Source organism: Hemitrygon akajei, chromosome 11 (genome assembly GCF_048418815.1).
Source record: "Hemitrygon akajei chromosome 11, sHemAka1.3, whole genome shotgun sequence".
Lineage (NCBI taxonomy): Eukaryota > Metazoa > Chordata > Chondrichthyes > Myliobatiformes > Dasyatidae > Hemitrygon > Hemitrygon akajei.
In genome coordinates, this window is record NC_133134.1 from 28,473,420 (window position 1) to 29,050,135 (window position 576,716).

At 41.5% G+C, this 576,716-nt stretch overlaps 1 protein-coding gene across 1 annotated transcript; it reads left to right on the plus strand.

Moving 5' to 3' along the window:
• The first annotated feature begins 173,770 nt into the window (after positions 1 to 173,770).
• Positions 173,771 to 435,269, plus strand: xylt1 (xylosyltransferase I). Its single transcript, XM_073060531.1, has 11 exons — positions 173,771 to 174,027; positions 292,437 to 292,944; positions 327,109 to 327,281; positions 327,425 to 327,627; positions 355,712 to 355,792; positions 380,310 to 380,526; positions 391,089 to 391,265; positions 395,721 to 395,983; positions 415,533 to 415,728; positions 421,346 to 421,679; positions 431,121 to 435,269. The coding sequence occupies exons 1-11, from the start codon at positions 173,818 to 173,820 to the stop codon at positions 431,441 to 431,443; spliced, it is 2,685 nt and encodes an 894-aa protein (XP_072916632.1). The 5' UTR covers positions 173,771 to 173,817; the 3' UTR covers positions 431,444 to 435,269.
• Positions 435,270 to 576,716: the final 141,447 nt, after the last annotated feature.

A 576,716-nucleotide genomic window follows, 5' to 3' on the forward strand; every position in this document is an offset into this window, starting at 1 on the left:
AAGCTCCCGAAGGAAATACAGGCCATCGTGGTGAGAACAGACACAGTTGCTGCCAGGAGAATGTGTAGAAACTGTCAATGAAGCAATGAATTAGCTACAAATTCCAAAGTCAGCTGCCTTTTTACTGAGCATATTGTTCCTTCTCCCTTCCCTTCCAGAAATATGGAATCTGAAGCCATGGGCTTCAACAATCTCCGCCAAAAGAATAGTTGTGTGCAGACGCAAGGGGAAGCTCCACGTGTGGAAAGCGCTTCACACAACAGGTCAGGGAAAGCAGGACTCCAGAATTATTGCACCCAATTCTGTCAGCCAGCCAGGTCGCTCAGGTTGCCAGAGCTGGGTCACAGCTGGTCCCCAGTAACTAACTCCTCAATTCCTCTGCATTATCATATGAGCCATCGAGTCATACCATATCATAGCACCATGTCCATCCTAGCCTACTTAGCCTCATTTCATCTTTATCCTTCCATCCCTTGTCTATTCAAGCGTCTGTCTGGAAGCCTTCTATATGTAGTAAAGGCTTCTAATTCCACCACCTTCACTGATATCATCCACTCTTCATAGAAAATCCTCATCCCTCAGATTCATTTTAAAACATCTTCCTCTCATTTTGATACCCCTACCACTGAAAAAACACAAGTTTTGACTATTTTTGTTTATCTTTATTCACTGAATTTACACCTTTGATAATTTTATATGCTTCTATCAAGGTCACCTTTGATCCACCTTTGTTTTAGGGAAAATAAACCCAGTATTCTCCTGCACTCATACCCTCAGTACCAATCTTATTTACTCACTGCTCGTTACACTGTTGGAAATGACGGTTCTCTAACTGTCTGTCCTTGACCATCTTCTCTAATGTGCCTTTTTTGACAAGTCAGAGTTGTTAGCCCTGAGCTGAACCCCCGAACCTGGAGGAGCAGTGAACCGCTCTTTGGCTGACCTCTACCCTTTGACCTGTTTAGTGTGGGTGCCCCTACCAAGAGCCAAAGCACACAGCCCTGGCTCCAGCCAACATAGCGCTCCAGGTCATTGAGCCACTCAAGCCTCCGAACCCTATGACCAAGCTTGTGGTCTCATGGACGTTCAGTACTAATCAACAAGTTCCAAAACTTAGGCTGCTGCCAAACAACAAGTTTCACAGCAATATGCCAGTAATATCAAACCTGATTCTGGTTTTGATTCTGTCTATCGAATCTCCCTCATTATTAAGGTTCTCTCATCCAGGGAGCTTTCTACTGAATTCCTTCAGCATTTTCCTGTCCCTTCTCTTGTATAATAACCAGAACTCTAAGTGTGACCATACAAGTGCTTGGTAAAGTTGCAACATAATATCCCACATTTTATGTTCTACGCTCACTTGCCAGTTGTCACACTGATACATCCATCATGATTGTCTACAATCCATCTTCTTGTCTTTGTCTTTAATGGATGAATTCTACTATGCTTCCATTTATAAAGGACGAGTATATCTGGTGGGAGGTCTGGTAATCAGCGATGTTCACTGGCACTGTTATGCCTGGAGTGGATAGTGTTTACAGCATCACTTCATGCAGTGAGGATCTTCTTGTTTGTAGCTGAATAGATTTCATGCAGTGATAAAAATTCCTTAAACTCTCACCTTAATACATTACTTTTCATTCACCCGGTGCACAGGCCAGGCAAGTTGGAGAGGCTTCTGACTTGCCTGTTACGGGGCTTAGCTAAATCAATTGTGCATGCATGCAGGCTGTAGGAGATGACCAAGCAGATTGCCTCCCACTGCCACTTTATGTGCACTTCAGTGAACACAGAATATAAACACTCAGAGTCCACTGTCTGACAGAAGCTTTCTGTAACTGTTGAATCCTACAAGCATTTGCTAGCTTGTCCTATTGATTTTATTTATTTTTTATTATTGTTATTTACCTGGAGGTACAACATGTTAAGAGGCCCTCATGGACTAAAGTGCCTATGCCTCCTGATTACACCCATGCCATCCATTAATCTACTGACCTGTACGGCTTTGGGATGTGGGAGGAAACCGGAGCATCCAGAGGAAATAAATGGGACCACGGGGAGAATGTACAAACTCCTTACAGGCAGCGGTGGGAATTGAACCTGGGTCACTGGTGTGCCACCCCTGATTTAGATGCAATGTTTGTCATTTAATCATTCAATATTTATTTTAGATTGGACTGCATCATTATCATCAGTATGTGCCGTGTCATATTGACGTGGGCAATCGTGCTCTTATCCATGACCTTGATTGTTCTAAGCAAGTTTTTCTAGAGAAGTGGTTTGCCTTCTTCTGGGCAGAGATTTTATGAGATGGATGGCCCTGGTGATTGTCAGTACTCTTCAGAGATTGGCGTCAGTGGTCACATAACCAGAACTTGTGATTTGCATCAGCTGCTCATACGGCCATCCCGTGGATTCACGTGACGCTGATCGGGGGCGAAGCAGGTGCTACGCCCTGCCCAAGGGTGACCTGCAGGTTAGTGGAGGGAAGGACTCCTCCTTTGGTAGAGATGTATTGCCACTCTGCCCCACTGCATAAGACAGTGAAATCTGCCTTGATAATTGGAAAGAAATAAAAGATAATTGTTTTTCATACTGGTTTTTGGGGAGGTGTACTGCCATTCATAAATCAAAGCAGAACACAGCCTTAAATGCAAGGCTGGTGAGGGCAGATATTGTACAAACATAAGAAATGAGAGCAGGTATTCTGATACCCCCCCCCCCCTTCCCAACGCCTGCTCTGTCATTCAACGTGAGTTTTATATGCTCTGCTCTGTCATTCAATATCACTTAGTCCTGTTCTAACTCCAGCATGAAAACTTCAACATGATTCCCTTCGCAACATGAACACAAAACACAAGAGTAGTGCAAGAATCCATCAGGAAGGCTAAAGCCCAGGCCTGTCCAGTGTTGTTAAATCCACCTTCTGGAAGAGGTCACCAATGGGAATGTTTCTCCTTTGCTCATGGGGAAGTGGAACAGATTTTACACTTTGGTTGGCCATAACCTATGATCAGCAGTTACAGAGGTCAGATGCGAGCAGAAGCAGAACATTCAGGCTCAGATCATCCTCTTTCCTTCGAAGGACTGGTTAGAATTCCACGGAAGGAGGAAACAAACCAGGGCACTTTCCCCTGTCACACACACTCCACTCATAGCTTCCACTGACTCATTCAGAACTGATGAACATAACTGTGTCCAGGGCCACCCCTGGTGCAACCTCAGTGCACACATCATGAGGAAGGAGATTGCAAGTTTAAGCTTCTCTGCTGAACTTTCTTCACCTATATCACAACATATTTAACATTAACATCTTCTTCCTCCGGCCTCACCAAGGACCATCTCAGCTCCAGGCTCCACTATGACTATTTCCCTGATGTCAAAGCAGTCTAGCCATCCAATGGACTGGCTCTGTGTTGAAGAAGGTCTGTTAACATTAACTTCTGGCTGAAAGGTGCTTCTATTCTCCAAGCAAAATACCTCAAATATGAAAGTTAAAATGAACTCCCATGTGCCACACAAATCAGTTTATGATCTTTCCCATCCCATCCTTCCCTACACACTATGAGACTGCCCTCTTCTATGGTTTTCAGAATGGATACACTTTTTTTTTCAGAAAAGGACTTTTACAAAGGAAGCAGAAAGCTAGGAGACAAAAATGTTAACCCATTTGATTCATAGCTGACCCTTGGGCAAACTGCCACTGTGCTAGCTCATTCATCCAGTAACTGCTCCAACAGATTGCAATTTATTTTCTTCCTCTGTAAGTATTGCCTTAATTTACGGGAATTATCAGAACTGTAACATTATAAACTTGCAGGATGCACTGTCATTGGAGTGGATGTGAGCATCAGTTTGTAGCGAACAATTCTGTTTCCATCATATTCACATTTACGATTATAATCAAAGCAACATCAGCATGTGTGCCAGTAACAGGGGGAACCCGCTGATCATCACTTCCATGTAGGTTTCGAAAGATTTATTATTTATTTATTTATTCAGATACAACACGGAATAGCCCCTTTGGGCCCTTCAATCCATGCCACCCAGCAATCCCCCAATTTAATATTAGCCCATCCATGGGACAGTGTACAATGACCAATTAACCTACCGATTGATATGTCTTTGGACTGTGGGAGAAAACCAGAGCACCCAGAGGAAACCCACGCGGTGATGGGGAGACAAACTCCTTATAGGCAGCAGCTGGAATTGAACCCAGGTCACTGGTACTGTGAAGCGTTGTGCCAACTGTTATGCTACTGTGCCACCATCTCCTGTAGGCAGATTTTTAGCCAGTGAAGAGAAGACAACAAATTGAACAAATACAATTTGCTTTTCACAGATTGGAGCCCACTTTCCTTCCATTTTCTAGATGTTCAGAAGAACTCACCTGTTAGGCAAAAGGAACAATCACATACCTGAGCACATTCTCAGTTTTGACATGAAAAGGATACGTTGAGCAGAAAGCTAGCTCTGGTTTCTACTGCCCATAAACTTTTACAAGTTTTTCTTTTAAAAAAAAACAAGGTGTCTGGCAAACAGTGCTAGGGTAAAGATGAAAGTTTTGTATTTTCACTGAAGATATGGATGAAACACGTCTCTACTTTTCCTCCAGCAAAGATGTTACCCCTCAAAGGTCTTACTCGAGTCTCTGTCTGTTAATTGTCATCTGGTGGAGGCTTAGTACATCTCCAGTGCCACTGCTGTTGGCCAAATCAAAGGTGGTGTTGATTCAGCATATAGGAGGGAGATTGCAAATCTGGCTGGATGGTGCCACAACAAGCTCTCGCTCAATGTCAGCAAAACCGAAGAGCTGATTGTTGACTACAGGAGGAGGAAACTGGGGGTCCATGGGCCAGTCCTCATTGGGGATTGGGAGGTGGAGGGGGTCTGTAACTTGAAATTCCTTGGCATAATCACATCAGAGAACCAGTCCTGCGACTGACACCATTTCAAAGAAGGCAATGAAAATGAGTGTCAGTGCAGCAAATGGTGACACACCGTACACACACTTTGATATCAGATTTACATTGAACTTTGAACTTTTGAGTCCCATATAGCTGCAGCAGAGCAGCTGCCTATAATTGGGCCCACAGTAATTAAACACACAACATGGTACTTACTAATATGTTAGTAATTAGAGCATTAATTTCCTAACCAGAATTTGTCTTTTCAGGGAGTCAGGTGGGACTAATGACTGACTAAACATTTTTAATATGTGGGTCCTCCTTGTATAGAATATGGATTCTATGATTATTCAAAGTCCAAAGTAGAAAGTAAATTTATTATCAAAGTACATATACGTCACCATGTACTACCCCGAGATTCATTTTCTTGCAGGTATTCACAGTAAATACAAAGAACACCACTGAAATAACCAAGAAACCACACGTGGCAGAGATGGACAAACAAGCAATGTACAAAAGACAACAAACTGTGCAAATACAAAATAATAATAATAACAATAATAAATAAATAAACAATTAGGATTGAAAATGCAAGTTGTAGAGTCCTTAAAAGTGAGTCAACTTGGAGGTATAGACAACATGCTTTTCTAAATTTGATAGGGCTATTAATATGTAGCTTAACTTATATGGGGTGAATGTTAAGTAGGGTATTTAAGCAATGTAATAAATATGATTAAGTAATGCACTTAGATTTTCTGTGCAAACATAAATCAAACCCTTGTAGCTGGTCTGAGGAAGTTCCCTGTGGAGCCCTCATTTTTGCATTTTAACAGTCTCTGCTAACTAATCAGTGCCTTCGCCACAGGGTGTCTCTCTGATGTGTTTTTCTGGACCAGGTATCTGGGACAAAAGTGCCAGGCCAACCTGAAGACACTTCACTGAAGTAAACTGCACTGTATCACAAGCCAGATTATTAATGTGGAAAAAAAACCGTCCCAGGTGACTGCCAGTTCTGCTGCAGGGTCACATTATCTGGGCCACTGAGACATGATCAGATACTGCTGCAATCCCACATCCTGACCCTCTTCATCTTCCTGTGGCCTTCCTTTATTTCAGTCTGCTCTCTGATGAGTTGCCGTGGTGACATCCTTGAACCCAGGAGGCGAAAGGTTGGCACAACAGAGGCAAGTTTCCGATTCTAATGTTTCTTTAAAAAAATAACATTACAGCTGTCTAAGCTGCTCTTGTAACCCCTGTACCAAGGAGAGTGTGGTGCTGAATGAAATGAGCTGTAATGCACCATTCGGGCACTATATTTAAAATCACATCTGCATCTGTTATTGTTTTGTAGTTCTTGCAGTGCTTTGGGAATACAGAAGCAAAGATCACATTAAAGCTTACTTCCTTAATTATTATACAGCCCTGCTATTAACTGCAGGGATCTAAAAGACCACTTTTTTCAGAGGTGTGGGGGAGTAGATTTATTTCTGATAGCTGTTGATGTAAAAACAAGGGAGATTGGCAATTCAATGTAAATGCTTATTGTTGAGTAGAAGGCAACTGTGGAAGGCACAGGCTCCAAGAAAGGCAGAAACTAGCTACACTCAGTACCTCATCCACCTCTTGTACCTAATAAAGTGGCTGTTGAGTGTATGTTCATCTTCTGTTCCTGTAGCCCATCCACTTCAAGGCCTGACGTGTTGTGCATTCAGAAATGCTTTTCTGCACACCACTGTTGGAATGTGTGATTATTTGAGATACTGTTGCCTTCCTGTCAGCTTGAACCAGCCTGGTCATTCTCCTCTGACCTCACTCACTAACAAGGCATTTTCACCCACACAACTGCCTCTCAATGGATGTTTTTTTTTTTGCACCATTCTCCGTAAATTCTGGAGACTGTCGTGTTTGAAATTCCCAGGAGTTCAGCAGTTTCTGGGGATGCTTAAACCTCCCTGTCTAGCACCAACAGTCTTTTCACAGTCAAAATGACTTAGGTCACATTTCCTCCCCACTTTGAAATTTGGTCTGAGCAACAACTATGTCTGCTTGCTTGCCACATAATTGGCTGACTCGATATTTTCATTAATGAGCAGGTGTACCTAATAAAGTGGCCACTGAATATAATTATCTGACATAAAGTACTGACATTTTGTGATCATCACTGTGTAAATGTTCTGGGATTCTGGTATTGAGGGAGTGCCTTAACTGCAGCCTATCAGGAGAACAACTTATCACAACTTTATCAAGGACAATAAATACTGCCAGTGACCCCCCCCCCCCCCCCCACCATCTCATAATTTTTTTGGAGATTAATCTGGCATGAGCAATCCTGGAGAAATTAAATCACTAAAAATAACTTGCATTATTTTTAATTTCAATGGATGGTTTTGCTCTTAGGCAAAAATATTGTAGATGGAAGACTTGCTCTTAAAATTGGACAGGACAAGAGAGCACAGAATAAAACTTGCAAGACAACGTTCAATCAATGTTGCAACATCAGCACAATAAACCCAGAGAAACAGACTTAAGCCAAGGAACATTCCTTGCTGACTGCTGCAATATAAGTGAACTGAATTTTCACGATTTCATCAAACCAGGGGAAAAGGTCTCAGCTAACTAATTGCCCCATATCAGATCTGCTGTGTGATCTGTATGCAGGTAATTTGTCAGGAAAGCAAAGTTGCAGCAATCTTCAAATATAACGCTGTTTGATTGATCTGCAGTATCTGTACGGTGTAACGGGTGACTTTGAATTAAAATTTTTTTTTACTATTTCCTCCGACCTCATACAAAGTGGTGACCGTGTAGCTAAGCAGTCTTCTACACAATTTGAGTCATATTTACAATTTGGCACAGAACTGCTTTATAAGTATTTTGTAAATACTTCTTCCACTGAGTTCAATTCTTCTTCTTTAAAATTTCCTTCCTGGAGTGTTGAACAGATATTTCAGGGAATGGAGCTATTTTTTTTTCTCTCTGACTGGCTGCTCTTGGCAGGAAGTCCTGTTCACCCCCAAGTGTGCATCAAGCACCAGGAAGTCTGTTACCTGCTCAAGGATGACTGATTGGGGTCAGTTTATTCAAACAGACTAGCTGGAAAAGATTAGTTTGACAGATACAATAAAAAAAAAGAAATCACATTCACACAGGGAAGATGATGCAATTTATGATTGGTTAGAGACAACCTTTTTCATGAGGGCTAGATTAATTACAGTAGCAAGAAATACAATGCCAAAAATCCCTCAGAATATCAAACCCACACAGTGTGGCAATAAATGTTTAAGAAAGGAAGATAAATTGACTTTTTAGGTGTTATCTCTAATCAGAATACTAATTGATATATAACTTCCAACTCCTATAGTTTTGGACTAAAAGTATGTGCATCATTATTACTTGGAGATATATCACTGAGGTCAAAATAAAATCCCCAGAACTCCTGGCCCACTTCCACTGAGGGAAGCATCTTCATCAAACAGACTCCTCACCACCAACTTCTTCAGTCCAGTAAGGGATGCGTGATAAACACTGGCTTTGTCAGCTAAGCCCACCTAATAACGAATAATCACTCTAATAGGTGAAGCTTCTGAAGACAATTCAGCATTGTATCTTACTTACTTGAAAGGACTAAATTGGCACATCCTTTACTCATTGCTGTGCCATGCATTGGGGTGTCACAGTACCATATGGTTAGCACAAAGCTTTAAAGTACAGGCAACCGGGTTTCAATTCCCGCTTCTCCTGTAAGGAGTTTATATCTTCTTCCCGTGACCATGTAGGTTTCCTCCCACAGTCCAAAGACATACCAGTAGGTCATTGTAAATTGCCCTGTAATTAGGTTAGGATTAAATTGGGGGAGTTCTGGGCAGCATGGCTCAAAGGGTTGGGAGGGCCTATTCTGTGCTGTATCTCAATAAAATAATTTTTTTTTTAAATTATATGTTTACAACAAGAAATTAAGGAGATTGATGTCAGAACTGGGAGCTTAGGCCAATCAAAGGAAACTGAACAGATTAGGCTCTCCCCAAGAGAACGAAAAATGTCCAGGGATGAACTGGAAATCTCATAAAGGTCGATGGTGTAGATGAGGATTCATTGATAATCAACGCAGCACACCTCAAAGATGCGTGATTAGTCCACTGCTCTACTTTCTCTACACTCATGACTGTGTGGCTAGGCACACCTAAAAGCACAGCATCTACAAGTTCACAGATGACACAACTGGTGTTGGTAGAATCTCAGATGGTGGCAAGGAGGCACACAGTAGTAAGAGATATCAGCTGGTTGAGTGGCGTCGCAACAACAACTTTGCACTCAATACCTGTAAGACCAAAGAATTGACTGTGACTTCGGGAAGAGAAAGTCAGGAGAACACACACCAGTCCTCATAGACTAAAAACGTTATTAATTAACACCCTTTCAGAAGTAAATTGTGGTAAACTATCACCAAAAACAATGAAGAGGAGAGTGAAGGCGAAGTGAATTGAAGGGATGAGCCGTGACGGTCCAGTGCAAAGTTAAATGCAGATGGAGTTGAAGTGAACGATTCGGAGAGGATGAATCAAGGCAGAGGAGTTTCAGTGCCTGTCCAGCTAACCCAGGTGCAAGGTTGGATTGCTCTAAGCGCTGAACCAATTTGGAGAGGTTGAGAACAGCTTCGGGCTGGGTGGTGAGGTCTACGCCCAGATTGAATCATTGAGCTGTGTTGTCTAATCCTGGATCGTTTCACTGTGGCAGGGTCCGGGTCCTAATGTGAGGCACGATCCATTGTTTGAACAATTTAAATGCTGGCCCGGATAGACTGGAAAGGCAGGGTGTTGGGACTGGAAGCGAGGGCCGATTTTGCACTGGGGCTGTGAGATAGCTATGATTTGTGTCTACAAGCTCCATGGCAATTTGCCCCGCTAATATGATGAATTGCAACGGAGGCTTTGGGCCTACTCTGGACTGCTCCAGTGATTTGGATCTAAGGACTCATGATTTGAGTGTTTTTTCTCCTTCTCTGCACATTGGGTGTTAGTCTGTTTTTTTAATTGGGTTCTTTCCTGTCTCTTGCTTTGAGGCTGCTTGCAATCAGACAAATCTCAAGGTCGTATAATTTATACATTTTTTGGTATTCAATGTACTGTGAATCTTCAAATCATTTGGGGGTCAGCAGTGGAAAGAGTGAGAAAGAAGCTTCAAGTTCAAGATCATCTTAGAGGATCTATCCTGGGCCTAGCATGTTCATACAATCATAAAGAAGGCACACCAGTGGTGATACTTCATAGAGATTGAGGAGATTTGGTGTAACACCAAAACCCTAGCAAATTTCTATACATGTACAGTACTTGGAGAGCAAACTGACTGGTTGCATCTACACCTGGAATGGAGGCCCCAAAGCACATATTCGGAAAAAAAGCTGCAGAGGGTTGTAGCCTCAGCCAGCACCCAATGGACAGTGGGGACAATCATCCCCACTGCCGAGGACATCTTCAAAAGGCAGAGCCTTGTAAAGACAACATCCATCGTGAAGAACCCTCACCATCCAGAATATGCCTTCTTTCCATTGTTACCATCAGGGAGGAGGCACAGGAGTCTGAAAATGCACACTCAATGTTTTAGGAACAGCTTCTTTCCCTCCGCCATCAAAATTCTGAACAGACCAGGAACCATGAACAATTTTGCTCTCTCTTTGCACTATTTATTTATTTTTATGTGCATCTTATTGTGACTTTTAGTAATATTCTGCAGTGTCATGTACTGTCCTGCTCTGCAAAACAGCAAGTTTTATGACATATGTCAGTATTAATAAACCTGATCTGATTCCGAGATCACATTTCCCCCTGTGGAAGACCACGAAACTCACAAGGTAGTGACTAATAAATCCGTCAAAAAATTTAGGGGAGTTTCCAGGAACCCAAGTGCCACATTCTAACCAAAAATTGCATGTCAGGGGAAACTAGATAAATGAAAGAAAGTCAAAGGAAACTCTTTAGAGCTGAATAAAGAGGGAGAGAGAGGGGCTGTGCAGAGCATGAACTGGATTCGGAGAGTGATCTGTTTTTAGTATTATTTCTGTGAAATCCTTACTAAAAATCACAGCAGACCACCTTGTCATATTAATTAGATTCTGACATCTCATTTTATTTATTTAGAAGGATAGCGCAGTTACAGGCCCTTCCTACCCAACAACCTCGTGCTGCCGTGTTACACCCATGTGACCGATTAACCTACTCATCTGCACGTTTTTGGAAAGTGGGAGGAAGCCAAAGGAAGCCCACGTGGTCACGGGAAAACATACAAACAGCTCACAGACAGCGGCAGCAGTCCAACCCAGGCCGCTCCGCTGGTGCTGTAATAGCATTGCGCTAACTGTCACGCTACCGTGTCACCCTATGAAATAGCTGCCATTCAACTTTGACGCCAGCTTTGAACTTTTACTGTCAGATGCATCAGAAGCCAGATTTGCAATCCCAGTGATTACAAAAAAAAATGATAAAATGGAGAACAGAAAACTTATTTCATCTCCCAGAAGTTGATGTAATTGTAGCAAGTTCTATAGAAGCCAATATTGTTATCTGTGAAAAAGTTGTCTGATTTTCTTCCCATGAATGACCAAAATGATTGAACTTTCCTTCTGCACAGAACTACCCTGTCAACCAAATAGCCAGATACCTCAGATATCCTGTGTCAGAAACAGCTTCCTTACATAGGAAATGTATTCTATTCATGGGAAATTGGACTAGGAAAAGCTGACATCTGGCCATCTGCTATTGCTGATCTGTTGATAATGTTATCCAGAGTGTGAATTCTGATGCCTCCTGCTACTGTATTTAGAAAAATATTTTGAAGTAAAACTTGTTCTGATGCTACATCTTGTTGTTTAAATAGGTTGCTTTCCCATTTAAGACCATAAGATATAAGAGCAGAATTAGGCCATTTGGCCCATCAAATCTGCTCTGCCATTTTATCATGGTTGATCTAATTTTCCTCAACCCCATTCTCCTGCTTCCCCCCTCCCATATCCCTGCATGCCCTGACCAATCAAGAATCTATCAAGCTCAGCCTTAAATATACCCAATGACTTGGCCTCCACAGCTGCTTGTGGCAAAGGATTCCACAGGTTCACCACTCACTGGCTAAAGAAATTCAAGCATCATCTCCATTTAAAAGGATGTCCCTCTATTCTGAGGCTGTATCCTCTGGTTTTAGAGTCTCTTACCATAGGAAACATCCTCTCCTCATCCCCTCTATCAAGGCCTTTCGCAATTCGATAGGTTGCAATGAGGTCACCCCTCATTCCTCTGAATTCCAATGAATACAGGCTGAGAGCCATCAAACGCTCCTCATATGACAAGCTATTCAATCCAGGAATCATGCTCGTGAACCTCCTTTGAACGCTCTTCAATTTCAACACATCTTTTCTAAGATAAGGGACACAAAACTGCTCACAATACTCCAAGTGAGGCCTCACCAGTGCTTTACAAAGTCTCAACATTAAATCCTTGCTATTACATTCTAGTTCTCTAGAAAAGAATGCTAACATCGCACTTGCCTTCTTCACTACAGACTCAACCACCAAATTAACCTTCAGGGAATCCTGCACAAGGACCCCCAAATCCCTTTGCACCTCAATTTTTTGTATTTATCTCCAATTAGAAAATAGTCTGTCCTTTCATTTCTTCTACCAAAGTGCATGATCTTACACTTCCCAAGACTATATCCCATCTGCTGCTTTCCCATTCTCCTAACCTAAGTCCTTCTGTAGCCTCTCTACTTCCTCAAAACTACCTGCCCCTCCGCCTACCTTCATATGATCTGCAAACTTTGGATAAAAGCCATTAATTCCATCATGCAAATCATTGACATAAGAAGTATCAGTCCCAACACATACCTCTGTGGACCACTAGCAAACCAGAGAATGTTCCCTTTATTCCCACACCTTGGTTCCTGCGAATCAGCCACTGCTCTTTCCATACTATAATCTTTCCTGTAATGCCATGGGTTCATAAGCAGCCTCATGTGTGCCTTCTGTGCACAACATTAACCAATTCTATTTTGTCCATCCTGCTAGTTGCTTCTGTAATGCCCTGGTTAAGACATTTACTGCTATGCTATAGGTATCCCACGTTGGCAGTTCTGTAAGAGCATTTTGTTCTGCTTTCAGCCTGTCTGAGATAAGAGGCATTGTTGTTCAAATTAGGAATGTGGTGTCAGCCAATCAGGATGGTGGAGTTGGGAGAAGGTTCTAGAGAGTGCTGGGCAGAGAAGCTTTGTGAAGGACACTGGTGTAAGTTGAGGTCTTTTTTGGTGGGAGCTGGAAGAAGATAGGAGGGAAGATGGCTGAGGATGCTTTCCCTGTTGCACAAGGTGCTTTGTGCAGATGAATGGCTTCACGAAGTAAGGACAAATACACCCGTGGGAGACCCACTTGTTCCAGATGGATTTCGAGCAACATTCAGAAGGTAGTGTGTGCTTTCATGCAGACTAAGAGTCCAGAGCATGTTACAGACAAGTTCAAGATGAGCTCCAACTTGTGTGCACATTTGACTTTAATTATAATGAGCCATTTTTGCTGTTTTCTTTCTTTTCTTTAACAACTCAAAGTTTATACACCCTAGACGTATGGAGCCTGAGAAAGGTGGGTTTCTCGCTGCGGAATCCAGCAGCCTCTTTGCAAGGGGCTAATGGGCTGCATTTCCAGAGATGCCCAGTAAAAAGGGGTATCACTTTTTCAAAGAATTCCATCAGATTTGTCAGGCAAGATTTTCCTTTGAGGAAATCATGCTGACTACGGCCTATTTTACTATGGCCTATTTTATCATGAGCCTCCAAGTACCCTGAGATCTCATCCTTATTAATCGACTCCAACGTTGTCCCAACCACTGAGGATGTGAAAATGGGCTGAAAAATGACAGGTGGAGTTTAATACAGACAAGTGTGAGGTATTGCACTTTGGAAGGAAAAACCAAGGTAGAGCATACAAGGTAAATGGTAGGGCACCGAGGAGTGCAGTAGAACAGAGGGATCTAGGAATACAGATACAAAATTCCCCAAAAGTGGCATCACAGGTAGATAGGGTAGTAAAGAGAGCTTTTGGTACATTGGCCTTTATAAATCAAAGTATTGAGTATAAGAGTTGGAATGTTATGGTGAGGTTGTATAAGACATTGGTGAGACTGAATTTGGAGTATTGTGTGCAGTTTTGGTCACCGAATTACAGGAAGGATATTAATAAGGTTGAAAGAGTGCAGAGAAGGTTTACAAGGATGTTGCCGGGACTTGAGAAACTGAGTTACAGAGAAAGGTTAAATAGGTTAGGACTTTATTCCCTGGAGCATAGAAGAATGAGGGGAGACTTGATAGAGGTATATAAAATTATGATGGATAGAGATAGAGTGAATGTAAGCAGGCCTTTTCCACTGAGACTAGGGGAGAAAAAATCCAGAGGACATGGGTTAAGGGTGAAGGGGGAAAAGTTTAAAGGGAATATTGACACACAGAGAGTGGTGGGAGTGTGGAATGAGCTGTCAGATGAAGTGGTAAATGTGGGCTCACTTTTAACATTTAAGAAAAACTTGGACAGGTACATGGATGAGAGGTGTATAGAGGGATATGGGCCAGGTGCAGGTCAGTGGGACTAGGCAGAAAAATGGTTCGGCACAGCCAAGAAGGGCCAAAAGGCCTGTTTCTGTGCTGTAATGTTCTATGGTTCTATGATTCTATGGATGTACTAACTGGCCTATAGTTTCCTCTATTCTGTCTCTCTCCCTTTTTAACAAGTGGAGTGACATTTGCAATTTTCCAGTCTTCCAGAACCATTCCAGGATCTAATGATTCTTGAAAGATCATTACTAATGCCTCCACAATCTCTTCAGCCACCTCCTTCAGAACCAGTACACCATCTGCTCCAGGTGACTTACCTACCTACAGACCTTTCAGTTTCCCAAGAACCTACTCTCTAGAAATGATAACTTCACACACTTCATGACCCCTGAGACCTGGAACTTCTACCATACTGCTAGTGTCTCCAACATTGAAGACTGGTGCAATCCACTTATTCAGTTCATCCACCATTTCCATGTCCCCCATTACTACTTCTCCAGCATCATTTTCCAGTAGTCTAATATCCACTCCCACCTCTCTTTTACACTTTATGTATCTGAAGAAACTTTTGGTATCCTCTTGAATATTATTGACTAGCTAAATTTCGTATTCCATCTTTACCTTTTTAATAACTTATTTTTCTTGCCTTCTGGTGTTTTATAAATGCTTCCCAATCCTCTAACTTCCCACTAATTTTTGCTCTATTATATGCACTCTCTTTGGACTTCTCTTGTTAGCCATGGTTGTGTCATCTTGCCTTTAGAATACTTCTTTCTCTTTGGGATGTATATATCCTGTGCCTTCCGAATTGCTTCCGGAAATTCCAACCATTGCTGCTCTGCCGTCATCCCTGCCAGTGTTCTTTTCCAATCAATTCTGGCCACTCCTCTCTCATGCCTCTGTAATTCCCTTCACTCCACTGTAGTAATGACACATCTGACTGATACATTTGTATATTGGCACGATACTGGTGACTTACTATACACCAAATTGTGTGTTTGTCTCTGAGCATTTGCAATTCCACAGTTGCACAGCATGCCATAGTAAAATTAATTTATCTCCCTACTTTGGTATATAAAGTCAGTGTTGATAAGTTTGTAGCTTTTGTTATGGGGCACTATGGATGATTCAATATATGTTTTGGTGCAGGATTGTGGCATTCTAGGGAACTGTGTGCAAATGTCTGATTATGGTATTTTGGGGGAATTGCGAGCAATCAAACTGTAAAATGGCCCTTTGGCCCATTGAGTCCATACCAATAATCAAGCACCTATTTTTCACTAATCCTACCTTAATCAATTTTATTCTCCTCACATTCCCATCAATTCCCCAAAGTTTCTGCAGATGATAGCCAGAGGACAAACTCACTGAGGTGCAGAGGAGGAAGCAGAAGGCTCGCCAGAAGCAGGAGATGAATCGTCGACCTCAGTCAGACACAATGTCCTGAAGGAAACCATGGAGACCAACCACATGTTGAAGAACCAGGTCCACCATCACAGTGGGTGACAGAAGTTTGTGGAGGGCAATGAAGTGGACCTCTTTGGAGAACTGGTCCACCACTGTCATGATCACCATGGCCCCATCAGAAAGAGGCAAACCCATGATGAGATCCATGGTAATATGTGACCACGGATATCAAGGGACTGGTAGAGGCCATAGAAGCCCAGAGGACAGCTGGTTGGAGGAATTGGACAGGGAACATTGAAGGGAAGCAGCAATAAACTGACATACAACTGCAATCATGGTGGGCTTGCAGAATCAGCGTTTCAATTCAATTCAATTCAAATCCAGGGTTCCTTGTGCACCTGGATAGCTGGAGGGGGCTGAGGAGTGGGCCCACTGAAGAGATTCAGTGGCTGTTGGCAATTATTAGGTATATTGGCTGGAGCTGTCTCATGCAGTAGGTCTTAGTGGAACTGGTTCTTAAGATCTCAGAAGTTCGGGGTGAGGATCTGTCAGGATGGAATGATGGGTTGAGGGTCGATCTCCATATTAGCTGGGATAAACACTCACCTTAGTGCTCTTGGAGCCAGGTCTGTTGTAGATTGGGAAATTGAATTGCTTGAAGAAGAAGGTATCGCAAATCAGACATGGGCTGGGTTAGTGGATGAGGTTCTGGTAGTAGGTCTGGATCAGAAAGGGCTCTATATTTTCCATCAGCCAAAGTCTCCTTTCCACCAAGGCCAATTTAGTGATGAGTAGCTCCCTATCTCCTACTCCATACAGAAGCTATGTTGAGTTGAACTTGCCTGAGAAGAAGGCACAAGTATTTGTCTCCCCGCCTGGTTCTCGCTGGGAGAAGATAGCTCCAGCACCCATGTCAGATGAGTCCACACCTATCACAGAAGCTCCAGAGGGGTTCAAATGGTGGAGAATGAGAGCAGTGGTGAAGTTAAGCTCCTCTAAAATGTGGTCCGCTGCAGCAAACCAAGTTATCTGTGAGGTAGGTAATTTGTTGAGGGAGGTGAGTAAAGCAGCAATTTGGCTGTAGTTCCTGATGAAATGGCGGGGTGTAGCGCTGTAGCCATTTGAGGGAACACAGTTAGGGCCTTTCGACAATGGCACACACTTCCTCTGGCTCCATGGTTATGCCTTGAAGTGGAAGATAACAGACGTGGTCATGGGGGTCCTTGGAGAAGATGAGGATGTCATCCAGTTAGATGGACACATGCTTGTGTAGCATATCTCAGAGGATGTCACGAATGAAGGCTTGGAAAATGGCTGGACTGTTTGAAAGTTCAAAAGGCATCACTAAGTACATTTATTGGCCATTGGGTGTTAGGAATGCTATCGGCCACTCTTCCCCCTGATGGATGTCGATCAGGTTGTACACAATCAATAGATCTAGAGTGGTGAAGATCTGGGCCTCATGGAGTGCTTCAAATGCAAGGTGAGAGTCATGGTTCTTAAATGTGATCTTGTTAAGCCCACAGTAGTCAATACCCCCATTTTTTCTTTGTAATAAGGAAGAATTCTGCACCAGTTGCACTGGAATGGTCAAATGAAGCTGTACTGTAGTGCTTCGGCAATGTAGTCATTCGTGGCTTGGAGGACAAAGGGAGAACAGGGAGGTGTGGTGCCCAGGAGAAGGTCAATCACACAGTCATGTGGTCTGTGAGGTGGCATGGAGCTGGCTTCCATTTTGCTGAAGGAGGGTTGTGAGTGGAGAACCACAGGTAGCCCGAGATGAGAAGAGTGTTCGGTGAGTCGACAGCTTAGAATTAGATGAACTCGCAGTGCTCTCCACTGCTCATGTGCGTGCTGTAACCATCCCAAACCCCAAGGGACGTCTGTTACTAGGCGTGATGCAGAAGGGTGCAAGATAGGCTCAGTAGGGAGTCCAAGCTGCACACACAGAGCCCAGTCCAGAAAGTTGCCTGCAGTACCAGAGTCCACCAGAAACCTCCTATGCACGTAAAGCCATCGGGGTGTGGAGGAGGAGGAGTCGGGATATGGTGCTGGAACGAGGGGCAGGCAAAGCTCACCAGGTAGAAGACTCTTCACCTCCTCTTGGTGATGTAGAGTTTCTAGATGCAGTGGGCCTGTGATGCCTGGGCGATCAGCTGCTCTGCAGTAAGCACACAGGTTACTCCTCCACCGATGCACACAGTCTTCGGGGGTTAAAGGCACTGTCTCTAACTGCATGCATTCTGGAGGCACTGCTAATGAGGATCCTGCAGCATGAAATGGTTCTGGGATGGAACTGGGGTTGTGGCTGCTAGCATGGAGAGTCATTCCATAAGATGCTGATCAATATGGAGGGCCAGTGTGATGAGGCTTTCGAGGTCGGTGGGCATCTCCCAGGTAGACAGCTCGTCTTTCAAGCACTCCGAGAGGCCATGTAAGTAATGGGCCATCAGTGCCTCTGCGTTCCAGCCGCACTCTGCCGCTAGGGTCCTGGATTCTACCGAGTAATCCAGCATTGAGAATCAGCCTTGATGCAGGTGAAGTAGCTGCCTCGCTTCCCTTTCCTGGATGGTTGAAAACTTGGTGCAGCTCAGTGGTGAATTCCCCATATTTATTGCAGATGATGGTTTTATTTGTCCCAGTTAGCAGCAGCCCAAGTCAGAGCGCACCCAGTCGCGAGAGAGATAAGATAGATAGATAGATAGATACTTTATTCATCCCCATGGGGAAATTCAACAATTTTTCCAATGTCCCATACACTTGTTGTAGCAAAACTAATTACATACAATACTTAACTCAGTAAAAATATGATATGCATCTAAATCACTCTTTCAAAAAGCATTAATAATAGCTTTTAAAAAGTTCTTAAGTAGTTTACTTAAATACATTAAATACAATCAACCCCGGCACTTTAACATATCTTACTCCTGGCGGTTGAATTGTAAAGCCTAATGGCATTGGGGAGTATTGACCTCTTCATCCTGTCTGAGGAGCATTGCATCGATAGTAACCTGTCGCTGAAACTGCTTCTCTGTCTCTGGATGGTGCTATGTAGAGGATGAAGGCAATCTTGGCTCAGTCCATAGAATACAGAGATGGTGACGTGCGGGCTTGCTGTAACGATAAGGAGAGTTGATTGAGAGTGGCGGGCAGTGGTCTATGCTGCTTCTGGATTGTGTGCTCACGTTGGTAGACAACTTCCTTTAGGTAAGCAAACTCTGCTGGGTCATTCGCTGGCTCACCCATCCTGTCAGGAAATGTAGAGAGCTTGACCCAAACGCAAAGCAGCGGAGATGATTTAGGGGTGGGTGATCACTTTAACAATAACAAGCCACGAGGGGCAGGAAACAAGAGAGAGCAGATACTTAACATAACAAGGTAACTGAAGGCTGGGAGCAACTGGTTGAGGAGGATTGGCTCGATGGATGAACAAGGACTGTTGATGAACGCTAGGTTTAAATAGGCTGCAGGTGATGAGTTGGAAATGAGTGGTCGGTGACTCCTGTCAGCTGGGTGGAAACTGGGAGTTGCCTGCTTGTGCAGGCTTGACAAGCTGTTACAGCCTTCGTTCCACACTATGTCCAATTTCAGTGCTGAATATAAGCAGAACACAATTATGATCTTCAATATCCCATTACCTCAGTGACTTTGAGAGCTTTTACAGGCTGCTCCTTATTATTTGGCATGGGACAGTTGCTTTATCTCAATTTTCTGATGATCTTCCGACATATAGGCTCACTTTACACTGAATATGTACTACACCAGCTCCTTGGAATGTGAGTTTGGCACTGTGGATGATACATTTATCTCTGAGTCAAGGCATGTAATGGTTTCAGGCTTCATACCGGATTGTGAGAGCATAATCTAGATTGACGTCTTAGTGGAGTCGCATATTTTAGTGCAAGGCCTACAATATCATCGCCCTCGGAGGAAATGGCTCCTCATCACGTTGTTTCTTGTGCCATTCTCCTACACATCACCATCTGAAGTTTTCTCTCCAAGCTACACACTGGTCTTTTATTGTCACTGCGTCTAAATCCCAAAACATCCTGCCCCAACAGACCTCGTGAGTACCTTCATGGAAAGACCGCAGTAGTTAAGGGTGAAAGGCCAAAATATTAAGGGGAACTTGAGGGGAAACTTTTTCACTCAGAGGGTCGTGGCAGTGCGGAATGAGCTGCCAGCACAAGTGATGCATGTGAGCTCAATTTCAACATTTAAGAGAAGTTTGAATAGGTACATGGATGGTAGGGATATGAGGATCATGGCCCTGGTGCAGGTTGATGGGAGTAGGCAGTATAGTGTTCTTGTGCAGGGTGTAGAAACTCTGAACTAAACACCAAGTTAAACTATAGCCAATGAGGACAGGATCGCAGTAAGATTAACTGTTTACTGTTCACTCTTCCACATTAACGTATGGTGAAAACTGTTGATAAAACAATACAAAATATATACAGTATTTGTTTCCTTCTTGGCATCATAAATACCTGTAAAAGTAAAATTACAACAAACTATGTTACATTAAAGTACAACATACAGTCAGAATCTACCTACACCATCAACAGCTTTAAATACACGTCAACACAAACTTTCCAGCAACGCTTTCAATAGCACAAGAAAATAAACTTTATCAACCGTCATTTCTTTTAACAGAATCAGCGTTAACATTTTTACTTCAACATATGAACTGTCATATGAACTTACGGCATTGCTTCTATGATGTTTCTTAGTGCGTAGAAATGGAACTTCTCTCGCGCTGATCCTGCACACACAAGCCACCGCCTTCCCGTTTCTCCAAACCCGGTATTTACCCACAAGACGCGGCGAAACTGGGTGTGACGTCATCACATGCCGCGAAACATCACAGATAATGAATTTACCTTCAACAACTGCAATGTAGTTGTCAACCTTTAACTTTAAAAAATAATTGCAAATGAATTACTAAAGCAAAAATGTAATAAAGCTAAATAAATGCCTTAAGGGCAACACAGGCAGTTTAAATGGTTTAGCATGATCTAGATGGGCCAAAGAATCCATTTCTGTGCTGTACCTCGCTATGATTCTTTGATTCTAATCAAAGCTGCCAGCTTCTAAAGAGCAAGTTAGAAAAGGCTATAAATGCTGGCCTTACCATCAACATTCAGATCCCAAGAACAATTGTAATAAAACTGATATTGTTTTCCAATTTTGTAATTCTGCAAATGTCACCACTAAAAGGATGAAGATCACTTTGATATTATTCAACATAAAGCCCTTTTTGACTCCTTACAATTTCAGTTAAACATTTATGATTCATTGGTGTTATTTGCAATTCTCTGGACTTCCAATGGCTTGGGTTCCCATTGAATTGAAATATGGTATATTTTGATCTTTGGAAACCATTAGCATAGTAATTCCAAATAAAGCTTCTGACTTCTAATAGTCAGAATGTTAAAAAAAAAACTACAGATTCAAAATCTAAAGTACAAACAGAAATTGTTTGAAGTGCTTGGATCAGGCAACATCTAAAGAGAGCAAAGCAGAGTTAGCATTGTACGTCAACAGTCTTCTATCAGAACCAGAAACTTTAGAAATCAATCATGTTTTTTGCATCTTTCTCTTTCTCCTGTTTCCCCCTCCCACACCCACTCCTTCCTCTGTTCCCCTTCACCCCCTCCCCTGCACCCTGCCCCATATATAACTCCTGCATGTGAGGAAGGCTTGGCTAACACACTCAAACCTTGTACCATTTCCACTCTTTTCACCTCCACTCTATCACAGACATTCTTTCTGCTATCTCTACGTCTCCCATTCTCAACTACTTATATCACATTTCTAATGTCTTTTGCTCCAATGAAAGGTCATCACCCTGCATTTCTCTTCACTGGTGCTGTCTGCTCTGCTCAAGATTGTCCATTTGTGTTTTATAAATTAACAAATGATTGGATTTTTAGTGTCTCACAACCCATTTCAATTCCTATGTTTTCTAATGTCATTTGGAAGGTAAAGGTTTATTCAAGACTCCTGAGATATTACAATACAGATCAATAAATCTCATAAACAGCCGAGTCTCACCAGACTGTCTCCGGTGGCTTCTTTTGTACTGCATTGTCCTGGCTGATGAGAGCATCGAATAAATTTCATGTGACAAGACGGAGAGAGTTGAGGAGCCAAAGGTTGTAAGTGAAAAATGATGTTGACTAGGTCGTTTTTCTTCTTGCCAACATCATGGGTTGAGAAAAATCAATGTAGTAAGCAGTCATTGTCCTGTATGACAAATCATCTTCTAAATTTCTATCTGCACAGGCTCATAGATGCTGACCCTGTAGATATATGTACTTAAAGGATCATTTTTAAGGAATGACAGTTTGAGCTCTTGGTGTTTGAAGGATTGTATAAGTTCTTTCCAGCTAAAGAAATTGCTTTATATTTAATGAGTAAGGCTTCAGTGTTGAGCTTCAGTGTTGGAACCAACTAGACCTAACTTCACTAGTCTTTGTCACAGTTCAGACTGATAATCCCTTCTAAAGTTTCTGAGCAATCGTGCCGCACAGAATCTGAAATTTTCACATGGCATTCTTTATTGTAGAAATAATCAGCAATCAGCTCTCTAATAATTTGCCTCCTGGATTTTCCATCATATGTTCAGTAAACTGAAAGAACATATACCAAATGACTAGTACATAAAAATAATCAGAATTATTTAGAATTGAATTGCAATGTCCAAAAGCAAATTGACAGTTGCATTTTTAATAAAGGGTATGAAACAATATTGCAACCACAATAGATGAGAGTTAGAAACAAAGTTCATTTAACCCTTTTTGAAGTTTTAAGCTTTCTTCAGTTAAAAGACAAATAATCCAGCAAAGATTTATTGTTGTTAACATACTCAAATCTTCCTATATAGTGTTATTTCCGATCCACATAGATAGTGGTCTTCCAGTTAGGTAGTCAAGGATCCAGCTGCAGAGGAAGGTACAGAGGCCCAGGTTCTGGAACTTATCAATCAGAACTGTAGGAATGATTGTGTTAAATGCTGAGCTGTAGTCAATAAACAACATCCTGACATACCAGTAGATAGTTATATCGTCGAGGTGATCCAAGGCTGTGTGAAGAGCCTATCAGAATGTATCCACTATAGACCTGTTGTGGTGATAGGCAAATTGCAGTGGGTCCAAGCCCTTTCTGAGTCAGGGGTTAATTCTAGCCATTGCTAACCTCTCAAAGCACTTTTTCACTGTAGCTGTAAGTACTACCGGATGGTAGTCGTTACGGCAGCTCACCCTGCTCCTCTTGGGCACTGGTATGATTATTTCCATTTTGAAATGGTTGGGAACTTCTAAGTGTCCAACAGCTTCAGTTGGTTGGGTCATGGTGGTGCTCATCAGCTGACTGTCAGGACATTTAAGACTAACATCCTGGAGAAACAATGCCCGAGTCATTTCAGACCCTGGGAGAGTAGAATCTGCATGAAAGAGAAGATCGTAGGTAAGCAAACCAAGCACACTGACATGTTCAATCAGATTTAGACACACTAGTCTTCTGTCACTCTGAAGGTGACTGCAAGCCAGCAACTTCCATCAAAGATGGGTCTTCTTTCGAGTCACGAATAAACAGTTTACCAAATAGGTTGGCGGAGGGCGGAGCTTAGGTTAATGGCACCTAACGGCGACTCCATTGCTTGCATCTTTAGAAACAGCTCTATTTCTGTCTTTAATACCTCTGTTTTTCCTTTTTCAGGGTTCTTTTGAAGACCCTGACCTAGAGTTACATACTGACTTTGGTTCCTTGTGGAAACGGGACCCTCTCTCAGGGCCGAATGACCGGTTGCTTTTCGGTAGGCCAAGGACATGGCCTGGAAGACTAGTGCGCCTTCAGGGTGCCGGGTTTTCGTGGCTCTGGAGGCGGGTGCCGCCGCCTGATGTGTCATGAAGGTACATGGAAGATGGAAAGCAGCGAGCTGGCTGTGTGCCCAGGGGCCCGAGTTCTTTGGGCACAGAGCTTGGAAAAAGCGATGCAGCAGACTTTTAACACCATAAATCAGCGAGTTGCTTTGTTATGTCTCCCCTCTCGCTGTGAAATGGGGACACCTCTTTTTCCCTTATTAGAGAGAGAGAGAGTCTGTGGTACGTCGAACAGTCGGTGAACGAGTAGTCTTTGGGAACTGCAAGTCTGTGTCTTTATTGATGTTTTGCTGCATGCTTGAGTGCTTGGGGGGGTGCCAATGCTTTTATGCTGGTGGGGGAGGGGGCCATCGCTTTGATGTTGCTTATGCATGGGAGAAGGGATCTGGGGGGGCTTTCAGGTTCTAACATTTAACTGTCATTCATTCTTTGGGACCCTCCTCTGTTTTTGTGGATGTTTGCAAAGAAAAAGAATTTCAGGATGTATATTGTATACATCTCTCTGACATTAAATGTCCCTATTGAAACCTATTGAAAATACAAGTCAAACAATTGAGTAGCTCTCCTTCCTTTCCAGACACCATAACTCCTTCAAATAACTGAAGGCCTCGGTCAACTAGTGTCACTCAGCAAACACGAGGAAATCTGAGATGCTGGAAATTCAAACAACACACACAGAATGCTGGTGGAACGCAACAGGCCAGGAAGCATCTATAAGGAGAGGCACTGTCGACGTTTCGGGCCGAGACCCTTTGTCAGGTCCTGATGAAGGGTCTCCGCCCGAAATGTCGACAGTGCTTCTCCTCATAGAAGCTGCCTGGCCTGCTGCGTTCCACCAGCATTTTGTGTGTGTAGTGTCACTCAGTCACACATTGAGAAGGAAACCAGAAACGAAAAATCCTCATGCAGAATTCATGGAGAGATCCTTCAGGAACATTCATATTGAGTTAATGCCTCTGCCAGATCCCAACAAAGAGAACAGGTAACACACAAAGTGCTGAAAGAACTCAGCAGGCCAGGCAGTATCTATGAAAAAAGCACGTTTTGGCCCACGTTTGTGTGTGCGGCTGAGATTTCCTGCATCTGCAGATTTTCTGTTGTTTGTAAAGAGGACTGACATTTGGCCAACTTCGATGTTTATCACTCCCAGAAACATGAACAAATATGAAATGTCATTGATTCTTTTTTGCAATCAAATGTGTGTCACTGAACAATGTGCTCCTGCAGGGTCCAGACCTTATTAACCGTCTGCTCTGAGTCTGTCACGCTGATGGCAGACGTCGAATAAATGTTCCACAGCTTCGTAGTGAGAGGGGATCATCGAGACTGCCTCAGATTCTTATGGTTTCATGACCACCAACAGGACAATGAGATTCTGGAGTACCACATGGGAGGTTATGTATTTGATAACTACCCCTCACCAGCTATGGCAACATCTGGCCTTAAGAGGACAGCTGTTGAAGGGGAGAAGGAATTTGGGACTGAGGCACAGTTGTAGATGGAGAGGCATTTCAGGGTTGATGATGGTCCTAAATCACTTTTTTGTGCAGAAGAAGAGGCCAGTGTGCTGAAAGCAGTGCATGACATCTTGGCGCAGTGTAATCTCAGATTGCGTCCAATACTACTGAAGTCTTGTGACGCTACCCATCTGAAGATCTGGTCAAAGGTCTATGCAATCCTGATCCTGGGCAGGACCTCCCTCCTGTGCAGCGCAGACTGGACCTTGGATGGGACCTTGTTACTGACACCCTTACTTACCATGTCGCAGATACTGAAAGACCCTTTACACATCATGGTGTGCTATTGACTATCAACAGCCTGTTTGACCCTCTTGGATCTGCTGCTCCACTCAGTATCCAGGGATACTTTAAGTTAAGAGAGTTGACTTCAGACACCTGTAGATGGGATGTTCCACTCCCCAAAGAGAACATGAACAGTGGCAGCCGTGGTGTTCTTCCCTTCAAGATCCGAAAGGTGTAAAACTTCCAAGAACCTACACAACAATTCCATCATCTACAGCTCAGAAGAAAAGGTTGCATTTTCTGTGATGCATCAGCTAAAGCTATTACTGCTTTGTATACCCAAAGGTCAGAGATCATGCTGGATAGAGTGAAGTTGAATTCAACCTGGGCAGGGCAAAGCTTGCCCCCAAACCAGATCTCACCATAACATGACTTGAAATTGGTGCTGCTAGAGGGTGAGATGCCAAAGACGATAACCTAAGAGTGGAACACAGCTTGATGATATTAAATTCATTACCCACATCAAGATCATGCTCAGTTTTATATTTAATGAAACAATGAGATTTTATGTTTATGTACATAATAGGATCCAACACATCAGACAATCAACCCAGAAGAGCCAATGGAACTACATTCCTAATGATTTCATCCCAGCTGATCATGCCACAAGAGGGCTCCAAGCTGAACAGCTTTCCCTCTCTTCATGGTTATCTGGCCCACCATTTCTTTCTGATCTACACCAGAAACATCACCAAAGCCAATGTTTTCAACATGAGAATGATAAAAGATGGTGTAGTAAGACAGTTTACAAAACTAGTCTTTAAGAGCATTCATCTTTAGCCAAAGACTTAATGAAATGATCATTTGACTTCTGGTTTCAGTGGTTAAGTTTGACATCCTATAGATAACAGTTTCATTCCTCTAGAGTTGCAGCTCATTTTGTATGGACATCACTTCCTGTATGTAAGCTGTATTTTACATCATTTCCTGCGGGGGTTAATTTGAATTTTGCTTTGAAGCACACAGTGAAAAGATATCCATCTCCATCCTTTCTTCATTTGCCCTTGAAACAGCAAAATTTGTGGGTCTTAAGTTTTTGTTAATATTAGTAAACTGGGACTACATCTGCAGCATGCTACCACCTATATTCGACCCCCTACAATTCGCCTACCGACACAACCAATTGACAGATGACGCAATAGCTACAGCTCTACACACTGTCCTTACACATCTGGAGAAGAAGGATGCTTATGTGAGAATGCTGTACTTGGACTACAGTTCAGCATTCAACACCATAATTCCATCCAGGCTTGACAAGAAGCTCAGAGACCTCTGCCTTCACTCTGCCTTGTGCAGCTGGATCCTGGACTTCCTGTCGGATCGCCAGCAGGTGGTAAGAGTGAGCTCCCTCACCTCTGCCCCTCTGACCCTCAACACAGGTGCCCTTCAGGGCTGTATCCTAAGCCCCCATAGCTCCAATCTACTAATTAAATTTGCTGACAATACTGCGTGGTTTGGCCTAATCTCAACTAATAATGAGGCAGCCTACAGAGAAGAAGTCATCTCTCTGACACAGTGCTGTCAAGAAAACAACCTTTCCCTCAGTATCACAAAAACAAAGGAGCTGGTTGTGGACTACAGGAGGAATGGAGGCATCAATGGATCTGTGGTTGAGAGGGTGAACAGTTCTAAGTTCCTCGGCATACACATCACCGAGGAACTCACATGGTCTGTACACACCAGCTGTGTGGTGAAAAAGCACAAAAGCACCTCTTTCACCTCAGATGGTTGAAAAGGTTTGGTATGGGTCCCCATATCCCAAGAACTTCCTACAGGGGCATAATTGAGAGCATCCTGACTGGCTGCATCACTCCCTGGTATGGGAACTATACCTCCATTAATCGCAGGACTCTGCAGAGAGTGGTGCAGACAGCCCAGCAAATTTGTAGATGTGAACTTCCCACTATTCAGGACATTTACAAAGGCAGGTGCGTAAAAAGGGCCCAAAGGATCATTGGGGACCTGAGTCACCCCAACCACAAACTGTTCCAGCTGCTACCATCCGGGAAATGTTACCATAGCATAAAAACCAGGACCAGCAGGTTCCAGGAAAAGCTTCTTCCACCAGGCCATCAGAGTGATTAATTCAAGCTGATACAATTGTATTTCTATGTTATATTGACCGTCCTGTTGTACAAACTATTTATTACAAATGACTATAAATTGAACATTGGACTTTTAGACGGAGATCTCATATCCTCATGTATGTGAAGGATGTAAGTAATAAAGTCAATTCAGTAGATGCAATTTGAAGGAAGTATCAAGTTTATCGCTTATTGTTATTAAGATATCATTGCGCCATGAGTTTACCCTTGTTTACACGGCATAGTTGTGGAGTGTTTTGTGGGTGTATTACCTTGGTTAACTCTGATTACGAGCATAATCAATGGCATTAGTATATTCAGGTATGCGATAATTCTGAATTGAATTTAATATGTACATTTTACTTGACATCACATTAAACGCTTTAAAGGAAGCTTCTGTCATGGGTGATTTTTGAGAAGGTGTTTAACTCGCTGCATAACTTTGTACATGTGCATCGTGAGAGTAGTAGACTGAAGGAAGAAAAACTAATGGAAAATACAGGCGGGATTCCCTTTGTTTATTTGGGACATTATGCCACTTAATTGGGACAGGAGATTGTTACTAACTAGAGTCAGTCACATGCACTTGTGTGGCCATTAGAAACTACACTGTTTAGAGAAAACTGTTTTTAAGTAGCATCAGGTGCGGGCTTGTGTTCAAAAAGCAATAACTTTTGTCAACGATAGTTGGTGAGAAATAAGCAGTAAGACAATTCAGAACGGTTTTGCTCACCGCACTTTGAAGCATTCAGGCTTGGAGATGCCAGAAACAAACAGGAGTGAAAATGTAACTATTTCACTACTTCAACAAGATTGGAACTATGAAGGATTTGAAGATATCGATGAACATTTGGAGGATGCAATTGTCAAAAATCATTGAACAAAGGCAGTCTATTATCTGCACTAGGTGCCCGTGCTGATTTTGTTCATGTACTGTCAATCTAAACAACACTGCAGCTTACCCTGGGTGAATCCTTCCGTCGATAGCTATTAGGAACTAATACACTGTTTTATAGTAAGATAGCACTGTTCAATTTTGCTCTGTATTTCATTTAAGTACATAATTTGTTATTCAGTTAAATGGTAGTTTGTGTTTTTCAGACCATTTTAACTATTTCCCTGTAACATTGGCTAATTGGGCGCCACTTAATTTGGCCAAAGTGCATGGTTCCCAATGTGATCTAATTAACTGGAACACACTGTATTTGTTCTTATATATGCACAGCTTGCCTTTGCACACTGGTTGTTTGTCAATCTTTGTCTGTGTGTAGATTTTCATTGATTCTATTGTATTTCCTTTTCGACTGTGAATGCTGACAAGAAAATGAATCTTAAGGTTGTATAAGGTCGCATGCACTCAGTAGCCACTTTATTAGGTACACCTGTATGCCTGCTTGTTAATGAAAATATCTAATCAGCCAATCATGGGCAGCAACTCAATACATAAACGCATGCAGACATGCAAACACTTGAAAACTTCTATAGATGTTGCAATACTCACAAAATGCTTGTGGAACACAGCAGGCCAGGCAGCATCTATAGGGAGAAGCACTGTTGACGTTTCGGGCCGAGACCCTTCTTCAGATGTTGTATTCTGATAGGCTGCATCATTGTCTGGCATGAGGGTGGGGCTACTGCACAGGATCAAGGGTCATAAATTTAGTTGGCTCCACCTTAGGTACTAGCCTACAAAGTACCCAGGACATCTTCAAGGAGTGATGTCTCAGAAAGGCAGCGTCTATTATTAAGGACCTCCTGCACCCAGGACATGCCCTTTTCTCACTGTTGCCATCAGGTAGGAAACATAGAAAAGCTTACAACACAGAAAAGGCCCTTCGGCCCACAAAGCTGTGCCGAACATGTACTTACTTTAGAAATTATCTCAGGTTACCCATGGCCGTCTACTTTTCTAAGCTCCATATACCTTTCCAAGAGCCTCTTAAAAGACCCTATTGTATCCGCCTCCACCACCATCGTTGGCAGCCCATTCCACGCACTCACCACTCTCTGCGTAAAAAAACTTACCCCTGACATCTCCTCTGTACCTACTTCCGAGCACCTTAAAACTGTGTTCTCTCATGTTAGTCGTTTCAGCCCTGGGAAAAAGCCTCTGACTATCCACACAATCAATGCCTCTCATCATCTTAAACACCTCTATCAGATAACCTCTCAACCTCAGTCTATCCCAGGAAAAATGGCCGAGTTCACTCAATCTATTCTCATAAGGTATGCTCCCCAATCAGGCAACATCCTTGTAAATCTCCTCTGCACCCTTTCTATGGTTTCCACGCCCTTCCTATAGTGAGGCAACCAGAACTGAGCACAGTACTCCGTGTTGGGGAGGCAGCATTAAGAAGAGGGACGCCTCACATCTTAATAAGCTGGTAAGGAAGGCGGGCTCTGTCGTGGGCACAGAACTGGAGAGTATGACATCAGTGGCAGAGCGAAGGGCGCTGAGTAGGCTGCGGTCAATCATGGAAAACCCTGAACATCCTCTACATAGCACCATCCAGAGACAGAGAAGCAGTTTCAGCGACAGGTTACTATCGATGCAATGCTCCTCAGACAGGATGAAGAGATCATTACTCCCCAATGCCATTCGGCTTTACAATTCAACCGCCAGGAGAAAGATATGTTAAAGTGCCGGGGTTAGGACTGAGCTTAAGTTACCATTCAATGTATTTTAGTAAACTATTTAAGAACTTTTTAAAAGCTATTTATTAATGCTTTTTGAGAGGGTGATTTTAGATGCATATCATATTTATACTGAGTTAAGTATTGTATGTAATTAGTTTTGCTACAATAAGTGTATGGGACATTGGAAAAAATGTTGAATTTCCCCATGGGGATGAATAAAGTATCTATCTATCTATACAGCTGTAACATTACCTCTCGGCTCTTGAACTCAGTCCCACGCTTGATGAAGGCCTATACACTGTATGCCTTCTTAACCACACAGTCAACCTGTGCAGCAGCTTTAAGTGTCCTATAGACTTGGACCCCAAGATCCCTCTGATACTCCACACTGCCAAGAGTCTTGTCATTAATACTATATTCTGCCATCATATTTGACCTACCAAAATGAACCACCTCACACTTGTCTGGGTTGAACTCCATCTGCCACTTCTCAGCCCAGTATTCAATCCTACCAATGTCCCACTGTAACCTTTGACAGTCCTCCACACTATCCACAACACTCCCAACCTTTGTGTCATCAGCAAATTTACTGGCCCAGATCCCTGAGGCACACCACTGGCCATTGACCTCCATGCAGAATATGACCTGTCTACAACACACTTTGCCTTCTGTGGGCAAGCCAGTTCTGGATCCACAAAGCAATGTCCCCTTGCCTCTTTATCTTCTTAATAAGCCTTGCATGGGGTACCCTATCAAATGCCTTGCTGAAATCCATATATACTACATCTACTACTCTACCTTCATCAGTGTGGTTAGTCACATCCTCAAAAAATTCAATCAGGCTCATAAGGCAAGACCTGCCTTTGACAAAGGCATGCTGACTATTCCTAATCATATTATGCCTCTCCAAATGTTCATAAATCCTGCCTCTCAGGATCTTCTTCATCAACTTACCAACCACTGAAGTAAGACTCACTGGTCTATAATTTCCTGGGCTATCTCTAATCCCTTTCTTGAATAAGGGAACAATATCTGCAACTCTCCAATCCTCGGAACCTCTCCTGTCCCCATTGATGATGCAAAGATCATTACCAGAGACCCAGCAATCTCCTCCCTCACTTCCCACAGAGGGTATAGAAGCTTGAAGGCACACACTCAGTGATTTCAGGAACAGCTTCTGCCCCTCTGCTATCTGATTCCTAAATGGACATTAAATCCATGAACACTACCTCACATTTTAATACGTATTTTTTTTTGTTTTCGCACGATTTTTAATCTATTTAATATACCTATACTCTAATTGATTTACTTATTTATTTTTACTTTCTTTTGTTTCTATATTATGTATCGCATTGAACTACTGCTGCTAAGTTAATAGATTTCACGGCACACATCCACGATCATAAACCTGATTCTGATTCTGGTCAAGAGATTCAGTGGTTGTTTAGACCAAATATCAAAACGGGGAACAAACGTAATCTACATGCGTTTGATAGTGGAATGATTGTCGGTGTGACACAGAGTGGTTTGAGTATCTCTGAAACTGCTAATCTCCTGGGATTTCACATACAACTGTCTCTACAGAGGATGGTGCAAAAACACTAAAAAAACACCCAGTGTGTGGCAGTTCTGTGGGGGAGGATCCTTGTTAATCTGAGAGAGCTCAGAGCAGCATAACCAGACAAGTTCAAGGTGACATTTTGTCAGTCAATTTCAACATGTTTACCGGATCAAGAAAAGGATCCAGCAACTATCCTCTTACAGCATAAACTAATACAATGAAGCAACACACACAAAATGCTGAAGGAACTCATCAGGCTAGGCAGCAGCTCTGGAAAAGAATAAATAGTCGATATTTCAGGCCAAGACCCATCATCAGGCCTGATAAAGGGTCTCGGCCCAAAATGTTGACTATTTACCCTTTTCCATAGATGCTGCCTAGCCTGATGAGTTCCTCCAGCATTTTGTATGTTTCTTGGATTTCCAGCAGATTTTCTTCTGTGTGTGATGAAATGAAGACTTTCTGTTTATCCCAATATTCATTGTTGTAAGCATGTCTGATTATGCTAGTCTTTTTATGCAGTTACTTTAAATAAGTCAAAATGTTTAAAGGCATGCCATAAAGCAAAGTTCTCACCAAGAAATATAATTACCGTAGATTCCAGACTACAGAGCGCACCTGATTTTAAGCCGCTGGCTCTAATTTTAGAAATAAAATCATTTTTTTTAATTGTAAAGGCCGCACCGGATTTTAGGCCGCACCGGATTTTCAGCCGCAGGTGTCCCACGTTGTAATATGAGATATTTACACAGAAAGATATTACACGTGAGGATTTTTTTAACTTTTAATTAAATCCATATGGTAACAAAAACAAATACATATTGCAAATGCTTTTTTTCGAACCGTGCCCGTACGCAGCTACTTTTAAATATACGTTGCGTATACTTCTTTACTGAACAACATTCCAATATCTCCTAACGACTGGTAAAAAAATATATATATTGCAGCCTACCAGGAAAAGTTATTGATACCTTTAACTTAAAAGCAGAGTTCGCTCAGATCCAAAGCCGCTCGCGTAATGCGCTCCCCCCCTCCTTTCCGTTTCATCGCAAACGGCATTTAAAAGCAGCGTTCGCTCGGATCCAAAGCCGCTCGCGTAATGCGCTCCCTCCCTCCGTCCCGTTTCATCGCAAACCGGCATTTTCCCACAAGACACCGCGAAACCGGGTGTGACGTCATAGCATCCCGCGATGTAGTACAGAAAACAAATATAGTTTAAACTAAAGTAGGCAGCACAATGCTTCGAGTGTTTTCCATGTTGATGAGGGTGAGTACAAATGACTGATTTACAATAATTTAATTGTGAAAGTGCGCTTGATTTATCGTACAATTTCATTGGACCTCTGTGAACTACTCATCAATTTTATTGGTCTACTGTTACGAGGCAAAATGTTTACGAGGCGGCATGAAAAAAATCATGCATTAGCCGCTTCGGATTATTGGCCGCAAAGTTCAAAGCTGTTCAAAATGTGGGAAAAAAGTAGCGGCTTAAAATCCGGAATCTACGGTAGATAGTAGCCAGAAGCATTAATGGAGTATTTTGGAGGACAAAAGAGAAAGATGGTGAGGCTCAGGAGAATTCAAGGTCACAGGCCCCAACACAATACACAACCACCAAGTGGATGAATAATAGCAGGGGGCCAGAATAAGAGAACAGATCATTTGTTCAGTTTATGGAATGGAGACATTGCTTAACTATGTGCATATACTCTAGGTCAGCATGAAGAGGTATAATGGAAGGAGGAGACAAAGCAAGTAATAGGCCAGGCAGCAAGGTTTTCAGTTAACTCATGTTTACCAAGAATAGCATAAAGGAAAACAATGAAATTCAAGTGATCAGATTTAGAGGAAGCAAAGAACTGATGAGGGTTTCAGCAAGAGATGAATTTCTACTTGCATATTTAACTAAAATGTAGATTCACTACAGAATTATTTATTTTTATTTATTTATTGATTAGGACCTTTCAGCCACACTGCTCAGAAACTCCCCAGTTTAATCATAGCCTCATCCTGGGACAACTTACAATAACCAATTCATCTACCAACTAGTAGGTCTTTGGAGTGTGGGAGGAAACCAGAGTACCCAGAGGAAACATACGCAGTCACGGGGAGAACGTACAAACTCTTTACAGGCAGCAGTGGCAATTGAACCCGGGTCGCTGGTACTGTAAAGTGGTGTGCTAACGCTAGGCTACCGAGCCGCGCTAAGGTACTTTCCTTGTTATATAAAAAGAAATGCATTCAAAAAATGTTTGGAAGAATTGTTTAACACAGCGAGGTTCTCTTATTTTGAACTGGAGTGGTGTTGTAAGAGATTGGTAATTAATCACTAATTAACCCATTCAATTTCATTTCCTTGAATTAATAGATTGAGCATACACTGGGTTTATGCAGTGGTTGACATCCAAACATTAAAGACAAACACAAGGAAATCTGCAGATGCTGGAAATTCAAACAACAACACACACAAAATGCTAAATTAAAGACAAACCTTTATCTTCCATCATATTCACCTGAAGATACTTAATACTAATTTACATCAAAACAACCAATGTTAAAGAGTGCCACTCATTGATGTGGTCCATCGATGATCCAATATTCTTGATCAGATTTCCAACATTATTTTATTTTCATTGTTTAAAATGTCTTCTTCGGTTTACTGATTAACTATGCAATGCCATGCTGTTTTCAGTTTACTAGCACAGCAGTTGGCCATTTGCAGAAGAGAGAGTTAGAAGATCACACCTCAAATCCAGAATAACCTTTATGGTTCATTGGTCAGTGGCAATCCCTGGTCAGGCCTGCTCTGTGCTGCTGAGATATGGAGGCACTTCAACGCACTGAGAGGAACCATCACTGTCTCTGTAAAGTCATCCATATCCACCAGCAGGATCAGCAAACCAATTTTGTTATCCTTTCACAGGTCAACAACCCCAATATTAAGTCCACTGAGTTGACTCCTGTCAGACCACATCATACATGTACTCATTGGCAGGCTCACAAAACAGGCAATCGATTTGGAGTGCTGTCACATAATGCCTCCTTCAAAAAAGTTAACATCCTCACCGATACATAGGATCTCTTGCCCACAGGTGCTCAAATGGATGCCAAGGTGTCCTCCATTTTGTGTGTCCTCTCCGTGGAATGTGTGTTTTTCACTGTTGGTGCACTGGTTTCCTCCCACTGTCCAAAGATGTTACCGGTTACTTAGTCACTGTAAATTGTCCCTTGATTAGGTTGGGGTTAAATTGGGGTTGCTGGACACTTTATCTCTAAGTAAATAAAAACATGGAGATGAGGCACATGGTGAACGCAGGCCATGAGTTTGGTTCGGTTCCGATACCACAACCTCCCTATGGGTCATAGGGACGTTTTCGTGTGTCTTGGGCTGGTGAGGCCTAGTGGCAGCCATCCCTCTCTGGACCAGACCACAATTGATGTCTTTTGGTGGCTCGTCCTGGTCTCGAACATGTGGCTGTTGTAGTTCTTTGGGGAACTCATCCGCCCTGGCCGGTGACTTTGTCAACGAGGTCCTTTGTCCAGTGGTGCCGTGTTAAAACCACCCCCTCACATCGCTTAGCCTGCCAGCTGAAGTGGAGTACTGGGGTGTGTCACTAGGAGGCAGACGTGTGTGAGATTTAGGAGATGGACAAGGACCAGTGATGCCCGCCTACCCTACGAAGTAGTGCAGCTGCCAGACATCAAAGGTACCACCGCTATCCAGAGCCCCTACACCTCAACACACAGAAGCCCAACATAATCTGATGACTCTTCCAGCCCCATGGCTAACTTGGCTGCATTGCCTCTCACCCTGACTTCTGAAAGGATTACTTTCTCACAGTTTTTGTCTTCTACGAAAAGGCCAATTCTGCTGGGGAAGTCGACTTAGTAATTACACATCTTTCCTGCTTTCTGGTTTGTCTTTATAACCCCAGGCTCTAAACATTGATCTATTTTTTTTTGTATGTTTAACGTGCAACACAGCTGCGTGTGTCTTTGAATTCAACTTTTATCATCCTTTGTTTCCTGGCAATACGTGCACAGGCTATGCAGCAAGCAAATTTAATGGCTCAAACCAGGGAACAGTCAACCAAACATTTGCCCGTAGCAAGAAACAATATGTTGAACATTGTTTGCTTCTGAAAATCAGCAAGAGCTCTAATGAAAAGGTAGAGCATTTGATAAATATCAACAGTTACTATATCATTTATGTAAATTTTTAAATCTTATCCTGATGTGATATGATTGCAATAACACATAATTAACACAAATCATAAAGACATATTTAACGCAGAGGCTGGTAGGTCCGAAAGTTCCTAGCAATTGAGCAACGAGTGTGCTTGGCTATGCTCGTACCTCAGGTTTTAGCAGTTTGAGTTGAGAATTTTTTTTAAAATAGTAATAATAATAAATAAATAAAGCAATAAATATCGAGATGGAGAGCTCTCGAAAGTGATTCCAGAGATTGTTAGCACAGTTCAGTGTTGGGGTGAGTGAAGTTATCCTCTCTCAAGAGCCTGATGGTTGAGGAGTAATAACTGCTCCTGAACATGGTGGTGTGGGTCCTGAAGCTCCTGTACCTTCTTCCTGATGGCAGCAGCAAGAAGCAAGCATGGCCTGGATAGTGGGGGTCCTTGATGATTGTTGTCTGTGTCAGTGGTATAGTGGTATCTGCACTCAAACTTCAGAACAAGAGGTCCTGGGTTCAAATCTGGATGGCTCCTTGTGTGCTTTCCATCCGTGCTGGGTTTGAGCATCGAGCTAGCAACTTGGCCTCATAAAACAGACAAACACTAAAGAAATGGCAAGGTTGCCACCCGATGTGCCAGACAAGGCACAGGGAGGAACTTGATGATGTATGCTGCTATCCTCTGACAGCACTCCAAGTAGATGTGCTCTATGGTGGGGAGGGCTTTACCCGTGATGAACTGGGCTGTATCTCCTACTTTTATAGGCTTTTCTGTTCAAGAGTGTCCATACAGGGCCATAATGCAGTCAGTCAATATACTCTCCACTGAACATCCAGAGAAGTTTGTCGAAGGTTTATATGACATGCCAGATCTCTGCAAAATTCTAAGAAAGTAGAGGCACCGCTGTGTCTTCTTTGCAATGGCTCTTCAGTGCTGGATCCTCTGAAATGATAACATCAAGGAATTTAAAGTTGCTGACCCTCTCCTCCTCTGATTCCCCCGATGAGGGCAGGTTCATTGACCTTCAGTTTCCTTCTCCTGAAGTCAATAATTAGCTCCTTCATCTTGCTTAAGTAGAAAGTGAGTAGAACAACGAGCTGAGCACACAGCCTTGTGGTGCATCTGTGCTGATGGAGATCGTGGAGGAGAGGTTGTTGCCAATCCAAACTGGAAGTGAGGAAGTTGAGGATCCAGTTGCACAAGGAGTTATTGAGGCCTAGGTCCTGTAGCTCATTGATTAGATTTGAGGGGATGATAGTATTGAATGCCAAGCTGTAGTCAATGTATGCATCTACACTGTCCAGTTACTCCCAGATTAAGTGAAGAGCCAATGAAATAGCATCTTCTGTTGACCATTTGTGACGGTAGGCATATCGGAGTGGATCCAAGTCACTCCTCAGGCAGGAGTTGATATGTTTCATCAACAACCTCTCAAAGCACTTCATCACAGTGGATGTAAGTACTAATGGATGATAGTCATTGAGGCAGGTTACCATGTTCTTCTTAGGCACCGGTATAATTGAAAGCTGCTTGAAGCAGAGGTGTAACTCAGACTGTCAAAGCGAGTGGTTAAAGATATCCAGCAGGTTGATCAGTACAGGTTCTCTATCTCGGCTGGATGCTTTCCATCCATTCACCCTTCTAAAAGATGCTCTCAAGTTGGCCTCAGAGACTGAAATCACACTGGCATCATGGGTTCATAAAGGTGCCTCCATATTTTGGTGGTCAAATCGAGCGTAAAAGGCATTGAGCTCATCTGGGAGCAAAACCCTGTGGTCACCTGTGTTGCTTGGTTTCACTTTTTAGAAGGTGATAGTATTCAAGCCCTGCCACATCCGTCGAGCATCGTTTAGTGATTCATGTTTGGCCCGGAATTGCCACCTTGCATGTGAGATGGCTTTCTGGAGGTCATCCCTGGACCTCTTAGATTTTTCTTGGTTGCCACACCTGAATGTCACTGACCTGGCCCTCAGCAGACTGTGGATCTTCTGTTCAACTAAGGCTTCTGGTTGGGGAAGACTCTGAAATGATGTTGTGGGGACACACCTGCCTACGATTGTCCTTATAAAGTCTGTGACAACTGTGGCATATTTGTTCATATCCTCTGATGACTCTTTGAACATGGCCAGTCCATCGACTCGAAGCAATCCTGTAGCCACTCCTCTGCTTCCTGAGACCACCTCTTTGTTGTCCTTGCCTCTGGAGTTTTGCAGGTAGAAGGTTGACAGCCAGATGATCAGGTTACCAAAAATGTGATTTAGGAATAGAACAGTAGGCATTCCTCACTGTAGTGTAACAGGGGTCAAGTGTATTGGAATCCCCTTGTGCTGTAGTGGTATGCTGATGATAATGGGGCAGAGATTACTGCAAACATGCCTGATTAAATTCCCCAACAATTATTTGAAAGGACTTGGGAGCTTTTAGATGTAATAAATGTTCAAGGGCCAGCCAGTTCATCTGGTAGCCACAAGATATAGTGATAATGGAGATTTTGACTGGTCATAACAATTAATCCTTAACAATTATTCAACATCAGACATTCGTCAGAGGAAAAGAATCCTGGGGTCTACTCAATCACATAAGATTTTATAAAAGCCTGAAACAGAGCTATCCCATTGTCTCTGCTTGAAGTCTCAGCCAGAGACTTGTCCCTTAAAGCCCAAGGTAATAAAAGGGAGAAAACATGGGAAATAAAGCAGGGCGACTGAAATTTAAAAGAAGTATTGTATTTTTAACCAATTCACCATCAAAGAAAATAATTCCCACATGTCTCCAAGCCTTCAATCAGATCCCAGTAACATTGACCCAACGTACCACTCCCAGTGATCCATTGCGAGTGAAAGTAGCAGTCAGACTTCATTTGCATCGTTGCAACTTTGTCAACATTCTCATGGAAAAGTCCTGTTTGCTTTGCCTTTCCTCGCTTCCTACTCCATTCTTAGCTCTTTTAATAAAACAGTACCTGTTGCCCTTCTTTAATGGTTTCAATGATTAGCTTTTACTTAGTAGGATAGAAATGAACAATCATTTCTAAAACCACTCTACTTCTTGGAAGGTTTTACCCGTGATCATGCAAATGAACACATTGCAGAAAACGAAGCATGACTTCACCTCTGTAAGTGTTCGCCCATCTTTGAGTACATTTGCCGCCGGATTTATCAATGCACCAGAGCCGGAACTCTGCCTCAAGCTTCATAATTATTGAGAGATCTAATGCTTCAGTGGCACTTGGAGCACTTCTTTTGAAAGTCCTGTTGTAATAGCACAGAATGGACTGCTGGGAGCACAGCTGGCAACAAAATCATAACATTCTGATAGCTAATTGGCTAGTGGAACTGTTAATTCCTGGGCCTGTGATGTTTGGCTGTATAACACTAGGGCTTTGTATTCAATTCCATTGAAGAATATTACCCATCTCGCTTTGCTTCTCACCAGGACTATTTCCACAAAAGCAGATGGTAACAAATCTACTTTTAAAGAGCCTCACAAGGAAACGTGGCTGCAGAGCGCAACCAGTTTATTTCCACGTACATAGGAGTAGAGGGAAATTCCACCAAAGAAGAGCACGGTAGTGATTAGCATAATGCTTTACAGCACCAGCGATCGGGTTCAATTCCCACCGCTGTCTGAAAGGAGTTTGTACATTCTCCCCGTGACCGTGTTTCCTCCAGGTGCTCCAGTTTCCTCTCACATTCCAAAGCTACATGGGATGGGTTCAGGTTAGTTAGCAGGTTGTGGACATGCTATACTGGTGCCAGATGCACAGTGACACTTGCAGGCTGCCCTGAGCACATCCCCAGACTGTGCTGCAACACACAGCTTGAACCACATCATCAAGTTCGCCGATGACACGACCGTGGTGGGTCTCATCAGAAAGAACGACGAGTCAGCTTACAGAGAGGAGGTGCAGTGGCTAACAGAGCCAACAGCCTGTCTCTGAATGTCAACAAAACAAAAGAGATGGTTGTTGACTTCAGGAGAGCATGGAGTGACCACTCTCCGCTGAACATCGATGGCTCCTCCGTTGAGATCGTTAAGAGCACCGTATTTCTTGGTTTTCACCTGGCAGAGGATCTCACCCGGTCCCTCAACACCAGCTCCATAGCCAAGAAAGCCCAGCAGCATCTCTACTTTCTGTGAAGGCCGAGAAAAGTCCATCTCCCACCCCCATCCTCATGACATTCTACAGAGGTTGTATTGAGAGCATCCTGAGCAGCTGCATCACTGCCTGGTTCGGAAATTGCACCATTTCAGATCGCAAGACCCTGCAGTGGATAGTGAGGTCAGCTGAGAAGATCGTCGGGATCTCTCTTCCCGCCATTACAGACATTTACACCACACGCTGCACCTGCAAAGCTAACAGCATTGTGAAGGACCCCACACTCCCCTCATACAAACTCTTCTCCCTCCTGCCATCTGGCAAAAGGTACAGAAGCATTCGGGCTCTCACGACCAGACTGTGTAACAGTTTCTTCCCCCAAGCCATCAGACTCCTCAATACCCAGAGTCTAGACTGACACCTACATCATTTATTATTATATTGTAATTTGTCCTCTACTGTGCCTATTGTTTTGTTTATTATTTATTAATTTATTAATTATTGTACTGCCCTGCACTGGTTTGTGCACTTTATGTAGTCCCGTGTAGGTCTGCAGTCTAGTGTAGTTTTTGTGTTGTTTTACCTAGTCTAGTGTAGCCTTGAGTTGTCTCACATAGTCTACTGTAGTTTTGTGTTGTTTCATGTAGCGCCAGGGTCCTGGAGGAACGTTGTTTCAGTTTTACTGTGTACTGTACCAGCAGTTTATGGTCAAAATGACAATAAAAAGCGACTTGACTTGACTGTGTTGGTCACTGCATGTTTCGATGTACTTACGATAAATAAAACTAAGGTTTGAATGTTTAATGGTGTAAGCATTTTCTGCTTGAGTTGTTGTCTATAGCTCATGCACAGTCAACAGAATATCTATTGTGCCTGTGTCCAAGCCAAGCAGGGAGGCCAGTCTTCAGTTATGTTTCATCTGGTGCATCAGCTCATCATTGCATATGCAGGTTATTTTCATACAATTTAAATAAATTATATTTTTCAGATATACCAAAAGGAAATTGCCTTACTTGCACAAATGAGTCAGATCTATCGTATCTGGATTTTAGCTAAAGGTGGGGAGGTAATGTATATATACAGCATGCTTTCTGCTGCCTTATTTGAGAATTGTTTTGATGTATTTAGGATTTTGTCCGCAGCAGGGGTTATTTTTGTCTAGAGATGTTAATGCTAGAATTTGAAATAAAAAGGGAAAGGTATCATTGCGATCAACAAAAGAAGAAAGCAATCAATGTTTCATTTAGGAACAGATGGAGTAATCTACTGGAAATACCAATTTATTTTTCCTCTTTCAAATGTTAGTACACCTGCTCTGCACAACTTGTGTTTGTTCTCTTTACTGCTGATCTTTCATTACGTGACTGAATAAAACCTGGAGTGAAAGAAATGAGCAGGTGGAAATTCTAATTGAAAAGTTTACTGATGATTTGCTGGTGGGTTGATTGGCTGCTGTAAATTTATTCTGACGTACGTAAGTGGAAGGAAATGCAGCAGATTTTGGCAAACATTTATGAAAGAACAGATTACAGGGGAATGGGATTGATAGGATGGCTTTGAGGGCTGGTGTAGATTCGATGAATTGAATGGCAAATTTACATGTCATAAGGAAATAAGAAAGCTAGAATGAAGTAACTATTCATGTAGTGCTTTAAAAAAAGTCAGATTCCCTTTTTCAGTCCTCTACCTTTTCCACCTACCTGCTTCCCACTTCCTCCTCCCCTTCCCATCCATCTACCTTTCCCCTCACCTGGTTTCACCTATCACCTTCCAGCTTGTTTTCCCTCCCCTCCCCCACCTTCTTATTTTGCTTTCCTCCCCCTTCCTTTCCAGTTCCGATGAATGGTCTGGGCCCAAAACATCACACCTTCATTCCTCTCCATAGATGCTGGCTAACCTCCTGAGTTCTTCCAAAATGCTGTGTGTGTTACTCTGAATTTCCAGCATCTGCAGTATTTTTTGTCTTAAAAAACCCTAATTGCTTTCCTTACAGGTTAGGTGAAAGTGATAGGACACAGCTGACTGAGTGTGGCATGAAGCAACATTGATAAAACTGATATTAATGGCATTGGTGAGAGTCGAGCACTGCACAAAGGGAGATGGTTGTGGCTGTTGGAGAGCAATTATCCAATCGAAGAATTCCTCAGGCCAGGAACTTGCCCCAGCCATTCTCAACTGATCCATCAATAGTCTTCCTAATTTAGTGTTAGAATAGAAACACAAGAGTCTGCCGATGGTGGAATCTGGACTGATCATTAAATTGCTGGAGGAACTCAGCGGGTCAGGCAGCATCTATGGAGACAGAGCAGGAACTGATGCTTGGGGTCTATGACTGACCCAGATCTTTGACCACCTCTTTGCCCTCACAGATGCTCCCTGACTTGCTGAGTTTCTCCAGGAGCAAGTGTTGCTTTTTTTTTTGTTTTGCTGAAGAGCGTAAAATATTTACTGATGTCTGCATTATTGAATTCCATTCAGAATTTAGAAAATAGAGCTGTTAATGACTGCATAAACCAAAACTGAACACAATTCAAGTTGTTAGACTTTACGAATACCAGGCACAAATCGTTTCCAATAAAATGAAATCACTTCCTTTACCATTCAATGTCAATGAATCTCCTAATATCAAAATCTGAGTTCCCCCATTAACTAGAAAGTCAGATACAACAGTCACATAAACACTGTGGTCTCAAGAACAGAATAGAAGCTGGATATTCAGTGGGGAGTAACTCACCTCTTAACCTCTAAAGTGTATTCACAGAAATCTTCACTTGCTTGGGTGGGTATGGGTCCAAAGATTGAATTGTCCATGTTACACACAGAAGCACATCCATTACCCTGTCTCATTTTTATCCTCCATCACCAATGCACTGAGAAGTAGAATACTCACCATCTATAGAGAACACTACATTGCAAGCCTTTTTATTAAATCTTCTCACAAATCAGCATTTTTTATGATCAAGAACGGACTGCTGTATAAGATGGTCATCATTTGCAACGCCATCCCTGCATTACAGTCCTTAAAGTCATTACTGGTGTAAAGAGCAGTGCTCTGGGAGCATCTTCTCCAAAAGGACTACAGGCAGCTTTCCAACACTTTCTCAAGGGCAAAAGGAATGTGTATTAAAAGATAAGCTTGCCCACATCATCCATTTCCTTTATTTGAAGCAAGAAAGACATTCAGCAGCCTGGAAACATTGAATTGCTGTCCAAATACTTAGAAAAGATGTTTTATGATGCAAAACAACCAAGGCTGCCACTGCCCTGCAAATACCGTACATTGAGGATTTCTGTAAATAGCCAAGTGCAGATATATAATCATGCATAAGTCATGTGTTACTACGGAATATCAAAATATATAGCAGAAAGATTATAGCTAATGGTCACATCAGTCACACTGAAACATGAATTTTACTCATTAATTTCAGTGGAATGCCACTCACTGGCAAAATTTCCTTCATAATTTTCATGAATTTCTCAGGATGGACTGCACTAAAGCACTTGCCTTTGTTTCAGTGCCAATCAACATTCATCTCCAAAGTTGTCCTTTCTCAATCACTCAAAGACTGATCTCAGTTCATTCATGCTAATAGTATCCCCACATGAACCCCTCCACCAATGGCTCACCTACTTGCTGCCCTTCAAGAGGATGAAATTAAATAACAACCAAGTTACAGGTCAGAAGGAAGCTATGGTGTATCTGCTTGCAGGAGCATAATTGTTTTCTCACTTGCTCCATTCTTTTACCTGTAACTCTGCAAGTTCCTTACCCTCCTGCAGCTTCCCTGGATCCTTTTAGAAATTATGGAATCATCATCTACCAGCCTTTAAGGTAGAATGTTCCACCTCCTGACAATTCTTCACGGGATAATCAGCTTCTCCTCACCTAACTGCAGAAAGTTCACCAGATGGTTTACATTATGACTCCTGGCCTTTGAACTGTCTCTGACAAAATGTTAAAATCCTCCTTGAACACTTCTTATAGCAAAGTGAGCATTAGTGATGTAGCACGATGGCAAGGCCATGTACAGTATTAGATGTCAAGAAGCCCGTCAGGATGTTCTGAAGGCAGGTTCTCAGCTTCCTCTCTGGGATTTTGGGAGCAACTCAACTGGAAAAGGTTAAACTGAACCAGGTGAAGCACAGTCCAATCCTATCTTCCTGATTAACCATCTTTTTATGTTTTGGTTTGTGCCACTATCTCATAGTTCCAGCAACCGATCTTCTGTCATAACTTTGGCTGCAGTCTAGTGTGAAGTTTGCATGTTCTCCCAATAAACAGATAGTTTTTCCCCAGTTCTGGGGTCAAGCTTGCTGATGACACATTGATAAGTGAAGGAGCAGGTAGTGTTGAGGAAGCAGGGAATCTGCAGAGGACTTGGATAGGTTGTGGGAAATAGACAAAGAAGTGGAAGATGCAACATAGTGTAGGGAGTGTATGGTCATGCACATTGGCACAAGGAATAAAGGTGTAGACTACCTTCTAAATGGAGAGAAAATTCACAAATCAAGACTCGGGAGTCCTTGGGCAGGATTGCCTGAAGATTAACTTGCAGGTGAGTCAATAGTAAGTAAGGAAAAAGTAATGTTAGTATTCATTTCAAGATATAACAGCAAGGATGTAATGCGATAAGGTATTGGCTGGACTGTACTTTAAGTATTGTGAACAGTTTGGATCCCTTGTCTAAGAAAGGACGTGCACTGGAGAGGGTCCAGAGGAGGTTCCTGAAAATAATCCCCAGAATGGCCAGGTTAATGTCTGAGGAGCATTTGATAGCTCCAGTGGCTTTGATGGTTTAGGGCCTGTACCCACCGGAAAAATGGGTGCAGGACTCATTAAAACCTATCCTATAACCTGTTTCCTATAGTGGAACAGTCTAGGACCAGATAGCACACTCTCAGAATAGATAGACTTATCTTTAGAACAAAAATGAGAAGGAATTTCTTTAGCGAGAGAGTGATGAATCTGTGGAATTCAATGCCAAAGTCGAACGTGGAGACCAAATCATTGGGTATGTTTAAAACGGAGACTGACAGTGACTTAATTAGTAAGGGAGTCAAAGGTTATGAGAAGAGGACAGGAGAATGAGATTGAGAGGAATAATAAAGTTGCTTTGAATGTATGTGGAGCAGCCTCAATGGACCAAATGGCCTAATTCTGCTGCTATATTTTATGGTCTTAAGGTCTTTCCCACCACAAGGCAAAGGTGTGCTGGCTAGTTAATTGGCTATTTGTAAGTTACTCCTAGCACACAGTAGGTGAAAGCCAGGAGAATCAAGGGCTATGAATGGGTACTTGAGAGAGAATATCTTAATGGGAAACAAGAGGGACAATGGGACTGATGGAATTGATCAGTAGGGAGCTGGCATAAATCTAATGGGCTGACTAACACTTTCTGATTTAAAAATATTGAACTGAAATATTAACTCCATTATTTCTTCCTTAGAGATTTTGAGTGTTTCATGAACTTTTCGTTAATACTACAGACTTCGGGCAAATACAATACTTAGTGAGTACGTCCTTAAAGCTAACAGATTTCAGTGCCTCTGCTTTTGTACCTGCTTAAGTGCAATAGTCCCCCTCCTTTTCAACACACACACACACACACACACACACACACACACACACACACACACACACACACACACACACACACACACACACACACACACACACACACACACACACACACACACACACACACACTTTCCTTTGAACTTTGAACAAAAGAGGAAGGTGCATATCCTGAATAGGCACTTTGGGATAATAAATAAATCAGCCATGGTGGAAAGGCGGAGCAGACTTGAGGGCTAAATAGCCTAATTTTGCTCCTCTGTCTTGTGGATTTCTCCAAACCCCACATTTCCCCAACAGCTTATCTGTTATCATTTGTTCTCTTGCTGCTTATGAAATCCTTAAAGAATTTCTAAGGAGACCACACAAGGAATATGATTGTTTTTCTTTGATGACATCAAGTGGTATGTTTAATCACCTCATCTACCACCATATTGATTGGAAGACACACTAATGGCTCTGATCTTATGTGAGTCAGCATTATTGCCAACCTGACAAAACACTTTACTCATGCCTATACCTCATGATCACTTCCAGTGGAGTAACTCAGTCAATGGGATGGAATCTGAGCCAGACCGAGAAACTGCTGTTTGCTTTACTCAAAGTTATGTTTTATCAGGACCAATCGCCGACTGCATTGAACGCTTTAGCACGTGGAATCTGCCTGGTGAAGCAATCTGTGCGACAATTATTTGTTCATATTCCAGGCAATTGTGTCATTATAAATCACGTCTTGTATTTCACCAGCAGAATGCTACACCTGATTATAAATATGCTCCTGAAAATGCAATCATCCTGGACGTGTAATCACTCATGCACAGCAATGGCATTTTTGAACGCCAAGCAGTTAGAAAAGTAAAACATCCATTTTTTTAATATACCACTCACAGGATGCAATTACCACCTGAAATATTATTTTACTTAAAGAAGACTAGGAGTACAAATACAAAACTGACCTTTTGACCTGGGAGTAGCAATCCACTTATTGACTTATCAGAAAGCTGATAGTGATCATTATTCCTGCACATTGTTATTTCATTTGGAGACTGGTCAGCACATTTGCAAAAATCTGTGACCATGAGTCCTTGGAAATTCTTCATAACCTCACTGTGACGTTCTCCCCAATCTCCCACTTCACACAGGTATTTTTCACTTCCATTGTTTTGTGACAACACTCAGCCTCTTAAAACTCTTTTAACCATGGTGGGATGCATTAAAGTAATGTGCAGGATGACCTTCACTTTTGGCACTTGGGAAAGGGACCTCACTATTTTTTAATCATAGAGAGGAATAGGAGTGAAGCAGACCACTTAAAGTTCAAGTTCAACAGTCAAAGTAAATTTATTATCAAAGTACGTCTCTCCATATACTACCCTGAGATTCATTTCCTTGCAGGCATTCATAGTAGAGCAAAGACATACAATAGAATCAATGATTAAAACCTAGCCCGCCGGTAGTGTAGTGGCATCAGCACCGGACTTCAAGGCGAATGGTCCCAGGTTCAAATCTGGCTGTCCCCCCCACGCTTTCCATCCATGCTGGGCTGAGCATTGAGCTAGCGATTCAGCCTTGTAAAGTATAGACAAATGCTAACGAAACGGTAAGGTTGCCACAAGGCGCAGAAAGGAGCAACAACAAAAGCAAACGCAATTAAAGAATGACAGAAACCAATGTGTAAAGGACAAACTGTGCAAATACAGAAAAAAATTAATAATAGATAAATAATATTGAGAACATAAAGTATAGAGTCCTTGAAAGTGAGTCCATGGGTTGTGGAATCAGTTCAGTGTTGAGGTGAGTGAAGTTATCCACACTGATGGTTGAAGGATAATAGCTGTTCCTGAGCCTGGTGATGTGGGACCTAAAGCTCCTGTACCTACTTCTGAATGGTAATAGTGAGAAGACAGCATGGAGCGGATGATGGGAGTCCTTCATAATGGATGCTGGATTCAGAAATCATTTATCCAGATGATGACAGCATGTGTTGTGGCAAAGTATTTCTTTGTGTTACCCAAGGTTCAGTTGCCAAGTGTTCCTTCTGCGTTCTGTCATTGGAAACTGTTCCTTCAGTTGACTTCACCAAAAAGCTTTGTCATCTTGAATATGTCTATGAAATTGCTTTTTAAAAGTCTCAGCTGCAAGGAAAACAACTCTGGCTTCTCTATTCTTTCCTGAAACCTGAAATCCCTGATGTAATTCTATTAATCTTCTTTGTTTCCTTTCTAAATCCCAAACCTCCTTCTTAACTACACACTATACACATCCTGAATATAACCAGAGGCTTATAAGTGTTTAGTATGATTTGCTGTTATAATTTACTCATTTATTATAAAGTTGGGATTCTTTTATATGCTAGTTAGTCTTTATAACTTGTCCTTGGACTTACCGAGATCTGTGCATATTTAGCTGCTGTCCCTAAAACACATTTAAAGCTAAAATTATCCTACCTTTACATTAATGTTAGAATTATAATTATGCTTTGAATATTGAATTGGAAATTATTAGGTGTTCAGATGATAAATTTATTGTTATAATTTCTGAATGATCAGAAGCCCGTTTGTCATTTGAGTTATGCTCAATGGGAAGACCAAGTTGACCATCATCAGTTGTAAACCCACAACCTGGATGGCTCAGGGTCTGGTGCCAGGAAAGGGATCAGTATCACAAGGTCTGATGCTTTTTCTTTCTCTCTCTTCACCAAAATAGAGTACATAAAAGAAATCAGGAGAGACCAGGGACAGGGTTAGGCCAGTGCGATGTTGTGAATGCTCTGCCTCCGCATGATGTTCCTTGATGGCGTGGGGCAGTCGTGCCTGAATGAAAACTGTTGCATTGCACTCAATGCACATGTCTAGACTCCTCTTGCTTCCGCAGCTCAGACACCCAGACTGAGGACTTCGTATAATCAATCTCTGTTCTTCCTTTGCATTTTAATTTATTCATCTTTGAAGTTAGAGCACACATAAAGGTGACCCAATGTGATCCATTCTCTAGGGATACAAGATCAAATTCGACAAGATACAAGGATTGCCTTGTGTAAAAATTCATTGGTTGAAATTAAGGGAGATTTCATCTCTGTGCAGCTGGTCCATGGTAAGAGAGAGTGAAATATAATTGGAAAGCTTTAAACATTCAGCTTCAGCAACTTTTTTTAAGCAACAATGTTCAGGAAGTTCAGTAGTATCCAGGACATCTTCAAGGAATGATGCCTCAGGAGGGCGGCAACCATGTGGTCCCAGAAGCCACTGGTGTGCGTCAGGGAGCACAGCGGACGTATCCATTTGGGTTACTCGGAGAAATCGGCGGTAGCAGAACACCGAATTTGCAATTGTCACAGGATTCGCTTCAAGGGCACAAAACTACCGCACTGCGCCAAAGGCTTTAGGCACCGCCTGATAAATAAAACTAGAGGGAAAGGGTTTTAACAAAGATGAAGGTCTCACTTTAAGTAAGAATTCAAAATTCGATTGCAAACAAGGTGAGACAGCAGAAACCCAATTGGATGAGGACTAACTAATCAGGAGGGACAGACGACAGGGGTATAAATACCATCGGACTAGACATCCCCAGGCGTCACCGGATGAAGACGGGAGAGTTGGTCATCAAAGCGTCGGATCAAATCGATATCTGTACCCAGCTGGAAGCCCGAGAAGGGTTTATTCAATTTCTCCACTCATTACTTTTTTATTTTTATTTTGGCACTATTTATTTAATTTAACTATTTAACATATATGTACTTATTTAATTCACATTTTTCTCTCTATTATTATGTATTGCATTGTGCTGCTGCCACAAAGACAACAAATTTCATGACGTATGCTGGTGATACTGAACCCGATTCTAGTTCTGATAAGTCAAGCAGGCGATGGCTAGAAGCTCACAGTCATGGTCTTGTTTACTCCCACGGGAAGTACACTCCTTGCCCTGCAATGCAATGACAGCTACAGCAATTGAATGACTTTCCCTGTGTGCCAGGATTCTTGGAAGTGTGGAAGAACAGAGGAATCCTGGGGTCCGCGCCCATAAATCCCTCAAAGCTGCCATGCAAGTTGACAGAGTGGTTAGGAAGGCATATGGTGTGTTGGCCTTCATTAGTCAAGAGTCTGAGTTCAAGACGGCTCGTTTGGTTGGAAGGGTGCATTCCAAGCTGTATCTCGAAATAAATAAATTCAAGGTAAATAAATAAATCGCCCAAAACTATGTATCTCATTATGAGCAACACGAGTGAATCTGCAGATGCTGGAAATAAATAAATAACAACACAAGATGCTGGCAGAACTCAGCAGGCCAGACAGCATCTATGGGAGGAGGTAGTGACGACGTTTCGGGCCGAAACCCTTCATCAGGAGTTTTGGCCCGAAACGTCGTCACTACCTCCTCCCATAGGTGCTGTCTGGCCTGCTGAGTTCTGCCAGCATTTTGTGTTGTTATCTCATTATGAGCGTCATTTTTGTCTGTGAACACCTGTTGTGTAATTCTGCATTTTCTGCAAAATGGCAATTTAAGTATTTCAAAAGGTGCTTACTTTGGATGTGAACATTTTCAGGAAGTGCTAACAATGGGAAGGTTTACATATAAATATAAGTCATCTCCTTCTTCACAAGATTAAATAGGTGTGCATTCAAGGCCATACATATTAAGCATTGACCCATCTTACAATTATTCAATCCTCAGCAGACCATTCTTCGCTGGGTCAACCTTATTAGAAAACACAAGTGCACGCACAGTGTGTTTTTATGTGCGTGTTTCTGCGAGGGGAAGGTTATGGTACAGTGGTGCAAAAGAAAGGTGTTTTATTATAGTTTTCTACTTATGGATCTTATAAATTGCCTCAAACTTCTGTGGAATGCTGCATTTATATTAAGTTATTATATTTAATCCCTCTGACAAAAAGTCCTTGGAATGCTGCACAGAAGATTGCTCAGCAGTCATTCCACAACTAATGTCTCAACACGTCTGAAAACCTAATGGATTTCTCTTTATGAGATCTCACTATGCAGAGATTGGTGGCCAGTTTTCCCTTTAGGAACAATTCATCATCTATAAACACTTGGATATTCCAAACATTGTGGGAAATTAAAACTCAGGAATCATGCTGACTCACTGCTGGTCTAGAGTTACCCCTTTACCTTTGCAAACTAAGGTCTGTTCACATTAGAAATGATGGAAGTAAATACCAGGGGCTCTTTAAAATCCATGCAAACCCATCTATGATCACACCAATCTCTATATTGGTGCTCCATCTGTATTACAAGAGCTGGATTTCTGAAGTAACATATTTAATTGTATTTGTTGGTTTTGTACTATACTATTTTGTTGCTTTCTTCTAATCCAAATACACATTTTTTGCTCTTTTGGAAAGCCTTCTCTAAATTTTGGACATTGAGAATTGAATTTGTGAATAAGTTATTATTTAAGTGTAAAGCAACACACACAAAATGCTGGAAGAACTCAGCAGGTCAGGCAGCATCAGTGGAAATGAATAACAAGTCATCATTATGGGCTGAGACCCTTCTTCAGGACTGGAAAGGAAGGGGTAGATGCCAGAATAAAAAGCTGGGGTAGGATAGCTAGAAGGTGATAAGTGGAGCCAGGTGGGTAGGAAAGGAAAAGGACTGTAGAGGAAGGAACCTGATTGGAGAGAAGAGACCATAGGAGAAAGGGAAGGCGGAGAGGACTCAAGTGCAGATGATGGGCAAATAAGAAGAAGAGGCCAGAGTGGGGAACAGAAGAAAAGGGGAGGAGGAGGGAAATTGTTTTTTACCAGAAGGGGAAATAGGTATTCATGCCATTAGGTTTTTATTCTGGCGTTCTCTACTTCCTTTCAATCCTGAAGAAGGGTCTCGGCCTAAAATATCGACTGCTTCTTCATTTCCACAGATGCTGCCTGACCTACTGAGATCCTCCAGCATCGTGTGTGTGTGGCTCCTCCACCCTGCAGATGGCCTCATTATGGCACAGGAGAAGACCATGGACCGACATGTCAGAAGGGGAATGGGAATCAGAATTTAAAAGTTTGGGCACCGCTGTTTATGGTTGGAGTGGAGGTGCTCGACAAAGTGTCTTCCCCCCCATTTACAAAACGTCTCACCACTGCAGAGGAGGCAGCATCCAGAGCACTGGACACAATCAGCAACCCCAGCAGACTAGCAGATGAAGTGTTGTCTCACCTGGAAGGACTGCCTGGGGCCCTGAGGGAGGACGTGAATGGGCAGGTGTAGCACTTTGGCCGCCTGCAGGGATTAGGTGCAAAATTACTTTTTACTTCTTTGCATTTTGTTTATTTATGTATATGGTGTTTGTCAGAGCTGGCCTTATTTGAACTGACTTTTACCCTGTAAAATCAAACAGGACAAGAGGAAATACAAAAGAGAATAAGGTAAAATGCCCACTTAGCCCTGCTGTCCATAGGACACTAAGTGGAGAGAGGCATTTGGATTACTTTGTACCAATATCTATTTAATCTCAAAATACTATTAAGTCCATCACACACTGGGCATCACAGTTCAGTCAGACGAAGGAAAGGCAAGTACATTTACACTGGCTGTTCCAGTCTTGGGAAATCAAGCTCAATGTGATGGGATAAGTGTACTTAAAAAGGCCCCATATGAGGTAGCAATGCCGCTTGCAGACAATATCCAGAGTAATTCCTTTAACAGTCAAGCCTGAAGATACAAGTGCTGCTCTGGACTGAGACTGATTTTAATCACATGCATTGTATGTATCTCTAGTGCATTTTTCTTGAGAAATTCTCCCTTTTTTTGTTGGAAGTTTGCATCATCAGTTTTCTTCTTCTGTTTTCTGATGAAATCAATATTTACAGAATAATTGACTGCTATGAGATCCTTTCCAATACCCCACCCACCTAACGCACAAATCACTGGCATCACTACTGTGTGTGCTATAAGGAGCGGCCAAGCAAACTGGGGAGGTTTTCAGTGTAAGAGCAGAGATCTGCTGGAAGTTTATAAGATTATGTGAGGCATAGATAGAGTAGGCAGCTAGTATTTTTATCTCAGGGTTGAAGTGTCTAACACTAGATGCTATCGCTTCAAGGTGATGGGGATAAGTTCAAAGATATGCAAAGCAAACTTTTGTTTTACACAGAGACCAGTGGTTCCCTGAAATGAACTACCAATGGTGGTGGTGGAGGCACTTACGAAAGAGGTACTTAGCCAGGTACATGAATATGCAGAGAATGGAGAGATTAAGTAGTAGCATTAGTTAGTTAGGTGTTTAATTACTAGTTTAATTAGCACGTCAAAACACCATTGGCCAAAGGGCCTGTTCTACCTTATATAACAAATTATTATTTTCTCCCTGGTAACAGGTGTGTTATCACAAGTGAGCTGGTTAAGATAAGAACATTTCTCCCTGCAGAAGGAAGAGAAATTCAGGGATCGGTTCAGCAGTGTCTGCAACCGTATCACTTTCAACGTCTGTACTTGTGCATTATCTTTTGTAAATTACTGAAATACAATCAAATACAATAAAATCCCGGTATAGTCAGTACTACCAGGCTATGCTGAAGTATAATTAGATAATCACACTAGCAAAGTTTAGACAATTTAATATCTTATCTGCTAGTATTAGGGAGAAGGATGATACAATAGAGAACTGCCCTCATCTTGAAGGTCCTGCTTTACATCATCAACAAACAAAAGCAGGAAACTAGAACAGAAAAAGACTATGCTAAAATAAAAAGCAGATAAGGAAGTCCCAAATTTTGTGCCTGGCCATAAACCTTGCTGTGTCTGACTGGAAAGATTTATTTTCTCCAGTTCCCATGTCAGGAATAGAACTAAGCTGGCTTGGATTGCTACCTGTGAATCTCTGGGTAGAAATAGAAGCAGAGAAAAAAATAATGAGACAACCATAGAACTAAGTTCAAGGAAGGATAAGAAAATAAGTATCGATACATACCAGAGAGATCATAGGTTCTACACAGGGCACAAATTCGCTAAAACACTACTCAGTGCTGTATTATACTAACCCAGAATGAAACCAAGATATCACATATGCTGACAGCATTGACTGTATGAAGTGGTGACTGTATGAAATGTGATTGTTACAGAAAATGGGAGCCTGTAGGAAGAGGAACTACATCTTATTATGAGTCATGAGGAAGAAGAGAAAATAATTGAGTTGGAGGTTTTAAAAAAAAGAGCAGATTGTATCTTGTATATGTGATCCAGTCACAAGCCAGACACTGAATTGTAAAAGATAATAGCTCAGGAGAAAGGAGATGAATCCCAGCATATTATATATCACATTAAACCTCCGCACCTCCACTTTCAAACTAGCTAATGCATTTGAAATTGGCTGCTTTCTGGTACCAATACTAATTTTGCTATTATTACACCTGTTGCAACATGGAGGAAAATGAAGTGAACTCAGATTCACTTCCGTTCACTTTCTCTTTGACTATTTTAATTCTTTTGCTGGTTTAGAAGTAGGAATGGCTTTTGCCTGCAGTGCTCATTTCAATCCTCACAATGGTTTGTGAATTAAGCAGATGCAATCCAAAAAGAATTTGAGAAAATTACTACAAGGTCAGATTCAAAAGACCATTTTTGTAACAAGAGTACTGATATAAAAATGCCTTGATTACCCAGAGTCAGATACAGCAAAATTAGCTCATTAATGATGCTTTAACAACGTCATTAAATTGTTTTGATCATTATTTATAGAAAGGTTAACCTGGTCATGCTATTTTTAAAGAATGTTCTTAATCTAAGTGCATTTGTGACCTGAGTTCTGTCATTTCAAAGTGGCATGACTTCATGAAACACCTTCATAAACATGAGATCAGTTAATGCACACAAAATGCTGGAGGAGCTCAGCAGGTCGGCCAGCATCTATGGAGAGGAACGGAGAGCTGATGCTTCACACCAAGCCCCTTCACCAGGACTCAATGAACGGCCATGATGAGCGGGTCTCAGCTCAAAAACTTGACTATTTATTCCCATCTCATTGATGCTGCCTGACCTGCTGAGTTCCGCCAGCATTTTGAGTGTGTTGCTCCGGATTTCCAACATCTGTGAAATCCTTGGTGTTTATGATCAGTTAATAGTCTGCATAAGTCAACATTAGAATAGTATACAGACACGACCAGGCCAGAGAGCTGTTTACTTTTGTTGAGGTTGGTTTGTTAATTGATTGGGTGGCAGTAAATACTGCTTGGGTACACAAAGAAAACCAAACATCTTCATGAAGTTCGATTGCTTTACACTCTGATGCTTAACCAATCATGGTGATTTTCAGTGGGTGGAGGAAATGTGATGGATGTGGTCCTCCATCCCGTTCTTGCAAACATCTCTCTGGATGTGTAAGCTACCTGCTGCATTGTGCTGCATTCCTAGAGGAATGGTGAGATGACAGCTGCACAATCCGTGTTAGCTCCGACAATGTGCTTCCGAGAGCTTGGCACAGCCTCTGTTTGCACTTTTTCTCTGTAGCTTTTTCACTGTGTTGTTATTGTTTTACCTTGTTCTGCTCGATGCACTGTGTAATGTGTCCATCTGTATGAACAGTGTGCAAAACAAGCTTTTCACCGAATTTTGGAAGATGTGAGAGGAATAACCCATACCACACCAATGTGAGTGGTGTGTTCCCATAAACTGCCTGGACTGCCACCTACACAGCGCTGCATTGAATCGGTGCCCGTGGGTGGCAGGAAACGGAAGCAAAAGAAGTGAGCCCACACAGTCCACAGGGGAAAAGAGCACACTCTGCTCAGATGGCATCTGAGATCAGGGTCAAACCTATGCCCCTGGAGGCGTGAGGCTGCAGTCATTACCACTCCACTATTCTGCCCTTTATAGAACATAGAACATAAAGCACAGTACAGGCCCTTCGGCCCACAATGTTGTGCCGACCCTTAAACCCCGCCTCCCATATAACCCCCCACCTTAATAGAAAGCTTAATTGCCATTTCCATCCTGTCGAATCATCCTGCCAGGTTCCTCTTCATGCTAAATGTAGTGCCAACCCTATTAACATTCTTTTGCATTGAGTCCTTCAGTCTTCATTTCATCTCAAAGCAGATTTTAAACTGTTCATTTTTAGTTTTCTTTCACTAAGTTCTCACTGTGCCTTAAATGTCTTGTGCTCAGTGCACATTTTAACCACAAAAGCCAACCTAGCCCACTGTTGATGCACCAGAGGTGCACGTCCTGTCTCCTTTGCTTAACTTCTGTCGTCATCTTATTCAAATAATCAGGACTCTAAGCAAGGCAGCCTAACTTTGCTGATGTTCTGCAACTATACTAATCTCTAGAAATTCTTTCCTTGTGACCTGGAAGCTTTTTCTTTGCACTGTCTGTTTCTCCTCATAAAGCAAAATAACAGCATGGTGTGGTGACAACTTCCAATGTGATGCACCATCAATAACTCTCGGAGACGTGAGGCGAGATATAGGCTTTTATTGGCTGAAGAAAGAACAAGCAGCAATTCACCACCACACTACATCCTGGAGACTGAGGCCGGGGCTGTGCCTCCAATCACCTTTATACAGGGGTCTGTGGGAGGAGCCACAGGAGCAGTCAGCGGGGGGGCGTGTCCAGACAGGTATACATAGTTTACCACATTCACCCCCCCCCCCCTTTGTTTTAAAAAGAGTCCCCATGTGGCGAAGTTTCTTACAAGTATATTTACAGGTTAAGTCTATCAGGTGGTCGAATCTGTCTCTGCGATCTACGTAGCTCCGGCTGTGATTGCACAGGTGCCGGTGGTAATTGCACCGGAGACGGAGGTTGTGCTGGTTCCGGCCTGACTGGAGATGTCAGCCCACTAGGCGTCAGTGATCCCTCATGCGTGTGCGAGGCACCTGGTATAGGAGTGTCGTGAGGAGTCTGTGTAGGGCTCGGTGTGCGCGGTGTCACCTCGGGTACAGGGTTCTTAGTTACCGTGGAGTGTTCGGGGTAGTGGTCTGCTGCTCCTGCAGGCGCCAGGTTGCGGACGGAGACCATGTCCTCCTGCCCATCAGGTAAGACCACGTAGGCATACTGGGGGTTCGCATGTAGTAGGTGAACCCTCTCGACCAGCAGGGAGTATTTATTGCTCCTCACATGTTTCCGGAGCAGCACTGGCCCTGGGGATGTCAGCCAAGCCGGTAGGGTGGTCCCAGTGGCAGACTTCCTGGGAAAAGAGAATAGGCGCTCGTGAGGGGTGGCATTGGTGGACGTACATAACAGGGAGCGGATAGAGTGGAGTGCCTCGGGGAGGACCTCCTGCCATCGAGAGACCGGCAACCCTTTTGACTTAAGGGCTAAAAGAGTGGCCTTCCACACTGTGGCATTCTCCCTCTCCACCTGTCCATTTCCCCGGGGATTATAGCTCGTGGTCCTACTAGTAGCAATACCCCTAGCCAGCAGGTACTGGCGCAGCTCGTCACTCATAAAGGAGGACCCTCTATCACTGTGGATATAGCAGGGATATCCGAACAGAGTGAAGAGCTGGCACAGGGCTTTTATGACGGACGTGGCAGTGGTGTCGGGGCAGGGGATGGCAAAGGGGAACCGCGAGTACTCGTCGATAATGTTGAGAAAGTAGACATTGCGGTCGGTGGAGGGAAGGGGGCCCTTAAAGTCAACACTCAGTCGCTCAAAGGGGCGGGTGATAGAGCCTGCTGCCCACCTCGAAGGCGGTGGAGGGGCGGTCCTCTGGGCGGATGGGGAGCTGCTGATAAGCGGATTTCAGATCTATTGTCGAGCACACCTTGTACTGAGCTATCTGGTTGACCATATCCGCGATGCGGGGTAGGGGGTACGCGTGAAGCTGCGTGAACCTATTGATGGTCTGGCTATAGTCCACGACCATCCTATTTTTCTGCCCGGTCCGAACAACAACCACCTGGGCCCTCCAAGGGCTTGTGCTTGGCTCAATGATCCCCTCCCTGAGCAGCCGCTGCACCTCCGACTGAATGAAGGCCCTGTCCCCCAAGCTGTACCTCCTGCTTTTAGTTGCCACAGGTTTACAGTCGGGGGTCAGGTTGGCGAACAGCAATGGGGGAGGGATCTTGAGGGTGGAGAGGCTGCAAGTGGTGTCGGTAGCGCAGCTGTCGGCATGGTGCTGGGTGGGATGTGTGGTTCGGTGTGTGTGTGTGGTCAGTAGTGGGGTATATGACGAAGTCCCACAAAACTGAGGATTCCTGACAGTGAGTGGTGGGAGGGGCCCATCGTATGCCATAGTCACACTTTTCAGGTGGCTCTGGAAGTCGAGCCCCAATAGCACAGGCGCGCACAGTTGAGGCATGACCAGTAGCGCAAAGTTCCGATATTCTGTGCCCTGCACCACCAATGTCACTACACAACCCACCCGGATGTCTGTGGAATGCGATCCAGAAGCCATGGTGACCCTCTGGCTTACCAGCTGTGTCACGAGTCCGCAGCGTTGCACCGTGTCCAGGTGAATAAAACTCTCAGTGCTGCCCGTGTCAAATAGGCAGCTAGTCCTGTGCACCTCCACCAGGATGTCCATCATTGACCTTGCAAGCTGGTGTGGGGCGCTTTGATCGAGGGTTACGGAGGCCAGAGTTGAACCGCTGTCTTGGTGCCCGGTAAGCAGCGGTGGGTCGGGGGCGGGGCGAGGTGGCGCCGACAAAGATGGCCGCCCCCATGTCTCGCACGAGGCGGGCAGGCAAGATGGCGACCCCCATGCCTCACACGCAGCGCTGCACAACCCTGCTCGTGGTTCTGACTTACAGACCTTGACGAAATGGCCCTTCTTTCTGCAGCTGGAGCAGGTAGCTTCTCGGGCCGGGCAGCGTTTTCGGGGATGCTTTTCAAGTCCGCAGAAGTAACACTGCACGGACTTGCGACTGGCAGCAGCTGTGGTCGATTTCGGGGAGTTCGTGGACTTGCGACTGGCAGCGGCGGTGATGAATTCATTCACGGGTGGCGGGGTCTGCAGTGTCCATGGAACCAGCGGGGGATCGCGCGGCTGGACAGCGTCAGCTTTGTGCAGAGCAGCCTCCGGCATGTCGGCCGTCTCAATCGCCGAGCGTAAGGTAAGATTGGCGTTTTCCAGCAGCCACTGGCGCACGTACACTGACCTGATCCCCGTAACGAAGGCGTCTCGTACTAGCAGCTCCGCGTGTTGTTCCGCAGTCAGTCCCTTGCAGTTGCAAGCCCGCACGAGTGTCTCGGAGAAACTCCCCGCTCGACTCGCCGGGTCGCTGTCGCCGCGTTGCTAAGCAATGTCTTGCATAGACGGTGTTCATCAGCCACAGGTACTGTCTTTTGAGGGCGTCCAGTGCCCTTTGGTAGGTCAGCAGGTCTCTGATAAGGGAGAATACTTTCGGACTTACTCTGAAGAGGAGGATTTTGTACATTGTAGCAGGCTCAGTCACTGGAATCGCTTCCAAGTATGATTGGAAGCATGCAAGCCAGAGTTCAAAGGCAAGAGCTGCTTCTGAGTCTTGAGGATCAAGGTCTAATTTTTCCGGACGTAAAATACTTTCCATGTTTTAAAACTTCCAGCCAATAAAATTGATGCACCATCAATAACTCTCGGAGACGTGAGACGAGATATAGGCTTTTATTGGCTGGAAGAAAGAACAAGCAGCAATTGACCACCACACTACATCCTGGAGACTGAGGCCGGGGCTGTGTCTCCAATCGCCTTTATACCGGGGTCTGTGGGAGGAGCCACAGGAGCAGTCGGGGGGGCATGTCCAGACAGGTATATGTAGTTCACCACACAATGTAAGCTGCAATTGCTCTTCATAAGAGCAAAGATGTTCAACATCACGTAAGGGCTAGACAAAGTAGATAGGGGAAGTTATTCTCTTTAGTGGAGATTTCAAAAACTGGAGATTACAGAATGAATGTGCCATGGAAAGGAACCAAGAATTTTCTATCAGCTGTGGGTAGTTCTGACCTGAAGTACATGATCAGCAAGCAAACACAATTGTTTTCCTGTGAAAGGAACTGGATAAGTACCACACATACGCGAGGAAATCTGCAGATGCTGGAAATTCAAACACACACAAAATGCTGGTGGAACACAGCAGGCCAGGCAGCTTCTATAAGGAGAACTAATGTTAGTCCTGACGAAGGGTCTCGGCCCGAAACGTCGACAGTGCTTCTCCCTATAGATGCTGCCTGGCCTGCTATGTTCCACCAGCATTTTGAATGTGAAGTACAACACATTGCAGGATGAAAATGTGACTGCAGGGATAGCCTTTACAAAAAGCCAGCACAGGTTTGATAGACCAGTTGGTCTCTTTCTGCTTGGAATATATTTTATAAAGGTGATTTTTCTGTTTTACATTTTGGAGCCGAGTAAGCAGATGAACTCATTCCACAGAATTTGAACTATATTTACCTATAGTCTTTCATATTTCACTGCTTAATCAATTGATATGCAATGATGTTTACTTTATACCGGAATATTTTACCAAGAACGGGTTAAGCAACATCCATTATGTCTCGAACATTAGCTATAAGTGTAAGGACAAGCAACTGCACAAGAGCAAATTGCACATTCTGGGGCAATTTTATAACACAAATTTATCATGAGTAAATTGTTGTCAGAAAATGGATACAATATCCCAATAACCAGAAAATAATTACACTTGCACAGAGAAAGCAAATTTAGCAAATTTTAAAATCTGGGGGAAAGTGTACTAATATCCGTCCCATAATATATCCACTGAATAATAAAGAGTTAAGCAAAACTGCACAGCCATGAATTTGGCCTGATTAATTTGGACCAGATGAAAAGACCTCTACTGGGCTCCGAGATAGCATCAAGAGAGTGAGAAGACACACTGGGGGCGGGGTGGGGTGGGGTGGCTCCGGGACGCGAAAAGTCATCGTCAAACCCTCTGGGCTAATCGATGAAACCTCGAGGAAGCAGGGTGCCCACTTGAAAACCCCGGCGTGTCAACCCTGTGCCACTACCAACATCAGGGCAGTCTCGAGCAAGAGCTCACGAGGGATATTAACGTCTTATCCTGTGTTTTTTTTTGATTTTGAAAGATTCTCTGCAATGCGTACACACGTATTTACCATGAACATATGTAAAGTAAGTGTAGATGATTTTTCCTTTACTAACCCCATGAAAGAATGAGAAATGTTTGCATAATTCAAAAAGAAGTATTGGTGAATTCTATTCACAGCTTTTACTCGTCCTGATGAAGAGTCTTCCTGAAACGTCGACTCTATTCCTTTCCATAAATGCTGCCTGACCTGCTGAGTCCTTCCAGCATTTTTGAATTGAATCAACTTCATTACTTACATCCTTTATGTACAAGAGGAGTAAAAATCTTTACTTTATGTCTCTGTCTAAATGTGCAATGTGCAATTTATAGTAATTTATTGCTAGTTAAGTGGTTTTAGTGGAAGCAATTGGATTAAGATTATTTGAAGAGATAATAGTGAAAAAATACATTGTTTTATTTCAAGATTCCTCAGTGTGTTTTAATAGTTTAAACAAAATCTTGCATTTTGCTTTGACCTACTTACACAGGAAGCAGTTGTATCCTTTGAGGTTGTAGTGGTATGTAACCCCTGACAGAAGGTTGTCTCTGTTAATTCACACTTCCTGGAAGCGTATGTAATTTAAACAAACCACAATAATTGGCTGTTCGCTAATAGCTTGAAGGTGAAGGCAGCCTTGAGAAGGGATTTTACGGGAACTTGGCATTCTACTGCAGATATGGATGCCCTGTGGATAATATATGTATCCCAGTAATGTTCGGCTCTGAGCTGACACCTGGGGAATCATTTGGGATATTGAAGCAACTGTGGAGAACGACTCACAAAAAAATGTATTAGCAATTGAAGTAATCTGCAGTATTTTGCCATGGATGGGACCCTCTCGCCGGATGGTCAAAGACAGCAGGAAACCTGAGATGATGAATGGGGCAGCAGAGGAGCAGCTGTGCACAAAGAAACTCTGCAGCGTCGACCTCGAATTTCAGCTGAACAGTACCACTAAAACAACCAATATTTCACACAGCAGCATACACTTCACTCACCACATCAAGTTTCCTCACAAACTCATTGTCTACGTTGATGACAAGTTAAATTCTGCATGCAAATCGGTAAAATGTATCTCCTAATATGGAGCTCACCCTTCCTTTATACTGCCATTTGCCTTGCCTGATGGTCTTGTTTTCTTTTGGTTGCTGTGAACAACCACAGTAGAAAGGGCTGAAAATAGTTCACAGTGCAAAGTTCAAATTAAAGCTATCATCAGAGAACGTATATGTCACCATAAACATAAAGAAAGTGCAAAGAGCTAATGGAACATAAAACAGAGCAGCAGGATACAATGCAACCGATGTATGAATACGAAACATGTAAGCATCTGGGATATCCACGAGCAAAGAAAATAATTCATAGTGCCATAAAGGGAAAACTTTCAGCAGAATTCACCTTAAGGCTTAAGAAAACCTGCCAAACAGCTCTCAATATAACAAAGACAATAAACACTGCCGTTACACCATATTAACATATTTTTGGGCATAACATCTTGGTCCGAATCTGATCCAGAAAACTCACAAAGAATAGTAAGAACTGAAATGACAAATTTTACAATGCACTTTGAATTCACTTCGATGGACACTACCCAGGACAAAAGGAGGAGGAGGAATAAGAGACATCTAAAAATTACACAACAGTCAGATAAAACTTCCATGTGTAGTTTTTCATCAACAAAAACAGAATTCGGAGCTCCACACAAGCATATGCCATTCTTACAAGAAGTACACACCACTAAACTTAAACGAAAGCACAACCCAGAAAAAATAAATTGTCAACCAATGGAAGAGCATGACCCTCCATGGAAGACAACCCCACGATCTGAACAGACTAGACTTCGACAAGGAAGTGTCGAAAACCTAACTCAGATCTGGAGACTTCTTCCCAGAAACAGAGGGGTTCCTTGTGACAATACAGGACCAGGTGGCTAACACACAAAAAATACCAAAAATACATAATAAATACTAACAAATTCAAGACAATACCAAGAGAAACCAGAAACAATCCAAGATATTATCAGATCGTGCAGCAGTTTTACACAGGCACAATCATGTGGCAAGCATCATTCACCAAAATCTTGCCTTAAAATACAAACTCATAAAATACACTATACCCTAATAGAAATACAAGCCTGATCTAGTTTTAAAGTCAGAGTCCGACAAATTATATTACGACCAGTCTATTATTACATACATAAGAACATAAGAACATAAGAGATAGGAGCAGGAGTAGGCCAATCGGCCCCTCAAGCCTGCTCCGCCATTCAGCAAGATCATGGCTGATCCAATCTTACAGATCTTACAGATGGGATCTTACAAATCTTACAAGATCTTACAAATCTTACAGATAGGATAATCCATAATAACCGTCCAAATATAATATTACAGGATAAACAACAAGTTACTTAATTGCTTTAGCCATTTCAAAACACATAACATACAGAAATCAGTAAGTGAAAAACACCAGAATTTTGCTGAACCAAAAGAGGAAATTGAAAGACGATGGAACATGAACAGGGTATACATTGTCCCAATAGTAATATCTATAGCTGGTATCACCCTAAATTTGCTACATAATAGCATAAAACAATTAAAGCTACACAGCCCTATCAATGTAAATCTCCAGAAAGTCACAATACTAAACTCCGCTGGAATATTCTGAAAGTTCCTAGCAATTGAGAAATGATTGTTTTTGGCTATGCCTTTACCCCAGGTTTTACCAGCTTGAGCTGATAAAAAATAAAGTAATAATAATAAAGAAGAAATAAACGTTGAGAACCTGAGATGAGGAGTCATTGAAAGTGTGTCCATAGGTTGTGGGAACAGTTCAGCAATGTGGTGAGTGAAATTGAGTGAAATTCAAGAGCCTGATGGCTGAGGGTAATAACTTTTACTGAACCTGGCAGCGAGAGGAGAGCATGCCTTGAATGGTGAGGGTCCTTGTTGATGGGTCCTACTTTTCTGCAACAGTGCTCCATGTAGATGTGTTCAATGGGGGGGAGGGTTTGACCCATGATGGACAAGGCTGTATCCACTACTTTTTGTTGGCATTTCTGTTCCAGGACATTGGTGTTGCCATACCAGGCCGTGATGCAACCAGTCAATATACTCTCCACCTCACATCTATAGAAGTGTGTCAAAGTTTTAGATGGCGTGCTGAATCTTCGCAAACTTCTAAGAAAGTAGAAGGGCTGCCGTGCTTGCTTCATAATCTCACTTACGTGTTGGGCCCAAGACAGATCCTCTGAAATGATAACACTGAGGATTTTAAAGCTGTTGCTGATCCTCTTCACCTCTGATCCCCCAGTGAAGACTGCCACATGCACCTCTGGTTTCATCCTCCTGAATTCAATAATTTGCCCCTTGGTCTTGCTGACATTGAGTAAGAGGAGGTTGTTGTGGCACCACTCAGCCAGATTTTCAATCTCCCTCCTATATGCTGACTTGGCCTACGACAGTACTATCACCAGCCAACTTAAACATGGCATTGGAGTTGTGCTTAGCCTCACAGTCGTAAGTATAAGCTGAATACAGCCGGTGGCTAGGCACACCACCTGTGCTGACGGAGACAGTGGAGGAGACGCTGTTGCCGATCCAAACTGTCTGGGGTCTGCAAGTGAGGAAATCGAGGATCCATTTGCACAAGGAGGCATTGAGGCCAAAGTCTTGAAGCTCATTGTTTAGTTTTGGAGGGGCTGATAGGACTGAATGCTGAACTGTAGTCAATAAAGAGCTTACTGATGTATGCCTCTTCACTGTCCACACGTTCCAGGGTTGAGTAGGAAGCCAATGAAATGGCATCAGCTGTTGATCTGATGTGACAGTAGGCAAATTGGAGTGATTCCAAGTTCCAGGCAGGAGTTGATATTTTTCATCACCAACCTCTCCAGGGACTTCATCTCAGTGGATGTGAGTGCTTCTGGAGGATAGTCATGGAGGTGGGTTACAGATATTTATTATTTTTACAGATGTTGCAGTATTTATTATTTTTAATTGGTTCAGTTGTCCTTGCTGTCAATGTATACAACAATATTTTACTATCCTAGTGTGCCTAGTGGTCCAGTATGGTACAGCAATCGTAACGGAGGCTATCTCATTGCTTCTCTGAAAGATGGAACAACTGAATTATACAGCACCAGAGATTCTTCAGAAGCCTTTTGTAACCATCATGTTTACCTAATGTTCCATATTTGTGGCATTAAAGTGTAAATTAATTCTAGCTATTTTGAAAGAATCTAAAATCCAGTGTACATGTGCACAATTAACTGGAGTCCAAGCATAACACCAGCAAAAGAAATAGCTGCCTTAGGTAAGACAGGCCCATTGAATAACAAATCCAAATTGTTGGAGGCATCAGCATTAAACCAGCTTATTGATATCAGTGAAAATCCAAATGTTATTCAGTGAGATATCTATTAGAATCTACAACCTAATAGTCAAATACAATACCAGCACTTACTGAAACTAAATTTATCTATACACCTTGACGCCTTGTTGTAAACCTATCATTTCTGAGAATGCTGTCATGTGATCCTTAGCTGTCATATGTTACAATGCCAGTAGATGGCAATGTCACACCACATACCTCAGTCTCACTCAGTGACGGCCTTTGATGATGTAAACCATGACTCCATTTCATGGTTGCAGACTTCACACCTAAACAGGATGCTAACAGAGAGAGAAAATATATATATATGAGTGCTCTTTACATTTCTAACACATTGTCCCTGGGATCCCACACACATATCTCAAACACTGGCTGGAGGACTCATCTCTCCACACAGTAGTGGCTTCTCTCTTTGGCTTTGGGGATTTGGTGGAATTCACAGGGGACTGGGTCCATCCTTCTCCACAGAATGAGGATACCATACACATGACAATGTTTATGTGACAGGTCTGAAATGGATGCACAATAATGAGGATTGTGTGCCATTAAAAATGAAGTGCTGGAGGAACCCCAAGGGTCAGGCAACATTAGTAGAGGAAAATGGATAGCGGAGGCTTCAGGTCAACCCCCTTCATCTGGACTATCCTGGTTATGTCCATCTCCAGCTACAGATGTGGTCTGGTCTGCGGAGTTCCTCGAGCAGCTGGTTATTCCAGTATTACCACTCTCTGGGGTCATTTGGTCTGACAGCTGTCAGGCCTGTGTGACCTACTCCAGGAGATAGGAACAGTGAAATCCACCTCCAGGCTCTCACAGGGCTTAACGCGAAAGCTCTGACCTCCACATTTGACGTGAAGCACACTACCCTCTAAGGGCTTGATGTCAGTCCCATCTCACCAAGTCCACTGGTTTGATTGACAGCTACCCAGGAGGCAGAGCCAGAGCTTGCACATTCTTCCTGGTCCAGCCAGATGTCGGGCCTTTGACAAACAGAGAACATAAAGGGTCAGTAAGCAGCTGGGTATCCTCCTCCAACAGAGAGGTGCTGCCTGTGAGCTAGTCACTGCTTTCAGCAGAACGTAAGGGTGCAGCTGATGTGCTGCTCCAGGTGCATTGGGAGCCTGAACCCAAGAGCTAGTTGTTCTCCTTGAGCAGAGGGACGGTGCACAATAGCTGCATTATCTCCTGCTTGAGCAAGCAGATGTCACACCCAGGAATATCTCCCTCCTACACAAAGAGCGACGCGGCAGAAAATCTTCTTTCTTCTGCAGAGATGTGAGTGCTTGTGCACCCCACCCCCCACATATCTCTTTCTCATGAACAGAGCACTGGTTAGATTGTGTGGAGGGAAGAAACAAGTGAAGAAGCAGGGACTAGAGGGCCAGTTGATTTCTTCTTGGTCTACACATAGTGAAGCAATCGAGTGCCAGAAATCATCGGCCCTTGCTCTACCCAGAACCCCGAGAGGTCATCAATGTACAACTGAGGTACTTAGAGGTAGTCTTTTACAAGATCAACAAATCACCTCCTACCTCAGTCTTGTAGGCACCACACTCACACAGTCTGACCTCTCAGTTTCTCTTCTCAACAGGTTGGGGTCAATATCTAAGCCATGCCTACTTGGGCAAGAGCTTCTGGGGGATCATGAAGAAAATCTGTGAGGATATCAGGGGAAAGGAAACAGGTTGCGCCCACACAAAGGAGCCTACAACATAGCCTCTAGGTATCAAAAGCATTAACGAGGCTGTTGAACAGGAAAGGCATCAGTGTGTGTTGATTGACACACACAAAATGCTTGAGGAACTCAGCAGGTCAGGCAGCATCTATGGAGAGGAATAAGCAGTTGACATTCCAGGCCGAGACCCTTCATAAGGGCTAGAACAGAAGGGCGGAAGAATCCAGAACAGGAAGGTAGGGCAAGATGAGGAGTACAAGCTATCGAGTGATGGGGGAGACCAGATGAAGTGAAATGTGGGTAGGTGGGGGAAGATGAAGGATGATGTGAGAAACTGGGAGGTGTGTAAGAGGTAGAGGACTGAAGAAGAGGGAATCTGATAGGAGAGGATGGTGGGATAAAGGGAAGGAAGTGGAGAACTCAATGGCAGTGATGGGCAGGTCATAAGGGCAGGGGAAAGGAAGAGAAGGGGGAGGGATGGGAAAATAACAGTGAAAGGGTTGGGGGAGATCTAGAGGGAAGAGGTTACCAGAAGTTATAGAAATTGATATTCCTACCATTAGGTTAGAGGCTGCCTAAGTGGAATGTGTGGTGTCGTGCCTTCGACCTAATCTGGCCTCAACTGGGCAAGAGGAGAAACCATGGGCAAACATTTCCATGTGGGAATGCTAGGTAGAGTGGCAATGGATAGAGTTGTGTATTTAACATTTCAGTAATATTGTAAATATATTGCAAAACACACGAAACACTGGAGAAACCTAGCAGGCCAGGCAGCATCAATGGAAAAGGGTACAGTCAACTTTTCAGGCAGAAACCCTTCGGCAGGGCTTAACACACTTTGTTTGTTGAAATAATTCATTATTACTATATGTAGACACATAGAAACTAGGTGCAAGAGTAGGCCATTCAGCCCTTCGAGCCTGCACCGCCATTCAGTATGATCATGGCTGATTATCCAACTCAGAACCCTGTATCTGCTTTCTCTCCATACCCCCGATCCCTTTAGCCACTAGGGCCATATCTAACTTCCTCTTAAATATAGCCAATGAACCGGCCTCAACTGTTTCCTGTGGCAGAGAATTCCACAGATTCACCACTCTCTGTGTGAAGAAGTTTTTCCTCATCTCGGTCCTAAAAGGCTTCCCCTTTATCCTTAAACTGTGACCCCTCGTTCTGGACTTCCCAACATCGGAAACAATCTTCCTGTAAGCAGTATGTTAATGGCATACGTCATACGTCATACGTGAGCCCCTCGCTAAAGTAAAAATAAAGCATACACACATCTTCTGGGATCCCATGTCTTTTTTTCAATTAATTTCTGGAGCTACAAAACATAACCGATATCCCTAGAATGATCTTGGCCATTGTGGTTGACGGACCCAAGGTGTTCGATGAAGTTGTCGGTCCCCCAATCTGCATCAGGCCTCACTAATGCAAAGGAAGCCAGACCAGGAGCACTGGATACAGTAAGTGACCCTGACAGCCTCACAGGTGAAGCACCGCCTCAACTGGAAGGACTGCTTAGGATCCTGAATGGTGAGTGAGGAAGGAGGTGCAGGGGCCGGTGCAGCACTTGTCCCTGTTGCAGGGATAAGACCCTGGAGGGAAAGTTGAGTGGACAATGAAGTCACACAGAGAGTGATGCCCTAAGAAAGAAAAAAGGGGTTGGGGGTGAAAGGTCTGCCTGTAGTAGAATCTAGTTGGAGATGGCAGATGTAGTGGAGCAAAATGAGCTCAATATAGAGGCTTGTAGGATGTTATTTGAAGACAAGGGGATCCCTATCGCTGCAGGAGGATTGGTTAAGGGTAGAAATGCTGTTAATGGAGGAGATGTGGTGGAAGGGAACCACAATCTTTGACCTCTCAGATATTGTAGAATTGAAAGCCTCATCCAGGGATGGAGCAGAGAAATCAACAGGTGGGAGAGAGGTGTCCGAGGTGGTCAAGGTAAATTTGAGGGCAGAGTAGAAGTTGGAGGCAAAGTCAATGAAATTGACAAGCTCAGCATGAACTCAAGGAGCAGCACCAATGCAGCTGTAATGGAGAAAAAGATGGGGATTGTTGCCACTGTAGGCTTAGAACATAGGCTGTTCTTCACATGGTCAAAGAGCTAGAGAGCAGCAGAGATCACAGAGGGCGAGCAATGAGTGTGTTAGTATTCCATGAAGAGACTTCACAGTGGAGTGGCAAATCATAGATACAGCCTCCATAGATGCTGCCTGACCTGCTGAGTTCCTCCAACATTTTCTGTACATTGCACAAAATTTCCAGCACCTACAGAATCTCTTGTGTTTTGGCGTTTGTTATTTATGTTTCCTGTAGCGACAGAGTCTGAGGGGTCACCTGATAGAAGCAGATAAAATATTTAGAGGCATAATCTATTTCCCCTCTGGCAGGGTTACCCAAAACAAGAAGACACCAATTCAATGTGAGAAGAAGCTTTAAAGGGGATCTGAGAGGAATAATTTCCACACAGCAAGTAGCTGATATCTAGAAGTCTGAAGAGGTGGTGGAATCCGATACAATCATTAGGCTTAAGAGATATCTAGACTGGCAAGTGAATAGGTAAGAAAGAGAAGGATATAGGTCTAATACGGGTAAATGGGAAAGAGTAGATTTTTAGCATGTACATCATGAAATAAAGAGCTTGTTTCTATGCTGTACAACTCTATGAATCAATGACTCTATAACCCCTCTTCGCCTACAGAATCATGCCCAGCACTCATTCATTCCTAGTTTCAATCAGTACTTCTATGGGAAAGAGTTTATCCACATTACTGATCATCAGCCACTAGTCCATTTTCCCCTCTCCCATCCGACTTCTGAACACCAACTCACTACTACTTCTTTCCTTATTTTTTTCACTAACTTATCTAATTTAACTATTATATATATATTTACTGTAATTCATAGTTTTCCTTTTCTCTCTATAATCATGTATTGCAATGTACTGCTGCCACAAAGTTAACAAATTTCACGCCACATACCCATGGTATCACACCTGATTCTGCCTCTGATTCAGTCCGCATTATGGTGTCCCATTAACCGCAGCTGTGTGAATGCAGAGGTGGGAAGACACAATTACCAGATCAAATTCAAGAGGACAACTAATTGCTGATGCGTTGCCGTTTTTACCGTTGAGAAAGGAAATAGATGAACAGATTTCTAAAAGCGGACACTGCTGTTGATGTATTCCCCCTACCCTGATGCAAATCGGAAGTGCCTCTGTTATAGCAGAGATGGTCCAGAGGGAAAGCAGGAAAGTCCCCGCACCGTCCCGCGTACTCTTTCCGAGATTGGGTGTGAGCAGATCCGAGTAGGGACAAAAGGGGTGATCCGAGAACAGCAGAGCTGGTGAGTTGTGTATTGTGGAGTGTCCTGCATTGCGATATGCAAGGAGGAAACTGATGAGCTTCCGATTCAGTGTCAGTGTAGTGTGTTCTACTGACTTTGCTCGCAGTGCGTTCTTTAGGCTCTGGACAATCCTCTTCACCAAGCCATTTATAGCAGGTGTTATATGCCTTATTCCATTCATTTTTAAGAGTAACTGAAACTACCCTGCCAAAATCTGTGGTCTATTGTCACTGACTAAGTGTTCTGGAACACCAATCCTTGAGAATAGGCTTTTCAACACATTAGCAATGTGTGAGGCTGTCGTGGAGGTTATTGGGAACACTTCTGGCCACTTTATAAATGCAACCACTATAACCAAGAAGTTTATGCCCAGGAACGTTTCAGCACTGAATCAGAAGCTCGCCAAAATTAATGGATAAGCAACCCTCTGCCAGGGCAATGTAGGCCATTCCAGGGGATGGGGAGGTATTGCTCTTGGCATCTTCAGGTCATGTTGACTTCTGAACAGTGTATGGCAAACTGCTTGATCAGTTGATCTACCCCAGGCCACCAGAAAAAGCTTTGAGCCAATGCTTTCATTTTGGCCATGCCAGGAAAACTGGCATGAAGCTCTTCCAACATTTCAGCTCTCCGCTTGAATGGTACAAGGAGGTTTGATATTTCACTGCTGGATGAGTAGTCCTGGCGAGGGACTACAGAGATGATCAAAAGTGGGTACTTGGAAAGATTAAGGACAGAACTAGAGCACTCTCTTGCACAGAGATGATTGTATCTGATGCTATCTCAAGACAGCGTATTGATCAGTTGAGGAGAGTGGAGTCAATTGTTAGGAAAAGTAAGTGGGCAGAGCTGTCAGAACTACTTCCTGTAGTCTTCTACAACCGTCAGAGGGAAGCCCCAGACCCTGAGATTGTTTCATAGCCACAAGTCTCATCTGCTAAGCAGAGTGATCCCATTCCCCACCTCCGTGTCCTCAACCCACTTGTCTGGAAAGACATTATCCCACAAGAATTAGAAAGCCTCCACAGCCACTAAATCTGTAGGCCTGAATAGGACAACTTAAAATTTATTATGCTGTAGATGTCTTGAGAGTAGTTTCATAATATAGTAGTGTGTGTGTGTGTGTGTGTGTGTGTGTGTGTGTGTGTGTGTGTGTGTGTGTGTGTGTGTGTGTGTGTGTGTGTGTGTGTGTGTGTGTGTGTGTGTGTGTGTGTGTGTGTGTGTGTAATGACTAGAGAGCAATACATCACATAGTTGAATGTTCTATATTGAGTTGAAGATAACAGCTAACAACTAAGGAGGAGTGTTGTGTATTTAAAATGTCAGTTACATTTGAGTGATATTGTAAATATATTTTTGAGTAAGCATTCTTTACTTGTTTAAATAATTTATTATGGGTTATATGTAAAAATGCATGAATTACATACGCCATGACACTATAGAATATAGAATGCATCTCAACTATATACACAGTATACCATATAATACAAATACAGCACAATAAATTTTAAAATGTCCCATTCAGGCCTAAATATTTAATCAGTGTGGAGGCTTTCTTACTCTAGTGGGATAATGTTTTTCCTGACAAGAGCAGTCAAGCAGTCACTCTGCTTGGCAGGTAAGACGTGGCTGTGAAAACAACTTTGGGTTCTGGAGCCTCTCCCGTGGTGGTTGTAGGAGTTTGCTCTGAGACTGCAGGAAGTGGTTCTGACAGCTTTGGGCACCTTTCCTCTCCTCCCTTTCCCTTCTTCTAGTTGTGCACCTTGATCTCGGGAAGGTGCTTTTAGTTCACTGGAGAATTCTCTTATTAATCCTTCTATTGCCCCCTTTACGATCTGATCTCTCCTCTTAATTTCCTCACCCACAACATCATCTGATGAATCCTGTTTTCATCTCTCCATTGACTCATTTCTTTTTGGTCTTCCATTCATCCAGCTGCACTTGGCCTTTGCTTGTACTTCTGAAAGCAGCTTTTTGTTTCCCAAGAATGCTTGCAACTTCCCTGAAGTTTCTTGAACTCCAGCCTCAACCCAAGCCTTATTTCACCAGAACTACCTGACTAACATATCAGAAGCTTCCACGGGAATGTTTCCTACAAAAATTGTTGTAGTCGGACCACTACTTTCGACACTTACACGCATCCTCTGAGCAGCATGATCCTTCCTTGGTCCAATATGCTTTCCAACCAGAGGCACAGAGGCCGGCACCAACACCTACACAGGCTGGCACTCTATTGGGCAATGGTTTGTGGTGAACAGCATGGCAACAGTTGTGGCATCATCCGGTACCTTTATTAAATCACTTTCAATTGACTCTATTACAGGAGATGGGGCATGAAAGTGCTGGATGGATCAACAATCAAGGTGTAGTTGCCTCAGCCAGTCACATCCCCACAATACAGAATTCCTGGTTTTACCACATAAACACCCAATGTGGCTTGTTGGTTCTTGTATTTCACTGTTACAAGTGTTACTCCCACAGGGGCTTTCTGCTCTCTAGTATAAATTCTTAGTTGGACATCAGCAGGTTTCAATTCAGTACCTTGGAATTGGCATTCAAACTCATTTTCTGGAAGGACCAAAACAGCCAAGCCAGTGCCCATTTCCGTTTTAATAAATTTGCCATTCACTTCCAGGCTAAGCCATATTCCTTGTCTCTTGCTAAAAGTCAAATCAACTTTATAAATCTCAAGTCCTGTGTCATCCTCATTATTATCAGACTTTTCATCAACAGCATGCAGATCAGTGCTCTTTTTGAAACTACAACTTGACTTTTTATTGTTTACTCTTCCCTGTGTAGTCCATTTATTTTTGTTTGTTCGACACGCTCTTTGTATGTGTCCTACTTTGATGCATTTTCTTCAAGTTTCGCCTTTAAACCTGAATTGGTCTGGTGTGCATGAGCCTCAGTCTTCTGTTTTGACTCTGCAATTTTGTTCACACTCACTTTCATTCCTGACTGCAACTCAATTGAGTCTCTCTCTGCTTTTTCCATTGATACCGCTATTTCAACTGCTCTTTTCAATGTGAGGTGCTTTAGTTAAGGAGCCATTTTTGAATGCTTTCTTGTAAGATTCCACAAACTAAACAATCTCCCAGTTCATCATTTAAGCCCATTACCGACAATGTTCAGACAATCTCATCAATTCAGCCATGTACACTGAAGTGGATTCCCTTTGATTTTGATTCTGCTTATAAAGCCTAAAGCATTCCACAATCAACAATAGCTTTGATTCCAAATGTTCTTGCATTACTTTCATGATAGCAATGAAGCTCATTTCGCTGGTTTGGTTGGAGCTGTTAAACTCCAAAACTGTATGCCTTAAATCCAATGCATAGTAAAATTGGTACTTACTTCTCATTGGCTATTTCATTTACTTTTAAAATACTGCTCAGTCCATTCCATTTACAAAATTGATTTATGTTTTGTGTAATCAAACTCATCAAGACGTCCAATGTAGCCAGCCATTTCTGCTATTTTTTAATCTTTATTATCACCTTGTACTCTGATGCACCATCAATAACTCTCGGAGACGGGAGGCGAACGATAGGCTTTTATTAGCAGCAAAACAGAGCACAGCATCTCGGAAACTGAGGGAGGAGCAGTGCCTCCAATCGCCTTTATACAGGGGTCTGTGGGAGGGGCCACAGGAGCAGTCAGCAGGGGGTCTGTGGGAGGAGTCAGCAGGGGGTCTGTGGGAGGAGCCACAGGAGCAGTCAGCAGGGGGTCTGTGGGAGGAGTCAGCAGGGGTCTGTGGGAGGAGCCACAGGAGCAGTCAGCGGGGGTCTGTGGGAGGAGCCACAGGAGCAGTTAGCAGGGGTCTGTGGGAGGAGCCACAGGAGCAGTCAGCAGGGGGTCAGTGGGAGGAGCCACAGGAGCAGTCAGCAGGGGTCTGTGGGAGGAGCCACAGGAACAGTCAGCAGTGGGTCTGTGGGAGGAGCCACAGGGGTCTGTGGGAGGAGCCACAGGAGCAGTCAGCAGGGGTCTGTGGGAGGAGCCACAGGAGCTGTCAGCAGGGGTCTGTGGGAGGAGCCACAGGAGCAGTCAGCAGGGTCTGTGGGAGGAGCCACAGGAGCAGTCAGCAGGGGTCTGTGGGAGGAGCCACAGGAGCAGTCAGCAGGGGTCTGTGGGAGGAGCCACAGGAGCAGTCAGCGGGGGGTCTGTGGGAGGAGCCACAGGAGCAGTCAGCGGGGGGTCTGTGGGAGGAGCCACAGGAGCAGTCAGCAGGGTCTGTGGGAGGAGCCACAGGAGCAGTCAGCAGGGGTCTGTGGGAGGAGCCACAGGAGCAGTCAGCAGGGGTCTGTGGGAGGAGTCAGCGGGAGCAGTCAGCGGGGGTCAGTGGGAGGAGCCACAGGAGCAGTCAGCAGGGGTCTGTGGGAGGAGCCACAGGAGCTGTCAGCAGGGGTCTGTGGGAGGAGCCACAGGAGCAGTCAGCGGGGGGTCTGTGGGAGGAGCCACAGGAGCAGTCAGCGGGGGGTCTGTGGGAGGAGCCACAGGAGCAGTCAGCAGGGGTCAGTGGGAGGAGCCACAGGAGCAGTCAGCGGGGGTCTGTGGGAGGAGCCACAGGAGCAGTCAGCAGGGGGTCTGTGGGAGGAGCCACAGGAGCTGTCAGCAGGGGGTCTGTGGGAGGAGCCACAGGAGCAGTCAGCAGTGGGTCTGTGGGAGGAGCCACAGGAGCAGTCAGCGGGGGGTCTGTGGGAGGAGCCACAGGAGCAGTCAGCAGGGGGTCTGTGGGAGGAGCCACAGGAGGAGTCAGCAGGGGGTCTGTGGGAGGAGCCACAGGAGCAGTCAGCAGGGGTCTGTGGGAGGAGCCACAGGAGGAGTCAGCAGGGGGTCTGTGGGAGGAGTCAGCAGGGGTCTGTGGGAGGAGTCACAGGAGGAGTCAGCAGGGGGTCTGTGGGAGGAGGAGCCACAGGAGGAGTCAGCAGGGGGTCTGTGGGAGGAGGAGCCACAGGAGGAGTCAGCAGGGGGTCTGTGGGAGGAGCCACAGGAGCTGTCAGCAGGGGTCTGTGGGAGGAGCCACAGGAGGAGTCAGCAGGGGTCTGTGGGAGGAGCCACAGGAGGAGTCAGCAGGGGGTCTGTGGGAGGAGCCACAGGAGCAGTCAGCGGGGGGTCAGTGGGAGGAGCCACAGGAGCAGTGGGTCTGTGGGAGGAGGAGCCACAGGAGGAGTCAGCAGGGGGTCTGTGGGAGGAGCCACAGGAGCAGTCAGCAGGGGGTCTGTGGGAGGGGCCACAGGAGCAGTCAGCAGAGGGGCGTGTCCAGACAGGTATACATAGTTTACCACATTCACCCCCCCCCCCTTTGTTTTAAAAGAGAGTCCCCACGGGGCGAATTTTCTTACAAGTATATTTATAGGTTAAGTCTATCAGGCAGTCGAGTCTGTCGCTGCGATCTACGTACCACCGGTGGTGATTGCACCGGTGACGGTGGTTGTGCTGGTTCCAGCCCAACTTGAGGTGCCAGCCCGTTAGGTGTCAGCAATCCCTCATACGTGTGCGTGGCACCCGGTATGGGAGTGTCGTGAGGTGTCTGTGTAGGGCTTGGCATGCGCGGTGTCTCGTGAGTAAATACATCAGTGGTACAGGGTTCATAGTCACCGTGGAGTGTTCGGGGTAGGGGGCTGGTGCTTCTGCGGGTGCCAGGTCACAGACGGAGACCGTGTCCTCCCGCCCATCAGGTAAGACCACGTATGCATACTGGGGATTTGCATGAAGTAGGTGAACCCTCTTGACCGTCAGGGAGTATTTATTGCTCCTCACATGTTTCTGGAGCAGCACTGGCCCTGGGGACGTCACCCAAGCCGGTAGGGTGGTCCCAGTGACAGACTTCCTGGGAAAAGAAAAGAGTCGCTCATGAGGGGTGGCATTGGTGGACGTACATAACAGGGAGCGGATGGAGTGGAGTGCCTCGGGGAGGACCTCCTGCCAGCGAGAGACCGGCAATCCCTTTGACCTAAGGGCTAAGAGTGTGGCCTTCCACACAGTGGCATTCTCCCTCTCCACCTGTCCATTCCCCAGGGGATTATAGCTCGTGGTCCTACTAGTAGCAATACCCCTAGCCAGCAGGTACTGGCGCAGCTCGTCACTCATAAACGAGGACCCTCTATCACTGTGGATATAGCAAGGATATCCAAACAGAGTGAAGAGCTGGTGCAGGGCTTTTATGACGGACATGGCAGTGGTATCGGGGCAGGAGATGGCAAAGGGGAACCGCGAGTACTCGTCGATTATGTTGAGAAAATACACATTGCGGTCGGTGGAGGGAAGGGGGCCCTTAAAGTCAACACTCAGTCGCTCAAAGGGGCGGGTGGCCTTGATAAGTTGTGCTTTTCCAGGACGGTAAAAGTGCGGTTTGCACTCAGCGCAGACTTGGCAGTCCCTGGTCATCGTCCTGATGTCCTCAAGGGAGTAAGGCAGGTTCCGGGCTTTCATGAAATGGTAAAGTCGGGTGACCCCCAGGTGGCAAAGATCTGCATGGAGGGCATATAGCCAGTCAAGCTGCACGGTGGCACATGCTCCCCAGGATAGGGCATCAGGGGGCTCATTGAGCCTTCCAGGCTGGTACAAGATGTCATAGTTGTAGGTAGAGAGTTCTATTCTCCACCTCAAAATTTTATCATTTTTGATTTTGCCCCGCTGTTGGTTGCCAAACATGAACGCAACTGAGCGCTGGTCAGTCAGCAAGGTGTTTCTTCAGTTTTCTGCCTTTTTTAACTCGAGCGCAGGGTGCTCTGCTTTTTTTAAAAACTCGATCGTTTTTCGCTGTGCTTTTCTGAAATTCAAACGTCTTGATGCACTTCAATTGGTAGGTAGTCATCTGGGGTTCATTTAAAATGACCTCATTGCCAAAGTTATGTTTTGTAACTCTGCAAGAAAAAGACGGAAGTCTGAAACATGGGTTTAACTGTGCTTACTTTAAGCATGGTGCGCTTGTATCACAAAGTAGCATTACGACCTATGCAATTCACGTATTTTTATATATAACCTATAATTAATTATTAAGCAAATAAAGAATACTTACTCAAAGAATGTACTTACAATATTACTCAAGTATTGCTATTAAATACACAACATTGCCATGACGTCCTTACAATCTCTTTTAATGGTTAAGTATTTCCTGGATCCAACACCTCTACCCTCACAACCTTCTGGTTCCTGTAGGTTCCCCTGCAGTCCTGGAACCAAAGCCAAGGTTTCTATCAGCTCTTTGGGTAAGCACTTTCTGTAATTGAGTCAATGGAATGAAAAGTACTGCAAACTAGCTGGCTCTAAAACTCCAGGCAGACTAAACCAGAGCTACATCATGGATGGGAGGGGTATGGAGGGATATGGTCCAGGTGCAGATCAGTGAGATTAGGCAGAGTTATAGCTCAGCATAGACTAGATAGGCCGAAGGGCCTGCAGTGCTCTGTGACTCTATGATAAACATCTCAGTAAACACTCCTTCCTCTCTTCCTTTGCGCTTCCCATACCACAATTGCAATTTCTGTTGTAATGTACTGTGACTCTGAGAATTATGTGTACCTGTGAATTGACGTGATACATTGTTGTGTAGGATATTGTGAATAAAACATGTGAGAGTCGTTTTATGTGCTTAACAAAAGAATCAGAATCAGGTTTAATATCACCCGCATATGTGAAATTTGTTAACTTTGTGGCAGCAGTACAATGCAATACATGATAATATTAAAAGTCCGTGGATTAAAGTAAATGTATAAAATAGTTAAATTAAATAAGTAGTGCAAAAACAGAAATAAAAAACTAAAAAGTAAAAAATAAAATCGGATGGTAGAGGGGAAGAAGCTGTTCCTGAGTGTGTGTCTTCAGGCTTCTGTACGTCTTTCCTGGCAGTAACAATGAAAAAAGGGCATGTCCTGGGTGGTGGGGATCGTTAAAGATGGACGCTGCCTTTCTGAGGCACCGCTTCTTGAAGATGCCTTGGATACTACGGAGGCTAGTACCATGATGGAGCTGACTAATTTTACAACTCTCTGCAGCTTACTTTGATCCTGTGCAGAACCTCCCCCCTACCAGACAGTGGTGCAGCCAGTCATAATGCTCACCACAGTACATCTGTAGAGGTCTTCAAGCAAATCTCCTCAAACTCCTAATGAAATATATCTGCTGTCTTGCCTTCTTTATAGCTTGATCAATATGTTAGGACCAGGTTAGATCCTCAGAGATACTGACACCCGGGAACTTGAAACAGCTCACTCTCTCCACTTCTAAACCCTCTATGAGGACTGGTGTGTGTTCTCTCATCTTACCATTTGCAAAGTCCGCAATCAGCTCTTTGGTCTTACTGACGTTGAGCGCAGGGTTGTTGATGCGGCACCACACAACTAGCGGGTATATCTCACTCCTGTACACCTTCACGTCACCCTTTGAGATACTGCCAACAATGGTTTTATCATCAGCAAATTTACAGATGGCATTTGAGCTGTGCCTTGCCACACAGTCATGGGCGTAGAGAGAGCTTGGCACATACCCCTGAAGTGTGCCAGTGTTGTCAGTGAGGTGGAGATGTTATTTCCAGTCTGCACAGATTGTGGTCTTCTGGTTAGGGAGTCGAGGATCCAGTTGCAGAGGGAGGTCCGAGCTCTGCAACCCTTTATTTCCATTATAGACAAACCAAAAGCAGTTCCCTTCCATTGACGTCATGACATCAGATGTTGTCTCTTAAAGGGAATGCGTGGTGTGATACAATTGAACACCAAGGTTCTGGGCCAGTGCAGCCCAGAGCTTTGATGTGAATTAGGAAAGATGGGTTGCCAATCTGAGCGACCCAGGTGTTGATGAATGCCCAAGCCATGTCCGTAGCCGTCATCAACACTAGAAGGACAATCTCTGGCAATTTGGTGGTGTGGTCCACCGTGGTAAAGAGATATGTGAAACTGCAGTGGTGGGAGGTGGGGGGTTGGGGGGGTGGGGTTTGCAGACCGTCAATCAGGTCAACATTGACGTGGTCAAATTGCTGCTCTGGGACTTTGAAAAGTGCCAATGGTGCCTGAACGTGATGGTTAATTTTCACCCACTGATTCACAACACAGGCTGCACTCTAGTCTGGTACAGACTTCCTAAGGCTGTGCAATTACTTTTTGTGAAACCTTCCCATCTGGATGCGAGAAGTTGAAAACAGTATACCTCCAGTGTGTAGGCACTATGGGGCGAGGGTGACTGGTTGAGTCGTTGCACAGAAGAAAACTCTTACGTCCCTGAACTTGGCATTAGCGAACTTCAAGGCCATGACTGTTGTTCTGCAAGCCTGGACCTCTGCATCAACACACACAAAACGCTGGAGGAACTCAGCAGGCCAGGCAGCATCTATGGAAAAGAGTAAACGAGATCCCTCCTCTCTTGCACTGCTTTGTTAGTGTAGGGCAGTGACTTTTGACAGCAGGGGTGTCGTACCTTCTATGGAGGTGCTGTGGCCAAGAAAGTCAATAGTAGACAACCCAACCTGGCATTTAGCAGAGTTAATGATCAGCCCATGTTGGCTTAAGAGCTTGAAAAGTATACGGAGATAAGATAGTGTTCAGTTTCAGATGCACTGGTGACAAGTATGTTGTCTAGGTAAACAAAAAGAAAATCTATGTCTTTTCACACAGAGTTCATTATACACTGGAAAGTGTGCTACATTGCTCAGTCCAAATGGCATGCACAGAAACTCAAATAGACCAAATGGGGTTACAACAGCAATTTTGGGAATGTCATCAGTGTACGCAGGCACTTGATGACAGCCCCTGACTATGTCCACTTTAGAAAAAATTATCCTTCTGGCCAAACATGCCAATATGTGGGACTAGGGTGGCCTTGCTAAGGCTGGCGTAATCGCTGGATGGGTTTGGGACTATGTGGAGGAGTGAAGCCCAAAGGCTGCTTGACCTGAGTTCAATGCCAAGCATTTCCATGTTAGCAGACTCAGCCTTCACACCGGCCAGCTTTCCTGAGTCCAGTGTACGGGCCTGGGCACGGATCGGCGGGCCACTCCTGGAAATGACGCCGTGCTTTGTGACTGCAATGGAAACTGTGGACTTAGTGAAGCTTGAGAATTCACCCAGCAGGTGAGTGAATTCACATGTGGTGGCACGTGCGCTCAACAGAGTCTTCGCGGGGAGCTTACTGGGAGTAAGGGGTGACTTTAGTCTTTATTCTTTGAGTCCACAAGCTGGAACTTCTTAAGACCTGCTAGCAGTCCGTGGGTGCGCAGGAAATCTGTCCCGAGCAGAACTCTGGCAAATTTACCCAAGACAAAGTCCCAGGTGTAGAGCCGTCCACTTAAGCAGAGTGTCACGTGTCAGGTGCCATAAATTCGGATCCCCCTGCCCTTGGCAGCCTCCAGCTCTCTGCTTTATAATCAATAGGCGATGCTGGTAGCAGATTCACTTGTGTCACACAGGAAGCGTGGGCCTGAAAGGGTGTCCGTGATGAACGACGCATGCCCCGGCAGCTGGAACCCATGGTGCTTACAGGCCTCCGATGAAAGCTGCATTTCTCCATACACGTGCCGGAGCATGTGTGGTAAAAGCACAGACCCAGCGTTGTCTGGTTTGGATCTGTGGTTGTGGGTCTGTTGGAGGCTCTGCTGACAGGGCTTATTGAGTCAGGGAAAGGAGGAGGAACAATGCAACTGAGTGTAAACTATTGGCCATTTTAGCAAGCTCCTTATAGTTCTTCATGAGTGTGTTAGCAAGGGCTATGCAAACTTTATCAGGCATTTGTTGCATAAAGAGTTCTTTAAAAACAAAACAAGGATGGTGATTGCCCAGGAGAGATGGTATGTGGTCCATTAGTTCTGGAGGCCTAGCGCCACCCAGGCTGGGCAAGGAGAACAACTGTTGGGCGCATTCCGAATCTGACAGTCCAAAAGTCTGCAATAGGTGAGTTTTCAGAGTGACATATTTATCATGTGCAGGTGAATCTTCGAGTACACTCACCACTCTGGCTGCAGTGGAACCACTTAGCGATGATATGGTGCAGTAAAATTGGGTATTATCCGCGGTGGTCTCTCGCAAAACAAACTGGGCCTCCACTTGTGCAAACCATGCCGTAGCGTGCAGCTCTGGCAGCTGCAAAGCGATTGCATCAGCCAACGTGTCGTTGAGTAACTCTGGAATTGTCCAGGACTGTCGGGATCACAATGTAGGATTTTATAAGTAGAACATGCAAGAGTCATTTTATGTGCTTAACAAAAGCCTCGGACCGTTACTTCCATTATGAACAAAACAAAGGCAGTCGCCCTACACTGGCATCATTATGTCAGACACTTTCTCTTAAAGTTTTCACAACTCAAAGATGGTGTTTGTGAATTATGTAGAACAGTTTCTATTATAAACAACATGTGTCATCTATCACCCCTAACATTACCCAACAGCTAAATCAGCCAACGTGTAAGATCTCAGTAAACACTCCAGCCAATTGATCAGCACAGAACTTTAGTACTTTGGGCAGGACGCTTTTCGTGGGTCAGTCTCCTGAAGGCCGCTTGCACACCGGCATCAGAGTCTGAAATCACACGGTCCTTGGGAGCTGTGGGAGTTCATAATGGTTCCTCTATGTTTAGTATGAAGGTGACACTATCTAGGGTGAACTGGAAAGTAAACTAAGAGATAGGTCAAGAGATGAATAGCATCATATATTCAAACATCTGGTTTATAACAGTAAGAAATCATTCCAAAGAGGGATTCCATGAAAAAGAGGGACAATCTATGGTTAATAAAAGGTTATCAAGGATAATGTTAAATGTAAAAAATGCCATATGAAGTGACAAGGGTTGTTGGAGGGTCAGTGGACTAGGATGTTTCTATTATCCAGCAGTGAGAGGTTAAAATGTCTTTGAACAATCAACAAGAATCAATGGCGATCAGGATCTTTGATGATTTTAAGTTCACCATCAACCCAGTACTGAAAGTAGATCAATACCCTCTGCCCAGGATGGAGGATATCTTTGCAAACCTTTCTGGAGGAAAATACTTCATCGAAGTGGACTTAACTGAGGTCTACCTACAGATGGAAGTGGAAGAAGAGTCCAAAGTGTTTCTCTCCATAAACACTCATAAAGGGAGTTTATCACTATTAATAGGCTTATTTTTTGAGTAGTATCTGCACCTGCACTCTGGTAGAAAGCTATAGGCCAGGTGCTGCAAAGCTGCCCAGACACTTAGTGTTACCTGGATGACATGGAATATCTCCAATATCTCAAGGCAGTGTTAAAAAGATTAGAAGATGATAGGCTCAGAGCATGACACAGCAAGTGTGAATTCTTTAAACCAAGCGTCACTCACTGAGTTCACACTATTGACACACAAGGATTACACAAGTGTGCAGAGAAAATTCAAGCAATGGTGGATGCCCCAAGGCCAAAGGACATGTCATAGTTGTGGTCCTTTTTAGGATTTGTTTATTACTATAACAGGTTCCTGCCAAATCTGGCTACTGTGCTCCACCCCTTGAACTCATTACTACAGATGGGGTAAAATGGCAATGGACAAAGCAGTGTGAGGTGGCTTCCAAAAAACAAAGGAAATGGTGATGGCAGACACTGCACTCATCTACACTCACACATTATGACCCATATCATCCACTGAAGCTTACCTGCGATATCTCGCCTTATGTAGTAATGGCGGTCAACACCCTCATAGCCTTTGTATCATGTTCCCTTACTGCTGCAAAGAAAGGTTACGTACAGATTGACAGAGAGGCCTTGATTCTGGTTTCGGGTGCAAAACTTTTCAATGAATACTTGTATGGGAGAGAGTTTACCCTCATTACTGATCATCAGTAGTGTCCATTTCCAATCCAGAAGTGGGTGTTCTACTGACTGCAGAAGCACAAATGCAGTGATGGACTTTGTTTAATCAGATGACAAAATTACAAGGTCGAACTCAAGAGGACAACTAATCGTGGAAATCCTGACAAGGTTAATGCTGAGATATTTTCATTACAATGAGGACCATACACAAGGGGATGTAGATTAAAAAAAATGGCCCAGTCATTTAAAACTGAGGTATGTAGACATGCCTTCTCTCAGAGTACTGCAATCTTTGGGAATCTTCTCCACTCAGAGTGGTTGCGACATTATTAGATGTATTTAATATGAAAATACATAACGTAGATATAAGGATAATGAAGAATTGAGGATTCTAGGGAAATGGCACAGAAGGGAAGTCAGCACAGATCAGCTATGATTATAGAGAGGGGTTTATAGATTACTCCTCCTTCAATTTTCTATCTTTCTTTTGTCCTTGTGTAATTCCCAGGTCTGGGTCTGTCAGTACGAATTGATGAAACAAACAAAGACAATACCTTATGGAACACAAAGGGAGAATTAATAACATATTTCCAAATCTTCAGTTTTGCGATTATGTCTATACACACTAATCCGCACCCACCCCACCCTTTCCAGGACAACCAGTAGAGCAAACACTCCAATATAATGGCAGCAAGACTCTTAGGCAGAAGATGCTCATGTTTACAAACATCAGGGCGTAAGAGGACAAATCTGCAGAGCAAAGTAACAAGATATCCCAAAATGGAGGACAGAAACACCCACCTCCCCAGTTGTTTCTTAAAGCAGCCCAATTTCAGATGTCATTGGACATGGATTTAGTATTTTCAAAGTAATAGGAATATTTATAGTCCTTGACCATTTGGAAGAAACATCCACAATCTGTTTGGATAATTGATTAGAGTGCCAGAATAATGAGTTCATTGAAGGACTGATAAATTAGGGAGGAGGTGAGAACTGTGCCATAGTGTGCTAAAGTGAGGTATTGCAATTAAATGATTCTGGGATGAGACGGGTCTGCTCTTGAGAAGAAGTTTGATCTCTGTGGGACTTCTGTCCTTTACAGAGTTATCAGATGGACTGGATCTCTTGAGGGGAGGACTGTGATGCTAAAAATCCAAACAGTGATGTTTTACCAGACCTGGATTAACTAAAGTCAGCTCCATGTGATATAACCAGTGCTGGAAGAGAACCACTGAATTGCAATGATCGGAAATAATCCAGAAAAGGAAGATTAAGGATAATGACTCTCAAATGTCAGAAAGGACAGCAAAAAGGAGAAAAGGTTCAATGCCCTCAGGAAGTCAAAGTACAAGACAGAGGAAAAGCAGAGGCGTGAGTAGGAGGAAAAAATTAAAATTGAGGTTAATATACAGAAAAGAATATGCTGTCATAGCCAATAACTGGTATTTGTTTCTGATAAATTAGGTGAGGTTCAAAAATGTTGTATGTAATATTTATGATTATGCTTGGTTAAGATAGCTTCTGTTAATAGAATATGAGATTTTGCTGGATAAAGTAGGGGAATACTCCGTGCATTATTGGTTCTAGAAATGGAAAGAGTACAGATGTGATGTCTACCATTCAGGGTGGAGCTAATGGCAGAAAATAAAATACATTTAAGATTGGTTACACTACAGAACTCTGCATTTATACATCTCTATAAGTAGTCAATTGATTGTATAATTACACATAATAATGTTATATGCTAGCATAATTTGTTATCTGTAGTTAGCTGATGGATCCCTGAGTTAATTTTTAAGGGGAAGTCATACTGTATTGAAATATGAGAATGTACCTATATGAATTACGTGCCCCAATTGCTATGAATTTTGATACATTATTGTAACAGCCATTGATGTCAATTAAATATGGACAGGCTGTAATAAAGGATATTTCTTTGGTAATAATTCTATCTGTTTCTTATCATAGTGAACAGTAATGCAAAACTACCTTCATATACTAAGCTACTGACACACCAATGGGCCCTTCTGTAATCCAAATGGCGCAGTTGTTTGCATGGGTATGAAAGTCCACAACATGAGCTTTCTCCATTCCATGAAACGTGTACCAATTGTGGCTTACAGGTCAGGGTATAAATTAGAATTTTCACAGGTTACCACTGGCAACATAAGAAACAATTGAAAATTTGACTGGGCAGACTATTGTAAGACTTAATCAGCAAAATTTTGCAAACTAAAAATCTCAAGGGATTCAATGCTGTTCAAAGCAGGAACATCTTTAACAAGCAGCTGTTTTAGTGGTTGCTTGAGGAGATTGTAGATTGAAGTGAGTCAGTTTATAAACAATGCAAATTCATGCAGTGGTGAATTGAACAAATGCCAGCCACTTTTGATTTATAATGTGATTAAAGTCAGACCCAGGATCACATATCGATCTCATACTGTTCCGCATATTCAGGCACAATGAAATTCATTAGAACAATTACTGGTGTAAGGCAGCCGATTAAGGGAGTGTTACTATTGCAGAGGGGATTTTGGTACAAGGGGATGATTTAACTCTCAATAATCCTAAATATTTATTCATTACAACATGACAGTGCATTTGACACACTTTAGAGTTGCCAGCTTTTTGATTATCCAATGTTTAACTGTAACATAAACAAATCTCGAGTTCTACAGTGATGGCATGTGGGCATATCTGTACCCCTGAACAGTGAGCAACCCCCAACCACCCACTATCACAGCAACCTGATTCCTGTCATTCCTTCACCAAATGTACCATACATATAACTGGCACAAAATGCTGTAGGATGCTGGAAATGTAAAAATAAAAATGAAAAGATATGTTTGATGGTAGGATCCCTTTGGAGATGGCAGAAGTTGTAGAGAAGGATATGGAGGCTTATGGGGTGGTAGATTAGGACAAGAGGAAAATAGAAGGATATGCGATAGGAAAATTCTAGGCAGTCTCTAGAGTAGGTTACATGGTTGACACAACATTGTGGGCCGAAGGTCCTGTAATGTGCTGTTCTATGTTCTGTGAACTCTATCGCTGTTAAGGTGGCGGGAAGATGGGGGTCAGCATCGACCTTTGGGAAACGGGGGAGTTGTAAGCAAGGCCAGCATCAATGGTGGAGGAAGGGAAACCCCGTTCTTCGAAAAAGGAGGACACCTCTGATGTCCTGGAAAGGAAAGCCACATCCTGGGAACAGATGCAGCGGAGATGAAGGAACTGAGAAAAGGGAACCGCATTTTTACAGGACACAGGGTGGGAAGAGCTGTAGTCAAGATAACTGTGTGAATCGGTAGTTTATAAAAGATGTTGGCTGACAGCTTGTCTCCGGAGATGGAGAATGAGTGATCAAGAAAGGGAAGGGAGGTGTTAAGATAACTGTGGCTGACAAGGGAAGTCAAAGACAGCATAAAGAAAAAGAGAGAACATATAATATAGCAAAAATTAGTGGGAAGTTACAGGATTGGGAAGCTTTTAAAACCAACAGAAGCAACTAAAAAGTCATAAGGAGATAAAACATGAAATATGAAGGTAAGCTAGCCAATAATATAAAAGAGGATACCAAAGGTTTTTTTGGATATATAATAAGTATAAGAGAGGCGAGAGTGGATATTGGACTGCTGGAGGGATAGTAATGGGGAACAAGTAAAGGGCGGATGAACTTAATAAGTATTTTGCATCAGTCTTCACTGTGGAAATTCAAAAGTGTCAGGGGGCAGAAGTGAGTGTTGTTGCTATTACTGAGAAGCTGCTTGGGAAGCTGAATGGTCTGGAGGTAGATTAGTCACCAGGGCCAGATGGACTACACCCCAGGGTTCTGAAAGAGGTAGCTAAAGATATTGTGGAGGCATTAGTAATAATTATTCAAGAATCACTAGATCCTGGAATGGTTCCAGAGGACTGGAAATTTGCAAATGCCACTGTGCTCTTTAAGAAGGCAGAGAGGCAGAATAAAGGGAATTATAGGCCTGTTAGTCTACTTTCAGTCTTTGGGAAGATGTTGAGTCTATTATTAAGGATGAAATTTCGAGGTACATGGAGGCACATGACAAATAAGCCAAAGCCAGCATGGTTTCCTTAAGGGAAAACTTTGCCTGAAAACTCTGTTGGAATGCTTTGGGGAAACACAAGCAGGATAGACATCAGTGGATGTAGTTCACTTGGATTTTCAGAAGGTTTATGACAAGGTGCCGCACATCAAGCTGCTAAGCCAGATAAGAGCTCATGGTATTACAGGAAAAATGCTATTGTAGCCCCCTGCTAAGCCTCAGGCTCACTCAGCTTGCTTCCGTCTAGGGGGAGCAGCCTTCGGCCCCGCCAAACTGGGTAATCAGCTTGTGTGGATGCTGTGTGATGTCCCCGCCTCGCCCAAAAACAGACAGTACACCATATGCGATTAAATGATTACACTTTATAGATCTTACTGGAACTATGTACCTAATAGAGATACAATATAAAAGCAAAAGTGAAAGACACCAAACTTATCAAAGTCCGACCACTTCGTGCACACCCGTTGGAGCTCAGTTAACGAAGTCTTCTTGCCACCATTCAATCCCCTCCGACCTCCTTGCCCCGCCGCCTGGGACCAACCACAGTGGTCAACCAAACGCTCCACACGAATCTGTCCTTGTCTCCTCTCCACGCCAAAAACCCTGGGCCTCGGACCCCCCGCTCGGGGTCCGTTCCGTCGCCAAGTTTACAGCATCGCGTCTTCTCCCTCTAACCCCCTTGCGCCGACTCCCCAAAAGGCCGCGCAACACTAGCTTACAGACCCACAAGAAAGAATATCAGCTATCCCAATTGGTTAACAAATGAATACAAATCTCGTTATCAGTAATTATAACCCAAACATGCTGCGAGAGAAAGCACTCTCTCACCAGTCAGCATAACGAAGAAGCATTTTTACTTTTACCATAACAAAAAAGCCATTTTATTAGCCTTAGCAGTAACATAAAAGAAGAAACCCCTTACACTAGCATGGATAGAAGATTGGCTGACTGGCAGGAGGCAAAAAGAGTTGGAGTAAAGGGGACCTTTTCTGGATGGCTGCCATTGACCAGTGATATTCCTCAGGGGTGGGTGTTGAGACTGCTTCTTTTGAGTTTGTATGTCAGTGATTTGGATGATGGACTTCATGGCTTTGTTGTCAAGCTTCTGGATGACATGAAGATAGGTAGAGGGACAGATAGTGTTGAGGAAGTACATAATTTGAAGAACAGACTGAAACAGATTGGGAGAATGAGCAAAGAATGACAGATGGAATATAGTGCAGAGAAGTATATGGTCATGTACTTTGGTAGAAGGAATAAAGACATAGACTTTTTTTTTCAACAGGGAGAACATTCAAAAACAAACGTGTAAAGAGACTTGGGAGTTCTTGTTCAGGATTCCTTAAAGGTTAACCTGCAGCTTGAGTCAGTGGTAAGGAAGGCAAATGTAATGTTAGCGTTAGTTTCAAGAGGACTAGAACATAAAATCAAGGGTGCAATGCTAAGGCTTTATAAGACATTGGTCAGTCTGCATTTGGCGGATATTTAAGGCGGAAGTTGATTGTTTCCCAATTGGTCAGGGCATCAAAGGATATGGCAAGGAGGCAGGTGTATGAGGTTGAGGGGGATCCAGAATCAGCCATGATGGAGTGGCAGAGCAGACTTGATGGGCTGAATGGCTTAATATTGCTCCTATGTCTTATGGTCCTATCGTCTTATAGTGAGCAGTTTTATGCCCCTTACCTAAGAAAAGGTATATTAGCATTAGAGAAAGTTCAGAGGAGGTTCACAAGAAGGATTCTGGGAATAAAATGTATAAAGTGCATTTGACGTGTCTGGGCCTGTACTTCCTAGAACCTAGAAGAATGAGGGGGGACCTAATTGAAATCTATCGAATATTGAAAGGCCTGTACAGAGTGGGTGTGGAGAGGATGTTTCTTATGAGGGAGTCTAGACCAGAAGACACTGCCTCAGAGTGGAGTCCGTTTAGAAAAGAGATGAGGAGGAGTTTCTTTAACCAGAGAATGGTGAATTTGTGGAATTCAATGCCATGGACAGCAGTGGTAGCCAAGTTCTTGGGTATATTTGAAGTGGAGATTGACGGGTTCTTGATTTTCAGGGTGTCTAAGGTTGCGTGGAAAAAGCAAGAGAATGGGGTAGAGAGGGATAATAAATCAGCATGATGAAATCACAGAGAAGACTCGATGGGCCAAATGGCCTAATTCTGCTCTTATGGATTATGGTCTTACGGCCATCATTGCTTCAAACCACCCACTTTCAGTTTTAATAGGGCAAAGAAAAGGCAGAGGCAGGGTAATCCATTTCTGTATCAGTAAGAGGCTAAATGCTCCTTACTTTAACTCAGAGTATCACGGCATTGAGAAACCCAATGGTGTAAGGCAAAGACCACTGAGAGGGAAAGAAAAATGCTGGTTTTCAGCTACATGGCCTTCTAATGTCAAACCGAAGTGGCAGTGAAATTATTCAGCAACTCTTTCTGCCTACCAGTAAACTAGTCAGCAATTGCCAGATCACGCCAAATGGAGGATGAAAAATCAGACTATCATTGGCTAATGCTAGAGCAGAGAGAAGCCAAGGTCAATGTGCTGTTGTAGAAGAGATTTTAAACTTACCATGGTACGCCTATTGCTTCTTTTTTGCATCTATAGGCAACCAGCTCAGAAGTTGATTATAATTTCATCATGATGAATAGGATGGCAATTTCCATTTGTCATTAAGGCACTAGCCAAATCCCATGGGAGTTGCCTCCACCATGCATACCGCATTAAATTCAGAAGATCAATGGTACTGAAACAGGAAATAGAGCCACTCCATTACAACTGTTCCCCACTCTATTCTTGCTATTTGAGTGGATTATGTCTTTCAAATAAATTATCAGTGGCTCCCATGTGGGCTTTGTGCATTGGTGAGCAAAGCCATAGACTTTCTCATTCACTATGATAAATAGTGGAAAGCGGCCAGTGAGTGAGTGGGCCAGTGAAGGAGTGGAGATTTGAGGCTTTGACTCGAGAGGGTTCGATGAGAAGAGGCTGAGGACGAGCTTCAGTCCAAGTGAGGTAAGGCCGGGTAAGTTCCTTTCAAAGGAGAAAGTTTCAAAAGTTGAGGCAAGTATTGGGTAGGTCATGGCAGCTGAGATTGGCCCCATGGTTTGTTCATCCTGCAGCATGTGGGAAATCAGGGATACTTCCAGTGTCCCTGACGACTATGTGTGCAGGAAGTGTGTCCAACTGCAGCTTCTGGCAGACCGCATTGAACATCTGGAGCTGCGATTGGATTCATACTGGAACATCTGTGATGCTGAGAAAGTAATGAATAGCACGTTCAGTGAGCTGGCCACACCGCAGGTAAAGGCTACACAGGCAGAAAGGGAAGGGGTGGCCATTAGACAGCGTAGCAGTAGGCAGGTAGTGCAGGAGTCCCCTGGGGTCATCTCCCTCCTAAACAGATATACTGTTTTGGATACTGTTGGGGGAGAAGTCTCATCAGGGGAAGGCAGCAGCAGCCGAGTTCATTGCACCGTGGGTGGCTCTGCGGAACAGGAGGGAAGGAAAAGGAGTGGGAGAGCTATAGTGATAGGGGATTCGATTGTAAGGGAAATAGATAGGGGTTTCTGCGGCCGCAAATGAGACTCCAGGATGGTATGTTGCCTCCCTGGTGCAAGGGTCAAGGATGTCTCTGAGCGGCTGCAGGACATTCTGGAATGGGAGGGTGAACAGCCAGTGGTCGTGGTGCACATAGGTACCAACGATATAGGTAAAAAATGGGATGAGGTCCTACAAGGTGAATTTAGGAAGTTAGGAGATAAACTAAAAAGTAGGACCACAAAGGTAATAATCTCTGGATTACTACCAGTGCCACGTGCTAATCAGAGTAGAAGCAGGAGGATATTTCAGATGAATATGTGGCTTGAAAAATGGTGCAAGGGGGAGGGATTCAAATTTCTGGGGCATTGGAACCAGTTCTGGGGGAGGTGGGACCGGTATAAACAGGACGGTCTGCACCTGGGCTGGACTGGAACCAATGTCCTAGGGGGAGCGTTTGCTACTGCTGTTCAGGAGGCTTTAAACTAATGTGGCAGGGGGATGGGAACAAGTGCAGAGAGACAGAGGGGTGTAAAATGAGGGTAGAAGCAAAAAGTAGTATGGTGAAAAGTTAAAGTGGCAGGCAGGCAAATCCAGGGCAAAAAGCAAAAAGAGCCACTTTTCAACATAATTGTAGAAGGGCTAAGAGTGTTGTAAAAACAAGCCTGAAGGCTTTGTGTGTCAATGCGAGGAGCATTCATAACAAGGTGGATGAATTGAATGTGTAGATAGTTATTAATGAATATGATATAGTTGGGATCACAGAGACATGGCTCCAGGGTGACCAAAGATGGGAGCTCAACATCCAGGGATATTCAATATTCAGGAGGGATAGACAGGAAAGAAAGGGAGGTGGGGTAGCATTGCTGGTTAGAGAGGAGATTAACGCAGTAAAAAGGAAGGACATTAGCCTGGAGGATGTGGAATCGATATGGGTAGAGCTGCATAACACTAAGGGGCAGAAAACACTGGTGGGAGTTGTGTACAGGCCACCTAACAGTAGTAGTGAGGGTGGGGATGGCATTAAACAGGAAATTAGAAATGCGTGCAATAATGGAACAGTAGTTATAATGGGTGACTTCAATCTACATATAGATTGGGTGAACCAAATTGGTAAGGGTGCTGAGGAAGAGGATTTCTTGGAATGTATGCAGGATGGTTTTCTGAACCAACATGTCGAGTAACCAAATAGAGAGCAGGCCATTCTAGATTGGGTATTGAGCAATGAGGAAGGGTTAGTTAGCAATCTTGTCGTGCGAGGCCCCTTGGGTAAGAGTGACCATAATATGGTGGAATTCTTCATTAAGATGGAGAGTGACATAGTTAATTCAGAAACAAAGGTTCTGAACTTAAAGAAGGGTAACTTTGAAGGTATGAGACGTGAATTAGCTAAGATAGTCTGGCAAATAATACTTAAAGGGTTGACGGTGGATATGCAATGGCAAGCATTTAAAGATCGCATGGATGAACTACAACAATTATTCATCCCAGTTTGGCAAAAGAATAATCCAGGGAAGGTAGTGCACCCATGGCTGACAAGGGAAATTAGGGATAGTATCAAGTCCAAAGAAGAAACATATAAATTAGCAAAAAAAAAGCGGCACACCTGAGGACTGGGAGAAATTCAGAGTCCAGCAGAGGAGGACAAAGGGCTTAATTAGGAAAGGGAAAAAAGATTATGAGAGAAAGCTGGCAGGGAACATAAAAACTGACTGTAAAAGCTTTTATAGATACGTGAAAAGAAAAAGACTGGTCAAGACAAATGTAGGTCCTTTACAGTCAGAAACAGGTGAATTGATCATAGGGAACAAAGACATCGCAGACCAATTGAATTACTACTTTGGTTCTGTCTTCACTAAGGAGGACATAAATAATCTTCCGGAAATAGTAAGGGACCGAGGATCTAGTGAGATGGAGGAACTGAGGGAAATACATGTTAGTAGGGAAGTGGTGTTAGGTAAATTGAAGGGATTAAAGGCAGATAAATCCCCAGGGCCAGATGGTCTGCATCCCAGAGTGCTTAAGGAAGTAGCCCAAGAAATAGTGGATGCATTAGTGATAATTTTTCAAAACTCCTTAGATTCTGGATGAGTTCCTGAGGATTGGAGGGTGGCTAATGTAACCCCACTTTTTAAAAAAGGAGGGAGAGAGAAACCGGGGAATTATAGATGGTTAGTCTGACATCGGTGGTAGGGAAAATGCTAGAGTCGGTTATCAAAGACGCGATAACAGCACATTTGGAAAGAGCTGAAATCATCGGACAAAGTCAGCATGGATTTGTGAAAGGAAAATCATGTCTGACGAATCTTATAGAATTTTTTGAAGATGTAATTAGTAGAGTGGATAGGGGAGAGCCAGTGGATGTGGTATATTTAGATTTTCAAAAGGCTTTTGACAAGGTCCCACACAGGAGATTAGTGAGCAAACTTAAAGCACAAGGTATTGGGGGTATGGTATTGATGTGGATAGAGAATTGGTTGGCAGACAGGAAGCAAAGAGTGGGAGTAAACGGGACCTTTTCAGAATGGCAGGCAGTGACTAGTGGGGTACCGCAAGGCTCAGTGCTGGGACCCCAGTTGTTTACAATATATATTAATGATTTAGACGAGGGAATTAAATGCAGCATCTCCAAGTTTGCGGATGACACGAAGCTGGGCGGCGGTGTTAGCTGTGAGGAGGATGCTAAGAGGATGCAGGGTGACTTGGATAGGTTAGGTGAGTGGGCAAATTCATAGCAGATGCAATTTAATGTGGATAAATGTGAGGTTATCCACTTTGGTTGCAAGAACAGGAAAACAGATTATTATCTGAACGGTGGCCGTTTAGGAAAAGGGGAGATGCAACGAGACCTGAGTGTCATTGTACACCAGTCATTGAAGGTGGGCATGCAGGTACAGCAGGTGGTGAAAAAGACAAATGGTATGTTGGCATTCATAGCAAAAGGATTTGAGTACAGGAGCAGGGAGGTTCTACTGCAGTTGTACAAGGCCTTGGTGAGATCGCACCTAGAATATTGTGTGCAGTTTTGGTCCCCTAATCTGAGGAAAGACATTCTTGCCATAGAGGGAGTACAGAGAAGGTTCACCAGATTGATTCCTGGGATGGCAGGACTTTCATATGAAGAAAGATTGGATCGACTAGGCTTATACTCACTGGAATTTAGAAGATTGAGGGGGGATCTTATTGAAACGTATAAAATTCTAAAGGGATTGGACAGGCTAGATGCAGGAAGATTGTTTCCGATCTTGGGGAAGTCCAGAACGAGGGGTCACAGTTTAAGGATAAAGGGGAAGCCTTTTAGGACCGAGATGAGGACAAACTTCTTCACACAGAGAGTGGTGAATCTGTGGAATTCTCTGCCACAGGAAACAGTTGAGGTTGGTTCATTGGCTATATTTAGGAGGAAGTTAGATATGGCCCTTGTGGCTAAAGGGATCAGGGGGTATGGAGAGAAAGCAGGTACAGGGTTCTGAGTTGGATGATCAGCCATGATCATACTGAATGGCAGTGCAGGCTCGAAGGGCCGAATGGCCTACTCCTGCACGTATTTTCTGTATTTCTATGTTTCTATATTGCCTCACCATTCTGACCAAACTCTTTTCTGTACTTTACTTTGACTTGCATTTGCAAATACTGGCATTTAAAATATTTTGCAGACTTTGTTTTGTTCTTCCACTTGGGATCAGTTTTAGTTAAAGCACAGAGGAATGTTGATGGACCACGGTCTGCACTGCATGGGCTGCACGGTGAGTATAGCTTGTGGTAAGATCCAGGGACTGGGAGTGATATAGGCTTGTGTTCTTGTTTGGCACCAAGACACAGATGGCTTGAGTTTTAGAAGATTTGGCCGTTGCTGGCAAGGGCTTATTCAGATTCAGATTTAGTTATCGCATGTACATCAAAACATAAAGTGATATGCATTATTTGCATTAATAACCGGTACACCTAAAGATGTACTGGGCAAGTGTCACCATACATTCCAGTGCCAACACAACATGCCCACAAAACTCAGCAGAACAGGACAGAACACAACAAAGTGAAGCAGGTCTTGCAACAAAACACCCTTTCCTCTCTCCCACCTCCCTCTTATTCATACACAAAGACAGTCCTCCAATTCTAGGACAACCCTCTAGGCTTCAGCCATTGATCTAAAACTTTGGACTTCCAATTGACCTTCAGGCTTCAATCTTTGGTATTGCCTCCTAGACCAGTCAATTGTGGTATCAGGGAGGCTGGGCTTGCGCTGGCAGGGCGCATGCATCCAGACTCCGCCTGGTCTAACTGCATTTTTGCTTTTGCCTCTCCCAGCTGGAAGTGACTCGGCATTAGAAATGGGGTGGCTGCAGAGGCAAAAGAAAGGAAGGCATGTCAAAAGGGCAATGTTATGATAGTCATGGGGGATTTCAATATGCAGGTAAATTGGGAAAATCAAGTTGGTGCCAGATCCCAAGAGGGAGGATTTGTAGAATGCTCACAAGGTGGCTTTTTAGAGCAGCTTATGGTTCATCCCACCAGGGGATCAGCAATTCTGGATTGGGTGTTGTGCAATGGAACAGAAATGATGAGAGAGCGTAAGGAAAAGGAACCCTTGGGGAAGAGTGATCATAATATGATAGAGTTCATCGTGCTGTTTGAGAAGGAGAAACTAAATTCAGATGCACCAATACTGCAGTGGAGTAAAGCGACTTACAGTGGCATGAGATGGCCAAAGTTGATTGGAAGGGGACACTAGCAGGGATTATGGCAGAGCAGCAATGGTAGGAGTTTCTGGGAGCAATGTCCACATCACTGGCCTTTGAGCATGAAGCAGAGATCTGGACTTCGGACGTCTTTCATCCCAAGTCCACATCGTTGGCATTTCACGTGTGGAATGGAAGCCTCTATTCCAGATGTCCCTTGCTGTCCGTCCACGTCCCTAGCCTTCGAATGTCTAACCCTTCCACATACCTGTCCTTTGACCATAATCTGACTGCCAACTCCAGACATCACTGTTGCTAAACCTAACCTGACCTTCAACTCCCTTCGTTGATCCCAAAATCATCCCTACAGACTTAAAAAGACAACTCAGTCTGAGCCACAATCTTGATTGTGACTGCAGCTCGACACCACCTTGAAATACCTGAACTCTGTTGCCCTTGGTGATGAACTGTCTGTTTGCGGTGTTGCCGTTCCATTCAAAGTGGATGGAGAAAGAGATTTTTTCACGCAAATAAAATTGCAGGGTGTTCACATCACCACCAGATGTAGAATAAATGTGTGTGGATATCTTAAATTCTAGTTTATTTGTATGAGGTACGCATTTATGATGTTTCATTAGAAAGTTTTAAGTGAACTTATTTAGCACAGAAAGGTTTTGTTCAGTGGAACAGTCTCCTTTTCATGCAGGGAGTTGGGTGTTATGAGGTAATGCCCAGAAGGCTCAGCAAAGTCATTATTGTTGTGCACTTAACTCGACAGGATGGATTTTCTGATTGGATAACTCCTAATGAAAGGCATAAACTGGAAAGAAAAGCACAAGAAAGAAAAGTGTAAGTCTCTAGAGCAGACCTCCGTCAATTGTGTACTACATTCATTTTTCCAGAAATGGCTGCCAGTTTGGAGTTAATTATATTAAGTTTAGGATCCTATAATGTAAGTTAAATGCCCATGCAATTTCCTGCTATTCATGCCAGTACAACACTTAGCAAGCTACTCACCTACAGAAAGTGGAGTTCAGAGCCGCTGGAGTGCCATGATTATAGTAATGCCTTAAAAAGTCCACAGTGTAATCTGCAACAGCAGAATGACAAACAATTCTGTCGTTTCTTTCAGTTACTCAGTGGCAGTTCAGAGGGCATAGCCTCCGAACAGAAGTATGTCACTTTAGAAAGGGATGAGAAGGGATTTCTTTGGCCAGAGCATGATGAATGTGTGGAATTCATTCGCATATATGGCCGTGGAGGCCAAGTCCCTGGGTTTATTTAGAGCAGAGGTTGCTAGCTTCTTGATTAGTAAGGGTGTCAAAGGTTACGAGGAGAAGACAGAAGAGTGGGGTTGAAAGGGATTTAAAAAATCAGCCTAATCATGCCCCAGTGACTCTTGATCTTATGGTCTTATTCCTTTCCATAACTGCCACCATGTCACTTTCTCCTTGTAGTCACCACTCTTTGTCTAGGAACCAGAGTGATAGGGCTGAGGAAGGGGAAAACAAAAATAAACCAAAGATAGCATGCACAGAGATTATAGAAAGGACAGGCAGGAGATGAGGCATAATCACAGCCAGTGGGATGAGTTACAGGGCAATAGAGGCGTGGTGCCGTTAAAACAGAAAGTAATAAATACTGGATTGAAAGTGTTGTATTTTAATGCACGCAGCATAAAAAATAAAATGGATTATCTTAAAATTCAGCTACAGATTGGCAAGTATGATGTTGTGGCCATCTTTGAAACTTGGCTGAAGGATGGCTGCCGTTGGGAGTTGAATGTCCAAGGATATACGGTGTATTCGAGAGATAGGTTAGTAGACAGAGGGGGTGGTGTAGGCCTTGTGTATAATATACAAGGGGTGATTGATAAGATAAGTTTGTGGCCTAAGGTAGAAGGAGTTAATTTTAGAAAACCTAGCACATTTATTTTGCAACATAGTCCCCTCCTACATTTACACACTTAGTCCAACAGTCATGGAGCATACGGATCTTGGACCTCCAGGTAGTGTCCACAGCATGGGTGATTGACAAGTTTGTGGCCTAAGGTAGAAGGAGATGAGTAATACAGCTCTTGGTACATACCCAAGCAGGTCAACTCTTTGAGTGATTATGCAGAAAGTTTGAAGTTAATAACTCATCTCCTTCTACCTTAGGCCACAAACTTGTCAATCACCCATGCTGTGGACACTTTCTGGAGGTCCAAGATCCCTATACTCCGCGACTGCTGGACTAAGTGTGTAAATGTAGGAGGGGACTATGTTGAAAAATAAATGTGCTAGGTTTTCTAAAATTGACTCCTTCTACCTTAGGCCATGAACTTATCAATCACCCTTGTAAAATAATTAGAAAGGGATGACATAGGATCGGAAGGTGTAGAGTCTCTATGGGTTGAGTTAAGAAATGGCAAGGGTAAAAGGACCCTAATGGCAGTTGTATACAGGCCTCCAAACAGCAGTCGGGATGTGGATTACAAATTACAGCAGGAGATAGAAAAAGATGTGTCAGAAGGGCAATGTCATGATAATGGTTGGGGATTTTAACATAAAAGTGGATCGGGAAAACTAGGCCAGTTCTGGACTTCAAGAGAGAGAATTTGTAGAATATCTAAGGGATGGCTTTTTAGAACAGCTTGTTGAGCCCACTAGGGGATCAGCTGTGCTGGATTGGGTGTTGTGCAATGATCTTGAGGTGATAAGAGAGCTTAAGGTTAAGGAACCTTTGAGGAACAATGATCACAATATGAGCAAGTTCACTTTGAAATTTGAGAAGGAGACACTAAATTCCAATGTGTCGGTAATAAAGGAAATTACAATGGCATGAGAGGGGAACTGGCCAAGGTTGACTGGAAAGGGACACTAGCAGGAAGGACAGCAGAGCAGCAATGGCTGGAGTTTCTATGAAAAATGAGGGAAGTGCAAGACAGATATATACCAAATAAGAAGAGATTTTCGAATGAAAGAAAGACACTACTATGGCTGTCAAGTGAAGTCAGAGCCAAAGTAAAAGCAAAGTAAAAGGGCATTCAAGGAAGCCAAAGCTAGTGGGAAGATAGAGGATTGGGAAGCTTTTAAAAACTTGCAGAAGGAAACTAAGAAGGTCATTAGGAAGGAAAAGATGAATTATGAAAGGAAGCTGGCGACTAATATCAAAGAAGATACTAAAAGCTTTTTTAAGTATATAAGGGGTAAAAGAGAGCCGAGGGTAGATAAAGGACAAATAGAAAATGACGCTGCAGATATTGTAATGAGAGACGCAGAGATGGCAGAGGAACTGAATGTGTATTTTGCTTCGGTCTTCACAGTGGAAGACATCTGAAGTATACCGGACATTCAGGAGTGTCAAGGAAGTGAAGTATGTGCAGTGAAAATTATGATTGAGAAGCTTAATGTTCTGAGGGCGGATAAATCTCCTGAACCTGATGGGATGCATCCTCGGGTTCTGAAGAAAATAGCTGGAGAGATTGTGGAGGCAATAACAATGATCTTTCAAGAATCATTAGATTCTGGCATTGTACCAGATGACCGGAAAATTGCAAATGTTACTCTGCTATTTAAGAAGTGTGGGAGGCAGCAGAAAGACCCATCAGTGCTTGGGAAGTTGTTGGAATCGATTGGTAGGGATGAGATTACAGAAAAGCTGGAAGCACATGACAAGCTAGGCCATAGTCAGCATGGTTTCCTGAAAAGAAAATCCTGCCCAACAAACCTACTGCAATTCTTTTAGGAAATTACAAGCAGGGTAGACAAAGGAGATGCAGTAGATGTGGTATACTTGGATTTTCAGAAAGCTTTTAATAAGGTGCTGCACATGAGGCTGCTTAGAAAGATAAGAGTCCATGGAATTACAGGGGAGTTACTAGCATGGGTGGAGCATTGGCTGATTGGCAGAAAACAGAGTGGAAATAAAGGGATCCAATTCTGGTTGGCTGCCGGTTACCAGTGGAGTTCCACAGGAGCTGGTGTTGGGACCGCTGCTTTTTACAATGTACGTCAATGATTTGGACTATGGGATTAATGGATTTGTGGCTAAATTTGACGATGATACAAAGATTTGTGGAGGAGCAGGTAGTGTTGAGGAAACAGAGAGCCTGCAGAGAGACTTAGATAGTTTAGGGGAATGGGCAAAGAAGTGGCAAATGAAATACAATGTTGGAAAGTGTATGGTCTTGCACTTTGGTGGAAGAAATAATCGGGCAGACTATTACTTAGATGGGAAGAGAATTCAAGGTGCAGAGATGCAAAGGGACTTGAGAGTTTTTGTGCAGGATACCCTAAAAGTTAAGCTCCAGGTTGAGTTGGTGGTAAAGAAGGTGAATGCAATGTTGGCATTCATTTCTAGAGGTATAGAATATAAGAGCAGGGATGTGATGTTGAGGCTCTATAAAGCACTCGTGAAACCACACTTGGAGCATTGTGTGCTGTTTTGGGCTCCTTATTTTAGAAAGGATATACTGACATTGGAGAAGGTTCAGAGAAGATTCACAAGAATGGTTCCAGGGATGAAAGGGTTACCATATGAGAAACTTCTGGCAGCTCTTGGGCTGTATTCCATGGAGTTCAGGAGAATGAGGGGAGATCTCATAGAAACATTCCAAATGTTAAAAGGTCTGAACAGATTTGATATGGCAAAGTTATTTCCCATGGTGGGGGAGTCTAGGACAAGAGGGCACGATTTCAGAATTGAAGGACATCCATTTAGAACAGAGGTGCGGAGAAATTACTTTAGTCAGAGGGTGGTAAATCTGTAGAATTTGTTGTCATGAGAGGCTGTGGAGGACAAGTCATTGGGTGTTTTAAGGCACAGATTGATAGGTTCTTGATTAACCAGGGCATCAAAGGGTATAGGGTGAAGGCAGGGGAGTGGGGATAACCGGAAGAATTGAATCAGCCCATGATTGGATGGCGGAGAAGACTTGATAGGCTGAATGGCCTACTTCTGCTCCTATATCTTAAGGTCTTATGTGCTTTCAGTTTCTATGTTTAAGAGAAGTTTGGGGTAGATACATGGATTGAAGGGGTATGGAGGGCTGTGGGACTAGGCAGTTTAAATGGTTTCGCATGGACTAGATGGTCTGAAGGGCCTTCTGTGCTATAGTTTTCTATGGCTCTTTGACTCTACCTCTTGTAATAGAAAACATGTGGCAATGGTTCACTAGTTTGACTCCTGGTCTTAGGTTCACACAGCATGGAAACTGGCTGTCTTTCGTCCATTGAACCAAGCACCAGTTTACAGGAACTGTACTTTATTCTGCCTGCCCCCTATCATCTCCTCCCCCTCCCCACACACACATTCTCTTACTCACCCATGCACCAGGGACAATATATAATGGCCAATTAATCTACCAACCTGGATACTTTTGGGATGTGGGAGAAAATCAGAGCACCACACAGGCAAGGAAAGAAGGGGAGAACTTCACATGATTAGTGGCAGAGACAGGATTAAACCCAGGCCATTGGAACTGTGAGTCAGCAGTTCTAAAAGTAGTGCCTTTGTGAGTTTCTCATAAGAGAAGTAAGAATGGAAGATTAGCTCATTAGGGTGTTAGACAAGGAACTGCAGGGATGATGCTTGCTCTGACTGGACTGTACACAGATGTCTCAAAATCTTAAAGATAAGTGCAGTAGACCTCTGTTAGTCCAGCACATTTGGAACTCAAGTGATGCTGAACATGCAGGTTTTCTGGACTATTGGATTTTTAAAGGAGATCAACACACTTTTAATTTGTGCTTTTCACATGGACACGGGCTATTTATGTCTAAAAAGCCTTTTTGTATAGGCAAAAATAAACATTATAAGGATTTGTTAAGGAAATTTCCATTTCTTTTCCAGAGCTAGTTACTTCGAAATAAGCATTTGGTTTGAAATCTGCCCTTTAACAATTACCCATACACTTTATCCACTGATATGTTTGCAAGCACCTTGCAGTAGTTCTCAGCAATGTTCCCTCTAAGGTGTGGTGCTCTGATTTTCTCCCACATCCCAAAAGTATCCAGGGTGGTAGATTAATTGGTCATTATATATTGTCTCTGGTGCATGGGTGAGTAAGAGAATGTGTGTGTGGGGAGGGGGAGGAGATGATAGGGGGCAGGCAGAATAAAGTACAGTTCCTGTAAACTGGTGCTTGGTTCAATGGACGAAAGACAGCCAGTTTCCATGCTGTGTGAACCTAAGACCAGGAGTCAAACTAGTGAACCATTGCCACATGTTTTCTATTACAAGAGGTAGAGTTAAAGAGTCATAGAAAACTACAGCACAGAAGGCCCTTCAGACCATCTAGTCCATGTGAAACCATTTAAACTGCCTAGTCCCACAGCCCTCCATACCCCTTCAGTCCATGTACCTACCCAAACTTCTCTTAAACGTAGAAACTGAAATCACATAAGACCATAAGATATAGGAGCAGTAGTAGGCCAATCAGCCCATTGAGTCTGCTCCGCCATTCAATCATGGGCTGATCTGATTCTTCCAGTCATCCCCACTCCCCTGCCTTCACCCCATACCCTTTGATGCCCTGGCTAATCAAGATCATATCTATCTCTTCCTTAAATACTTGTCCTCCACAGCTGCTCATGGCAAAAAATTCTACAGATGTATCACCATCTGACTAAAGTAATTTCTCCGTACCTCTGTTCTAAATGGATGTCCTTCAGTCCTGAAGTCATGCCCTCTTGTCCTAGAATCCCCTACCATGGGAAATAACTTTGCCATATTTAATCTGTTCAGACCTTTTAACATTTGGAATGTTTCTATGAGATCACCCCTCATTCTCCCAAACTTCAGGGAATACAACCCAAGAGCTGCCAGACGATCCTCATATGGTAACCCTTTCATTCCTGGAATCATTCTTGTGAATCTTCTCTGAACCCTCTCCAATGTCAGTGTATCATTTCTAAAATAAGGAGCCCAAAACTGCAAGCAGTGCTCCAAGTGTGGTCTCAGAAGTGCCTTATGGAGCCTCAATATCACATACCTGCTCTTATACTCTATACCTCTAGAAATGAATGCCAACATTACATTTGCCTTCTTCACAAATAACTCAACCCAGAGGTTAACCTTTTGGGTATTTTGCACAAGGACCCCCAACTTCCTTTGCATCTCTGCAAGTTGCAGCATTTTGCCAACTGCTGATGTGCAACTAACTATTCTGCAGTTCTCTGTGTTCTCTTTTTCTCCTTTTTAACTCATAAGGTCACTTCCAGCTCTCACATACCTATTTATAACATGAAGGTGGACCTTGCTGGCTCTATGAATCTTTGGAGGCTGTTTAGCTCCCAACAGCCTAAGCCTTGCCACCGTGCTGATGGGCGAAGTGGACTGGGTCATGAAAGAGGCAAGACTTCAGGCAGTGCTGGCTGTGGCCCCACTCACGGTTTGCTCCTGATGTCAGGGACAAATAGAAGTGGTTGGAAAATTGTAAATAATTAAAATATTAAAATGCTAAATTTACATAAAACATATTTAACATATGTAAATTAATTAAAATATTAATATTAATTAAAATGAAGTGGGGGGGAAATCATGTTTGAAGGAGGTTAGTGAGTTTCTTCAGATAAAGAGGCAGGGCTGGCTGTTAGCTTGGCTGGGGTAAAAACATGTACCTCACTGCTCTGCTCACCTGCCCCCCTATTCAATGGTGAATCTAGGGATACAACATAGGCTGTGCACTGATCTTTCTGTGCTGCACAGGTAGGAATGTCTGGAATGCATTGACATGCATGTGCCAGTTAGCTGACAGTTCATGCAGACTCATTGTTATTGGTTTCAAAGGTTAAGTAAAGGTCCTGGAATGAGATAAAGGATCTCTCACCAATTTTTGAAGGAATTGCTGTATTTCTGTTTTCTAACCAGGGGCCATGAATGATTGATAAAGAGATTGTCAGTTCCATTCACCAACCTACAAGACAGAAATCAATATGCTTCAAACAATGAAGAGAAAATTTGGAACGATGTTGTCAGGACTTGAAGATCTGAGCTATTGGGAAGGATGGAATAGGTTTGGACTTTATTCTCCAGAGCACAGGAGAATCAGGGAAGATCTTATAGAGGTATGCAAAATTCTGGGGGTGGAGATGGGATGAATGCATGTCAGGCTGTTTCCCCTCAGGTTGGGCGAGACAAGAACTAGAGGTCATTGGTTTTGTGTGAAAGGTGAAATATTTAAGGGGGATCTGAGGGGGAACTTCATGCAGAGGGTGATGTGAATCTGCCAGTGGAAGTGGTAAATGTGGATTCAATTGTAACATTTGAGAGAAGTTTGCACAGGTATAGGTTAAAAGAGGTATGGAGGACTGTGGGCCAGTGCAAGTAGATGGGACTGGGCAGAAGCCAGGGCCAGCATGGGCTAGATGGGCAAAGGGCCTGCTTCTGAGTTATTGTACTCTATAACTAAACAGTACAAACATTATCAGGTTTAGTTCTGAATGCCATCCCAACAATCTAGTGGATATAGCTTCTTCTTTCTCCTAATTGTACAATGCACCGGTTAAGAGCACGCATAGGTTTTGTTCTTATGTTCATAGAAACTTGATTTGAATAAAAAAGTCACTCAGGGTTGTTAAGAATTGTGCTGGAAAGCCGTATTTTAACTCATACCATCTCCTGTCTGGGACAATTAAGCACTTTTAGATGAAATAAATAAGTGTTGGAAATGCATTACAAATCCAACAGCGATATCAATTTTAACTAATGTGGCATCTAATGCTCCACAGAATTCACATGATCGTTATGTAAGCCCTGTGAAATAATGGTAACGAGAGGTGAACAGCCTTATGAACTATTTCCACAGCTTGGTGCCAAACTAATTCAAAGCCCTGCACCAAAAGCAGAGCTTTTGATTAAAATGGGGAATGACAAGGAGACCACAACTAAGACTGAAGATAACTAGAGATTTATAAGGACTGAAGGAAATCACAGTGATACGGAGGGTTGACACTAAAGACTGATTTTAAATAAGAATGGGAATTTTTAAATCATGAGTGAGTGTATGTTAATAAGCCCAGGGTGATAGATGGGGGCGTGGTAGCATAACACTATCACAGTGCCAGTGACCCGGGTTCATTTCTGCCACAGTCTGTAAGGAGTTTGTACATTCTCCATGTGACTCCACGGGTTTCTTCCTGATCTCTGGATTCCCTCCACATTCTAAAGGTGTACAGGTTAGAAGGTTAATTGGTCACATGGGTGTAATTGGGCGGCGTGCGGTTGTTGGGCTGGTAGGGCCAGTTACCATGCTGTATCTCTAAAATAATATAAGGAACTTGATGCAAGTCTGGACATAGTTTATTTTCAGATGCTGCTTACCTTTGTAGTTCCAGTATTTTTGCTTCTTACTATTTCCACCTATCACAATTTTCCTTCTATTTCTAGCAAGTTAAAAGGTATTAAGCTTTTAAACAAATCTCCAACAAGCCACAAAGAAGATTTTTCCTTCATTATGGCTAACTACTGAAACACAGCTATCGGGGCGTATCTACGGAAAATAGTGCCTACGGCAAGCACTGAAATTGTGCCCCTGTCCAAACATCTAACACCCATCTTTTAGATAACTTTACCATAATATCAGCTCAAAAATAAAAGTCAAGCTCGTTAATCTTTTAATTAACAAATTATGGCACTACATGAAAATTATAACTGCAACTTCCTTGCTTTCACTGATGCAAATTGATCTATGATGTGATCAAAGTCAGTTTTTTCAGTTTCTTCTCTATCTACACTCAGCAGAGCAAGATCACAGAGTTTGCCTTGACCCATGGAGGCTCTCAAATATGAAAGTATTAGTTTTAACTTGCTGAATGATCTCTCACAGCTGGCAATGGAAACTGTGATGGTTAGCATTATCTGAATAGCAATGTGAAGGTTGGGGAAGACGCTCTCATCTCCATACTGAACAATAAATTCAAGAAGCTCTTCAGGTCTTGATATTTTCATGTTGACCCGCCTTAATAGCAACATTCTGCAATCCAAAATTTCTTCCTATAGCTGCTGTCCATCAACATCAGAGTTGTACAATTCACCCAAATTTTTGCTCTTCTTCTTTAGGTCGTTACTGTCAGCACAGTAACACAGCCCCTCAACATCGAGAAGGAACCCAAATGGCGTCAGTGTTGTGCAAATGAGCAAACCTTTTGTCATTTCTCTGTGAGTGTTCCCTTCATGACTCTTTCCGTTTTCTCCTTAGCTGTTAACCCAGTGTCTCTTGAGTTCTCATCAGCCATTTGTTTCTTTCGTCTCTGACATCTTTCAACTTCAATATTCCATTCTTGACAGAAACCGACTCCTTCCAGTGAATCACTGACCAACACTTCTCTTTCATCATAAAAATGATCTCGGAGGGATTTCAAATCCAGGACAGCATCGTGGAAGTTCATACTAGGATCCTGCAGCCTCTTTTGAATATGGTCAATGCGAATGAGTACTTTGTTCCAAAATCCTAGCAAAATCAGAAAATCGTAACTCAACATGCGGTTGTATAACTGTCTTGCTTCACTTCTTGTTTCACTGGTCTCGTTTTCATTGTCTATCATGTCCTGGAGAACTTGAAGTATCTCCTCAAGGTACTTGTTGACGGGCTTCACTGCTTCTGTCCTTGCTCTCCACCTGGTTTCGGACTCCAATTTAACAACCACAGGCACGGCGTTTTTGAGTTTTTCCCAGCACTGTGTTGAACAAGAGAAAAACACATAGAGAGCTTCGAAGGTTCCAAAAAACGTGACCATCATTGTATCCTGCTTGGCTGCATGTACACCCACCAAATTGAGTGAGTGATTGTCGCAATTCACAAACACCGCCAGGTTGTTTTTCTCACTTATTTTTGATGAACATCACTTCTGTGTTCAGCCATCACAGCAGCGTTGTCATAGCACTGTGACCGACAATCTTGTAGCTCCATTTCGTCCTTCTCTAGCTGTTTCAAGATGTCTTAACCAGGTTCTCAGCATCCTCCTGGCTTATCAGGATAAAACCAAGGAAGGACTCTCTAACACGGACTGTTTTCCTCTCAAAATCAACTTCCACATGTTTCACTACTTCTGACATCTGCTCATGGCGTGCCTGATCAGGAGTCCAGTCGAACATGAGACCATAGTACTTGGTTTTACGAATGCTTCTCAGTAAACTCTGGTGAACAGTGGATGCCATCATGTGGATGAATTTGTTCTGGACAGCCGGTGAAAGATAAGACATGGATCCAGGATGACTTTCCTAATGAGTGAGGTGTACTTTTATGACAGGGTCAAAGATGGCCAGTGGTTTCAGTAAGTTCTGAGTCGCAAGGAATTTTATGCAATTTAGGATTCTCGTCAAGATATCACACCACTTCTGCTTTTCCTTTTCAATCTGTGACTGAAATACCGTGTCAATAACTCCTCTGTTTGCAGCTAAATTTCTCTCCATTTCTTTCCACTGTGTGAAGCGTTCCCGATGATTCTTGAAATTTTCATGAACACTAATCCTTTCAGGTGATTTCCACTGGTTGAGTCCACTTTCCTGCTCCAATGAGGATTGATGGTCTGACTGGGAATAGAGAAGATGACAGATACAAAAGGCAGACTTTTTAGAAGGGGAATAGACCAGCCATGAGTGAGTCACTTCCTCACCACAACCATTTCCCAATTTCCTCTTGAACCAATTTGTTCATTGAGCGGTTATTGTTGGTAGGAAAGGCCCCTCACTGTTCTGGAAATACTTCAAACCATCTTTATTATTTCTGTTCTCAATGCGTCAGGCAGAATTGCTTTTCCAGTATCCTTGTCGAACTTCAGAAGTCCAATGTCATGCTTTTCAATCACTTCTAGTATGACAGTTCGAGGCTCTTTGACACCATCTAGTTCACTAGGTTCAGTGTCGTCAGGTTCAATCTCATCAGGTAAAATCTCGTCAATAAACTCAACATCACCACCACCATCGTCTTCCCCTCCTGTCATGTCCACGTTCTCTGTGGAGCCTCACTCTTAATCTCGTCATACTCGGATTTATCTGACTTGACTTTCTCACTGGCTTGTGACGCATTTGTACTTGATCCACCTTCGGATTCTACAAACTTGTAGCAGGTGCAGGCGACTCCATGGAACGTGTCGAACTGCTTGTTCCGGGCTTTTCAAAGAAGGGCGTGAAGAACTTGCTCGACTTCTTGGCTTCCTCCATCTCCAACTTTTGTCCTTTCCGTCCTTCAGCTCCACTCTCCTTCTTCTTCATGAAGAAACGTTTCACGGTCTTCTTGCACAATGCTCTGAAATAAGGCCATCCTAATGCTTCTCACCCATGATAATCAAAGACAGATCATATATCTGAAGAAAATTCTTTTTTCACTATCCGAGGATGGCTTGTCTGACTTGAATAGAAACTGCTCAGTGGCGCCCCCCCTTCAAGTGGCGCCCAGGGCACGTGCTATACCTGCCATACCTTAGATACGTCACTGACGGCAATAGCCTCACAGCTTGCTCGGGCTTGGTGATGGCCTCAATCGTGCTACCAACAGCTTGCTTCAAACGAGTACTGAGCTGGAGTCTGTGCTTCACCTCGCTGCCTTGCTTGGATGCTTTCAGGAGAAGCAAAGGTGGAATTACTTTGAACAATCATTGCACGGACACTTTATCATAGAGCTCAAGTAAATGAAATGATCCAGTGTAAAGAGATAAGAGCACTTGCTATTTTCTTTCAATGGCTAATAATGCATAGAGTCCACATCTAATTGCTCAGGAGGACTTAGCTTCTAACATAATCAAAATTAAGCCTTCAGCATTGCATTCTGAAACTCAACCACTAAATATATCATGATCAAATTTTATCACTGCTGTATACTTCCACTGTAGTATAATTTATGGTTGATAGGATCCCTCAAACAGTAATCCCAAATAAACCAAAATGAGATGAGGGAAAAGTGTATTATTACATTATTTCTAAGAAATCCCAAAGCACTTTTGAAGAATATTCACTATTGTTAGAAAGGAAAATTCAGTAGCCAGATTCCATATGGCAAGATTGCTCTAACAATAAATACATGGATAACTTTGTTAGATTAGATCTAATATCTAATTGAAATAGATATATCAAATAGAAATATTGCTCAGAACACCTGACTTCTCTTGTGTCAAAAGAATGGCCTGATATTTTGATACAATGAGAAAGGTAAAAGAGACTTTGCTTGCTGTCTGATACAAGAGACAGTCAGACAACCTAACATGCTCCAGTGTTTCATCTTAGGTCCCATGTTTGTGAGGACTTCACCCCAAAAGCTTCTGACTCAGGGAAGTGATTTCCAAAACCATCAATATGCACTTTATGGGTGAATCTATCAGCTTATCCATTTTACTCAGAGTGGTAGCTTGAGCGGATCTCAGCAGGCGCACCATCGTTGATCATGGCTGGCCGCATATTCAGATGTGTGGGTCATCAAATGCAATTCACTTCCTCTGGCTGAGCGATCAGAATCAGATTCTTTTGCTGAAATAACCAGCCGATATTTACCACCTTGCCACAACCACTATTCTTGACCACTAAGAGGAGAAGTTGGAAGGTAACGAGGGCTCACAGAGCCTATGATGTTGACAATGCTTTGAAGGTTGAGAGGTAAGTTACTGAGGAAATAGGCAGATGACAAGGAACAAATAAATGATGTTTAAATTTAGACAAATGCTAAATTGGAATTTATTTCCTTTAAACATAGAAGGAGTCTCTTTGGCCCAACAAGTCCATTGTTGGCTTTCAGAGTATCCTCATCAGTCTCCTTCCCTATAACATCCCTCACACACTACTATTAACACCCCACTGATTTACCTGTAAGTGGGAAGAGCCCATACAGTGACAGAAAAACATGCAGAGTTCCTAAGGCATCAATGGAATCCAAGGTGAGCCCAGAATCCTGGAGCTGTGAGACTGTATAACTTGCATTGTCACTATGCTAAATTATGGCAGCCATGTCAAGATTAGACTGCATTAAACAGAAAGTTATACTTCATTGTTAAATGTATAGAATCACCCATACTGAACCCACAATCAGTGGAATGTTTCCTAAATCTACTTAATTTCTTAAGGAATCAAGGACACATAATTCTATTCCTTGTGATTCAAGATTCAAGTATGTTTATTTTCAAATAATGTATAAATTATACAACCTTGAGATCTGCTTGCTCACAGGTAATTAAAGTTGGTATGTCCTGGTGGCTGTAATAAATGGGGTGGATCGTTCTCGGTCGGGGAGAGAGATCGAACTGCCTGGAGCTCACGCTGGTCAAATAGTGTCAGCTATTTATGGTGTTTCTGGCAGGTATCCTTCTGCAAACATTGGCAGTTTTCCTTTTGCTATTTGCACTAATTTCTGTTAGTTTGATTTTTGATGCACCAAATAAACACCCTTGCACAAAAGTGCTAAGCGCCTCCAGCCACTTTCTTCTTTGGGTCAAAACCCACATATTCTAACTAATTATCAGCTAGAGTTTATAGAACCTTCAGAGAGTCAACAGTGTAGAAAGCAAGGATTGTTATTAGCATCCACAAAAAAGTTGGACAATATCCTGAGCATAACATTGAGGGAGAAGACATCATGGCCAAAACCAAGAAACGTTGCATTGGTCTGGAAGGACACTTTTGTGAAGACTGTTATACAGTATCCTGCATTATTCTGCTACCTTCTACATTATAATTACAAACAATGGAATCCCACTGGCATTTGCACACCTGGTAGGTACTGTAGGTGTGGCTTGAGAACTACTAAACAGATCGGTGCTTCGGTCAACAGGGCTGTGTAGCTGATGAGATCAAACATCATATTTCTAAACTGGGTAGAATTGTGAGGGTGGAGGAAGGAAATACAGACCTGCTGTGTGAGAACATGACAGATGTGACCAACATAGTCGACCAAGATGGGAATGGTGCAGGAAGTTAGCACTGAGATAAAATATTAGCCATGATCCTGATGTATGGTGGAATGAGCTAAAAGGCTCCAACGAGGCCAGAGGGGCATGATTTTGCTCGCTCTTGCACATATGCCTTAAGTTCTTCTGATATTCAGAATCTCTACAGAAGTGCATGAAAATTCCCCTCTGGTCTCATGTACATTCAGATTGTCATTGATAAATAATGTTCTATGCAGCTTGAAAGCTTTCATATATTCAAACACGCAGGATGTGAAGAACATTGACAAATTCACCTACTGCATCTAATTGTACTGAAACAATTTGATCAATTTAATCCTTTTTGTTATTCTACCCTGTTTGACTGTGGCACTACTATTGGCAAAATGGTAAGAAGAACAACATACTGGAAATATGTTATTTCCCTTATCTCCCGCCTAGGTAGCCTCCTACCTGCCGGCATGAACATCCAACTCACAGACCTCCGTTGATACCCCTGCCCCCCTTACCCCCATCCCTATCTATTATTTTAGTCTGGTTCTCTTTCTCTCTCTTTTTTCCCCCCTCACTATAATCTCCCCCCAGCCCTACCTTTCTTTCTCTTTTATTTCCCATAATTCTCCACCTTCCCCCTAGCCCATTTCCCTCCAGCCTATCACTTCCTAGCTCTCTACTTTATCCCTCCCCCCCACTTCTTATCCCCCCTCGACCATCCCATGTTACTTCACTCCTGATGAAGGGTTTCAGCCCAAAACGTCATTACTACCTCCTCCCATAGATGCTGTCTGGCCTGCTGAGTTCTGCCAGCATTTTGTGTTTTTATACTGGAAATATTAATTTTAAGTGTTGAAAGTGCTATTATCTAGCTTGTTCCAAGCATCTTAGAGAACTTGCCGCAGTTCTTCTGTAGACTTTGGCTGTCCCGCTTACTTCTGTCTCACCAGCTAATCCGAAACAGCCTCGATGACGTTGAGATCAGGACTCTGGAGGCCATACCATCTGAAACCATATAAAAAATCTAGGGTGCCTAAGACTTTTGCGCAGTACTGTATTTGGATAGTGTGCACGGAGAGAGTTGATGGTGTTGCTTCGACATTATTGCACTTGCCCAATCAAAATTGCAGAGAATGTTACATCCAGATTGAAAGCTTTAATTTTTTACATCCTCACTCTCATGATGTGAGCAACATGATCAGGTTCATGTGTATTACATATAATTGCATCAAAATAGCTGTGGAAATGTTGTCAAAATAACGGCTGTCAAAATAACATGGCTGAGTTTCTGTAATACATTAATGGTAGGGTAAATGAATGTTCGTTGAGGTAAACTGTTCAAATAAACTTGTTCTTAGGTTGTAAGAATCTTATCAAGAATTTATATCCAGGAATCTGGTGACTATTCCATTATCCCACTGACATTGAACTTTTTAGAAAGTGAACAAGTTTTGAAAGATCAACAAATGATTCATTCATTACAGGGTCAGGGCAACCCTTGTCTTGTTCTTGTGGTTGCATGTCACCTTGAGTGGTACAGCTTAATCTCTGGGTGAAAATGACTTCTGTGACGTAAATCTCTACGCTCTGCTTCCTCTATTTTTAAGACTCTCCTTCAAACCTACCTCTTGGTCATAAGTCCTATAATAAATCATAATTTATTGAGAGCTAAAGCCACTCCTTTGAAGTACTCTGAAAGAGTACAGAGAAAACTTGCAAGGATATTGCCGTGGCTTGAGGACCTGCGTTATAAGAAAATGTTGAATAGTTTAGGACTTTATTCCCTGCAGCATACAGCTTGTTCCATGCTGTATCTCAAAAAATAAATAAAATAAATTATCTGGTTGTTGTCATTTTTTTTGTGGATTTAATAAAGTACACAAATCCTGTCACTACATATAGGTAGAAATTTCGGATTCTCATAGTTAGTTAGGAGTGAAATTGTGTGTCTTCAATACCATTGATTAATTTTAGTTAAGGCTTCAAAATCTACCCACTTTCTCAGTCAATACCTCGGTCATCAAATCAGAGGAAGGCTAGACCAAGTACAAAAGCAAGCAAAATGAATTATTTCAATCATTCAGTCTCTCTGATTAAAGACCTTTCTTTGCACATAATGTCCACTGTCTTGAGAAATAAAGATTTGCCAAAGTTGTAGACATTGGGGATTTGAAACACTTGGAAACATTGTTAATGTTTATTTATTTTGTTGGGTTCTGACAAAGCGCTTCTAACATAGTTGGTCAGTGTTAGTTCCAAGACACAATTTACTTTTTAAAGGAACAGCAGTGACTGATTAAGATTGACAAAGCTGCCATACATCCATGATATAATCATTGCTTCATGCAGAAGGTTATATTTGGAACTGCAGTCCTTTTTAATTTCAGATTCATGTTTCCTCATGTGAATGACTTCAGCTGTCTCTCAAATATGGCAACAAAGCACATATTCCTAGTGTGGCATATTTTTATTCAATGGTATTTTATTCATCTGAACACATTGCATCACTAGTAGTAGTGCTATCATTTGAGTGAAGTTTGTTATTCTCCTAAGGGATTAGGAGTCCAGGATCAATATACTCTGGTGCAGTGTGGGCAAGAGTAGTTAGTGCCAGTGGTTAGTGATTGTGTTTTTTGATGTTCAATCTCTCCTTTGCAGCTGCTACTTGTTCTCTGTGGCACAGAGGAAGTTCCTCTCATGTAACACAGCTCCCTCTTGAATAGATTTCCTCCAGGTGTATCTACTGAGTGCAATGTCATCCCAGCTTTTAGATGTAATGCGGAATTTCTTCAGGCTGATTTTGTTGTTAACTTTGAAGCATTTCCTTTGCCCACCAGGGGTTCGCTGACTTTCATTCAACTAAGAGTAAAGGATCTGTTTAGGGAGACGAGAGTTCAGCATCCAGGTGGCATGTCTATCATGAATAGCACACACACTTCCAATGGGCCGTTCTTCAACGTGAACCGGGCAGTGAACGATGACTGAGTTAAACAATCATGGGAAACTTTACAGGGAACGCTGAACTTGAGTTCCACCCAATAGCTTGGCGTGTGTTCATTCCAGCAGAGATCACCGAACAGCAAGGGAGAAAGAAAATGTATTTGTATAACATCTTTCACGTTGCTTTCAGAATGTACTAAAACACTTGGAAGCCGACGGAGTATTTTTGAAATTGTTCTAGCTGGTTGCATTGCAGCCTGGTATGAAAACGCCAGTACCCAGGGACAGAAAAGTCTACAGAAAATGGCGGACACACCCCAGTCTATCACAGGCAAAACCCTCTCCACCATTGAGAATATTTACATGGAGCACTACCACAAGAAATAAGCATATATCATCAAAGACCCAGAACAACCAAGCCATGTCCTCTTCTCACTATAACCATCAAGCTGTAGGCTTCGAAGCCTTAGGTCCCACACCACCAGGTTCAAGAACAGTTATTGCCCTATGACTATCAAGTTCCTGAACCAGAATGGATAATTTGAATTGTCACTACTCTGAACTAATCTCTATAATCCACAGACTCAATTTCAACTACTCTTTATAATTCATGTTCTTAGCATTATGTTTTATTTGCACAGTTTGTCTTCTTTTGCATATTTGTTGTTTGTCAGTCTCTGCTTTTGTAAATTCTAGTGTATTTCTTTGATTTCTCTGAAATGCTTGCAAGAAAATGTAAAGTATATGGTAACATATATGTTACCAATGATAAGTTTACTTTGTACTTTGAATGTTGATCAGTGGTGATCTTGGATACATTTTTCTTTCAGTAGTGCTGTGATCTCTGAGAAAACAAGTGCCTGAGAAAGAGGTTTACCAAACTAAAAGTGCAATATGTTTTTGATGTTGCCTTCTTCCAAGCAGTTTGAGTCTTCTATAGATGGACCATTGATTTTTCTTTCCAGTGGAAGCAATGTGAGCCTCTACTACAGTAACTCTGCCCTGGCTGTGTGAATCTGCGTTTGCTCAGAATGCAACTGCAACTTTTCATGGTCAGTTGTTGAGACAACCAGAGGAAAGCAACAAATATGTATATAATTTAATTGCGAAGAATAAATTAGCCAGATAAAAAATGATATTAAAGTACAAACTCTTCTTGGGCTTCCAGCCTGGTACAGGTATCAATTTTAACTGACAAACTCTGCCATCTTCATCATGGATGATGTATGGGCATGTCTAATGTGGTGGTATTTATACCCCCGTCCTCATCCAATCAGGTTTCCGATCTCCCTTGTTTACAATTGAATTCCAGTTCTTATTTAGTGTGAGACATTTGTCTTTGTTAAAATTATTTTCTCTAGTTTTATTTCAATGGCTTCTTTCACCAGGCGGTCCCAAAAACCACTGGCATGATACAGTAGTCTTGTGCCATCAAAGTCAATCCTATGGCCATTCAAATGCAATGTTCTGCTGCAGCCAATTCCCCCAAATGATATACCAAAAACTCTTGGCATGGGCAGGATTAAAGAAGTATATGCAGACAAAGGGTGCATAGTCTGTCCACTCATATAAGCTGTTCAAGGTGCGACATATCAAGATCAAGAGATCAAGAGCAGTATTAGACCAATTTACTTCTGTTCATTATGTTGTTCTTTACAAAATGACACATTGTGAGAAAAAAATTGAGAATAAATGTTCATATTTTACAACTATTGCTCAATAACATAACATTAGAGACATCACAGCTGTCTTTGAAATTATATTTCCTGGTAAAATTACAATAATCACTGTCCATCAATGCGGAGAATGTTGAAATATAATGGGCCATGCATTTTCATGTTGAGTATAACAGTGCATACTTTAGGCTGAAGTATGCATGCATGAATGTAATATACTTTGCATAATGTTGAAAAGACATTATTTGAATATTTTTCTGATCATTTGATCATTTGGGCAGGGAAGCACGTTGAATGTGCGATAGTCATGTTAATTATTGATTGCTCTAAAGTCTTTACTCAGAGCTACAATTTTCCAAAGGCTTTAATGAAATTCTAAGTAGAACAGTTGAATAAATTGCTATTTCAATACCAAGTGGTTTGTAGCTATTACAGATCCCAGACAGAAAAGTGTTGTGTTATAAAATGGATGCTGCATACTAACAGTCAATTATAGTAGCAGCAACAAGCAGTTTGTCTGCCAAAGATATCTTCTTTGATAACTCCAGAAGCTAGATTCTTCTCTTAGCTCAAAAAGAAAGTTGAAATATTTATTTATTGGCATGTTTTGGAGCTTGCAAAATGTAGAAGCAAGGATTTCAACACTCAGGGTTCATGTTAATTGTAAGCAGAGCTGTCAATCATGGTGCACCGGATTCAATGTTTCTTCAGTGTTTCTCAGGCAATTAAACAAAGCTATTTAAACATCAGAAGTGTTCATAATGTGGCTCTGCTGGACACATTTCCTGTGTTAATAATTCAAGTGTAAACTGAACAGATCACAGTTCACTTCCAGCTGATCATCAGCCTATTTTGAAAATACAGTAAATGATTATTATAAATGTTTTTGAAAGACAAAAAAAACTAATATAAGCGTATTAGCAATCTGAATGTGCAGCTATAACAGGTTAATTAACAAGGACATTTCCAAATATAAAATCATGACAACATTCTTATCACAGTCACTATCATTCAAAACAAGAAAATCTTTCCTCTTCAAATTCTGATTAAGCTCCCGGTTTCACTCCGTATTTTCACTGTTTCCTTAAGTCTCCCTTAGGAAGTTGGAGATATTTTTTCTCCCATCAATCTGGATAACTCAGAGTTGAAAACAGGGAGCAGCCAAGCGAATCTTCTCCTCCGTGACCATCTCCAGAATCAGAGACGACCTTTAAGGTTTGACCTTAAAGTGTCAGATCATTATTTAACATGTACTTAAACCTAGACCTGGTACATTCAAAGAAATTACGGTATCTATAATCTTACAACATCATGTGAAAGTGTAATAAAAATTGATATCAAGAATTTTGAATGAATATATAAAACATAAATGAAAATAGCTGTTAACTTTATCCTTCTCATTGCATGACTATGCACATGAATACTTAATGCAGAGCAGTGAAAGTAACAGCTAAAGAGTGGTGTGATGCATCGCTACTGCTAGTACTGAGCAAATGATAATCTCAGGAACATTTTATCAGATACTGCAATGAGTGGAAAAGTCCATATCTAAGGGACTTTGCAGATTAGCATAATACTTATTTCAGTCGCATTGCATACTTTAGAGAACGGCAAGTACATCCAAATTATTGGATTCCTTTGTTGACTACACATCATTCAGGCTCTGTAAAAGAGTATTTATTTCTCTAACTCTATTCACGTCCTTAAGAGATTTACAACCAATTAAGTCATTTTGAAACGTGGTCATGGCTCTATTGTAGAGAAAGTGCAGTCAACTGGTGTTTTTTGCATTAAAGAAAACGATGCCTTGGTCTCTAATTTGAGCATAATGAGAGCATTCAATCCATTCTGATGATATCACAGTCAGATATTATATCTCAACTTGATTGGCCACAGGAGAACTAAGATAGTTCTGGCCACTGGAGTTCTCACCATCCGTTTTAGATCAATGCTTCAGGTCACTCAGCTGAAACATTAGTCCTGCTTCTTGCTCGCTTCAAAAATGCTTTCTAATCTAGTAAACATTTCCTGCTTCGATTTCAGACTTCTGGCATCTGCAGTACCTTGATACTGTAGCCTTTCTGCATTTTTTAAACTCAAATTGTTGGAATGCATCAATACTGTTAATCTAATACAGTTTTGTATAGAAAAAAGATGATGCACCATCTATGTTTTAACAGAAGTGGATCACACTGCTAAACATCTCCAGGTTATGCTGGAGCAACGGTGAAGTGGGTCCAGGCCTTTCCATGTGGCACTCCTGACAATTCCCCAGATCCAAGCAGACACCTGATTTTTTGATTGCTCAAAGAACATGGACACTATGGCATTTACTACCCTCTCCTGATTGCCCCTTAAGGAACCACATTGGTCATTGGTGAGTCTACCTTCACACATGGGCATTTAGATAAGGACAGGCATTTTCTTTTCTTTTCCTTGGAAAGGAAAGAAAATTTCTTGTCCTTCTTTGACACAGAGAAAAGTTAGGGCCTTGAATGCATTGCCGGGGTGGTGGTTAAGGCTGATACATTGGGGACTTTTAAGAGACTCTTAGAGACTCCCCATCCTTACATGGATGAAAGGAAAATGGGGAGTTATGAACAATGTCAGGGGGGCGGGTTAGATTAATCATGGACTAGTTTTATAAAGGTTGGCACAACATGGTGGGCCAAAAAGGACCCTTACTGTGTTGTACTGTTTCATGTGCTATGTACGTTGTATGAAAGAACATTAGTAAACCAAAATTGTGTTTTTCTGACAATCCAGCAACTTTATGGACTGGATTCCAAAAAAGAATCTTGGAATCAGAATCAGGTTTATCATCACCAGCATGCTTCGTGAAATTTGTTAATTTAGCAGCAGCAGTTCAATGCAATACATAATGTAGAAGAAAACAGTAATAATAATAATCATGAATAAATAAATAAGTAATTCAATTACAGTATACATATATTGAATAGATTAAAAATCGTGCAAAAACAGAAATAATATATACCGTAGATTCCGGATTTTAAGCCGCTACTTTTTTCCCACATTTTGAACAGCTTTGAACACTGCGGCCTATAATCCAGAGCGGCTAATACATGGTTTTTTTTCATGCCGCCTCGTAAACATTTTGCCTCATAACAGTAGACCAATAAAATTGATGAGTAGTTCACAGAGGTCCAATGAAATTGTACGATAAATCAAGCGCACTTTCACAATTAAATTATTGTAAATCAGTCATTTGTACTCACCCTCATCAACATGGAAAACACTCGAAGCATTGTGCTGCCTTATGGCAGTTACTTAGTTTATAATATTTTCGCTTAGTAATTCATTTTCTAGTTAAAGTTAGAAGAGTTTTAACTATATTTGTTTTCTGTACTACATCGCGGGATGCTATGACGTCACACCCGGTTTCGCGGTGTCTTGTGGGAAAATGCCGGTTTGCGATGAAACGGGACGGAGGGAGGGAGCGCATTACGCGAGCGGCTTTGGATCTGAGCGAACGCTGCTTTTAAGTTAAAGGTGATCAATAACTTTTCCTGGTAGGCTGCAATATATATATTTTTTACCAGTCGTTAGGAGATATTGGAATGTTGTTCAGTAAAGAAGTATACGCAACGTATATTTAAAAGTAGCCGCGTACGGGCACGGTTTGAAAAAAAGCATTTGCAATATGTATTTGTTTTTGTTACCATATGGATTTAATTAAAAGTTAAAAAAATCCTCACGTGTAATATCTTTCTGTGTAAATATCTCATATTACAACGTGGGACACCTGCGGCCGAAAATCCGGTGCGGCCTAAAATCCGGTGCGGCCTTTACAATTAAAAAATTGATTTTATTTCTAAAATTAGAGCCAGCGGCTTTTAATCAGGTGCGCTCTGTAGTCCGGAATCTACGGTATTTGAAAAGTGAAGTAGTGTTCACGGGTTCAAAGTTCATTTAGGAATCGGATGGCAGAGGGGAAGAAGCTATTCCTGAATCGCTGAGTGTGTGCCTTCAGGCTTCTGTACCTCCTACCTGATGGTAACAGTGAGAAAAGGGCATGAGCTGGGTGCTGGAGGTCCTTAATAATGGACGCTGCCTTGCTGAGACACCACTCCTTGAAGATGTCCTGGGTACTATGTAGGCTAGTACCCAAGATGGAGCCAGCTGAATTTATGATCCTCTGCAGCTTCATTTGGTCCCGTGCAGTAGCTCTGCCACCCCCCCCATTTGAGATAGTGATGCAGCCTGTCAGAACGCTCTCCTTGATACATCTAGAAGTTTTTGAGTGTTTTTGTTGACATACCAAATCTCTTCAAACTCCTAATGAAGTATAGTTATCTTCTTTATAGCTGCATCAAGATATTGGGGCCAGGTTAGGTCCTCAGAGATCTTGACACCCAGGAACTTGAAACTGCTCACTCTCTCCACTTCTGATCCCTCTATGAGGACTGGTATGTGTTCCTTCACCTTACCCTTCCTGAAGTCCACAATCATTTCTTTCGACTTACTGATGTTGAGTGCCAGGTTGTTGATGCAGCACCACTCCACTAGTTGGCATATCTTGCTCCTGTTTTCCTCACTTTATTTAAGAATCTAAATAAAAAGCATCTATTTATTTAAGTACTTGGATTTAAATGACGCAACTATAACCTGTAAAATGTGGGATTTGAACTCATGTCACTGAACTAATAGTCGAGAACTCTGGCTGCTGGTTGGGTAACTTAAGCACTGTACTACCACACTATAATTGCATTGTGGTTTTCATGGTGCCCATTTACACCTGTACTGGCGGAAGTGGCCACTGTGAGCTCGCGGCCATCAGGGGACAGTCTCAGCAGAACTAAGATTGCGTTGGTTTGCTGCTTTTCTGACTAAATTAAGGGTAACTCTGCTGATACAGGAAGACCTCACTGGTCAGCTTCACAACTCACTGGGCAGTCAGCAGAGACACATTCCCACGTCCACACAATGTGCTTAAACTAACAGCGATTCTTTTCTATAGTTGCGATGCTCGGTTGCCGGCTCCGAATGTCGCTGCTGGCGAACATCCATTCATGTACCCATGGCTGGTCAGACATTCCAATCAGCAAAAAACACCTTCTCTGATGAACAATATAATACCAGGCTTTGGTTTTCCAAAGCTATCATCTCTAAGATAAACACGGCCTTCGCTCATTTTCCCCATGCCTGGATTACTAGGTCCAAGGTTCAAGGTTCATTTTATTGTCAAAGTATGCATGTACAATACAACTCTGATACTTGTCCATGAAGATCTATCTCCATGAAGATCAAGGCAAAACGCACAAAATGTTGGAGGAACGCAGCAGGTTAGCTTGCATTTATGGAAATGAATAAACAGTAGATGTTTCAGACTGTGATCCTTCATCAGGACTGATTCTCAGCTTCCACATCACAAGATCTTTCCAAATGGCCCAAGCAGCAGAAATATTGCACAGGGATTTTATTCAGAATGAAGTTGTTTCATTGATTTTGAATTCAGGGAGGAACACTTGACAACTCAGTCACTAGGTCAGGGGCTCCCAACCTGGGCTCCATAGACCCCTTGGTTAATGGTAGGGGTCCACGGTATGAAAAAAGCTGGGAACCCCTGCACTAGGATTATTAGTTGCTGGGTCCCATGTGAGTAAGCAGCCATTGTGTCTGACTCAGTCTGGACTGCCGGGGAAGCGTCCTAATCGTGAAGAATGCAAACTACCTTATCACATGTATGTTTTCCACTCCTTAGATTCTTATGTATCGTGAGATAAATCTCGTCATGCTGAGTACATTGTCTCTTACACAACCTAGTAACCTCTGAAAAGCCAGCAAGCAAGACATTCAACAAAATTGTTACGATTTTACAAAATGACTTGAGCCCTAAAGCACTGGCAATATCTGAGAGATTTAGATTTTACAAAAGCAACCAGTCTAAAGATGAAAGCATTTCTGAGTACATTGCAGAACTGCACAAACCTTCCCAGTATTGTGACTTTACAGATGGACTTTCTGATGTACAAAGGAATAAGTTTGTATGTGGCATGCATAGTCAAAGCACTCCAATGAGGCTACTGGCAGAAAGAGACCTAACCTTCGAATGGGCATTGACCATTGCAATATCATTAGAGACTGCAGCAAAGGATGCAGCAGAACTACAGATAATGAGGTTAGAAGTTATGATGCACAAAATATCCCTGAGTTGTGCAAAAACCCAAAGATGTTATTGATGTGGCAAATCCTCCACAATGCAAATGACTGTTGGTTCAAAGAAAAAGTCTACAGAGTATCACAGACAAGATCACATAGAGATAATATGCAAGGCAGACGAAAAGCACAACCAAGTGAAAAGTCTCAAGCACAAAACTAAGCAAATGTATAGAGTTATTGAATGTAAAACAGAATGAGACAACACAGAGTCTGACAAAGATAAATTGTCATACCTAGAACTGCGTAGTATAACTGAAGCAGATCACAAAATCATCTGGATCACAGTCTGGTGTAAAACTGAAAATGATGCTGTATACAGGGTCAGCTTTGTCCAGAATTCCAGAGGCTGACTACAACAGACTGTTTTCTAAGATGCCATCAGAGAAGACCTCTGTGATGCTGCAGGTGAAAAGATGTCTCCCAAAGGGAAACTGAAAGTAAATGTGACGCTTGGAGACCCAACACAACAGTTAAGAGTTTTATGTATTGAAAAGTGGAGGGCCAGCACTTTCCAGATGTGAATGAATGAGAAATATCCAACTAGCCTGACACTGAATCAAAGCTCTCAGTATGGCATCAACAGACAACTGCAGCCCAAATGGTAGCACTAACCAGGGACTGGCACAGCTGCTTCATGCTAATCAGAAGATATTTGAGAAGGGAATTGATAAATAGGTCAAAGACTTGCCCAAATGCTGTTTGGGATGCCAAAAAGTTCAAATTGCACCCCACAAGCACAGTTACACCCGTGGGAGTGGCCATCATCCTCATGGCAAAGAGTACATATTGACTTTGCAGGCCCATTCATGGACTCTATGTTCCAATTGCTATGGATTCTCATTCGAAGTGGCCAGAGGTTATACCAATGAAGTCAACCACCTCAGCAAAGACTGTCTCCACTCTGAGGACTATCTTCACCAGAAATGGCTTACCAGAACAAATTGTGAGTGACAATGGATCACAATAAATGTCAGAAGAATTCCGACTATTCATGAAGAAAAATGGCACCAGAGGTTTCAAAACAGCTCCTCACCACCCAGCGACACATGGGTTTGCTGAAAGATTTATGCAAACCTTCAAGAAGTCCACTAAGGTGATGGACAAGGAGGACATTTCTGTACAGCTCAAGATGAACAACATCCTTTTTGTACATCGGGACTCTGTTCATGCGATGACAAATCCAACACCTGCAATGTTGTTCATGAGCAGGAATTTGAAATCTCACACAGACCTCCAGAGAAGTACAGAATAAACCATTCAGCTGGTTGCCAAGTGAAGCAGCAAGGAGCTTCGAGCTTGGACAGGAAGCCCTAGCGCATGATTACCAAGAAGACAAATGGACACCCGGTAGGATAGCTACAAGAACTGGATCAATGTTGTACACAGTGGATGTTGGAGATCAGACATGGAGACATCATGTGGACTAGATACTGAATGCTCAACTGAAGAACACACCTGATACAATTGTATCCAACAAGACGGACACATTACAGTCACCGGACTTACCTCTCAGTGATGATCATGTCACTGACAGCAACGTGACATGGGAAACTGAGAATGTTGGCTTAGGCAAGTCACTTAGCAAACATAATGCCACAACACAGGTCCAGATGGGCGACGAGAACATTATCGTTGACAAGTCACCTGCCAAACCTAATTCCACTCCGCAGGTCTGGAGGTGCTATCCTGAAAGAAACAGAGCACCACCCAAAAGACTGAACCTTTAGAACTGTGAAGACAGTTATGTAATGTTATTGTCAAAACATGTTTCTGTGGAATATGGGTTTATGAAAGGGAAATTGATTGTTTTGTACATATACCATTTTATGTTGCATTAAGCTAAAGGGGGGGAAGTGTAACATATGGATCTATTTATTTTAGAGCAATGACCCCCCACCCCCAGCATTACGCATTGATCTGTTGTCTATGCATGCACATTGTTCTCTCTCTCTCTCTCCCCCTCTCTCTCAGTGCAATATGAATACACCAGTTAAAGCCATCTCCTATGTGTATGCTTTTATTTAATTGATATGTAGTTGTACAAAGACACAACAGTGGACATTGTACACAACTTCAACATTAGATCCCATCTTCTGTACTGAATGCTCTGGCTTATGAAGACAAGCGTGTTAAAAGCTCTTTATGACCCTATCTACCTGTAACGGCTCTTTGGAATTATGGATCTATAGTATCAGATTACTTTCTTCTTTTGCACACCTCAATACCCTATCATTCACTGTGTAAGTCTTACCCTGGTTCGTCCGCTGTCAGTGCAATATCTCACACCTATTAAATTCTGTTTTCCATTTTTCAGCCCATTTACACAGCTGGTCCAGAACACTTTGCGAGCTTCAATAGCCTTCCTTACTGTCTACTGCACTCCCAATTTATGGTATCATCCATAAATTTGTTGATTCAGTTTACCATATTATCATTTAAATCATTAATATAAATGACAAGCAACAATGTACCCAGTACTAATCCCTGCAGCACACCACTAGTTACAGGCCTCCAGTAAAAGAGACAGCCATCTACCACTCTCTGTTTTCTCCTGATAAACCAATATTCTGATTCTTTTATGCACTCTCTCTAGCTTAACACGTATCCTTGCTATAGTATGGTGACCAGAATTAACAGGATATTTCAGATGTAGGCTCAGCAACTTCTGTACAGCTATAAAATGCTGTCGCAACTCTGTACTTGGTGCTCTGTCTAATAAAGGCCAGCATGCCGTATGACTCCACCACCTTACCACTGTGTCCTTGATCGACCCTTTTCCAAAACTACAGTCCCTAGTGAAAACCAAGTAACCTTCTCCTCACTCCAGTCATCACAACCAATATGGAACACCAATAAACAGTCAGGGAAGCGCAGATGATGGATTTACTATGAATGCCCGTGAAAAAATGGATCTGAGTGTTGTGTATGGTGACATATACAGTATGTACTTTGAGACTAAATTTACTTTGAATGATGCATCAGAGTCCCTCACATTTGCTTCAAAAGGTCCATATACAGTCACTTCAGCATGAACAATGAAGTGGACAGGTGCTGGGTCAGGAGCAACTGCACTTGTCTCTCGCTCTGCTCCTGAACTCAACATCGAGATTGAGCTCCTTACAATATTCCTCAGTGGAAGCTCTCAATGTATTTCACACAGAGACTTTTAGTTATAACTGACCCACTTATGATGGTCTCTACATTTCAATGATTTTTCTGACCTTCATTAAGAAGTGAAGTTTAAGATAACCAAGCATTTTTTTGTTCATTTTTGTCTATTTCACTGTGGGTGTATGTTTTTAATTAATAACCTGTCATTTAAAGTTAATACATAAATTTATCTAACATAAATTTATTTCCTTTTTATTAATTTTAACTTTGAAAAAACTATTTCTCATTACACTTGTTAAACATCACAGTATTCAGAAACATCCAAGCCAGTGAAACAGACTGTGAGGGCAGTGCAGGGTCACAGAGATCTGACTGCGGAGGATGGGGCGGGTTGCAAACCACCCTGAGGCACAATGGCACTAAGGTTTGATCAACTTACCATTTATTTTGGTGGGAATGCAATTTTCTAAAAATGACCAGATAACAACCAAAAGATAAACAAGCCAAAAACAGTATTTGGGCGTATGTATTATTTTTCATTGTAACAGTATTATAGTAATTAAATACAAATTTCAAACATAGTAGGATTCAATCAACACCAGGCTGAAGATTTATGGAAGAGTTGGTGTCATGTCAGTGGCTCAGTTGTACAAATTCTCAAAGTTCAAATTTCAAAGTAAACTTACTAACAAAATATGTAGGTTATCCCTTACTAAGGTTATTTATTGAGATACAGTGTGGAATAGGCCCTTCTTGTCCTTTGGACCATGCCATCCAGCTATCCCTAATTCAATCCTAGACTAATCACCGGAAAATTTACAATGACCAACCATTGTAAATTATCAACTGGTACGTCTTTAGAATATGGGAGGAAACCGGGGCACCCTGAGGAAACACACACTGTCATGGGAAGAATATACACACTCCTTACAGACAGCAGTGGGAATTGAACCCAGATCGCTGGTACTGTAAAGCGTTGTGCTAACCACTACGATACCATACCACCCTAATGTTACTATGTATGCATTTACGCTTGCTGATGACCCCTCTATTGCTGGGCAAAGCAAAGTTGGTGACAAGTCCGCATATCAGCATATTGAGAGATTGAAAATCTGGTTCAATGGTGACAACCACAGTGACAAACTCTCACTCAACATCAGCAAAACCAAAGAGCTGATTATCAACTGCAGGAGGCAGGAGGAAGAAGCCAGATGTCCGTGAGTTAGTCCTCATTATGTGAATAGAGGTGAAGAAGTTCAGTAGCTTTAAATTCCTCAGTATGAACATATCTAAGGATCTGACCTGAGATCAGGATGTGGGTGTCATCACAAAGAAGGCCAAAACATTGCTGCTGATTTCTTTTTACTCTACAAAGAAATTCACATAGATTTATCATGTAACCAAAAACTTTGGAGCAGGACAGAACCTGCTTCAAACCTGCCCACATCTGATGTGAACACAGGTAAGTTGGGAGGTTGGCAACCAGCCCCTGCAGGAAAGAAAGCCCATTGTGCATAACAATGCAGTGTGCCCTCATTATCACAGTGAATTTATCTTCACCATCAGGAGACTGGATTAGTCAAGACTCTGGAAACTTGGCAGGGTGAATCCATGAGTTAACTGCTTTTACAGCATTGCCTGCGGGCATGGAGCAAGGGCATTTCTTCAAGCTCCGATACTCTCAGTAGCAAGGCTGGTTCCTCCACACCTCTTGACCTCCTTCCCCCCCCCCCCCCACCCCATAAGTGCTGTCTCTCCCCATGTCCCTATGTCTTCACTGTGGAAGACACAAGCAGTATGCAGGAAGTTCAAGAATGTCGGGGGACAGAAGTGAGTGAAGTTGCCATTGCTAGGGAGAAGGTTCTTGGGAAACTGGAAGATTTGAAGTTTGGCAAGTCATCTGGATTGGATGGTCTACACACCCTGGTTTTGAAAAAGGTTGCAGAAGCGATTGTGGGGGCATTAGTATTGATCTTTCAAGAAGCACTAAATTCTGGAATGGTTCCAGAGGATTGGAAAATTGCAAATGTTACTCCACTCTTCAAGTAAGGAAGGCGGCAGATGAAAGAAAATTGTGGGCCAGTTAGTCTGACCTCAGTGGTTGGAAAGATATTGTTAATTGTTAAGGATGTGGCTTCAGGGTACTTAGAGGAACATGATAAAATAAGCCGTCATCAACATGGTTTCCTCAAGGGAAAATCTTGCTTGACAAATCTGTTGGAACTCTGAAGAAATAACAAGTAGAATAGACGAAGAATCGGAGGATGTTGTGTACTTGGATTTTCAGAAGGTGTTTGACAAGGTGCCACAGATGAGACTGCTTAACAAGTTAAGAGCCCATGGTATAAGTTGAAAGATTCTAGCATGGATAAAGCAGAGGCTTATTGGCAGGAGACAAAGAGTTGGAATAAAGGGAGCCTTTTCTGACTGGCTGCCGGTGACTAACAGTGTTCCACAGGGGGGCTGTGTTGGGACCACTTCTTTTTACACTGTATGCCAATGATTTGATGATAGAATTGATGGCTTTGTGGCCAAGTTTGCAGATGATAGAAGATAGGTGGACGGGCAGGTCGTGTTAAGGAAATAGAGAGGCTACAAAAGGACTTAGACAGATTCAGAGAATGGGCAAAAAATGACAGATAGAATAGAATGCTGGGAATTGTATGGTCATTCACTTTGGTAGAAGAAATAAAAGGGTTGACTATTTTCCAGTTGGGGAGAAAATTCAAAAATCTGAGGTGCAAGGGACTTGGGCGTCCCTGTGCATGATTCTATAAAAGTTAGTTTGCTGGTTGAGATAGTGGTGAGGAAGGCCAATGTGATATTAGCACACATTTCAAAAGGACTAGAATATAAAAGCAAGGATGTAATGTTGAAGATCTCTAAGTCAGTATTTAAGAAAGGATGTGCTGACATTGGGGACGGTTCAAAAGATGCTCACAAAAATGATTCTGGGATTGAAAGGCTTATCATATGAAGAGCATTTGATGGCTCGAGGCCTGTGCTCACCAGAAATCAGAAGAATGAGGGATGACCACATTAAAACTTATCAAATGTTGAGAGGTCTCGATAAAGTGGATGTGGAGAGGATGTTTCCTATGGTGGGGTAGCCTAAGACCAGGGGACATAGCTTCAGAATAGAGGAGTGTTCTTTTAGAATGTGGAAGCCAAGTCCCTGGGTATATTTGAGGCAGAGGTTGAGAAGACTGGAGGTTGGGGCTTAGAGGGAAAATGGATCAGCCATGACAGCTGGAGCAGTCTCAATGGGCTAAATGGCTCTTAGATCTTATGCTCTTATGGACTTGTAACCCTCAACCATTATAAGTTCCTTCTCAATTATCATTTAATCCCTACAGTGACTAACGGATATCTTGGCTGTCATTTGCTCTCCTCAAGCATGATGAAAGTTCTTCCCGTAATCAGGGTCCTCATCTTCAGAACCTTGATCACAATCAAATGTGGCATGTTGAGACCCACCCCTGTGTGACAAGAGCTCTTTTGACATACTTATCGGTGAACACGACCCTCCATTTCCACGATCCAAGCCGCTCTCCCATACTGTGGATGCCTCCTCCATCACCAGAAGCTCTTTCTTACCAATGTTCAGCTTTGGCCTTCTCAAGCAATCCTCCCGAGTGAATACCCTCAGCTTGTCAACCCCACTGGATGGACCAAGGGGCTTGTTCTGTGCTGTGCATCTACCTATGGAAGAGAAACCACAAGTACAGGAGCCCTAAAGTTAAAGTCACAAAATCTAGAAGTGGGGGGGGGGGGGGGGGGGGATTCCTGTCCAACCAGGCTCCTTGATCTCATAACAGTAACCACAAGTCCCATATCTACATCCCAATCCCTTAGACAGAACACGCTGTCAGGCTAAAGAATGGTGATTTATGGTTTCTTTTCTCATACCTGTTCCACAAGTCCCCGCTTTGACATTGAAGTTATTCTTAAATTGTTTGTTTCCATATCTATTTGAGGATTTTGTCTGTCTCCGGAATAAGATGATTCATTACATTGTATAGTAGGCATCCCACTGATATTTATTCCTCAATTGTCCATTTCTTTCTTATTCTTCTCTTTCCCAATTTTTTCATGATTCTGTTAACAGGTCTACTTATCTTTATTTTTCAGTCTCAAGGAGAACATTAGTAGCTAATGATCCACTGGCCCAAGGAACTTTACAGGCCAGAATGAGTGTTGCCTTTACAATGCTTATGGCATAGGGAGTAAAGATCCCCACAGCTTTGAAACTCTTCCTAAGTTTCAAACATTTTCTGTCGTTGCTCCAAATGAGCAAATTTGCAACATTTGCAATTTTTCATTGTAAATGTATCACATTCGGCTCCACACCCCAGAGCCAGGCAGATTCAGATTGTTTATGAACCACATTCTCACTGTTTGATTTTTGATTCATATTTTCACAAAATAGCCTTTTTTGAAAATTTCCTCCCTTCAAGTTTTACAGAGTAGCAGAAGGTCACATTCGCATTTCTGCTGATGCATAATGTAAAATGCATCTGGGATCACAAAATCCAATTTCCTACATCACTCACACTAAAACTGAAACTGGCGTCCTACTCCATAAATCTTACTGAGCTAGTAAGATCATATACAATTTTTAATGAATTCACTTAAATGCACAGTTCTATGGAGATTCATCAAAACACTTCAAAAGGCTTCATATTATGGATTATAGTCTGTGGCCACGGTTTCAGCTATATCTGTACGTTTGTTCATTAATGCAAATATCTAATCAGCCAATCATGTGGTAGCAACTCAATGCTTAAAAGCTTTGAGGTTCAGTTATTGTTCAGACTAAACATCAAAATGGTGGAAGAAGTGTAACGGAAGTGACTTTGAAGGTAGAATGATTGTTGGTACCAGATGGAACGGCTTGAGGATCTCAGAAACTGCTGATCTCACTCACAACGTTCTCTGGAGTTTACAGAGAACGGTGTGAAAAGGAGAAAAGACATCCAGTAACAGCAATTCTGCGGGTGAAAATGCCTTCTCAGTGAGAGAGGTCAGAGGAGAATGGCCAGACTGGTTTGAGCTAATAGGATGGTGCCAGTAATTCAAATAACCTTGTGTTACAACAATAGAGTTCAGAACAGCAGCTCTGAACGGATAACATGTCGAACCTTGAAATGGGTGGGCTACAGTACCAACGGACAATGAAAATATACTCGGTGGCCACTCTATTAGGTACAGGAGGTACCTAATAAAGTGGCCACTGAGTGCATTTTGGACTGTATTTCTACATCAAAAGCTTCAGCCTTTATGCACCACAAGTTTTCTTCTAAGTATCCCACAGAGAGAAATGAAAGGAATGGTCTGTAAATCTGCTGATTATTATTGGAAGGCTTGAGCTCAATAGCTGAGAAGAAATCCTTGCTTGTTGAAAGGTGGGCTGGTACCTTTAACTTTCCAAAACCCACCCTGGGTCTTACTTCACTGTCTGATTTAAAGGACAGACTCAGTTAATCATATAATCCAGATTGTGGTAACTTCTACTTTGAGAAAGGACCACTCGACAACTTTATGCCCAAAGGAACAACTTTATCTGGGACGGCAAAACTGATATTCACATACAGAGGCTTTCACTGAACCGTACTGCATGGCAGAGAAGCTATACACATGCACACCGGAGATGAAAATGGAAGCAAAACCCCTCCCAACCCTGGAACCTGCCTCTCTTTACAAACAGCTTCCCCTAGCGGGAGTATCGCTATATTACCATTATCCTAATTAGTATTAAATTATTTTTATAATGCTCATATTACAACACTTCTCCCCCTTTAAATTCCAACATTCCCCAAATGTAAAAGAACTGGGAAACACAAACAGTGGTGTCATTAGCTTCCGTACCCCTGAAACCTATACAAATGTCTCAGCAACAGCTTACCAATACAAAACACCTGAAAAACGTGGCAGATTCAACATTCAGTCTAACACAAGAACACTGTCCAGTCAAACATTCAGTCTGTCAGGAGGTTTGCAAGGGCGCTGTGATCTGTGCACTACCGCTGGTGAGGGTGTTGTCGGTGGATCTGGTGTTGGGGACATGAGAGGGGTCTGTGTGTCCATGTGAGAATGTCCATACTCTTCAAGGGACTCGGACCCCTCTGCCAGCGTCTCTCTCTCTCTGGTAAAGTCACCGGTGGACATGCTTCCCCGGTAGTCTGTCTCACCATTGGAAACTCCGTGGAACTGTCTGCCTCTGAGCCTGTATCATGACGCAGGCGCGAATGGTCCTGATGTCTGCGGAAAACACGCCCATCAGTCAGCTTAACAACATAGGAGTTTGGACCACTCTGCTTAAGAATAACACCAGGTAGCCATTGCTGATTGTTGCTACTGCTAAGGTTTCTCACATAGACATTGTCATCTGGTTTTAACTGTCTCTCTCGCGCATGTTGATCATGTCCCTCTTTCTGCTTTTCCTGCTTTCTCTCCACTTTTGCCTTCATGTCCGGGCGCAGCAGGTCCAATCTTGACTTGGGCCTACGCCCCATCTGCATCTCTTTTGGAGTGCGTGCAGTCGTAGTCTGTGGCGTGAGGTGGTATTTAAACAGGAAACGTGAAAGCCAGGTACTAAGAGAGTCCCCTGTCATCCGCTTCAGGCCTTCCTTCACTGTCTGAACAGCCCGCTCAGCCAAACCATTTGAGGCTGGGTGGAAAGGGGCCGTCCGAATGTGACGAATGCCATTCTGCTGCATGAACTCACCTGAACAGCTCACTGGTGAACATCGGGCCATTATCAGTAACCAGAGTGTCAGACAACCCGTGGACTGCAAACACTTGCCTGAGTTTGTCTGTGGTCGAGGGGGCTCATGATGTGAGCTTTTATCCATTTGGAGTGCGCATCCACCATTACAAGAAACGTCTGCCCCATAAAGGGGCCAGCAAAGTCCAAATGTTGCCTAGACCAGGGGTGGTCTGGCCACTCCCATGCATGCAAAGGAGCTGGTGGTGCCATGTTCTGATTGGTCTGACATTGCTTGCATGATTTTACCCTGTTCCTCAGATCCTGATCCATTCTTGGCCACCAGACGTAGGATCTTGCAAGGCTTTTCATCCAAGACACCCCTGGAAGAGTCTCATGAATTTCCTCCACAATCTTTGAACAGCCAGAGGGAGGCACGATGACCCTCGCCCCCCCAAGAAAATGCAGCCATCCTGCAGACTCAGTTCTGTCTTGCGTTTGGCATAAGACCTCAGTTCCTCTCCTTCCACAACACTGGGACAACCCTGTAAAGGGAAGTCTTGATTTGGGACAGGACTGGGTCGCTCTCTGTCCACTGCTTGATGTGGTTCGCGGACAGCCTCTCCAATGCAAACACAGTAGCAAGCACATACGTAGTAGCAGGAGTTGACTCCCTTTACCTGAGACACCTGCTACTACACATACACCACCAGAGACTGTGTTTGCATTGGAGAGGCTGTCCGCGAACCCATCCTCGTCGCCAAAAACATATAGTAACTTCTACTTTGAAAAAGGACCACTCAACAACTTCATGCCCAAAAGAACAACTTTATCTAGGACAGCAAAACTGATATTTATGTACAGAGGCTTTCACTGAACCGTACTGCATGGCAGAGAAGCTATACACACACCACCAGAGAAGAAAACGGAAGTAACACCCCTCCCAACTCCAGAACCTGCCTCTCTTTACAAACAGCTTCCCCTATTGAGAGTATTGCTATATTACCATTATCCTAATTAGTATTAACTTATTTTTATAATGCTCGCATTACAACACAGCTTATCAGCGTTATCTTGAAAGATTGCAAGCAAAAGCAATAGTACATTTTCCAGGAGGACAATAATTAATTTCCTGGGCCAGACAAGCGATATATTTGTCTGCAGAAATGATGTAGCTGTTTCCTGCTGGTTATTAGTCTTGACAGGTACTTCCTGCCATTACATAGCAATGATTCAGAAGTACAATAAAAATTCAAAAATACGAAGGTCATTTTAATCGTCACTAATAATCCTCACCTTCAAATGGTTTGAAACTTCAACAAGGGAAAGTGCATACCTTTCTCCTGGCTTCAGGAATTGAGATCTCTATGTCTGTAGGTATAAGGATCCACTATGTTTTAATTATCTGTAGTGCAAATGTTTCTGTCTTTAACTTTCTCCATTTCTGTTTCAGAGTGGGCAGTTAAGCTTATTGGTTATTTTCTGAGCAGCTAGTTATTACTAATCACTCCAGTTGAGGAATGGAATCATAACTTTGAGGAAACCTACGGTAAGTGTTCAATCACAGTAACTGGAGCAGCTTAATTCCAACGTCTGTGAGGCAGAATCTCCACTGAAGGAGAAATTTACTAAAATGTCTGACCAACTCATGCTAAACTTATTTGGGCGCTGAACTATGAGAAAAAAAAGTATGAACTATAGCAGAATGTAAACAAATAAGAATCATTGTAGTGTTTAAATGTTTGTGAACTAATTACACTGGCACTTTGCCCAATAGTTTGGGTCATTTGACCCTGTTATAAATCTATGACACTGGGGTAATTGCCCCTTCCTCCCAAGTAAACTCTAAATAGATTTATTTTGCAAAAAATTTCAGTATCAAACCACCTTTTCCTCAATCTCGTTAAATGTTATGGGACGTGCACAATTTAAACCTATATATTATTTCATCTGTTAATGTTGTTAGGTTTTTGAATGCAATTCCCTCTGTTTCCACCTAAGGTTCTTGACTATCTCCACCACCGCCCCCCCCCCCCCCCCACCCCCAGGTATTTCTAAAATCCCATTTCATGTTCCTTTGGAAAAGTTAAAGTTAATTATTGTTTAGCAACCTGGCATTCCCTTTGGCTGGGAAGGAAACTAACACTGCCTTTGATCATCCTTGTTAAACTCTGCCAAATGCAGAGTAGCGTTTACATATGTGGAAGGGCCAAACAGAGTATAGATAGGCAATAGAAGAAGAGTGAACTTAAGATTAACCAGTTCATTGACTTCAGATTCCCCTTCAGATTTGCGATCTGATATCCCTATTTAGTATACTGCACATCACTGCTAAATCACACTTCTCATTGCCTGTTGTGGGTTTAAAGGAAATTTCGGGTCATCAGTGAGATGTGATCCTGTCTAAGAAAGTCACCAGTGATAACACGAATTGTTTATCATATCATACCAACTCTACATACATCCTCGTTATATACGGGGGATACATTCCTTGCAGTCGACGCATAATGTGAATAATTATTTAAACAGAGAAAATAGGGATGCGTTCCAGAAATATGTTTTATCTGTAATTTATTCACATTTTCATAACAATACGACACAAAAGTAGTACCACAAGGCAACATTCATATTATGTTTCATCAATTTAAGGTAATATTCAATATAATAAATCATAGAAAGTTAACATACTAGGGTGTACAGTACTCACCAATGGTGGCAGGTGTGTTCGCTCTGGGAGATGAGTGGTGGTTGTGGTGTCGGGCAGCTTTACAAAGATGAGGTGGATGGTTGTGGGTCGTCAGGATCATCAAGCACAGCAAAGGGTGAATGAAGACTCACAGAACTCTTAGAACTGCTGGCAGCAGGAGATGACACTGGTTTGAAGAAAGTGGTGAGGGTTGTTTGCTTGGCAGCATTTTGTTTCTCAGCATAAATTTGCTTGTAGGGAAGAAGGGTTGACGGCAGGGAACGACTGAAATGCTGACTCCATTCTAAACTTGGGTCCATGTCCTTCGCCATTTGTGCCAAGAGTTCCGACTTCCACCATTTCCTCACCGTTGGTAAACTCCCGGGATTTTCAAAATGCTTGCATCATCTGAGAGATAGTTCACCGTAAAAAAATACGCCTTGAATGTGGATCACACCTTGGTCGAGTGGTTGAATCAGCAATGTTGTGTTAGGCAGCAGGAAACACACCGTTATGCTGTCCAAATGTTTAAGATGGGCTGGAGCATTGTCAAGCAACAAAAGAATTTTAAAGGCAAGATTCTGTTCCCGGCTGTAGCGTCCCAGAGCTGTGTTACCTTCACCTGACACTGCGCTGTTTATAATTTCCAACTATTTTTCAAGTGTTAAAGCGGTCCTCTGCCACTCGGCTGATAGCCCAGGACATGACATCAGACGCTTAGGAGGCATAGTTAAATATTTCAAGCACAAAATCACTGCACCGTAGGTAAAACCAACAAAAGTTTAAGAGCGCAAGATCACACATCCACACCTTGCCGAAACCAATGTGAGACTGGTGGGAGTGAGATTGTGAGGCGCGAGCACGTGACTTGTATCGGTGGGAAAGCAGTGCTCCTCGCATAACTATGAGTTTTGGAACCATATAAGGAGATGTTGGTAGAAATAGGTCCCTCGCATAACTGTGAATCCGCATTGTCTGAAGACACATATATCAAGGATAGGGTGTATTTGAAACATGAAATATGAAAATATGGTTTGATGAAGTCATCTGCACAGTTATGTATTTTTTAAACTTATTGCTGAAATACATATGCTTTAAGATTATGATCCTGAATGATTCATGTGACCTCATGAATTAGTGCCCTATTTTCATATGACCATAAGACATAGGAGCTGAATTAGGCCATTTGGCCCGTCAAGTCTGCTTCATCATTGAATTATGGCTGATTTATTATCCCTCTCAACCCCATTCTGCTGCCTTCTCCCATAACCTTTGACACTCTTATCAACCTCTGCTTTAAACGTACCCAATGACTTGGCCTCCACAGTTGCCTATGGCGATGAATTCCACAGATCCGCCACCCTCTGGCTAAAGACAAAACAGAACAATCCTGCCTTTACAGAATGTTGTGGGATCAGTTTTTAAGTCCTATGTGACTGTGAAATTATAATCTTTGCTCTCAGAACTTACTCTCATTCACAGTGTAATAAATACCCTGGAATCTGAACTGCACACCTTTGTTTGGGAGTCTTATTCGTGAAAAGCCAATGTTTATGGTAAAAACAAAAATTTCAAATGCTTTGTTAATTGAAAATGAAATGGCCTTACATTTTGTCAAACAGCATGGCAGGAACTTTTAGCATCAAATTGAACCAAGCTGCTGCAGAGACAGGAATAAAATGAAACAGGAGCAGTGCTGTTATTAATTGCTTCACAGAAGAAGAATACCCTAGTGCGGAGAGCCAGTGTGAGAGTTCATGCCTTCTTCTTGCCATATGGCAGGTACTGAAATCAGGGACTGGGCTGTTGGGCTACCACAAGGAGCAGATGAGATGGCGACTGCAGCCATTCAAAGCCACAGGTTCTACTGGATGTTTTATTCACAACTGAATGACTACTTTTTAGGCAAATGATGCATAATTAATTGTGCTTTCCCTGTGAAAATTGACTGACGTCCTTCACCCTGATTTCCATGAATGAGAGAGTATCTTCTGGAAAGACGAATATTTCTAACTATACCAGATAACCTAAGTGCAAGAGATGCTGCAGTTGCTGGAAATCTCGGGCAACACAGACAAACTCAGCAGTCAGGTAGAATCAATGGAAAGGAATAAACAGTTGACATTTCAGACAAAACCGTGTCCTGATGAAGGGTTTTGGCCTGTTTATTCCCTTACATAGATGCTGCCTGACTTGCTACATCCTGCAGCATATTGTGTGCTTGACAAACTAGAAGTAGGAAGGATGACTTCAGTGGATGGAGAGTCCAGAACTCTCAAAGCTTGTGAATGACACAAAAGTAGGAAGTTTTGTTGATAGTGAAGTAGGTTAGTACAGGACCTAGTGCTTTCCTGGTGTGTATGATGTAAAAACTCTTCTCGGGCTTCCAGACGGGTACAGGTATCGATTATAACTGATGTTTCAAAGGCAAACTCCACCATCTTTATCAGGGATAATCATCTTCAATCTTCATGAAGATGTTGGAGTTTGTCTTCGAAACTTCAGTTATACCCAATACCTGTACCTGTCTGGTAACCCGAAAAGAGTTCATTTATAGGTTATTATCGATTACCGGGTGATCTTGATCAGTTTGGGTGGTGGATTGAGGAGTGCCAAATCGATTTCAATAGCGCCAAATGTGAGGTGCTGCATTTTGGAAAATCAAGCCAGCACGGGATTTACACTGTGAATGACAGGACACGAGGAAGTATTATGGAACAGAGCAATTTAGGAGTACAAGTGCATAGTTCATTGTAATCAGCATCACAGATTGACAGGGTGGTGAAAAAGTGTTTAACGTGTTGGCCCTCACTAGTCAATGCACTGAGTATAGGATTTAGGACATTATATTGCAGTTATACAAGCCATTGGCGAGTCTGTATTTGGAGTATTGTCTGCAGTTTTGGTCAACTGTAATAGGAAAAATGAGGTTAAACGGAAAGGAATGCAGAAAAGATGTATGAGCACGTTGCCAGGACTGGAGGATGTGAGCAATGGGGAGAAGTTAGCCAAACTAGTTCTTTATTCCTTGGAGCATAGGAGAATGGGGGAGGGGGGCAGGTGACCCTACAGAAATGGGAGACAGAAAATGGAGGTGACAACAGTCTTTTCCCCAAGGTAGGGGAGACCAAAACTAGGGTGTGGGCTTCGGGTGAGAGGAGAAAGACTGCAAAGGGACCTGAGGGGCAATTGCTACATGCAGAGGATGGTGCAAAGATAGAACGAGCTGCCAGAAGTGGTTGAGACAGGTGCAACAGCATCTCTTAAGAAGCACTTGGATGAGTACATAGAGAGGTGGGGCTTAGAGCGATATGGACCAAACACAGGAAGCTGGGACTAGCTGGGGTGGGGGGGGGGGGGGGTGAGGTGGACACCGTGGGCAGCATGGATTTGTTTGGCTGAAGGGCCTGTACTTGTGCTGTATTGCTTTATGACTCTTTAACTAGGGATCACAGCCTGAGCAGACTGGGTATGATGTTTGGAACCAAGATCAAGAGAAATATTGAAGAATGGGGTGAACCAATTGAATTCTTTTCCACAGGAGGCTGTAGATTAGAGAAGAGATGATGAAAAAAGAACCAAAGGACATGGGGAGAAGGTGGGAAGCAGATATTGAAGACAATTATCACCCTTGATTGTATTGTACTGAAGGACCAAATAGTCCATTCTGCTCCCATATTCATGTTTTTCACATTTCGACTTGCTTTTTCTTGGGATTTGGTATGTGAGTGGGAATGAGGAGCAGAGAGACAAAGGCATAACATTTTTTGATATTGTGATCACCATGCTTTGGACAGGGGACAATTGTAATTGCTTAATGCATGTAAATTCAGAAATGATTCGTGGATCTGATGTTTTTGTCAGTTGTACTCTGGCTGCTCCTCTCCATAGTTTGAAGCAGTTTGTTTCCTACCAACTCATACAAATGGCAGGCTTCCAACCCACCCAATTCATATCAGAAAATGATCAAGTTTCTGAAGCAGCAGCAGTGAAGAAAGGCCAATCTTGTGGTTTGGGTTAATCTGGCAACATTTTATGACTGTTACTGTAAAGAGTTCGTAGGAAGACCAACAGTACTTCTACTGGAACAGTCATAAAATGATTTTGCTTTGAACTAAATCCATCTGCTTCTGTGCAGAGATAGCACACATGAAGATTATAGTCTATGTTAAGCACACTTTCGTCTGGCTTCCTTTAGTTTGCTATGAAAACAATTCTTATTTAGTCTGTGATTTCTTTTTACAATACTGGTCTTCATCTCTAATGAGAACAATGAATTTCTTTATCCCCAGGTGCTTTTTACAAATCTTGCTCTTGACAACAAAATGAAAACTGTTTAAAGTATACAGTTTAAAGCAATTTCTATTTTTTTTATTCCTTTCTGGCATTTGTTTTTATTGAGTTTGAAAAGCGCAGTTTCTCACTTTGTATCATTTCATGAAGTGACCTTCAGTACATCAGTCTCATCTGAAGATGCTAGTTCATATTACATAGAGTTGGTCTTGATGTTGTGATATTGGCGCATTGCAAAACAATAAACCTATAATATCTGATTACACCCCTATTATGATAACTGCAATCACTGCAAATAGAACCTCTTGGTGGTGAGAACAGACATGATAACACAGAATAATAAAGCCCCTTAGGCACAAGAATTGATCTTGCTGCATGCAAGAGTGCTAGGTTGTCCAAACACCAGAGATCTTCAGCGAGCATTGATTGGGAACACACGTCTCACAATCAATGGCTTTCAGTCTCTATAAAACTTCATCTTGTCTCACTGCCAACTTACACTATAAAACCTGCCCCCCCCCCAACCTTCTTATTTTGGCTTCCTTTCCATTCCTGATGAAGGGTCTTGGCCCAAAACATTGTCTATTTATTCCCATCCATAGATGCTGCCTGACCTGCTTGGTTCCTCCAGCATTTTCTCTGTGTGTTGCTCAAGGTTTCCAGCATCTGCAGAATCTCTTCTGTCTGTTGCATCTTTAACATTTCAAGTCCCAACAGCATAAGCACAAGAGATTCTGCAGATGTTGCGGCACACAGAGAACTGAATAGGTCAGGCGGTATTTACGGAGTGGAATAAAGAGTCGGTGTTTTGTCCAACACCCTTCATCAGGTTTAGAATGGGGGAGGAGGCCAGAATAAGAAGATGGAGGGGGGGGGGGAAGGAGTACAAGAAGGTGATAAGTGAAGCCAGGCGAAAGGGAAAAAAGATGGAGGTAAGGGGAGGCTGGAGCTGATAGGAGGAAAAGGATAAAGAAGGAATACAATACGAGAGGAGAGTGGTGATTCCAACAAAGACTGAAATTTGAGAAAATACTAGGTCTAATCTCGCTGCTTTTGATGTTCCAGCTCCCGCAATGCTGTGCTTGACAGCCTTATGACATCATCACTATCTTATGATACCTTCCTCCCTATGGGCCTTGAGTATCAGGGTCAGGAACTCGTTGCGGTTGTATGAAACTTCGGTTAGACTGTACTTGGAGTGCTGCATACAGTTCAGGTCATCACATTACAGGAGGAATGTGGAAACGAGAGAGGGTTCAGAAGAGGTTTAGCAGGGATGCTGCCTGGATAAAAGATCATTGCTTAAGGGGTTAGAATAGAAACAGTTGGATTGTTTTGTTTGGAGTATCTGAAACTGAGCAGAGATCTGATAGAGATTTATAAAATTATGAGAGACATAAATAGGATAGACAGTCAAAATCCTTTTTTTCCCAGCATTGAAATGTTGAATAACAGAGGACATAGCTTTAAGTTGAGAGGGGAGTAAAGGGGATTAGCAGGGCGCTTTTTTTTTCCACACAGAGAAAGATAAATGCTTGAAACATATTTCCAAGGGTGGTAGTTAAAGCATGTATGATTGTAGCATTGAAGAGGCTTTCAGCTAGACAAATGGATATTCAGTGTATGGAAGGATATAAACCATGTGCAGACAGATGGGATTAGTTTCATTTGACACCATGCTCAGCACAAATATTGTGGGTTGAAGAGCCTTTTCCTGTGCTGCACAGTTCTAGGGTCTATGTCCCATAAGCACACCTGAAATATTAGCCCCATCATGTATAAATGACAGAAAAGAGAAAGAAAATCTGAAACATGTTTAAAAGTTTAGTTTGAAAATATTTCATTACAATTCAAGGTTCTTGTTCACTATTTCTGTGTGCAATCCTTAAGCCATTGTGTCAAATAATGCTTTGTCCTGCTTTATTTAATGAAGACAAAACATTTGTATCATTTGAAGACACACACAGAACAATCCTGTTTGTAACAAGGGTGAAAGCAAGAAATTGAGGGTCAGGAGATAGATGCTTTTATGAAGGCTCCCCATGAACATTTTATTTGTCAGTGACTATTCAGTCTTGGAACCTTTCCAAGGACTATCTATCGACAAGAAGTCCATGAGCAAAGCTCTTAGTTTGTGCTTAGCATACACTGAGATCTACACAAGCTAACCACCATATATTTACAAGTAGTATATTTAGCAGCAAAGTGATCCAGCGCCAGATGTTAAAGAGAATGGATCCACACATGGAACAAATTAAGCTAAATTGAAACACTTCAGAAAAGGGCTACTAATAATCTTTGCAGCCTCATTAACTGTAAAAAAGCATCAAACAATATCAGGCCACACTCCATTCACAGAATCCACCAAATTATTCTGTTCTATTTTGTGTCTAAAATCCAAAAAATTAAAGAATGAGTGGTGGTTCTGAGTGTTATTTCAACTCTGTTTACATTACATAACACAAAATAGCTACGAGCTCTGAAAAACGAAAAAAGAACTTCGAGAATTTGGAAGAGTTAACTAGTAATCATAATGGAGAACATATTGAAAAATGGTAATTTATTGCAATCAAGGCCACTTGTATATAATCAAATGAATTATAATCCCAGATGTGTGCAAACTAATCATGTTCATAGTTACATAACCACATACCGGTAGTTTATTTTTAAACCTATTGTTGAATAGAAAGAACATTGTAAAGGTTAAGTAATTCAATCATCTGAAACTAAAAGGCTTCATTTTACAAAGCATTTCACAGCAAAAAAAGGCTTCTCGACTCCTTTTAAAACAAACCATTTTAGCACCAGAGATCTAATTTTCATTATAACAATCAACGGTTTCACAGGATTGGTGAATTTTTAGCACAGAGAGAATACCTGGCTCCTAGTCTCCATGTCAGCACTGAGTACATAACAGAGCGATCTGTTCTAATCTATTTCCACCCTGGTATACATTGAGCTAACTTTATTAGACTGCCAGTCATAACTAAAGCTATGACCATTCTTGAATTTACTGATGAAATGCAACAGTCCATTGTAAATTGAGCTTTCACACCTATTTCATCAAGAACATGGTATTTTATGCTTTTGGAACAAATTGCCAGAAAGATGATTTGACTTTCTAAAAAATAATTTAAGGCTACATTACTTCATTCTGGAAATTTACTTATTTTCCAAATTTGATCTCTCTTTTCTATGCAAGCTGGGCCCTCTATCTCTGCTTACTTTAGATGTTAAGATACAAAGATATTCTCTTTGTATATCCTCTTATATTGCACATATGTTTGTAAAGGAGAGAGTGACTATCTTAATTTTCTTTTGAAAATGATGAATGGAAATTTCTACTTTATCTACCGTAATCATGTATGAAATATAAAATCTAATAAGGCAGATAAGTGACTTTGTGCAATGAACTAATGTGTAACCATACAATAATTCTTTATCCTTCATACAATCAATAACTTGGCACTCAATAATTATTGCAATGTCTATTATTCACACTCTTGAACATCACCATTGCACAGTAAAAGGGTGATGGGAAAGTATTATTTATTCATTTTCACTGCGTACTTACGGTCTAAATAGATTTTAGATATCTCCTATACATTTAAATTTACAAACAGAAAAAAATATAATGCAAAGGTCAAACAGCATAACTGGTATGATGTCGAGGTGCCATTAAATCTATTCCAGCGACATCGTCCACACTCATAGATTTGCAATTGCTGTATTATTTTTCCTGAGGTATTTATATTTCAGAATGTACGTCACCAGCAAAATAAGCAATTATTGCCCATTTTCAATTTCCCTTAAGAAAATTAGCTTAATGCTAGAGCAGCTTTAGATTTTCTGGTAAAGATTCTCCCACGATACTGTTGGATACTGAGTTCCAGGATTTAGCATGAGGGACTTGCAGAACATTTCAAGTCAGGATGTGTGCAGTTTGGTGGAAAACCTGCAGGTAGAAGTCCTCACCCTGACACAGTGGCATCAAGAAAACAACATCTCCCTTAATGTCACAAAAACAAAGGAGCTGGTTGTGGACTACAGGAGGAATGGAGACAGGCTAAACCCTATTGACATCAATGGATCTGGGGTTGAGAGGGTGAACAGCTTTAAGTTCCTCAGCATACACATCACCGAGGATCTCATGTGGTCTGTACATACTGGCTGTGTGGTGAAAAAAGCACAACAACACCTCTTTCAGACGCTTGAAGAATTTTGGCACAAGTCCCTAAATCCTAAGGTCTTTCTACAGGGGCACAATTGAGAGCATCCTGACTGGCTGCATCACTGCCTGGTATGGGACCTGTAATTCCCTTAATTGCAGGACTCTGCAGAGAGTGGTGTGGCCAGCCCAGCAAATCTGTAGACTTCCCACTATTCAGGACACTTACAGAGACAGGTGCATAAAAAAGGATCATTGGGGACTCGAGTCACCCCAACCACAAACTGTTCCAGCTGCTACCATCTGCGAAACAGTACTGCAGCATAAAAGCCAGGACCGACAGGCTCCAGGACATTTTCTTCCACCAGGCCATCAGACTGATGCTTTCTATTTAGTACAATTACTATAAATTGTATGTTGCACATTTAGACTGAGACATAATGTCAAGATTTTTACTCCTCATGTACATGAAGGATGGAAGAAATAAAGTTAATTCTATTCCTATGTATCTGCTGCTTTATTCACCTTTGTCTCAGCTTGGAAAATGCAAGTAGAAGCCTTGATGAGTAAGAGCAGTGTATTTATAGACAGGACAACTTGAATCCAGGAAGTACTGGTGGTGGAAGGGATGGATCTATAGGATATAGGTGTCAATCGAGGGTGCTGCGTTGTTCTACAAAGTATTAGTTTTCCTGAACATTGTTAGTGCTACACCAGTCCAGGCAAGTGGAGAGTATTTCATTACACTTCTGACGTTCACTGTAGATGACAAAAAAATGCTTAGTGCTATCAGGACATGTGTTTCTTGCCATAGGATACCATGTCCTTGTAACTAATATCTTCAAGCTAAAACGTTTACGCTTGTGTTCATAATCTAACCAGGACATCACCAAGCCTGTCTCTGTAACCTTCTGCCATGTTGCAGAACCATTACTGAGTATTTGCATTTTCATTTTCTGTTGTAGTGTTGTTCTTTTCATCCCTGTCTGTTGGAGACCAGAGCCAAACTTCAATGAAGCCTTGAATCAAAAAGTGAAAAGATGCAGTTACTTGACATCTGAAACAAAAACCCAGAATTCTGGAACTCAGGATACCGGGTAGCATTTCTGCAGAGAGGAACAGATCTAATATTGCAGGTTGATGGCTTCCAAAAAAAATTCCTTTTGAATGAAAGATCATCAAGCCGAAAGTTTAATTAGGCTTCACTCTGCACAGATGTTGCCTGACCAGCTGAGTTTTTTCAAGATGTCCTGTTTTATTATAAGCATACTCTCAAATCTAACTCATCAGTACTCTCCACAAATCATTGACATCACCATGGCTTATATCTTTTCTCAACCTAAATACTAAATACATGATTATTCTGGCCTTAAGCAACTTCCAATAGCTTCCATAAAGTGCTTCCCCGTTGGCATTTGAGCTCATGCTTTTCCCTGCCAATCTACCCTTAACCAAATGTTTGCCCTTTCACCTTCTTAATTTGCTATCAAGAATTTTTCTTCCATGATGCAAAGCAAATTTAGGCCAGACACATCACACCGAGGTATATAGAAATTTACCTCTCGGAGGGTAATGAATCTCTGGAATTTCCTATTCTTGAGGCTGGCGGTAGTCAGATTATTAGGTATCTTTAAGGTAGGTAAGACCATAAAATCATAATACATAAGAGCAGAGTTAGACCATTCAGCCTATCGAGCCCACTCCACCATTTCATAATGGCTGATTCTGGATCCCATTCAACCTCTTACACCTGCTCTCTCACCATATCCCTTGATGCCCCGACCAATTTATCAACTTCCGCTTTGAATACACCCACAGACTTGGCTTCCACCGCAGTCTGTGGCAGAGCATTCCACAGATTCACCACTCTTTGGCTAAAAAGAATTCCTCCTCACTTCTGTTCTAAAAGGTCGACCCTCAATTTTGAGGCTGTGCCCTTTAGTTCTGGGTACCCCCACCATTGGAAACGTCCTCTCCACATCCACCTTATCTAGTCCTTTCAACATTCGGTAGTTTTCAATGAGATCCCCACGCATTCTTCTAAATTCCAGTGAGTACAGGCCCAAAGCTGCCAAATGCTCCTCATATGTTAACCCCTTCATTCCCAGAATCATCCTTGTGAACCTCCTCTGGACTCTCTCCAATGACAATACATCCTTTCTGAGATAAAGGACCTAAATTGTTGGCAATAGTCCAAGTGCAGCCTGACTCATGTCTTATAAAGCTTCAGCACTATCTCCTGCTTTTTATATTCTATGCCCCCTGAAATAAAACGCCAACATTGCATTTGCCTTCTTTACCACAGAGTCTGTGAATTAACTTTCTGGAAGCCTTTCACGAGGACTCCTAAGTCTCTTTGCACCTCTGATATTTGAATTTTCTCCCCATTTAGATAATAGTGTGCATTATTGTTCCTTTTACCGAAATGCATTAACATTCATTTCCCAACACTGGGAAACATCTGCCACTTTTTTGCCCATTCCTCCAATTTGGCTAAGTCTGGTTGAATCACATTGCTTCCTCTGCACTACCTCCCCCTCCACCTATCTTCGTATTGTCCACAAGCTTTGCCATGAAGCCATCAATTCCACTGGCTAAATCATTGACAAACAATGTGAAAAGAAGCAGTCCCAATACTGACCGCTGCAGAGCACCACAAGTCACTGGCAGCCTACCAGAAAAGGCCCCCTTTATTCTGACTCATCGCCTCCTGCCTGACAGCCATTCCACTGTGCATGCCAGTATATTTCCTGTAACACTATAGGATTTTATCTTGCTAAGGAGCCTTGTGTGAGGCACTTTATGAAATGCCTTCTGAAAATCTAAGTGAGTTGCCTTTCCTTCCGCCACCCTGCTTGTTACTTCTTCAAAGAACTCTAACATTTGTCAGTCAAGATTTTCCTTTACAGAAACCATGGTGATTTGACTTACTTTATCATTAGTCTCCAAGTACCCTGAAACCTTGGATTCCAATACTTTCCCAATTACTGAGTTTAGGCTAACTGGCCTATAATTTCATATCTTTTGTCTTCCTCCCTTCTTAAAATGTGGAGTGACATTTGCAATTTTCCAGTCCTCCGGGACCATGCCAGAATCAAGTAATTCCTGAAAGATCATGACCAATGCATCTGTTTTCTCTTCAGCAACCACTTTCAGGACTCTGGGTAGTAGGCCATCTAGTCCAGGTGACTTATCCACCTTAAGACCTTTCAGTCCGCCTAGCACTTTTTCCTTTGTAATAGCAATAGCGTTCACTCCTACTCTGACACCCACAGACCTCTGGCATACAGCTAGTGTTTTCCAAAATAAAGACCGAAGTAAAGTACTTATTTAATTCATCTGCCATTTCTTTGTCCCCCTTTACTACCTCACCAGCATCATTTTCCAGTAGTCCAATATCAACTCTCACCTCCCTTTTACTCTTTATATAACTGAAAAACTTTTAGTATCCTGCTTTATGTTATCAGCTAGTTTGCTCTTATATTTCATCTTTTCCTTTCATATAACTTTTTTAGTTGCCTTTTGTTATTTAAAAGTTTCCCAATCATCCAACTTCCCACTCACTTTTGCTACCATATATGCCCTTTCCTTGGCTTTTATGTAGCCACGGTTGCCTACCCCTGCCATCTGAGATCTTCTTCTTCTGAGGGACATTGCCACCTCTGATATGCCATCATCCCTGCCAGTTTCCCCCTTCAATCCAAGAGGACAGGCTCCTCTCTCACGCCTCTGTAACTCCTTTTACTCCATTGCAATACTGATACGTGTGATTTAGACTTCCCCCTCTCAAATTGCAGTATAAATTCAATCATATAATGATCACTGTCTCCTAAGGGTTCCTTTATGTTAAGTTGACTAATAAGATCTGGGTTATTACACAACGCCCAATCTAAGATGGCCTTTCCCCAGTAGGCTCAAGCACAAGCTGCTCTAAAAAGCCATCAACAAATTCCTTCTATTGTGACCTGCCACCAGCTTGATTTTCCCCAATCCCCTTGCATATTGATTAATAGATACAGTATATTTAAGGATAAATATTTGTAAGATCAAGAAATTGAAGGTAACCTTTTAACTTACACTGAGATCAATCAAACCCTTCCGTCCTCATAGCCTTCCATTTTTCTTTGATCCACGTGACTTTCTAAGGGTTTCTTAAATGTCCCTAATGTATCTGTTTCTACCACCACACCTGGCAGGGTTTCCAAATATTGAAAAGCCACAGTAGAGTAGATATGGAAAGGATGTTTCCCACAGTGCGTAAATCTAAGACCAGGGGCCACAGCATCAGAACACAAGGATGTCCCTTTTGAAAAGAGAAGAGAAGGAATTTCTTTAGTCAGGGTGTGATGAATCTGTGGAATTCATTGCCACTGACGGCTGTGGAAGCCAAGTCATTGGGTACATTTAAAGCCATGGTTGACAGGTTCTTGATTAGTGAAGATGTCAAAGGTTATGGGGAGAAGGCAAGAGAATGGGGTTGAGAGGGTTAACAAGTCAGCCATGATGGAATGGTGGAGCAGACTTAGTGGGCCAAAAGACCTAATTCTGCTCCTATGCCTCATGGTCATACTGTACTGACACAGTAGAGGAGAGCAGCATCGATCAACAAGATCAAATGACTGACAGGGCGGACTTTTGAGGTCAAGTGACCTACTCCTACTCCTGTTTCCTTGTGCTCCTGTATTCTGAGTCATTTTTTTGGTTCACAATAAATGCCATGCACATGCAAGGTGTTAATGAGGAAAGACACTGTTGTGAGAAAGGCACATTGGTTCAGTGGTTAACCATCACAATCATCCCCAGGGATCAATAAGTCTGTTAAGATTCATTAGCAGTCACAAAGTACATTTAGGTGCAATGAGCTGTTACCTTCTTATATTTCTCACAACTATAGAGGTTTGATTTTTTTTTCTCTTCTGAATCACTCAGAGTTTAATGCCTTTTGGGAACAATAGCAGTTGCCTCTTGAAATAAATTTATGGGAGAAGTATTAAGATATTTCTGGTTGGATAAAAGATAAACTTCCAAATTTAATCTTGGCTCAAAGTCCTGAGCTGATTCAGTATTGTCTCTAATCTTTTTAACATGTAAGGATCTCATTTTTGAGACAAAGGTGATGAGGGATTAATTCTTTTTATCGTGATTATAGTTTTAATTTTGTTAATTTGAATAATTTTCTTTGCTTCTCCCTCTAGTACTTTACTTGCAGAACATTGATATCCCTGCTACGAATTGTTGGAAACTCCTCTCTCAGTGCCCACCTGATTCTTCATTGAGGGAGCAGAGATTGGATGGCCAACAGGAGTGCACGTGGCAAAGAGTTAAAATATTAAGTTTGATTGAATACCGGAAAGCAAAACAAGTAGGAAGAAAGGCAAAAGGGGATTGATTATCATCAAACAAGGTCAAGATACATGGGTAAGAGCTTTTCTAGACAAGGTCACTTATCTTCAATAGACAAGTTGTTTGTAAAATCTCGAGGTATCCTGGAAATCAATACAATAGAGGAAGAACAGAAAAGGGGAACTATTTGAAGGAATTTAGAGTACGTATATTTTACTAAGGAAAGGACACAATATTATTCTGAAATCATCATTAGAATATCAAGGAAGACATTTTGGAGCCAGAACTTAAGTCTACAAATCTCTGGTGAGACCGCACTTAGAGTATTGTGTTCAATTCTGGTCATTTCATTATAGGAAGGGTGTGGAAGCTATGGAGAGGGTGCAGAGGAGATTTACCAGGATGTTGCCAGGTTTGGAGAACAAGTCATATGAAGCAAGGTTAGCAGAGCTGGGACTTTTCTCTTTGGAGTGTAGAAGAATGAGAGGGGACTTGACAGAGGTCTAAAAGATTATGAGAGGCACAGACAGGATGGATAGTTAGTACCTGTTTCCCAGGGCACCAATAGCAAACACCAGTGGGCATATGTACAAAATTAAGGGAAGGAAGTTTAGGGGAGACATCAAGGGTAAGTTTTTTACACAGAGGGTTGTGAGTGCCTGGAATGACTTGCCAGGGATGGTGGTGGAGGCTAAAACATTAGGGGTATTTAAGAGCCTCTTGGACAAGCACATAGATGAAAGAAAAATGGAGGGTTATGGGGTAGTGTGGGTTTAGTACTTTTTTTAAGGATTATATGGGTCAGCACAACATGGTGGGCTGAAGGGCCTGTACTGTACTGTAGTGTTCTATGGTTCTATTAAGTGTATGAATCAAACTAATAAATAAAGAATTAGTGCACATACTTGGAGTAATGGGAGAAGCTGATTATCAAGCAATAATGTGATAAAGAGTGTTACACAAGAAAGTTCAAAGTAAATTTATTATCAAAGTAACATCACCATTTATACTTGGGTGTGGGAGGGAGAATGGGGGGCTTTGGGGTTCTAATGTTTTTACTGTCATTTATTCTTTGGGGCACTCTTCTGTTTTCATGGATGTCTGTGAAGAAAAAGAATTTCAGGATGTATATTGCATGCGTTTTGCTGATATTAAACGGAACTATTGAACTATTGATTCATTTTCTCACAGGCATTTACAGGAGGACAAAGGAATACAATAGAATCAATGAAAAACTAAACAAACAAAGACTGACAAACAACCAGTGTGCAGAACAAACAACAAAAAAACAAATAAATAGATCAATAGATGGATGGATAAATTGATAGATGGGTAGATAAATGGATAGATGGATAAATAAATAGGTAAACAGAGAGGCAAATAAATAATAGAGAACATGAGTTGTAGAGTCCATAGGTTGAGGTGAGTGAAGTGTTTTGTAATAACAGGGAAAATCGGGTTCACGGAAGCCATCTCTATTTCTTTGCTCTGAATACTGTCAGCATTTTTAGATTTTGTGTTTCACTCCCTTATGAGCCCTGTGATAAACTGGAAGAGTGGATTGTGGTAATCACATTGAGCTGTAAAACAAAGTAATTGCAATGAGTTTGACCTGGAGAAGCAGAACGGAAAATAGCAGGGGCTTGCATTCAGAGTTTTGCCAAGCAACACTAGAAAGACTGTGCGCCCCTTGATTGCACGATAGTCCAGAAATTGTTTTCACTGTTCCCAGGCATTACCCCATTAATAACAGAGCTTAAGGAGACAGAACATGGTAACCAGAAGCTGTACCCTGTAAATGCATAATATCAGTTATAACTGAAAAACCATATGGTTGAAGAAAGTACATGTAAAGTCCTGCTCCATCAGTACAATTCAAAGATATCCTCCTAAATGAAATGAGACCAAAACCGGACAAAACATACCAGGACTTGTCTCACAAAACAAGCTATTCTTATTACTCTATTACACCAACAATAAGGACTAAATAACTATTTTTTGAGACTGGGGGGGTGCATGAGTGACCTCTCTGCAGGCGCCTCTATCAAGAGCATATCAGATGCATGAATGGGTTGTAGAAGCACAGATTAAGCTACTGATCCCCACCTGCATCCTCCAGTGGCAGCTGGATGTGCTGCAGTGAGTGGTGGGCCACCTGAACTCCCGGCCAGCGAGTACGGGTGGGTCCCTCGTGTCCTGGCATTTAGCAGTGTCGAACCCTCCGAAGCTCGAGGAGGATGGAGTAGGAAGAGGAATCGGGTAAAGTTTGGGGGCAGCAACCACAGGGGCCACTGCGGTGGGAGGAGATTACGGCATGCAGACCAGGGAATATGCAATGAGTAGCGTAACCGGGTGAACTGAGAATGACATAGCTATAAACACCCAACAATTAACTAGGAGGGAGTAAATGCCTGTCTCCTTGCAATGCAGAATGATGAAGTTTTGGATGCTGATGGTAGTGGTGATGATACTGTGTTGCGATGGTGTACAAATATGCAAACAGGAGCAATGTGTCGGATTGCTGCATTTGTATGAGTACTCCAACATATGTCGTAGAAGTGATACCATTAATTCCAATCCCTTTCAATGACAGGGAAAAATACTGTTGGGGGAATTTGCCATCTCCAATGACCTTGGTATTCCTGTTTGGAGGAAACAAGGAGAGGATTGTCTAATCCAGCCAACCTCGCCCAATCATATGGTAGCAGCCTTAAGGAACTTGAGCCTTAATGGCCCTTGGTGAGGTGAGTGCTTTAATGGATGGTACTTCCCTATTTAACACTTGTTTAACCCAAAGGTCCCGACTCAAAGTAATCCCACAGCTGACAAGGATGCGAAAGGAATGGTGGCGTAGTCAAGATATTTACAGGAGACAGGATGGGAAGAGGCATAGTCAAGATACTTCCCCTTTCCTAACCAGTCCTGATGAAGGGTCTCAGTCTGAAATGTTGACAGTTTATTCATTTCCATAGATGCTGTCTGACCTGCTGAGTTCCTCCAGCATTTTGTGCGTGTTGCTCTGGAATTCCAGCATCGACAAAATCTCTTGTGGTTATAAGCTAATTCTCTTCAAGTAAACTCTTCTCAGGCTTCCAGCCTGGTACAGGTATTAATTATAACTGACGTTTCGATGACAAACTCTGCCACCTTCATCAGGGATGACGCCTGGGCGTGTCTACTCTGGTGGTATTTATACCCCTGTAGTCTGTCCCTCCTAATGGGTTAGTCCTCATCGAATCAGGTTTATGGTCTCCCACCTTGTTTACAATCACATTCCAGTTCTTACTTTGAGCAAGACCTTTGTCTTTGTTAAAATTCTTTTCTTCTAGTTTTATTTCAATGGATTCCTTTACCAAATGGTCCAGAAGCCATTGGCGTGGCACAGTAGTTTTGGGCCGTCGAAGTTAATCCTATGGCCATTGCAAATGCAATGTTGTACTACCGCCAATATCTCCAGCTAATCTAAACGGATACACCTCCTGTTCTCCTTGATGCGGGTTTCCAATGTGCGTCCCATCTTCCCAATAGACACTGCTCCACATTCACAGGGAATCCTGTAAATGCCAACCAACCTGAGTCCCAGGTCATCCTTGACCTGGATAAGCTATGACTGGAGCTTCCTTATGGGTTTGAGGATGGTATTAATCCAGTATTTCTTAAGGATCTTTTTGATACTTCCAGTAACAGTGGAATTTTTATAAATTCTCTTCAAGTTCAAAGTAAATTTATTATCCAAGGACATATACAACTCTGAGATTTGTTTTCTTGTAGGCATACACTGTAAATCCAAGAAACATAATAGAATCAATGAAAGCCTGCACCCAACAGGAGAAACAAATAACTGTGAAAATACAAAAAAAAACATAATAATAAATAAACCGTGAGTATTGGGAACATCAGATGAAGAGTCCTTGAAAGTGAGTCCACAGGTTGTGAGAACAGTTCAGTGGTGGTTGAGGTGTAATAACTGCTCCTGAACCTGGTGGTGTGGGTCCTGATGTTCCTGGACCTTCAGCCCAATGGCAATACTGAGAACAGGGTACGGCCTGAGGCACACTTGATTTAGTGTGGCAATTCTAACCAGACGCATTGCCAATGGGAACTGGTGACACTGGCCAGGACCTAATGTAGCTGGTCATTGCTAATTTCTAACCCTGCACTCCTGCAGAACCATGCCACCATTTTTGATAGAGGGAGAATTTTAACCCCATTGTACTGCTCCAGAGAGATGAGATTCATGGAGTGTGTACGAGTGATTAAAGATCATCCAATGTCCCAGAAAACAAAGTTTTCCTGCAGGATGTGTCAGTGCCACTGCAGCACCAACATACAGTGCACCGGAGTTAGCAGTAATTTAGTGTTTTAATGTCAACTGTATTCTTTAGAAAGAATTTTAAAGCATATCTATTTTAGAATGGGTAGAATTCTAAAATATCACACCTTACACAGGTTAAATTCCTCCATCCTTCTTTTAGGATCTTGCGAGTATGAAGATTTTTTTTGTTATTCTAACTCTAGGTATAGAACCCAGTCTACTTAATTTCTTCCCATCTTTGGAAAAGGTCCAATGAACTTTATTCCCTCTATGACAAATACATCCTTTTTACACTGGGACGGCAAAACTGTACGCAATACCCTGGACGGAGTCTCACTAAAAGCATGTATAATTGCTGCCTCACTTGCTACGTTCCTTCAGCACTTTGTGTGTGTTGCTCAAAACTTCCAGCATCTGCAGAATCCTTTGCGTTTATAGTTGCAACAAGACCTTGTTACTTTGTACGCAAATTCTTTTACAATAAATTATACTCCATTTGCCTTCTCCATCGCTTAATACACTGGCATGTTGGGCTTCAGTGGCATGCAAGTACATCCAGGTCCCTTTAGATATCAAGGATACTCAATGTCTCATAAATTCTCCACTGTTATTATATGGGCACTGGAATAGGTAACCTCACACGTTTCCATATTTGTTTATTTTCTGACTACTCAGTCGGTATATCCGTATCTTCCCACCCCAATTGCTTCATACTTACGACAGTGAGGCTAAGTACATCCCTTGTGTCATATTTAAAAGTTTATTGATGACACCACTGTTGTTGGCTGAATCAAAGATGGTGATGTGTCAGTATATACTGTAGGAAGGATATTGATAATCTGGTTGAATAGTGCCACAACAACTTTGCATTCACGTCAGCAAACCCAAAGAGCTGAAAGTTGACTATATGGGGAAGAAACCAGGTCCATGAGCCAGTCAGGCAGATGATAGGGCAAAATTGCAGTCAATAGGATGAGTTGAAGTGTAACATGGGGACAAATTCAAAAAGGGTATCTGAAAGTGTTATATTTGAATGCACTAAGGATACGGAATAAGATAGATGATCTTGTAGCGCAGTTAGAGATTGGCAGGTATGATGGTGTGGGCACCACTGAGTCATGGCTGAATGAAGACCATATTTGGGAGTTTAACATCCAAGGATAAGCCTTGCGTCGAAAGGACAGGCAGGTGGGCAGAAGGGGTGGGGTAGCTCAGTTAGTAAAAATTAAAATCTAGTACTTGGAAAGAGGTGACATAGAATTGAATGATGTAGAATCCTTGTGAGTATAGCTAAGGAACTACAAGAGTGAAAAGACCCTGATGGGAGTTATATACAGTCCTCCTAACAGTAACCAGGATGTGAGTTATAAACTATAACGGGAGTTAGAAAAGAGTAAAGACCCCAAACGGTACTAAGGATATGGTCTACAAATTACAATGGCAGATGGAAAATGCATGCCAAAAGGGCAATAGTCATGGGGGAATTTCAGTATGCAGGTAGAGAGGGAAAATCAGGTTGGTGTTGGATCCCAAGAGAGAGATTTTATAGAATGCCTATAAGATGGCTTTTTAGAACAGCTTGTGGTTGAGCCCGCTAGAGGAAAGGCTATCCTGAATTGGATGTTGTATAATGAACTGGATTTGTTTCGGGAGCTTAAGATAAAGGAACTCTGATTAGACAGTGATCATAACATGAGAAACATCACCCTGCAATTTGAGAGGAAGAAGCTAAGGTCAGATGAATTATGAAGGTAAACTAGTCAATCGTATCAAAGATTTTTTTTTCAGATTGTATAAAGAGCAAAAGGGAGACGCAAGTAGATATCAGGCTACTGGAAAGTGATGTTGGAGAGGTACATGGTAATGGGAGACAAAGAAATGGCAGACAAACTAAATAAGTATTTTTCATCCACCTTCACTATGGAGGATGCTGTAGTATGAGTGTCGGAGGGCAGAAGTGAGTGCAGCTACTATTACTAGGGAGAAGCTGCTTGGAAAGCTGGAAGATCTGAAGGTAGATAAGTCACCTGGACCAGATGGACTACTCCTCAGAGTTCTGAAGGAGGTAGCTGAAGAGGTTCTGGAGGCAATAGTACTAATCTTTCTAGATCACTAGGTTCTGGACATGGTTCAGGAGGACTGAAAAGTAGCAAATGTCACTCCACTCTTCAAGAAAGAAGGAAGCCAGAAAAAAGGAAATTATAGGCCAGTTAGCCTGATATCAGTGGTTAGGAAGATTTTGGAGTCGATTGATAAGGAGCATGGCTTCCTTAAGGAAGTATCTTGCCTGACAAATCTGATGGAAATCTTTGAAGAAAAAAACAAGCAGGATAGATAAAGGAGAATCAGTGGATGATTTGGATTTCAGGAGGCCTTTGACAAGAAGCCACAGGGGAGACTGCTCAACAAAATAAGAGCCCGTTATATTACAGGAAACTTTTTAGCATGGATAAAGCCGTGGCTGATTGGCAGGAAACAAAGGGTGGGAATAAAGGGAGCCATATATGGTTGGCTGCCGGAGACTAGTAGTGTTCCACAGGGGTCGGTGTTGAGACCGCTTCTTTTTATATTATATGTATGATGGAATTGATGTTTTTGTGGCGAAGTTTGCGGATGAAACTAAGATAGATAGGGGGCAGATAGTGTTGAGGAAGCAATGAAGCTGCAGGAGGACTTACACAGATGAGGAGAACAGGCAAAGAAGGGGCCTGTATTCACTGGAATTTAGAATACAGTGTCAGGAAGTGTAAGGTCGAGAACTTTGATAGAAGGAACAAAAGCTTTGACTATTTTCTAAGCAGGCAGGAAATTCAAAAATTCAGAGATACAAAGCAACTTGGAAGTCCTTGTGCAGGATTCCCTAAAGGTTAAATTGCAGGTTAAGTTATCATTTAATTTGAGAGGATTAGAATATAAAAGCAAAGATGTAATGCTGAGGTGTTGTAAGGCATTGGTGAGCTCTTATTGTGAGCAGTTTTCGACCCCTTATCCAAGAAAGGATTACTGACATTGGATAGGATTCAAAGGAGGTCCATGAGGATGATTCTGGGAATGAAAGAGTTTTTATGACTCTGGGCCTGTACTCACTGGAATTTAGAATAATGAGGGGGAATATAATTGAACCTTATCAAATGATGAAAGTACTAGACAGAGTGGATGTTTCCTATTGTGGAGGAGTCAATGACCAGAGGGCATAGCCACAGGATAGAGGGACGGCCATTTAGAACAAAAATGAGGAGGAATTTCTTTAGGCAGAGGGTGGTGAATCTGTGGAATTTATTTCAACAGGCAGCTGTAGAGGCTAGGTCATTGGGTGTATTCAAGCTGGGGGTTGATAAATTCTTGATTAGACAGGGTATGAAAGGTTACAGGGAGAAGGCAAGAGAATGGGGTTGAGGGCAAAAATGGATCAGTCACGAGGGTCAAATGGCTAATTCTGCTCTTAATCTCTCATGGTCTTATAGTCAGTCCAGTCCAATACATCAAAAGTCTTCACCACCATTGAACACATCTCCATGGAGCAAGCCCCAAGAAAGCCAAATCCACCATTAGGATCCCTACCATCCAAGCCGTGCTCTCTTCTTGCTATTTCCATTGGGAAGGAGGGTCAGGAGCCAGAGGTCCCACACTACCAGGTTCAAGTATCCTTCAACCATTAGGCTCCTGAACCAGCATGGATAACTCCACTCAGCTCAACACTGTACTGATTCCATAACCTATGTATTCACTATCAAGGATTCTACAAGTCATGTTCTCAGTTGTATCTATTTATTTATTTGTTTGTTTGTTTGTTTGTTTATTGTTGTTGTTATTATTAATATTTGCACGGTTATCTTCTTTTGCACATTGGTTATTTGTCAGTCTTTGTGTGTTGTGTTTCATTTATTCTATTGTATTCCTTTGTTCTACTGTGAACGCCTACATGAAAATGAATCTCAGAGTTTAGTATCATCAAAAATCTCTAGTCTGGACCTGCCAACCTAGGGATCTTTTACTTCCCTCTCTTTGCTGTTCTGGTCTTTCCACGTTACTGAAACATTAGAGGAATTTCAATGAGAGAGACTTACATAACGATAGAGACAATGGATACCAACAGTGTAGGAAACCTTACAGTGCAAGGAAATCATTTAGGATTGAGCTCAAGACTGTTTTTTTCAATTCAACACCCTTAAATGCCAGTAATACTCTTTAGATCTTGTTCTGTGAATCACACATTTGAATTGCAAGCACTTCCATTTGTGTTATGACAGTCCAATCAATCTGGCAAGAATCAAGTCTGTCATTACACATCCCCTCTGGCAGAGAGTTCAAAACCTGTGATGTTTCTTCCTTGCCCCTTAATATAGATTGCGATAAAAATACCTTGTCAAGAGAATTTTCTTAAGAGGAAATCTGCTGATATCATTGTGGAAATTATCCATAGTTGAAGTCCTATTGACACTATGGAAACTGGGAAGAGTGCCCAGTTACGTCAGCTTTAATAACAAAATCTGGTACTTAAAGACTTTTTACATCAACTTTTCAGTCAACAAAGAATCAAATCAAGCTCTGCAGCTAACATCTCCCAGTGGCACTGTGACTCTGAAATATCTACCCATAATACTCTCATTCATTTTATTCTGAAACACTGCATCCTCACTAATCCTGCTTAACAAGACTGATTAAGCCCAAACCTTGCTACATGTACTTTGTCTTACTTAGCTTCACGAAGTAACGGCAATTTAAAATTCACATCTGCTGTGATCATTTTTGGGACTGCAGTCCCAAACACAATAGACTTTAGGTAAAGCCAAGATGTTTTGAGATCCTTTTTGAACTAATTCAGTTATTAAGCACTTTATTAAAGATAAAATAAATTCCTCAGCATGCTATCCTGCCTGTTAGCTTTCCTTCGGGAACGTCAGGTATAGATGTTCCTCATCTGTCTGGGGGGCATGATAAAACTGGTGTTTCTAATTGCTACAAAATCACACATGGTATTCATATTTTTTAAATCTCGCACCGATGTTTCAAACACAGGAGGAGCAGACTCAGAAGTGCTGCTGCTAATAAAATCTTCAGAACTCATGAGGATATTTCTGTCCCCTGTATGTTCCACTGGCACCATATGGCAAGGAGAGTGTCGACAGAGTTACGCTGCACAAAAGCATTGGCAGATCACTGCAAATTAAAAAGTGCCAAGTAAACATTTTACTGAGAAATAGTTATCTCGAATGCTATCATTGAACTTAATATAGACTAATATCATTCCCACTGATATTGGTGTTGAATATCTCTCATGTTTTGAAATAAAAAGATAGCTCAGTATCATATTACCTCATTCCCTCCATGACTTACCACACAGAAATGGGCCCATTGACCCACCATGTTCATGCCAGCTGTTTTCTTTATTTATACTAACCACGATTGCCTACATTAATTCTGTACCCATCTGTGCCTCACTTATTCAAATACTTGTCTAAATATAAATACAGTGGTTGTATCTTAATCTATCTTCTCCTCTGACAGTGCATTCCATATATTTAACACTAATTCCCTTAAAAATTCTTCTTCTCAGTCCCCTTCAAATCTTTTCCTTCTTGACTTAAATCTATGGGTCTCTTGCTACTGATTAGCTACCACCTGAATGCTTCTCATATTTTTAAATACCTTTATTGCATCATCACTCAGTTTCCACAAGCTTGCTAATCATACATCCTTTGATTTAATGAGTGAATGCACATATTGATATATTTCACTATTAATTTAGTATAGATTTTAGCAGGAGCTTGTGATCGGTGTCTTCTGTGAAAGAGCAAAAGTAATTTGGTGACGATGAAATAGGTGGGGCATTCTGTCAATCTTCTTAGCCAGGTCAATGGCAGTCAGTATTGGTAAACAAATGTTAAACTTCTGACCATCAAAGAGAGTCTTTCCTCAGCAATGTCATAAGCATAAACCCAGACTTTGTTAAGCACCACGATGGTCTTGTTCTAACTTAACATTGTCTGCTTACATTGTAAATTACTAGAATCCAATGATTTATCTATCAGAACAACTTCCATTTACATTGTGCATTAAACTTCATTGAACATCCGGAGATTCTTCACAGGAGAGAATTCAAGACAGGTAAAGTGATATTAAGACAGGTAACCAGAAGACGGGTCATCAAGAGAAAGGGAGTGAAAGGGAAAGGAAGGCCAGAACTGACACACTACAGAAATCTCAGAATTCTCGAGAATACTTAAGAAAAGTAGTGATTAATTATAAACTGGTGCTTTGATTAAGAAGACATCAGAGACTTTGTGTTCTCAGAGTTAATTTATCTGAAATATTTAGGGACAAAAAGCAATGCTAATCAGCAGACAATTATAGCGAGGTTAATAATTCCATTCAGCTTTCTCTACTCAGTTATCCGTTCACATTTATCATAGAATAGCATGGTTTGGATACTTCGCCTGGATAGCGATTGCTACGTTTTGTCTTACCTTTATTACACTGAGGGAAATACACTTTGACCATTAGAATGGTCATTAGTCATTTTTAAATTTTTAAATTAGTCATTTTTAACAAATTATCAGTCTCTTTGCTCAGTGCCAGTCTGTTCTCCAGAAGCGTGTGGAGCCTCTCTGCTTTGGGACATACAACAGTTTAATTCACTATTCCTTGGGTTCTGATGTCAAAGCTAAGAATATTCCAACCACCTATTCATCTGCTTTATCTCTCAACATTCCACAAAAGTAGATTGAATTTTATAGTACTGTTGTTGTAATAAAACACATGAACTTGCTTCAAACAAGAACCCAATCCATTAAAGGTCCTAATGAAGTGTCTCGGACTGGAATGGTGACTGGTCATTCATTTCTACAGATGCTGCCTGACAAGCTGAGTTCCTCCAGCATTTTGTCAGTGTTGCCATTAAAGGCATGTTAGGACATTTAAACTAGGCTTAAGAGACATCCTCAAAGGGGGAAAGAGAGGGAGACAAGCATTTTATATTAGGGAGGGTATGCTGGAGCCCAGGGCAAGCCAGTGGAATAAACAACTGTCAATGTGGAACAATGAACATTAGGTAAGATCAATTAATCAGGAGCACAAAGCTAAGGAAATTATAGGGATATATCACACCCAATGAGCTTCAATCACTTTACTGAGAAAAATTAACACATTGGAATCTTGAGGAACAAAACATAATTAGCTTGTTACCCACCTTATATTTGAATCCTTTTTCTGGACCTCAAGAAATAGCTCACCAATCCCAAATTTAAAATACTACTTGTTCTGAATTGTTCTTATAGAACTCTGGTAACTGTCATCATCGTGGCTATCCCTCAAGGTTGAGGATGATGGTCTTCGTTCTGTTGATCTATCACAGAGCGAAGACGCCTGTGCGTGTATTTGTTTAATGTCTACTTGAAGTTGCACTCCAAGAAGCACACGACACTTCACAAATCAACCAACTGATTCCAATGAGAAGCCACAATGATTGGAGCTGATGAATTTGTTGCAGCCTTCATCCGCCTTCACAGCCGTTGAGTTCTAAGTAACTTCGTCCGCCCATTCCACCGTTGAGGTCTTGGTTGTAGGGTGTAGATTTACAACAAAATTGTCCTTCATCCCATATTTTCCCCCCACAAACAAGGGAAAATCTGCAGGTGCTGGAAATCCAAGCAACATACACAAGATGCTGGAGGAACCCAGCACCTATGGAAAAGAGTACAGTCGAAGTTTCGGGCAGAGATGTCGACTGTACTCTTTTCCATAGACGCTGCCTGGCCTGCTGAGCTCCTTCAGCAATTTGTGTGCGTTGCCGTATTTTCCCCACTTGGATTAGCCTAATTCCATGCTGCTAATAATATGGCTACAATATCACAATGGGGATGTCATTCAGCATATATGATTGGAACATTCCCCAAGACTCAGTGATGGCCTCTGTTGGTTAGGTTCAGTCATGGATGTTGTGTCCTAGCTGTCAAGCCAGGGCAGATCAATATGAGGGAAAGCTGTTGTCCATGCAGCAGGCTCCATCTCTCCAAGCAACTGGTGAGTCTAAAGGAACAGCAAAGACCGACACAGTTCGGCGTCTGTGGTATCGCAGGGGTTGGCAGTCAGTGTTGAACTCAACATAGGAGTGCTTTAGGGACTCCAGCTCCGATATTTCTTCAGGGTTTACTCCCAAAGCTTTCCCCGTGACTCGGTATAGCCGCAAGGAAGCAAAAATTTGCCGTCGGAGTTTTTCTTCTCCTAGATGAGCTGTCAACTACAGCTTATGAGCCCCAACTGCTGAGTTAGTACACTTATCAAAAGTCACTGCAGCAGCCTTTAAGTTGGTGGTTAAACCATACATTGTTGAATAGATATAATTAGAAGTTGCTGTTATCATGGTAGAGATTTCTGTGTATGGATGGTATCCTAAACAACTCATAGTATTCAATACTTAATAAGAAGCATAACAATGATTTTAAAGCCATATATTTGTAGAACTGGTGAGGCATGATATATACTGAAAAGTTTCTATTGTGACCCACTCTTAAAAAACGTCTTCTCACATTGGACTAATTGAACCCAATTGAAGTAAGTAGTTTACTTCCTACAGCAAAGCTTAATGCAGCTAAAACCAACTCTGTGTTGTCGTTTAACATAACTAATTCATAGGTTGTCCATTCTGGCTGGCAATGCATCAATCAATTTGTGATGTAGACAGGAATTATTTTTGTTTAAAGCATTTAAGCCATTTCATATTTAGAAAGGTGATAAAACTGACCCAGGCCGTGAAATTCTAGAACATTCTCTGTGCTTTAGTCAGAGCGTTTATTCCACTATTATTTCATCTTTGCTATTCACCAGAAGAGGGAGTTGAATCCAAGTTCCCAAACTAAGTTGTTTTTTCCCAGGAAGCTGTTTAAATTCTGCCATAATTAGAAATTAAATATGTAATCAGTTTAGGTCCACAGAGGAACTCAGTGCAAAATCACCTCAATGAAGATTTGGAAGATAGGAGAACAACCGGAGATGCTGGAATGTGCAGCAAAGAACAAGGTGTTAAAGGAACTCGAGGGGTCAATCAGCATCTTTGGAGGCAGAGGGATGGTAGATGTTTTGGGATTGGTTCTCTAGATGTGAGCCTTGACCTTTGTGTGTGATGTCATCTAACCCTACATATACACTAAGCATGCAAAGTTACATTATGTGCAGAGGCTCTATCTAACCCCGTTTTTGCAAAGTAAGCATCTTGATTGTGCCTTTCATTTGAATTGCATTTTATCATCTGTGCTTCATTAAAAAAAAGTGCAGGAAAAGATCTTTGCAAGTCAATCAGGAAATGGTCTGCAACTGTTGCTCACCGGCATGGCATGCCCAACACCTGCTAACCCTAAAGTGTATGCCTTTGGAATGTGGGAGGAAACCGGAGCACCTGGAGGAAACCTGCAGTCAAGTGGAGAATATACAAACTCCTTACAGAGAGCAAGCAGAATTGAATCCCGATCGATTTGGAAATCAGTGATGTAGCGCGTTGCGCTACCTTGCTACCCTTTAATGGTAGATTGAAGGGGTTCTTAGACCAAACCAGTTGCACTGCACCCTCTCACACCTTCACCTAAAGTGCAGCTTTTCCGAGTCCTGGACAGTCGCATGCCCAGAAGGACACCAAGGCAGGGTAGCATTTCATCAGTGGGTCTGCACACTTTCCTGAAAGATGTGGAAGAATGAAGTCCCCCTGGCACGTCAGAAGACAAGTCAGCCTTGTTAACCGGAGGGAGAATGCCTGATTCTCGCTGTTCTCATCCTTTGTTGTTCTTCCTTTCTCCCTTCACATCCTACACATCCTTTCCTGCCAGAACAGTGTCCACAGGAAACTGTAGTCTTTTCACAGAGGTACTTGGAATGTGCAGCGGGGATGAGTGTGACAGTAAATGGAGGTGACTGTAGCACTGAGGGGGAGGGGTATAGTATGAGCCAAGCTGGAGAGAAATGGGCTGTGAAACCTAAAACTCAGCAAGAAAGTTTCAGATATTGTTTTCAGTTTACAAATTCTTCAGACTCACCTGAATCAGGTGACTAGAGCAACAGCTACACCCACGTTGTTGGTGTTTTAATTTTCCCGAGGCAGTTACGACTCTAGTTCTACCTTGGGAAATGTTGCTATTCAAATGAGCATCTGGTAACTTAGGCAGATGGGGAATCAACACTGCCAAAAATACAATTGTGGGAATGTATATCTATCTCCCACGTTTTCTGGATCCCTTTATCACAAATAAAATGTTATGTTAAAGTAAGTGTTTGAAATTCCAGTGAAATCTAGTTCACGGTCCTTTTTGGTGTTGACAAGAAAAAAAATATTTGCGGTTGATTAGTGAAGGTGGAATTTTGGCTCCATTGCCCTAAGGCCTATGCCAAACAAATATTTATCAATTTCAGTTTAGAAAGTGATCTCCAGAATGCAGCCAAGCTGGTAAATGGAATGAAGATGCAGATCAGACATGACTCATTGGATGATAGAAGAGACGGAATGAGAACCAGTGATTTTAGTCCGTCCCATTGTTTTGTTCTGTCTTGAACTATTGTTTACATCAAAAGAAACTATGTGAGCAGATCTTTTTCCATGAAGTGGATTGGAAGGGCAAAAGTGAGAAAAAACATCTTGGAACTTTGATTTTTCCAATACTGTAGTAAATTTTGCACAAGATGGCACATCAGGAATTAAATCTGTATCCCAAAGGAAACTGGAGAGAAATTAATACCCACAGGTGTAATATAATTTCACATCAAGGCTCCAATGTAGTCAGTTCCTGTTATGAGTAACTCTTATATAAAACTTAGTGTTATCCTGTGCAAATGGCCTGACTATAAGTTGACTTAAACTTTTTTTTTCAGAACAAGAACTACTATTTAGGATTTTAAGGAGAAAACCCTACAGAAACAATGAAGCTGGTTGATTGAACAATTAGCGGTTTCTAGCATCTGCAGATTTTCTCGTTTGCGATCGATCAATTACATTTTTAATGGTAGTTCACAATTAAAAACTCAGTAATGATTTAGATAATGCATTGTCATATCTTACACCTTTGAAAAATATTCTAATACCTAGCAATATTATTTGTGTTGCATTACAGATGCTTAATGAATGACTATTAAACAATTGTGTGCAAGTGTTGCAAGGTTATATTAAATCAGCTCAGTAAATTATAACTTTGAAAGTACAACTTGCTAAATACAACTGGGCAGGATAAGGAATGTTTCCACAATAAAGTACAAAGAGCAATGTTAAATATGAGTTAAACTTACTTTTAAACCCTTCACTTAGTCGCTCCAAGCAATCATAACATTTATTTAAATTGTGTCAAAATGTTTGTTCATAAATAAATTTAGGGGAAGATAGTACAATATAGTACCATTACTGTTCATTTAGCAACTTCCTGGCAAAGAAAATTATTTATGAGTAAAACTTCTAATTACTTTGTTTCCTTTACTGTTTTAACCTATCTTTGGTGCATTTTAATAGCCCTTTTCTTTGTTTATACTACAAATATTATTACAACAATTTTGTGAGTGAGGAAGACGTGTTACTTCAGTGAAGGTCCATGATCGCTTCTGCCAAACTCATTTGATGTTGTTACATGCCAGTGGAACCATCATTTAAAATATGTCATCTCAGAAGATTAAACAGAAACCATTAGAAGTTTTAAAGTGAAACAAAGTATAATGCTAACAAATGAAAAAAAATGTTTTCTCTTAGTGCCATTTGTTACACTGTTCCTTTCTTTGAGAACAGAATTTCGTAACGGGATGTTTCTCTGTGTCAAATGAGTAGCAGATTTGCAACACTAAACACATGCCAAATCAATTAATAAAAAAGTTGAAATACCTAAACAAACATCAATGCCAACACCAGCATTCTTATCTTCACTAACACATATATTATCACTATTCAATAAAGCTAATGCTAACAATAATACCAGAGTTAATAATATTTCTACATATCATAGAAAATGGTGTTACATTAAATAATTAATTCTTGTCCACAGCTGTGATCTAAGTTTGCATCTTTCAACAGGATCTGTAAAATCTGCATGCATTTATTAGTACATATTAAAATAAGTCAGAAAGGATGCATGTTCTAACAAAAAACTATAGAAAAAAGTGTTGACCTGTGCAATGAATACAATTTGTGGGGTAAATTTACCATTATTGATTTTAAAATTAAATAATGACGGAACAGCAAATTTAATGCTGACTGAGCTGGCCCTACCTGCTGAGGCTGGCCAAGGTTGGTCTCATTAACTATTCGTAATCAGTCCCAGGCCATATTGACTGTGTCTGTAGTTGCAGCATCAGGCGGTTAACAATCCTGTTTCTTTATCCCTGCCACTAGTACTTAAACTATATTCTTAAAGAAATTCTTCATTGTGAGAGAAACAAGTAGTGGATACAGCCCACTGCATCATGGGTAAGGCCATCCCCTCCATTGAGCATATCTACATGGAGTGTTGTCGCAGGAAAGTAGCATCCATTATCACGGACCCTCACCACCTTCTCACTGCTACCATCAGGAGGAAGGTACAGGAGCCTCGGCACTCACACCACTGAGTAAAAGGAACAGTCAATATCCCTCAACTATCAGGTTCCTGAACCGAAGAGGATGACTTCACTCAGCTTCACTCACCCCATCACTGAAATGCTATCGCAACATATGGACTCACTTTCAAGAATTCTTCATCTCATGTTCTTGGTATTTATTGCTATTTTATTTATTATTATTATTTTGTTCTTTAGGCATTTGCACAGTTTGGTGTCTTTTGCACATTGGTTGAATGCCCAAGTTTGTGCGGTCTTTTATTGATTCTATGATGGGTTTATTGAGTATGCCCACAAGAAAATAAATCCTAGGGCAGTATGTACTTGATAATAAATATACTTTGAACTTTGAAACAGTGTCATTCATGAAATGATGACATCCAAAAGAATATTACACGGCCACTGAAACACTCTGAAAATGCAATTATAAAATACAGATAGTTGGCAGTCAAATGTACTTGTAGTAAAGATATCACAAACACCAATGAGGCAAATCATCACTTTAATTGCTTTGGTTGTTTGTATTGGAAGATAAATGTCTAAAGCCCATGGAAAATATCTCTGATTGTTTTCAAAAATCACTCTGAAATCCATGTATTTATCTGAAAGGGGTGCTGGGGTAGGAGGGGGAATTATGATGGTATTAGAGATCCAGTTTCCCGTCTGAGACCTCAACTCAGGTTATGCGCTTGTTTCTGAGATAACAAATTGGTCGAGTCAAAAATGCAATCATTACAATGCGACTTGCTTTTCAGAAGAAGGAAGTTATTCAGGTCAGGTTAGAAAGCACCTCTGTGTTCAAACTGTGAGGTAATAAAAATTAAATATCAGCAGAAGAGCTTTCCCTTCACATTTACACCCAGAGTGCAGCAGGGCAGCCACTTCAATCTGCAACTCATGTTAGCAACACAATTGCTAAAGCCGAAAGCACAAAGCAAACTTGCAAGTTAACGGCTTTGCACAATGTTCCTTCAGCAGCTCTTATGCAAGCCAGGATGTAGTGCTGGGTGTCCTGTATCTGTGTGGTTGTCAGTGTCAGGAGGCTGCCAGTTCACCATCAACAGGGTGGGTACTGGAATATCGGAGTCACCGGGTGGTGCCTGAACTTGGTACACATTCTGCATGATTATTATATAAGCCTATGCCTGCAACGAGACAGCTCTCATGAAAGTCTTAGAATAGATATCTAGAACCTGGAAAGGAATAGTGCCCAATATATACCTTGCTAATATTGTTTAGGGGTCATACCAGATTGTTACTAATGGAGAGAGGAATCAAGATAAGGCAAGGGTGGAGATAGACTGAGGATCCTGGTTTACATTTTGTAAGAAGATGTGCCTATTTCCCTTCCTCCTTAGCTACACATATGTTTGAAAATTGCTGTGCAGATATTGGTATTGTTTTTTTAATTGTCTCAGTATATTATGAGTAAAGCCCTCCCAACCACTGAGCGCATATAAGTGAAACGCTGTCTTAGAAAAGCAGCATCCAGCATCAAAGATCCTCACCACCCAGGCCATGCTCTTTTCTCACTGCTGCCATCAGGTAGAAGGTACAAGTCCCTCAGGATTCACAACACCAGCTTGAACAGTTATTACCGCACAACTATCAGGCCCTTGAACGAAAGAGGATAACTGCATTCATCTATTGAGATGATCCCACAACCAATGATCTCACTTTAAGGACTCTATCTTGTTATTTCATGTTCGTTATTTATTGCTATTTATTTATATTTGCATATGCACAGTTTGTTGTTCATTGATCCTGTTTACATTTACTGTTCTATAGATTTGCGGAGCATGCCTGCAGGAAGAAGAATCTCAGGGTTGCATGTGGTGACATGAATGTACTCTGATAATAAATTTTACTTTGAACCTTCAGCATGTACAGAGGTACAGTGAAAAGTTTGTATTTGCTTGCCATCGCAGTAGTGCAAAACCCACAAAATTGCAGGGTCAGAACATATTAGTCTAGAAGTTTTGTTACCTTGATGCTGTCAAATTGCAGGCACGAAGTTCACTGACTGCAGTGGGACCGACCCAGCTGGGACACCATTGAAAACCCTTAGGTAAATCAAGGGCTGGATGGTAGGGCCTTAAGGATGTCTGAGAAATCTAGGACCTTGGTGTGCAGGACCAAGAATTCCTGAAGGTATGCAAAGTGATCAAGAAGGCATACAGGATAATTAGATAGATAGATAGATAGATAGATAGATACTTTATTCATCCCCATGGGGAAATTCAACATTTTTTCCAATGTCCCATACACTTGTTGTAGCAAAAACTCATTACATACAATACTTAACTCAGTAATAATATGATATGCATCTAAATCACTAACTCAAAAAGCATTAATAATAGCTTTAAAAAAGTTCTTAAGTCCTGGCAGTTGAATTGTAAAGCCTAATGGCATTGGGGAGTATTGACCTCTTCATCCTGTCTGAGGAGCATTGCATCGACAGTAACCTGTCGCTGAAACTGCTTCTCTGTCTCTGGATGGTGCTATGTAAATACAAGAGCAAGGAGATTGTAAAACAGTCTACAAAACATTCATTGAGTAGCAGGTGGCCTCCACACTATTGGCAACAAAAAGCACAGAGGAGATTCTCCAGTGGGATGAAATGCTTCAGTTATAGGGGCAGACTGGATAAGACAGGTGTGTTGAGGTGAACCTGATGGAGGTATAGAAAATTATGAAGTCAATGATAAATTACAACAGCAGAGATATCTAAAACTAGATAGGTTTGGTTTAAAGTGAGGAATAAAAGGTTTAGAGGGGATCTGAGGAAGAGTTTTGAATCACTGAGGGAGGGGACAGCTGGAATCAGAAATGCTCAGCATAAGAAGTTGTGAACAAATAAACTCATGGCCACTCTATTAGGTACACCTGTACATCTGCCTTCTAATGCAAATATTTAATTAGCCAATTGTGTGGCAGCAACGCAATACATAAAAGCATGTAGACGTGGTCAAGAGGTTCATTTAGATGGGTATAAAGGAGTGGGTAGGAAGCTATATTTACACATTTATGTATTGGACATACTAGGTTGAATAATTCCTTATTCATAATTAATATGCACGATATGGGCTTTGTAGGGAGTGCACTTGTCAAGAAACTTGTGCAGATATATTGTTTGAATGCAGTTCTATGGGGTGCGAAGGGATGATCTACTTGCTAAGTTAAAATCTTTGGGACAGACACAGTTTAACATGAAGAGTTTTTTAGGATATCTCTGCCATCATAATGCTATAAGTGCATATTTGATTTCCTGTAAAGTACTAGAATTTTTGATAGTATTTGAGTTATGTTGTGGCGGGTGGGGGGTGGGATTTAGTGGGTGTACTTCGCGTCTCTTTTCTCCTCGCTCTAGCTCAGTAGGTGGCGGTAATGCACCTTATGTTGGTCTGCCAGCTGCCATTAAACTTTACAAGAAGAAGAGGCTAATTTCTTGTTCAGACCAAACATCAGAATGGGGAAGAAATGACTTTGACCGTGGAATGATTATTGAAGCAGGTGGAGTGGTTTGAGAATCTCAGAAGCTGCTGATCTCTTGGTATTTTCACACACAACAGTCTCTAGAGTTTACAGAGAATGGTGCAAAAGAACAAAAAGAAACATGCAGTGAGTGGCAGTTCTGTGTGTGAGAGAGTCTTGTTAACGAGAGATTTCTGCGGAGAATTGCCAGACTGGTTCAAGCTGACAGGAAGGCAACGGTAATGCAAATAACCACACATTACAACAGTGGTGTGAAAAAGAGCATCTCTGAATGCTCTGAGTGTGTTGAATCTTGAAATGGATGGGCTGCAGCAGCAGGAGACCACAAACAGATACTCAGTGACCACATTAGTAGGTACAAGCCATGGAGTATATATAGAAAATATGCACAAAGATGAGCACCTGAATCACCAAGGCATAGAAGGTTTTGGATCGTAAACACAAAATACACTGCAGATGCTGGGGTCAAAGCTACACTCACAACATGAACATTTGGCATAAACATTGAATTCTCAAACTTCTGGTAATTCCTTCCCCCTCCCTTCCCCATCCCAGTTTCACTCTGCCTCCTCCTCCAGCTGCCTATCATCTCTCTCATGGTTCCGCCTCCTTCTACTACCCATAGTGCTTTCCCCTTACATTCCTTCTTCACCTTTTCTGCCTATCCCCTTCCTGCTTCCCCTCCCCCACCCCTTGATCTTTCCCCTTGCTGGTTTTTCACCTGGCACCTACCAGCCTTCTCCTTCCCACCCTCCCCCACCTTCTTTATAGGGCTCCTTGCCCCCTCCCTCTTCAGTCCTGATGAAGGGTTTCGGCCCGAAACGGTGACTGCTCGCTCCCATGGATGCTGCCTGACCTGCTGAGTTCCTCCAGCGCGTTGTGCGTTAAGGTTTTGGATCAGATGCTAGAAAATGAGATTAATGTAAGCTGGATCTTTAGTAGTCAGTATGGATTTGGTGAGACAAAGTGCCTGCTTTTATGCTATACAATGATAATTCTATGAGTGGTTGAATCCAATTGTGAGCAGGGACCTGAGTACGGTGTTATGCACTTTCCCTCCTAGCGATATATTTGAAGTTTTGTTTTATTTTTTCCTTTTTGGTTGCAACCTGTTTCAAGGATTAAAGAATCTTTTAAGGAGATTTATCTATTTATTTTAATTGGAACAGAAAAATGAGGAGGTAGAGTAGCAAGGTAAACCAACATGACTGCCTAATCCCGGTTTGTGTGGGTGGTGAAAAGGCTTTGGGGAGTCAGCAGCTTAGAAGAGTTACACTTCTTCCAAGGTAGTCTCTTGGGTTTGAGGTTGACTTAATTCCATCCTGATTTTGTGGGCTCTGAGCTGGCTAATGAGGTCAATAGGGCAACTATGGACTCTTCCACAAATGGGCAGAAGCGAGCTGATCGAGTGAATGTCTAGATAATGAGATTGGGTGGGCTTGAAAATGGCAAGGATAATGGGAAATTGGGCAGTGAGCCCGAATAGGGCAGAATCACCTTTAGAAAAGGCAAGCACCCTGTAGCTGGAGAGCATGGGAAACCTGGGTCAGTAGGGGAGGAGGGATGGGATTGATAAAATAAATGTGAGCATAATGTCATATCTTTATAATTGTTTCCATGAAGCATCTGTGCATGCTTAAATGTGCATGTGTGCACACTAATGTATAGGGTTTGCGTGTGAGTTACGTCTGTGAGGATTTACAAGTATGTAATTACTTACTGCCCGTTACACCACTGGTGTTAAGGGCAACAAAGGAGGTCCTTCATCTCTGGTGGTTTTCAGAGCCTCCTTCGCCTTGTTAGAAGTTCCCTCTCAGTTTCCACCACCATCAGTCATGCAAGTCCCAGGTGGAGAATCAGGAATACTGTCACGCGCAGATGCAGGATTCTTCATTGCTGTTTCCGTAACAATTATGTTTTTACCAGTCAGGGCGGTTAGCAGGACTAATGGACCGCTCTTAGTCTGGCCTCTACCCTTTGACCCGTTTGGCATGAGTGACCCTACCAAGAGCCAAGACATAAAGCCCTGACTTCAGCCAACATAGCTCTCTGGGTCTTCGAGGCACGCAAGCCTCCAAACCCAATGACCCATTGGTTGTGGTCCTCTTGGAGGATATAAATACACACTGTGCATGTGTTAATTCTTTGCAGCATGCCACCATTTTGTATCTCCTAGCCTTTGAATTAAGACTTTGCTCTATCAGGTCTATGTAGCACATGGTTTTCCACAGCCTCCTGACTTAGAAAGAGTTCTAACACAAGCATCTTCTATTCCCTCAGATTTCAGGTGGAAGCAACTTACCTGAATTCCAAGGGCTTGCCTAAGAGAAGAATGTGACTATTTCTTTCTGGTAAAAGGTATCACGAATCTCTTTCACATTTTTTTTTTTCCTTTTTAAATGCCAGTTTTGCCTTTAAACATTAAAACAGTGGCATTTAGGGTGAGGCAATTTTCAATCCTGAACACCACTACCTCTTCCACCCCTCATATAAACTTCACCTGGAAATTACCTGCCAACAGTGCATTTATTGTCCCAATGTGGCATTTACAGGATACATTTTCCATAACTGAGTTATTTAGGTAAACAGGCAGAGTATCCCCCATTTGTCTTTAACAATATTATATTTTCTAAGATAAGGAAACTTGCATTAACATTGCACCTTACATAATAAACCATCCACACATTTCACAAAAACTCTATCAAATCAAACTTGCCTCTGAATTGAGAAGAAGAAAATTAGACAAGGAGATGAAAACTTTGTTAAAGTTATGGGTTTTGATGAGTATCTGAAAAAAGGAAAGGGAAAAAAAGGAAAGAGAAAAAAAGAAAAAAAAGAGCAAAATAAAAACGATCGAATCAGAGAAGGTTTCTGAAGGCATTTCAGAGTTCAGGACCAAAGTTAGTGAAGCCTACAGTGACCAGTGGGATGGAGAAATCAGAAGAACATAGGACTGGAGTATGATGCAGAGATTAAGATGGATAAAACCATTGATGAGACTGGAAACCAGAATGTGAATATTTGATTTCAGTGTGGCTGGACTAGCCTCCTCCATCAGATCCGTGAGAACTTAGCTGATGGGCAAAAGGTGCCGGGAAAAGTTAAGATGCTTGGAGTAGCAACTTAAGTAAACCTAAGATAGATACATGCTTCACTTGCAATTACGCTTCCTTTCTAAGCAGGAGAAGGTTTGTCTCCTCTTTCAAGCTATTCAACTTGAAAAAAAAATTATATCCTTCCTTGTTCATATGGGTGATTTATTTGAAACATTGTGTTAGTCTTTTATTGGTTTTAGCCAATTACAACTTTAATTTAGAAATAACAGAGAAATCAGAATAACTGTGTTTTACCTTCAGTGGTCTGTGAACCCCTGGTGTTTATCCTGTCACAAACTTCTGTTCTGGTGTATTGTAGAAGTGGTCGTGGGGGAAGATAGGAGAATGGGATTGGGAGGGAGAACAAATCAGCCAAGATGGAATGGACGAGCAGACCCGATGGGCTGAATGGCCGTATTCTGCTCCTACAGCATGCCTTGTGGTTTTATGGATACTGTGATTGCAATATGGACTGATAAAACCATCAGTGCAACACTTGACAATCAGAATCGAAACCAAATAAAATGCTTCTTTTAATAAATACTTTGAAGATTCATCTACTGTTTGTTCATATTCGGTATGAAACGTGTCACAGGAACTTCATCACCTGTTCCACCCCCAACACGTTGCTATTCCCTCTTTCGAGTATTTATCCAATGTAGGACGAGTAACGATGCCAGAATGCGCAAATGTTTCGTATTATTTGAGCAGAACGTGCTGCTAAGATCTCACCACATTTGCTAAAGGCCATGATTGAATCGGAATTTAATACCAGGGCTTGCAGTCATTGTGAATCTGGCTTCCGAATCACGTTTTGTCAAGAGGGACCAACATTATACAATCTTCAATCCTGGTCATTTTCCGGCATCAGTGGAGAATCAGCAGTTTATCAACAAATCCTAGAAACAAGATGGAAACAGAAAATGTATCTTTGGGAGTAATTAAGTAGCTCAGGTTTTTAAGCAACTTAAAACGAGAATATTTCTGTTCCTCTGTTACATTTCTGTGAGGCGACTATAACCATGGCTGGCTTTGATGCAGCTGGTTCTTCGGACAGGTTGAGGGAGATGAATGCTCTTATTCCTAATTTCAGAATTTCTGAAATCTCAGTTGCTCAGTAGCACACCGGTTAAACGATTCATAAAAAGAGTTTTAAATTTGAAAACTAACCAACAATTTGAAAATTTTCATTTCATTGCTGGAACTAACGGAGCTCAGCCCCCACAATTTCAAACAGAAATGATAGCTGTTTGTGTTCAAGTGAGAGTCGGGCCCGTTTAAACTGCACATCTCAGTCGCGTACATTCGAGCAGCTGTGCTATTGAACAGTTGATGGCGATATGATTTTTCTGTGAGGCGTTTTTTAGACCGGGAACAGCTGGTGCAAGTGGAAACCGGGAAATTCTTACGAATTCAGTCTGCTTGATAGAAAGGGGATTTAATTCGGCAGAACTGCCGGGTTAGATGCCGCTTTGTGATAGTAGATGGACAAACACTCTTCAGGTCAATCGAAACTAGACATTCAACCATGAAGACACTGAGCTTCGCGAGATAAAAAAAAAACCCCGTTCGACTCGAAACTGGTGAAATTAATGAACTGCTTAACAAAGTGTGAAAACTCGAAAAGTGGGCGGCGGAAAAGGTTAATTATGTGTGATTATTAGTGCTTCATGTAGGAATAACTTTTTTACTACCTTGTGCTGCGCGGGTGATCCCGAGCTGAACCAGTCCGTTGAAGGTTAAAAATACTGCAGATTAAATATAGTTGCTGGAACGGAATATACTGGGAATTTGTTCAGAGAATAACCAGCTCGAGCATGCAGTAAGATTGCGATCCTGTAATTTCCCTAAGTTCAGTGTGAGTTTTCGAAATCATGCCCTCTCGGTTGTAACGAAACCAGTTGTAACTCCGGACTTCGAAAATTTTAAATCTGCAGACACATCTTCAAAGTGAGCATCCCATTAGGCAGATACCATTAACAGCAACGCTCTAAGTAAGACTTGAATTTATATAAGTCCTTTCACAATCTCAGGACTTTAGAAAGTGCTTTGCGGTCACTAGATGGTCTAGAAATTAAATACTTTATCTTCGATTATTTTTTTAAAGTACTATTTTGTTATTATTTTTATTTGCACATTGGTTATTTGTCGGTCTTTGTCTCCTAATGCTCAGTTTATTTTTTGTAAAATTCTATTGTCTTTCCTCCGTAAATGCCTTCAAGGAAATGAATCAAATGTACCTAACAATATTCTTTGATAATACATTTATTTTGAACTTTGAGATATGCTAATCTTTCAAAATTGAATTGCGAAGCGTTCAGTTTTGCTCCTGAATTTGGTTATTTTTATAGAATCTAGAGTTTTGTCATCTTTGCCACCTGTTCATTACTACTCAAGGACGAATGGCCATTATAAAGAATAATTATGACAAATAAAATCATGAAAAGTTATGAAGAAAGGCAAAATAAACAACTGGATTTGCATAGCGCATCTTCCATCTGTTTGAGAGAGGTTTCATGCACCAAGGGTGGTCTTTAACAAGATGCAGTTTTTTTTAACGCGCAAATGCACTTCGCAAAGCTTTGCGCAGCGGGTGGTGCGGAAACGGGAGCGGTAAGGTTTCTGAGCAGGGAGAGCGGCTGTTGCTTTCTGTGGCAGTGGAAGGAACTCTGTTAGTGAGTTGTAGCTCGTCTTGTGTGGATATTGCCCCGTAAGGCACCCCGATTACACTTCCCTAAGGGCTCTAAACTCGGAAGAGATTATGCACACCGGCATCCCCCGAACACCCATGGCCCCTCCACACACGCACACACACACACTGCTCCTCGCTGCCGGTGAATGCGAGGCAATAAAGCTCTCACACATACACACAGACTTTCCCACAGTGACGTCACAATACAGTCAGGCTGTCACCCAGCAGCGAACATCTGATCGACAGCACTACCTGCCTCCTCATTGGCTTCTGTCCCAACCGGTGGGTCGGAGACTGCAATTTCTTCTATCGATTGGCTGAACGGACTTGATCCCAATTGGTTCTTTGATGTTTCGGTTAAACCGCTCGCCGATTGGCAGACGCTGAGGGGGGAGTGGCTGCCATTGGCCGGTCCCTGTCGAGCGGGGAGGAAAGGGCTGCAGCGATTGGCTGAAGTGGGAGCAGGAGCGGAGTGGCGGGGGGTGGAGGAGGCGGCTGGGCTCAGCTAACCTGGAGTCCGCCGGCATAGTGGCTTCACAGTGAAAATGGTGGCCGCGGCGTGCGGGCGAAAGTTGGCGCGGCGCTCGAAATCTGCCGTGATCGTGGCACTCACTGTGCTGTTCGTACAGACTCTGCTGGTGTGGAATTTTAGCAGCTTGGACGGCGAGGAGAAAGGCGGCGAAGACAAGAAACAGAGATCCCGGCACATCCGAGAGGCACCCAGGAAAGGGTTCCCCTTTCCTGGCCAAGGGCTGGTATGTGCGCGCTCGACATTCTCCAAAATAACTTCCCAAGTCATTATGAATGAATGAGCCGGGGGCTGGGGAAAGCATCGCATGTCTATAACTCCGCAGCCTTTGCATCTGGCTGCATTGAAGTTAGCAATTGCATCTGGCGTGATGCACCAGCCTGGTACTGTCAGGTCCTGATGTGGGTAACTGAGCCTTCAATGCGTTCCCCCATTCGATGGTGTACTTTGTATCCCCTTCCCTTGGTGAAAGTGTACCATATCGGCGCGGCGGCAACAATAGCCACCACACAGCCAGCGATTCCACGCCGCCGTTAGCAGCCGATGGTGCAAAAATAATGCGGCTGTAATCATCACTGACCCCCCCCCCCCACACTCTTCGTGAAAGCGCTGTTTCCGTCTCCCTACTTCCCCACGAAATTCAGTCGAGTGAAAGCAACGTAGATCAGTCTCATTCATTGAGATTCAGTGAGGGTGTCAGGGTTTTTTTTTGGCAGTCACGTCTCATGATTTAATGCTTTCTCTCAGAATCGATACGTTTCTGATTTACGATTTTGCATTGCCGTGTGTTTCATTGAGGCAGGCGACTCAAGATGTAACATCGCAGTTTTAAAAAAACACGTAGATTGTCTTTGGAATGTATTACGCTGAGACCGCGCAGCGCGATGGTTGCTGAGGATCTTGAATGCCGTGGTATGCTTCAGCAGAGATAGAATATGCTTGTTCACATTTAATGTCACATGAGATCGTTAAGACCAGAAATTGTAGAAACGTGCAGCGTTTGATTATTGATGTGGTGGCAAACTTGAAACAAAAATGCATAGGTGAATGATATTCTCTGCGCGCTGTTCGTGCTTTTCGCATATCACACTGTGGTACAGTCGCCTCAGCCTGCTTGTTTGAGAAGTAGTTGCGAAACGCGGCGTTAAATATCAAGAAGCGCACACTTAATTGAACCAGTTGGAAATGTCCAATTTCAGCTCGCGTTCGATCCAACCCCGAATCCTTTCCTTCTCGAAATTGACTTTCCCCAAAAGTTGCATAGAATATTGGACTTGTCTGCGCTGAAGTAATCTCACCTAGCGGGCATCGCTGTTGGGGTGAGATGGGGATGCTGCCGGTGTTCTGTGGTCCCTTCTCCCGTATTCTCGATTCCGAGGTAGAGTGAGGATCCTGCGTTGTCGGGGAAACTCCTAGTTCGGCGCAAGGGGAGGGGGCGCCTGTAACAATTCACTACTACATGAAGTTCAACTCTCCAGATCCCGTCAGAATACCGAAATCAGGATCAAATATTGTAACTTGCCTGCTGGTGAGGGAGTGCGTCAGTACGTTGCAACATAGAAACCCCGTCACTTGTCGATGAGACCAGGGTCCTGTCTTTTTTAAATCTATCTGCGGATGAGATGGATTTGAGAGATTTTCCGAGCGCATGAATGTAAAAATAATCGGGGTTGCGCCGTCCCTGGGTGCGATGAACGACTTTGTCGGACAGCGGAAGGGGCAGATTCCCACCGATTCTGCTCCCGCCGGTTGGAAGCAGAGACAGGGAAAACTGATCGTCTGCGAAAGATCGTCTTCCCTGCTTAACCGATCTGGAACTTAAAAGTTGGGTGGTCTGAGCGTGTCAAGTGCAACAAATATAAATGCAAGAACTCGCTGTAACTCCGCAAGCACGGCCGGGTAAAACCCAGTGGGGAAGCCGAGGTGTTTCTGCCCAGAGTAGCCAGCCTTTTGACCGCCACTGCAGACTCCATGGGATGGCGAGGCAGCCCTGATTAGCCCCCAAGAAGCAACAATTCATTCAAGAGAGGAGGAGAAGACTGCGGGGCGCATGCCTCAAAGTTGCAATCATCTGGCGTGTCCGAGAAAGAGCCAGTCGCGTGTCTCACCGGGTATCGGGAAAATCGATCTCGGTCCTGGAGAAGCGGAGCGTGTGGACGGTAATGATCGCGGCGCCAGAACAGATGGAGCGGAGACCGACCCGTCGGGGGAAAGGAGTACGGGGAGCATTGACCTAGGACGAGGAAGGCAAGAATGGAGATAGGTTCATGGACGGTAAAATAAGATTTTCTGATCCCCGTCCGGTGAAGGTCCGCGTTGGATCCGGTGACGTTCTTGAATGAAAGGCGGTCATTGTCGTGAGGCAGATGGATGTGATTGTGCAGGACGAATGAGATGGGAATCGGGGTGGATATTGCTAGGAGGCGGTGAAGGTGGATCAAAAGGTATTGACAGAAATAGAGGTGATTATGAACGGCGAGGCAAAATTGAGTATTAAATGAAGCTGGCTTTGGTCCTCGTTGGAGGAGCAAAGATGAGTTGCGGCATTCTGCTCAGAGATGGAAACTGAAGATCATTACTGTGAGATGATTCTTCGGTTTGTTTCAGAGAGCGAGATCGCATTTGGAGCCAAGATTTAAGGAAATTTAGAGATTTTATGAACCACACTCAGCACATTGAATCTTTCACTTACACACATGGTTGATAGGAACATGCAAACCAGCAGAATTGGCAGTCGACACTGTAACAATTGTCTACGTGTTATGCCAATACCAAATAAAAGTCGCCAGCAGTAGGTTAACTCTGGTAATTCATACTGTCCGCCTGGTTTCCATTTTAACAACAAAATGCACACAAAGGACCTATAGAGCGCAGCAGGTTTGCATAAGTACGTTTTAATAACACCATTTTACAGAAATTTACTACATGCGATTTTACTTTTCTGTTCATTTGGAGAGCAACATCCTGAAGCACCGTATTACAAATGCTTTACTGTATAAGTTATGGCAATGTATGTTAAAAAATTCATTGTCTACTGGAATAGTGCAGATAAGATCAGCTCCCTGGATAGTTATGACATCATGGAGCAAGTTTCCTTTTTAGAATAGTATAACATTTTCAGCAATAAGTCGAACTGATATTGCAGTAAGTGCAATAGACAGAGCAGTGTTGAGGAAAGCAGAGCGCATCATCAGGGACCCTCACCACCCAGGTTATATTCTCTTCCCGCTGCTGCCATCAGACTCACAACACCAGGTTCAAACCCTTGAACCAAAGGGGATAACTTCACTTGCCCCATCACCGAACGATTCCCACAACCTATGGACTCACTTCCTCTTCATCTCAGCTTCTCTATTTATTACTTTTTTATTCTCTTCTGTATTTGCACAGTTTGTTGTCTTTTGCACATTGGTTGTTTGCCCTGTTGGGTGCATTCTTTCCTTATTATGATTCTCAGATTTACTGAGTATGCCTGCAAGAAAATGAATCTCAGCGTTGTATATGGTGACATATGTGCTTTGATAATAAATTTACTTTGAACTTTGAATTGTCATTTGCACAACTTGTGTAGAGCGTTGCACAGAATGGTCTCGGACTTCAACCTCGTTGCTGAGATGGCTGCATTTCTCAACACTGAGGTTAGCTTAAAACACTGGGAGCAAGGCTGAGTAATAGTAGGAAAGATAATTATTTGTTAACAAATATTATTTAAACATCCAGCCCTACTACTCTGGGCATTGCTTCACATTGCATTTGAATTATTTTTTATATGCATTATTGGTCCAAGCTGGAATGAACTGTGAAACCAACCTTTAGGGAAATCAGATGAACTAACAGGGAACTCAGGAGCAGCAGCTGTTGGGCTGGACTACCACTCTGCATAATAATTTTACCTGCTCAGTTCATTACCATACAATTACTCAACATTCAGCCCCATTGAAGATTTCCTTGTCACTTTTTATTGCTTTTAATTGCTTAATCTCAATTGCCAGGTAAAGGTCAGTGTCCTGAAGAACAATTTAACCCACTACACTGCAGTCATTTAATTTAAAATAAAAGGATTGCAGAAGTCTTTTAATAGAATGCTCATTTTAAAACCTTACTGAATTAGTCTGCCAAAAATAGCACGTGTATCACTAGATCCTTAACCTCAGAAGTATCTTTGATTGCTTAGGAGCATCGCTGAAAATAGTTAAACACCAGGAAACAGTTTCTAGTTTGCTGATAGCCAATTGGAAAGATATTTAGTTATTGTACAATAATGAAAAAGTACTGTTGGCAATCCAAGTCAGCAACCTATGTTCAACAAATTTCAATTTTTCTCACATTTAAGCAAATGCATTTCAACCAATCCAGCTGACTGCATTCATATCTATCCGTTGGTTATCCTTAAAGGAAGGAAGCAATGCAGAGATCACTGCTCTCTGGATCCTGATCCTTAACTACCATAACGCTCTGTATTCAGTCTTCACAACCTCATCCCTTTTTCTAGCGATGCCAGTGGTGCCAATGTGTACCACAACTCCTGGCTGCTCACCCTCGCTTTTAAGAATGCTGTGGACTCTTATCTGAGATGTCTTTGTGACCCTGGCACATTGGTTGCAAGATACCATCTGGGAATTTCATTCTGTCGATTCCCGTAACTGTGAATCTCCTATCACTGCTACTCTTTTCTTATGTGGTTTTTGAACCACAGAATCAGACTCAATGGCAGAGGCCTGGCCGCTATGATTTTTCCCCCTTGGGTCAATATCTCCCCTCGCTAACAGTATCCAAAACTGAAAGCAGCATACCCTGCGGAAACTGCATATTCCCTTAACTGATGGTCACCCAGCTACCTGACTGCAGCAATTTAGATGTGCCTGCCTCTCTGTAACTCCTGCCTATCATCTCCTCAGCCTCCCCAGTGACCTGGAGTTCATCCAGCTCCAGTTGCAGTTCTCTGGTGGTGTGCAAGGAGCTGCAGCTGAATGCACTTGTAGTTGGTGCAATCATCAGGAAGCCGGAGGTCCCCTGACCTCCCAGATCCTGCAAGAGGAGCATTCCCCTACCCAGACGGTCATTCCCACTGCTCTACATGTGCAGGGAAACAAAAGACCTTGCCAGAGACTCACCTAAGCATCTGCTCACTCAGTTTGCCACTTCTTGCAAAAGCCTCAAAAGGTCCTAGTATACATTGATGTGGGAAATCAGGTTAACCAGTTTAGAGAGTGGAGACAGAAGCCACTCACTAAGAGTAAGTAGGTTAGTTGTTTATGTACAAGGGAAAACAGACACAAAATATTTAGTAAACCTTCTCGGTTAAAGATAGTTATCTAAACTGAGTACCTAAAGTGGTAGCACAAAACACATACCAAACATATGCACAGTGGTAAAGCCTTACCTAAAGTGTGCATCCGAGCTCTCTTCACTGTAGCACACCTGCACTGTCTACCGTTTTTGCAGCACTCTTGTTTACCTGGTCCACAACAATTCAGCAGGAAAAGAGACCACACGCTAGATTTAAACCTTACTGGCACCATAACATCATCGGTTAAGCAGAAGCTAGTGGGAGGGGCTGCAATGCTCCTTACATGGGTCAGTCCGCTTCCCACGGGGAGTGGCTTTCAACGAGCAGGTAAGTTAAGAAATTTAATGCAACATCTGAGCCATTTCCAGAATGTCTTCTCCACTTGACCTTGGCACCTCATTGGTAGCTGCTGCCCAATTAGTCAATTAGCTAATCAATGCAACTTGCCCTTTTTACCCTTTCTGCTGCGGCCTTCCCTCTTGTAAAGTGAAACTTGCCAGCAGTAAGACTTGAGCAACACCCGTAGAATGCTGTGGAACTCAGCGACCCAGGCAGCATCCATTGGGGGGGGGGTGGATTATCAGACAGACCTGCATTTTTAATAACATTCCCGATCTCACTTTTGTCAACCTGACTTGTGATATTATACAACAATTACTGTGCTTTTATTGAGATCACAAACTAAGTTGTTCATCGTCACCTATCAGACAGTTATAGAGGGAGTCATTACGTTAGTTTGAAGTCTGATTTTGAAAGAACCTTTTGTCGCTAGTGGCCCCCTTGTTAAGCATGCAGATTTCCTCCAGATGAACTGCTTTTTAAGCAGTGAAAGTAACCATACATAATAAATTGAACTGTAAAAACATGAAGATTTGATGATAACCAAGGACTTTCATTTTGTTCAGTCTCATTAAACGGATGTAACTATTTACAGCCATTATAGAGTAATTCAGATGCTTATTTTTTGGTAAATGCTATTTTTTTTCCAAACGTTGTAAGAGAATTGAAGACATACTTACTCCTGTATGCTTAAAATATACTTGTGATTGGGCTGATATCACAAAAACTGCTTCATGATGAGACTCGTGCTACGTCACCGTTCCACAGCTCATCTTAACAATCTTGCACAGGTTCTCACCACATTCTGGTATGGTTGTCAAGTGGCTGTCTAGCTGTGTGGCAATTAGTATTCATGCTTAAAACTACAAAAAATCAATTATGAATTGCTTCTAAACAGACCACAACTGCTATGGAATTGCTGGTATTTTTCACAACATAAGTAATCTATCCCACAGCTGCTGTTGTACAGCCATAGTTTCGCAGCTGGTCACTGCATTCATCTAATATGCCTGAGACTTCATTGCTGATGTATGGAGGAATCATTGGCTGTGAAAATGAGGTAACTACGGTACACATCTTGCAATTCTCTGCCAAACTTCAGATCAAGTTTGACCTGGGCTAGTTTGAGAATAATGTACAATACTTGGCTATGACCTTCCACACCTCGGTTTTTCCAAGGAGTCATGTATCAACAGCAAATGTCTTTTACTTGCACTTAAGAATTTATGAATGGGAGCAGGTAAACTATCCATATTGTAATCTACTTCAATTGGAAGTGTTTATCAGAATTAATAATTCCCCACCCACTCACCATGCCTACATTCAGGTGTGTGGCCTTCCAGCATGGTTGCTTCCTGGCTGACTTAATTTTTCCTTGAGGGTTAGCAGTGTGAAATTGCCTCTGCACTCTCCATCGGCACAGGCCCACCACAAGGCCCTGTGCTTGGCTCCCTGCTTTACTCACTTTATATCTATGATTATGTGGCTAAGTACAGCTCCAGTGCCATATTTACGTTTGCTGATGACACCACTATTGTTGGCTGAATCAAAGGTGGTGATGGATTGGCATATAGGAGGGAGGTTGAAAATCTCGTTGATTGGTGCCACAACGACAACTTGATGTCAGCAAAACCAACGAGCTGATTATTGACTACAGGAGGATGAAGCCTCATGAGTCAGTCCTCATAAGCAGATCGGAGGTGGAAAGGGTCAGTAGTTTTAAAACTTTTGGTGTTATCACATCCGAGGGTTTGTCCTGGAACCAGCACGCAAGTGCCACCTGAAAGAAAACATATTGGTGCCTCTACTTCCTGAGGAATTTGTGTAGATTTGGCATGTCAACAGAAACTTTGACAAACTGCTATAGAGACACACTGGGGAGTACCCTGACTGGTTGAGTCTTGGCCTGGTAGTGAAACACCAACTCCCAGGAATGGAAACGGCTACAGAAGACGGTGGATACAGCCCAGTCCATCACAGGCAAAGCCCTCCCCACCATTGAGTGCATTTCCCTGGAGTGCTGTCACGAGAAAGCAGCATCCACTGTCAAGGATCCGCACCACCTAGGCCATGATCTCTTCTTGCTGCTGCCTTCATGCGGGAGGTCTAGCAGCCTTCGATTGCACACCACCTGGTTTAGGAACAGTTATTTTCCTGCAGCCATCAGACTCCTGAACTGGCATGGATGACTTCACTCACCACAATTCCACAAACTACAGTCTCACTTCGAAGACTCTTTGCAGCTCATCTTTTCAGTATATTTTTTTCATTATTTGCACAGTTTGTCTTTTGCATTCTGGTTGTTAGTCTGGTTTATGTATTTTTTCATAAAATCTATAGTATTTCTTTATTTTTGCTATAAATGCCTGCAAGAAAATGAATCTCAAAGTAGTATGTACTTTGATTATTTACTTTGAACTTTTAGTTCCAATGTTTTAGTCCATACCACAAACTCTTCCCTTTTCTCATTTCTTCTGGCCAGTGTAGTCTGTGCAAAACATTGTCTTTCTGTTCAATCTAGTGATCAGCCAACCCTGATTTATTTTTGGCTCACCCATAATTGTCTCTGTTAGGTCATCAATTTCCGCTCACAAGCTTCTTCAAATTAATCAGGACACTCTTCCAAGAACTTTGATGGTTCTCCGTCTTCTGAAACATTGAGCATTATATCATCCTTTCTCCGTGACCATCCTACTGAAAATCCTTCTGGTTCTTCAAGTTTTTTCCTCAGTGGATTGTTCCCTCTTGGGATGAGGAGTGGTTATAGTGGAGGGAGCAGTTCTTTGGCAATCGACTCTACTTTCCTGAGTCCCCTCTCCCCACTATCCTACAACACTGCCTTCCATCCTCTCTGCCTTTAAATCCTCTTGATTGAATGTCTTCTTTCATTTTCAGTCACCACTTAATCTATTATAGATCAATGTCCATTTCTGTTAGATAGTCATTCAATACCGAACAGGCCATGCTGAGAGAGTACTTGTTTCCACCATAAGGTGGTTGTGTTCCCTCTGGGTGGGGGAAAATATCTCCCTCAAATTCTCTCTAAGCATCTTACCCATAGCTGTCTCTTCTATCTATCCCTCTCACAATTTTGTGTCTCTATCAGTTCCCCTCCCAGCCTTCTCTGCTGTAAGGAAAACAAGAACAGCCTATCCAGTTTTTCTTCAGATCTGAACGATTCCATTCAAGGCAACATACAAGTGAATCTCCACTACACCTCTCTAGTCTAACAGTATTCCTTCAATAGTGTGGCAGCCAGAACAACACACAACAGTCCAACTGTGACTTAACCAATTTTTCATAAAATTGTATCATAAAATTACGTGTTCTTAGATTCTTTGCCCCAAATAAAGATGACAAGCATCTTGTATGCGTTCTTCACCACCGTCTCTACCAGTGCTGCCACCTGTAGGTTTCTGTGGAGTTCTGCACTAAGGTTCCTTTGTTCCTCAATGCTTTTTACCTGAGCTGCTAAAATTCAACTCACAGTTAACAGGTTTAAATTCCAACAGCTTACCAGTCCTTGTTGTTCTGCAGCCTAAGACTACCCTCCTCACTGTCAATACACTAGCAAATTTTGGTCATCTCCAAACTTATTAATCGTAATCCCTTATGTTCACATCTAAGTTATTAATATAGATACTTAGTGGCCACCTTGTTAGGTAATAGAGTTGAATCTGGTGTGGTCTTCTGCTGCTGTAGTCCATCCACTTCAAGGTTTGATGTGTCTGGTATTCAACGATGCTCTTCTGCACACCACTGTTGTTACACCTGGTTATTTAAGTTACTGTCACCTTCCTGCCAGGTTGAATCAGTCTGATTTCTCTCATTAACAGGGTGTTTTCACCCACTGAACTGCCCTCACGTGGATGCTTTTCGTTTTGCACACCATTCTCTAAATCTAGAGACTGTTGTGCCTGAAAATCCCGGGTTATCAGCAGTTTCTAAGATACCACCCCATCTGGCGTTAACAACCATTCCATGGTCAAAGTTATTTGGATGATATTTCTTCCTCATTTTGATGTTTGGTCTGAACAACAACTGAACCTCTTGACCATGTCTGCATGCTTTTGTGCATTAAGTTGTTGCTACATGATTGGCTGATTAGATTTGTGCATTGACGTACCTAAGAAAGTGGCCACTGAGTGTATTACAGCATTTTAAGATATATAAATGTAATTTATTTATCTTTCGAGCTTTGTTACATGTCCTTTAATAGAATTTATGATTGGTTCAAATATATTATTTTACCTCAAGTCATCTATGTTGTTTATATTCTTGACTATCTCAAGAAGATTGAAACTCTGTTCCTTTTCCTCTGAAGCACTACTTTCAGTTTCTAGTGGCTTTCTCTGTGCCTGTTGCCAGACTTCAGTGACAGTTGGTTGTACTGAACTATGCTGAGCAGAAATACCAACGTTACTTCAGAGGGATCAGTCTAGTCTTCAGTTCCTTTTGCCTTTACCAATCTTTCACAACTGCCAAAACAATAATTATTTGACTTGTGCAAGGAAAACCCTGGTGCATATTGCAAAGTTCACTGTAAAATTGAAGCAGCATGTTCTTCTGTTTCTTTTGATTTAAGCAGAGACAAAACCACGAATTGCCAGCTATGGAGGCATTAGGATGGAATATCTTTTATCCTGGTAAGTATTAGGAGGGAAATCTTCTTAACTTCTTGTCTAATCCATAGTAAGCCATATTAAACTGCAAAGCAGCTTAGGTGATTGACTCTGAAATGCATGAAGATACATACACTAAAGATTTGAAATCTGTACCGGTGAAAGTCATTATTTTTAAGAAAGTTGTTTGTCAAATAGTTAGTTTGTTCTTCCATTTGAAAACACGTATAACTTTAGAAATTATTCTGAGAAGAAATTATATAATTTTATTGCATATAACTTAGTGATGATTTGGGGGTTATATTCAAATCTGGGAAACCTATACCTGGTTCTTGATGTCAATCAAATCTCATTAATAGTTGAGTGAATTACTTATAATTGCACACCAAAGAAGGAACTTATTTGACTCATCAGCTCTGAGCTGGTCTTCTGAAAGAGATGTTAATTGATCTTACTTCCCTTTCTTTTCTTCATGGGTCTTTAAACCTTTCCCTTCCAAATATTTACTCAGTACCCTGTATGAAGGCATTATCGAATTTGCTTTTACTGTATCATTTCTCACAGTCCAGGTCACAAATCGCTGAGTAAATGGTTCAGAACTTATGCTGGTTCTTTTCTCAGTTATTGTAGATTTTGTATGCACTATTTGGCAGAAAATGACATATTGCCAAAAGTGAGACCTACTGCAGCACTTATTTATTCTTTACCTAAATTTCTACCCTTCCTGTGCTAAATGAATGGACTCAAGTTGGCTTCCACCACCCGTTCAGTCAGCTCAGCTCCTTGGAGCTGGCTGGTATAATTTGTGCTGCTGAATCCATTCACTGTTGCCCGGAGGCAGATTTGTACAGCCAGCTTTAATAGTGCAAATAATGCAGCTGCCCAAAGACCATGGGGTTGCTGGTAGCTCAAAGAAACAGCACTTTTTGTTTATTTACTTGAGCTGGTGCCAGAGTTTTCTGATCTGCTGCTGTTGTTATATTGAACACACACTCATAATGATGGAAAATCCTAAGTTTTGACTGAACTACAATCAAATGATACATGTCAAAAGAAATGGCTGCTACTTGGAAAAGGACTGGGAGCTCACGTTGTCCTTGCAACACTACTAATTTCAATGTTTGTGGTGGTAGTCGTTTGCAGAAATAAAACATTTTCTTACTTCTAGATGCTGAGCTGATTCCAGGATGTCTCCCTGGAGTGTTGGCGAGGGATAATTGGAAAGTCAGAGTTGTATAGCATCATAACAGAGCCTTCAGACAACTGATCTAATTCAATCACATGCCTATCTATGCACATCTTGACTCCATTCATTCCATATCCCTACCATCACAGCAGACCCGATGGGCTAAATGGATCTATTCTGCCCTGATGGCTTATGGTCATGCTCATTCAAGTCCATGTCCAGATGCCTATTGTTATCACCTCCACCACCTTCTCTGGTGACTCGTGTCAACTTCTCTTTGTCTGAAGTATTTACCTCTTGGATCCTATTTAAACCTCTTCCTCCGTATCTTAAATCTATACCCTCTAATGGGAAAAAGACTCTGGCTGCCTACCCTACCCTACCCTACCCTACCCTACCAGTGCTTCTCATGATTTGACACACTTCTGCCATGCCACCTCTGGCCTCCTTTGCTTCAGGGAATGGCCCAGCCTTTCCAATCCTGTCTGATCACATCAACCTGCCAGACCAGATTGACTTTATCAGGAGAGTGGATAAGATGGATGATAATTCCAGGATAGTGTCATGTTTCTTGAGCATTGTGGTAATTAAGGCTCTTGCTGCTCATTAAGTGATTCTTCACATCATTCTTGCTTTTGCTAGCTAGCTGTCTGGTCATTATTCATGATTAAGCCTTACGATGGAGAAGACTTAGGAATTAGCGATTTCTGATCCTGGTGCACTGCAGCTAAAAGCTGAAGCTGGAAATATGTTGGTTACTATTATAAGTACAGTGGATTCCAGGTTAATTGGGACACATTGGGACCAGTACATTTTGATCCAATTAAATGGCTGTCACAATTAGCTGATGTTTCTAAAAAGAAGCTTTAAAAAAAGACAAACTACTATTTAACTGAGTAAGAAATTATGTATTTAAATTAAGTACAGAAGAAATCACAACACCGCTACAGTACTATAAAATGGTAAATTAGTTCCTCTTAGTTATCGACGGAGCAATTCATCCATTGTACGCTGTTGTGTTCTTTTGATTGACTGTAATAAAACCAAATCACTGCAGGCATTTAGTGCAGTTAATGGACTACCTTCATACTTTCGATGATTGCATCTTCCAAATCTTCATTTTCATTGTAACATTCAAGATGATTGTCGATACCTTCAAATTCTTCATAGTTCCTGAATTGCTGAAGTAGTGAAATCATTTCATTTTCAGGTCGGCTGTTCCTGGCATCTCCTAACCTAATGACTGAAACTGCAGTGAGCAAAGCTTTTCCTTTTTCCTGCTGCTTATTTCTCATCAACTATCAGTGACAAAAATCACTGTCTTATGAATGCAACTGATAGCATTTGATGCTATTTAAAAAACCATTTCCCCTAATGAAAATTAGGGCAGAAAATGGTTCGGCACAGCCAAGAAGGGCCAAAAGGCCTGTTTCTGTGCTGTAATGTTCTATGGTTCTAAGCACACTGTAGTGCGTCTAATGGCCACACAAGCACATGTGACTGGTACTAATTAGAAACTGTTTGACAACAGTCTCCTGTTGCAGTCAAGCGGCATAGTTTCCCAAATAAATGAAGGGAAACCCGGCTATTTTCCTTATTCAATTTTGTTCTTTAAGAGTTCTCCTAAATAAGCGACTGTCCCAATTAACTAATGGCACTATTACCCCAAATCCACTGTATTTGCGTGTGTCATTGGGTGATGAGGCTGTGGGGGGGAGGGGGAGGGTTTACCTTTCCATACACCCTGTGGTCCAAGAACTCTACTAATTTCATAAATCATTGTTTAACTCGAGACAGTGCATAGAGGTGGCTCATATTAATATCACCCAATAGTTAAAGGGATATGGTTAAAATTTAAAAAATCAAATTGTGATTTCAACTTGCTCTACGTAGCGAACTCACCACCCACCATCACCATGTAATTGTGAGTACTCTGTCCTGTGGTCTCTCCCTTCCTTCTGACTGCTGAGGTCCTCAATCCAATCCCAGTGTTCCCTACTGGCAGGAAATGTGCCCATCAGTTCCTGACTGTGGCCTTGCGATGAGCAGCCAAGAGCTGTTGGGCATCTCTTACTGCCCAGCAGCTAGGCTGCCCGGCTCTCTGGCCAGCGTTGGATGGGAATTGTGCAGAAGTTGATCTTAAATTCCTGCTGTGGAATTTGGCAGGAGCTCTAGGTCCCTGGGACATAAGGGTTCTGATTTCCCTAAGCCCCTCACTTCCTGCATCAAGGTAATGATGTGATTTGGCTTCTCCACAGTGAAAGGCATCGAAGCAGAACAGTGAGTCCATGATTTTCTAGCCCAGGCTCTAGGGTTATATGTTATCACTGTAATCGTAGGCGGTAATGCAAAGCTGTGAAATTAAACACTTACTCTGGCTACAAATCAATGGTCAATTGACAACTTTTTTCATTTGCTGACGTTAGGTTTGTAATTGGTGCTTTCCTGTAAATGGGATGGTGGTAGATGCCTGGAACACACTGCCGGGGAGGGGCCAAAGCAGAGATAGTGGCAACCTTAACAGACAATAATCAGAGGGGGAACAGAGGGACATGAGCCAGACGAAGGCAGATGGGATTCGTTCAGTTTGGCATCATGGTTGGTACAGACACGATGGGTTGAAGGGCCTTCTCCCGTTCTACACTCATGTGAATGTCCTGCATTCACAGAGGATATTGCCCCTGCTCTTTTTTTCAACCAATGTTAACAGCTATACTAACAGATTGTTCTCTGAGTAATAAGTAAAGGATTATTCTTGTGGACAATAAAGAAGGAAGCTGGAATCATTATTGTGCTGTGTTTCATTAGTTTATGTAAGGTTTACTTGTCCAGATATTTTAGCATTATTTTTAAATCAGAATTAGCAGGCCCTATGTCTGTATGGAGATTTTCGCCCCAGCCAGCTCAGTGTGTAATCGGCCTTATACTTCCCCGTGATAATTGTTGCCCGCTGTACTCTAGATAAGCTGTGGCGTTCTCTTTACCTTGTGTCAACTGAGGCTAATGCAATGATCTCTCAGTTCAGGGGCCATAGTGAAATCGTTGATCAGTCTGTAGCTTAGTCAGTTCAATGCTGAATATGAAAGAAACTATTTCCAAATTTCATTGCAACTATGGAAAGGCAAAGTTTTAGTAGTCTATGGTCTCAGACTAGAATATTTTAAAATAATTTATTGCTAATATTACTGTTTGAAAATCCCAATGTTATTATTTGAATGAATGAGTTTTGACCATTATGTCCTTTTCTATTTGAAGATCATTTTACAAAATTCTTAACCTATTTGCCTTTAAAACTTGAGGGCAATTCATTCACTAATAAAGTAGTAATTACAGCTTGTTCAGATATAGCTCCCACATAACAATTTATGGACAGTTGTGTAAAACACCACTACGTTGTGAGAGTTGAGTTAAATGTTCTACTGAAAGTTTCCTTCTGATGTTTGTTATGGAGGTTTGGAAACAATCTTATTCAGTAATGGGTAAGAACAATAAGTTGCAGGAATATTTTTCAAAAATTACACAAATGTTCCAACTATGTGCTATTGAAGTACCGTGGAAGGATGAGGGAAGGTTCTGTCAGGTCCAGTTTCCAACAGCAGAGTTGACGCAGCAGCTTGCCTTGGGTATCAAGGGCAAAGACTGACATATGTATTGTGGCAAATTACAGATAAACACTTATGTACAAACGGATGATCTCCTAGAGCTGAGATGGATAAATTTTTGGTCAATAGTGGAATCAGAGGTTATGCTGAGCAGCCAGAGGATTGAAATTGAGGCCAAGATTGGATCAGTCTTCCGATGCTGATGGAGCAGACTTCCCCTGTCTTATGTTTGTATTGTCCTCGTGCTTATCTGCCCGTTTCCTCAGCAGAATGTTGGGATTAACTTCACCTTTCTATCCTTCATAAAATAGTCAGTAAGGGAAAAGAAGCAAAGATATATCCAGTTTGTAAAAGGTTTGTGTAATTAATATAATGATCTGATTCAAAACCATTGAGTATTTAATCTAGTTTCAGACAAATGAACAAGGAAAACATACTAGACAATTCTGGATAAAGCAGATTGCCCTATTTGCTATTTGATTCTTGAATTGAGCTTTTTTTCCCCTGAAGTGCTTTCATAAATTTTGAAGTACTTTGCTGTTGAAATGGAATTTAATAGCATACTCTTCATATGACTAACGTGATGTACCAATATGTTAGATAAAGTGGAGTCTGCATGACTGACTGTAGGTGTTCAACTGAACACTGTATTCAATATTTACTTTATTTAAAGTGAATTGTTAAAGATTGAGTTGTTTTGATTGTAAGTTTGAGATTTGTTTGAAGTCCTCATAGATTGAAACTTTGTGTTCCTTAATTACTTTGACACTGGAACTTAGCTGGTTTCTGGAAGTGGTGGCGTGGGTCTCCTTTATCTTGATATCAACAAAGGAAATCCTTGTATTCTTCCAGGGCAGTATAGGCATCAAGTGATGCTTTATGACTAGCAATTTAAACTCTGGATTAATCTGGCAAAGCTAAGATAGTTTTTTTTTACAAATTAGCTTTATTTCTCATGTGTACATCGAAGTGTACAGTGAAATGTTTTGGTTATGTCAAATCAAATCAGTAAGGATTGTTTTGGGCAGACAGAGAATTGAAATTGAGGTCAAGATTGAATCAGATTGGCAAGTGTTGCTGTGCTTCCGGCACCAATTTAGCATGCCCACAACTGCCGAACCCTAACCGTCAAGTCTCTGGAATGTGGGAGGAAACCAGAGCATTTGGAGGAAGTCCACACAGTCGCAGAGCGAAAGTACAAGCTCCTTACAAACAGTGGGGAGAATTAAACCCTGATCAGTGAAAACTGGAGTACAATAATGTTACACTAACCGCTACACAACCGTGACAACTTTTAAAGTGCTAATGCAGGTTAGGTTCCCATTAATTGGTCAGATTCTAACAGCTACACCATTAACTCTTAACTATTACTAAGAAAAATTAGCCTGTACAGGGTTTTTTGGCATTTCCTGTCAGAGAAATCAACTTTTCATGTATTTAACTTGGAATGATGTTACTGTTCTGATAATTCTAAGGAGAAATGTCACTGACAAAGATTCAGTGACAGTGCAATTAACACTTGGTTTCAGAATACGTTTGTGCATTTTACACCATTACAACCTTGCTGATTCTTAACATTATGATTATTCTGTAACTATGTTCACAGCAAATGAAAACACCTGTTATTTCTTTTAACTGACTCTACATGGATTAAAAATAAATTTGGTTCCACTGTTCAAAATCATCAACCAGTTGTGATATAATAAATAAGGAGAGAGGTTTCCAGTGGTGAAAGTATTGGTAAGCAGATGATGCCTTTTTAAGGTTGAGCTTTGTGAGAAGACATTTATCATCTACACACTGAGATTTTTTATTATCTGGAATTCGCTGCTGGTGGGAGCAGATTCAATACTAATTTCCAAAAGAAAGTTTTGTGCTTCATTATAACAGAGAAATAGGCTATTTTAGTTAATCAAATGTATGCCACATCAGAAAACCTGATAATCTAGTCTCCTCACGTCCCCATGAATTCCTCCCAGACCCTGCCATTCATCTATACGTGAGGGATAATTTATAGCAGCCGATTGAACTGTCCAACTTACACATCCTTGGGATTTGGAGGAAATTGGAGCTCCTGAGTGGAACAGACATGGACAAAAGGAGAATGTGCACATACCACCCAAACAACAGTGGTGGTCAGGAATGCATCCAGGTCACTGAAGCTGAGAAGTAGCACCCAGTATTAGCTGTTCCATCGTAAAAGGTTTCTGAAGGGTGGATCAGAGGAATCGAATAATTGGAAATCTATGCCAAAGGTTTAGTGAGACAGCTATTCTGTTTGCATCGTTCTATGTATGTACAATGAAAAATCCAGAAAGCGTGAAGAGAGGGTGGCGCTTCACCTGTAAGATCAGCAGTTTCACAATCTAAGAGGTTCAGCCCCCTCGGTATTTTTAGGGTTAGTGTTTTTTTTGATCCCTGATGCCTGTAGAATGAATAATGAAGATGGTGAAAAGATTAGGTGAGTACTTTCATAACTGTACCTGTGCCAATATAATCCTCAATTTCTTGAAAATGTTGAAGTCATGTTTAAATCTAAAAGCTTTAAGATGTTGAACTTTGGTACATGTCCAAGATCAGAATGAATAATTGAATGATTACATTTCATATCTTGCTGTCAAACAATTTTCTTTTCACTTGGCTTGTTTATGTTGCCAGTGGTGAGTGTGATTGTATGTTTTGACCTTTAAGTTGATAACATCCGGTGTGCTTTCATTTGGGAAATTGGTTTGTGACCTGTTTCTGCTGCTCTGTAAACAGCAAGTGGCTTGTTTAATTACCCCTCACAAGCTGTTGGGCAGATTTGTACTTCACTAATGTATGTCTAACTTACAGTCGTAATGCAAACATCATCTGATTTCACCCACCGAATTCCCAGCAGACTCTTTGCAAATGTTTGTGTTGTATTTACATAATGATGTAATTTTATTGACGTTTTAGTTTTTTTTAAGGTGGAACTTTTCCTCTGTCTATTGCAGGGTATTTTTCCATTATCTTTCTACCCATGAGCAATGAGTATTACTTACATAATACCTGCTCTATTATCATATAGTTGCACTCATCCACTGTTATAAAGCATTAGTAATCCTGCTGCAGATGTGTTGATATTTTCTTTGACATATGTCAACTTGCCGGACTGGCTCACAATATGAGCCACACTGTTTCCTCACAGGTTTATTAGGAATTCCAAAAGTAGAGCCTTGAAATTTTAAATTGGCTATTGGAAAGTACATTTAAAACAAAAAGCAGTGAAAATATGGGATATCCCCGCCTGCCAAAAAAAGAAACTTGCTTCGGGGTCCATTCACAATTTCAAAACTGAGTTTCCTAATTGGATGAATGGGTTAAGAGACAAAGCAAGCAGTCATGATCAGTCGTGGAATGATGGATCAGTGGTGAGGAGTTTAAAGCCTGCACACCCATTGCAGTTCCTCTGAGATTTGTGGCTGTGCTGAAGGAATTTGTAAACTCTCATTTTAATGTATTGCACATTATCTTCAATACATTCTTCAGGCAGTAGTGAATTTTAAAATAAATTCCACTGAGGAAATGCACTGCCAGATTGGGAGGGTTTAATATTTTGATCCTTGTTGACTATTGAGGCTTCCTTCCTGAGTATGGATTCTGGATATCACTAAAGAAGGATGAATGCAATTCTTATTACCCTCTTTCTGTGTCCAGGCTGAATGTGTAGTACATTCTCTAAATCCAGGTTGGAAATGATTTGGGGGAAAGGCGACAAGGACTGGGAAAGTAAGGGCATGATGGCTTTTATAACTAAAACTAACCGTTATATAATGTATTAAAGTAGACTTGCTTATACAGTCGGCCCTCCTTATCCGTGAGTTCCACATGCGCGAATTCAACCAACCGCGAATCGAGAAAACCAGGAAGTGCTCATCCAGCACTTGTTGTTCGAGCATTGTTCGTCTCGCGTCTCGTTCGTTTGCTACTTTGTTCCTGTGAAAAAATAGCTCCTAAAAAGCAATTACGTGGTCAAAGCAATTCCTCAAAGGCTGAAAGGGAGCATAAAGTGCTATCTCTCGCCGAGGAAGTAGAAATATTAGATCTTTTGAAAAGTGGCAAATTTGTGGAAGTGTTAGTGCTGCCCCTACAATGGCAAAAATGGTCTCTGGTTTGTGATAAAGTGCTTGTGAAGACTGAGAAAGCATTAAGTGTATGGCTAGAGGACATGTCACAGAAGCTTATCTCTGTCGCTGGCCAAATTATACGTGAAAAAGCTCTTAGTCTCTATGAGCACTACTGTGATGGGGTTGATGAGAGCGAGAGAAAAGAGTTTAAGAGTAAAACGCTACAGCCTCAAGAACGTAAAGATCATGAGAGAATCGGCATTGGCTAATGTCGAGGCTGCAGCAGTGTTCCCAGAGGAGCTTGAGAAACTTACAGAAGAGAAAGGCAAGATTTGTTTGATGATGTAAAGAAAAAGAAGAGACAGCTTCCTATAACAATGTTTCTAACTAAAGCATCTGCAATTCTGAAGTCTCGACGTTCAACACTTGAAGATCCTCAGCCCTCAACCTCCACAGTTCCTGTCTTTAGTATTATTGAGCCTCCTCCAAAGTGTCCTTATTCCCTAAACAAGTCAGTGTAACAACTACTGTACAGGTATTACAAGTTTTACTCATTGTTTGCCTCGCATCTCGTTCGTTCACTGCTTGTGAGTGAGAAAACATGTACAATTTTTTTTCTTGTCAATATTCCCTAAATAATACAGTATAACAACTATTTACATAGCATTTACATTGTATTAGGTATTATAAGTAATCTAGATTTAAAGTATACAGGAGGATGTGCGTAGGTTATATATAAATACTACGCCATTTTATACAAGGGACTTGAGCATCCGAGTTTTTTGGTATTCATGGGAGGTCCTGGACTCAATCCTTCGCGATTAAGGAGGTCCGACTGTATATTGCTCACATGAAACACCTAAAACTTCCACTTGCTTGCCGTGTAATGCAGAAATTATGGCTGTAATTATTGTGCAGGATGGACCATCGAGCAACAACGTAATAATGATCCGATGATCTGTCTTTGAGATGTTGATTGAAGAATAATCGTTGTCCAAGGTCAGCAGGAAGAACCTTTCTTTGAAATGGTGCCACAGGATTTCTCTCGCTTTAATAGCATTTTTTTTCACCTGGCTGTGTTCAGCACTGCTTGGTGATCTGATGTCAAGGGGACAATTAATTAAACGGTGAACTGCAGCAATATGATTCCTTTCCATTTTTTTGTATAAAAGAGTTTTAAAGATTAGCTTTGTTTTTGTTACACATAATTTAGTGGTGAAGATATCCCAGTGGATTGAGTGGTATACATGGTGGTGGTTTAAACAGGGAATTTATTATTGGATTGGAGGAAGTGGGGAAAGGGAGGATTCTAGTGCACGGGAGTTTGGAAAAGAAAATCTCACACTTTCTGAGCTGTGAATATAGTTGGATTAATTTTACCCTTTGATTTAAATACTGTAATGTAAACTATTAGCAGCTGTTTGTTATTTTAACCTTGTGTGTTAATTCTTATCAAAGGCGTGGAAGGAAAAAGTAGCACAGTTCTAGGAGAAATAATTTTCCAGTGCTGGTGTCGCAGTGCTTTCCACCAAAATGGGGACCATAAATAAAGCAACAAGTATGGCAGAATGGCAGGCCGGTGTATACTGTTAATCCAATTCCAATTACAGAATCGTACAGCACAGCCTCCCTTGTTGAAATATCTCTCCACGTAGACCCACTCCACTAGTCTTTCCATAAGTGTCCTTTTCAACATCAGGTTTCCCTTGGGCTAGTGTAGACGAGCAGCTTTCATTTACGGCTTTTAGTCAGCGGAGGTGAACTTCTGCAAAAATGTTAGATTTACGTTTAATCTCCTCCGCATTATTACCACTTGGATAAATTTTCCTTTCGCTTAAAAGTTTTCACTGGCTGTGTGGTCAAAGTCATTAAACTGAAGCAAAAAACTGGAGGGCTGTCAATTTTTGCAATATGTGTACTGTAATTCGGAGTGCTGAGTCAATAGCGAACTGATTATTTAAACTTGATATTGGCTTTTCACTGGACTCTGAGATTAAGTCTAATTAGTAATAGACTTTCATTAAAAGGAATGCAATGATAGTACTATACTAATTTAGCTGGATAGAATTCAGATGATATTCATCATGCTGAATGTGTCCTGGAATCATTTCACCTGAAATGATGCAAAATTCCACATCCTAGTATCTAAATGCCAGCATCTGCAGATCTTCTCTTGTTTGTGATGCAAATGCTTGAGTCTGAAACCTAATGAAATAAATGTTGGTGTTTGCTTTTGGAACCAATGCCAAGGAACACCGATGGTTGTCGTTAGTATTCCGTGCACACGGGCTCACCAAACGGATTCATCCGAATGGACTCTGAATGAGCCCGACTGCCAGTAATTGTTGGATGGAGAGAGGCTGCGAGTACTACCCATCGTGAGTTATGGCGACGACTGTCTAATGCTAAAGCAGATCAGGGTCAGGAGGCAGCTTAACACAACATCAATCAAGGCCAGCAAGACAGTAGAGACCTGCTGAGCCGGGATAAAATTCCCAGAGCACACTCGAAGGGCGATTGAGTTAAGTAACACTTTCAAGATAAAGCTTTGATGTGACCTAAACTTTTCTGTGTTTTTTTTTTTGTTTATTGAATGCAGTGATTTAGTGCATCCTGGCAAATATGTAGGACTCAGAAGGTTTATTCCTGCTAAAATGACCTGCCTGACTCAATTTACTTTGTGGCTGAAATTATTTACTTTGCGAGCCTGTCCTTGCCACTGTGGTCCTTGTGCTCCTCATGGTTTCCTTGCCTTCTACTGTTACACGCACCCCTCCACCCTCCACCCTGCTGCAACTTCCCACCCTCTCCATAACTCCTGTGGGGGCTCTCAAAACTCCCGGTGAAGCATCATAAATAACTACACTTCACTCTGCACAGAGCTTCCATTCTTAGTTCCCCTCCTTTTTCAGTGTTGTGGATTTCCAGTTAGAAAGGAGTTCTGCCCCATTTATAGCTCTTTTCCCCTCAAGGCATTTTATTTACTTTTCAATTCTCACTGGATTAGTTTTCATTATGAAGTATTTTCGCAGCTTAAGAATGAACCCTGCTAGTTTTCTAATAATAATCTATATAATTGGGCTACATTGTCAATTAATTGCATGTGAATGCTGCCAGGAAGAGGGACCTTACTTTGCCAGCAGTTGTTGGCTGAGATACTAATAGATCTGTACGTTGGGACGTGAAACAAGTGCATCACCATCACCATCCAGTTTTTCCTGCTGAATTTCTGAATTTGATTTAGGGGACAAAAAACCTGGAGGAGAGGGGTTTTAAACGTTAATCTGTTTAAAAGTTAGGCTGATTTCAACTTCTGCTTATTAAAAGCTTCTGAGTTGCCTTAAACAGCTCATGAACCAGGAAGGCATGGAAGGCAGTCAGCCTCCATCATTAGGTTGTAAAGGCATGAGTCTGGGTCTCTTCCCAGGTTACCAGCCGTTCTAACTAGCATGCCTTTGATAAACCCAGCAGGATGTTGGGCAGCTGGGAACTGAGTTTTTATAGAAGCCCAGTAACTTGCACGGTTATTTTTCCAGCGCAGGCTGGCAGGTTGAATTTCACATTTTGCCTAATAGGATTTTGCACTCATACCCTCTGGATTATTAATTCAGTGCTGTGCCATGAGATTGCTACACTTCATCCTGGCCTCCCATGTGGTGGTTAAAAGTATTACAACATGTTAATTTAACTATTCAATTGTAAGAGTTAAGCATCCATCATCCAGATAAGGCACTCCTTCCACTGTATTCTCATTTCCTTCAGCTACTGGGCACTGAGCTTTAGACAAACAGCAGCTCTCTGTCTGCTGGCTGTTAGTATTCATTTATTAACCAAAAATTGATTTATGTTTTTAGGTAGGTTGAGGTTCTGTTGTATTTTACAAAATTTTGAATGGAAACTTAGGAAGTGTACTCAAGTTCTGATACTGTTGGGAATCTGGAAGTTTGGTAATGCTTTAAACCTTTATTTGTAGCAATGATACTTGAGAAGGGCTAACGTTGGGAGAGGTGATATATTGATCCATGATCTGTCATATCACTGGCATTTTTACATTGGTGATCATCACTTGAGGCCCCACTTAAAAGGCAATAAACTTGTACCAGTAAAGTCAGAGGTGAAATGATGACATTGTGGCGACCCGCTTTCTGCGCAGGCGAACCAGCTCACAAATAGCCAGCGTGCGGGGGGAGACTTTGGTAATGCACCTCTGACGTCATTTCTGCCCAGAGAGGGCGGGCGCTAGGGATTAAATGCCAGCACTGCGGTTTGAATAAACTAGTCTCGAAATGACTTACCGACTGCGTGTCATCTCTAGCTCTGTATGTAGTACATCGCGACAACATTTTAACTCTAGGTTATGAGGGGATTTGTGAGAAGACAGGTGGAGATAAGCCTGTTCAGCAGCAATTCTCTTCCCACGTCTTTCCATCTAACTGGTAGGAAGCAGCATTCAGCACCAGGGCCCAAGGTAAATGAAGTTTTTGGGCTTTGAGAGGCATCTCCAGGCCTTCTTTGGAATGTAAGAATATCAGATAAGAAATGGGAGCAAAAATAGTCTATTTGCCCTCACTTGGCTGCTCTGTACTCAATAAGATCATGGCATATCTTTCACTTCAACATTTATTTCCACAACACTTTTTGTCTAAAATCTATGAATATTTGTTCGTAACGTGTGACTGAGCCTTTGAAGCCCTTTTGGATTGTGAATTGTAAGGATTTATTTCTTATTTCTTCTCATCCTGTGTGTCATCCTTCTGTATGTGTCACTGGAATGCTTTATTTGAGAAGCACAAGCCAGAAGTAACTCTACCCTACCTAGCCCCATAAAATTTCTGGAAGTTTTAATGAGATGACCATAAGACATGGGAGTATAATTAGGCCTTTGGTTGATTGAGTCTGTTCCACCATTCAATCATGGCTGATATATTTTCCCTCTCAACCCCAGTCTGCTGTCTGCTCCCTGTATCCTATGACACCCTTACCAACCAGGAAATTATCAACCTCCACTTTAATATAGCCAATAATAGCTGAATTCCACAGCTTCATCACTCTCTGGCTAAAGAAATTGCTCATCATTTCTGTTCTAAAGGACTGTCCTATTCTGAAGCTGTGCTAGACTCTGTCATTAATGGAAGCATCGTCTCCATGTACACTGTATCTGAACCTTTCGATATTTAGTACATTTCAATGAGATTTATCCTTCATTTCTCTAAACACCAGTGAGTAAACGCTCATGGCCATCAAATGTTCCATATATGTTAACTGTTTCATTCCCAGAATCATTTTCGTAAACCTCCTCTGTACCTTCTCCAATTCTAGGACATCCTTTCTTGCGTATGAGACCTAAAGCTGCTCACAATACTACAAATGCCGTCTGACCAATTCCTTACAAAGCCTCAGCATTACATCCTTGCTTTTATGTTCTAGTCCTCTTAAAATTCCTTTCTTACTACTGAATTAACCTTTAGGGAGTCCCAAGTCATTTTTGCACATCAGATTTCTGAATTGCTTTCTGTTTAGGAAATAGTCCCCAAGTACTCTGAAACCTCATCCTTAATAATGGACTTCAACATACTCTCAATGGCTGAAGTCGGGCTAACTGGCCTATAATTTCCTGTTTTTGTCTCCCTCCCTTCGTATACTGAAGTGACATTGTGTTTTTTTTCCTGTATTTATCTGTCATTCTAAACTCGGGAGTACTGGCCAAAACACCTTAATATATCGTCTTACAACAAACCTGACCTCTCAGTCTTATGAAGCCATCTTTCTTTGGGTACGGATTAAGATGTGTACACAATTTTACAAGTATGGTTGTTTTAGAGTTTTATATAATTAGAGCAAGGTGTCTATTCCTGTACACAAACCCGCTGTAATAAAGGCCAATTTACCATTTGTTGCCTTAATTGCTTCCCTCTGTGACTTTACTGTAAAATGAAAACATAACTATCCATTTTTTTCTCTCCTGTCCTGGCGTCTGGCTGAGAACTCCTCCAGACCTTCAACACATCAGGGCAGTTCCTGGGTTCAGCAGAACTGCACCCCAGCTCTTGACTCCTTTTATCCAACTCCCACTCACCCCAGCTCCAGGTCCTGCCCACCGGTCTCAATGGCGTTCCTGCTGGTCCTCGGGGTGAGGGAATCATTCTGTTTTGAAGTGAATTCCAGTAGTTATATGGGCTAAGCTCTACAACAACCTAAACTGCCCTCTGTATAGATTTATTTTAGAAATTTGGATACTCATTTGCTCTCTGTACTAATTAGCTCTGTAGCTAGTGGGCATAAGACTAGAGCGATTTGAGCCCCATCAGTACCGGATCAGATGGTCTCAGGTGATTGACAATATCAGTACTGCAGCTGGCATCATAACTCCTCGACCAAAGGAGAAGACCTTCACTGAGGGTCCTAGTTGTGATTGTTGTCAGTGACCCATGTTGGAGGTAAGCGCTTGCCCCTACTGAGTGGTGGGAGAAGTGGGTTTTTATACATACAGTTCTAACTTTAAAATCAAATTGTGGATTGTTTTTTGGGGGGTGGAGGTAGTTAATATATGAAACATACCCAAGGCTTTTCTGAGGGCTTCCTCCTTCCTGATGAAGGATCTCGACACAAAGCATCGACTCTTTATTCCACTCCATGAGATGCTGCCTAACCTGCCGAGTTCCTCCAGCATTTTGTGTGTTTTACTCCAGGGCTTTTCTCTTTTGTTTTTGACACATTGAAGCTTCCAGAGGGAGCTTTCCTTTCCCTCCGGTTTATCTGCCAATGCTGACAAACTGGTTGCACACAGACTGCACAGCCCAATGGCGCTGTGGGTTTAAAACTCCCAGAGGACGTTCGGAGGAATGCAAACCATTCTGCTGAATTAGTGCCACTATTGTTATTGACTTTATCGCCTTGAATACCAACATTACAGAAAGACCACTGGATGCCAATTGATTAAAGATATAACTGCAAATTAAATTATGTTGATATTATAAAATAAACCAGTACAAGCCTTCAGTTCAATCAACAAAGCAAACAGAATGCTGAGCGCATTGTTGGATGCAGAGCTGATTGTCTCATCCATACAGATTGGATCACTCAGAGAGGAGAGGAGTGATCAGAAACATGAAATAGTGTATTCCCATTCCATCGCATTCCCAGTTTCTATGGTTTCATGATCTACTTTGGGAATGGAGTTTGGTGTCGCATTGAGGATCAAAACACTTGCTATCCAGTGAACAAACGAATGGATGTAACTTTCTCCTCGCATCTAGAGGAAGGATAGTTGCAATGGTTATTACACTCTGCCTTTGACCAATCTCTGATTGGTGGATTAGTGAGAAGCTGGCTGTGAGATGCTACCACCCTGAAACCCTTCCCTTTACCACCCTTGGGCTGGTTTGTTGGGTTATAGCCAGAAGGTGTGGTGTTGCATGGCCCTTCCTATCCTGTTGGCTGCAGAGCTCCACGATGGGATATAACCACGCTCAAAGAATGTGCATTGCAGGCTGGTGTCACAACTCTGGAAATCACGTAAGCTGACATACACTTTGGATATCCTGTGTTAGACCAGCCTCTGAATGGAGGGTGGAGAAAAGTACAACTTCTTCTCGTTTTTATCTGGAAGTTTCCAAGGAAATATTCTAGTAATACGGTGCATGGCTGGGGGAAGAGGAATGAAGTGTAAGGGAAATGAATACCTTTTAGCTTTAGTTTGAAGAAGGGGATCTTTGAAGGAGAGCACAGTCCATGGGATCAGTGGTACTGTTTCTGCTTTCATTTTCCATTGAGGATAGGGTCTTCAGAAAGCCATTCTCACTGGAGGCAACAGACCACTGCTTCACTTGAAATGTAGCTGCAACACCTAGCAACAGTTGGAAATAAGAGCAAATCAGTATCTTCATAACAATGGTGACCAGCAACTCAAAGTTCTTTTTAGTTATGTTGTTAGAAGCAATGTGGGAAATTTTGGCCTGTAAGATGCTTGGCTAAACAAACTGAATTAGCTTCCTTTGCCATCCTTATCATTATGAAGCTTATGTTTCTTTGCCCATTGTATTAATGGAATCATCCAAGAGTTACAATCTCTTTTTGTAATGTTGGTTTGATTTTGCAGAGAATACTTAAATTATGGCCTGAAGCATCTGTGGTGATTATTAGTCATAGTATGTCATCCTTTAATAAAGCGTTAATCCTCCTGGAAATGCCCAGTAATAAAATATCTAAAGTGAAACAGATAGAATATGTTTATATGAAACTCTACCAACCAGTTATCTAATTACGCTGCATTACTGCATCAAATCATCTTTCCATAGTTCTTTTACATAGTCTTCTAGCTGCAGGCTCAAACTCATTAAGAGGAAGCAAAATGATTGACTCCACAGCTAAGTGAATTTGCCAATCAACACATTGGATGTATGTGACCGCCCAATCCACGTAACTGTTAATGTCTGTGTAGGGAATTCCCTCTTTTTCCTGTCTGGGATGTGTATCCATTTCAGTGACTCAAGCAACCTGAGTAACTGGTTTAAATTCCACTTCGGAAACTCGAGTGCAGTCACCTTGCCTGATGATCCTGCGCAGTGCTGAGTGAATGCTACACTGCCAGCTGTGTTGATTTTTGGATGAAAATTGAAACCAAGACTCCCACTGCTCACTCAATTGATGTAAAATCACCTGAGGCACTTTATCAAAGAAGAGGTTCTCTAACATCCTGATCAGAAATTATCCTTTAATCATTATCACGATCATATTTCTACTTGTGGTTATATTGCTTTGTACTGCTGCTGCTAAGTTAACAAATTTCATATCACATGCTGGTGATAATGGACATGATTCTGATTCTGAGTGTGTCCAGACTAACTGTTGTATTTCTCAACCTTCCATGGTTTAACTCACGATGCCATCTCTAATCTGGAACAGAATTGGGCTCTCAAATGTCCTTCGTGGGAGGCTACAGGACTGTTGCCTCTGTGCTATTTTCTTTTTGTGTACCTTGGCACTACATTATTGCCTGAGTATTTGCCTTAGCAGGAACTACGTACTGACTTTTGAAATCATTGAAAAATAAATAAACATTAGACAGAATGCATAAACTCCTTAGAATAGAGCGGTAGAATGGTTGAAGATACGGGAAGAGTGAGGGACTAAAACTGGGGATGAGGAAATCAGAGGGAGAGATTTATCCCAAATGAATGTACACACTTCCAATAAAGAAAACATGGCAACAGTGTGATCTATAATTGTCTGGAAACCATAACACTACATAGTAGCATATATTTGGTTGTGTCTAAATAGGGTAAAGCTCTGTTTATTGGATATTAAAGATAACCAGAAAATGAGGACAATTGTTTTATAATTTTCATACTTTCAGTGGGTTGTTTGGTAAACATATACACTCAGTGGCCACCTCCTGACCTAAGGAAGTGATCAGTAAGTGTCTGCGGTCTTCTGCTGCCGTAGTCCATCCACTTCAAGGTTCGATTTGTTGGGTGTTCAGAGGTGCTCTCCTGTACACCAGTTTGTAATGTGTGGTTATTTAAGTTCCTTCCTGTCAGCGTGAACCTGTTTTCCTCTGACCTCTCTCATTAACAAGGCGTTTTCACCTATGGAACTGTTGCTCACTGGACGCTTTGCTTTTTGTTATTCGCACCATTCTCTGCAAACTCCGGAGACGGTTGTGTGTGATCAGCAGTTTCTGAGCTACTCAAACCATGCCTTCTGGCCGCAAAGTAATTCCACGGTCAAAGTCACTTAGATCACTTTCATTTCCCCGTTCTGATGTTTGGTCTAAACAACTGAACTTCTTGACCATGTCTTCATGCTTCTGTGCTTTGAGTTGCAGCCACGCGCTGGCCGATTAGACATTTTCATTAACAAGCAGGTGTACAGGTGTACCTAATTAATTGACCACTGAGTGAATATTGGATATTAAAGGTAACTGGAAAATGAGAGCAACTCTTGTGTATTTTCTAGTCTTTAATCAGATGTTTGGTAAATACATATATTTGGTTTATCTTTGCCTTTCTGATAGGCTTAGGCTAAGCCCTTGATTTGACTGGGCCCGGCTCTAATCTCCTTCAGATATGTTGGTCACGAGATCTGACCCGTGTGTTTCACAGTCAACTCTCAGTACAGTCTAACTGCAAAACTTCATTTCCTTTTCAGCTGGGTAAATCAGGAAGGAATGGTTATGTGGCAAAGACATGTCAGAAACCGAAAAGGAACATAGTAACATAAAGTAGGTCTGCGAGCTTGTTTTTCAACTTTGTGGTTGTATGATTTTCCCCTAGATTGTACACTAGATTAAAAAAATACTACGTTTCTGTTGCCTCACATGCTGCTAACAGTGCACAGCACACAGTTTTTATTTTTCTAGGTTAACTAGACCAACTTGATACAATATTGAGGCACTGGTAGTGTTAGTGCGGGACTTATAAAAACATCTTAATACAGAGCTGAAAATTTGAAAGAGATGCCACTTTGTTTCCGTAAACAATAGTCCTTTTACAGAGTGTGAAACTGCAGATAAGCTGAAGTGAGTCACTTTTAAAGGAAAGCTTGTAGGTACAGAAAGGAGAAAGGAGCACTTTTGATGTTTAGATGAAGCATTAGGGTGGTAGATTTGAGTGGAGCTCAATCTAATTGTTAATCTAATGGGTTTTTTGTGTGGTGTAAGTTCAACAGTTTCAATGCAGTTTACATGATGTTAGCTTCACATTCAACCCAACTGTTATCACTTGCCTTGCAAAGTTTAAACTTGGGCCTTGCAAAAATGGATGGAATCTTTGTTTTACTGTATAAAGGTGTTAAACTGAAGCACAGCAAACTGAATAGAACTTCACTTGTTAAAATCATAAATCAGTTTAACAATGAGATATAATTGCATTAACAAAATTGGAACAACCGATGGAATGATTTGATTGTTAGCTTTCTCTAACATGGTGGAGGAATTTAAAATCATTAACATATTGAAGTAGAGCATCACAGAGTTCAGTGCCAGATGAAAGTGAACTGCTTACATTGCACGTTATTGTTGCTATACAGTTATCTTTGGATTATCAATATTCCTTTTTTCTTTATTGGTTAGTTTCATTTTAAATATTTGTAGATGGTACGATTCTGTACATTGTAATCCTGGAAGCTAGAGAACAAGATGCTATCTGTTCATTGCATTCATTCGGAATTCCCTGTGTTCCAAGGCTACTGTCCGGTATTCGAGTAATATTTTGATTTGAATGAACCTCAAACAGTGACTGGCGCTGTTTCATGAGTCTTGGTATTGTGAGCAACTTTCACCTTATCACTGTGCAGCTACTGGAGCAGATTAACCATGGAGCGCAGCGACAAGAAGTGAGCTTTGTCAGCATTGCGTCTCACTGTGAAACCACATGACTGAAGTCTGTCAAGATTGGAAGCGGTACTAAATAGGCTTCATTCATTAGATGTGCAAAACTTGGCTAATGGACTACAACATTTGCAAATGGACACAGTGTTGTACTATAGAGAGAATAAACGTTGCTCCTTTGGGATGTGACAGACTTACTGCTGTGGTGCCAAATGTTTAAGTTGGTTATCCTGTTGAATACAAACCATCCTTAAACGGTGACATTTATAAATAGCAGTCAACTGTAGACAACAAAGAGTAATCTCAAAGCAAAGTCACCATCGTCAGAGACTATGCAAAATCGTTACTGACTGAGATTCCTGATAAATTTCCTTTTTAATGATTAATAAATGCTCACATTGTTATTTCAGCACTTGTTTGTGTTGCATGATGGCAGCAATGAATATAATAACTGGAATGAGGCATGAATTATTCATAGGAAGCAGGTTGGGAGGTTCACTATAGGGGGCTGGATTGGAGAAGGGAGGTGAGAAATGCCATAAGTCAGACACAAGAGACTGCACGCTGGAGTCTGGACCAAGACACGAGATGCTGGAGGACCACAGCAGGTCAAGCAGCATTTACGAAGGGAAGCGTACAACCATTGTTTTGCTTGAGACCCTTCGTCCAGATTGGAAAAACAGAGGAGATGACCAGTATAAAGGGGTAGAGCAAGTGCTAGCATGCGGTGGGTAGATCCAAGTGAGGCAGATGGAGGAGAGGAGAGTGGGAATTATACCCAGGAGCCTGGAAGTGATGAATGGCAAAAAGCTGAAGATGATGGAATCTGACTGGAGAGGAAGATGCAGTGTGGAACTAAAGTAGGTCGGGATGACGGATAGGAACAGTGGGTTCGGGGAACCAGTGGGAGGTGTGTGTGTGGGTGATGGGCTGTTAAGGTGTTCTGCCAGGCTGAGATTGGCAGGATTAGTGAAGAGGAGATAGGTGTTGGTAAGGACGAAATATTGGAAGGATTAGTGAGCAAGTGGGTAGATGAACGCTGAATATTTATATCCACTTGACCTGCAGTCACTACATCACGTTTTGTTGCTGTTGAATCCATTATCCAAAATCTTATTGCCTCGTGCAGTTGAAGAAGTTTGGATGCATTCACCAGCCATCCCATGTGACAATGCCAGTTAAGGCTCTGTATTCTATGTTTGTTGCAGTCAATAATTATCCTCCAATAGTCCTTCCAAAGCAGCTTATTTTGTCATAACCACTTTGCTATTTGTGGGTTCTGGTAATGTTCAAATTAGCTGTGGTATTTTCTACATGATCTTAATTACAACAATCCAGTAGTATTTCCTGCAATGGATTTCTTCACTTGCAGGCTCCAGTCAGTTTGGATTGGCAATAACATCTCGTTCACAATCACCATCAGCACAGGTGCACCACAAGGCTGTGTGCTTAACCCCCTGCTCTACTCACTTTATACTTATGACTGGGAGGCTAAGCACAGCTCAACTGTCATTTTCAAATTTTCTGACGACATCGTTTTTCATTGGCCGAATCAAATGAGGCGACGGATCAGCGTATAGGATGGAGATTGAAAATCCAGCCGAGTGGTACCACAACAACAACTCTCAGTCAACATCAGCAAGAATATCAAGCCTCTACTTTGTTAAAAGTTTCCAAAAATTCAGCATATGGTGGAGAATTTATTAACTTAGTTGTATCTCAGCCTGGAATGGAAACACCAATGCCCTTGAATGGAAAAGCCTTCATAAAGTAATGGATACAGCCCAATCCATTGAGGGTAAAGCCCACCTCACCATTGAGCACATTTATACCAAAGTTGATAGGTTCTTGATTGGTCAGGGCATGAAGGGATATGGGGAGAACACAGGAGATTGTGGCTGAAAGGAAAATTGGATCAGCCATGTTGAAATGGCGGAGCAGACTCATTGGGTCAAATGGCTCCTATATCTTATGGACTTATGGTCTGTCACAGAGAAGCTTCAACCTTCCATCATAAAGGACCCCCACCCCCACCATCCAGGCTATGCTCTCTTCTTGCTGCTGCTATCAGGAAGCAGGAACCTCAAGATCCACATTAGCAGGTTCAAAAACAGCTAATACCCCTCAACCATCAGGCTTTGAACCAGAGGGAATTCTTCCACTCAGCGTCACTTGCCCCATTACTGAACTGTTCATACACCCCATGAACTCACTTTCAGGGACACTCCTCATGCTCTCAATATTCACTGCCTATTTATTTCCTTTTTGTATTTACACATATTATTGTCTTTTGCAAGTTGATTGTTTGTCCATCCAGTTGGGGGCAAAATTTAATTGATTCTATTGTGTACCTTGTATTTACTGTGAATGCCAGCAAGGAAATGAATCTTTGGGTTGTGTATAGTGGCATATCTATACTTTGATAATATATTTACTTTTGTACTTTGTATTTCATTGGCTGTAATTTTGACGATCCTGAAGGAGGAAATTTTAAATTAGCTCTCCGCACAGCCTCTTCAAAATCTGTTGTGTCTATTATTATTGCTATTTATTCTGTTTTTTGGGGATTTTGGCATCCTAGGCATTGCCAGCATTCATTACCCATCTTAAATTGCTCTTGTTAAGTTGGTGGTTGGCCTCCCTCTTGAATCTAGACCTTTGGGTCTGAACTTCCGGGATTTAGACACAACGGCAAGGAAGCAAAGCAATTTATCAGAATCAGGTTTAATATCACAGCATATGTTGTGAAATTATATAATTCATTGAATATATTTCCAAAAGATAAGAAGTGATAGGACTGTAATGCTCCGATCAAGTTTGTAGATGTTTTTGGTGGCTTAGCCCTGTCTGTTTCATGTTGATGTTATTGTTTAGCACACTTGTGGTCCTTAGGTGCAGCTTTACTGGGTTGGTACCTCCAAAGGGAGGCTTCACTTCTGTACTCTGAACCAAGGTTGGTTCCAAGGCTTGATAGTGACACTCAGATGAGGGGTGTGCTGTACGGCCTTGTGTGGAATACCCTGCTGTTGCTGATGGTTTGCAGCACCTCATGGATATCCAGGTTTTAAAATGGCAGAAATGCCTGTTTCATCTTCAACAATCATTTCGGGAGGACTAGAATATGAAAGCAAGGATGTAATACTGAGGCTTTATAAGGCATTGGTTAGATTGCACTTGGAGTACTGCGAGCAGTTTTGGGCCTATATCTAAGAAAGGATGTGCTGGTATTGGAGCGTGCCGAAGAGGTTCGTGACATTGATTCTGGGAATGAAAGGGGTAAAGAGCATTTGATGACTCTGGGCCTGTACTTGCTGGAGTTTTGAAGAATGGGGGGTGGTGTGGATCTAATTGAAAGCTCCCAAATATTGAAAGGCCTAGGTAGAGTGGACATAGAAAAGATGCTTCCTATAGGGGGGTAGTCTAGGACCAGAGGGCACAGCCTCTAAATAGAAGGGCATCACTTTAGAACAGAGATGAGGAGGAATTTCTTCACCAAAGGGTGGTGAATCTGTGGAATTCATTGCCTCGGATGGCTGTGAAGGCCAAATCATTGGGTATACTTAAAATGAATGCTGATAGTAATTTATGGACACCCCTCCATACAAGCAAGCTCTCAGAATATTGTTTAATTGGAAATTAATTTTTATAAACTGCAGAAATAATTTCCGCTCTCTCTCCATTTTTAGTAATTGTTTATTCTTATCTGTCTTGCGTGCATCTGCCATTTGTTACAATGCTCTGGCGGTATTGTTACTTTACTCACCGATTCTTGTGTATGTTCTGAATTGCGGGCAAAGTCAACTAATGGATATCTGTGAAAACAGAGCCCATTGGTTACCCAGGATGTGCTGTACTGGTAAGGGCACAGACCACTGGCTTGCTGAAGCAATGCCGGGGTTTTTCGAATCAGCTATATTGATGGGTCTGGAGTCACAAACAGGCCAGACCAGATTAGGATGGCAGAATTCCACCCCACAAAGGCATTTGAGAGCCAAGAGGGTCGTTGTGGATATCTGGTGCTTTCACGGTCAACCTCTGTACTGAGGATTAATTCTTTCTCTAAAATTGTTGATTATTAACTGAACTTAAATTCCACGGCTGCTGTGTTGGATTTGTATGTGAGTCACTGTAAACCTCTGGATTATTTCACTGCTAATAACCCTTGTCCCATTAGTAAGAACAGCATTCTACCAGTGGAAATCTTTCTTTACACATTTCAGCACTTTTCAGAAGCCGTTTTTCAATGTTTGCCAATCACTAAAATTTAAATTTGAATGTGGTCTGATGCCATTGATTAACATTGAATTGTGTATATTTGTGCATTATGGGTGGTTCCCCGGGAAGGCGTTAAAATTATTTATTTATTTCGAGAAGCTGTGCGGATAGACACTACCCACTCATTTAACCCGAGACTAATCACAGGACAATTTACAATGACCGTTTAAGCTACTAACTGGTGCATGTTTGGTCTGTGGGACAAAACTGGGGCACCCGGAGAAAGCCCACGCAGTCGCAGGGAGAGTGTACGGTCTCCTTACGGACAGCACCGGAATTGAACTCTGTACTGCAGAATGCCACAAGCCGTATTAGCATTGCACTAACCGCTATGCTACCGTGGAGCCCCCAGTGTGGGAGAGGATCACTGAAGCAGTTGTGATGGGAGAGCGAGCAGGTGTGGGAAGAGGGTCTCCTGACCAGTCAGCGCTCCCCTCTCAGCCCCTCCCCCAGTTGTTGCGGTGGTGGTGGAGCGGTGGGAAGAGAAGGCAAATGGGAATGCCCCAGTCTCACCCAGCAGAAGCTGCCTGCAGCTCCGCAGCAGCTGGCAAGTACTGCACATCTCCATGCTTCTCAAATGCTCATCTGTATGTGTGTGGGGTGACCATAAGTCAGGTGATCTTCACTTTGGTTTGATGGCTGAGCTGTAAAGACAAACTTACACAGAAAAATACTGGAAAACTGCATTTTTCTGGGCCTTCATTCAACAGGAGGGAATATAAAGTGGGAAAAACATGGTGGATACCCAGCTAGGAATCAGACTGCGAAGCATTATCCAGGACATTGCAACTTTCAGAATAGCCACAGCGTGGACCATGCTTCATTAATGACTGCCTGAAATCATGACATTCCCCAAAACAAGCTAGGGATGAAAGAGCGTGGATTGCCGCCAGTTTCTCCTTAAGAAGCTAGAATATTGTAGCTGGTGGCTCCATTCCAAAAGGTAACAGGCATTGAAGCTTTTATTTCATAGCCAAGCACTTCAGGAGAAATGCTTATCAGAAAACAAAGTCTGCAAGGATCTTGAGTTCTAACTGTATAATATGTTTTCTTTGGAATTGGGATTTAAAAAAAATTCCTGGGCAACTCCTCACGAAAAATGCAAATCTGCAGGAAATGCAATTTGTGGAATGGTGATTGGTGTGATCATAATAAACTCTGGCAATGTGCTGTAATGCTGTTGGGTATTCTAGTGGCAGATGATGTCAAGGATCCTTGAAACCCTTTACCAAGCTTATCTCTTCATTATGTGTATGTGGTTGGGAGGACAAGATTGGTGACATCGCTCTAGCCTGAGAGATACTCACTTAACCCAGTCTAGTATCAGATGGGAATTAACAGCCTGAAAATCTTAGCAATGCGTGAGTTGGTGTTGTGCCTGGAAATAAGCATCACCCTGTGGTTTTCTGCCAGAATTGCATATAATGAAGATACTGCCATGTACCGTCAGTAATTATGGTGGAAAAGTGATGCAAACGAGATGGAGATTATGGATATTTGTGATTCCAATTTTTAAAAAAATGCATATACAAACTTAAAAAGGAAGAGTTAGTGAAGTCATGTATTCTTCAACTGTGCTGATCTCTATATATAATTACTCATAATTTAGTTAGGAAATGTTATGTACAGTATAGGACAAGCTTGTTTGGCCCAGCATCTTTACAGGTGTTTTGCCCCACCTGTCCTTTGCAACTTACTGTGGTTGCAACTTTGAAATAACCCCTCATCCTGTTGGACAAACTTCCCCTACTTAAATTGTCCTCAGACTATAGCCCACATCCAAAAGCAGTAGGACCTGGGTTGTATCCAGCCCTGGCCTAATGGGTGGCAGGTAGTATTCATCCACACAAGAGCCAGGCCAGGATGATATCCAACAAAGGGAAGTTCAGCTGTCATGCCCAGGTATCCAATGGCAACACCATCACTGAATCCCATGCCATCAGTATCCTGGTAGGTTACCAGCTACCACAAGCAGGACTAGCCATGTACATAATATGTCTATAAGAGCAGGTGAGGGGTTAGGAATCCTGTGGCAAGTAACTCCCCAAAACTCATCTCCCCCTGTCTATAAGACTCAAGCTGGTAGGATCTTGGAATACTCTGCACTAGCCTAGTTGAGAGCGACTTCAAAAACACTCAAGAGGTAGTGTAGCAGTTAGTGCGATGCTATTACAGCTGGAGTATTGGAGTTTGGAGTTCAATTCGGAAATCACCTGTAAAGGATTTGTACGTTCCTCCCTGTGAGCTTCAGTTTCCTCCTACAGTCCAAAGACATACTGGTTAGTAGGTTAATTGGTCATTGTAAATTGTCCTGTGATTAGGCAAGTTTTAAGTAGGTAGGCTGCTGGGCGGCATCTCTCCTTGGGCTGGAAGGGTCTGTTCTACGCTTCACCTCTACATAATCAAACAAATCATGACAACATACAGGACGTAGCCTGCTTCATACGTGCCTGATCCACGACCATTCACTCTCACCACCGCTGATACACTGTAGCAGCAGTTCATGCTGTCAGCATGATAAACTGCAGCAATTCACCGAGATAGCAATCTCCAAACCAACGACCACTAACAACCAGAACGGCAAGGCAGCAGGAGCATGGGAACAACACCACTTTGGAAGTTCCTCTGTCAGCCACACACCATCCTGACTTGGAAGTATATTATCGTTCCTTCACTTGAGCCAGAATCCAGGAACTCCCACTCTGACAGCTCAAAGATAGCAGCAGTTCAAGAAGGGAGCTCACCACTACCTTCTCAACAGAAATTAGCGATGGGCAATGAAATGCTGGCCCAGCCTGCTAAACCCACATCCTTGAATTTAAAAAAAAATCATTATTATACCTGAACCTCATGGCTATACCTTCAATTCTCCCCACTCTAAACACTTACCATGCGAACTGGCCTGTTAAACACTTTGAGGGTAAACCATAGCTCACTTGACATCTCTGGATCATTGTTATTATTGTGGAGCATTCTGTTTTTGAATTTTGCCAGTGGAGTTTATATGTTGGGGTTGGTATGCGCTGATGTTCAGCTCTGCATCTGATGCATCCATCAAAGTTAAAAGTCTGGCAAATTGTCTCAATCAAATTATGGCATCAGATCAAAGGTATAATAAGCAAAGCGACTATATAATTTTATGTATATTACTTTTCATTACTTTTATGAGCCGTGATACCTTAGTGCAGAACAGCAAAAATCCAATATTGTTGTGATGCATAATCTTAGAAAAAGCCAATCATGATACGTTACATACAATTGAAAGTCATGACAGTCCTTAGTTTCTGAGGAGTTACAGCCACCAGTGTTTGCATATTCAGAGCACTTTTTTTTCAAAGGCACAAGCCCAAGAAGTAGCTAACCTTTATGCCAATATACTTGAACCAAGAAAGTCATGAGCAATGGTAAGGCAGATCCACCACCAAATAAAATACATAAAAATTAGATTTTAGATAATGTTCTGAAAAGTTTGAGAAAGATCGGGAATCCAGTTTTTTTAGCTGATTGCATCATTTTTGTTCTGATTCTCTGATGACCTTTGTAGCTTTTTGGCCCAGTGTGTAATAAAGATAACCTGCATAGCTCCTGACGTTGTTGAGGTCTTGGTACAACATCCATACAATGAAGCAAAGCTGCCTGACAGATTATGAACCAATTGTCAAACTACCCAGAGGACCTTTATGATACCAAAGGGTTTTTCATTGGTTTCTCCCTCCTGAGAACTGTTTGTAACCCGAGCCATTCCCAAGTTGGAGATGTGGTTACCTGGCAGTAGCTTTAAATAGAAATGTAGCCCAGCCAAGGGCAATGTGTAGCTAAACCAAGGCGTTTAACTCAACCATTGAGATATTGCTGCAAACCAAGTTCTCACATGGTAGAAGATACCTGTGAGAATCCATCCTGCTGCTCTTCAACTGCTTGTTCATATGTACAGTGTCTTGTAATTGAGTGTTTATAATCTGGGGAGGAATTGTGTGTACACTTCTGCTGAGGGTTGTGGTGGTGCCTTGGTGATCCAGGTACAATCCTGTTCTCTGAAGCTGTAGAGTGGAGTTTTTACGTTTTCCCTACAACTGCTTGGGATTTGCTTAGTGCCACAGGTTCAGTCCTGAACTCTGATGGGGACAGGGCGGAATTTGCTGTGAATGCACCGCTTCCCTCTGCTTGCTCTTGTTCCACCCACCTGAGATACGGGAGGATAAGATGCACTGGTTAGTGGGTTAATGGTTACACTAAGGATATCCTGATGTTGATGGAAGCAAGTTGATTAGCATGCAAGATGCAATATATTACAGGGAAATAATTCGAGGAATGGAATTAATAGGATTTTTCTGAGAGCTGACAGAGACTTGATGGACCAAGTTGTCCCCTGTATCATAACAAAATGAGAAAATTATCAGGTGAAATTTACTTAATTAGTAGTAAAACGTAAAACAAAATTTAAATAGATCAAATGCATTTATTTTATTAAACATGTAAGCGAATGAAAGAAAAAGAAATTTAGAAAAATTAACTTTTATTCCTTTTAACCTACTTTAACCACTCTTCGGCCCCCTTTCAAAGTGTCGTGACCACTTTGGATCCGACAGTAATGGTTGGCACAAAGCTGAAAGTTTAGGTTTGAAGTGAAAGTGCGATTAGCCTTAGATTTGTCGATGAGTCTAGTAGCAAAGCAAGAGGTCAGATATGCTGGTATCTGATCTGCAGCTTGTTCAGTTGTCCTGTGCTGCAACAAACAACCATCCAAAGTATGTTTTTTCACTTACTTGTTCGTGAAATGTGGATGTCATAGGCAATGCCTGCAATTCCCCTGAACTGAGAAAGCAATTAAAATTGAATGATCTGGGCTTTCTTAGTAGCAGATTTGACAGCTGAGGTTGACAGATTTCCTTCCATGAAGGGTGTTTGTGATCCAGATAGGTTTTGATAGTAATCCTGAAGATTTACTGATCACTTGGGGTTATTTTTCATTAAATTCCAGTTTCAGTTAATTGACTGAATATCATTTTCCTGTTTGCCATATTGCAAGTTGAACTTGCACCTCTGAATCAATAATCCAGAACTCCGGCGGCTGGTCTAGTAACTTAACCATTCCACAAGTATACCCAACAGCCCATTATCTAAGCTCTCATCGAGTGACACAAATCGCAAGGTAGCATAGTTTTAGTCCTGTGTTAATTTAGATATATAGAACAGTCCTCAGTCAACTGTTATTTGTGTAACAAGGATTTCTGCATTTTTTTTGCAGTTTCAGATTTGCACTATACATGGAAATCGATCATAGTGTGAATGAGTTGTTCAGTTATAAAAACAGGATGTTTTAAATACTCTGCAAGTCAGGTGGGGGAGAGACTCAGCTGGTGATCTTTCATCATAACGTTTGGATCCACTCCTGCCCTTTGTGCTTGGAAGAATTCGACAACTGAAGGGATGGAAATTTACCTTGGGCAGACCACCAGAGGTTTCCCTTCAGCTGCTCGTTACACAAGTTAATCGATAGTCAGTTTATTTGTTTAGCGATACAGCGCTGGGTCAGCTCTACCGACCCTTTGAGTCACACTGCCCCAGCAACCCTCAACAAACCCGATTAACCCTAACCTAATCAGAGGACAATTTACAATGGCCAATTAATCTACCCAGTATGTCTTTAGACAGTGGAGGACCTGAAGAAAACCCACGCATTCTAGGGGGAGGGCGTACAGAGCAGCACCAGAATTGAACTCCGAACTCTGGAATTGTAATGTCTTACTAACTGCTGCACTACTGTGACACTAAATAAATAAAAATGAATAGTCAGTGTGTGAAACAACTGTTAGTGGAATTGTTTAATATTGAGGGATTATCCAGTGCTGTCCGTTTTCCCCAGCCAACTGAAGATGGTTTTTTTTACCAGATAAACTTCAGTGTGAATACCCTTGATCGCACAGTGTAGGTATGAGAGTGAAATACCAAAGTAAATCTTAGCAGTATATCGAGTTTCCCATGCTGCTATTACTATACTGTTTTATAACTGCTATCCTCATTACTGCTATATTTATGTATGAAATCCTTTTTTGTGTTATTGACACAGAACCTGGCACAGTTTTCTGTGTATTTTCAGCATGGGTAATGTCTGGGAAATTCTAGTGATTGCACATAAGAAAGGTATGAGCTTAGATTTTTTAATAGACTCCCGGAGAGATATTGCATAGAGACAGGCCCTGCGGCCCACTGAGTTTGCGTCAGCCATCAAGCACCCATTTGTACTAATCCTATGTTAACCCCATTTATTCTCCTCACATTCCCATTGACTCCCCTCAGATTCTACCGCTCATCTACACACTTAAGGGCAATTCACAGTGGCCAGTAGTGAGGTGTAATATATTTGCATCTTTAATTCATAGTTAAAATGGGTTTTTAGTTCCTCAGTCAAATCTATTATCTCTGTAGCCTTGAAATGTGTCAGGCCTGTCTCAGCAGGAAAAGGAAGGCCACTGTTTGGTGATCCACCTTGAATCTGCATGTCTCTCTTGGCCATATTAGATAAACTCAGCCTTTCAGTTAGGTATCATTATGGTACTGTATCCTTCAGCTGGTAGTTAATATCTTGAATCTTTTGATTTATCTTAATATAGAGTAAAGATAAATAAGATGGATAATCGTTACAATATACCTTACTAAATGTTAAATATAAATGCTAGTTTTATCAGTTCACCTGTGATATTAAGGTTTTTTCTGTTATAAAAGTTGTAGTAATGCAAATAAAGCTCAATTGTACTCAGTATATGATTTTACAAGCAAATAGAGGAAGAGGTATTTTTGTCAGTTACTTTAAACAGATTCCATTTGATTGCTGTTTTTGGCAAAGTGTAATTTTTATTGTTTTTTTATTACTGGGGTGCTGTGGTGGCATGGATTCTTCTGTCTGTAATTTAAAATAGAATTTTAGACAAATATTTTTTATAATATTTGTTTCTGTTCCATACAACTCTTGGTAAAGTAGCTACAGTACATTCGTAGCATAGCTTACAACTGAATAAGTGAAGGATGTAAGCTGTCTCTATGAGAAAGGGATATTCGATTTACATGATGTTGATCCTACAAGTTAACATTGGACAACTTTTGCTGATTGGGATTATGTTGTGACTGTGAGGCAACTGTCATTGACTAATGTCCTACTTCGTTCAATACAGATGAACAAAATTGAATTCTTGAATACATAGACCTACATGAGCTCCTGTCAGTGAGACTTGAATTGTTTAGTGCCTCCTTGGGTCCTGCTTTGTGCAGCTAGTGGCCGTGAGTTGGTGAGGATATATTTTCTCAAGGAGGACCTCAGAGCATCTGTGGTCTGGTTTGCAGACCATGGACTCTAAGACCTGTTCATCATAGGCGGTTGAGTGTGATTCAATCTTCAGTGATGTGGATGTTAATTTAGAAGAGGACACTGTCATTGGTTCACCTTTCTTGTTGGCAGATTTGGAAGACTTTATAGAGATGGCTCTACAGAGCTCCCTAGTAATTTGAGATGCCTACTGTATGCTCTTTCTGTTTCCAAGAGGTGCAGGTAGGCAGGCTTTAGTTTTTCTTAGTTAACCATGAGATCGTGCTGCATTTGTGGCCATGGTCTTTTCTTTAGTGGATAAAGATTGTGTTGATGCACTGGAGGGAACAATATCTGTCTTCTGTGAGAAATGGTTGCTAACGGTGATCCACCTGTTCCAGGGTCTCCTGGTGAATATCGGTTGCTTGATGGTGACAGCCTCCACAGGAGTTGTATTTTGCAAGTTTTTAGTTAATGGCCCATTTCTTGTATATTCAGTGAAGGAATCAGTGATAACTTGGAATTTGGCTGGTCTTTGTGGATATTTAGAAATGCATTCAGGAACAGAAAAATAAACCGGTGTAGGAATCCTCTTCAGTAGTCTCCACCAATGGTCAGACAACTCCACCTGGAGCTGCAGAGGGATAATGGAGGTGATCCTCACTGCCTGACAAGTTGAAGGAAAGTGCAAAGGGCAATGCCAGCTATTCTCTGCTTCTTTTTCTTTGCTTTAAGAGAAGCCTTAAATGTTGGGATTTATTTGCAAACTTGGATGTCCTTAGAAATCTTTTATATCTTCTATATCTGCTACATAATGAATTACAAGCTATGATCCTAAGCAATAGGAACAAATCAGAGTGTGGAACCTGGGGATATATGAACATAGGAGTAGGAGTCAGCCACCACTCCCATGAGCCTATTCCACCATTCACTGATCATGTGTGATCTATGTAGCATGTCAGGCTGGGACAAGTAAGGCTTTGTCATAAGACCAACTCAGTCTTTTACACAAAATTGATGGTCTCCGTGGGAGTGGAGTTAATTTAATATGACAAGAAGAAAAGTGTTCAACCCTTGTAACCTGCACTATGATTTAATTAAACTTGGGAACTGAGGCCAGTGCAGATCAGATTGGGAGGCCTACTGGCCAATTACTTCTCATATTGTATGGTTCAGTTACGGCCTTGCCTTACGGTGACAACAGGACTCGGTGTGTGACCTGTGAATGCTGGACTCCAAGTCATCTGTTTAACTGATGTATTGGTCAGGGTAAATGAGGATTATTGCCCTATTCTTCTAAAAACTGGCTTCTTGGAGTCTGTAGTGCCACTGGAGAGTAGATGGAGACAGCTGCGTGTGAAGGGCGGCACCTCTGACTGCACAGGACTCCCACAACACTGAACTGCCGGAGCAGCGTGGCCACTGGAGTGGAAGCTCAGTTCAGAAACATCTGGCTCAGAGACAGCTGGCGCAAGCAGTCTTCACGCATTAAGGTTCGATCCCCAAGATACTGTCATGCAACACCTGAGAATAAAATCACACTGGCATTAAAAATAATTGTGTGCTTTTCTTCTTCTTTGAATAGATTTACTTATTACTTATATAAAATGGGAAGGGGGTGGGTTGATGGCCAGGTGCCTTTCCTATTGGATGAAGTCTATTTGTTTGCCACTTGATTGGTGAAATGACCACATGCTATGCGCATGATTATGTAGTGTTGTGGCGACCCAATTACTAGCACACTCGAACCGGCTGACAATTAGCCAGAGCCAGAGACAAAGATACATAGCCTCAGGGAGTTTCAGTTACGTGCCTCTCCAAGTTTCGAGTGGGGGGAGACAGGCTTTTAAGCAAGACTGTGTTTGTGAAATAAACTTATTCCGTGGTTGCAGTTTACCGACTCCGTGTCGTAATTTCAGCGCTGCGCGTAGCACATCGCTACAGTGTCACCAATGGCAAGATGCAGGGTGACGGCTAGTGATTAGAGCTAGGCCACTTGATGAATTCGTATTGGTTTATTATTGTCACATGTACCAAAGTACAATGTAAAGCTTGTTTTGCATACTGTATACAGGTTTCCCCTGCTATCCAAAAGTAGAGTGTTCCTATGAAACCGTTCGTAAGTCGAAATGTCGTGAAGCGAAGAAGCAATTACCATTAATTTATATGGGAAAAATTTTTGAGCGTTCCCAGACCCAAAAAATAACCTACCAAGTCATACCAAATAACACTTAAAACCTAAAATAACACAAACATATAGTAAAAGCAGGAATGATATGATAAATATACACCCTCTATAAAGTAGAAATATTGTATGTATGGTGTAGTTTCACTTATCAAAATTGGGAAGACAGCGAGCCAAAATCGATTTGGAGAAAAAAAATCGGCACGTACACGCATACGCACGTACACACATATGTACGTACATGCATGCGCACATACACGCATACGCACACAACTGCCCGCACCCTCTTTGATTAGCGAAAACAGGTACTAATGTAGGTCTTTCATAACAGCGGGCTGTCATAAAGCGAACGTTCAAAAAACAGGGGCCACCTGTATACAGATCAAATCATTACACAGTGCATTGGACTGTGTAATAAGGTAAAACAAGAAGAATGCAGAGTAAAGTGTAAAAGCTACCAAAAGAGGGCAGTTCAAGTAACCAATAAAGTGCAAAATTATGTTGAGATTGATTGTGAGGCTAAGAAATCTTCTTGCACAAGCAATCCATTCAAGATTTTGATTGCTGTGGAATAGAAGCCCTTCTTGGGCCTTATGGTACACGCTTTTAGTCATTGGTCTCTGATGGGAGAGGAGAGAAGGGCGAGTGTCTTTGATTATGCTGGCTGTTGTTTAAATGTTTTTAAAGGTTGAATATCATACAGTAATCTGGTAACATGCACCTGGCTGGATGACATTCTCTCAAAGTGTCTTCCACCCCTTATTATTGTTTGAGTTCAGCGACTACTGAGCAGAGAAGATTACCTCCAACAACTATATTAAACTGGGACGATGAGCGTGTATGACAACTCTATCATACAGCTTAGTATTGTTGACAGCAACATTAAGGCCTAGGCAGCTTAGCCAATTAGTAGGCAATCATTTTTCTACACAACTCTATCAGTTTCTTGGGGAGCCCCAGCTGACTAGGCAGCTTGAAGACTCGGCAGGTCTATTAGTTCTCTGCAGAGGCACATTGTTTCCAGCCTGTTCATCTCGTCAACTTAGCAAACACAGACAAATAAATTGAAGTGCTTCTAAAGCCACCTGCAGTAGTTGAAATAGGTTTCTGTTGAATTGCACATGGGAAATTTAATTGATCTTTGCATTTTTTCTAAACGCGTAATATTTAAAGAGTATTGCAATGTAGTCACGCCAATGCATAGTCTCATTGCAAATCTAGTCAGCTAGATTTAAAAGAAAATGCTGGAAATATGCAAGGGAACAGACAGCATCTATATAGAGAGAAAGGGTGTTAACATTTCAGATTGATGACCTTTCATCAGATGTACCTTGTGAATAAAAGGAAGAATAGAAGATAACTAATTTGTGACTGCTGCATTACAGTTCCATTTTAATGGTTTAAACATTTTTTGAACAATCTTACAAAGTATCAAGTTTGAGAAGCAAAGTTTTTGAGTGCAGTCAGCACCAGACAGCCTAATATTCTTCCTTTGTTACCAGTTTTGTTTTTCACCTCTGCCCTTCTTGTCCAATAAAGTTTCTGACTTCTCATGCTGTTTCTGTTTGATGCAAAGAGATAAAGGTTTTTTTTGGTATACATGGGCCTCTGTAAGCCAGAATGTGACCTTATCAATACTGAACATTAATTACTGCTTCTAATATGGTGCTTTGTGATCACTGAACCACACACAAGCTCATCACATTTGTATCTATCGTCTACTAAATCCAAATCAAATTCCATTGTCCTGCCATTTCCCCTTTGACCACTGTCTTCTTCTTTTCTCAAATGTTTATTTGTTTCTTATATTCTGGCATCTGCCATAGTTGCTTCCAGTGGCAAAAAGCAATAATTTAAGAGCATAAAGTTTCTGATTTGTCTCCTTGTCTAGGAACAGAGCTTTTTAGCAGAGTTAAAAGCTTTGAAAGCCAGTCACTTTTGTAATTGAGGAAATGAAATCCAGAACTATGGATTCTCATAGTGGAATTATGCAATTGGTCCAAACATTGAGAAACAACATAAATCCCTCATTCATCATGAGAAGTTTTAATATTTGCCACTGCTGTATATGAAGTGACATCCTTTATTAGTCACTGGCAATGTATAAGCAGAGTGTCATGTGTGCTGTCAGTACAGCACAATGCACTGGACCTTAGAACTCTGAAGCCACTGCAGTCTTAATAGTGTCCTGGATAATGGGGAGAGCTTTCTGATCTCCCACTTGATGGTACCTCTAAACCATTGGTGACCACCTAAGAGATCATCTCTGCTTTCAAATGACAATGAATTTGTTCTTGGGTTCCACACTATAGCATGGCAGAGATCAGAAGCTGTTATTCCCTGGAAATTTGCAAGAAATTCATTCCCTCTCATGAGTGCCAAAATGTATGTATGTAAAGGCACAATTTATTCTGGCTCTAAAGACTATTCCCTTGAACTTAATGCAATGGATTTCAAAGATAGGGGTACAAGAGCCTGAAGACACACACTCAATGTTGTAGGAACAGCTTCTTCCCCTCTGTCATCAGACCTCTGAATGGACGATGAACCCATGAACACAAACTTGCTATTTTTGTTGTACATATTTATCTTTTAAATATATTTGTTATTACAGTTTGTAGTGCATTTCATATATTATACTGTACTACAGCTGCAATACATCAAATGTCAAGACATGTCAGTGCTGATGAACCAGTGCTGACGGGACGTATTTCTTGGGATCTGAGCTCTTATTCTATAATGCTGTCCCTCATACCAAATGGGATGAATTTCACAGCTAATTTCATGTCCCTACAATGGTCTGGAGCCAAGGCCTGCATGGCTTTTATCTGAGAACATTCACACAACTTAATGTGTGTGAGGGAATGAGAATTGAATTATCTTGGCCCTGGTGGATTGATGGAGTGTCATTGTTTGTTAATAATGACTGCTTTGTAATCAAGTTTGAGCCGATAGGAAGCATCCTCCTGCATTGTATCATTAGTCACCCATCCCATGGAAAGACAACTTGCATTCAGAGAAATAGTAAGAGAAGTCTTTAATTGCCAGGTGAAAGGTCTTCTTTTAAGCATTCACTATTGCCTGTAGCATAACAGTCATTTAAGTCATTCAAAATGAGCATTGAAGCAATTTTTTCCCAGTAGAATAGCCTTCCGACATTTACACAAATACTGGAAAAACAAGCTTTGCTCCCCTCGAGAAACTTGCCTCTTTCATTGTGACACTACTCTATGTTTAAGTTTTATTTGTAGAACTGTTGCTGAGTTATTTGAATTTGAGTTTAGAAGTCAAACTAGAATGACAGGATTGTCCTAAAATTTATAAAGCTAATCTTTTGTTTGTATCAAACTTAGGAAGAAGCAAACTAATTTCTTGATGCAGCATACATATTGCGCTATGTGTCTATATCCAGATTAATTTCTCCTACAATAATTTGAATATGTAAAAGTATCTTCCCCAGTTCTATGTGAAACCTAGTACTGAAATGTTACAGCCTTGCAGAAATTTGAGAAGATCTTGCCATTATTTTAAATGATTTTGATTTTGACAGTCTGGTGAAATGTCAAATAAAAAAAAAATCTATTTTCTGGTTTGGTCTTTGTGCAATGCTGTGAGATCTGTAAAGTGTTATCACATTTGGAAAGGACGTATTTTCTAGGCTAAATACCTCACCTCAGTATTTGTAAAATTACAGTTATCTTCAGTTATGATATTGCCATGACCTTTTATCTTCAATGGTTCCATTTAATATCAGAGAATGTATATAATATGCAACCTGAAATTCTTACTCTTCACAAACATCCACGAGACAGAAGAAAACCCCAAAGAATGAATGACAGAAAAACTTTGGAACCCCAAAGCCCCACTTCTTCCTTCCCATGCACAAGCAGCAGCAAAACATTAACCTCCCCTCTCTCTCCTTCCACCGGTTCCAGCAGGAAACATCAGCAACACCCCTCACCCATCACCCACCAAGCCAACAATAGCTAAGGCCCCAAATAGGCCATGATCTAGGTCCATCAAAAACTACAGTCCATAACCCAGCACTTTGAAATGCCACAGGCTCTCTCTCTCTCTGGAGGAATGAATAGCTTACTGTTTGGAGGCTATAGTCAATAGTGCTGCTTATTCAAGCCCACCTGACTTGAGAACCAGGTAAAGTTACAATATAAGACACTCAAACTCTTAGAATTTTTTTAAATTAAAAATTATATTTATGATCTTACTTTATCTCAAATATTTGAATAGAATAATATGAGGTTTTTGAGTAACTAAACTGCTTAATATTGCAACCAATATGATTATCTGCTGCATGTCAACAATAGATGCTAGGTATCCACATGTCCAAACTTATTGGCCACTTGCGAACTGCAAATGTGATTTTTGTACTTCTTTTTGGTGGATGTTTTGTTCTCTGTGGCCTGAATGGTGATATGGAGTCTATCATGTTAATTGACCATGTCCATCTATCATTTCAGTATCAGTGAAAGGTATTTTAGAATAAATGGCTCAATATAGGCCGTTGTAAAAATGTCAACATTGTCAGCAAATGGCATTGTTAAATCTGAATAAATCTCTGCACAATTCAACTGTGCAGTAAAACATGGAAATCTGAACTGTTTTATCGTGGGTCCATGACCAAAGTGCTCACTAGTGTGAGATAATGATAGCTTCATATGTTTTTTTAGGGGGGGGGGAGGAGGCTGGTGGTGCAGTAAATCTCTGAGCAAAGCTCTTTCAGTTACATGTTGGTCTATAGAGAATCTGTTTGAACCTGGTGCCAACTGATGTTGAGCTAGTGCTGACAACAACTTGGTAAAATAATGGGATTAAGTGCCTTGGCAGTGTCAGCGGAAAACCACGTAATTGGGTAATAAAAGTTTCTAATATTAACAATATTTCATCTTCTCCACTATAATCGAGGAGCTCTTGTCAAAGGATCACGAGTTTCTCATGTTTCTTAGCAAACTAGTACAGATTGTATAAGAGTTTTGCTATTGCTAGCAGTCTTTCAGAGTCGGGAGAAGTGCTTTTGAGTTGCCATTACCTACCTTTTCAATGAAAAGTTTGGCTCAATCCCAAGCTTATTCAGTGGCTCTTTATGGCTGCCCTTCCTGTTGAATAGACCGCTGCATTCTTTGTGCGCTTTCCTTGGGGAAGTGCACAGCCCGAGAAAGCTGTCAGTTCTCTCCCCTGCTTGTGATTCAAACGGCAAATTCAGCTGCAAGTCTGAAATGTCTGAAGATGTGAAAGCCAGAGGACAAATGAGGAAATGAACAGCACAAAGCACTTCTGTGTATGGGGTACTGATTCCAGGAAAAACACAGTTACTTGAAATTTGGAACAAGTGCTTCCTTTGAGCAATAGATATCATGTGAGTGTGAATACTGAACGTCCCTGCTTTCCTGAATTCGTGAGCTACCTGTGAATGATTCTTCTTTATGCTGTGTCATCCATTCTTATATAACTAATCTAGCACATGTCTGATTTGTGTCAGTCCAATTGTGTGTTAAATATAACAGGGTAGTTCCATTCTCTAAGTATTAAATATGTATCTTCATGACAAAAAGATGTGATATTGAGGGAGAAAAACAGGCCAATACTTTTAGAATAATGGTGCTTTGCATTTTCAGCCACATCTGTAAACTTCTCAGTTTGATGAAAATCCCCTGTTCAACAGGATTCTCAGCTAGAAAACACTCAGCCACACAAAATGATGTTAATGCTGATATGATTTGTAAAAATTACAGCGATAAGGGTAAATAATCCATTTGCTGAATATGCATCAATTTTAACATCGAGAAGATTCATGCTGTTCTTTGGAATAGTTGACCAACTACCTTGATGCTGAGTGCTTGGTGCAAAAAAAAGGTAAGTGACATTTTCAGAGTGTTCTCCTCACTTGTAATCTGAATATTTCCAGCAGTCACAATTTTCTTACGAGAGCACAATTTGTACAGGCTATTCAAACACGTTCCCTGATGTTAAAATGGATATATTTACAGTTGGAAAGAGTAAATGCACACTGTGCGATGATGCTTCCATTTCAAACCTAACACAGTTTCCACTCTTCAACTGACCCTTTTGTGTATTTCTGAAAAACAAGATGATTAAAGTACAAATTTTATTTTGGGAATCTCAATTCTTCTGCTTTCAAGGCTGAAGACGTGTTAGAGGACACACAGACAATGTTTTTATTGTAAATACATATCCCTCCACAAATGCAGTGATGCACAGAAATTTATCCTTTGCTGCAGAGCTTATTGTATTTTCAATGTGGGAGTTGTCCAGAGAAAACAAGGACATATGAAGCTGCCAGTTCCCTGGCAACTGCAATATCTTCGTGCTTCCACCTAACTCATTTTGACAGAAGTAAGGGCAAACTGTTTTGAATATTGCTTGTAACAATTTTTTTGTGGTGATGATCTGGGACCGGAGTACTTAGCAGAATCGCTTTCACTTTATAAACCTGCTCCAGCTCTCAGGTCTTCTTCCACCAGTCTCTTCAATTTAAATTTAAATAATGTCCCCATAAAGAAAATCAGCACTTTTGTTTTAAGTACTTTCTGAAACTGTGGAACTCAAAACTGTAAGGGATGTAGACTGAGTTGACACTTGTAAATGCCAGCTCAAAACTTATTTATTTAACCTTGCTTTTAACTGATATCATTTTGGTGTTTTATTTTGATGTTTGCACTAAAAGTGCGCTATGAATAAGTTATTATTATCGAAGACAAGTATATCTGGAATGCCGTGCAGTGAAGAACTTGCCTCACCAAGTTAAACTGAAGTTATAAATCAAAACCATTTTGCATTCTTATTTGTTATAGACAATAGACAATAGGTGCAGAAGTAGACCATTCGGCCCTTCGAGCCTGCACCGCCATTCTGAGATCATTGCTGATCATCTACTATCAATACCCAGTTCCTGCCTTGTCCCCATATCCCTTGATTCCCCTATCCATAAGATACCTATCTAGCTCCTTCTTGAAAGCATCAAGAGAATTGGCCTCCACTACCTTCCGAGGCAGTGCATTCCAGACCCCCACAACTCTCTGGGAGAAGAAGTTTTTCCTTAACTCTGTCCTAAATGACCTACCCCTTATTCTCAAACCATGCCCTCTGGTACTGGACTCTCCCAGCATCTGGAATATATTTCCTGCCTCTATCTTGTCCAATCCCTTAATAATCTTATATGTTGCAATCAGATCCCCTCTCAATCTCCTTAATTCCAGCGTGTACAAGCCCAGTCTCTCTAACCTCTCTGCATAAGACAGTCCAGACATCCCAGGAATTAACCTCGTGAATCTACGCTGCACTTCCTCTATAGCCAGGATGTCCTTCCTTAACCCTGGAGACCAAAACTGTACACAATACTCCAGGTGTGGTCTCACCAGGGCCCTGTACAAATGCAAAAGGATTTCCTTGCTCTTTTACTCAATTCCCTTTGTAACAAAGGCCAACATTCCATTAGCCTTCTTCACTGCCTGCTGCACTTGCTCATTCACCTTCAGTGAATCTCTTTCTCTTTCTGTTAGTCTTGAGAGACCATGGATTTGCGCCTTGGAAAGTTTTCACGGCGGAGTCCTGGGCAGGGTTGTATGGGAGACCGGTAGTTGCCCATGCTGCAAGTCTCCCCTCTCCACACCACTGATGTTGTCCAAGGGAAGGGCAAGGGCCGATACAGCTTGGCACTGGCATTGTCGCAGAGCAATGTGTGGTTAAGTGCCTTGCTCAAGGACACAACACACTGCCTTAGCTGAGGCTCTAACTAGCGACCTTCAGATCACTAGACCAACGCATTAACCACTTGGCCATGCGCCAACACTTTCTAGAGGCAGTGTAATGTATTCAGTCTGGAAGAGCAGGGGAGGAATAGGCACAAATCTTTTGTTTCTTGGATTCAGTTCTGTTTGTGGCTTCCTTGACATTTGTCTTCAGATAGTCATCCAGTACTTCCATACTCAGATTTAGTTCCCAGAAATAAATCTCTGAAATGCACAGAAAGCTAAAGAACTGAGTCAAGTCTTCTACTGTACCATATCATCCCCTGTATGTGGCTGAATAGCTTTCTTTATTACTTAATGGTGTACCTTGTGAGAAAAGGTGGAAATAATTGTCACTACAGCCTTGTTCTCTGTGGTTTCAATAGATGGCCTGATAAATTACTTTTACATTATGGATAGGCTTGCTAGGCTATAAATTAGGCAACAGTTTCACAGACAATAGAAAACATCGCAGAATCTTTCTAATTCTCTGGGCTTTGAACTCACTCCATCATTCTCTCAGTTGGGAATTTGGGTTCAAAAATTACTTGTGGATTATGCTTCCTTTTAACCTTTACCAGAGGGTTAATGTGTTAAGTTGTAATTTTAAGAGGATGAGATATATTATGAAATTTTGACAATTAATACAATTGAATTTTGTTTTACTAATGCATGCATTTCTAGATAGAATGGAAACCCAGTACAAGAGAAACTTCCGAATTTTCCTTTGTTGCAGGCCAAAGAGTAATGAGACTCTTGAGCTGGAAGATGCATGGTTTCTATGGCATCCCAGTGAAGACTCTGTAGTGGAAATATTAGCTTTGGCATCAATTTCACATTGGAGTTCTCACTGACAAGGATCATGAGATCTGACGATACAGGTGTTCCCCCCTCCCCCCCCCCCCCAGTTTTTCGAACGTTCGCTCGACGACAGCTCGCTATTACGAAAGACCTACATTAGTACCTGTTTTTGCTTTTACGAAAAAAGACACCTGCTTTATACGTGCGTTACCCCGAGAAAGACTACCATGACTGTGAAGCCTTGTGTGGGCAGTTGTGCGTGCATGTGTGTACGTGCGTAGGTGTGTACGTGCGCTTGCGTGTACATGCCGATTTTTTTTTTCCCCTCCACATAGATTTTGGCTCACTATCTTCCCAATTTTGATAAGTGAAACTACTCCATGCATACAATATTTCTACTTTATATAGGCTGTATATTTATCATATCATTCCTGCTTTTACTATATGTTCATGTATTTTAGGTTTTATGTGTTATTTGGTATGACTTGGTAGGTTATTTTTTGGGTCTGGGAACGCTCAAAAATTTTTCCCATATAAGTTAACGGTAATTGCTTCTTTGCTTTACGACATTTCGGCTTACAAATGGTTTCATAGGAACGCTCTACCTTCGGAAAGCGGGAGAATCCTGTACCTACAAGTGAATTTGTCCGAGTCCATTAAATATTTAATAATGAGCTCACCAGTGCCAGGTAAAATGGAACCTTGGAAACTGTGAATCTACTAGTGTCTGTGTAGTTGTAGATATCACTGGGAATTATTGTCTGCTGTGGACGGGCCACTGTACAGGACTGGGAAAAGCTACAGAAAGTTGCAAACTCTGCCAGCTCCATCATGGGCACCAGCCTCCCCAGTGTCAAGGACATCTTCAAAATGCGATGGCTCAAAAAGGCTGCATCTGTCATTAAGGACCCCCATTTCCCATAACGTGCCCTCTTCTCACTGCTACCAAAAAGAAGGAGACAGGAGTCTGAAGTCACACACTCAACGTTTCAGGAACTGCTTCTTCCCCACTCCCATTAGATTTCTGAATGAGCGATGAACCCTTGCACATTACCTCACTTTTACTTTTTCCTGCTCTATTTTTGCAATACTTGTATATTTTAAATATATTTTAATTTTAATATATATAATTCTTAAGGTAATTGATAGTTTTTAAAATTAATTATTGCAATGTACTGCTGCTGCAGAACAATATATTTCACGACATTGCTGGAGATATTAAACCTGATTCTGATACTGAACACAGGTGTCTCCATTTGGGGTTTGTGCTGCCAACAGCGTAAGCTCTGAGATTTCTTGCCTAAATCTAACACACACGGGCAGGAATACAGGCACAACCTTGATATCACTTTGCTTGGCTGTGACATTCCTTAATGGCCACTTTTTAGATTGAGCTATTGGTCTTCAGTCCTGGTCTCTCTTTACATGGCCCAGCACAGTCTTTTTGATCATGCTCCTTTGAAGTGGCTTGAAGCATCTTACTGTTACCTGACTGTTGTATGAATGGTACTTGTTGCACTTTATCTGTAGTAAACTCTTCTTTGAGACAGTGCCAACAGCCAGTGCAGCCAACGGCAATGTCCTGCAGACAGTTCACAAAACTACTACTTCTTTCACTTCCTCCTATAAAATATGCCTCTACTACTAAACCACGTGCGATTGGAGCCTGTGCTTTACATTTTGATGAGTTTTTGAGTGTAACCTGGTGATTTTGCCATCTCCGGAGGAATTCGGCGAGGTTGGAGAGCGGAGTGCGGTGCCTAAAAGCAAAGTGTGAGCCCATTATCTGCCCCATTACTCCTCACCGATTAAAGCATCCAGCGAGATTGAAATGGATGAGAGCAAAAGGCGAGTTGGTGTTCAGTGCCAGCTGCCCGTGCTTGACCGGCCTCCCTCTACCTCTCGCTCGCTGCTGCTGGAGGAAGGTAAAGGAGTCTTTGGCCCCAAGTTTGATTGGCATGGCTCGTGGCTGTGGGCTTGGTTTTGGAGGACTCTTAGTTCACGCTAAAGTGTTTTGGATTCTGCTTACTCCCGTTTTTGCTGTTTTTCACAATTTGATCGGGGTGCTTCGGCCCTGACTTGCTATGCAGCCTGCAGTCAACAAACTATATTGTGCTAGACACAACTGAACTAAACAGAGCACTTCTAGACAGTTTCGAGGACTCTGTGGTCTGATGATTAATATTCTTATTCATTATTTTTCGCTTGCTTGTTATTCACTCACTTTTTTTTTGCATATTGCATGTTTGATGTTTTCTTTGAACTGGTTCCATGGTTTTTTTTTTGTTTTGTGGCTGCCAGTGCCTGAACGAATCTCAGGGTTGTATACTGTACACATACATTGATGATAAATGTACACTGAATCATTAATTTTGTAATATGCATGCTAACGGAGTTGCTAATGCAACTGAAATATAAGCACAGAATTTCTGCGCTATTTAACATTAAATATGATAATGATGAGCTGTTAATGTGGTTGTAAATGAGAATAAGAGTTACTGTTACTCACTGCACAGTAGGAGAGCTTGTATCTGTTTTATCTGTTAAGCCTGTGGTTAAAATGAACACGTTCCAAATCCATTCAGTAGTGCTGAGATATCAAGTGGTGTCTGGGAATCTCGAAGGGATCATAAAATGATACACGAGAACTTGCTGAACATTGGAATGCTTAAAATCTGGATAAGGGTGTTGAAGAATGGATCTTTTGTTGAAAGTAATGCTTTGAGTCTGTTGGACTACCTACTGAATACATCAATTAAAAATTGCTGCTCAATGAGAATTAAAATTCTGGACCACTATGTTCATGCATGTCCCATCTGTGAAAAGTGTCCTAAAGTGAATGGGCCTAACAGCTCGGCATCGTAATGTATGTTCAAAAGGCCTGGGGGGGAAGCTGTGAAATATCAGTAAAGCACTATATTAAAACCAGACATGTAGATCTGTCTGAAGCAGTTTCTTTAGCCAAGCTGAAGCAAAGCCTGAGGAGCTGCAGATGGATAAGGTAGGAAAGACAGTGGAATGTAGTGCTCGTCATTTATTTTTGAGGATAATTTGTCTTCCCGAACATTGAAGAGACACCATAACTGAATTACTTTTGAAATTCCTTCTCTCTTTTTAGCTATGGTAGTAGTTTCGCTTTGGATGATTGGGCCACAAGGCTAGTGCATTGAAATTGTGTCTTGTACTATTCCCTAAAGACTTAAAAAGACCCTTTTACTCATGAGGTAGTATTTGATTTGTGGAGTAATTGATTATTTTTCAGAAGAAATGAGTGAGAATGAGTGTTGAAATTCAGATACTAAGTTTTGCTGCTCAACCTTCGCAGGAGTTGTATCATCCCACCAAGTATAGATCCTGGCATATAGAAGGGTACTTACTCTGAAACCTACAAAGGCAGGGATACTGTCCCAGTTGGTATTCTAGACCAAGCTGCCAGGATAACTTCTGACAAGTAAAGACGAGTTTTGCCAGACGTGGTCACAACATTTGTGAATTTGCTCACACTACTCTGTTGAGATACTGTGGAAGATGTACAGAGACGATGAAAGAGACAGTTCATATTGCCAGTATAGACAGTTTCCTAATTACAGCTTTACACCAGATGAATGGAATAATTTGAATTTCTAAACCTCCTGATCTCAATAATTGAGTGTGGCAGACTTTTTTTTGGCAGCAAGTGGTGTAATTTTATTAGTTGGTTGGAATTATCAATTTAAAGCTGCGAAGTCTTAAGTTTTCTTTATTATTCCAGTAACCACAGCACATTTCTTTTTTTGTAATGTGGTGTGTTTGTATCGTTGACAGTGACTGCAGACTTCAGACTGAAAAGTCTCACAGAAATAAACCGGTGAAGGGAAAAGAAAGCGTCATTAAGTTATCAGTAGAGTGTCTCTCATACTGTTACATTGGATACTGATAACAAGTCACAAGGTAAATAAATGCAACTGGGGTATCTTTCCCACAAATAGGACTTCACATATAGTATCTGCACAGCAGTCTAATAGTTTCTTGTAAAACTGCCTTCTGTAATGCTTTTTCAACTTTAGGTTGACAGCCTTGCTGAGAGTGTCACATGGCTGAAATTAAAAAGTAAACCAGGACCATCGATCGTAGGCAATAACTCTTTCTTGGAACTACCCTTCTATTAACTGCAGAAAGACTTTGGACACTTGCTTGTAGTTATTCCCTGCTGACTCTTTGTGGAGAATAAGGGGAAGCAATTCTCAGATCATCTCACTTCTTCCAGTAAACTGTAAGGAGAGGCACGCCAGGGTTTTGGCAGGGGGAGGGGAAGTGAAAAATCCCACCCCCTAGCTGATAAGGAGCACTGGGTAGGGAGTGCTCTTTACATTGGCTAATAGTGGGGCAATTCAGTGCCTCTTTTGCATAAATTGCTGGTGGTAGTCATGTTTTGAATGGGCTCACTTAAAAAAAATGTTAAATTGTAATCCTGTATACCATTGTTCTTTATGTTGTGTTTTGTAACTTCAGAACATTCAGTTAATTGAAAGGAACTCACAGGAGTCCAAAAATATGGGTGTAGTTCGAGTATAAGCAGGGCGCACACATATCACATGGTAGCACAATGACATATGCAATTAACATATTTTTATATAGAACCCATAATCAATTATCTAAACAATATACATACATGATTATTCAAACATTGCTGAAATATTAAATACACAACGCTTTTCAAGTATCTCATTTTGTTCAGAACCCCCTTTTGATGTACCCTTCAGTGGGAAATTTTGCTCAGTTGCTACTTAAAGTGATCGTTGAACTGTAAAGACAAGAGGCCTTTCCAGTTTGGCTCATCCCTAAAGCTGTGGTCTATAACCCATGTTGCAATAGTAGAAACTACACAAACGTAGGTAAATGAACTGAGGTAGCATTGTCATGTGAGATCAGTCTGCCTTGCAGCATACATAAAGTAATGTCAGTCCAGAAGCTGATGTGGTTTCTGTACTGTGTGTCCTGAGCTGCAATTTAAATCTGGGAAGCGGATGTGCATTCACTGTTTATTTTGTCTTGGAGTATGAAATGGCTGAGTTCATAGGCAATGTTACAATACACCACTGACCCCTTTAAGCTTTTACTCTGTTTTCACAACAGACAACCTGGTTACCCGAAATCTACTCTTCTAATGACCTAATCTGTATTATCTATATTCCATTTTCCAACAATCCAGTGAGTTGTTGGGGTTTTACTATAGATAAGTAATGATGACCAAGAAAAATTCTGCCATGATCCTTGTATCAGTAGAAAATTAAGGTTTTGATTGTTCTAAACATTTTAAGGGGAGTTTGCTGTATATGGCACTAAATATTCTAAAGAAAGCTGTCCTGGCTATATTTACACTCTGGGTCACCTCTGATCACAGTGATTTATGCTATAAAATTCCTTGGTGCGGGGCGTAAAATTCCCCAGCTTTCTTGAGCTAAAATGCTGGTGGCAGCCCCTCCTGCCAGCCCAGCAGATGAAGATGTTCTGTAAATATGAAGCACCTGAAGTGTATAGAAACTTGGGTGAAATTTGAATGTACCTACCGTAGATTCCGGACTACAGAGCGCACCTGATTAAAAGCCGCTGGCTCTAATTTTAGAAATAAAATCAATTTTTTACTTGTAAAGGCCGCACCGGATTTTAGGCCGCACCGGATTTTCGGCCGCAGGTGTCCCACGTTGTAATATGAGATATTTACACAGAAAGATATTACACGTGAGGATTTTTTAACTTTTAATTAAATCCATATGGTAACATAAACAAATACATATTGCAAATGCTTTTTTTCGAACCGTGCCCGTAACGCGGCTACTTTTAAATATACGTTGCGTATACTTCTTTACTGAACAACATTCCAATATCTCCTAACGACTGGTAAAAAATATATATACTGCAGCCTACCAGGAAAAGTTATTGATCGCCTTTAACTTAAAAGCAGCGTTTTCGCTCCGCCGCTCCCCCCCCCCCCGCCGTCCCGTTTATTGCAAACCGGCATTTTTCCCACAAGACACGGCGAAACCGGGTGTGACGTCATAGCATCCCGCGATGTAGTACAGAAAACAAATATAGTTAAAACTCTTCTAACTTTAACTAGAAAATGAATTACTAAGCGAAAATATTATAAACTAAATAACTGCCATAAAGGCAGCACAATGCTTTTCTTCGAGTGTTTTCCATGTTGATGAGGGTGAGTACAAATGACTGATTTACAATAATTTAATTGTGAAAGTGCGCTTGATTTATCGTACAATTTCATTGGACCTCTGTGAACTACTCATCAATTTTATTGGTCTACTGTTATGAGGCAAAATGTTTTTGGCGGCATGAAAAAAATCATGTATTAGCCGCACCGTATTAAAGGCCGCAGAGTTCAAAGCTGTTCAAAATGTGGGAAAAAAGTAGCGGCTTAAAATCCGGAATCTACGGTATTTAATTTTGTGAAGGACCTGCCCTTGTTTTTGATGGTTATTGCAACCAAGAAGAATGGAGCCCTGGAAAAGAAATACCATGGTACCTGTTTTGTCTACAAAATGTTCCCTTCCAGCTACAGTTTGAGAGCAACCTTCAGATGATGGAAAATACAATCAACAGACACAAAATGCTGGAGGAACCCAGCAGGTCAGGCCACATCTATGGAGGGAAACAAGCAGTGGGCGTTTCAGGCTAAAACCCTTCATCAGGACTGGAAAGGAAGGGGGCAGAATTTCTCATATTAGATACTACTTGCACTACAGAGTTCCTCCAGCATTTTGTGTGTGTTGCTTAAGATGTCTAGTGTCTACAGAATCTCTTGTGTCTAGAAAATACAAGGATGTATAGTAAAATTCCTAGAACTTATTTTCCCCTTCAGCTATTTAGCTTCAAGTGCAATTGTTCTTCCTGAGCCCTGATTGACATGACACTGTTTTGTTTTATGTTGGTTCATGCAATATGGAAATACCAGCAGTTATTGTTTATTGCACCTATACTCTGTATGTTCAGAGTCAGCGATGTCAATAAATCTGAAGTCACATGACAACCAGCACAGGTAAGGTTGATACATTTCCATTGTTGAAGAACATTAGTGAACCAGATGTGTTTTTATGACAGATCAGTTGCTTTATGGTGATCATTACTGAAGCTAACTTTTTAATACCAAATTTATCTAATTGCTTTTATTTAAATTCCTCAGCTGTTAATGTGGGCATGAGCTCCTATCCTGTAAGTAAACTGTGATACTACCTCACCACTTGTAATGGTGATATGTAGAAAGATTAGCTTTATTTGTCACATGTACATCCAAATCTACAGTGCAATAAGTTGTTTGTGTCAGTCCGAGGATCGTGCTGAGGTAGCCTGCAAGTGTCGTCACACTGCCAGCACTAGGATTACATTCCCACACAGCTCACCAACCTTAATCCTAACTGTACGTCTTTGTAATGCGGGAAGAAACCGGAGTACTTGGAGGAAACCCACATGGTCACGGGGAGAACATACAAACTCCTTACAACCAGCAGCATAAGTTGAACCGTTATCATTGATTACTGGCATTGTAATGCATTTTGCTAACCGCTATGCTACCATGTTGCCTATAATAATGAAATATTAGTAAATAATAGGGCTAAGTATGAACAACAACACACACAAAATGCTGATGGAACACAGCAGGCCAGGCAGCATCTATAGGGAGAAGCGCTGTCGATGTTTTGGGCCGAGACCCTTCGTCAGGACTAACCAAAAGGAAAGATATCTTTCCAGCATTTTGTGTGTGTTTTTGTTTGAATTTCCAGCATCTGCAGATTTCCTCGTTTGGGCTAATTATGAATCTCCTTTTGGCAGGAGTCCTAATTCTCTTTCATTCCGCAACCAAAACAAATTTTGTTTCTTCTGCACTTGTGTACTCTACAGGAGCTAGTTCCTTTCACCTGTATGATGACGACAGGGGAGTTTCACAAGTTCACATTTGACTTTCTGTGATAGCGAGGCCAGAGAGGCTACACATTGATGCAGTCAATAACTATTCAAGTGTGTCATGCCATCTCTGCTTATTTTTTTTAAAAACCTTTACCAGGTAGGCAGTAACAGAGAAATCACGTTGGCACAGCAGCATGACGTCTTGATCTCACAAAAACCATTCTTTTTAACAAGAGGTAAACCAATCACAGCAAAGCTTTGGTCTTCATAAGGACAACCTGATGTGATCTGCACCATAATCTGCAGGCTGGTTTATTATGTGATGATATTTATGTTTTTTTTTTAAAAACATTCCGAAGGATCGTGCTAGTTATGGTAATAAGACTCAGGACCTGTATCTACTTTGAGAAACATTCAGTATGCGGACACACCATTGCCTGCATCCTGCATTTCAAAGTGTTTGGAGGAAAGGTGTACGTGCCCCCAGTTTCCACCAATTCACTGGTGTTTCTACCTGTTGGATTCAGAAAATGATTGTTCCAGCCATAACCTTGTTAACTTTAATCTGAGATTAATAACTCCAGTTCATGGTAATCCATGGAATTCTCTTTGTGATACTTCCACTTACCCATTGGCAGAGAATTTGGTGTAGTTTTAAAGGATTTCACAGGTACTAGGAACTGACCAAAGGAGTGGGCTGGAGTCCAGCTCACCATTCCTTTCCCAACTACCATAAACAAATGCTTGGAGGGGAATTCTGTCAGTTGCTCTTGGTGGAATACACAAATTAGCTTCTACTTTACCGTTCATCACATCATAAGGCACACTCCTCTCTCTCATTTATCTCTTCCTTTCTCCATAACCTGCTCTAGCCCTGTAACTCTTTGAACTATTGGGACGTTTTCAGTTCCATAGACATTACTGCAAAAGTGTACATTGTATTTTAGAATTTCCTCCATGATCTTTACATCCTCACTTTAAGTTACTTTGCAAAACATATCCATGCGCTCACCATCAGTTTTTCTTTAAAAATATATCTGTGGATCACCTTGAGACATTCTGTTACATTAAAAGCTCTCAAGTACCCATAACTGAGATCCAATTCCTGGAAGGCACCTTGGAATGAGCTAAAAATGGGACAAGGCATTAAATAAGTGCAATGTTCTTCTTTTATAAGAAACATTGGGTATGAGCGTTCTGTGACCCCAAATACTGGCAGCTCCTCAACAAAGTATATTTAGAAGTATGTTTGTTTCACTTATGTTGAGAAATTCAGGCTTGGATTATGTAAATTTGACAAGAAAACTGCATTACTGTGAGATATATTTACATCCTAACCAGACCCTTCTGTGACATTAGAATGTTTCATTCAGTAAACTGTTAACATACTGTTCTGATGGAGATTCAGATACTTGATTTCATGTAACACACCATTAGGCTGTTGAGAAGTGCAGCATTCTCCTATTCTAGTCTTTCAGCTATCTTACCGGAGTATAATTGCCAATGCAGCTTTTATCTGAAGCTAAAAGCAGACACAGAGTAGAGCTTTATAAGATTGGGTTTATTTGTCACATGTACATTGAAGCATTGAAAGATAATAGTGAAATGTGTCGCTTGCATCCAGTATATGCTGGAGGCAGCCTGCAAGTATATATAAATATAGTGATAGACATTTTATTTGTTGTGTGAAGTATTTTGTTGGTTTGGTCATTTAGAAAAAGGGTTGTCATCAGCTCTAATGTAAATATCAACCCTTGTCATGGTGGCTAGTTTCTAGGAGTATTTACGTTCAGTTCTGATGCAGATTATCAATACCAGTCTTAGTCTTTACAAAACTTGCTCAGAATTGTGAGATTAATGGAGAAAACCATTTTCAGCTCTCAGCATTTTCATTGCCGATTTCATTTCTGCACAACAATGAACAGTGCCAGAAATAAGGGGAACTAGATCAATCTAGATTGAGATTCGTATTTCATTCCCTGTCTATCCTACCATTGAACAATTAGTGGTTCACTGAATCTTAATACCTGTCCACAAATGCTCACTCCTGTAATTCTCTCCCTTATTATCCGAGTCGTCCGCTTTCAATTTTTTCTAGCAGCCCAGTCAAACAGCGATTCATCAACATGGGCAAATAAAAATCAGGCAGGGACAAGCGGAGTGCCATTGTTGGAGCAGCCATTGTGTGAGTGGACTTGTGCTATAGGAGAGGCTTTGATGGGGCCAGGCTTGGTAAGATATGTATCTGGTAAGTCTTCATTCTTTGCCTGTTAGTACATAGTTAGAGGACTGCAAGTGGTTCCAGTGGCTGTGTTGTGTTCCTTGTATGAACTGTGGGAATTCTGGGAGACCTACGGTCTCCTTGATGACTACATCTGCACCAGGTACACCGCGCAGTGGCTCCTCAGACTGTGTTAAGGAACTGGAGCTGCAGCTTGATGGCCTTTGACTTATACAGGAAACTGAGATAAGAGTTGCAGGCAGGTAGTCACACCTAAGTTGCAGGAGGCAGGTGCCTGACTGACTATCAGGAGAGAGAAAAGAAATGGGCAGGCAGTGCATAGTACCCCTGCGGCTTGTCCCCTCAAAAATAAGTATACTGTTTTGGATACTCTTAGGGGTGATGACCTACTGGGGGTAGCCGTGGTGAACTGGTCTCTGGCACTGAGTCTGGGTCTGTGGCTCAGAAGGGAATGAGGGAGAAGAGGACTGCAGTAGTGATAGGGGATTCCATATTTAGAGGAGTAGACACGAGATTCTGTGGACACGATAGACATCTGGGTGGTATGTGGACTCCCAGGGGCTAGGGTCAGGGACACCTCGGGTTAGATCCACAGCATTCTAAAGAGGGAGGGTAAGCAGCCAGAAGTTTTGGTACATATTGGCACCAATGACATACTGTAGGTAGTAATCTCTGGATTGCAATCTGTGCCATGCACCAGTGAGGGTAAGAATAGGATGCTTTGGCAAATGAATGTGTGGCTGAGGAACTGGCATAGGGGGTAGGAGGCCAGATTTCTGGATCATTGGGATCTCTTCAGTGAAAGGTATGACTTGTACAAAAGGGACAGGTTACATCTGAACTCAAGGGGGACCAATTTCCTTGTGGGCTGGTTTGCTAGATCTTTTGGGGAGGGTTTAAACTAATTTGTCAAGGGGATGGGAAACTGAGTGATAGCATGAGGAGGGGGCAGTTGGTATAGAAGTGGAGGCATTGAGTGTAGTGAGACTGTCAGGAAAGTCAGGCAGATGAAAGGGCAACATTGCAGTCAGGAGGATGAGTTGCAGTATAACGGGGTGATAAATACAGGACTGAAGGTGTTATCTTTGAATGCACGCAGTATATAGAATAAGGTAGATGATTTTGTAGTACAGTTAGAGATGAGCAGGTATGACATTGTGGGTATCATGAATGGTGCCCGAAAGAAGAGCAAGGATACACATTGTATCGAAAGCACAGGCAGATAGGCAGAGGGGTTGGTATTGTTATGTTGGTAAAAAATGAAATCAATCCTCAGAAAGAGGTGGTACAGGATTAGAAGATGTATAATCATTGTGGATAGAGTTTAGGAACTGCAAGGGTAAAAAGACCCTGATGGGAGTTATATACAGGCCTCCAAACAACAGCTAGGATGTGGACTACAAATTACAATTGGAGATAGAAAATGCATGTCAAAGGGGCAATGTTACAATAGTCACGGGGGATTTCAAATGCAATTAGATTCGGAAAACCAGGTTGGTGCTGATTTTGGATCTCAGTGAGGAGAATTTGTAGAATACCTGTGAGATTTGTTTTTTAAGAGCAGTTTGTGGTTGATCCCACTAGGGGATCAGCTATTCTGGATTGGGTGCTGTGTAATGAACTATATTTGAAGAGGAAGTTTAATGTGAAGGAACCCTTAGGAGAGAGATATCATAATATGATCGAATTTACCCTACAATTTGAGAGGGAGAAGCTAAAGTCAGATGTATCAGTATTGCTTGCTGTTGAGTAAAGAAAATTACAGAGGCATGAGAGAGGAGCTGATGTAAATTGATTGGAAGGGGACACTAACAGGAATTATGGCAGAGCAGCAGTGGCTGATGTTACTGGGAGCAATTCAGAAGGTGCAGGACTGATACATCCCAACCAAGAAGTATTCTAAAGGCAGGATTACACAACTGTGGCTGCCAAGGGAAGTCAAACCCAACATAAAAGCCAAAAGGAGGGCATATTGTAGAACAAAAATTAATGGGAAGTTTGAAGATTGGGAAGCTTTTACAAACCAACTGAAAGCAACTTAAAAAAAGTCATAAAGAAGGAAAAGATGGAATATGAAGCTAAGCTAGCCATTAATATTAAAGAGGATACTAAAAGCTTCTTCAGATATATAAAGTATAAAAGAGAGGTGAGAGTGGATATTGGACTGCTGGAACATGATGCTGGAGAGGTAATAATGGGGAGAAGGAAATGGCAGATGAACTGAATAAGTGTTTTACATCAGTCTTCACTGTGGAAGACACTAGCAGGCCGGAGGTTTGAGAGTGCCAGGGGCAGGAGTGAGTGAAGCTGCCATTACTAGGGAGCAGGTGCTTGGGAAACTGAAAGGATTGAAGGTAGATAAGTCACCTGGACCAAATGGTGTACACCCCGGTGTTCTAAAAGAGGTGGCTGAAGAGATTGTGGAGGCGTTAATAATGATCTTTCAAGAATCAGTGGATTCTGGCATGGTTCTAGAGGACTGGAAAATTGCAAATGTCACTCCACTCTTCAAGAAGGGAGAGAGGCAGAAGAAAGGAAATAATAGGCCAGTTAGTTCTGACCTCAATGTTTAGGAAGATGCTGGAGTCAATTGCTAAGGATGTGGTTTCAGGGTACTTGGAGGCACATAGTAAAATAGGCCAAAGTCAGCATGGTTTCTTTAAAAGAAAATATTGCCTGAGAAATCTGCTGGAATTCTTTGAAGAAATAACAAGCAGGATAGGCAAAGGAGAATCAGTGCACTTGGATTTCAGAAGGCCTTTGAAAAGGTGCCATTCACGAGGCTGCCTAGCAAGATAAGACCCCATAGTATTACAGGCAAGATACTTGCATGGATCGAGCATTGGCTGATTGGCAGGGGGCAAAGAATGGGAATAAAGGGAGCTTTTTCTGAATGACTGTTGGCGTTCCACAGGGGTTGGTGTTGTGACCGCTTCTTTTTATGTTGTACAGTATGTCAGTGATTTGGATGATGGAATTGTTGTTTGTGGACGATACGAAGTTAAGTGGAGGGGCAGGTAGTGTTGATGAAGCAGGGAGTCTGCAGAAGGGCTTAGACAGATTAGGAGTTGGAATGCAGTGTCAAGAAGTGTACAATCATGCACTTTGACAGAAGGAATAAAACCATAGACTATTTTCTAAACAGGGAGGGAATTTAAAAATCCTGGTGCAGAATTCTGTAATGGTTAATTTGCAGGGTGAGTTAGTGGTGAGGAAGGCAGATGCAATGTTAACATTCATTTCAAGAGGACTAGAGTATAAAAACAAAGATATAATGCTGAATCTTTATAAGGCCCTAGTAGGGCCTCACTTGGAGTATTTAAACAGATTTGGGGCCCTTGTCTTAGAAAGGATATGCTAACATTGGACAGTTTTCAAAGGACAAATGAGAAAATCTGCAGATGCTGGAAATCCGGGCAACAAACACAAAATGCTGGAGGAACTCAGCAGGCCAGGCAGCATCTATGGAAAATAATTTCCTAGATGTTGCCTGGCCTGCTAAGTTCCTCCAGCATTTTGTGAGCTTATCATATGAGGAGCATTTGTTGTTTCTGGTCCTGTAATCGCTAGAATTTAGAAAAATAAGGGTGGATCTTATTGAAACCTATCAAATGTTGAAAGGGCTAAATAGAGTAGATATGGAGAGGATGTTTCCTGTGGTGGAGAAATATAGGACCAGAGGGTACAGCCTCATAATATAGGGACGTCCATTTATAATGGAGATGAGGAGGAATTTCTTTAGCTTGAGGGTGGAGAATCTGTGGATTTCATTGCCACAGATGGCTGCGGAAGCAGAGTTATTAAGTGTATTTGAAGTGGAGGTTGATAGATTCTTGATAAGGCAGGGCATGAAAGGTTACGGGTGAAGGCAAGAGAATGGGGTTGAGAGGGAAATGGATAAGCCATGATCAAATGGCAGTGCAGACTCGATGGGCTGAATGGCTTAATTCTGCTCCTCTGTCCTGTGGTCTTATGGATGCAGCAGTACCACCTCACCAGGCTTGGGTGCTGAGCATCCATAGGCTGTTCAGCTCCACGTGTTAACGGTGGCTCTCCTGCACTCGCTCAGCATGTACCAGCAGAGGTCACTGATTGGCACTATCTCAGTTCAAACCATGCAGCATCCCAAATGCTGCTGTAATCAAGCAGGCTCGCTAATACTTTATCAACACTCATTAGATGCGTCCAGTGCTACTTTATTTTTGTTAGTGCTGAGCAGTCTTGGCTGAATTGGGAGTTTTAATTTTTAATAATTCTCAAGGTAAAATCAATGTTAGATGTGCGGAGGCATGCGATTTAACAGTGACCCACTGAAAGTTTTTTTATAATCATGAAACAAAGTATTAAACAGGCAGTCTGCATCAGTCAGGAGTGTAAAACATGCTGCTTTGAGCCATTGTGTGTGCAGGCAGCCTGCTACTCTGCAGTTGAGGCCCTGATGCTCAGCGGCAAGCTGTGTTAGGACCCTGCAAAAACTCATTTCAGGCAGGTAGCACCTCCGCCCTCTGCAACCCCATATTCCGCCCCCCCCTCCCCCACCGCAGTCGACCTCCAAGGGTGTATGTAATCCTTTGTTTAGCGGTTTTGTCTAATCTGTAAACCAAGTTGGGGATATGCAGAAAATGTTACAATAAAATATGTATTTATATTATCATGGAGTCGTTTTTGTATTCTATTACAACCTTAAGCAAGTCTACAGGGAGTTTGGCCTCATCACGTAGGACATCAATTGTCATTTAAAGCAAAATTGGATAGGTATATGGACAGGATAGGAAAGGAGGGTTATGGGCTGAGTGCGGGTCAGTGGGACTAGGTGAGAGTAAGCGTTCGGCACGGACTAGAAGGGCCGAGGTAGCCTGTTTCCGTGCTGTAATTGTCATATGGTGATATGGTTATATCAATAGAGTAGCTCCTTCGCAGCTGGCCAGCTAGTTTAAATAACGTTAGCTATGCTAATGAACGAATGACACCTGTTAAACTCACCTCAACATGTCTTTTACAGTCATTTAACCCACCATGAGCAATAGAAAAGTCACTGTTGGAAACAGTGCAGCGAGCAACACTGTCATTATTTGTGACCCCTATTAGGCAGGGGTACACTTTAGTGTAGTCTGGGGTGGAGTACGTTTTATATTTTCTGTTTCTGGAACACTCTGCCATGGCGCTGCAGGACACTAAACTGAACTGATGGACAATGAAAGAGCGGGGGAGGTTGACTGTAAAGTCCACCCACAGAGAAAACTGATAGGTCTACTTAGCACAAAGAGAGACCAATCAGGATACTCCCTCTTGCTCTCGCTCTTCCTGTCCCTCTCTCTCTCTTTCTCTCAAAAAAAATCGATTTCTGGGATATTGTATATAATTTGCGGGCGTCAGGGAGCCGCTATCAATATGCAGGAGACTCCCAGAACTTCCGGGAGAGATGGGATGTCTGGGATTCTTGAGCTGTTGCTGAGCCCCAGGAGTTTGGGCCCCTCGGTTCACATCCTGACATTGGTCTATGAGAGTGCCCAGGCTGTGCCAATGGATTGCCCTGAACACTGCAAGGATTCACACTGCCGTTGTTCAGCAAGCAAAGCAGTTAAATCTCTCAGCAACAGGAGGCTACGTGAGATTGAGCTGACCCACGATCCCAGAGTGGCATCTGTTTCCTTGTTGCATACTCTATGTAGTTAGTTTATTAATAATTGAGTTACATTAATAATGGCTTGTGGTTCTCTGTTTCTTTTAATTCTTTTTTTAGGATTTGGGCATCACAGGCAAGGCCCGAATTTATTCCTCATTGATGATTACTCTTGAGAAAGTTGGGGGGGGGTGGGGAGCCACCTTCTTCAACCACTGCTTCTTCTTATGAAAGTACTTCCATGGAGCTTTTGGGTGGGGAATTCAGCAATTAGACTCACTTAGATCCATGCTAGCTACAGAATGCCCAGCTTCTGACCTGCTCTTATAGCCGCATGTGATTGGGCCATTTGTCGTTATGGTCAGTGGTAACCCTCAGGATGTTGACAGTGGAAAACATTTCATATATGAGGAGAAAATCAATTTATGGATAGCTGTTGATTAACAGTATTATATCTGCTAAACCTGTTAAGGAGGAACTACAAGATAGCAACATACTGTCAACGCCCTCTTTATACTCTTCTTTGTTGTGCAGTCCTACAGCTTACTCTCCATGTCAGATTCCCACAGTCGAGTGATACCCAAGTGGACTCAGTAAACCTTCAGTGTTTCGGTGGTAAACTCTTACGCTGACCAGTTTGACTGCTTGTGGAAGCAAATGTGGCCACTGCTGCAAATTTCCCAGCTCCCAAGCCAGCTAAACCTGTGTGGTTAACCTGGTTCAGGTGCAGCTAGCTTTTAACCTGGATAGGGGCAGTCAACTGCTGGGAGGAAGTTTAAACTTTTAATTTCAAGTTCATTGTCATAGGCATATGTACGCAGGGTAGTGAAGCCATGTAAGTAAGCTTTTTGCAGCAACAGGATAGAATGCTATCAACACTTAACGTAAACTTAATAAGCATAATTTAACTTAAAGTTTGTTGTTGTTCCTTTTTAATGCCTTGTGGCATGTTGGGTGGCATCATGGCCGTTTCCGTAGCATTAGTCTTTTTTTACGAGGTAGGGTTGCTAGCTCAACACTCAACCCAGCACAGAAGGAAAGCGCGCCAGGAACCGACCAGATTCAAACGTGGGACCATTTGTCTCGAAGTTAGGTGCTGGTGCCACTACACCACCAACTGATGTTAGTTGCATCATTTTAAATTTGGGTATAGATATTAAATTTTTAATTAGTATTATTTTTAAGCACTTCAGTCTTGAGTGATTTTGACTGTTAGTAAATGACTAGGTGAAGGGTTTCGCTCCATCAGAGCCATTCTGTTGGCACTTGTGGGGGGGGGGGGTGTGCGTGTTAGGAGAAAGCCTTGTCCTTTGATGACCAGCTGGGCCTCGGCTTCAAGTAGAAGCTTGAACTGGGACCCTGATGGTAGATGCAGTATATCCAAAGGCAGGCAATCAGCGATCTCAAGGCAACAGAAGATTAAACATTTTTTAAAACGAATCTGCAGTAAGTTGCAGCCAATATTTGACATCCTGAGGTGTATTTGCCCTGAGTTTTAATACTAATACTACATTGAAGTATGAATGGAGTGATTGGTCAGGATAAAGTCCAATTCAAATTCAGAGCTCTGCTGGAAGATGGGTAATCTTAAAAGAATCCTGGGAATTAACATCTTTCAGTCGGTACATTTATAGCTTCAGGCCCATTTTATTTTATTCCATCTGGAATTTTAAAAATACGGTATTTGCTTAATAATTTGCAAAGTTGTTTCAGAAGGAAGTAAACTGCCCTTGAGTCAGATCAAGAGAAAACAACACTGTTCAGCCACTTGCTATTGCCAAGCATCCTCCCTGAATAACTGCAGCTAATTCTCACTGTGTAGATGATGACGGGTGCTTGTGACAGGCCAGTCCCACAAATAAACAGCTGCGATGAATATAAGCACTTACAATCCCCTGCCATTTACTATTGCTAGATGTTATCGGTACGTTACACATTTTCTTCAGTAGTGCACAACTGATACTTGGCATTCCAAAATTAGTTCCCAGACAGTTGAATGATGACATCCTATGGCTATATCTGTTATGTCTACTTTACTTGGTGTGATCTGAGCTCAATCTTGACCTCGGCTGCTGTCTCTGTGGAGTTTGCATGTTGTCTTTGTGCCTATGTGGACCCCTGAAGCTGCAGAGGTTTCCCACAGTCTCAAAGAAGTGCTGATTGGAAGTTGATTGGTAGTTAATTGGTTATTAATAATTAACCCAACAATAATTGGGATGAAGTTGATGGGCACATGAGAGAGATGGGTTTTCTTTGAGACTCGCATGGGCTCAATGGCCCAAATGGCCTCCTATTATGCTTTAAGAATATATGAGCGATTAATGTGAATAACAATGTTACAATAATATTTTAATAAAATGTGGGTTTCATATTTTTTCTCAGTTAATGAGCTCTTAATGAAAATACAAGCGTGGAAGTGAGGTAAAAGAGAAAACAGTCAGTCACTCTTAATACTCATTTAAGATGAAACACTGAGTTCATAATTAGTCTTAAGTGGCTCGTCAAACCATTCTTAGAACCTCTTCCAAATTTAAGATTTTTCCTTTAATAACTGTTATTTTGAGGGAAAAATTTCTAGTACAGAAAATGGTTGGAAAAATAACAATTTACCCATGTTTTGACTGGTATATAAGGGTATAGATAAACATTCTCAGTGATAACGAAAGTAAAATCTATTTAGTGAGATGTTAAAGTGAGCCCTTCTCAGTTGTGCATAAAAGATCCCAATATATCATTCCACTGAAGAATAAAGTTAGAGCAATCGGGCCACTATTTGATCCATAACTGACATCATAATGAAACAGAATATTATGTCCTCATGTGACAACTTACTGTGATTTTGCTGTGTAAAAGCCATCTTCCTCCTTCTCAGACAAATTATCAAAGGTGCGGTCTAGAACTTGTTTTCTTTTTTCCCTTATTCCTCATGAAGTCTCTCAAATTGAAAGCTTCAGTAAAAGAGCCCTTCCTGTTTTGTGTAAGCTTCCAGTGTTTTACAGAAATATCGCAAAGCCCATTTTGTTTTGAAGTTGGTGTCATTTAATGAATTCTGTAATTATAAGGAGTTTGTTGTTTAAGCATTTAGTCAAAGTACTTGAGAGTATTGGAAGCAGTACCAGGAGTCCTGGAGTTGGACTTGTGCCAAGCTCATTCTTACACGTTGTCAGACTCTCATATTCTGATACTGTTAATCAGTTGAAGGACAGTTTGCATGGTATCATGTAAAAGGTTGTCAGTGAAAAAGGGATGGAATTGTTGGATTACTGCTTGATTCTAATAGGTTTGGTTGCCAATATATTCATTTTAGAGATTTGTAAAATGTATTTTAAATATTTAAACTTTGAGTATTTGACTATTTACACTGTCTACTCTTGGTAATTTGAATTATCCAGAAGTGTATAGCAAACGGCAAGGGATGAGTTTTAAATATGATTTGTATTTTGAGTCATTTTGGTAAGGCAAATTAAGTGACCGAATGATTAGGAGCAGCCGGTACATACGAACTAAAAACTCGGGAAAGAACTTCGATTCAAAGTTTCAGTTTTATTTTGAATGACAAGCAGAAAGATCTTCCCCAAACCATTAACATTCAATCCATGTTTTTCCCACAGTATTTTTGACTTTCTTTTCGACACGTTACTTAATAAGCCTCCCATTCTTGAATGTTATTCAGAAATTTTCACTCTATATTGTGTGTATTGACCTCAGATACAGACAGGACTAGTTTCCAGACTCAATAGGTCCCCTATCAATGATTAACAAGGCTCATGCTTTAGAAAAGGCTCCTTGGAAACACAGCATAATAAGCAACTCTTAAACTCCATTTTAATCCAAGGAGTTAAACCTCAATGGGAATATGGAGGTATTCTGCGAGAAGCCAATGACTTTATCAGCCTTCCATTTCTGAAGAAGTTGAGAAGTACCTCCTAGTGGAATGACTGGAGTCAGCTTTGGCATTGAAATTAAATAAGCATTTATACAGCTCCACCCACACAATCTTCACGTACTAGTACAAAGTACAGCTGGTACTCTGTGTGCTCTCTCATATTGATAAACATTAGAGTTATTCTGTGACTTTTGAAACTTATACTTAAATTATTTTGTTGATTATGATGTATTCACGGTCTTGTCTTCAGTTTCAGCTTTCTCATTCGAAATCTTGTTTGCATTAGTTGGATTATGTCTCGGTCCTAGAATTGAAAATGCAGTTGTAATTCACTATACTAAATGACCCTATTACTCACTAATTTTCATTTCCAGGGTTCTTACCCTTTTTTATGCCATGGACCAAATGATTCAATTCAAATGGTTCAGTTAGTGGTTCAATACCATTGAGTGGACCCCAGGTTGGGAACCCCTCGTTTACACAATCATAAGATCATCATAAATGCCAATAAGAATGAAATCTTCCAACCCACAAGCACTTAAATGCAATTTCAAGTTAAGAAATATTGTAAGTGTTTGAAATATCTTGTGAGGATGTAACTTTTTCAGTATACAGTAAGCATTCTGTTGCATGGCATTGGTTTAAAAAAGTTGTCAGTTGACCAGGAGAGCATCTATAGAGAGCAAATGAAAATATAATTTGAGTGCTGTTGGCAGCATTGAGTGAAACAACCCTTACTCAAGATTCCAGGATGTGCAGAATCCCTTGCATTTAGACCATCTCCAGTATTAATTTATAGGGAACGAAGCATTCAAATGAGGACCAAGGATGTAGAAAGAAGCACTTAATTAGAAGACCAAATCAATAGGCACATGTCAGATAGTATCAAATACATTATGACTTTTGAGACAAGATATTTTGTTCAAAGTCATAAATAAATATAAATGATGCAAATCTGAAATAAAATCAGAAAGTACTGAAAACACTCAGGCATTTGTGGAAAGAAGAACAGCTAACTTTTCAAGATTTACACCTTGGCCTAAAATGTTAACTTCGATTCTCCCCAATCCACGCCACTCAGTTCAGAGAACAGCAGTTGTTCACAACCAATCTGGAAAATGTTCCTTTCTAATAAAATGCTTCTCTTCCAGTCTCATCAATGTTAAACTGTACACTTACAGATTTGCTTACTGTTGTATCTTAGCTCAATTTGGCATGTCAGTGCATCACCATGGTTACTTTTTAGCTAAACTTTTCACAGCAGCAAGGTAGTGATGTGTGGGCTGCATTCAGATGGGTAAAAACAATCTTTAAACCTATCATAATTTACTGCCATTTCATTAGTTTTCCCAGCTTCTTGTGTTCTCACGTATTCACTAACAATATGATGGGAATCCTTCATTTGAAGCTGTATGTTCCATTTTGCTTCACATCAATATAATTTCTTGTTAGCCTTCATTCCTTAAATGCCAGCCCACAAAACTCAGAAATGCTGAGAATTTCAAGCAAGTTAACAATTACTTTTAGTTCTAGAAGCTAGCTTGAGTAAATGCTGCTAACCAAAGCCATCATTTCAAGCTGACTGAAGTCCTTAGTGCTGCATTTCAGGAACTTGAATAATTTATTTATTTAGCAATGCAGCGCAGAACACGGCTTGCGGCTCAGCAAACTGCATCAGCCAACGACCCACCTACTTAACCCTAGCCTGATCACAGGGCAATACACAATGACCAATTAACCTACAAAGTGGTACATCTTCAGAATGTGGGAAGAAACTGGAGCACCTGGAAGGAGCCCATGTGCTCATGAGAGGGATGTACAAACTTCTTTCAGATAGTGTTGGAATTAAACTCCAAACTCCGATGCCACGAGCTGTAATAGTGTTGCGCCAACCAGTGCTTTAATGGTTGAAGATGTACGTATTTAACCACAGAGCGAAATGTGTTGAGAAATCAACTAGCTATTTCCCAGCTTGCACCTGGAGCACCATTTTCCAACCAGACCTGCCCCAGATTATACTGTTCTCCATGCTAAACTGCCTTTGGAACGTTAAAGAGGAAATCAGGCCTTGTTGTCCTAGGAACAAATATGGTTAATCATTCCTGGGTTTTATGGTCTGACTTGAATAGGAGATATATAGCTGCTCCCCAGCCTATTGATCTGCAATTGGCATCTGTGCAGTTATTTCATTTAAGGCAGCAACATTCTTCAGAGTTCTTGGATTCACCGCAGATGCTTAAAATAGCTGTGTTATCAGAATTTAAACATCTATGATGAAGCTGCCTTATTTTATTGAAGCCACAGATTGCCATCTTCTCTGTTTCTTTTTACTGAGATTACTCAGGAAATTTAAGACTGATTCACCAGCAAGGACATCGAAAATGAGCAGAGATCAGATGGTAAATGAAGCCTCACTGGAGGGTTTTTGTGAATAACCAAAGGTTTTGCTGCATTTGTAGGGCTGACTTTTAACTTGCAGAGCGTTGCTGTGCTCCAGAAATTGTGGAATCAATCAGCCAGCTCTGAAGATGCCCATTTGGGCCTAACTGCGTGGCCTGCAGCAGACACTCGTGTAGAGAATGCAGTTGAAGTAAATATATTCTCTGATTAAAGCCAGAGCTGTGATTCTACATGAAGCAAGTCAGTTCTTTTTGCTGCAAGTTTGAAACTATTTTGTAAACCTACACATACAGAAAAAGCCCAGTAGCAACTCTAAAGACCATTTCTAAACATTAGCTTCAAACCAATAAATGGCGTACTTTTCTTATACTTTTAAGTATAATCTTATACTTTTTAAAGACTATGTCTGAGGATTCAGTTTGTACTGTACCACAAGCCCAAAAAAAAGTGTAAAATAATGTTAAAATATGCCCTGAAAGCAATTTTAAACTTGCTGTTTGTTTTTGGTTAGCCCACATTTGCCACATAAATGCATGTGAGCAAATCTGGGGAAATCTTATCTTAAGAAAAGAACTTTATTAAAATGCTTGGTAAACTAAGTCTATACCCAAATCATACAGCTGTCAGCACAGCACTGTAGGTAATGACACAGACAGAAATTGGAGCCACAGCAAGGAGTGTGCACTCGGTATGATCAACCGTAATTGTATTAGGTTTGTCTTGAACGGGACATTGAGGGCATTGACACTGTGGTTTCTTTCACTTAATGTGCTGCTTCGTAGATACATTTGCAGTTATTACCTTTCTGTGTAACAGTCCTTCAGGTCTTGTGATGTATTGAGGAAGGAATTCATATTTTCTGACAAGATAAACTGAGTTCCACTGCAAGATTTTCAGCCACTGTTTCATTCTTTTGAATTAAAAGCTGAAGTAAAAAGCACTGTTTCGAAAAACATATAGAATATATTTATAGAAAAAAGGGAGAGGGAGGGTGAGGGTGAGAGAATGAATGAAGGAATTTTGATTAAATTGGGGCACATCAGGACCAGTACATTTTGGCCCAATTAAGAGGTTGCCCCAGTTAGCCGAAGTTTCTTGGAAATAGTTAATAAAGTATAAAAAAGAGAAAATACTGTTTAACTGAGTAAAAAAAAATCTGCATTTAAATGAAGGACAGAACAAATTCAAACACTACCACTACTATTACGGTACTATAAAACTGTTTTTAGTTCCTAAGAGTTATTGATGGAGGAGTCCAGTGTACACTGCCATGTTCTTTTGATTGACTGTAAATGAACAAAATCACCCAGTGTAGATAATGGACTGCCTTCATATAATATTTTTGACGATTGCATCCACCAAATCCTCATTTTCATTGTTATGATCAAGATAATTATCGATGCCTTCACGTTCTTTGTAGTTCCTAACTTGTTGAAGTAATGAAATCCTTTCACTATCATTCACGGTCTTTTGAGGCATCTCCAAGCCCGAATGTTTGTAACCACAGTGAGCAAAACAGTTCTGACTTGTCTTGCTGCGTATTTCCCACCAGCTATCAGTGGCAAAAATCATGCTTTTTGAACACAATCACACGCAACTGATGCTGTTTAAAAGCTGTTTGCCCTAAGCATGGTGTAGTGTCTAATAGCCACAAATGTGCACTCAACGGACGCTGGTTAGAAACTGTTCATCAGAAATCTCCTGCCCAGTTAAGCAGCATAGTGTCCCTAATTAATGAAAGGAATCCCGCCTATTTTGTTGATTAGTTTTTGTTCTATATGAGTTGTCCAGAATTAAGCAGCTGCCCCAGTTAGCTGATGGCCAATGGAACTGGAATGCTGCTGACTCAGTCGCAGGCTATGCTGCAGAAGGAGGTTATTCTGTCCCTCAAACCCCCATTGGCTCTGTGTAAAAACAATTCCCACTCCCTTGCTCTCTCCCCTTCACCTGCTACAACGTAACTGCAAGATGGTTGATGATAGTTTTGCCAAGTGGCTATTTTCATGTGCAAATCCACTGGTAGACACTTCACTCACTGACATAAGGTCAGCACTTCTATGTGGGCACATTCGGAGACTAGATGCTGGAATCCAGAGCAACAAACAATCTGCTGGATGAACAACTGTTTGAGCAGAATCTGTGGGGGGGGGGGGGGGGGGTGAAGGGATAAGGAAGGAATTGTCAACGTTTTGGTTCAATCCTAATGTAGGGTTCCAACCTGAATGTTGCTCCTGCTTTACCGCTTGTTTTCCTTAATCCAGGAATGATGAAACCAAATATGGAACAATTGACTCAGCACAGACCAAGGATTGAGTGTTGAATTCTGACACCCACCTGGTTTATTATTTCACAGATTATTAACTAAAGTATTGTTCAAAATAAATTTATTATCAAAGTTCAGATATGTCATATACAACCCTGAGATCCATTGTCTTGTGGGCACAGATCCGTTAATAGAATAATAACCATTATCAAATCAATGAAAGACTGCACTAAATTGGGCATTCAACCATTGTGCAAAAGACAGCAAATATGTGCAAATAAAAAAAGAAAGGAATAGTAATAAATAAATAAACCATAAACATCAAGAACATGAGATGAAGAATCCTTGAAAGTGAATCTATAGGTTGTGGGAACACTTCCATGATGGAGCAAGTGAAGTTGAGTGAAGCAATCCCCTTTGGTTCATGAGCCTGATGGTTGAGGGGTAATAACTATTCCTGAACACTGTGGTGAGAGTCCTGAGGCTCCTGTACCTTCTTCCTGATGGCAGCAGTGAGAAAAGAGAGCATGACCTAGGTGGTGAGGGGTCCTTGATGGTGGATGCTGCTTTCCTGTGACAATGCTTTGTATAGATGTGCTCAGTGGTGGAGAGGGCTTTACCCACGATGGGCTGGACCGCACCCACTACATTTTGTAGGATTTTCCATTCAAGGGCATTGGAAGTGTTCTCTTGCATTACATCAGAAGTGCTTTGGGATAATAAAGTGTAAGTAAATGGGTGTGTTAACCGGTTAATAATAACTATGTAGGATCAGATGAAAGACCACGAAGATACATCTAATATAAAGATCAATTGGTTTAACCAAGTGTCTAAATTAGTCTTGATAAATTGTTCCCTCCAAACATATTTCCATACTTATCAAACATTTTTTTCCTCACTTCGGTTTCTTGTGCTCTTCCTACTTCCAACCGCGATTGTCCTCCCCACGCCTTAACGCCTCAGACCCATTTCATTCCTTGTATCTGTTTTCCCCTTACAAACCTATTTCTGGGGAGCACCATGGTAGTGTAGTGGTTAGTGCAGTGCTTTTACAGTTCAGGTCATTCCAGAGTTCAGAGTTCAATTCCAGTGCCATCTGTAAGGTGGTTTCATGTTGTCCATGTGACCACGTGGTTTTCCTCTGGGTGCTTTGGTTTCCTCCTGCAGACCAAAGACGTACTGGTTAGTAGGTTAATTGGTCATTGTACATCGACCTGTGATTGGGTTAGGGTTGAATAAGTGTGTTGCTGGGTGGTGTGTCTTGTTGGGCTGGTAGGGCCTGTTCTGTGCTATGGCTCTAAGTAAAATAATACATAAGGACCCTGCCCTCTTAGACTGCTTGACCCAAATACTACAGAGTCAACACTGTCCCTGTTTGCAACACCAGGGAAGTTTGCTCAAGTTATTTGAAAATAACACTGTGTTGTAATATCCTTACATTTCTAGAGTAGGCATTTCGATATGCCATGCGCTATTGCTGTAACTCTGCTCACTGTGATGGTTAATTTCCTTGATACCGTTGCATTTACGAGATTCTAACATCACTACGGGAACAGGATTGCAAACACACTCAGAGAAGTGATAGGCACTTCTTCACGTGGCATTAGGTCAGTCCTGTGCCGTTCATCAACTTCCCCTGAGATATCTGCTCAGTGACTCCTTCAACATTCCAGCGCTGTGCAGGCTTGCTTGGCAGATTCGTTGTGTGCCAGCCCAATCCTTTGTAGCTACTATTTGAAAAGAAAGTGGCTGGTGGTGCTTGAAATACAGTACATTTGCTTTTCTGCCTGAGGTGAAGCAAGATAGCTGACTTCAAAAGAACCCATACAGTAAAGCTGTCAGCCTTCCTCTCTGATCTTTCTGGACATAAGACAGAGGTCATGTTAATATAGGTGCAATCACAAGAAACCAGACGTTGATATCTATATTTTAGTACACTGAAGCATCCTTGCAATAGAAAGACTCTGGAAAAAAGACTACAGAAATACACTCAGTCCTTTGTTTTAGGAGCTTAATATAGCAGGATTAAAAAAGACCAGGTCTATCATTTATTTTAGTTCCTTTGCAGATAAGTGTATCCGTACTAGGCCAACATTTGTTCTTGAGAGGAAGCCTCCTTTTTTGACTGTATGTGCTGGATTGTGACTACATTATATGTGCTGTGTGTGTGACTAGTGTGACTATATGTATCATGTTTTGCACCTTGAATGATGTTTTGTTTAGCTGTATACATTGAATAGATAAATGATAATAAACTTGAACTTGAACTGCTGATGATCAAACTTCTTTGTTTTGAATCAGTTGAGCAACTTGCTGGACCATTTCAGAGGGCATTTCAGACAGCTGTCGGTCTGAACTTACATAGTACCTACTGGGTAACGACACCAGATTTATTTCACTGAAGGATGTTGGTGGACTGGATGGAAATTTAGGATGTTGATTACCATAACTTGAATATTTTAAAAATTGAATATCAAGTCATTTAACTTGCTGAATTCTTCCAGTGGCTGGGTTGGGTTTTAAATCTCATTTCTATTTATTTGTTTATTTAGTGGAATAATTATTAACTGAGTGGAAAAGCAAATTGTACAGAGGATAGGGAGAGTCTGCAGAGCGATATAGATAGGTAAAGTGAGTGGGGAGGTGTCTGGCAGATGGAATAAAATGTTGGTAAATGTGAGGTCATCCATTTTGGAAGGAAAAATGGAAGATCAGATTATTTTATTGATAAAAGATTGCAGCATGCTTCTGTGCATAAGAACTTGGGAGTGCTTGTGCATGAATCACAAAACGTTGGTTTGCAGGTGCAGCAGGCTATCAAGAAGGCAAATGGAATGTTGGCCATCATTGCTAGGGGGAGCAGTGAGGTTATGCTACAACTGTGTAGGATACTGGTGAGGACAGACCTAGAGTACTGTGTGTAGTTCTGGTCTCCTTACTTGAGGAAGGATATACTGGCTTTGTAAGTGGTGTAGAGGAGGTTCACCAGGTTGATTCCCAAGATGAGGGGGTTAGAGTGAGGAGAAATTCAGTCATCTGGGAGTGTGCTCACTGGAACTCAGAAGAATGAGAGGAAATCTTAGAGAAACATATAAAATTATGAAAGAGATTGATAAGATAAAGACAGGAAAGTTGTTTCCACTGGTAGGTGAGACTAAAACAGAGACTAGGACAGAGTTGAGGAGGAAATGCTTTTCCAAGAGATTGGTGAATCTATGGAATTCTCTGCCCAATGAAGAAGTGGAGGCTACCTCAGTAAATATAATTAAAGCAAGGTTGGAAAGATTTTTGCATAGTAAAGGAGCTAAGGGTTATAGGAAAAGGTAGGTGGGTGGAGATGGGACAATGGCCAGATCAGCCATGATTGTCGGGCTCGTCGGGCCAGATGGCCTACTCCTGCCCCTATTTCTTATGTTCTTATTTATTGTCAAACAGTGCAGAACAGGCCCTTCTTGCCCTTTGAGCCATGCTGCCCAGTAATCCCCGATTTAAGCCTGGCCTAACCATAGGACAATTTACAATGACCAATTAACTTGCCTGGTATGTCTTTGGACTGTGGGAGGAAACTAGAGCACCTGGAGAAAACCCATGTTCATGGAGAGAACGTACAAACTCCTCACAGGCAGAGGTGGGAATTGAACCCAGTTCGCTGGAACTGTAAAGCATTGTGATAACCACTACCATGCCGCCCAAGGTTTCCAGGTTATTTGCAGCTGTTGATGGTAGAGAAGCTTGGGGCACAAAACTTGGGAGCCACTGAGCACTGTGTATTTTGGCAATGAGAATATGCTGCCTGGGTCAGAGGTCAGTTTTGAGGGGAGGAGGGTCAGGGGTCAAAGGCTGGGTTCAGGTCAGGTCAGCGACTGGGTTTGTGCAAGTCGGTGGAGATCAGTGATCCTATTGGATTGGATGTTTCAGAGAGGAAATCAGTGGGTAGTGCCAGGAGTGTCTGGACAAAGATTGATGGGTACCATTTGTGGCAGGATGGTGGAACTGAAGGATAAAAGCATGGAACTTGTGTTGTCAGTGCTGGATCTAATGATCACAGTGAAAACCAGTAGCTGCCACACAGATACCATGATTTAATGTTCTCTGTATCTCCAAAAGATCATTGTGAATGGAATGACATCATTTAAAGCATGATTGACATAGAAATTGTCAGTCCTGTATCCAAGAGTTGCATCAGTTTGCATTCAGTCAAATATTTGTAGTTATGTGTTATGAATATGTAATTATTATTGCTTCCCTCTCTGAGGGGAGAACATTTCAAACATGTAATGAAATAAACAGCACAATGTGGTCTTGTACTTCCATGCTTTGTTTTTTTAATTATGAAGAGGATAGGTGTAAAATTAATTGGCTCTTGCAAATAGATGGTTATTGGTTTGAAGGAGTCTCCTGTAAGATAACATTGGGGAGTGTGTTTCAAATGATGGCAGAAGTCTAAATGAGAAATATTACTTCATGAGGGAAGATTTATTTTCTGGGGCAAAAGGCATATTTTTTGTTGACCTGTTGGGTTTATACCAATCTTTGACACCAGGATACAGTATCGGATTAACCATACCACATATGCCTTGTCTGACTTGATCCTCTATTGAAGTCAACAATTAGATAAGTTAGAAAGCAATCTTTGGGTAATTCCTTAGTTATTAATAAAATAAGGGTTATGGACGATAAATGGAGAATAAGCTGTTTTTCTGTGAGCAACTGGATAATGATCAAGGCCCACCCAGAAAGGAGAGACATATTTGCAGGATATAAAGCTAGGAAATGTAAAAAGCAAAGTTTATAGAACTGCTAAGTTTTAAATGCCGATTGTGAACGTTTTGCATTTAAATGTGCTACAGTATGGTGAGCTTGACTTGACTGACTTGACTGTTCGATGCTTAACCACTTGTGGGGAATAAAACAAATGAGGCATGTTCCGTTGTTATGGCACATATTGATGCAGTTACAAAGAAAGTATGACAGTGGCTATATTTCATTAGGAGCTTAGGAGATTTGGTATGTCACCAGAGAAACTTGCAAATTTCTACAGATGTACCATGGAGAGCAGTTGAATCACTGTCTGATACGGTGGGGGGAACTGCACAGGATCAAAGTAAGCTGTAAAAAGTTGCAAAACTCAGTCAGCTCCATCATGGGCTTTAGCCTCCCTTCATCCAGGGCGTCTGCAAGGAGCGATGCCTCAGGAAGGTGGCATCCATCATTAAAAACCCCCACCACCCAAGCCATGCTCTCTTCTCAATGCTGCCATCTGGGAAGAGCTACAGGAGCCTGAAGGGGCACACTCAATGATTCAGGTACAGCTTCTTCCTATCTGCCACCTGGGAAGAGCTACAGGAGCCTGAAGGGGCACACTCAATGATTCAGGTACAGCTTCTTCCTATCTGCCACCTGGGAAGAGCTACAGGAGCCTGAAGGGGCACACTCAATGATTCAGGTACAGCTTCTTCCTATCTGCCATCTGGGAAGAGCTACAGGAGCCTGAAGGGGCACACTCAATGATTCAGGTACAGCTTCTTCCTATCTGCCATCTGGGAAGAGCTACAGGAGCCTGAAGGGGCACACTCAATGATTCAGGTACAGCTTCTTCCTATCTGCCATCTGGGAAGAGCTACAGGAGCCTGAAGGGGCACACTCAATGATTCAGGTACAGCTTCTTCCTATCTGCCACCTGGGAAGAGCTACAGGAGCCTGAAGGGGCACACTCAATGATTCAGGTACAGCTTCTTCCTATCTGCCACCTGGGAAGAGCTACAGGAGCCTGAAGGGGCACACTCAATGATTCAGGTACAGCTTCTTCCTATCTGCCATCTGGGAAGAGCTACAGGAGCCTGAAGGGGCACACTCAATGATTCAGGTACAGCTTCTTCCTATCTGCCATCTGGGAAGAGCTACAGGAGCCTGAAGGGGCACACTCAATGATTCAGGTACAGCTTCTTCCTATCTGCCATCTGGGAAGAGCTACAGGAGCCTGAAGGGGCACACTCAATGATTCAGGTACAGCTTCTTCCTATCTGCCATCTGGGAAGAGCTACAGGAGCCTGAAGGGGCACACTCAATGATTCAGGTACAGCTTCTTCCTATCTGCCATCTGGGAAGAGCTACAGGAGCCTGAAGGGGCACACTCAATGATTCAGGTACAGCTTCTTCCTATCTGCCACCTGGGAAGAGCTACAGGAGCCTGAAGGGGCACACTCAATGATTCAGGTACAGCTTCTTCCTATCTGCCACCTGGGAAGAGCTACAGGAGCCTGAAGGGGCACACTCAATGATTCAGGTACAGCTTCTTCCTATCTGCCACCTGGGAAGAGCTACAGGAGCCTGAAGGGGCACACTCAATGATTCAGGTACAGCTTCTTCCTATCTGCCATCTGGGAAGAGCTACAGGAGCCTGAAGGGGCACATTCAATGATTCAGGTACAGCTTCTTCCTATCTGCCATCTGGGAAGAGCTACAGGAGCCTGAAGGGGCACACTCAATGATTCAGGTACAGCTTCTTCCTATCTGCCATCTGGGAAGAGCTACAGGAGCCTGAAGGGGCACACTCAATGATTCAGGTACAGCTTCTTCCTATCTGCCATCTGGGAAGAGCTACAGGAGCCTGAAGGGGCACACTCAATGATTCAGGTACAGCTTCTTCCTATCTGCCACCTGGGAAGAGCTACAGGAGCCTGAAGGGGCACACTCAATGATTCAGGTACAGCTTCTTCCTATCTGCCACCTGGGAAGAGCTACAGGAGCCTGAAGGGGCACACTCAATGATTCAGGTACAGCTTCTTCCTATCTGCCACCTGGGAAGAGCTACAGGAGCCTGAAGGGGCACACTCAATGATTCAGGTACAGCTTCTTCCTATCTGCCACCTGGGAAGAGCTACAGGAGCCTGAAGGGGCACACTCAATGATTCAGGTACAGCTTCTTCCCCTCCGCCATCAGATTTCTAAATGGACACTGAGCCCAATGAGCACAAAATGTCTCCTTGTTAAAAATAGATAATAATCAGCGGTGTAAGAATTTCACACTATTTTACACTACTTGTTTAATTTAACTTTTTATTAAATGAATATATGCTGGTGATATTAAACCTAATTCTGATTAATGTCAAGAAATGAAGGTTGACCAGATGTTTCAACTGATTTCTTCTGGCACTCGCCAGCAGCAGCTGTCCAACAGCCCCACACTCTAGCACTTAGCATTGTGTAGTGCTATATTCTCAAAATGCCCTTTGAACAGTCCAAACTCCAGTCTTCTCACTGGGCACTTGCATTGGCTCACTGCACAGTCTTGGACTCTCAAGTATCTGAATACCTGTAAATTCAGTAAATCCCAGGAGAGACATCTAAAGCAGTCCCATTTTCCCAGGCCTGGCTCGTAAAACTTTTAAACCTGTCCAATCCATGTGTCTTTTAAGTGTTATTAATGCATCTCCTTTAATCACTTCCTCTAACAGCTCATTCCATATCTTGACCGCCTGGGTGAAAAAGAGTTCCTATTTAATCTTTCCTCTCTCACCTTTATCCTCTGTGACTGGATGCACTGTGTTTTGTGCCTCGGCCTTGGAGGCACACTGCTTTGTTTAGCTGTATACATGCGTTTGGTTGAATGACAATTAAACTTGAACTATGCCCATTCCTGATTTTGTAAGATCAACACCTACTCTCTTCTGCTCTTAACCTGCTCCAACGCTCCCAAGTTGAGTCCTGGCAACATCCTTGTACCTCTTTTCTACGCTCCTTCCAGTTTAATGCATCTGCCTTCAGTTCTTCTTTGGGGCAACACGTAGCATAGCGGCTACTGCGACACTTTATAGCAGACAGCCGTACGATCGGGGTTTGATTGCTGCTGCTGTCAGTAAGGAGTACGTACGTTCTCCCCATGACCGCTTCTGTTTCCTCCAGGTTCTCTGGCTTCCTCTTTCCAAAAGCACGATGTAAGCATGTTATGCTGGCACCAGAAGCATGGTGACATTTGCAGGCTGCCCACACAATCCTCACTTATTTGATTTGACGCAAGTGATGCATTTTACTGTACCTTTCAAAGTACATGTGACAAATCAAGCTAATCTTCTTTTCTTTATATTTACCAGTCCTTTTTGGTAACATTATGCCACGGTTGATTTTTCTATAAGTGAGAAATAGTTCAGTATGTTGCAAATCCTGTTTCCAACCAAGTTAGTTCAGGTTTAGTGCAAACAGGGATGAAGCACTCATCATCAAAAGCAATGGATAATCGGTGCCTGAGGCTTCAACTGACCACTAAAAGCTGACTGCAGAACAGTGTTGGATGGTCAATGGGAGCTATGTTACAATTTGGCAATCTTGGACAAGGATTGGCGTGTAGTAAACCCCCAGAGGCTAAGAAGACAAGTATAGTCCAGTGGAATGTAAAAAAAGGAACACAACTACGGTAGTTTAATTTAACTTTAAAGGGAATTGAATCTGACGTTTAACCTCATACTATCATCTAGAACTACATTTTTCTGTTAATTTCATTTTAAGTATTCCATTAACATGTTTCACTTGTGATCTTTTGTCCTCTGTTTAAAATTAATAGTCTGTAAAGTGTGTACTTCCATTTCTTGGGAGTTCTGATATGCTGTGCATAAGGCACTAGGGTCTGATAATTGCACATCTAAACTTTGCAAGCATTGCTGAGTTAGGAATTGTTTGCTAGGCAGACTGAGCACACCTGGCAAGAGCACAGCATGTCACTGGAGCAAGTCCAGATTGTGATGCACCATTAACAGCTTTTTTAAAATGAATTGGGCAAGCTCCCACCTCTGTGGCAATGGGACTTTCAAAATATCCTTTTGGTTGTGGGATATTGTAAAATGGGCGATGAAGAATCACATTTTTTTCCATTTTAATAGAAATGAAAGAATGTGGGGGCGAAGTAAAAATCTTTCAACTATTGGAAGGGGTCATTAACCATGGTAGTTTAGAAAAAGATTTCTCAACTAATGCATGCTGTGAATCTATTTAACTGAACACATGTCAACCAAACATAAAATTTTAATGTCAGTCTTGTTTAAATGTAAGTGCTTGGATTTTGAAAATATTTTCTTGAGTCCTTACTTATTTGATGTTCAGAGCAGAACAAATTTGATCACAACTTAAGATCATAAGACATAGGAGCAGCCTCAGGCCATTCAGCCCGTCATATCTGCTCACCATTTCATCATGGCTGATCCATTTCCTTCTCAGCACCATTTTCCTGCCTTTTCCTTGTAACCTTTCATGCCCTGTATAATCAGGAACCTCTGTCTTAAATGCATCCAATGACCTGGTCTTCACAGCAACCTGTGGCAACGAATTCCACAGATTCACCACCGTCTGAGAAAGGAATTCCTCCTCACCTCAGTTTGAAATGGACATATCTCTATTCTAAGGCTGTGCCTTCTGGTCCTAGACTCCCCCACGTCCACTTTATCGAGGCCTTTCAACATTCAACATGTTTCAATGAGAACCACTCCGCCCCATTCTTCTAAATAAAGTCCCAGAGTCATCAATCGCTCCTCATACGTCATACGATAAGCCATTTATTTCTGGATTTACTCTCATGAACCTCCTTTGAACCCTCTCTAATGTCAGCACATATTTCTTAAATAAGGGGCCCAAAACTTTTCACAATACTCCAAGTGAGGTCTCACCAGTGCTCTATAAAACCTCAACATTACATCCTTGTTTTTATATTCTAGCCCTCTCAAAATGAACACTAACATTGCATTTTCCTTCCTCGCCACCGACTGAACCTGTAAATTAACATTCATGGATTCCTGCATGTGGACTCCAAAGTCCCTTTGCATCTTGGATCTTAGACTATTTTCTAAATGTAGAAAAAAAATCATTGTTTTTATTCCTTCTACCAGTGTGCATATACTTCCCGACACTTTAATCCATTTGCCACTTCTTTGTGCATTCTCCCAATTTGTCCAAGTCTTTCTGCACCCTCACTGCTTCCTCTGCACTACCTGCCCCTCCACCTATTGTCTGCGGACTTGACCACAAAGCCATCAAATCATTGACAAACAATGTAAAAAGAAACAGTCCTAACAACGACCCCCGTGGAACACCACTAGTCACCGGCAACCAATCAGAAAAGGCTCCCTTTATTCCCACTCTGTGCCTTCTGCCAATCAGCCCAGTGCTTTATGCATGCTAATATCTTTCCTGTTATACCATGGGCTCATGTCTTGTTAAGTAACCTCACGTTTGGCACCTTGTCGAAGACCTTCTGAAAATCCAAGTACACAACATTCACTGATGTTCCTTTGTCTATCCTGCTTGTTATTTCCTCAAAGAATTCCAACAGATTTGTCAGGCAAGAGATCCCAAGATATCTAAACCCCTGCACCCTGCACCAGATTCTCAGTGATGTATTCATCCGCCAAATCATCCTGTTCTTACACTCACTGGTGCATGGCACAAGCAGTAATCCTGCGATTGCTACCTTTATTGTCCTTTTCAGTTCTACCTAGCCTCCTAAGTTCTCTCTTCAGGGCCTCCTTGTTTTTTCTATCAATGTCATTGGTGCCAATATGTACCAAAACTTCTGTCTGATCACCCTCTCCCTTTAGAATGTCGTGGGCCCAACCTGAGACGTCCTTGACCCTGGCACCTGCGAGGCAACATACCATCTGGGTGTCTTTCACATACACAGAATCACACGTCTACTCCTCTAACTATGGAATCCCCTATGACAACTGCACTCCTCTTCTCACCCCTGCTCTTCTGAGATCTGGTTGCTGCAGCTCCCCCCACTCTCAACCCCGGTAGGTCATCCCCCTCAACTGTATTCAAAATGGTATACTTATCATTGAGGGGAGTGGCCACAGGGGTACTCTGTACTGGCTGCCCATTCGCTTTCCTTTCCAGACAGTCACCCATTTACCTGCTTCCTGCAATTTATGGATGACTACCTCCCTGTAGATCCTATCTATCAGTCCCCCCTATGAACCAAAGGTCATGGAGCTGCAGCTTAGCTTTCCTGGTGCAGATATGGTTATCTAGGAGGCTGGAGGTGTTCTTTGTGTGTGAGGTGGGAATTCCCAGAACTTCCACATCTCACGTGAAGAACACAACACAGCCCTGGAGCCATTCTCACTGCTCTAACTGCGCATTAAAAGACGAAGAAGAAAATCACCGGATGCTTGGGTCATCCAAGCCTGTTCTCGCTGTAGCCTGATGAACCAGAACTTCCCCACTCTAAGCGTGGTCCGAGCCAGTAATGGCCGCTCCGTTTGGCCCTGTCTTATTTGCCCTTGCTATTGGATTGTAGCTGCGTCACTGAAAAGGTACCAAGTCCCATGAAAACCCCTAAACTCCTTTTTTAAATCTCTCTCTCCTGGACTTGCATGAGTCCTCCTCTGCCAATTCTCCTGCAGTTGCACTGTGGAAACATTCATAGGTGGCTTATTGTGCTCCGTTAGTGAGCAAAAGGAGAGAAAGGAAATCAGCAAGGGGTCCAATTAGATCTATTCACTAATGAGCATGTCCTTTGTCTGGATGAGTTCAGTTCCAAATGGCCAGTAAGATTTTGGGTCAAGAAATAAATAACATTTGGTTCCATGTGCCCAAGAAGCTGTAACTGTCTCAGCTGCGGCTCGTGAAGAAGGATCCATTTGTAGTAAGTAACTATATTTGTGAAATGTGAATGGAGATTTGTAAAGAACACAGTTTGCAAAAAAAAATGATTAAACCTGTTCTGATAGGTATTTTTTATATCCATACAACTTACAGTAAGTTAGCTTATTTCTGACAGCTGATGCAACTGTGCTATTGAGCTATGCATCTATAAAAATCTGAAGCCGAACTAAATCTAGTTTACTGAAAGAATACAAATACCCAGCAATGATTTAATTTGCTCTGCCTTCTTTCTCATTGTTGCTGTAACTTGATATAAAAATAGTCCTGTGCCGGTTCCTACTAGTCATTTGTAGTTTCTTCTGGAACTGCTCTGGATCAATGAAGATATTTTTGAATGTCCTCAGTTTCTGACCTTTGGTTTCTGTGGCATTCTGACAGCATAACTCAAAGGTCTTTTGTTGGGCCTGTCTGAAATCTGTACTACGTTTGGTCTTGAAAATGTATTCATTCTTTCCTAAAATGACAATAATGTTTGACTTGTTGAATTGCTGGCAACATAGAGCAGGCTGGCATGCTTGCTCCTCCAGCTAAACAGTTTTTACAGAGCTCATCTTGTACTGGGAAAGCTATCAAGTAAGTGGAAAAGGGAGGCAATATGTCTAGTTTTTTTGCATTTTATAACAAAATGCTGCCAGTCAGCCTGCTGGGCACTGAAGTACTTTTCTGTTCAATATAGTGATTACAGATTTTAATTAAATAGTTAAATAAGTCCCACTGTCACGTGCTTTCCAGTGGGGCGTTATTTACCTTTTAAACTGTGACTCAAGCAGACCCATTCCTATTAGTAAAATGAAAATCTGAAATAGATTCAAATGATTTCTGTTGCTCCATATGACATGACTTTTGTATAAAAAGACCTTTTTATGTGGGCACAAAATCCCCTCTTTGAGCAATGTTGGACAGAGCTAAAATAGGAAATGTATCGCATCACCGTAGCCAAGGAAGTTTGATGCAGTTGAGCTTGCGATGGTGAGTCAGATTTGAAAGGCATTTCATTTTTTTTCCAGTTTCACCTGTCTGCAGGATGTGAAATGTTTTGGCAGTGACAGGAGTTCTGCTTCTAGGCCATCTCACTTAGAGCAGCTGCACTGTTGATTTCAGTATAGCTGTCATACTAACTGCAGTAACGTTGATTCAAGTATAATAGTTCAAGTTGTTTGAGAAAGATTTTGATAGGAGATTTTTTTTCTTTTGTATTGTGTAATTTGTTTATCTTTAAGAAACCCAAGCCAGCCGTGATGGGAACAGTTGAAATGTAGTCAGCGGTCCATAGCCGACTAAAATTTGTAATTGGCTGTTGGTGCATGGAACCTTGCCAGTCACACATTTTATCTGTGAAAAGATGTTAAAGAAGCTATAAAATGCACAATCATCAGGCAAACATTCAAAAGTGGAAGTGTATATATAATTCCATAATTCAAATTGTAATGGCATAATCTTTTAGTTTTGCAAGACTCCATGATCTTCTGTGAGAATTAATCATTCAAATGGCCACTGATATTTTGGGGTTTCACTTGACCTTCTGAACATTGCAATCTGCACCTCCAATTTTAATTGATGTTTTGCTGATAAAAGTCCATTTTTTCAAGTTCTCAACCTAGAACCTCTCTTGTAGTTGCTCCTTAAAACCCATTCTCTGAGATTCATGGACATCACTACAATCATTAAATGGAAGGATATATATGCTTGTCCCATGATGCACCTGTGAATTACACTGAGAGGTTTCTGCATCTCTCAATGCACAATCTGTCATCATAAGTTTTCAGCTTGCTATTTAGATGTAAAGCTGACATTATGGGCTGTCAGCTGTTATGGAAACTGTTAGATTTTACGAGGGGTGATTGATAAGTTCGTGGCCTAAGGTAGAAGGAGTCAATTTTAGAAAACCTAGCACATTTATTTTTCAACATAGTCCCGTCCTACATTTAGTCCAACGGTCGTGGAGCATACGGATCTTGGGCCTCCAGAAAGTGTCCACAGCATGGGTGATTGTTAAGTTCGTGGCCTAAGGCAGAAGGAGATGAGATATACAGCTCTCTTTACATGCCTACGCTGGTCAACTCTTCGAGTGATTATGCAGAAAGTTTGAATTTAATAACTCATCTCCTTCTGCCTTAGGCCACAAACACTTTCTGGAGGTCCAAGATCCGTATGCTCCACAACCGCTGGACTAAGTGTGTAAATGTAGGAGGGGACTATGTTGGAAAAATAAATGTGCTAGGTTTTCTAAAATTGACTCCTTCTACCATAGGCCACGAACTTATCAATCGCCCCTTGTAAGTATAAAGTATAAATCAGCTGTGTTTTAAAATAAAGTAGATCTGCAACATGGTGTTAGACCCATGTGTAGAATTGTAAAATTAACCCACAGAAGGTTAATTTTTAAGGTTAACCCACAGAAGGGGTAGCTCAAGGGTTTGAAACCAGTGGTCAGAGCACCAACCTGCTCACTGAGGTTTACTCAAAACCAGAAATGACCCACAAAGTGAAAAAAAAAAGCCCAGTGTTCTGTCAGATGGAAGTGCAGAACAATGGTGGGATGACACACACACACGGTAAGGATAGCAAAGGCAAGGATTACAGTAAATGGTGACTATTTCCTTTTTTTTTGCTGTTAATTTGTACATAAAAGTAGAAGATAGATGCTCAGATCAGTTTTATCTCCATTCATTTGGATCATGGATTTGCTCCATGTCTTTGGTTTCCTTTATCCAACAGAACTTCTACCACTGTATGAGGAACTTCAATTAACACATCTGCAGCTTTACAGAATTTCAGATTTCCTCCATCCTGTTTGTGAAATACTTAACGTCTGTGCAAGGAGAGAGAAAATTAGTAGTTCAGGATTTTCTATCAGCATGGAAAATATTTTATATGTATTTTTTCCCCCAGTTATCAACTTGAAGCATTTGGTATGCTTGTGACTCCATGCCTCCAGTAATTTCTGTTTATAGATTTCAAAGTTCAAAGTAAATTTATTATCGAAGTACATATATGCCATCAGATACAACCTGAGATTCATTTTCTTGTGGGCATACTCAATAAATCCATGACAGAATAATAACCATAATAGAATCAATAAAAGATTGCACCAACTTGGGCATTCAACCACTGTGCAAAAGACAACAAACTGTGAAAATACAAAAAGAAAAAGAAAAAAATAAGTAAATAAGCAATAAGTATTGAGAACATGAGATGGCAAGTCGTGGAAAGTGAGTCCATAGATCGTGGAAACACTTCAATGTTGGGGCAAGTGAAGTTGACTGAAGTTATCCCCTTTGGTTCAAGAGACTGATGGTTGAGGGGTAATAACTGTAACCGAATCTGGTGGTATGAGTCCTGAGGCTCCTGTACCTGCTTCCTGATGGCAGGAAGAGAGTATGACCTGTGAGATAGGAGTCCCTGATGATGGATGCTGCTTTCCTGCAACAAAGTTTTGTATGGATATGGTGGTGAGGGCTTTACTCATGATGGATTGGGCCACATCACTACTTTTTGTAGGATTTTCAGTTCAAGGGCACCAGTGCTTCCATATCAGGCTGTGATGCAGCCAGTCAGTATACTCTCCACCACACACCTATAGAAGTTTGTCAAAGTTTTAGATGTCACGCAGAATCTTTGCAAACTCCTAAGGAAGTAGAGGCACTGCTGTGCTTTCTTTGTAATTGCACTTAAATGCTGGGCCCAGAACAGGTCCTCTGAAATGATAACACTGAGGAATTTAAAGTTGCTGACCCTTGATGTTGCTGACATTGAGTAAGAGTTTGTTGTTGTGACACCACTCAGCCAAATTTTCCATCTCCCTCCCTCATTGACTGTGGTGTCGTCAGCAAACTTGAGTATGGCTTTAGAGCTGTGCTTATCGACACAGTCATAAGTGTAAAGCAAGTAGAGGAGGGGGCTAAGCTCACAGCTTTGTAGTGCACCTGTGCTGTTAGAGATCAAGGAGGAGATGTTTTTGCCAATTTAAACTGACTGGGGTCTGCAAGTGAAGAAATTGAGGCTCCAAATGCGCAAGGAGGTATTGACTGAGGTTGTGTAGCTCATTGATTAGTTTTGAGGGGATGATGGTATTGAATGCTGAGCTGTAATTGATAAAGAGCATCCTCATGTATACATCTTTTCAGTCCAGATGTTCCAGGGTTGAGTGAAGAGCTAATGAGATGGCATTTGCTATGAACCTATTGCCCTGGTAGGCAAATTGGTGCAGATTCAAGTCGTTTCTCAGGCAGGAGTTGATATGATTCATCACCAACCTCTTCAAACACTTCATTATTATGGATGTAAGTGCTACTAGACGATATTCATTGAGGCAATTTACCAATTTGTTCTCACGCTCTGGTATAAATGAAGTCTGCTTGAAGCAGCTGGTATCTCAGACTGCTGAAGTGAGAGGTTAAAGATCTCAGTGAACGCTCCAGCCAGTTGATCAGCACAGGTCTTTAGTACTTGGCCGGGTATCTTGTCTGGGTTGGATGATTTTCTTCGATTCACTCTCCTGAAGGCTGCTTGCATATTGGCCTCAGAGACTGAAATTACAGGATCATTGGGGGCTATGGGAGTTTGTGATGGCTCCTCCATATTTTGATGGTCAAAACGAGTATAGAAGGCATGGAGCACATCGTGGCTTTTCACTTTTCACTCAATATCTGTCTCTGAGATTACAGCTTCTGCCACTTGAAGGAGCAGATTCAGGGAATCTACCTAATGTTTTTATTATTAAATTCCTCAGTTAGATTATCTCACAGTCTTCATAGATGAAAGTGATGTACTCCAGTCAAATAGACTCACAAAGGGTTGATTTGAGAGGCTGTTTCTGTGGTCTTTGATGTAAAATATATGTTCAAAAAATCAACATTGAAGCAAACATTTGAAATGAAATAACTGTAATTGTGGCTGTTTCAGCTCTGAAATGCCTGGAACCCCAGCTCTGGATTTACCTCTCTTTACTTTGTCTCCTCTCTCTTGTCAACCTTTGCTTTGAAATCTACCTCTTTGAAAAAAGAACAATTAGCCACCTCCCCTACCATCCACTGATGTGGCAAACTTTTACTCTTTTTTTGACAACTCTTCTATGAAGCTGTTTTGGGTATTGTATGAAATGAATATTAGAGTGTACATTTTCATTGTGTGATTTCCATTACTCTTTTTCTCTGTGCACCATCTCTAAATATTGAACAGTGGTAAGTATTAACCTCAATTCAGTAAGATTTTGGCATTATTTAGATGTTATCATTGCTTTAGACTGTTGCCATTCAACGGACAATGTATGGTAATAAATATACTGCGCTAAACCATGATGTAGTAAAGGATATTTGGCTGGCCATTGATCATCTGCCTATTTAATGCAGCACACACAAACCAAGAGCAAAATGGTCAGGATCATGAGAGCTCTTCACCTTATCGAATATACTTCATTATAATTGTAATGTGCCTATTTCTACCAAAATATTATATTATTCATAAAGTATACAGTTACACAAGCAGGACATGGTATTGTCTTTATTCACACCACCAAGCATATAATTATATTCTCTTACAGTCTTTGCAGTATGTTTACCTTCACAGAATAGTGTGTGTGCTTTGTCACCTCTGTAAACCTCCACTAATTCTATTATACGAGCTTTAGTGTGCAGGTGAATTGTCGTAATCAATACAATTGTATATTTTTATGTGCATGTGACTTTTGACTACTGTTGGGTCACAGCTTGGTGTGTGACAATTGAAAGTTAAATGAAGTTTCATTATAAACTTATAAAGAGGAGCAAAATGCTCTACTCAATCTGGATAAATGGTAAGTTTCCTGCTGCTGAGGCAGCCGTGGGCAGTGAGAGAAGCTTTAATGTGCATTGCCCTGTCTGTGCAGCTGCAGTGCACGGAAAGCTATTCTGTCTTGAGACGGAAACAAGGACAAGCAAAGGGCAGCGGAGTGAACCTGGAATTCAACAGTAGATTATCTTTCAGAATGGAAAGATGATTTATGGGTCACCCTATTCACCTGTGACATTTTGCGCTTGAAATTTCTTCCAGAATGTGGTTAGAAAGTGAATCTCACTAGCATAAAGAGCAGTTGAGGTGAATTGAATAGATGCTTTTGAGGAACTTGAGGGTAGCATATGAGGGAGAAAGAGGTATTTTTAGCTTTAGTTGAAGAATGAAACTTGTGCAGGGAAAAGCACTATTCCGGTTAAACCAAGGGGCCTTTTCCCACATTGTTGGCTGTACATACAGCAGCAGCACATTGATTTGGGGACAGACCCGAAGTTCACCTCCATAACAGCGACCAGCAGTCCTTGGTTGTTGACGTAACTACTGCCTTGTATTTTACTCGAAACATTGCTCAGCTTTCACCACGTGATTGCATCATTTAGGTCAAAGATGCCTTGTTCACACATCTAACGCAGTCCATCTAATTGTGTGCTGGAGACACTCAGCAATCCAACTTTGCCCTGAAAAGGTGGCTCATCATGGTGAGCGAACAAGGAAAAAAGGAGCAATAATCAGTGAACCCAGCTGAAAGCCAAGCAGAATCCAGGAATGCTGTCAGAGGGCCCGTCAAACAGTCACTTTACAAAGTTTGCAAACAATTGCACATTCATTAATTTCTGGAATCCCTTTGGATTAATTAGAGACTGTCTTCTTACCTTAACATTTATTTTATCTTGAGGCAATTCAGGTAGAAATGTTTCTTCCACCCCTTCAGACAAAGACCTACAAAGGGAGTGTGGTAAATAAGAGATGAAGATGGCAGTGTGCCTGTCTGGTTCTCCTCCTTGTCAAAACCTGCAGACATGGATCAGTGCCCAGGGGAAAGCCCACATAATTCAGACAACATGAAATATCCACACACGTACAACTCTGCAGATACCTAGCAGAATACTAATGGCCGCTGGCTAATAAAATTTCATGGATCAAAGAAATGTTGCTCAATAGTGAAAGTGGAGGGACACACACACACACACACACACACACACACACACACACACACACACACACACACACACACACACACACACACACACACACACACACACACACACACACACACACACACACACACACACACACACACACACACACACACACTCCTGCCCACTTTAAGAGGCCTTGGAAGCATTTTTGAGGTGCCCTTTTCAAATGGGCACTGGGCGTGTAGAACACTTACCAGTCACTGAGTCCCGTTGTGGTTTTTTCCCCGTAGATGACACTGAGCGTTAATGAGCCCAGTGCACAGTATGTGTGTGCAGCCTGCATTCTTATGCTTCGCGCTGATGGGTGCAGTGGATTGAATCATCAGCCTGGTAATGTGGCCAATATCCCCAGCAAGGTTTGAGGTTCTGGAATTTATTAATATTTGCCACCCTGTTAAATATATGAGCTGTTTTCTGATATTTTAATAGAATGACCAATAAAATCTGGCTTTACTAATGATACCCACATTCTTAGATGAATGAAGAACATTATAGTACACTAATTTTCTTGCTCAGACTTTTCAACTTTACAAGCTTTGTTTGATATATAATTTATTGATCGAATGAGAACCAGGGTTTTATCAATTTCGTTCTTTTTCCCTTTGATTTGTACAGCATGTGTTGTGCTGATGATTTTCTTTAATTGCATGTGAATTCTAACACGAGTTTCTTCAGCACACTGGAAAATCTTCCATGAATAGTCTCTGCTCAATCATGGTCTGAGACAGCAGCTTATTTTCCTGCATGGTGTGAAGAGCAAATACGATTGGTGTAACACAATGACGTTTGTGTAACTCTGCAGGAATGCTAATGCTGCATTTTAGAAAATATACGTATATCGAAGACCAGCCTAAGGGGCTGGGGGAGATTCTTTGACATTTAGCAGATCTGAAATAGTTGACTTGTGTTGAATAGCGGCAGCATGGAGATATTATTGTTCTTTTTCAGCCAAAAAATAAGTTAATTTGAGCAATAGGATTGAGAAGAGTTTAGGTTTTGTTAGTGGTTTGTAAGGAGGAATGAAAAAACACAATGTACCCGCCAATAAATGCTTGTTTTCCCAGTGATACCCATGTTCCTAGATGAATAAACATTTCCGTACCCTAAAACTTCCCTCAGACCTTTGACACTTGATCAAAAGTGAACTAGGGTTTTATTAAACTCATTCTTTCGCCTTTTGATATGTACAGTATGTGCTGCAGTGATGATTTTATAAAATAAGTTGCCTGATTAAGGTTCTCGTCTGGAAATGTCAACTTCTTATTCTTCTCCTAGATGCTGCCTGACCTTCTGTGTTCCTCCAGCATTTTATGTGTTTTACTCTGGATTTCCACCATCAGCAGAATCTCTTTTTGTTTATGTACTCACCATCCAGGAAGAAAAATTGTTGACAGAGACCAGCTTTTTCAGCTGCCCTGTTGTCAGAACAGCTTTGCTGAAGGACTGCTCTCTGGGATGTTACAATGTGCAGACCATAGGGTTGCAACTGGAATATTCCTACACTGGAATGTGCTGTTTCACTAGGGACTGGGTACTTCTTCACAGTCTTAAAGCTGAAGATCAATAATCCTGTCAATTAGCCAGCATCATGTTTACAGTGTTGGGATAATTCTGTCTAATAGCATTGCTCTGTCTTTTGTTGCCATGGAGAAAGATGAACATACTGAAAGGAACAACAGGATGTGACAGTCCAATTTCCTTGTATCTCACCTGAGTCTCCAAGGAACAGAGACCCTGGACCAATTTTGATCAGCAGAGACTGCTCTATGATGGTTTGTCCTGATGGTCTTGGAATGGACATTTATAATGTGTCTTTTAGATGCCCCAAAGAACTTTACAACTAATGAAACATTTCCAAAGTTTTCTCACTGATCTAATGCTAAATCGTAAACGAGTGTTAATGGAATGACCAACAAGCTTTAGTGTGTTATTGATTGAAGTATAAATCTTGTGGAAATCCCCTAAATTGTCTTTTGAAGAATGTAATGGAATCTTTTATTCCACCTGCAAAGCTATTTAAGGCCCTGTTTATTCCTTCACCTGGCTGTAATAGTTTACTGCTCTGTCAGTACATACTCAGATCCAGTGGTCGTTCTTCAGTCTCGTCTTGAACGCACAACAGCATCTCTCTGCAAGTGCAGTACAATCCACCAGCCGCGCGAGATGGGAATGAAACATGACTGAATTATTTTAGGGATGGATTTAAGTGGAGAATGAGATGTGCTCCGATGAAAAGAGCTGCCAAAGCTGACATGGAAGCAAAAGGTCCCTTGTCCTGCATCATGGGTCTGAGCTTCGTATAACACACGGCACCGATGAGATCTATAGCCATCTGGTTCATGGCTTTGGTTGCATGTGGCTGTTTAGGTGAGATGTAAGAGACATGTTCAGTCCTTTATTCCTTAAATAAAAAGACTTTAATGTTTTCTGGGCCTGCTCATGAAACATCCATACTTCACTCTTGGCCCTGATTTGTTTAGGAAAAGGAACTCAACTTGGCAGTGTGATCATACTGAGGATTTGAGAAAGTGAAATAACCTGGTCTAAAGAAATTTGACAATTACAGGTCAAAACTCCTTTATGAGCAGGAATGTTTACTTGAACACAGAATAACTTCTCAAAATGCACCTGTCGTACCTCCTTTTTCACTAAGGAGCACTTTGACTCTAAACTTTGTTTCTTAGCATCCGTACAATGAACAGTTAAAATAGGAATTCTTAAAGCTGCTGAAGTGTGTAATTTGCATATAATGTTTGCAGCCAGGACTTTTGCATTTAACTGTAGTGTTTTGGAAAAAGTCCAAGAGCTATGTTTACAGCATTTTAGTGAAAGGAAATTCATTACCAAATTTCCAGTGGATAATCCCAGTTTGCTGTTGAAAGTCCAGTTCTTCCTCATAATGTTGAAGTGATGTGGTAAGAACAGCGATGGACTAGAGCAGGGGTTCCCAACCCTTTTTTGCAATGGATCCTTACCGTTAACCGAAGGGTCTCTCTTCCAAAAGGTGCACAGGGGGAGCTCTGTGATCCACAACCTTAAGGAAGAGGATGGCTCAGTCGCGTCCTCGCAGACAGACATACTGAGGATCTGCAGGTCCTTCTGTGCCGGTCTGTACGGAGAAAAGGCCACAGACTCCACAGTCTATCGCAACTTCCTGTCGTCTATCACGCAGGTCTTAGACGACGGCAAGCAGAAGAGTCTGGAGCAGCCGCTGACCCTGGACGAGCTGACTGGCTCCGTCTGTTCCTTTGAGTCGGGTAGGACTCCCGGAAGCGACGGCTTACCGGTCGAGTTGTATTCGGCTCTGTGGAACCGGATGGGCCCTGACCTGCTGGAAGTGTACAACGCTACGCTCCTGGCAGGCAGCATCAGAATCCATGAGGAAGGGCATCATCACCCTCATCTACAAACAGAAGGGGGAGAGGGAGGACATTAGAAATTGGAGGCCCATCTCACTCCTGAATGTGGACTACAAGATCCTGTCCAAGGCTATCGCCAACAGGGTCAAGTCTGCACTGGAGCAGGTGATCCATCCGGACCAAACCTGTGCTGTAAGATCTCAGACAGACTCGCGCTGCTGAGGGACGCCATCGCCTACGTGCAGGACAGGGGGGTGTACGCCTGCCTGGTCAGCTTGGACCAGGAGAAAGCCTTCGACAGGATATCGCACACGTACATGGCGGATGTACTCTCCAAAATGGGATTTGGAGAGGGAATCTGGAATTGGATCAAACTGCTCTACACGGACATCTGTAGCGCAGTCCAGGTCAATGGCTGGGAAACAGACAGCTTCCCCGTCAGGTCTGGTGTCAGGCAGGGCTACCCCCTCTCCCCTGTCTTGTTCATGTGCTGCATAGAACCCTTTGCCGAAGCCATCAGGGGGGATGGGGGCATAAGAGGGGTGACACTGCCAGGCAGTGGAGGGACCCAAGTCAAAACCTCCTTGTACATGGACGATGTCACCGTCTTCTGCTCTGATCCGAGGTCAGTTCGCAGGCTGATCGGCATCTGCGAACAGTTCGAGTAGGCGTCGGGGGTCAGGGTCAACCGCACGAAGAGTGAAGCCATGCTCTTCGGCAACTGGCCCGACCGATCCAGCATCCCCTTCACCATCAGGGCTGATCACCTGGAAGTGTTGGGGATCTGGTTCGGAGGGGCCGAGGCGTGCAACAAGAACTGGCAGGAGCGGACTGCCAAGGTGAAACAGAAACTGGGGTTGTGGGGAGGGCGTTCCCTATCGATAGCGGGCAAGAACCTGGTCATCAGGTGTGAGGTGCTCTCAGGGCTGCTGTACTTGGCGCAGGTGTGGCCTGTCCCCCGCTCCTTCAGCTCGGAAATCACCCGAGCCGTCTTCAGATTCGTCTGGGGATCCAAGATGGAGCGGGTCAGACGGACCACCATGCACAAGTCCCTGGACAACGGGGGCAAAAACGTCCCCAATGTCGCCCTCATCCTGATGGCCAGCTTCATGTGTGGCTGCATCAGTCTGTGTGTGGATCCCAGGTACGTGGGCACCAAGTACCACTATGTGCCCAGGTTCTACCTGTCGTCCTGGCTACGAAGGATGGGTCTGGCCCCTTTCCCGCGCAACACCCCTGTCAGCTGGTCGTTGTCGCCATACCTGTCCTTCGTAGAGAAGTTCTTTCAGGTCAACGCCTTTGACCACAGGGCCATCAGGCAGTGGTCAGCACGTAATGTCCTGCAGGCACTGCAGGAGAAGGACGAGATGTACACACATTGCCAGACCTCAGCAACAGGCACCAAGACCTCGCCTGGCTGGCGGTGAGAGGGGCCCTCCCACTCAGATCCCTCCTGTACGCCCGGAACGTCGTCTCCACACCCCTCTGCCCACGGGAGGACTGCAGTGAGGAGGAGTCGGTGACCCACCTCTTTGCACACTGTGGGTTCGCGGAGAAGGTGTGGAGGAGGATGGAAGGGGCAGTGTCGAGGTTCATCCCCAGCAGCTGCGTAACAGAGGACTCTCTGATCTACGGGCTGTTCCCGGGGACGCACACCGAGACCAACATCCGGTGCTGCTGCCAGATCATCAACTCGGTCAAAGACTCTCTTTGGTCGGCCCGAAACTTGATGGTCTACCGGCACACGGAGATGTCCGTGGGGGAATGCTGCCGACTGGCACATTCTTGGCTGCAGGAGTACGTGCTGAGGGACGCACTCAAACTCGGTGCAGCCACCACAAGGGCCCAGTGGGGAAGGACCACAGTCTAGGGTTCTTCTCCTGTGGGAGTTGAGGTGTAGGGGGGTTGGGGGTATACCCCCCCGAATGTAAATATGAAAGAACAAAGTGCCACGTGGGTGGCAAAGCGTTTGAACTTTGAAAATGTAAAGGCAGTAATGGTACCAACTGTAAAGAATTGAAAGTCTTTGAATGGTTATTGTATATAGTTTTATTTTAGAATAAAGTATATTTTGTTTAATAAAAAAAGTCTGTGGACTCCAGGTTGGGGACCCATGGACTAGAGTAAAAAAAAAGTCAACTGACATATTCTTGAGGCCTCTCTCCATCTTTCTATGTCAGTGTATCTCCCATTTCTTTCCTGTTCTGAAGGATTTTGGGTTTACCTGGATTTGTATTTCCATAAGTGAAACTCTGTAGCAAATGCCATCCTGTCATCCGACAGTAGGGGTATGAAACGGGTAAGAAAAACATGCGAAAAGCTTTGCATACAGATTCTCATGTTGAATGTAAACTAAGCTATTGCATTAATAATAGATAAATGAAAACAGAGAATTCCTATCGTTCTCAGCAAATTCTGCCACGCTGAAAGTTACAAATGAAGCAGAATTTACCATTGCCTCCAAAATAATGCAGATAATTTTGAAATGTCTCTGGGGAGTACTGTGGAAATTCCATTTGTTAGGCTTTTTATTCCTGTTGCAGTTTCTAAACTCCATACCCATCAGGGAATTTATATATTCAATTTATATGCAATTATTTAGTGATCAGTTGTGTTACTGAGGAGCAGGTTAAAAGGATTTTATGATCATTTTAACTGGTCTGCTTAATATCAGATGGTGGATGCTAAGTAACATTTTGGGAGGGGAGTGCAAATCAATGAATTGCTGGCAGATTTCATAAGGTAGGACTTATTTGAAGGAGTTTCAGATTTTTCAATTTAAGCACATGCCCTTTCATAGTAATACCTGTGTTGATAAATCAGCTAGTCAAGTCAGGCCTCCCTTCGTTCAATGTGAAATAGTGCAGCCTGTTCCAAACTGGTAACGATTCCAAGCCTCGTGCCTCCATTTTTGCCGCAACCTGTGTGAGTATAGTGTACTGGCACCCACCGGGACCACCAGCTAGACCTATCCAAAGGTAGGCAAAGCCCATTAAGTGCCGATGACCACCCAGACCGGGAGAGTGCCACCACGTCAGTCTGGCAGCAGAATTGTCCAGGAGGGATAGCAGCCTTGCCAACTTCATAGCAAGTCAGCAAAGGTGCCAAAGAGCAACACTAGCCAAGCACAGCATCGAGTGAGGGAGGATTGCTTCAGCACTGACTTTGAGATTGTGCAGCCTCCCCTTTGACCAACTCACTGTGCTTCCAAAAGGCCGTTCTGATACCCTGAGCCTTGATAGACTTTATCCTGCCATGGTACCCATTCCACTTGTGGTTGTGCTGGTTAATAGGAGAACTGTTCGATTCTATCCTGGGCTGACATCACCACTTTCATTTTGGAGGGGAGAGAGAGTCAGCTGGAAAGCATTCGGGGATTGATGCACTTTGCATTACAGTTGGCAAGATGGAGGAAAAACTCTTACTGATGGAGCTGTAGAACTCTACAGCACAGAAACAAGCCCTTCAGCCCATCTAGTCTGTGCCAAACTATTACTTTACCAAGTCCCATTGACCTGAACCTCCATAGCTGCATAGCCCTCCATACCCCTCCCATCGTATACCTATCCAAATTTCTCTTAAGTGTTGAAATCAAACCCAATCCTGCCAATTACACTCCATACTCTCATCACCCTCTGAGTTAAGAAGTTCCCCCTCGTGTTCCCTTTAACCATTCCACTTTTCACCCTCAACCTGTCTAGTTCTAGTCTCACCCAACATCAATGGAAAAGGCCGACTTGCATTCACCTTGCGTACAGCCCTGATTTTAGCCTCCATCCACCAACTGCTGAAAGGTGCAACACCAGCGTCGCTGAAGCAGCATTCTCCAGCTGACTGTTGTGAAGCTGAGGCATATTGAGTGATTTAGATAAGGAACAAAATTTGGAGATGGAATGAGTCGTGCTGCACAGATGGAAGAATCCCAGGAGACCATTTCACTGCCTCCCTGTGGACTTAGTCATCCCTGGGGAAAGATCATTGGCACAGGGTATATGGCTGGCATTTGGAACAACATTTAGATTGCTTACCTTAAAAATATGTATTATATTAGTAGTGAGACGTGCCATTATTTGAACGGTTTTTGCTGCACTTATACAACAAGTGGAGGATGCCAAGCAATTCTGGCTGATCCTCAGTTATAATTTCGTCAGTTTGTTTTGAAAATGGACTGTGCCTATTCATTTCCCAAAGAATCTGCCCAGAGCTATATACAATTTGAAAATGCCTTCCAAATCTGTTCTTTGTTAGGGTGTGTTTTATGATGTATGAAATTTCAATATTGTACACAGATAACCTGTTGAGAAGATGAGAAAGTCTGCTGTTTCCGAGCATGGAACGCTGCCCTCCTATATGTTTTCAGTGTCCATTTCTAAGCTGGATGGACTCCAAGCAGGAGTTCTCAGTGTCTATTTTATTGTAATTAGGTGTAAGGTGCTCTAGTATCTGCAAGCTTGGCTGTTCTCCTGCAATTTGTGGGCTTAAATGCGGATTCTCCTTGCCTGCTGCTCATCACATTTGTAGCCAGGGCCTCACACAGAGTGGTTCTTGGTGGCAGCATTTTTTCCAGCTGTAACACTTGGTAAAGTACTAAATACAGTATGTAGTAATTCAGTCCTGACTAGCCTTGGGTATGAAGCAGCCAAAGGCATTAAACCTTATCACTATCCTATTGTGAGAAAAGTAGTTGTTAGGTACGTGGGTTTTGATCAAAGGAAAAATGGCTGGAGTCAATCAGCACTTTAAGGCAAGAACATTTATTAGGTGTGTCAAAAATCAAACTTACAAAAATTAGCAAAAATAGTGAAAAGAAAACTGCCGATATTTACAAAAAGTATCTGCCAGAAAACACAATATTAACTCCATACATTGCCCAAAGTTGGCAGCCCTGATTTCTCTCCCACTGAGAACGAAGATCCCCGGTTATTAGGCAACAGAACGTATCATCTTTAATTACCAACAAAGTTAACTTAAAGACTACACATACCTCAGAATATGATGCACCCCACAATGTAGTTACAATCATATTACAAAATAAATAGAAGGATCTACCTTAAATACAGTATACAAACAACATATGTACATTTACCCATCTCCATTACGAAATAAATCGAATATTCAACCGGGTACAGTGGGAAAAGCATCGGAAAGCCACTCGAGTGCATCAGCTCAGTTTTGGAGCCATTGTGAGAATATACTGGGGAAGACATTAAAGTGCGCACACTCCAGTGTAATGACAACAGATTGACAAGGCAATGTTCGTGTGTGTATGTAAATGTACATGTATAAGGAGTGTGTTACTGAGCACTCTTCGTCACAGTAGTTATGGAACATCTTGTGTCAGTGATGGCTGCAGTTCATTTCAAATAATTCCATAGTTTTAGCAGATGCACAGCCATGTACGGTGTGTGAATGTCTGACCTTCCCTAAACTCTCTTATGATCTGTCCATTGTCCAATATTCCAGATTCTCTCACAAGAGTTTGCTGTAAAGTTGCTCACTCAACATTTCCCTGCATGTCAACACCTGATTTTCATGGACTGCATTTAATTGCCATTCCCTGAGCATTCCTTCCAATAACTTTTCGCCCGATTGGGGCCTGCTGTGTGCTTTCAAAAGAGTCATTGTGTGGCATGAGTAAAAGTTCCATTGTAAATTGAAAAGTGGCCCCAGTTAGATCATGCTGTGCCTGTTGTGAATGATTGAGGGGTTGAAAGATGAAAGGTATGAAGTGAGTTTGTTATTTTCACTGGGTACTGGTTATCTAGACTAACTTTCTCTGATCTGTGACAATTTGTGTTCAAACTTATTTTACTATAATTGGGCAATTGTGGAATTCTGGGCTTTATGAACAGATGGAAAATCAGGAGATTGTGTCAAATGTTTACAAAATGCAGGTTTAGCCATAACTGACTACAGTGAATGTTTCTGGTGATCTGATAAAACAAAGTTTACTGGAATGGTTCCAGGGATGAGGAATTTTAAGTTTAGGCGGGATAAGTTGGAGTTGCTGGCCTAGGAGTTAAGGAAGTTAGATCATGGTTTGTTTAGGTGAGTAACTCCTGTTAGCGAATGGCTCGAGGAACTGGGGACACAGATTTAAAGCTTTGAGCAAAATATACAAGGGGATCTGCAGAAAACTTTTACTATGCAGAGGGTGATTAGTATATGGAGTTCAGGTCTTGTGAAGGTGCTGGGAATGTAATCAGTCTGTCTTCAAAGTGTATTGGGAAAATATTCCATAATGTATTGCTGGCGCCATGGTACTGTAGAGGTTAGTGTAACACTATTACAGCTCGGGGCATTGGAGTTCTGAATTTAGTTCTGATACCATCTTAAGGAGTTTATATATCCTGCCTGTGATACCCGTGGCTTTCCTCTGAGTGCTCCAGTTTCCTTCAATCCAAAGGTATATCAGTTAGTATGTTAACTGCTCATTGTAGGGTTAAATAAACTGGGTGGGTTGCAGGGCGGTGCGTTTGGTGGGACAGAAGGCCCTGTTCCGTACTGTAACACCAAGTAAATAAATAATAAATAAATAAAATTAGGTAACCAGAATTGGGAGGGAATAACTCGCAAAGATGATACAGAAAAAGCGAGAGGATGGGTCTGATGGGGAAACTGTATAGACATGATGGTCCAAATGGTTTCCTTTTGTACTGCAACAATTCTACAGTTCTGTTATTCCAATAGTATTGGCAGAGAACTTGATTTTAAATTTAATGACTGTACTTTCAGTTTTCACTTCTGAGAACTGCCTGGTGCCCATTGAGGAAATTCCAAACGACTGGAATGTCTAAGTAACGTTGACAAAATTTCTAATTTTCTTCCCTTTATCCTTCAACCCTCCCCGTGAAGATATTGGCGATTGGTGGAGTATGTTTTCATGGGTGCTGTCAGCCATTCATTATCAGTGACCTGTGCTGAGGTAAGGATCAGAGAATAATGCTGCCACCACCATTAATACCCTGGGCTAACATCTAATATACCAGCAGTAGCAGACATGGGCATCACTGGTACGACTGATGTTTGATTGTCCTTCATGAGTTGATCAGTTGCCTGTATATGGGGAGGATGGCCAGATGTGTAGCCTGCTACTAAACCCATTCCTGGCTTGGAAACCTAGTAAGCACAAGACATCTTGATTTGACAGATATCCACTTCTTTGTTCTCACTAGGTCAGATCTAATTTTCTCTGGACTCTATTTCAACTTCAGAGATATATCTTTGGTTTTTCAGATTGGCTGGGCATAGAGAACAAGGCCTGTTGAGGGAAGAAGGCAACACAGCTTGCTCTTCCAGTCATATCCAAGCCCTTGGCTTTGGGAAGGGTAAGGGGAAGAGTGAATGTTGGAATGTTGCTACGTGAAACATATTTTAGACTCTTGTAGAATAATTTTGGGGCTGCTCTCTGTACTTCAGCTTTTCAAGTCCTATCCATTGTGCCATGCACCAAGCTGGGGAGCTTCAGACACACAAAGGTGCGGCCAAGTTACCCTGAGGGGAAGTAATGAGAAAAGATCATTATTATTTGCAAGTTTAATAAGAGAGCCCCTTGCTTCTTTTACGTTTACATTCAGTGCAGCTGCCTGAAGTAATCCTAAATTTAGTCCATTCATTTTGTCTGTATTTATTGCAGGGTTCAGCTAAAATTTGTGCATCAAGTGACCTAGCAATTGCAGGAACATGTTTACTCTGGAAGGTATTAATAAAAGTTATTCCAGCAGTAAAATCTGATAAATATCTCAGCTAATGCTGATCTTGGGTATTTGTAAACTAGGTGAAGTCACACCTTGCACTTCACTTTCATCTTATCTTCCACTTACTGTTCCAGCCAACAATAACCCCTACTTCCTGTGTGCTACTGAGATCTGGATTATTTTAAAGCCTTGGAAAATACCATCAATGCTATCTCCACAAAATCTTCTTTATTAATGGGAAGGATAAGACCTGTGCTCTCTCCTATGCGACATCCCCAGTACCGAGGCCCCAGTTCCACTACACTGAGCTGCCTACATGTAGCCTTGTTAGCCTGAAACCCCGACCCAAATCTAAACCTCTGCTCTGAGCTTTGCTGTGGATAGAGATTGCCAGGCAGATAAACAAAAGCTCAAGATAGAGTTTAAAGCCTCCTTGAAGGGAGGCAGGACCCCCATTGACTCCTGGGAATCACTGGCCCGTGACCACTTAAAGTCGAGAAGAAGCACTCAGGATAGTATAGGATACCTTAAAGTGATGGGAACTTCACGGGTTCTATATAAGCAGCAGGAGCAAACAAGCTTCAGTAAAATTCAATCCACTCAGGACTTTGGTAGTATCAGACCAGCCCGTTTACTAAATTATTGGAATGCTTTTCAGTATTCCAGTACATGGCAACTCAATGTTTCCTTAACTATTACACATGGGAACAATAAATTTTCCAGTGAACCAGATAAGTTTACAGGGAATGTGGGAGAACAAGGCCCCGATTAAATTAAAGAGGGCAGAGGAAACAGAAACTGGTGAGTTTAAATTCATCAGCGATGCGATGAGTGGATGGGAAGCCAGGCACTGGGGATCCAGCATGCCACAAGGAGCAGAGGAGCCAGGAGCCTGGTGTGTGAAAGGGAGCCATAATGTTAAACAGTAAACTTACTGCATGTAGTTTAATGAGGTGTTAGTTTAAATGTCATTTTTATGCAGACAAAAGGTTGGATAGTTTTCCAATAAGTTGCAGTTTGAGAAGAAACCATTTTACAGAATTGAACATGTTAAACAGTGTGTGGGAATCAACAGCCAAGGAGCTCGCTGCCAAATGAGTGGGATTTCCAAATAGACGGATAGCAAATTATTTGAGTTTGACTGCATCTACCGTCAGCTCTTCAGCAACTGCCTTCCCCATCTGCCGCTCCAACATTGGTTCCATCAGCCACCTTAGTCCACACAAAACCAGCAGAGAGGTAAATTGTCTTGAAAGAAGACGTAGTATAGGGTATTGCCCTGATACTGCCCTGTTTTGTTCCTTTTATTCAGAACTGAGACAATAAATTCATTCCATAATATAATCCATCTAGAAATTGAGCACCTCTTGTTATTTGAACAGTTACATTCTCCTGATTGCATAGAACCTTACAAACTTACCACATTTTTGGCAAAAAATCAGATTATTTGATGTAAGATAGACAGATAAAAGATAATTAATAATTAATCATGCTTAAGCAATGTTCACACTGAATATCCTAAAGCAATTTACAACTGGTAAAGTTCTGCCTGTGCAGTCATTGATGTAATGTAGGAAACCTGGCAGCCAAGTCACAGCGAGCAGCATTTCACCACTCCCCACCCCGCCTTCCCCAACCAGGGATGAGCTCATGGCAATATTATGTGTTTTAGTGATGTTGGTTGAGGGGTGAGAATGAGCCAGACTCCAGGGGATAACTCCTGGATTAGGAGTGAAAGTTTCAAGTCATGATACATGAATCCCAAAGGCTGTGAGAGCCACAGGCAGCAACATTACTAATATCTGCCCTCTCGCTCTGCAAGTAAAAACCAGCCATGGATTTAAGCCTGCTGTAGGCGGAATGGTGGTGCGGTTAGTAGAGCAGCTGCCCAGCCGTGCCAGGGACACAGGCTCAATTCCGACTTTGGGTGTTGTCTTGCACACTTTCCCTGTGACCGCGTGGGTTTCTTCTCACATACTGAAGGTGTGTAGGTTTGTTGGTTAGCAAAGCTAAGGTTCAGCATTGCTACCATTGGTGGGATGATATCTATCGTACAGTATGATAGTTTCTGTAGAAAATGAAAGAAATTCACTCGCAACTATAGGGTGCTTTAAGGTGAAATGTGTGCAAACCTAAGTTTTTATATACAATAAACAGGTTAAAAAATGCTCCCCACAGTTGGTCAGAGGCCTTTAGCCATATAAAATCTAACATTTGTCCAGCATAATTTGGCTCATACTGAGGTATGTGCTGTGGAATTTTAATTATAGTTTAAAGTATTTCTTTTGATACTGTTCCTCTGAAGTGGATGATTGTGTAGGAATCCGATGTGTGTGTTTTAATAGACATTTTAAGAGACATTGCTTTCTCAAAAGTCGAACAGAATTTTTTGTAATTAATACAATTGTTTCAGATAACAAAAAATGTTAGTTCTTTCCAATCAAACTGATGAAAACATGAATTCTTCCAGCTGTATGCCAGTAAAGGTAAATGGCACACCATTTCATTGCTCCTGTTGGTTACCTTGAGATTTGGAGCATACATTTTTCAGCTTGTGAAGAAGATTTCTTTCAATATAGCAGATACAAGAACTCTTGGCAGGTATTTCCTGACAGGACAATAGTATAGCAGTATTGGAATGAATACAGTATATGTGTGAAGGAAAAGATCGAGGAGGTAGTTGTAGCTGGAGGAAAGATTTTAAACTGTATTAAAGACTTATTTGCCCAACTGTACTATGACTGTTGAATATAAGCATTAGATTATTGTTAAGCATCATTGCTGAAACTTTTTAACAATAGATCAAAGTTTAATAAATTATTCCATTGGATTTTATTAACAAATATTAATATTATATTGCAGTGTCCAAATAAATTAGAAAATATTACAGAGAAACAAGGAAATATCTCTGTTCAGTAGAATTTACTTAATTGGCTAACTAACCAGCGACTAAAATATCAATCCATCTTGCTAATCTTTTCCCCAAAATAAAATTGATTGTAATGGAGGATATTTCTGCTGGCAGGTTGTTCTGCAGGGGGAGTATAGGGTAAATGGTAAAGTATCATGCATCTGCTACAGATACATAAATCCAACAGAATTTTGAATGCAAAAACTGAAATGAATTTAAGTTTCAGTCAATAACAATTAAGCTTGTTGACTTGACAAGGTGGGTTATTTGAAGTTAATCCAATAATGTGGGGCAGCACTCACTTTGCTGGGATATGGAAAGTTACATGTTGATTTTTTTATCATTCCACTGTAACTTTATTGGCTGGGAATTTGTGACCAGCAGCAAATCTGTGGCAAAAAAATCTCCTTTTTTTGCTGCCTGTTGTCACTCCCAGCAACAAGCTAGCTGAGCAGCCAATCACAGTAAAGCATTCTCACCAACTGGAAAATACGAGACAATGTTCAGTTAATTTTGTAAATTCTTACATGTGTGGTTAAAGTAGAAAACAAAACATCATAAACTCCCTAAAATGTTTTTTTCTTCTTGTTTTAAAGTCATGAAAGAATGTTATGTAGCTATTTAATATCGGGTAGTGCACTGGGAAATAATTAATGCAAGTATACCAATAAAGCTGACCTGGACACTATGAGCCAGACATTGTACTGTAACCAAGCAGAGGCTCTGGTTGGTCAGAACTCCACTACACCAGCAGCTGGTTTAGTTGTACCACTGCCATTGTCCATTACATTAGCCTGGGACAAAAGCCTCGGGAGCAAGTGGAAGGTGTTGCTTACCTTTGTTGTTGATGCTTGCTGCTTAGTTCTGAGGTTCCTGGAGAGGCAAGGGATTGGGAGAGACATTGGGCCTTGACTTCAGGGGAGAGGGAAATCCAATAAGCATCTGAAGTAACATTGCTTCTTTCACGTCCATCAGGCTTTTGTGTGATGATGTCATCATCCTCTCTGTGGTGCCAGGTTTTGAAATGTTTACCCCCCCCCCAAACCCCCAAATTGTCATCCTATATTTGCTTTCACTTCTGAATATGCCTGGACTCTTTTGATTTTGTGTTTTATATTCTGTATTTTCTTGCTCTCTTTTTCTTTGCGCACGGGGGGCAGGGTTTGATGTTTTTCTCTGAGCGGGTTCCATGGTTTTCTTTGTTTTGTGGCTGTCTGTGGGGAAGACAAATCTCAGGGTTGTAATACTGCATATGTACTTTGATAATAAACCTACCTTGACTTTGCATCTTTGGTTTGATTAGCCTTCCTCTTGAATGGGAGAGACCTAGCATTTCAACATGCAAGTCTCCTTTTGTGCCTGTGCGTCATCTTGTGGGATAGGGTATAATGGAAGTTTGCAATGCTCAAAGTAGGATCTGAGAGTGCTGTTGACATTCAGGTAGGTGGCCGAGTTGGTGGGGTGAGGGGGAAGTTGGTAGCATGAGCTGAGCCCTCAGGGGTTAACAGCACAATTGGAGAGGCAGGAAAAAGAGGTGAAAAAGAGATGTAAAATTGGAGTGGGAGTTTCAACATCATTGGGGGCTGGGAGTGATGAGTACTCTGATCCTAAGAATACTCAATGATGGTCACTCGGAAAAATATAGCCAAATTTTCCCAGCAGTGCCGCAAAATTGTGGTGTATAAGTATTGATGTTATCCTATGCACAGCTGTTAAGGATATGCACCTCACCGAATTTCCAGACTAGTGTATATGACCGGCCTAGCTCTGATTTTCAGTTTTGTGGGCTGAAGACAAGCATCGTGTTACTAAACCTTTACTGGCACACATAATTTGGTGTAAGGTTTTCAGAATATTTTACCGCGTGATTAGTTCATAAATCACTCAGGTTTATAGAGGGTGTCTGTGAAAAGCGATCAGCTTTGGGTTGAAAATAATAAACCTGAAATTCTCTGTCTGTGCAGTGAGCTGGAGAAATGCTTGCGAGCACAAGGGATAAATGTGGCAAGTAACACATTATGTGAGAAAATTCACCATACATTTTCTGTATGACTATTTAAAGACATAAATATTACTTCTGTATACGAGTGAGTGCACTGAATGGAATCCAGTGGTCTCTGCTGTTGATAAAGTCTGTCTTGTTTTAGCTTGAGACTGTAATGTTTAATTATGATATTAGTCTTGGAAGGATATCTGATTATTCTACAGAGGTTCCTTTTGAATGTTCTCAACATTAGCTGACTTGCAAAATGCATCGACGTTCCTTTAAAATGTCAGTAAATAAACAAATTTAGGGAAGTTAAACTCGTGGCAGTCTAAGTAAACTGAGACCAGAGGCCGTGCCAGCTGGTAAATCGATGGATCAGAGTAAGGCTTTATTTCTGGTAGTTCTTATGAGACTGCCAGTTGCAGTGTGGTTTTAAACTTGATGCAGGCTGTGACTTACCCCTATTGCTTCAAGGCAGGTAATAAATAGAGGCACCACCCATATCTTGAGATCAAGTCTTACTTAAAAAGGAGGATTTCAAATGAAATCATTTGGTTGAATTATAAACTAATGTCCCTCTCATTTTATAAAGTAGGTCAGCAAGGTTTGAATTATTAGTGCTGGTCAGACAAAATTTAATGAGCTTCATTCTCAAATTATTGGTGATAATTTCGATTGGATCGTGACTGGGGCACAGATGAAAAACTGCAGTATAGTGGTCTTTTTCACTGGAAAGGATACTGAGCCATGAAAGAAAGTGATTTTCCAAAAACCCCATTGATGAAACCAGTGCTACGAAAGGTGGTTTTTATCTAGAGAGTCTGAACAGTTTGGGGCTGTACTCACTTGAATAAAAGTCAAAACTAAGAAATGGCTGGACATTCCCACTTACTGGAGAGACATAAGCTAGAGGTTCTAAGATCAAGTATTGAGTTCAGGCAAAACTTCATTACTGAAAGGATGGTAAGCAATGGAACACTTACTGTACGGTAAAGAGTAGAGCTCTTATCACAAGCAGGAGGGGCAGTGATTAGCATGGGTGCATTTAACAGGAAGCTGGATAGCACCTGGAGGAGGATATGGAGGTAAAGGTGGCAAAGAGATTTCTTCTGAAACATAACTGAATAAAACAAACCTCTCACTCTGGTTCCTCCTATTGCCATCACCTCTATCCCATCCCCACTTTGTACTGCAATCTATTGGCAATCTCTCCTGCTTTCCTCTCAGTCCCCATGCAGGGTCTCGATCAAAATGTCAGCATACACCTTTTGCCTGCTGGCCTGAACTCTGGCAGTGATATTTATACTTAAGCCACAGTAACAATGCAGAATATTTGATTTGATTCAATACTGCTCCTTCAAGTTATTTTTAAAATTATTCAACTCCCGTACACGACTTTGCTTGAAGCTTCAAGATCTAATTCATAGGCACAAGAGGTACTGCAGATGCTGGAAATCTAGAGCATTGAACACAGCATGCTGGAGGAGCTCAGCAGGTCAGGCAGCATCTATAGTTGGGAATAAACAGTCATCGTTTCGGGCCAAAATCCTTCATCAGTGTCTAGGCCCAAAACGAAGATTGAACTCATGACCTGTACTTACCAATCTACTCCCCCATATAGTGTAACTGTCCTCTGCTCATATGGTTTCCTCCTGCAATATGCCAAACTATAATTCCCTTGGCTGTATTTTCTCCACTTAGCCAGTTTAGTTACCTGTTATTTCATGGGATATGGTCTCCTTCATAGTTAACCATGCAGTTCATAATTGAATGTGTAGAATGAGAGTTTTTTTTGCACTTGTTGAAAATCATGCCAAACTCTCAGGACAATACTGTGTGACCACAGTCACGAGAACTATCATAAATTACTTTCCTCAGAAGCCTAAAGAACAGTGCGAGTTCCTCAGGAACTGCAACAGCTAGTAGTTCCCATGCTGAATTGACCACACCATTCGAAGTTCGAGGTGTTAAGACAGCTAAGGCTACATGAAAGTTCAGCATGCAAACTCAGATTCTCACTGAAATTGTTTAAATTATTTAATAACTTGATATTATTATTATGTACAAAATTAATTTGTTGTTTATGGGATATCTTCCTGGTAAAATTTGTACAGTTCTTAATAAATACAATGCTTAGTGACCCCTCGTATCCTCTACCTCACGTGGCATGTTCTCTGTTCATCAAAGCTCTGCTGTGTGTTCGGTGGGATGAGGATATTGCGAGGTGGTAACTCCCAGATTCTTATTTTTTTTTACTTGAAATGTTAACTCCTTATTATCATCAAAATTTCTGATGCTTCTTTAATTTCACTGCCTGTTTATACGTATTCCACCTTAACATTTTTCTTGCATTGCTGTCTGAGTGGCTCACACATCTCATTTATGTGGGGCAGCGACTTGCTCAGTTGGTTGATAAACCCAAAGGGCAATATATCCTGCAGCATCCATCAGGGACGGCATCTCCTTTACTGCCTTGACTATTGTAGTACCTGTAGTGATTAAGTGACCTATGAAGGAGAGTTACTTCTTTATGAGAGTGCAAGAGTTGTTTGTCAGGACACTGCCTGGATTAGAGGACAAGAAAGAGATGTTGAACAAAGTGGGTTTTCTCTGGAGTGGCAGAGGCTGAGAGGAGAAGTTAATAAGAATGCATAGAAGTTTATAGAAGACGTATAGAAATTTATAATATTATGTGAGGTCTAGATGGGATATATAGCCGGTATCTTTTCTCAGGGTTGAAATATGTAATTCTGGAGGATATCCAAGTTGAGAGGGGTCAAGCCAAAAGGCTTGTGTGGGGCAAGTTATCTTTTTTTACATAGTGAGTGGTCTGAGCATGGAATGCCCAGCCAAAGATAGTAGTGGACGGAAATATTTAAAAAGCACTTAGCTAGGGACACGAGGGAGGGATATGGTTATTGCAATGAGGAGGGGATGAGTTTGGTTAGGTGTTTAGTTAATTCATTTTATTACTCCCTGCATCTGCTCATCAGGCTGTAAGGTTTTGGTCACAATCTAACTTTCCTTCTTCCTTTGTTTCCCCTCCTCCAAAATCCACTGTGTCATCTGCTGCAGTCTTTACCCCACTGGCCATCAAGTGCAGTGTCCAGTCTTTGCAGGAATTACTCTGGCGTCAATTCCAAAAAGCATTATTCTTCTCTCACAGTATCTAGTGACTGATCTGTCAAAGCAAGCGGACCATCAGTTCCTCTCAACAAGTGCCACTTGCCACTGCACACTCAAGATTGTTTGCCTTCTGCAGCTCTGCTAAAATACTTCCCTTTTTATTTTGGTCTGGCAGCTACTTTTCAGAGGTCCATTTGGACAAATTTTCAGAAAGCTGATTGATTCCTTAGAACATGTCAAGCTGTGTGGTTTGTAGGAGTGTCTTCTGTGGCCACCTTCATTCGTGCTTATACCGCCCAACTTAAGTCATTAGGATGTACCTTGGTGGTAGTACTATCAGCTACCTCTTCCCATCTCGGACCACATGGTAGTGATTTGCCTTCTGTCTTATTCAATGAAAAACATATAATTGTGCATTGTGTGCTATGCAACTGAGGATTCTTTTCATTGAATCAAATATGACCCTTTATAGTGCAACTTCATGAGTGCTATTTGCTGAATTGCACTACTTGCAAGTTTTTGTATGACATTTTTCTGTCTGCTCCAGTGAAATCCACATCATAGCTCTCTACTCAATGAGCATGTGTGTATTTTGTATCTTACATTTTAATATCACATGATGTGTTGATTATAAATGTACTGCCCTGTGGATGCAAACTTACATTGGATGTTGGGGAGGGGTGGGGGGTGGGATCATTGTGCATTGTTCCTTTGTCATGTTGTATTTTTATTGATTGTTCTTGTGTGAACACTTTGGCATACACATAATTAATGAGTGTTCCTTCCACAGAACTGACCTCCATTTGGCACCTGGTACATTACATCTGGTACTGAATGTCACCCTGTCTTTGTTCTTATATGGCTCATTTTGTCCATTCCCTGGACCTTCAACGTGTTCTATATTGTGAACTGTTTGTCAAAACGATTTCACAATCCACATTGTACGAGCACTCCTCCATAAGCAGGGTGTTTCTTTCTCAGCAGCTCATGTGGTCATCGACAATATTTGTAACATCTGTGCTATATTGGAATTGCTTTCCCTTTTCCATCTTCAGCTTGCATTTCACCACATGCTGGTCACTTCTAGCCTTGCTTTGGGTAGCCCATGGAGGGTTCTAAACCCCCCCAGTTTTGCATGTATGCATGGACTTTCCTGAGTTAAATCTGACTTGGGGGGGGGGGGGGGCAGTTATTCTCTCAGGCTTCCACCAGTCTGATCTGTTAATTCTTCTGGTATGCAGAGCTGCAATTACTTATAGTATAGTTAATAAAGCAGCAAAGGATTTTCCTCCTAGTTGCATGTAAGTTGTGATGATCAACATTTTCCATCCCTGTGCAACGTTTCCTCTAATTTTTTTTTAACCACTGTGCTGACCAGCTGTTGCTCTTGTCAGGAAATTATTACCTGCCCTGAAAACTGCACAGAACTTCAAACGTTTAAATGTTATGAAAATTCCAGCTGCGTTGCAACAAAGGCTATGTGCACAGGAGCATTTCTGTTGTGACGGGGCCGCAAAACCGCGCAGCTCAGGGGGAACGGCGTGTCTATCTTGTAATACATCTGATGCATTCTTCATGATCTCATTTGAGAATTTTATGATGCAGTACAATTCTCTCCAGTACAGGCTCCCCCGCTATCCAAAAGTAGAGCGCTCCTATGAAACCTTTCATGAGCTGAAATGGCGTAAAGCGAAGAAACAATTACCATTAATTTATATGGGAAATATTTTTGAGCGTTCCCAGACCCAAAAAATAACCTACCAAATCATGCCAAATGGTGGACACAGGCAAGTTCAATGCACGCACAATGTCTTTATTTTGTTCACCACGATCGAAACGCTTAATTACGTCCAGTTTTATGCTAAGCGTAACACCCTTATGAGCTCTCTTAGGCTTTTTTGATACCTTAGGACACATCTTGCTAACCGATGCAGAAAATAAATCGAGATAAAGCACGGATGCTCACAGACACAGTTCAAAGCTATGGTGGCTTGATACTGAGATGCTGGGTGTAGTTCCCGGGGAAGGAGCTTGACGCCACTCTCGCTGCTCGGGGTGCGCGCTGCCTCTATACAGTAACAGCTCGCTGCAAAACAAGCGCTGAATGCTATTTTCGCTTTTCGCCTTTTTTTTTAATAAAAGCGAAAATCCTCTTCGGATTTCTTTCAGTTAGCATAAACAGGTACTAATGTAGGTCTTTCGTGAAAGCGAAGTGTCGTAAAGCGAACTTTCGAAAAGTGGGGGATGCCTGTATTGTTCAGTGAGATGTTTCATTTAGAAGTATTCAGATACAATGCCTCAGTAACAATTTTTTACACGTTACTGGAAAATAGTGGGTGAATTAAGTTGAAGGTGAAGATACATCAATGAACTTCAAAGCCTACAGTTAGGGACAACATCTTTGTTTCCAAATGGATAAACAAATTCTGCATAGAGAGTGATTGGTCATAGCGTACAATTCATAAAGAGGTACTTAAGCCACGTATGTCAAGAATGCCCTCTCCATTGGATTTGGGCTTTCTGCCCAATGTACAACTGCATTTAATTGTCAGAGTCACTGCACAGGGCAAAATTCAAAATGAGTAACTAGTGTAGAACAAAGACTATATAGGCTTTTAAAAAGCAGAGTGATTTTTATGAGCATGCATATTGAAGCAGAAAACTTGACATATTAAATATCACAAATGTTTTAAATAGAGAAACCGTTACCTGTCATTTTTGATTGATTCTTTTTAGGTATGAGCACATTGCGGGCTTTGTTCTGTTGTATTTCGAGATTAAATCCGATTGCTGTTAATCGATTTATTGATTAAAAAAACTATTTTCCAATTTCTGTAAGGAGAGAGACAAAATTTCCGAGGTGCTGGTTTAATTTCTTTTTATATCAGCAAGCATTGAAAATGAGGGATTGTAGTGGGTGGCTTGTGCTAATGAGTTATACTATTGTAGTACATTGGATTGGTTAGGTGTGATTCCCAGAGAAACATACACAGAAAACTGGCATCATTATGGGGTGGCGCAGTGGCAAAACTAATAGAGTTGTGTGGTGCTATCTGTGGAGAATTGGCACCTTTTTTGAATTTGGCTGTCTGTCTCCCCGGGTCCACCAGCTTTGTCCCCCTTTCCAAAATCCTGGATGATTTTGAATTGCTGTAGTGCCATGGGTAAGCAGTAAAATGTAGGGGAAGTTTATGAGAATGTGGGGAGAATGCATGAGAAAGAAAATCAGAGGGCAAGTGGGATTGCTCTGAGGACTGGAATAGACTGAATAGACCAAAAGCCCTACTTAAGGAACGTGTCATTTTGGCAATTATTTCCTATTTTCTCTATGCAATGTGTTGCTGGCTCTCTGTTAAGCCAACAGCAAAAATATAACATAGTCCTGCTTCCAAGACATGTACTGAGACAAAGTATCAAAGTGGAGAGGATGTTTCCAATAGTGGGGGAGTCTGGGACCAGAGGGTGCAGTCTCAGAATATAAGGACAGAGATGAGGAGAAATTTCTTGAGCCAGAGCATGGTGAATCTGTGGAATTCATTTGCCACAGATAGCTGTGGAGGCCAAGTCATTGGGTATACTTAAAGCTGAGGTTGATAGGTTTTTGATTAATAAGGGTGCTAAATATTACGGGGAGGAGGCAGGAGGACGGGGTTGAAAGGGTAATAATTCAGCCATGATGGTCTGTTTTGGCAGACCAGATTTATTGAGCCAAGTGGCCTAATCCTGTGGTCTTATGGTCTGAGTTTGAGAGTGCTGTTTGTTCTTTAGTTACCATGGTAACTGACTAACTCTCTGGTATTCACTTGCTGGTTTCTCTGCTTCTTTTCCAGGACGTGCTTCTTTCTCACAAGCCGAAGGAGAAAAACCGGATTGACAGCAACAATGAAAATTCTGTCCCAAAAGACTTTGAAAATATTGATAACAGTAATTTTGGATCAAGAACACAAAGGCAGAAGCTGCAGTCAGATGGTAAAAGTAAAGCTGCGGTTGTGCAGAAGGCCAGGTATGAGCAGCAGGGCAAAGCCAAGGACCACTCACTGCTGGGTAAGAACACCAATGAAGTCCTTCCCCTGGGGAACCATAAGGCCAAAAATGCCAGCAATGCCCAGCTAAGCTACAAGACCGTGAGCCACTACAAAGGAGGGGCGATTGGAAAAACTTCTCATGAGCTGCACTATGAACAGGCTCCGAGATGTGAAATAACTGGCAAGGAAGCGTTGTCGGCCCTCTCCAGGGCTAAAAGCAAGCACTGCCGCCAGGAAATTGCTGAGCTCTACTGTCTTCATAAAGATGGAAAGTTAATGCCGGAAAAGGTACCACGCTTGTGTCCATTGGAGGGTAAGGATAATCAATTAGAGTCCGATTTATTGTAATGATGGAGCGGTAAGAAGTCTCTGCTCCTCCTTAATTCCTTTCATTGTAATTTTGACCCATTCCCGTTCTCTTCCAGATGACATACTGCATAATTCAGTTTCACCTTTAAGATATCAAGAGTAGAAAGCCAGTATCTTGCAAATTTAAAAAAAAACTCCAGGAATTTTTTTTTAACTTTAGGAATAAAGAGAAAATAAATCTGACTGCATTTGAAATAAGACATAGAGCATAAAACATTGGAGCAGAATTAGGCCATCTGGCCCATTGAGTCTGCTCCGCCATTCAATCATGGCTGATCCTTATTTTCTATCTCTTCCTCAACCTCAGTTCCTGGCCTTCTCCCCATAACCTATGATGCCATGTCCAATCAGGAGCCTATCAATCTCTGTCTTAAATACACCCAACGACCCGGCCTCCACAGCTGCCCGTGGCAACAGATTCCATGAATTCACCACCCTTTGGCTAAAGAAATTTCTCCGCATCTCTGTTTTGAAAGGGCGCTCCTCTATCCTGAGGCTGTGCCCTTTTGTTCTGGACTCTCCCACCATGGGAAACATCCTTTCCACATCTACTCTGTCTACCTTTTCAACATTTGAAAAGTTTCAATGAGATCACCCTTCATCCTTCTGAATTCCAGCAAGTACAGACCCAGAGCCATCAAACATTCCTCATATGATAATCCTTTCCTTTCTGGGATCATCCTTGTGAACCTCCTCTGGACCCTCTCCAATGCCAGCACATCTTTTATAAGATAAGGGGCCCAAAACTGTTCACAATACTCAAGGTGAGGCCTCACTAGTGCCTTATAAAGCCTCAGCATCACATCCTTGTTCTTATATTCTAGACCACTTGAAATGAATGCTAACATGGCATTTGCCTTCCTCACCACCAACTCAACCTACAAGTTAACCTTCAGGGTGTTCTGCACAAGGACTCCCATGTACCTCTGCATCTCCGATTCCTGGATTTTCTCTCTGTTTAGAAAATAGTGCACACATTTATTTCTACTACTGTAGTGCATGACCATGCATTTTCCAACATTGTATTTCATTTGCTACATTCTTGCCCATTCTCCTAATCTGTCTAAGTCCTTCTGCATCCTATGTGTTTCCTCAACACTACCTGCCCCTCCACCAATCTTGGTATCATCTGCAAACTTGGCAACAAAGCCATCTATTCTATCATCTAAAACATTGATATACAGCATAAAAAGAAGTGTTCCCAACACTGACCCCTGCGGAACACCACTAGTCACTGGCAGCCAACTGGGAAAGGATCCTTTTATTTCCATTCGCTGCCTCTTACCAATTAGCCAATGCGCTAACCATGTTAGTAACTTTCCTGTAATACCATGGTCTCTTAAGTTAGTAAGCAGCCTCATGTGTTGCACCTTGTCAAAGGCCTTCTGAAAGTCCAAATATACAACATCCACCACATCCCCTTTATCTATCCCACCTGTAATCTCCTCTAAGAATTCCAACAGGTTCATCAGGCAGGATTTTCCCTGAAAGAAACCATGCTGACTATGTACTATCTTGTCCTGTGTCACCAAGTCCTCCATCACCTCATCCTTAACAATTGACTCTAAAATCCTCCCAACCACTGAGGTCAGGCTGCCTTCCACCTTTCTTAAAGAGTGGAGTAACATTTGCAATGTTCCAGTTCTCTGGCACCATGCCAGAGTCCAATGATTTTTTGAAAGATCATTTCTAATGCCACCACAATCTACCTCCTTTAGAACCCTAGGGTGCAGTTCCGCTGGTCCGGGTGGCTTATGTACCTTTAGGTCTTTCAGCTTTTTGAGCACTTCCTCTCTTGTAACATTAGCTGCAGCTACTTCTCTTCCTTCACACACTACATTCTGCGAGTGTTTTCCACACTGAAGACTGACGCAAAGTACTCATTTAGTTCATCAGCCACCTCCTTGTCCCCCGTTATTATTTCTCCTGCCTTATTTTCTAGCAGCCCTACATGCACTCTCATTTCTCTTATATTTTTAACGTACTTGAAAACACTTTTACTATCCACTTTGGTATTGTTTGGTAGATTGCTTTCATATTTCATCTTTCACTTCTAATGATATTTTTAGTTGCTCTCTGTTGGTTTTTAAAAACTTCCCAATTCTCTATCTTCCCACGAATTTTTGCTTTGTTGTATGCTCTTTCTTTTGCTTTTACAATAGCTTTGACTTCCCTTGTCAGCCGCAGTTGTACTTTTTACTGTTTTAAGTATTTCTTCATTTTGGAATACACATATCCTGCACCTTCCTCATTTTCCCCAGAAACACACACTATTGCTACTCTGCTGACATCCCTGCCAGTAGCTCCTTCCAATTTACTTTGGCCAACTCCTCTCTCATACCACTGTAATTTCCCTTACTCCACTGAAATACTGCTACATCAGACCTTACTTTCTCCTTATCAAATTTCAAGTTGAACACAATCATATTGTGATTACTGATTCCTAAGGGTTCTTTTACCTTAAGCTCCCTAATCACCTCCAGTTCATTACATAACACCTAATTCAGTATTGCTGATGCTCTAGTAAGCTCAACGACAAACTGCTCTAAAAAGCTATCTCTTGGGCATTCAACAAACTTACTCCCATTGCCAACCTGATTTTCCACAGTCGTCCTGCATGTTAAAATCTCTCATGACTACCATAACATTACACTTGACTCGCCTTTTCTATTTCCTATTGTAACCTGTGGTCCACCTCCCACCTACTGTTGGGAGGCTTGTACATAACTGCCATCAACATCCCTTGCAGTTTCTTAAGGCAACCCACAAGGGTTCACCATCCTAGGTCACATCTTTCTACTGATTTGATGCCATTCTTTATCAGCAAAGCCACACCACCCCCTCTGCCTAATCTTCCTATCCCTCCAATATAATGTGTAACCTTGGACATTCAGCTCCCAATTACAGCCATCCTTCAGCCACGATTCAGTGATGGCCACAACATCGTACCTGGCAAACTGTGATATTGTAACAAGATCATCCACCTTATTTCTTATGCAATGCACATTTAGATACAACACCTTGAGTACCGTATTTGCTATCCTTTCTGACTCTTCATTCCTAATGATTTGATACTCAGCCTGTTGATGGCAGCTAAGTCCCATCACCTGCCTGCCCTTCCTGACAATCTGACTGCACGCTATCTTTACTTTTTTACCATCCGTCCTTTCCTGAGTCCCTTCACTTCGGTTCCCACCCCACTGCCAAATTAGTTTAAGCACTCCCCAACAGCTCTAAGAAACCTGCCCGTGAGAATATTGCTGTCTGTCGGGTTCAGGTGCAACCCGTCACTTTTGAACAGGTCATACCTCCCCCAGAAGAGATCTCTATTATCCAAGAACCTGAAGCCCTGCCCCCTGCACCAGCTTCTCAGCCATGCATTTATCTGCCAAATCATCCTGTTTCTACCCTCGTGGCACAGGCAGCAATCCAGAAATTACTACCCGGGAGGTCCTGCTTCTCAGCTTTCTACCTAGCTCTCTAAATTCTCTTTTCAGGACCTCTCTACTTTTCATTCCTATGTCATTGGTACCAATATGTACCAAGACATCTGGCTGCTCCCCCTCCCGCTCCAAAATGTTGTGGACACAATCTGAGATGTTCCTGACCCTGGCATCTGGGAAGCAACATACCATCCGGGTGTCCCTTTCACGTTCACAGAATCTCCTGTCTGTTCCCCTCCCCTATCACTACCACTCCCTTTTTCTCTCTCTCTTGAGATGATGGACTACTCAACTTCCAGTTGAATCTGAGAAGCATAGCACTTATACCTTGTGATATTAAAGTGCTATCCAGTTTCATTTTGGTAGTCGAATAAAACATTGGGTCTAATTTAAGTGTTTGATGGCCGAGAGGCCCCCAATTCTCTCTCTATTTAACAAGGTAGGCTGATTTGAATGTAAATTCACCTCCACGTTTCTGCCTTAGCCCAGTTAATAAGCTAAAAATATTCAAAAACTCCGATTCCATCATCCTTTGATGAAGAGTGGTTCAATGATTCATGAGCCTCTGAGAGAACAAATGTAATATACATATGTCTTAAATGGGTAGCCATTACTTTTAAACAGTGACCCATAGTTCTAGCTTTTCCTACACGAGGAATCATCCACAGTTGTGCCTGCTCTGTCAAGACTACTTGGGATATGATGGTTTCAATTTTGTTTTTCTCATGCTCCTAAACCCCTACCAGACATTTTCTCAAAAGGACTCAGAGGTCAATTACCTTCCTCTTTCCCGCTTATTTCGCCTTTATGAGAAAAGTTTAATGTAGGAAAAAATCAAGTCCTTGTATTTTATTATTTTTAATTATCTCTGCAAATTTCAGTGTTTTGTTTCAATAATTTGACTTCTAAAATTGTACAAAAATTTCTGAAGAGTTTTTGTACGTCTCTGTCAGAGACATTTGGAAATAGCCTGCATTGAGCTATTAAGAGCCAACAAGATGTTTGATGGTCAAGGGTTCAGTGGTACACAGCTTAAGATCTGCTGACTTCTGAGTACCTACTCTGGAGGTGTTTAGGGTCTGCAGATTCTGGAGCATTTTGTATGCAGGAAGAGTAATTGCGGGTGGTAGGCACTACAGGCAGCTAGACTGAGGAGGAGGCTGAGCCCAGAACAAATGCACTCATTAATCTTCCTACCTCAAAACGCAGTGACATCTTCTGGGATATTGTTAGACCTGTAGCAATTACTCCACCAATGGCATTGAAGCATGATTGAACAAAATAATTATTAATTTTTCTCGGAAGCTTGGCCCCATTCGTTTCAAGCACCGCTACCAAATAAGTTGAACAAGCAATTTGTTTGAGCAACAGAGCAGACAAGAGTGATGTGATAAAACCTGTGTATTGAACAGAGCATAGGTTATATGTGTTATCACCTGGGAGTTCAGAGGAGGTCCCAGAATGGTGTATGCCAAGAATTAATTTGAAATTTGCCCAGTTATTAATGCTTGCATTGGCTATTTATTTCAAGCCGACATGGAAAACTTGAGTAAGTAAAAGCAGCTGACGCTTCAATCAACATATGTCCCCTGGTCCGGCTCAGCATAGGTTGAGGTGTTTGATCAAACTGGGATTTGTTACTGACTGCCTCGCCATTGTTAGCAGAACCTCTTCGATTGGGATGGGGGGTGAGGGGGAAGTAAAAGCACTTTTCGTAATGTTTGAGTCAGCAGAAATAAAAAGCAGAACTAGCAATTAACCTTCTGAAAATAAATTCCAAATTCATTCTGTCATCAAAAAGACTTAAGAAGTGAGGTGGTAATCACTCACCAGGAAACTGAGACACTCAAAAATATCAAATAGTTCTTGCTCCTTCGCCCATTATGAGTCACTCAGCACGTTCTGTGCTTGATCGAGCACCTTGGTGTGTATTCTATGTAACAAGTAATTCCTGATTTAACTTTCATACCAAGACTCTGTAGGTGGTAAATCTCCAACTGTTCAGGATTAATACTGCTGGATAGATCTGTGGTGTTTCATATTCTAGCACATTGCTGCACATGATCTTAGTGGGTTGCACTGTTGGAAGTGCTGTCTGCCAGGGGGTGTCACGATAGTATAGCAGTCAGCATAATGCTTTACAGTGCCATTGACCCAGGTTCGATTCCCATCGCTGTCTGTAAGGAGCTTAGACATTCTCCTCGTGACTGTCTGGGTTTTCTCCAGGTGATCCAGTTTCCTCCCTCATTCCAAAGACGTATAGGTTTGTAAAATAATCGGTCACATGGGTGTAATTGGGTAGCGTGGGCTCTTTGGGCTGGAAGGGCCTATTAGCATGCTGTATCTGTAAGTTGAAGGGTTAATCTAAATCCACATTCCTCAACTGCCCATTCCCCACTCTACTCTAAAGGACCCCGCGGCTGTTCTATATTCAAGCTACTTTGGGATACTTCGAGGTTATTCTTCACTTTTGGCATAGTAAGCAAGTACTTTTTCATGGAGCATTTTGAAATCCTTGTCTTCAATAAGTTCTCACTTGATGAGGGAGGAAAGGACATCCCAATGCAGCCCAATATTTTCTGCTCCCACCTTGTGCCTGCTTCCCGAGCCATCACTTCTGTGCCTCCACCATGAAATTGCCTGACCCTCAACCTGCCTCTTCAGGTACATGATTGCAACGCGATTGTACGTGAGTGAAGTATTCCAAACAATTCCAGCCTCAGATATGTGCGCTTGGATTTGGCCTCGGGCACAAAATTGTTCCACTATTGGTGGCCATATTGACAACCGCCTAGGACCTTAACATTGCAATTTTGTTCCTTCATCAAACTCAAGCTTTCTGACCAAGCTTTCCCTAATCTACACTAAATATCTCCTTCTGAGAATCAGTGATGGACTTTCTTTCTGTGAAGAAGCTTGGAATGCAGGTAGTGACAATTGGACAGTGACATGGACTCCTACTCTTTTCTTTTGACATTTTTTGCTCTTTGCTCTTGCTTAGTGATGACCTGCCTTCCATCCCAGTAAACCTTCTCTTGCTGAAGGATTATCTTTAAACAATTATGTAAAACATGGATTGAAACTCAATCATTTCATTTGCTCCTAGTCTACCAACAAGGTCTTGCATTCAGGATTGCCTAAAGTTGTGATAAGGCAGAAAAAGATCCCAGATGGCACAGACTTCTGCATTATACATTACATAGTACTGCCATTATATAGAACTCCATATCCTCTAATTTATCATGTATGGATTTAATATGGCAGGAAATCTGTTTTAAGTATGCAACAGTTTGACAATGCATTTAATAAATGATGCTATTCATACAAGAAAATATTCACAGTACAAATGTTTTTACTTTAGCAAAGATAGTTTTAGCACAATGCAAAGCATGTCTTAAACCAGTTCTCATTTGATAAAGCTCTGCATCAAGTCACAAATGCCATTAAATCATGAAAATGTCATTTTACAAATGGAAATGCATTAGAGTATTTGCATTTAAATAGGAAAAACGTGGAAGGAAATTAAACAACTGAAAGATCCAAGAAAAGGCTTAAAAGGGGGCAATTATCACCTGGATTGAACATTCAAAATGTATCATTGTCACGTTTATTTCTGGGTGTTTTACAATGATTTTATATCCACTGATAGTATAGATATTAATTGAGCAAGATGTAATAATTTCTATATTATTTTTGACTTGCTTTCAATTTGAAGACTTTAAAGATCTTCATATACAGTATATGTCAAGGCATTGTTTAATTTCTTGTGAAGCCATTCACTTATAACATTTAAGCCATAAGCCTTGTAGAAATCATGAATTAAATTAGGATTGCGATATAGTCATAAGAATGGAAATTTTGGTTTGGGGATGGTAGTTTTAGTGCAGATCAGGCAATTGAAGTTTAGTCTAGCTAGCAGTCATTGTCACCTAAGGCCACACTAAGCTTGTGGTTAACAAAATGGACTCACTAGCGCGTGTAATCTTAGCAATCGAGCACAGTATGTGAATTTATAGCAGATAAAGCATGCTTATTGTTTGGTAGTGAGGGTTCCCTTCGCTATCTGATTGATATAAATGTGTTATAAAAGGGACTTAATACATCTGTACTCTAATGAACATTTCTTCTAATATTAATGAACATTAACATTTCTTCTGCTTAATTCCAGGATGCAAATTATAGACTTCTGCTCTCTTTAAAAGCCAATCAAATGTTAGATCATGCTTTGCACGTCTGAAGTTTAGGATGGGATTCTGATGTTTTACTGATTGTGATATCACAAACACAAGAAAATCTGCAGGTGTTGGAAATCCAAAGCAACACACACAAAGCACATCTTTCCTTCCCCACCCCACCATACTTTTTGCTTTCCGCAGGATCGCTCTGTACGCGACTCCCTTATCCGCTCGCCCCTCACCACTGATCTTCCTCCTGGTACTTAACCTTGCAAGCAGAACAAGTGCCACACCTGCCCCTACACCTGTTCCCTCACTACCATTCAAGGCCTCAAACTGTCCTACACCTGTTCCCTCACTACCATTCAAGGCCTCAAACTGTCCTTCCAGGTGAAGTGACATTTCACCTCAGAGTGTGTTGGGGTCATCTACTGTATCTGGTGCTTCCGGTGTGGTCTCCTGTATATTAGTGAGCCCCAGTGTAGATTGGGACACTGCTTCACTGAGCACCTTCACTCCGTCCACCACAAAAAGCAGGATCTCCCACTGGCCACCCATTTCAATTCTCCTTCCCATTCCTATTCGGACAAGCCATTCCACAGCCTCCTCTATCACTGCAAGGAGGCTACACTGTGGTTGGAGGAGCACCACCTTCTATTCCATCTGGGTAGCCTTTAAGCTGTTGGCACAAACAGTGATTTCTCGAACTACCGGTAATTGCAACTCCTCTTCTCCTTTACCATTCCCCAGTCCTGATTCCCTCTCTCACCTTATCTCCTTACCTGCCCGTCACCTCCCTCTGGTGCTGCTCCCCCTTCTCTTTCTTCCATGGCCTTCTGTCCTCTTCTATCAGATCTGCCCATCTCCAGCCCTTTATCTCTTTAACCAATCAACTTCCCAGCTCTTTACTTCCCCCTCCCCCTCTCCCGGTTTCACCTAATAGCCACAACCTTGTACTTCTTGCTCTGACTACCCCTCTTCCTTTCCAGTCCTGATGGCTCTCAGCCCGAAACATTGACTATTCAGTCTTTTCTGTAGATGCTGCCTGACCTGCTGAGTTCATCCAGCATGTTGTGTTGGTTCCTAATTGTGGGATCTCTTCGCTCTTTTCTCATATCAAAACATTTGATGCTGAAAATCTTTATTTGAATAAATCATTTGTTACGTATAATGAATGTTCTGTACTCTGTCAGTGTTTAGACTCAACTGAATTCATCTTTATGTATAATATAAATATAAAATTTCATTCAATATAGCAATTAGAATTTGGGAATGTGAGATTAAATTTAAAAATGGAAGATATAAAAATGTCCATGTCTGGGTTCTGATCTTTGGTAATCTCTCCAGCTGTGAAAAACATAATAAGTTGCAAATATGTATATCGAACGTGAGGCCTCCATGTTCTACATCAACACACCATTCCATTTTCCCTCTCTTTCCAGGTTGTTGGACTTGAGTTGGACTCGAAAGGGCCAGATTCAGGTTTCAGCAGCAGAGCCAATCCAGGGGCTCGGGTTTGATCCTAACTTTGGGTGTTGTTTATATGGACTTTGCATGTTGCCCCTGTTGATTTCTCCACAGTGCTCCTATCTCCTTCCTCATCCCTACTGTACTAGTTACTTGAGAGGCAGAAGGATCAAGATGGACTTGATAAGTACATGTGAGAGACTAGGTTGCAAGGAGGGAATAGGGCTGATGAGATTGTTCTCTGCGAGCCAGCATGGAACCGATATAACAAATGCCACCTCGTTATGATCTTGCACTTTATTGCTGACCTGCACTGCACTTTCTCTGTAGCTCTTGCACTTTATTCTACATTGTTATTGTTTTCCCTTGTTCTACTTCCATGCACCGTGTAAAAATTTGATCTGCATGAACAATACGAAAGACAAGCTTTTCACTGTATCTTGTTTCATGTGATAATAATAATCTCATACCCATACCTGTATTGTAGCAAGTAAGTGAGGCTGGTCATAGAACAATACTGCATGGATACAGGCCCTTTTGAGGCCATGCTGACCACAGTGCCCGCCCAGCTAGTCCAATATTCCTGCATTTGGTGTTTATTTTCTACCTGAGCACTAAGGTGATTGACTGATTAAGCAGGAAGCCAGCACTAGTTGGGAACACTCAACAAGACATTGTGAGGATGAAGGGATAGTAAGCGTTGAGTTTGGAGGGCTGTTATTACTGAAAACAATACAGTCCCTTCAGCCTACAATATTGAGCCAACCTACTCCCAATGGAATATTTTCAATACTGGATCTCTCTTGAAGAGAATTAAGGGGATATGGAAGAAACAATTTAGCTTCTGCATGCTCGTACCACATGGTTTTCCTTTTCTTCAGGGTTAGGGTGTGCCCATCAGTAGCCGAGTCCGCTTCTTCCCCCTTCCCACTAATCCATAAAAAATGCATAAGCTAGTTTTTTTCACATCTCTTCAAGGTTTAGAGTACTCCTGCTGACAGTACCAGAGGGACTAACAATCTGGATGAGTTTACAGGGCAGAATTTGATAGTTTTTAGAAGTAATAACAGTCAGAAATCTACAGTTGTCAATTAACCGCAGTCAACACAGGCAATCAACACATTGCTCAGAAACATTAAAAAATCGTTAAAAAATTGTTACAAATTTTAACACAATTAAGGATAACACATAAAAGCAATTAAAAATCAAAAATAAAAAGATTTAATTGAACAATTTAAAACTGTAAGTTTTTAGTAGTATTGTTCAACAGTGCAATTAAAACTGCAATTAACTCGAGATTATTTTTTCCCCTCAATGGTTACAGAACCCAACTGTCAAGCAAGTGGAGGGTGGTGGTTGACTGCAGAGGCATCAAAGTAAGCTGGTGAAATGAGAAGCCAGCTGAAAAAATTAAATGTTACGTAGAGTGTAAAGTGATGCACCTTGAAAGCAGGAATGAGAAGTGCAGAAATGGACACATGGTCCAGGAACTAGGTGACCAAGGAATGTATGTGAAATTTTTGAAGCTGGCAGGAAGTTAATCAGACTGCAGCAAAAGCAAATTAAGTCCTAGCCTTAAAAACATTGGTATTAATTACTAAAACAATGCAAAGCCTTTGGAAATTATTAATTAGTTTTCTGCTGTATTTACTGTCTTGTTAGATCGGATACATTTTGGACAATATGCTGAAAATTTGGAATAGATAGGAAGGAGATTTCCTAGACTGGTAACCAGAGGGTTGGGGTTAGTTGTAAGGGAAGACTGGGAAGCAGAATAAGTTGAGAGATTTAATAGATTCAAAATGCTGAAGATTGTTGATAGAGGATTGTAGGCCAGCTAAAAAACAATGGCGCATGAATAGTATAAGAACCAGAGGAAGACGAGAAATAGTTTTACATAGTGAGATCCAGAATGTGCTGCCTTTAAGGGTGGCTGGAGTAGTTTCTTTGAAAAGAAAATAGAATGCATTGTTGAAAAAGAAACATTTACAGGGCTGTGGACAAGAAATAAAAGTTTGCACAGTCACAGTGAGCTATCTGGTCTTCTGATTCTGAGAAATAGAACCAAGCCATAAGATTAAACCTGAACAAATGAACTCCTATCAATGTAGCTTCATTCACAGCCTTGGGGCATCCCAAAAAGCTTTGGAAGCTAATGAAATAAATTTGAACTGTAGTCACATTTATAATGTAAGGAAATACAGTTTCACAGACATCAGAGGAATAATGGTGAAGTTATCTAATTTAGTATCGTGGGTGATAGAGACCATAGAACACTTTGACTGTTTGACTCTTTAAACATTAGCCAACACATCAGGGGAATTCCCCAGCTGCCACATATTGCACTAAAGTGGCAACCCTGTTTATTAACAAATCTGGTCAGCTTGACCTGATGGTAATTAATCCAATAGTGACACCTCAGTCAGTGACTTCTTGATCATGATGTGAATTTATTACTATCTAGGTCTTTGCTTCAACCCTTAAGTGCACGTGTTGTTTGGGTTGAGCATAAAATTAAACAGTAAATGGGTTGTTTTGCAAGATTAAGTATTTCCACCTTTTAGCCCATTTGCAATGCCAGGCTAATCCTGAGCATTGGCGCTGATGGTTCTGTAGAATCACAGTAAATCACTAGGGTAAAGATTCATTCTAATATATTGAGCACACATGTCTGCTCCTTTCTGTCACTAACAGTAGCCAGAATTCAGCAGAAATCTCTTAAGGATGCCTCCAGCAGGATTTAGGAAAGCAAACCTACTGAGTATTTTACGTGTAATCTTTGCCCTGCTTTATTGTTAGTTATTGCTTTGTTTAAAAATCTAAATGCATTTCAGTCAGAGTTGCAAACTATAGGAAGTATAATTTCTGATGATATTCCTCTAATTAAAATAAATTGCTCAGCTCTACTATCCCACCACGGGGTTACATCCAAATATTTGCTTTATGCTTAGCCCATTTCAGTTTTAAAGAAGACAATCCAGTGTTATTTCCAAGTATTTGACGTTTTTGGAGGTGCTAAGATGTCTTAAATCTTTTGATCTTTGTCTGTTGACTGAGTAATTTCCTATATGCATGTGATCCAGTGAAGGTACATTGACGTTTATGAAACTTGTCAGCAGGGACTATGTTTGGATAAATATTCTAAATGTCAATTGATTGAACAAAGTGAATTACATTCCCCATTTAGAGATAGCTACTAACCTTTAACACAATGTTTTGCAGCAAAATGATTGTTTCACTGGGTTTCATGTTTCTATTAAAGTGTACATCTAATACAAAAAAAAAGTTTCGTATTATTCTGTACATTAAATGGTCTTGCTGCTCCCAATAAAGATTGGAAAGGCAATTACATAACTAAATCAGCAAGGATGAAGGTAAACCTTTCCATCAGACAGGTGGTGACTGGTGAAAAAGCTTCAGTTTCTTAATCTGATTTCCTTTCTAACCAATGGAAGTAAGTAAGTGTGAGAAGCTGCTGCTGTTCATTCCTATTTGAAAACTGAAACTTCACCCTTGAGAGAAATTTTTATAGCCACCCAACCATTACTGCAAATGGACAGAAAATCTAACATTGCTGCAAGAAATGTTAAGAAAGGCAATTTCTTTCATTAGCTCTTAAAATTGAAGAGTTGTTATTTGACCCTTCATCTGGCATCAAAATATCCTGGGGGATTTTCCCACAGTTCCTGCTCAGGGTGCACTGAACATTCACTTCACCAGCATCTTTAATGAATACTGTTTAACATGAGGTTGTGGTGTTCACAGGTCAGCTTTGCTATGGGTTTGACAGCTGTCAGTTTTAATTCTCTGTTGTTTCAGAGATCACTTGGGAGTTCTTCTATTTGCCTGCCATGGGTGACCTGTAATTACTTGCCACTCCTCAGTAGCAAAACTGAACACAATGATGTGGCTTTCACTCCAACGTCCATTTTGCTGGCTGAATCAGGCTATGCAACCCAATCTGTCTTGGACGTCCATTTGATATCTTTTTATCCTCTTTTAAAAGCATCCTCACAGTTTTATGATCATCTTATTGAGTCTCACTTGTCTAAGCTTAAAACTCGGTGCCTAAACATTGTCAAGTGCTTTGAAATGCACACTACTGCAGCAGAGGCCTACTGCAGGTTTTCTTGTATCACTGGGGGATTGTGCAACTTGTAAGTTGTGCGCCTAGAGGCCTCAAAGGCCAGAGTTTAGAACTTAGGGTAACTGCACAGTTTCAGAAAGGAAGAACCCTGCCAGTAACTCTTCCAACATTTAGTCTCAAGAGGAATTATTGCTTTCAGGATTGGCTGTCAGGTGGAATACTGAACTACTGGAGATGGGTCAGATGAGAAAAGGCACTGCATGTTTTCAGCAAAGGATCAGGCATAGTGTTAAAGGTGAATATTTGGTGGAAGTAGCATTGCAATTTGCCTATCGCCACAATAGGTCAACAGCAGATGCAACCTCAATGGCTCTTCACATGGCCTTAGAACACCTGACCAACACAAACACCTATGTCAGGATGCTGTTCATCGAATATAGCTCAGCATTTAATATCATCATTCCCACAATCCTGATTGAGAAGTTACAGAACCTGGGTCTCTGTACCTCCCTCTGCAATTGGACCCTCGACTTTCTAACAGGAAAGCCACAATCTGAGCAGATTGGTGATAACATCTCCTCCTTGCTGACAATCAACACTGGTGTACCTCAGGGGTGTGTGCTTAGTTCACTGCTCTACTCTGTCTATTCTGTACTCAGGACCGTGTGGCTAGGCATAGCTCAAGTACCATCTATAAATTTGCTGATGATACAACCATTGTTGGTATGATGTCAGATGGAGGCGAGAGGGCGTATAGGATGAGATATGCCAACTAGTGGAGGGGCGCCACAGCAACAACCTTGCACTGAACGTCAGTAAGTTGAAAGAGCTGATTGTGGTCTTAAGGAAGGGTAAGATGAAGAAACACATACCAATCCTCATAGAGGAATCAGAAGTGGAGAGAGTGATCAGCTTCAAGTTCTTGGGTGTCAAGATTTCTGAGGACCTATCCTAGTCCCAACACATCGATGCAGTTATAAAGAAGGCATGACAGTGACTATACTTCATTAGGAGTTTGAAGAGATTTGGTAAGTCACCAAATATACTCAAAAGCTTCTGTAGATGTACTGTGGAGAGCATTCTGACAGGCTGTATCACAGTCTGGTATGGAGGGGCTACTTACTGCACAGGATGGAAAGAAGCTGCAGAGGGTTGTAAATTTAATTGATCTCATCTTGGGTACTAACCTACAAAACACCCAGGACACCTTCAAGGAGCGGTGTCTCAGAAAGGCAGCGGCCATTATTAAAGAGGTCCAGCACCTAGGCATACCCTTTTCTCACTGTTACCATCAGGTAGGAGGTACAGAAGCCTGAAGACACACACTCAGCGATTCAGGAACAGCTTCTTCCCCTCTGCCATCTGATTCCTAAATGGATGTTGAACATGTGGACACTACCTCACATTTTTAATATATATTATTTTTAGTTTTTGTTTTGCACAATTTTTAATCTATTCAATATACATATACTGTAATTGATTGATTTATTTATTATTCTTTTTCTTCTATATTATGTATTCCCTTGAACTGCTGCTGCTAAGTTAACAAATTTTATGACACCTGATTCTGATTCTGATCAGTGCACCCTCTCTTGCTGCTACCCACTTTCCTAACAAAGAAAGAAGATGCCTTTAGGAGACTATCCAGAGATATCTGAGAAGGTTCTGTGCTGTCTTTAAGGGCAGGCCCTGTAAAGGCTGATTTATACTTGTGCGTCGCATTGGCGCTGTAGGTAACGCATACCCTATGCCGTACATACGCCGTACCCTATACTGTAGTGTGACGAGCACCTCCCCAGAAAAGTTACTCATGCGTTGCAGTGACGCAGACTGCAACAACTGTGATTGGTCCGCTTGGTAGCATTGCATTTCCTCCTACGCATTTCCGGTTGCTTCTTCTCCGCCATGTCTGTAGGTTGTGTGTACGCCGATGTGAAATAGATGAACCAAATCGTCAAATCTACCTGCCAACATGCGAAAATATTTGAAATGCATTTCCTTGTCCATGTCTCTCACGAAGAAACCCCACCGCCAACTAGCATTTTTGCGCACACCAACGCATGCTCGCTATGACGTAGAGCGACGCAGAAGTGAAAATCAGAGCTACAGTGTAGGCTGTGGTGTAGCCCCTATTCACAAGTATAAATCAGCCTTAGTAGTGGCTCAAGTAATCTGTACCTTTAAATTATGACCAAGTTGGCTTCCTTTTCTAATCAAGTCCAAATGCCTGTTTTTCTCATTGAGTATGTGCTCTCTCAATATTACAGCAGCAATTTCAAACCATCATTGCATTATGTAAAGTGGCCAGGGTTCTGTTTAACCATTCTCGTGCAGAAAGGTTATTGCTTAATGTCGTTATCTTTATACGTAAACGATCTGCGCTACACTTTTGAATTTCTGCGCCATCGCCTTTGCAAGTTGCAAGACTAATAGGTCCAGCATGGAGTCAGAATTATGTCAGTTGTGTGATTGAAGTCGCCCTACACTGGAACCGCAATCATGGAACTCATTAAAGCATGAAAGGATCTGCTTCTCACATTTAGATGCATCAGAAATGTGCTAAACTGTCCTTTAGAAAGCAAGCACTTTATAATAGGTTAGCAAGAAGAATTTCAACCTTGGATCTGAAATTCATCTGCACGCTGCTGATGTATGTGTATGAGTCCAGAATTTGTCAGCACACTGAGTCTAGGCTGGTAACTCTTCAAGGGCAATATGCTGTCAATGGCAGCTCATGCACATCAGTGGCATTGCTCAGACCTGCTGGCAGACTGCTTCAGTGGCTTCAGAGACTCATCGCCTAGGAGCTCCAGCTTCGAAGTGAACAAGCAGAATTTGAAAAGAAGTAATCATATCCTTTCCAGATTGTTTATCTTACCCTATTAAGCATTTCGATGTTTTCCGCATTCCTGGCCTAGCTCAAGCTTTGCAGACAAATGTCCGGATGAAATTTTTGGGAAAGCCTTGGAACACCACTAAACAAAGGTAGAATGTAGCGAAGGTTTACCTTCACGCCCTTGCACCAGGAAAAGCAGAGCCAAGTCAGAGGAATCGGGATGACACCTTGCTTTCTGGTCCCAGGTCCAAAACTTGTTTCTTCAAGAGCTGAAGTTTTAAGCTTGAATCAGAATCAGGGTTATTATTACTGGCATATGTCATGAAATTTTTTTTTGCAGCAACAGAACAGTGAAATACATAACAGTACAATAAATTACAATAATAAATATATATAAAAAGTAAATAATGCGAAAAGAAAGCAAAAATAGTGAGATAATGTCCATTGTCCTTCCAGAAATCTGATAGTGGAGGAGAAGCAGCTGTTTCTAATATGTTGAGTGTATATCTTCAGGTTCCTGTACCTCCTCCTTGATGGTAGTAATGAGGAGAGAGCATGTTCTGGGTGGCGGAGTTCCTTAATGAAGGATGTCGCCTCTTTGAGGCATTGCCTTTTGAAGTTATCCTGGATGGTGGGGAGGCTAGTGCCCATGATGGAGCTGGCTGAGTTTACAACCCACCGTAGATTTTCCCAATCCTGTGCAGTGGCCCCTTCATACCAGATGGTGATGCAACCAGTTAGAATGGCAGGTGTTAGTTAACATCTAACATTCACAACTGATGCTAGAGAGATATAGGAACATATTCTAAGACTGTAGTGCAGCTAAAGATGCTGAGAGGCATTCAGTCTCTATTTACAATAAGAAGTACCTTGTCTCTGTATTCTGAGGGGTATTGACTGGTTTGCTATGTCAATACCCCTAACTCTAATATGTTTCCATTGACTTCTGGAGAATCAAAATTGATGAAATATTGAGCAACTTAACAAAATTATTAGGGAAATCTTTATATTGGAGCCAACACTGCAAGGCAAACAGCATCATTCTATTTTAATAAATATTCCTATAACACTTAATAAGTTTGTCTTTAGGCAAACAGAAACATAATGACATTTATTTATAATATTGTAAATAAATTCATGTTTTTCCCTTGCATGCTTATAAAATATTCTGTATTTATAATCAATGCTGGTAATGACAATAGATTATGAAGTCAGATTTAAGTAAGCCTGCAGATCAATCTTGCTATTCTATGTTAATATTTGATGTATATATTCAAGATGTCTATTAATATGAAAGCCTTTTCTGTTGTTATTTCTCTTGCAGAATTCTGTTACATTTGAATTTACACAATTGAGGCATTGGACAAGTGGTTCCTTTCTGAGTATGAACAGTTTAATCATGCAGTTCTGTGCTGCTAAGAATAGGGAGGGGCTAATCCGGATCACTGAAACCATGGTTAACCATGTGGTTGTCGCATTAACAAACGGGCTGAATTTAACATTACGGGATTAATCCTATTTCAGTGATGGTCAAATGCAAATTTCAGTCCTGAACTAAAAGTTGTCTTCCAGCCTAAATTCACCTGATTAAGTGCAGCAAAAATGAATGTGGATCTGGAGTTGGCCACGACATAACACAAACCTGATTGTAATCACTGCATGCTGGTCTACCCACAGTAAACTTTAGCACCCTTAATTATCAAGAGGAAGCCTATCTTTGTTTAAATACATTCAAAGGAGAATTCCAAAGTCTTATTTCTCTTTGAGAGAAAATACAGACAGTGGCCGCTTTATCAGGTACCTCCATTACCTAATAACATGGCCACTGAGTATGTTTGTTTGTTTGTTTATTTGTTTATTTATTGATATGCAGCATGGAATAGGCTCTTACAGCCCTTTGAGCCATGTCACCCAACAACCTTAGCCTAATCATGGGCCGATTTACAGTGATAAATTAACCTACCAACCACTGTGCTTTGGACTGTTGGAGGAAACTAGAGCACCTGGAGGAAACCCATGTGGTCACAGGGAGAACCTGCTACCTACAGACAGCGGCAGGAATATGTTCCTGGTCTTCTGCTGCTGTAGCCCATCGACTTCAACATTCGCCATGTTGTGCTTTCAGCAATGCTCTTTTGTACATCACTGTTTGTAACATGTGGCTATTTGAGTTACTTTTGCCTTTCTGTCAGCTTGAACCAGTCTGGCCATTCTCCTCTGAGACCTTTTCACCTACAGAACTGTTGTTCACTGGATGTTTCTTATTTTCCGCACTATTCTCTTCAGACTCGCTAGAGTCTGTTGTGCGCGATAATCTCAAGTGATCAACAGTTTCTGAGATACTCAAACCACACCATCTGGCACAACCAATCATTTCATGGTTAAAGTCACTTAGATCATATTTCTTCCCCATTCTGACATTTGGTCTGAACAACAACTTAACCTCTTGACCATATCTGCTTGTGTTTATGCATTGAGTCACTGCCACATAATTGACCGATTAGGGGTTTGCATTAATGAGCAGATATAGCTAATAAAGTGGATACTGAGCATAAATATCCCAGTATCCCAGGATCTGGCTTGTAATTTTCATCTGTGCTTCTTTAAGTCTAGATTCCCCCTAAAGCAGAAATATCCACCCTATCAAGATCTCTCAGGATCTAAATAGTTCCAATAAGGTTCCCCCTCACTCTTCTGAACTTTAATGCATATAAACCTAGCCTGCCCAACTTTTCAAGATAAGAAATACAAGAGATGTAGGAAAGACCTTAGGAAATGAGGACGGTAAAAAGAGGTCATGAAACAAACTTTGCCAACAGGACTAAATTGAATCCCAAACCCTATTATGTTAGAAGTAAGAGGGCAGTCGATGAAAGAGTAGGTGCCCTTGGAGGACAAAAGAGAAATCTTTGTGTGGAGCCATGATATATGAGCTGTATTCGGAATTCTGATATCTTCTCATCGCTATTCACTAGGGAGAAATCTGCAGAGTTAGAGAAATGATGCACTGATGTTTTAGAACATGTCTATATCAGGAAGGAGAAGGTGTCAGAGATATTGTAATATGAGTATACTATAGTAAGTAAGGGAAGAGGTTACTGGGGCATGAATGGAGATTTTAACCAGAAAACTGGAAGATTGCTTATGTTATTCTCTTATTCAAGAAGGATATTTGGAATAAGCCAGAAAGCTACTGGAATGTGCCTTGCACCAATGGGAAAGACATTATTGGAGGGAAAAATTTCTAAGGGACAGGTTTTCCTTTAACTTAGAAAGGCAGGGACTGATTAGGAGGAATCAATGTAGTTTTGTTCGGGGAAATCTGTCTCACAGATCTAAGTTTTTCAGGTCGTATCATGGAATGAGCTGTCACGGGATGTGACAGCAGAAGATATAATAAGATTTATGCGTTACATCGTTGGGAAAGGAAGTAGGCTCCAAGAAGGCAAATGGGATTAGTGTAGATAGGGCTCACTGTAATGAGCTAGTTAGGCTCAAGGGCCTGTGTCGGTGCTGTAGAGTTGGGTCTTTCTATGCTGGCTTTTATTGCTAGGGGGATGGAGTATAAGAACAGGGAGGTCTTACTGCAGTTGTACCGGGTATTGGTGAGACCACACCTGGAGTACTGCGTGCAGTTCTGGTGTCCATATTTAAGAAAGGACATACTGGCTCTCGAGGCAGTGCAGAGAAGGTTCACTAGGTTAATTCCGGGGATGGGTGGGTTGATGTATGTTGAGAGGTTGAGTAGATTGGGACTCTACTCATTGGAGTTCCGAAGAATGAGAGGCGATCTTATTGAAACATATAAGATTGTGAAGGGGCTTGATCGGTTGGATGCGGGGAGAATGTTCCCAATGATGGGTGAAACTAGGACTAGGGGGCATAATCTTAAAATAAGGGGATGCCGTTCCAGGACTGAGATGCGGAGAAATTTCTTCACTCAGAGGGTAGTGGGGCTGTGGAATTTACTGCCCCAGAGAGCTGTGGAAGCTACTACACTCAATAAATTCAAAACGGAGATAGACATTTTCCTGGATAAAAATGGCATTAGGGGATACGATGAGCGAGCAGGTAAGTGGACATGAGGCTAGGTTTAGATCAGCCATGTGATCTCCTGGACCAGTTTTCGATAGCCTGGATGGGTCGGAGAGGAATTTTCCAGATTTTTTCTCCTCAATTGGCAACTCGTTTTTTTTTCCCCGGGTGATCACATGGGTTTGGGCGGGATGAATAATAAAATAAAATGGGCAGCATGGTGCCCTGTTGGTTGGCACTGTTGCCTTGTGGGATTCGGTGAAAACTAGAGTTAAGATTGGATCAGCCATGATCTTGTTGAATGGCGGAGCAGGCTTGAGGGGCCGATTGGCCTACTCCTGCTCCTATCTCTTATGTTCTTATGTTATGCTCTTATGATGTAGGTGAACAAAAAACCCATTTCGTACATTTGACATTCGAATATCCTTGAAATGGCTGTCTTGCTCCTTTCAAGAGCTCCCACCAGGAGTAATTCTCCAGACAAACCAATTGGAGTTGTGCAACAGCATAAATAATAGTAGAGGAATTGATTACATGACTTAAGGGAAAGTGCATTGTTAAATAGTGGCTGAAAATCATCTTCCCCAACATCCCTTTCCCCTTTTTGTGATAAATCTGCAGACAGCCTCACCCAGCCTGTAAGAGGGTAGATTTTTGAAACATTCTGCTTCTTTCTAAGGAAAAGAGCGATAGGGCGCAGTGCATCCCTATTACTAAATTAATACTTAGCAGGTTCCCCACATGTTCATGGCTGCTGCATCAATCCATGGCACCCCCATAACAAGGCAGATCTTTTCTCCCCATACATACCCTGTTATTTCAATTGGAATTATCTAAAATATAAGGTAAAGTGAGACCTGATCGGGCAGGCAATTCATGCAGTGTGCTCGGAAATAAATGTGAATGTCTGCAGTTTCATACAGGCAACAGCTGTTAAACTTAGAGTCCAAAGATACTTGGAGGATTTTGTTTTACATTTTTGGATTTCAGTCATCAGTTGTAATGAAGCAGAGCTTGGTGTCTCATCAAATGGGAGATTTGTTAGGATTCGGCTCTCAAAGCCTTGACAAGCAGGGTGTGTGTTTTAATCCTTCTGACTGTATTTCATTGATGAAAATGTCAGTTCGTAATTAAATGTCATTTTTCTGCTTGACAGGCAGTGCACAATGACAAATTAAGAGGTAGAGTTCCCATGTACAAAAAGGGCTGGCTTTTATTGACACTGGATTTTGAAATCACAGTATGCTTGTAAAATGGGGGGGTGGGGAATCAGCCAAGGTTTCAAATCCCTTGACCTGCCTTGTAAGTCAGGTTTTGCAAAAAGGCTTTGGCAGGAAGCTGTTGTCTGCAGGATTAGAGATTTAATAATGGGGTGAGCTGTGGCGTCGCAAATACTGACAGCCCTTGACCTCCTCTTCTTTCCAGAGGGTTCCCATTGTTATAATGAGGCCACTTGTCAGTGGTATCCAGGGTCACAGAGATGGCAGGTGAGATTTACTAGTCAGAACAATCTGTGCTGGTGCTTGCTCAGTGGAGAGCTGGGTCATAACTTCTGCTTTTCCTGACGCTGTCATTTACTTATGGCTAAAGATGCAGAGGAGAACCATTAGAATTATGACCACTTGCCTTCTGACTTCCTTTCTTAATTGTAAAGACGATTGTAAAGTAAAATGCTGGCACACAGCAGCAAGGCAGTTACGCAGTCAGATGAGTAATCCAGAGGGCTAGACAGGAGATATGAATCACACCATTGCATTTGCTGAGTTTAAACTTGGTTAATTAGTAAGCAGTAATTTAGGGGAAAAAAACTGCTCATTGCTGTAATGGTAATCAAAAGCAACTGGATTGTCATCAAAAGTTATATCTCCATCTGCTTTTTTGTATAAAAGGAGGTTAGACATCCTTTCCCAGCCTGACCTTATGTGTGATTCTACACCACATCACTGTGGTTAGCTATGAACTGTTCTCTGATATGACCAAACAAGCCTACTCATTGAAAAGAATTTAGCACAGACAATGCTGATCTCATCCAGTGTTCCCTGGATTATAGCATGATTGTGCCATATTGAATAATTCTGGTTAGGTAACTGTGCACAAAGGAAAAAGCAAGAAGTAGGTTCAGGCTAATTGTGGTCTTTGGATGGCCCTCTATGTCAGTCCTGCTCATTTCACTAGCACTAAAAATGTACTGTAACTGTAGCTTCCTCTTCAGAGTTACCAAAGGATACTGCTCACTGCACTCCCTCCCTGTTGTAGGCAGTAATCTTGAGACGCTGCAAATCTTCCTTGTACAGTTTCACCCAAATGCCTATCTTCCAGCTCTGAACGAGATGTTGATAATACCAGGGAGGAAGCAAGTTATAGTTCATACATTCCCCATTCCTGCTGCCTTTTGTTCACTTATCCCTTTTGCCTAGTGGAATAGCAGCGATAATTAGCGAGCTGATCACCAAACAGGAAGATATTTGAATGCAAAGGATAAAGAGCAATATTTTGTAATAAAATGACAGGTAAGTGCTTGGCTATAATCCCGATCCTCTCCCGATGCAAATCCAATTGAATCCGGGTTTTTTTACTTTCTCATGTCCAAACTTCCACGAATCATGCAGTAATTTTGCACCCTGCTGTACAGCAAACGTGTTCTCTGCTCACATGCCGTGAAAACCTACACTGCAAAGTCATCTTAACTGGCAAATCAAAGGCCAATTAAATACAGTTGGCGGATTGCTTGGTAATTTATCAGTTGGTGGAAAATGCCTATTTTGTAGCCTTTGCTGTATTTCTACAAGTAATAATAGAGTTTTGATTTTGTTTTAGTCAGCATGATCCAACCTTTCCTGAAGAGGTGTATAGAATTACGAGGGCTTTTGATGGAGTTGATGAGGACAAATGCTTCCAGCTACAGGAAGATTGGTAACCAGAGGGCAGTGATTTAAGATAATTAACAAAAGAACCAAGGGGGAGATGAGGTTGTTTTCATGCAGTGAGTTTTAATGATGTAAAATGTCCTGCCTTAAAGGATGGTGGATTCAGAGCCAGTAGGAATTTTCAAAGACAAATGGAAAACAGCTTCCAAAGTGAAAACTTACAGTGCTGTGAGGAAATGGCAAAGAAATAGAATATCTGGACAGCTCCCTCCGATAGCAAGAACCTGATCATGACAGGTCTCAGTATTACTGTGTCAGAAGAGGAACTGAGTAATTGGTGTATTGTTAGTTTTATTATGTTGGATTTCATCCTTTAGGATGTAATTATAGCTCTGGATTCAGACTGAAGGCCTTCAGGAAGCCATGGGCCAATGTCGATGAACTTCTCCGTATCAAAGCTTTAATTTCTGAAGACGGCTCATCGTCCATTGTAGTCAGAGTTTTGAATAAAATGTAATTTTTTTGGCTTTGCTGAATGTTTTAATTAAAATTACTGCCTGATAATTCACAGCAATTTCCAGTTGACCGTCAAGATAGAACACATGGCAGTATCTCAAAAAGTCAACATCGAGGGCACATTTTCATTACAATTTATCAAAGTGATATTCCTCCCAAATTGATTTAAAATGTGTAAATGTTAAATGATAAATGAGAACTGAGAGAAAAAAAGAAATGTATTAAACAAATACAGGGAGAGTTGTTAGGAAAAAATTACCAATTAGAATCATTAATTTATATACAAAAATAACCAAATAGCAATATATAAAAATGGGACAAATTCTCTTGAAGTCTTTTGGCCATTTGAAATATTTATTATTAAAATGATAATGACATGACAAATGACATGTTATATAATATCTTGAATAAGCCTACAGAGCAATTTTGCCATTCTTTTAAAGCATTGGTTTTGCCTTTATTCCTGAGAAATTGGATCGCATTGCAGTGTTCTGCAGTCCAGTTTCAATATTATGCAGAGCAAATTACACCAAAGAGCATCTCCGAGCAAACACCAAGCTCCGCACAAAATTGGACTTAGCAAAATTACCAGGAGGTATAAGAGATTTCCAACTGGCTTGCTACATTTTTCTGTTGAATGACATTATAGAACTGAAATGGTTTTTCAACAAGATGAGCACAAATCAATACAAAAGACCAAGTATTTATTGGATAGAATTTTATGGGCAGGTAATATTTACTGAGTAATTCAAACCTTTTGGACATCAGTGACTTTATCTTCAGCCGTTTTCTTTTCGTTGTCTTCCCTTGTGGTTCTTAAGCCTCTGTGAATCATTTTTCTGTGTGCTTGGCTTTAGCACTCAATCCACAAAGGACACTCAGTCAATGTATTAAGTTGTCATTAAGCCAACCCCTTCATCTGAGTTTCTCATGAGCAGTGCGTCATCCAATAAGACATAATTATAGTAGCAACTAACAAATGCTGGCTGGTGGTGTAGTGGCATCTGCACTGGACTTCAAGGTAAGTGGTCCTGGGTTTGAACGCAGCTGGCGGCTCCTTGCACTTCCATCCGTACTGGGTTGAGCATCAAGCTAGCAACTCGGCCTTGTATAAAACAGACGAACAGCAAGGTTGCTGGCCGATGTGCCACACGGTGCAGAAAGGAACAATAAACAACTAACAGACGGAGCGTGCTTAGATTTCTACTTAAGTTCTTGTTTAAAGTACAATTAAAATTAATGCTTAAACCATTGAAAAATGAAATATCAATTCTTTTTTAGAGAGAACAGAATTGCACTCAAAGTATAATTTTAGATTTGAATAGAAGTGTTTAAATCACGTTCTCATTTTATCCCCTTTGTTTAGTAAAATCCATTTGAGGGAGATGGAGAGGTATTTGGGCAGGACCTCCTTAATGTGACCTTGATTCCCTGGGTCTCATGGTAAAAAGTGCCACAGCCTTTCGTGACTGCATCTGGCCTTGGTGTTGTTCTCCCGGATCAAAACACATCTTGAAAGTTCAGCTATTGTTTTCAATTATTGCCATCACACAGTTACTTTGCCTTCTAAGTAATAAAGCAGATAACTTGTTGAGATAAACAGATAATAGTCTCAGTTCTGTCATATCTCCTCAGGTAATTATGAAACCAAAAAAAGCCTTAAGGATTTGTGTAGCTAATATGCTCATCATACAGTTTTGTGTTTTTTCTGTTAGTTGTGATAAGATTTTGACTTTCTCGGTTAAGCTTCTCATGAGGCCTTATGATTACAATTTTATTACTACTCACAATAGAAAAAAATCAAAAGGGATTTGTTCAGCATAACTGTAACTCCGTAAAAGAATTCAGACCTCATGAGAAACGCACACACACATGCACTCACAATACTGGAAGAACTCTGCAGGTCAGGCAGCATCTATAGAGGAGAATGAACAGTCAAGGTTTCGAGCTGAGAGAGTTTGTTAGGACTAGAAGGGAAGGGGACAGAAGCCTGAATGAGGTGGAGGAGGGAGAGGAGTACAGTCTGGCTGGTCATGGTTGAGACCAGGTGAGGGTGAAGGTGGGTGGTTGGGGGAGAGGGCTGAGAGGGGAATCAGAGGGAGGTGATGGGCGGGTGAGGAGAAGGTGAGGGCTGAGGGGGTATCAGGGAGGTGATGGGTAGGTGAAGAGGAGTCGTGAAAGGGGAACTAGAAAGGGAAAGAGAAAGGAGGGAGGGGGAGTAATTACCAGAGTTGGAGAGACTGATGTCCATGCCTACAGGTTAAAGGCTACCCAGACGGATTATGAGATTTTACTCCTCCAAGTTGGAGTTTAGCTTCATTGAGGCAGCAGAGGAGGCCTTGGTCAGGTGTCTGAACGGGAATGGAAAGTCAAATTGAAATGGGTGGCCACCCGGAGGATTTGGTTTTTGAGACAGCCAGTGTTCAATGGAACAGTCCCCCATCTGTGCTAGGTCTTGCCGATGTAGAAGAGGCTGCATCGGGATGTCCGGGTACACTAGATAAACACACCAGGTTCACAGGCGAAATTTTTCCTCACCTGGAAGGATTGTTTGTTGCCCTGAATGTTGGTGAGGAAGAAGGTGTAGGTGCAGGGGTAGCACTTAAGATACTTGCAGGGGTAAGTGACAGGAAACCAGTGGAGTGGGGTGAGTAGAAAAGGGAGTCATGTAGAAAGTGATCCTTACAGAAAGTGTGGGAGGGGTAGAAGAGAAAGACGTGCTGAGTGATAGGATCCCATTGGATATGACACAGAGAGTGATGAGAATGGAGGATCGTAGGATATTAGGTATGGACAAGAGAGCCCCATCGGTGTTATGATGGTGAGAGGATTGGTTCAGAATAGATGTGCAGGAAGTGTAGGAGACGTGGGTGAGGGTAGTATTGACAGTAGAGAATGTTTATCCTCATGAGGAATACTTCAAGTTAAAATAAATCAGAAGTGAATTTATTCTCAAAGTGCATATATGTGGCCAAATGCTACCCTGAGATTCATTTTCTTGCTGCCGTTCACAGTAGATGAAAAGAAACACAATAAAATTAATGAAAAATTACACACAGAGATGGACAAACACCAATGTGCAAAAGAAGACAAACTGTGCAAATAAAAAGTAATTCCTAAAAATAATAAATAAATAATAAATAATATTGATAACATGAGTTATAGAGACCTTGAAGTCGTGTTCGTAGGTTGTGGAATCAGATCAGTGTTGAAGACCGTGATGGTTGAAGGGTAATAACTGTTCCTAAGCCTGGTGATATGGTACTTGATGGCCCTGTACCTCCCCAATGGCAGCAGCGAGAAGAGAGCATGACTTGGATGGTGGCAATTCTTGATAACGGATACTGCTTTCTCGTGGCAACCTTCCTTGTTGATGTGCTCAATGGTGGGAGAGCTTTTCTGTGGTGAACAACCCATGTATCCACTACATTTCGTAGGCTTTTTTCACTCCTAGCCATTGGTGTTTTGATACCAGGCCTTGAGGCAAACAATGAAGATACTCTACATTGTTCATCTATACAAGTTTGTCAAAGTTTCGGATAGCATGCTGAATCGCTAAGAAAGAAGAGGCGCTGCTGTGCCTTGTTTGTAATGGCATTTACATGCTGGACCCAGGTCAGATCCTCTGAAATTGTAGCACTGAGGAATTTAAAGTTACTGATTCTTTCCACTTCTGGACTGGTTCACGGACCTCTGGTTTCCTCCTGCTGTAGTGAATTATCAGCTCTTTGGTTTTGCTAACGTAGAGTGAAGTTATTGTTGTGACACTATTCAGTCAGATTTTCAATTTTCCTCCTACGTGGCACTGAAGGCCTCTGCTCTGCTGATAACCTTTACATACCTTGGACGATACCTTTGTTTTGCATTACTCCACTTTGTGGAGATCCCCAATTCTAGAGAAGAAAGAATTTGTTTTCCTGTGGGCGGGTATTCAAAATCATCTCTCATATTGAGTAGACCAACAGTGCTACTTGCAATTAACATGGTACATCAGTAAATTATCCTCAATAAAATGATGATCAGAATGTCCTGTAGAAAAGAAAGAAAAACTGCAGGTGCTGGAAATTGAGGGGGAGGGGGAGCACCAAAAATACCCAAGATATTCAGAAAGTCAACCACCATTCGTGAAGCGAATAATGACCTATCTTCACAACTTAGTTAGGTGGGTGTAGATTAGTGCAGATGGACTCAACGTCAAATCTGGCACAGAAAGAGGAATAAAGAGAGAAAAAGAAAGACTGGTAAAAAACGATAAGGTAAAATGAAAATGTTACTTTAAAATTTTGATAAAGCTAATAATTGAAATATGAAGGAAGGGACGAGGTTCGCAGTTGTAAATCTTGGTTTTCAGCAGGTAGAGAATTTGATTGACAGTACTTAATATGTTGTTAATAGGGTACTTGGACAAGAAACGTAATTTTCTGTGGCAAGATTAGGTCCGGGTTTGAAATTCAATTACATCAACTTCCTGCCATCCAATATATTTGTTCAGTTTATGGCAGGGCAGGTTTTGAATTTCCGCATTTAACTCGCACCTGTCCTCTGCTGAAAACGCAGTGACATCTTCTCACAAATAATGACGAGCTCCATTAACCTTGCTGTCTTTTGGCAGCAGATTATGGGGCAGTACATTTTCTCATTCTCGTCCCAGTTGAGAACACTACTACCCAGTAATTTCTATCTGTATCCACTCGACACAACTACCTTCATATGTAGCTTGTTTAGTATTGTGAGAGCATTCTTACAGAATCAACACTCACGTAGCAGTTTCTTCAAGATTAAATAACAGCATTTCATTTTCCTTTAAGAGTGCCAGATTCACCTATTGATATTGATTATAGTACAGGTCTAGAGGCAGGAAAGAATTAAGTGAAGGACCACATCTGTTTTCACATTTCCTATCACTCAGTACATGCCCATAACTGTCTTCCATTCACTGCAGGGAGATGAGATGGTTAAAAGAAAAAGATCAACTGTGTACTCTTCCAGTCAGCACAGCAACCTCATGAATTTGTTTCTTCAGTCTGCATCCTGGGAGCTTTGTGATTGAGGAGTAGGTAAAGATTTGTGATGTTTCTGAAAACTCTGCGAGAATGAAAGGCAAGTGATCAATATTTGATCCTCACACACACTAATTTAAGTCATCAGTCTTGATAAATCACAGCCAGAGTTCTTTGTGGTTTGTTACATTGATAATGGTTGTCTTGTCATTTAATACTGTCACTGATGTGCAAACACTACAGGCTAGTTTCCTCCTGGTGGATTTATAAAGGGATTAGGTGCAGGAGTCATGCTCCTGCCAACTGAACAGAAATTTAAGGTTGTGGGGATTTGCTCACTTTATGGTTTATAATGCCATTAACTTTTCCAAGGAAGGGAAATAAAATAAAATGTTTCTTCAGCATCCTGGTAATATCCACTGTGGTCACTGGATCCCCGTTTTTTTTTTCATTGTATTTTAGCATAACTTCATAAAAGCAGTGTAGGCACATTTTCTGCAGAAAATTCCAGTTTTAAGTTGTTAAGTCTGAGATAATGAGAAGGGCATAAATTACATTACAGAAAGAATAAAGCTTGAAGTAAATTTTATTATCAAAATATATATATGTTACCGTATACAACCTTGAGATTCGTTTTCTTGAAGGCATACTCATTGTATAGAATAATAACTATAGCAGAAACAATGAAAGACCACCAAACTAGGGTGTTCAGTCAGAGTGCAGAAGACAGCAAACTGCAAATACAAAAAGTAATAATAATAATAAAAAATACGGAATAAATATCAAGAACCTGAGATGAAGATTTCTTGAAAGTGAGTCCATAGGCTGTGGGAACATTTCAGTGATGGGGCAAGTGAAGTTATCCCATTTGGTTCAAGAGCCTGATGATTTGAGGGGTAGTAACTGTTCCTGAACCTGGTGGTGAGAGTCCTGAGGCTCCTGTACCTTCTTCCTGATGGCAGCAGCGAGAAGAGAGCTTGTCCTGGGTGGTGGATGATGGATACTAGAAATAGCTAGAAAGGCTTTGAATATATTCACTGGCCACTGCTGGAAGTCTTGAGCTAGCAGAGCAGAATACACACCCTGTCGAAGAAAATGAGGGGTGGGGTGGAGTGGACAAGGTAGTTGAGCTGGTGATGGGCAGAGAGATTTCTGTGCTTATGTTGGTCCCAGATTATGCAAAGTAGCATACTGGCCTTCGTAAGTCAGGGCATTGAGTTTGAAAGAGCTTTCCATGGATGGACAGGATGCTGATGAGGCAACAGTTGGAGTGTGATCTATTCTGTTTTGGTCACCCTGCTGTAGGAAAGATGTTATTAACCAGGGAATAGTGTGGGAAAGATTTACAAGGATGTTGCTTGGCCATGAGGGACTGAATTAGCAGGAGAGGTTAGATAAGATAGATAGGAATTTATTCCTTCGAGCATTGGGCCTACTGGGCCTGAACACCTCCCTCTGCAACTGGATTCTAGACTTCCTGACTGGGAGACCTCATTTAGTCCGGATCGGAGGCAGCATCTCCAACACCATCACACTGAGCACGGGGGCCCCCCAGGGCTGTGCTCAGTCCACTGCTGTTCACTCTGCTGACCCACGACTGTGCTGTCACACACAGCTCGGACCACATCATAAAGTTTGCCGATGACATGACCGTGGTGGGTCTCATCAGCAAGAACAATGAGTCAGCTTACAGAGAAGAGGTGCAGCGGCTAACAGACTGGTGCAGAGCCAACAACCTGTCTCTGAATGTGAACAAAAACAAAATAGATGGTTGTTGACTTCAGGAGGGCACGGAGCGACCACTCCCCGCTGAACATCAACGGCTCTTCGGTAGAGATCTTTATGAGCACCAAATTTCTTGGTGTTCACCTGGCGGAGAATCTCACCTGGTCCCTCAACACTAGGTCCATAGCAAAGAAAGCCCAGCAGCGTCTCTACTTTCTGCGAAGGCTGAGGAAAGTCCATCTCCCACCCCCATCCTCACCACATTCTATAGGGGTTGTATTGAGAGCATCCTGAGCAGCTGCTTCACTGCCTGGTTCAGAAATTGCACCATCTCAGATCGCAAGATCATACAGCGGATAGTGAGGTCAGCTGAGAAGATCATTGGGGTCTCTCTTCCCGCCATTACAGAAATTTACACTAAACGCTGCATCCGCAAAGCAAACAACATTATGAAGGACCCCACACACCCCTCATACAAATTCTTCTCCCTCCTGCCATCCGGGAAAAGGCACCGAAGCACTGGGGCTCTCACGACCAGACTATGTAACAGTTTCTTCCCCCAAGCTATTAGACTCCTCAATACCCAGAGCCTGGACTGACACCTTACTGCCCTATTGTCTTGTTTATTATTTATTGTAATGCCTGCACTGTTTTGTGCACTTTACGCAGTACTGGGTAGGTCTGTAGTCTAGTGTAGTTTTTTCTGTGTTGTTTTTTACGTAATTCAGTGTAGTTTTTGTACTGTTTCATGTAGCACCATGGTCCTGAAAAACATTGTCTCATTTTTACTATGTACTGTACCAGCAGTTATGGTCAAAATGACAATAAAAAGTGACTTGACTTGACTTGACCTGACGATAGGAGAATGAGGGGTGATCCTTTAGAGGTGTTTAAAGTCATGCAGGAACATAGATAGGGTGAATGCACTCAGTTCTTTCCCAGAAGTTGGGGAATTGGGAACTGGAGAGCATAGGTTTAACTTGGGAAGGGAAACATTTTTACCCAAAGACATACAAACTTCTTACAGACGGCATTGGAATTGAACTCTGAACTCCGATGCCCTGAGCTGTAAAGGTTCACAATAATGGCTAGGCTACCGTCTACTCTTGTTCAATGTTTAATAGTAGTGAATAAGGTTGACATATATTGACTAAAGTAGACTGTCTAAACTTATTGAAGTTTAGAAGGGTGAAAGGTTATTGTGCATCCTCAATCGTTGCAAATATGTAAAGTTGAGATCAATGGATTTTTAAAAACTAAGGGGACCAGTGGAGGTAGAAATTCTGCGACAAAGTGAGCTTCAGATAAAGAGTCAGCCACAATCTTATTGAACAGGATAGTACTGTCTCCTCCTGCTTCTATTAATGTTATTGACTTCCAAAAGCCCACTGGAGTGTGGTATGAACACAAAAGGACCTTTGAAAGCACAACAGTAATTGAGTAGGCTCACTTAATCTGTTTCTGATAGTCTGACACCGTTAGCAAGATTACCAACGCTGTTCACTTGTCCATTAATCAGCCTTATTCTCCTGTCTCTTGGTTCATGCTGGTGTGTGGTTTTCTGAGGCATTCCCTCAGGACTGAGGATGACTTACCACCTGCCTGGTTTCGTGGGTTCAGAGATGACTGCTGAGCCAAACCATGAGAACAGCACGGGCATCCTCAGATGGGGCGGATGTGTCTGGTAGAGCCAGCAGGTGGTTTAGTTTCTGTGCACCTTCCGTCATTTACACAGTGCTTCACTGTGTCCTTGATGCAGAGACCCAAGGCTCCCAAATCCTCCTTCAAGCAGCTCCGGTTTGTGTTTCTCAAGAATTGGAGGGCATGGTACATATTTTGCGGCACCAGACAAGCACCCATGCATTGAACGAGGCTTGGAGCAAGGTTCTTTAAGGCAGAGGTTGATAGATTCTTGATTAGGCAGGGCATAAAAGGATACAGGGAGAAGGAATGAGATTGGGGCTGAGAGGGAAACTGGATCACCATGATGAAATGGCGGAGCAGACTCGATGGGCCAAACGGCCTTATTCTGTTCCTGTTTCTTATGGGCTTATGTGTGAACAAGCCACGTTTCCATTTGTGCATCAGGATCAGGAACAAACCTGATCTAAACTCACCAGCAGTTGACAAAATAATGGTTAGACTTAGCAGGAGAGGATATAAAAGATGATGTAATGAATAAAATCAATAGATATACATTATAACTCTTGAATCAAGGCACTCCAGCATGGCCTGTATTGGCTTTCAACAATGTTATTGAACAATGTCCACGAATGTAAGAATGAAAAAGCATTGCAAAGCTTGTTTTTGTAAATAATATCTTAGGGGGCATCACGGTTTAGTGTAATACTTTAGCGTGCCAGTGGTCAGAAGGTCGGGGTTCAGTCCTGTAAGGAGTTTGTATGTTCTCCCAGTGACTGCGTGGATTTCCTCTGGTGCTCCAGTTTCTCCCCACTTTTTAATACGTTGTAGGGGTGTTATGTTGGCGCAGGAGGCGCGGCGACATTTGGAAGGCTGCCCCCAGCATGTGTTTGGGCTATAAACCCAAACGCAAATGACACATTTCACTGTATGTTTCCAAGAGCATTCGACAAACAATGCTCATCTTAATCTTAATCAGAATTCAAACTTCACAGTATTCATTCACCACAGTGGGAACGCATTCAGATCGTAGAATGAGTGCCTCCACGTAGAGCTAATGCTTTTTACCTATAGCAATATGAAATAGGTATGAAGCTACCACATCCCATTTTATATAATGGCTAAATATCATTGATTAAAAAAGCTAAATCAGCTGTGCTATAAAATAAAATAAAATAAATTTAGAAGGATTGGGGGAGGAGGTTTCACTGAAACCTTTTGAATGTTGAAAGGTCTAGAGAGAGTAGATGTGGAAAGAATGGTTTCCACAGTGGGGGACTGCAGGACAAGAGGGCACATCCTCAGGATAGAGGGGCTTCCATTTAAAACAGAGAGGTGGAGAAATTTCTTTAGCCAGAAGGTGGTGAATTTGTTACCACAGGCAGCTGTGGAGGTCAGGTTGTTGGGTGTATTTAAGGCAAACCCTCATATGTTCTTGATTGGACACAGCATCAAAAGTTATGGGGAGCAGGCCGGCGAATGGGCTTGAGAAGGGGAAAAAGGGATCAGCCATGATTGAATGGCGGAGAACGCTTGATGGGCCAAATGGCCTAATTCTATTTTTATGACTTATGGTCTAAATAGTCAACTCACTCTGAATCTTTGTCATGCTACAGGCAAATGCAAAGGTCAACTTGAATATGCTCAATTATATAAAATAAAGGCTCGATTTATCAAACTTCCAGTAATTGCCCCCCCTTCACCATTCCTCATTCCCATTTCCTTTTCTCACATTAACTCCTTAACTGCCCATTGCCTCCCTCTGCTGCTCCTCCATGGTTTTCTGTCTTTTCCTATCCGATTCCCCTTCTCTCACCCTTTATCTCTTTCACCGATCAACTTCCCAACTCTTCACTTCACCCCTCCTCCCCTCCTGGTTTCACCTATCATCTTCTACCTGGTACTTCCTCTTCCCTCCCAACCTTCTTATTCTGACTCCTCATCTCTTTTTTACCCAGTTCTGACGAAGGGTCTTGGCCCGAAATGACACCTGTTTACTCTTTTTCATAGATGCTGCCTAGCCTTCAGCACTTTGTGTGTGTTACCTTGATTTCCACCACCAGGAGATTTTCTCTTGTTTGTGAAGTATTGTTTATACTTGGTTACTTATACAGTGTCGGGGATGTCGTACATTTGGTATATTATGACTTGGGTTCTTTTTGAATCTGGAGGATTATCCTGGGCACCACTAGTTTATCCTCCTTTTGCCGGGGTATGACGCAAAATTATCCATCCTAGAAAAAAGCCTGTAAGGGCTTAATTGAACATTTACAAGGCATTTTCTCTAATTTTCCAAATGTTACTCGTTGCCAACAGGTAAAGCAACCAATACCATTCAGCCCGAGGATGACTCCTTGGACTCTCCGCCTCCAAACCCTGTCAGAATTGCCTTTGTTTTGGTCGTGCATGGTAGAGCCTCACGTCAGCTGCAGCGCATGTTCAAGGCCATTTATCACAAGGATCACTACTACTACATACACGTGGACAAGGTAAGACCCAGAGTGGACCCACAGGCAGGTTTTGCATTTGATGTGTCTGTAATTATAAACATTCAGACCTTGTGGACAGATAGCTGGACTCTGCTTAAAAGGTGATCTTTGTTTCATTAATCATATTTTTGTTCTACTTTAAGCGATCCAACTATCTCCATCGGCAAGTATTACAGTTTGCGAACCAGTATCCAAATGTGCGCGTCACACCATGGCGGATGGCCACCATCTGGGGAGGCGCAAGTCTGCTGACTATGTACCTGCAGAGCATGCGGGATCTACTGGAGATGAAGGACTGGTCTTGGGACTTTTTCATCAACTTGAGTGCTGCTGACTACCCCATCAGGTACAGCAATGGGGAACTGTGTATGTGTATGCTTTGCGGCCGTGGGCTCCCAAACATTGAAAGCGTTGTTCAGTACCTAGTCCTAATCAAGACAGGAGTATTAGTGAGGAATTGGAGGCCCAAAATCAATAGGCACAAGACAGTAGTTGAGACACCATCAGAATCTGCTTTATTATCACTGACATATGTAATGAAATTTGTTGTTTCAGTGATAACCTGATTCTGAGAGTGTCTGAACTATTTTCTTGAGTCTATTAAGTTTGGGCTTCTGATCCACACTACCAGAGTAATTAAGATTTGAATCAATACTGGACAATGCAGTCAAACAGAGTCTCTTAATATTGGGCTATGCAACTAGACTGGTTCATCAGCAGTGAAAAGTGCCAATTGGTGGAGTCTATTGATCCTAGTTGGTGGAAAAATCCACCTTGGCCCCTGGCATTGAGTTAGTACTGAGTTCACTATGAAAGGTTTCCCAGCATAAAGGGGAACTGGAATTGGCTTTGATGATTAATAACTTGAGTTTTTGAGAGAACTAATGAATTAAATTACTACTTTTGTGATACGTATCTTCAGAACGAGAAGTATGATTTATTATCTGCAGGGATTTTCTGTTGCACGGGATATCAAGTTTTCCCTCTGTAACCCAACAGTACCAAGATTAATATGGACATAAAGAATAAAAATTGTTCTGCATAGACATCAGATGAGAGACGAGGCATGTGGGGAAGAACCAGGGTGCATGCCTGTGGTGAGGAAAGACTAGACTGTGTGTGTCAGGAACAAGAGTGGGGCAGTGTTTTGAATCACACATTGCAGGCTCCTGATGAAGAAATGGCTTTCAGTGTAAGATTAAATGAGAGGAGTACACTGGATGGACTTACACAATTTAGCCCTTAGTTCAAAGCTCCCGTGTTTAGTCTTAATTGCAGCTGACATTGTGAAGCAGACTTAGCTTAAATGTCTTAGTTGTTTGATTGTGTTCGGAGAAATTCCTAAAGCTAAATGCTTCCCTCAAGCTTTGGTCATATGTGAAACCAAGGGTCAGCGTAAATGGGCAAAGTATCTTCCCTCAACCAACAATTCCCTATATGGGTCCTGGATACAAGGTTCTGTAGATACTGAAAATCTTGAGTGACACACACAAAATGCTGGAGTAATTCAGCAGGTTGGACAGCATCTATAGAGGAAAATGAACAGTCAATGTTTCAGGTCGAGAAGTATCTCTGCCCAAAGGGTCTCGGCCTACAGCGTCAACTGTTTATTTCCCTCTGTAGATACTGCCTGACCTGCTAAGTTCCTCCAGCATTTTGTGTGTGTTGCTCTATACAGGTTCTCCCTGGGTTATGAATGCCTGAATAATGGACACACCCTACATATGAACAAGTATTTGGGAAACTGGTGGGATGGATGGAAATAGATTTGCTGGCTACTACAGGGCTTGGTGCATTATCTTACTGTGTGCAAACAGGGCACGTCCATGTGTGTTCATTCCCCAACACCCCCACCCCTCCCAACCAGATCCCCAACTATCTGGATCAAACCAAGCAGAAATGGGAGCATTGAACACTATCACCCACTCTTCCCATGTCCGTTCATTCTCCTGTCACAGTTGGTTCTGTTCATTTTTGGCTTGCAGGTTCACAGACAGATCTCAGGATTGGAAACCAGTCATAAGCTGCGGAATGCCTGTACAAGTTCAAATTGAATTACCTAGCCTGGAACTTCTACGATGTGAGCAGTGTTAAACAGTGTCGTGTAGGGCTTCCAGCAAGTGTTGTCCTAGGCTTCAGAGAGACAACACTTGAACCCAGATAATGAGGATAGGGCACTGTGCATTAGAATTGGCAGTCCGAGGCTTTGTACATATCAGAATTGATTACCCAACCACACTTAGCACTCAGTCGCTGAATATGATTCCATCATATCAAACAAGATTGCACTGTATGATTGAATTTCTATTCCACCTTTTATTACACATTGTGTAATTCTTAACTCATTCCCTGCTGATCAGGCACCAGAGTGGGACAGGCAATTTACTCACTCATTCTGCTTTTAGTACATATACAAGTATAATAGGACCTGAGTACTGAAGCTGAGCTGGGTCAAGCAGAGGACATCACAGAGGGAAGTTTGAATGAGCAGTAAATAATGGCCTAAAATAAATCAGGCAAACTTAAAGGCTTTTGTTCAGATTGCACACAAACCTTTATTATGTTTTTTTTCCAAAAAAAATCAAATCACAGATGAAGTTTGTGAATGAAATTTCATGAGTTCAGCCCACAGAATCAGGACATTGACACGGTGAGAGCTCAATCAAAGTCACCAAAAGCTAATTTTTTTTAGCTGGCGCATGAGCAGATTTCTAACAGATAACTCCACATACATATCCAAAAGTATGTTCCTGTAATAGAGCAGGTTAATGACTTTAATACCTGAGCCTATTGATTGCGTCACCCTACTCTCCTCAGTTTATCACAACCAGCAAGTCATCACATTTATCGTAGTTGATGTTAGCTGTGAAACCTGCTGACTAGGGAATAATGATCGTTAACATTTAAAGGTTATTTGGAGTGAATGGATTGAAAGCCATATTTGGCACTTTCTATGGGCTTGACTTCATAAAATTGTTGTTGATACATTTCTATTGTTATTCACAAGTGTTTACTGCTGAGCTCATTGATATTGACTTCTGACAATATTCAGTTGGAATGGAAAATTGATTTTTCAAGCAAGGCTGTACAACCAGCAGTTTTCTTCCAATGGTTTCCCTCTCTGCTAATGTCAGGTTTAACAGGATGTTGGAAACTGCACTGCATTCTCGGGAGTTTTAAATTGTTCTCAGCTACTTGTGCTATAACTGTTCTTTGTGATAGAACTTCTTCTTTGTATTCCACTTCAAAGTCCAGCTCTATTGTCAGATTTTTTCCCAAAGGACTACTATGTGCATATGCTACTCTTTATGAGTTTAACCCCAGTGACCATGGGCAAATTTCAGCTCCCCTGTACCAGTGGTTGACTTGAGTTATTTCATAGTTCTCCCAAAACACTTCTACTCCAACCGAAAAGATCTTGTGGATCCCTTTACAGTAGGAGAGCGATACGTTACTGCACTGAATTCCACTAGTCTGGGACATCAATTTGACGATGTAAGTTTGAATTCCTCCCCCCCCCCACCCCCCCCGAAGTTGGGGAAATTAAGTACAGGTAATTAAATCAATTTGGAATGTAGAGGTAACATCAATAATAATGACCATGAAAATTCTGAATTACTGTAACAGCCCGCGTAGCTGGAAAGTCTGAGTGCAAGCCCTGCTGGATGTTTCTGTTCCTCACAGACAGAGGTGTGAATGGAAAATTGCAGACAGTGTTTGGTGCACTAAGTCTCTGATTGTTTTTGACCAGCATCTTGTTCATAGAAATTGTAGCCATAAAAGGAATTTTCTTGAGTTCAATTATTAAAACCTGTCGCAAGTAGTGTCAGGCTTTCTTATTTTAATTTTAATCTATTGTGACACAGCACAGAATAGGCCCTTCCTACCCTTCGAGCTACATTGCCCAGAAAATCCCTGACTTAATCCTAGCCTAATCATGGGATAGTTTATGATGACCAATTACCCTACTAGCCGGTACATCTTTGGACTGTGGGAGGAAACCGGAGCACCCAGAGGAAACCCACGCGGTCACAGGGGAGAACGTACACACGCCTTTGACAGTCCATTAAGATAGACAGATACAGTTCCACGACTATCATATACATCTTTCTCAATGTCAATCATAATTACTTGCACTCATCTCGGCAAATGTATGCTCTATTTTAACTAATGTGAACTGGGTTTCTAATCTCCCGGTTTTAGTCTGTTTAACAAATGTTGCAAATCAGCTGCCTTGCTGGAAGTGCTTGTAATTCTCTGATTAGCGCTTTCCCATGTAAGCTCAGGAACTTAGTCTATAGCCGCACTGTTTTGGCCTGTATATCAGCTGGGACAGATGGCATTTACTTTTCTAATTTAAGACTGAATTCTTTCTAAGTATCTGAGATTTACATATATTTTGTAAAAGTGTCAAAATTGTCATGGTGCGCCAACAGGTACCAGTCGGAACCTAATCACATTTTCAGAAGAGGACCAACAAAATCTGTTGGGCTGATTACAATATAGCCAGTACTTTGTTTAATGAAACATGATCCTTAGAATGCTCAACTCTACTGCAATGTAAGCTCTGATAAATACTAGGCTTACTCCACCCAAACTGAGCTCCCGTCACCTCCCCACAGAATTGAGAGATTTTTGTGGACTGTTTGAGAAATTAATCACTTGTCATTCTATTTGTGTGTTTGTCATTAGTATTTGATGCAGTAGCTCAAGTGGCTCAAAGGAGCTGGAGACAGCAGTAAGAAAGCCCGCAGTATAATGGAGCTGTGCCTAAAGTCACTGAGCTGGTTGCACTGAATGATTTCTAAACAGGTTTTTGTTTTGCACTTAAACAAGTCTAGCACTCAGGCTTTAGATAAAGTGGATATTTTTTGGGGGCATTTTTGCAACTGTTGCATTAGTTTGTCATGCTGTGAATGTGGTGAGTGCACCCACAGTGATTTTGTAATTGCCATCGTCTGTTTTGCATTGATTCTTTTATTATTTAGTGTTTCACAAAATAAAACTCCATTTGATCTAGGATTAATTTTATAGCAATGCAAAATATTCCACCCACTAGCACAGCAGTGCCAAAATAACAGGTTTTTACCAAATCACAATGGCATTCATTTTACCTATAAAACAAGTGCTTACCCTATGAAAACTTTTTTCAGTGATCTCCTTTTCACACTTTTAGCATAAACCAATAGGTTTAGTTCTTCCAAGTGTCTTCCCTTTACGAATTGTTAATCAAATCTGCTTCCATCAATCATTAAGGCATTGTATTCCTGAACATTGCAACCTCCTGCTATTTACCTCTTTTTACCAACCCTACTGCCAGTTGTGATTTCGAGCATCTAGATTGTTCCTCTCTGCTTCTCTGTCCATTCAGCCTCTCATTTCTGCCTGCTTGTCCTTGTACAAAACCGAATGTCTCCTGCATGCTTCCATTTAAGCAGAGTCTTTGACCTGTACAGCGCAGAATGGGGCTTTCAGCCCAGCTCTTCCAGACAAACTCTAATGCCTTTCTACTTTAACCCCATATGTCTGCCCATATCCTCTTTCCTACTGCCTAAGTATCTATCTAAGTGCCTTTTAAACATTGTAGTTATATCTACTTTTACCACCTCCCCTGGCAGCTCATTCCATATACCGACCACCTCTATGTGAAAAATCTTGCCCTTCAGGTCACCTTTAAATTTCTCTCCTCTCACCTTAAAGCTACACCTTAACCCTGGGGCAGGAGGTGGGTGACCTCTGACTCTCCATCCTTTTTAATCCCACTTTTCATCTTATAAACCTCCATATGATCACCCATTATCCTCTTACACTTAAATGAGAACTAACAAAGTCTGTCCAATCTCTCCTTGTACCTAAAGCCTTTCATTCCAGGCAACATTCCGATGAATCTCTTCTGCACTTGTTCTAGTTCTTTCAGTATATCCTCTTTAAGTTTATGAATTTACTTTTGAAGTTCCATGTTTTCCTAAGTGATTGTACTCTCCTACATAAATTTATTTTCCGTGCTGTGTTAGCAAGCCCACAAGAAGTATGTAGATATAGGAACCTAAGCCAAGAATAACAGTTGATAACATTCTGGATATGTTATCATGGCCATGGCTCTAAATCACATTCGTCTGTTTCCTATTTAAGAGAAGGTATTAATCATTAAGAACAGTCTGTGAATGAGTGAAAATCTACCCTAATATGGGGTAGAAATGCAAGCAATCTTAATTGCCATAATCAAAAGCCACATGTACCAAGTACAGTGTATTTTATCTGAAACACCAACTACAAATCAGGAAGGCCAGGGGATTTAGTGAGGTCTGGAGTTCCATTGGACTGTTGTTCTTGGTGCAAATCACTGAAATAAAAAGAAAGGTCAACAAATTTCAATTCTAAATAAAATCGAGGACAAACTGAGTTTTTATGAACTTTTGTGCTAGGTTAAGACAAAAGCCATCCATAAAAATAACTGATTAAATTTAATCACAATGATGGGTTTCCACTGATTGCACTCATTTTGTGGACCTTGGATGAAGCTCTTAAAATTGTTTAATGTAGACACATGCACTTTAAATCATGTTTTGGTAATGGTGGTACCTACGTTTGTAATTTTTAAGGTTATTTTTCATTTAAAATAGGGCAACAAAAGATAATAAAATAAATGTCATTGGGAAATTCACTGCATTTTTCAGTGCTGAATGATTGATAAGAATGAGGGAACTTAAGAGTTACTCAGGTAATGACCATTGATCGGCAATCTTTGGATAACTGTTCTGGTAAACCGGTGCTACAGTGGGCTTCATTGTGCTTACACTCTTTCCCACTATTCTCACCCAGTCCCCTAGCCCACAAGGAACTACCAATCCACTCAATTCTTCTGATATTCCTCCGAGCTTCCTCAGCACCTCCATCTCCACCCCTTCCAAGGGCACTTACCTGATCACCTCTCTGACTCTATACCCTAATATTTTTGGACTCTTTTAATTTCCCATCAAGTCCACTACCTGTTCCTTCTAACCCCAATCCAACTACCCCAACTGATGAGCTCAATCTTTTTTTATTAAATCCACCCTCTCTTAACCATGACTTCTATCCATACAGACCTAACCTCACCTACCAGTCCACAGCGATTGTCCTTTAGCAGGGACCCCTCCAGTTCCCACAGCCTGACCTCTGGAATGTGGCCTTAGTCCAAGGAAGCACATTTTTAATGACAAACTTGTGCAATTTCATTCCATTGAGCAAAAGGCCCAGACTGTAATCTATTATAGCGTGGTGTTTTATATGCAGGCTTCTCTTGTGGCAATATCATTGTTCACAAAACTGCACCTTTATCTTGAATAGATTATCCTTCTTCCCTGAATGCCATAATGTTGTACAAGAATAAAAGTTTGGCATTTATAGAAGAAAGACAATAGACATTTTCATTCTTAAATGTTGCCTGATTACCCTGGTTCATGGAAAACTGACAATTCAATGACATTCAAATGAGCTTGAGTGGAAATTTGAGGGAAGAATGCTTCTGAAAATTAGCACAATTTTAAGAGTGATTTGCAGACAGATGGCCAATTAAGCCCACATTAGAACAGGAAAACAGAGATAATTTCTGTTCTCTTCCGCAAGCTCTTACAATGGGATCTTTGTGCCCATCTGAGAGGGCTGACAGATCTGATCTTGGTTAAAAACAGTCCTGGAATGAGTGATAAAGATTGTTTGATCAGCTAGGGCCAGTAGAACTGAGTTCAACTGATACAGCCTCCATCAGGTCCACAAGCAGGTGAAACTACAATGCTAGGCAACTTGCAACATAAGTAGCTTGTAATAGATAAAGCCTAAGACAGCCCACAACCAGTGGATCCAAACTAAGCATTCAGTCCTGTCGCACTCAGTTGTCAACATGGTGAACAATTAAACTACTGTGGGCCAGAAAGAACTACAATCTACAGATCAGTGAATTCAAATGAATTAAGGACAGTGGAAGCAGACAGGCCAATTGTCTTTGTCTTGCCATGAGATTGAAGGAGATGGAGGCTGCCATTTTGTGAATGGCTCTATGTCTTCCATTTTGTGAACTGAAGTTGTTTGGCATGATTAATATTTAAAAATAGAAACAATGATGCTACAGGTAATCTGCTGGACTAGAGATCATTTCCAGATAAGAAGTTAATTGTGAGGTGATCTTTGGTTGGATGTAGTATGCGGGTTTGTGAATGTTGGGGTCTTTGTCTGCCCTGAGTGATTTGAGCTGGTTACTGAGAACAGAGAGTCATAAATTACCAGTTGTCATTTGCGGAGGAAGGGCAATAAATGGATGCTGACTTGGACCATGGCCAATAAGAAGGTGTTAAAAGTCATTCAGCTGACCCATAGCCAATAACACGGAAATGCAACCTTTGAATTCGTAAGGAATGAATATAAAAGCAGACGCTTCAGGTCCGTTGGTAGCGATAACTTTGAAGAATAACCATTGCGGATACAAGGGTGAGTGACCCTGCATGGAACATGTGGAGAGTTAGATTGGGACCACAGGGAACACTGGACGAGCATAGACTCCTTTGCCCGGGTATTACCTTTTCTAATCTTTGACTATTAAGGAGTGTCAGGGAAACCTAGTGGGTTTGCACTAGTTTATGAATTTTAGTGTATGAATTCAAGTATTTGTTAATTTAGACATAAAGTACTTGTTGGTAATTATAGATTCTCTCTGTGCTTTTTTTTGTAATTCAAATTTTATTATTATTTGTTCTTATTTTACAAAGCAGCACAGCATATCATAGAGCAGATACAGTACAGCATATTTACACAGCCATCCCATGACAGGAAAACATATAAAACTAAGAAACAGAAAAAAACTTTTAATTTAAGTTTAAATTAACATACAACCAAAATTGATCCCACGCATCTTGCACTTTTCCCTCACTGTTAATTCTTCCGAACATGTGTTCATATGATGAAATCTTAACCATTTCCTCAGTCCATTCCCTCACAGTGGGACATCTGGATTTTTTTTTCCAGTTTTGCAATGTAATTCTTGCAGCTGTGATGAGACCCACCTTTAAAATAGTGAATTTGTCAATGTTTACATTAGGTATCATTGTCCTATCAGCCAGGAGACAAAGCTGTGGGCACAAGGGCAGTGTAGGACCCGACCAATTCCCCAACAAATCAAGAACTTTACACCAAAATGGAGGAACCATGGAACACTTCCAAATCATGTGAAAATATGTGCCCACCTCATTTTTACATTTCCACCATAAATGATTATCAACAATCCCCATGTTGTAGAGTCTAGTTGGTGTCCAATAATCTCTGCGCTTTTTTGATCATTATTACAAGGGGCGATTCTTGTAACACAACTCACTGCAAGCTCCACAGATATCCCCATTCTCAACAATGGGGAAGTCCAGCTCATCAATACAAAAGAGAAAGAGGAAGCACTTACAAGAATCTTTAGTCGGAAGTGGTGGGAGAATGATCCATCCCTGCCTACTCCAGCGGTTCCCAGCATGACAGATGCCAGTCAATTCGATTCACTCCATGTGGTGTCATGAAATGGCTAAAAATGTTGGATCCAGCTTACGGGCTTATAGGCTTTGATAACGTACAACGATAGTACAGAAGATTTGTGCTCCAGAACTTGTCACGCCCTTGGCCAACCGATTGCAGTATAGCTACAACATTGTAATCTCCCTGACATAGTATGGAAGATTGCCCAGATACATCCTGGATACAAGAAACAGGACAAACCGAATCTGGCTAATTACCACCCCACTGGGCTACTCTTGGTCATCAGTAAAGTGAAGGAAGAGATCATCGATATTGCTATCAAGTAGCTATTGCAACTGCTCAGAGAATCACAGTTTGGATTCTTTTCACAGCCCTGGTCCAAATTGCACGAACAGTAACAAAAAAAAGTGTGAAAACACAGAATATGAAACAAAATCAAAAGGCATATTTCAGTACAGTTTTGTTCTGTAATCTCAAAATTTTTGTAAATGAATTGTGAATTCCCAGACAGCTGTATTGGCAGTTAATATTCTTATTTTAGAATAGTTGTTATTGTAAAATTTAGCCCACTGTAAGTGACTTCTTTGAAAGAGTAATAATTTATTATAAAGCCATTATCAATGCTCAGAAATTTAATGACTAAATGTTGCCTCAGCCTGGCTGCCTATTTTAGATTTTTAATATTCCTTCCCAATACCTTGCTGCTCAATTAAATCTGCAGCACCAATAATGTCAGCACGAGGCTTGTCCGGTCTAAATAGCATTATCATTAAAGATTGATTGTAATCTTCATCTTGACAAGCTGTATCCTGAAATTTTGGAAACAATTCAAGTTTTATAATGCTTTCTTATCAAACAAAATGAAAAGTAATGTAAAATTTCTGTGGAAACAAATTTATTGTGAAAAGTTTTGGGCTCGGGTCTTTCAAGTTGGCAATAAATGGTCTTATATGAAGGTTAAATGAGCTGCTGTAGATTACCCCAGTGTATCTGGGGTGGGTGTTAAAGAGTCAGAGTAGAATTGATGGGCATGTGGGAGAGAGAATAGATTACAGGAAAGTACGTGGGCATATGAGATTGATAAATTGGTTCTGAAAGCCTACTTGAACCAAAGACTGAATGGTCTCTATCTCATAAGAGAATAAAAGAAAATATAGAATGAAAAGGCACCCATGTGGGGTCCCATGGGGGGAGTGTAGGCATTGCTTCAGCATGATTGTCACTGAGAAGAGTCATTTGCGTGTACAAAACTGCAGAAGTTCAGGTTTGTTTCTGGCTACCACCCTGTGGGATTAGTGCAGCTGCCTTTGCATAAATCTCATTAGTTCCGAGAATTTCACTGTAGACTTTACAAAACCCAATTTCTACACTGGACCACCTGCAGTATTGTAACTGTTACCTGAGAGGAATCTGCCCAGAATGCATTGGATGTCAGTGCCAGTTCTTGCACCTTTGGAAAATTGTGCAGAGAACATTAACGAAATCCTGCCTAGCAAGGCTTGGGTTTTGGCACCGTCGACTCTCTTGGTGGCTTATGTGGAGACCTGTCAGACTGCTGCTGCGGGAACACTTTTGCTGGGAGAGTTTGTCTGACCCTCTGGTCCTACAATGTCAGTTATTGAAGTCATTCCATGTGGAAGTATTGCTAAGTGCTCTCAGTAAATGGCCCTTCATCCTAGTGAAAGAGGAAGCTATTGAAGCATCAAATGTGGAAATTTGCACAGCTTAGAATATAAAGCACAGTTTTCTTTAGCTGCCAAATGGAGATACAAAGCAGACCTCTCAAAGGCATAAAATCTATTTCAACAAACATAGGAGGGCCTGATATTGCTTCAGGAATACAATGTGGATGTATGTAAAGCTGACAGACAAGTTGTTTGTGCATTTGTTGTTCTTTGTCTATAACTTTAAGGTAGATATGATATAGTTCAGGATTAATTTGTTCTCAGGTGTGGACAGAGATATACCGTACAGAGATTAACTATGAGAGATGTTCATTCATTTTTACCATATTGTAGAAGCACAGCTATGTTTTATGATAGCAAATGCTCAGACTTTCTGATATATTGAAGATAAAGATAATACAAAGAACATATTAGTTCTGACAGGAGAGGATAAAAATTCCGATTAGTATCGTTCACATACAGACTGTTTAATTGCTCACCCTGCATTTCTGTGTGCATTATTTTTGTTTCTGTCAATAGCACACTCAAAATAAATGGCTTCATTTAAAATACATAAACCAATGCCTTCAGATAAGTGCTATGTGCAGGATTATAGTACAAACACTAAGTGCTTTCTAGTGATGATTGCCAAATGAAATTTCTACTCTCCTAATTCTTGTTACCAGAGATGAAAATGTAGTATGTGAGTAAGTCAGTCTGAAACAGTGACACACTGTTCACTGCACTTTAGGGCCAGGGCTTCTGTGTGAACTAATAAGTGAAATGAATGTGGTGTTCCTCCTTCAGTGTATAAATCAGCAGCATTTGTAAAGGAAAAGTTAAGAGAAGCCTAATATAGACCACAAGACGTAGAAACAAAATTAGGCCATTTGGTCTATCAAGTCTGCTTTGGCATTTCATGGTGGTTCATCTATTATCCCTCTCAATCCTGTTCTCCTGCCTTCTCCCCAACTTTGAACCCTTACAAATCAGGAACCTATCAACCTCCACTTTAAATATACCCAATAGCTTGGCCTCCACAGCTGTCTGAGGCAATGAATTCCACAGATTCATTTGCTTCTGGCTAAAGAAATTCATCCTCATCTCTGTTTTAAAGAGATATCCTTTAATTCTGAGGCTGTGCCCTCTGGTCCCAGACCACTCCCCCCCCCCCCCCACACACACACACACACACACACTATAGGAAATATTACTGGCCATCTTACCTTGATATTTCACCTTTTCTTTCCTTATTACTATTCTAGTTGCCTTCTGTTGAGTTTTAAAAGCTTTCTAATCCTCCAGCTTCCCAACAATTGTTGATATATTGTATGCCCACTTTTGTTACGTGTATATGTTACTGGTAGCGTGAAGAAGTCGTATCTACAACCCATAGAAATAAAACCTACAGCAAGAAAACCAGGATCAGAATCAGGTTTATTGTCACCAGCATATGACGTGAAATTTGTTAACTTAACAGCAGCAGTTCATTGCAATACATAATATAGATGAGAAAGAAAAAAAATAATAATAATAAACTAAATAAATAAGTAAATCAATTACAGTATACGTATATTGATTAAATTAAAAATCATGCAGAAACAGAAATAATATATCTTAAAAAAGTGAGGTAGTGTTCATGGGTTCAATGTCCATTTAGGAATTGAATGGCAGAGGGGAAACGTGACTTTTGCCACAGTTAGTCAGTGATGACCATCAGCATTCATTTATACTAATCCTACATTAATTCCATTTTTATTCTCCATATAGCCTTCAGCTCCCCTCGGATTCTACTACTCGCGTACAGACTAGGCGCAATTTAAATCGGCCACCAACCACGTTCATGTCTCTGATCTTGAAGCTCCCTGTTGTTCAGGGTTGACCATGGATGTTGTCTATGTGAAATGCGAGTCAGGGCAGTACGATATGGTGAGGAAACTGTTGCCCTTGTAGCAGGCTCCCGCTCTCCATGCAGCTGATGAATCCAAAGGAATGGCAGTGACCAAAACAGTTTAGCTTCAGTGGTGTCACGGGGACTGCCAGTCAGCATGTAACTCAATATAAGAATTCAGCTTTGGATTTTTCCCGAGTTTACTCCCAAAGCCTTCCTCATGAGTGGGTATAGCCACAAGGCAGTGGAGGTTTGAGTTCAGAGTTTGAGCTGCCAACCATGGGTGACGAGCTCCATCTGCCCGAAGCAACTGGTTTGAAGGCATCAGTAATCTGCTTTTGCCCCTTCTTCTGTCAGTAGAAGTGGTTCCACAGGGCCTAGTAGCTAAGCCACATGTGACAGCAAGAGGCTATTTGAGGTACACGCCATTGGGAACATTTAATAGGTAGTAGGAGCTTATCCCCACCACCACCCCTCCAATCCTCCCGCTATAACAACCTAGAGAAACCAGACTTTGATATGTAATAGGGATGGGGAACAGCTGAAGGAAACCCATGTGGAGTGACTGGGCTTGTATACACTGGAATTTAGAAGGATGAGAGGGGATCTGGTTGAAACATATAAGATTATTAAGGGATCGGATACGCTGGAGGCAGGAAGCATGTTCCCGCTGATGGGTGAGTCCAGAACTAGAGGCCACAGTTTAAGAATGAGGGGTAGGCCATTTAGAACAGAGATGCGGAAAAACTTTTTCACCCGGAGAGTGGTGGATATATGGAATGCTCTGCCCCAGAAGGCAGTGGAGGCCAAGTCTCTGGATGCATTCAAGAGAGAGTTAGATAGAGCTCTTATAGATAGCGGGGTCAAGGGATATGGGGAGAGGGCAGGAACGGGGTACTGATTGTGTATGATCAGCCATGATCACAGTGAATGGCGGTGCTGGCTAGAAGGGCCAAATGGCCTACTCCTGCACCTACTGTCTATTGTCTATTGTGTCGGAGCATGTGCAAATTCCACACGGACAGCACCGGTGGTCAGGATTGAACCTGAGTCACTGAAGCTGTGAAGCAGCAGCTATGATAGTTGTAGCACTGTGCTGCCTTGCACGTCTGCTATAATTGTACCCAACTTGGTACCAGATCTGAAAACATTTCCTTCTTTATCCATAGCTGGATTGCGTTGAATTAGACTGCTGTTTGTGGTGAAACTCTGCAACAACACTCAAGGAATCTCCGTGTTTGTCCATTCAGTGAAGATCATCACGTAGCCTCGCCGTCACTGTAAATTTCTTCCGTTATATTTTCTCTTTTCCGATCCAGGCTACTTAAACATCCCAAATTTAATTTTTTCCACAATTCGTAGCCTGGTCTTCAGCTGCCAAGGTTACAGCTCTGTCCTCCCCAGAATTTCCAAAAGGGCCACGCAGATAGGCAGTATGACAACTACTGCTTTGGACCTACTGAAACAAGATTCTATTGCATATTTTCAAATATAAAACTTCGCCTCAAGGCTGGATTCTGGTGCAGTAGATGGTAGTTGGTTTAACTAGAGGTCATGGACATGGTCAGGTTGGAGAGGAAAGGAACAGAACTTTGTTATTTCAAAGATCTGATGGAGGGTGTGGATTGGAAAGTATTGGGACTGATTGAACATCAAGGCGTACCTCTCTTTGACTTTTAGGTGCTTCTTAAAACCTACCTCTTTCACCCAGCTCTTTCCCTTGTGCCTAATATCTTGGTCAGCACCCCAAATATTGTTTGATAACACATCTGAGGCATTATATTATAGCTACCACTATAAATAACATTTATTATTGTTCATTATGTGAGTATTTGTTACGGGTAGACTCACCATACAAGTAAGTCAAAGTGTTACAGATCTAGGGAAGGGGTCATACAAGTCAATAAAATAAAAAGCATCCTGTAATTGGCTGACTACCTTACTGTAGCTCTGTGGAGAGGAGTCTTGAATTCTTTTTTTGTTTCGGATATTTAGTTTAATGGGGCCAGTTGTGCTGTGAGGATTACATTCCTTGACTTCTCTAGTGCCTTTAACACCATCCAGCCCAAGATCTTAAGGCACAAACTAACGGAGATGGGAGTAGACTCTCACATGGTGGATTGGATAGTGGACTACTTGACAGATAGACCTCAGTATGTGCGGTTGGGAGACTGTAGGTCTGACACGGTGGTCAGCAGCACAGGAGCGCCGCAGGGAACCGTACTCTCTCCGGTCCTGTTCACCCTGTACACATCAGACTTCCAATATAACTCGGAGTCCTGCCATGTGCAGAAGTTCGCTGATGACACGGCCATAGTGGGGTGTGTCAGGAATGGACAGGAGGAGGAGTATAGGAAACTGATACAGGACTTTGTGATATGGTGCAACTCAAACTACCTGCGTCTCAATATCACCAAGACCAAGGAGATGGTGGTGGACTTTAGGAGATCTAGGCCTCATATGGAGCCAGTGATCATTAATGGAGAATGTGTGGAGCAGGTTAAGACCTACAAGTATCTGGGAGTACAGTTAGACGAGAAGCTAGACTGGACTGCCAACACAGATGCCTTGTGCAGGAAGGCACAGAGTCGACTGTACTTCCTTAGAAGGTTGGCGTCATTCAATGTCTGTAGTGAGATGCTGAAGATGTTCTATAGGTCAGTTGTGGAGAGCGCCCTCTTCTTTGTGGTGGCGTGTTGGGGAGGAAGCATTAAGAAGAGGGACGCCTCACGTCTTAATAAGCTGGTAAGGAAGGCGGGCTCTGTCGTGGGCAAAGTACTGGAGAGTTTAACATCGGTAGCTGAGCGAAGGGCGCTGAGTAGGCTACGGTCAATTATGGATAACTCTGAACATCCTCTACATAGCACCATCCAGAGACAGAGAAGCAGTTTCAGCGACAGGTTACTATCAATGCAATGCTCCTCAGACAGGATGAAGAGGTCAATACTCCCCAATGCCATTAGGCTTTACAATTCAACCGCCAGGACTTAAGAACTTTTTAAAAGCTATTATTAATGCTTTTTGAGATAGTGATTTAGATGCATATCATATTTTTTTACTGAGTTAAGTATTGTATGTTATTAGTTTTGCTACAACAAGTGTATGGGACATTGGAAAAAAAGTTGAATTTCCCCATGGGGATGAATAAAGTATCTATCTATCTATTTAAACACAATTATAATTTCATTGTAACTGCATCGCTGAAATCAGATTGGGTTAGAAAGAGGGAAATACTCAACAGAACCAGCCATAACAGTGACACAGCAAATAGAATTGGTTGTTCATGTCAATAACTTTGCATAAGAAAGGAGAAAGTTAAAAATGGAACAAGTTTTAGGCAAGGCTCAAAGACCCAGATTCAATTAAAAACTGATGGGTGCAATGGGAAGAAGTGTCACACTTTCCACTTTGCTCATAGAACACCTTCCAGATCTCTCCCAGATGGAGCTTTTACCAATTATTTTTATGTGTACCATTGTGGCTTTTTATTTGCTTATTGCTCATAATTGATAGTCTGACTTAACAAATACACTTCAGGTTTGATGGTTGGGAAGTCACTACTGAATATGAAACTGCACAGTAACTTCATCTAATACAATCTGATTAACATTTACTATTAAATTCTTAGTAAATGTAAAATGATTCTGCAACATTAATTATCTTCCGTAAGGACACCACAGTACAACAGTAGCCTGGATTATCATGATAGCATTGCTAAATGAAGAAAAAGCCAACCTATTTATATATATTTTCAATGTATTCTTTAAGTAATAAATGACCCAGAGTGATTTCAAAGCTACAATAATTTCATTACTTCTTTGTCCATAAGCCCATTATTCCACATAACTGAAGAGTCTATTCAGCAAAGTGTTGTAGAGGAAAAGCTGCTGCATTTTTTAGAGTACTTAGAGTTGCTATTCCTGAATGAATATATTTCCAGATGTAACAGCTGTGATTGTTACTTCTAATCTGCCTCTAATCCGTGTACTGTACCCCAATACTCTGAAGAATGGCTGTCAGATACACCTCACACCACATTGAATGAGAACAACTATATGGTCCCCAACTAACAATCTATAAAAAAAATTCTCCCCCAACAAAATACAAAAGGTCTCTCAGTCTGCAAATCTACGAGAAGTGCTTTGGTGTTCTGATGTTCCTATCATTCATTCTATGGGGTTTCTTGTTTTGTGAATGTCTGTGAAGAGTAAGAATTTCAGGTTGTATACTATATGCATTCTTTGATAATAAATTGAACCATTTGAGGAAAAGGGAATCAGTGATGAATTGTTTCCATTGATAATAAAGGAGATGGAAATGAACAGACCAACCACAAGTAAAGGAGAGATAATATACATTTCATTGAACAGTGAAGTTTCTCCGGGCTTTCTAGAGGCAGCACAAAACAAGATGTTGGAGGAACTCGGAGGGTCAGGCAGCATGAAGGAAGTGGCACTGTTGTAAGAGCTAGCCTTCTGTAAGCAACATTTTTGGAAGAGTAATAATTCATTATAAAAATAGTCAGAAATTTAATGATTGTGTTGCCTCAGCAGGGCTACCTGTTAGTGTTTCTAAGCAACACACATAATGCCCGAGGTCAGGCAGCATCTGTGTAAATGAGTCTGTTTCAGGCTGAGACCCTTCTTCAGGACTGGAAAGGAAGGGGGAAGATGACAGAATAAAAAGGTGGGGTGGGGAGACAGAGGATAGTTAGAAGGTGATAGGTGAAGCCAGGTAGAAAGGCAAAGGGCTGCAGAGGAGGGAATCTGATAGTGGGGAGTAGACCATAGGAGAAAGGGAAGGACAAGGGGCACCGGGGGAGGTGATCGGGAGGAGAGAAGAGATAAGAAGCTAGAGGGGAGAATAGAAGAGGGGAATGGGAGGGTTTTACCGGAAAGAGAAATCAGTGTTCATGGCATCAGGTTGGAGGCTACCCATATGGAAAATCAGGTGTTGCTCCTCCAGCCGGAGGGTGGCCTGTAGGAGGGTGAGAGTTTCAATTCAATTCCATTCAAGTTTAATTGTCATTTAACCATATATGAATATTCATGATACAGCCAAACGAGACAGCATTACTATGAGGTCAGTGCGCAAAGGCACGTTACCAACAGTCACACACAGTAAGCACACACAAGATCACAATCACATAATAAGGGTCCTGAGAGCCACCCCACTCCCACCCCCACCCCCACCCCCCCCGTGAGGCCACGGCTTGATGCATAAGTAAACAACCCCATATAGAATATCAGTAAAAATACAACAACACAAATGATGCAAATATATATAAATCTATATGAGTCCAGACCTCCCAATCCACCGATACAATCTCTCAACTGGTCCCCGATGCCTGAAAGGCGACACCATGGCTTTGAGGCCCAGTCCTCGCATATACAAGCAGATATAGAATATTAGTAAAAACACCTCCACACAAGTATATATGTATATAGCCTAGACCCCTCAGTCCACTTGAAATCTTCAGTTGCCACAACTGTGCGACGCCGCCCCCGGCAGAGTGCGATTGCTTGAACACCTCTCCTCCTGCAAATGACCGCATCTATTGAGTGCTCTTAAACAATCTGCAGCCAGCCACAACAGCGCTTGTCTCCTGTCGGGCGGCCAGGGAGGGCAGCTCCGGCTCCGTTCTGGACGCTGTGCCACCCCGCCTCCAGTGAAGCCCAACATGCAATGTCTTTGTCCCCTCACTCTGAGCGACTGCAAACAGGCGACACTGTGGCTTCAGGCATAGTCCTACAACCGAGGACGAGGCCCCCTCCATCTGCCCCGCTCGCATTCCGTAAATTAGTGAACCAGACTTGTTAACCATGTTCAAAGGAGTCTTGCGAATACAAGAAAGGCGACTGTGATGGCCATTTGCTATTTGATTGTAAGTCGGCATTGACTTGCACAGCTCCTTCATTATCTCCACCAGCGAGCAACTGGTGTAGACCTGCAGTTCTTAACGTAGAGCAAGATCTTCCAATCATTAGACGTACGTTGAAGTAGGAACAGTATATTTTAAATTTTTATTATATTTATTTTGATTTGTATTTCAGGGAGCGCGAAGTGCAGAAACAAATACTGTGATGGTTGTATGCTCTAGTATCAATTGCTTGGTGACAATAAAGTATAAAGTAAAGAATGGTAGTTCGCACCTTTTGTTGACCCTGGAGAGGCCACTGCGACCAGTGGCACCGCTGTCTAGCTGGGAATAGTTTTTGTAATATTCCTTCCCTATACAAGTTCAAGTTCAAGTTGCTTTTATTGTCATTTCGACAATAAACTGCTGGTACAGCACACAGTAAAAACGAAACAACATTCCTCCAGGACCTTGGTGCTACATGAAATAACACAAAACTACACTAGACTATGTGAGACAGCACAAGGCTACACTAGACTATGTAAAACAACATAAAAACTTCACTGGACTACAGACCTGCACAGGACTACATAAAGTGCACTAAACAGTGCAGGGCAGTACAATAGTTAATAAACAAGACAATAGGTACAGTAAAGGACACATTACAATGTCCGTCTAGACTCTTGAGTGTTGATTGAGGAGTCTGATGTCTTGGGGGAAGAAACTGTCGCACAGTTTGGTCGTGAGAGCCCAAATGCTTTGGTACCTTTTGCCAGATGGCAGGAGGGAGAAGAGTTTGTGTGAGGGGTGTGTGGGGTCCTTCACAATGCTGTTAGCTTTGAATGCATACCTTCCTGCGCCATTAAATCTACAGCACCTATAATGCTAGAATGGGGCTTGTCCAGTCTAAATAGCATTATCATTAAGGATTGATTGCAGCCTTCATCCTGACAAGTTGTATCTGAAATGTTCATAACAGTTCAAGTCTTATAACCCTTTCTTATCAAGCAAAATGAAAAGTAATTTAAAATTTCTGTAGGAATAAATTTATTGTGAAAGGTGTTGGACTCAGATCTTTCAAGTTGGCAATAAATGTGCTAGTATGAAGGTTAATTGGCTCCTGTAGGTTACCCCGGTGTATCTGGGGTGGGTGTAATAGAATCAGAGTAGACTTGCTGGGCATGTGGGAGGGAGAATAGATTACAGGAAAATAGGTGGGTATATGAGATTGATAGATTGGTTCTAAAAGCCTGCTTAGACAATGGGTTGAATGAATGAAGAATGATGAGGGTTAGGGTTATGCAGAATGATAAGGAATCAATGTAGGGCGAGCAGGGTGTACTGTTGACAGTTCTTCAGCCTGATTGCCACTTGAAGTAGACGGTTGACGTTTTGTGTCAAGACTTTTCATTGGGATGGATGGGTGGTGACCAGTATTAAAAGGTGAATGAAGGGGTGGATCAAGGACTAGCAGGTGATAAGTGGATCCAGGTGGGGGTGAGGGGTGTTGGTGATGGCTAGGTGGAGGGGAGGAGAGCAGAAATAGCAATAAAACCGGCAGGTGAGAGAGAGGACGACAGAAGACTGAAGATGTTAGAATCAGATGGGAGAGGAAGGGAATGGAATGCAGCATGGAATCAAGGGAGTGGAGAGAGCAGATGTGCGTGGTGGGAACATTATCTTTCTAGAAGCAATGTCTGGAAGAGCAACCTTGAGCTCATAGAAAATAAGAATAATTTAACAGTCTTGGCTTTCCAGTGGGTGCAGTATCTATAGGGTACTGGTAACCTCTCTGATTCTCCAAGCTACAGGACTGGAAAAACAATCGAGAAAAAGAAGCAAATATTTGATTTGAATTTATCCTAGCATCTTTCCAATACTGCCTGTGCCAATGATTACTGCCAATGATTAGTCCTGAGACTCAAGATTAGGGAACCTCCAAGCTCTTCCAGAATGACAGATCAAACACAGAATGAAACTTGGACAGAGCCTATCAATAAGAGGTTAAGAAAGTCATCTGTGATTAAATACTGGTAGTGAATGAGAGTTTGAGAATTGTGTTTGAGAGCTGACATGACATAGATCCTCCAGGTCATTAATGATTGGGAGGAAAGTGATGACTTTGCTTTTGGGAGGTATCTTATACTCTGGAAAGTTTAACAGCATTGATTCCGGCAAGCTGGAGAGGTGGGTGGGACTGTAGTACTAGAGGATGGAGAGAGAGAGAGAGATTGCTGGTGTCATCACGGGGAACTTGACCAGTGGAAGCCATTCCTGTTCTTCCTGAACCACTGGCAATATTAGAAAAGCATTTGCCTTTGTTCTCTGCTGCTTGGATAATGATGAAATAGGATTATTTCTGTAATCAAATAGCTCCCAGGAATCAGCTGCCCATCTTGCTATCTGTAAAATAGGAAATTGCTTCACATAAAGTCCCATTTTTACACATGATTCCTTTTTATCTTCAATGAAAAATGTAGCACATTGAAAAGTTGGGTCAGAGAGAGCTGCACAGTCTTTGATTTTCTTTATGGGCCCACCATGTCTCAGGCAATTTAATAATATGATAAGCTCCATTGAGTTCAGCAATGCATACCACGCACTAGTAATCTCCTTACTGTTGACCAATGCATATAAGGCTTCACGTCTGTAAAACTTGTTCCATTGTTACTTAAAAATATGAGAACTTGTCTTTGGAAGGTCCCACATGTTTTTTGCTCATCTGGCTGTCCACCTCAGTCACCAATCCCCACTCTACTGGCCATTTCAGTAGGGAATCTTTAAAGCACCCTACGCACATTCAACCCTTCTCCAGACAATTTAGCGCTGATCACGTTCCTTAGACCTCTAGTCTACTAAAATGTCTCAGTAAATAGGTTCAAACAGAACATTTCTTGCCCCCACTCTGCACCAGTCACTTCGCAGACCTCAATAGATGCATTCAAATTCCAGTCACTAAAGAGTAGGTTCAAGGCAGATTGTGTTTGCACTTGAAATTGTTCTAAATATTAACCTCCCACCTAGCTCAAACCTACTCATTTTTGCAGCTTAAATTATTGTCGTTGCTTTCATTTGTCAGGCAGGGGGAATAGATTATAGAACATTCATAAAAGGAATCCTATGTAAGGTCAAAGATCCCTTTCTGCAAAGAGCAAAAGCATTTATGAAGCATAGATAGTTGTTTGAACAAAGACTATAAAGAATGAGGAGGAGTGGCGATTAGACTAGATGGCTATGGTTGAGAAAAGCACCACTGTTGACTTGATGGGAGATTCCCACTTCACAAAAGGCACCTTCATTTTTTTATTTGTTTACGCAATGTGATCATTGATATTAATGCCAGCATTTTATTTCTCTGATGGACAGAAGTCTTGCCGCTAATCCAGTAAGGTTACTACAAAGCTCCCATTTCCATATTGCATTTGACTTCATGACAATTGTGAGAGTATTTTCTGATACTTTTAATTTTAAATATTAACTAGAAGTATGTGAAGCCACACCAAATAACACGGAGAGAAGACCAGGAATACAAACAAGCATGTAATTTCTTGAAGCATGAAAGATAAACTATTTTATCACTGGAATAGTTACCAGAGAAATTCAAATCTACTGCAATAAATAAACAATCAATTAACACAGTACAGTATTTTATCTATTACAAGCACTCTGTGCGATAATATCAGAAGGAAAGACTGTACACTATTAGGTGTGGGAGTTACCATTTAATCCTGTAAAGCAACAGGGGGTGCACCAAGTAGAGCTGCAGTCACTCAGCTCCAGTGATATGCGTTCAAACCTGACCTCTGATGCTATTTGGAGTGCCCACATTCTTCCTTTGAATCCATCATCTCAAGGATATACAGGTTGGTCAGCTGATTGACCAACGTGACTTGTTCCTGACGTGTAGGTCAATAGCAGAATTTATGGGATTTGAGGGACAATGGCAAGAAAGAAGTGGAATTGGTGTAAATGGGCATTTGATGGCCAATGCTGACAATGGGCTGCATTTTTAACATGCTTACAGTGTTTGATTCTATGACTGAAAACCAGAACACATAGGAGTAAGGAGGTTAGGGATGATGCTAGAAAAAATGTATTTTCACCCATGTGGTGTTTATAACGTGCAATGCTTTGCCTGAGAAAGTGCTGGAGGCAGACGCTCTCATAGCATTTAAAAAGTATTTAAAACCCTTTAATCACCAAGGCATGAAAAGCAATGGATCAATTGCTGGTAAGAGGGATTAAAATAGATGAGTACAGCGATCAGTGTGGACTTGGTGGGTCAAAGAGCTGGCTTCTGTGTTGTAGAACTCTGACTTGCTAGCTTAGATTGTGAGGTCTCCGAGTGGTTTCTATAACTGTTTGATACATTCCTCAGGATCAGTGTTCACTTCCTATCTTGTAATGTTGTTCCCTTTCGGACTTCCATGCTTTCTGCAACATTGTAAATCAACGATGGTCATGATCTACTGAATGGCAGAATGGGTATAGATAGCTGAAGAGCCTGTCCATGTTCCTCTGTTTGACACCTGCTTGGCTATTGGGGAAGGTTTGTATCAGGCAGTGCAGAAATTGTCTAAAAGGTGGCTTCAGTGTCTTAGGTGATGCCAAGTAGGGAGCAAGTACCAATTAAATAAGTAGTCAATTTTGCCTCTGGAATTGTTGCGACTGTGATCAAAGTCAACAGGAGACACTGAAGCTGGTGAAATAGAAGTCTTTATTCTGCACAACAAGCAGGCATCATACTGGAGACATCACATTTGGTATGTTAAAAAACAAAGATAACAACAGGGCGATTTCTATAGTTGCAATGCATTTATAATGCTTCCTTTGAGTTGCATGTAATTTCCAACACCTGTATCTTCACACCAACACGCCCAAAATGAGTGTTAATCACCTCTGTTTCTGAGATGCATTCATGCATATGTAGACATCGCAGGTGAATGGCATGTTTCCCGGTTTGCAATTGACCCAGTGTGCAGCTCCAGGAGCTGCATTGTTCAAGCTGCATTTTAAATTCAATCTATAGTCCACATTCAGATCTGAAGACTGGTTGCTGTTGAAATTAATGTTTGCTATATTGCATAACTCCAGAATATACCCAAACATAATCATCTGATTCTTCAGCAAATCATTTTGTTTTTGCCTTCAAATTAGATAGGCATATTCATTTTGAAGGTAATACTTTTATGATCATTCATCAGATTGATAAATGCAAACCAGATGAAACTACACAGAGTTTAAGTTTTCTCACCTCCAGAATGTTTTATAAATTTCTCTCATTGAGTATTTTGTAATCTTTGAGCTCCATTTATACAATCAATAATTTCCAAAGGCTTAATTCTGTTTAATGGTGTTTTTTTAATGAAAAAAATATAATCGCTCTTAGACTGTGAACTATTACGGAAATGACATTCTCCCCTCCTGATATTATAGGCTTTCCATTATTACACAATGTCATTTGCGAGAGATAAAAAGAAGTACCGTATTAATTAATGGTGTATGTTTATTTATTGCAGTGAATTTGATTTTCCCTGGTGTAGCTCTTCCTGTGATAATATATCTATCTTTCATCCCTTGAGAAAGTACTTAAGTATGTGCATGTAATCTGGTTTCTGCATTATTGGTTATAGATTTGCATAGTCCTATTAGAACATAAAATTAAACCCCTTCCATTTCGTAAATGCTGGCCAAATAAGTATTGCTCTGCATTTGGAACCATTTATTTCCCTTATAGATCCAAATGAAAATTCGAGGAACAAATTGATTGACAGTCAGTATCCTTGCCATGGGTTTCACAAGCACCAGACAGCCAGCAAGGGACAGAGTGCTATCTGAACACCCACTTACAAGAGCTAAAATTCTATTTTCCTCTGCTCACTCAACAACAGTTGTAGAGGACCTGTACTGTTGTATTGTAGTTGTCTCCAATGGTCTTGCAAGTTGGAAAGGACTGCTATAAGGCATTATTTGAAGTCACTGTATTCTTCAACTCCTTGTTCTACTTTACCCTGTTTGTGTTGAGAAACAACGATTGTAGCAGTAGTTTCCAAAGCCTTATATACATCCTAACTAGGTACTGAGAAGAATCATAATAACTATTTATTCTGAATCATCTTAAGTAGAGATTTATTGCTGTGAATGAACATGGCTCTTATGTCTCACCCCATCACAGCCCTCTCTGATTCCGTAGAAATGTTCCAACAATGTATCCGCTGACAATGCGAAAAGATACAAGAGGTGGAGGCTTGGTTGAGGATTCTGCCAAGTTTCTCTATTTCTTTATTATTATCAGTGGGGGGGGGGCACCTACCAGGTTTTACATGTGATCTGGATGGGTTAGTAAGTTTACAGAAGACACAAAGATTGCTGGTGTTGTAGGAGGTGTAGAAGGTGATTGTAGTTTACAAGGGGACATTGATAGGAAGCAGAGCTGGGCTGGGAAGTGGCAGATGGAGTTGAGTCTGGAAAAGTGTGAAGTGATACACTTTGGAAAGTCAAACTTAACGGCAGAGTACAAGGTTAAGGGCAGGATTCTTAGCAGTGTGGATGAACAGCGGGATCTTGAGGTCCATGTCTGTTGATCCCTCAAAGTTGCTGCACAAGTTAATAGGGCCCATGTGCTGTGTTGGCCTTCATTAGATGGGGAACTGAGTTCAAGACCTGTGATGTAATGTTGCACCTCTGTAAAACCATGGTTAGACTACACCTGGAATATTGTGTTCAGTTCTGGTCACCTCATAGGAAGGACCTGGAGGCTTGGGAAAGGCTGCAGAGGAGGTTTTATTCAGCATGCTGGTTGGATTAGAGAGCATGTCTTATGAGGAGAGGTTGAGCAAGCTTTTCTGTTTGGAGCGAAGGAGGTTGAGAGGTGACCTGATGGAGTTGTATAAGATGATAAGAGGCATAGATGGCCAATGCTTGTTTTTTCCAAGTTGGCAGTGGCTAATACAAGAGGGCATAATTTTAAGGCGATTGGAGGAAGGTATAGGGCAGATATCAGAGGTAGGATTTTCACATGGAGGGTGGTGGGTATGTAGAGTACACTGCCACAGATTATGGTAGAAGTGGATTCATTTGGAAGATTAATAGTCTCTCAGATAGGCAAATGGATGAAAGAAAAATAGAGGGCTACGTGGGAGGAAAGGGTTAGATTGATCTTGAAGGAGGTTAGAATGTTCACACAACATCGTGGGGCAAATGGCCTGTTACGTGTTGTAGTGTTGTGGGTTTAATGTTCTAATACTATTTTGTACAGTTTGAGTACCCCTTACCTGAAAATCCAAATTCCAAAAACCTCTGAAATCTGAATTTTTTTCCGAGTGCTGACATCACGTCACAAATAGAAAATTCCACAAGGTGCTGAGAAGGTTCCCAGGCAATGTGCAGATCCCTGCTCACCACAGACAATTCTGAGAAGTAATCTCACATATGTAATGAACAGAAGTTAATGAAAAACAGAAAAACAGTGCAGAAAGTGAAAAATGAAGATCTCGATTGTGTTCAAAGAATGGATCTGTCAGCATCGGGGTGAACATATGCCACTTAAGGGAATGCTGATCATGAAACAAGCAAAGATCTATCACAGTGACCTGAAAATTTAAGGTAATTGTGAATATTCAGCAGGCTTGTGGCAGAAATTTAAGAAAGGGCACGGCATTAAATTAATAAAGATTTGTGGTGATAAAGCGTCGTTTGGTGATCATGAAGCAGCAGAGAAATTAATTGGTGAGTTTGTGAAGATCGTCGCTGACGAAAATCTTAACACCAGAACAAGTCCACAATGTTGATTGTTTTTATACCTTACATTAAATCTAAATAAAACGTAAAATATAAAGACAATGTGCTGTAAACTTTTAATCATAACACGGCATCATAGGTGGAGACGGAAAGCCTGCCGCTGATTCAGGTATTCCCCGATGCTGCTGAGCTGTTTTTGTTACTCTGCACACATTGCATTTTCATGATATTAATGGTATGTAACATTTTTTTCTGTTCAGTACATATGTGTGATGAACAAGTGTTAGACAAAAGGCTGCTTATGGTAGCACATAAATTCAGAGTTGGAAATGATGGCGATCCCAAGCTATCTCATTATATATTCCAAAATCTGAAAAAAATCCAGAACACTTCCAGCCCCAAGCATTTTGGATAAGGGATACTCAACCGGTACCACCAAACATAATCAGCTTTTTCCATTTCATTGAGTTCATTTTCCGATTTAAGCACCTTTGTGAGATATAGGGTGGAATCACACTTTAGACAGCCCAAATCTCACTTATACCCCCTAAATCTCACTTACACCCCCCAGACTGTCCCTAAGGTTGGACTTGCTCTTGCTTGGCTCCCTTGGGTCTTGAAAACTCATTTCTGCTCCTGTCTTCTAAAGCGGTGTTATCCTTGAGCAACAACTAAGCTTCAAAATTCAGACCCTAGGGCTGAGCTCTTTTTAAATGCCCCTGATATTTAGAAACAGTTGAAGTACAATTAAATTAAGTTTGCACGGTAGTTTGTATGTTCTCCTGTGGCTGTGTGGGTTTGCCTGGGTGCTCTGGTTTCCACCCACATTCCAAAGACGTACAGGTTAGGGTTAATAATTTGCAGGCTGTGTTACGTTGGCACCATAAGCGTGGCAAACTTGCGGGCTGCACCCAGCAAATCTCGTACTGCATTGTTTGTTGATGCAAAACAACACATTTCACGGTATGCTTCAACATTTCAATGTACATGTGACAAGTAAAGGTATTCTTTTAAAAAATGTGAATATAAAAAGAAATAAGAAAGGACAACAATTCAAGGTTATGAAAGTCAAAGCAACACTGCAAATGTTGGAAATCTGAAAAACAGAAAAATCTGGAAACACTCAGAAGGTCAGGCAACATCTGTGAAAATATAATGTTACATGGCAAAGAAGGATAAAGGATCTTTGATCTGAAATATTGACTGTTCTCCAAGATTTTCAGGTCTTATTTAACATTTGCTGACCTTTAGATGAAGATGAGGTGAGGTATGAAGTTGTATGGCAAATTGTGGTATTTTTCTGGCCGGGCGCATTCTATATTGGGTCTCTTAGCTGAGACCAATCAAGAAGAGCCTCCACTGGACAGAGGGAGGGGTTACATGCACCTACACCTAACCTGCAGCATCCAAACTACAGTCTGGAAGAATAATCACATTTACACTTCCCAGACAACTGTAGACAGAGGAGTGGAACTGTGGGCAACCCTCTTCATTTTATCATGGTCTTCCCTCACAAATGAGGTTGGTTTCACCAATCTGAATAAATTAAGGGGTGAGCAATGTAACCAGTAACAATGCTGAAAAATTATTAACATAGTCCTCTTCTGAAAATAACATGCAAGCATATGATCAAAGTCCATATGAATTCACATAGTTAATCCATTGAAGCAATGAACAAGAATAGTTAATAACAGTATCGTTGGTTGTGATATTTCTAATTATTGAACTGTAACAGTTTATTAACCAGAGATGGATTATTAAGATATATTTTTTACTTGTTCTGTAGAACGAATGATCAACTGGTGGCTTTCTTATCAAGATACAGGAATATGAACTTTCTGAAGTCTCATGGAAGGGATAATGCAAGGTATCGTGCCTTTCATACTTGCTGCTTGTTGCCTGTGTACATTTCCAACTTAACTTATGAATTGATTTTGCCAAGCTGTGTCTGTGGTTTGGTCAGCTTTACAACACATTGTTGATATTCCGATCTGCTGCCCAGACCCTGGTATTCACATCTGCCCAGTCATAGAGTTGTGCCTGAACTAGTACAGGATAGGTTTTTTATGAAGATCCTGTAAGTGGGGTGGGGGAAGGTGAGGATAGTGTTGGGTATAAAGACAGAACCATAGCATTTTAAATTGAGGCAAGGATGACACTCTTAATTTACAATTTATTCACCCACCATCAGGAGTTTAGCATTGCACCAGAGGACCTATTCAGCGGAGAATGTGAACAAAAATATCCTTGTCTTGTACATAGTGATGCATGCAGCACCAATATAAATTACCTAAGACACTAGCAAGATTTACCTTGAACTGTCCTACTTATTCTGCAAATTAGATATATGATTCAGAAACATCCAATCTGGACAAACTACAAATAATTTATAAAAATCTATTGTATAGAGAGTAAATTACCTAAAATAATTTATTTATATATGGATTTACAATCTGATGCACTAACTCAAATGATTTTGATTCGTACTTTGTACAAGGCTTAGTCTCTGTGTTGAATTCCAGTGAAGATGCTTTAACAATACATTCTAATGTTGGAGTCTCTTTTAGACCTTCTACATGATTTAACTTCGGTGTCATTTTTGTTGAGAACATTAACTTATATTGTAGGGCACGCTGTGTTGATCTTTAAATAACATGAATATGCACAGGCTTGTAACTCACAGTGTGAAAGCTATAATCAGCAATAACTTCCAGGCACTGGCGTATTAACTGCTGGCTGAATAAAGTCCATGCAGCCGAGTGATAGCAAAGCCAACAAATTGTTGAATAAGAGTGCAAACATTACAGACTTAAACTTCTTCATCCATTGATGGGCATGGTTTCTTAGTTGCCTTCATTTGATTTGGGATTTTTTTTTTACTCATTTAGAATTTTAAATTACATCAAGCAAGTCCTTCAAAACCACTCAATCTTTCCCGTTGTATTGAGAATATACGTAATGAGGTGACCTCCTGTACCTAACAAAGTGGCCACTGAAAGTATGTTCGTGATCTTCTGCTGCTGTAGCCCATCCACTTCAAAGTTTGAAGTGTTCGAAGTACATTCAGAGATGTCATGTCTTCTGTAATGTGTGTTTATTTGAGTTACTGTTGCCTTCCTGTCAGCTTGAACCAGTCTGTCTATACTCCTCTGAACTAATTAACAATGTGTTTTTGCCCACAGAACTGCTGCTCACTGCATTTTTGTTAATCGCACCATTCTCTGTAAACTCTAAAAACTACTGTGTGTGAAAATCTCAGGAGATGAGCAGTTTCTGAGATACTCAAGCCACCCTATCTGGCACCAACAACCATTCCACAGTCAGAGTCACTTAGATCACATTTCTTCCCCATTCTGATGTTTGGGTCTGAGCAATGACTGAATCTCTTGACCATGTCTGCATGTTTTTCAAGTCAAGTCAACTTTTAATGTCATTTCGACCATAACTGCTGGTACAGTGAATAGTAAAAATGAGACAACGTTTTTCAGGACCATGGTATTACATGACACAGTACAAAAAACTAGACTGAACTACATAATAAAAAAAACACAGAGAAAGTTGTACTAGACTACAGACCTACACTGGACTGCACAAAGTGCACAAAAACAGTGCAGGCATGACAATAAATAATAAACTGGACAGTAGGGCAAGGTGTCAGTCCAGGCTTCGGGTATTGAGGAGTCTGATAGCTTGGGGGAAGAAACTGTTATATAGTCTGGTCGTGAGAGCCTGAATGCTTCGGAGCCTTTTCCCAGATGGCAGGAGGGAGAAGAGATTGTATGAGGGGTGCATGGGGTCCTTCATAATGCTGTTTCCTTTATGGATGCAGCGTGTAGTGTAAATGTCTGTGATGGCGGGAAGAGAGACCCCGGTAAACTTCTCAGGTGACCTCACTATCCGCTGCAGGGTCTTGCTATCCGAGATGGTGCAATTTCTGAACCAGGCAGTGATGCAGCTGCTCAGGATGCTCTCCATACAACCCCTGTAGAATGTGATGAGGATGGGAGGGTGGGAGATGGACTTTCCTCAGCGCAAAAAGTAGAGACGCTGCTGGGCTTTCTTTGCTATGGAGCTGGTGTTGAGGGACCAGGTGAGATTCTCCGTCAGGTGAACACCAAGAAATTTGGTGCTCTTTACGATCTCTACCGAGGAGCCGTCGATGTTCAGTGGGAAGTGGTCGCTCCGTGCCCGCCTGAAGTCAACAACCATCTCTTTTGTTTTGTTCACATTAAGAGACAGGTTGTTGGCTCTGCACCAGTCTGTTAGCCGCTGCACTTCCTCTCTGTAAGCTGACTCGTCGTTACTGCAACGTGATTGGCTGATTGGAAATTTGCATTCATGATCAGGTGTACCTAATAAAGTGGCCACTGAGTATATAAAGCCACTGAGATGAGGTATGGTAATGCGATGTGTGCATCACCTAAAAGGTGATCATTGTGGGCAGTAAGCGGAGAATGTGCAGAATATCCATTGCATGAAGGTCCCTGATATCTCAGAAATTATCAGCGTATGTCAGTACAGCATGCATGTCCCTTGGTCAACCAAAGCATTTTGGTTACTAAAGGTTCAAGATTGTTTAACATCATTTCCAGTACTCAAGTGTAAGGGAGAACAAAATAATTGCTAGTTTGGTTCCGCTGGAGCACAAAGGAAACACAATAAAATAAAGAACACAATAATAAAAAAGCACAATAAATAGAAGTAGAGAAGATAGCTTATAGACATAGATTGATGGCATGTCCATAAAGTGGTGTTAGCCACAGAAGCATCTGAACATAAAGTGACTGTCAGAAAATAGGAATGGTAATGATGTTGAGGGGGTGCGGGGGGATGGGTTAGTGGGCGGAAGTGTTGCTGTCTCCTTTGATAGTCTTCACATTTTGGGTGAATTATCAGTAACTTAAAATAGGATGAACCCAAAGAGCAATGGAGTGTACTGTTTGTCATGGATGTTTTCACCACTTGTGAAGCCAAGGTCAGCCATCCAGCTTATAAAAGGAGGATTCTGTCTGTGCTCAGAATTATTTGTTTGAGCTATACTCTGCGTGTCATTAGATGTAACTCTTTCCATGCTGATTCCAAAGAAGAATTCAGATCCCGATTTTAATGCAGAACAAAAGAAACCTGTTACAGAAAAAAGTACCTGTTACACTGGGAATAAGATTAAATGATGGTGCTGGATGGCAGGCAGGAGATATACCACTACCAAAGGAGATGTAAGGCCTCTGCTAACCTGAAAGTCACCCTTGGGCAAACTATGGCACCTGCTTAGCCCTCTGATCAGGGTCACGTGATGCCATGGGCGCAGGTGGTGGATGGTCGTATGAACAGCTGGTGCTCATCACAAGTCCCAGTTATGCGACCACTGACACCAGGCAGACAATCTCTGAAGAGAATTATAATGGCTGGGGTCACTCGTCTTGTAAAGCCCAGAAGAAGGCAATGGCAAACCACTTCTGCAGAACAGATTGCCAAGAACAATCACGGACATGAGACCATGATCACCCACGTCATGCATGATGACGATGATGGTGACTTTACTGGAAAGCTTTGAAAGTCAGCAGACCAAAAAAGAGTTCCATTATGGATCTGTAATTTGCTCATCAAAATTTCCTGTAAATACTGCACCCAGTCAATACCTTACACCCGGTTTCTGAATTCAAAAATCTATCCTGTTATATCGAATCAGAGCTGAACATCAATCGCCAAAGTAAACACAACATGGAGCCATGCAGTCAAAATGCCTCATTCCTAATTGGAAGGCTTGATATCCAGTGTCATCACTGCTGTGCCATTAGCCATTTGCCCTCTGTGAGATGAAGGGGAACTCTGGGCAGTGCTTTTTGTGCAGATTCTCTGCATTAATATCAATGATTATCTTCTTAGTAGTCTCTGGAGATCCTGTGGTATCACAGAATTGGATTTGTCTTTTTGGCTTGTAGCTTTTTAATCAGTCATTTCATTATGTAAATCGGACATGTTCTCAGTGGAAGAGAGAAGGTGAAGAGGTGAAATGGATGCAGTCTTTAGGATTCTGAAGGCACTGTACAGTGCTATTTTACTTTGTACAGAGCAATAAGACCAAAAGACAATGCTTTTGCTTAAAATATGGGGCCCGGGGGACATTAGTAAAGTTTCACCATTTCTATCATTACATATAGAAAGAACTGCTGCATTCACCTCTAAGTGAGCTGAGATAGCTAGTTAAGGACAGATCTGGTTTTGTTTAAATATGAATAGGTTTGCTGGCATTGTTCTTTACAAGTATATCCTTTGTAAATTGCTGTATAAAATAGCATTCCAGTGTGGGATATTAAATTCTGTTAAAGACAGGCTGGTTGTGTGATCACCTGAGGGAATGGGCCATTTTTCGTGGACCCACTGTGGATGGTACTGTTGGCAACGTGACCTTTGGAAGGTGCCTTTACTGCAGCTGGCAAATCATCCATGCAACCCCAGCTCAGCTGAACATAGTAATAGAAACATGGGGAACCAGTGCTGGCCGCTGAATTTCATAGGCCAGGCCCCTTTGTTACATTTTTGTTGGGCTTTGTTCATCCGTTTCACTGGCTTCATCACGAAGTTTGATGGTAACCAATGTAAGTGGGAAGATTAGATTGGTCTTTCCTTGTTGCTGCCATCGGGCAGGAGTTACGGGAGCCTCAGTACCGCACCAGGTTCAAAAAGAGTTCATTACTCTTCAACCATCAGGCTCCTGAATCAATCTGAATAAGTTCACTCAACTCAACACTGAATTGAACCTATGAACACACTTTAAAGGACTCTACAATTCATGTTGTCAATACTATTTATTTATTGTATTTTTGTGCACTTTGTCTTCTTTTTACAATTTGGTTGTTTCTCAGTCTTTGTATGTAGTTTTTCATTGATTCTGTGTGCTTCTGTGAATGTCTGAAAGAAAATGAATCTCAGGGTAGCGTATGGTGATATGTACGTACTTTGATAATAAATTTATTTTGAACTTTTGGTCAGAAGAGGACTAACCGTGCTTTTCTCCACTTTGTACATTGGCTATTTATTCTAGCCCAGAAACTAGTCCCTGACGTTAACAGAAAGGAAATGCATCTTGAAGGCTTTTAACTTTTGTGTAGGGTCTAAAATAGCATCAAATCCATTTCATTGAGGAGGGAGCTACAGAGCTGCCATTTATCACAACCAGACTCTCACTCGATTGGGCTAAAAGTGGAGGTTCTGTTAAATGTCTCTTTCAAGGTAATTTAAGAGATTTGTGCAATGTCAGTCAGATGCTATTCTGGTACCATGGACTTTCCCTCCCTTTGAACATCACCAAAAGCTCAGCCTCAACAAATTTCACCACAGTGCTGGACTCCATCTGTCATATGACTGCTGTGTGATTCTTTATCTCAGCTTTCTTTGGGGATAGACTCATCAAAATGTGAAGTTTGAAATTCACATTTCACATGTGAAATGTAAATGTGTTTCACTCATCAAAACAAGGTGTGTTGTCCTCTGACTGCAGCCAATAGGCACAAAGCATCCAGCTTGCTTGACCTCCCTTGTAATCACTTTTCACTGGGGTCTCCTATCATAAAGTTAACTCTGGCAAAAACTAATGCAAGTCAATTGGCTTCAAGGGTCCAGAGGGGTCCAAGTACCATCAAGAAAATAAGATCAAAATGATAATGAAAATTTGAAATACACGCTACTTCAACCAGGGCATCCTTTTCATTTCTTCTGGACCCTGGATGTACGTTTCATGTGAGTATAATTGCCAAATGCCATTTGAACAGGCAGGATGGGCCTGTCCTCAGTTACAAATTAAAAACAGTGGCTGTGTACTCAAGGCAAGTGTTTACATCACTGCTCTTCTCGTTGGGGAAAAGTAACAGCAAGTTATCCAGAAAACCTAGGCTGCCTCTGGTAATGATTTGACATTTGGCCTTTGACATTCAGGATTCTTTCCAGCAGCATCTTGCCAGGTATGTTTTACATCAGTCTTAATTCAAAGTCAGCGTAGTTCCTGAACATTGTTGTGATCTCAGTTCTGGATAGCCTTGCCACTTCAGTCACAAAGGATAAATATGGACCCAGATATTCTTACTTTATTTAGAGATACAGCTCAGAGCAGTCCTTTCTGGCCCTTCGAATTAACACTGTCCCAAAACCCCTGACAACATAATCACGGGACAATTTACAATGATCAGTTAACCTACTCGGTACATCTTTGGATTGTGGGAGGAAATCAGAGCTCTCAGGGAAAACCCACAGATTCCATGAGGAGGATGTATAGAATCCTTACAGATGAAGCAGCAATTGAACTCCGAACTCTGAACCCCACCCCAAATGTTGTGCTAACCGACGTACGAAGTCTAAAGTAAATTTACGACCATAAGGTATAGGAGCAGAATTAGGCCATTTGGCCCATCGAGTCTGCTTTGCCATTTTCATCATGGCTGATCCAATTTTCCTTCCAGCCCCAGTCTCCTAACTCCTCCCCCACCCACATATCCCTGCATGCCCTGACTAATCAAGAATCTGTCAACATCTGAGTTAAATATACATAAGGAGTTGGCCTCCACAGATGCCTGTGGCAACAAATTGCACAGATTCATCACACTCTGGCTGAAGTAATTACTCATTATCTCCATTCTAAAAGGACACCCCTCTTTTCTGAGGCTGTGTCTTCTGGTCTTCTCTCTCTCACCATAGGAAACATCCTCTCCACATCCACTCTATCAAAGCCTTTCACTACTCAATAGGTTTCAATTAGGTCATCCTTCATTCTTCTGAATTCCAGTGAATACAGGCCCAAAGCAATCAAGCAGTCTTCAAATGACAAAGCATTTAATCTTGAAATCATTTTTGTGAACCTCCTTTGAATCCTCTCCAGTTTCAGCACAACCTTGATAAGATAAAGGCCCCAAAACTGCTCACAATACTCCAAGTGAGGCCTCACCAGTGCTTTATAAAGTCTCAACATTACATCCTTGCTTTTATATTCTACTCCTCTTTAAATTAATGCTAACATCGCATTCGCCTTCTTTACCACAGACTGAACCTGCAAATTAACCTTTAGGGAATCCTGCACAAGGACTCCCAAGTCCCTTTGTACCTCAGATTTTTGTATTTTCTCTCCATTTAGAAAATAGTTAACACTTTCATTTCTTCTATCAAAGTGCATGACCATACTCTTCCCAACACTGTATTCCATCTGTCACTTCTTTGCCCATAATCCTAATCTGTCTAAGTCCTTCTGTAGCCTCTCTACTTCCTCAAAACTACCTGCCCCTCCACCTGTCTTCATACCGTCTGCGAACTTTGCAACAATTCCATTATCCAAATCATTGACATATAACGTAAAAAGAATCACTCCCAGCATGGACCCCTGTGGAACACCACTAATCACTGGCAGCCAACCACAGAAGGCTCCCTTTATTCTCACTCTTTGCCTCCTGACAATCAGCCACTGCTTTATCCGTGCTAGAATCTCTTCTGTAGTACCATGGACTCCTAGCTTGTTAAGCAGCCTCATGTGCGACACCTTGTCAAATGCCTTCTGAAAATCCAAGCACACAACATCAAATGATTCCCATAAAAAACACAAAATGCTGGCAGAACTCAGCAGGCCAGACAGCATCTATGGGAGGAGGTAGTGACGTCACTACCTCCTCCCATAGATGATGTCTGGCCTGCTGAGTTCTGCCAGCATTTTGTGTTTTTTATTTATTTCCAGCATCTGCAGATTCACTCGTGTTGCCATCAAATGATTCCCCTTTGTCTATCCTGCTTCTTATTATTAAAATACATATATGTCACCATATTCACTCCTGGGATTTATTTCCTTACAGGTGTACTCAATATATCCAATAACCATAATAGAGTCAATGAAAGACTATACCAACTGGGCACACAACCAGTGTGCAAGAAACAACAAACTGTGAAAATGCAAAAAGAAAGAAAGAAAAATAAACAAACAAACAAACAAGCAATACAAAATGGTGGTGGAGGCGGATACAATAGGGTCTTTTAAGAGACTTTTAGATAAGTACATGGAACTTAGTAAAATGGAGAGCTATAGGTAAGCCTAGTAATTTCTGAGGTAGGGACATGTTCGGCACAACTTTGTGGGCCAAGGGGTCTGTATTGTGCTGTAGGTTTTCTATGTTTCTAAACCAAGAACATGAGTTGAAGAGACCTTGAATGTGAGTTCTTAGGTTGTGAGAATATTTCAGTGATGGAACAGTTGGTTACTGCTACACTACAGCACATGCATGCCATATCAGTAACCACATGACAACTGGTACTGAGAGCAGTTGTGGAACTATTGAGTGAGAAAGATTGTTTCATCTTTTTTATCTAAAAGGATGATTTAGGTAATGGCTAAATAAAAGGCAGAATATCAGAAAAGGCAATACAGCATTTGCATTTAAGTTCAAATGAACATTCACTTCAGTTTATATTTTAGTTTCTTTCTAAATGATTACATTCCACATATCATTTGTACTAAAGGTGTTGAAAAGTTGAATTAGATATTTAGTTGCATTAGGTTACCAGATTTGTACAACTTTGATTTGTAAGAAAAATGACATTTATAGGAAATGATGGTCTGTTCAAAACCAATGTACACCTCCACATTCATTCAGCTGTTATCCCATTATTTTAATGAAACAACTTAGACAGCAAATTAGACAGAAAATTCTTCCTCAGATCTGCCAGTGATCTACACTTACATGTGTTAAATATGTGTCATAGAAATGTATATATAATGAACTGTGCTTCCAAAATTTTAATTGAAGTCAAAATTTCAGAAGTGGAGCTCGTGCATTATTTGCTGTACCATGCATCCACTTCTAATAGCACACACTAAGGGAATTCAGTTAAATTGCCCTATTCTGATGTCTATATTCTAGACATCCTCCTAACCTTCCAAATCTGGCCATTATCAGCTTGTCCTTTTCTTCTTCACATGCTGCTCCAGATCTTCCCTTACTGAATATAACCCATTAGCTCTTTTTTTTAACCAGTCAAACTGATTGAAGTGATCAGGTCTATTAATTTCAATCCATTAAATGAATGGATTATCTATGGGATAATCCAGTTATTTTATCACAATGCCCACCTGGCCATTCAGAAGAAAATCATTGTTTTTGTTCTACAAACATTATACTCTGGATTCCATTAAAATACCTCACCCTAAGTTGGAGAATGGTGGAAATTTTCATTGATTACCTCTATAGAGTTTCAATGCCAAATGTACATTTATATCTCCCTGCCTCTGCTGGGATAAGTGCTGATTATTTCTTGTGTACATTCTGCTGGAAACCTTGACCCTGCCAACCTTTACCCATCTCCCCACTCCCAGGGTTATCCCATGGAAATGGGAGAAGTGGTCCTGTGAAAGGAAAGGGTGTTTTAGTATCTCAGGCTGCCTTATTTCCAACCCCCCCCCCCCCCCACCGTGCCCCAAATCTATGTACTGACTGGTTAGCTTATTACTCCCAGTATCTGATGCAGCCTGTCCCACTTAGCTCTGCTCTTGTTGCGGAGTCATTTCTGGCTGGATTTTTCTCTTCAGTAGAATTGAATTCTCTCTTGACCTTGGCAAATCTATGACTGTTGACCCAGAAAAACAGATTGAAGTTATGGTGAAGCCATGACAGCATTTGGAACGTTATGTTTTCTCTAACACACTAAGGTGTGGATTCCATTCATTATGTTCACTGCTGATTGTTCTAAGTTGAGAACCAATCTGGATCAATGAACATTTTGTTGCTCCTGTTTTCGAAATACCCTAAAACCAAATTGTGAATGGAAGTTTTGTAGAATCAATACAGTTACTAACCATAAAACGATTAATAATGTATCGTGAATTATTAACAACTAAATTACATTTCAACTAACTTTGCTTCTGCAAATAAATATTTCTAATTCATGGTCGCACATAGACAGCAAGGCAATGTTTATTTTTTCTCCTCGGCTTGCACTCAGCCCGGATGGGACTAAATTTCTCAGGATTTGGTTAATTTTCAGTTACAGTGCACTGGAAGAAACCCATGGAAGTGACTCGGAAATTGCCAGAAGGATTAGTTTGGAACCAAATGCCATAGGTTTTAAACAAATGACAAAAAAAAGAATGAAGGCTGAAGGTACACCATGATTAGGAATAGAAAAGGGACTGCCACACAAGTTTTTACTGCTCAGCACTTCTGAAGGCCAATGACCTTGATACTGGAAAAGGTCACATGGCCCCATGAGACTGCCTTATCCGTCACCATTCAATTAGACCTCATCTTGGTCTCAGCTCCACTTACTTGCCTAATTCTCACAACATTTAATTCCACCAGTATTGCCAAAAAAAAAACCCAATCTGTCTCAGCTTCGACCACATTCAAAGGTACAGTCTCCATAGCTCTCTGGTAGGGAATGCCACAGTCCTCTGAGAGGAAAAGTCTCCTGTTTGTCTCTGTCTTAAACATGTGACCCTTTAATTTGAAATGATCTCCTCGCTCTAGATTCTTCCAATGAGAAAAAACATTACTCCCAGCTTCAAGCCCTTTTTCAGAAGCTTGTCTGTTTCAATAAGGTTACTTTACATTCTTCTGAACCCCAATGAGCAATAAACTGACCTGGACAACATTACTTTTAGAGCAAGACCTTCATTCCATGATGCAACCTACTGAAACATCTGTGAAATGTTTTCAAATGCAATACGTCTGTTTTTAGAAAAGGAGACCAAAATAGTACATAGGCCCTGTTTAGTAATGGCAGAATTTCTTTGTAGTGCATCTCTCCTGTAATAAGTAGATGCTCTCTCCTGCTGTGCGTACATTTACATCAAATTCAGCTATGACTACAGCATCAGTTCGGCTTTGCTACGTGACTGCCCTCTGAAAACTTGTTAATTATTGTGCAAACAACTTGCAATTCGAGCACCTGCAGACAGCAGAGAGAGTTACTGTTTTGGCAGATAGAATGGCATTAGTGTGCTTACTCAAGTTGACAAACCAGAATTAGGAGCTTAGTATGCCCTGTGTGAAATGTCAGATTACCATAGACTGTTTCATAGCTTCTGGCAAGCATGTCTGCCTTTTTAATAGTTCACGTTCAGAAATATTCTTGTCAGCCCAGTTTTATGCTTGATTTACACCAAAATAGTAGCTAAATTCAAGCCAACGATATTGTTCTTGGGCACCCTCCTTGGATGGGCACAGGCATCTAAAGTAATGAGTGGGTTGTTATACTCCAGCATGGCAGTGGCCTCATCAACTGCAGGTTTTCTTGCTGAACTTAGCATTTCAAGTCAGGTTCTTTCTCCTACCTATTCAAAATGATAGCTTGTGAAGGTCGCTTTAGCTGTTGCCTCGATTGGCTCTTAGGCCTGTTTGGGATATGGCTTTGCATTGTACAGTATAATTCTCTATTCTGTTCACAGTATTGTGAAGGGCATCAAGGATAGGCTAAGTATTTATCTGTTTTACAGTCTGGTTCAGTGCTCCATTCTGTGCATCCCTCAGTCAGATTGATGTGATAATGTGCAAATTCAGGGATAATAATGATTTAGCTTCATTATTGATTTTCTGATTGGCTGCTCAGTGTGATAGTTCAGTGGTAATTCACTTCTTGAGTGTACTTTAAAAAAAAGTGAGAGAAAATTTTACAGAGGGAAAGATAAATCCTTCAACATCAGGACACTTTTATTTTCTCATGCTATTGATTTTTAAAAATTGTGAGCATCAACAGTAGGGAACTGGCCTTGAACACATTTCAAGATGAAAAGTGTGAGGGAGTTAATTAACCAAAGTAGAACTCGTCAATGCCTCAGGGTCCTTTACTAAGTGTATTTCATTTGTGCACATCTCCACAGCTTTCTCCCAGTCACTGTTCCCTAAATGGGTTTGTGGCATCTGGAGTGCACACCAGAGGTTCAAATTAAGGTAGAAAAACAAAGAACAGAAGGACATTAAAGTTCATTATTTTTCATAACTGAGTTTTAAAAATTGCACTGGGAGTGAGACTTGTTCTTCTGTCAGTTTGACAAGAAACAGGCAACCTATTACATTGTATCACTTCTTTCTGATAGAGGGACTGGATTGATTTTCTTAATAACTTTTTTAACTCTAGTGCAAGAGGAAATGAAAAATACTAGCATTGAGTCAGTGGTAAGGAAGGCAAATGCAATGTTACTGTTCATTTTGAGAGGGTTAGAACCTAAGGGCGAGGACGAACTGCTCAAGCTTTATTACCATAGACCACACTTGGGGTATTGGGAGCAGTTTTGGACCCCTTAACTAGGAAAGGATGTACTGGCATTGGAGAGGGTCCTGAGCAGTTTCCACAGAATGATCTCAGAAATAAAAAGGTTAACATAAGAAGAGCTTTTGATAGCTATGGCCCAAACTTTCTGGAGTTTGAGGGGGAATCTCATTGAAATTTATCAAATATTGAAAGGCATTGATAGGGTGGACATAGAGAGAATGTTTCCTATAGTGGTGGTGGTGGGGGGGGGTGGGGTGGTGTAGGACCAGAGCCTCAGAATACAAGTATGTCTCTTTAGAACAGAGATGAGGAGGAATTGCTTTAGCCAGAGCTGCTGGATCTGTGGAATTCATTACCCAGATAGTTGTGGAGGCCAAGTCATTGGGTATATTTAAAGTGAAGTTTGATAGATTCTTGATGAGTAAGGGGAAAAAAAAGTAATGGGGAGAAGGCAGGAGAATGGAGTTGAGAGGGATAATAAATTAGCCATGATGGAATGACGGAGCAGACACCATGGGCCAAAGGGCCTAATTCAGCTCCTATGTCTTATGATCTTATATAGATAACAGCCTTCACATCCCCAGAGATTTCAAAGTGCAGCAAATTGTATTTTGAATATACCCATTGCTGCAATTGCATCAGATAATTTGCAACAGGAAGGTTACATTAAAGCATTAATAGATTGATGGGGATATTTGTTTCAGACATTGGTTAGTAGATATACCGAGTTTTAGCCAGGAACCTCCTTACTGTAAAATAGTGCTGAGAGAACTCACATACCTACCTAAGTCAGTAAGTATTTTCTGCAAAGAATGGCAGCTCCAACTGTGCGGTCCTCCCTCACGGCTAAGCTCAAGTTTTTGTGCTCCGTTCTTGGAATGGAACATGAACCCACAACCTTCCAGTCAAGTCAAGTCACTTTTTATTGTCATTTCGACCAAAACTGTACACAGTTTTACACAGTAAAAACGAGACAACGTTTTTCAGGACTATGGTGCTTCATGAAACAGTACAAAAACCACACTGAACTACGTAAAAACAACACAGAAAAAAACTACACTAGACTACAGACCTACCCAGGACTGCATGAAGTACACAAAACAGTGCAGGCATTACAATAAATAATAAACAAGACAATAGGCATAGTAGAGGGCAGTAAGTTGGTGTCAGTCCAGGCTCTGGGTATTGATGGCCTGGGGGAAGAAACTGTTACATAGTCTGGTGCTTCCTTCCTTCCTTCCTTCTTCTTGTTTTACGGCGGTTGCTACCCAGCTTAATGGTGCATTACCACCACCTTCTGCTCCGGAGTGTGGATCAGACGATAGACTTAGATTCTAAATCCCTCATATAGTCTGGTCGTGAGAGCCCGAATGCTTCGGTGCCTTTTCCCAGATGACAGGAGGGAGAAGAGTTTGTATGAGGGGTGCGTGGGGTCCTTCATAATGCTGTTTGCTTTGCGGATGCAGCGTGTAGTATAAATGTCTGTAATGGTGGGAAGAGAGACCCCAATGATCTTCCCAGCTGACTTCACTATCCGCTGCAGGGTCTTGTGATCCGAGACGGTGCAATTTCTGAACCAGAGGCAGGATCATGAGCACTGAACGTTGTTACGCGCATTTCAAAGATGTACAGGTCAGCAGGTTGTTTGGTCACATGGGTGTAAATCACACCAAAGAACAGCGACAAATATAAAACTTTGGAGAAAATGCAGGGAAGCAAAAGAACAATGGAGAATGTGAGGACTTGGAGAAATACTGGCGATATGCACAGGAAGGTGAGGATGCTCATGGGTGCTAATTCATATGTATCCAGTGGGTGTTTGAAGGCGAAAGATGGTTCGATATTCAAGGTATACTGCCTAGATGGTCTGAATACATTGTCAACTTGTTTGAAGATGTGGAGGAGAGAAGCCAGTGGATGGCCCACTGATTATGAAATAAGAAGTTAAAGCAGCAGTAGAGTGAGGATAAGGAAAAGAAGAATAAGGTATTAGGAGCAGATGGCATTGCTATAGAAATGATTCAAGTGCTGGAAGATTTTGTGATTGAAAGGCTGACAGATTTACTGAATAAAATATATGATAGCAGGGACCACTATCCACAAGGACCCATGAACATCAACTGGCTGTAAAGCGGAATGACTAACTCTTCCTAGTTGCTACCCACGAAGGTCGAGGGGGACACAAATTCAACTGGGCAACAGTGGAGGTCATGGCACAAGCAAACATGGGGCATGCAAAAGAATTCCTGGAGGTGTGGTTTCTCATGAACAATTCTGTAAACCAGCATATAGAGCTCGATCCTCTTCATGAGCAGATGCAGGCAAAATTCCAGAGCACAATGCACGAAGTTTGCCACACAACCAATCAGCGATGAGGATTCCTGCCCACATCACAAATGAGTTTCCAAAATAATTTGAATCAGCTGATTGAAAAGTATGTAAAGGCCAAGCATTTGGAGGGTCCACCACAATCAACAGTGCGCTGACGATGTCCCCTTGCATGCTGATGAAACGTTTGCAAGTAAATTGCCAAGATTGGAAAACAACTCAACACAACCATCAACCACCTGAGCTACACATCTTCCAAGTTATTTCCAGTCTCTAGAGTTTACAGAGAATGGTGCGAGAAACCAAAAAAAAACATCCAGTGAGCAGCAGTTCTGTGGGTGAAAATTCCCTGTTAACAAGACAGGTCAGAGGAGTACGGACAGAGTGATTCTAGCTGACATTTTGCCAGCCAATTTCAAAACGTTTATCTGATTGAGAAAAGGATCAAGCACTATATTTATTCCCAGCATAAGCTGATGAAATGAAGACTGTTTATCTCAATATTAATCATTGTAAGGGTGTCTGATATCATGGTGACACTAGTGGTCTAAATAATCTCTTTTTATGGCCTTTTTTCAAATAAGTCAAAACGTTTAAAAACATTTCATAAAATGACATTCACACCAAGATAAATAATTAGGTAGTAGCCAGAAGCTTTAATGGAGCACTTTGTAGGGCAAGAGAGAGATCTGGTGAGGCTAAGGAGAATTTGAGAGCACATGCCCAGCAGTAAGTACACGGCCACCAAGTGAGTAAGTGCTTTTATTCACTTATAAGCCACCAAGTGCTTTTATTCTGCAGGGGTTGGACTACGGATTGGAGGCATTGCTTAACTGCGTGTATGTACCCTAGTCAGCATGGAAAGGCATAATGGGAGAAGGAAACAAAATAAGTAATAGACAAGGCAACAAGGTTTTGAGTTAACTCAAGTTTACTTGCTGTGTTTATGAGATCTTGTCTTATTTATTACAACACAAGTGACTACATTTTAAAAAGACCATTATTGACTGTAAAGTCCTTTGGGATGTCCCGGTGCTGAGAAAAGTTTTATATGTATGTAAGTCTATCTTTCAACCATTGGATTAAATTTACTGTCAACTGATGCCCGCACTGTGATGTCGCCCCATCCAACCAAGTGGAGCAGTGTCAGGAGGGGACTGGAAAGTTAGAAACTCTGAGGGCAGGTTGTAAACAAGGTATTGAATATTCAGGGACAGAAGATAATGAGATGAAGGAATGGATATGTGAAGGAGAGATGAAAGAGTGTGGACATTAAAAAGATGGTGGAGGGGTAGGGCTCCATCATTGACCCGCAGACTGAGGACTAACAACATAGTGCAACAGCAGAACTGAGAGGGGAACTACAGGTTATTGAAATCCAAAGGGGAAGAGGAAATGAGCATTCTTAAACCAAAGCTTATCAGACCATGAAGTCCTACACTGGCACTATTAAGTGCAGAGTGAAGAGAAGGCTGAAGAAAGGTTGTGCATGCGGGCAGATGCATAAAACTCAAGCAGCGGGTGGGAGCAGTACATAGGATTGTTGGGCAGTCAAATTTCAAGCACTGACAGCCTCTTTCTCCAGGCTATGGTACTGCAAGTTTCAGCAGCTATGACACACATCACGGGGACAACAGAGCAGTAGTTAACAGCTCTCTCTCTCTCTCTCTCTCTCTCTCTCTCTCTCTCTCTCTCTCTCTCCACCACACTTTGATAGACACTCTGGCTCTGTGGCAGCTGTCTTTCTCCCTTGAGGAAGCAAACTAGCAAATCCCAGGATCTCTCTCTCTCTCTCTGTAGGTAGCAAACCCGGAAACTCAAGTCACAGTCATGTACTACTAGCAGGGAAGCAGGATCAGGCACCATCCCAGCTGAGACAGTTAAGAAGTATGAATTCTAAAGGGATCTTTGACTGTGGCTCACTGCAGCTGACACTTGGAGTCGTGTGGACATGGTGGGGAGCAACAATGCAACATCCTCTGACTGACACACGGCCGGATTGAAATGAGAGAATTCCCATTCTGGGATATGAATCATTCCCTGTCTTTACATACAATTTTAAAAGTAAAGTGCAGCTAAAGAACCCATGTGTGTCCCTGGTTGTAGACAAGAAAGTTTAATCCACAATAGTCAAGCTTTATTTTCTAACAGTTGGTTTACTGCAGTAGTCCAGAGATTGCAAGGCATTGTGCACAAATTCACCCAGGAGACAAAGTGAGGATGGGGCTGTGAACAGCTCCATTAACTGAGCAGCAAGATGATGCAGACTTGCTGGTGTGGAGTACACAGTGAAATTGCCTCCTTTGAAAGAGTCGGTCCACCTTGTTTTAATTTCCTGTTTGTTTTATTAGACTTGTGCTATCTACTTGTTTTATATGATTGCTAGATCGTTAATATAGAGATATAAGCTCCTAGCATTACAGGGTGGCCAAGAAAGCACACTCCAAGGTGATATGGGAGAAATAAAACCAAAACTGCAGTCAATTTACAAAGGGGCCATCTCAGTTCTAATACTCTATTGATCTATCTGTATTGTAGTTTGGCTCAGCGCTGTTGTTAGTGCTTATCATTTACACATTCTCCTTTCTTTAAGACATTGCAGTTAGTCCTATTCTAGCAATCGATATGATAAAAAGCTGTAAAATTGAACCTGAAGCACATTTCCAAATTTGCTTTTCTAACTCTAAAGAGAAAACAAATATCCAAGGGATTTTATCTTTCATTGGAGGGTTGAGTTAGTATCTTGACGCCTTCCTCAGCACATCCGTTTTGTGGGTTAGTATGCAGGTGACTAATGTGCTCTCAGCAAACAGATGAATCAGCAAAATATTTTAAGGAGATAATAAGTATTTCACCCAAGTGCTTTTCAACCCCTCAGCCATCCAGCAGGTAAAGGGAGCTTAGAATGGTTGAGCCTATGAAATAAGAACCTTTACAGCACCACTTGTGACTTCACGGAACAGGGATATTTTCCCTAACTTCCCAGTCTTCTCTGTTTATACACACTGCCTTTGCTGACTCCTTCCAGTAATTTCCCAAAAAGTTCCTGATCAACTAACCAACCGATGTTGTACCCAACATACAAATAGTCTCTCAAGTTTCACCACCTATTCATTGGGATGTGGAGGAAATTCATTCCTCTCTGTTTCTTGTCTGGAAAAAAAAACACTCCCTGCCCTATTCCAAGCAAACATTGGTGCCTCTGTGCAAGAGCAGGTTTAATCTGGCAGGATTTTATCTTCCTTCTGTGAGTATTTTTAGACCTATACTGTCAAAATTGATACAACTGTGAAATGGTAAATCTGAATTCTATCAGCTATAGCCGTTATTCGTTCACTGTGAAAACATGTTGTGGTAATACCATACGCTGACAGACCGTCTGATGTTTGAATCTCAAGAATCCAAGAATGGATTAGTTTAAAAAAAATCAACAGTAGGATTAAGGATTTTATTGCTTTCAAATATGATTCAATTTAAATTGGACAGATATGATAAAATATATGGATCACATAAGTTATAATTGAATCTTGAAAAAGAGTGATGACTTTACTGAGTTGGCAGCAGCGTAAGGGGGAAGCAGAAATGTATGCTTCAGAACTGATCAACTGGGATTATTAAAGGATTCCTTAGGCTGTCCAGTTGCAGAGTATTACCAGCATGTGTGTAGGTAGATAATTAATATTTAATCTCATATGCAGAAGCTGATCCTGCTTCTCTTCTAGCTTCATCTTTGATTAAATACACAAACTAAATCCAATTGTTGAACCAGCACTAAAAAGATAATTAACAGTCAGCAGAGTTCTCACTGAACCTATTTCTTTACTGGCGGTGTTTCCAAACTTTGCATATTTCTTGTTTTGCCTCACTCATGCCACCACAAAATATTACCCTGTTTCTGTCTAATATGCTGTATTGCCTTTCTCACATCCCTCAGCTGGGCAAGACTATCATTGCCAAATATGTGTCGGTCAACTGGGCGCTAAGAAAAATAGAGTGATAACGGGAGCGGTCTCCTTAATATCTAGATTTTGGAGGTTCTGCTAAGTAACAGTTTTGTAAAGAGCAGCCTTTTTGAGCTGGGAAACAGCAAATCTGAATAGACAAGAGGACAGTTCAGTGTCTTTTGTTATCTGAAAGGAAGGAGTAATGCAGCTCAAAAAGGCGGACCAGTGTTTGTATTAAAAGTACATGCTCACCCATACACCACAGATAGAAGCAGCCATTGTGCTCCGATGGTCTGTACTGGTGCTGATGATACATAAAGGCCTCCTTTCTGCTTTTCAATTCATCGTAGCAGTACATCTTGTTTTTCCTCCCCTTGAATTATCAAATGTTGTCACACTAACAGAGGCTACTCAGCCCTCAGTAACTTTGTTGGCTCTTTGAAAGAGATATCCAGTTAGTCCCATTTCTCCGCTTTCTCTGAAAACTACGGCAGTTGTTTTCCCTTTTTGAGAGTTCAACCATTCCTTCTATGAAGATTATCACTGTTTTTGTTAACTTCCACATCTGAACAATTTTTTCCTCATAGCTTTAGTTTAGAGACTAGAATCTTATCTAATCTCCCCATAGCATATAATGACTTAAATATTAATGAATGAACAAATGTTCAATTCAGAGATGTAGATGTTAGGGTTAGTAAGTGTGGGCATGCTACATTGGCACCAAAAGCATGGCGACACTTGAGGTTGCCCCCAGCACATCCTCGGACCGTGTTGATCATTGATGCAAACAACGCATTTCACTGTATGATATACATGTGATAGATAAAGCCAATCTTAACAGACAAAGAAGGATTGGCAGAGCTAACAAATTTCAAAATGGCAGTGATGATTCATGTGCATCTATAATGCATTAAAAGAGATCTATAATATATGCTGGTGAATGCTGAAAATATTCAACAGTTCAAGTAGTTCTGTACGATTCTTCATCAGAACTGCCTATTTAAATTAGTCATGTTGTAATTGCAGCCTCCTGCCAGTGGTGGCAGTGTGCTCCATCAGTTTAAATGGCAGTAACCTAATCCATTTTAAACATTCCATAGTCTGTCCAAAATATTTACAGTTTCATAATCTAGAGCCCAATCATTGATGGGATTGATTTGATGTACATTCTACTCTGTTTTTAGAGGCTATTTGAATCTGCAAAAACCATCCTTTTGTGGTCCAATGCAGTTTCTTTTTTTTGTGTCTCGTATCTCCTAATTTGGTTAAAAAGATGCAATTATCTACCTTATTCTACCCTCTAAATAGTATAATTTAGTTGATAACTGCCCTTTAATGGCACACAATATTTATTCCTGTCTTCTAGTGAATAAATTCCTTCATTCTGCACTAATATTTTTCATTAAACTTGAGTTTAAATGTGGATTTGTGGCCTTAGTTGTTGCGTGGACCGGGCCCTCGTGCCTTGAGGTCGCCTTCTACAGTCACCTGACACCAGAGGCGACGTGGCGCAGCGGGCGTCCATGCTGGGTTGGGGGCTGGCCCCTCCCTTCGGTGCTGCTTTCCAGTGCTTACTCAATGGAAGACGAGCTGGATTGCATTCATCTGCAGCTGCACTAGCGCATGATGATCGAACTGTTGCATGCTTGTCCTTGTCCCATCAATCTGCAGGGCATGACACTCAGGGGCATGGGCTATATTTTTTGTGACTGTACTGTATGTTTACTACCTGTGCTTTGTATGCCTTATGCTATGTATGGATGCTGGTACTGTGTTTTGCACCTGTGTTTCATTTGGCTGTATTCATGTATGGTTAAACTTGAACTATACTGTTTGCCCAATGGCTTTGCAGACCGTTTATTTATATTTATTATTATTATTAAGATACATCATGGAATAGGGCCTGCAGGCCTTTCAAGCCACACCTCCCAGCAACCCCCAATTTAATCCTTACTTAATTACGGGATAACTTACAATGGTCAATTAATCTACCAAATGGAGCACCCAGAGAAATCCCACACTGTCATGGGGAGAACGTACCAACTTCTTACAGGCAGGGGCAGGAATTGAACCCGGGTTGCTGGTACTGTAAACCATGGTGCTACTGTGCCATTTAGTAACATTTAGTTCTTTTTTTTGTGTATTTCTATCCAAATGCCACAATATGACAATGAGTCTTTTAGAACCTGCTACTATTTTCTAAATTGAAGCAATTCAGGATCATGTTGGGAAGGGTTTTCCTTGCCACTGATGTAGGAAAAGCCAAGCAATTTAGCTTGTTGTGTTTTTAATGTACTGTGCTGTGCTACAAAAAGCTAATTTTCATGACATTTATACCATGTCTACTCATGACAATAAATTTGAAACTTGATCCTTGTGTAACATAAGATCCTCCATTATTAAATGAATCTACTTGAAATATATTCCATTAGTTGTAACACACTTATCAAACCGAGGTTGTGAAAAGCCCTTTACAAAAGCTAGTCTTTCTTTTGTCAGAGGCAGATGACGCTGGGTGCCTTCACATCCCTGGAAGAAACTTAAGCATATGTTGCTGTTCAAATTCATTAAACACTGACATGGTTGGGATCCTCTGAAAACATACAAAGCTCTTCTCTGATGCTCCTACAACACACAAAAGCAATTTATGGAGACATTTTGGATTGGGTTAAAACAATTATAAGAGACTATTGACGCAGAAAGCAAAAGGAAAGACTTTATACCAGTTGCTCAGTCCCAGTAATGAAATACTGCTTGTCCTTCTGCAGTGTAACTCGTGCAAGTCACTATAGATCTTTGTTTTCAATTGCTTTAGTTGAGTTTCCATTTGTACAGAAATGTCCCAGCCAGAAGAGTTAAAGTCATGATCAAGCTGTGTTTGACTTTTGCCTTTGTCGGTTAATTAGTGAGATTTATAACTTTGCAACGACCTGATTAAATTGCCTCTTGCTATATAAATTTAATGAGCAGGATGCACTACAGATGTGAAATGGCACCAATTTAAGGGGAAAAGACTTAAAGGCAATAATTCAAGCCAAAATTGAGGTTAATGCTGTGTATCTTGTTAAATCCTTGAAATAATTTTATGCAAGCGAGGAACATGTTTCATGAATGTAGAGTGACTCTTTTATTTTCAAGGTTGTCAGCTTCAGAAAAAAAAGATACAGTTAGGTGAAAATATCTGCAAATCATACAATTTCTATTTGCTGCTATGAAATGAGTTAAATGGATCAATGTACTTTGCTTAATTTTCATTCGGCAAAATAGTGATCTAAGCACACGCCTAGAATACTGTTCCAAACACCAAAATCTCTCTGCACTGTCAAGCAGCACTAAGAGGGAGTGAGAATTAGCCTTGAACTGAGGAACAACACCCCCAAACTCTGGAGTAGTCAAGTTATTTGAGTTACTTAGTTGTGAAGATTCATTCCACAATATTAGCTTGGAGAAATGCTGGAGAAGAAATTATCAATTTCAACTGTTTCCTTGGCCCACAAATTTTGCAAAATGCAAATTAAAATAATATTGTTTATGTTGAGAACTTCCCATGGCTGTTATAAGAAGAATTTGTTTTGATTAGCAACGAACAGACTGCTCTTGGGAAATTTATATACTCACAAACCAATCAGTCCTACCACTGGACATATGAAGGTCACAAATCAGCATCATGTTAATGTAGATAAGACCATGATGGGAATGCTGCCCATTTCAACCACAGTAAAGCTGAGTTTTCTTTCACTGGGAATGAGCGATGGAGCCTTAAAATTTATTATCCATTTCAGTATTCGTGATGGAAATTTGTTCCCCTCTGTTTGAACTGGAGCAGTGGCACAGTAAGCTAGCGTGTGGTACTTGTATGGTGGGGTAAAGCTAAGGTGGTGAAGCCCCACCTAGAGCATGTGTGATTTTAATGTTTGCCCCATAATGCAATTGGGTGACTCTCAAACTGAGCATCAAACTGCAGTGTTCTGTTTCAATTGGGGCAGCTTGGTAGCGGGTCACGTAACGTGCCACTGACCCACCCGGGTTCAGTTCTGCTGCTGCCTGTAAGAACTTTCAACATTCTCCCGGTGACCACATGGGTTTCCTCCTACATCCCAAAAACATACAGGTTAATAGGCATTAATTGGTCACATGGGTGTATCGGTCAGCACCATCTCATGGGCTGGAATACGCTGTATCTTTAACTAATGAGTTAAAAAAGTAAAAGGTGGGGTGTTGTGGGGGGGGGGGGGGGGATGGTGATTGCAGTGGAAATGACTCATTTAAATATTTATAGTGGGTTTCTATGATGCAAATCACACCTGGATGAGATTTTAAATAGGCTGTTCTGCTCCACTCAGCTTCCAGCTGGACAAAACTTCACTGGATTGGCTTCACAGATAGATGGGTATGAGCAGAAGCAGTGCAAAGAGACATTAAGGTGCAAGAACTCAGTTGGTAATGGTCTGTGGGATTTTGTGCTGGGATTTCCAAGGGATTTCTGGGAATGGCTGTTCTCCCTGATTCCTTGGGATCATTGTTTTGGAAGTGGTGAAAATGGCAGGAAGAGTCACAGGCTATTTGACCCATGCCAACCATCAAGCATGTATATGCACTATTGCGTGAAAGCAACAGTTACTGCTGAGGCCCTTGGACTGAGCATTTGTACATCTTTTTATAACAACTGTAAATTCTTGGAGTCTAGGAGCACGTATGTGAAAAGTGTAAAACCAGCATAATGGAAAAGAAGAATAGAAACCGTGGAAAATATTTGGAGGGGAAAGTGTAGAGTCAAGAAAGACCTTGATTCTGCCATTAACTTACACTAACCTACTTATACATCAATGATAATGATCTCAGACTTCCATCTTAATGAGCAATAATTCAATAATTCAGTGGTTGTTTAACCATGTGAATCATTGCACTCTCTTATTTGTGACCAGTAATCTACAGATTATCGTGTTCAAGCCACAGCCAAAATCTCTGCACTTCACAGGATTCATTAAAACATCCATTCAATGCTGCTTGTAATTCTCCCTGTCTCCTATCTGGCTTCACTCCAGCTATGTGTTCATAGAGTCACATGACATGGAATCAGCCCTTCACAGTTGGGATCAGAACCTCATTAGAGGTAACCCATACTTGGACTTTACACAACAGAACTGGCAACGCAGGTCAACCTAGATTTTGAAAAAAGATGTTGCACAAAGGTCGGTAGTCTTTGTAACACCTCTGAGATTACATTGACTTAAATTATTAGCTCAGCACCAGTATTTCTTAAATCATTTCCACGGGTCTGTAATGATTTAAGTTGCTGAGGCAGGTATATTAACAACATGCAAAAGGCACATGGACAGATATAGGGATATGGGCCAGATGCAGGCAAATAGGACCAGCTTCAATAGGAATCTTGGTCAGTGTGAACTAGTTGGGCTGAGCGGCCTGTTTATGTGGCACGTTTTGCACACGTTGCATTAAAAACAAGTGACATGATCCGACAGTGCTGAAATAACACAGTGTGGCAATCTGTGAAGACTAGAGAATGCAACAGTTCAAACCGTTACGCATTGCCGGTCGTGACTCACTGCGTGGAAAGACTAAGCATTGCAGATATTTTGATGTGTTTAATGAAGGAGATGAATGACCTTTATTCATGATATCATTTAAATGTTGTTTACAATAGAATTCTGGTAGTAGTCATTAAAATACTGAGCTGCTGCATTTGTTGAGTGTAATGATAACTGAAAGTTGAACTTCCCTGTTTGATCTGCTTTTTGTAACCAGTCCCAATCTCAGCGAGGTTTTGTTTATTTCTCTCTTCCCATAACACTCCATGAACTACCGTTCACCTCACAATCTCCTATTTTCCTCCATTTTCTGTCCTCACCTCAGGTTCATAAGAAAACAAGGACTGGACCGGATTTTCTTCGAATGTGACACACACATGTGGCGCTTAGGAGACCGGAAAATCCCAGAGGGCATCACTGTAGATGGCGGTTCGGACTGGTTCCTCCTGAATAGAAAATTTGTTGAATATGTAAACTACTCAGAAGATGAACTGGTGACCCATATGAAGAGATTTTATGCCTACACCCTGTTACCAGCTGAGGTATGCCGTAGCAGCAAAACTGTTTGATATCGTGGTGTTTGTTTATCAATTGTCTCTCCACGTCCACTGGATTTACTTAACATGAAGCACTAAGGTACATTGATTTAAAGGCAACAATAAAGTTCAGCCTATTTGAAACCCACTTATATGATGCCCACTTGAAGATCCAGTAGGCACCATACATGCATAGGAAGAAGTCTGAGGAAGTGTTTGCATTGGCACTTTAAAAACCCATGGTGTGGCAGCCTGTAGCTGCAGTTAACCTCATAATGTACCATCTTACAGAGGGAAGTCCAATGTGTTTTAACAGCAGCAGTTTCACTGTTGCAGTTTCACTGGGAATTGTTTCAATTCTGACTACCATGAGAATTTCCACATTTTAAAAATAGCATCATTTTTCATTTCCATGCTTGCTGAAGAGATGGTACTTATTTAAAATTACGTATTCTCAATGTGCTATATGGTTTATATCTGCTGAACGGGAACCACAACCCAAAACAGTCATTTCTATTCTAACTTTCTCCAAGGGTTCTTCCTTCTAAACTTCCTAAGCAGCATGTTGTAATAACATTAAGTACTTATGCTATGAATCATTTAACACAATATTAATATTTTGTAAATTCAGAATGAGATTCCAGGCCTGAGATGCCAGTCAGATGATGGGATAAAATTGGAAATGGTTCCAATTTGACATTGAGCAAGAATCGTACATGCGGTCTTCACTTCCATGTATCATGAATTCTGGGGTTTTCAGTCTTCATTGATTTGATATTTTAATACATACACTCAGTGGCCACTTTATTAGGTATAGCTTCCAACCCAGTGTGATCTTCTGCTACTGTATCCCATTCACATCAAGGTTGGATGTGCTTTGCATTCAGAGGTGCTTATCTACACACCACTGTTGTAACATGTAGTTATTTGAGTTAATGTCACCTTCCTGTCAGCTTGAACCAGTCTGGCCATTCTCCTCTGACCTCTCTCATTGTGGGGTGCCACAGGGCTCGGTATTGGGACCACAGCTGTTTACGATTTACATCAAAGATTTAGATGAAGGCATTGAGAATAACATCAGCAAGTTTGCTGATGATACTAAGCTGGGTGGCAGTGTGACATGTGATGAGGATGTTAGGAGAATTCAGGGTGACTTGGATAGGCTGAGTGAGTGGGCAGATACTTGGCAGATGATGTTTAATGTGAATAAGTGTGAGGTTATCCACTTTGGGAGTAAGAACAGGAAGGCAGATTATTATCTGAACAGTGTAGAGTTAGGTAAGGGAGAAATACAAAGAGATCTAGGAGTCCTTGTTCATCAGTCACTGAAGGTGAATGAGCAAGTGCAGCTGGCAGTGAAGAAGGCTAATGGAATGTTGGCCTTTATTACAAAGGAAACTGAGTACAAGAGCAAGAAAATCCTTTTGCATTTGTACAGGCCCTGGTGAGACCACACCTGGAATATTGTGTACAGTTTTGGTCTCCAGGGTTAAGGAAGAACATCCTGGCTATAGAGGAAGTGCAGCGTAGATTCACGAGGTTAATTCCTGGGATGTCCGGACTGTCTTACGCAGAGAGGTTAGAGAGACTGGGCTTGTACACGCTGGAATTAAGGCGATTGAGAGGGGATCTGATTGCAACTTATAAGATTATTAAGGGATTGGACAAGATAGAGGCGGGAAATATGTTCCAGATGCTGGGAGAGTCCAGTACCAGAGGTCATGGTTTGAGAATAAGGGGTAGGTCATTTAGGACAGAGTTAAGGAAAAACTTCTTCTCCCAGAGAGTTGTGGGGTTCTGGAATGCACTGCCTCAGAAGGCAGTGGAGGCCAATTCTCTGGATGCTAATTCTCTGGATGCTTTCAAGAAGGAGTTAGATAGGTATCTTACGGATAGGGGAATCAAGGGATATGGGGACAAGGCAGGAACCGGGTATTGATAGTAGATGATCAGCCATGATCTCAGAATGACGGTGCAGGCTCGAAGGGCCGAATGGTCTACTTCTGCACCTATTGTCTATTAACAAGGCATCATTGCCATCAAAACTGTTGTACATGAAAGTCCCAGGAGATCAGCACTTTCAGAGATACTCAAACCACCCTATCTGGCACCAACAACCATTCCATGGTTAAAGTCGCTGAGATCACATTTCTTCCCCATTCTGATGTTTGGTCTGAACAACAAATGAACCTCTTGACCATGATTTTATGCACTAAGTTGCTGCCACGGGATTGGCTGATTAGATATTCACATTAAAGAGCAGGTGTACCAAGTAAAGTGGCCATTGAGTGTGTAACTCAACATAACGTAAGAAAGTGCATTGGTGAAGTCTGTCACACGCTCTCTAGTCATAATTATACCAGTGTAAGTACCCAGAATAGTGAAAATCCTTACTTTCTTCTCGAATTGAAATGCTTAACTTGTACTTGTATTTTCTAGTTACTGTCATTGTTCGTACATTTCTTTTGTTCTTGTAAACACTTGTTGAGTCATACAGCTCATCATTTTTTTTATAAGAACATACAAAATAGGAGCAGGAGTAGGTCATGTGGCCCATCGAACCTGTTCTGCCGTTCAATTAGGTCATCACTGATCTGGCCTAGGATTCAACTCTACCTACCTGCCTTTTCCTAATAACCTGTAATTCCTTGTCCAAAAATCTGTCTTGGTCTTTTAAAATGCTCATAATGACCTGAATGTAGAGAGTGACATAGTTCTGACATTTAATTTGGCTAAACTGTATTCTCTTCCCTTTTTAAAGCGTAGATTTTATGTATCTAGAGCCAGATAGGCCTCATATTCCAAACATTCACTCAGTAGATGTTCTGTGATCTCTATGATGTTCACATCACTATGGAAATCGGGCAGCAGTGTGGATTTTCCCCGTGTTTCTTTCACACTCAGCCAAATACTAGGGAGACTTGGACTTGGGAATTTCTAACTCTAGTTTAAAAGCCTGTAATTAACCATGAAAGTTCCCTCCTGCCAACATGGAGTATTTTTACACGCCTGTGATTCACGGAGTCAACCAGCATGCAGCAGACTCTTTAATCCAACTCATTCATGCCAACCAAGTTAGATAGTCCAATTTGCCTGTATTTAGTCCATATTTCTCTAAACATTTCCTATCCATGTATCTGCCCCAGTTCCTTTTAAATCTTATTAATATACCTGCCTCGACCATTTTTTGGCAGTTAATTCCATATACTAACAATTCTCTGGGTGATAAATTTGCCCCTCAGGTTCTTATTAAATCTTTCCCCTCTCACCTCAAAGCTGTGCCTTCCAGTTTTTGATTCCCCAACCCTGGAAAAATGTCCATATGCAAAGCCCTAGTTATGGCACTCATATCTTGTGCATATCTATAAGATCACTCTCCATTCTTTTGAACTCCAATAAGTAATGTCCCAGCCTGCTTAACCTCTCTCCCTTCTGTCCCAGCTGTTGAAGCACAGCGATTTCAATATCAGATTTATTATCTCTGTCTAATGTGTTGTGAAATTTGTTGTCTTGTGGCAGTAGACAGTGCAAAGAAATAAAATACAATAAATTATGAAATAAATAGTGCAGAAAATAATGTGATGTTCATAAATATTATAGCAGAGGAGAAGAAGCTCTTTCTAAATCATCAAGCATGGATCTTCAGGCTCTAGTACCTCCTCCCTTATGGTAGTAACAAGCAGAGGGAATGCCCTGAATGTCCTTACTGAGGGATGCCCCCTTCTTGAGGCACCAGCTTTTGAAGATGTCCTCCGACGGGGGGATTTGCCCATGATGGAGCTACATAAGTCCACAATGTTCTGCAGCTTTCTGAGGAAAATGTGATCAAATAGTTGTATATAGCACAGAAATAGGCCCTCGTGCAACTTGGTGCCATATGGGAGGACAGTACATAAACACAAGCCCAAGCTATTGCAGGAAGTATGTTAACATGGACTGAGAACTGGCTCTTGTAGGGAGCTGGGATAAATGGGTCTTTTTCAGGCTGGAGGGGTGTATCTAGTGAAGTACCCCAGGGATCAGTTTGTAGCCCTAAATTGTTTATTCGTTACCTTAATGACCAGGACGGGGGAATGAAATGTCAGGTTGGCAAGTTCACCAATAGGAAGAACGGCAAGTTGTGATGAGGATATCGTTTTTGCAATGGGATTAGGAAAGCTGAGTAACTGGGTGAAATGGAGCTAAATATAGGGAAGTGTGAGGTCGTGCCCTTTGGTTACAGAAATCAGAAGGTGAATTATTAACTAAATGGAGAAAGACTGGCAATTGAGTAACATTCAGAGGGATCTAGATATTTTAATGCATGAATCAGAATAAGTTAGTAGTTAGGGCCGACAAGTACTGTAGCTGAGAAGGCAAATGCTCGATTCGATGGAGTTTAAGAATAAGGAGGCTTTGTTACAGTCATGCAGAGTGCCTAAGTACTGTGCGTTCATTGATCCCCTAATAGAAGGCAGTCCAAAGAAGATTAATTTTAGATAATACCAGACTAATTTTCAGAGTGTGAGGGTTTTTATGTTAAGAGCGGCTGCACAGACAAGGTGAAGGAGAATCTTAAGGGATTCTACAGATATGTTAAGAGGATAATGATTGCAGGGGACAAAGTTGGTCTTTTGGAAGACCAGAATGGTAATCCACATGTGGAGCCAAAACCGATGGAGAAGATCTTGAATTTTTTTTTGCTTTTGTATTTACTCAGGAGATGGACACTGAGACTATTAAAGTGAGGCAAAGTGGCATCAACTTCATGGGCCCAGTACAGATTACAGAGGAGAAGGTGTTTGCTATCCCTGAGACAAATCAGGGTGGATAAATCCCCAGGGCCTGGCTTGCCTCCCTCAGGCCCTGTGGGAGGTAAATGCAGAAATTGCCGGGGCCCTAGCATAGGTATTTAAATCATCCGTAGTGACAGGAGAGGTACCAGAGGAATGTTGTTCCGCTGTTTAAAAAGTGCTGTAAACATAAACCAGGAAACATAGGCCAATGAACCTGACATCAGATGTGAAAAAGTTATTGGAAGGTGTTCTAAGGGACTGGATACAAGTCGTGTTGAACCAACCTTATAGAGTTTTTCGAGGAAGTTACTAGGAAAGGCAGTGGATGTTGTCTACATGGACTTTAGTAGGGCATTTGACAAGGTCCCATATGTGACGTTAATCAAAAATGTTCAGTCGCTCGGCATACAAGATGAGGTAGTAAATTGGATCAGACATTGGCTTTGTGGGAGAAGCCAGAGAGTAGTAATAAATGGTTGCCTCTCTGACTGGAGGCCTGTGACTAGTGGTGTGCTGCAGGAATCGTTGCTGGGTCCTTTATTGTTCGTAATCCGTATCAATGATGTGAATAATAAGGTAATGTGGTTAACTGGATCAGCAAATTTGCAGATGACACCAGGATTGGGTATGTAGTGGACAGTGAGGAAGGCTATCATAGCTTGCAGTGGGATCTGGATCAGCTGGAAAAATGGGCTGAAAAATGGCAGATGGAATTTAATGCAGATAAGCATGAGATTTTGCTCTTCGGTAGGACTGACCAGGCTAGGTCTTACACAGTAAACGGTAGTGCATTGAGGAGTGTGGTAGAACAAAGGGATCTGGGAATACAGGTACATAATGCTTTGAAAGTGGCATCACAGGTAGAGAGGCTCATAAAGCATTTGGTATATTAGTCTTCATAAATCAATGTACTGAGTACAGGAGATGGGATGTTATGTTGAAGTGGTATAAGACATTGGTGAGACCCAATTTGGATTATTGTGTGCAGGTTTGGTCCCCTACCTGAGGAAAGTTGTAAACAAGGTTGAAAGTGTGCAGAGAAAGTTTACAAGGTCATTGCTGGGTATGGAGGACGTGAGTTATATGGAAAGATTGAATAGGTTAGGACTGTATTTCTTAGAATGCAGAAGATTGAGAGGAGATTTGAGAGTGGTATACAAAATTATGAAGGGTATAAATAGGGTTAATGCAAGCAGGTTTTTTTCACTGAGGTTGGGTGGGGCTACAACCAGAGGTCATGGATTAAGGGTGAAAGATGAGGCCTAAGGGGAACATGAAAGAAAACTTCTTCACTCAGAGGACCATGAGAGTATGGATTGAGCTGCCAGCACAAGTGGTGCATGCAAGCTTGATATCAACATTTCAGAGAAGTTTGGATAGGTGCATGGATGGGCAGGGTATGGAGAGCTGTGGTCCCGGTGCAAGTAGGAAGTTTAAATGTTTTTGGCATGGACTAGATGGGCTGAAAGGCCTTTTTCTCTGCTGTACTTCTCTTTGACTCTATGACACAGTTTGGGTTTATATTCCTTGAAGTTTAGAAGAATGAGGTATGCGCATTCAAACCTATAAGCTAGCTATTGAGATGTTTTTGCTCAGAGGACAGTCACAAGCAAGGATCTTAGTTGCAAATTAAAGCAGTTATTTTAAAACTAAAGCTTGTAGAAATTTCCCTTAGAGTGCAGCAAATCTCTGGAGTTCCCTTCCCCCTGAAGTTGGTAGAAGTCAGACGAATTTAAGGAATAGTTAGATAAATATTTAAAAGGTAGAGGAAATGAAGATTACAAGGAACTGGCACAGAAGAGGAATAGAAGCCAACATGGACCAGCCACAAGAGACCTGGAGGCCCTTTCCTGCTCCTGTTTTCTTGTAATGACTCACAATCTCCATGTTGACTGCCATTCGTATTAATCTCATTTAGTAGCACTTAGTTAGTACCCTTCTCTCTCTCGCAATATGAATCATGTAGCCTGAAAACAGCCTCTTTGGCCCAAATTGCCCTTGCTGACTGCGTTGCCCAGCCAGATAGTCCCAGCTTCCTGCATTTGGCCCATAGCCTCCTAAACTTGTCCTATCCATGTACTTATCTTAGTTGGCTTTTAAATATTGCTAATGTGGCCGCCTCCACCACTATTTCTGGGAACTCATTCCAAATACTCTCCATCTTTTGACTAGCTGCCCTGTTTCCAATTTTACATCTCTCAGTTTTGATTTTAAACCCACGCCTTTTTGTTTTTAGCACTGTCTCCCTGGGGGTTTTACCCTGTCAAAGACCCCCATGATATCATTTACCTCAATCAAGTCTCCTACATTCCAGGAACAGTTTTAGTCTGCACAACCTCTCCTTGTAATTCAGGCCTCCACGTCCAGGCAAGATCCTGGCAAATCTTTTCTGCACTCTTTCTAGATTAATATTATCCGTACTATAACAGGGAGTCCAAAATGTACACCATACTCTTAAGTGTGGTCTCACTTGTATAACTGCAACATAACTTCCCATCTCCAATACTCAGTGCCCTGACTGATAAATGCCAGCCCGCCACATACCTTCTTCACTGCCTTTCTATTTGTGACATAGCTTTCAGCAAACTGTGCACTTGTACTTCTATCTCACTCTGTTTCACAGCATTCCCAGGGCCCAGAGAGAAAGAGGTAGGATGCCTAAGGCTTTTGCACAGTACTATATTTGTCAATGAGGAGCGGGGAGCGAGATTGTAAATCTTGCGGGAGCAAAGGATGTTGGGAATAGCCAGGGACGGGTGGCAGAGAAAGAGTGCCAAATATTGTGTTGGCATGGGTGCAGGCACATGCAGCCCTGAGACTCCAGGTAAGGTCATTTGATTCCAAACAATTGGTTTATTGATCATTACAGAATATCTCTGGTGTTTCCATCTCCCTCTCCTCTTCCTAACACTCTATATATATACACATGCCTAAAACTTTTACACAGTACTGTACTTCTTTAATGTTACAAAAGTACCTGTCTCTGTCATCACTTCAAGGGGGCTTTCAATATTCTAATTACCATCTAGATGAAAAGAACTCCTCTTCAGCTCCCTTCTAAAACTCTTATCCCTTACCGTTAACCTATGCCCTCTGGTTTTAGACAACTCTGCTATGGAGAGAAGCTTCTTCCTGTCTACCCCTCAGTGTTATATTTCCATTTTAGTTCCATCCTTAACCTACCATCCCGCAAGAAAAGCAAACCCATCTTACCTATTCTTTACTCATTCTGAAATGCTCCATACAAGGCAACACCCTGGTGAATTTCCTGCAGGCTCTCCAGTGTGGTGATGCACCGTGCAGCAGTGACTGAACCAATGTTTATGAAGTCTCCGTGTACTTACCCTTGGTGCCCATGACTGATGAAAGCCTTCATCTTATATACCTTCTTCATCACCTTATCTACCCCTGATTCTCAATACACCCTAGGGCGCCATCATTTCTTCGTATATGTTCACTCATTATTACTGCAGCAGATTACACATATCAAGTGTGTTTTTCCATATCCCATAGCTCTCCCAATTTCACAAATTAGCAACACCAATTCCTGCCTCACCTGTGAATTTACTTCATTGTAAAAGCCCAGGGTAGGAGATAAAATCCGATCTTTTGAATGCTCTTCTGTATGACTTTCATTTACTCGATGTACAGTTTTCATTTACATTAGGGACGTGCCCTCTTCTGATTACTACCACCAGGAATGAGGTAGAGAATCTTGAAGACTCACACTGAATGTTTTAGAAACAGCTTCTTCTTTTAGAAACAGTACCATCAGATTTCTGAAAGGTCCATGAGTACTACCTCACAATTCCTCTTGCACACTATTTATTTATATATTTGTTTATTTGCCTGCCTATTTATTTTTGTCACTTATAGTCATTTTGATGTCTTACATTGTACTGCTATCACAATACAAACACAACATATGTTAGTGATGATAGTCCTGATTCTGATTAAATAGCATTCTTTAAGAAGAAGGAATAAAGCAGAGTAGAGATGTTTTTTCCTCTCTATTTCATGCATTAGTCATTATTTCCAGGGAGACATTTCTGCTGTTGTGATAGTGTAATTGCAACAATTAGAATGGTTTCAACTGCATGTTCTAGTCTTTTGCCAGAATCATTCATATGGAATTGAAACTTGCTCTGGTCAGGGATGAGTTGTGAGGATTATCTGAATAACCTTTTTGCAGGATTTTTGGATTTGCTTTTAAGTAAACTTGTATTAATTCACAGTAGACAGCAGCAGAAACATGATATGCTGAAACACACCACTGGTCAGGCAGCATCCTCAGAAAGCAGTACAGTAATGTAGATTCACTTATGGGAGAGATAGATAAACACATGAAGCAGAAAGCAGTGGAAGAGGAAGAAGCAGAATAGTAGTTGGGATGTTTATTTTAAAATTATGCACTGTATGTGGTTTCCACTGACACAACATACATTTATTTTTGTCAACAATTGTCCTGGAGATGTTGCTGGTGAGATTTCTTGTCTGTCTGCAGCTCTTAACTGTGAACATGCTCTGACAGTGTTCTTGGGGGTGGAATTAGATTTAGAGCCAGCAACGATGAGAAAAAAACGCTGATATGTTTCCAAGTCAGGATGGTGATTGGAAACAGGCATTGGGTGATTTCCATAGAAACACGTAGCTGTTATCCATTTCAGTCCTTCGAGTTCATGAAGAGGGGCATAAAGCAATTTTCCTGGAGCAAAATTATAACAAAAATAATAAATATGAAAGTCATTGGCTGCAAAGTGCTTTATGGGATCATCATGTTAAGAGAAATGTTTGACAGAGACTTTTTGTTACAATTCAGACCTGTTGCCTTTGGAGGAATTGCCTTTGTTTACTGCACAGGGACAAAGACAAGAGCAGATAGAAGCACTGCGTCATTTCAAGCTTCAGATAGTGAAACAACTCCTCTGTGTTGCCTCATTGCCAGTGGCTGCCATTTTACCTTTAAGTGAAAATGCCAACATTTCAAATTCTCAACATCATGCACAATGAACACAAACTCAATGAACTGTTAAAATGGTTCAAAATCCCATATAATCTGTCAATTGGCAGCGCATCCTCTTAATTCCGAGCGTTAAGGCCGGCATTTTGCTGGTCATTTTTCACATAATAAATTATTAATGTATTTTTCACCAATAATCCTATCTCAGCATTTTCTAGTTTTTTTTGTTTATTTAGTAATTTGTGATTCAGTCAAGTGTTGAAGTGTTAAATTTGTATTCATACACTGGCCTTTAGATTTATGTTGGGGGTGGGTACGTTATTGTGGGCTGTGCAGCAGGTAACGTAATCGTGGATTATAAGTGCATGTAAAGGCTAAGCCCATGTTTTTTGGACTGGCAGCTGATATGATTTGATTCAATACCAGCAGTATCTTATGTAACCAATCTGTGTTCCATTAGATTCAGTAAGAATGAGGCTGGACTTGGTGCTCAACAACTTCTCTTTATTGTGATATACAGCCATCTAGGCTTGAATTAAAACTAATTAAACTGACCCAACTGATGCTTTTGTCCTGAGTGATATAACGATGACCACTGAAAAATGATGCATAGACTTTACATGGAACATTGAGTGCTAGGGTGGATTACCATTATTAGAAGATGCCTTCTACCAGCAAATAAATAAGCAACTTGGAAGTTTTTTTTGTTAATCATAACACTTTATTCCCTTTAATTATGATGGGTCTTGACCTCAGGTAGTGTGGTGTAAGGATTTTCTTTTGCTGCTGAGTGTTTCTGAATGCCTAAGTTTGCTGATTACTTTTTATTTCAGTCCTTCTTCCATACGGTTCTGGAGAATAGTCATCTCTGTGGTACAATGGTGGATAACAATCTGCGCATTACCAACTGGAATCGGAAGCTGGGTTGTAAGTGCCAGTACAAACACATCGTGGACTGGTGTGGCTGCTCACCCAATGACTTCAAACCCCAAGATTTCCATCGCTTCCAGGTAGACATGTATTCTGTAACAATGTACGGGTACAGCTCATACCATTTATACCATCATTGCTACAACAAGAACTTGCATTCTAGTAATTTGGAAGCAATTCTAGCAAACTCTTAGATTGTCCATTGGAACTTAACTATTCCAACATAGATTGTGGTCAAACGAACATGTGGCTCTAGTAGAGCGTCTTGGTAAGATACTAGTTAGGATCATTTTTGTTCATTGGAACAACTGCTTGAAGGGATGCAGCAGAGAAGAGGAAGGTACTTGGGAGGCAGCTCCATGTTCAGAGTACATGTGGAGAAAAGGGAGATTGGTGGAGGTTTAAACTTCAGTCAAAACAGATTGCAAGGTAGGATCTTTAAAGAAGTGTTTCATGACAGCAGTATTACAGGAAGATGACTCTACTCAATGACAGCTCGCATAGGAGTTTATTAGGAAAATTATGCATTTAAGACCTTACAATGTGTAGGTACATAGAAATTAGGAGCAGGAATAAGCCATTCAGCCCTTCAAGCCTGCTCAGTGTGATCTGGTTGATCATCCAAAATCACTGTCTGGTCTCCATCTTCTTCCCCATCCCTTGATCTCTTTAACCATTAGTACTTAATCCTTCTAGTACTAATTACACCTTCAGCGCATTGTTGCTAATTGGGCCAGCCCCACCTACGCCCAGATTACAGTCACCCATGTTTGCAGAGAGATCCTTATTGACCTGCCTTTAATTTCCCTTTTAATGGCATCCACAATGTCACCACTAGTGCTTGAAGGAGTATCTAATTTCTTTTTGAATATACCGTATTTAATGATATGACTTCATTTGCCTTCTGTTAAAGAGAACTGCAGAGGTTCACCACTGTTTGGATAAAGGAATTTATAGAAATTAGTGGGTGAAGGACTCAACTAAGTCCTTATTGGGTTGCCCCATGTCATTACACTGTGATCTCCCACCACCAGGGAAAATCCTTCTTGCAACAAATTTGCTCAGTTACGTCAGGATTTTATACGTTTCAATTAGGTCCCTTCTCATTCTTGTAAAATGTGTCAAATAAAAGCCCATTTACCCTAATCCTTTTTCATATATCACCTGTGCCAACCCAGGAATCAGTCTGATGAATCTTCACTACACTCCTGTCAAAACAAAAACTTTTTCCTCAGACGAGGAGACCAAAGCTGCACACAATCCTCAACAAGGTCCTCGACAACTGCAGTAAGCCATCCCTGATTCTGTTTTCAAACCCTTTCAACATGAAGGCCAACAAGTCATTCATCTTTGTAAGTGCTGGCTGTACCATCATGCTTAATTTCAACAAATTGGGCAGGCAAACACACAGATGTTGCTGTATCTCTCTATTGCCCTATCTGTAGCTGTTTAGATAATTTGCTTTTCTGTTTTTGCCACTACAGGGAACAACCTCATGCTAATCCAACCTAAAAATGCATATGCTATACCTTTGCCTACTACCTCAACTAATCCAAAGCATTGGCATTCTCCTCACAGCATGCAATCCAGTTCAACTTTGTTTTATTGGCAGACTTGAAGGTTTTATGTTTAATTCCCTCAGCTACATTATTAATCTATATTGTGAACAGCAAAATTCCAAGGACTGAACCCTATAACACATTATTAGCCACTGCCTGCAACTCAGAAAAGGAACATTTTTATTCCCAGTCTGCCAGCTGGTTTTATATCCATGACAGTATCCCCTAAGCCCATCTGCCTTCATTTTGTATGGTAATCTATTAGGCAAGACATTGTCAAAAGTCTAATCACACCGTAGCCACAGAATTTCCTAACCCCAATTATTCCACAAGTTATATCACCAAAAGACTTCTAATAAATTTGTCAAGCATGATCTTCTTTCAGGGTGATCTTCACTGATGCTATTTTCGAAATGCTCTGCCTTTAAATCTTTTAATATTGGGTTCTGGTATTCTCCCGACCTAACTTCACTGTTTTATATCCCTCCTTATTCTCTAAATAGTGGGGTTACATTAGCTACCTTTCAATGTGTAGAAATTGATTCAGAGTCGAAAGAAAGCAATTTAGTATATCTTCTTCTAAAGACAACACTCACTAATAAATTCTTCTGGGCTTCCACCTGTGAAAAGTTTATTCGTTATATATGCTGGGAAAGCACTAGATTCTTTTTCAATGCACTCACTGTTTCCCACTGCCTTAAATACGTTGGGAATATTGATTTCCTTCAAATCTTACTCTTACTAGACCCCAGATTCACCAATGTTTTAGGGAGGCTATTTCGTTCCCTCCTCTATGAAAACAGACCCAGTGTATTTGCTCAATGGACTGCCATTATTTTGTACCGTTTTTGTGAATCTTCCTGTTTGTTAGCCGATTCTCACCTCATACTATCATAATGCTATAGCTTCCTTAATTTATGTTAAAGGGCCTTAGAGTCTTAGAATCCACTTTGTTGTTCTCCATCTAAGTGAAAAGTCTTATCATATTATGGACACTCCAATTCAAGAGCCTTGCCCATGAAGATTACTAATTAATCCTTTCTCATTACACAATACATGGTCAAACATGGGCTGCTCTTCGGTTGGTTCCAGGAAAGAAATCATCTTGTGTAATCTTAAGGAATTCCACCTTGCTCATTGGGCTAGCCCCATGATTAAAGTCATCCACAGTTACAGAGATTACCCTCTTATTTCACCTCTCTCGAATTTCCCTTTTAATGGCACCCACAATGTCACCACCAGTGTTGGAGGATCTATATGAAACTTTCCTTAATATTTTTTGCCCCTTACGTTTTCTTAGAACCTTAGAGCATGTATTTGTAGCTTTGACTGTACAGATTCAACATTTTCCAAGCTAACATCCTTCATTTTTGTCTAAATTTTCTCTTTAACCAGCAACACTACTCCACCTTCTTTTCACCCATTCTTTCTAAATATTGATTAACCCTGGTTGTTCAGTTCCAATTACAGGACCCCTCCTGCCACCATGTCTTTGTAATCCCTTATTTTCATCTCCCGTTTGGTACCTACACTCAGTGGGTACTTTATTAAGTACCTCCTGTACCTAATAAAGTGGCCACTGAGTGGATGTTCATGGTCTTCTGCTGCTGTAGCCCATCTACTTCAAGGATCGATGTGTTGTGTGCTCAGAGATGCTCTTCTTCACACCACTGTTGTTACACATGGTTATTTTGGTTACTGACACTTTCTCGTCGGTTTTGAACCTGTCTGGCCATTCTCCTGTGACCTCTCATGAACAAGGTGTTTTTGCCCACAGAACTGAAGCTCACTGATTTTTTTTTTTGTTTTTTTCACCATTTTCTGTAAAGTTTCGAGACTGTTGTATGTGAAAATCTCAGGAATTCAACAGCTTCTGTGATACTCAAACCACCCTGTCTGGCACCAACAATCATTCTACAATCAAAATCACTTAGGTCACACTTTTCCCCCATTTTGATGTTTGGTCTGAACAATAACAGCCTCTTGACGGTGTCTGCATTCTTTTATGCATTGTGTTGCTGTCACATGATTGTCTGATTACATTCTTGCATTAATGACCAGGTGTACAAATGAGTTGTCAGAGTTGTCAGTACTAACCTTATTGCAAAGGCAGTTATGCATTGACAAACAATATTTAGGCTCAACTTTTAACCCTCTAATCTCCATTATTTTCCATTACAGCCTTTTTGTCTTCCCATTTTCCTACCCTTTGTCTCCATCCCTTTTTATTGCCCTCCTCTGTCTCCTTGCATGATATCCCATCGTGCTGCCATTTTAGTTTAAGCACACCTTGAATAAGCTTCTGAGAATGTGGGCTAAATCTCGTGGTCATGTTAAATATAATAGGCATCCGTCAGTCTCAAGAGACCATGGATTTGTGCCTTGGAAAGTTTCCAGGGCACAGGCCTGGGCAGGGTTGTATGGGAGACCGGCAGTTGCCCAAGCTGCAGGCCTTCCCTCTCCACACCACCGGTGTTGTCCAAGGGAAGGGCAAGGGTTGATACAGCTTGGCACCGGTGTCATCGCAGAGCAATGTGTGGTTAAGTGCCTTGCTCAAGGGACTGCCTTAGCTGAGGCTCGAACTAGCGACCTTCAGATCGCTAGACCAACACCTTAACCACTTGGCCACGCACCAGCACTTAAATATAAAGAACAGAATTGGAGAGGAACCAGGTTTACAATAAAGCCATCATGTTAACGGTGGTGCCAGAAAGGATGAAAGAGAGGAAGTATTTAATAGAACCTATATTACCTTACACCAGCATTGAGAGCAATGGAAAGCCAACTCAATCCAATGGGAAAATGATCCAGTGGAAAACAGATCCCTGAGATGCTGTGCTCCCTATAAATGACGTTGAGCATTTTCTACATTGGTATCTCATACAATAGATTTTGTGTTCTTTAGGGGCCTGGCCAAAATCAGCCAGGCATTAGGGAAGTGGTTGGTGAAAGTAATGAACTCTTCTGCCCACACAGCAAACCGCGAGACCAACCTTCTTTGCACGAAAGTTTGAGGCTGCAGTTAACCAGGAGATCATTGGCCAACTGGACTTCTACCTCTTTGGCAACTACCCAGCTGGCACAACCGCCCTGAAAGCGTACTGGGAAAACACATACGACGAGCCAGATGGCATCCACAGCATCAGCGACTCGTATCTGACCATGCTTCACTCCTTCGCTCGCCTCGGCCTGAAGAGAGCAGAATCTTCCTGGCATTCGAATGATGAAAATAAGTGCAGGTGAGAGGGGAGAGGCAGCTCACTGCCAGTGTCAGCAGTTTTGCAAGTGCCTAGCTATGTTAAAGAGGGAGTGCTTGAACTAATTATACTGAGGGCTTAAAATATTTTGAAATCGTTTACCCCTCAGTATAGATTTTTTTTCTCTCTGCGTTGTTATGTAGTGAAACAGTTTTCTCCATTCTGTCTCAGATGAGCCAAATGCTTCCTACCCAGTGAATTTAAGGTCTAGTTACTGTGGATAGTAAACCAGAGCACAAAAAACTGAACTTACTCCAATGAGAAGCTAATACCTAAATGTTTCTTGAAACAAGCCATCCCTTGTATGCAATGTTAATGAAATCTGCCAATTCTACGCATTGCTTTTCTGTACAATAACTTTTGTGTTCTTCAGGGGTGTGGACATTATTAGCTAGTTAATATAAGCAAGAGGGAATCATAACTATATACTTCATATGTGCATAAGACCTTTGCACAGTACTGTACATATCTGAATAGCAGTATGTATTTACAATGTGCCCAGCATTATAAAAGGTAGTTTAAAGTGTTTACAGTGTAGTGCAGTAAATGAGATCATAAATAGGGTGGGGGGGGTGGTAACTAGAATCGTTGATCAGATTAACTCCCAGAGGGAAGACACTTTTTAACAAATTACCATAAATTACGATTTTAAAAATACATAAAGACAAAAGCAGATTAACATGGTGGCATCATGTTTAGCACAACACGTTACAGTACCAGCGACACAGACACAATTCCCGCCGCTGCCTGCAAGGAGTTTGTACATTCTCCCCATGGTGGTGTGGGTCTCCACCGTGTGCTCCAGTTTTCTCCCACAGTCCAAAGAAGTCCAAAGGTAGGTTAATTGATCATTTTAAATTGTCCCATAATTAGGCTAAGATTACACTGGATGGTTGCTAGGCAGCGAGGTTCAAAGGGCTAGAAGGGCCTATTCCGCACTGTATATCAATTAATAAATAAATGAAGCAGATCAGTCCATCTAATCTTTATGCTGACAGACCAATCAAAATTCACAGAATCAAAGAATGCTACAATTGCCATGATAAGAAGATATTTGTCCCTTCAAGTCTATATGGTTTCTAGTAAAACAGCTTCATCAGGATCCTTCATCTAGTCCTTCTCCATTACCTGGCAAACAATTATCACGTGTCTATTCAATTCCTTCTGAAAACAGTGTTTGGCTGTTTTCAAAACCATACAGGCAGGAAGTTTTTCATCATAATCCCCTTACATCACTCCAGTCTTAAAGAAGGGAGAGAGACAAACATAAGGAAATTAAAGGCCAGTTAGCCTGACTTCAGTGGTTGAGAAAGTATTGGAGTCCATTATTGAGGATGAGGCTTTGGGATGCTTGGAGGCACGTGATAAAATAAATCAAAATCAACATGGTTTTCTGAAGGGAAAATCTTGTCTGACAAATCTGTTGGAATCTGTACTGAGACCTCTGCTGTATGTAATGTATATGAATGACCTAGATGAAAATTTATAGGGATGGGTTAGTAAATTTGCGGCAGATGATATGAAGGTTGGTGGTGGTGTGGATCATGTAGATGACTGACAAAGAATACAGTGAGATGTAGATCAATTGTGGATATGGGCAGGGAAATGGCAGATGGAGTTTAACCTGGCAAATGTGAAATGTTGCATCTTGGTAGGTCAAATGTAAAGAGACAGCACACTTTAAGGGAAATACCCTTAACGGTGTTGATAAGCAGAGGGAACTTGGGGTCCAAGTTCATCACTCCCTGAAAATGGCTACGCATGTTGATAGAACACACACAATATGCTGGTGGAACACAGCAAGCCAGGCAGCATCTATAAGGAGAAACACTGTCGACGTTTCGGGCCGAGACCTTTCGTCAGGACTAATCGAAAGGAAAGATAGTAAGAGATTTGAGAGTGGGAGGAGGGGGAAATGCGAAATGATAGGAGAAGACTGGAGGGGGTGGGATGAAGCTAAGAGCTGGAAAGGTGATTGGCGAAAGTGATACAGAGCTGGTGAAGGGAAAGGATCATGGGACGGGAGGCCTCGGGAGAAAAAAAGTGGAGGGGAAGTACCAGAGGGAGATGGAGAACAGGCAGAGTGATGGGCAGAGAGAGAGAAAAAAACAACTAACTATGTCAGGGATTGAGTAAGAAGGGGAGGAGGGGCATTAACAGAAATTAGAGGTCAATGTTCATGCCATCAGGTTGGAGGCTACCCAGCCGGTATATAAAGTGTTATTCCTCCAACCTGAGTTTGGATTCATCTTGACAGTGGAGGAGGCCATGGATAGACATATCAGAATGGGAATGGGACGTGGAATTAAAATGTGTGGCCACTGGGAGATCCTGCTTTCTCTGGTGGATAGAGCGTAGGTGTACAGCAAAACGGTCTCCCAGTCTGCGTCGAGTCTCACCAATATATAAAAGGCCACACTGGGAGCATCGGACGCAGTATACCACACCAGCCGACTCACAGGTGAAGTGTCGCCTCACCTGGAAGGACTGTCTGGGGCCCTGAATGGTGGTGAGGGAGGAAGTGTAAGGGCAGGTGTAGCACTTGTTCCGTTTACAAGGATAAGTGCCAGGAGGGAGATCGGTGGGAAGGGATGGGGGGGACGAGTGGACAAGGGGCGCATGTTGATAGGGTGGTTAAGAAGGCATATAGCATGCTTGCCTTTATTAGTCAAGGCATTGAGTTCAAAATTCAGGAAGTTATGGTGTAGCTTTATAAAAATCTGTTTGGGCCACATCCAGATTATTGCATACAGTTCTGGTTGCCCCATTATAGAAAGGATGTCAGGGCTTTGGAGAGGGTGCAGAAAAAGTTTACCAAGGTGCTGCCTGGTTTAGGTGGCATGCGCTGTATTGAGAAGTTGGACAAACTTAGGGCAGAGGCTGAGGGGAGGTCTGGTAGAAGTTTATGAGAGGCAAACCAAATAGAGTAGATAGAGTAGGCAGCCAATATCTTTTTCCCAGGATTGAAGTCTCTAATACCAGACAGCTTGCATTTAAAGTGAGAGGATAATTTTAAAGGAGATGGGAGAGGCAAGTCATTTATACAGAGAGTGTTGGCTGCCTGGAATGCACTCCCTGGGGTGGTGATAGGGGTTAGAGGCAGATACACTAGGGACTTTTAAGGGACATTTAGATTGGCACATAAGTGTGAGGGAAATGGATATTATGTGGACACAAAGGATGGGTTTAGTTGGCCATTTGATTACTTATTTATTTGGTTTGGCACAACATTGTGGGTCCTTTTCCGTAATGTTCTTTCTTCTAACTCTTGAGAAGCTCTGATAACAATCAGACAAAGCAGCCCAAGGTAAGAGCACCTCATTCACTAACCTACACATTAATTCTGTCTACTACATGGTGGCTACGATGTACAGTATATCACATGCCATTATTTGCCCAGACTGTTGTGACAACACTTTCTAACTTGTAACCTGTACCATTAAGAAAGGCAGCGGCAGCAGGTGCACTAAAGCTCCACCGTTAGTAGGTTCCCTTCCAGATCACTCACCTTCCTGACTTGGATCCTTCATCAAAGGGTCTAAATTCTGGAAATCCCTATCCAACAACATAGTCGGGATATTTTCAAGGGCCCGTAAGGTTGGACATAATCAATCTTTTAAAATACACTTTTTGTGACTTGGCCATTGCAGTAAGGACAGCATTTATTGTTCATCCTAATTACCTGTGAGAAGATGATAGAGAGTGTGAAGTGCTGCGGTGTTTCCTGGGGTTATCTGAAATGCTTTTTAAATGTAAATCTATCCATTTTTGACCTTTCATGTTCTCTTTCTGTTTCATCTGGCTGATTGTGTCTCCAAACAAGCATGGTTAATCGAACAATCGACTGGAAGAACTCCATGCATAGTTCAGTATCCATCTGCTTTATGTAGGTTTCTCTGAACGGTGCATCCTTCAGTGAAGCCTATCACTCAAAGACCTCAGGTTGGATATTGGGTGATGGAAGAAATCTGGCACCAGCTAACTTTGAATGAAAGAAAATTCCAACCACAATATTATTGAATTAAAACATAGAACACGACCTTCAACCTATTAACTTTTTCTAATCTCAATATCTTATTTGAGGTTATTTTTGGATATGCTTATGAGGCAAAACCTGTATTGGATTGCGGGAATCTATAAATGTTTCCCAGCTTCCTAGTGCTGACATGACTGTTGTTGACATATGAGGCCATGCACAAGCTGGTAAGTTCTGATCTACCATGTCAATAGCAAGGGTGATAGTAGATTAGGCCTCTCAAAGCAGTGGCAGCAGAGAAGCCAGCTGACCAGGTCTGTAGGGAAGGATCAGTTGATGACTTGAGGGAGGTGGATAGGGAAGCAGGGAAGGGCTGAAAGGTAGATGGGCACGGTATTCCCATAGTGAACACACATCCAAGCACTTAAATGGATGTCATTATTAGTGATTCTAAAACAGGGGAATGAAATTACCTCACTATTCCTCTTTTGTCTTATTTATTTTTTGTAACACACAGTGATTTTTATATCATGCACTTTACTGCTGCCATAAAACAACAAATTTCACAACATAGATCAGCAATACTAAGCTTGATTCTGATTCTCAGAAGTTGAAACAAAATTCATGCCCCAGGCCCCTGTGAAGTGGTAACCATTCTTCGATAAATATTAATGGATGAATTCAAGTTTAAGAGCCGTGAGGTAATGTTACAGTTACACAAGACATTGGTCAGACCCCACTTGGAATACTGTGTTCAGTTCTGGACACCTCATTACAGGAAGGATGTGGATACTATAGACAGAGTGCAGAGGAGATTTACAAAGATGTTGCCTGGATTGAAGGTCTAGCCATATGAGAATAGGTTGTGTGAATTTTGCCTTTTCTCCTTGGAACAACAGAGGATGAGAGGTGACCTGATAGAGGTGTATAAGATGATAAGAGGCATTGATTGTGCAGATAGCCAGAGGTTTTTCCCAGGGTTGAAATGGCTAACACGAGGGGGCATAGTTTTAAGGTGTTTGGATATAGGTACTGGGGGGATGTCAGGGGTAAGTTTTTCCACACAGAGAGTGATGGGTATGTGGAGTGCACTGCTAGCGACGGTGGTGGAGACAGATACAATAGGGTCTTTTAAGAGACTCTTAGAAAAATACATGGTACATGGAGCATAGAAAAATAGAGGGTTACGAGCTAGGGTAATTGCAGACAGCTTCTAGAACATATTACATGGTCCATAAGACCAGAAGACATAGGAGCAGAGTTAGGCCATCCCTTCATGACTGATCCCGGATCACCCTCAACCCCATACACCTGCCTTCTCGCCATATCCTTTTACGCCCTGACTCATCACGAAACGATCAACTTCCGCCTTAAACATACCCACCGACTTGACCTCCACCGCAGTTTGTGGCAGACCATTCCACAGATTTACTACTCTCTGGCTAAAATATATCCTCCCTACCTCTCTTCTAAAGGGTCGTCCCTCAATTTTGAGGTTGTGCCCTCCAGTTCTGGATAGCCCCACCCTAGGAAACATCCTCTTCACATCCACTCTATGCAGTCTTTTCAACATTCGGTAAGTTTCAACGAGATCCCCATGCATTCTTCTAACTTCCAGTGAGTACAGGCCCAAAGCTGCCAAACGCTCCTCATATGTTAACCCCTTCATTCCTGGAATCGTCCTTGTGAACCTCCTCTGGACTTTCTCCAACGACAACACATCCTTTCTGAAATATGGTCCCCAAAACCATTGACAGTACTCTTTAAGTGCAGCCTGGCTGTTGTCTGTAATGGTTCCGTGTTCTGTGTTTATTTAGAGGTGCACTGTGGAACAGGCCCTTCCACCCCACTGAGCCACGTCACCAGCAGCCCACCGATTTAATCCCAAGCCTAATCACAGGGAAACTTACAATGACCAATTAACCTACTGAGCAGCATGTCTTTGGTCTGTGGGAGGAAACTGGAGCTTTGAAGCCCCAAGCTGTGATAGCGTCATGCTAACCTCTGTACTACAGTGGCAGCCTAATTTCTAACAAGACATGGAAAATTATAGATAGTTTACAGTTTTTCAATAAATAATATTAATGTTATAAATTTTATATTTAATTTCTAAAGAGGTATCAGCTGAAGTGTCTGCCCTGATCAATTCTGGAGATTAAACCACTTACAATATACATTTGATTTTAGTTACAGGTTTCCCCCGCTATCCGAAGGTAGAGCGTTCCTATGAAAGTGTTCATAAGCCGAAATCTCGTAAAGCGAAGTAGCAATTACCATTAATTTATATGGGAAAAATTTTTGGGCGTTCCCAGACCCAAAAAATAACCTACCAAGTCAAGCCAAATAACACATAAAACCTAAAATAACACGAATATATAGTGAAAGCAGGAATGATATGATAAATATGCAGCCTATATAAAGTAGAAATATTGTATGTATGGCGTAGTTTCACTTATCAAAATCGGGAAGACAGCAGCCAAAATCGATTTGGAGAAAAAATATCGGCATGTACATGCATGTGCACGTACACGCATATGTACGTACACGCAAGCTCACACAACTGCCTGAGCAAGGCTTCACAGTCATGGTAGTCTTTCTCGGGGTAAACACACGTATAAAGCGGGCGTCTTTTTTTTGTAAAAGGGAAAATCCTCTTTGGTTAGCGAAAACAGGTACTGTACTAATGTAGGTCTCTCTTTAACAGCAAGCTGTCGTAAAGCTAACGTTCGAAAAACAGGGGACACCTGTATTAATTTCTAACTGCTCATCCTACCTGTCCTATTAAGTGAACAACAAATCATAGCCAAATGGCAGTTATTTAAATTAACCAACTGACATGATTAGGACAACAATTTATAATGATGTATGCTTGGCGTAGGCTTTCGTAGTTTTAGGACATAGTATTTACACAATCATACAAGTAGGTACTATTGCTGAAAGATAGTAAGATTATGTCCTTCAGATTGCTTCTTTAAAATTTGTAGCTTCATAAAAAGAGAATAATAAAGTGAAAACAAGTATTTTTTTTCTCCAAAGTTACATGTAAGACTCTAAGATCTGGAAAGGTCTATTGAATTCCTTTGTGGATTTTCTCCCTCTATCTATCTTTATCTCTATCACTCAGCAATGTATTCAACGTTTGGACTGGCCTCTGCATTTTCTTTAGTATCCTGCCTGGTACATTAGTCAAACATTTATCATTCTTCAAGTCTAGAAATTATTTTTCAATAATTTAGATATATCCTTTAGTCGTAGCTTACTTTCTATTAAATTTCTGGCTTTTCTCCAGCTCTACTGCTTAATATTTCATAACATCAGAATGAAATCCAATCAGTTTTTTAGACAAAGGAATATATAATTCTTTAATCTTATCCATAATATATTTTATGCAGGTAAGTGCAATATTTTAAAAAAACTTGCAACACATAAAAAGATATTATAAAAATTCTATCAGCTTTGAATTGATTAGTTAAATTAATTAAACAGAATTAATCAGTAAGTATGAAAAGCTTGAAGAAAAAAGTAAAACAATAGTTATAGACTATTTTATTCTTCATTTACACTGCACATATCACACTTGCAAGAATAGCTCTGACAATGAGTTCATAAAATGTAGTTGGGGCAGTTTTCTAGAAAAATACATCATGGTTGCTAAACAAACTGTCTTAGACTTTATCATATGTATTGAAACAGAGTTAATTAATTGTTTCATAACAAAAGATCCATTAGTGATCATAATGTTTGTTGTTGTAAAAAGTAGATATCAGTATCAAACCAGTATACACTGTTGTGATGATAGCGAGATTAGATTAAAGATTTTGCAGGTAGATAAATAATGGCAAATATTTTAAGAAATATTCCAGAATTCTTGCTGAAGGTATATTCCATAGAAAAATAAAAACTTTATGGAGGATAAATCAATATAAGTTGAAATGAAGTGTTATGACTTTGCCAAGAAGGGTGTAACCCTGCAGAATGGGAATGTAATAGGAGGCAGTAATGACTGGTCAAGAAAAATAGATCTGATATACATTCTGAGGTTGTATATAGAATTGTATAATAACTTGTACAACCATATGAGACGAAAGAGCAGTAAAAATCAATTGAACTCTCCTAGAGAGAATGCGAGAAATTACAACGGGGAGTAATGAAATAGCTGAGGTAATATACAGATATTTTTCTGTCTTCATACATAGAAACATAGAAAATAGGTTCAGGACTAGGCCATTTGGCCCTTCGAGCCTGCACCACCTTCAGTATGATCATGGCTGATCATCCAACTCAAAACCCTGTACCTGCTTTTTCTCCATACCCCCTGATCCCTTTAGCCACAAGGGCCATATCTAACTCCCTCTTAAATATAGCCAATGAACCGGCCTCAACTGTTTCCTGTGGCAAAGAATTCCACAGATTCACCACTCTCTGTGTGAAGGTTTTTCCTCATCTCGGTCCTAAAAGGCTTCCCCTTTATCCTTAAACTATGACCCCTCGTTTTGGACTTCCCCAACACCAGAAGCAATCTTCCTGCATCTAGCTTGTCCAATCCCTTTAAAATTTTATATGTTTCAATAAGATCCCCCCTCAATCTTCTAAATTCCAGTGAGTACCATTCAAGGCATGGTAACAGATCCTAGTCGATCCAGTGTTTCTTCATATGAAAGTCCTGCCATCCCAGTAATCAATCCGGTGAACCTTCTCTGTACTCCCTCTATGGCAAGAATGTCTTTCCTCAGATTAGGGGACCAAAACTGCACACAATATTCTAGAAAATAATAAGCTGGTAAGGAAGGCGGGCTCTGTCGTGGGCAAAGTACTGGAGAGTATAACATCAGTAGCAGAGCGAAGGGCGCTGAGTAGGCTACGGTCAATTATGGAAAACCCTGAACATCCTCTACATAGCACCATCCAGAGACAGAGAAGCAGTTTCAGCGACAGGTTGCTATCAATGCAATGCTCCTCAGACAGGATGAAGAGATCAATACTCCCCAATGCCATTCGGCTTTACAGTTCAACCGCCAGGAGTAAGATATGTTAAAGTGCCGGGGTTAGGACTCAATGTATTTAAGTAAACTACTTAAGAACTTTTTAAAAGCTATTATTAATGCTTTTTGAGAGGGTGATTTTAGATGCATATCATAGTTTTACTGAGTTAAGTATTGTATGTAATTAGTTTTGCTACAATAAGTGTATGGGACATTGGAAAAAATGTTGAATTTCCCCATGGGGATGAATAAAGTATCTTATCTATCTATCTATCACAATAACATCTTAATAGAGCAGAAATAGAAATGAATCAGACAGGGAGCTTAAAGTAATTAATATCACCAGAGTGTAAGTACTGGGAAAGTAAGGGAACTAACGTGTGAGAGAGCCACTGGTACTTGGGATCTGTATCCCAGGTTTGTGGAGAGGTGAATGAGGAAATTGTGATGCAGAGGTAGTGTATGCTTTCATAATAACCTTCTGTCATTTTTCATACTTTGAAGAATTCTCAACAGACTAGAAGATTACAAAGAAGAAGAGAAGGAAAATTATGGAACTATATTAACACACACAGAATGCTGGAGGAACTGATGAAAGTATCTCGGCCCAAAATATTGACTCTTTATTCTCCATAGATGCTGCCTGACTTGCTGAGTTTCTTCAGCATTTTGTATATTTCTCTGGATGCTTGTGATGAGGGAGCTACAGACTAGTTTGCCAATTTTAACGGAATGCCAAGATCATTCAAGGCATGGTAACAGATCGTATAAACTGAAAATAATTAGGCAGACCTAGCATAATTCAGTGGAGGGAGAATTGTGCCTGCCAAGTCTAGCATTGTATTTTTTAAACCTTTAATTATAAAGGTAGAGAAGAGGGCATTTAAAAGACCAGAATGATTATAATAGAAGTGATGAGTGGTTCTGTAGAGAGCGGTTTACAATGAGTTGCGATGCTCCAGTGCCATCTTGTTTCTTTTCTGCACTGCCCCCCAACCTTCCTTGTTGTGACCTTGCAATTTACTGTCTTCCTACAGAGCACTTTCTCTGTAGCTGTAACACTTTATACTACTTTCTGTTGTTTCCTAACTTTGTATTGCCTCAGTGCACTGTTGGAATGAATTCATCTTGGAATGAACGGTATGCAAGGCAAGTTTTTCCACAGTACCTTGGTACTTGTGACAATAATAAAGCAATTTACCACTGATAGATTTCCTCCACGATCTAAGTGTAAATTTTTTTTTCCCTGATATATCTTTCTTTCTTGTTGGCGGTTCGATGTTTATGTTTAGAAGCTTTCTGTTTGACGCATGGCTCTGAGGTTGTACCCCCGATGGGTTTCTTCTTTCTCTCTCACTTTTCTTGCTTAGTAGGGTTTTTTTTATTCACAAAAAATTTCAATCTTTAAGATAATTTCTTTTTTTGAGGCATTGTAAGTGTTGTTACTTCGATTTACCTGTGTTATTTTTGAATAATAACAGTAAAAAGATTTGAAAAGAATAATAAAGCAATTTACCAATTTTGAAGGCCATTTAAAGAGCAGGGTGTAAAAGAACTTTAATAAGACAAAAAAGATTGTTACATCGAGAAAATACTGACAAGCCTAGGGTAACATTTTAACAAGGTTAAGTGATTGATTAAAAAACAGAAAACACTGTTGGATAAATTGACACACGCAAAATGCATGAGGAGCTCAGCAGGCCAGGCAGCATCTATGGAAAAGAGTACAGTCGACATTTTGGGCCGAAACCCTTCGGCAGGACTTGAACAAAGTGAGTAATTTTAGGGTGACAGACAGTTGCTGGTCTTGGAACATATGCGATTCACAATTTCTGTTGCTGGCAAAAGAAAAGCAGGTAACTTATTTGCTGATGATCCAAAGATAGGTGGATCTGTGAGGGTGTTTACAAGGGTTGGTGCCTTAATAGTGGTAAGTGGATCATAATATGGGAAAATATGTTTTTGCCCTTCAATTGTAAGAATAGGAAAGAAGAGACTTTTTTAAATGTTGAAAAATGAGTAAATGGAGCACAGTCTGTTCAACAAGGACACATTCATGATTACCAAAAAAACTGGTTGGGAATGCAAATGTTACCCTTTATTGCATGCAAAGTGCTGGACAGAAGAAAAGCCTTGTTGAGATTTTACAGGACTTTTGTGGGTATTCTGTGTGCAATTTTGGTATCCCCATCTAAAGAAGAGTAACCTAGAAATTGTAGCATGCTGTTAAAGGTCTGCTGTACGTTTGTTCCAGAGGGCTCCATTGCTGTTTTGGCCATGACCACCGAGCTTCAGTAAACCCTGTGACAATTGAATGTGATGCCTTTTCCTTTGCACCCCAGATTGTATAATGTTGTGTACATTCCTGGGACCAAGACCAGGGTCATGTGATCAGTTAGTGAGCGGGCTGAAAGATGCGGTGAGCTCAACTGTCAAAGAATCAAAGCCTACAGAGGAAGAGAGATTTAGCTGTCAAATCGTGTGGAAGCCCCTTTGGTTCTTAGATATCCCAAGATAGTTTGGGAGGTGGGTGCATGAAGAGGCACATTCTCATCCACACCAGATGGCCCCGTGGTTAGTGAGGCCTATAAACTACCCCAATATGGAATTGCAGAGCATGTTCAAGGGAACGTGTTTATTACTCTGCTTTCTTTCTACTTCTTCTTATTTGAGGTCTTTATTTTTCACTGGGCTTTCTTGAAGCTTGGACAAGTTGAAATAATGGGTTGAACAACTCATTGTAAAGAAAGAACAAAATTCTTGAGAACTTTAGTACAAAGTGTAAATCAGAACAACAGTGACAACAAGCATCCAGTACCTTTAATGAGACAAACGATTTGAAAGGGTGCCAGTGTTCAATTTCATTTTCTAATTACTTTTACGTTTGTTATCTCCTTGTATTAATTAAATTCCATTTATTACATACATTTTTTGACCAATGTAAAACATTTTACATTTAACATTAATCATTTACCTGACCAAAGCATTTCCATTCCTAATTAAACCAACCTCTTCTGTTCATTTGCTGCCATCTTCTTTGCTTAGAATATTGCTGGAAAAGGTGCTCCTTCAAGTATCCTAAAATTGTTTCTACTATTGTAGTGCTTTGTTTAATTCTTTCCTGTCATATATTCTTCAACAACACACCTGCCATTTGTGACTCAACTCCAGTTCCCTTTGAGAGGCTGATAGTGAGTGACCTTTGTTTAACTTTTGCAGTTCACTTTGTGAAGAGGCTTCCACATTGGAATAGCAGTTTTTAACACCGCTGTGTTTGTTGCTAAGCAAGAGGACAATTAAGACTGCCACACTGTCTGGAATCTTTTATAGACTATAGATGTTGCCTGTCTTGCTGAGATCTTAGAGCATTGTGTGTTGTGTGTTACTTCAAATTGAATTGATCAAAATCAAATTCAAGTTTAATTATCATTCAACCATACATCAATACAGCCGAACGAAACACCTTGGTTGCTCTGAGGTCAAAGTGCAAAACATGGACAGCTCATTCAAAATAGCGAGCAGAAAAACATAGTCACAAAAAAAAACACGTATGTTAATAGCCCAAGTCCCTGAGCAACACGTCCAGCAAGTTGTTGGTACATTTCTTTGCAGTGTGAAGACTCACTCAATCCAGACTGTTACTCCATCAATTGAACACTGAAGGGCAGCACCAATGGGAGAGGCCAGTCCCCAAATGAGCACAGTAGCCACGCTACACCGCCTCCAGCACCTCCTCATCTTGCCTGCAGAAACAGGCAAGCCCACAGCTTGAGGCCTAGTCCTGGCTACAACCAAGGCCACGCAGCTGCCTCGCTGTCCGTAGACCAGTCTGAGGAAAGGGAGCAGATTTCCTTCCCTATAGGATAATGGTGAACCAGATGGGTTTGTACAGAACCTGAGGTCACTGTTACTGATACCAGCTATCAAATGAGGGAATATTTTTAAGCTAACTGTGGTTGTGGTTAAACTAGTTTCCCATGAATCCAGGCCTCTAGAAGATTACTTTGCTGGTATCAGGACCACTTTACCACCATGATGCCGTAAAGCTAATAGGCTGAATAGATTATTAATTATTTCTAGATGCAGTCTATTTGTTGCTGATGGTTCCCCCCATGAATGACAAAAGATAGTGCCAGTAACCAATGGTGACATCTTGCAGCAAAAGAAACAGAGAAGATGGCGCCAGTGACCTACAGCAACGTGTTGCAGACAGTTCACTAGATATTCTTCTTCTAAATATACTTTTTCTTTTAAATTACGATTGCTTCAGTCTGCAGCCTGTAATTTCCCTTTTGATGAAACACTTTTGTGATCTCCTGGGGGATTCGGCAAACTAGACTTTGGAACGTGCAGATGAGGCTGGGGTGGCCATTGCTGGGGATGGACACGGTGTCAATGTCTGATGGTGGACCATGAAGCTGTGATCAGCTCCATTACTCTGCACCAGTTATAACATCTAGCACGATTAAAATCGTCAAGAATGAGAGCACAAGATGACCAGGAGACTTGGGTCCCACGGCGCCAGGTTTGGGAGCAGTTACTGCCTGGCAGCCATAGAGCTCCTGAACAGGCTTCATTCGCTTCAGTGCTGCACGGGCTCCACAGCTATGGATCCACATTCAGGGACTCTGCAGTTCAAGCTCCACGTGTTCTTGTTTACTTTTTTCCCTATTTGTGCGATCTGATCAAGGTGCTTAAGCACTGAGCTGACTCTGTAGCTGTGGCCTGCAACCATCGGCGTTCACCACAGCGTTGAACTTGCTCCACACAGCCATTGGGCTCTTGCACCAGCTTCATTTGCCTGTGTTGAACTGGTTCTGTACTATGAACTTTGAACTTCAAGCATAGTCAATTTCCTCAGTGTTTTAAATCGCAGAGAAAACAAACTGTAGCAACTTCTCCCAGCAAGGGTTTGGGTATTTCTTCAGTGAGCTTAAGATCATAGGTCATGTGCGTAAAGTCAATTTTAGCCACATACAACAATGTAATTGTTTGATTCTCTGTCAATTAGCTTCACTCTGGCTGGGTGTTCCATTGCTACCACATGCAGTTTTTTAACAATAGATCCTTTAAAATCTCTGCCTCCAGCTCTAGAGAATTTAAAAGGTGCCCAATTATTTTCTTGCCAGTTGGTAGCCAGTGCCTTAAACAATTCCCTTATTAGCTCCTTTGGGATTCTCAAATCAAACCAATCAATTAGTGCCTACAAATATCGCAGTTCTATTTGGTTCAACATATCCATGTATAATAAGGGTTCTTTGGACATTTAGTGGCTAGTTAGTGTTAACCTTTTCACTGAATATTTTAACAAAGTATTTAAATTTAGCTTCATTAGTTTTATCATTATGTTTAAGATTTTAAATTTATCAATGTTTTTCTTCTGTGGTAAATGTTTTGATACAGTCTCAAACATACTATAATTCTGTGTACCAAAAAAGCACTGTGTCATTATTTCTAGGGTCTTTGTGTCCCTGTGCTGCAGTCAGTTTTAATAAGTTCCCCTGCTCCTCTTGGCATTCCTCATCCCTCACTTCCCTGTGGGGAGATTCCTCCACCTCCTCCCCCCCCCCCCATCAAATTCTACTCCCCTCTCCCTTCACCTTTCCATATGGAAACGTGGGCCCGTGTTTCCAGCAGGAACTTGCACTCATCTGAGAAGCAGCAGGGTACTTTCCGTACAAGCTGACTTTCAAATGACACATTAAACTGAGGCTCCATTTTCTCTCTCTCTCAAGCGGACAGCGCAATTTCAAAGAACTGAGGACTTCTCCTCACTGCCTTGGCCAATAAATATCTCTCCTTCAGCATTGGATGACAACAGATCGTGTGATAATAATTGCTTTGCTCTTTGATACGTGCACCCAGTCATTCAAAGAAAAAGCTAACTGCTCTTCAGAGTGTAAATCATTGGCAGTAGAGCACCATGGAACATCCTAAAGAGGCATGCATTTATACCTGTCTTTCAGTCATTAAAACCCTGTCCTTCTTGAAGGCATTATATTGAGGAATTATTCATGTCTTTATCATTCCAGTTTAATACTTTTCAGTTTATCGAAGTTATTTGCTCAATCGTGTGTTTATTCCAGGTATATGGTATTTAACATTAATTTATTTCCATTAATTCATTCTTTTAAAGTCGCCTTTTTAAAATATGCTTTCTGCTCTGGTTGCTGCTACATTTGTTTCCGAGATTTAGAGTCATTAGTTACCAACTATTGCATTAACTTGCCCTGACTACTCTTTGGAGTTTGATCGAGAAATGAATTACCTTTGGTGGGGTGCTTCACAAAGAGTTAGTCTTGTAATGGAGTGTCATGCCTCATTTCCAATTTTATACAGCTTTATTTTCCATATTTATATGTATATGTGTAATATTCCTCATATCTCAGCACAACACATTTCACACTACTTAACCTGCCCACAGGTTCTGTAGCAGGTCTCCATTCTCAATCTGCTTTCAATTTGCTTGTTGACTTAACCCACACTATTTAAAAAGTGTGTCTTTCCCTGGGGCTTTCAGTTCAGCACCTTCCTTTTTAAATTATGCTGAAAATCACCATCTATCCCTCCCCCATCATCCTTTCTTCCCCTTATTGAGTTTACTCCTGTTTTTTTTTGGCAGAGAGTTCTGTTTTTTTACCTTGTGCATTTTCTAAAACTTCTGCTGTTGTTTGTGGATCTAAAATCAACATTCTATTTCAAATTCTCATTTGGTTGTGTTAGTAGTACAACAAAGTCACATGTCCAGAGCGTGAAGGAAAAGTGAACCACATGCAGCACCAATTTGAAAACTCCAGTGAGGATCACTGAATTGGACATTAACAAAATTCAGATTGACTGACCTCTGTCAGGGTCCGGCAGATTGGGCTCAAGGAGTAGCTACTTCGCAAAAGTGATCATTTAACAGCCAGTGAGTCACTTCTGTGCTCCTGAGCAGCCCACTGCTGCTGCCCTTCTGGGGGTAACAGGCTGTGAGTGACCTGACACCTTCTCCTGCGCGGGTGTTTCCTTTTGCAGCAAAAGATTCACGATATAAGTTTGTTTGCCATGTGTACATCAAACCATACAGTGAAGTGCATTGTTTGCATTAACAGCCAGCACAGCCGAGAGCGTGCTGGAGCAGCCTGCAAGTGGCACCATGCATTCTGGCGCCAACATAGCACGCCCACAGTGCTTGGTAGTACAACAAAACACAACAACCAACAAAAACGTGACCCGTTCCTCCCTCCAATCCCCATGCATACACTGTCCTTTAACCCCAGGACAGGCCTCGAACCTCCAGGGTCTCGCGGACTTGGGCTCGGGCCTGTAGACACGGGGTTTTGACTTCCCCAGTGGATTCACAGAGATTCACAGACTCGGCTCCGACCAATGGCATCTGAAATGCTCCCTTTAGGTAAACTATTGAACACCCAGTCTCCCTCTTTAACTATGTAGCTGCTATATGTTCAATCACATCGTTTTCAGGAAGGGCTTTAGTAAAAATACAGCTCTCTGCTCTCAAGTTTTGGAGAGATCGGAAGTTGGTCATTCCAACACCTTTTTTTCCTTGTGCCTGCTTGTTGAAGAACAAAGGTATCGGGAGCAGTGTAGACTATCCAGTCTGCTCATCTAAACATAAAGATTATGGCTGAAGTTCCATCTCGGCACCACATTCCTGCACTTTTCACATGACCCTTGATCCCTTTAATATCTGGAAATCCAATAGCCTTGTTGCAGTCAGTCCTTGGTATAGAGAATCCCAAAGGTTCACCCCATATGAATTAATTGGCAATTGGTTTCCTACTGTCACAAATCCAAGATCCAGTGAAAAGCTTTTGTTTGCATGAAATCCGGGCGGCTCATTCCATACGTAAGTACATCAAGGTAGTGCAGACAAGAAAAAGAATATAAATTTCTCCTCTTCTCAGGCCTACTCCTTATTTTAATCATGTGACACTTGCTTCTAGATTTGTCAGGAACGGGGGCCGGATGGACCCAAACGCAGGACGCAGACACTGAAGTACTAGGGGGAGGACAGGATGGGGATGCCATGGCATGTAAGGGTTAATGCAGGCGGGGCTGGATCCCAGAGTTCAGACGGGGCAGGCAGGCGGGAGGATCCCAGAGTTCAGACGGGGCAGGCAGGCGGGAGGATCCCAGAGTTCAGACGGGGCAGGCAGGCAGGCAGATTCCTCATGGCGGGCCGCAGGGATCCCGGGCAGTGCCGCCTCCCAGGCGGAAAACACAGAGGCCTGGGCCAGTCGCGGACACCTGGGCAGGTGCGGGGCACAATCCATGAGACACGAGGGTAGGCAAGGGTAGGAGTCTCTAGGGTGGGCCACATGGATCCCAGGCAGGAACACAGAGGCCTGGGCCAGTCGCGGACACCTGGGCAGGTGCGGGGCAGAACCTCCACTGGGCAACAGCAGTCTGGCCAGACCTGCCCAACGAAGGCAATGGGTAAGAAGGGGCAGAACCCCCGCCAGGCCGCGGCAGTCCAGCCAGACCCGCCCGACGGAGGCAATGGGTAAGAAGGGGTAGCACTCCCGCCGGGCCGCGGCAGTCCAGCCAGACCCGCCCGACAGAGGCCATGGGTAGGAAGGGGCAGAACCCCCGCCGGACAGCAGCAGTCCGGCCAGACCCACCCGACGGAGGCAACAGCTAGGAAGCTGGGTCCAGGGTAAGCAGCAAAACTACAGTGATCCACCAGGTACATTGGTAAATTGGGAAAGGCAACCAACAGCGTGGCAGCGCAAGCAAGGAGAATAAGGCGGACCAGTGCACAGGAGAGAAGCAGAGGAACAAGACCAACCAGATAGAGCATATACAGAACAGTCCAGCAACCAGGGCAGAGCAGGATTCCAAGCAGGGCAGCAACCAGGGTAGGGTAGGACAGGATACAGAACAAAACAACCACCCACCCAGTTTCCGTCCCGCGGCCCCTTATAAACACATGCAGCCGAATTGGCTGCAGGTGTGCCTCCTTGATCCAGGCTGATCTTAACAGGCTCAAAGGGGCCGGGAGGGACAGCTGCAAGACCCGGAGTCCGGAGCACTCAGACCGGATCGAGACCCGGAACTCCGGACCGGACCCTGACAAGATTCCACAGCCTGAGGAAACATCCTCACTGTATCCAGCCCACTGAGCCCCGTAAAAATCTTGTAAATCTCAATGAGATCTCCCTTTGTGAATACTGACATGGTCTACACGATGTCTAATGTGCAGCCAACTATCCATCCCTGGTGTTACTCAAGTGAATCTTTAGCGTACTTGCTCAATGGCCCATACATTGTTTATCAAGTTAGAGACAAAAAGGGTATAATATTCTGATTGCAGGCTCACCAAAATCTGCATATTTGCATTAAGACGTCTTCCTTCCTGCACACAAATCCTCTCGTAACAACGCTCTTTTGCGCCATTTGTCTTCCTAATCACGTGCTGCACCTGCAAGATGGCTTTCAGTTCCGTGCACAAAGACAGTTGAAGTTGTATAAGATGTTATTGAAGCCTAATTTGGAGTATTGTGTGCAGTTTTGGTCATCTACCTGGAGGGAAGATGTAAATAAGGTTCAAAGAGTAGGGAGAAAATTTACAAGGATATTGCCGGGTCTAGAGGACCCGAGTTAAAAGGAAAAATTGAATAGGTTAGGACTTTATTCCTTGGAACGTAGAAGATCGTGAGGGGTATAGATTGGGTAAATGCAAACGGGCTTTTTCCATTGAGGTTGGATGGGGTTACTACCAGAGGTCATAGATTTAGGGTGAGAGGTGAAAAGTTTAAGGGGAACAAGTTTAAGTGAAACTTCTTCACTCAGATGGTCCTGAGAGTGTGGAATGAGCTGCCAGCAGAAGTGGTGCATGCCAGCTCAATTTCAATGTTTAATAGAAGTTTGGATAGGTACGTAGATGGTAGGGGTATGGAGGGCTATGGTCAATGCGCAGGTTGATGGGAGTAAGCAGTTTAAATGGTTTTGGCACAAACTAGGTGGGCCGACGGGCCTGTTTGTCTGCTGTACTTTTCCCAGACTCAGTGACTGGAATTGTGTTGTCCTTCAGTTACCAGTCTGAACAGTGGCATCACTGAAGTGTCTCTGTAATTCCCATTGGCTCGGTGCACATGGTTTCAATTTATTGGCAATTGTTTGATTCCCTTTGTTTTTGGCTTCATACCAAGAGCTTTCATTTTCATGTCAGGACAAATCCTTTATTTCAATACTACATAACTAGTTCAATAGACGAAAGATCGGTGTGTGGACGTGGAATAATGGATAACAGTAACATTAAACTTTTTCCCCCTTCATTTGACCTTGCTTTCTCTCTATGGCTTTCTAAATCATGCCAGCGGGTGTTAATCTAGCAGGAACCAGTTAAAAGCAAACAACAGGGATTAAAGTCTTTAATTCCCCCATCTCTGAGGCTGTTTATAATGAGTTCAGTTCTAAATGATTTTCTCTGTTCTAATGGGGTCTTTAGGCCAAATGCTGTACCTGAACATTTTTATTATCTAGACTGTTCCTTTTTGTCATAAAATATCTGGTGGATATGTTATTTCTGGCTAATGTTTCTCTCTGTTCTCGTTCTTTATTCTAGATATTATGGCATGGGTCACCCCATCTCCGTTCACCTCTACTTCTATGCTGACCGGTTCCAAGGCTACTTGCTGAAGCACCATGCAACTAACCTAGCTACCAGCAAACTGGAAACACTGGAGACCTGGGTGATGCCAAGGAAAATGTTTAAATTTTCAAATCCCTCGAGTGAGTTTGCACGTCTGCAGTTTGCCGAGGTAAAAATAAATAAGTAATAAAGGTGTGCTGTTTCATTGCTCTGACAGAACTGCCCATTGTAATTGTAATTACCATTTCAGCTAAGTACTGAATTTTTTTCAATTCATTTCAGACAGCATGAACTCCTGGTCACTCTGGTGAACATTTTGAATCCAAGGATTGGTCCAGGAGAATTGAGGAATGGTTTATCTTGGACCAGAACAATGATCCCTGTTGACTAAGTGACATTCTTAGTGGAAACCTGTATGCTAAATGTGTACACAGCCTAATTCTTAGTAATTTCCTCTGATACTATTGTGTATCAGTATTCGGTTTTTTGTATTTTAAGGCATTCAGCAAATGGCTGCTACAACTCCTCTGGGCGAAGGCCTGGTTAGAAACTGCCCATTGTCCCCCAGGTTTTGGTTTTCAGTGTCCTCTCTGTCAGCCATCTTGAGGAAGATGAAGATACAAAAGATTGTAGATGCTGGAATCTGCTAGAGGCACAGTTTGAGCGATGTGTGTGCTGTTTGATGAAGCTAAATAGCATTTGGTGTTTTTGGCTGGTTTAAAGCCATTCTGCACTGGCTTTGCCTTTTTCTGAAGCAGTGAAGTCCTCTTCTATCCAAGGGAGTAATGCGGTTGCCTCGGGCTGTTGGCTGTCTTACATTCACTCCTGTGCAATGACTGCCAGTGATCTTCTCCGCCCACCGCATGCATCTACATCCCTCCGAATTGTAAGTGTGATACCTCTTTATTTCATGGCAGTCTATATTCAGCCAGTTCCATGTCATGGAACTGGTTTTGCTGCTGAAAATTTTCCATCTCAAATGCAATTAACACAATCTAAACAAATAATAGTCCTGCAGAGGGGCAAACCAATTCCCCCCCCCCAAGGGTGCAAGTTTATTTGTTCTTCTCTGTACTGTAAAATCATTCATGCAGACAACTGTAAAATCTCCAATTATAAACAGAAAATGTAGGAAGAGCTCAGACCACATGTAGGAAAAGAAAAAGCAGCAATGTTCTGGATTAGGGAACCTTTCTCGAGAGTGGAAAAAGACTGGATGTTTTACAGATTTCAAAACCGAGTTTGAGGGAGGAGTGGGATGTTAAGACAAAAAGCTCTATGAAGGTTACCTAGGAAAACCCAGGTTCTTAAGGGCCATGAGTAATGAATTTTTTCTTGCACACAGCATTGAACCCTTCTCTATAATTGAAATTATTGTCAATTTTCCAAGAATACAAACTTCCAAAATGTAGAGGTGCAGAATTGTTTGCATCCATAGATGCTGCCAGACCTGCTGAGTTCCTCCATTTTGTGTGTCTTGCTTCTAGAGAAGGGGTTCTCAACCATTTCCATGCTATGGACCAATGCCATTAAACAAGGGATCTGTAGGCCCAAAATTGGGAACCCTTGATAAAGAGGATATTTCTTTGGTTGTCACTTTGAGAGAGTGTCCATACTTATAAAACCAGTGCAGTTTAATGGCATTGTTTGTCAATGAGGACATCTCAGAATTAGTATCCAGTGTACGTCAGCTGCAACTAATGCATGAGTTTGTGTTTGAGTTAAGACTGCACCCTAGGGGATAAATCTAAAGGGAAAAAGAAAATTAGCATTCACATTGCAGCTCAGCAGGCCTGACAATTGGTGCTAATGTTTCTGATTTTGTTTGAGTGCCAAAAATACTAAATCTGGCTAATACATGGAATTGATCCAAACTGGTATGCCTGATTGCCTTTTGTTGAAAGAATTACTAATTTAGATCCTATTTTCCTTACAAAAAAGTGATGTATTTAACTCCTTCCTTGTGTTGACTACAAAGAATTGAGATCAGACTCCCACTTCCTTTTCTTTTGTTATGTCAAACAAGTCTAAATTAACCAATCAACTTTCACCAGTGGCAATCAGGTTTCAACCCTCTGTAGCATTTCCTGATCCTGTGCAGTGCCACCTCCATACCAGACAGCCACACATGATCTATCACCAAAGACTAGGAAATTTCTACAGAAGTGCCATGGAGACTATGGTTGCATCACCGTCTGGGGTGGAGGGGCTGCTGCACAGGGTTCGAGAAAGCTGCAGAGGATCATAATCTTAGCCTGCTCCATCAGAGCACAAGTCTTCCCAGCATTGAGGGCACCTTCAAATGGCAAAGCCTCAGAAAGGCAGCACCCAAGAAATGTCTTCTCTTAATACTACCATCAGAGAGGAGCTGCAGGAGGTTGAAGACACACACTCAGCGCTTTAGGAACAGATGTTTTGTCTTTCACCACCAGATTTCTGAAAGGACAGTGAACCCTTGAATATTACCTCACTATTTTTCTTCTCTTTTTATATACTCTGTATTGTAATTTACAGTAAATTGTAGGTACTGCTGCCACAAGACAACAAAGTTCGCAAAGCATATCAGTGATAATAAACTTGATTCTGATTCTTCTTCTGATGTGCAGCAAACCAAATTGGGCGAACCTCATTTCTTACAGCAAAAGCAGTGATTATTCATAGTCATACAGCATAGTAGGTGCTTCAGCCCCCTGCCCTGCCCCCATCCATGCCGACCCCGTAGCCTATCTACGCTAATTCCATTTTCCTGCATTAGACCCATACTACAAGTGCCTGTCTAGATGTCTCATAAACATAGTGATTGTATCTGATTCTGTCACCTCCTCTGGCAGCAGGTTCAAGGTGTAAACCACCATCTGTGTAAAAACATTCTCCTCGAATCTCGTTTAAAACCCCTCCCTCTCACCACTCACTCAGTGCCAAATCACTGAACCGGTGTTCGCAAGTGTTTAGATTGAGTAACTAGGCGAGTTTTATTTTCTAAAGCAGGAGTGCCTGCGTCGGAGAAAGAGTGCCCCAAGCCAGATTTCAAACAATGACCCACGGAATATTCCTCATCAGATCAAACACAAGGGGACATCCTAAAGCAAGCATTAGCAGACTGCGTGGGAGGAAGAGAGGCAGATAAGAGTACTCCAGGGTCAGAATTAGAGCTGCCAGGGACAGCTCCGGAGAAAGACCAGCAACAACAAAAGCTCAGATAGGAATGGGAGGTCACAAACAAAGTCAGAAGAGCTCCCTCAGAGAGGCTTGGGAGCGGTCAGAAAGACTCGTTTATAAATTTAACAAAAGTTGCAAGACTAGATGCTATAGAGCTGTCTTTCTGGCAGGTCTCCAAGGCAAAGGAAGTCAGTTGTTAAGTTTATTCAGGACAAGTGGAACCTTTCAAGAGAAAAGCGGTTCCTTTATGTCTTATGTCAGGGATTCTCTATTGAAACAGCTGCATCAATGACAGCAGGTGAAAGAAGGCAGCCCAGTGAGGCTTCAGACTTGGCAATCCTTACAAAAGGCACTTAGGTATAAGGCAGTCCCATTTATTGTTACAAAAGACCTGTGATTATGGAGCGCATGATCCATTAGAGAACTGAAAATGAAGTTTGTTGCAAGTACCAACAAGAGAGGCTTCTCTCATTCGATTTGGAGAGTCAGCGTCTGTGTGTTCACACAGGCAACAAATTTCCGGTGCTTTTTCCAATCTTCACATGTTGCTGTAAAAAAGACATTACAGAACATAGAAACATAGAAAACCTACAGCACAATACAGGCCTTTGGCCCACAAAATGTGCTGAACATATCCTTACTTTAGAAATTACCTGGGGTTACCCATTGCCCTCTATTTTTCTAAGCTGGACCTTCTCTGCTACCATTGCAGCTGTGAGCTCAAGAGAAGAGCTGACCAAAGATGATTTTCTTCACTGTGCAACAAGCTGCCGTCAGTGAGAGAAGGTCACAATTAAGGGCAGGGCTGGTGTTTAGCCTACATAAACAACCTGGAGGTTAGCTCAGTGATTTAATTCTGGAAGTATAATTTAAGCTTGTAGTTCAGGCCCCTTCACAATGGTAATCAATTGAAATTTACATATTTAGTGTTTCATAGCCAGGTCCACCACTTTTTGCCCAAACCAGCTTCCATTAGAAGGTCATGATTGCCTTTTTACAGTTAAGTTGTAAGGTATGTAACCCATTAAGCCCACTCAACCCCTCAATAGGATCACGATAGAGTTGATTTTGGCCTCAACATACCTGAACCCCAAAAGCTTTGGTTCCTCTATGATCCAAATTTCTAACTATCTTAGCCTTGAATATATTCGTTGGCTCAGTCTCCACAACTCTGAGACAGAAGATTTCAAAGAGTCACACCCTCTGAGGAGATTCCTGCCTATCCCTGTCTTAAATGGAGAATCTTCATTATGCTTCTCTCCTCTCTAGATACTTCCATGAGGGAAAACATCCCTAAGCATCTACCCAGCCAAACCCCTGAGAAGTGTAAATGATAGTGCGGTTGTGTGAAGTTGGATGTGGGGTACCAACACTGAGAAGCAGTGATGGTGAAGGAGAAGTGACATGTTGGTTGGTCAAAATAGTTGTCCTCAGAGAGGAACTTGCAGGTAGTGGCATTTCCTGTGTATCTGTTGCCCTTTGGAGGTGTCTCCTGGGCAACTACAGTAGGTGAAACACATTGCTCCAATTGCGGAGGATGAACTTTTCAGGGTAGATGGTTACTTTCTCCTGGACAGTCTCAAGCTTCACTTATCTGGGCAAGTGAAGAATATTTCATCAATACTGCTGTGGACAGGGAGTCATGAGGCAAATCATCTTCCATAGGACACCAGCCTACATGTTGCTATGAGATCTGTGGATACTTTATCAAGGTCCTGTTCAATGTGTATCCTAGGAGGTTGATAGAAGCCATCTCAGTGAAGGTAATATTATTGAGCTTTAGAAGGAAATTAGTTTGATACGTCTGAGGTAAAATTTTGAATTTTTTTGGATGGGAAGAAGGAGGAAATCAGAATAAACTTACTTATTGGTAGGTTTTCACTGTGGCCTGTTTCAGATTTTAGATTTAGCACTGCAGAAGCAGTAGCTACTGAACTTTAATGGCTGATTCGGCACTGGTCCTTCAGCCTCATTGATTCCCCCAACCCAAAAAGCTACCTGTGTCTTTTGATCTCCGCAGGTACACTTTCTCAGCACAGCTGGAACCTCTGTCTGAAAGTGTATGTTGTTAGGAGCAGTGGATCAGCCAGTAGTCAGGCGCTGGGAGGGGTTCTCCTCCCAACTCCACACAGACTTCTACTGTTTTACAGAAGAGGAAATCCACGCAGGGGGTGCTTGAGCAACTGGTGGACTTTCCATTAACAAGTGCAAAGGACACAACACTGGGTGACTACCTGAAGGTTGATGAACATGGTCCGAAGTCTGTACGAATTGGTCATAGCTCATTCCAGTGCTGGACTTGGTACATAGAACAACGGTTGTACAGCCTAAATCTGGTGACATTTTCAATGTCATAATTCTTAAATCTACTTGAAGGAGGAAATGTATGGTGATGTCAGGGAAAATGTGCAAACACCACACTGACGGCATCAGAAATTAGGACTAAATTTGGGTTATTGAAGCTGTAAAAAATAGGTTGACCAAGCTCTGATCTCTAAGCTCCATCCCGTGCTGTCCTGTTTTCTGAAATAACAAGGTATTCCTAAGATCTATGGTCTACTTTCTAAGATGTTTACCTCATATAATTTGCAGGCAATTCTTTAAAGTTGGAATTTCTTTGCTTTCAGGTTGGCACAGAGTGGGATGCTAAGGAAAGAATTTTCCGCAACTACGGAGGGCTCATTGGACCCATGGACGAGCCTATTGGCATGCAGAAATGGGGCAAGGGTCCCAACGCTACAGTCACAGTGGTCTGGATTGATCCAATTAATGTTATTGCAGCAACCTATGATATTCAGGTTGATTCAGGTGCCGAGTTCACTCATTACAAACCTCCGTTGAACTTGCCTCTGCGGCCGGGCCTTTGGACGGTTAAAATTCTTCACCACTGGGCACCCGTGGCTGAAACCAAGTTTCTGGTTACACCTCTGACATTCTCAAATAGGCAGCCGATTAGAAAAGGTGAGTCGTGTGCTGGTGACGCCACCCGCGAATAGCAACAAAGACTAATGTTGTGTATGCATGGAGCAAGGGCGACAAAGTCACGTTAGCCAGTGTACACGCTGGGCAACTTGTACTGAGGGAGCTGCGAGCTGGGCCTGGCAAGCACACTTGAAAGCCCGCGTGGAATGAGTGAGCCCTCCATGGGTAGGAGGCCCTATTGACTCATCATGCCTTGTATGCACTTGCCACATTTTCGCAATCGATCCAATATGGTTCAGTGAATGTGAGAGTTTACAAACCAGAGAATATTTAATATTGAAACAAGCCCACATTCTACACAAGATCCCTTCCACTCTGTCTGAATAACATCCTACACTCCCCTTCTGAAAGAATGCTTCTGTCCTGCTCCACAGGAATATGGCGTGTCAATCCAGCTTTCAGAAAACAAAACTACTGTTTAAAGTGGGAAAGCACACTAATCTTCAGTTCAGTGTTTCTTCTGTCCTCTTTATTTATGAGGCTCCGTAGGCATTATTTAATCTTACTGTCTGATTGGTCAGAGTTAGTTGGCTGTTTAACTGCAGACTTAATCACAATTGAACCTGATCCTGATGGTATGGCACCCACATATATCAGCTGTCAAAGGACTGTATTAGTATAAATGTTCTCTGCGGCTTGTTCAGACGGTGCCTGTCCTGTTCATAGTGATTGAACTAGTGAATCTCTGGCTTGTTTTACTCGGTTACTTTATGCTTCAGGCAGTAAACAAACGTGTCCTCCTGTGCTGACGTTGACCACTCTCTTCAGTTCCAGGATCAATCTAAAGGATTAGGGTTGGTTGTTGTCTCTAATTGGTTCTGTAACATTCCCCACACGACAATGATTCAGTTACACAACAAGTACAGCCTGAGTACAGTTTACCATGAGAAGAACCACTTCACTGCTTCAATCATAGCTCGTCATAAATATCAAGGACTGGACAGAACCCATTCAATGTACTCTTCACAAGCACTTTGTTTAACCACATCTATGCATGTGAAGTGTAGTAGTCAATTTAACAATACAAACCCGGCTTAAAAATAAAAACACTCCCTAAAATTTATATTACAACATCATTATCTGAGAGTCACTAATCACCAAGAGCATATTAAAAACTGAATTTTCCTTATAACCTTGAAATTTTATCTAGGTGCTTGTCAAAGTTAATTTTTGTAGTCAAAATGAGAAGGACAGACAGCATCAGCATAACTTGGGATAACATTATAAAAGAGTTCGAACAGGTCAAAGAGGTGGCTGGTTAACCAATTCCAAGGGAAGCATTTGTTTTCCTTTGCATTGATTGAATCCATGTTCAAGTTCAAGTTTATTGTTATTCAACACTACACATGTATGCCGCTAAATTAAACGACGTTTCCCAGGGACCAAGGTGCAAAACACAGTACATATATCACATAATGTAACCCTCACAGCAGATTGCGCATACAAACTCGGCTCGTTAGCTAACTCTGCTAACAGCCACGTGACTCAGCGGTGAGAAGGCTACCTTCCATGAACAATACATGTCTAGCATCGGTATGAGTTAGGGTTCAACCAAACAGGAGCATTGGGAGTTCCAGTATAAGGGACCTCAATCTGAGCGAATGCTGTGTAAATACTGCCCATACAGAATCACCGATCACTAAGAAATGACAAATCATGCACCAGCATAAAATTATAAAGGAAGCATATTTACCAATTTCAGTTTTATCAAACAGTTATTAAGAAAAAGAAAAGAAAGAAAACAAAAGGCCCCATCTAAACGTACACATGACCATTGGAGCTCATCTCTTCCAAAAGCTGGGTATAACCACTTTTCACAGCACTGAATTCTCATCACCAATCACCAGTAGAACTTCCCATCTTGGACTCTTTCATCTTGCAAAGCTGTCCTTGCAATCGCATCTTCCTGTTGGATCAAATCCTATAGGCATCTTCTCTGCATCTCCCTCCAAAAGGCCACGGACCCCACCACTGACAATCACAGACCTCTATCAGCCCACTGTCTCTGGAACCTTCTCCCGATCCCACCATCCTACTTGGCTGATGCAACATTCCTAAGTTGAACAACATGGCCCCTTATCTTTAGCTGAAACCAAACATCCTGTCAACGGGACACACTGCTTTTACAGAAAACTACTAAAATGAAATACCTCATAGCAGAGCAGCAGAAATCTTAACCAGGACATTGCAATAGTATTAACATACCCGGTAGTAATATTAACAGATAATAATAAAATACTGTAGATGTACAAGTTGACAGAAATTGAATATATGACATATAGTTAAATATACAGCAATGCTACTGGCGTTGTCGTAACTAATGTGTACTGGGTGGTAGAGTGTTCAGAAATCTCAATACCTGGGGGAAGAAGCTGTTACCCACTCTTAACACTCATTGTTGTTAAACTTTGATGCCTTCTGCCTGATGGTAGGAGGTGAAAGAGATTGTGGGACAGATGGGAGGGGTCCTTGACAATGCTGAGAGCTCTGTCCTGGATGGGGGGGTTAGAGAGATCCCAATGATTCTCTCAGCAGTCCTCACAATCCATTGCAGGGTCTTGCAGTCAGAGGCCCATACAACTCTCATACTGGACCATGATACAAATTGTCAGGACACTCTCGATAGTGCTCTGGTAAAATGTGGTTAGAGATGGGGGTGGGGAGCCTCGCTCGCCTCATTCTCCATTGGAACTGCAGCTGCTGCTATGCTTTCTTAACTGAAGAGGGACCAACTGAGATCACCTGTGATGTACACTCCAAGAAATTTGGTGGTGCTGACTCTCGCCACTGAGGAATCATTGATGTTCAGTAGCGAGTGGTCAGGCTGCACCTTCCTGAAGTCCACATTCGTTTCTCTTTGGTCTTGTCCACAGTGAGACTCAGGATGTTGTGTTTGCACTAATCCACCAGCCTCTCAATCTCCTCCCTGTATGCCGACTCATCACGTACTAATCATTCGAGTCAAAGTCTCATTTCTCTGTGCTTCTCTTCTATGATTCCTGTCTAGAACATTCCCAATATTCTGGATTCCCTTCCTCACTTTACATTTTGTTGCATCACATTTGAAAAATAATAATAAACATTTTAAGAACAATATTGCACAGGATTAAACATCTAAGCCTTTCACGGTTGAGGCCATTTTGTTTTTCCAAAGTCAGTACTAATGGAGTTGAAAAAAAAAATAACATAATCGAATTCAACAGATCAAAACAATCAAAGGTAGGCATGGTAAAGAGGTACACAGATTTCCAAAATAATATCCCAAAAATTAAATACTTCAGAAACGTTCCTGAGCAGAACAGCTTCATTCAGTTGAATTTTCAAGTGATCTTGTATTCATAGTGAAATGATTCAGCAGCATACTTGAGGGTCCTACTTTAATTTTTAATTGGTGTAACTGCGAATCAGGTGTGGTGTAACCGTGCAATATGCACTGAGTGGCCACTTTATTAGGTACACCTCTACACCTGCTCATTAATTCAAATATCTAATCAGCCAATCATGTGGCAGCAGTTCAAAACATAAAGGTATCCAGACATGGTCAAGAGGGTCCATTGTTGTTCAGGCCAAACATCAGAATGGGGAAGGAATGTGATATAAGTGGCTTTGACTGCAGAATGATTGTTGGTGCCAGATGGGATGGTTTGAGTATCTCAGAAACTGCTGATCCTCTGGAATTTTCACTCACAACAGTCTTTAGAGTTTACAGGAAATGGCAGAAAAAAAACATCCAGTGAGCAACAGTTCTGTGGGCAAAAATGCCTTGTTAAGGAGAGAGGTCAGAGGAGAATGGCCAGACTGGTTCAAGCTGACAGCAACTCAGAGAGGCACACGTTACAACAGTGGTGTGCCAAAGTGAATGCACAACATGTCAAACCTTGAAGTGGATGGGAGACCACAAACATACACTGAGTGGCCACTTTATTAGGTGGTACAATTTGCAGTAACATTCCCTGCACAATTAATTGAGGGCTTAAAGTTATCAGGGAATGGAGCAGCAGAAAGAATCAAGGATTCAGGTTGGGCAGAGAAGGAAGAACTAATATTTTAAATGAGGAATTTAAAATACTTAAGCAACTTAGAAAGGACCTTTAATTCTGGGTCAGTTTAAGATCTAATGTTTTGTAATTTCGCTAATTTGGTAAACACTGCTACTTTGAATCATGATCCTCAATATCCATATCCTGTGACCTAGCTGAAATTCTCTGAATATCCATATCCCGTGACCTAGCTGAAATTCCCTCAATGCCTTTGCTAATAAAAAAAATCCTTTGATTTCAGATTTAAGTTATGTCTTTTGCAGGGGAAGTTTCAGATTTTCATCAGATGTCTTTTTTAGTGGAAAGTTCCAGATGGTTATTGCTTGTGCAAGCACTTCCTAACTTCAGTAATTTGGCTCCAATTTTTCAACATTTCTCTGAGTCCTATCTGCCACAACCAGTGGAAATATCTTCGTCCACTGCAACAGTGCAGCCAAATATCTTGAAAATTTCAGTCAAGTAACTCCTTAGCCATCTGAATGTCACAAGAAGCCACAGTGGTTTGTGAAACCCATTTCCGTACCCTTACCTTTGGAATCATCATTGTATATCTTCCTCTCTCAAAAGGTAGTCTAACCTCACGAAGCAAAAAAACCCACAAATTTCCAGAGAACCTCAGAGTGTAAGGTTGCATCTGTAGAGACAATGGAATGGTCATTGAAAAGACTCTGCAACTGTATTTCATTGTGATAGACAGCAGTTAGGACAAAAGCTATTGTGTCATCACATACCCTTTTTGCACTGGTTGCTGTGTGAAAGTCTTCATTGACTTTTGATACTCGATGCATCATCTGAGATTAGCTAGCTAGGACCAAATCCTCAGCTGGGTGAAAAAACTTACATATAGGAAATCTGATTATTCATTTGCTGCCTCTTTCTTCATCGTATTTTGTCATTAAAATATGAGTTCTTTGCTTAATTGCCCATTAAAGGTCACCACAATGTCATCAATCATTATGAAATTAATTTTAAAAAGGTCGCCCCTTGGTAAAGGGGAACAACTAATGAAATCCAAATTAAGAATAAGACAAAACAAACTTTGGAAATGAGATCATTTGTTTTCTGCATCTGCAATGCCCTCCAGTCCTTCTGATGCCAAGCAATTGAGGAAAGGAATGAATCCATTCCAAAGCTCTTGTACTATATCAATACTGTACAATCATCAGAAGCTTATCAGAGGCTGCTACCACTGTCTTTGCATTCCTCCTTTCTTCTCTCATCTATTCACTGGATCTTGGAAGTTATGAGGAAGCCATGGAGCCTAGATCCAGCCGGTTCAGTTGCTCACTCAGATGTTATAAAATATTTTCCTCTTAAGCTTCTTAAGCACTGTGGATATCCTTGGCAATAATGATATTTTTTGCCCATCCTATTTTGTCTGCAGTCTAAAGTCAACCATATTGGTCAATCTAGACTCACGTACAGGCAGGACTGACAGATTTCTTTCCGTGAAGCATGACTTAAGATAATACTCTGACAGCTTACAATTGTCATTATTAATAACTGCTTTGTTATTTCAATTTCATATCTCTGGTACACAACCCAGGTCTCTGGATGCTCATCCAACAGCTGAACCTCTGGACAATATTGATCTTGGTGCTCATGTTAAATTACTAGAAGTGTGAGGAAAGCAGGTGAAACAATGGGTTTGGCTTGGAGATGCTCATTTATTCAGTCACTTTTTGTTTGTTCAGTCTGAACAGTTGAGTCATTGAACAAAAACATCACAAGTGTTTTTCTCAAGTGCTATTTATAATCTCTCCTAACATCTCTGAGTGTTAAAGGATTCCACATATATTCATTATGCACTAGATAGACGGTTGTCAGTTGGAACCAGAATTGTTACTGAACAAATCTATCTAGCTTTAATAATCAGCCATTATGAGTATCTAATTCCTGTAGCTTTGAGAATGAGTGCAGGGGGATTACTGCAGCGGTTAAAAGGTAGTCCATATGCAGCCTACAAGCAACAACAATCAGGCATTGTTTTATCTCCGTCTAAGCTTGTTGGGACCTCACTTCTGAATCAGAAGGTTAGAGGTTCAACTCTCACTGCAGATTCTTGTGCTTAATAAATTACAATAACTTTAAATAACTTCATAACTTAAATTCCCTTAAGAGGGACTTATTCACATGAAATATTAAACTGAGCAAAGAATGGAGAAGAACACAGCACAACCAGGAACAACCAATCATGATGCCAATCCAAATTCATTCTATCTGCCTCTACATTGGTCTGCATCCCTCTATTCCTTGCCTGTTTTTGTGTCTGTCTAAATGCTTCATAAACGTTGCTATTGTATCTGCTTCTATCGTCGGCCCTGGCACCTGTCACTCTCTGTATGGGAGAAACTAAACATGCCTTGCATTTCTTCTTTAAATTTTTCCCCTCTCACCTTAAACCTATGTCCCCTTGAACTTGACATCTCCACCTTGGGGGGAAAAATTAACTTCATAATTTAATAATTTCCCATAACTTCATGATATTATTTATTTCTATCAGGTCATCCCTCAGCCTTCAGCACTGCAGGGAAAGCAATCTAGATTTGCCCAACCTCTCCCTGTAGCCATTACATTCGATTCCAGGCAATATCCTTGTGAACCTCTTCTGCATCCTCTCCAATGTCTCCACATCCTTCCAGAACTGCATGCAGTACTTAAAAGGTTTTAATCAGCTGCAACATGACTTCTCAACTATTATCCTGGATGCCCCGACTTTTGAAGGCAAGCATTCCATGTGCCTTCTTTACCAATCTATCCACATGTTGCCACTTCCAGGAAGCTATTTATTTGCGCCACAAGGTCCCCCCGTGTATATCCATGCCCCTAAGGGTTCTGCCATTTACTGTACAAGTTCCCAGCTGTTCCCTGAGGTGATTGCAAAAACTCATGTTTTAAAGAAAAGCAGGCAAATTATCTAGGGAGCATACAAGAATGTATCCTTATCAATATCAGTGAAATTTATCATCCAGTCACTATCATACTGCCATCTGCAGGAGCTCTTGAATTCCTACGTTACAAAAATGACTATTTTTCAAATGTACTTTTATTGCCATAGAGCACTCAGTGATCCTGAAAGAATTGTTAAAAGCAGTCAAGAAACATAATGCTTTCTTTTAGCTTAGTTGGGAAACTGAATTAACACCATTTAAAAGACATTCCGAAATTACACTTGTGAAATTTCAAATTGCAATTTGCCATGAGCATTGAAGAAACATTCTGACAAAAATGTGTTCAATAAGCCTTCTAGAACATTAAGAGAACTTCCTGGAGAGTGGTGATGAGAGGTGGGAGTAGACAATCTATTTATTTACTTGCCGTATCTGTAATCTTCAGTGTTTCACTCAGTTACCACTCCACAGTCCCGTAGTTGCTCCGTTTTAAACTATCAGCTAACTTTTATTTTATCTACCAAAGTGGATAGCCTCACATTTCTCCCTTCATATTCCATCTGCCACATTTTTATGCACTCACTCCTAACCTATCTATGTCTTAAACTCTGAGTAATTGCAACTGTTCAAATTCACTGATTTGCCTAAAGTACTAGATTGATTGTGTAGTGATGGTGTGGTACACGTGTCATCGTCATCAATGTTGTATGCTTTGTTGTATGGCGTGGTGATATTGGTCTTGACCATAATTGTTATTGGCAAATTTCTCTACAGAGGTGGTTTGCCATTGCCTCTGGGCAGTATCTTTACAAGCGATTATCAATACTTTCTGAAGATATTTTTATTGAGATACCACACAGAATAGTGGCCCTTTGAGCCACTCCGTCCAGTAATCCCCCAATTTAATCAGACCCTATTCATGGAACAATTTACAATGATCAATTAACCTCCAACTGGTACGACTTTGGACTGTGGGAGGAAACTGGAGCACCCAGAGGAAACCCAGACAGTCACAGGGAGAATGTACAAACTCCTTACAGGCAGCAGCAGGAACTGAAACACTGGGTCACCTGTACCATAAAGTGTTGTGCCAACCACTACGCTACCATACTCTTCAGAGATTGGCTGCCTGGCGTCAGTGGGCACATAACCAGGACTTGCGAAATGCACCAGCTGCTCATATGACCATCCACCACCTGCTCCTGTGGCTTCACATGACCTTGATTGGGTGACTAAGCAGGTGCCACACCTTCAGCCCAGTGGAATGAAAGAACTCCTTACATCTCCTTACATAGAGATGTATCTCCACCTCTACTACCCTACACACATGTAACATTGAATTGAATTGACTTTATTACTTACATCCTTTACATACATGAAGACTAAACATCCTTACATTATGTTTCCATCTAAATGTGCAATGTGCAATTTTTAGTAATTTGTAATAAATAATATGTACAACAGGACAGTCAATATAACATAGAAATACAATTGTATCAGCATGAGTTAATCAGTCTGATGGCCTGGTGGAAGAAGCTGTCCTGGAGCTTGTTGGTCCTGGCTTTTATGCTGTGGTACCATTTTCTGGATGGTAACAGCTGGAACAGTTTGTGGTTGGGGTGACTCGGGTCCCCAATGATCCTTCGGGCTCTTTTTACAGTCCTGTCTCTGTAAATGTCCTGAATAGTGGGAAATTCACATCTGCAGATGTGTTGGGCTGTCCGCACCACTTTCTGCAGAGTCCTGCGATTGAAGGAAGCACAGTTCCCATACCAGGCAGTGATGCAGCCAGTCAGGATGCTCTCAATTGTGCCCCATATTTAGAAAAAATAATTACAGTATATTTTGCACATCTACAAAGTTTAATCAACAGTGCTACAAAAAAGTAAATTAACGATAACCAGATTTTAAATATTGGTGTAATTATGTGCTATGATTAAATGTAGTTATATACTCAGTGGCCACTTTATTAGGTACGATTCACTAATGAAAATATCTAATCAGCCAATCATGTGGCAGCAACTCAATGCATAAAAGTATGCAGACATGATGAAGAGGTTCAGTTGCTGATCAGAGCAAATCTCAGAATGGGGAAGGAATGTGCTCTAAGTGACTTTGTTTGCGGAGTAATTGTTGATGCCAGACGGGTTGGTTTGGTGGTCTCAGAAACTGCTGATCTCCTGGGACTTTTGCTCACTGCAGTTTCTAAATTTCTCAGAGAATGGTGTGAAAAGTTAAGCACATCCTGTGAGCAGCAAGTGAAAATGCCTTGTTAATGAGAAATGTCAGCGAAGGGCCGGACTGGTTCAAGCTGTCAGAAAGATGACAGTCACTCAAATAACCACACAACAGTGGTGTGCAGAAGACCACACTGGGTTCCACTTCTGTACCGAATAAAGCATCTACTGAGTGTATTTCTGATCATTTTTACAAATTGTTTTCAAGTATTTGTATATGTTTTAATGAGCCATTGTTTTCTTATTTTGCAGAGGAAGCTCTTAAGCTACACAATGGGCCACCTAGGAATGCCTACATGGAACAGAGCTTCCAGGGCTTGAATAACGCCCTGAATATTCACATTACTCCTGGCCAAGTGGAACAGGCAAAGCGCAATGCAGCTCTCACAGGCTCTCAGCTGGAGAACTGGGTGGATCCCATGGTGAACAGCCTGTGGTCAGCCGTGGACATTTGCACCGTCGGTCCCACCTCCTGCCCGGTGATGCAGACCTGCAGACAAACAACCTGGAGCTCCCACAGTCCGGACCCCAAATCCGAACTGGGGCCCGTCAAAGCCAATGGCCGTCTGAGGTAGCACCCAATGAAGCCCCAGGTCATCGCAAAAACACGACTTGCCTGATAGTGGGATTATTTTCTGCAGTTGGGTCTCTCCCTTAGTTCTTAGCAACAGTTCCAGGATGTCTTCATAAAACCGTGGCAAAGCTAGAGCAGTGCATTTAAAGCTGAAGACCGCGATGTTCAGAGAAGGAGTCTGTGTTAGCTGCGCTGGCACTATGAAAGAAGTGATTGTATTATGTACGAAAGAAATAGAAGGAAATTTTCGCACTCTATTTATTTAAACATTTTAGTCAGTGACTAATGAGTAGATGCTGCTTTTGCAGCTTGATATCTATATCCTACTAATAAGCTGCCTTTATTGACAAAGGCCTGTGCCCTGACTTCCCACTTTCTTTATCTGTACCTGACCTAAAAAGCCGTAGAGGTCTTAATGCTTCAGTCAACAGGACTATTTATAATTGTTGCACCTACTGTAAGAGTGAGAGCTAACTGGACTATAACACTCTCTGCTGAAACAGGCCTTTCAGTACTGACTATTCCAAGTGTGTTATAGATAATCTCAACATTATACTACAGCCAGGACTAGGAACCAGATTCAGACATAAATGCTTAAAACTCTCCTATGTTAGCAACCCCAAAAATAATTCACTGAATTCACTAATGCTGAGGGTTTTCGGGACCGTCATGCCAACAGTAGACTAACAATTCTTAAAATTATTTACATCGTACATCCCTTATAAAGTTGGCATTTTTAAGTTTACTGTTTGTAACAGATTTTTGCAAACGAAAAGATGACGCTCTATTTTCACCGGAAATCTGTTTTCTTTTCCTAATGCAAAAGCCTTAGGGTAGAGGTGTGAAGTCTGCCCTGGGCTGCAGAGGCAGTGGGCTGTGCACGGTGCCCCACTTTCAGAGGAGCACATGCACAACTGAAGTGCAAGGTCAGCGGTAGCTGCTGAGGCAGAATTAACCTAGAACTCAACTCAGTACTCAGTAAATGAGTATTTTGCTGAACTGTCATTTTTATATTATCATTAGGGCTTAAAGTTATATTTTTTAATTTCATCCAAACAAAGTTTGCAAAATTGAGGTCCTTTGAAATCCTCGGCTGGATTTTCTAAGTATTCTGAAAATACCAGTCTTTAGAATACTTAAATATTTAAATTCGGCAAACTACATTACTGTCTGCGTGACTGTTCCAGAAATAGGCAGGTTCACAGCATATCTTTGTTTCTCCATTTTAGTGGAACAAATAAGCTTACTGGAAACATGCGAAATAAGCCCCATTCCTATTTTTACTTGGCCTACTGTCAATTTTTTTCGTAATTAAGTATGAGCAAAATAATTAACCTTAAACATTAAATAGGTTGAGAGTCAGGATTTTCTATAGCTTCACTTCTCCCAAACCAGTTTTTTTTTTCAATTTTTCAGCGCACTCCACTCAAAATTTGTTGCACATACAATACAAGCAGCACGTAAAGAACTGAGACTCAACTATAGAGATCCAGTTCCTTAAGTCAGCAGCTGTTGTTAATGCCTAGGGATGGCAAAGGGCTTAGACTTGTTTTGAATCTCACACTATCACATTGACAGCAGCCTTACAACAAAGTTAGCGTGAAGAATTGAAAAAGGTTGCAACCGCACAGCAGGTCAGTGCGAGAAAGCAGACGGATCTGAATTGGCGTTTTTTTCCACAGGGTGCCAATTTAAATCCGCTTGCTACCTTGCTTCTTATTGCAAGTCCATTTTGGGGGTAGAAATTCAACTTTCGTTATCAGCACTGATGTGAGAATTCCAGCTGCTAGTTGTGCTCCCCCCTCACACTCCCTGGTCAATGAAAAGTGTCTGTGCACAGGTGAGGGTCTGTACATTCAGATGGGTTTAACACCAAAGCCAAACTTCTCACCTAATTATTCCAGGTTTCCATCCTTGCCAATGTAACTATTAGATTCCTGAAGTTAGTCGTTCATTAATGGGTTGAGGAGCAGTCTGTCTGTGCTATTCCATAACAGCACCTGGTGTACTACAAATCCTGAACTGGTAACCTTGCCGTGAATGCAATTAAGAATCTGAATCTGACCAGGACTTGCTAAATGTTTAGACAGAAGGGTGGTTTTAATTCTAGTAGAGAAGGTAGAAGCTAGTGATCAGGATTGACATCCTCACTGATGCCATTGCAATCTCATTTCTTTCACATTGTGTGGGATTTCTGGAGCCTGAAATTCTGAGGAAGTGGGTTTTAAAGAAAACTAGCTTCCTCTCATTTTCTTGTACTGATCAATGTATCCTAGCCCAGCTGGTAAATGATAACTGACTCTGCTTGAGAGGGATTGAGTTTATACAGTGCTATCGATCTGTTTGTATCTGTAGTAGTAACTCAAGCTGGCAAGGGAAAAAGAAAATCCACATGAAAATGTTAGACATGGGGAAGGAATAATTAATAATTTGCTGGCAGAGAAGCTGAAAACATAACTAATATATAAAGATAGGCAGGCGATTTCGTGCAATATTTTGCATGCTGCCCCTGTCTCTAAGAATGGAAATATTTATAAAGTGAGATTTCTCAGACTGTAAAGGGTTGAATGGTGTTCTGCAAAATTCATTATGAATGCAAATAACTGACTGTATTCCCCAAGGCTCTATCTTCAGCCTTTGAAATGTACACAGCAGGTACTCTTTTCCAATTTGTTCAATTTATCCAAATGTACAAGTTAAAAGCATAAAGTTGACGAGTAAATTTCACAACTGAGTGAACAAAATCTTCTTAAAAGGAGGCAGGGGAGGGAATTTATAAAGTAGTTCTCCAGCCGTTCATTATCAAGTCTGTGCGCTGTTAATGTCCATGATTTATTACCATCAAATCTTTAGCTCAATGCCTTCTCCCTTCTGTAATGAGGGGCCGCTGTCATGGGTGCTACCTCACATGTGTACGGGAGTTTATTTTACCTATTACTATAGATACCGGAACTATCTTCAGAGCCTGTTTCACCTGAGCTGAATGTATGATCTATGCAAACTGTTCCCGATCGTGAGAACTCATCAAAATTGAAGATGATCTTGCCACATAAACTGCAAGATGCTGTATAGATGTCTCTGATAACAGAGCAAATATTCAGGCGCTGTTCACTGCGCCATATTTGTAAATTGTCACATATTTTATTCAATGAGTTTTGTTAGTCACGGTTAGGTCAATTCCTGTCCAAAGACCGCATTAAAGATACTCTTATTAAATGTCAACAAATGTGTGGATGTCAGATAGTCAGTGCTGGCTCTTCTAATAAATTAGTGATCACACCCTCATTTTAAAAGAAAGATGACCAAGTGGATTTAAAAGATGATGGCTATTTTATTAAAGATCCAAATATGCATTAAAAATCTGTAAAGAATTATTTTATAAACTGAACCTGTATATACAATGATAGAAGGACAAATTCCAATATGCAGCACATTGAAAGATGTAAATATTTTGTTATTTATTTAAAGTAATAAAATATTTTATGAGTTTAAAAGAAACTTTAATTTGACCTTTTAATCAAAGTTCTGAAACCAGTACAATTTCCTGTATGTAGAATTATATTCAGCAAATAATTGCACTAACTGTTTTGCACCCAATTGCCCTTCTATTAGCAGAGAGAAAAAGAAACACAGAAATTGTGCCTTAGCTGCCTTCCGGTGTGAACAAGTCTGCTTTTGTTTGACAAAGCAAGAGTTTGCAGATTGTCAACAGTTGTATTAAATGCTGTATCATACCAAAAAATAACTGCTGTTGTATATAGATGCCTTCTGTCATATTGTGTTTTTGATTGCAAAATTTTAAAATACAAAAAAAAAGATTTGCGTTATGCTTTCATCTTTATTTATCTCTTTACTCAGGGTATTATGCTGCATTCATGGTATGGGGCAAGTCTGTGCTGTCAAAAATCCAGGTACACAGATGACTAAGGCCTTAACATAGTCGAATCTCCTTTAATATTTAATGAGGTTAATTTCTTTCCACTTCACACAGAGGGTGATGAAAAGGTGGACTTCTCCCCAAAAATGATTAAGGTTTTTGAAAAATTCAAATCTGAGATTTGAATGGCTCTTTGCTAGCCATGGTTGCAGGGGAATACAGAAAGGAAGTGAGGGTCTAAGTCAGCCAGCCCTAGGCTCAAAAGGCAGTATGATCCACCACCTTCTCTACCTCCCACCAATGCTCCAACCTTGCTAGCTCCTACAGTTCCTTGAGCTCAGTGCACTGATACACCCCTCCCTGTGGAAATGGCATTTTAAATCTGTGGCAACAATAGAATATTTGCAAACAAATTTCTTAAGCAGCAGGGATTACGTTTTAGAAATGGAATGCTCTTTAATGACACTTTCTTGATGCAAATATACTGCTAAAAAATGTTAATTTCCATTGTATTTTACAGGACATTGCCAAAAAATAACCTAGTGAGGTATTGATTTTGTAATGCAGTCCCTGTTAGAACGTGAGAAACATTCAGTGAGAAATTTTATCCTGGCATTGGAAAGTTTGTATCTGCTCCTCTGTGTCCATCCTAAGACGGCAACTTCACTGGAACATTAGGGCAGATACTCTGCTCGGTGGGACAAGCAGTAACCGGAGTTCCTCCAGCTACTTGTTTCTGCTCCACGTCCCAGAATCAGCATTTTCTTGTATCTCCAGGTCCTTTGCTGCAGTTCTGGATGTGGAATGAATTCTCAGACCATGATACCATTAATCCTCAGCTCTCTCTGAACCATCCTCCTAATTTTGGTCACTAAATCTCACCCAGTCGCATGCCATATATTTGAACTGAGAGCGTTTCTTATCATCTGGCCATGGCTTGTACAAGGGCACCCAGATGGTTTCACCCTTGTGGGGAAGTGCACCTGAGCCCTTGACAGCTTGTCTTTCACTGAAAGGTCACCTGCGGTTTTCAGGAGCTGCCATAAAGAAAGCTCCAAGGTTCCCTTTACACTCTCCTAAGGAACATTGTTAGTTGGAAACAAATCTGGAGTTAACAATGTATTTTCCACTTAAGTGTGGAAGAACTGCATTGTCCATGATCCAGAATTATAAAAACATCCATCTCATGATAAACCACATGTGATAAATGTAATCAGTAATGTTCTCACAGCTTGAACCTAATGTGTAATGCCTCATGTAAATATAGCAAACACTGTTTGATGACCTTTCTATTAATCAGTTAGGCAATGGATGTTAGTACTGGAAAATTAAACACATTCATATTCTATAATGATATCATGCATTCTGGCCCAGAAAGTTGAAACCAAGTTAATCGCCCCTGAAACTGTGTTTTGGCCGTCCTTCTATCCCTGCAGTGCTCCAGATGGTGAATTGTGAATTAGGGCCTGATCTCAGAACATTACAGTAAGTGAAATGACTTTTCTGTAATCAGCAAAGAACAGATACTTACCCGAGTAGGGAGTGTTAACACCATAGCCAGGCCCCAGAGGTAGCAAGACATGATTCAAACCCACTGCACTGCCAGGCCACAGCATCATACAAACCATTAAATAAAGTAATCTTCCATTACCTTCTACCTGACATTATCCGCAAGCACCATAGCTCCAAATATTTAAAAGTCTGATTTCTAAATGTTATAAAGTGGGAGGAAGTTGACTGCTGTAACATAATTTGGGTTTAATAATTTATTCAATGGTTTTTTAAATGCCATTCTCATTCTCTGAAGACATTGTCATGGATATTTTATTGTGTAGTGCTAGCTTTTATGCACTATGAAATGGAAGTTAAGATTCTATGGCAGTACATTGTGTGCACATATTACATGGGGCCTCTGGGCATTTGCAGTGATAGATGCCTCTGCACAAGGCACAGTTGACGTTTGTGTTAACTTGCATAATGCATTAAAGTGTTAGATTGTATGATACACAACTGGTGAACAGTGCATGTTCCAAACACACAAATAGATCTTAATCAGGAGTTTAAGTCTATCAACAATATTAGATAAAGGGCTTGCTTCTAGCACAACCACACTCGTAGCAGATAGCAGGGAAGGTTCTCTGAGGAGGTTCACCACTCTCCACAAAACACACAATCTGAACTGTGACCTTTAATGTGTCCCCTCCCTTTAATCTTCTGAACTTGTCCCAGTGATTTGTTCTCCACCCCCCCAGGAGAGCAAGAGCGTGTAGAGAAAGACCTTTTCGTACATGGAAATGTTGGAAGAGTTTTGCTTCTCACTGGGGTATAAATGGCAGGCTAATTAAGAGTGGGTGCCACACTCATGGCCTCAAATGAAAGGATCAAAAGTTTAAAAAAGAAAATGTGAAAACAGTCAGCAGCTCGGGCAGCATCTGTGGAAAGCGAAACAGTTCATTTTTCAGGTTCAAGGTGATGACTCAAAATCAGAACCATTAACTCTGTTTCTCTCTCCACAGATACTGCCAGTCCTACTCAGAGTAGGTTTCAGATTTCCGGCATCTACAGTTAATTTCATCCTTACTGTTATTGCAAAATGTCCTCGCAACTTTTGAAAAGTTTGATCTGAAATCTGTTGATTTTAACTTCCACATTTGATTTTACATCTGAAAGGCAATATTCTGCAGATGGCAGAAATCTGAAATAAAAATAGAGAATGTTGGAAAAATTCAGCAAGTCAAGCAGCATCCATGGAGAGAGAAACCGTTTAAAATTTTCAGGTCAATGATATTTCATCAGAAAAATAACACAAAACTGGAAAATTAAGAGCAGAGGTTCCCAACCAGGGGTCCATGGACCTTTAGCTTTAATGGTATTGATCCATGGCATGAAAAAAGTTGGGAACCCTGGTTTAGAATGAGTCCTCCATGCTATTAAAATGTCTCAGATTGGCTTTTGGGCAGTCAGGACAATCCCCTAGTATCTCCATGTGCCTTTGTCTATAAAAGTACAGGAAAATAATGACTAAGTAGCTTAGCATCAAGATGCTTGGATTATTGATCTGAAGAAATAAGTTTGAATCTCACTTGGGCAGCTGGGTATTTAAATTGAACTAATTAAATTAATCTGGCTTCATAAAGCAAGTGGCTATGATTGTGACCAAAGTGTTACATGTATGGCCTATTTGTGAGTCAAGACCACAACAATGTGGGTGATATGTTACTGCCCTCTGAGAGAGCAGATAGCAGTTCAACAGGCAATTAAGGGTGGCTAACAAATGCTGCCCGCATCTTGGAAAACAAATTTTAAAATTCAAGCCGTCAGAAGCAGTGCTCATTCTGTCACAAGTTTGTTGTGACCTCACTCTCGGGAAGGAGCAACAAGAACGACACTTTCCTGTGCCTAATTGCTGTTCATTTGCACCTGGTGATTCCCCATATGTAGAGCCTGCCTTTATTTTATTTACAGACATAATACAGTACAGGCCCTTCTGGCACCACCCAGAAACCACTAGCCTACTCACAGGACAACTGGTTAACAGGTTAATTGGTCATTGTAAATTGTAACTTAACCTGTACATCTTTTGATCGTGGGAGGAAATTGGAGCAGTCGGAAAAATACCCACGGGGTTCATGGGTGAACGTAGAAACTCCTTACAGATGGCATAAGAATTGAACTCCAAACTCAGAAACACACCGAGCTATAATAGCATCACGCGAACCTCTATGATACCATGCCACCCATGAAAAATAAGCATTAAACAAACCTTTGCTCAGCATGAAGTGTCAGGTATAAGCTGATGCAGTTGCAGTGAAATACGGCCTTCCTCCTCCCCTCGCCACAGCCTGGCCACCTGAAATGATAAGCATATAGTCAAGCTGAGAGAAGGGGGCTGGAAAAGCACTCTTAAACTTTTTTACAGAAGAAATGAAATGGAGGAGTGAATACAAGGACGCATTATCCACATGCGCGTTCTCTCTCTCTCTCTCTCTTCCCCCCTCCGCCCCCCCCCCCCCCGCATATGTCAGCAATGGTTTTGCACACTACATTTTCTCTTTGTGGGCTGGTTTATTTCTCACCCAGCCTGTTCAAAATAAACTTGTGGATACTGAGGTATTAGGAGGAAGGTGTGGTAAAAGATAATGCAATCTGAAGCAGATGATAGGCAGTGAAGCTGCCTGCCTGAAATGGATGGGATGGCATCTTAGAGAGCTACACCCAGGAACATTAATTTTGGGACAGCCTAACAATTGCCAACTGAGGATTTCAGGAAGACTTTTGTCAACTCAGATATTTTGGAAGATCTGCCAGGTGCTCAAAATATTGCAGTTTCAGCACAGCTGTAAAGGCAGTAACGGCCATTGCAGAGTCCCTGGTCAATCAACAGAGGATCTTAGATGCTACAAACTTTACCTTAGGAAGTCATAGGCACATTCATTATTGTGGCTGGGCAGTTTTGTAAGCAAATCAGCAATAGCCAGACATCAAATGGGAAGAAATTACTCATCAGCAGTTACGGAGAGAATTGAAGGAGCAGGACAGAGCAAGGGTGAGAAGAGGAAGAGGAAGACAGGTCAGAGATGGGCATACAGGGTAAATACGGTAAGAGATGGAAGGAGCTTAGCTCCCATCAATTAATGATGTACCGTCAAGCTTCATTTGTCAGCTTCTTCTGTCATGGGTCACTACAAAAGAGTCATACGTCAGCTAGCATCAGAAGTACAATATACACTCAATGGTCACTTTATTAGGTACACCTGCACATTAATGCCAATATCTAATCAACCAATCACGTGGCAGCAACTCAATGCATAAAAGCATGCAGACATGGTCAAGGAGTTCAAATTTTGTTCAGACCAAATATCAGAACGGGGAAGAAATGTGTTCTAAGCGACTTTGAACGTGGAATGTTTGCTGGTGCTAGACGGGGTGGCTTGACGATCTCAGAAACTGCTGATCTCCTGGGATTTTCAGACGCAACAGTCTCTAGAGTTTACAGAGAATGATGCAAAAGAACGAAAGCAGCAAGTGAGTGGCAGTTCTGTGGGCGAAGATGCCTTGTCAATGAGAGAGGTCAGTGGAGAATGTGGCCGGACTGGTTCAGGCTGACAAGAAAGCGGTGCAGAGGAGCGTCTCTGAACACACAACATATTGAACCTTGAAGTACATGGGCTACAGCAATAGAAGACCACGAACAGACACTCATTGGCCTCTTTATTAGGTACTACAGGTAACTAATAAAGTGGTCTCTGAGTGTATTACATCACACAGCACTCACACTGGAAAGAGAAGTTTTTAATTCCACCATCCCACGTTGCATGAGCAACAAATAAGCTGGTATTCCCAACTTCGGTGCTGTTTACTCTGTAAGCAAATGGAAATATTGACACCAGAAACAAGAAGCGTGGTTTGAAATTATTTGACTTGAACTAGTGATTTAGTAGGGAACTTATTTTGCAGAATAACGATTAGTGTCAGAAAAATTGGGTTATAAAAAAATCTAAATAAACATTCCCTGCCTCCATGAGTACATCATTCACCATGTGCAAGATGCATTCCAGCTAGGTTCATGAGTCACAACTCACAAGCTAACCACCTACAAGGACAGGGACAGCCGGCACATGAGAACATCACGGCCAGCAGACTCGCCTCCAAGTCGCACACCGTCCGTCTTCTGTAGGAAACACGCTCTGAAGCCACTTTATTAGGTACACCTATACACCTGCTTGTTAGTGCAAATATCTAATCAGCCAATCATTTGCACAACTCAATGCATAAAAGCATGCAGGCATGGTCATGAGGAGCATTTATCATTCACACCAAACATCAGAGTGGGGAAGATTTGTGATCTAAGTGACTTTGACCATGAATCGATTGTTGGTGCCAGATGGGGAGGGTCTCGGAAATGGCTGATCCCCTTGTAGTTTCATGCACAGCAGTCTCTGGAGTTTACAGAGAACGGTGTGAGAACAGGAAAACATCCAGCCAGCAGCAGTTCTGTGGGTGAAAATGCCTTGTTAATGGGAGAGGACGGAGGAGAATGACCAGGCTGCTTCATGCTGACTGGTAGGTGAGAGTAACTCAGATAACCGTGTGTTACAGCAGTGATGTGCGGAAGAGCATCTCCGAATGAACCACATGCCAAACCTTGAAGTGGATGGGCAGTAGCAGTGGAAAACCATGAACATACACTCAGTAGCATTTCATTAGGTACAGGAGTTACCCAATAAAGTGGCCACCAAGTATAAGTCTACATTCCTTCATTGTCACCTGCTCTAAGCCCTGGTACACAACAACACTACCTTCCCCATGAGGACTACAGTAGTTCATAGATAACTTGGAATTGGCATTTAACATGTCACTTGGCAGAAGCACCCACACTAACACTGCAGGAATAAATTAATGAAAAGATTTGAGTGAGACCACAATAGAAATATTATTTTGTCCTTGCATTTAATTAACTTCCTCATAATGTAGAAAATAATTAGATGCTTAAAGTATATGTGGCTGGAAGAAGTCATGGTAGCAGAATATACAAGGAGCGTTGAAATGTGTAAGGCGTCGTCACTTTTGGTAATTGAGCATTAATGTACTCAAGCTCTCTTTGCAATGAATACTGTGTGTTGTCTGTGATAAGGAGATTTTTGTTCAACACCCCACACATTCATTTCTCGAGGGGTGGAGAGATGATTAAAACCCCGCTGTAAGCTGCAGGTGATTGGCTGCTTTGAGAATCATTTTGCCAACATAATCATGACTCTGTTGCTGCACTTGTCATTTTAAACACAACAAAACAGCCTGAAGGCTCATTATGAAATACGTTTAAACAGAAATGTTGCAATTTACTGCATTCTTCAGTGGGTTCGCAAATCTTATATGTGGTTTTATTATTTCCTGTTTCGCGCTAAAGTTAATCAATCAAATCAGGTTAATGAAATTAATGAATGACATTACAGGAGACCATTCTGTCCACTGGTCCAATATTCATGCTAACTCTTCACTCTGCTCCTTTCTCAAATTATTTTACTTTTCGCCTTCTCCAATATTTCCTCGTTGAATGTTTTATATTCAAGTAACTCCTCTCCCTTCTCCTGATAATAATGATTCTGTAAAATGCACTGGGCTATTCCGGCAGCACCTCCCAAGCCTGTTATGTTTTGAACTCCAGAAACTAATCAAAAGAAAAGCACAGGGGCTGGAATATGCTTCGCTTTCCTTGTTTTTACTTTAGTGAGTCGTGCACATATGACCTGGTGGCATACTGATGTATGCCATTCATGTACTTTACATATAACCCATAATGAATTATGTCAACAACAAAGAATGCTTAATCAAACAATCTATTTACAACATTACTCAAATATTGGTGGTTATCCATTGTGTCTGACAATGATGGGAGAGTTTTAAAAGTGGATTGCACTGGGATAATTCTACTCTCTAGAACTGCAGGTCAAGTGTTATGAACAAGTGTCGCAAACTGTGGTCTCCTTTGGTTGCAGTGGATAACCATGACGCCTCCTGTGCCTTACCATGCCCTTCCCTTCCATGAAGCATTGGGTCTCTCTGTAGACCTCATCCGCCCAATCCGTCAGAGCTGACTTTGCATGCTGGGACAGGCCGTCAGCCACCCTCACCTGGTTTAACCGTTTGTTAAAGCAGGGTACCAGGATGTGGCCGCTGTCATATGCAAGCAGCTTCTTGGAGCCACAGGTGAGAGCTGAGAGTCCGGTGGGGACCAAAGGTGAATGAGTGTGACAAGCCCCTCCACCAGCGGTGTTGCCCCATCCCAGGACACTCCATACATCTCAAATATTACCTAAATATTAAATACACAATAAAGCTAATGGTCAACAAGACGGACATAACAGCAGGAGGAGACTATTTGGTCCCTTGAGCATATTTAATTATTCAATCCGAACCATCGTCCAGTACTAACCCATTGCCATTTGATTCTCTTAATATCTAAAAGTCTATTGATCAGTAGCTGAACCTTCACTGTCCTTCTGTGTACAGATTTTCAAATATTCATTGTACTCAGAGTAAGGACATTCCTGCTCAATTTTATATCCAGTGGTCACTCATTGAAGTCATGAACCTTGATTCAAGAATCGCCAGTCAGGGGAAGATCAATAAGAATTTTACATACATCAGTGTATCCTTATTGCACGCTCTCAATTACAATTTCCTCATTCCTAAAGTCAGGAGACAAGCCCTGTAAACTATATTCCAGGGTTGATTCCATCATGACTAGAGTAAGAACTCACTCATTTTGTTCATAATTCTCTTACGATAAAGACCAACAAACAATTTGCCTTCCTGATGTTTGCATATTAACTTTGAGTGATTCATATACAGTACAAGGACACCCAGCTTCCATTTCACAACATTAACAAAAACTGCCTCTATCAGTTCACTTTTACACACTACCGGTACGTTCCATCTCTCCTTGGCCATGCACTTGGCCTATCCATATCCCTCTGAAGCCTCTCTGTATTCTTGTCATCATGAAGGTGAGGAGTTGGGGCTTCAGAATCCGATCTCTGTGCTATCTTAGTACTCACAACCCAAAGACCACCAATTTATTCCCGTTTCTACTTTCTGACCTTTAAGCAATCCTTAACCTAGGGCAATAAATTACCTCCAATACTGTGCAGGAGACACATGGGAACACTGCCACCTGCAGGTTTATCTCTAAATTGCACATCATCTTGGACTATGGTTATTCCTTCATCATGGGGTTAATTTCCTGGAACTCCCGAGCCAATAGAGTTAAAAGAACTTCTACAGAACCATCACATTGGCAAGAGCAGCTATAAATATGCCATTAATGTGTCCTTGCTAATGACATCCAGGTCCGTAAAATCAAATTTTAAAAATTCCAGAGTTTATGCCTCATTCTATCACTGATCAAAGAATGGGAGCAAGCCCAGCAAGATTCTCTGCTTCAGTTTAAGAATAAAGTATTGTCTCTGTATCTCGACCTCAGAAATCCTAGAAAAGGAAGCCATTTGACCATGAGATTATGCCAATAGAAAATTTCATATTGAGTAGATTATCCATATCATGGATATGGATAAACTACTCTATCTGACATCTCATCCCTTACAAAAGAAAAGTTCTCTGTGGCTTCATAGGCAAATGAACACCCAATATTATAACCAGTGGTGCAAACTATTGCAAGCTGCCGTCTGTGAGTTTTCTGTAATTTCAGAAGTTATCTCTTTTTTATATAATATTCAGTATATATTTAGCTCCTGTGTTTTCAGTCCTCTTATTATGAAAATAATAATTGACAGGACAGCACTCTAGTGCAATCTTTTCCTGTCACTGTGTCATGCCTGTCAGCTCTATTAAAAGCTCCCGTCCATGCCCCCCACTGTTGATGATTTTCCACAGCCGGCAGGTAGGTTGGTGCAGGGTGCAGCGCTACTTGCTGATCAGCAGAGGGCTGACGTTGGGCACCTGTGGTGCTCTGGTAGGCAGCATGTGGTCTCCCCGCCAACACAGCATCAGCAACAGCACACTTCCAAGGGCAAATCTGCCCTCTGAATCTCGTGTGAGTGCAGAAGACCCAAGCAACAGCCAATCCACTGAAGGAACACAGTGGGTTGAGCGCATCCGTTGCAGGAAAGGAACCGTCAACACTTCACCCAACACTTTACCAACTTCTTTCCTCCCACAGATGCTGCTTGGCCCACTGAGGTCCTCTAGCGTATTGCCTCTTGCTATAGATTCCAGCATCTGCAGTCTCCTGCATCTCCAGAAACACTGACTACCAGACAAAGGCTAAATAAGGTATATTGGTTGCTTCGATTGTTTAATTAGCTTTAAGTACACGTGTACTTTTTCACATTTATACTTCCATTAAAATTTGACTTTTTACCATTACTTCCGTTGTTTTTAAATGTTTTGTGTGATTTTGAATGTTTAACGGCATGTTTGCACTGACAGCCAGTAATGCTGGGCCAGGGGCCTCACAATTGCTCGGCTATTCTGTGAGTTCAGCCAGCCACACAGGCCTGTAGTGGACCTGCACTGTATTGCCTGGTACCTCTGTGGTTGAGAATAGACTCTCCCAGAGGAGCTCTGTAGCTGGACCCAAGTATACAGCACTATATAGCCAGTGATCTGAAATTGGTGTAAAGTTCTGTCCCAATACCTGTTTCCTGTTTTCCTACCTGAGTGCGTTATATTGGTATTTAACTTTAGCTATCTTTTATTTTCTACTGCCATGGTCTCCCTCTATTTCCCTGACTTCAGTCAGCTACATGAAAATCCATTTCTGTCCTTTCGGTTTGCTGTCTCTGACCTTTTCATCTTGTCATTTTGCCCTTCCCTGCAGTAATCCCACAACACACATCAACCCTGTAATCGGCAGGTTTGAGCGCAGCTCACCAGCTTCAGACACATCTGTGGAACAGTGGATGGTCTCTCAGCAGCTGCTGCCACAACTGGGAGAACTTTACACAGATTTTAAATTTTGCCCTTTGATTTAACTATACCGCAGAAGAATATAAATTGAAAAATAATGTCTGAATTGTCATTTGAACTGAGTAAGTAAGCTGAGACACATTTTCAATCTAAATCTTTTACCTTCTAAACAAATTATTGAGACGTATTTCAGCCACACAGACATTGCAAAGGAGACAAGGATAGCTTTGTCTGACACTTTTCAAATTTCATTAAAAATTGATGATAATTATTCATCTCATGAAGCTTGTGTAAGTTACTGATCATGGGTTTAATACAATATTTGCTGCATGTTCTTTTCTAATGCATGCATTCATATTCAGACTGGCTAAGATGTAAAACTAGATCCTATTAAAAAAATAATCAATGGACTACTCTGGTTTGCTCCCTTCCTGGACTATGAGCTGTTGTTTGCAGGTTGGGTTAGAGCCCACAATAAACATTTCATCAAGTTTACTGGAATGTTGTGGCAAATATTTTTGTATAAACAATGTTGTTAACATTCCGGCCAACACTACATAGATCTGAGAAATTCTGCAGATGCTGGAAATTCGAAGTAACACAAACACAGTGCTGGAGGAACTCAGCAGATCAGGCAGCATCTATGTTGACGTTTTGGGCCAAGACCTTTCTTTAGGACTGGAAAGGAAGGGGAAAGATGACAGAATAAAAGTTTGGCGGGAGGGGAAGGAGGCCGGTTGAAAGGTGATAGCTGAAGCCAGAAGGATGGGAGAAGAAGGAATCTAATAGGAGAGGAGAGTGGACTATAGGAGAAAGGGAATGAAGACAGGCACCAAAGGGAAGTGGGAGGCAGGTGAGAAGAGGTAAGGAGCCAGAATAGAAGAAGGAAGAGGGATGGAATTTTTTTTTACTGGAAGATGAAAACAATATTCATTCCATCAGTTTGGAGGGTATCCAGATGGAATATAAGATATTGCTCCTCCACCATGAGGGTGGTCTCTTTGTGGTACAAGATGAGGCCATGAACAACACCCAGTTGGTGTGGTCTTTCATTGATTCTAGTATGGTTATTATTCTATTATGGATTTAATACACCTGCAAGAAAATTAATCTCAGGGTTGTATATGGTGACATGTATGAGTCTGAGGCCTCCGTTGGTCAGAGTTGACCATGGATGTTCCATTCTAGCTGTCTAGATACACGAGCCCGGACAGTCCAAATGGAGAGCAAGCTGTTGCCCGTGTAGCAAACTCCCCCTTTCCATGCATCTGATGAATCCCAAAGCAACGACAGAGACTGATACAGTTTGGTACCAGCAGTGTCGAAGGAGTTGCCAGTCAATACTGAACTCAATGTAGGCTTGCCTTAGGAACTCCAGCTCTGGATTTCTCCCTTGGGGTTTATTCCCGAAGCCTGCCCCATGAGTGGGTATAGCTGCAAGGCAACAGAGGTTTGAGATTGGAGTTTTCCTTCTCTTAGATGAGCTGCCAAACATGGCTGACAAGCCCCGTCTGCCTGAAGCAACTGTGCCGCTTCTCTTGTCAGTAGAGACGGTTCCACCAGGCTTTGTAGCTAAGCTACACGTGAAGGCCAGGAGATAGACTTGGTTGCCAGAGGCTATTTGAGGTGCACGCCATTAGAAGCATTTAGTGGTGGTGGGAGCTGGTCTCCATTACCACCCCCGGCTACAACAACCTTAGGGAACTGACATATATGTACTTTGATAATAAATTTACTTAGAACTTACAACTTTGATCTAAGAGCTTCTTAAATACCCCTATTCTAACTACCTCTACCACCACCCCGGCAGAGCTTGCCATGCACCCAAAACACTTTGCTTATAATCTTATATACCTCTATCAAGTCGCTTCTCATTCTCCTTCGCATCAAAGAGAAAAGACCTAGCTTGCTCAACCTTTCCTCACAAGACATCTATGAGTAAAAAAGTTGAAAGGAGGCAAAGGGAGCCTACAAATTTATGGAGGGTAGATAGTAGAAAATACCCTCCCCCACCAATCACAGAGTCCCACATGCACATCTCTCTAGTAGCTCAGCTATGGAGGTGACAGTGGACGGCGATGGGAGCGGTGTCCCGGTGTCAGCAGCATGTGTGGTGTTTCCAGAGCTGGAGACAGGACGCAATTCTGGAAGCAACGGCAGGGAATGGTCACAGATGCAGGGGTGGGGACAGAGGCCTCATGTAGAACGGTGCCTGTCAAGTGGAGTGAGGCTTTCCGCTCTCTGCTGCAAGGCCAGAGCAAGCTCCAGCCCGGCTCAGCAGTGTAATAGTGCATCTTTTTATTTAACATTATCTCCAACTTCAAGTTAGGCGGAACAGATCGCTTTATCAGTCAAAAAAGGATGCATGAAGTACCTGCATTAGACCATATCTGTCAACAATATCATTTCATCAATAATTACACAACCCAAATTTCTGGATATGAATGCAGGGAAAGCTGAAAATCATCAAGGTCAGGATTGACAGAAGGTCACTGAGTGAAAAATTAGAGCTGATTATGTTGTTGGAGATGGGCAGTCCTGCAGGGAATGGCTGGCTGGCCACAGTGTGTGGGGAAGTGCTGGCCTGACCTTCACATCCATACATTGCATTGTGTAAAGCAGGAAAGTTCTAGGGATTAGAGATTATGTGGATGTGGTCATGGACCCGGACTGAAAGGGTACCTGTAAGCAAGCCATTTGTTCTTTTATTATTACTCAACGTGCTTAATTAATTTCTGTAAAATAAATGTACTCTGTACGTTTTCAATTGATTTTTAAACATGATTCAATTGCTTTCAAATGTATGTGTTCCTCAAAAACATTTAGAGACAAGGCAATCAACAGCAAACAGAGGCACAAGAGATTCAGCAGATACTGGATAGTTTGAGCAACACACAAGAAATGCTGAAGGAACTCAACAGGTCAGGCAGCATCTGTAGAGGGAAATGGACAATTGACATTTCTGGCTGAGACCCTTCATAAGGACTGGAAGGGAGAGGGCAGAAGTCAGAATAGAAAGGTTGAGGAACACAACTCAGCAGGTGATAGGTGAGGCCAGGTGAGGGTGAAGCTGACAAGAGTTCATTGAGGCAATTGCAATGCAGGACAGGGAAAGCTCTTCTGGATCTGCTACTGTGGTCTAGTTTCCATGCTTGGGCCATTCTGCGTCATGTAACAGTCAGACTTCTCTGGATCTGTAGTGCTACCAAAGGTAGGTGTGACCTGAGAGTGTCAGGGGTGGGGGAGTGGGAGACACAAAGAGTCATCCAGTCTGAGCCTTTCACTTTGTTAATGCTTCCACACATCAGAACACACATGCGGGGCTGTTGAATTTACCAGCATGACAGAGGCACACGCGTGTATCTTCAGTGTTATCAGGTGGATGTGTGGCTGCATGTCTAAACTTCAGCAGACTATTGTGGGTGGTGGCTGTGCCTCTGCCCCCATCCCTGTAGGAGCTTCCTTGCCCCCACCCCTGTATGCTCCTCCTCACTTCCATCCCTGTCACCCCGGCTGTCTGAGCTACTGAGGACTCTCTGCATCACTTCCTGCATTTCACGTGTCCACTATATTGTCCTTTTGTGTTCATTTGTGTAGAACCCAATTAAACGGTTATGCTAAAATTTGGTTATGCAATTAGAGGCCTTAGGAATGGGTCTTAGTTGTGTGTTTACTTTTACTGAGACACGCACATGTACTATGTTGTGGTCATGTCACGACGTATGCAATTCACATATTTTTACATGTAACTGATAATGATTTATTTAAACAAACAAGAATGCTTAACCAAACAATATATTTGTTATTACTCCAATATTACTGAAATATCGAATACACAGCACTCTTCCCTGCTTAGCTATGAATTCCAACTCAATATTGAATGCATCTCAGCCTAGTTACATATATTATATACACATACTACTATACACATATACTATATAATGCAACTATTATATAGAATTCCACAGCATCATGAATTTTAAATTGTCCCATTCAGCCCTATAGGAGGATTTCTTGCTTTTGTTGGGTAATGCCTTTCCTGATGGGGTGGGGTGGTGGGGGTTACCCTGCCTGGCAGGAGAGCTATCTCAGGGTTTTGGGTCTCCTCCATGATGCTGGTAGGAGTTGACTCTGGGACTGCAGGAAGTGGTTCTGACAGTAGGGACACTTTTCTTCTGGTCGTGTTGGCATCCTGAGCAGTACACAGGAAGCTTCACTGGACGATGTGAATCATAATGTGTGAGTACAGTGTCTGATGCCACCATTCCCTTTACCTTTTGGAAATTCTCCTCACAATGCTTTGTCCATTGCCATTTCTTACAATCTGTGGCATTGAGCTCAGGGGGTGGAGTGCAGTACCACTGGCTATTTTATCAGGAATTGTATAAGGAATTGGATGGGCTTTGTAAAATTTGGGTGCGCCATTTTCATTTAACACATTTTACCCTTGATATGTCTGAGTTTTACAATGCCATCTTTAAACACTGCTGTGGCAGCATCCAGAACCTTTCTTAGTTCTCTTTCAGTTAATTCGATTGCTGGGGACGTGGCATGCAAATGGTGGACGAATCTCCAATCAAGTTGTAGTTGTCTCAGCCAATCACACCTCCCGCACACCCTCCCTCAAGGCTGGCTCTCCTAACTTTATCATATACAAGCTCAAGTAGCTTGTTGGTATTTGTATTTCACTGTTACGAATGTCATTTCCACAGGAATAATCTTTTCTCCTATAGAAGTTGAGTCGGTTGTGAAGAAGGCGAATGCAATGTTGGCATTCATTTCTAGAGGTATAGAATATAAGAGCAGGGATGTGATGTTGAGGCTCTATAAGGCACCTGTGAGACCACACTTGGAGTATTGTGTGCAGTTTTATCCTTATTTTAGAAAGGACATACTGACATTGCAGAGAGTTCAGAAAAGATTCACGAGAATAATTTCAGGAATGAAAGGGTTACCGCATGAGGAACATCTGGTAGCTCTTGGGCTGTGCTCCCTGGCGTTCAGGAGAATGAGGGGGGATCTCATAGAAACATTCCAAATGTTAAAAGGCCTGATATTAGATATGACAAAGTTATTTCCCATGGTAGGGGATTCTAGGACAAAAGGGCATGACTTCAGGATTGAAGGACTTCCTTTTAGAACAGAGATGTAGAGAAATTACTTTAGTCAGAGAGGGGTAAATCTATGGAATTTGTTGCCATGAGCAGCTGTGGAGGTCAAGTCATTGGGTGCATTTAAGGCAGAGATAAATAGGTTCTTGATTAACCACGGCATCAAAGGGTATGGGGAGAAAACAGGGGAATGGAGATGACTGGAAGAATTGGATCAGTCCATGATTGAATGGTGGAGCAGACTCGATGGGCCAAATGGCCTAATTCTGCTCCTATATCTTATGTCCTTATGGTCTTATAAGTTCTTAGTGGATGTCTGCAGTCTTCAGTTTAGTATCTTTGAAATGCCATTCATATTCATTTCGTGGAATAACTGAAACAGCTTTACCAGTATCCAATTCCATTTTAATTAATTTAACATTCACTTCTGGTGTAAGCAAAATTGCTTATCTATTGTTAGTTTTCACATGGTAAATCTCAAGGCTATTCACTCCTGTGTCACTCTCATCATTATCAGATTTTTCACCAACAGCATGAAGACGGTGCTCTTTTTGAAACTGCAACTTGCCTTTTTATCTTTTCCTCTTCCCTGTGCAGTCCATTTATTTTTGTCTGCCCGATAAGCTCTTTGTATGTGTCCCATTTTCTTGCATTTCCTGCACATTTCAACTTTAAACCTGCATTGGTCTGGTGTATGTAAGACCCTGACACAACGGTAACATTATTTTTTTGGCCAGGCAGGTCTCTGTTTAGACATTGCAATTTTGTTCATATTCACTTTCATTCCTGACTAAAAACTCGATTGTGTCTCTATCTGCTGTTTTTATTGATACAGCTATTTCAACTGTTCTTTTAAATGCAAGTTGTGCTTCAGTTAGGAGGAATTTTTAAATACTTTCTTGTGAGATTCCACAAGTCAGAAGTGGAAGGCTGAGCAATTTCAAGATCCTGGGAGTCAACATTTCTGAGGATCTTTCCTGGGCCCAACATATCGATGCATTTACAAGGAAAGCTCTTCTTTTCTTCTTGACTAGATTTACAACAGCCTTTGTACACCATGGTTCCTGTACCCTACCAATATTAATTATTATTTTCCTCAGCTCAAGCTGGTAAAACCTGAGTTGCAGGTTGAGCCAAGCATGTTACTTCTCAATTCCTAAGGACCTTCAGACTATTCTAGTGGTCTTCAGTATTCTGGCTTTTGAAGACTTACATAGACACTACTGTGTAGCTTTAATTGTTGTTATTATTATTATTATTAATAATAATAATGACTTGCAAATGATTTACAGAGCAAAAGCATATTTTACATAAAGTCATTGTTAACCTAGGGAGACCTGTAAATACCAGACAACCTGGCCACAGACACAATAGTCATAACCATCACCATCTGGTTACACTTTTGATGACATTAAAATGTCATTTTTCACCAATGAACGTTAATGACTACAATAAATAATGAAATTTAGGTTTTCATTACTTTTGATTGTTTTGTTATTGGAGATTTTTTAAATGTGAAGAATTATGTTTTAAAATTTTCTTACTGCCTTTTTCTTTCTTTATCCAAGTCTTCTGTCCCATTTTTAGTTAGGTTTCATTGTATTCAACTTCTTCTCATACTTCATGCAATAATTTCAACATTTTTATCTGAATTTGTTGAATTATTCATTTATGAGATTAGGTTGGCTCTGGCAGGGCTGTGTTTACTATTGTCAGTCGTCACTGGGAAGGCACTTAGTGAACAGCTGTGGCCCATCTATTGATGGTTGTGAATTCCAGAAACTGGACTCAGCAAAGGGAAAGAATTCCCATGTCAGGAAGAGGAGGGAAACCTTGGGGTGATGGAATCCACTGACCTCGTCCTTCTTTGTGAAATAATTACCGTAGATTCCGGATTTTAAGCCGCTACTTTTTTCCCACATTTTGAACAGCTTTGAACTTTGCGGCCAATAATCCGGAGCGGCTAATGCAAGGTTTTTTTCATGCCGCCTCGTAAACATTTTGCCTCGTAACAGTAGACCAATAAAATTGATGAGTAGTTCACAGAGGTCCAATGAAATTGTACGATAAATCAAGCGCACTTTCACAATTAAATTATTGTAAATCAGTCATTTGTACTCACCCTCATCAACATGGAAAACACTCGAAGCATTGTGCTACCTACCCTCTTAGTTTAAACTATATTTGTTTTCTGTACTACATCGCGGGATGCTATGACGACACACCCGGTTTCGCGGCGTCTTGTGGGAAAATGCCGTTTGCGATGAAACGGAAAGGAGGGGGTCGAGCGGCGGAGCGGCTTTGGATCTGAGCGAAATCTGCTTTTAAATGCCGTTTGCGATGAAACGGAAAGGAGGGGGTCGAGCGGCGGAGCGGCTTTGGATCCGAGCGAAATCTGCTTTTAAATGCCGTTTGCGATGAAACGGAAAGGAGGGGGTCGAGCGGCTTTGGATCCGAGCGAAATCTGCTTTTAAATGCCGTTTGCGATGAAACGGAAAGGAGGGGGGAGCGGATTCCGCGAGCGGCTTTGGATCCGAGCGAACTCTGCTTTTAAGTTAAAGGTATCAATAACTTTTCCTGGTAGGCTGCAGTATATATATTTTTTACCAGTCGTTAGGAGATATTGGAATGTTGTTCAGTAAAGAAGTATACGCAACGTATATTTAAAAGTAGCCGCGTACGGGCACGGTTCGAAAAAAAGCATTTGCAATATGTATTTGTTTTTGTTACCATATGGATTTAATTAAAAGTTAAAAAAATCCTCACGTGTAATATCTTTCTGTGTAAATATCTCATATTACAACGTGGGACACCTGCGGCCTAAAATCCGGTGCGGCCTTTACATTTAAAAAAATGATTTTATTTCTAAAATTAGTGCCAGCGGCTAAAAATCAGGTGCGCTCTGTAGTCCGGAATCTACGGTATAAGTTTGAAATTTCAAGAGAGTAACCAGAATGCCATTTGTAAACACTACAACCTGATTGGTTCATGAAATACAAGGCTGGCAACTCTATTTCCAGATGCTTTTGTATTCGTTGCAGTAAAATCATCTTCGAGCTCCAGCAATAAGCCACTAAACAGTTAAAAGTCAGTCAGGTAAAGGCAAGGCTCAGTAATATTGGGTGACTTTGAAAGCCCAGCCCCTGCAACTTAGTCTCTGCCTGTGTTTCTTTGTTCTCCATGATGACTATCCTTCTACGTCTAACACAATTATACATTTTCGACCCCACCTGAGACTTAAAGCACCCAAGTGAATTGCATCAGGAAATAGGTCGCATATTCCCTGCTGGGAACAAATTTTTTTTGTCCAAACTGGAGTTATTTCCAGGCTCTCGCTTTTAATCTTTCCCTTCCTTGAAACCGAAATGCCTTCCTGAATTACCTTCTCAACCACCATGATCATTTTAATCCACCCAATAAATCATCCTTCAGACGTTGTATTTCCAGCGAAGTTACTCTCAGGCTGTTCAATCTTTCCTGAAAATAATTAACTCCTAGCTCTTAAGGTTTCTCAGCCTGTTGAACCTTGGGCCAGCTTCAACCCTGACTTTGGATGCTGCGGGTACAGAGTGTGCCCATTCTTCCTGTGATTGTGTGGGATGTGTGGTTTACTACCACGTCCCAAACGATGAGGTTGCAAGTTAATTCCATTGCAAATTGCCCTGAGTGTAATCTGTGAGTTGTAGAAGCTGTGGAGGACTTCTTGATGAGAATGTAGGGAGAATAATGGTTAGGAACCATTTAGAAGGATACATGCCAAATGCAACCAAACAGGACTAGCTTAGAAGGGCATCTTGGTTTTCATTAACCAGTTGGGCCAATGGGCTTGTTCCGTGCTGTCTGACTCTGCAACTCTAATGAAAACCAGAATTTCTCCAGGATTAGAATAAATGGGTGATGAATTAGCAGCATGGACTCAATGGAGTGAATTGTCAGTTTCTTTCCTGTACCTCTCAGTGACTTTGTGATTACTCCTGTCATGAACCATCCACTAAGATCTTTCTCTCCAGCTTCTCCACTACCTCTATTTCTTGGATTATTGTGGTGATTATGCGACTATCTCGGCAGTCAGAAAGGAAAATCAGAGCTCTTTTCTAGAGATGCTTCCTGGCCTGCTGAGTTCTTCCAGCATTTTGTGCATGTTGCTTTGGATCCCCAGCATCTGCGGATTTTCTTGTGTTTGAGAAAGGAAAATCTTATGGATTTAGAAACAAAATCAGAAATAGTGGAAATACTCCACAATATGAAGCAAAAGAGAGCACAACGTTGTGAATATTTCAGCAGAATGACCTTTCAATGAAATAGACTGTGTTTAGTTAGAGCATTATCATATCTCTGAGAAATGACTTCAAGGAATTCATCCAATCTATTTCATGAGATGCAGTTATGTATGCAATATTTCAGTAATATTTGAGTAATATTGTAAATATATCATTTGATTTAAGCATGCTGTTTTGATTAAATAATTCATTACGGGTTACATGTGAAAATTCATGAATTTCATACGTCATGATGCTACTATGTCACATGTCCATGTCTTGCTAAAGTAAAAACAAAGCTAAGACTTGTTATCCTGGGCTCTCATTTATTTTTGCAATTAGTTTTATGTTTTTGGAGTTAGGAAACATGGCAATGGTAACAAGGAAGTTTTAAATGAACCAGAGACGACTACCTACCTGTTGAAGCCCAGAGAGACATTTGGGTTAAAAAAAGGCACAGTGAGAAATGGTTAAGTGAAAATAAATAGTGCATACATGCTTCTTTTCAAGGGACAGACTCAGTTGGGTTTAAAAGAAAGACAGAAAATGGACAAATTCATGAGTTCATAAACAGTGTGTACTGGATGATAATAGTCATAAACAAAAATAAACAGAAATAGCTGGCTACATTGGAAAGATAAACACATTCAGTTCCACAACAGATAACTGGATTTTGTATGCTGAGCAAATTGAGCAGTACTTTGAAGCAAATTGATAGCCAATTTTGCGGACATTGGGTTTAAAGTCATACAGTTTGCTTAGAAGCTTAATGGCTTCAACGAAACCAGACAAAATGAGCTTTGCTGATGTTGTAAAAATAATCCAGGAACTTATAGAATCAAAACTATTGTTGACTGCAGAACACTTCAGCTTTCATAGGTGGAAACAAAAGGAAAGGGAGTCCATTTCAGCATATGTGGCTGAATTGAAGAAGTTGTCTGAGCATTGTCAGTTTGGTAATGGGCTTAATGATGCACTGAGAGTTAATTTAGTCAGAATCAAAATCAGGTTTAATATCATTGGCATATGTCATGGCTTATGTTGTTATGCAGCATCATAATAAAAATTAAATTTCAAAAAGAGGTATATTTGTACTTTAAAAAAGGTTAAATTAAATTAAATAAGTAGAGCAAAAAGAGAAAAAAAGTAGTGAGGTAGTGTTCATGGGTTCAATGTCTATTCAGAAATCTGATGGCAAAGGGGAAGGAGCTATTCCTGAATCGCTGAGTGTGTGCCTGCAGGCTCCTGTACCTCCTTCTGATGGTAGCAATGAGAAGCCGGTATGTCCAGTGTGATGGGGTCCTTAATGATGGATGCTGCCTTTTTAAGGCATCGTTCCTTGAAGGTGTCCTAGATGCTGGGGAGGCTAGTGCCCATGATGGTGCTGACTGACTTCCTGCAGCTTATTTTGATCCTGTGCAGTGGCCACCCCCACCCCATACCAGACAGTGATGCAGTCAGTTAGAATTTTCTCCAAGGTCCATCTGCAGAAATTTGCAGGCATCTTGATTACATATCAAATCTCCTCAAACCCCTAAGGAAATACCTGACAGGGTATTCCCTTGGACCTTGAAGGAAACTAGTGTTGAAATTGCAGGAGCCCTGGCAGATATACTTAAAATGTTGATATCTATGGGTGAGGTGCCAGAGGATTGGAGGATAGCTTTGAGTGTTTAAATAAGGCTCTAAAAGTAATCCAGGAAATTATAGGCCGGTAAGTTTGACGTCTGTAGTAGGTAAATTATTGGAAGGAGTACTAAGAGATAGGATCTACAAGTATTTGGATAGACAGGGACTTATTAGAGAGAGTCAACACGGCTTTGTGCATGGTAGGTCATGTTTAACAAATCTGTTAGAGTTTTTCGAGGAGGTTACCAGGAAAGTGGATGAAGGGAAGGCAGTGGATGTTGTCTACATGGACTTCAGTAAGGCCTTTGACAAGGTCCCGCATGGGAGGTTAGTTAGAAAGATTCAGTTGCTAGGTATACATGGTGGGGTAGTAAATTGGATTAGACATTGGCTCAATGGGAGAAGCCAGAGAGTGGTAGTGGAGGATTGCTTCTCTGAGTGGAGATCTGTGACTAGTGGTGTGCCACAGGGATCAGTGCAGGGTCCATTGTTATTTGTCATCTATATCAATGATTTGGATGATAATGTAAATTGGATCAGCAAATTTGCTGATGATACAAAGACTGGAGGTGTAGTGGACAGTGAGGAAGGTTTTCAAAGCTTGCAGAAGGATTTGGACCATCTGGAAAAATGGGCTGAAAAATGGCAGATGGAGTTCAATACAGAGAAGTGTGAGGTATTGCAGTTAGAAGGAAAAACCAAGGTAGAACATACAAGGTAAATGGTAGGGCACTGAGGAGTGCAGTAGAACAGAGGGACCTGGGAATACAGATACAAAATTCCCTAAAAGTGATGTCACAGGTAGATAGGGTCATAAAGAGAGCTTTTGGTACATTGGCCTTTATAAATCAAAGCATTGAGTATAAGAGTTGGAATGTATGGTAAGGTTGTATAAGGCATTGGTGAGGTCAAATTTGGAATATTGTGTGCAGTTTTGGTCACTGAATTACAGGAAGGATATTAAAAAGGTTGAAAGAGTGCAGAGAAGGTTTACAAGGATGTTGCTGGGACTTAAGAAACTGAATTACAGAGAAAGGTTCAATAGGTTAGGACTTTATTCCCTGGAGCGTAGAAGAATGATGGGAGATTTGATAGAGGTATATAAAATTATGATGGGTATAGATAGAGTGAATGCAAGCAGGCTTTTTCCAGGGGAGAAGAAAACCAGAGGCCATGGGTATAGGGTGCAGGGGGAAAAGTTTAAAGGGAACATTGTGGGGGGGGGGGGGGGGGGCTTCTTCACGCAGAGAGTGATGGGAGTGTGGAATGAGCTGCCAGATGAAGTGGTAAATGTGGGCTCACTTTTAACATTTAAGAAAAACTTGGACAGGTACATGGGTGAGAGGTGTATGGAGGGATATGGGCCAGGTACAGGTCAGTAGGACTAGGCAGAAAAATGGTTTGGCATAGCCAAGAAGGGCCAAAAGGCCTGTTTCTGTGCTGTAATGTTCTATGGTTCTACGGTCCTAAGGGGCCATGAGAAGGCCTTGGTGGACAGGATTAAGGAAAACCCCAAGACATTCTAGAACTATGTGAAGAGCAAGAGGATATGACATGAGAGAATAGCACCAATCAAGTGTGACAGTGGAAAAGTGTGTATGGAACCGGAGGAGATAGCAGAGGTACTTAGTGAATGCTTTGCTTCAGTATTCACTACAGAAAAGGATCTTGGCGATTGTAGGAATGACTTGCAGCGGACTGAAAAGCTTGAGCATGTAGATATTAAGGAAGAGAATGTGCTGGAGCTTTAGGGAAGCATGAAGTTGGATAAGTCACCGGGACTGGATGGGATGTACCCCAGGCTACTGTGGGAAGTGAGGGAAGAGATTGCTGATCCTCTGGCAATGATCTTTGCATCATCAATGAGGACAGGAGAGGTTCCATAGGATTGGAGGGTTGCAGATGTTTTTCCCTTATTCAAGAAAGGGAGTAGGGATAGCCCAGGAAATTATAGGCCAGTGAGTCTTACTTCAGTGGTTGGTAAGTTGATGGAGAAGATACTGAGAGGCAGGATTTATGAACATTTGGAGAGGCATATGATTAGGAACAGTCAGCATGGCTTTTGTCAAAGGCAGGTCGTGGCTTATGAGCCTGATTGGATTTTTTGAGGATGTGACTAAACACATTGATGAAAGTAGAGCCGTAGATGTAGTGTATATGGATTTCAGCAAGGCAGTTGATAAGGTACCCCATGCAAGGCTTATTGAGAAAGTAAGGAGGCATGGGATCCAAGGGGACATTGCTTTGTGGATCCAGAACTGGCTTGCACACAGAAAGCAGAGTGGTTCTAGCTGGGCCATATTCTGCATGAGGTCGATGACTAGTGGTGTGCCTCAGGGATCTGTTCTGGGACCTCTATTCTTCGTGATTTTTATAAATGACCTAGGTGAGGAAATGAAGGGATGGGTTAGTAAATTTGCTGATGACACAAAGGTTGAGGGTGTTGTAGATAGTGTGGAGGGCTGTCAGAGGTTACAGCAGGACATTGATAGGATGCAAGACTGGGCTGAGAAGTGGCAGATGGAGTTCAACCCAGGTAAGTGTGAGGTGGTTCATTTTGGTAGGTCAAATATGATGGCAGAATATAGTATTAATGGTAAGACTCTTGTCAGTGTGGAGGATCAGAGGGATCTTGGGGTCCGAGTCCATAGGACGCTCAAAGCTGCTGCGTAGGTTGACTCTGTGGTTAAGAAGGCATATGGTGCATTGGCCTTCATCAATCGTGGAATTGAATTTAGGAGCTGAGAGGTAATGTTGGAACTATATAGGACCCTGGTCAGACCCCACTTGGAGTACTGTGCTCAGTTCTGGTCATCTCACTACAGGAAGGATGTGGAAACCATAGAAAGGATACAGAGGAAATATACAAGGATGTTGCCTGGATTGGGGAGCATGCCTTATGAGAATAGATTGAGTGAACTTGGCCTTTTCTCCTTGGAGCGACGGCGGATGAGAGGTGACCAGATAGAGGTGTACAATATGATGAGACATTGATTGTGTGGATAGTCAGAGGCTTTTTCCCAGGGCTGAAATGGCTAACACAAGAGGGCACAGTTTTAAGGTGCTTGGAAGTAGGTACAGAGGAGATGTCAGGGGTAAGTTTTTTACACAGAGAGTGGTGAGTGCGTGGAATGGACTGCCGGCAGCAGTGGTGGAGGCGGAAATGATAGGGTCTTTTAAGGAAATTTTGGATGGGTACATGTAGCTTAAAAAAATAGAGGGCTGTGGGTAAGCCTAGGTAATTTCTAAGATAGAGACATGTTCGGCACAACTTTGTGGGCTGAAGGGCCTATTTTGTGCTGTAGGTTTTCTATATTTCTAATATTAATAATGACTGGTTGAATAGCATGCATTAATGACTGTACACAATTTATTTTTCACCAGTTTAATTAGGGCAGTTTTTGAGTGATAAAAATGCAGGAGCTATATTGAGTATACACAGAGTGGTATAATGTGGGTTACCATAACAATGAATGTTCCTGACATGGAGAAAGTAGTTTATGGTCATTTCTCAGGAACAGATCTTTATAAAACCTGGGGACTGTCTGTACTGTGAAAGTGCAACAGCTTTAAGATATTCAATGCATTTCAATGGTGAGTCAGCCAGTGAGAAGCTATTTTCACATAACCAATGGTACTAAACTTGCATAGGGATTTTCAATATTCTATTACTCATCTACTGTAGTCCGGATTCTGTGGCATTTGCAAATAAATAACAGTGAACACTATCACCCTTTTTGTCATTTTGTCAGTAAATTATGACCCAGTGTGCTAAATAAAGATACTGAATGATTGGAACTTTTTAAAAAGTACCTAACAGAAGAAAAGTAATTCAAACTTAATTATGGTTTGGGTGCAATCCTTTCATAATAAAAAAAAGTCTGAGAGTTGATGGATTTTGCAGTAAATAGTTAATGGAAAAATGTACAAAGAAACTCAATCACTTCCATCATATTCCATCCAGAAATAATAGCCACTACAATTCTGAGATCATGTGATCTATCATCGCTTCTTTGTTGTAAAGCAGTTACCTTTATTTAAACAAAATCAAAAATCTTGCCCAGGCACAACCTGCAAGGGTCTGGCAGGTGTTGGAGCTAAAGGACTGAGGGGACAAATTTCACTACAGTGGAATTTTTTTGCAGAGTGACCATTCATATTGTACTTCTTTCTTACACTGGTTTCATATTTGTTATGGCATTTTTTGATTTTAATTTGCATAGTATTATATTTAATTTTAATTTCAGGAAAAGGGCCAGTAACATCATGAAAGATCCCACCCATCCTACTTATGGACTGTTGTCCCACTCCCTTTAGGGATGAGGATACATAATATTCACACCAGGATCACCAGACCCAATAACAGTGAGGCTGCTCAACACCTGCACCTACTAACCCACCCCTCCATGCCCCCAACCACCACTACTTTATTATTTCCTATCAGTCACCTTACATACAAACAATCCTGTGCTTAACATCACTTTATAGACATAGAATCAATCTTTGTACATAACCTATCTCGTGTACTTACCTTAATTGTTTATTATTATTATTATTATTATTATTATTATTATTATTATTATTATTATTATTATTATTATTGTTGTTGTTGTTGTTGTTGTTGTTATTATTATTATTATTAATATGTTCTTTACCTTTTGTGGGTTTTTTTGTTCTGCATTGGATCTGGAGTAACAATTATTTTATTCTCCTTTACACATGACATTAAGCAATCTTGAATCGTGTATACTGTGTCCACTTCCTGTCTTAATTGGGTAATGGATTTTATTCTGTTTTCATCCTTAATGAAATCTGAATTCTTCAGATGTTTCAATAAATTCATATTTTTCCCAAAATATACTTTACTCATAAAATATACAGTTATGTAATTGGGACAAACATTATTTTCCCTCAGCATTTGGACAATAAAATTACATTCACTTATGCATTTACAATATGTCAGCATGCCATTAATATTTTATCCCCAAATTGTTCTACTGAATAGAATGTCCTGAAGCAGCTATTAGATTTGTTTCCATCATTTTTGCTAATTATACTAACTCACTATAGTAAAAAAAAGCGTTTCACTTCATCCTTTTATTTCTTTTGCCAACTTTCTCCAATCTACGCCTATCTTCTGGTTACCGACCCTCCTGCCACCAGGAACAGTTTCTGCATATCTACTCCATCAAAATGCTTTATGATACGGAACACCTCCATTAAGCTGGCACAGAATGAAGTAATCTGAGTTTATCTGAAGCCTTAAATCTTCATTCCTCAACTCATTCTCATAAATCTCCACTCCACACCATGTCTAAGGCCTTTCTAGAATGTTATATCCAGTAATAATTAGATTCTCCAACTGAATTCTAACCTGCGTCATTATAAAATGTCAGCATATATTTGTACCATATATTTTGTATTGTCATGGTCCAAACTTCCTAAGAAAGTGGTTCTCTTCACAATTTTTGCATTAATGTTCACTTCTGCAGTCTCTGACGATCTTATTAATTTATTGATACCCTCATGTTGTCCATTACAATCAGCCTCACTGCTTTCTGCACTTCACTGCAGTCAAAATTCTCTCAAATGTCATTATATTTAGGATGACTACAGAATTGAATTTCCACAATGAAGACTTCTAACTTACCACAAAAATCACAAAGTGTCTTATTTCCTTACTGGTACTCAGTGTATCTAGTGTACTCACATGTGATGTTATTAGTTTTGCTACAACAAGTGTATGGGACATTGGAAAAAAAGTTGAATTTCCCCATGGGGATGAATAAAGTATCTATCTATCTATCTATCTATCTGAAGTCACCTGGATATGTGCAGAGTCATTCAACTGCAGGTCTAGACATTATATCCATCAGTTTGTTCACTCATGCAGAAGCAGGTCTACTTTATCATATGTTAAAGAGAACCTGAGGTCTTTGCCCTAAGATCAGAACCTTCTCAACTGAGAATCTAGTCTCTCAGAGAAGCTCTCCAGCCCCCTCTGTCAAGATGCAACCACATACTCTAGTCATCCTAAACCAAAGACAATAATGACACTACTAAGTCCAGAACAGCAGCCTGCTTTCCATATCGCACTATGCTGGCTTTCATATCATGTAAGCAGCTATGACGCAATATCCATGGGTGGGCCTGACCAACGGAGGGCCTCGTAAGTCCAGATAAAGGACCTGGATAGTCCATTTTCCTCCACAGATGCTGCCTGACCTGCTAAGCTCCTCCAGAATCTTGTTTGTTGATACAAACTCCAGTACCTGCATTTTCTTGTGTCTCCCTAATAGATATTCTAAACCAATTTCTCTCCAAAGGATATCCTATGTGCCACTCCTCTGTGACTTCTCCATGATTAATAAAATAGGCCATGGACCCAACTAATTCTCATGGCGGTGTTCAGTGAGAAATTACCTTTAGGCATATAGACTATGGAAGACTTTCAGAAAGAACACCTACTTAGCACACCAAAGGCTGCTTAGTCAACACACTTTTTCAGGTGCCAAAGACATTTTTGCTGTAGTGTCAAATTAGCAATGACAAGCCAAGGTCTTTGTGTATTTTAAAAAGGAAGTGCTTTCAAGACTAGGCTTTCTAAACACCTTTTGAAAACATATTTTATTGCATATAGAACAGTGCCACCCTGCCATGAAGAGTGTCGACTTCCATTTTTTGTCCTTGAAAAATTACTTTTTGCACTGGTAACCAACCTCGGGGGAGGGAGAGACCCGATTCATTTGGTCTTTCAGATTTCAGATGTCATTATATCCATCAGCGTGATAAAAGCAAAAACATTAGTAGAATATTAATCAAAACTAGTGAATCCTTTGATGCCAGAAATGGGGGAGACTTCTCATGATGCGTTTCAATTTAATACCGTGTTTGTGCTCAGAAGTTGATTGCTGATAACTGGGCTGCAGCCAGATATTGCAAGTGTTGTTTCCAATGATAAAGGAGAAATCAGCCCAAAGTAAGATTGATATTCAAGACAGGAAAATGAAGAGCTTTCCACTGCTTTGTCATTGAGTTGTGAAGCCCTTCAGCAGCACTTGTCTAGTGAATGGAATACTAAATAGAAGACAAGAAGCTCCTTGTCCAAACAGCATTCGGTTTAAAGTCCTGACAATTGTAACAGGAAATAGAATGACTAGTGGAGTATGTGTCCTCTTATGATCATCCATAGGATGAACTGGAAGAGATTGTTTAGCGAACATACCCAAATTACCTAGATTGGTGGATATGTGCACACCACATTTGAAATCCCTTTTTAAAGCTTTTATTATGGCAAATTTCATCATCATATTTTACAACCTTACCTGTGCTACAAGAACACAATCTTTTTGATAAAGAAAATCAGACTGGTTGCAACTTATTGGTTGAAGTGCTGTCATGTGATGCAACGATAAGGAGCAGAGAAATATTTACGTGATCCATTTGCTGGGTGTCACACTAATTTGGGAAGTCACAGTTTTCATCAGTATTAGCAAATATTGGCCCATGCATTAGAAAAGTTCATCTGTTCTGGATTCAGTAACAATTGTAAGAAAGATAGAGCTGGCTTTTAAAGAAATGCACCAGACAGGAACCTTAATAGAATGTTACTTGCAAATGAAAGAGAGAAGGAGAAATGGAGAAAGAAAATTAGTGTATGAATGATTGCATTCAATAATTAATGAATTTGTATTGCATATTTCCCATCCTCAGGATGTCCCAAAGTGTTTTGCAGCTGATGAAGTGCAGGATTTTCTGGTGGGCAATCATTTTAATTCCAGCCCCCATTTCCATTCCAACCATGTAGGTCCATGACTCCTTTACTACCACGATGAGGCAACTCTCAGGCTGGAGGAGCAACACCCTATATTCCCTCTGGGTAGCCGCAGCACATTAATTTCTCTAACTTCTAGTAATACTTTCCCCCTCTCCCTTCCCTTTTTTTCCACTCTCTCCTCCTGCTCCCCTCTTACTCCTTCTTCTCAGCTTACCTGCCTATCACCTCTCTCTGGTGACCCTCCTCCTTACTTTTTCCATGTGGTCCGTTCTCCTCTCCTATCAGGTTCCTTCATCTTCACCCTTTACCTTTCCCACCTATTACCTCCCAGCTTCCTACTTCACCCCACACCCCCACCCACCTGCCTTCGCCTATCATCTTCTAGCTTGTCTCTTTCCCTTCCCCCCCATCATCATATTCTGACTTCTTCCCCCTCCCTTTCAAATCCTGATGAAGGGCCTTGACCCTTCCACCTCCATAGCTGCTGCCTGACCTGCTGAGATCCTCCAGCACTTTTTATGTGTAACCCTCTGCACTTCTCTTAGATCTTTTGAAAATATCAGTAGAACCTTTGAAGCATTTGATAGTATTTTTTGCTTTGAAGCTGGTTCCAGATCAGCAGTCCTCTTACTCGATGATGAGTAACAACAAATCAACTGAACCAAATTTCAGAACCAGAGTGCACAAAACCATTACAATAGATGTTTGGTGCAAGTGATCAGATAGTACTATGATTTCATAAACTATGTCTAAATGTTGGGAGTACCCTGGCAGATATTATTAGATTATCCTTCACTTGTGGCATTATATTAGGTCTTATAATGAATAAAGTAAAATAGAATCGATGCTGTTCCTTTCTGCACTATGTGGTGCATCAGGCAGCAAACACACCATTTCTTTAGCATTTGTCTGTTTTTTTTAACGGGTACAAGTTGCTAGCCCAATGCTCCACCCAGCACAGGGAGCCAGCCAGATCTGTACCTGGGATCACTTGCCTTGAAGCCTGGTGTGGATGCCACCGGCCGGTGAGTAAAATAGAATAAAGTAGATGTTTTCTTGTTCTCAATAATTTAATTTTTCCTTGTTCTTTAAATGACATCTCATATGATCAGTTAGATCCTTTTAACAATAAATGTGACATTATTACAAGTTATTTCTAAATTGTGCGAACAGCAGTGAGACTGGACCAAGCATAGAGTCTTAGCAATTCCCAAAACCATCTCCATACGTATATCCTTTTCCATTTATCATCAACTTCTGCTTTTATTACTGAATCAAATTTCAAATACAGAGTTTTAAGTTTACAGTAAGTGATTTCATTTCTTTAACATTCTGAGTTACGGAGTTTTTATCAAATACGTTCTGATTAATGGAAAGATATTGGCTGAAAAGCTCTTATCTTCTAATTTAGTGGTTCTTTTTGAGACTTTCAACAGATTTATGAGGCATGACCCATGACTTCTAAAACACTGAGTATGACTTTATAGCTTCAGTATATTTCAGATTAACATTGATCATATCATGTAAAATGCTCTGGAATTTCATAGCACTACCAATCTTTGATTTAACTTGTCTGTAATTCACTCATTTGCTTTGCATTTTTTTTTGTTTCAATAACAGGATTATGTGAATTATTCTGCAGATTTATCATAGAGCCCCTTTACAGCAGGTATAATAAAAAGCAGAAGGTATCAATTTTTTAAAGGATATGTAATTTGTTCAACAAGGCACTGGAACTTCAAGAGAACCTGAGAATAGAAAATAAGCATTAGCTATCAGATGAAATGAAAATTTACTTGTTTCTTCAAAGCTAAATTTGGTGTGTGTACATAAGTTTGTGTGTGTTTACCCCTTTATGTGTGTGCATAGTTCTGTTTCTTGTGAATATGAATTTCATATTAAGACCTGCTATAGTTAAGTGATAGCATTCTCATCTCATTGTTAGATGGTTGTGGCTTCAAGCTTAAATATGTAGCCTAATTCTCTAATGCAGGATTAAGTCTATATTGCAGTAGTTCAGGTGTCATCCCTCACCAGAAACTCTATATTCCTTCTCGGGTCAATGTAGAGTAGCCAGTGATGCTATTTTGCAGAGAATTTGTGGGTGTCCTACTCATTGTTTGGTTAAAGAGCCAAATAGTATAGGAAGAGTGTCTTTGGCCCTCTGAGTCTCCACTCATTTCTTCTAATCCTTCTTTTTCCCTCTTGTATTGCTCATCTACCATCTCTAAAACACATGTTACCTGCATACGCTGTTTATTAGACATTACTGCGCGCAAATTGACAACAGCTTTTCCTATAATACATCTCAAATAATACCTAAGTGCTTATAAAATGCCTTGTAATTTCTGATATCATGAAATGCAAGCTGTTGGAAGATGCATAAATTTTTAATTGAGTATTCAATAAATGATTTATAACAGCACAGAGGACTGTCAAACCATGGAGTCAAAACAAGTTCTTCAAGCATGAATATTTCATACAATATCAGTAAGGATTTGTATGAAACTTACAACATTAAAATATAGGATTCAAAGTAATCATTTTAACAAAAATCTTGGAAATTCATTCTATGTAATTTACTTATTTTATTTAGAGATACAGTGTGGAACTGGGTTTCTGGCCCAATAACCCAAACCTAAGTCACAGGACAATTTACATGAGTAATTAACCTACTGACCTGTATGTTTTTGGACTGTGGGAGGATACCAGAGCACCCAGAGAAAACCCAAGCATTTCACGAGGAGGGCACGCAAACTTCTCACAGAGGGCACCGGGTTTGAACTCCGAACGCTGATGCCCTGAGCTGTAATTGCATCGTGTTAACCGCTACACTACCGTGGCACCCTTAATTGCAAGCATAAAGAACTATACATTGCTTTGAAAGTTGGCTGAATGGCATTATGTAGGAGTTAACTTTTGTTCCATGTACTAATAATTATTTACAGGGTTTGAATTCATTTGTCATGTTGCCTTCTGAGCTTACAAAATTCCTGTTCTCACTAGAGATTAGAAGAATGAGGGGGGATCTCATTGAAACCTATTGAATATTGAAAGGCCTAGATCGTGCAATCAACACAAATCAATCTATGTATATAAATGTCTTATGTATTTATATTTATTGTGTATTATTATTATTATTATGTTCTTTTTTGTGCTGCATTGGACCTGGAGTAGCAATTATTTTGTTCTGCTTGCACATGTATACAGGAAATGACATTGAGCCATCCTGAAACTTGAATCTTATGTGGAGTGGATGTAGACAGGATGTTTCCAATAGTGGGAGAGTCTAGAACCAGAGGTGCAGGCTTAGAATATAAGAATGTCCCTTTAGGACAGAGAAGAGGAGGAAGTTCTTTATCAGAGGGTGGTGAATCTGTGGAACTCATTTCCACAGAGGTGAAATCATTGGGTATATTTAAAAGGCAAGCTCATAGGCTCTTGATTGGTAAGGGTGTCAAAGACTACAGGGATAGGGCAGGAGAATGGGGTTCAGAGAGTAGTAAATCAGCCACGATTGAATGCCAGAGCAGGCTTGATGGGCTAAATTGCCTAATTCTGCACCTATGTCATATGGAAGTAAAAGAATGGCTTCAAGAGGAAGGAAATGAGAAACCATTACATAGTGTAATCATTATAAGCTTTGGGAAGAGCATTACAATGGTTACTGTAACTCAAGATTGTCATTCAGTCTTCCCCGCATGATTCCCAGATGGCCAGATGTAGAGGTATGCTGCCCAACAGATCCATTCCTCCTGGATGAAACCAACACAAGAGAAAGCACCTGCCCAAAGCTGTCAGATCAAACTGCCAGTGGTACTTCTGAAGTCAACATACAAGAAAGTTTCGGAGATGGTGGAGCTATTCAAACAGAGAGAGGCAGATTAGAATTGTCTGCTTCTGTTTGTCATTTTTTTAGGGTTGTATCTCTTGGGGATTTGCTGATTCTTTGATCTATTAGATCAACACTTCAGCAAAAGAGATGCTGGAATTGTTAGCATGAAAGCAATAGGCAAATATGCCAATGCTTTCTTACAGCATGGTGGCACCAGAGGCTCATCACCTCACTTTCTCCAATGTTTGTTTACGTCGTTGGAACATCAAAGGGTGGACTTCCCATATAGTGACAAAGACGTGCAGCTATCAACAGGTTATTTAAAGACTTAGCTACTATTATTAAGTCACTTCTAAGAGTCAATCATCAGTTAACTGGCAGAACATAGAGAGATATAGAGCAGCAATATACCACAGATGCAGCCCTTCAGCCCAATCAGTCCATGCCAACCGTGATGCCCACCCAGCCAGTCCCAATTTCTTGTGTTTGGCCCGTATCCATCTGAGCTGGCCCCTTCATGTACCAATCCAAGAGCTTTTAAATGATGTTATTGCACCTGCCTCAACCATTTCCTCTGTCCCAAATACTCACCAACCTATGTATAGAAAAAGTTGCCCCTTTGTTATGTTTTGTCACTTCAGAACATTAAACTAATTCAAAGGTAGACATGGGAGTCCAAAATGCGGGTCTAATTTCGAGTTTACTTTAAGTGAGGCACACACATATTTCATGGTAGAGTAATGATGTACGTAAGTCAAGTATTTATGCGTATGACATGTAATGAATTAATTAAATGAACAAGAATACTTAATCAGCCAATAAATATACAATATTACTCAAATTTTATTTAAATATTAAATACAGAACACCTCAGCCCCTTTTAAATCACTTCCCTCTCACCTTATATCTTTTTCCCCTAGCTTTGAACTTCCCTACCCTGCGGAAAAATACAGTTACCATCCACTTCGTTATCTATGTCTCTCATAACTTCGATCATTTCTACATGGTCAGCCCTCATTTTACTATGTTCCATAAAACAAAGGGCTAGCCCTGTAAACCTCTCCATATAACTTGGGAACTCTACTCCTGGCAAAATCCTTGGAAATCTTTTCTGCACTCTTTCCACTTCAAACACCTATTTCCTATAAAAAGGTGACCAAAACCGTTCACAGTACTCCAAGTGGGGCCTCACCAGTCACAGATACTGTGGAAACCTGAGATCTCTTATTTAAAAATTGGCGTGAAAATTTATGTTAATAAATAAATTTATTTGTTTCTACAATAATACCTTCGCACCAGATGAGCCTTAGAAATATAAAATAAACAAAGTTGAACTAGATTTTATTGCTCCAAGTTCTTATGCAAAATATTTGAGTGACAAATGGACACTTTGAAAGTTTGTGCTGAGGATTTTGGAATAATAAATTAATTAGTTGGTCAAAGAGCTCATTAAAAGCCCATTGAAACCAACACAGATGTTTTTGAGATTCCTCTAATTTGTCAGTCATTGATTTTATGTGAGGTTTCTCGGAACACTTTATTGAAATTGGATGAGATTGTTTGGAATATTGTCAGAAAGATTCTACATTTGCCTGATTTTATAGCACTTTATATTCTGCAGCTCAAATTGGAGGACTGGGCAGGCTACTATTAGAATTACTAATTCCATTTTGCAATCATTAGGAAGTTAAAAAAAAATCCTCGTCAGTGATATTTTAGAACCCCACTCTCTTCATTATACAGGTATTAAATTGAAGAAACCAATGTTATCATATAGTAGCTTGATTTCTGACTTGGGTATCTACCAAGTTTTAGGAAGATAATTACTTTTGCCTGATTTTGAACAGTTTTCCTTCATCAGCGATTCCAGTAAAGATCTGAATAGTCTATGGGTGTTTCAAACATATGAAATGGACCTCAGACTGGCAGTGTTATTCTCCGAACATGAATAATGCAGTTTTAGCAATATATCTATAAATTGTGGGATAAGTGATGAGGGCTGCAATTTGCCTATCACCATGATACATCTACAGCAGATGCAAATTCAGTGGGTCCCTGCTCGCCCTTGGATCACATGGGGTAATACATGACACAATACCTGCGTCAGCCTGCTGTTTACTGATTACAACTCAGCATTTAAAACAATCATATTCCTAGTTCTAATCAACAAGTTCCAAAACCTGGGCCTCTCTACCTCCCTCTGCAACTGAATCCTTGACTACCTCAGCAGTCATTGTGGATCTCCTCCTCGCTGATAACCATCACTGGCGCACGTCAAGGATGTCTGCTGAGCCCTCTGCTCTACTCTCTCTACACCCATGACTGTGTGGCTAGACATGACCAAACTCTTCAGTCAGCTCCTATGTGCCACATTTTCAATTATTCAGTAAACAAGTGGTTTCCCTTCAGTCAGAACATACTCTTAATCTCGATTAAGAAATTTCAGAAGACGTGACAATAAGTTTGAGACATGATTGTCATTTCTGGTGTTTTATTGGTTTTCTCTTTCCGTTTCTGGGAAAAGTGAAGTCCATTAACCGCCTGCCATGTTGTGCCTGTGGATATATTGATTTGTCACCCAGCTCTTAGTTATTTCATGTTAATTGTTGCAGGTCAATTTTGACAGAAGGGTCTTCCAGGTTCAGAGTGATGTAGAAAAAAAGGGCCTTACATCATATGTGAATCTGTTAATGTCAATGTATTCGACTTTAGTAAAAATAGGATAGATGAGTGGTCAAATATTTAATCAAATGTGGGTAGAAATATTAGGGAAGCGAGAGGGAAATTTATTCAGTATAAGATAGTACACTGATATTATTGGACACCAACTAGACTCTACAAAATGGGGATTGTTGATAATCATTTATGCTGGAAATGTAAAAATGAGGTGGGCACATATTTTCATGGAAGTGTTCCATGGTTCATCCATTTTGGAGTAAAGTTCTTGATTTGTTGGGGAATTGGTCGGGTCCTACACTGCCCTTGTGCCCACGGCTTTGTCTCCTGGGTGATAGGACAATGATACTTAATGTAAACATTGACAAATTTACTATTTTAAAGTTGGGTCTCATCACAGCTGCAAGAATTACATTGCAAAACTGGGAAAAAAAAACAGATGTCCCACTGTGAGGGAATGGACTGAGGAAATGGTTAAGATTTCATCATATGAACACATGATGGGAAGAATTAACAGTGAGGGAAAAGTGCAAGACATGTGGGATCAATTTTGGTTGTATGTTAATTTAAACTTAAATTGGAAGTTTTTTTCTGTTTCTTAGTTTTATATGTTTTCCTGTCATGGGATGGCTGTGTAAGTATGCCTTACTGTACCTGCTCTATGATATGCTGTGCTGGTTTGTAAAATAAGAATAAATAATAATAAAAATTTGAATTACAAAAAAAAGGGATAGGAGTATTGAAATTTTGTGGTCAAGACAGATAATCATCGGGAGTAATGTTCCCTGACTGAAAAGACCATAAGAAGTGTCCTCTTGGGGAATAGTAATCCTCATATTTATTCCAAGGGAAAACAAGTTGTTGTTTGAGATTAATTGTATATTTGTTTTAAAATAATTTTTTTGGAAATGCTATTTGTCCTTGACTTTTTCAAAGTAAGTGGAGCAGTACTTATTCGGACTTTGCAAATTGACACAGTGAAATCTACGTAAGTTCTTTCCTTTTTATTGCCTCGATCTGGCCGGTGAATTTTTTTTCCCTTGGTGTGCTCTATGTGACAGAACATATACAAATGAAAGCCTTTGACTAAACAGGGGTCTCAAGAGCTACTTTGCTGAGTGCAAAGCCTTGTATCTCATGAATTAAATGATCACTTTGTGTTGCACTGGTGCCACATCCATCATGCAGATTATTACATGATCAGTTGTGTGAGGCTTAGAGAAGGCTAAGTTCCCAGATGGCAACGATCACTCAGCCATGGTCTCACTGAATGCTCGAACAGGCCCAAGAGCTGTACATGAGAAGGAGGTACAGGAGCCTTAGGTCCCACACTACCAGTGTCAAGAACAGTTATTAACCTTCAGCCATCAGTCTCCTGAACCAGCATGGACAACTCCACTTACCTCAACACTGAACTGATCCCACAACATCTAGACTCACTTTCAAGGACTCTACAACTCAGGTTCTCAATATTTATTTACTTATTGTATTTGCACAGTTTGTCTTCTTTTGCACATTGGCTGTAAGATTTTGTGTGTTATTTTTCATAGATTTTATTGTATTTCTTTGTTCTACTGCGAATGTCTACAAGAAAATGAATCTCAGGGTAGTATATGTTGCCATACAATCAGTGTGGCTTACACTTTTAGGTACCCCATATACCTCTATTCAATAATGCAAATATCTAATCGTAGAATCACCTGGCAGCAACTCAATGCATAAAAGCATGCAGACAGACATGGTCAAGAGGTGTAGTTTTTGTTCAGACCAAATGTTAGAATGGGAAAGAAATGTGATTAAAGTGACTAGAATTCACAGAGGATGGTGCAAAAGTCAAAAAGCATCCAGTGAGCAGCAGTTACGTAGAAACATAGAAAACCTACAGCACAACACAGGCCCTTCGGCCCACAAGGTTGTGCCGAACATGTCCCTACCTTAGAAATTACTAGGCTTACCCATAGCTCTCTATTTTTCTAGGTTCCATGTACCTATCCAGAAGTCTCTTAAAAGACCCTATCGTATCGGCCTCTACCACCGTTGCCAGCAGGCCATTCCACGCACTCGCCACTCTCTGCGTAAAAAACTCACCCCTGACATCTTCACTGTACCTACTCCCCAGCACCTTAAACCTGTGTCCTCTTGTGGCAGTTCTGTGGGTGAAAGTGCCTTGTTAATGAGGGAGGTCAGAGGAGAATGGCCAGACTGGTTCAAGCTGACAGGAAGGTGAGAGTATCTGTTTTTTTTATATCATATATTATGAAATACCTAGATTTACCTTGTTCATACATATACTGTATGGTTCATGTTTTGGGAAAACTCATTTTTACTGTAATCATTGCTTATGTATTCTTTCATGTGTAATGGGAATTTGTATGTTTGTAATCCCTTTATTAATATATCAATTGTATTTTGTTCATAATATTATTAATACTAATAAAAAGATTGAAAAAGAAAGAAAGAAGGTGAGAGTAACTGATATGTTACAACAGTGCTGTGCAGAAGAGCATCTCTGAATGCACAGCACGTTGAATCTTGAAGCGGATGGGCTACAGCAGGAGAAGACCATGAAAATATGCTCAGCTGTCACTTTATTAGGCAGAGGAGATACCTGATAATGTTGCCACTGAGATAATATGTACTTTAATAAAAGAAATTGCTTTGAACCTTGAGCTTCCACAGCTACCTCTTAGAGCAACAATAGTCTAAAATGAATGACTTCAGGATCTTCAGAAAGGACAGTTGTTGGCAATCCCTGTGAAAATGAGCAATCACTATGATGGGACAACAATTCTGCAAGTGAATGGCCAATTTAATCTCAGGCACAATGCCAGAACTAAACAAGCTATATTCACTTAGTTATACTACATGGAAATAGGCCCTGAGGCCCAGCGAGTGCACACCAGTCATCAATCTACTTACACTCACCCTAATCTAACCTTTGCCAATATTCCCACCTATCTCTCCATTCTCCAATACTCACTTACAAACCAGGGCCAGTTTACATTGCCTAATTAACCAATCAACCCATACATCCTTGGATGTGGAATGGAATTGGAGCACCAGAAAGATCCATGCAGTGACAACACTACATGAAAATCCTCCAGGGACAGGGGTAGAGGTTAGGACTGAACATTGAGACAGCAACCCCACCAGCTATGCTGCCCAAAAGTACAGGCTCAACAGGTTCATGGTAAACCTGCAATAAACTGCACCGAACACAAAATGAAAGGTAAAGTACAAAACTAAAATATTGTTGTCACTGACAATGAAAGAATGAATACATTTCAAAGCTTTCCTGTTCTGTCCGATTCTGTTGCAAGGAAAGGCGAATTTCAATTGGCTTTAGTCCTCAGCAGAGACATCTTGTGTGTGTTTTGTGCTGTTTTAAAACTCAGAATTATTTCTGAATTCAAAATAAATCAGTGTTTTTTATTATATTAATTTTGCTTCTACTTGTTCTGGCCTCTGTCATTCTTTTGCAAGTAGCCTGCTCTAAGCTGCTTCAAATATTGCCTGGCAACCAGGTTCAAAGGACAAACTCACAGATCTTACAATTTACAGAACATTTCAAAACACCAGTAAATGCACCTCCTGCAAATATGATTAGAAAGGAAGTATATATTAGCTAGGGAACATTCATTTATTTTTCAAATCTGACATTCAAACATGCTGCACTATAAATTTATCTACACCACTTTTCTTTCTGATTTAGTGTGTTAATTTTTTGAGTATTTATATTTCCAAAGGCATGATTTAATATTCATGGGACTGATTGTTCAAATACATAAATCGTTAAGGAGGAGCTATGATAGTTTGCAAACCCGTGCAGGTTCCTCTAACTTAAAATGGATTTTAACTCAAATGGGGATTGCTTAAAATAGAGAAAATACTTGATCTTTCTTTTATTATGCTCCTTAAAATCCCAGTCTCTGATCTTGATCCACTGTCTTCATCTTTATCCTGATAAGTATCATCAAAATCATTCTCACCACATATCCATTGCCAATGCCCAAATCCCATATGGTGCTTCGACGCTTTCTGATTATAATCCATTCCCAAATCCCTAATTCATTCCATTTCTAACCCTATCTTTTTCCTACCACTGTCTTAATTCCATCTGTCGCACAACCAATCCATTCTCATCATTATCACAGTTATCCTTACATCCAATTCATTTCTAATCATTTGCTTTTAAATATCCTCACATCCATTTTCATCCCATTCTGATCTCTATTATTTTCTCCAGACTTTCAGATCACACCTTCTTCCAACCCTATCTCAATCCTTATCCTAATCTCCATTCTTAAACCTTATTGCCAGTCCTATCCACATCTTCCTTGTTCCCTTCCTCACCCTATTCCTAGATTCATCCACTTCTACTGCATTTTAATCCATCATTAAAAACACTGACCATCTGGGACATGCCTGTTAGCTTGAACACCAGCTCCAAATGGCCTTTCAGTTTTCTCCTTCAGTAACTAAACCATGTCCATTCCCAACCTCAAGAGTGCAGTTCCTACTCAGTATCATCCTATTCCTACATCAATCCCACCTCTAGCGTATACTCCTTCCCATTGGTGCGGCATGCTAGTGTAGTGGCTAGCACAACAGTTTACAGTACCAGTGACCTAGGTTAATTTCCCGTGCTGTCATGTAGGGGGCTTGTACGTTCTCCCCCTGACCCCATGGGTTTCCTCCAGGTGCTCCAGTTTCCTCCTACAGTCCAGAGATGTACTGATTGCTAGGTTAATTGGTCATTGTAAATATGTCCTGTGATTAAACTAGGATTAAATCAGGAGATGTCTGGGTGGCGCAGCTTGAAGGACTGGAAGGGCCTATTCTGTTTTCTATCTCAATAAATAAATAATTAATAAAATACATTATTGTCCTCCTTCCATGATCTCTTTCTCAACTACATCATACCCTAGTTTCCTTTGTCAATACCATCCATATTCCAACCTTATTCAAATGTTCCTCCTCATCCCTATTGAAATTTCAGATCATTCCAAATCACTATCTCAGTAACTAGATAAAGTTCATCTTCTTCACTAATGTTCTCCATAATGAAATAAACCTGCTCCAGGTGCAAGTCCAGACCTGACATTGAAATCAAGTCATAGCTGTCTCCTTAGTTCAGGAGCATTGAGAATGGACAATAAATTGGCTCAGCGTTTCATAAATAAGCAATAAGCACATTTTACCTGCTTCCTCAAATGACATCCATATTGCCATTCTTATTACTTCCCTGTTCTAATCCAATTTGCAATCCCAATTTTATAAACATCCTCAGTCTGTCTTGGTATACATTCTTTTCTTCGTCTCAGTCACAGTTCCCAATCCCAATCCTTAGTCTCAAACTCAATCCATTCTTATCTTGTCTTATGCCTGGCACCATTCCTATTGTAGTGTTCACACTTTTCCCCATTCTTAATCCCTCTATTCCTCAAGAGGGCCACAACCTTATCATGGAGGTTTGCATGCCTCAATGACCTGGAGAACTGTGTTGGCTGGAGTCAGGGCTTTATGCTTTGGTTCTTGGTAGGGTCATCCATGTCAAATGGGTCAAAGGGTAGAGGCTGGACTAAGAGTGGTCCAACAGTCCTCCACATTCAGGGGTTCAGCTCAGGGCTAACAACCCTACCTGGTAATACAAAATTGTTATGGAAACACACTGAAGAGTCCTACATTTGAGTGTGACAGTATTCCTGAGTCTGTACCCGGGACTTGTATGACTGACAGTAGTGAAAACCAAGAGGAAGCTACTGATATGATGAAGGAAGCCTTGAACACTGCCAGAAATGAAGGTCGTTACACTGCTTCCCTGAATACCAGCGGTGTAATGGGCAGTATATAAGTAAGTCATCCCACCATTGGCCCTACTTCCAAAATCACCGTTACTAACACCTTCAAGGAGCTGTGCCTCAGAAAAACGGCTTCCATCATTAAGGACCCCTACCACCCAGACATGCCCTCTATTCATTGTTACCATCAGGAAGGAGATACAGAAGCCTGAAGGCACACACTCAGTGATTCAGGAACAGCTTCTTCCCCTCTGCAATCTGATTTCTAAATGGACATTGAACCCATGGACACTACCCCACTATTTATTAATTTCTGTTTTTGCACTACTTAACTTAATTTAACTATTTAATATCCACATCCACATCCTATCCTCAGCATATTCCCACTGCATGCTCATTTGCACACTGTTACGTATTCAGGCAACAATAATTATAGATGAGTTAGACGAAGGGTTTCATAACAAATAACACGTTTATTAAACACTGATAACAAACCCCCTTCAAATGTAAACAAACCCAAACAATGATCCGAGCTCAGCTGCTCAAACAGTCCTTAATAGCGTTGCAGTCCCAAACAGTCTTTAAAGCAGTATTGGAAAAAAAAGAGTTCTTTAAAGCGATATGCCGACAGTTCAAAACCTCACGGTACTTTTAAAAGGAGAGACTTTTTAAAGCGATGTAAATTCTCTTCCACGTCGATGTCCTTCGATTCCCAGCGTCGAACTCCCACGTCGAATTTTATTAAATATAACAACTTAAAGTGACTGACCTTCCTTCCACAATATTCTCAATCTCCCGCTTTTTCCAGCGGAGACTGTCATGAGAATAGTAAACGAAATCCTTCCGAATGAGGATCACACAAGATCGAAGTCAATCCATCGTCGAAAATCGGTTCTTCTCGATGTCCATCTTCCAAACTTCACTCTCCCTTAGCAAAGAAACCGTTGGCTCTGACCTTTTTAAACTTTAGGCATTATATAAAACTTCATTTTTAACTAAACTGCATCATCACATTAAATCACACAGTGATATGAAGTCATCTTGGCAAATCCAGCCACGAACTGCCCCACCTGACAGGGTGGGTCTCCCTTTTATACCCTGTAGAAAAAACCTGTCACATGACCTCTACTGGCGGGAAAATGACATCACTCCACCATTACCTCATGTCCAGTATAACTTCAACCCCAGTCACGTGACAAGGGTACCACTGTCACGTGTCACGTATACGTAACAACACACATTCATGTATTTGGCAATTATTGCCATCCTGTCATGAAACAAAAACTCTAAGATTGCCTATCACCTTCTCAAGCAAGTAAATATGATAAACACAGTCAACCATATGGAATGCATTCAGAACTTCCTCCCACTGATTCTTTATCATGTAGTCCATACTTGACCAAATATTACATCAAAGCTTTTTTTTTTACCTTGCTGTGTGAAGAAATGAACAATTCTGCTAGAAATCTATGACATGCATCAGCAGACAAGCTGATATGATTGTTTGTCTATGAATTTTTGTGAAGGGAATCTTCAATTCAAGCACAGTGAGATCTACGACAGAATTTCCTTTTCTGCATATTATCATCATTTCTTGTTAACATTATTTGCAATACTGGACTTCAAATTGGTTCTGAGCAGAGAATAAAGTGACACCCATCTCATCAGAAATTCCACTCAGATATGGATTCTATGTATATGACTAGCAAAGCAGTTCCTGGTTAATTATCTCAGAGACTCATAAAGCTCCACATCTGTGTGAAAACATAGAAGCTTGTTACTTCAGTGGCATCATGATAAACTCTGTTTGTTGCAAAGAGATCACCACAAAAACAGATTTTTCTCAGGTGGGGTCGTGATTTCATTTCATCCAGCCTCTGCAGCCGCGACCAAGAATGTCTCGGTTGTTTGCATCATTTTCTCTCGTGTCATCTTGAATAGCTGTGTCTCTGGTAGGGGCATCTGCACTCTATGCATTTGTACGTTATTGAGGGAGTGTAGCACGGCTGAAGGTTTTGGGATCAATTGCATTATTAAACAAGCCAGGGGGTGGCAAGTCTGTGGAATTCATTGCCACCGATGGCTGTGGAGGCCAAACCTTTGGGTATATTTAAAGTGAAGGCTGATAGGTTCTTGATTAGTAAGAATGGCAAAGGTTATGGGGAGAAGGCAGGAGAATGGGGTTGAGAGGGGTAATAAATCAGCCATGATGGAATAGGGGAGCAAACTCAATGGGCCAAATGGCCTAATTCTGCTCCTATGGTCTTATATTTGCCTTCTCATATAGATGTGAAAGATTCCATGTCTCCATTTTAAAGCAAGTAAATTCCAGACAGAACTTTAATAAAACAGCTACAATCCCTTAGCTAACTTCAATAAAACAGATACAATATCACATTCCTGTGTGATGGAGCTAGTTGTGAGCAAATTGGCTATCAGATTTCATATATCATAATAGTGACTGCATTTCAAAAGCTACATTTCAAACATTCTCGGACTTCCTAACACCTTGGAAGCTACCATAAAAATGCAAGGTTTTTTATTCCATTTTGATAAAGATCTTAATGTCTGTCAGCTCATTTAATAGCTCCTCCAGGTGGCTCAAGAGACAGAAGGTGAGCTTGTCTGTGAGACATTTGGTGCCAATGTTTTTTCCTCAGAGATCTCCCACAACCATCACCGCGAGGGCTGACAAAACACATACAATCGCAAACTACTGAAACACGTGTTATGAAAATGTAGATTAAAGTGATGAATCAGCACAATCCAATTATGTTTCTATTGTGTACAGCAATATCTGAGCCCGGCCTACTGTATTGAGAAAGCAGATAGGAAAAGCCAGAAAACAGTTTGTACTTCCCAATGCTCGAATACCGTCAACTTAGATTCAGATTATAATCCTTGCACCATATTTGCTTATCTACATCACACTTTTTCTGTTCAAAGTTCAAAGTAAATTTATTATCCAAGTACATGTAAGGCATCATATACAGTTCTGAGGTTTATCTTCTTGCAGGTATACACAGTAATTCTAAGAAACACAAGAGAATCCATGTGAGACTACACCCAAAGGATGGGCAAATAATCATTGTGCAAAAACAAAGTTTTTGTTGTCTTTTATAGTACAAAAAGAAAAAAAAACCAAAACAATAATAAATAAATCAGCAATGAATATTGAGAACATGAGTGGAAGAATCCTCGAAAGTGAGTCCATAGGTAGCGGGAATACTTCAGTGATAGGGCAAGTGAAGTTATCCCCTCTGGTTCAAGAGCCTGATGTTTGAGGGGTAAACTGCTCCTGAACCTAGTGTGTGAGTCCTGAGGCTCTTGCATCGTCTTCCTGATGGCAACAGTGAGAAGTGATCGTGACCTGGGTGGTGAGGATCCCTGATGATGGATGCTGCTTTCCTGCAACAACGCCTTGTATAGATGTGCTCACTTGTGGGAAGGGCTTTACCCGTGATGGTATTGGTGCTTCCATATCAGGCCACGTTACAACCAGTCAATAAATTCTTCGCTGCACTTCTATAGAAGTTTGTCAAAGTTTTAGATATCATGATGAAGCTTTGCAAACTTTTTAAGAAGTTGAGAGTAGTACTATTGTAACACTACATTCTGCAGTCTCTTATTGTATTCCTTTTGTACTGCCTAGACACATTTACAAATCCAACAAAAGCTTCTCACTGTATCACTGTATTTGAGTCCTTCTGAAGGGTTTTTGGCCCAAAACGTCAACTGCACTTTTTCCATAGATGCTGCCTGACCTGCTGAGTTCCTCCAGCATTTTGTGTGTGTTTCACTGTATCTCAGTATATGTGACAATAATAATTACAAATTCCATATGGCATTACAGATCTATTTAACCCTATAACATTTTATTGGAATATTGCATCTAATTTTGTTCTTGTTCTCGGAAGTTTGGAATCCCAGACTCAGCAAGAACCTTGACCCATTGAATTTGCCTATCGCCACAACAGGTCAATGGCAGATGCAATCTCAATGGCTCTTCACACGTCCTGTCCCACAATCATTCCCACAATCCTGATTGAGAAGTTACAGAGCCTGGGCCTCTGTACCTTCCTCTGCAATTGGATCCTCAACTTCCTAACTGGAAGACCACAATCTGTGTGGACTGGCGATAACATCTCCTCCTCACTGACAATCAACACTTTGCCCACTGCTCTACTCTTTATATACCCATGACTGTGTGGCTAGGCATAGCTCAAATAGCATCTATTAATTTGCTGATGATACAGCCATTGTTGGTAGAGTCTCAAATGGAGACAAGAGGGCGTACAGGAGCAAGATATCCCAATTAGTGGAGTGGTGCTGCAGCAACAACATTGCACTCAATGTCAGTAAGATAAAAGATCCGATTGTGGACTTCAGGAAGGGTAAGATGAAGGAACACATTCCAATCCTCATAGAGGGATCAGAAGTGGAGAGAGTGATCAGTTTCAAGTTCCTGGGTTTCAAGATCTCTGAGGACCTAACTCTGTCAGTTACTTAAGAGTGTGGATGAACAAAGGGACCTTGGGGTTCAAATCCATACATCCCTCAAGGTCGCTGCACAGGTTGATAGGGTATTTAAGAAGGCCTATGGGATGCTAGGCTTCATTAACAGGGGGATTAAGTTCAAGAGTAGAGAGGTCATGTTGCAACTCTACAAATCTCTGGTGAGACCGCACTTAGAGTATTGTGTTCAATTCTGGTCACCTCATTATAGGAAGGATGTGGAAGCTATGGAGAGCGTGCAGAGGAGATTTACCAGAATGTTGCCTGGATTAGAGAACAAGTCATATGAAGCAAGGTTAGCAGAGCTGGGACTTTTCTCTTTGGAGCATAGAAGAATGAGAATGGACTTGATGGAGGTCTACAAGATTATGAGAGGCATAGATAGGGTGGATAGTCAGTACCTGTTTCCCAGGGCACCAATGGCAAACACCAGACGGCATATGTACAAAATTAAGGGAGGGAAGTTTAGGGGAGACATCAGGGGTAAGTTTTCAACACAGAGGGTTGTGAGTGCCTGGAATGATTTGCCAGGGATGGTGGTGGAGGCTAAACCATTAGGGGTATTTAAAAGCCTCTTGGACAGGCACATGGATGAAAGAAAAATAGAAGGTTATGGGGTAGTGTGAGTTTAGTACTTTTTTTTAAGGATTATATGGGTCGGCACAACGTGGAGGGCTGAAGGGCCTGTACTGTGCTGTAGTGTTCTATGGTTCTAACCTGGTCCCAACATATTGATGTAGTTATAAAGAAAGCAGGACAGCGACTACACTTCATTAGGAGTTTGAAGAGATTTGGCATGTCAACAAATACACTCAAAAACTTCTATAGATGTACCGTGGAGAGCTTTCTGACAGGCTGCATCACTGTCTGGTATGGAGGGGCTACTGCACAGGACCAAAAGAAGCTGCAGAGGGTTCTAAATTTATTCGGCTCCATCTTGGGTACTAGCCAATAAAGTGCCCAGGACATCTTCAGGGAGAGGTGTCTTAGAAAGGCAGCATCCATTATTAAGGGCTTCTAGCACCCAGGGCATGCCCTTTTCTCATTGTTACCATCAGGCAGGAGATACAGAAGCCTGAAGGCACTCACTCAGTGTTTCAGGAACAGCTTCTTCCCCTCTGCTACCCGATTCCTAAGTGGGCATTGAACCCTTTGACACTAACTTTTTTAATATATATTATTTCTGTTTTTTGCACGATTTTAATCTAGTCAATACATGTATGCTGCGATTTATTTATTTATTATTACTTTTTTTCTTCTTCTTCTATATTATGTATTGCATTGAACTGATGCCGCTAAGGTGCCGGTGATAATAAGCCTGGTTTTGATTCTGAAATCTCAATGTAGCACGAGGGTGTGGAGGTTTAGCTGTTAGCTTTAATTGGGGATGCCTGGGAGGACCGTGCATTTATTACGAACATGTCAATGTCATAAGAACATTAGAAAAAACAACAGGAGTAGCCACCTGGGCCATGGCGCTTCTCCACCTTTCAACCAGACCATGGTTGATCTGCTGTGGACTCCAATTCCACCTACCTGTCTTCTCCCCGTAACTCTTAATTCCCCATCTATGCAAAAAAAATCTATCTAACCGTGTCCAAACGATACTTAACGAGGTAGCCTTTACTACTTCACTGGGCAGTGAATTCCACAGAGTCACTACTCTCTGGAAGAAGCAGTTTCTACTCATCTCTATCCTCTGCATCTTGAGGCAATGCATCCCAAGTCTCTCATCTCACTGAGCAGTGGTAAAACCATGCTATTGAACAAAACATCAATTTCCAGCAGAAGTGCTATGCAGTACATTTATAGCCACCACAACATAATGTCTGAATACGTTTTGGGTAAAATCTGCAGGAATTTTTAATAACAGGAATCAGCTGGGAATTGTCCAGTCTCTTAATGTGTTTTATCATCATCAATCGCTTAAGTGTAATCTCTATATAAAAAAGATGTAGTGTAGACGGGCAGAGCTTTTTGAACATTAGCAGTTTTATGAAATATCAAATCAACCGGTTTTCTATTGGTTTTCGTCTCTCTCCAGCTGTGCCTTGATTTACATCTTCATTACTTGTGGCTGATTGACAGTGGAGGCTGGGAGGGATGATTGGTCGATGTGTCAGAATTTTAATTTAAGTTTTGATTTGTTCACACTCCTGAGTAACACGGTAAGTACTGCGCTAAGGTTATGAGGTTATGAGCTTCCTTCTGCAGGTGTAGCTGTCGTCTCATTTTCCATGTGGCAAATTTTAATAACACGCACGGAGCCAAAGACAGTGAAGCCTCTCACTTCCTTTGTGTTTTGTGATGTCGCCTTTTCAGATCAAGCACATTCCGTGAGAAGCAGAGAAATAATCAGAGTCCACAGAATTAGCAACACTTTTTGGCGGACGCAGTACTGAAGTAAGGTAAAATAATCCTGCAATTTCTGGCTAGGATGACTCAGTGGCATAAGTTCCATCTGTCTGTTCCTCAACCAGATGGTCATAGGCTTGAGCACAGGGCTGCCAGTCAATCAAATCCACTTGTCACTGTTGAGTGCAGGTATCATTAGTTTGTAGCTCAGGTGTTTGATGGAACAGTATGATATAGATAGACTTCCATTGCATGATGCCTCATTACATCTGTCAGAAGTGTATCAAAGACCCAAGATAGATCACCACAGAGTGTGAAGAACGTTATTAAGTAGAAAATATGGTGAGATTCTTGAGTTCAGGTGAGCACATCTTGATCATGAGTTACAATTCAGAAATGTAAAATGAATTTAATTTTTTTATGTTCTCTGGCTGTTGTTTTCAATATCATTCTTGTGAGGAGTACCACACCTGTTCTAGATTCTCCACATGCCCCCATCTCCACCCTACAGTCTATAAATAGCCATTGCTTATATGTGAATGACAGATGGTTGATACCTGTTCCATTCCTAGGGGCAGGGAACATCAATTCCTAAGTCTAACAACACACACAAAATGCTGGTGGAACACAGCAGGCCAGGCAGCATCTATAAGGAGAAGCACTGTCGACGTTTCGGGCCCAGACCCTTCGTCTGGACTAACTGAAAGGAAAGATAGTAAGAGATTTGAAAGTAGTGGGGGGAGGGGGAAACGCGAAATGATAGGAGAAGACCGGAGGGGGTGGGATGAAGCTAAGAGCTGGAAAGGTGATTGGCGAAAGTGATACAGAGCTGGAGAAGGGAAAGGATCATGGGACGGGAGGCCTCGGGAGAAAGAAAGGTGGGGGGAGCACAGAGGGAGATGGAGAACAGGCAGAGTGATGGGCAGAGAGAGAGAGAAAAAAAACAAACAACTAAATATGTCAGGGATAGGGTAAGAAGGGGAGGAGGGGCATTAACGGAAGTTAGAGAAGTCAATGTTCATGCCATCAGGTTGGAGGCTACCTAGCCGGTATATAAGGTGTTGTTCCTCCAACCTGAGTTTGGATTCATCTTGACAGTAGAGGAGGCCATGGATAGACATATCAGAATGGGAATGAGACGCGGAATTAAAACTTGTGGCCACTGGGAAATCCTGCTTTTTCTGGCGGATCGAGCGTAGGTGTTCAGTGAAACGGTCTCCCAGTCTGCGTCAGGTCTCACCAATATATAAAAGGCCACACCGGGAGCACCGGATGCAGTATACCACACCAGCCGACTCACAGGTGAAGTGTCGCCTCACCTGGAAGGACTGTCTGGGGCCCTGAATGGTGGTGAGGGAGGAAATGTAAGGGCAGGTGTAGTAGTTGTTTCGCTTACAAGGATAAGTGCCAGGAGGGAGATCGGTGGGAAGGGATGGTGGGACGAGTGGACACGGGAGTCGCGTAGGGAGCGATCCCTGCGGAAAGCAGAAAGAGGGGGAGGGAAAGATGTGCTTGGTAGTGGGATCCCGTTGGAGGTGGCGGAAGTTACGGAGAATTATACGTTGGGACCCTATCTCTTTCAAAAATGCTATCCCCTTCTCACAATTCCTCCGTCTCCGCCGCATCTGTTTTCAGGATGAGGCTTTTCATTCCAGGACGAAGAAGATGTCTTCCTTTTTTAAACAAAGGGGCTTCCCTTCTTCCACCATCAACTCTGCTGTCAAATGCATCTCTCCCATTTCCCGCACATCTGCCCTCACCCCATCTGCCCGCCACTCCACTCGGGATAGGGTTCCCCTTGTCCTCACCTACCACCCCACCAGCCTCCGGGTCCAATGTATAATTCTCTGTAACTTCTGCCACCTCCAACGGGATCTCACTACCAAGCACATTTTCCCTTCCCTTCTGACTCCCTTGTCCACTTGTCCTCCCCATCCCTTCCCACCGATCTCCCTCCTGGCACTTATCCTTGTAAGCGGAACAAGTGCTACACCTGCCCTTACACTTCCTCCCTCACCACCATTCAGGGCCCCAGACAGTCCTTCCAGGTGAGGCAACACTTCACCTCTGAGTCGGCTGGTGTGGTATATTGCGTCCGGTGCTCCCGGTGTGGCCTTTTATATATTGGTGAGACCCGACGCAGACTGGGAGACCGTTTCGTGGAACACCTACGCTCGATCCGCCAGAAAAAGCAGGATCTCCCAGTGGCCACACATTTTATTTCCACGTCCCATTCCCATTCTGATATGTCTATCCATGGCCTCCGCTAGTCAAAATGAATCCAAACTCAGGTTGGAGGAACAACACCTTATATACCGGCTGGGTAGCCTCCAATTGATGGCATGAACATTTCTTCTCTAACATCCGTTAATGCCCCTCCTCCCCTTCTTCCCCCATCCCTGACATATTTAGTTGTTTGTTTTTTTCTCTTTCTCTGCCCATCACTCTGCCTGTTCTCCATCTCCCTCTGTGCTGCCCCCCCTCCCCCTTTCTTTCTCCTGAGGCCTCCCGTCCCATGATCCTTTCTCTTCTCCAGCTTTGTATCACTTTCGCCAATCACCTTTCCAGCTCTTAGCTTCATCCCACCCCCTCCGGTCTTCTCCTATCATTTCACATTTCCCCCTCCCCGCACTACTTTCAAATCTCTTAGTATCTTTCCTTTCAATTAGTCCTGATGAAGGGTCTCAGCCCGAAACGTTGACAGTGCTTTTCCTTATAGATGCTGCCTGGCCTGCTGTGTTCCACCAGCATTTTGTGTGTGTTGTTTGAATTTCCGGCATCTGCAGATTTCCTCGTGTTAATTCCGAAGTCTAATTCTGCTGGAACATATCAAAAATCAAAACACTACATTTGCTGGAAAACTGACATAAAAGTAGATGATGCTGAAACCATTTTGCAAAGGGAAGCAGCATCTGTGTAGAATGTAGCAGAGTTAATGTTTCAGATTGAAGATCCCTGGGTGGTCAAAACTGCCCAATGCACCACTGGCACCAGCCTACCCGCCATCAAGGGCATGTATACAGGAAGGTGCTGGACAAAGGCCAGCAATATCATGAAGTATCCCACAAACCCTGCTCATGGACTGTTCGTCCCACTTCAGGAGGAGGCTCATAGTGCCCACACCAGCATCACCTGACTCAAAAACAGTTATTTTCCCTGAGCAATAAGGCTGATCAACACCTCAACCTGCACCACCACTACTTTATCACTTCCTGCCAGAATCACCTTGTGTAAAGACACTCGTCCAACTACTGTCACTTTATCTAATACAATCTATATATATATATAAGCTATCTTACGTATTTATATTTATTGCTTTTTATTATTGTGTTCTTTACCTTATTGGGCATTTTTTATGCTGCATCGAATTCAGAGTGCAATTATTTCATTCCCCTTTACATCTCATGGACTGGAAATGGCATTAAAAGATCGTGAATCTTGAATCATAATATTAACTCTGTTGCATTTTCCACAGACACTGCCTGACTTGTCAAGTACTTATAGCCTGATTTAATTTTATTCCAGCAGTGCTTTCACCCGGTTGCATCAGGAATCGTGGATGATCTTCCCTGAGATAGGAATGTTGAATCCAGCTGATGCATGGCCAATGCCACCTAGTCTGATGGCTACCTCATCACAGGGCATCGGACCAGACTGGCAGCCTTGGTTTGTGTCTCTCTGTGGCACGCCACATCGCTGCTTCATTCGTTTGGCTTGAAGTGGTTTTGTTCAGCTGTTCCTTGTTTGGATCAAATTGAATGCAGCTTTGTTAAACTTCCAAAAAATATCTGAAGTCAGCGTGCCATGAGGAAAATATACAGTTCCCCTCTGTGATTCCCTATGGCCTGATGATCATAAAGGACTATTGTATCTGGCAATGGGGTTGCAGAGAAGAAACTATGCTAGTGTTGGTTAAGCAAACTCATTGGTAGGCTGACTGTAAGTCTCTACTATATCAGCAGAGCAAAGAAAACATACCTTTGCCTCTGTCACTACTTATTTCAGGACATTTCATACTTGAATAATTGAACAGACCGATACTTTTAAACCTCGGAATGGCTTTGGCCTCTTTTACTGCATAACGCTAATGGGAAAGTTGCACCTGATTCCCAAAGTACAATGAGATCTGATAAACTGATATGGTTCTGTAATTTTAACAAGCAGATTGTGTCAGAAATCATTTGTGTTTCTATGTATATTCATTAATATTGCAGGATGGATAGACAATGGTATTTTAAAGCATAAATATTGGTAACAATAGTGTTTGCCCTCCCAGGAAGGTTGTTACAAGGGTACATAGGGAGAACTAGTCATCACAACGTTAGAGATGTGAGAACATAAACTGACTGGACAGGCACCTCAGGACTTGTCACTGTTACTAAATCCAGTGCATATTTAGCAAGAAAGTGGAAACAAATGAGTTTAGCACTTCACAGATTCAAGGGCTTTTGCTGTTTTTATATTGTGTTTCTTTATTATGAAATTCCCTAGGCAATTAGGTGTTCAAGTGTCCCACTTGGTTTAGTGTTCCTATGGATTTCTAATATTCAAGATAAATCATAGTACATATGTAGTTTTATCAGTTAAAATCACCTGATGTCTGTAATGTGGCTGAAAACACCAGTGAGATTTGATGTACTTTCCTGGGATATGAGAAATGTTAGATTTGAAACATTGACTATTTCTGTTTCATAGAACATAGAAGCTCACAGCACAATGAAACTCCTTCGACGCACGATGATGTGTTGACCTTTTAACATACTCGCAGATTATTCTAATCCCTCCTTCATACATAGCTCTCCATTTTTCTATCATTCAGGCTCCTATCTAAGCTTCTCAAATGCCCCTAATGTATCTGGCTCTACCACCACCCCGGCAGGGTGTTCCACCCACTCACCACTCTCTGTGTAAAGAACTTACAGTACTGTGCAAAAAGCCTCGTGCTCCTCTACCAAGTCACCCCTCACCCTCCACTGTTTCCTTCAAGCATTGATTATTACAAGTCTTTCTGATCTATCTTTCAGATACCCAGCTCTGTTGTAATTTGCGTTTGCTTATGGTGGCTGGTATTATACAACTTTTGCCAGATAGAAATGCATTTTGCCACACCACATTAATATCAACCGACCATTATGTATGATCATGCTGTGCATTGCTGATAGAAAGCAACGAGCAAGTGTGAAGACATCTCAGATTCTGACATGCCATTAACCTACTTACTTAATGCTCACTGTCTTGGGGACTAGTCCACCATCTGCATTGGAATGCTCAGCAGACCATTACCTACAGGAAGGGTACTGAAACTCTAACCAAATGGAGAGAATTTTTAAGTTAGATCATCCCTCTGCACTATGGGTCATTAACACTTTCCTGCTTGGATCCATCAAAATTTTCCATCAGACGTTTCTAATATTAGGTCCAAAATCCACCAGGAACAATATTCCTGTTTCTTTTCTCCTTTGCATTGAATGTATAATATTTGTGAAAGGGGATATAGAGAGGGAGTTCATGGGAGCGGGAGAGGGAAGTAAATAGTGAAGAGGTTTTGACAGGCCACATTGCCCCACATTCCCAATGACATTAATTGTTCATTGCAGGAAAGTTCTGCTTCACTAGCTCAGGTCTATGGGATAAATTCAGTTACAAGTCTGGATGAAATGGATTTGACACCACTTCTAATCCATGCGTACTTTAGACTACACTATCCTGAGCACTGATGGTGGATGTGAAAGGGTAAAAATTGCTCACACCTTGATGGGAAAAATATTCTTATTCTACCTTTGTTCTTTTCTCTTGAAGATGACAATTGATGCCAGGACAGGGTACTACATATATTAGCAGCTGGCTACATTTGATAATAATGTTAAGGGCTATGGAGCAAAGGAAGGAATACAGCATCTACCAAAACAACATCTCACTGCATGTAGTAATAATGGATGCAGGGTGCTAAATGGCTTGTTTACATTACTCTGTGTCTATGTTTATCACAGCACCCATTCATCATATAGGAGCCAGTCTGTGGATACTCTGTTGGTATTTATTATCGCAGCGTCCCTGCCATAACTGGCTGTTATCATCTAAAGTTAATAAAGATAGGCTTCCGCATTTAGGTAAATGGATCATTGTTACATGTGACCATCATGTGGCCAGAAATAAAACATTGTTCCTTTGCCCTTTGCCCTCCTCCAAAGGATTGCAACATTAAGAACACAAGAAATTTAGAAAAAGAGCCAAATGTACATAAATCATTCACCTCCTCATATCCACTCTTTCCTCCACTTAGATCTTGGCTGATCTATTATCTCAGTGCCACTTTCTTTACCTATTCCTATATTTTTCTATATCCTTAATATCTAAAAAAAATCTATTAATCTCCGCCTTATCAACTGAGCCTCTTTGAAAGTTCGAAGACTCACCTCCTTTGAGTGAAGAAGCTGCTCCTCATCTCAGTCTTGAATGGCTGAGCTTTTATTTCATCTTTTGAACCCTGATTCCTAGATAAGCCACCCTGAGCCAACATTATCCATGTGCCTACCTGTAGTGAACTACATATACCTGTCTGGACACGCCCCCCCCACTGACTGCTCCTGTGGCTCCTCCCACAGACCCCCGCTGACTGCTCCTGTGGCTCCTCCCACAGACCCCTGCTGACTGCTCCTGTGGCTCCTCCCACAGAGCCCCGCTGACTGCTCCTGTGGCTCCTCCCACAGACCCCTGTATAAAGGCGATTGGAGGCACGGCTCCTCCCTCAGTCTCCAGGATGTTGTGTGATGGTCTTTTGCTGCTGACTGCTCTCTTCCAGTGAATAAAAGCCTATATCTCGCTTCACGTCTCCGAGAGTTATTGGTGGTGTATCACTACCCTATCAGGCCCGTTATGAAATTTGGCTTTTTCAAAACAATATTATCTGTCTCTTCTAAACTCTAGAAAGTGGAGGCCCAATTTGCTTAATCACTCCTTATACGACAGGCCTATGCCTCTCCCCCCTGTGTCCTCCATTCTCAGGAAACCATTTGATGACTTTCATTGCACTTTTTCTGTCTCAATTATAACCCTCCTCTGCTAGGGTGATTGGCGGTTTAGATAATATTTCAGTTTCATTCTCACAAAGAGCTTAAGTGATTGCAGTTAGACATTTTATTAGTCTTGTGCTCAAATCCTCTTGCAACAAAATCCAACATATTAATTGAACTGTTGGGTAATGTAATGTGGAAATATTTGCATAATTCACAACCACTGACATTGAGTTGGGCTTCACTTCAAGAGGCTGGTCTGATGGGATGACATAATGACGTAAAGTTTTTACCGTGCCTTACGTTCTGTGTTTGGTTGACAATAAAGGAGAGTTTCCTTTAAACTTAAAATGTTACAAATAGTTCTATTTATGAAAACCTACAGTGGTGACAATGCTTTAGGACAATTTCAGAGTTATTTAACAATTGCTTTCATATTGCTGGAGTTTTGGGAGCAAAATGCCGTCGCTTGGTTTGTACAAACTGAGGCTCAATTCACGTTGCAACAAATCTCCATGGAAGACACCAGATATTATTATGTAGTAGTGTTGCTCAGCAGTTCCATGGCAGTGAGAGTGGTGAAGGCAAAAAAAAATCATATGCTGAAAACTCACCTTCTACAGACTTTTGGACTATCGGAGTCTGAGCGCGCCAAATTCTTGCTCTCCTTGCCTGGCCTGGGGAGTGCTAGCACATGCTGTCTCCTGGGAAATCACCACCCTTGTTTTATCTTTAAAGAACTCTTTATACAGCAAATGCCTGAACAGTTTGCATAGCACTTGCTAATGCACCCATGAGGGAGTATAGGGAGCTTGCTAGAATAGCTGACAGGCTATACCGACCCAGGCAGAGGTGTATAGATCCTCCGCCTTTCCCTGTCTCAATAAGCCCAGTAAGCAGAGCCTCGCACACCCACAGCTACGAAACAGACAACACCGGGCCTGTGCTTTCACCTCCCTCGCTTCGGTATGAACGCTGACCGCCTTGCAGCTATGATAGTGCCAGTGCATCGGGACACCAGAGGATTCCATAGATCCTCTGTGAACACCATGGATTCCAGCTGCCAGGGTCATCTACTGCTCACTGGGGACACCCGTTCAGGGCAAGTCTTCTTGCTTGGCCTGGAAATGTTGTAAGTGTGCTGCCAGCATCACCTATTGATGAGAAGACAAAGAACGTTGAAGCTTCGCTGGAGGCTGCCAACAGTAGCAGGACCCGAGGGGTAATGTTCTGCTCCAATGGGCAACTTTACACATGGGTCTTTGTCCTGGCTAACGTGGCTAGATCTCTACTTGGCGCAGATTTCCTGTGTGCCCAAAGGTTGTTGGCTTATTTTAAGAACTTTCAGCTTGTGGATGTCAAGGACTTTGGGTCTTTACCCTGCTCCCTAGGCAAGTTCCCCACAACGACTCTGTCAAGCTCATTCACCACTGCATGTGCGTTCACTCGACCGCTGGAGGGATTCGCAAACCTCAGCATACCCACGTTCTCAACTACTCTCACAAAACGAGGGGTAAAGTTAATTTTTTTTTAAGGCTGATTTAGTTAGGGGCTTCTGTCAGGTGCTTGTGTGCTCATAGACTTGTCGGCACATTTACTCAGAAAAGTTAACTTTTTTTAAGGTTGACTTAGTTAGGGGTTACCATGGGGTGCTTGTGTGCTCAGCAGACACCCCCAAAACGGCTGTGATAACCCCATTTGGCCTCTTTGAGTTTCTGTGCACACTGTTTGGGTTGAAAAACACAGCACTGACTTTCCACCGGCTGATGGACTCTGTATTGAAAGACTTCTGGTTTACCTGGATGACATACTTGTCACCAGTGCATCCAAATCTGAACACGTGTCACATCTCCGTACACTTTACGAGTGCTTAAGCCACACGAGTTGATTATTAATCCTGCTAACTGTCAGTTTGGGTTGTCAACCACTGACTTTCTTGGCCGTCACATCTCTGCAGAAGATGCGGAACCTTTCCCTCCAAAAGTCTCTGTATTTATGGAATTCCCACTTCCCCGCTTCATTCCACAAGCTGCAGTACTTATGCTCTCCCTGCATGGTGCCCTTAAATGCCCCTAATCGTATGCTTGACTGGTCAGCGGACGTGATCAGAGCATTTAATGAACCAAGCGAGCTCTTTCTACCGCGGCCCAGCCGGTATACCCATAACCATTACTACTGATGCATCAGACTATGCTGTAGGTGCTGTGCTATTCATAAACAGTTGGTCAGAAGTGTGTGGCAGCTGCACATCTTTTTCAGCCAGCAGCTCTGTGCCCCCGAAAGGAAGTACAGGACGTTTGATCACGAGCTTCTCGGTCTCTTACTGGCTGTCCGCCATTTTCGTTTTCTACTAGAGGGTTACCATTACACAGCGTATGTTGACCACAAGCCCCTTGTGCACGCGATGGCCAAAACATTGGATCCTTGGTGTGTACAGCAGCAATGCCACCTAGCCTACATTTCAAAGTTCACAAACGCCATACAACACATCAAGGGGAAAAATAATGCCATGGCCGATTGCCCTCGCAGTCAGTCGTTGAGGCCCTACATATTGGGGATGACTACATTGAAATGGCAGCTAACCAAGCTACTGACCCAGGCGTCCAGGCTTACTGATCAACAGTCATGGGCCTACAGTTGGCTGACATTAAGCTTGGGGAAGATGGGGTTTTGCTCCTGTGCGATGTCTCGACTGGTCGCCCTTGCCCCAATGTACCCGCAAACTGGAGACTGTTTTAAACTCCATTCGTGGCCTCTCGCATCTGTGTTGGAAGGCCTCGCAGAAACTGGTTTCACTGAAGTTTGTGTGGCACAGCCTTGGAACGGACACGTGCGATGAGAGTGCAGCCTGTGTGCAGTGCCAGTCGGTGAGAATTAACCTTCTTGTTTGGGCACTACTGGCACCTTTCAGATCCCTCAGCGACAGTTTGATTATGCCAACGTGGACCTGGTTGGTCCTCCTTGCCCCTCCCACAGCTTCACACATTTCCTTGCCATGGCAGACCGTGCCACCATGTGGCCAGCGGTCATCCCTCTGGCATCAATGACAGCCACAGACGTGGCTCAGGCATTCATCAGCACCTGCGTTGCTCAGCTTGGGGCACCCCATCTGATATTTCCTCTGACTGCAGTCCACAATTCACATCAGACCTCTGGGCTGTGGTGGCCAGAACCTCAGCACTAGGCCACATCGCATCACGGCACATCACCCGTGGTCCAATGGCCTATGCGAGCGGTTTCGCCGCTCCTTAAGGGTTGCGCTGAGCGCTTCCATGACGGATGAGCGTTGGCACGATCATCTCCTGTGGGTCCTGCTGGGGCTCAGAATGGCTTCAAAAGAGGACCTGCAGTTGTCTGCAGCTGAGTTGGTGTACGGACAGTCGTTATGAGTGCCATTTGACATTATTCCTGATGCCATAACCACCTGATCGGCCTCTTAGCAGTGTTCCACCTGCTCTCCTCAGGAAACTCAATTCCTTTGCACCTATTCCTACCTCCCATCATAATGTATAGCACTCCTGACTTCCTGTTGACCTACATTCTGCCTTGCTCATTTTTGTCCACCAACAAACCCTTAGGCCCCTTTCCAATGGCCCATTCCGCATTTTAGAATGGAGAGAAAGGACTTTTATCATAGAAAGGAGGGGTAAACAATGTGTTTCAGTAGGTCGCTAGTTCATATCCCCTTGAAGTCTTTCTGTATCCTGAAATCTTGCATTAAATTCAGCTTTGAATCATGAGTGAACCTGGAGACTGTGTATAGCACCGACTCCCCTTATCAAAATATGGTTGCGAGAAGTTTGGGCACCACTAACGTCTTCATGGCATTGAATTAGTTATGACTTTCCAAAGTTATTCCTGCTTTGTATCACTGAACCAATTCTCAGTCTTTGTTGGTATATAACTTTCAACCTCTAATTTGTTTAAATACCTCTTTTATGACATTTTATCGGAGGTTTTCTCACGGGCTAATATGCCATGACATTAGCCTGTCATTTGCTGCAACCTCAAAAAGCTAATGGATTTGTCATACATGATTTCCCTCTCATAAATCCTTGTTGACTCTGCCTAATCCTATTACAGTTCTGATGTTTTATCATTTTCCTTATTATTATTATTATCAGGCTAACTGATCTGGATTTCCTTAACTTCCTCTCCCTTTTGTCTATATTCAATCTGCAGGAACTGTTGTAAAATCTATGAAATTCTGGAAGATGAAAACCAGTTCTGGCAAAGTGTCTAACTTACTTTCTCTTTTCGTAGATGCTGTCTAACCTCCTGAGAGCTGCCGGCATTTTCGGTTTTTATTTGATATCTATGCCTGTCTCTGATTATCATTACTCATTTTGCTACTCTACCCCATTGCTTTGTCCTTTCGCTTTAATATTCCTAACTTTCCCCTTCATAGTTCCAGCCAATTTTTGGCACTTTAGTTGCTAATTTTGACCATCACAGGCTATACAAACCATAACCAATAACTGAATCCCTGATCTCTTCCTCAATAGAACTTAAGGCATTTAAGATATCAAATCAAGCAAAGATATATACTGTCAAAATGCTCTCCAGATTGCTTACCTCTGCCACCTGGTTATATGAACTGTTTCCCTTGGTCAGGACTAATTCTGATAGAATGTGATTCCCAGCACAATCTTCAACAGATAAAGGAGGGAAGAATTTCATTAAAAAGGCAAAAGTACAATAAAATGTCAATTGGAAGCCTAACTTGGTTTTGATTTGTCCTTTATGCTGGGAAGAGTAGAGTGATACAGTAGCTGTTGGGCTCTTCCTTACCTTCAGGATCATCAGCAGCTTACTGATTCTCACCCTTGTCTTGGATTTCAAAGAAGTTAGCAGGTGTGAGAAAAGAGGAAATGGTTTCTCCTAGGAGTGTTAGAATGCAAGAAATATGACCAGGAAGAGGACATCCAGCCCTTTGAGTGTGATGTGCCATTCATTACATTTGTCGTTAGTTCCTTTCCCCGAACTCATCTCCAAATCTCATGATACCGTAATGTCAATCTGTATTTTGAATGTGCCTCAATGCCCTACTGAAGTAGAAAATTCCGAAGGTTCACAACAATGCGAGTGACGACATTTCTCCTTATCTCAATTCTAAATGACTTATTCTGAAACCCAGCCCTCAGGCAGGGGTAACACCTTCACTGTCTAGTCTACTAACTTATCAGTTAAATGCAGCAAGCGACTGATGCAGGCACAATACTGGCAGTGCCAGTTTCAGTATGGAGACTGCGACCTTGTCCCCGGTCAGCTGAATCATTCTCAAACTGGTCATGTGCCAAAATGAGTTTCTGCTCTATTTCCCCTTCTGTTCTCCTCCTGCTATTTGTAACAGCTTATAAAGAATTAAACGTTCTGAGCTCCAAGTAGTTAATTTCCTAAATAGTTACTGTGGAAAAGTCAGAGCACATAGGGTGACTGAGACTTTTACACAATACTGTAGCTATTTTATGCATTGCACAGTACTACTCCCTCAGGAAAACATAACTAATTTCTTAACATATGTGAGTGAGAGTAAACCTGGGACACTATTGTTGACTGAGAGTTGAAAAGGGAATCATGGTCGGGAAAAGGGGGAAGGGAGAGGGGAGGGAACGGGAGGCACCAGAGAGACATTCTGTAATGATCAATAAACCGATTGTTTGGAATCAAATGACCTTGCCAGGTGTCTCAGGGCTGAGTGTGTCTGCACCAGCGCCACCCAGCCACCCCTGGCATTCCATCTCTGCCACCTGCCCCACACCTCTACATTCACCATTCCCAATGCCCTTTGCTCCCACCAGATTTATAAACTCATTCTCTGCTCCACGTTGGCAAATACAGTACTGTGCAAAAGTCTTAGAGACCCTAGTTATTTATATGTGCCTTAGATGTTTGCATAGTACTGTATATTTTACTCTCAATGTATAATTTTTTGATCACTCAGTTAAACAGCAAATTAACTGAGATCCTATGCCAGGATTAGTATTTTATCTACAATTATCTCTGATGTTTGCTCCAATACATTTGCTTTTTCTGTACAGTTTCCAAAACTTGTATGTCCTCTATGCAGCTGGACAGTGGCTTGTTAGTTGCAAATATACATGAATGATGGAAGTCCCAAAGGATCCTACTGCAACTTATGTTTCATAGGTAAGTTGGTGAGCATATTCTTCATAAGTCATGTTGGGTAAAGGGTTATCACTTTTTACTCACAACAGTACATTGAGATGGTTCCTGGAAAACTATTGCAACCTCACAAGGTCTTCCATTTTCAACATTTCCAATCTTATTCTTCCTCTGTAATTTCTCTCCTTACCCTTTCTAAATTCATCTCCTCTGTAAGATCTGTCTCTTGTAACCCCAGCTCCATCTGTACTGACAGTACAAACCCCGTTTTTACCGACCTGGCTGTTGTTTTCTCTGTTAATTTTTCTCTGCATTTGACCCCTCTTGCAGTCGCCTCACTGATAACTTCAGCTCCCAGATGCATTGATTCAGGGGTGACCCAGTCTGACCCTTCACTACTCAACCCCATCATTCTTTCCTTGATATCACCTCGTCCAACTCTGGCTCCGTTCTGGGCCTGATGCAGTCCAAATGAAAGTCTGATTCGCCAGCCTCATCACCAAATAGGAAATCTCATTACACTAATTAGTGTGGTTAGTGAATTGGCTACTCTCCACAAAATTAATTAGCACGATGTGCTTTTGGAATAGTAAATAACAATTTGTTCTTATATAGAGAATTATTTATAGTAATTATTCATTATTGTTGGAAAACAAGTATCATGAAAGTCTCATCTGTGTGATGTCCGTGGAGTGTTGCTGTGCTGAAGGATGATTGGCCACTTTATGTATTTTAGGTACTAACGAGCAGAACATTGATAAAGTGACTTCAGTACTGCAGTAATATTTCTGCAATTTAAAAAAAATTCTTTTATTTACCTAATGCAGAACACACCAATCAAAGGGCTCATTTACGTGAATGAGCCCATTCATCTTTCCCTCCTGTGCCACTGGGCCAAAGTCCTTGATTTTACTACCCAACAGCACTGTGAGAGCACATTCACCACACAGAGTGAAGGGGTCACTGACCAGTCAGTTCCAACGCTGGGATGGGGAACAGGTCTTCAATCAGCATTTGCTGCCTTTCCAATCTAAAAGCTGGATTAAATCCTATCCATCTGTACATGCACTGTGAAACACACATCCAAGGTGTACCAGCAGATTCAGAGGGATAAATCCAACAGTTTGTTCTGCATCTGGATTGTTGTGGACTGTAGTAGAAGAGTGCAAGCCATAGGGATTTGTCAGCAAATACAAATTCCAACTGGTCTGGCATGATTAATATTAATTGCTTTAATTTAATGCTTTGAAACATTTTTGTCTTTTTACATGTCTTAGTTAACTTGGCGATCTGAAAAAAAAACTTCAACTTTAAGTGTCTCTGACATCTAAAACTGATGGAAACTTTTACTGCATCTTGGCTGTGCTCCAGCTTTGCTGGCTGTCAAAGGTTATCGTGCTGCCTGAGGATCTTCACCATCCAGATAATGATGATGGTCTTTTGGATTTCGGAGGGTAAGTGGGGTGGATGTGGGCAGACTGCAGGTGGGAACTCTGGGCAGAGGAATTGGGCTAGCATAATTCAGCCTGTACGGTATGAAAGAATATCAAATGCACCTCTGTTTAGAATGTAGAAAAGTACAGCATAGGAACAGGCTCTTCAGCTCACAATGTTGTACCTAACTAATTAAATTAGTAATCAGATCCTCAACTAAACTAATACCTTCTATCTACACATTGTCCATATCCTTCCATTTCCTGCACATTCAGGTCAAGTCATGTCATTTAACTATACCCATGTACTTAATACTATACTATATAATGTATATAGAAACGAGACAATGTTTCTTCGAACCAGAGTGTAAAGCACTGTAGTACACATAACACACAATAACTTATGAAGGTAAGGATGAAATCTACAGATGAATCACAGTTAAATAACAAAGTAAAATGCATAAATATTGCAAGGTATTCATGTGGCCATCTAATAGCCTCTTGAACGCCTCTACCATATTTGCCTTCACCACCACCCTAAGAAGCTTATTCCAGTTACCCACCGATTTCTGTGTAAAAAAGAACTTGCCCTGCAGATCTCCTTTGAATTTACCCTCTCTCACATTAAATGCATGCCCTCTGATATTAGACATTTCAACCTGGGGAAAAGGCACTGGCTGCCCACTCTATCTATATGTCTCGTAATCTTATAAACTTCTCTTGGATATCCTCTCAGTCTCCAAAACTCCAGACAACTCAAGTTTGTCCAACCTCACCTTATAGCAGGCAGTATCCTGGTAAACCTCTTCTGTACCTTCTCAACATGTTGAAATCCTTCCTATAATGGGCCAAACAGAACAGAAGCCAATTCTCCAGTTGCAACCTAACTAAAATTTAATAGAGCTGCAACATAACTTCACGACTCTTGAATTCAATTCTTGACTAATAAAAGCAAGTCTCCTGACGCCTGCTATTACAAGATTCCATGGGGCACTCCGCTGTTGGCAAGCTTGAGTATCTAACCATCAACAAGGCTTGAACCAGTGATTTTAGGATCTGCTCCAATCCATTTTTAAAGGTTGCAATCACCAGTTTATAAGGTGGTTTTTATCAATATTTTGCACTAAACATTTGAATAGTCACATATTAATTGATAGATCATGGATAATTATGTAATCTGGAGACATTAGATGACAAAGAATTATATACATTATCTAAAGATTAACTATATCAAGAGAGAGGAAGGTTAATGTTAAAATTATCACAGAATAAAATATTATTTAACATTAACAATATTTTTCAGAAATTCTCACAGGATGATTTATTTAAACATATAGTGTAGTTCCTTAAGAATTCAGGTATTTTTTTTATATAGAATTTGATGCAATTATAAATATATAGGATTTTGGATATCCTGACTCACACTCCAGTTCTGTGGGCAGTGGTAATGCAACATAAAGCTTTAACCAACTGCCATAAAGTTCAGTAAAATTTATTATCAGAATACATATCACCACATACAACCCTGAGATTCTTTTTCTATGGGCATACTTAGCAAATCTATAGAATAGTAACTGTAAACAAGATCTGTAAACTGTAAACAAACTGCAAATGCAGATAATAAATAAATAGCAATTGCTTAACAATAGCAATAATAAATCAATCAATCAATCAATAAATAAATAAGCAAGCAAGCACAAAACCTCAGATGAAGAAGAAGAAGAAGAAGAAGAAGAAGAAGAAGGCAACTAAATATGCCATTAATAGGAAAATATGCACCCAATGTTGCTGCTAATTGTATGGATATTTACTAAGATGATACCTGAAAAAGTTTCAAACCTTATCCATGGTTTCCTTTAAGGCTGTATGCATCCTAAAGTGGACATTCTAGTGAGTTATACCTACAATAATAGAAGACACAAGTCCTTCAAGCAACGGTACATGTTCTAACACTAAGAGCAAGAAACTTCTTATATGTATGTCTTGCATCTTTTAACATATACAGTGGATTCTGGTTAATTGGGCCAATGGCATATTTGGGACAACTCATAAAGAGCTAAAAACTAGTCGATAAAATAACGGGGTTTTTCTTTGTTTATTTGGGATACTCTGCCACTTACTTGGGACAGGACACTGTTGCTAAACAGTTTCTAACTAGTGTATGTCATGTGCACATGTGTGGCCATTAGACACTGCACCGTGCTTTCAGTGAACAGTTTTCAAAGGCGGCACTTGCATGTGTTTATGTTCGAAAGGCTACAATTTTTCTGTCACTGATAGTTGGCAAGAAATAAGCAGTAAGAACATTTGGAACTTTTGGCTCACAATGGTTTCAGGCTTGGAGATGCTAGAAAAGGCCAGGAGTGAAAATGAAACAACTTCACTACTTCATCAAGATAGGAACTATGAAGAGTTTGAAGGCATTGACAATCATCATGAATTTTACAACAAAAGTGAAGATTTGACGGATGCAATTGTTGAAAGCATTGTATGAAGGCAGTCCATTACCTGCTCTAGCTGCCTGCGCTAATTTTGTTCATTTACCGGCAATCAAAAGAACACAGCAGTGTACACTGGATGAATTCCTCCATTGATAAGTATTAGGAACTAATAGACAGTTTTACAGTACAGTTGTAGTAGTGGCAGTGTCCTAATCTGGTCTGTATTTTATTTAAATACATAATTTATTACTCAGTTTAATGATAGCTTCTCATTTTTTATAGCTTTTTAACTATTTCCATGAAACTTTAGCTAATTGGCACAGCTGCTTAATTAGTTCAAAATGTACCGGTCCTGATGTGTCCCAATTTACTGAAATCCACTGTATAACTATCATGGTGGCGTCACGACGTTCTCTGATCACATGGCTTATTTATATAACTGTATATAAATACATTAGAGATGTTGCTGGCCTCAACTCTTCATTGCGCTAGTAACCCACCGTTTTAACTTGGTCAATGCTGAATCCTTTATTGGCTCAATTAATTACATTTGATGCACTGAACAGCAGCGTCTTTGAGTGCTGCTTCCTCAAAATTTTTTATGATCATGATAGGCCGCTTGAAGCTGAACACAAATGTAAGTGCAGACTATTTGTATCATGTAGGAATTTGGAAAAACAAGAAATTAACTTTTATTGAACATAATGCGCTTAATTGCATAACGGTACAGACGTTTTGCAATAGCTCAGCTAAGGTAAAAATGTTTTGTTGATAGAGACACAGAGTCATAGAGAAGTACAGCACAGAAGCAGACACCCTCGGCCTATCTAGACATGCCGAAATAATTTAAACTGGCTATTCCCATCAACCTGCACCAAGACAATAGTCTTCCATATCCCTGCTATCCGTGTGCCCAACCAAACATCTAAATATTGAAATCGAGTTCATATGCACCACGTGTGCTAGCACCTCATTCCACACACTCACAACCCTCTGAGTGAAGGAGATTCCTCTCATGTTCCCCTTAAACTTCTCACCTTTTCCCTTTAACCCATGACCTCTGGTTGTAGTCCCACCCAACCTCAGTGGAAAAAGCCTGTTTGCATTTACTCTATCTATACCCATCATAATTTTGTATACTTCTATCAAATCTCCTCTCAGTCTTCTGTGTTCTAAAGAATACAGTTCCAGCCCATTCAGTCTTTCCTTATAACTCAGGTCCTCCAGACCTTGTGAATTTTCTCTGATGATTTTTGTTCATACTTAGTGTCTGAGGCTTCTCGCTTAAGTGTCCAATGATAATCAGCTAGCATTGATGGATTCCAGTTGCCCTGATACTATGCCTCCATGTCCTGGCTGCACCAAGATTTGCAGCGAAGAAGTCTAAATAGGAATGCAGTAAATGTATCTTTAGTGACGTATTGCACTTCATGGTTTTGTAAACTTGAAGCATGTTGTCAACCAGCTGCATGTAGTTGCCAAGAAAATTTTCAACAACATCCTTGAATGCCTTGCTTGCGATTTTCTCCAATTCCACTAGAATTTCTTCGAATTGCCTGTCATTGATGACCCGTTTAATTTGTGATACAGTGGTGTCAAGAAAACAATCTCTCCCTCAATGTGGCAAAAACAAAGGAGCTGGTTGTGGATTACAGGAGGAATGGAGATGGGGTAACCCCTATTGACATCAGTGGGTCTGGGGTTGAGAGGGTAAACAGCTTCAAGTTCCTCGGCATCCACATTACCGAGGACCTCACGTGGTCTGTACACATCAGCTGCGTGGTGAAAAAGGCACAACAGCGTCTCTTTCACCTCAGAGGGTAGAGGAAGTTTGGTACTAGCCCCCAAATCCTAAGAACTTTTTACTGCACAATTGAGAGCATCACTGCCTGGTAGGGGAACTGTACCTCCCTTAAATGCAGGACTCTGCAGAGAGTGGTGCGGACAGCCCAGTCCATCTATAGTTGTGAACTTCTCATGATTCAGGACATTTACAAGGACAGGTGTGTAAAAAGGGCCCGTAGGCTCATTGGAGACCCAACTCATCCCAACCACAATCCATTCCAGCTGCTACCGTCCAGGAAATGATACCACAGCATAAAAGCCAGGACCAACAGCTTCTTACACCAGGCCATCAGACTGATGAGCTCTTGGTGATTTGAGTATACTCTATACTACATTGACTGTTATATTTATTATAAATTACTAGGATTGCACATGGCACAATTAGATGGAGACGCAACATAAAGATTTTTACTCCTCATGTATGTGAAGGATGTAAGAAATAACATCAATTCAAGTCAATTCAATTCAATATGTCTTCCTTAATCTTGGCTTCAATTATTCTGGGAAATATCTATCGCAAATAACAAAATCCTTCACCTTCCTTGTTCATTGCTTTCACAAAGTTTTTCATAAGCCCCAGTTTTATATGATGAGAAGGCAAAATTACCTTTGGTGGATCTACAAGTGGCTTATGTGCCACACTTTACTGACCTGGAAGCAACTGCTTATGGAGTGGCCAATCGTTATTAACGTAATGAGATTCTTTAGCATGGCTGCCCCACTTGAAAATGAAACAACATACTTGGTGTATCCGAGTTGCATTCCTAGTAGCAATGCTACTACTTTTAGATCACCACAGATGTTCCAGTTATAGTTGTTGTACTGTTTGTGTTTCAACAAGACTTCCAAATTTCAGTAGTTTTCTTTCATGTGTGCTGCACAGCTGATTCATATTGAAGGGTGGGCATGCTGTGGTGTGACAGCATAGCTTTCAAGCTTAACTCTGAAAAATCAATACAAAGACACCATTGTTGTGGGATATGTTGCCAACCCAATGCAATCAAAAGCCCATTAATGTCAGTGCAGAAACACAGATTCTGTGCCTAGTGACAGCAGATTCCATCCTTGCAGTCTTGAACCCAGTAATGCTGCTTATGCCTTTGATAACCCCAAGTTTCTGACCAGGTCATTTAACTCAGATTGAATTATCAGCTGAGGCTCACGTGACATAAAGGTTTCAAATTCTGCAACCGTATTGGTGTCATTTTCCATTTGTGTCTCATGCATCATGGCATCTTTGCTTCCTCTAGACTCCATGTCTCTGGTGGCTTCTGTGCTGGAAGACCTTTGTCATGTGGTGCAGGTCTCATGGCAGAAAAGAGATTGGGGTATTTAATGGATTTCTCGTTTTTAGCGGAGAAACCAGACACACAGGTCAGACAGAAGTAATAGAGTGTCACCTGATCCTTCTGCTCTTGTCATATCATCAGGACAGAGAATGTCATTGACTTCTGAGTACCTCTGAGCCAAGCTCTAAGACTGACAGTGCATGTTGCACAACAAATATGAGGAGTCAAGGCTTTGTCTTGGTCGCCAATTTTACACCCAAAGTAGAGCTCATAGGCTTTCTTAATAAGAGGAGTCATGCTCTGTCTTTGAGATTTAAGTGTATACTTGCCCCAAGTTTAACAGAGAGTGACGGGTGTTGCCACATTGGTGAGTCATTTTGCTATCACAAATAGAATTACTTTATTAGAATGCTATGCACATAGAGCATTCGCATCAATGTGATTGCAAACTGATATGCATATAAACGCAATGCATAGAATGATGTATGCGTGATACTTTTAAATCCTTTCCAAAACCTGTCCTACCACGCAGCCACCACCCTGGCCAAGCATACCTGGACCAAGACAGAAAACTTTTCAGCTAACATTGTGGGCAACATTTTCATTGACTTGAATTATGAATCGAAATAACAAATATAGATGATTTCAAAGAAAATGATGCAAGGTAGGGAAATTCCATGGCGATTTTCATTATCAGCAGCCCAAAATCCATAAGATACACCCAAAAGTATTCAGGAAACAAAATCTTCTTTGTCCAGTATTATCTATCAACAAAACAAAAGTGTTATTTTCTTGCACATCTATGTTCTTATCAAACCCCTTCATAAACTGAAAAACCTCTTCAAGGTAATTCTTCAGTCTTCTGCATGTACAGAAGAAAACTCTATTTACTATTTTCTGATAGAACTAACTTCTCAAATTTGGCATTGTTGAAGTAAGGTATCATTGCATCTTCTCCAAATTTTGACATCCTTTCTGAAAATGGAGATTGGAACCATGTACAATTCTGTAACCAAGGTAATACGTACAACATTCTGGTGCAGCTCAGAAGATAAGGCAGCATCTATGAAGAGGAATAAAGAGTCAACATTTTGGGCCAGGACCCTTCATCAAGACCTGATTGCTCCAGCATTTTGTGTGTGTTGCTCTGGATTTTCCACATCTACAGAATCTCTTTTGTTACTATAACCAAGGATCTGACAGATTTTGCATGACTTCTGTCTCTGTCATTTCTGTGTGTAGGAATGAATCCTGAGATTTTCTTCCCTATTTTATTGCCTTAGTTATCTGCAGCATCATTTAGAGTGTTCACTGTATTTTTAATCCAGAGCTCTCTGCTCCTCTGCACCTTTGAGACAATTATTTTCAAAGGAGACTTTGGCCTCCTTCTTCTACCTACCAATAAGTGCCACTACCCTCATCTGGGGAGAAACTGTTTCTTCTAACAAATAGGTCAAAAATCAGAAGTCACAGAATTGAAATAATCAGCAAATGAAAGAAGGAAACAGAGAAATGAAAGTTTGGCTCACACTATCTGAAAGGATGGAGAATCACATCCCATGGGATCTGACAAGATAATTGTGCACCTTTTTAGAATAATATGAATTTGCAGGACTACGGTATATAAGCAAAAATAGGAAGAAATGGAGCAACCCTTTTTGTGAGCTTACATAGGATTCTTGGACCATTTGTAAAATTATACCTTACTCAATTTACATAATATTCAAATTAGCTACCATCCTTCCAAGTAATAAGCTATTTAGATAATCTTGACAGTATGGATCCCCGCTAAATTGGAAAATGAGAATTTGCTCATTTCAACATTGTATTCTGCAGTATAGTGTACAGAGGATGGTGACAAATCTGTGCGTTTTAATTTTCTGAGTAGCAATTATTCTTGCAACATAATGCAGTATGATACAACCCTCCAGTAGTTGATTGTTTAGAACAAAATCAATAACATTTGAAAAGATAATAGGCTAAAATACTTCAGTTCAAGCTTCCATGATAAAGAAGCTAAGTTCTGAGCAATCAGCAGAGACTGTCCAAATTAATCAATTCAAATATATGCTCATTATGTTTGTGTACATAGTAAGTACTTCTACAGCAACACACACAAAATGCTGGAGAAACTCAGCAGGTCAGGCAGATCTATGGAAATGAATAAACAGTAGACATTTTGGACCGAGATTCTTCATTAGGACTGGAAAGGAAGGGGGAAGATACCGGAGTAAGAAGGTAGGGTGTAGGGGAAGGAAGACAAGCCAGACGGAGACAGGTGAAGCCAGGCGGGTGGGAAAGGTAAAGAGCTGGAGAACAAGGGATCTGATAGAAGAGGAGAATGGACAATGGAGAAAAGGAAGAAGGAGGGGTGCCGGGGGAGGTGATAGGCAGGTGAGAAGAAGAGATGAGGCCACAGTGGGGGGTAGAAAAGGGAAGGGAAAAAATTTAAAAGGAGAAATTGATATGCATGCCATCAGGTTGAAGGCTGTCTAGATGGAATATGAGGCATTGCTTCTCCACCCTGAGAATGGCCTCCTTGTGCCAAAACAGGAAGCCATGGACTGGCATGTCAGATCAGGAATGAGGACAGGAATTAAAATCGCTGGCCACCAGGAAATTCCACTTTGGGCGAATGGAGTGGAGATACTCAATAAAGCAGTCTCCCAATTTACATTGGGTCTCACCATGTAGAGCAGATTGAATTGGGAGCACCAGCTACAATAATGACCCTGAATGAAGTGTTCCCTACCTGGAAGGACAGTTTGGTGACCTGAATGGAGGCATGGGAGAAGGTGAATGGGCAGGTGTAGCATTTCTGTCACTTGCCCGGTTATATGCCAGGAGAGAGATGAGTGGACAAGGGACTTATGGAGAGTTGAGGGAGACCGAGGTATGTTTGGTGATAAGAGGCAGTTGATGATGGCTGAAGATGCAGGGAGTGATGTGTTGGATGTGATGCTTTTCAGGCAGCATACAAAACTACTAACAATTCTACTAAGTACACTTTCATGGGATTACAATCGCTGCAATTCACAGCCTATAATTTCCCACTGGAGGTGTGCATTTGAGCTGTCTATACGACCTGGTGTTTCTGTGGTATCTTGAAATATTTGGCAACTGGACTCTGTAGAGGGTACAGCTGCAGCAGCCATTGCTGGAGTCTATTTTGGGTCCAATCTGAGTCTTTGGGCTGGTCTGAAGTGGCGGGGCCTGGGCCCAGGAGCAGATAATCAACTGACGTTTGGCTGATGTAAATGCAGAGCCAGATTAAAAAGATTAGGGTGCTAAGTCTGAAGGTGGAGGACAAACTGGGGCTCAGTTCACTACTCCAGGGGTCCTTACTCAGCTCAACGCTGAATTGACTCTGCAGATGTGGCCTGCAGCCATTGGCAATTGCCTCAGTGCTGAACCTGGCTCCAGTGCTGAGGACTTGCTTTCGGGGTTTCTGAATTCCATGTCCTGTAGGTTGTCTGTTTGCTTTTTTTTATTGTTTGCATGGTTTGCTCTGTCTTTTTCACCCATCAGAGGTATGACTGTCTTTGTGGTGTGGAGTTTTTCATGAATTCCATTGTGTTTCTTTATTTTGTGTCTACTGCAAGAAGATGGATCTCAAGGTTGTCTACGGTATGCACGTTTTGTTAATAAACTTCGAACTTTGAAATAAACAGAGAGTTGCTAATGTTACAATGAAGCCTCCCAGTGCAGCACACTTCCCCTAAAGTACTGCCATCCGCAACAGAGTATTTTTCTTGTTAAATAAATCAGAAACTGAGATCTAGAAATCACAACTTCAAGATCCAATAGCCTTAAGTAGCCAATCTGATACAACTGTCAGCTGTTATGATCCAGTTAAGGTGCTGCAGAAACCAGCTCATAAACGAAGGAATTAAATGAACTGTATAATTCAACCAAAATAATCAAAGATATGCTAATAATTTTTGCTGAACACAATGGGTTTTTGAATGAAAGAACATCACAGACCAAATGTTTTTGGCAAGCTCACATTTAAAAGAGCAACATTGTTCTTTGATATAGATAGGAGCCTCCCCATGCTCTCCAAATACACTTTGAATCAATGTGAAGTAAAATCTTCATTCCTCTGTTAATCTGTTTATGGTGCCACATCAAATATATGGATTACTTTTTATACCTTTCTTAAGCTTCCCAGTGGGGATAATAAGAAAAAGTTAACTAAAGCCATCACTCCTTTATTGTCCAATAGTCTATCACAGCTGGAATCCAGATGTGCCATAAATACGTTCATTCTGATACTTTCTCTGCTAAGAAAATCATATCTGATACCACAAGCAATGTTTGAGATAAGTACTGTGATTGTAGTAAGGTAATTTTTTCAGCTCCATATGCAATTCCATCAAAATTTTCTTCCTTCTGACAAATAAATCAGCAGCTTAAATCTGTTGAGTATGTGCCTAATCATCAATATCTGGTATTAAAACAAGCTTTAATATTAATTATTGATTTTTGAATAAGCTTTATAATATTTAATTAAAGGGGATCCAGAATACTATTTTGATAACTTTCTATTTGCAGGAATGGGCAGTTTTCATTTAAAATCCATCTGACATACATATTTAGGTGCAAATGCAGAAAGTACTGGAAATACCCAGTATGTCAGGCAGTATCTATGGAAAGCGAAACAGGATTAATGTTTCAAGTTGTAGACCTTCCATCAAATCATTAAACTTGTTTTGTTTTCTAAAGCTGTTATCTAATCTCTGAGTATTTCAGTATTTAGTGCATTCTGTATTTATCTGATTTCATTGTTTATGTTTGCTTTTCAGTCGAGTTCAAAGGTTAATTTGTACCCGAAAGCACAGTACACCATTTCATGTTGAAGATGTCAATGTGCCCCAACCCTTAAGGAGAAATGGTGAGCAGGAAATTTAAAAAACCTTAGTCAGGGTTACTACCACTCTTCCTTCTTCTTTAGGGGTAGCGTTGTGTTGCCATGAACACTACCAATTTCCCGTTGGACCAATGCACAGGATGTTGGAGCCTAGGCTCAGGGAGAAGGGCCTCCACCAAGAAAATGCATCAGTTGTCCAAGAGGCTTCCAAGCAATTCCTTTACATTTTCACTGGCTTATTCACAGGCCCAAATGGTCCAGCACACCAATATTCTTAAAGTCAAGAGGCGGTCGAGAATTTCCCAGCAGCAAGCAATGACTTCTCCAACAGGTATGCTCTGGGGATTGTAGCTCGGACACATGTCCCAACTCACTCTGCTCTTGACCAAGGTCCCTAGAAGTCACCTGGTGCTCGTCTGGCCTGATATCGGTGGGCAAGGAACACAGGAGCCTGGACCTGGAATCATATAGGTGCCTGAAATGTAGGCACCTCAGCCTGGTCCAAGGGCCAACAGCATGGTCAGGTTCAGTCTGATCTTCTAGGGGGTCAAACCACATCTAGTCTAGACCCAGACATAGCATACTATAGGCATGGCATACTGTTAGCACAGTGTACTACAGGGTTAAGTCTGTCAGTGCACTATACTTTACTCCAATAAAAGTAGGTGCAGGTCCATCTCTGTATAACCTGGGATAGGTACTTGTGTGTACCAGTCTAACACTGTAAAACTGTAGAAGATTAAGGCTGGGTATAGGTCTGCCACTGTACACGACTAGTGTGTAATACCAATGATACAGACTTGTCACCGCTGAAGGTCAGGGAACAGAACAATTAAGTACAGGTCTCACGTCAATTTAGTCGCTTATTTCAAAGAGTTTCTGTGAATAACAGGCATGAGCACAATGAATAACCGACCTCGTCGCCACTTCCTTGTGTGTGTGAACTGGAGGGATTCTCGTGTAAAACCGATAATACTGTGCCATGATTATTCAAGGTGAAATAATCTCAAATGAAATGTGCCAAAACTCGTAGAATAACAAGGAGGAAGCTGTGTGCCCTCTGAGCAGGAGAGAGTGTTAACAACTAACCTTATAACTTTGAACACAGAAGAGTACAGCACAGGTACAGGATGCCTGCAGCAACCATGATCCTAATTTAAACTGTACATCCGTCTGCATCTGGTTGATATGACTCCATCACTTGTCTGCTCATGAGCCTGTCTAAATGCCTCTTAACTGTTCTGGTTATATTTGACTACCATCCCTGGCAATGTGGTCTGGGTATCCACCACTCTTGGTATAAAAAAACTTGCCATTCAAATCTCCTTCAGACATTCCTTCTCTCACCTAAAACCTATTCCCTTTCGTGTTTCACATTCCCTTCCCCTCCCCACTATTTACCTTATCTGTGCTCTCAGTGTTTTATATAATTTGATTAGGTCACCCAGCCTCAGAGGTTCAAGAGACAGAGTTATTGACACAGGCCCTTCGGCCCATCTAGTCCATGTTGAAACCATTTAAACTGAATACTCGTATCAATGTGTAGCCCTTGATAGCCTTACCATCAATGTACCTATCCAAACTTCTCTTAAACTTTGAAATTCAACTCGCATGCACCACTTGTGCTGGCAGCTCATTCAACACTCTCAAGATCCTCTGAGTGTAGACGTTTCCCCTTTTGTTCCCCATAAACTTCTCAACTTTCACCCTTAACCCATAACCTCTGGTTGTAGTCCTGCCCAACCTCAGTGGAAAAAGCCTGCTTGCATTTACCTTCTCTATACCCCTCATAATTTTGTATACCTCTATCAAATCTCCTCTCAATTTTCTATGTTCTAAGGGATGCAGCCTTAACATATTCAATCTTTCCATATAACTCAAGTCTTCCAGACCAGGCAACATCCTTGTAAATTTTCTCTGTATTCTTTCAACCTTCTTTACATCTTTCCTGTCGGGATGTGACCAAAATTGCACACAATACTCCAAATTAGGCTTTATACAATGTCTTACACAACTTCAACATAACATCCCATCTGTTGTACTCAATACATTGATTTATGAAGTCCAATGTGCCAAAACCTTTCTTTCCGACCCCATCTACCTGTGACACCACATTCAACAAATTATGGACCTGTATTCCCAGATCCCCTTGATCTAGCACACTCCTCGGTGCCCTACTGTTCACTGTGTAAGACCTACCCTGGTTGGTCCTACCAAAGTGCAAAACCTCGCACTTGTCGGCATTAAATTCCATCTGCCTTTTTTCAGCCCATTTTTCCAGCTGATGCAAATCCCTCTGCAAGCCATGATAGTCTTCTTAGGTGTCCACTACGTACCCGGTCCTGGTGTCATCTGCAAATTTGCTGATCCAGATAACCACATTATCTTATCATACGCATCATCGATATGGATGAGAAACAACAAAGGACCCAGCAACGATGCCTGCAGCACACCACTAGTCACAGGCCTTAAAACCACTCTCTGGCTTCTCTCATAAAGCTAAAGTCTAATCCAATTTACTACCTCATCTTGTATGCCTAGTGTCTGAACTTTCATGACCAATCTCCCATGCGGGAGCTTGCTGAAGTCCATGTAGACAACACCTACTGCCTTGCCTTCATCCACTATTATTATAAAAATTTTAAAAACTGAGAGGAAAAATAAGGCAGAGTTAAACTCTACAGGCAATATTCAGGCCTGTGTATGTGTGTGTGTATGTATATATATATAGACACACACGTTTTCTATGGCCAAGCTAGTTTGGCAACCTATTCTTAGATTCCATGTACCCTAATCTTCTACATCAGCCTACCATAAAGGACATTTTCAACAAAATAGAAGCTGAAAGGCCTCTATACTACCTGTAGAGTTTACCTCTGTCTTATTTGTCCTCTTTCAGATTTTTTAATATTTTGCACAATATCTGCATTTACAGAAGATAGTTTGGCTAATTGAGTCAGTGCTTTGCCTGGGTTCTTCTGGTGGGGATACAGTAGTTACAACCTGACTGCAACAGGTCCCATTCACCCCAAGGTCCCAGTAAATCTTAATCCGCCGCTTTCAGCCTAATAAGCCAACGCTCTTGCAAATCGGATGAATGACCTGAAGTGTCAAACTAAATTCAAACTTCAACCTGCTCTGAACTTCATGGCCAGCTCCCTGAAGTTTATTAGGAAGTCATTTGGTTCCCTGGTTTTGACATCAAAGTGAATAACATAGAACAGAGCATTTTATGAATTATATGCTGCATTTCACATAGTGCTCACAAATTATGGCACAGTACTAATGTCAAGGCACACTTATTAGCACTCAGAATTAAACTGGTGCAATAAGACACATAGGCCCATGGGGTTCGCAGTGTTTGGAGTAAGTTGTAATCACTTGGATGATTATTTGATGGTAGTTGCTCCAGGTATTTCCTGAAAAGAAGCATCCTTGTTTATGAATGAGCTCAGTCATAGCATAATACTAGGCAGGACTGGTGGGCTCAGATTTGCTGCTGACTTGTGCTTTGTGGCATTTGCTGATTTTATTTTTTGACTTAAATATTCCCTGCGGCCCACCCCCAGTATCTGCCAAAGCAGCTCTCTGCTTTCTGGAAATTATCTTCGAAGAAGTAGCTCCTCGAAGCTGAAGACTGCTGTCAAATTATCTTTATTATTTCATGATATATTAGGGTGGAATCACTATAAATTTCAGTTGTCATGGCAATATTTTCATGTCTCCCATAAGCTTTGCAAATACCCAATTCCCCTAGGTTTTCAGGTCTAATTAGCTACTATTTTTGTCTTCAGAATATATTTTTTTAAAGTTTCAGGCTATTAGATCTGGAATACAATTGCACTTCCTTTTAGTGCAAATTAATTTTCAGATGTTAGACAAAAAAAATGAACAAATGTCAAGAGAGTAGCCTTGGGCAGAAGCTTCACAGATGAAAGCTTCAGGCATGCTGGGTATAACCAAAACTGACTTTTTAAGTTCAGTTAACATCTCCTGTGCAAGGAACGTGAGATGTTCTGAAAGAGATATTCTCAGTTGAAAGGCACGAACAAAGAATCGCCAATGAGTTAAGATGTTGGTTTCTGCTGGAATGACATGACACTGGATTGCATGGAACAGGGCTGAGGCATGCTCAAAACAGCGTCAAAAGCCTTACTCAAATGTAACCCATGAGCTGCTCCTCTCCATCTTCCTTATTGTCCAATTGACGGACTTAAGCAGCGGAGCCACTTGCAGAAGCGTTTGTGTAAATCCCGGGATTAATGGGATAAGATCAATAGGTGGGCTTGATCAAAAGAAAGGAATTGATCAGCTTGTCATGGGAAAGGGGATGGAATGATCGGATGAAAGGGTGTGTGTCAGGAAATAAGGAAAGGTAAACTGATTGGGTAGTAAAGTACAGGAATATAATCCCAAAGCAAAAGCTGCTAGATGGAAGCAGGATGAAGAGGAAAAGAAGAAGATCATTGGGTGAGGTAGTGTGGCAGTGGGATGAGCAGTGGGGTGATCATGTGATTGGGAACATCAGGTACGGTGGGGCAATCAGAAATGGATATTAATTTGGGAGGTTTTTAACCGGAGTAGAATTTGAAATGCATATGTAAGAAGGTGTATTCAGGAGGTGTGAGGGAGAAAGAAAGAATCTGGACTGGACCAAACTGGGACCAATGTCAGAATTCACCACCGCAGTGCAACTGTGAGGTAAAGCCTTGCCTCATTCAGAAAACGTTCTCTTTTTGAGAGCAGCTTCCCAAATCCCTTTATAGACCTTCATTGGGCATTCTGAGGGCCAGTTCCTCTTGAAAGTTCATGCAGCAAGCCAGTTCAGAAAAAGAGATTTTCAATTGGATTGTGGTCCCTTGCTTCAATGTGCTGCTTATTTGTGTCCACTGAGCATCTTCTGATGTGTACTCCTCATTTATAATGCTTTATTAATGAAGCTAGCATGTCAAAATTCCTTTTTTCATAAGCCATGATTGTGATGCGCAGAACCAAATAAAAATACTATGTTAAAAATGACCAACATACAGGAGGTCAAAGGTCAAATGGCAACCCAATTTATTTTGTAACAAAGAAGTTGGGTTGCCCAATTTGATGCTGGTTCAAAGCTTACTCTGACTATCCTCAATGAATGATCTCAAGAGTATTCCTACTCACCAGAATCTAACTCTGCTGGGTGCCTGTGGTTTGGCTTGACAGAGAATAAATGCACAGTGTGGGAATTTAAACCTTGAACAGTAATATTCAGTGATGAAGCAAACTGGCAAAGTAGTAACAAAATACACGAAGCTCCCTTTCCCTTTTTACCTCCGTTCATTTATATGCACAGTCATTTGGTTCAGATGCTGAAAGATGTTCAAGACATCTTTCCTTGCAATCTTCTATGATAATAAGTACAAAACTGGCCCTTTTCCCAATTTAGCTCATACCTGCTATTTCGGCTGTTGAGATACGTATGAAAATGTCACAAGCTGTCTGCTCTGGAACACAATTGTCCTTCCATCAGGTGCAAATTAATTTTCAGTTATTGAGCTAATCTCGAGAGGCACAGCCTTGGCGTACACTTCACAGAAGTTGGACATTAATTAGAGATAAGTTTCCTTTTAAATTTTTTTAAATGAGATTCATACAAGGTCTCTAGGTTAGTCATTTTTATGATTTTACTTTTACATACTAAAAAGCAACCAGTTTCCAAATGATTGTGATCCAGCTACACAGATTTTTTTTGAGTAATGAGTTTGCATTGATGAAGCACGTTTCACATTTTTATTATGTACCTAAATGCTTCAGCACTGAAGAACCACTTCTACATCGTTGCTCTGATGGAAATACAATCACAGTTTCATAATAATTTCTGGCTACTGATTATTAAGGGCCCAACATGGAGCAGAATGAATGTTTTACATTGAAAATAACAGAGGAAATGTAGTATCCATAAAGTGGTTTAAATTGATTTAAATCTTAAATTTTATCTGATCAAAAATACAGACATTTAAAGATGGAACAGAAGATTGAGACACTGAAGAGCAGTTCAGGAGGCAGACTGTGGAAAAGAGCAAAAATAACAGTGCTGTTGTCATGGGTGACTTCAGCTTCCTTAATAGTGACTAGCATCTCCTTGGTGCAAATGGCGTTGATTGGATAGGATTTGTTAGGTATGTCTAGGAAGGATTACTGACACAACATGTAGACAGGCTAACTAGAAGAGAGGCCATACAAGATATGGTACTAGGGCCAGATTAACCTAGTAGCAAAAGTAGCATATGCTACGGGCCCCGCATTTTTGAGGGCCCTGCACTAAATGCTTGCAAGCTGGAGTCTGGTGAAATCAGCATTTCTCACGACGATCTGGCAACGCTGTTGATTTCATGTCGGGGGAGCTTCATGCTGCATGGCATGTGTGTGCAGGCATGTGTTGGCTCCTTGCTGTGTTGTGGTGACCTTTGTGCTATCTCCCACGCTCCCAAGTCGCTGCAGCGTGCGCTGTTACGCCACTGGAGGATGATCCGCCGCGGTGAGCCTGCGACAAGGGATGTGCGACTCAACAGTTTTATGTGAGCCAGTTCATGATTCCTCATGGTATTCCTGATTTTAGGTAGTCCGAACCAGCTCAGGAACATACGAGATCGGATTAGACTGTGAGGTTCGTGTCGCTAAACGTGTCGGTTCCAACCTTGTGAAAGAAATGGAGACTGAACAAAAGTATTGGTGCACACTTCTAGAGCAAAGAATGGAAGTTGTAAAGTTTTTAGCAGAACGAGGCCTTTCATTTCGTGGTAGTGATGAAACTGTTGGCTCCCCTCAGAATGGAAATTACTTGGGGTTGTTAGAATTACTGGCCAAGTTTGATCCTTTTCTGGCAGAGTATATAAATGCTCATGCAAACAAAGGCAGGGGACATAAATCACACCTATCTGAAACAACATGTGAGGAACTCATCGATCAGATTAGATCCAGCATACTGGATCACATTATCAGTGAAGTGAAGAAATACAAGTATTATTCTGTTTCATTGGATTCTACTCCAGATATATCTGATATGGACCAGCTGACTTTGACTGTGCGCTATCTTTTGCCGTCTGGACCAGTTGAAAGATTTGTGAAGTTTTAGTATACGGAAGGTCATGGTGCTGAACAACTTGCTCAAAGTTTACTTGACTTTTTGAAGGAAGATGACATTGATATAAAAGACTGCCGTGGTCAAAGTTATGGCAATGCCAGCAACATGAGTGGCAAGTATCGTGGCTTACAAGCATGAATTAAAGAGCTGAATGAGTTTGCGGATTACATTCCATGTTTTGCACATTCACTAAATTTGGTTGGAAAATGTGCTGCTGAATGTTGTCAAGAAGCATTAATTTTCTTTCAATTTATAGAAAGCCTGTACACATTTTTTTCTGCTTCTACTTATCGGTGGGATCTCCTTTCTGCTGCATTATTTGATGGTGGTGCTCATTTGCCCATTGTGAAAAGAATGTCACATACCGGGTGGCCAGCCAGTACAGATGCAACAAAAGCACTTTTACACAGCTTTCCTGCAATAAAACCAGCCTTGGATGACATTTCAAATAACAACGATCAGAAGGCAGAGTGTCAACAAACAGGCTCGTGGGCTACTTTCAACCATGGTGAAGTTGGAAACAGGAATACTAGTCATATTGTGGGATCAAGTATTACAGCGTTTTCAAATGACCAGTACTTCTTTGCAATCTTCTGGCCAAGACTTGAACACAGCTTGTGCACTCTGTGAATCCTTGCATGGATATATTCAAGCTATGCGGTCTACTTTTTCCAGACATTGAGCAAAAAGCTTAGTATCTGACTAAGTGTGAAGATTATCAACAGTAAACTCGAAGAAAACACAAGCAAAATCGTGTGTATGATGATTTCAGTGGTTCCAGCACTCTTGGTCCAGTTGTTGAATCTCAAACGCCTTTTCAGAAGTTTAAAAGCCGAACATTTCTTGCCATTATTGACAGCTTGCTATCTGCCCTGTCAAAAAGGCAGAAAGCTTATCTAAAGGTAAATGGTGTTTTTGGATTCCTTCATCAGTTACAGTCATTTACACCTGAAGAGACTGTAAAGAGGTCATCAAATCTTATTAAATCATATCCGGAAGATCTGGAAGAACATCTTGATGAAGAATTTGTGCAGTTTACTGAACTGTTGAAAACTGATCTTGCCTCTCATATTGGCACCAAACAAGACCTTGTAGCATTACAGTTGTACCATTTGATAACTGACAGTTCTTTGGAGTCATGTTTTCCAGATGTAGAAAATGCCTTGCACATCTTTTTGTCACTCATGGTTACCATCTGCAGTGGAGAACGCTCATTTTCAAAACTGAAAAGGATTAAAAATGAACTAAGGAGCACCATGGGTCAAAACAGATTGAACAATCTCACTCTAATGAGCATTGAGCATGAACTTCTGCGTGAAGTAGACATTTCCAGTATCATCAACAAATTTGCTCATGCTAAATCTAGAAAATGTAACTTTTAAATTGTAGTTTTGTTACTTTTGTCATTTAAAATTGATACCTACATGTAAGTAATACTATTACTGAAGTGTCAGACATTTGTTGTATTATCTGGCTGTACAGCAAATGAGAAAATTGAATTACTTTACTATGCAAGTAAATAATTTATGTTTTAATACTTATGTACATTTTTTAAATTCAGGGCCCCATTATAACATATGCTACAGGCCCCGCACTAGCTTAATCCGGCCCTGATAGTACTAGACAATGCATCCAGTCAGCTAACAGACCTGTCAGTGGGAGAGCATTTCAGAGCCAGTGACCACAACTCTCTGAACTTCACCATAGCTTTGAACCGGGATAGGAGCAGATGTTGTGGGGAAGTATTTAATTGCTGGGGGGGGAGGGAGCGAATTATGGTACAGTAGGATCTTGCTGAGCGTAAAATGGGAAAAGACGTACTCATGGAAATGCACGGCAGAAACGTTGAAGTTGTTAGGAAGCACTTGCATGGGGTTTTGGATAGACTTGTCCCTTTGAGGCAAGGGAGGGATCATAGAGTGAGGGAACCATGGTTACAAGAGCTGTGAAACATCTAATTAAGAGGAAAAAAGAAGCTTACTTAAGGTTTAGGAAGCAAGGATCTGACAGGGCTCTAGAGATTTAGTAGATAGCCAGCAAGGAGCTTAAGAATGGACTTAGGGAGCCAGAAGAGGACATGAGAAAGCCTTGGTGTGTAGGATTAAGGAAAACCCCAAAATGTTCTGTAGATACGTAAAAAATTGGAGGATGAATCAAGAATAAAAGAGGAAGCATGTATCTGGAGTCAGAGGAGACAGGGGAGGTCTTTAATGAATACTTTGACTCAGTATTCACCAGCATTGGACCTGCACGAAGGTGATATCAGTGCAGAACAGGCTAATATGATGCAACATGTCAGCATTAAGGAGGGTGTACTGGAACTTTTGGAAAATATTAGGTTAGGTAGGTCCCCGTTACCGATGGGACATACTCCAGGTTACCAGGGGAAGTGGGGGAAGAGATTGCTGTGTCTTTGGTGATTATCTTTGTGTCCTCAATGGCCACAGGAGTAGCACCAGAGGGTTCCAGGGTTGTAAATGTTTTTCCTTTGTTCAAGAAAAGTAATAGAGATAATCCTGGGAATTATAGACCACTGAGCCTCACGTCAGTGGTGGGTAAACTATTGGAGAGGGTTCTTAGATAGAGGATTTACATGCATTTGAAGAAGCATAATTTGATTGATGATAGTAGGCATGGCTTTTGAGATTATTCCTCATGAGCTGGATTGAATTATTTGAAGAAATGACAAAATAAATTGATGAAGGTATGGCAGTGGATGTGGTATATATGGATTTTAATAAGATATTTGACAAGGGTCCCTTTGGTAGTTTCAGCCAGAGATTCTGACTTAGATCCAGGATGAGATCTCTGTATGATATCCAGGGAAACTTGGCTGAGTGGATTCAAAATAGACTTGCCCACAAAAAGCAAAGGGTGGCAGTAGATGGACCATACACTGCCTGGAGGTCAGTGACCAATGTTGTTTGGCATGGATATGATCCGTTACCCCTGCTCTTTGTACCTTTTATAAATGACTTGGACGAGAAAGTGGAAGGGTTAGTAAGTTTTCAAATGTTATGAAGGTTTGTGGTGTGGATAATGAAGAAGGTTGTCAGAGGTTACAATGGGACATAGTTAGGATGTAGAGCTGGGCTGAGAAGTGGTAGATGCAGTTTAGTCTGGAAAAATGTGAAGTGATACACTTTGGAAGGTCGAAGTTGAAGGCAAAGTACAGAGTTAATGGGATCCACGTTCATAGATCCCTCAAAGTTGCTGTGCAAGTTGATTGGGTGGTTAAAAAGGCATATGGAGCACTGGCCTTCATTATTTAATTTTGTTCTTTTTTATTTAGAGGTACAGCACGATAACAGGCCCTTCTAGCCCAACAAGACTATGCCCATGTGACCAATTGACCGTCAAGCCATACGTCTTTGGAATGTAGAGCCTCTGGAGCAAACCCACATAGTCATAGGGAGAACATAGTGTACATACTCCTCACAGCCAGCAGCAGGAATGAACCATTACTGTTGCAGTAATAGCGTTTCACCAGCTGCTGTGCTACCAAGCTGCCACTAAACCATTGATTAGTTACACTACATCACAACATCGAGATAGACAGTGAAATGGGTCATTTGTGTCAATGACCAACACAGTCTGAGAATGTGCTAAGGCAGCTCACTAATGTTGTCACGCTTCCAGTGCCAATATAGCAATCCCACTTCATAAACCTAACCCATACATCTTTGGAATATGGAAGTGAACCCTAGCACCCACACAGTGACAGGAGAGTGTATAATCTCTTTACGGACGGCAGCAGGCTCTGAACAAATGTCACTAACACCCTAAAGAGTTACACTAACCACTGCACCATCATGTCACCCATGCTTCCATTAATGGTGGAATTGTGACCATACACTACCATGCAACCAACAGTTGGGGAATTGATTTCAAGAGACACAAGGCAATGTTGCATCTCTATAGAACTCTGATTAGACCACACTTGGTATATTGTGTTCAGCTCTGTCGCCTTAGAGAAGCTTTAGAGAGGGTGCAGAGGAGATTTACCAGGATGCTGCCTGGTCTAGAGAGTTTGTTTTTTATGAATATAGCTTGAGTGAGCTGGGGCTATTCTCTTTGGAGCAACGGAGGATGAGAGGTGACTTGATAGAGGTGTACAAGATAACAAAAGTCACAGATAGAGTGGACTGTCAGAAACCTTTACCTAATGTGGAAAACCTAATCAAGGTGGCATAATTTTAAGGTGATTGGAGACAAGTACAGGGCAGAAATCAGAGGTAGTTTTTTTTCAGAAACTGAGACTGGTAGGTACATGAACGTGCTACCAAGGGTGGTGGTAGAGGTAGATACATTGGAGACATTTAAGATACTCTTAGATAGACATGTGGATGAAAGAATATTGGAGGGGTATCGGAGAGGGAAGGTTTGGTTTGATTTTAGATTAAGTTACAATGTCAGCACAGTATGATGGGCTGACATCATGGGTATGAATGGTTCTTAAAACAACTCGGGGGTGTGGAGGGGAGGTTAGTGGCTGGAGGTGTTGATCAGCCTTACTGGTTGGGGAAAGTAACTGCTGTTGAGTCAGGTGGTCCTGTGATGGATGCAACATAGCCTCCTCCCTGATGGGGGGGTGGGACACACAATCCATGATCAGGGTGAATGGGATCCTTCACGATATTACTGCCCTTTTCCAGCGCCTTTCTGTATATGTCCTTGATGGTGGATAAGCTGCTGCCAGTGATGCATTGGGTAGTCTCGACTACCTGTTGTAGAACGCTCCTGTCTGCTGCAGTGCAGTTTCCATACCACGCAGTGATGCTGCATGTTAGGATGCTCTCTACTGCACATCTGTAGAATGTTGCAAGTATAGATGTGCATAGTCCAGCTCTCTTCAGCCTCCTCAGAAAGTAGAGGCTTTGGTAAAGAGGGGTGCGAATGGCACGAGTTCTTCTGAAGTCGATAACCATCTCCTTCGTCTTGTTGACATTAAGGAAGAGGTCATTTGCCTGCGAGCAGGCCTCAAGCTCTTCCACCTCCTCTCTGTAGGTCGTCTCATCATTGTTGGTGATGAGCCCCACTACTCTCTTGACAATATGATTACTCATCGTACTCCACACCAAATCATAATAGTCAGGATTGAACCCGCTGTGAAAGGAAGTAGCACATTAACTGCTGTCTCTCTTCCTGCCTTGCTTAGTGTGCAATAATGCAGGAGGAATCAGCAGTGGTCATGCATTCCATTGACTTTTCTAGGCAATTGAAGGGTAGATTTGTCTTGCAGTACAAGTGCATAATGTATGTCTCACAGTACTACTTCCTTCTAATTGGAAAAAAAAATTGATCTGCAGTGGCTGCAGATTAATAACAGAGGCATTATTGGAAGTGTTGATTTGCTTACAGTGGTTGTTTGTATTCCACCAATACTTCAGCCATCACTGAATATAATTATATTAATTCTAAACTAAAAGATTCTCTCTTCTAACAGTGAACTTTTGAGTTCTTCTATCCAAATGGGGAAATGAATTGGAAAGAAGCTAATTATCTTACCTGGGTAAAGGGGAGACGGAAACCTTGATAAGTGCTTATATTAACAATGGTTTGCAGAATAGCTCAACAGTTATCATAATGATAATACAGCTCGGGGAACCAGAGTTTGGAGTTCAATTCTGGTGCTGTTTGTAAGGAGTTTGTATGTTCTCCCTGTGACTGCGTGGGTTCCTCCGGGTGCTCTGGTTTCCTCCCACAGTCTAAAGACGTACAGAGTGAGTTTGAGGGTTAATTGGTCACATGAGTACTAGTGAGCGGCACAGGCTCATTAGGGTCTGTTACCATGCTGTACCTCGAAATGAAAATAAAATATCAGAGCAACCTAAAAGATTGTTGATTGAATCAGAGTGTCCTGGCTATGTGTGAATCATAGATTAGCTACAATGACAAACAAATCTCACAGGACAATAGGCACATACCACAGGTTGTACCAAGTCTGCAATTAATTCTGACAGATTTTCCGGATTCTGAGGCTCCGATACTTGCAACAGGATTTCTGTGCTAAGCAATAGATATCTGTGTTCCTCTTCTGAAAGGAATTGGACTCCACTATGTCCATGTAGAAGTCAGAACTCACTTCAGCAAAAAGATTTCATTACACAATAGGGAATGTTAGTTTTAGGGTATTTACTAAAATCCTGTGAAAGGGTTTCTTCACAACCACCTGCAACCTGTTTACAGGCCTCTGGAAACGTGGCAGAGGAAGTCAGTGGTCCGATAAAGCACAGGCAGCCTCTGGGCCAGAGACTAATACAACCTCTGTGATGCTGAGAGCATTCTTTCACTTCTCACACAGTTCCCAGAATCTTGGCATCTGCAGCAGGGAATATCTTCTGAATTATCAGGAAGAACTTAATGTAAAAAGCCAAAACGTGCCAGATAGGCAAAGCAGAACCAGTGGATGTTGTGGACTTGGATTTTCAGAAGGCCTTTGACAAGATGCTGCACACAAGGCTGCTAAACAAGTGAAGGAAAGATACTGGCATGGATAGAACTTTGGCTTACTGGCTGGACGCAAAGAGTGGGAGTAAAGGGAGCTTTTTCTGGTTGGCTGCTGATGATTAGTGGTGTTCCACAGGGATCTCTGTTGGGACCGATTCTTTTTATGTTATTATGTCAATGATGTAGATGATGGAATTGATAGCTTTGTAGCTAAGTTTGTGGATGATAAAAAGATAGGTGGAGGGGCAGGTAGTTTTGAGGAAGCAGAGAAGCTACAGAAGGACCTAGACAGATTAGGAGAACTGGCAAAGAAATGGCAGATGGAATACAGTGTCGGGAAGTGTATGGTCATGGACAGAAAAATCAGAAGTGCAAAGGGCCTTGGGAGTTCTCATGCAGGATTCCCTAAAGGTTAATTTGGGGTTTGGGTTGGTGGTGAGGAAGGAGAATACGATGTTAGCACTCATTTCAAGAAGAACAGAATATAAAAGCAAGGATATAATGTTGAGACTTTATAAGGCACTGGTGAGGCCTCACTTGGAGTATTGTGAGCAGCTTTGGGCCTCTTATCTAAGAAAGGATGCGCTGACATCGGAGATGGTTCAAAGGAGGTTTATGAAAATGATTCTGGGATAGAAAGGCTTATCATATGAGGAGCGTTTGATGGCTGGAATTCAGAAGAATGAGGGGGATCTCATTGAAACTTACTGAATGTTGAAAGGTCTCAAGAGGCTGGATGTGGAGAGGATGTTTCCTATCATGGGGGAGACTAAGACCTGATGACACGGCCTCAGAATAGAGGACCATCATTTAGTCAGAGAGTGGTGAATCTGTGGAATTTGACAGCTGTGGAAGCCAAGACATTGGGTATATTTAAGGCAGAGGTTGATACATTGTTGATCGGTCAGGGCATGAAGGGAGATGAGAAGAGGGCAGGAGATTCGGGATGAGAGGAAAATAAATCAACCATGATCAAATGACAGAGTAGACTAGATGGGCCAAATAGCCTGATTCTGCTCCTATACTTACATTCAAATGATCTCATTTTGACCCACCACTACATTCTTAAGGACAAGTGAGAATGGACAATAAATGCTGGTCATGCATCCTGTGTATGAACAACAAAACAATAAGTAGAAGCCCATGCTAGTTGTTGCTCAATTAATTTTCACTTTGGAAATAATCCCAAAGTTAATGGTGGAACATATTAGTTATATTCCACATTACTGGGGGAACAAATCAAGGGAAGGATTCACTTTCATTTTCCCCAAATTTGTCTGCAGCTAACGTTTGTTTCTATTTTCTACTGATGTCCAGTTTTAAAACTGTTCTAACAGTGATGGCGAAGGTCACTGGTACCCCACAGGAGTCGTCTTCAAATGTGCCAATCATGGCTACACTTGGTCTATTGGATGCGGTGGGATTTTACCCTGTTACTGAGCAGGGCACTCACGTTGCCCAGTCTGACAGGCAAAGCTATGAGGAAGCAGGCAAGATAACTGAAAAGCCTTCATTGAATGGAGACTGGGCAGGTCCTTTGGGACTTATGTGGAATTCTGCTGCATTTTGTTCTCAAACCCACCTCCCAAACCTCACTTCAAAGTCCTTAAAACAATCCCGACAAAACCTGTATTCCATCTTCTATCTTACTTGGTGAAGGTGAACTATCACTGCAAAAGCTATTTATTGTCACCCACCTTCAGGGCTGACATATTCTAGGTTGGGAAAGCCCTATCCTCCAAGGTTCATAACCCTTGCCCAATGTTCCCCTGCTGACAGGTGTGCTGAAATCTTCAGCTCTGCTGACTTGATTCCCCTGACTATGAACTTCTTCAGTCTATCAATCTCACTTTGCTTAGTTTCCTTTGTTTCTTAACCGCTGTTTATTCTCCTCCTCTGATACCCATTCACTCGCATCACTGAGCCCTTCTTGACTGGTGCTACAATAGACTCTAGTGCCACTGATACTAAAGCCTTACCCCTAATGACTCTGACACAGACACCTCCAGCAATCTCCCACCTAGCCCTTTAAATATAGAAACATAGAAAATCTACAGCACAATACAAGCCCTTTGGCCCACACAGTTGTGCCGAACATGTCCCTACCTTAGAAATTACTAGGCTTATCCATAGCCCTCTATTTTTCTAAGCTCCATGTATCTATCCAAAAGTCTCTTAAAAGACCCTATTGTATCTGCCTGCACCAACGTTGCCGGCAGCTCATTCCACACACTCACCACTCTCTGAGTAAGAAACTTACCCCTGACATCTCCTCTGTACCTACTCCCCAGCACCTTAAACCTGTGTCCTCTTGTGGCAACCATTTAAGCCCTGGGAAAAAGCCCTGACTATCCACATGATCAACGCCTCTCACATCTTATACATCTCTATCAGGTCACCTCTCATCCTCCGTCGCTCCAAGGAGAAAAGGCTGAGTTCACTCAACCTGTTCTCATAGGGCATGCTCCCCAACCTAGGCAACATCCTTGTAAACCTCCTCTTCACCCTTTCTGTGTCTTCCACATCCTTCCTGTAGTGAGGTGATTAGAACTGAGCACAGTACTCCAAGTGGGGTCTGACCAGGGTCCTATATAGCTGCAACATTACCTCTCGGCTCCTAAATTCAATTCCACGATTGATGAAGGCCAATACACCATACGCCTTCTTAACCACAGAGTCAACCTGCACAGCTGCTTTGAGCGTCCTATGGACTCAGACCCCAAGATCCCTCTGATCCTCCACACTGCCAAGAGTCTTGCCATGAATGCTATATTTTGCCATCATATTTGACCTACCAAAATTAACCACTTCACATTTATCTGGGTTGAACTCCATCTGCCACTTCTCAGCCCAGTTTTACATCCTATCTATGTCCCACTGTAACCTCTGACAGCCCTCCACACTATCCACAACACCTCCAACCTTTGTGTCATCAGCAAACTTGCTAACACATCCCTCCACTTGGTCATTCAGGTCATTTATAAAAATCACGAAGAGTAAGGGTCCCAGAACAGATCCCTGAGGTACACCACTGGTCACTGGCCTCCATGCAGAATATGACCTATCTAGAACCACTCTTTGCCTTCTGTGGGCAAGCCAGTTCTGGATCCATAAAGCAATGTCCCCTTGGATCCCATGCCTCCGTAGTTTCTCAATAAACCTTGCATGGGGTACCTTATCAAATGCCCTGCTGAAATCCATGTACACTTTGTTAAATGCAGCCCTGACCACTGACCATTATTGGTTTTGGTACTGGTTATTAATACCACTTGTACCGAAATTCAGTGAAAAGCTTGCCTTGCATGGTGTTCATAGAGTTCAAATCATTACACAGTGCATTGAGGTAGTACAAGGTTAAGCAACATTAAACAAGATGAAGCACATAAGTGCCATTTCATAAAAGGCACAGAAGCACCTCTACTTTTTTAGAAGTTTGCACCGATTTGGCAGGTCACTTAAAACTTTGACAAACTTTTACTGATGCTTCGTGGAGAGTATCTTGACCCTATGCATCATGACCTGGTATAAGAACTGAATTGTCCAAGGAACATCTACAGAAAGTGGTGGAGACAGCCCAGTCCATCACAGGCAAAGCCCTCCCCACCACTGAGCACATCTACAAGGAGTGCGACCCATGGTGGGTGCATCCATCAGCAAGGACCCCCACCATCTAGGCCATGCTCTCTTTTTACTGCTGTCACCAGGAAAGAGTTACAAGAGCTTTAGGGTAAGGGACAAGAAGTTTGGAGGAGAGCTGAGGAAGAGCTTTTTCACTGAGGGTGATTGCTATCTGAAATGATTGCCTGAGGGATAGTAGGAACAGGTACTCTAATTATATTTAATTGACTGAGCAAGAACTGGAATCACAGAATTCTTGATAGCTATGAACCAAATATTGTTAAGTTGGATTGGTATAAGTGGGTGGTATTGATGGACAGCTTGCATCTGGTGGGCTAGTGGATCAGACTGTGCTCAGTGCCTCTGCTCATACAGATCATTGTTGTGTAATTTCCTCTTCCAGGCATTATGGTGTGCATGAACGTTCTTGCCGATGCCCTTACCAGCGTCAACAATGCAGAGAAACGTGGAAAACGCCAGGTTCTCATCCACCCATGCTCCAAAGTGATTGTGAGGTTCCTGACTGTAACGATGAAGCAGGGCGAGGATTACTTTTGACTGTTATATTAAAAAGTTAGTCCGTCTTTTCAAGTTCATTTCTGATGCAAGAAAAGCTGAGCTGCTCAAAAGATATCAGATTGGTTTGGTCTCCTTCTTTGAAAAGGTTTGGCATTGTTTTACTCATGGCAAACAATGTTGGAAATCTGAAACCAAAACTAAATGTTAGAAGTACATAGCAAGTCGAGCACCATCTGTGGAGAGAAATGATATTCACATTAGTGGCCTTTCCTCTGCTGTCAAGGACGAGGGCAGCGTCATGCATATCTGAACATCAGTACCTCAGATGCCCTTCCCAACTGCAAATCACCTTGGCTTGGAAGTATCTTGTTAGTCCTTTATCACTCTGTCTAAATTTTGGAACTTGTAACCAAATAGCACCACTGAAGTAGTGGGTGCCTGGAATGCTCTGCCAGGGGTAGTGGTGGAGGCAAATATAATAGGGGCGTTAAGAGACTCTTTGACAGGGTGGTACAGTAATGTAGTGGTTGGTGTAATGCTTTGCAGTGCCAGCAATTGGAAGGTCAAAGTGTTTAATTCTTCTTGAGATTGTACAGGTTTCTTCCGGGTGCTCCGGTTTCCTCTGCATTCAAAGACATACGAGTTTAGGGTTACTAAGTAATCAGCATGCTGTGTTGGTGCTGATGGCACGGTGAGGCCTGTGGTCTGGCCCCAGCACAGTTTCACGCTGTGTTGGTTGCTGACACAAAAGGACACATTTCACTGCTTCATGTGACAAATAAAGCTAATCTTTGAGATATACCCATGAATGTGCTAAGAATGGAGGGATATGGGCATTGAAGGTGGCCCATATAAGGAGAAGGTGGGAGTGGAGGATGCAATCATGTATTTGCTGCACAAATCACTCTCTCACCTAGAGGGGGTCAGTTGTGCTGTGAGGATTACATTCCTTGACTTCTCTAGTGCCTTTAACACCATCCAGCCCAAGATCTTAAGGCACAAACTAACAGAGATGGGAGTAGACTCTCACATGGTGGATTGGATAGTGGACTACTTGACAGATAGACCTCAGTATGTGCGGTTGGGAGACTGTAGGTCTGACACGGTGGTCAGCAGCACAGGAGCGCCGCAGGGAACCGTACTCTCTCCGGTCCTGTTCACCCTGTACACATCAGACTTCCAATATAACTCGGAGTCCTGCCATGTGCAGAAGTTCGCTGATGACACGGCCATAGTGGGGTGTGTCAGGAATGGACAGGAGGAGGAGTATAGGAAACTGATACAGGACTTTGTGATATGGTGCAACTCAAACTACCTGCGTCTCAATATCACCAAGACCAAGGAGATGGTGGTGGACTTTAGGAGATCTAGGCCTCATATGGAGCCAGTGATCATTAATGGAGAATGTGTGGAGCAGGTTAAGACCTACATGTATCTGGGAGTACAGTTAGACGAGAAGCTAGACTGGACTGCCAACGCAGATGCCTTGTGCCGGAAGGCACAGAGTCGACTGTACTTCCTAAGAAGGTTGGCGTCATTCAATGTCTGTAGTGAGATGCTGAAGATGTTCTATAGGTCAGTTGTGGAGAGCGCCCTCTTCTTTGTGGTGGCGTGTTGGGGAGGAAGCATTAAGAAGAGGGATGCCTCACGTCTTAATAAGCTGGTAAGGAAGGCGGGCTCTGTCGTGGGCAAAGTACTGGAGAGTTTAACATCGGTAGCTGAGCGAAGGGCGCTGAGTAGGCTACGGTCAATTATGGATAACTCTGAACATCCTCTACATAGCACCATCCAGAGACAGAGAAGCAGTTTCAGTGACAGGTTACTATCGATGCAATGCTCCTCAGACAGGATGAAGAGGTCAATACTCCCCAATGCCATTAGGCTTTACAATTCTACCGCCAGGACTTAAGAACTTTTTAAAAGCTATTATTAATGCTTTTTGAGATAGTGATTTAGATGCATATCATATTTTTTACTGAGTTAAGTATTGTATGTAATTAGTTTTGCTACAACAAGTGTATGGGACATTGGAAAAAAAGTTGAATTTCCCCATGGGGATTAATAAAGTATCTATCTATCTATCTATCTTGAGTAGGCAGAAGTGGTTAGTTAAGTATTTAATTATGTAATGCCCTGGTTAAGATTTTTACTGCTATGCTGTAGGAATTTCGTTTTAGCAGTTCTGTAAGAGCAGTCTGTTCTGCTTTCATCCTGTTTGGGTTTGAGCTGAGACAAGGGGCTTTGTTGTTCAGTTTAGGAATGTGGTTTCAGCCAGTCGGGATGGTGGAATGGGGAGAAGGTTCAAGCGAACGCTGGGGGAGAGGTCTTTGTTGGCGGGAGCTGGGAGAAGACAGGAGGGAAGATGGGGAGGATGCCATCCCTGTTGAACAAGGTGATTTGTGCAGATAATGGTTTCAAGGACGAAGGACCAATACTCCCGTGGGAGACCCGTTTTTTCGAGATGGAGTGACATTCCGAAGGTAATTGAAAACAATGGCTTCTGGATGACTTGAGCTCGGCTATGCCCATGTGACACTTTTAGTATAATGGGCCCATTGTTTTTTTCTTACTTTCCTTTAATAACTGTTTGCTTAAGTTAACATTCTTAAATATACTTCTTTATAATTGTATGCAGTGAACGATCTGTTATTTCTTGCCGACGGGTGATTGCCGGGGATGGGGGGGAGGGGGGGCAGTAAATCACACAGTGTTCACACAGACCAGACCAGGGTTTGGATGGGTGAGACATCCCAACCTCACAGATTTGGTGGGACCAAAGTCACGTACACCCTAGACGTACCAAGCCTGAGAAAGGCAGGTTCCTCACTGCGGAATCCAGTGGCTGTTAATGAGGAGCTAACATTGATTCTAGTCACTTTTTGTTCTACTGTGAAAGCCTGCAAGGAAATAAACCTCAGGGTAGGATATAGCGACACGTGTACTTTGAATATAAATTTATTCTGATCTTTGATATACTAACAATGACGAAAGGACTCAGAGCCATATAATTGATTCCCAACATTTGTTTCCACTTCCTTCCTCGATAACTCCAACCCTCATGCTCAAGTACCAGTTTTCTGTACCGTACTCTACAGTGGTGGAGAGGAAAGGCCTGTAAAGGCTGTTTACGTCATACACACCTTAGATCACAGTCCTCATAACCTGTGTTGAACTCTTCAGCGAAAAAGCAGATATACAGAGTGTTCAGTGCTCCTAGGGGAGGCACAGTGAGTACGCTATTCTGCAGGAACCTGAAAGGTGGACCGGAGCAGCAAAGCGAGGAACACGCGGCAGTAGTTGCTCTCAGGGTGAAGCAGGGAGAGCAGCGGTGGAAAGCGACGAGGTGCGGCGTGGTGAGCCAGCACACCAGGTAGCGGGAAGCGGGGGGTAGTCAGAGAAGACAGAGCGAGAGGCAGCATCCGGCCGGCAGAGCTGCGGAGGCAACAGGGTGACCCAGACTGATGGTGGCAAACTGGGTACAGGCCAAGCAATGAGTAGTTCAGGTAGGCATGAAAGGGAGAAGGCAGGCGGTAGTTCCAATGAATGTGAAAGAGAGACAGCAGAGGATGTGAAAGGGTGAGGGCAGGTGGGACCTCAAGCGGACATGAAGACAGGTGGCCTGATGCACTGTGTAGTGCGAAGCGGGAGCAGGGATGGACGGGGCGGTGGGGAGGGGTAACTAAACAAGGAATGAGCGCAGTCACCAGATGCAAGTCGACTGGAAGTCAACTGGTCATTGTGGAAGTGGACTGGCATCACAGGGCAAAGCAGAAACTGATGCCGGTCAATGGGATTAAGTGTTGAGAAGTACAAGAGCAGCATAGGCAGGCTGGGCCTAAGGGCTTGCTATAAGTTGCATAATGTTGAGCCAAACTGTCAGACCTGGTGCCTCACAGTTCCAGTGAGCTTGGATGCTGTCTGTGTGGAGTTTGCATATTGTCACTGTGACTGCATGGGTTTTCTTCCTGGTGCTCCACTTTGTTCCCACTCGCTGAAAACACGCGGATTGCTAGATTAATTACCCATGCAGTTTTTGGAGAGTTAATAGGAGTGTGTGGAGAACAAATTGGATCATGGCAGAATTAGATTAAAAATAGGTGCTTAATGTTTACCGCAGATTTGGTACGCTGAAGGCTCTATTTCCTGTTTACATTTCTCTATGGCAACTAAACAGCTGTCTTTCTAGTTTTCCTTCAATCAGAACCACATCCCAGGTCATCCCATAAAAATCCCCGTATTTTCCATATGTCTCCCCAGGACCTGTGAACACCCTCTCATTACCTGCAGTAACATCACGGCTGGGCCAGCTTTTAAAAGGAGAATGACCTCAGACTCCAAAGCACAATCTCCATGGCTCTGGTTTTAATTAGTCTGTGTGTCACAAGCACTGAAGATGGTAAATGAAATAGTGCAGGACTTAAGGAGTTATACTCTCACCCATTGTACTTTCAATCATGGTTCGGTCAGCAAAGAGGCAGCGTTGTCAGATTGGCGGGGGTTTTAGAGTGAAAGTCGGCTCCTGCTGAGCCATTGGTGGTGGAAGGATTAATAATCCGAGTGAATAAAGGGCGATGATCAGTAGTCAGAATTGATTGGCTGGAGGCGAAGATTTTGGAAAGTGGGAGTCAGATCAGCAGATCTGGGACGTAGAGGTTGTTGGGAAAGGGTTACAAACTGTTGCTTTGATTGCTGTTTTACAGGTGTGGAGGCCTGAGTGACAAGCTGCTGGGAGCCCCCCCCCCACACACATCTCACTTAACTCTGTTACTGGGAATTGTGCTTAATCAGAAGCTCAGTGGATCGACACCCTGAGATAGTTACATGGGGGCTCAACTCAAGCCCAGAGCTATGCAACTCAAGAGTGAATGGGAAGGGCATCATAGTGTCAACTATAATGTTAAAATGTAATATCTCAAACTGAGGTAAAAGTACTTCATTACACAATATTGAATTTTGGTTTTAAGTTATTTACCAAAATTCTGTGAAGAGATTTCTACACAACTGCCCAGCAACTGTACACAAGCCGGCTGGAAACATGAGCAGCCAAAGGAAGACAGAGGTCCAAAAAGACACAGGCTGCCTCCGGGCCAGTGACTAACAAAACCTCTGATGCTGAGAGCATTCTTTCACTGCCCACACAGTTCCCAGAATTTCGCCATCTGCAGCAGGGAGGATCTTCTGGAATATCATGAGGCATTTGAATGTGAAAAGTCAAATCATTTTGACTCAGCACCACCTTCTCAAGGGCAAGTGAGAATGGACAATAAATACTGGTCATGCATCCTGTGTATGAACAGCAAAACAATAAGTAGAAGCCCATGTTGGTTACTGGTCAATTAATTTTCACCTTGGAAATAATCCTAGAATTAATGGTAGAACATGTTCATTATATTCTACATTATTGGGAGAACAAAACAAGAGGAGGATTCAGTTTCATTTTTCCCCCAATTTTTTTGCAACTAGCTTTTGTTTCTATTTTCTACTGATGTCCAGTTTTAAAACTGTTCTAACAGCGGTGGCGAAGGTCACTGGTACCCCACAGGAGTCGTCTTCAAATGTGCCAATCATGGCTACACTTGGTCTATTGGATGCGGTGGGATTTTACCCTGTTACTGAGCAGGGCACTCACGTTGCCCAGTCTGACAGGCAAAGCTATTGGGAAAGCAGGCAAGATAAATGAAAAGGGTCCTTTGGGCCTCATGTGGAATTCCACTGCCTTTGGTTCTCAACCCTACCTCCCAAACCTCATTTCAAAGTCCTTAGAGCAACCTCCACAAAACCTGTATCCCATCTTGCTGCCCACAGCCTACCTTGACGAAGGTGAGCAGTCAGTGCAACATCTATGGAGGGAAATAAGCAGTTAATATCTTGGGCCCAGACCCTTCATCAGAACCTGATCAAGGGTCTCGGACTGAAATCAACTGTTTATTTCCTCTGCATTGACTCTGTCTGATTACTGAGTTCCTCCAATGCTTTGTGTCTGACTTGCAGCAAGGTTTCCTTAATTGTAATCTCAGAGCAGGTAGTTATGCAGCCCCTCCAACCAGAAGCAGGTATTTGCTCGATTTGCACTGAAGTAACTTTGTAACATTTCTCAGAAACAACACCTATTATTGCAGGTATGCATACGGTCTGGAAATCCCTCAAGTGGGACAGGGGTTGATAAAACAAAGGGAATATCTTTAATAAGATGAGTCCAAGTGGTTTATTAGCACACTAGACTTTGTGTAATATGTTGTAAACATAAACAAATGGGACATGTCCAGCAGGCCAGACGACACAATTAGACTAAGAAAAACTGAGCCAAAACACAGATTATGTAGTGTTGGTTGAAGTGAGAACCACTGCTTTAACACACATGAATTTTTTATCCACCATTGAGGCCAATGATCCCCAACAAGGCCTCTGCTATTGCTCAACATGTGTATGTGTAAGTGTGTGCATGTGTGGGAGGGAGGATTAAAGCTCGTTCTGCTGTTGTTGTTCTGTTGCTTGTTGTGTTCTGTGTTGTTCTGCCAAGATATTTGGGCATGCTAACTTAGCACTGGAATTTGAGGCGACACTTGTGGTCTGCCGCTTGCACACCATAAGGTCTATTGACTGTTAATGCAAATAACACAGTTCACCGTATGTTTCGATGTACTCCTGATAAATAAACTTGAATCTAAAATCAATATGCTTGTGTGCTCCAAGGTTTCTGCAAAAATGTCAAGCTTACATTTCATGTCAATTGATGTCTGTTACTTCACAAATTGTGGCTTGAATGTGTTGGTTCTTTACACATCAGGAAACTGGTAATGACCTTCACACTCCACAGTGTAAGTGCATCTTAAGATTGGATGGATGTCGTAGTCGGCATGCCCCAATTGGATTGAAAGGCCTGTTCCTGTGTTGTATAAAATGTCAATCACATTTTGTGGTCGATTTTTCACTTCCTTTCAATTGTGCAGCATATCAAAAACCTGGATAACATGTATCACCCTGAAATACATTTTAATGATTTTATTCATTATACCTGGGCCCTGAAATAATGATAAATAACACTCATGGTAACAGAGTAATTCATTATTAATTGCAATGAAAAGTATGAAGATATTAATTCCCAGCTCAATAGATATTGCAGATATATTCCAACTGGAACATGTTCTCTGACATTGGCTGTTTTCTGATGTTTTCAGTCTGAGTTGGATGAGGTAATTAAAAAGAGATTGCCTGCACTGTGTGCAGTTCAGGTCAGCTTATTATGAAAAGGATCTACATGAATAATATCAGAATTTAAAGGTCATAGACAGGCCATTTTGGATGGACTCTTTTCTCCAGAAATGGCAGCTTTTGGGTGACATAATGAGAGGATTTAAAATAATTAAGGGTTTTGATAGAGTTGGTATAAAAAGGTGTCCTCACCTGTGTGGGAGTGCAAAATATTTAAGATTAAAATAAATCAGATGGCAACACCGGGGGATATTTCTTTACCCGGAGAGTGGTGAAAAAGTAAAACTAGGAGTAGCTGAAATGAACAATGTTGCCTTTGGGAAGGTAGTTTAATGCTTGAAGGAGAAAAGGGATTGCGTGGAGTTCAGATGGGATTAGAGAAAAAAGGGTGGGAGAAGGCTTGTCAGGCCACAAATGCTGACAGAAGGGGTAAGTGTAAACATTTGCTCTCACACTGATGTAGAATAATACAATCCTAGATTTGTTCAGCAGAGAAATTAGTCTTTCAACCCTTTCATCCAGGATGATCTTTTTGCCCATTTACATTAATTCTATTTGCCCATATTCAATCAGTATCTTTCACTGCCTGGCCTATTCAATTGTCTGACTGAATATCTCTTAAAATTGTCTTACTAAATACCTCTTCTAATGTGAGTTTGAGATCACTAACCATGTATAAAAAATTCTCTCTCGTATCCTCTTTAAAATTCCTTCATCTCACCTAAAACCTGTGTTCACCTGTTTTTAATACACCTCCCAATGGATAAAGATTCTGACTATCTATACTATCAATGCCTCTTACTAATTTTGTATACTCGTTTGTTCACTTCTCAACCTCCTTTGCCCAGGAGAAAACAAAGTCGGCCTATCTAATCTGTCCCCATAACTAAGGTCCTCCAATCCAGGCAACATCCCTGGTGAAGTTCCTCTGCACTATCTCAAGTTCAGCCATATTCCTCTGATCGTGTCGTGACCAGAAATGCACACGAGACTCCAAGCAGAGTCTATCCAGTGTTTTGTAAAGGTGCAACATAACCCCAACTTTTATATTCTGTGCCCTGACCTATAACAGCAAGGATATATGTGTTGCCAATTTCAAGGAACTATGAACTTGTTCATCAACACTCCACTGTTCACTAACACGGCTATCATTTAGTGTATATACCTCACCACTTCCTAAAATGCATCACATCTCTATTGTCAGGATTAAATTATAACTGTTAATGCTCCATCCAAATTTCCATTTGATTCATATTCCATTGTAACAACTTTCATTGCTATCCACAACATCAACAGGCTTCATGTCATTCACAGACTTAATAATTATATCTCCTACAATCACATTCAATCGTTAATATACAGCACAAACAACAAGAGGGCCAACAGTACTCCCCGCCATAATAGGTTTTAAAATCAGAAACACGTCCTTCCACCATCTCCTTCTGTCTCCCATCGCCAAGAGCATTTTGGATTAATTTGACCAACTCATCTTAGATCCCTTGTGACTTACCGTAGATGTCGGATTATAAGCCGCTATTTTTTTCCCACATTTTGAACAGCTTTGAACACTGCGGCCTTTAATACGGTGCGGCTAATACATGATTTTTTTCATGCCGCCAAAAACATTTTGCCTCGTAACAGTAGACCAATAAAATTGATGAGTAGTTCACAGAGGTCCAATGAAATTGTACGATAAATCAAGCGCACTTTCACAATTAAATTATTGTAAATCAGTCATTTGTACTCACCCTCATCAACATGGAAAACACTCGAAGAAAAGCATTGTGCTGCCTTTATGGCAGTTATTTAGTTTATAATATTTTCGCTTAGTAATTCATTTTCTAGTTAAAGTTAGAAGTGTTTTAACTATATTTGTTTTCTGTACTACATCGCGGGATGCTATGACGTCACCCCCGGTTTCGCCGCGTCTTGTGGGATACCGGTTTGCGATAAACGGGACGGCGGGGGGCGAGCGGCGGAGCGGCATTAGATCTGAGCGAACGCTGCTTTTAAGTTAAAGGCGATCAATAACTTTTCCTGGTAGGCTGCAGTATATATATTTTTTACCAGTCGTTAGGAGATATTGGAATGTTGTTCAGTAAAAAAGTTAAGGCAACGTATATTTAAAAGTAGCCGCGTTACAGGCACGGTTTGAAAAAAAGCATTTGCAATATGTATTTGTTTATGTTACCATATGGATTTAATTAAAAGTTAAAAAATCCTCACGTGTAATATCTTTCTGTGTAAATATCTCATATTACAACATGGGACACCTGCGGCCGAAAATCCGGTGCGGCTGAAAATCCGGTGCGGCCTGTACAAGTAAAAAATTGATTTTCTTTCTAAAATTAGAGCCAGCGGCTTTTAATAAGGTGCGCTCTGTAGTCCGGAATCTACGGTAGCTTTCTGGACCAGCCTATCATGTGGGACCTAGTCAAGTGTCATATTATAGTCCATAAGGACAATGTCTACCACCCCGACTTTCTAGTTACCTCCTCAAAAAAAGATCAACTTAGTGTGACATGATTTTCCCTTCACAACTCTATGCTGACTATCCCTTCTCAGGCCCTTCCTTTCCAAGTGTAGACTTAGTGCAGATGACAGTGTAGCTTCCTTCAGTGCCTGATTGTCAGCAGGATATGGAATCAACACTAAGACTACAGAGTACAAGGTTGTCTCACATGAAAAGCATCGAGCCTGGGATACTACAGATCCAATAGCAACAATCTGCTTCACCCTACTTACCAATCACCATGATTGCTCTTGGCAAATTTTTCTACAGAAGTGGTTTGCCATTGCAACCCATGCAAAATGCTGGAGGAGCTCAACAGGTCAGGCAGCATCTATAGAAATGAATCAGTCAATGTTTCAGTCTGAGACCCTTCTTCAGGACCCCTTCTGGGCAGTGGCTTTGCAAGACAGGTGTCCCCAGCCCATTATCAATACTCTTCAGAGATTGGCTGGAGTCAGTGGTCACATAACCAGGACTTGTGATTTGTGAATAAACATCCACCAGCTGTGCCCTTGGCTTCATGCGACCCTGATCGGGCGGTGGGGGAGGGGGGTGTACTAAGCAGGTGCTACATCTTGCCAAAGGGTAGCATAGAGAAGGTGCGCCTTACACCTCCTTTGGAGATGCATTTCCACCCCGTCACCCAAATCTACTTTAAATATGGTGAAGGATGGATCAACAATGAGGAACACTTTTTAAGCTTTTCCCCTATTAGTTTGTATATCTAAATTGCACTTCATAGGAAAATAGGAAAATGTAATGTAATGCAAGTGCTATGATATTTTTCATTTCTGGTTACCGGTTACTATGGAGCAAATGCTCTGCATCGAAGCCAATGGCAGGGAGCCTTCTCCACTGGCAGAACACCTGCAATATCCAGGTGTGTTGTTAGCATCTGAAGCGTCAAGTTGGCAGTGTGAGGTGGTAAGAATAGAATTATAAATGAAAGTTGCTGAAATACTCAGTAGGCCACACACCATCTGCGGCAAGGGAAACGAGGAAATGCTGAAGTCAATGGCCTTCTGCTGGAGCTACATTTTTCATCTGAAAAATCATTGAACAGAAATACTAATTTCGTTGATCCCCCCAGAAATGCTGCCTGACCTGCTGTTCTCTAGTTTTTATTTCGGATTTCTACTATCTGCAGTTTTTTGCTTTTTGTAAAGGGTGCACCATTTCTACCCATTACTCTCCAAACTATATGATCAGGTGGCACCAACAAGATTAGATTTGATTAACTTATTGTCATATATTCCTTGTTTGACTGAAGTTAACAGAATAGACCATGCACATGATAATAATAAATACAAAGGTAGTGCACAGCCGCGGAATGAGGCAAAGACCACAAAACAACCAGTATAATCAGAGACCCCACCCACCTCGGACATTCTCTCTTCGCCCTTCCCCCACGGGGCCGAAGGCACAAACTTCTGAAAGGTAGCTTCCATTCCATTGTTACCAGCCTCCTGAATGGAAGTCTTATGCAATAAACACTTGACCTCACAACCTTCATTGCACTGTCTCTGTAGCTTTTACACTTTATCCCACATTGCTATTATTGTAAATTATTCTACCTCAATGTCATGATTTGATCTGTATGTCTATCTTGGTACATGTGACAATAATGAACCAATGCACGAAATGGAATCTGGAGCAGTGCAAAACAAAAGATTTAAACAGCACACGAACAAACAATTAAAGGAAACATGGAAGCTTTCATGAGAGCTCGGGTAACTATGAAGCTGTGGCAGGTTACAAGCCCAGACCAAATTAAAGGGCTGTACAGCAGAACTGCTAATAGAGCTTCTGTTTCACAGCTCCTGCAAGACAGGTTCAATCATAACTTAGCACGTACCCCCTAGGACTGAATAGATTTCTCCCAGGTACTCTGGCTTCCTCTACACTCCAAAAACTTGTGGGTTGGTAGCTTATTTGGTGACTGTAAACTACCCCGAGTTCATTGAATCTGGGATTGGAAGTGAGATGACAGGATGGCAAAATGAATAAAATATTTTACGGCAGAATTAGTGCCAAACTGGGCACTGGATACTTGCAGTGGACTCAGTGTGCCAAGGGGCCTGATTTTGTGCTATAAACCTCAATGAATAAAGAAGGGGATTGGCTGAATGAGTGGCTGTATCCTATGGTTACAAGGAAATAAAATGGAGTCCAGCTCCCGAGGAGATTAGCAGACAGCTGTATTGCTTTGGTTATATTGGTTTTGTCATCTGCTGGCACCCTGTCTCTCAGTTAGATAGCAGTGGGATCACATCCCATTGCCGAGACTCAAGTATACAATCCGTACTAAGAGGGCGGTCATTTTCATGTGAAATATTAAACTGAGATTGCTTCTGCCACTGTAGTTAACCTCATGAAACTATTGCAATGGCATTTCTGAATCAGATGTCTAAGTTATTGATGAAGCCGGTGAAGAGCAGTGGGGAGGGATTTAAAGGATTAAATCTTTCAGAATCTAATACATGTCTGTTCAGTACGTAGCAGCAATCACATCAACCCGAGGCCTCAGCGTGAGATAGGGTTTAATATAACTGATGAATGAGCAAGATTGTTAATCAGCTAGTGTGCACAATGGAGACAAGCATTGCGAAGTCAAATAGTTACTTACTGTCTGTTACACCGCTGGCATTTATGGCGGCGATGAAGGTCCTCCAGCTCGGGCTTCCTTCATTGTGCCAGTAGTTTCCTCTGGGTGAGTCATGCAAGTCCTGAGTGGAGACTCAGGAATACCTTCACACTCAGATGTAGTAGGATTCTTCATTGCTGTTTCCATAACTATTTTTTTACCAGTCTGTGTTGTTAGACTAAGACTGACTCCAGCCAATATTGTAAGCAAGCCTCGAAACCACGATAAGATTATGGTCCTTTTGGAGGCAAGTCAAATAACACAGGTGATAACTGTACTCATGCAGGAACACACCGGCCCTGGCAATTTGGTTTGATTCATTCATTATAATACTAGTAACTAGCCAATCTGTAAGGCTGAGAAAGCCTAAGGAAGCATTTAGTCTTGAAGAAAAAGGAGAAGCATGTAAAACTTAGGAAGCTGGAATCAAACAGAGCCCTTTGGGATTATAAAAAAAGCCAGAAAAGAACTCAAGAAAGGAATTCGGAAAAGCAGGAAGTCCTTGGCAAGAAGGATTAAAGGGAATCCCAAGGCATTCTATACCTACATCAGGAGCAAGAGGATAACTCAGGAGAGAGGAGGACCACTCAAGAAACATAAACTTGGATGTGGAGGGTGGGTAACATCCTTAATGAGTACTTTACATCAGTATTTACCAAGGAGAAGCATGTGGAGAACAGGGAGATCAGTATCAAGAGTATTAATACACTAGGGCATTATGAAATAAAGGAAGACTGTTGAGTCTCTTAAAGAGCATTAAGGTGGATGTCCTCAGGTAATTGAGAGAGCCAAGTTACTACCTTAATTAGATTTTTGATGAGGTGTCAAGGGTGATTGACGAAGGAAGAGCTGTGGATAATGTTTACGTGGATTTTAGTGCGGTGCTTGACAAAGTTCATCATTGGAGCTTACCAGAAGATTAAGAAGCATGGATTAATGGTGAATTGGCCGTTTGTATTCAGAACTGGCTACTCATAGAAGACAGAGGGTAGAGGTCAAAGGGGCTTATTCTAGTTGGAGGACTGTGATTAGTCATGTTCTGCAGGGATCTGCATTGGAACCTCTCCTATTTGTGATGTATATACATCACCTGGATAATATGTAGATGTGTGGGTTAGTAAACATGCAGGTGATACAAAGACTGGTGATGTGGTGGATCGCATCGAACTCTGGCAAGGAATACAACAGGATATTGATCAGTTGCAGATATGAGTGGAGAAATGGCCGATGGAGTTTTACCCGGCCAGATGTGAAGTGTTGTACCTCGTTAGGTCAAATGCAAACAGGCAGTACACTTTTAAGGGCAAGATCCTTAACAGCAGAGGATGAGCAGAGAGATCTTGGCGTCCAAACTCACGGCTCCCTGAAAGTGACTACACAGCTTGATAGGGTGGCAAAGAACCCATATGACATGCTTGTCTTTGTTAGTCAAGGCATCGAGTTCAAAAGTCAGGAACTTATATTGCAGCTTTATAAAGGTCTCGTTTGGCCGCATCTGGAATATTGAATACAGTTTTAATCACCCTCTTATAAGAAGGATGTCAAGGCTATGGTGAAGGTGCAGAAGAGGTTTACCACGATGTTGCTTGGATTAGAGAGCATGTGCTATAACAAGAGCTTGGACAAATTTTTTGAGTTGTTTTCCCTGGAATGGCAGAGGCTGAGGGGAGATCTGATAGAGGTTTATAAGATCATGAGAGGCAAAGAGAGAGTAACAGAGATATCTTTTTCCAATGGTTGCAAAAGATTTAAGAGAAGTACAGAGGGCAACACTCATAAAACGCTGGAGGAACTCATTTTCTGGAGGCAGCCTGTGTGGAGATGAATGAACCATTGACATTTTGGGCTGAAGCCCTTTATCAAGTCTGGAAAGGAAGGGGGAAAATGCCAAAATAAGAAGGTGAGGAAAGGGGAAGGAGGATAAGTTAGAAAGTGATAGGTGAAGCCATATGAGTGGGGGAAGGGGGGTGATAGGTAGAAAAGGTAAAGCTGGATAAGAAGGAATCCAAAGGGGATGCATTTAAGGTAAGAGGGGGTAATTTCAAAGGAGATATGAGGGGCAAGATTTTTTTAAAAACAGAACTGTGGGTGCCTGGAATGCACTGCCTGGGGTGGTGGTAGGGGCAGAAACATTAGAGAATTTTAAGAGAAACATTAATGTGAGGAAAATGAAAGGATATGGACTTTGTGTAAGCAGAAGAGATTAGTTCAGTTAGCCATTTGATTACTAATTTAATTAGTTCAGCATAACATTGTTGGCCTGAAGGTCCTATTCCTGTGCTGTAATGTTCTATGTTCTCTGTTCTAATAATTCATTGATGGCCATGCCCTCAAATGAGTAAAACTGAAGCAAGAGAACACAGGATTTGGACAAAGTTGCATTTGATAGGTAACCACAAACACCAAATCAGTTCACTCAATCCAAGAGCAAAACCTACAGCTTTAAAGACATTTTCCAGTTTAGTGCCTAAGAAATCATGCAATTTTTACTGCATAAATAATGAAAGAAACCTGAGCTTAAAGGTCAGTGGCATAGACATTTACTGTGCGTTAACTGGACAAATGGTAGTTTTTATATGTTGTCACCACTTCTGAAATTCACCTCCATTGAAGTCTGGGTTGTGAGTTTGTAAGCCAATATGTTTTCCTTAATTGCACTGTCCAAGCTCATTTTCTGATGATACCACTGTCTGCATCAAGAAATCCCCAACAGTCCTATAATCAAACAATCACGTCTCTGTGGCTGAATATACTTTAACCTTTTGAAAGTTCAAGCATATTGTTGAATTGACTTTATTTCTTGCATCCCTCATATACATGAGGAGTAAAAATCTTTACATTATATCTCCGTCTAAGTGTGCAATGTGCAATTTAAAGTAATTTATAATAAATAGTATGTACAACAATATAACATAGAAATACAATTGAATCAGCATGAGTTAAGCAGTCCTGGATCCTGTTGGTTCTGGCTTTTCTGCTGTGGTACAGTTTCCCGGATGGTAACAGCTGGAACAGTTTGTGTTTGGGGTGACTCGAGTCCCCAAAGATCCTTCAGGCCCTTTTTACACACCTGTCTTTGTAAGTGTCCTGAATAGTGGGAAGTTCACGACTACAGATGCACTGGGCTGTCCGCACCACTCTCTGCAGAGTCCTGCAATTAAGGGAGGTACAGTTCAAATATCAGGCAGTGATACAGCCAGTCAGGATGCTCACAATCGTGCCTCTGTAGAAAGTTTTTTGGATTTGGCGGCCCACACCAAACTTCTTCAACCGCCTGAGGTGAAAGAGGCACTGTTGTGCCTTTTTCATCGCACAGCCGGTTTGTACAGACCATGTGAGATCCTCGGTGATGTATATGCTGAAGAAGTTAAAGCTGTTCACCCTCTCATCCCCAGATCCATTGATGCCAATAGGGGTTAGCCTGTCTTTTTTCCTCCTGTAATCCACAAGCAGCTCCTTTGGTTTTGCAACATTGAAGGAGAGGATGTTTTCTTGACACCACTGTGTCAGGGTGATGACTTCTTCTCTGTAGGCTGCCTCATTATTATTTAAAATTACGCTAATCAGTGTAGTGTCGTCAGCAAATTTAATTAGCAGATTGGAGCTGTGGGTGGCATCACAGTCACCGGTATACAGAGAGTAAAGGACGGGCTTAGTGCACAGCCCTGAGGGGCTCCTGTGTGTTATCCTTTCCTGCTCCATCAGCCTATCACTGCCCCCTTCACACCCCTTCCCGCACCCCACACATACAACCCAGCTGGTCCCCCACCCCAGCTCTCTAACTCTTACCGTCACTTATCTGGTTCCACTCATCACCTTTCTTTCTTATCAGATTCTGTCATCTGCAGTCCTACGTTGCCTCCACGATCACCACCCTACTCATGTCCAACCCTCTGTCTCCCACCTGGCTCCCTCTGCCCTTCAGCTCCTCCTCACAAAGACTGATCTACCTCTTGCCTGCTCCACTTCCTCTCACCTCAAATGGGCTCCCCTTTCGGCTTAATGCAGGGTCTCAACCCAAACTGAATATCCCTTTTCCCGCCAGAGATACCACTTGGTCACTGGAGTTCCTCCAGCAGCTTGTTTTTTGCATCCTTTTTTTTGTTCCTTCTGTTATTTCTTCAAGCATGACTTTATCTTATAAATACATGCTGCCTAGTTATAATTGTTCTCAGTTTCTAGATTATTTTTCTACTTCATCTTTGTGGAAGGATTTCGACATCTTACATACTGTTGACAGCAAGTTAACTGCTCTATAGTTCAAAGTTCAAAGTATATTTTTTAATCAAAGAATCACCATGATTCCTTTTCTTTCAGGCATTCACAGTAGAACAAAGAAATATAATAGAATCAATGGAAGATGATACACAAACAAAGACTGACTAACAATCAATATGCTAAATAGTACTTCAGAGCTTCTCTGCCTCCTAGTTTGGAAAATGGAATAACATTAGCTGTCTGGTTCTCCTCAGAAATAATGCTGTTTTCTTGTCTAATAATCCCTCTGCCATAATTTCCATAGTTCCTTTGCATTTATGCAGTTCATTCTTCAGAAAAAATGTTCATTTAGTCATTTGTTGGCTTCCCATTTTAAATGTCTTGAGATCCCTTTTGATCTTCTGAAATGCTGAGTTCAACTAGCTAGTCTAATTAATCATTACATATTTTTGTCATTTCCCTTCTATTAAAGGATTATCAATTTTGTCATATTAATGTGTGTATGGAAGTCAAAAAGGGCCTAATGATAGCAGTAGTGAATTCAAAGGCAACACGAGTGAATGGTTTCGGCCCGAAACATCGTCACTACCTCCTCCCATAGATGCTGTCTGGCCTGCTGAGTTCTGCCAGCATTTTGTGTTTTTTACTAATGATAGCAGTCTTCCTTTTGTCTGCAGTTCTACCAGTGAGATCATTGCATTGTCGTACCGGTACAAACTATGGCACAGGAAATCCTTTAATTGGCTTACTGATCAAGCTTGTTCTAGTAGATTAATGTAGTATAAAAATGTAGCCCTAATTACGGGCATTTCCAAACTGCTAAAATAATGAGTCTGGTATTGATAAATTTCAGCATTGACCCCATTGAACTTACTCAGTCAGGGGAGGTTCCTTTATCTATGTGGGAAGTGGTAGTGTCAACAACTGGGTATCGCAGGTGTCTGCCCACTGCAGAGGATCACGGTCCATTGGGAGATAAACTAGTCTGCTTTCCAGATATTGAATGTTTTGTCTATCATCCTCTTTGTAAAACGTTCTGAAACATCAAGTCGTTTTTATCACCACCTTGCTAAGCATGTCAGCGACATGTGACAACAAGTTTTTGCTCCCAGATCAGCTCAATACCTTTTACGTTCCCTTTGACCATCAAAGCATCTAGCTCAGATGGTGTACCAGGCCGAGTACTGAAGGCCTGTGCTATTCAACTGGCTGGTCTGTTCAATGATATCTTTAAACTCTCGCTTCAGCAGTCTAAGGTACCCACCTGCTTCAAGAAGGCTTCAGTTATACCAGTGCCCAAGAAGGTTGTGGTAACTGTGGTGTATTTAATATTCTAGTAACAACACCTCATATACCGTCTGGGTAGTCTCCAGCCCCTTGGTATGAACATCGAATTCTCTAACTTCTGGTAATGCCCTCTCTCTCCCTTCCCCCATCCCACTTTCACTCTGCCTCCTCTTCTAGCTGCCTATCACCTGTCTCATGATTCTGCCTTCTTCTACTACCCATAGTGCTTTCCCCTTACATTCCTTCTTCACCTTTCCTGCCTATCTCCTCCCTGCTTCCCCTCCCCCACCCCTTGATCTTTCCTCTGATTGGTTTTTCACCTGGCACATTCCACCCTCCCCCCACCTTCTTTATAGGGCCCCTGCCCCCTCCTTCTTCAGTCCTGACGAAGGGTCTCGGCCCGAAACGTTGACTGCTCATTTCAACGGATGCTGCCCGACCTGCTGAGTTCCTCCAGCTTGTTTGTACATGTTGATATTCTAGTAATATAGTAGTATTCTCACGCTGGCTCAAAGCTTTCTCTGCAGTAGATAGAGCAGCTTGTGTTTCACATCCAGAGATGTTAAGAGCAGTGCCTGTCTATCCCAGGGCCTGCATTGCCCTGGCAAAGGATCATGTGGATTTTGCCAGACTATTCATGGCCACAAATTTATTGTTAGTAGTGGATGCAGCTACAAAGTGGCCAGAAGTGTTCCCAATGGCCTCCAATACAGCCCCACACACTGTTAATGTGCTGAGAAGCCTCTTCTCAAGGTCTGGTGTTCCAGAACACTAAGTCAGTGATAATCGACCACAGTTTGTTGCGGAACAGTTGCAGTCATTCCTGAAAATTAATGGAATAAGACATATTACATCTGCACTGTACCACCCAGCTACAAATAGCTTAGCAAAGTGTTTTGTCCAGAGTCTAAAGAATGCACTGCAAGCAACGTCAGCAGAACTCATCACACGGACACTGAATCAGAAGCTCGACAATTTCCTCCCCGCATATCGCAAGGCAGCACTCTCCACAACCAACTGCTCACCAGTTATGCTGTTCCTGGGTCGTTCATTGCGCTGACGCTTGGATCTCTCAAACCCAATCTCACAAACGGTATGCAGGACGCACAGCTGAGACAAACCGAGGTCTCCATAAACACGGAGGTCTGATGGTTCACTCCTGGATAAGCTGTCCTGGTGACAGACTACAAAGATGATTGATATCGGTACTTGAAAACATTCAGGGCAGAAATCGGCCACTCTCCTACACAGTGGAGATTGCGTCTGATGTCATCTGGAGGTGGTGCATCGATCAGTTGAGGAGAGCAGAGTCAATTGTTAAAGAAGAAAGGTGTTCAGAGGTGTCAGAACAACTTTCTGCAGTCCCAGAGTTAACCCCTACAACCACCAGAGAGGAGGTCCCAGAATCTTAGATGGTTTCACAGCCACAGTTCTCACCTGCCAAACAGAGTGACACACCATGTCAGGAAAGACATTATCCCACAAAAATAAGAAATCTTCCATGGTGATTAAGTCTTTAGGCCTGAATTGGACAATTTAAAATTTACTTCCTGTGGATGTCTATAGAGGTGATGTATTACATAGTAACTGTGTATATATAAGATGACTAAAGAGTTGAGATGCATTTTATTTTGAATTGGAGTTTATAGCTAAGCAGGGAGGAACGCGATGTATTTTATATTTCAGTAATGTTTGAGTAATATTGTAAATATATTGTTTGATTAAGTAATATTTGTTTGTTTACATTATTCATTGTGTTATATGCAAGAACTATGTGAATGGCATCTGTCATTACACCACCACGTCATATGTGAGCACCTCACTAAAGGAAAACTTCGTCATGAATATTCTGGGCTCTCATTTTTTTTCAATTAGTTTCTGGAGTTACAAAGTGTAACAGTAACCTGCCTCAATGACCATCATCCTGTAGCACTTCATCCACGGTAATGAAGTGCTTTAAGAGATTGGTCCTGAGGCCTATCAAATCCCGCCCGAGCAGCAACTTAGATCCACTCCAATTTACCTACCATCATGTTAGTTCAACATCAGATGCCATCTGATTGGCTCCCCACACAGCTCTGGGACATCTCGACAGGGAAGATGTGTACATCAGGATGCTCTTGGTTGACGGCAGCTCTGCATTCAAAGTTATCATCGCCCCAGAACTAACCAATAAGCTCCAAGACTTCAGCCTCAATACCTCCTTGTGCAGATGGATCCTCGATTTTCTCATCTGTAGACCCCAGTCAGTTTAGATTTGCAACTGAATCTCCTCCGCAGCATTGGTTCATCACAAAGCTGTGTGCTTCGCCCCCTGCTCTACTCGCTTTACACTTATGACTGTGAGGCCAAGTACAACTCCAATGCCACAATTAATTTTGTTGATGGCACCACTGTTATGAGCCGAATCAAAGGTGGTGATGGGTAAGTAGAGTACATAGGAGAGAGATTGAGAATCTAGCTGAATGATGGCACAAGAACAAGTTCTCACTCTAGCTCAGGACTGAAAGATAGACCGTAGCCTGTATAAAAGGTCAGAGGGACATCCTGGCTATCACCTTTCTATCTTCCAGCCCAGATGAAAAGTCAACTGAAATGTCAACTGCCCATTTCCCTCTATAGTTGCTGGGTTCCTTCAGCTTTTTGTGTGTTTCTCCAGATACCAGCATCAGCAGGACAGCTGGTAAATTGGTACATTATTACACATGCACATTCATACAGGTCATTTCATTACGTCAGTATATTGAAGCAATATAAGGAAATTACAATGAGAGTATAGAATAAAGTGTTACAGTTACAGTGAAACTGCAGTGCAGGCAGACAATAAGTTACAAGGTCATAATGGGTACATCGTGAGGACAAGAATCTTAGTAATCATAGTGAGGGCCATTCTTCAATGGATTATAACAGCTGGACAGAAGTCAACCTTAAGTCTGGTGTCATTTGCATTTGTACCTTCTGCCTGATGGGAAGGGGAAAAGAGATGTCTGTGTGGGAGGGGTACCTTCTGCCTGACGGGAAGGGGAAAAGAGATGTCTGTGTGGGAGGGGTACCTTCTGCCTGACGGGAAGGGGAAAAGAGATGTCTGTGTGGGAAGGGGAAAAGAGATGTCTGTGTGGGAGGGGTACGTGATTATGTTGCCTGCTTTACTGAGGTGGTTAGCTTCTATCTCCAGAAGTAAATACCCGAGAGTTTGTCAGTCAAGTTGACAGCCATTGAGATCCTCAAAAGGGCACATGCAAGGCTACACCATATACACGTGTTAACAGAATCAATTTTAGTTTTGTAAGCCTGCTTGTAAAATGTAAATCTTTATTTACTAGTTTATTTTATGACAGGCTGTCACCAGACACCTGAGCTCTACAATAAAGAGATATTTTTCAAGAAAGGTGCATATTTGACCAAATACATGATAAAAAAATTCCCCTTTGTCAGGAGCACCTGCCACAAAATGGCAAAATTATGAGCAAGAATTTTAACCTAATCCACCTGGGAAACCCCCTAGTGTTCAATACAGGACTTGTCCAGTCTTGAACCACTTCAGTGTTATTTTTAAATCATGAGTAGGAGCACAGAAGCAGAAATGTAAAGGAAAAAAAGCCGAGTGATTGAGGAAATGAGGGTTATGAGGAACTAGCAGAGAAGAGGAGTTAAGGCCATCATAGATGAGCCATGATCATGTTAAATGTCTGGGCTGGCTTGAGAGGCCTGGGGGCCTGTTCGTGCTCCTATTTTTTATGTTCTCAGAGGGAGGGTGAATTAGTAGGTGTCATTGCTAGAGAGGTAGGCAGAAATGAGTCCCATGGCAGACTTAGGTAAATACATAACGCAGAGGAAACTTGGCTGAGGCACATTATCCAACATGAAAGTAATGGCCTTAAGTAAAACAGTAACTAAGAACTGCTGTGAAATTTCAACCTATGTAGCTCAGAGATGATCTAGGCCATTTGTGTGTGGACAAAAATCCTGGAAGTAGCAAACAGATAATTTTCACACTGTTGAACACCATCACGTGTATCCAGGTTCCTCCACACCAATAAACCAGATCAAGAAAGAAACTTCACAAAATTCACATAGTTGTTCTTCACTTTTTATTTTCCAGTAAAATTGAATCATGTTGAGTACAAAGATGTTCAAAAACAAGCAAAAAGAAGATAAAGGGTTAAGTCAGTAAGCTTCAAAAAGGAGATGTGGAATGCATGCATCCAGTCTTTCCACCTATTTAGAATCCACTCGGAGTCTCTGGGTGACATGTAGAATCATCCCAAGGGTTTTTCTCCTCACCTACCTCAGGCGCCTCTGCGGAGTCGATAGATTCCATCTTATATTTTCCTGGGAGGAGAAGGTCTAAGAAAGTCGCACATCAAGAGGAGCAAGAGCCTTCTTTAAATAGCTGCCCATGATTATTGGATTTGGAACAGACCTCTTTCTGATGGCTTTATATGAACAGAACAATCATTCTGCCCAATTGATCACAAAGCCCTCACTCCCAGCAATAAAGGCAAAACCTCACTTGAATCTCCAAAGGTTTCTCATGGATTAGAATAGTAAAGACCTGCTAATCCTTCCACTCACTATGTTGGCTGCCCTAACCACAGAGGTGTGATTATGCTCCCTGATCTCAAAGAAGTTCTGCCTCTGAACTGAAGAAAATTAACAGCATTCTATAAAAATAGTGCATGGAATTAACACACCATATCAAACTCCACAGTAGACCTGGCTACTGCAGAGAAACTAAACAGATAAGGAGAAATAGGAACTTTATGGATTCATGCCAAAGTGATTGGAAACTGCGTCATCAATAGAAGTCATCAAAATTCCAAATTATACCAATAATTTATGGCCATCAGCTGTACAAGGGAGTTTCTCAGTGATTTGTGGCAAATCTTTGTGAGAAACTGGCTCCCACAATAGATCATGGTGAAAAATGAAGGCATTGCACCACCAGGAGTGACGATGGGTGGCTGTAAGGAACACTGCAGTCCTACCAATCAATAGGAGCAACATTGGCAGCCTGACCAATCAATACAAGAAACACTGGCTGTCTGGCCAATGAATAGAAGCAATATTCCAGTGTGTATCTTTCTAAGCAAGAGAGAAAAATTGCCCCGAACTACTTTGAGCCTTGAGTTAGCATGACACTATCCCCTTATCTGGACCCCTTATCTTAGAAAGGATGTACTGACATTGGAGAGGGTTCAAAGGTTCATGAAAATGATACTGGGATTGAAAGGCTTTAGATACGAGGAGCATTTGATTGCTCTGGGCCTGTACTCACTGAAATTTAGAAGAGGGGGGATATAATTGAAACCTATCAAATGTTGAAAAGCCTCGATAGAGTGGATGTGGAGAGGATGTTTCCTAAGGTGTGGGAGTCTAAGGCCAAAGGACACAGACTCAGAATAGAGGGATATCCATTTATAATGAAGAAGAGTGATTTTTTTTTTAGCCAGAGAGTGGTGAATTTGTGGAATTCATTGCTACAGGCAGCTGTGGAGGCAAAGTCTTTGGGGTATTTAAGGCATATTTAAGGCAAAGGTTGATAGGTTCTTGATTAGTCAAGGCCTGAATGTATATGAAGAGAAGGCAGGAGATTGGGGCTGAGAGGGAAATGGATCAGTTATGATGAAAAGGTGGAGCAGAATCAATGGGCAAATGGCCTAATTCTGCTCCTATATCTTATGGTCGTTTGATCTTCTATTACAACTTGGAACATCAGAATTCGGAGTTCAGTTCTGACGTTGTCTATAAGGAATTTGTATGTTCCTCCTCATGAAAGCTGGAGTTCCCTCTAGGAGCTCTGATTTCCAAAGTTGTATAGATTAGTAGATTAATTGATCATTGAAAATTTCCCTGTGATTAGGCCAGGGTTGAATGGGTGGTTTGTTGGGTGGCTCAATGGACAGAAGGGACAGTTCTGTGCTGTATCTCTAAATAGAATAAATAACTCCTGGCTACTAAGCTCTGCATCAACATGGTTAAGATATTTAATCTCTTGCTCCAGTGCATGTTTGCTCTACGATCATGCAGATAATACAGTGGGAGTTTTACATCAGCACCCAGGGGAAATGGGTTGCAGTAATAAACACTTCATCCACAGTAAAGTCTGAAGCAGAAGGCAGCCAAACTGTTAGTGTCTCTGGTATTTCATAGCTAGCAAACCATTTCCATTTCCTCACAGCTCACCTACTCAGCAACATGAATAAGGTGGCTTCACCATTTGGAGATATAAACAGAAATATCACGAGGCTGCTCCAGAATAAATTTGTGGTCTCCGGGAGACACAATTTTAAACATCTCCCAGTCTGTTCACCATTCGTACCAGCAGCTCTTCTGATGCATCCAAATGTTTATGCAGACAACAGATGAGCCAGCTAGACTGCAATGTCTTGGGTGTCCTCCCTGATCAGCTCTTCTTAACGAGGACTACAGAAGAAAGTCCTCATTTAATCTCAGCAGCCACTGTTTATTAGGGGAGGAGGAGGTTGTGGGGTTAGAAGCATACTGTCCAAGGTTTTATGTCCATTAATCTCTGCTGGCAATGGTCATGCTAACATTAGTTGACCCCAGGACTGTGCATAACTGTGCTGTCTCTTATGGTTTGCATATCCTGATGTTATTCAATGTCAAGGCTCACATATTAAACAAAGATGGCTTGAAATCAGAGCATATGTGAGAGCTTATAAATGAGTTCTTTAGGCTGGTTCAGTGTGCTGGAGAGCTTTGGGCTCAGAGTTTTTTGGATCACCTGAATTGGTTAATTGTTGCTTAATGACAGTTGTCAATCATTTAGAATTCCTTGTGTTTTTCTTGAGCGACTCACTCTTTGCAATGCAGTCTCCTGGTGCCTTCTGTTTAGGTTTGTTAAGTTCATTTTGATAGGTTTAAGGATTCCTTGTTACTTGTATTATTTAAGCAGATGCCCAATTAGTGCTAATCACGGGGTTTCAAGAATGAATCATTCTGTGGTGTCACTCAGTCAAGCCATCGATGTTCTGTTGGAATTCTTATGTATAAACTCTTGTTTTTGTCTCTGCATGGGAGTTCTCTCTTTCTTCTACATTGCTGCCAGTATACATTGTGACAGAGTACCCAGCCACGTCCTAATTCTGAGCCATCTGCAATTTTCAATGGCAAAGCATCTAACTGTTAACTGGATCTAAGGCAGGAAGATAATTATTGATGCACACAGAGTAGGTACTTGTAGATATTTTATCATATGTACCATCTGTCCCCAAAGCTTAACGTATTTGACTAATAACTCTTCCAGAGACAATTTCTCAGCAATGAGACTGACATACTCTGTGTCACAAAGTATATTGTTGAATATATTATATTCTACCTATCTACTGGGCAAACTCTAACTACCTCAAGGATAAATTATCTATTCTCTATTGATCCTTCTAAGGAATATTAAAGCAACAAGTTGAACACATTTGAGAGAAAGCTACTAACTGCTGATAACGCAGATCAGGCAGTGTTGACAGAGATAGAAGCAGAACTAATGTTTCAGGTCCATATAGTTCCTTCAGTATGAAGGTGGTAAAGGAAGCAACAAGCTTTAAATGTGTACAGAGGTAGATTGGGTACTTTAGGGTATCCTGCATTTAATGTTATGTCAAATCATTTCAAATCAGTTCTGCCACCAAAAGAAATTATGTTATTTTTTCCTGTACACCTCCTTCAGACTCAGTCTTGTTTCTGTACTTGTGTAATGCCTTGGTAAACATTTTACAGCTAATGTGGTAGGGTATTTCACGTAATGGTTTTCTGTAGAAGCAGTGTGTTCTGCTGGTAATGCTTGGGTTACTGGTAAAGGTAAGGGGCGGTTAGGAATGTTGTGACATTCAATCAGGAGGGTGGAACTGGGAGAAGGTTCTAGAGAATGCTGGGGGGGAGGCTTTGTGATAGACACTGAGGTGGATTGAGCTCTTTTTCGGCGAGAGATGGAGAGAGAAGAAGCTTGAGAGAACCAGCCGTAGGATTTGATCCAGTAGAAATGGGTGATCTGATGGAGCTCAAGAGGGGGATTTCTACCAGGGATTGGTGAATATGAGTTGGCGCCATGAGTACATCAGACACAACAGCTTTTGGAAGGCTTGAGCTCCAATCTGTGCACATTTGACTGTTTAATTATAATGGGCCCTTTTTTTCCCTTTCTTTTCTTTAATAACCCTTTGGTTAAGTTAACATTTATAACTGTACTTTCTTTATAATTGTATGCCGTGTACAATCTGTTATTTCTTGCGGACGGGTAATGGCATGGGGGCAGTAAATCACAAAGTATTCATACAAATTGGGGTTTGGGTAGGTGAAACATCCCAACCTCACAGGTTTGGCATGACCCAAGTCATATCTACCGTAGAGGTACGGAGCCTGAGAAAGGTGGTTTCTCGCCGCTGAGTCTGGCGGCTATTAGCGAGAGGCTAATGAGTCGCATCTCTAGAGATACCCAGTAATAAGGGATTTCACTTGTCTGATTACCATCCCCAATAATTATATCATTAGCCTTTATGTCATTTAATCTCTGCCGCCTCCCAGCTTATCGTGGAGCTCCCTGTTTGCGCTTCGCTCTGCCTCTTTAAATCAGTTTGACTTCTATTTTTTTCTAGTTCTGGAGGAAAGTCAACAATCTGAATGTTGGCTCACCTTTTCTCCCCACAGCTGATGCTGACTGCTCTACTGAGAATTTCCCGAGTTTTCCGTTTGCATTTCAGATTCGCAACACCCCCAATATCCCACTTCTGGTTCCACTTGAAAAATATTTTGCTTTGGTTCCCACAAACCAGTGAAAATATTTGATTAAGTTAAAACTGGTTGAAAGTGCCTCAGCACATTGAATAGCTTAAAAGAGGAATCAGGAATTCATGCCAATTTATTTATTATTTTGTGTAAATTTAGTCATTCTAGAACACTTTTTCTGGTTCATCTTAAGTCATAAATGCAAAACTTGGTTCCAGGCTTCCCACTCTTGCACTAGAGTGGTGAATTCTTGGGGAAATTGGCCCTCTGGACTTCTGGCATTGAGGTGGTGACTTGGGTGGGTTTCAAACAACAAGAGTTTTTTTTAATTAGTGATAGGCCAAGAGAAACAATTACTAGTAAATACCAGAAGGACAGCTTCATGATCCGAAAAGGAAATGGAGGTCTCATTAACAAAGAAGATGGAAGAAAGCATGATTTGTGTGTGAAGACCACTTTCATCATCATATGCCTGCCAACCTCTCAGCTAATTTTCTCCTCAAAGAACTGGCACAGTCAACATCTTGAGGAGGGTTCAAAAAACAATATGTATTTCAGTCATTTTAGATAACCAGCTTTTTCATTTTGTATCGTAATTGCCTTATTTTGCCAAGTATTTCCATTATTTTGTTTTGATTGGGAAAGTCTCAGGAGCACTTCTTTCTTGAACAAAGATGCAACTGGTTTCCCTCTAATGTTACTCTCATCCACCTGGAAGAACTTGTTCTTACCCTCAAGAACTTCCCTTGTGATTCCTCCCACTTTCTACAAACCACCATTATATAATATAAACGTATGGACTCCCACAGATACCCCGACTACATCCCCTCCCATTCTGTCTACTAGAAGGATACCATCCTTCTCTAATTTCTTGCTCTCTACTGCATCTGTTTTTAAGATGAGGCTTCCCACTCAGTGATTTCTGAAATGTTCTGTTTTTTATTTCAGAATATATGGCTTTCTCTCTGCTATGGCTGATGGAGCCCTCACAATCATTTCCTTCTTTTTCCCATTACTCTGCTCTCACCCCTCCCGCCCCAGACAAAAAATTACATTCCCCTTCCCCACTTGGTTTCATCTACCTTTTATCCCTCCTTTATCAGGTTCACCGATCATGTGCCATCATTTTTCTTCCTTTTCCCTGCCGATTCCATTTGCCTAAAACACTTCCCCCTGTTTTGACCCATCACCTCACAGCCTCTTTTTACCCTAGTAGCTCCTCCCCTGCCCCATCCAGCTCCATCTGTCCACCATCCCCCCCCCCCCCCCCACCTCTATCCTCTTAGCCACCCGATTACACCTGTCACCTCCCAGTCACTTTCTCATTTCTATATACTGGCTATCTGCCCTCTAAACTCTCTGTCCTGATTCAACCCAAACTGTTGGCCATCCTTTTGACCCCACTATTGCTGCTGGACTAAGGTGATCATTCAACATTTTCTTACATAGTTCATGCCGCTCATATTCAAAATGGGTGACTTCTCATTTATAAATCCAATTGCCACAGTTTTGTTCTTCTGCAGAATTTACTAAAATTTCTGAAATGCAATGTTTTCCTGCATTGATTACAATGTTGTCGATCCATCAACAGAGTTATTGCATCAACCTTGTTTTGACTGTGGGTAACAAGGGAAGGAATTGTGCAGATTATTGAGAGGAGTCAAGGAACCAAGCTCTATCAGAATTGCAATGCAACTATAAGAACTGGCTGTCTGTGGTTCTCATTAAAGAGACAGATGCACTGGAGCAAAAATCAAACCGCTGAAGGAACTCACTTAGTTAAGAGGCTCCTGATAGTCCATATTTCAGGCCTTGACCCCACATTAGGATGGAACAGGCACTCTCTGGTGCAGTCTAGAAAACTGCACAGAAGTAAGAGGCAGTTCTCAACAAATGTCTATGATAATCTAAAGGAAAAAATGTATTTTTCATTGCAGGAATGGAAATTAAGTTCAAAACTCATGAAAGCATTGTGCCCAATCAAAAATGACAATGGAAGTTCAAAGTTCAAAGTAAGTTTATACCATCTACAACCTTGAGATCCATCTCCTTGGAGACAGCCACAAAGCAAAGAAACACAATAGAATCCTCAAGAACCACACACAAGAACCAACAATAATCCAATGAGCAATAAAAGGACAAAACATGCAAATAAAAAAAACAATACAATAGAACATGAACCGCAGAGTCCCTATAAGTGAGTGCTCCGCTGCGGAATCGGTTCAGCACTGGGATGAGTGAAGCCAATGCAGAAGCCTAATGGCTGCAAGGCACCGACTACTCTCCAAACTGGAGGCGTGGGACCAAGAATCCCACAGCAACCGCCTGATGGTAGTAATGAGAAGAGGGGAAGAAGGGTCAAACTCAGGTAGGCAGGTCAGGCTCAGGCGGGGGATCTTGGCTGACACGGAGAAGTGAGCTCGTTTTCCACTCTTGGCCTTTGCGCATTAGTGTTTTTAATCTAATCCAGTGCTTAAACTGGCAAACACTGGTTCATTGTCCACTCTCAGGCTTTGACACTTTAATCTGACCTGAAGTCCACTCCAGCAATGGCCGCCCCATTGATTACTATACCTGTATTCTCGAGAGTCCAGTTTGCTGAATCCTTCAGGAGATTGTTAAAAATGCTGGATCGTTTAGACCTGGGGTTTCCAACCAGGGATCCATGAACCCATTGATTAATGGAAGGGTTCCATGGTATAAAAAAGGTTGGGAACCCCTGATTTAGACAGTTCAAAAGCACATTTCTTAAAGGGAAATTATTGGCTGCAGATTGCAGTGATCATAGTCCAGAAGAAGTATATTTAGTAGAATAATTCGTAATGTTGTCAGCTGTCTGCAAAATGTCACTATACATCTCCAGCACCACCTTGGGAATCTTGAGTCAAAACAAGTAAATATTATTTTGCAAATTCATTATGCAGAATCAAATTGTGCAACTCTAGAAGTAGATTTGCTCACTCTCCTCTCATGAATGTCTTTTATGGTAACAGCTGTCCAGTGGTAAAGGAGCAGTGGAGTTGAATTTCCAGATGCCTCACTCAGTCACTGTAATGTGGATCCTGAAAGGATCATAGATTCCCAGCACAGGCCCACTGGAAAACCTAATGGACCTATTGTGAAAAACCCTTATCACCAGTTCACAACCCATTACTATCCCTCCTCCTCTTCCCCTTCATGTCCCTATAGATTGTTGAAGCACAGCACAGGAACTGCAGCCATAATAATATGTTGCTATTCATTAAGATGACATTAGCTAATTTTAAAAAAGATTGTAATTATAATTAGCAATAAATCAAATATGAGGAATCGTTATATCCATGATATATTATTTGTTAGCTGTTTTCAGTATTCATTTTGATTTATAAAAAATGTATTTCCTCAATGATAATTAACACTTTGTAAAAGACTTCCGTAAGCAAGCATCTGTGGTGTCAAATATCAAAATATGTTCTTCTTTCTGGGATTGTTTTTATTAACTTCTACAATTTTGGGACCAATACATAACAGTACAGTGCTGGCTTACAGACAACAAACCAATTGCCTTTAGATTCTCAAACTCGACTTTTAGTAATGACTGTGATCCATCTGGGTGCGTGCAAATCAGCAGGAAGCATAATGGAAGAACAGCAGCGTACCTAACAGTTTGAATGTCAGCAGTGACTCATCATACATCGCAATGTATTGAAATAGCAATGTTAAAGGCATTAAATTGTCGTGTAAGCTCTTTAAGAGTGTTTTAAGATCTAACTAAAGCCAGTTCCCAATGGTCATCTGCAGCCGTATGTGTGCACGTGACAATCAATGTATTACCGCCCATCAGTCCATTTATAAAATCACAGCTCTGCTAACAGGTGGCATGGCTCAAGGCTTAGGATTGCTTTCAGCTTCATGAATATCCCAATTTAAATGATTGATTTATAATGTGACTTCTAAATAAATTGCCAAAGAGCATTAAATGCAATTTTTGACAATCCTTCCTGAAACAGCATTAACAGGATGTGACCGAGAGCTCTCGGTAAATGCTCTGCTCTCACTCACTCACTCACTCACACACACACACACACACACACACTCCTGTCATTCTGCTGTTGTGGTGTTGAGTGTGTGCAGTACAACGTCTCCCCCCTGGTATATTTGAATAACAGGTCCTAAAAGGTTTGGCTTTACGGTGCCTTTCCCGCCACACACAGTAGAATATTCCATTTCTTTAGTAATGGAGATGTGTAAGTGTGCATATATTGTTCGAATTTAAGGTAGATTATTTAAGAAATACTGTATTTAAGGTAGCTTCTGTTTAATTTGTAATATGATTGTAACTACATTGTGGGGTGCAGCATATTCTAATTCATGTATACTCCTAAGTTAACTTCGTGGGGAATTGAAGGTGCTATGCCCTAGAGTGTAATAAATGGGGTTCATCGCTCTCAGTGGGAAAGAGAGAAAGATCGAGCTGCCTGGAGTTCACACCGGACAAAACAGTACGGAGTTATTGTGTTTTCTGGTAGATATCTTCTGTAAATATTGGCAGTTTTCTTCTCGCTATTTTTGTAAGTTTGATTTTTGACACGTTTAATGGACACCCTTGCACTACAGTGCTAGGTGACTCCAGTTATTTTTTCTTTGGTCAAAACCCATGTAGGGAGAAGAAGAGTACTGAAAATTTAAAACCACCGAGAGTATTCGGCCTGGGCATTTTACAAACTATTTCAGTCTCCAGTGCTATCTGGTCCTTAACTTTACTGAGCTCAATCATCTCTCTGTCCACTCTTTCTGCATTTCCTTTTGCACTGTCTAACCTGTTGCGATTCGGAGAGATTTCAAACATCACTTTCTATATGAAGTCAACGCTACCTTTGCATGACTACTGACACCTTTTAACAGCTTTAAACTGTTCAAATGACTGAAAGCCATTCACTCAAAACAAACAAAGTATGAAATAAAAACAGCAGATAATTTAGCCATAATGGGAATATCTTAGGTAATCTATCAACATAATCAGAACTGGGAAGATTTAAAGGTGGAACAGATTAGAAATTCAGAATTGTGACCCTATTTTCCCTGGGGCCAGTGATCCCACTATGGTGTAATTTTAACCATGACTACAACATTAGGGCATGTCTTTGAATGCAGTAGGTATGTGCACATCACACACACTGCAAATACACATCTTAACAGCTAGTCAGTGTTCTTTGGTAACTATTTTGAAAGTGGTTAAGAACACTGGCAATTGATGAATCTGTAGAATAATACTGGTCTTTGACATTCACAGATAAACACAGGAACACCCGGAATCCTGGAATGGGGTTGTTTCCATCATTTTTCTGGTGGTCTGTGATCCTGTCAGTATGGCAGATGGGCTCAGCTGGGAGCTGCACAGTTTATTACAGACCACACCAAGAGGTTTGCTAGTGGTGATCTGTAAATAAGTGTTCATTCCATTGGCAATGATACTCCTCGACTCCAGCTCTGCACACTATTTTCCATGGTTTCTACTCAAATTATCAACACCATAAGGGGAAGACAGTCCACAAGTGGCCAGAGTGGGCAATAAGCTGGTAGAGCAACTACTCCACAGTGCCAATCCATCTTAACTTTAAAGGCAAACCAGATTTGGTTCCAGGCCTCACTGAGCTACTGGATGTTTATTGGAGATGTTGAGTAATCACTTGGCTCTTACCTGCAGACAAACTGTGAGTAGATTAGACCTTAAAAAAGTTAATGCCAAGATGGGATTTGGGCAAGCTTCCACTGGGACAGATTCCAACCTTCACATACCCCGAGAACTCTCACTTCTCCTGGAGTCGCAGGTATTAGAAAATAATGTGAAGTTTCCCAGGCCTCTTTTTTGGTTGATCCTGTAGGGATAATCTCTTGACTCCAACCCATACATCAGTTGCTGAATTTTCCATATGGGGCCAATTAACCAGAGATTTAAAAAGCAATGTGTTTGAGTTTGCTGAAACAAGCAGGATTATGCTGGTTTATATGACTCAGGATCATTGGAAAACGGTGTCCTGCAGTCGTTGTATGTGAATGACCATTTCTCTCCATCAATAGGCTCAAAATCAGTAGCAAAAGTTTCCAATTCATCCCATCTCACGAAAACAAAAGGAAGGACAAGCTGCACTGAAATTTAGAAATTCCAGCATTAAGCAGAAAATCGAAGGCCCTGAAAGTGAGAGGGACGATTTTGTCCATGCGGTTGGATCGTTGAAGAGCCACGTGTGTTGTAACATGGTCTCCACAATGCACATTTTCACGGGATGTCCAGTTCATCTGATGATTGGCTTGCCCTCTCAGGCGGTAGGGAGGCTGCAGACTGTAGCTCCAAGTGTGTTGTTGGAAATGTGGCTAGGCACGTCTATGGCTGCAGGGTTATGGGACACAGTTCTGATCTTCTTGGAGAAGGCTCAATTGGTAGGAGAGGCTGAGGGCTCGTTGGGCAGAATGTAACTTGAGAGCTGGCAAGATACAACTCTCTTTCTTCCAACCCACTTCACAATACAATAAAAACTCTTTATATTTACTTACCTCTATTTAGCTGCCAAGTTACCTTTGGTCGAGAGCACTGTTCAATCATCCATAGGATAGACTGACTGGAAGACCAATTTTCATGCCACTTGCAAAAGTATTAATTGAAATGCCTCATCAAATATAGATACATTGTCTTGTCCCCATTTTAGTCTTAGAATACTTGTATTCTACTGAACAGTAAAACAGAATCAATGTTAAAAAATCTATGCAGATTAAGTTAAGAAAAATGTTCAGAAAAAGGGTGTGTAAACACCCTTTGTTTTCAACTGCTGAGATTAATATAAACACCATATATTGAACAAAGAAGGAATTTATGCTTTTTCACTTCATTCATTTGTAAATCTTGAATTTTATTAAATGAATGCCAGCAAAAAGGCAATTTTGTTTATACCTGAGATAATAAACTAGAAATTAGGACATGTATAACAGTAGGCCAAATCAATTATCACACAGTCAAAATTAAAGTGCCTTTAAAAAGTATGTTTTATTGTTATTTTACAACATTGAATCAGAGAATTTGGCTTTTTTGACACTAATCAACTGAAAAGACTATTTTGTATCAAAGTGAAAACAGATCTCCACAAAATTATCTAAATTACAAATATAAAACACAAAATAATTGATTGTATAAGTATTCACCCCCTTCAAGTCAATATTTAGTAGATACACCTTTGGTAGCAATTACAGCCTTGAGTCTGTGTGGATCGGTCTCAGTCAGCTTTGCACATCTGGACACTGCAATTTTTCCCCATTCTTCTTTACAAACCTGCTCAAGCTCTGTCAGATTGCATGGGGATTGTGAGTGAACAGCCTTTTTCAAGTTCAGTCACAAATTCTCAATTGGATTGAGGTCTGGACTCTGACTTGGCCACTCCAGGACATTACATTTGTTGTTTTTAAGCCATTACTGTGTAGCTTTGGCTTCATGCTTGGGGTCATTATCTTGCTGGAAAACAAATCTTCTCTCAAGTCACAGTTCTTTTGCAGACTGCATCAGGTTTTTCTCCAGGATTTCCCTGTATTTTGCTGCATTCATTTTACCCTCTACCTTCACAGGCCTTCCAGGGCCTGCTGCAGTGAAGCATTCCCACAGCATGATGCAGCCACCACCGTGCTTCACGGTAGGAAGGCATGTTTTTGATGATGTGCGGTGCTTGGCTTAATCTGATGGCCAAAAAACTCAGTCTTGGTTTCATCAGACAATAGAACTTTCTTCCCGCTGACTTCAGAGTCATGCACATACCTTCTGGAAAACTCTAGCCGAGAGTTCATGTGAGTCTTTTCAGCATTGGCTTTCTCTTTGCCACTTTCCCATAAAACTGCACCCAAGCAACAGTTGTATGCACAGTCTCTCCCATCACAACCACTGAAGCTTGTAACTCCTCTAGAGTTGTCATAGGTCTCTTGGTGGCCTCCCTCACTAGTCCACTCCTTGCATGGTCATTATTTTTGAAGATGGCCTGTTGTAGGTAGATTTACAGCTGTGCCATATTTTTTTCCATTTCTTGATGATTGACTTAACTATACTCCAAGGGATATTCCCAAACACAAGGAAATTTGCAGATGCTGGAAATTCAAGCAATACATATAAAATGCTGGTGAAACGCAGCAGGCCAGGCAGCATCTATAGGAAGAAGTACAGTCGATGTTTTGGGGCGAGACCCTTTGTCAGGACACCTGTGTGTTCCAAGGGATATTCAGTGACTTGGACATTTTCTTGTATCCATCTCCTAACATGCTTTTCAATAACATTTTCACAGAGTTGCTTGGAGTGTTCTTTTGTCTTCATGGTGTAGTTTTTGCCAAGATATTGAGCCTACAGCAGATGGACCTTCCAGATACAGGTGTATTTTTATTACAATCAATTGAAACACCTTGACTGCACACAACAAGCTCTATTTTACTAATTACGTGACTTCTAAAATAAATTGTCCGCACCAATGATGATTTGGTGTGTCATATTAAAGAGGGTGAATACTTAATTATGCATTCAATTATTTTGTGTATTATATTTGTAATTAATTTTGGTCACTTTGCGGAGATCTGTTTCACTTTGACACAAAACAGCAGTGCAAAAAAAGCCAAACTAAATCCATTGTGATTCAATGTTGTAAAACAATAAAACATGAAAACTTCCAAGGGGGTGAATACTTTTTATAGGCACTGTAGCTCCAATGACTTTTACCGTTCCTAAATAACCATGCAGATAAAGTATTTTAAGACACAAATTATTGATGCCACGTTCACAGGATTGCTGAGGTTCCTCAGTGTGATAAGTCCAACATCTGACAATGAAAGATGGAGCCTGTAAGTTAATTTGCTTGTGTTTGAAAGAAATAATTCTTAATATGAAAAATCTATTTTACTGCAATGATGTTATTAAAGAAAAGATTTGTGTTTGTGTAATGTTTGCGTTTATTGACCTTGAATACATGGGCAGTGATGAATGTGCAAGGGAGTGAGGAGAATTGTTTCAACTTTCTAAATAATTATAATTCATATTCATTATTCAGAATGATAAATACACTATATTAATGGCATTTTCTTAACTAAAAGTAACTGTGCATTAAATTACTATTTATTACCATTCACTAAAGTCAATGAAGGTTAAGTATGGTTTTGGGGAAAATAATACAGAAGAGTTTGGTTAAACTTTTCTGCTGATGAGGATAAATTTCAGTAATGATCAGGCTTTATTAGCTATTATATTGTACTGAACTAGAATCCATCCCTAAAATAACCTGATGAAAATGGAAACTTGCGAAGAATTCATCGTATTTGTAATAGTATTAGAGAAAATTACTGTCTTCCTTCTCTTTCATCTCCATTTTTGTCTGTGCCTGATTAGACGCGTGAATTTTTATTGACATATTGTAGTGTGGTGCTGCAGGGAGCTGCTTAGCAGGGGGACCCTCAATAATACATCAATGACTACACTTTCAAAACATTTCATTGGTGTCTAAGCACTCTGGGAAATCTTAAGCGATGTCTCATAAACTGAATTCATACCTTGCCCCCACCACCTTCTTTCTATTTTTTTTCTTCCCTTCTTTCATTCTCTTCAAAGACCTTTCATCCAATAGTCATGATTTACCTTAGAATTTTCTCCATGTTGAACAAGAGCCATTCACAAGTTGGTTTGTTTAAATGTGGATAATAAAACTAGAAATACAAAACTAAGGAGCTGAATTATGGATCAAAGGTCATAATGTCTGCTCTGTGCTTCAAGATTGGTGTGAAAGAGCAATGTCTTGAGGGCTTCAAATTATTGGAAAGATTCTCCCGCAAATTTAAAAGAGCAGTTTATTTTATTAAAATCTAAAACTTGATGAATGAGTGAGTTTAAAAAGCCATAAAAAGAAAGTAGAAATGTTTCAAAAGATTTAAAAGAATAGAAGAGGAAGGAGATTGGATAATAAATCAAACCAGATTTAAAAATATTAAAATTATCAGCAAAATTGGAAAATGAATGCACATGGGAGACCAAAATGAAAGCAGCCTGCAGAAGAAACACAATCTTAAAGATAAAGTATGTTGAATATTGGGAGAGGGAAAGAACATAGGGAGATTTTCAAAAGATTTATAATGATCCTTCGTGCCGGTAATAATGAGTTTTTCAATTAAAAGAAGTATCTAAAGTCATGTAGAAGATAGAGATTAGTAATTTAATGGTCATGAAAAGAACTGGAATATTTGAGTATTCACTAAGCAGGCAGCTCAGATGAATCATCTCGAGGAATACTTGAAGACAGAACTTTAAATGCAGGAATTAGCTGATGCAACAGGGCATCTCTAAATCTGATTCATATGGGTTTATTCAAATTCTTTAGATTGCTTGTTTGAGGTTAAACTAATGAATAACTCATTTTCTACATGGCAGAAATAGCTTGTACCATTTTTTTGGGAGATGTGCATGTGAGTACCAAATTCTGTGGGAAGTTGTAAAATGTTTCACTTTTACTTATATTAGGATTTATCAATTACAAACCAAACTAAAACGTTGAATATGAATACTTTTGTCCAAGCTCTGCATTCCACCAATATCCATTCCAATGAATATAACAATCTGCCTTTGTTGCTGTTAAACAAACAATTAAGGATCTGATAAAAATGTCTTTGAAATGAGGTATAAAACAATGAATAGTCAATCATGACAACTTACCTTGATTGTCCTCCCCATTATCCTTCATGGAATTATCACAATGACTATCAGGCCACCTGGTGGTTGCTTAAGAGGCCAAAGTTATATATAAAATAAGAATAGATCTACCATCTTACAGTGTGAAAACATGAAGGGACACCATTGTTTTCTTAAATAAAGGGGAAGGTAAAAAGTCCAAGCATTAACACATTTCTATGTTTTCAATGATGAAAGTTATCAAACAACTATTTGTTTTCAATGGTGCATAATTTCTGCTGTCTTTAGGCCGATGCTCTACACTTAATGATTCCATGCATGATTAGGCAGAAAGGAGAAGATTCGAGGCTTTAGCAGATTCTAGGTATTTCCTGATAAGATAAATTCATTTTGTCGTGTCGCCAGATTCATTCAAAGTCCAATTCAACGTCAGAGAAATGTATACAATATACATCCTGAACTGCTTTTTCTTCACAAACATCCACGAAAACAGAGAAGTGCCCCAATGAATGGACGACAGATAAATGTAAGAACCCCAAAGTACCCCCCCCAGCTCCCTCCTTCCTGTGCATGTGACAGCGAGCAACAACCCCCCCCCTCCCCCACTGGCAAAAAAAAAAGCAAGCCCTCAAGCATGAGCAAAGCAATAGCAAACACACAGACTTGCAGTTACCCCAGAGACTTCGCATTGCACTTGGCATTCGACATACTGCAGATTCTCCCTCCCCCTAATAAGGGAGAAGAAGGTGTCTTCATATCAAAAGGAAAACACCTTTGATCTTACTCAATCAATGCAAAAAGTTTGAAGTCTACTGCTACGTGTGTCTAGAATATGTGTCAAAAAGAAAACAAAGATAAAGTCATTGGACAAGAACCTAAGTCACACCTTTTGTAAACATTATTATCAGCCCATTTATCTTGCTCAGGGGTAAATAAAAACTGCTGGAAGAACGTTATGTGTTTAGCAGCACTAGTGTGACATCGCCTATCCCTTTGCTCCAAGATGCCTCTTAGCACAATGGGTTCCTCCATTTTTCCAGCAGTTTTTACTCCAGATTCCAGCACCTGCAGTCTCTTCTGTTTCCCCATGAAGTGGTTTTGGGATTGTGAGTGCAGGAATCAAGATCACAATCTGATTCATGTATTTGATCACAAGGATTGCTAAGGACTTCTGAAGACAGGTGTACTTGAGAGCAACCTATATCCCTTGTCCATTGTAATGTATCATCAAGAGCATAGATCCATCCATATATTATGCTTGAAATAATTGCCATTTAACTTTCTGCCAGTTCTAATATGTCTGATTTCATTACACTTGTGTTAAAAATCCTCATAAAAATTCTCTGGCTTTCTGATGTAAGGTCTGGAATCCTTCTGTTAATTATGTATTGTAGCGAAGCTATATTCTTTGCTCTTAAGCTCTCTCCTGTTTCTGATCTATGATATTGACACTTGGTAAAATCATCTACAACACGTTGGTAGTTTCTACATAGCTAATTCCAAATTCTCGCATTCCAAATGTTTGTTTATTTAGCAATTTAGCACAGGGTAGGCCCTCCTGGCCCTTTGAGCCTTGCTGCCCCAGCAACCCCTAGCAAACTTAATTAACCCTAAACTAATCATGGAACAAATTACAATGATCAATTAACCTACCCTGTATCTTTGGATTTTGGGAAACTGGAACACCCGGGGATACCCATGCATTCCACAGATCCCTTATAGACATTGCCAGAACTGGACTCGGAACTCCAACGCAGCAAAAGCATTGCACCAGTCGCTAAGCTACCATTCCAACTTTCCATCCTTGTAATGTTTCCTTTGACCCTCTTACTGTAACAGAGCTCCGTATGCAGGTTAGGTTTCAAAGTCTATAATCAGGATATGGACACCTGTGTGGGTGCTCCTTTAGCTGCCCCCACATCCTAACTGCCTATTACTTGGCCACTGTTAGTTACCTCTTTTAAGTAGGTGAGTTGTAGAATCTGAGGGGTGTTAATGGATAAGTGGAGATATTAATATTGGGATTAATGTGAATGCATGCTGGTCAGATGACCTGGTGGACCAGTATCCTACCTCACATGTCCAGTTGATCCATCCCTTTATTTGCTGATCTCTTTTGGCTACAGATTCTCTATTTTGAAATCCTCACTTTTTGTTTTCAAATCACTCCAGCGTTTCATCGTTCCCTTTTAGACAAATCTCTTTCTGCCCCAAGTTCTGCATTTCCCTACTCCTGTTCTCATGTTGATTGATGGAGATCTTAACAAGGCCCGAGTCTCTTTTTGCTCAAGTTGTGATCATCGAACTTGAGCTGGTGAGTAGTGAGCTTTGTTGGTAATGAAGTCAGCAAATTTCTGACAATGGCGTAATGTACTCACTCAGAGTAAGTGGAGCAATACACACAAAATGCTGGAGGAACTCTGCCAGTCAGGTGGAAGGGAAACCTCATTCTTTGAAAACAGAGGACATCTCTGATGTTCTAGAATAAGAAGCCTCATCTTGAGAACAGATGCAGTGGAGACGTGGGAACTGGAAAAAAGGGAATAGTATTTTTACAAGTGACAGGGTGGGAAGAGGTATAGTCAATATAACTACGAGAGTCAGTAAGTTGTAAAAGATATCAGTGAATAGATTGTCTCCAGAGATGGAGACAGAGTGATCAAAAAAGGGGAAAGAGCTGTCAGAGATGGACCAAGTAAATTTGAGAGGTGGAAGTTGGAGGCAAAGTTGATGAAAATGATGAGCATGGGTGTAAGAAGCAGCACCAATGTATGTAAACAAAGCTTCACCACACTTCTGAGGCAATTGCTCAGGCTGACTCCCACAAGAAGGTGCAGTCAGGGACTCTGGCGCTCGTTGTTCCGCCAGTCACAGAAATGTAGGATCACTATTGAGTGGATCCATCTTTTCCATTAGAGCCAAGTGCTCTTCTTGCTATGATTTTAACCCATGATAGACAATACCATTTATTTCCCCACTTCTTTTGGTATGTGGATAAACCAATGTTTAGATTAGCGACAGGAGAAATACAACACTATTAGGATCAAGTATGGACATTCTGTTTTGCTATATTTCATTCATATTCAAGGACTTTACATGTCACTGAAAATCCCTCTATGTATTTCCTTCACCAACTGCACTGGGCTTTTGAATACTGATGAAGAAACTTAAAGTTCTAAGTACTATCCTAGCCATTCTTCTTCTGAATGGTCATGGATAGAGGGATTACTATGAATCACTGAGGTTGTTACACCTTTCCTTCCTTACAATTTCTCCTCTGCCCTCGTATTTCCTTACTGTAACAGAGCATGGCCTAGTGCTGAAGTTTCAGAGACCACTATCAGGATGTGGACAAGATGCCCATCAGAGCCACCCTAGTGTAATTAAGGGATCCGTGCCAGAGTTTAGTAATTGGCACGTTGTTTATTGTCATATGTACCTAGATACAGTGAAAAGCTTTCCATGCCATGACTGCAGTTCATTCCATGTATTCCATATTGAATTTGTACAATGGAAAAACAATACCAGAAAGCAGAATATACTTCACAGAGCAAGTGCAGTGCAGGTAAATAATTAAGATGCAAGGGGCCATGATGAGGTAAATTGAAAGATCCATGGTGCTTCAGTACGATGCTGACCAAAACCGACAAAAGGCTGGAGGAACTCAACAGATCAACCGGTGTCTATGGAGAGGAATAAACAATAAATGTTTCAGGCTGGGACATTGGGAAGGAAGAAGGAAGAAGCCGGAATAAGAAGCTTGCAGAGGGGAAGCAGTGCAAACTCGGCAGGTGATAGGTAAACACAGGTGGGAGGCGAGGTGGGTGGGTAGAGGGTGGGGAATGAATTAAGAAGCTGGGAAGTGATAGGTGGAAGAGGTGAAGGTTGAAGGTGTTTGATAGGACAGGACAGTAGACCATGGAAGAAATGGAAGGAGGAGGGGCACCAGAAGGAGGAGAAGGGGCAAGAGGATAACCAGAACGAGAATGGAAAGAGAGATAAGAGGGTAGTGGAAGAAATTACAAGAAGTTAGACAAATCGATGTTCACGCCATCCAGTTGGAGGCGACCCAGGTGGAATATGAGGTGGTGCTCCTCCAACTTGAGTGTGGCCTCATCATGACAGTAGAAGAGGCCATAGACTGACATGTTGGAATGGGAAGCCTGTCTCTTGAGGAGGCCTCACATTGATCTCACTGATGTACCTGGAAGAGGCTGCACTGCGAGCACTGCATACAGTAGATTATCCTGACAGTCTTGCAGGTGAAGCGCTGCCTCGTCTGCTGGGGTGCTGAATGGCGGTGAAGGAAGAGGCTTGGGGCAGGCGTAGCACTTGTCCTGCGAGCAGGGATGTGCCAAGAGGAAAATCAATGGGGAGGGATGACTGGCTAAGGAAGTCCTGTCGAGAATGGACCCTACATAAAGTGGTGAGTGAGGGGAGGGTAAGTCTGCTTAGTGGTGGGATTCCATCGTAGGCGGTTGTAGTTTCAGAGAATGACGCGCTGGCTATAGAGGCTTGTGGGACAGGGGGATCTCCATGGGGTGATAGCAGATGTTCAGGAAATGGAGGATTTGCTGGTGAGGGGTGCATTGATAGTGGTGAAAGGTCGCTGGGGTAATCTGTTCTATCTTGTGCATCGTGTCCTGCCTTCTCGGTAAGACCACGTCAGTATGCTGAACCTGCCAACAGATTTGGAGGAACTTGTAAAGATAGGACCGAGATTGCTGTATGTGTGACATGTATCGAAGAATGAGGATTATTGCTGCTCAGTAAGGTAAACATTTTGTGTCCTAGATTTATGTTTTGTATCTTCAAAACCTTTGTGGGTACACATAAAAATAGTTTAAGATCATTGATTAAAGTTACTGACCCTCTTGAATCTGATCCTTCAGTGAGTACTGGCTCATGGACCTCCTGTTTCCCTCCCCTGAAGTCTACAATCAGTTCCTTGGTCTTTTTGACATTGAGTGAAAGGTTGTTGTTGCTGCACCACACAACCAAGTTTTCAATCTCTCTATGTGATGATTCATCACCACCCTTGATACGGCCCTGTTGCCTGACTTTATTAGGGAAAATGGGCAACAGTATTGCCGGCTGGGGTGACAAAATGTAACTGAGTCTTCATCGACAGGGATTATGGAAAGCAAACTTTATATCAGGCATAGCCAAACCTTCTCAGCAATCATCAGAAGCTTCTGCAGCCCCATGGTACAGTAGTTGTTCGGCATCATATCTTCAGTTGTTAACAGTGTAGAATTACTCACATATTTACACAAATGCAAAATATTGCAAATACTGAAAACCTGAAATATAGTCAGTGACCACTTCATTAGGTACTTTCCGTTCCCATCTACTTCAAGGTTCAATGGAGCCCATCCACTTGAAGGTTCAATGTGTTGTGCTTTTAGAGATGCTCTTCAGCACACCACTGTTGCAATACGTAGTTATCTGAGTTAATCACCTTTCTGTTAGCTTGAACCAGTTTGGCCTTTCTCCTCTGAACTTCCTCATTAACAAGGCATTTTCACATACTAATGTTTTTTCCTTTTCACCTTTCCCCAGAGACTGCTATGCATGAAAATCCTAGAAGATCAGCATTATCTCAGATAGTCAGGCTACATCCACACTAGACCGGATAATTTTGAAAACGCTGGTTTCTCATAAAAACGATAGGCGTCCACACTACACGTTTTAAAAAATATCTTTGTCCACATTGAAACAGATATTTCGGTGAATCTCCTCCTACTGCGCATGTGCAGGACACATCTATCGAATACAAGTGACAAGTTTGGTGTCGAATCTCCCTGTGAAAGACTTGCTGCGCGTTTGTGCAGTTACAGACTAGAAAAACTTAAACGACAGGCAGCTGTTGGCTCTCGCGCAGGAGGACTTAAAAGTTTAAAAAAAAACAAATACTGGAGCGTATGGAGGCAACCAACAGGGAGTTCACGGACAGTATGACCCGGCTGACGACGAACATTGAAAAACTGACGAATTCTGTTGCATTAATAAAGCACTTTGTTAAATGTATAAAACATGTCTGCATCAGTGTTATCTTGTATTTCCATACAATGTTAAATTAGGCTGTTACACATCCCTCCTGCCGTCTGGGAAAAGGCTCTGAAGCATTCGGGCTCTCACAACCAGACTATGTAACAGTTTCTTCCCCCAAGCTATCAGACTCCTCAATACCCGAAGCCTGGACTGATACCTTGCCCTATTGTCCTGTTTATTATTTATTGTAATGCCTGCACTGTTTTTGTGCACTTTATGCAGTCCAGTGTAGGTCTGTAGTCTAGTGTAGCTTTCTCTGTGTTGTTTTTTTTTTATTACGTAGTTCAGTCTAGTTTTTTGTACTGTGTCATGTAACACCATGGTCCTGAAAAACATTGTCTCATTTTTACTATGTACTGTACCAGCAGTTATGGTCGAAATGACAATAAAAGTGACTTGACTTGACTTGACTTGATCTATTGTCAGAGAAGTACTTGCATAAATAGGTAAACCACCTCCATACAAGCAAGGACAGAAAACAGGGCAAAGTGAATATACTTATTTATTCAGTGTGTTATGGGTCAAAGTATTTGGTGAGTACATTTCTAACTCTTCTGGCTTCAGTCTCGTTGCCGTCTGTTCTGAAATTGTTAGGTTGCGTTCAAGAAAACAATGAAATGGCGCACTGCCGTCTGACAGCGTTTTCAGATCTCTCCAGTTACCTTGTCCACACTGATCTGCCCAAGTGGCGTTTTCAAAAGTTACACACCCTGGAGAGCGTTTCTGAAAAGCTCCGGTTTCGGGGGACAGAAACGCCGTTTTAGTGTGGACAGAGGGTAAAAATGAAGAGAAAAAGCTTCGGTTATGGATTTATCTGGTGTAGTGTGGACATAGCCTCAAACTACCCATCTGGCACAAACAATCAATCCATGGTCGAAGTCACTTAGATCACATTTCTTTCCCATTCTGATGTTTGGTCTGAATAACAGCTGGACATCTTGACCATGTCTGCATACTTCTATGCATAGATTTGCTGCCACGTGATAGGCAGATTAGATACTTGTATTAATGAGCAGGCTTACCTAATAAAGTGACCACTGTAGTATAACTCGAGAATGGAGGAAATGCTGATTAGGTCAGATTGCATCTGAGAAACAAAGCTAATATTCAGCACTCAGGTCAACTCAAAATATTTACTCTCATGGTAAATGAGAGTACCACAACCATCTTCAGGCAGAAGAGCTACATGAGAAGTGTTGGACTCCTACTTAGATTGTCACCTTTATGGGCCCGGTCTTCAATAAGTTTGATTCACTCTGTGTGACAATAGTACAAAGATGAGTGTGCTGCTTACTACACAGGCTAATGACGCTGACAACAATCCAGTAGAGATACTGAGAGTTTGTGCTTGAGAACCAGCCTTGTTCTTTTCCACTATCGTTGGAGGTGAAGCAACAGACAATCTGCTGAATAAACTCCATGGGTTGAGCAGTTTCAGTTGGAGAAATGAACATGCCGATGTTTCAAGTCGGAACCCTGTATGATGCAGGGTTTCAGCCTGAAATCTCAACAACTACTTTCCTGCTCTGCTGCAGCTCGACCTGTTGAGTTCTTTCAGCAGATTGTGTGCTGCACCAGATTCCAGCATCTATAATACTGTGTCATTATTGGAGATGGACTGGGAATGTTCCTACAACTTCCATTAGTGGCGCAATCATCTCCCACCAGTTACAATGACATATCTAAAGAACTTGATCTGATTTGATAGCTGCAGGCTCACTTAGCAAGTCTCTGCAATTAGCACGTGCATGCATCCTTGTGTTGAGACTTCACCAGGTTGGTGGCCTATTTATAGGTTCATCTTCTGCTGCTACAGCCATGCTCTGCTACACCCCGTTTCAGTTGGAGCTTCTCCCCAGCTTGATAGCAATGGGTAGAGTGAGAGATATATCAGGCACCAGGTTATAGATTGTGATGAAATACATCTACACTCCTGCTGGTGCTCTTCCTTCTAATTTCAGTACGACTGGAATAACTTCCAACTGATTCCTTTGATTAAAAACCCACCCTTGAGAAAAAAGTGCAGCTGTTTGATCTGATAATTGAAGAAATGAAACTGGCATTAAACACTTACTTACAATTATAAGGATGTGTGAACCACATTCTAAGGTGTCGGGCAGTCAGAAAGAAACGTTACATATTAAATTTAGATGATGTGATTTCAAATGTGGCATATAAGGCAATTTACAATTACCGTAGTTAATCTTAAAATATTTAATACATAAATTAGAATAACTACACAATGAATAAACTAATTATAAAAAAATTGGTTTATGAGCTGAAAACTTTGTTATCTGCATATTAACATATTCATCTTCCATCCTGTGGAGATCAGAGTAAAGTTCAAGGAAGGGAATTACCAATTTTCCTTCTAAATAAATTTAGGATTCAAGATTGTTTAATGTAATTTCCTATAGACAAGTGGAAAGGAGAATTAAATAATTGTTACTCTGGATCTAATGCAGCACAAATACGCAAACACAATAATAGTGAAAAAACAGAATTAAGTATAAATACATAAGACAAAGTGAAGCTAGGTGATTGACAGGAAAGAATAAAAATTGGTGGATGGAGGTGTTGTTGCAACAAGGGAATTCTCCCTCAGCTGCAAGTACTAGAGTAAATTAAATATGTGAAATACAGTGGTTATTGGATGACTTTTGAAGTTGTTCTGTAGGAATTAACACAACTCACTAAATTGAGTAAGAATTGTCAATTTCAGGTAGTCACATTTTGAGCCAGAGAGATTGATTAGCAATGCTTTAATGATTTTCATGTCATTGAAGTGAGATTAAGAGCACTAATTTTCTGAAATAACTTCAGTGGGCAACTAATGTACAAATAACTAAAGGTGAGGTGCCACTAACAACGAGCAAACAGCAGAGTAAATGAATTAATCGCTAAGTACTAGAAATTTGTTGTCTATCTTTTTCTCCTGTACTTTCTGGCAAAATTCAGATATCAGTGGGACAAGATAGCACAAACATGAATTAGTAGATTGAAAAAGAAAGGTTAAAATTGTCATACACAAAAAGTGCTGGAGGAACACAGCAGGCTAGGCAGCATTTATGGAAAGAGCAAACAGTAGATGTTTCGGGCAGAGACCCATCATCAGGATTTCCAGCATCTGCAGATTTTCTCATGTTTATAAATTGTTAATCAAAAAATGGTTACAATAATTTGCATTATTATGTTGTGTGAGCAAGAGCTTTGGCCACCCACTGACAGTAAGCAAAAATGCCACTTTTCATCCTTGATAAATCACAGTTGCATTAAATATGAACATTACTGTTATACGTGAACAGTTACACGAACTGCTTTGCAGAAGAAATCTTAACGCCATCTGTAAAGGCTCAAATCATTAAACTAACTTCTGTATGAAAAAAAAGTTACCTCATTTGAACAAATAACCTTTGACCAAACATAGTTTGCAGTTTTCACTAAGAAGTTCAAGAAGTTGTTGGAAAATAATCCCTGGAATCAGGAAACCTACAATCCCAAGTAATAACGATGGAATTGAATTCATTTGGTTACAATGAACCTATGTTTTTGACTGTAAATCTTCAGCACCAAGAAATACAACAGCCTAACATTAGCTTACTATGCTATAAAATTTAGCCTCCATAAAATAGCGGGTGTGTACTAACAGAACAGAATGAAGAGTCTCTCTCTACCAAGGTAAAATTGATACGTGCAGCATGTTAATGGCAACCATTCTGCTTTTGCTTTCACATTCTTCTCAAAAGCTTAAAATCTCATCGCTTATATTCTTCTCACACATTTGTTATCTCAGCGCAGCTGTGAGGTGGATGGTAACACTTCTTATGTGATGGCTGTAAACGACGCTGCTACAGGATCCTGTGCTGAGGCTAATAATGACCTCATAATAACTATGTCTTACGTGTATTACCTTGTTACGCAACGCAGAAAATGTCTGAGTGAATTATTTATACGTCACTCAGTGCTGAAGGGCTCAAGGCAAACTGTAGACCAAACAAAATAAAACAACAAAATTCAGACTTCTGACACTGTTTTTTTTTTGAGTCCCTTTAGATCCCCTAAATAGAACCTATGACTTTGTACACACTTGTAGGGAGAATTGCTTTAGGTCCTATATCAGTGAGGTCACAAATATACATACAATGAACTTAGAAGGAGAAGCAGGGGTAGGTGTAGGACAAAGTCTACCTTGCTTTCCAATAAGATCACATTCGATCTGGCCATTGTCCTCAACTCCAGCATCTTTCTTGATTTCCATAACTTCAATTACTGTCATTCAAAAATCTATCTGAGATTTGAATATACTGGACTTAAGAAATCATCATCTACCAGCCTCCAGAACAGAAAATTCCAAAGACCGGCAACCTTCAAGAAAGTCCACAACATCTCAATCCCTTAATGTGAGAATGTGGGTCCTCATCTTGATAATCTCACCAGTAGAAGGATCCTCATGGCATATAGGCATAAAGCCCAGTCAGATATGTTTCAGTGAGATCACCTTGCATGAACATTGACCTGTCCCGCTCAACCATTCTTCATCCCAGGAATCAAGCATGTGGATCTACCCCCCTAAAAGGTAAATATATTCTTCCAGAAATAAGATGCTTAAACTGCACGCAATATCCAGATGTGGTCTCATCGAGGAACTGTCAAATTAAAGTTAGACTCGTTTTATCTTCATCTCCCTTATGGTAATCATTTTCCTGCCAAAATTAAGATTAGCTTTATTTGTCACATGTACATGAAAACATTGAAACATGCAATGGAATGTGTTGTTTTTGAGTCAGTGACCAACACAGTCCGTGGATTGTGCCGGGGGCAGCCGCAAGTGTTACCACACTTCCGACGTCAAAAATAGCACGCCCACAGTTCACTAACTCTAACCGTATGTCTTTGGAATGTTGGAGGAAACCCACATGGTCATGGGGAGAACGTACAAACACCTTACAGACGGTGGTGGGAATCGAACTCTGAACAGTGATCACTGGCATTGTAAAGTGATTGTGCTACCCACAATGCTTACTGTGTCTTCCCATATTATGGTTGGGGAGCATTAATAAGTCTCACACTATTTAAATAGTCCTCTAGCTGTTACCTTCATTCGGTAAGTGGTGTTTCCCATGGTTATTTCTGGATAGACTTCTGCTATTTATGACTGAGATTAGGATAGTCTTTATACAGAAAGTCACAATTCTCTAGAATCCTCTAACTCAAAGAGCTGCGGATGTTTAACTCTTGTGGAGTAAATTCTAAATTGAGATTTGATGGAAGATGGATTCAAAGTAAATAGATTTAAGCAAATAAAAGGATGAAATAATCAGGATCAGCTATGATTCAGTGATCACTTTCAAGGACTCTACTACTTGTGTTCTCAATATTATTTATTTATTTTGTATTTGCATAGCTTGTCTTCTTTTTAACATTGTTTGTCCATCGTTGTGTGTAGTTTTCCAATTATTATGTTGTATTTTTTTGTACCTACTGTGAATGCTGCAAGAAAATAAATCTCAGGGTAGCATATTGAGCCATATACTTACTTTGTTAATAAAATTACTTCGAATTTTAAATTTTTTATTTTGACTTTTGAATGGAACAGCAGCCTCAATGGGTCAGGTACGTCCTGTTTCCTGCTTCTGTTTCTAACGTCTGTTTTTCCTTATGGAATGCAATTAGAAAAAGCTCCCAGAAATAAGGAGACAACAAAGGAGAAGGGAAACAGGGGTCCAAATCTATACCTAGAGCTCAGGGAGTAACTCTGCTTTCTGAACCCCAGCGTTCTGCAAGTCATCCATGCATTAGCACAAAAGGTTGACTGGCTATCCATTCAATAGGATACAAGTTGCCTGTAGGTTGTGATATTCGAGCCTTTTCTTGTCGATTCGATCAGCATGGAAATAGGCCCTTTAGCCTAATGGGTCAACCATATGTCTACGTTCATTCCATCTCCCTACTTTCCCAGCAAGTGTACCATTCATCCACACACGGAGGGCCAGTAAACATTCCAGCCTGCATACCTTGGGTTGTGGGAAGGAACCAAAGCGTCCATGTGGTTACCGATTTATTTTAGTTTGTGTTCTTTATGTTCTCCTCCTCAGTTTATATTGAATTGCTGATATTTTTGCCTGCTTGAATTTTAGATTAGTTTCACATTCTTCATGGCTCATTCTTTCCCAAACGTTTTTCTTGGTATATAGCATATATTTTACCTTTTTATGCATATAAAACACTTAAGAAACATACGTATTTCAATAATTAAACCACTGTGTTGCTTAGTAATAATTGTAGCTTTCATTGGGGCAGGGCCTTTCAAATGCTCCATTAAAATTGTTCCGATCGTTGACTGACTGTAGCCTAACACTTTTCCAATGACCGATCGCATTTCACCTCTTCCCGATTGCTTTATTACCTCCACCTTATTTTTAATCGTGATTGTGATTATTTTTGTGAACAGAAACACCGCGGATTCAGAGCTGCACCACGGGGTCCTAATGTCCACAGCTCTGAACATGTTAAATAAAGTCCGGGGTTCCGCTGGATCCTAAAGAGCACCGCACTGAGACAGGTTAAATAAGGGATTGGAGTATCCGCATTTTTGGTATCCACGTGGGGTCTCAGAACCAATAAAGAGGGCCGACTGTATGTAAAATTATGTATTACTTTTGGATCTTGTCCCATGCACTCTGTACTCTGAGGAAAATGGGTAATGGAAAACGGAGTCATAGAGACATACATTATGGAAGTAGGCTCGATGGTCCACCAAGTCCATGCTGACCATAAAACCCCCCACTCCCCATTTATATTAATTGTACATTCATCACATCTTTTACTCCCCCTCCCCCTATTCTCACCAGTTCCTCCCAGATTCTACCACTCGCCTACACACCAGGGGCAACTGCCATTGGATAGCCACTGAATATCAATCCACACATATTTGAAATCCATC

Excerpts from the sequence above, each read along its gene's own strand:
- xylt1 (XM_073060531.1), top strand. The coding sequence starts at position 173,818 with ATGGTGGCCGCGGCGTGCGGGCGAAAGTTGGCGCGGCGCTCGAAATCT. Across the intron at positions 327,282-327,424 it reads ACTACATACACGTGGACAAG|CGATCCAACTATCTCCATCG; the intron begins GTAAGACCCAGA and ends TTCTACTTTAAG. Across the intron at positions 395,984-415,532 it reads AATGATGAAAATAAGTGCAG|ATATTATGGCATGGGTCACC; the intron begins GTGAGAGGGGAG and ends TCTTTATTCTAG.